Source organism: Neoarius graeffei, chromosome 2 (genome assembly GCF_027579695.1).
Source record: "Neoarius graeffei isolate fNeoGra1 chromosome 2, fNeoGra1.pri, whole genome shotgun sequence".
NCBI classification, from domain to species: domain Eukaryota; kingdom Metazoa; phylum Chordata; class Actinopteri; order Siluriformes; family Ariidae; genus Neoarius; species Neoarius graeffei.
Genome location: NC_083570.1, coordinates 74,755,658 through 75,281,874, shown reverse-complemented (window position 1 = coordinate 75,281,874; position 526,217 = coordinate 74,755,658). Strand labels below are relative to the sequence as shown.

At 43.1% G+C, this 526,217-nt stretch overlaps 3 protein-coding genes across 9 annotated transcripts; 2 read left to right on the top strand and 1 right to left on the bottom strand.

The window, feature by feature from the left end:
- The first annotated feature begins 75,634 nt into the window (after positions 1-75,634).
- Positions 75,635-335,498, top strand: ldlrad3 (low density lipoprotein receptor class A domain containing 3). Of its 2 annotated transcripts, none has more exons than XM_060914989.1 (6): positions 75,635-75,816; positions 188,822-188,968; positions 235,938-236,063; positions 243,414-243,545; positions 325,911-326,277; positions 333,310-335,498. In XM_060914989.1, exons 1-6 carry the CDS (start codon positions 75,765-75,767, stop codon positions 333,539-333,541), a joined length of 1,056 nt encoding a protein of 351 aa, XP_060770972.1. In that variant the 5' UTR covers positions 75,635-75,764; the 3' UTR covers positions 333,542-335,498. The 2 variants fall into 2 exon arrangements, with proteins under 2 accessions (XP_060770972.1, XP_060770971.1); XM_060914988.1 differs by having other exon boundaries at positions 243,411-243,545.
- LOC132873919 (putative uncharacterized protein FLJ46204) lies at positions 268,313-269,525 on the top strand (the record flags this gene model as incomplete). Its single annotated transcript, XM_060909745.1, has 4 exons — positions 268,313-268,406; positions 268,551-269,116; positions 269,229-269,322; positions 269,443-269,525. Coding segments are annotated over 4 exons (837 nt in total), but the record flags the coding sequence as incomplete, so codon positions are not given.
- A 4,380-nt stretch (positions 335,499-339,878) lies between the features above and the next one.
- On the bottom strand, positions 339,879-422,801 carry LOC132881919 (genetic suppressor element 1-like). Of its 6 annotated transcripts, none has more exons than XM_060914981.1 (16): positions 422,732-422,801; positions 381,007-381,204; positions 368,933-369,144; positions 362,607-362,788; positions 362,261-362,470; positions 360,944-361,111; positions 360,186-360,472; positions 358,814-359,093; positions 357,562-358,064; positions 355,418-355,530; positions 355,033-355,306; positions 354,203-354,316; positions 353,193-353,600; positions 345,563-345,856; positions 345,353-345,456; positions 339,879-340,432 (listed from the first exon to the last, which is right to left on the bottom strand). In XM_060914981.1, the coding sequence occupies exons 1-16, from the start codon at positions 422,754-422,756 to the stop codon at positions 340,295-340,297; spliced, it is 3,510 nt and encodes a 1,169-aa protein (XP_060770964.1). In that variant the 5' UTR covers positions 422,757-422,801; the 3' UTR covers positions 339,879-340,294. The 6 variants fall into 6 exon arrangements, with proteins under 6 accessions (XP_060770964.1, XP_060770966.1, XP_060770967.1 ...); XM_060914983.1 differs by lacking the exon at positions 422,732-422,801 and adding an exon at positions 414,106-414,207; XM_060914984.1 differs by lacking the exon at positions 422,732-422,801 and adding an exon at positions 412,397-412,540.
- Between the last annotated feature and the right edge of the window lie 103,416 nt (positions 422,802-526,217).

The window sequence follows — 526,217 nt, the reverse complement described above, 5'->3', positions numbered from 1 at the left end:
GCTGTCAGGTTAGAGTCCTATGGAAATCCATGACCTAGAGTTTGACATTTCAGAGTCATTCAAGGTCAAAGGTCATGGTGTCAAATGAAAGCCCATATGGCACTTCCTATAAGTTGATACGGGTAAACATCTGTCTACCATCAACCGTTTTCAAGTTACAGCCCTATGAAAATCCATGACCTTGAGTTTGACCTTTCGAGGTCAAAGATCATGGTGCCAAATGAAAGGCCATATGGGAGTTCCTATATGCTCATAATAGTAAACATCTGTTTATCAGCAAACGTTTCTGAGTTATAATGGAAAATATGTTATTTTGACCAAAAGGTTGACCTTTCCGGTGACCTTGACCTGATTACCCCCGAAACTTAATCAGGTAATCTATGGACCATTGTCCACCTATTCTGAAAATTTGAAGTCAAGCGGTGCAACCGTCTAGACGCTAGATTGTTAACAGACAGACACACAAACAAACAAACCGCATTGATCACAATACCTCGCCCCGCTTACTCCGTCATGGGCGAGGTAATAAAATTCATAGCCTGTGGTTCCTACAGATTGTACGGAATACAAACATACTGTACATGCTCTATATCAACACACAATACCTACTGCACAAAATGCAAAGATGCAAAACATAAAATGTAAAATGTGCACAAAACTGCATTTACAGTATGATGGAAGAGAACAAACAGGTTGTTTCATGTGTTTCAGTGGTACAGCGTGATTGTAGAAAAGGCCGGAAATGACCTATTTTCAAAACCCTAGTAAAAGTCCATCAATACATATCAGTGTTAGCAAAAAAACAGAGGTAATGGTACTTAAGAATGATAACCTACTTTAAAAAATGGATAATGGATTGTTAGTATTGGGCTGTAGGTCCAAAACATGATTGCATGCCTGTGGGAACATTTACATGGCTTGATACACTCACCGGCCACTTTAATAGGAACTTGTTCTTGATTCTAAGATTCCTGTTCTTGGCTGCAGGAGTGGAACCCAATGTGTTCTTCTGCTGTTGCATGCTGAGATGCTTTTCTGCTCACCACTGTTGTAAAGAGTGATTATATGAGTTACTATATCCTTCCTGGCAGCTCGAACCAATCTGGCCATTTTCCTCTGAGCTCTCTTATCAACAAGGCGTGTGTTTCCACCCACAAATCTATCGCTCACTCAGTGTTTTTTGTTTTTCACACCATTCTGTGTAAACTCTAGAGCAGTGTTTGGGCTGCGGAGCGCCATCTACTGGGCTGCAATTTTGTTTTCCAAGTTGATGCAAATTTTTTACTCGTAGGGTAAAATTGCTGGGTTGCATCCGACATCACATCCGCCTCATTAAGCTACAGTTACACTCCAGCTCGCGAAGCTTTGCGATGGGTGAAAATGAGGCGTTTTGGTGGTGATGCGTGGTGATATACACATGAGCTAAAGGTTGTGGTCACACAGCAGGTGAACACTTGACTGTCACGCCTTTGCGCACTTGAGTCTGGCGCAGCTCGAGCGGCCACACGCATTCATGGAGATCGTTGTGCATGGTCTTGGGACCCATTCGTTATGGGAAACACCTGATACTGATTTGAGTGCAATCAGCACGTGCAGATGCGGACGCTGTTTTCACAGAAGCTTTGCGAAGTATCATCATCATTATCACTGTCATGTTTGTTTCTAGCCATGTTTATAACACTGTTTAAATACTCTGCTTTATGATTCTGCTTTGCTTTCATTTGTGTTTTGCGTTTGTAAATATCATGCCTGCTAATAAACACTTCCTGCACTTAGATCCGTCTACCGCCATATGTCTTGTAGCGTCCTGATCCCCAGATCTTTAACCCAGCCACATATAAAAAGTTGTATGCCTCCATGTTCTTCCAGGTTTCCATCTGTTTTTCCGTGTAGAACAATGTCTGCAGCTCCAGGTAGTTTGAGATGTCAGGGAACTCAATGGATAGATAATTTCGAAATCATAGGAAAAATCCCTCTTTGTTAGCATGCAAGGATCAAATCCCACTGAGTGGTTTCTGTATCCACTTATTTTGAATTTCCTTCTTGGTTTTAATAACTTGCTTGTTTGCTGTACACAAACATGGCATTAAGGTTCTTGTGTTAATGGACCAGACTCCACTTTCGGATCATTAATCCCTTTTGACTGAGAACGCCCTGCATGCAGGGTTTCATGTTGGCTTCTGGCACAGTTTTAAATACAATACCTACAATTAAAAATAGTTTGTTTTTATTGCATTTATGTCATTAATTCCTGGGCTCCCATCTGTAACAGGGAGTGATGTTGCATCCCATTTATACACTTTACAGTAGATTATTAGATCCTAATAGAATAGATGAGCCAAAATAATCAGGGATCTTTATTAATGGGCCCCGACTCGTTACAAGTATGAATAGGTGGGCCTCGAAGTAGAAAAGGTTGAGAACGCATGCTCTACAGACTGCTGTGTGTGAAAACCCCAGGAGATCAGCAGTTTCTGAAATACTCAAACCAGTCCATCTGGCTCAAACCAACACCCATGCCACAGCGAAAGTCACACTATGAGATCACAATTTTTCTCGTTCTGATGTTTGAAGTGAGCATGACCTGAAGCTCTTGATTTGTATCTGTATGATGTTATGCATCGTGCTGCTGTCAAGGGATCGGCTGATTAGAGAACTGCATCAAACTGTAGGTGGGTGGGTGGGTGTGCTTAATAAAGTGGCTGGTGAGTGTATTTGCATACCATCGCTGTTTGTCAATTCTGCATCAAGAGAGCAGAACAATATTTGTTTCAGTGCCAAAATCTAAACTCAGACTTGTGCAGCAGTTATTAGTGATTAGTAAATAATGAATTTTCTCGAGTTTACTCATACAGTAAATGCGGCTGGTTCTACTGAACAGACCACTATTACCCCTTTTCCACCAAAGCAGTTCCAGGGCTGGTTCGGGACCAGTGCTTAGTTTGGAACCGGGTTTTCTGTTTCCACTGACAAAGAACTGGCTCTGGGGCCAGAAAAACCGGTTCCAGGCTAGCACCAACTCTCTGCTGGGCCAGAGGAAAGAACCGCTTACATCAGCGGGGGGGCGGAGTTGTTAAGACCAACAACAATAACAAGACCGCAAAAGATCGCCATTTTTAAGCGACGAGAAGCAGCAGCTGTACAAACGCGAAGTCATCCATTATTATTATTATTATTGTTGTTGCTGCTGCTGCTTCTTCCACGTTGTTTTTGCTTCGATATTCGCGCCAAGGTTTATGCAAACGTAGTGACGTAACTGACGTATACAGCGACGTAATGACGTATACAGCGACGTAACTGACATATACAGCGATGTAATGACGTGGCTTCCCTTAGCACCGCGAGCTATGGAAAAGCAAACTGGTTCTCAGCTGGCTCGCAAGTTGAATGAGTTGTGAACCAGCACCAGCCCCGAACCAGTCCTGGAACTGATTTGGTGGAAAAGAGGTAACAGAGTGCACTCACCTTGTTGACTGTGCTGTACTGACCCATATGTGACGTGCCTTCTGCTGTGTATCAGTGAACAATAGCAATGTGCATTACGGTAACATTAATCTAGTCTTGGCCGCAGATATAAGGAGCAACAGTAAAATCAGCCCGTGTTCAGGCTGTGGTCTGCCTTTAGAGAAATAATGGGCTTTAATGGCCCTTTTTATTCTGCCCCCATGGAATGTTAACTCGAGTCCTACAGCCAGTTCTCCACACTTCGCCTGCTCTTTTCGCCTTGCCTCCTTCAGCTCCACGCAACTATTGCTTGTCGTCAAAATGAGACCAGCGACGGATTTAACGCTGTCGAATAGAGGCACGGCTCAGCACACAGTCTTTATGTCATCATCCAAGACGCCTCAATTACCTGTTTCCACATTATCAACACTAATAACAACAAATCTGGTGGAAAACAAGCTACTTGTTAGTGCAGGGAAGCGCAAAAAAATCAAAGGGAAGAGGGTCTGAAATAAATTACTAGCCCTTTTTAACACAATCATTTACTCCTGCTGTCTGAGCTCATCCGTGCTCGTCTGTTGTCCCACCACCACACACATCTGCTCTGGAGGACAACAGATAATGTTTGTGTCGACAACAATTAATTGCTTTGTGGGTTGTGAGGTTAAATTAGTTACATGAGGTGTGTGTAACACGCAGCAGCACTTTATGGTTGAGTATAAATTAGCCATTTGTTTTTCTGTGCCATTAAGTAAATATGCGGAACAATGTCTGTTCCTTATTTTTGGGAAATGAGTCCCAAGGCTTTCCACCTGCTCTGAAACAATGCCAGGTGCACCTTTTACTGTTTAGCAAAGCGATTATGAAGAATAATTCGAAACACTTTGTGAAGAGGTTTTGCTCATGAAAAACAATCAGCTTGAAGTTCTTTATCTCATTAAAGGTCCCATGGCATGGTGGTTTGTTGATGCTTTAAACGGGCTCGTGGAGGCTTCCGGATGTTATATCCGCAGCCTTTCTCGAAATGAACCCTCGGCACGTAAATATAGCCTCCTGGGAGAAAGCCCCATTTCAGCGCTTTTCCCAGTGTGTCGTTTTGCTAATGAGAAGCAGGAGGCGGGGAAGGGTAGAGGGTGGGGGCGGGTCATGGGGGGAGAGGGAGGGGCTTGACCAAGCTGCGCACACACTCGCTGCTATCAGCGCCTGTAGCCACGCTGCTAAGACAAAACCCCGTTCTCCCTCGGACTCCTTTCGTAAACTCAACGTGACACAGAGAGTGAGAGTGTTCGGAGTGGTAGTTTACGAATGTATAATACCCTAGGCTTGAACACGCACTCCATAACCAAAGAGGATAGAAGCAGCAACTACAGCAACATATCGCTTATCCAACAGAAGACATGCATTGCGGAGCAATAGTCAAACATAAGCTCATAAGTTACAGTCAATTTCCAGACTAAACTCAGTTTAACAGAGCATGCTGCATGCTCTTTAGTTTTGTAGTGCAGATTACCTGGCTAACTGCAGGAAGCGGTTAGCTGCACAGCTAATGTAGCCATTGCTAGGCTAACGCACCGATTTTAAAACACGGCAAAACGACCAGTTATACACTTACTTGTTCGGTGTTTGTTGCTGATGCGGCAGGGATGCTTGGTACGGACCCAGGCTTCAGTGACAGTTGATGTGCAAAACCTGCCCTGTACTGTCCCAAGTTGTGGAAACATTCCTCAGGAAAATGCTTCTGACAAACATACACCGTCTTAGGTAGACTCGATGGCGTATTATTGAAGTAAATAAAATTAAGCCACTGCGTCTTCAGGGGCTCTCCCGTCGGCAGTAAAAACAGACTCTTTTCTGTGTTGTCACATCCATGTACAGCGCAATTTCCATGTTTCGCTCGCTTAGGTGATGCCATGTTGTTGTGTCCTCTATGGTCTCCTCACTACAACTGGGCGGGCAATCCATACAGTGGGTGGGAATCCAGAGGGGGGGCGTGGGGATCATCTCCCTTGCTGACGTAGTAAAGGGAAGAGCTTATCAATGCGCCGTTTTGACGCGCCATTCTCAAATGTTGGGCATAGTTTGGTTTACACATTATGAAATTTCTAGCCACTGGGGTGACTTAAGAAGGTCAGAGGAACTCATTTTAACGTTAAAAAACCTCAGAAAGTGAAAATTTCATGCCATGGGACCTTTAATGATGCACTGGATTTGATGAAATCCACACTCATGTTCTAGCTGGAAAGAATAAAACTCTTTACGACTTGCCTCTTCTACATTTTACACACTGAACTTCCAGCTGTACCGGTATATGTGTATGCGCGTGACGCAGATAGAAAGAGATCTCTTCATTCCCTACTTGTGTGTCCCAGAAAATCTTCATACGGCAGAACTGCTTAGATTATCCACAAAAGCCGAGAAATATCCCCAACACCTTCCACTGTGCCTGTCTCACAAATACAAGATGTCTCTACTGTATGCCTTTCTCGCTCTCACACTTTTACACACACACCTTAATAGTATTCTGCTTAATATAATCAGGTTCTTCCTATATGAGTATCGAGATAATATCCCACTAGCTTTTAAACTCCCCATGCTAGAAACAAGAGAAACAATTATTGTTAATGCATACTACAACTTGACACAACACCAAAAGGCCAGCAGAACACAAGCTTGCTATAAAGAGAATATGCTCATGAATAAATTATGTACACAATAGTAGTCTCATATCTCAACACCATTTATCTGTTTGAATCGAAATTAGTTTAGACATTGGACATTACTCTTTTCCCAGAGCTGTGTGTGAAGTGGTGTGTATCAGATGTTGCGGAAGTGAGCAGAGCAGCACTGGGCTCCTATCAGGACTGACAGCTACATTTGGGCATCTTAGAACTGTGACAGATGAGCAACTGCACTGCTGAAGCACGAGGAACCTGAAATCCATCTCTGGTTGTCAGACTTGAGCTGTCTGGCTGATCAGGGTCTGCCAGTCATACACTTCGTCCTCCGTCTGTCCTGAATGCCTGTGCCAGCCTTGGCTTTCCAAACAGCAGTGCCATCTGCAAAACACTATAAATCAAACACAGAACTGATCAAAACAGACAGGTATGCACACCCAGATCCTCGGAGATATGAGATCTGCTACCAAAAAGGAATTGATTCTCTCTCTCTCTTGCTTGCTCTTGGTTCACCCAAACAAATTATGCATTCTGAGCGCGTGTCTGTCATGAACACATGGAAGCTCATCCAGGTAAATAAAACCAATCTAATTCAGTCAGTACAAAGCCAGACCACTTAAATAACTGGCTTTTTAACATGTTTCCGTGTGTGTCTGGAAGAGCACGGCATTAATGTGCCTTTTCAAATTCAGCTCACGTATGCGGTGTGTTCTTGCATTAAGGTAAATGTTTGCTTATGTTTATTTGCGAACGTGGTTGTGCATTTTCAGTCAACAAGCTTGATTCCATGCATTTCAGCTTTAGCGAATGTCCCATGTGCTTTATCGATGCGCTATCCTATTTGCACATGACTCAGAAAGACTTCAAACTAAAAGGCTGATGGCAAATGTTCAGCAGTGAGCAAGATCTGTCCACGTTCTTTTTTATCTCGTATATATCAAAGCCAACTTCAAAAAATTCATATCATTGGTGGAACATGACTGACTTCCATGATTATACTGTCGAGTGTGCCAAGTTGTTCACATGAGTATTCTGTTGTACAGCTGTGAGATGAGCTCTCTCGTGAAGCTATGCCTCAATAGCCACATTTTATCCTTAGCTTAGCCAGAAATCAAGCAGCAGCATAATAAGGGTATTCAGAGCACGAAAAGGTATATTCCTGCCATCCTGAGGCCATTAAGTTCCTACTCCTGCCACACTGAGCTTCTAGGCTCCTAATCGTTACACAGGCTCCTAATCTTGCCACCCCAAGGCTCTCAACCACCTTCCTCTTCCATCCCAAGGTCCACAAGTTCCTACCTCTACCATCCTAGGGAACATAAGCTACTCTCACAGCCATCCTAGGGACCTGAAACTCCTACTCCTGCTGTCCAAAGGTCCACAAGCTCCTACCCCTGCCATGCTAGGAACGATAAGCTTCTATTCCTGCCATCCTAATGTGCGCAAACTCCTATTCCTTCCATCCGAAGGTCCACAAGTTCCTACCTCTACCATCCTAAGGAACACACACTCCTCTCTGAGCCATGCTAGGGACCTGAAACTCCTACTCATGCTGTCCAAAGCTCCACAAGCTCCTACCCCTGCCATCCTCTGAACCACAAGCTTCTATTCTTGGCATCCCAATGTCCACAAACTCCTATTTCTTCCATCCCAAGGTCCATAAGTTCTACCTCTACCATCCTAGGGACCATAAGCTCCTACTCCTGCCATCCAAAAGTCCTCAAGCTCCTACCTCTAACATCTTTGGGACCACAATATCCTATCCTTGCAATTCTGAGGTCCACACACTGGGGAAAAAAAAAACTGAAAACTGAATTTGAGGAGAAAATTCCTTAATACTAGTGAAATGATCTTGCTGCACGGACAGATAATTTTACTTGACAAGACATCTTGGAATAAGTTGGTTACAATCTAGAACTAGGTTTAATAATCTCAGAGTTGGCATTTTGTATTCTACACTGCAAAAATGATATATTAACAAGTTAGAATATCTTGAATATAATTGAAACGATCTAGCATTTCCTATTAGAAGAATACAAGACATCAACTCTGAGATTATTAAAACTAGTTCTAGATTGTAACTGACTTATTCCAAGATGTCTTGTCAAGTAAAAATATCTGTCCATGCAGCAAGATCATTTCACTAGTCTTAAGGAATTTTATCCTCAAATTCAGTTTTCAGGGTTTTTTTTTTGCAGTGCAAGCTCCTACCCCTGCCATTGTAGGGACCATGAGCTTCTATTCCTACCATTCTGAGGTTCGGATCTTCTAGTCTTGCAATCAAGCCCCTAGTCCAGTTGGTATCCTGAGACCCAAGAGCTCCCACTCTACTCATGCATCTTTTTTTTTTTTTTTTGTCTGGTACAAAACCAGTACCCTTCATTCAAATCAACCCTTCACTCTTCAAAACCAACCTATACTCCTTCACCAAGGAGAGAGGTGTCCAAGCTTATCTGCAAAGGGCCAGTGTGGTGCCAGTTTTCTTTCCAATCAAGCAGGAGTCACACCTGATTCCACCTGCTTAATCAGTTGATCTTGGTGTTGCCTCCGCTTGGTTGGAAAGAAATATTGCATTTCCGGATAAGATGGGACCTAGAAGATAACTCTTCTCTTTTTCAGTGTTCTGCCTGATGGCAGGCCCACTCTGACAGCTTCAGCCATCTAGGAAAGAATTCTACTATAATAATCCTTCTACTGGATTATTATAGAGGTTTTCTCCTCTCAACCATTCACACCTACACTACCGTTCAAAAGTTTGGGGTCACCCAGACAATTTTGTGTTTTCCATGAAAAGTCACACTTTTATTTCCCACCATAAGTTGTAAAATGAATAGAAAATATAGTCAAGACATTTTTCTGGCCACTTTGAGCATTTAATCGACCCCACAAATGTGATGCTCCAGAAACTCAATCTGCTCAAAGGAAGGTCAGTTTTATAGCTTCTCTAAAGAGCTCAACTGTTTTCAGCTGTGCTAACATGATTGTACAAGGGTTTTCTAATCATCCATTAGCCTTCTGAGGCAATGAGCAAACACATTGTACCATTAGAACACTGGAGTGAGAGTTGCTGGAAATGGGCCTCTATACACCTATGGAGATATTGCACCAAAAACCACACATTTGCAGCTAGAATAGTCATTTACCACATTAGCAATGTATAGAGTGGATTTCTGATTAGTTGAAAGTGATCTTCATTGAAAAGAACAGTGCTTTTCTTTCAAAAATAAGGACATTTCAAAGTGACCCCAAACTTTTGAATGGTAGTGTATTCACCACTGAGAGGAATCCTGTTTACTGAATATTCTGAACTTGTGATCATCAGTTGAACTGGAAGTTATTTTCAAACTTTAGTGCTCTAAGAGTCTTATAAAACAGAATATACTTTCAAAATAATATTAAAGCAATTGGAACAACTATGGAAATGGAGTCATGAAAATACTCAGTATCTAATGGGATATTTGGACACACAGCTATTTAAAGTCTGAATATTAAGTCTGAAACTTTTGAACAGTAGTGTGTGGACAACGTAGAGTAGCCAGTTAACCTAACTGCATGTCTTTGGACTGTGGGGGAAACTGGAGCAAACGGGGAGAACATGCAAACTCCACACAGAAAGGCCCCATCGGCCAGTGGGCTCGAACCCAGAACCTTCTTGCTGTGAGGCGACGGTGCTAACCACTATGCCACCCTAGAAGATATGTCCACAGTTAACTTTATGTAGATTCCAGTGATAAATAGCATATTAATTTCCTAAATGCTGGCCATTAAAAAGTCTTTATAAACTAGAATTCCTAAACTATGTAATTAAAAAAAAAAAAAAAGCTCAGAGTATACAGTGCTGGCCAGAGGAGGATGGGCTCCCCCTGCTGTGTCTTTGTTCTTTCTTAAGTTTCTTTCACTTAGCTCCATTCATTTCTCTCAGCTTGCTCATTCGGGGTTATGACATTGAAGTCTGTAAAGCTGTTTTGAAACAATCTTTAATGTAGTAACAGCGTAAAAAAAATTACATTTTCTCTCTGTCCTGTTTTTATTCAGTATACTGTAAATACAGTTGTGTAAATGCATCATAATATAAGTAAGGTTTTATTTGTATACTCCTTTAACCTTTGTGACTGATATGCTTTTGGGTAAATGATTGAATGAGAAAATAAACACTTTTGTGTGTAAGTGCTTTTTTTGTTTGTTTGTTTGTTTGTTTGGGGGGGGGGGGGGGGGTTGCTGCCAGCCATGAGTTGTTTTCAATGCAGTCAGTGATTTCTGACATTTTATCCAGGTGCTTGGTGCTAACATTTGCTGCTGAGAGCGATGAGCAGTCTGTAATTAAGGAAATAATTAGAAAGCATTAGTCCACAGCGACTTAGCTCATCTGGCTGTAGACTGAAACATTTCACTGATTCAGCTCACTCAGTCTACTGTTGCAAACTTGGTTTTCCCAATTTGGCCAAATGCCTTCATTCAGTCGATCCAGTGGTAGCCAGCCTTCTTGATCCATCTATCCATTATCCGTAACCGCTTATCCTGTGCAGGGTCACGGGCAAGCTGGAGCCTATCCCAGCTGGCTATAGGCGACAGGCATGGTGCACCCTGGACAAGTCTCTAGGCCATCGCAGGGCTGACAAGCAACCATTCACACTCACGGTCAATTAGAGTCACCAGTTAACCTAACCTGCATGTCTCTGGACTGTGGGGGAAACTGGAGCACCCGGAGGAAACCCACACAGACACGGGGAGAACATGCAAACTCTACACAGAAAAGCCCCCATCGGCCACGGGGCTCGAACCCAGGACCTTCTTGCTGTGAGGCGACAGCGCTAACCACTACACCACCGCGCCACCCACCTTCTCGATCCCTACTGATCAAAGTCCCTTCTTTTTGCTGATCTGGAAACCACGGTCCTGTTTCATGCCAATGCCTTCCACTATTGTATACTTTTTTTGCAACTTATTTTGATCTTCAGCATCACCTGTGAAGGAAAGAATAAAAAAACAGATGTTGATTTGCAGGGCGGCACGGTGGTGTAGTGGTTAGCGCTGTCGCCTCACAGCAAATAGGTCCTGGGTTTGAGCCCCATGGCCGACGAGGGCCTTTCTGTGTGGAGTTTGCATGTTCTCCCCGTGTCCGCGTGGGTTTCCTCCGGGTGCTCCGGTTTCCCCCACAGTCCAAAGACATGCAGGTTAGGTTAACTGGTGACTCTACATTGACCGTAGGTGTGAATGTGAGTGTGAATGGTTGTCTGTGTCTATGTGTCAGCCCTGTGATGACCTGGCGACTTGTCCAGGGTGTACCCCGCTTTTCGCCCGTAGTCAGCTGGGATAGGCTCCAGCTTGCCTGCGACCCTGTAGAAGGATAAAGCGGCTAGAGATAATGAGATGAGATGAGATGTTGATTTGCGAGCAAGCTGCCACTTTATATCTAAAAGGGATCGTATAATTTTCACCATCACAGCAGCAGCCACCTGTCCAGCTGCCCCCAGCCTGCGTGACCTCAACAAAAACTTCACAAGGGTGATCGCATGATGCTGAATGAGTCATTCCAGTGCTTTTACTCTGCTATATGTTTATAAAATAATTGCAACCAATTTTCATCCATTCCATCCAGTTTGTCTGGTGGAAAAGCAACACCCTTCATTTTCTCTGGCAGGTGCTGATAAGTGTGTGCGTGTGTCTGTGTGCGTGTCTTACACACAGCTCCAGCTTCCTGTGGTGCATTAAAATGTGCTAATATTATCACGGAGAGACATGACATCATCATAGTGCCAACTGCCATGCTTTTGTTGCCTAGAGAAACTGTTGCTGTCTTGCCGGTGTACAGTACTGTATGAATATAAAGCACTGCTATGGCATTTAATTAAAAAATACACTGAGACAAAAAAAAAAACGTTGACGAGTATGATACCGTATTCTGCATGTTATCTAAAATCTGCCTTCACTGAAATGACTTCTTTGTCATTTAAGTTGCTCAGTGATATTGTACTATACATTCTAATTGTTTTATATTTTATGACTTAAAAATAATAAATGTAAAAACAGCAGAACAATACACTCATGCAATCACATATACAGTAAGCATTCCTGCAAAATGTCATTCAAGAGAAAACTGAAGTAGATATTCCCGTCTATGTTCTGACCAAACATGCTGGGTTATAACAATTTATTCTGATAACTGTTCACCTCCCCAATACCCTACACAACTTAAGCCTACGTGATCATAACAACCAGCCCTTTTTAGGTTAGGCCCTTTTTGCTCATACTGCCTACAAGTCAAGTTTAACCCTTTGATGCAAAACATGGGTCAAAAGTGACCCGGCTGAGTTTTTGTCTTCTACACTACCGTTCAAAAGTTTGGGGTCACTTTGAAATGTCCTTATTTTTGAAAGAAAAGCACTGTTCTTTTCAATGAAGATCACTTTAAACTAATCAGAAATCCACTCTATACATTGCTAATGTGGTAAATGACTATTCTAGCTGCAAATGTCTGGTTTTTGGTGCAATATCTCCATAGGTGTATAGAGGCCCATTTCCAGCAACTCTCACTCCAGTGTTCTAATGGTACAATGTGTTTGCTCATTGCCTCAGAAGGCTAATGGATGATTAGAAAACCCTTGTACAATCATGTTAGCACAGCTGAAAACAGTTGAGCTCTTTAGAGAAGCTATAAAACTGACCTTCCTTTCAGCAGATTGAGTTTCTGGAGCATCACATTTGTGGGGTCGATTAAATGCTCAAAATGGCCAGAAAAATGTCTTGACTATATTTTCTATTCATTTTACAACTTATGGTGGGAAATAAAAGTGTGACTTTTCATGGAAAACACAAAATTGTCTGGGTGACCCCAAACTTTTGAATGGTAGTGTATATCTTTGCAATAAATTAATTCCATCATTCAGTATTCAAGGTATTCCTCAATTAACTTGTTTTTGATCATCATACATCCTTATTTTATTTTTTCCTTTCTTACTTTCTGAATAAAAACCCTTTTTGTATCACTACCCTTCTAATGCACAACATGGGTCAAAAACGACCTGCATTCATTTTCCAGGTTATTTCATGTATGGCTGAGTGTTTCTATGATATACTTTTGAAATAAATTCATTTTGTCATTTACTTTTCCAAATATGCAGTAAATATCTTGTTTTTGTTTAGCACAAATCATCATTTTTATTTTTCCTTTCTTAAGTTATGAACAAGCACAGCTTTTGTAATTCTACATCAAGTTTACACACACGGGTCAGAAACGACCCGCATGCATTTACTACAGCGTTTGGTGGGAACTGTGAATTGTGCTCGTGTCAGACATTTCACAGCTCAGCACAGCGCCCTTTGCCCATCTCATACATGGAAGTAATGTTTTTCAATTGTTCTAACATTACCTTAGAAAAAAATTGATTATGTTTAGGTTACCTTGAGAGTGAGTAGATTACTTGTCAGAAAGTTACAAGTAATTACTATTAGCTACCGAGCTGTTGACATATTCTACTTTAGTTAGCTAATTTTATTGTAGTTGGCTTAGCTAACTACATAGTTAATAAATAACTGGCCCCATTCACTGCTAAAGTAATTACTTGAAACAAATTATTATTATAGTATTAAGACATTTAATTTTAAATCACACTTGGATGACCCATGTGTAGTAATATAAAAAGTATTTTTGTTCATAAAGTAGGAAAGAAAAAATTAAATTAATGATTTGTGGTAATTAAAAACAAGATATTTAAAGAATACTTGGAATATTCAATCATAAAATAAATTGATTTCAAAAGATAGAGCAAAGAAAACCTCAGTCAGCATGAAATAACCTGGAAAATGAATGCAGGTCATTTTTGACCCATGTTGTGCATTAGAAGGGGTGTGCATATGTTTTGCATCAAAGGGTTAACTTAGAATTTAAGATATAGCAAACTGTTTTGGGTTTTGGTGAAACTGCAGGTCCAGTTTGGGGTAGCAGGTCTGGAGGGTCCTTTGTTAGCACTAACAATAGGCAGAACCATTACATTCAGTCAGAATGGGGCAATCAAGTCACTCGGTTCATAGAGTGTCAGGTGCAACGTAATGTCATACACAGAGGTTGTAGTGGCAGAAAATCAAACTGTAGATTTTGGGTAATCATCAGTTTTGGAAAGCGTGCAAAAAACATTGACTTGAATAAAGGTACTGTGACTGTAGTAATAATTCACTTGGGTAAAAGTAAAAGCACTGTCAGAAATAGGGGTACAGTAGGAGTCAGTTTCTGTCCCCCAAGGTACAATCTGCACTAATATACCCCCGAGGGCTTATTATTGGTCCTTACGATAACTATGTGTAACTTTTTAGGGACAAAAAGGTACATATATGTTCCCAAGCAGTATCTAAAGGGTACAAATAAGTACCTTAGTGAGTACTGCCCCAGTGACAAGCTGTTGTGCCTCTAAAGGTGCAATAATATACTTTATTTTCTGAGAGTGAGTCGTGAAGGAGAAAATTACTCAGGTAAATAGGGTGGCACAGTGGTGTAAGTGGTTAGCACGGTTGCCTCACAGCAAGAAGGTTTTGGGTTTTGAGGCCGGCAGGGACCATTCTGTGTGGGGTTTGCATGTTCTCCCCGTGTCTGCATGGGTTTCCTCTGGGTGCTCTAGTTTCCCCCGAAGACATGTGGTTAGGTTAATATGGGGCGGCCTTGGGCTGAAGTGCCCTTGAGTGAGGTGCCTAACCCCCAACTGCTCCCTGGGTGCTGTTAGCATGGCTGCCCACTGCTCTGGGTATGTGTGTGTTCACTGCTTCAGATGGGTTAAACGCAGAGAGGAATTTCACAAGCATGTGATGAATAAAAGTTGTTGTTCTTCTTAAATGGTCTGTTGAAAAACCACTTCAGTAATTAGTTTGCAAATCACAGTACTTTTACATAGGTCTACAACTAATCTGAAAATCTTCCTATTCGTATTCTGTTCTTATGTTAACTAAGTAAGTGTACGCCACCTAGATTAGCAAGAGTGAATAAATAAAGGTAGTGCTAGCTGCCTAGCTAGTTTAGCCAAATGCTGTTGGGGTTTCAGTAGCTTGCTAGGTTCATTAACTAGCTACCTACAGGAGCTCATGATAATTTATACATGTTTCTAGCTGGCCAGTTATCTAGAAACAATAGCCCTTATACATTATTCTGAACATTATCTATAGGCTAGAGCAGCTATTAGATATACAGTGGTGCTTGAAAGTTTGTGAACCCTTTAGAATTTTCTATATTTCTGCATAAATATGACCTAAAACATCATCAGGTTTTCACACAAGTCCTAAAAGTAGATAAAGAGAACCCAGTTAAACAAATGAGACAAAAATATCATACTTGGTCATTTATTTATTGAGGAAAATGATCCAATATTGCATATCTGTGAGTGGCAAAAGTATGTGAACCTTTGCTTTCAGTATCTGGTGTGACCCCCTTGTGCAGCAATAACTGCAACTAAACGTTTGCGGTAACTGTTGATCAGTCCTGCACACCGGCTTGGAGGAATTTTAGCCCATTCCTCCGTACAGAACAGCTTCAACTCTGGGATGTTGGTGAGTTTCCTCACATGAACTGCTCGCTTCAGGTCCTCCCACAACATTTCCATTGGATTAAGGTCAAGACTTTGACTTGCCCATTCCAAAACATTAACTTTATTCTTCTTTAACCATTCTTTGGTAGAACGACTTGTGTGCTTAGGGTCATTGTCTTGCTGCATGACCCACCTTCTCTTGAGATTCAGTTCATGGACAGATGTCCTGACATTTTCCTTAAGAATTTGCTGGTATAATTCAGAATACATTGTTCCATCAATGATGGCAAGCCGTCCTGGCCCAGATGCAGCAAAACAGGCTCAAACCATGATACTACCACCACCATGTTTCACAGATGGGAGAAGGTTCTTATGCTGGAATGCAGTGTTTTCCTTTCTCCAAACATAATGCTTCTCATCTCATCTCATCTCATTATCTCTAGCCGCTTTATCCTTCTACAGGGTCGCAGGCAAGCTGGAGCCTATCCCAGCTGACTACGGGCGAAAGGCGGGGTACACCCTGGACAAGTTGCCAGGTCATCACAGGGCTGACACATAGACACAGACAACCATTCACACTCACATTCACACCTACGGTCAATTTAGAGTCACCAGTTAACCTAACCTGCATGTCTTTGGACTGTGGGGGAAACTGGAGCACCCGGAGGAAACCCACGCGGACACGGGGAGAACATGCAAACTCCACACAGAAAGGCCCTCGCCGGCCCCGGGGCTCGAACCCAGGACCTTCTTGCTGTGAGGCGACAGCGCTAACCACTACACCACCGTGCCGCCTTGCTGGGCATCCATACTCAACAAATTATCAATCTTAGTCCATCTTGGTGATCTGACCTCAAAGAGAAGTTGTTTTTGCTAGCAGTCGTTACCCATCCTACAGATATGCGCTATATATTTAAGTTGCTATTTGTAATATGTCAGCTTAATAGGTGGGGGACATACCTGGACATATTTCTGCTGGTTGAGCTGTGAAATAGCTTTACTCTGTTTCTTTGACAGGGCGGCACGGTGGTGTAGTGGTTAGCACTGTCGCCTCACAGCAAGAAGGTTCTGGGTTTGAGCCCCGTGGCCGACGGGGGCCTTTCTGTGCGGAGTTTGCATGTTCTCCCCGTGTCTGTATGGGTTTCCTCTGGGTGCTCTGGTTTCCCCGACAGTCCAAAGACATGCAGGTTAGGTTCATTGGTGGCTCTAAATTGACCGTAGGTGTGAATGTGAGTGTGAATGGTTGTTTGTCTCTATGTGTCAGCCCTGTGATGATCTGGCGACTTGTCCAGGGTGTACCCCGCCTCTCGCCCATAGTCAGCTGGGATAGGCTCCAGCTTGCCTGCGACCCTGTACAGGATAAGCGGCTACAGATAATGGATGGATGTTTCCTTGACGCACTTTAAACTTAAGATATCTGATAAATTGAGCCAGGGATGCTCATCTGTCTCCAGTGTATCAGACATCCCTGCTACTGCGTAAGCATTTGGTGCCTGAAGTTTAGATCCTCAACAGAAGCTGATTTATTTTAAATTGGTCTTGAAAAAGAAGTATTTAACATTTTCACATAATCATGATTGGTTATAGTCTTCCATATTGTTTTTCAAACTCTGTAATAGTGTTCAAAAATAGATGTGGCGAACTTGAATATTTTATTTAATTAAAAAAAAGAGAGAAAAAAAAGTCAAGTACTGTGATTCAGTCCTGCACCAACGCCTCCAAAGTGCTCATCTCTGCTCTGTCTGTGAACCACACTGGACAGTGAAAATCCAGTCTGGTCACAAACAGATGAAGTTCTCCTTGTCTGTAGGTGATCCACAATCGTTGAATGACTAAAATGTGCCATTTTTTAAGGCATAGGACTACTGAAAGACAGGATGTCTGCTCTCTGACTGCAAATGCCCTAAAGGTAGGTAGTGCTTAAGATAATTGATATGTTTGGCATGTTTGAAACTAGAACAGACTGGTCTGATTGCTACTTGTTTTGGTTAGTTAGATCCTTGAGATTTATCTTCGCTCGCACATTCTGCTCTCTGCTTAATGACGTTTATGTTGACCAGTAATGTCTTTCTTCTTCTTTCATAAAACTATGATCCTAACGGGTGATGTAATGCTACAGTACATAATGTCGTCTTCTTTTGTACAGTAGTGTAGTCTAACCCAGTGATGTAATGCTTCATCACCCATTTACATTACTCTGTCACACACAGACAACTCAGCTTCTTAAATCATCATCATCATCCAATCACAGAGCTATAACACACTCTTGAATGTGAGTACATACTTATGTTTGTCCTACATTAAACTGAGAAAAAACATCTCTGAGCAGGTGGGTCTGTGTCAGTGACTGTTTGTTCCCAGATATCCATAAGGAAGAATCTCTTAGGCGGCAGAGGTCTACATTCCTAGATCATCCTTTGTCAAGTCAACTTCCTTGGGTACAGACAGATCAAAAACCTAACAATAAGAAATGTGTATCTGTCCACTTGCAATCTGTTGCAGTTTTGGTGGGTGATGTAAAACAATACTGTTGTGTTTTCAGTATGACACACTTAGGTTCTTCAAAATTTTGCAACACTAGCCATACAGATTTCATTTCAAGGGCATTGATATGCTGATGTCGAGCCTTGTTTTTCTACCTTTTCTTGAGGCCTGTCTTGCTGGGAGGCATCTGTTCTTACAAGCCCCTTCTTTGCAGAGAGAAAACTTGTGCGGATCAGTGCCTCAAGGTATATATACACTACTGATTCCTGACTTTGTAATAGTCCTGACAGCTGTCAAAAGTCTACCTATGGCCAAGGAAAATGCACAGACCCTGTCACTGCAAAGCCTCGAAGTCACTCATTCACACTTTGAGAACACACTGATATATAAGGCTGGTCATTTCCAGTGTTTCAGTGTGTGCAAGAGTAGTATTAGCTGCATGATCAGTCTGTGCATTTGTTCAAACTGTGCAACTGAACAGACTCAGTTGGAGCAAGACTTCAACTTCAGACTCAATCGTTTCAACTTCAGTGAAGGCAAATGGCCTACTGCCTCAAAAGCAGATGACGAGCAAGTTCCTTGTGGGCCCGTGCAGCAAAACTTGTCCTGGTACAAATGTTCTGAACAGGCTCCAGCAATGGCTTTTGAGCCAGCCAACTTGCCTTCTCAACCCAGCGATCAACTCTACGATTACAGACAGGTGACAAATTAATTGAAAAACCAAACCACGGCATCTTAGGGCTATCAGAACAGTTCCAATGCTCCACTGCACAGATTCTACAAGTTTCTAGAAGTGTGTAATGAACACCATTAATCTCAAAGCTATTCTCAGAGCAAAGATATTGGTGTTTTGTTGATGATGGCAGAGAGCACTATAGGTGTTCAGTTTGATTGCGATCTGGAGACTGTGAAGGCCATAGCATGTGATTTACATCATTTTCATCCTCATCAAACCATTCAGTGAGCCCTCATGGCCTGGGGACGGGGGCAGGTTCATCCTGGAACATCTGATCCATGTCCATCCTGATGCCCTACGTCTGGCTGGAGTCTTGTCACATTGCTCCTGTGGAGGATGGTCTCATATGAACAGTCGAAAGACACACTTAGAAAATAGCTCTAGACACTTACAGTTTTGCTATGATGGCTGAGGACTACAATTGCCATGATAACTTTAGGACTGCAGTTGTCATGAACAGTTTTGCACTTAAGTCTCCATTAATGAACAGTTAATAACTTCAACAAAATAGACTTCATGCTAAAACTATAATGAATTTCCTGGTTACACAGTTATACTTTGCGATGATATAGAACACAATTATAGAAGCAAATTATTTATAATCACACTATCTGTTATCACCCAAATGAGGATGGGTTCCCTTTTGAGTTTGTCTGTGAAGGTTCTCAGTCATCCAGGTCATAGCAAACTGGAGGTGCTAAAGAAGGCAACTGGACTTGCTTGAAATTCTTGAAGATGTTTCACCTCTCATCCGAAAGGCTTCTTCAGCGCATCACTGGCCTTGGGGCGCTCCTGGTGGGGGTAGTCTGGCATCCATCAGTCACATAAGTGCTGCTTTCTTCATCATTGTTTTTCTCGCTTGGGACATGTCTACGCCCAGGATACTTTCTATGTTTGTCCATAATTTATGCAGTGTTCTGACATCAAACAGTACTTGTTTCTGTAGTACACAGTTCTCCAGCCTGCATATATTCCCCACATAATATGTTGTCGATGGCAGAAGTTCCAGATGGGTCGCGTGTTTGTCATTTCATGTAAACGTTTGTTTGAGATTTTATACCTCCAGTCCAACTCACCGTCCATTTCTTTCTGTTTCTTCTTACCACTGGGTGCATTAACGCGTTCATATCCGCCCTTTACCATTTTTCTCAAAAAACCATGCCATATGACTTCGATCGTGCCTATTTCCCTCTCCATTAATGCCCATGCCTGAACACTGTATAAAAGGCGAGATCGCACACACGTCGTCGGGAATCTAACCCGAGTCGAGAGCTTTATTTGTCAGTCGGTTAAAACATGTTTAAGCTCATTCCATTTTTGGTAAGCAGCTCCAATTCTTGCATACAGGAAACGAGATGTTTTCATTTCATTATTAGTAATCGTGTACCCAAGATATTTGAAAGTTCGTACATTCCTGATCTCGTTATTGCCAATGGTAATCAAACTTTCCTGGTTCTTTATTTTGTCATCAACACTGAAGGCCATAGTTTCGGTTTTACTACTGTATATGACATCTTCGAGCTGAAGCGTGTAAATGTTTGATTGTAAATTTCCAGGATGGTCTTCAGTTCTTCTACAGATTTGGTGAAAATAGCCTCATCATCAGCATATAACAGTTCAGTAATCTGGGTAGTCCCACGTGTTGGAGCTTTCTCATGATACTTTCGTGGTGATACCTCATTAGGTATGCAGTACTCAACTTTCATGCCTGATTCTGGACACTCCTTCAATACTTCATGATGCGCAACTCGCACTACGAAGTCCAGATAGATGTTAAAAAGGACAGGAGATTCCAGTGCTCCCTGGCAGCATCCTGCCAGTGTGTCAAAGAGGTGCTTGCTTCCTTTCACATACGCCTTCGTGCCGGTATAGCGCACACGTAATATGGACACCAGATGGGGGGACTTCAGTCGGACCTCTAGACATTTAAACAAGGCATCTCTTGGTATCCAGTCATAGGCAGCCTTTAGGTCTACAAATGCCATGTAGACTGGGTCCTTTGATTTCCTTGTGTTCTCCAGCAGTTGACGTAGTATATATATTGCATCAGTAGTCGATCTGTTTGCTCGGAAGCCAAACTGCAACTGCAAGAGGATGTATTCATATGCTTCCCTGATCCTCTCGACAACTATCCCAGATAGGACTTTGGCCATTGTAGCTATTATACTAAGTCCTCTGTAGTTCTCCGCCAAAGACTTTCTGCCCCTCTTGTGCAAACACGTAATGCTAGCTGTCAACCACTTTGCCGGCACTTGCACGCAGGACCATATCAAACCAATGAGCAACACGATGTAATTAAGTAGCCCTGTTGACCGTGAGTACTTCAGTTGTTCTGCAAAGATCTCATCCGTCCCCTGACATTTGCCATTCTTCAGTTTCTTCACACTGTTTTCTACTTCTGCACGATCTGGTACTTTGACATCTATTGTAGATAAATCCTCTGGTGGTAGTATATGGGGATAACACTCCGGTTGTTCTAATTCGGGTTGTGGCTCATACTTGCGATTGCTGAAGTGCACAGAGAAGTGTTCAAGTTTTCAAATTGGGACCAATGGCCTGTTAAGCCGTGACATTGATGTATGCTGTTTCATCAGCCAGAATTCCTGCTCTGTATCCCTTTGTTCACTTACAAAATTCAGTTTGTCTGCCTTAGCTTTAAAATAGGCATTCTTAATCTCTGTACGCATCTTTCTTGTCTCATAATACAGCGTCTTTCTCTTTATCGGGTCCTTCTCCAACAGCAGTGTCTGTGTGAGCTCCTGATAGGCTGGGCTCATCTATGGCTTGTTCAACTCTTTCTTGCTCTTCAATGGTATCATTTCCTTAGATGCCACTAGAATTGCATCTATCATCCGTCCCTCTACATCTTCCAGCTGTCTCATGTTTTTGTCATCTCCCAGCAGTAGAGAATCTAGCTTTGCACTATACTTGCCTTGAATATCAGGGTCATCCCTTAGTTTTCCAATATCTAGACATGTAGAAAGAAGTTTGGGTCTTCGGGAAATCTTGTGCACTTGTTTTCTAGTTGGGAAAACAGCATTCATGACCACTATCCGATGGTCAGAGTCAAAAATTTGGCTTTGCATCGGGTAAACTCGGCATTTGGTGGTAGCACATTTGACATACCAGTCAGCCAGAATATAATCTAGTCTGTGATTATACCCAAGATTAGAGTGGAATGAATGTTCGTTAGATCTTGTTGCAAACATAGTGTTTAAAAAAAATAGAGAGCTGGTTACACTCAGCAGTTTCAAGGAGTTTCATGCCATTAAAGCTAGTGGGGTCTTCATCATGGTAGGGTCCAACTCCTCTCCAGGTGTCATGGCTACAGTCTTGTCCATTGGTTGCACTGAAATCTCCGGCCATAATGATCTTATACGAGGGATGTTCTTTCCTTATTTTCTGCATGGCTCTACACAGTGTACAGTAGAAGTTTTCCTTTGAGGAGGTACTGTGTTCTTCAGTTGGGCAGTAGCAGGAATATATCACCAACTTTACTCCATTCACCTTCACTCTGACCATAGTCATCCTACCCTCCATTATATGTTCGATATCTATGAGTCGGACATGTGGTGCCCAAACAATGGCTACTCCTGCCCGCACTATACTCATGCCATTGTACACAACACGCCAGCCCTTCAACACATAATCATCAAAACAGATTACACCCTCACCTCTTATACGGGTCTCCTGCATACACACTATATCCTGTGCTAAATTCTTACATTGCGTTACGCAATCCGCTAACTTACTCTCGCACTTGCTGGTGTGAACATTTATTGTTCCAAGACGAAACAAATCGTGTGTCTGCTTTGGTACTAAATGTTTGATGTTATTCATTTGATCAAAGTAATATCAAAATATATCAAAAAATATATCAAAATATATCAAAGAATCAGAAAAACAGTCAAAAAAATTGCCTTTTATAACTTATATCTCCAGCCTGAAAGAGGCTACTTCACAGCCTGGTGCCAGAGCTCCGTTCAATCACCCAGTCGCAAAACCGGGTTCCCCGAGGTGTACCTGTCCGAATGATGGAGGTGGAGCTGGCTTGAGTGTGAGAGGCGATTAGACTTACCAGGACTGATAAATGCCTTGTAAGCCTAGCAGTAAACTGAGAGTTACGCGTCACACAATTTACACCCCGTTAAGGTCACATGGGTCGTTGACCCTCTCATACCCCTTTTCCACCAAATCAGTTCCAGGGCTGGTTCGGGGCCAGTGCTGGTTCACAACTCGTTCAACTTGCGAGCCAGCTGAGAACCAGTTTGCTTTTCCATAGCTCGGGGTGCTAAGGGGAGCCACGTCATTACGTCACTGTATACGTCAGTTACGTCGCTGCGTTTGCATAAACCTTGGCGCGAACATCGAAGCAACAACAACACGGAGAAGAAAAAGCAGCAGCAACAACAACAACAACAACAATAATGGATGACTTCGCGTTTGTACAGCTGCTGCTTCTGGCTTTACGGTGCTTCATTGGGATCAGAAAACGTCAGCTCCAACATGTTTGTGTTGATCGACAGGTTTTGAATGGACGGCGATTACGTTCTAGGAGACAGGTAATAACCTAATAATGTTTTGACTCTTACTTACACTGAATGTGAGATGGTTATGTTAGCCTTTGTTATGAGCTAACGTTAGCTGGTGTTATGTCGGCTTTGGCGGTCTTGCTATTGTTGTTGGTCTTAACAACTCTGCCCCCCCGCTGACATAAGCGGTTCTTTCCTCTGGCCCAGCAAAGAGCTGGTGCTAGCCTGGAGCCGGTTTTTCTGGCCCCAGAGCCAGTTCTTTGTCAGTGGAAACAGAAAACCCGGTTCCAAACTAAGCACTGGCCCCGAACCAGCCCTGGAACTGATTTGGTGGAAAAGGGGCATCAGTCACCCTGTAGGTGTTAGGGTCACTGGAGGCCAGGTGTGAACGGTGTTCACAGCCTAGAGGGTCATTAAGGTTATCTGTGGGTTGTTGGCTCTCTCTGCCATCATGTGAGTCATTGAAGTCAGCTGAGTCTTGGTGTGGATGTGTATTCAGTTTTCAGTTTTTTTCCTTTTGAGTCTGGTTCCTTTAAAGGTTTCTTCCTCGTGTCGTCTGAGGGAGTTTTTCCTTGCCAATGTCGTCACAGGCTTGTTCATCAGGGACAAATAAATTTATTAGGGATAAAATTAGCTGATATATTTAGAGTATTTAATTTTCTGTAAAGGGCGGCACGGTGGTGTAGTGGTTAGCGCTGTCGCCTCACAGCAAGAAGGTCTGGGTTCGAGCCCCGTGGCCTGCAAGGGCCTTTCTGTGTGGAGTTTGCATGTTCTCCCCGTGTCCGCGTGGGTTTCCTCCGGGTGCTCCGGTTTCCCCCACAGTCCAAAGACATGCAGGTTAGGTTAACTGGTGACTCTAAATTGACCTAGGTGTGAATGTGAGTGTGAATGGTTGTCTATGTCTATGTGTCAGCCCTGCGATGACCTGGCGACTTGTCCAGGGTGTACCCCGCCTTTCGCCCGTAGTCAGCTGGGATAGGCTCCAGCTTGCCTGCGACCCTGTAGAAGGATAAAGCGGCTAGAGATAATAAGATGAGATTTTCTGTAAAGCTGCTTTGCAACTATCTCTGTTGTTAAAAGTGGTATATAAATAAACTGACTTGACTTGAACAGACCACTCCCTTCAGGATGGAAATGTTTCATTACAGGATAAAGGTGATCAGGCAGAAGAATTTTGTATTCATTTTTAGTGACTTTTCCCTCTAAGGAAACAAATGGACCGAAACAATGCCAGCTAAATGTTCCCTACAGCATAACAAAGTCAGAGTGCTGCAGAATTTCTCTACTCTGCAGTTATGGGCATTTTCCAAAAGAACAAGGATAGCATGACTTCAATAAGTGGCAATTGTAATATGCTTGAGAAGCTAGCAGAAATATGATATTCCTTCTTTAGAACATCTATATCCCTGATTTACAACTGGAGAAATATTCCTTGGCCAGAGGATTTTGATAATCTCGAAAGACCAGTTCCTTTTTCAAAGAGTATACCAGAGAAGGTATAGGTTTCATGCACCAGGGAACAAATAACACTTTCCTCAAAGCTGATTCATTCAAGAAGCAGGTTACGGATATAGTGTAATTTCCCACGTCTATCAAAAACCGTTCAGAGTTTAATTAACCTAGTATATAAAATTAACTGCGATTAACAATACATTAACAAAAAAAATCACTGATTCATAAATCAGACAGCAATGAATGCGATAGACACCAGAAGAAACCTAGAAACACTGATTAGTAAGGAAAACATCAACATACATACATAACCAGAACTTAGATGAGAACTAAAATGACTTTTCAGCAATATCACAAAAAAAACCTCTTATATATACAGCAACAGTAATGCATAACAAATTATCTATACTGGGTTAATAACAGATATTAGATATTAAAAGCATTATTCAGATTTGGCAACTAAAATCAAGCACTTAAGTTCAAAACACTGGTGCGGTATTGATTTTCTGGGTGAGCCGTTCGGATTATTGGCTTCAGCTTGTATTGTATTGAGGCCATAACACTTTAATCCCCCACAACAATGTGGACTGATAAAATAGATAGTATTTTATGGCTGAAATACACTATGTTGTCAATTTTAATACCTTATAGCATAAAAGCAAGAGACAACTAAAAAGAACGGCAAAGGTGACAAATACAATATAAAATAAATAGTATTTAATATCTCCTAGTAGGGGCGGCACAGTGGTGTAGTGGTTAGCACTGTCGCCTCACAGCAAGAAGGTTCTGGGTTCGAGCCCATTGGCTGATGAGGGCTTTTCTGTGTGGAGTTTGCATGTCTCCATGTCTGCGTGGGTTTCCTCCGGGTGCTCCGGTTTCCCCCACAGTCCAAAGACATGCAGGTTAGGTTAACTGGTGGCTCTAAATTGAGCGTAGGTGTGAATGTGAGTGTGAATGGTTGTCTGTGTCTATGTGTCAGCCCTGTGATGACCTGGCGACTTGTCCAGGGTGTACCCCGCCTTTCGCCCGTAGTCAGCTGGGATAGGCTCCAGCTTGCCTGCGACCCTGTACAGGATAAGCGGCTATTGATAATGGATGGATGGATGGATGGATGGATGGATGGATGGATGGATGGATGGATGGATGGATCTCCTAGTAGCCTAATATACGAGTATATTGAGTTTGAGTGATGGGGAATTGTGTGGACAAGTCTTGTGAAAATGTATTTCATAATAGCATGTTTATGTACTTAATATTGTCCTCAAATGGATTCCATAGATTTTGTGCATATACATTTATACTCATTGATTTCAGAGTGGAATGATGCAATTACAGCAAATGTGGTTGCAAAATAATAGAGCTAGACTGTGGATATTGTGCAAGGAAAAAGCTTTTTTTTTTTTAAATCTTTCTGCTGTCTGCCATCCGTTAGAGCCACTGCAATATTTGCTTTCACAGTTGGTTTTTTTTTTTCTGAAGGCATCTTTAAAAGGAAATGCTAAAAGTGCATCGGGGGGGGGGGGCAGGTGTGGGTGCTGTAGGTGAATCTCTGTATAACTGAGATACACCTCTGTTTTAAACACAGTGTAAGCGTACAGCATTTATAGCAAAATATTACCAACAGAATACCAATGTGTGCAATTTACCTCCCCTCTCCATGCACTAAACTCTTGAATATGCCCTAGAGATGAACCATTAACACTGTGTGCTTAGATCATAGGCATATTGGCATTTTTACAGCTTGCAAATCTGATTTGTGTGATCACTCCTGAATAATGAATGTGAACTGAACATTTTTTATTAGTTTTTGATAAATGGTGGGATTAAAATAGCTGGAACCCTTTGTGTATGTGTAAACCATGGATAAGCATAATAAAGGGAGAGAGAGAGAGAGAGAGAGAGAGAGAGAGAGAGAGAGAGAGAAGGGTGATACAAAAAACAACAACCCTGCAGGGCAAGAAATTACCCTTATTACTCAATATATATCTCATTTCATCTCATTATCTGTAGCCACTTTATCCTGTTCTACAGGGTCGCAGGCAAGCTGGAGCCTATCCCAGCTGACTACGGGTGAAAGGCAGGGTACACCCTGGACAAGTCGCCAGGTCATCACAGGGCTGACACATAGACACAGACAACCATTCACACTCACATTCACACCTACGGTCAATTTAGAGTCACCAGTTAACCTAACCTGCATGTCTTTGGACTGTGGGGGAAACCGGAGCACCCGGAGGAAACCCACGTGGACACGGGGAGAACATGCAAACTCCGCACAGAAAGGCCCTCGCCGGCCACGGGGCTCGAACCCGGACCTTCTTGCTGTGAGGCGACAGCGCTAACCACTACACCACCGTGCCGCCCATATATATATATATATAAAATATGTGTGTGTGTGTGTGTGTGTGTGTATATATATGTATGTGTGTGTATATAAACAAAACACTCTCACCGGCTACTTTAATAGGAACTTGTTCTTGATTCTAAGATTCCTGTTCTTGGCTGCAGGAGTGGAACCCAATGTGGTCTTCTGCTGTTGCATGCGGAGATGCTTTTCAGCTCACCACGGTTGTAAAGAGTTATTACAGTATATGAGTTACTGTATCCTTCTTAGCAGCTCGAACCAATCTGGTCATTTTCCTCTGACCTCAACAAGACGTTTCCACCTACAGACCTGTCTCTCACTAAGTGTTTTTTGTTTGTCTCACCACTGTGTGTAAAGTCTACAGACTGTTGTGTGTGAAAACCCCAGGAGATCAGCAGTTTCTGAAATACTCAAACCAGTCCATCTGGCTCAAACCAACACCCATGACAGAGTGAAAGTCACAGAGGTCATAATTTTTCCCATCTGATGTTTGACGTGAACATTAACTGAAGCTCTTGATTTGTATCTGCATGATTTTATGTATTGTGCTGCTGTCAAGGGATCGGCTGATTAGAGAACCGCATCAAAGAGCAGGTGGATGGGTGTACCTAATAAAGTGGCCAGTGAGTGTATATACATACATACATATATCCATCCATTATCTGTAGCCGCTTATCCTGTTCTACAGGGTCGCAGGCAAGCTGGAGCCTATCCCAGCTGACTACGGGCGAGAGGCGGGGTACACCCTGGACAAGTCGCCAGGTCATCACAGGGATATACTGTGTGTGTGTATATATATATATATATATATATATATATATATATATATATATATATATGTACAGGGTGCGATTTGTCAAAAAACCAGAAGGGGGGATGTTTTTTTTTAAATCATGAAACGTCACAAAATTAAGGTAACAATAGGCTAACAGCTCAGTAACATCCGATGATATCAAATGAATAACACTAAATGAAAACGAACACTAAACCAGAGATAGTAAATTCATCTTCCTATCTCTCTGACTAAATACACGAACACAACAAAGTTCGCATTGCTTGTCGCGTTGCTGTGATGTTTCTCTCCCTCCGGATTAAATGGACAGTGACTCGAAAATCACTAAAATACATGAATACTAAATGAACAGTTTGCTCTGATGGCGCAGTTCACATTGTGCGCAGCTTTCCGATTTAAACTGGTTTTTTTTCTCATCCTTATACTTCCTGTTTCATGGACTGTAACGGATTTGCTTATTTAGTAATTTTAATACAGAATTTACTTTGAAATTATAATCAGACACTCCAACACCCCCCCTAAAAAAAAAAAATCGGCCGTGAAAAAGGCGGCATCCGCCAAAAGGCGCGCTGTTTGCATCCCTGCGATACATTGTAGATAATAACAATATCTTTGCGTTCTATAAGAATGCAAAGATATTGTTATTATCTACAATGTATCTATTTGCTGGGGATGTTCATGAACATCAAAGCTGCCACTTCGGGTCATTTTGACAGTGAGTGCAATGTAGACCATAGAAAACTGTGTCACAACATGCCTGTCATGTCAACTTTTTTTTTGTTTGTTTGTTTTATTGACGGGGTTGTCCCCGAGGATTTTTTTTCAGCAGAGATAAAAACCAGAGGGGGCGATGATCCCCCCCAGATTCCCCCCCAGCAAATCGCACCCAGTATATATATATATATATATATATATATATATATATATATATATATATATATATATATATATATATATTGGTGGGGCCTAAATGTCCTCACAAGGACAGGAATATCTGACAGTTTACAACGAGAGAGAGAGAGAAGAAATGACAGAATGCTGCTCAAACACAGGATGTGTTTTGCATGAGTACCGGGAGAAATTGAGAGGTGCTGTAAATCAGAGTAAAGTAATCCTGGTGGAAATAAACTATAGGTATGGAGGTTCATTTAATCCTGGTGTATTTATCTAAGGAGTTGTGCTTATCTACAGACTGCAGTGCAGCATGCAACTGAGAAAAGAAAAGGAGACTAGTTAAAAAATATGTGAGTCACTGAGTCTATCTAATAATATACTTCCACCACTTTAGACAATGAGAAAATGAAACTCTCTTTCATTCAGCTAATGGATGCCGGTCTCAATAATTTACTCTCATGCTTGAACTGCAGACCAGATTTCCCTTGAGTGGAGTGGCTGATTTTAAGACACCTATAACCCATTTAGTCTCCTATACTCTGGGTCCAGAGTAATGATTTAACAGCACTACTCAACACTACACACACACACACACACACACACACACACACACGGACACATACACACCTATTTGCGTGCACACAGTACAGTAAGCACATCATGATGTTTGCTTTTCGTTCCCCATGACTGTTTTCTGTGCTGTCTCAGACTACACAGAGCCACAGGGAGGACAGATGCTAGCGATAAGCATGGGCACACATTTATGTGCTTAACTGCAGGGATGTAGCTAGTGTTTCTGCATTAGCAGGCATTCAGATTTTACCGCGTGACACACAGGGTTACAATCATCTCAACACCAGCATATGACAACACAACCCTATTAAATTAAAACAAAAATAAAGCTATATCACAATCATAAATACCGTACATAAACACAGTACAAATCTTACTAATCCCAAACCACACACATTAAAAAGGCAGAAAAATTCTCAGTCAGCATTTGAGAGAGTATTACATTCCATATGCGTAGTGCCAGATCAAAATGAGCACAAAACCTACACAGACAATGCTGCATTCGACTTCACTCAGAGGCGGGAAATTGAAAGTTGTAATTACGTCATTTTCAACTTCCATACATTCAAGGTACAACATCGGAACATACAGCCTCCATGTTCGTCTTTTGTTAGCAACTAGCTTTCCAGCTAACTGTAATGAATGATGTATACAATATTGTCAAATGTTTGTGGACACCTGACCATCTGAAGACATAGAGAAGAAGAACTCAAATGTTCTGTACAGAGCTCTGACCTCAACCCCACTAGACTACCTTTGGGATGAACTGGAACACTGACTGTTCCAAGTTATAAGTTTTAGCCAAATGCAACAGTAGTAAAACTGGCATAGCACAAAAATATCATTAACTATTACTACACTTGGTAATTGGTGGGGTTTGGGCAGCACGGTGGTGTAGCGGTTAGCGCTGTCGCCTCACAGCAAGAAGGTTCTGGGTTTGAGCCCAGCAGCCGACGTGATGGGCCTTTCTGTGTGGAGTTTGCATGTTCTCCCCGTGTCCGCGTGGGTTTCCTCCGGGTACTCCGGTTTCCCCCACAGTCCAAAGACATGCAGGTTAGGTTAACTGGTGACTCTAAATTGAGCGTAGGTGTGAATGTGAGTGTGAATGGTTGTCTGTGTCTATGTGTCAGCCCTGTGATGACCTGGCGACTTGTCCAGGGTGTACCCCGCCTTTCGCCCGTAGTCAGCTGGGATAGGCTCCAGCTTGCCCATGACCCTGCACAGGATAAGCGGCTACAGATAATGGATGGATGGTGGGGTTTGGAGTAGTTCACTATCAACCCATATATAGTACATGCACATTGTACAATAATTGGAATAATCTCCTTTGTGAGGAAATAAAACACAATCGGACCTGCCAGCATAGGAAAATAATCAACATCTGTTATGATACTGAAGTAGATTATTTTCAAGTAACAGACCTTTCCAAAGTATTTTGTTGCTCTTACAGCACAACAATTTTGTCAAGTTTAACATTTTAACTGATTAAAGAATGCCACATTGGACTTTAAAATGACATTTGATGTTGTGGGATGTCAGTACAAGAAGTTAGTTCCTGCATATTTAACAGTTTATTCCATGAAATCGAGTCGTGCATGAGGTGATAGCTGACAAGGGACGTAGCACCAAGTTGGCTATAAGCCATGTACAATGAGATTTAATGGAATAAATATTTTATTCTATCCACATTCACTGAGTTTTCAGAAACAGAGCATTTTTATTTTTTGCAAATTCGATGAACAAAAACTTTATACAAAATGTCTGATAAAATCATTTCCACTTAGAATGCGAACAAACCGGTGAAATGACAGTAGCAATTTGTGAAAAATGCGATAATAATAATTCTTGAAAAATTAAAAAAAAGATACATTCTTACCATCAAATACTTTTATTCCATATTTTGTTGCTTTTTTTTTGGGGGGGGGGGATTGTTTTTGAGTAGAGTTTTTATTTCGTCCTCGGTTGGTTCAACAACATGCTCTGCTATTTTGTTTTTCTCTACTCATGGTATATGAGCTGATATCCTAGTAGTAGAGTAGCCAATCAGAGTACACGATTGCTCATATCCAGTGAATGTGGATAAAATAAAAATAGATATACAGAAGATCTAAACAGTCATTCTTTCACCGGTCTCTCTTTTTCTCTCTCTTGACATTAATGAGACAAAAAAAAAGGTTGTAATGTTACATAAAATCCTCTCTCCTAAAGGCTTTCCTGTAGATGTATTTTCCATTGCAAAGCAGGAACACTAAAGACTCCTTCCATGAATGTTAAATAAACGCCTCCATGGGCACCATGGTGGTACAGTGGTGAGCACTGTCGCTTCACAGCAATAAGGTTCTGGGTTTGAAGCTCGCAGCCAACTGGGGCCTTTCTGTGCGGAGTTTGCTCGTGCCTGCATGGGTTTCATCTGGGTGTTCTGGTTTCCTCCCACAATCCAAAGGCATGTGGATTAGGTCAACTGGCTACTCTAAAGTGCCTGTGAGGGTGAATGGTTGTTCATTTCTGTATTAGCCATACAACAGGTTGGTGACCTCTCACCCAAAGTCAGCTGGGATTGACTCCAGCTTCCCCCACCCTGATGGATAACCAGTATAGATAATGGATGGATATGAAACATCTCCTTACACAAAGCTTACCCATATCAACATTGTTTTCCTTTGTTAAATAACAAGACTTTTTAAAATATTTTTTTTTATTTTTATTATTAGTCTTAGATTATGAGGAACGTTTGCCAAACAAGTACGTACCAGTGTATGAGCTGTTACTATAGAAACGATAGCATATTAAAATGAGTGCATTAATATAAACCTGTGTTCAGAATTACAGCCAGCACTATTGTCAGAGCTGCTGTTATCAACACCGTCAACACCTTTGACCCAGTCAGACTGGAGAATTCAAGAGAGCTGTGATATACAACCACGAGATTTTCCGTCTCCGGTTGAGAGTACGCTGTGCCGCATTTTGGCTGCCACTTCTCCCTGGAGCTTTTTTCTTTTTCTTTTTTTCTCCCCCCTTTGTTTTTCTTTTTGTGTTTGTATAGTTTGATGTTTGTTTGAATGTTTTGTCTACCGGTTGTGGTGTAGCTCCAGACCCAGTTTTGGGCATCAGTTTCCTTCAGGCCTTGGTCCACCGTGGGTGATGTCTGTGCTCCTCGCTATGTGAGCTCATTGCTCTTTGAACATTGGGGTTGTCCAGCACTCTGTGTGGCGGCACTTCTGTGCTTGGTGTGGTGTTCTGGGTGATGTTGCTCGGTGGTGTCATGGCAGCTGTGTAGACGGTGTGGGATTTATCTTCGTGCGCCTTTTGGTGGAACTGTGGGTAGCTACGCCACTGGAATTACATCCTGACCCTCTTTTGGTGGACTTTTTTTTCTTTCCTTCCTTCCCTAATTGTAAATTGACCTTGGGTGTGAGAAAGGCGCTATATAAATTGAAATTATTATTCTTATTATCCATCCATCATCTGTAGCCACTTATCCTGTGCAGGGTCGCAGGCAAGCTGAAGCCTATCCCAGCTGACTATGGGTGAGAGGCGGGGTACACCCTGGACAAGTCACCAGGTCATCACAGGGCTGACACAGAGACAAACAACCATTCACACTCACGGTCAATTTAGAGCCACCAATTAGCCTAACCTGCATGTCTTTGGACTGTGGAGGAAACCCACACAGAAAGGCCTTCGCTGGCTGCTGGGCTCGAACCCAGGACCTCCTTGCTGTGAAGCAACAGTGCTAACCACTACACCACCATGCCGCCTATTAGTAATAGTAGTTCCAGTCCACTAATTTGATTGGACAAGCAGCATTCTGAGAGTTCTGATATTTAGTATAACACTGGTGGTACATTTCATTGTTTGTATCACTCCACTTCTCTGTTTTTGTGACATAAAATTCCAATTCCAGTAAATGGTCATTCCTTTGAAACCATTACTTACTACGGGCTGTAAGTCAGCCTGTATGTTGCATGATAACATGTAACCCTCTATTCCGCTGTGGTTTCTTTGGGAACTATTTTCACTGACAGAGCAACAATAAACAAATATTTGGTCACATTGTGTCTGAAATGTAAGTTACTCAATATTAAGTTCTTGTTCATGGAACTGTTGTGTTATTTAACAATTATTCACTGAAGGCTTGAGGTGGATAATTGTTTTAGTGATTACTATTTTTTTAAAGTAATCACTAACTTTTAGGTTAGTGATTATTACACACATGATTATTTAAAAAAATTAAAAATCATATTTTAAAAAACTAATTTATTTCAATCTTCAAAAGCAGTATGCACGGCGCAGACTTGCGGAAAGCATGCAGATTTGTGTCACTTATCAATGCCGAGTCGCATAAAATACTTTGTTTTGAAATAGATAAAATAAATCACAAATTCCACTGTACCTTTGAATACTTTTAGACCAAACTTTGTAGCATCTTTAGTGCTTTTAGGAACAGCATTTTCTTTCATAATTTGTAATTCTTTCTCACTTACGATGACGAAGCGATTGGCCGCCATTTTGCCAAGTCGCTCGAGGTGATTATTGAGAAATAGTCTGAATTTCTCGACCAATCAGCACATGCGATTTTCTATAATCACCTCCGTATTTATACTAAAAAAGCAATATCACCCTCACAATCATGCTGTTATACTGAATATCAATATGACTATGATTTCTTGGAGGCATCATAACATCACTCTTGCAATATTGCTTAAATTTTGCATATAATATTAAACAGGGGACATTATTATGCACAATATCACGTGACAACATGGGTCAGGCTATTCGACAGCAACCAGATCACTGAAACATGATGAAAAATAACCTGCTTAATGTATCAGTCTTACAAATGAGCATTGTTCACACATATAAAAATATACGCCTTTATTTGAATAACAAATACCAAGGAAAATAATGATCAGTTTAAAGATCATATTGGTGATTCCTGTTCTGAAACAAATCCTGGGTTTTTTTCTTTAATCACAGGAGATACATTATTCAAACAACACTATCAGTATAGATTATGGAGATATTATTTATGGCTACATCACTCCTTCAGCACTGAAATCTTTAGATTCGGTATATTACAATGTGTTATATTTTATTAAGAGTGACAGACGGATTACACAACACTGATCTTTATTGGAAAATGGATTGGACTTCACTAGCCATGCACAGCCAATTCTTCATCTTCATCATTCTTTAAAAATAATACGAGCAAAATCATCAGCATAGTTATTCCCAGTATTGAATTGCAGAAATATTTTAAAAGTATACATACCTGCTTAAATGATTTAATAATCCTTTAGATTCCAAGTAGAACTAACTTGGGAAAGTTTTCTGTTTCTTGTTCTGTTCATGTTCCTCATCGGTTAATGTGATTTTAAAGAGTAATTTGGTGAGACAGGAGTCTTCTTGGAGAACTATTGATCTTGCGGAGATAAATTGGTTTATATTTATTTTCTTTTATTGGACTAGTTCATCTCATCTCATCTCCTCTAGCTGCTTTATCCTTCTACAGGGTCGCAGGCAAGCTGGAGTCTATCCCAGCTGACTACGGGCAAAAGGCGGGGTACACCCTGGACAAGTCGCCAGGTCATCACAGGGCTGACACATAGACACAGACAACCATTCACACTCACATTCACACCTACGGTCAATTTAGAGTCACCAGTTAACCTAACCTGCATGTCTTTGGACTGTGGGGGAAACCGGAGCACCCGGAGGAAACCCACGCGGACACGGGGAGAACATGCAAACTCCGCACAGAAAGGCCCTCGCCGGCCACGGGGCTCGAACCCAGACCTTCTTGCTGTGAGGCAACAGCGCTAACCACTACACCACCGTGCCGCCGGACTAGTTCATATTGCATTTATTTTTATTTCATGAATGTAGGTTTCATTTTCTTTTATGTGTTATGCTCAATTTTATTTTAGTTTATTTGAGATTTTCATTTCAACTTGTACACTCACCAGCCACTTTTTTAGGAACACCCATCCACCTACAGTTTGATGCGGTTCTCTAATCAGCCGATCCCCTGACAGCGGCACGATGCATAAAATCATGCAGATACAAATCAAGAGCTTCAGTTCATGTTCACTTCAAACATCAGAATGGGAAAAATTTTGATCTCAAAGTGTGACTTTCGCTGTGGCATGGGTGTTGGTTGAGCCAGATGGACTGGTTTGAGTATTTCAGAAACTGCTGATCTCCTGGGGTTTTCACACACAGCAGTCTGCAGAGTTTACACAGAATGGTGCAAAAAACAAAAAAAAAACATTGAGCGAGTGACAGTTCTGTGGGTCGAAACGCCTTATTGAGGTCAGAGGAAAATGGCCAGATTGGTTCGAGCTGCCAGGAAGGATATAGTAACTCATATAATCACTCTTTACAACCGTGGTGAGTAGAAAAGCATCTCAGCAGCAGAAGACCACACTCCTGCCAGCCAAGAACAGGAATCTTAGAATCAAGAACAAGTTCCTATTAAACTGGCCAGTGAGTGTATGTCTGATGTCAGGTCTGATGTCGTACTGGTCATACCGGACTCATCTGAAAAAGAAAAAAAATAATTATTCTTCATGCTGATTTTCAGCGTTTGGCCTGATTCTTGCCCAGATTGGTCTCAATTCACACCATGAATTTGTACCCATTTGTACGTCTTTAAATCTCTCTGGATCTATACATACAGTAGATAATCTTGTATCTTTCACAACTGCAAACAAATACACAAATCCCCTGTGTCCGCCTTGCTCATAACCTGTATTTTTTTCTTGAAATATACTGCTAACTTATATTTTTATACTTTTATTTTACCAAAATGATACCTTAGTGTTAAAAGGTTATATCTGAGTTAAGAATGAATGGGAAATACAACCCCAAGTCAGAAAAAAGTTGGGACGGTACGTTGAAATTGAAATTAAAACTGAAAATAAAGATTTGTAAATAATCTTTGACCTGTATTGCACTCAAAACAACACAGCAGCACATTATTTGATGTTTTTTTCCTCACAATATTTTTTTTAAATAAAGACTTATTCCAATTTTGATTATTGCAGCACATTTCAAAAATGTTGGGATGGTACAGTAAAGCATTTGCTATTTTGTAATGTTGCCATTCCTTCTCACAACACTTAAAAATGTTTAGGGACTGAAGACACCAAGTCATGAAGTGTTTCAGGTGATATTTTGACCCATTTTTCCTGCAAACAAATCTTAAGGTGTGCAACAGTACGGGGTCATTGGCATTTTTTTTTTCAACATTTGCCACACGTTCTCTATTGGGGACAGAGGGGACAGACACCCTCTCCTTCCACAGCCATGCCTTTATAATGTGTGCAGAATGTGGTTTTGCATTGTCTTGTTGACATATCCCTGGAAAAGATGTCATCGCAAAGATGGCACAAAATCCCAGTGTACTTTTCTGCATTAATGCTGCCATCACAGAAGTGTAAGTTACGTTTTCCAAGGGCACTGACACAACCCCATACCATGACAGACCCTGGCTTTTGGACTTTTGCTGGGAACAGTCTGGATGGGGCGGCACGGTGGTGTAGTGGTTAGCGCTGTCGCCTCACAGCAAGAAGGTCCGGGTTCGAGCCCCGTGGCCGGTGAGGGCCTTTCTGTGTGGAGTTTGCATGTTCTCCCCGTGTCCGCGTGGGTTTCCTCCGGGTGCTCCGGTTTCCCCCACAGTCCAAAGACATGCAGCTTAGGTTAACTGGTGACTCTAAATTGACCGTAGGTGTGAATGTGAGTGTGAATGGTTGTCTGTGTCTATGTGTCAGCCCTGTGATGACCTGGCGACTTGTCCAGGGTGTACCCCGCCTTTCGCCCGTAGTCAGCTGTGATAGGCTCCAGCTTGCCTGCGACCCTGTAGAACAGGATAAAGCAGCTACAGATAATGAGATGAGATGAGTCTGGATGGTCCTCTTCATCTTTGTTTCAGAGCACATGGTGTCCATTTCTTCCAAAAAAGAAGACCTGGAATACTGATTGATCTGACCACAATACACATTTCCACTGTGTGATGGTCCATTCCAGATGTCTCCGAGCCCAGAGAAGTCACCAGTACTTTTGGACACGGTTAATATAAGGCTTCCCTTTTGCACAGTAAAGTTTTAACTGGTATTTGTGGATACCACTCTATACTGTAATGCTTGACACAGGTTTGCCAAAGTAATCCTGAACCCTTTATGCACCAAAATTCCTCCAGATTCCTTGAATCATTTTATGATATTATGCACCATAGAGAGTGAAATATCCAAATCTCTTCCTATCTTTCTTTGAGGAACATTGTTTTTAAACATTTCAATAATTTTCTCACACATGCGTTGACAAACTGGAGATCCTCAGCCCATCATTGCTCCTCAAAGACTAGGCCTTTCCTGGATACTGATTTTGTACCAAATCACTAATCTAATCACCTGTTGGCATCACCTGTTTCAAACTACATCCTTATTTAATTGTTTTACCTCATTACTAGCCCTAAATTTCCCTGTTCCAACATTTTTTAGAATGTGCAGCAGGCCTGAAATGCAGGAATGGATGTATATTAACAAATGAAATTAAGTTAACCAGGCAAAACATGAAATATCTCGGGTTCATACTGTCTGCAATGAAATACGAGTCAAAGTAAATTTAGAAATCACGGCTTTTTTATTTGCATTTTCCATACGATCCCGACTTTTCCTGTTTTGGGGTTGTAGAACTTTATAATACAAAGGTCACAAAATGGGCAGCACGGTGGTGTAGTGGTTAGCGCTGTCGCCTCACAGCAAGAAGGTCTGGGTTCGAGCCCCATGGCCGGTGAGGGCCTTTCTGTGCGGAGTTTGCGTGTTCTCCCTGTGTCCGCGTGGGTTTCCTCCGGGTGCTCCGGTTTCCCCCACAGTCCAAAGACATGCAGGTTAGGTTAACTGGTGACTCTAAATTGAGCGTAGGTGTGAATGTGAGTGTGAATGGTTGTCTGTGTCTATGTGTCAGCCCTGTGATGACCTGGCGACTTGTCCAGGGTGTACCCCGCCTTTCGCCCGTAGTCAGCTGGGATAGGCTCCAGCTTGCCTGTGACCCTGTAGAACAGGATAAAGCAGCTACAGATAATGAGATGAGAATGAGATGAGGTCACAAAATGACATCTGCCTCTGTCCAAACTGGGGCCATTGTTAATTTTATACCAGAGAAGCTTTCTTTCGGTTCAAGCCATTTTATTGTTGTTCACCTATTGAACGTTTTGACCATGAGTAGGACACCAGTGTTGAACCTTAGCAGTAATCTGACAGGAGCCTAGTTTTCCTAACTAACATTATTATACTTTCTCTACAGTTGAGCTTGAGATTGATGATTTAAACAAGATATGTATGTGTTTATAATTTCAAATAAGAGTCACATCCAAACAGCTATTAAAATGTTGCCTGGTTTGAAAATGTATTTTGGAGATAACAAAAGGTCTTTTGTGTAAACTTTCATGATTACCAGAGGACCGGCCCCCCACTGTAACCCTAGCTATGCAATAGGCGAGAGGCCGAGGGCTACAGAAACAGAGATTGGCGCCGCCTAATGCGCCATACAGTGCGGGAAGGACTTTAGACTTTTGTGTTCCCGTCTCCATTGTTGCCTCTGGTCTTTTAAAGTCTTGCCAGTGTATTGGACCGGCAGCACAGTGGTGTAGTGGTTAGCACTGTCGCTTCACAGCAAGAAGGTCTGGGTTCGAGCCCCATGGCCGGTGAGGGCCTTTCTGTGTAGAGTTTGCATGTTCTCCCTGTGTCCGCGTGGGTTTCCTCCGGGTGCTCCAGTTTCCCTCACAGTCCAAAGACATGCAGGTTAAGGCCCGGTCCCACTGGCCGATGGACACAAAACGTATGCAAAAAGGACACAGCGGACGAGCAAAATTTCGGGGGTGGTGCTATCCATTTTCATCCGCTCCAGAAATGGACAAAATTGCCGAAAATTTGCGAAAACAGAACGGAAAAGAACGGATGTGGGTAGTATATAGCGGGGATGTTAAACGCATGTTCATAGGAAGCCTAGTGGATAAAAGCGGATGGAAGTGGATGACAGCTCTGAAGGGGTTACCGGTGATAACTGAGAAGCGGACACATAGCAGAAAGAGCGGATGCATAGCGGATGAAGGGGATGCATCACATACGCCTAACGGAAACAAAGGGGATGTTGCGCGGATGTATATCGGATGCAGACCGTTCACTGCGCATGCGGGGGGTATGAATTGCGTCTGCTCCGTGGATATAAAGGGATGCAGCACGCACGCCGTCAGCATAAAGCGGAAAGACGTGCTGGCGGCTACATCAATACATCTCTACTACTAGATGATTTTCTCCCCCTTTTTATACAAAATATCGATTGTCCGCTAGGTGTCCTTCTACATACTCTAGACATACTCCAGACATCCTAAATATACGAGATACATCCCAGATATAAACGCTTTGTCCGTTTTGAATACTTTATATACGAGATGCATACGCTTACATCCTTTCTATTTCCGTGCTACTAACGACGAATAGACGTTTCATGTACCTTATCTTTCCTCCCTCTTTCCGTTTTCAGCTGCAGCGGATGTGAGTTGCGAGGATGCCCAGAGGATGCAGAGAGGATACAGCAGACGTTTAACGGATGATAACGGACATAGAACGTTTGTTGCTCGTATATGTCGCGGATTTACATCGTACACGGCGGAAAGTTCATCCGTTCTAAAAGTTTTGTGCAGCTCAAAACTTTTTGCGCGGATGAAATCACAGTGGACGGATGCTCAATGGATAGAGCGTATGAAGCACGTATGCAATGAGTACACAACGGATGCATAGCGTTTTCCAACGGATGGCAAAGATTTTTTTACATTTTACATCCTCTTTGCATCCGTAAGTGCAGTGGGACCGGGCCTTTAGGTTAACTGGTGGCTCTAAATTGTCCATAGATGTGAGTGTGAATGGTTCAGAGGAGTAAACCTCTATAAATAATCCAGTTGAAGGCAACAGGAAACCATTACTGTAATCCTTCCCTAGAAACTTGGACCTGCCATCAAATCTGATTGGTCAGGATGCTGATTAAGTTTCTATGAAAGCAGCTCTGACAGTAAATGAGAAAATAGCAAATTTAGACATGACTAATAATGAACAGATTTTTAAAAATGTGTGTAATTAGTGACATGGTGAAGTTTTCTTGAAGGAGATGCTAATTTTTCAGTCCCGCTCCCGCCCGCAAAGAATTATGATTTTCAGTCCCGCTCCCGCCCACAAAAAAATTATGATTTTTAGTCCCGCTCCCGCCCGAGCCTGCCATATTTTGTCCCGCCCGCAAATCCCGCATGATGCAGACGTTCGCGTTATTTCTCAGGAAAGTTCGTGTCTTGACACAGCGTGATGGTGCCCCGCCCCCTACTTTGAGTGGATTTAAATATCTACAGCTCACATTTTTATTATTTACCTTGTTTCGGAATTCAGCACGTACTGTCTTTAATGATAATTAGTGCTACCAAACGATTAAAATATTTAATCACGAATCGCACATTTTATCATATGAGAAACCATTATAATTCTCTGATCAGTATAAAAAAAGTGAATGGGCTTGCTTCGTACCAATAGTGCTGCTTTTTTTTTTTTCTCTCTTTTTTTTTTATTGAAAAGCAGAGCTAGTAAGAAAAGTGAATTGATTTACGGCTTGCGTTAGTCTACAACTTTAATCAGAGAGACAGGTTACACAGTGACGGTAGGCTTGACTCAATGCTATCCCAGAAAGCCTTCCTGTAATATGCAAATTTGGCCACCTCTGATTGGACAGCCAATTTTGCATATTACAGGAGGATTTCTGGGATAGCATTGAGTCAAGCCTACCGTCACTGTGTAACCTGTCTCTCTGATTAAAGTTGTAGACTAACGCAAACCATGAATCACTTCATTCATGGGTTTCTTTCTAGTTGGGTGTGAACTGTGAATCATTAGAGTGCTCAATTGCAAATTTAAGATGCTATTCCTCTGGTAATCTAACTCTCTCTGCAAGTTTAGGTATTTTGAAATGTTTTTGTTAATGCCAAATAAAATATCCAGCACAAATTATGTATGATAGATATAAATTAATAATTTATACATTTTATTTCAAACACATTTTTAGTTAGCGGGACTGCAGCTTATCACCGCTCCCACCCGCGCTACATATGTGCACTCCCGCTCCCGCCCGCGCGCATATGTGCACTTCAGGTCCCGCCCGCGCCCGCAATGAGCTTTCAAAATTTGTCCCGCGCCGCACTGCTTTGCGGCGGGTCCCGCGGGACTCCCGCGGGAGTGCAGGGCTCTAGTCAGACGTAAGGCTGTTTTCCAAAATAGGAGAGTTCACAGTACAGAGGATTTTGCACTTTGCTGTTTCTTGGAAACAACACTCAAATTTTTATGTTTTTTTTTTAACTTCAAGAGAGAGGAAAAAGATCATCTGCTGAGGAAATGACTGTTCAAAGTATCTTCTTTAACATAAGTGATTGCTTGTTTCATGGATGTTCTACAACATTAAATGTAACTATAAATGGATAAAAATATGATAATGCATACTAATTAAATTAATACAAATGGCAGTCACTGGCAAATCACTATAGTACTAGAATACAATGCTTGCCTGGAATGTGCTATTGGAAAATAATCGACTTTGGGGTGGTAACTCTGTTTTATGTCATCCCACTCTGTCATTGATTATTTTCCTATCACAGCATGTGTGTTTTTTTGCTTACTTAATGTGACCCATATCTTTCTCAGTTCCTTGTTTGTGTGTATTGAGCTTGGCTGCCTCTACTCAGGTTCATGGCCATTACTTTTCCGTGTTGCTTGTCTACCTGACCCCTCTGCCACTTCTAGTTCTGTGATTACTGGAAAAAAAAATTAGTAAAAGCTTCTTTCCTTCGTGTCTCACTGCCTGCATTGCCATACTGATCGAACCTCAGGATTGTGGGGAGACAGTTGCTTGAGATATATGACTGTTGTTTTTCCATTGTGTTTGCTGAGGGAGCTACTAGAATCTGATGAACATCTTCACTGCAGTTTCCTTGTCACTGGTGACTGAGTCCTTGATTCCCTCACGTCCCTGTCCCCCCTTCACAGAACTCTAATGAGATTGATACCTCTGAGCCAAGCATGGTCTAAATTAATCACAGCGGAGTGAACTCTAAAGTATAATGTATCATGCACTATAAAGACAGTTTGAATAAAATATGCGTGTGATTAAAAAAAGCACTATTTTGTGTTAATCGGGATAGTGATGAAAGGTCGCTCGTGCCATTTTCTCAAGGTCATACACCCCCATTTCTGGATTTAATTAAACTTTCTCAATTCAATTAGCGAGGATAAAATAAAGATTCATTTTCCAGTGTGTGAAGGGTGTAACAACCCCATCAGACTCTGTGATTGAAAAGTTTAGATTTGAAATTTCTCTCTCTCGCTCTCTCTCTCTCTCTCTCTCAAATCCTCAATGGTACCCCCAGTTTCCTGGATTAAGGCTGATCAAAGCTCTCTCATGTTTCCACTCTGACAGAAAAAGCCTCCAGAGACCTTACAGACCTACAGATCATCCTCCCAGAATGCATGAAGGGTAAACGCTTTTGCGCAATCTTTCATACTCACTAATGTCACAATTTAGGATTTGATTAAACTGATCTTACTGTAGGTGTAAAAGGCACTGATGGCTTGAGAACCATATAGACTGAATAAGAATGTTTCCGTGCCTCGTTTGTTGACACCCTGATTTGTGTCCTTTGTTCTACCAGTTTGTATTTAGGATGTATGCTGATTTGAATACACCCATTTGGTAATGACTTGTCATTGCTGGTGAACCAGTATGAGCTCCTTTAAAGTGTTCTGCCCGTCAAACTCAGTCATTACCCAATCATAAGTGTTTGCCTCAGGCAAGGAAACAGAGGGGTGTGTAGCATGCATTTGTATGTGAGGAGTGAAGACTGTGCTTTGAACAATAAGCCACCCACAGTGGCTTCCCAGGGTCCCTTGCGGTATTGGGGCCCACTTTTGCAGAGTAACAAGCTGGTAATTCCTCCCAATACGATCAAAGACCTTTACTCCAAATGAGCTCTTTATCCTTCCCTACTTTACTCCTGCCCTTCCTCCTCCACTCGCCCCTTTCTCCTGCTTCATTCCTAAATTCTACATAATCCCACCAGCCATAGCTCTCATTATTTCACACCCAACTGAGCACATAGCCTGTGAAAGCGGCCCTGTTGTGCTGATCAGAGTTCAGTCTTGAGGTGTATTTGAAGTGCATGGTTTTGGGCCTGTCAGTCACACTGCAAGGATCCAGTGTTCATCCCTGCCTTCTTTCAGTCCCTACTTCCTGCCATCCAGCACAAAAAAAGGAAGTTTAACTTCAGGGTCTCATACTCAAAAAAACTTGCACATCATGTTTACTGCTGGATATAAAATATCTCATCTCATTATCTCTAGCCGCTTTATCCTGTTCTACAGGGTCGCAGGCAAGCTGGAGCCTATCCCAGCTGACTACGGGCGAAAGGCGGGGTACACCCTGGACAAGTCGCCAGGTCATCACAGGGCTGACACATAGACACAGACAACCATTCACACTCACATTCACACCTACGCTCAATTTAGAGTCACCAGTTAACCTAACCTGCATGTCTTTGGACTGTGGGGGAAACCGGAGCACCCGGAGGAAACCCACGTGGACACGGGGAGAACATGCAAACTCCACACAGAAAGGCCCTCGCCGGCCACAGGGCTCGAACCCGGACCTTCTTGCTGTGAAGCGACAGCGCTAACCACTACACCACCGTGCCACTGAGGTAGTTTATATAAATATGAAAAACTTTTCAAACGTGACAGTGCAGTTTAAATATCTTTTCCCCCAGCTTTTCAGTGTATATCTAAGGGCTACAAAGATAATCATATTTTAATTCTGATCATGATTTTGGGCTTCCTTGATTAAATGGAGTTATGAACTCACTAAAGTCTGGGAGAAAGACCAACGCCCGAAGCTCCATCCTCCTCCGAGTTAACTGCCTATAAATTCCTATCTCTCGTTTGTGATCCTCATAACAGACTTTCTGCACTTTCCCCCTCTCCATCTCCTCTCAAATATTCAACAACTCCTGCAAAAGACTCTTTAACATGAGATCTAGCTGCCTTATGCAAAGAAGCTGGCCAAAGCAGAGTTCATACATTTAATTCAGTTCCATTATATTTGGACTAGTTTGTACATTGTAGAACAATACTGAAGACATCAAAACTATGACCTAACATCTGGAACATGTATAGAATAATGTGGTAAACGAAAAAGTGTTAAAAACAAAAATATATTTCATATTTTAAATTCTTCAAAGTAGCCAGCGTTTACCTTGATGACGCTTTGCACACTATGGCGTTATCTTAACCAGCTTCATGAGGTCGTCACCTGGAATGCTTTTCAATTAACAGGTGCCTCGTCAAAAGTTAATTAGTGCAATTTCTTGCCTTCTTAACATGTTTGACATCAAACTTTAAATCGTAAATAATAAAAATACAGTAAATAACCCGATTCCACAACTGTAGTAATCTATATTATGTCAAGAACCGCTCAAGTAAGTAAAAAGAAACGACATCCATCATTACTTTAAGACATGAAGTGACTTTCAGTTAATAAAAATAAGGAAAAGACATTGTATTACAAAGTCAAGTCAAGTTTATTTTTATAACGCTTTTAACAATTGACATTATTGCAAAGCAGCTTTACAGAAATTTAAAGACTTTAAACATGAGCTAATTTTATCCCTAATCTATCCCCAATGAGCAAGCCTGTGGCGATGGTAGCAAGGAAAAACTCCCTCAGACGACACGAGGAAGAAACCTCGAGAGGAACCAGACTCTAAAGGGAACCCATCCTCAGAGAACGTGATTATAAATAACTCACTTCTATAATTGTGTCCTATATAGTCACAAAGTATAACTGTGTAACCAGGAAATTCATTCTAGTTTTAACGTGAAGTCTGTTTTGTTGACGTTATAAACTGTTCATTGATGGAAACTTGAGTGTAAAACTGTTCATGACAACTGCAGTCCTAGGGTTAGCAAGTTAACTGTAGTCCTCAGACATAAATGCATTGCTCTCAGTGTCCAGAGCGTCTTCCAAGTGCAACTTTCAACTGTCCATATGGGGCCGTCCTCCACAGGAGAGATGAGATGAGACTCCAGCCAGAAGTAGGGCATCAGGGTGGATCAGGTAGGTCCGAGGAGCAGAACAAGTCAGCATCTCAATCTCAGGATCGACATGTAACTCAGAGGGACAGACAGAGTGGGGAGAGAGAGAGAGAGAGAAACCACAGGTTGTTAGGTATGCCGAAATGTCACCTGATGAGTAAGAACAAGATGCGTGTGTGTGTGTGTGTGTATATATGTATACAGTGGTGTAGTGGAAGCTGGAGCCTATCCCAGCTGACTATGGGTAAGAGGCAGGGTACACCCTGGACAAGTCACCAGGTCATTGCAGGGCTACCACATAGAGACAAACAACCATTCACACCTACGGTCAGTTTATATGGTGGCACAGTGGTGTAGTGGTGAGCACTGTTGCCTCACAGATTCTGGGTTCGAGCCCAGCAGCTGACAAGGGGCTTTCTATGTGGAGTTTGCATGTTCTCCCCGTGTCTGTGTGGGTTTCCTCAGGGTGCTCCGGTTTCCCCCACAGTCCAAAGACATGCAGGTTAGGCTAATTGGTGGCTCTAAATTGACCATAGGTGTGAATGTGAGTGTGAATGGTTGTTTGTCTCTATGTGTTAGCCCTGCGATGACCTGGCGACTTGTCCAGGGTCCAAGGTCTCACCTAGTCTGGCTAACGTGACTTCAAAGCTCTGCGAGCATTTGGTCTGGCAAAGATATTAAGCCCAACCGTTTCCCAAAGTGCGTGGTTGACCCGTCTCCCTGAAATGCCTCAGTTTGCTACTGGTTGAAGCCAGAAAAGGCTGTGACGAAGCTTAAACCAATCACATCACTCTTTCATCTGACGTATGTGACGCGACGGGGCTAACTGGTAGATTAAACTCTTACCGAAGCCGGTCGGGAGCAAGGCGAAAACGTCCTTCCTTTCAATAAATACTGTACCTCCAGGGCTGCTCTTTGCTCCATTTTTAATGAGAACTTGCTCCATGTTCGTAATGTTTCTAGTGAATGAAGCGCTTGCGACATAGATTCTGTAAACAATCTATGGCTTCCGGTCGCAGTTCTACTACGTCACTGCCTTGAACACACCTCTACCCAGGGCCGTTGGAGATGCTCAAAGTTGATTGGCTCCCGATTTTTCGGGAGCTTGGAAGAGCTGTAGATAGCTTGCCTGGCCAGACTAAGCTCGCAACAGGCCCTCGTGTTGCGTCACGCTTAGGATGGGCAGGCCCAGGCTAGGTCTCGCCCATAGTCAGCTGGGATGGACTCCAGCTTGCCTGCAACCCTGCACAGGATATGCAGCGATGGATGGATATATATATATATATATATATATATATATATATATATATATATATATATATATATATATATATATATATAAACAAAGCAGCTTTGCAGAAACCAAGTAAAGGGTGGCAAGAGAAATATGACCCTACAACAGCAGAAGAAACCTTGAGAAGAACCAAACTCAAAAGGGAAGTCTTTCTCTTCTGAGTGAAACCTGATATTGGGATTATAATAGTATGCAGTTGCAGACGTGGGCTACACTTACAAATTATACAAATCAGCTTCATATTGCTGAGCTTGCAGCAAGTTTGGTTAAAGTTAGATACCATTGTTATTGGTGCATTCAATTGCAAGATCCTCATTCATATTTCTCAGCTGTCTGTTTGGATGCATATTTACTGTATTTATTCATTTATTTTGAGTCTAATTGTGTTTATGGCACCATGGTTGCAGAGCGGTTAGTGTGGGTGTTTACAGCTCCAGGCTCCGTGTTTCAGTCCTGAGCTTGTGGTACTGTCTGTTCTTATATTTTCTCACCATGTTCATGTGGGTTTCCTTTGGATCCTCTGGTTTCCCCAAAACATACTGGTATGTGGACTGGCTCCTGTAAATTGCCCCCAAGTGTAAACAGGTGTTTGTGTATTATGTCCTGAGATGGACTGGTGTCCCGTCCAGAGTGTATTCTCACCTCACACCCAGTGTTTCAGGGATTGGCTCCAGGTCCATCGAAACCCTGATTAGAATAAAGTAAAGATAAATGAATACATAATAATGTTCATATTTAGCATTAGATAGATAGATAGATAGATAGATAGATAGATAGATAGATAGATAGATAGATAGATAGATAGATAGATAGATAGATAGATAGATAGATAGATAGATAGATGAGATTTTTATTGAGATAGCACTTGATATCCTATTGATAATATACATGTGGCTCTCAGTTAACAAAAACGAAATAAATGACAACAGTAATAGGAAGAAAAATCTGTCATAAAATTGAACAAAAATTATTGACAAATTATTTACATCAATGCATAGTTTTCACAGAAAAACAGTCCTGATGGTGCTTGTGAATGCCACGAGAGATTTGCATTGTTTTACTTCCAGAGGAAGTGAGTTCCATAGTTTTGCAGCACTGAATGTGAACACTTTTCACTATTTTCAGAGTGATAAAAACGTGGCAGGATAACATTCATGTTCGCATGTCAATTGTTCCTTCCATGGACCTCTGTGAAGTTGACAAACCTATTTCCGAGGTATTACTGAGCAAGACCGTTAAGATCCTTGAACACTAAGGTGCATTTCATGCATTTTACTCGAGTATGGAATGGCACAATATCAAGCTCCTTAAAAAGGCTTTTGGATGGATGATCCCATGCCACGTCCATGATGAGTCTCACAGCATGCTTCTGGAGCATAAGCATAGTGCCTGCATGTTTCTTGAAGGTCTCTCCAAAGATGATTGCACCATAGTCCATGATGGGCTGGATTAGGGTGTCAAAAAAGGTTTTCCTGGCTCTTAACGAAAGAAAATTATTGGAATGCTTCAAAAGATTTAAGAGGTTACCATGACTTTAGACCAAAGGTTAATATTAAGTTGAGAAATTAGAGGGAAGGCGGCACGGTGGTGTAGTTGTTAGCGCTGTCGCCTCACAGCAAGAAGGTCCTGGGTTCGAGCCCTGGGGCCGGCGAGGGCCTTTCTGTGTGGAGTTTGCATGTTCTCCCCGTGTCCGCGTGGGTTTCCTCCGGGTGCTCCGGTTTCCCCCACAGTCCAAAGACATGCAGGTTAGGTTAACTGGTGACTGTAAATTGACCGTACTGTAGGTGTGAATGTGAGTGTGAATGGTTGTCTGTGTCTATGTGTCAGCCCTGTGATGACCTGGCGACTTGTCCAGGGTGTACCCCGCCTTTCGCCTGTAGTCAGCTGGGATAGGCTCCAGCTTGCCTGCGACCCTGTAGAAGGATAAAGTGGCTAGAGATAATGAGATGAGATGAGAAATTAGAGGGAATGAAGATTTACAATGTATGATCTGAAAAGGAAGTGAAAAATAAAGAGCAGTACACCATTTTGTTCCTTTGTTCAGAAGTACACATGTGGATACCAACTTGGATCTTCAGCTTTAGGAGGCCTGATGTATCATTCTTAGGTGGGCTCTTACTGACTCAGTATCCTAGCTTCTCCAATCCAAATGGCAAGATGTCTCCATTCTTCTGCAAAGGTCTCAAGATCTATCTGTTCACTCATTATCTGGGATTACACTGCTGTGGTGACAGTGCCAGACTAGCACTAGCATTAGCCTCTCATCTTTCTGGTTATGAATCCTTACAGTTTCTAGGAACATTGTGTCATTGTTCCTTCAGCTGTTTTCACTTATTCATCAGTTATAACAATCTTTTTTTGTTGTCATGAAGGTCTGGTATGTCTTGTTAAAGGTTACTGTTTTCATGACCTTGTGTAGCTCAGCACAACAGAGACCAGTGTGCCTCACTGAATACTGAAAACCCCATCAGAAAGGGCAGTGATGGGAAAAAAAAAGTGTAGCAGTACAACAGCCTGAAGGGCCTTTGAGACTGCTAGCCAGGCTACTGCCCATAAAAGGAGACTGGTGCATGCTGGGATGGCAGATGATACTTTCCTTCTTTCTGTCCTTGAATATCCATCCCACACCCACTCCATCTGTGTTTTCCTCTGCTAATGCGCAGGATGCTTCTGCACGAAACACATAATAAATCAATTATGTATTTTGTCAATTAGGCATTCATAAATGATTCAAAAGATGTAATTCTCTGTAAGATATAAAGGTTCGCTGCAGATTTATCGGTGGAGGAAGATTAGCAGGGGGTGGGGGGAAATCAACCCAGAAAGCGTCAGGTCACTTTAGGAAGCAGCTGTGCTGTGAAAGATAAGCGTTCCGCTCTGTCTCTTCGCTCATTCCCACTGGATTCTTGTTAAATTTTCGGTGTTATCTCAGCAACGCTGGTGATGCAACTCTGTTGCTTGGTAGCATTGGAAAGAACATTAAATCAGATAATTCATCATCTGATTAATGATGAACATGGAGGATTTGCAGGTACAATCTCAGACGCTTCCCATCAACTGCTGGGGTGTTCATTCAAGTGTCCTGATATACAAGTGAATAAACAGTTGTGTCCTCTGCATGGCCTCCACAGGATTCACTATTTGTTTGACATGAAAGGAGTGTGCAGGGACGAGTGCCAAATTTCAATCATCCTGCCAAGCTTAAGACCTTGGTTTTCATATCTGTATCAGTGCCACATCTCTCTCTCGCCATCTTTCTTTCTCTCTTGTCTATTAATGTCAGAATCCTGTCTAGGCTTATTCTGTTAAATTCAGGATGATAACTAAATGAGCAGGACTGACGAGGTTATATTAACTCCGCAAATAGCTCAGATCTCTTTCTAGCGCATGTTCCTCCCTCCCTCCACCATTCTACTCCTCTCTAACAGTCTGTTTTCCAGTTCCAGCTCTCCTCTATCAGGAGCAGTAAGTCATCTCACGTCTCTATTTTCCCCGTCACACAATGTCATTTACCGAAAGTCGACACTAATAGAGCCTCTGGACCGATTAGGTCAATACCAACCTTGACATTAAGGTTTAATGTGAGCTAATGGGGTATTCTGATGGTCAGCACTTAGAAATAAATGCATTTGTCACTTGCAGAAAAGGCCAGTTAGGCCCTAAAGGCCTCCTGGTTATAGATGGTCATCATTATTTAATGAGATGTAATAATGCTGAGCAGGTCAGTCTTTGTTGTGGACTCCATCCATTTATGGTCATAAAGGATGGGGAAGGTTTTATATACCATTAGACTGCACTTAATGGCATAACATTTCTATTACATAGTAGAGATGTTCAGATTATATACAGTACTGTGCAAAAGGATTAGGCGTATGGAAAGAAATGCTGTAGACCAAAAATGGCTTAAAAATAATGAAATGAAATGTTTCAACATGGGTGGCACAGTGGTGTAGTGGTTAGCACTGTCACCTCACAGCAAGAAGGTTCTGGGTTCAAGCCCAGTGGCCAATGAGGGCCTTTCTGTGCAGAGTTTGCATGTTCTTCCCGTGTCCGCGTGGGTTTCCTCCGGGTGCTCCGGTTTCCCCCACAGTCCAAAGACATGCAGGTTAGGTTAACTGGTGACTCTAAATTGACCGTAGGTGTGTGTGTGTGAATGGTTGTCTGTGTCTATGTGTCAGCCCTGTGATGACCTGGTGACTTGTCCAGGGTGTACCCCGCCTTTCGCCCGTAGTCAGCTGGGATAGGCTCCAGCTTGCCTGTGACCCTGTAGGACAGGATAAAGCAGCTACAGATAATGAGATGAGATTTAATTTTGTGCTGGAAAATGAATGTTTGGACTCTAAAATGTTTTTGTACTGACTCAATAATGTAGAAGTCATAAAATAAAAATCTATAACAAAGTTTATTTGAAAAAAAATAGCAGGCCTAAAACTTTTGCACTGTACTGTATATAATATTGCCATGCAGAGCTGCATGAATATATAAATAATATTGGCTGGCTTTGAGTGGTATATCAGATATAGTCCACTCAGCCATGATATTGAACAAATCGAAGCTGAATGGAATATATCTGATATACCACTAAAAAAACAGCCATTATTATTATTATTATTATTATTATTATTATTATTATTATTATTATACATTCAATGGAACAATTATAGATTTTACAAAAAGTTAAGAACAGGGCAGTGACTTACCAATATTGAATCCTGATTCTGATTGAATGTAATTCAATGTTCTGTCAATCGAATGTACAAAGTCAAAGTTGTAACACTAAAAATGGTACAAGTCCAAAAAGCCTGAACAACAACCCAACTTATATACAAGCTATATACAGGTACACAGTTCAAGTTCACAGTTACTTTTGGTAGTGGTTAATTGTTCCATTGCAGTTGTTCAAAACAAAAGGGCTTTGCTGAGTGAAGTCCATGAGTGACGTTGTCTTGTAAAAGTCTCCGTCACTTTTCCTCACCTCCAAGTAGAATTTTGACAATATTTCCGCTATTGCTCTCTTTTCCAGTTTTTCGATGTCCATTGATATGTTTTTCTCTTGTAAATATGTGTGAAGAATATCCAGTGAAGTTTTGGTAGCCTTTTGGGTGTTCAGCGCGTCTTTAGTTTCAGTTTTCAGTTTATTTATTTAGTGCTTAATCCGAGCACTGAATTAACCCCTTCTTCTCTATTTCCCGGCCGACAAAGAATTGATTGTGTGCATGCGCAGTAGAAAAGTGGTCAGTGGATCTTCACATGAGCTCCAATGCGTGACGTCGTGTTGTCTTGACAACGTGCAATAGTATAACAATATTGCACGCTCATTCTCCATTGGGGAGAGTGGCGTAATACATGGAGGATAAGCGATATGATAATGATATTGCATGCCATCAATAAACCCACTAGAAGGGAATAGAATACAATGTTTTTATTCCATGGAAAAAGTGGCCCGTATGTTAAATAATAGGGAATGTTGATCCCCAAATGCAGGCTAATGATCTGTAAAGGGTTACTGTATCACACTTTTACTAATTCAAATTCCTTGGAAAAATAGCATGTGGTCTGAAGTAAGACGTTACTGCAGTTAAATTTGTTACTTCGGTTAAACCTGTTTGTTTGTTTAATATCTATACTTTACCTGAACCTCATATTTTTGACTATATTTCAAAAGAAAAATCTCTGCTTTCTACTTTCCTTACATTCTCCTTTCTACACACTAGACGTATAGATTTCTTGATAATCATACATATGTAAATTCATAAGGTGACATTTTAGCATCAGGTGGATTTATATTCCTTACAAATATCAACTTTAACAGCAAGAATTAAATTGAATAACCATCACTTTATATTCATTAAGGGTGTTTTTACCTCCACCAGCTTTGTTGGAGGAGGTTATGTGTCTGTCTCCATTTGTTTGTTTGTTCCCAACATAACTCAAAAAGCATTGAACAGATTTTGATAAAAATTTTTAGGAAAGGTGGGCCATGGGCCAAGGAATAGAGCCCTGCACTCCTGCGGGAGTCCCGCGGGACTCGCGGGACCCGCCGCAAAGTAGTGCGGCGTGGGACAAATTTTGAAAGCTCATTGCGGGCGCGGGCGGGGAGCGGGAGTGCGCATATGCGCGCGCGGGCGGGAGCGGGAGTGCACATATGCGCGCGGGCGGGAGCGGGAGTGCACATATGCGCGCGGGCGGGAGCGGGAGTGCACATATGCGCGCGGGCGGGAGCGGGAGTGAACATATGCGCGTGCGGGCGGGAGCGGGAGTGAACATATGCGCGTGCGGGCGGGAGCGGGAGTGAACATATGCGCGTGCGGGCGGGAGCGGGAGTGAACATATGCGCGTGCGGGCGGGAGCGGGAGTGCACATATGCGCGCGGGCGGGAGCGGGAGTGAACATATGCGCGTGCGGGCGGGAGCGGGAGTGAACATATGCGCGTGCGGGCGGGAGCGGGAGCGAACATATGCGCGTGCGGGCGGGAGCGGACATATGCGCGTGCGGGCGGGAGCGGACATATGCGCGTGCGGGCGGGAGCGGACATATGCGCGTGCGGGCGCATGCGTGCGGGCGCATGCGGGCGGGAGCGGGCGTGCACATATGTAGCGCCGGTGGGAGCGGTGATAAGCTGTAGCCCCGCTAACTAAAAACATGCTTAAAATAAAATTTATAAATTACTAATTTATGTCTATCATATATAATTTGTGCTGGATATTTTATTTGGCATTAATAAAAACATTTTAAGATGCCTAAATTTGTAAATAAAGTCAGATTGCCAGATTGAGTGAGAAATAGCATCTTAAACTTGCCATTGATCAGCCTAAGGGGAAATTCTTTTATCACGCTAATGACTCGCAGTTCACGCCCAGCTAGCAAGAGAACTATGAGTGAATTGATTTACTTATTGCGTTAGTCTACAACTTTAATCAGAGAGACAGGTTACACAGTGACGGTAGGCTTGACTCAATGCTATCCCAGAAATCCTTCCTGTAATATGCAAATTTGGCTGTCCAATCAGAGGCGGCAAAATTTGCATATTACAGGAAGGATTTCTGGGATAGCATTGAGTCAAGCCTACCGTCACTGTGTAACCTGTCTCTCTGACTAAAGTTGTAGACTAACGCAACAAGTAAATCAATTCACTTCTTTTACTAACTCTGCTTTGCAATAGTAATTAAAAAAAAACATTAGTACAAAGCAAGCTTATTCACTTTTTTTATGCTGATCAAAGAATTACAATGGATTCTCATGTGATAAAAATTTGCAATAAATATTTTAATTGTTTGACAGCGCTAGTTGTTATTATTATTAGAAATATTACATGCTGAGTTCAGGAACAAGGTAAACAATAACAAACGTGAGCTGTAGATATTTATGCTCAAATCCACTCAAAGTAGGGGGCGGGGCACCATCACACTGTGTCAAAACAAGAACTTTCCTGAGAAATAATGCGAACGTCTGCATCATGCGGAATTTGGGCGTCTGCATCATGCGGGATTTGGGGGCGGGAGCGGGACTGAAAATCATAATTTTTTTTTTTGTGGGCGCAGGCGGGAGCGGGACTGAAAATCATAATTCTTTGCGGGCGCGGACGGGAGTGGGACTGCACAATGCGGGCGCAGGCGGGAGCGGGACTGAAAAATCCGACCCGCGCAGACCTCTACCAAGGAACAATTGATGATTAGATTTTCATGCAAATATGTGGCTTGGTGTAAGTATTCACTCTATCACGTGCCCTTCTAGTTATGCTTTGTTTACGTTACATAAACAACATTTAGCAAACAGTCTTATCCAGAGTGACGCATACATATACAACATACTCAGAACACCCTGGGGAGCAGTTGGGGGTTAGGTGCCTTGCTCAAGGGCACTTCAGCCATTCTTGCTGGCCCAGGGAATCGAACCAATGACCTTTTGGTCACAAAGCTGCAGCTCTAAACCATTAGGCCATGGCTTCTCCCTTGTTTTCAACTCAACCAATGTTGGACAGCTAACATTTTAGCCTTAGCTAATGTTTTGCTACATTACATTTACCATTATTAACTAAATTCAGTGTGTGATGTGAGGAAGTTGAGGAATTCAAGACTTTTTTGTCTCTGAATCGTTCATACTTTTAATACTTTGAAGAGTTTATATGTTTTCATCTGTACTTCAACCTTTTACTGTATATTTACAGTATTTCAATGAATAAATGCACTTTTACTTGAGTAAAGAATATCAGTACTTCCACCAGCTCTTTGGCAGAGAAAATAAAACCTGCATCCTTGCATTTAAAATCATACTGCTTTACGAGTGAACCAGCAAATGAGGACCTCTAAGGCTACATCCACATGACAACGGCAACGAGATTTTTTTTTTTTAAATATCGCGTATACATGGGCAATAGATCAGTAAAATATCAGGTACTTATGGCAACGGAACGCTTGCTGAAAACGATGCGATACACATGCCACACCACTACGTGCGCTGTAAGACGGTCCCATCGGAGACACCAGAACAATAGAAGAAGTAGACGCATGCGCATAAACCCCTTCTTCTGTAGCATCAGCCATATAAAGTTTTGATTATTAGTCAGCAGCGTAAAATAGTATCTATTGTCTAAGACACTTATTTATATTTCATATTAAAACGTCTATGTAAATTAATACATAGAAAGCCTGGCCAGGCGCTGAACGTTCTTCTGCCTTCACTTTAAGAGAAATTCAGGGCGAGCATGAGCCTAGGTTCTTCCCTGTCACTGTCACACGCACACACTTTCTCACTCCCTATCCTATGGATATAGTCCCTTTAAATCACGTGCTTGTTTTTTGAATGGAGACGCGGAAAGAGGAATGAACAGGGGTAGATGGAGAGAGAGAGAGGAATGAACGGGGGTAGATGGAAGCCGGTACACCAACATTCTGATATCCTCCAGAATTCTTTAATGGTCCGGAATAAATTGAATGCTACACGTTGATGGATTACTTTGTTCTTCTACGCCCTTTTTGAGGAATGTATTGTCGGACTTAAACCAACATCTGAAGAAGTGAGATCGCTCCTTTTTTTTCTCCTATTTTTGCTGGCGGGATTGTTTTTGGAAAGTGTATGGGCGGTGCGCAGTTTGGTACTGCTTCTGCAGTGTTTAGACTAAAGACTCTGCCCTAAGGGCTATTCTCTCACTCCCTCTCTCTCTCTCTCTCTCTCTCTCTCTCTCTCACTTTGCACCATTACACAATAAATATTCACAGTGAAAATATTTTGTAAGCGCGTTTCATGAACCAAGTTATAGGATTTGTTGACAACTCGCATTGAGTTCGTTACACTTCTACCCGGTGTGAAGCACTGACAGTCATGTGGTTGTGATGTCATCGTAAACAAATCCGTTCTACTCATCCAGACGACTTCGCAACAGGGCCGTTGCCAGATTTTTCCACTCTGGAACTTGTTCTCAAAAGATTTCGTTTTGGGGCACCCAAAATGCTGGTGCCGTGTGGACACCAGGCCTAAACAATAAACAATTTTATCAGATTCACTTGAATCCGTTGCCGTGTGGACAGGGCCTAAATGTCATTCTTATCTTTGTTAGCATTCCTCAGACTTCAAAATAATCCAAACGCACCACTGAAAAGGTAATTGAACTTATTTGTTGTTAATTGCTTATACTCAGGACCCCATAATCCCCTCAATATACTTTAAAGAGTTCTTCCTAAATGTTAACATCGAAGCCAATTCTATTTGCAGGCGGAAAAGTGAGAATCGGGAAAAGATAAGATTGAAGGTCTCAGGTGTCTGTAGTTGCTGCAGATCATATGGCTTCAGGTATTTTACTTTATCAGAAGAATGCTTTCATGTGAATTGAAGCTGTCTGGCATTTCATGGCTGCATTTAGAGATAACAAGAATGAAATAATAAAAAAAACATTTTTCAAAGATGAATTGCTTTTATTTCCAGCATGAAAAGAATTTCTTCTCTTTGAGTAATGCCAAAGTGCACATGCATATCAATAATGAGCTCAACAAGCTTTCCTTTATTTCCTTCCCTTATTTACCCAAGTTAAGAAGTCACTTGTAGGACAGAGGAGTAGCAAGAAAATATGTGTCTAATTTGTGAAAATATGTGTAGAAATATGTTTCTAAAATCTGTGAAGTATTCAAAGCAATAGTCTTTGAAAGCAAAGCTTTGAAAGTGACGTAGAGTACTACCGGGACGCTACTAAATATCACTACTAAATCAACCCTGATATTTTCCTTTGGGAATTGATTATTACATAAAATCACATACGGTACAAGTCAAAAGCTTGGGCACACCTTGTAATTCAATGTCTTTTCTTTATTTTTATTAATTAAAAGACACTTCATGCTTTAAAGTAATGATGGATGTTGTTTCTCTTTACTTACTTGAGCGGTTCTTGACATAATATGGATTACTACAGTTGTGGAATAGGGCTATTTACTGTATTTTTATTATTTACTGTTTACTGTTTGATCTCAAACGCATTAAGAAGACAAGAAATTGCACGAATTAATGTTTGACAAGGCACCTGTTAATTGAAAAGCATTCTAGGTGACGGCTTCATGAAGCTGGTTAAGATAATGCCATAGTGTGCAGAGCATCATCAAGGTAAACGTTGGCTACTTTGAAGAAATAGAGGATATTACACAGTTGCGCGAAGATTTGAAGTTTATCTTTAAATGGTTAATGGATATATCATGAGTGAGTGAAGCGAACAAGTGATATGTTTTTCAACACAAGAAGATAAACTTCATATCTTCGCACCACCGTGTAATTTTCTTTACAGTGTATTGACACATCCACACACAAAAAAAAATGCGAGTTCATCAAAACAATTTTAATTTTGAACGGGTTCGCCATTTTGACAACACGTGTCTAGTCAGTGGGAAAATACTAGGAGCGGCATCATCGGAGTGAAATATCAGGAAATATTCTATCCACGTTCTCTGGATATGAGCAATCGCGTGCTCTGATTGGCTACTCGACTACTAGACTATCAGCTCATATACCGTGAGTAGAGAAAAACAAAATGGCGAAGTGTGTTGCTGAACCAACCGAGGACGAAATAAAAACTCTACTCGAAAACAAAACTCCAAAATATACCCAAAAAAAGCAACTAAATATAGAATGAAAGTATTTGATGGGGGGGGGGGGCGGCACGGTGGTGTAGTGGTTAGCACTGTCGCCTCACAGAAGAAGGTCCGGGTTTGAGCCCCGTGGCCGGCGAGGGCCTTTCTGTGCGGAGTTTGCATGTTCTCCCCGTGTCCGCGTGGGTTTCCTCTGGGTGCTCCGGTTTCCCCCACAGTCCAAAGACATGCAGGTTAGGTTAACTGGTGACTCTAAATTGGCCGTAGGTGTGAATGTGAGTGTGAATGGTTGTCTGTATCTATGTGTCAGCCCTGTGATGACCTGGCGACTTGTCCAGGGTGTACCCCGCCTTTCGCCCGTAGTCAGCTGGGATAGGCTCCAGCTTGCCTGCGACCCTGTAGAACAGGATAAAGCGGCTACAGATAATGAGATGAGATGTTTCATATGTTATTTCATAGTTTGCATGAGTAGGTGTGTTCAAACTTTTAACTGGTCCTGTAGGTCAGATATGCCCATAAATATATTTGTAATGAAACTGAAAAACTGAAATTGTATAACACTGGAACCTCTTACCATTCACTTCACCATGCTACTCATCTCACGCAGACAAGTGTCAAGTGAATGTAGGAAGCCTATTTTGTGATAATGGCAAAAAGAAGTGTCTGGAGTTATTTTAGATCATGCAGCTGCAAACAAAATGTGTCAAAACACTGTAATATTGCAGCAATATCACAAAAGCAAATGTTGTTCCCTGAGCAAATAAAGGGAAAATGTGTTTCTCCTTTTCATACACAACCCCGATTCCAAAAAAGTTGGGACAAAGTACAAATTATAAATAAAAACGGAATGCAATGATGTGGAAGTTTCAAAATTCCATATTTTATTCAGAATAGAACAGAGATGACATATCAAATGTTTAAACTGAGAAAATGTATCATTTAAAGAGAAAAATTAGGTGATTTTAAATTTCATGACAACAACACATCTCAAAAAAGTTGGGACACGGCCATGTTTACCACTGTGAGACATCCCCTTTTCTCTTTACAACAGTCTGTAAACGTCTGGGGACTGAGGAGACAAGTTGCTCAAGTTTAGGGATAGGAATGTTAACCTATTCTTGTCTAATGTAGGATTCTAGCTGTTCAACTGTCTTAGGTCTTTTTTGTCGTATCTTCCGTTTTATGATGCACCAAATGTTTTCTATGGGTGAAAGATCTGGACTGCAGGCTGACCAGTTCAGTACCCGGACCCTTCTTCTACGCAGCCATGATGCTGTAATTGATGCGGTATGTGGTTTGGCATTGTCATGTTGGAAAATGCAAGGTCTTCCCTGAAAGAGACGTCGTCTGGATGGGAGCATATGTTGCTCTAGAACCTGGATATACCTTTCAGCATTGATGTCTTTCCAGATGTGTAAGCTGCCCATGCCACACGCATTAATGCAACCCCATACCATCAGAGATGCAGGCTTCTGAACTGAGCGCTGATAACAACTTGGGTCATCCTTCTCCTCTTTAGTCCGAATGACACGGCGTCCCTGATTTCCATAAAGAACTTCAAATTTTGATTCGTCTGACCACAGGACAGTTTTCCACTTTGCCACAGTCCATTTTAAATGAGCCTTGGCCCAGAGAAGACGTCTGCACTTCTGGATCATGTTTAGATATGGCTTCTTCTTTGAACTATAGAGTTTTAGCTGGCAACGGCGGATGGCACGGCGAATTGTGTTCACAGATAATGTTCTCTGGAAATATTCCTGAGCCCATTTTGTGATTTCCAATACAGAAGCATGCCTGTATGTGATGCAGTGCTGTCTAAGGGCCCGAAGATCACGGGCACCCAGTATGGTTTTCTGGCCTTGACCCGTACGCACAGAGATTCTTCCAGATTCTCTGAATCTTTTGATGATATTATGCACTGTAGATGATGATATGTTCAAACTCTTTGCAATTTTACACTGTCGAACTCCTTTCTGATATTGCTGCACGATTTGTCGGTGCAGAATTAGGGGGATTGGTGATCCTCTTCCCATCTTTACTTCTGAGAGTTGCTGCCACTCCAAGATGCTCTTTTTATACCCAGTCATGTTAATGACCTATTGCCAATTGACCTAATGAGTTGCAATTTGGTCCTCCAGCTGTTCCTTTTTTGTACCTTTAACTTTTCCAGCCTCTTATTGCCCCTGTCCCAACTTTTTTGAGATGTGTTGCTGTCATGAAATTTCAAATGAGCCAATATTTGGCATGAAATTTCAAAATGTCTCACTTTCGACATTTGATATGTTGTCTATGTTCTATTGTGAATACAATATCAGCTTTTGAGATTTGTAAATTATTGCATTCCATTTTTATTTACAATTTGTACTTTGTCCCAACTTTTTGGAATTGGGGTTGTACAAAATGATTCAACAAGAAATCAGAGCTATCAGAAATATCTGGCATCCAGGCACCGAAACGTGGATTTGGGGTTACCATTTTGTCTGCACTACTGATGCACTGTGGCTGCTTTTTTTTTTTTTTTGCTAAAAACTGAGCTAAGCAAGTTATAACATAAACTACAGGCTGACGCCACATGTGAAGATTAGAAGAAAGCAGTGTTATCTTAACTATTAGAGTTTTAGTAGTTTGGTCGGATTTTGTGTATTCTTACCCTGCTGTTAGTTAGTAATTGGCTTTTTTAAATATCTGATATCTGTAAAGTTAGATGATATGAATGAGCCCAGTAGTGGATTGACTAAAAATAGCTTTACGCTATATTCAGTGTGTGAGAATTCTATGAAAGTGGTGGTGTGTTTGGGTCAAAGAGGGAGGAACGGTGCATGTCCTTGTTTCTTGCGATACGGGTGGACACCCCAGCTTTCTGGTGATACACTGAGTATCATATGAATGTGGAGTATGAATTCGCCAGGTGACAAATTCTTACATCGCACCTTTAAAACTCCACCTAGCCCCGAGTGAACACTGCATTTGCCATAAACATAATGGCTTGATAATTCTGTTCAACGTGCAGCTTGTTTACGGACTTGTAGCAGTCCCTGTAGGTGGGTGGAGCACAGAAGGACGGCAGGACAGAACTGTTTTAACAAAACTCTCTTTTATTTGCACTTTTCAGCTGCAAACACACACTCAGACACACGCACACACATCAGCTGTCTGGTTGTGGAGAGAGTCCCTCTGCTCTCACTCTCTCTCCTTAAGAAGGGCGCAGTCACTGGGAAGACACACAAACACATGAATTAACAACAGGTGTAGTGATTCTGCCACTTAACTTCCCCGACTCCGCCCTCCTGTCACAGACCGATGCTAGACCACGCCCCCGCTGCCACATACCCCCACTGCCCGACTCAGGCCGGGCAGCCGTCCGGCCCGCAGCCGACTCCCCCCCCCCTTGACGGGAGAGGAAGTCCGCCACGACCATCTGCGCCCCCGGCCTGTGGATCACCTTGAAGTTAAAGGGTTGGAGTGCCAGATACCAACGGGTGATCTGCGCATTGGCATCCTTCATGCGGTGGAGCCACTGGAGGGGCGCGTGGTCCGAACAGAGGGTGAAAGGGCATCCCAGCAGGTAGTACCGGAGGGCGAGGACTGCCCACTTGATCGCCAGGCACTCCTTCTCGATGGTACTGTAGCGCCCCTCACGCACCGACAGCTTGCGGCTAATGTACAAGACGGGGCGATCCTCCCCCTCCACCTGCTGGGACAAAACGGCCCCCAGCCCTCTGTCCAACGCATCCGTCTGCAACATAAAGGGGAGAGAAAAGTCAGGGGAGTGTAAAAGTGGCCCCCCACACAGTGCAGCCTTAACCTTAGAAAAAGCCCGCTGGCATTGCTCCGTCCACTGGACCGGATCTGGTGCCCCCTTTTTAGTCAGATCAGTCAGCGGGCTGGTGACGTCCGAATAATTAGGTATAAACCTACGATAATAGCCAGCCAGCCCCAGGAACTGTCTCACCCCCTTTTTGGTCTTGGGCCTCGGGCAGGCCGCAATTGCTGCAGTCTTGTTAATTTGGGGACGCACCTGCCCGTTGCCCAAGTGGAAGCCCAGATACCGTACTTCCACCTGCCCAATCGCACACTTCTTTGGGTTGGCCATGAGACCCGCCCGCCTCAGCAACCTAAGGACGGCCCTCAGGTGTTGTAGGTGCCGCGGCCAGTCATTACTATAAATAATGATATCATCTAAGTACACGGCCGCATAGGTGGCGTGGGGGCGGAGGACCCTGTCCATCAGCCGCTGAAACGTAGCAGGTGCCCCAAACAGCTCAAACGGAAGTGTGACGAATTGGTGTAAGCTGAACGGTGTGGAAACGGCCGTTTTTTCATGGGATAATGGAGTCAAGGGGATCTGCCAATAACCCTTTGTTAAATCCAGTGTCGAGTAAAGACGAGCCGTGCCTAGCCGATCGAGCAACTCATCAATACGAGGCATTGGGTACGCATCAAATTTAGACACCGCGTTGACTTTTCTATAGTCCACACAGAACTGGACCGACCCGTCGGCCTTGGGTACCAAGACCACCGGGCTGCTCCAGTCACTGTGGGACTCCTCGACGATGCCCATTTCGAGCATGGCCTCGAGTTCTTCCCGAACCACCTTTTTCTTGTGTTCGGGTAACCTGTAAGGGCGGCTACGCACTACCACCCCCGGGGGCGTCTCAATGTGGTGCTCTATGAGGTTAGTGTGGCTGGGCAGGGGTGAGAACACGTCCGAAAACTCGGTCTGCAACTGGGCAACCTCCGCGAGTTGGGTCAGGGAGAGGTGGTCTCCACAGGGGACCGGAGAGGGACGTGATGCTAATGTTCCTTTTTGAACCTCCAGCCCCAGCTCCGCCTTCTCCGGAACCACCGACACCAACGCCACGGGGACCTCCTCGTTCCAGAGTTTGAGTAGGTTGAGGTGGTAAATCTGTAGCGCCCCACCCCTGTCCATTCGCTTCACCTCATAGTCGACTTTCCCGACTCGCCGTGTGACCTCAAAGGGCCCTTGCCACTTGGTGACTAATTTAGAGCTCGATGTGGGCAACAGTACGAGTACTTTCTCTCCTGGTGCAAACTCTCTAAGGCGCGTACCCTTGTCGTACAGGCGGGTTTGCCGTTCTTGGGCTTGCCGCAGATTCTCCTGGGTTAGTTGTGTGAGTGTGTGGAGTTTTGCGCACAGGTCAATAATGTATTGAATTTCATATTTGCTTGGTGAAGGTCCCTCCTCCCAATTTTCTCGCAGCACGTCTAAAATGCCGCACGGCTTACGCCCATATAATAATTCAAACGGGGAGAACCCCGTGGAGGCTTGGGGGACCTCTCGCACTGCAAAGAGCAAGGGTTCGAGCCATTTATCCCAGTTACGCGCGTCCTCACTTACAAATTTCTTAATTATGTTTTTAAGGGTGCGATTAAACCGTTCCACTAAGCCGTCCGTTTGTGGGTAATAAACGCTGGTGCAAATCGGCTTAATACCGAATAACCCATACAGTTTATTCAGTGTTCGTGGCATAAACGAGGTGCCTTGATCAGTCAGAATCTCTTTCGGGATTCCAACTCGGGAGATGACGCGGAAGAGCCCCTCCGCAATACTGCGTGCTGAGATATTGCGAAGAGGCACTGCTTCCGGGTATCGCGTTGCATAGTCCACCAGAACTAATATAAAGCGGTACCCTCGTGTTGACCGATCTAATGGCCCGACGAGATCCATCCCAATTCTTTCGAACGGGGTCTTGATTAACGGTAGAGGGCGCAAAGGCGCTTTTGGAATGGCCGCTGGATTTACTAACTGGCATTCGCGGCATGCCGTACACCACCTACGGACATCGCCACGAATCCCCGGCCAATAGAATCGGGCCATTATTCGGGCTAGTGTTTTATCCTGCCCTAAGTGTCCAGCCATGGGATTAAAGTGAGCCGCCTGGAATACCAGTTCCCGGCGGCTCTTCGGAATTAAAAGCTGCGTGACTCGCTCTTTAGTTTGAGTGTCCTGCGTCACTCAGTATAATCTATCCTTCATAATCGTGAAGTAGGGGAAGGACGGGGTGGCATTCGGCTGGAGCGTTTGACCATCGATTACTCTCACTTGGTCAAAAGCATGCCGCAGAGTCTCGTCTCGCGATTGCTCTAACGGGAAATCCGCAAACCGGCCCGGGCTTCCTCTCTGCACTAGTGCTCTGGGGCTCACTCACCTGAGGGGGGGGAGAGACAGACACAGAAGGGAGACACGGAAGGGCACCGCGGGTGCGGCGGGCCAGCTGAGGTGGCGCCGGCCCCCATCTCCGCGGTGGGGGAATGGGGCGAGGAGAAGACACAGGAGGAGGGGAGAGAGAGAGAGAGAGAAGAGAAGAGGTCGTCTGCTGTCCTGCCGTCGGGACAGCCGCCAGATGATCCTCCGCCAGCTGGATTGCCTGATCCAGCGACGCCGGGCGGTGGCACTGGACCCACTCTGCGGTTCCTGCTGGTAGACGCGTGACGAACTGTTCCAGTACCACCTGGTCGATGAGTCCCTCGGCGTCACAGCTGTCGGCCCTCAACCACTGCCAGCAGGCGTCCCGGAGTTGCTGGCCAAATGCGAACGGCCGGCCGACTTCCTCCAAGTGCAGAGTGCGGAAACGCTGATGTTGTTGCTCCGGGGTACGTCCCACCCGCTGGAGGACGGCCCGGCGAAGGTCCGCGTAGGCCAGCCGGCGGTCGGCGGGGAGCTGTAGCGCGGCCAGCTGCGCCTCTCCCGTTAGCAGGGGGAGGAGGCGCGCCGCGCGCTGTTCCACCGGCCACCCCGAGGTCTCTGCTACCTGCTCAAAGAGCGTGAAGAATGCCTCGGGGTCGTCCTGCGGGCCCATCTTCGTGAGGGTGAGGGGGGAAGGGCCCACGGCGGTGGAGTTGGTGGACCCCGCCGACGCGAGGAGGTGCCGGAACGCCCGACGATCTTCCTGTTGCGCCAGCACCAAGGCCTCGAACCGTTGTTCTTGCTCCTTTCGGAGGGTGACCAGCACCTGGTGCTGGCTCTGTTGGGCCGTGGCGAGGGCGTGGATCAGGTCGGTGAAGGTGGAGGACTCCATGGGGCTGTTGTCTTCTGTGCTAGAGTCCCGGGTTTCGGCACCACTGTAGCAGTCCCTGTAGGTGGGTGGAGCACAGAAGGATGGCAGGACAGAACTGTTTTAACAAAACTCTCTTTTATTTGCACTTTTCAGCTGCAAACACGCACTCAGACACACGCACACACATCAGCTGTCTGGTTGTGGAGAGAGTCCCTCTGCTCTCACTCTCTCTCCTTAAGAAGGGCGCGGTCACTGGAAAGACACACAAACGCATCAATTAACAACAGGTGTAGTGATTCTGCCACTTAACTTCCCCGACTCCGCCCTCCTGTCACAGACCGATGCTAGACCACGCCCCCGCTGCCACAGGACTATAAATGCATACATTTTTGGTTTGTTTTGTGAGGATTTCTGTATGTGGGAAGCATTTTTGTGGTTTCTGGTCACCGTCATGCAGGCTTGTAGTACTCGAGTCCAACTTGTGCCCTGATTTTAAGGGCTTACAACTTGACTTGGACTTGAGCACCGTGACTCAGATTTGGACTTGGACTCGTGCATTAACTGCATTCGGACTTGTAAATTGGAGATGAGGACTCAGATTTTTTCTTTTTTTTTGTAACATGCCATAATAATTTGGCATAAGATATTTATATCTACATTAATTTTTATACTAATTTTGTGCAAGAGAATGCACATTCACCTGTTCATCCGTCATGTTCAGGAACAAACTAGCGTTAATGGCGCTAAAACGCCTGGAGAGAAGCCCCTAGGATTGTCTGCTTTGCTTATACAGACTTCTCGTGCAGTGGGAAAAAAATTACACTGCTGTGTGTTCCATATGGAGAAGAACTATCGAGGAGATGACGGGCACAACCTCGAACTTCAATCGTCATTTGGTAAGACTCCACCCAGAGAAGGAAGTGACACGCTATGTTCATTGCTCTGTTGATAGCAAGGCTTGCTGAGCAATGAACTAGCTAGTGTTAACCCTCTCTCATGTTATTTGCCCTGTTTATAGTGGGGCTTGTGTCGGTCTCGACTTGGATCAGTCGCGGACTCAACTCGAAATTTTCTTTAATGACTTGGACTTGACTCGGACTCAAGGTTTAGTGACTCAACTACAACACTGCCATCATGGCCACATCACCGAACAGCACATGTACATGTCATGGATCATAGGATAATTAACAGTTATTCCACAAAATCAAGTTGTACATGAGCTGATAGCTGATGAGGTGTGTAGCACCAAGTTGGCTATAAGCCACGTACGGCGAGATTGAGTGGAATAAGTGTTTTATTCTATCCACATTCACTGGATTTTGAGAAACAGAACATTTATGTTTTGCAAATTCGATAAATAAGGTACTCATACTGTTGCCCACGTCGAGCTCCAAATTGATCGCCAAGTGGCAAGGAGCCTTTGAGGTCACACGGCGAGTCGGAGACGTTGACTATGAGGTGAGGCGAACGGACAGGGGTGGGGCGCTACAGATTTACCACCTCAATCTGCTTAAACTCTGGAACGAGGAGGTCCCCGTGGCATTGGTGTCGGTAGTTCCGGAGAAGGCGGAGCTGGGGCCGGAGGTTCAAAAAGGGGCATTGGCATCATGTACCTCTCCGGTCCCCTGTGGAGACCACCTCTCCCCGACCCAACTCACGGAGGTTGCCCAGTTGCAGACCGAGTTTTCGGATGTGTTCTCGCCCCTGCCCGGTCGCACTAACCTCATAGAGCACCACATAGAGATGCCCCCGGGGGTGGTAGTGCGTAGCCGCCCTTACAGGCTACCCGAACACACAAAAAAGGTGGTTCGGGAAGAACTTCAGACCATGCTCGAAATGGGCATCGTCGAGGAGTCCCACAGTGACTGGAGCAGCCCGGTGGTCTTGGTACCCAAGGCCGACGGGTCGGTCCAGTTCTGTGTGGACTATAGAAAAGTCAATGCAGTGTCTAAATTCGACGCGTACCCAATGCCTCGTATTGATGAGCTGCTCGATCGACTAGGCACGGCTCGCTTTTATTCGACGCTGGATTTAACGAAGGGATATTGGCAGATCCCCTTGACTCCACTATCCCGAGAAAAAACGGCCTTTTCCACACCGTTTGGTTTACACCAATTCGTCACACTTCCGTTTGGGCTGTTTGGGGCGCCCGCTACGTTTCAGCGGCTGATGGACCGGGTCCTCCGCCCCCACGCCACCTATGCGGCTGCCTATCTTGATGACATCATCATATATAGTAATGACTGGCCGAGGCACCTTGAACACCTAAGGGCCGTCCTTAGGTCGCTGAGGCGAGCGGGTCTCACAGCCAACCCAAAGAAGTGTGCGATTGGGAGGGTGGAAGTACAGTATCTGGGCTTCCACTTGGGCAACGGGCAGGTGCGTCCCCAAATTAACAAGACTGCAGCAATTGCAGCCTGCCCAAGGCCCAAGACCAAAAAGGGGGTGAGACAGTTCCTGGGGCTGGCTAGCTATTATTGTAGGTTTATACCTAATTATTCGGACGTCACCAGCCCGCTGACTGATCTGACTAAAAAGGGGGCACCAGATCCGGTCCAGTGGACGGAGCAATGCCAGCGGGCTTTTTCTGAGGTAAAGGCTGCACTGTGTGGGGGGCCACTATTACACTCCCCTGACTTTTCTCTCCCTTTTATGTTGCAGACCGATGCGTCGGACAGAGGGCTGGGGGCTGTTTTGTCCCAGGAGGTGGAGGGGGAGGACCACCCCGTCCTGTACATTAGCAGGAAGCTGTCAGTGCGTGAGGGGCGCTACAGCACTATCGAGAAAGAGTGTCTGGCGATCAAGTGGGCGGTCCTCGCCCTCCGCTACTACCTGCTGGGGTGCCCTTTCACCCTCTGTTCAGACCACGCGCCCCTCCAGTGGCTCCACCGCATGAAGGATGCCAACGCGCGGATCACCCGTTGGTATCTGGCACTCCAACCCTTCAATTTTAAGGTGGTCCACAGGCCGGGGGCGCAGATGGTCGTGGCGGACTTCCTCTCCCGTCGGGGGGGGGGGGGGGGGGGGGGGGAGTCGGCTGCAGGCTGGACGGCCGCCCGGCCTGAGTTGGGCGGTGGGGGTATGTGGCAGCGGGGGCGTGGTCAAGCGCCGGTCTGTGACAGGAGGGCGGAGTCAGGGAAGGTAAATGGCAGAATCACTACACCTGAGAGCAATTAACCTGTTTGTGTGTCTTCCCAGTGACCGCGCCCTATATAAGGAGGGAGAGCGAGAGTGGAGGGGTGCTCTTCCTGACCCAGATGCGGAGAGTGTCTGAAAAGTCCACATTGATTGCTAGACTGAAAAGTGTAGGAATAAAAACATTCTGTCAAACCTTATCTCTGTCCTGCTGTCCTCTGTGCTCCACCCACCAACTCTGAACTGCCACAACCCACTATTTGTCTTTGTGTTTAATAATTTTATATTTCATATTTTATGGATACTTTTGCATACAATTGTGTATGAATTCTGAGAAATAAAATTTAATTTGAGGAATTGACTACTGATGGAAGGGGCAGCATGGTGGTGTAGTGGTTAGTGCTGTCGCCTCACAGCAAGAAGGTCCGGGTTCGAGCCCCGTGGCCAGCGAGGGCCTTTCTGTGTGGAGTTTGCATGTTCTCCCCGTGTCCGCGTGGGTTTCCTCCTGGTGCTCCGGTTTCCCCCACAGTCCAAAGACATGCAGGTTAGGTTAACTGGTGACTCTAAATTGACCGTAGGTGTGAATGTGAGTGTGAATGGTTGTCTGTGTCTATGTGTCAGCCCTGTGATGACCTGGCGACTTGTCCAGGGTGTACCCCGCCTTTCGCCCGTAGTCAGCTGGGATAGGCTCCAGCTTGCCTGCGACCCTGTAGAACAGGATAAAGCGGCTACAGATAATGAGATGATGAGATGAGACTACTGATGGATGGCATGGTGATGCAGTGTGTCACGTTGCTACCTGACAGTTCCATGGCCTCGTGGTCAAGCTTGTCTGTTTAGAGTTTCACATTCTCTGTGTGGTTTCCCACCAGGTTCTCCAGTTTCCTCCCACCTTATTAAAACATGCAGATATGTCTAAGCATATCTAGGCCCAGTGATGGATTAATGTCCCATTGCAAAAGGAACACTACCATCCATCCATTATCTGTAGCCACTTTATCCTGTTCTACAGGGTCGCAGGCAAGCTGGAGCCTATCCCAGCTGTCTATGGGCGAGAGGCAGGGTACACCCTGGACAAGTCACCAGGTCATCGCAGGGCTGACACATAGACACAGACAACCATTCACACCTACAGTCAATTTAGAGCCACCAATTAGCCTAACCTGCATGCCTTTGGACTGTGGGGGAAACCCACACAGACACAGGGAGAACATGCAAACTCCACACAGAAAGGCCCTCGCCGGCCACTGGGCTCAAACCCAGAACCTTCTTGCTGAGAGGCGACAGTGCTAACCACTACACCACCGTGCCACCCCGCTACCATCTAATATTACCATTTATTTGTTTATTTAATTAACACAATTTAAAATTGACTGTGATTGCATAATGCTTGTAGATATACAACAATTGGTCCTGATCCACTAATTTGGAGTTCCAAGAATGCTAATATTTCACATAACATGACTGGAATGTTTCACTGTGTATCACTCCACCCATCTGTGTCCTGCACATAAAATGCCACTTCCTAATTAGAAACGGTTATTACAGCAGTGTTAGAGACATCATCAGCAGACTTGGCAAATGATACTCTTCAGGAATATAACTTTTGATTTAAAATATGAAAGCTCGCCAGATAAAGATGGAAAGGAAAAAAGGGATGGCAATTTTCCCAAAAGCACTTTTAATGGGAATGTACAAATCAGTGTGAGCGAGGTAACTAGTTGACATGCTATAAAGTAAGTGTGGCTTCTTCAGGATCTATTTCTGCTAGCAGAGCAGAAATAAACACTTCACCCTTTTGTGTCCTAAACATCACTTTCTCAATATTCATTTTTTGTTTTTAGAACTGTTGTATTAAATCAGTATTACACTCAAGGTTGTGTTGTTGTACTGAATATCAGCACGGCTGGTATAACTGCGACGGAATCACAGCCGTGCTGATATTCAGTACAACAGTACTCCATCTTGTGCGATATTTCTTAGTACCAGTCAAAAGTTTGGACACACCTTCTAATTCAATGTTTTTCTTTAATTTTTATTATTTTCTACATTGTAGAATGGTGCTAATGGCATCAAAACTATGAAATAACATGTATAGAATTATGTGATAAGCAAAAAAAATAGTGTAAGCAAAGCAAAATGATTTTTTTTTCTATTTTAGATTCTTCAAAGTAGACACCTTTTGCTTTGATGACAGCTTTGCACACTCTTGGCATTCTCTCAACCAGCTTCATGAGGTAGTCACCTGGAATGGTTTACCAACAGTCTTGGAGTTCCCATCTATGTCGAGCACTTGGTTGCTTTTTTTTTTTCACTCTGCGGTCAAACTCATCCCAAACCACCTCAGTTTGTTACAGGTCAAACTATAATGTGGAGGCCAGGTAACCTGATGCAGCACTCCTTCACTCTCTGTCTCAGTTAAATAGCCCTTACATAGCCTGGAGGTGTGTTTTCAGTCATTGTCTTGTTGAGAAACAAATGATGGTCCCACTAAGCACAAAACAGATGGGATGGCATGTCACTATAGAATGCTGTGGTATAGAATGCTGTGAGTAAATGTGTTTTCAAGTTTGAATAAATCACTAACAATGTCACCAGCAAAGCACCTTCACACCATCACGCCTCCTCATCCATGCTTCAAGGTAGGAAGCACACATGCAGATATGATCCATTCCCCTTCTTTGTGTCTCAAGACACAGCCATTGGAACAAAAAATCTCAAATTTGGACTCATCAGACTAAATTAGAGATTTCCACTGGTCCATTCCTTGTGTTTCTTGACCTAAGCATTATTATTATTAAGAAAAAGAAGCCTTTATTTGTCACATGCACACTTCAAGCACAGTGAAATTCATCCTCTGCATTTAACCCATCTGAAGCAGTGAACACACCCAGAGCAGTGGGCAGCCACATTAGAGCACCCGGGGAGCAGTCAGGGGTCAGGTACCTTGCTCAAGGGCACCTCAGCCCAAGGCCACCCCACGTTAACCTAACTGCATGTCTTTGAACTGTGGGGGAAACCGGAGCACCCGGAGGAAACCCACGCAGACACAGGGAGAACATGCAAACTTCACACACAAAGGCCCTCACCGGCCGCTGGGTTCGAACCCAGAACCTACTTGCTGTGAGGCAACCGTGCTAACCGCTACACCACCGTGCTGCCCATATTATTATTATTATTATTATTATTATTATTGGTGGCTTCCCTCAGTAGTGGTTTCTTTGCAGCAATTCAACTGTGAAGGTCTGATTCATGCAGTCTCCTCTGAACAGTTAATATTGAGAGATGTCTGCTACTTGAACTCTGTGAAGCATTCATGTAGGTTCCAATCTGCGGTTATGCTAATTTGCGATTTCTAAGGCTGGTAACTCAAATCAACATATCCTCTGAAGTAGAGGTAAGTTTTGGACATCCTTTCCTGGGACGGTCCAAATAAAAGCCATTTGCATTGTAGCATTTGATTTATTTATTTTTTATTTTTTTACAACAGCACTTGAAGGTACAGTACATTCAAAGTTCTTGAAATGTTCAGGATTGGCTGACCTTCATGTCTTAAAGTAATGATGGTCTGTCGTTTCTCTTTACTTATTTGAGCAGTTCTTGACAAAATGGATTCCTACAGTTGTCTAATAGGGCTATATACTCCTACTGTATACCAACACTAGCTTGACACAACACAACTCATGGTCTCAAGAAGTGACTGCGATTAAGAGAACTGTGGTGAATTTCCCAAAAGCATCGTAGCACAAAGATCATCGTTAAATGGTTGAGCGAGCAGCACAATGAGCACTCTCTCTCCTCGTTAAGATGCTCTTAGCGTGAAGAGGCTTTTGGGAAACCCACCATTGATTAAGAAGGCAATATATTGCACTAATTAACTTTTGACGAGGCATCTGTTAACTGAAAAGCATTCCAGGTGACTACCTCATGAAGCTGGTTAAGATAGTGCCAATAGTGTACAAAGCGTCATTAAAGTAAACGGTGGCTACTTTGAAGAATCTAAAATATGCAGAGGTGGACAAAGTACCGAACCTCATTACTTAAGTCAAAGTACAGATACCGCTGGTCAAATATTACTCCGATACAAGTGAAATTTGTCCAGTCAATTTTTTACTTACGTTAAAGTACTGAAGTACTTGCTTTTAAAAATACTTAAGTATTAAAAGTACATTTTTTGTTAACGCATTGCTGTATTATTGCCGCAATGCTTACAAAACCTAATACTGTTACCAAAGACAGAAATGTGAATGCGCAAAATGAACGCATGCCGTGCCATCATGGTGGTTTAACATTAAGCTAGCTAGTCAGCAAAGCGCCATCTAACATGCCAGCAGACTCTTTTCAAACTCAAAATCATATTGGGTAGCTAACGCTACTAGAAAAGAAAGATTTCTACATTGTTTATTTGGCAAGGTTATACTAAAACATATTTCTGAAAGGACTTCAGATAAGTTAACGTTATTCACTTTAGCGTAACTCCGTTTTTACATGCTAACTAACAGCGTCCAAGTTAACTAGCTATGTGTAAACGTTAGCCGTGGAAAAGGTTATGGCAACTTGGCGGGCAAATCCATAGAAAGTCATTTGACTAACCAGACTGCGCAGCTATTGCAATGTTATCACTGGCTCTAAAGCACAGACAACTTCGTTGCAAGCTTTCTCTTGGAAGAAAACGTTTACATACCTCAATATGCTTCCGCAGGTCGGACGGTGAGTTTTTGTAGGCCGTGATGTGTTTCGTTTTAGGCAAACAAAGCAAACATTTAAAACGAAATGAATCTTTAATCCTTTTAGAAAACTGAAACATAGGTTCTAGGTATGGCCATGGGTGCGTGCATTCCCCAGAAGAACCGCCTCCTTCCATTCTGCCATTAATTGATTGTGTTCAAATAATGCTGCTGAGAAATAATTGATCTTGATTTTATCCAGTCTATGGACATGACGGGCCTTTCTGTGCGGAGTTTGCATGTTCTCCCCGTGTCCGCGTGGGTTTCCTCCGGGTGCTCCGGTTTCCCCCACAGTCCAAAGACATGCAGGTTAGGTTAACTGGTGACTCTAAATTGACCGTAGGTGTGAATGTGAGTGTGAATGGTTGTCTGTGTCTATGTGTCAGCCCTGTGATGACCTGGTGACTTGTCCAGGGTGTACCCCGCCTTTCGCCCGTAGTCAGCTGGGATAGGCTCCAGCTTGCCCACGACCCTGTAGAACAGGATAATCAGCTACAGATAATGGATGGATGGACGTGACATGACTCTCTGATTACTGATAGGCTGTCTCAGTGTCACCTGCGAAAAAACCAATCATATTTTAGAGAAGAAAAGAAAAAAAAAATCCACTTTCAAAGCTGCTTCATAGTAATGAGTAACGAGGACCTTGATAAGATAAGAGAGCCTTTTATTATCCCACAAGGGGAAATTTACATTGTTACAGCAGCAAAATATATAAAGAGAAAAAGATAAGGCAGTGAAGGAGTAGTACAAAAGTACTAAGTATACAAAAAAGGATATATCTATATAAAATAAACGACAAATTTTGAGCTAAAAAATTAACAAATTTACATAAATGAACAGACTTGCAGATATACAGTTAGCATAAGTGTATTACAAAGATCGAATTGCACATGTAAGTATTACCCAGGTAGTATTGCACAAGAGCCATTTTAACCATGTGTAGCTAGCAGTTCGCTGTAAAGTACTGATGCTGATAGTTGGTGCACACAGTATACGTTCAGAGGGGTCTCTATGGATGTAGAAGTGATCTGGACAGTATTGTTCATTATTGTGAGGAGTGTCTGGTGCTGTGCTTGGTGAGGTGCCGGTTATACAGTCTCACAGCAGTAGGGAGGAAGGAGCTGCTATATCTCTCCTTAACACACCGCATATGGAGGAGCCGGTCACTGAAGGAGCTGCCCAGTGCTGCTACTGTCTCCTGCAGTGGATGGGAGGTGTTCGCCATTAAGGATGACAACTTGGCCAACATCCTCCTTTCCCCCACTACATCCACTGAGTCCAGTGCACAGCCCAGGACAGATCCTGCCTTCCTAATCAGTTTGTTCAGTTTTTTCCTCTCTGCTGTTATGATACTGCTTCCCCAACAGACAACTCCATAGAATATGGCTGATGCCACCACAGAGTCATAAAAAGGGTTCAGAAGTGGACCCTGAACTCTAAAAGCCCTGGGCCTCCTCAGCAGGTGGAGTCTGCTCTGGTCTTTCTTGTACAGGGCATGTGTGTGATCAGTCCAGTCCAGTTTATTGTTCAGATGAACACCCAGGTACTTGTAGCTCCGAACAATCTTAATGTCCTTTCCCTGAATGTTCACTGGGGTAGGGGAAGAGAACCTCATAGAACCTCGATAGAAATGTAGTGGAGTAAAAAGTACGACATTTGCCTTTCAAATGGAGTGAAGTTAAAGTCATAAGTTTCCAAAAAAAATACTCAAGTAAAGTACAGCTACTCAAAAAGTGTACTTAAGTACAGTACTCAAGTAAATGTACTTTGTTACTGTCCACCTCTGAAAATATGAAATATATCCATCCATTATCTGTAGCCGCTTTATCCTGTTCTACAGGGTCGCAGGCAAGCTGTAGCCTATCCCAACTGACTATGGGCGAGAGGCGGGGTACACCCTGGACAAGTCGCCAGGTTATCGCAGGGCTGACACATAGACAAATTCACACTCACACTCACACCTATGGCCAATTTAGAGTCACCAGTTAGCCTAACCTGCATGTCTTTGGACTGTGGGGGAAACCGGAGCACCCGGAGGAAACCCACGCGGACACGGGGAGAACATGCAAACTCCAAACAAAAAGGCCCTCGCCGGTCACTGGGCTCGAACCCAGAACCTTTGTGCTGTGAGGCGACAGTGCTCACCACTACGCTGACCAATATCTCCTCTCATCTCATTATCTCTAGCCGCTTTATCCTGTTCTACAGGGTCGCAGGCAAGCTGGAGCCTATCCCAGCTGACTACGGGCGAAAGGCGGGGTACACCCTGGACAAGTCGCCAGGTCATCACAGGGCTGACACATAGACACAGACAACCATTCACACTCACATTCACACCTACGCTCAATTTAGAGTCACCAGTTAACCTAACCTGCATGTCTTTGGACTGTGGGGGAAACCGGAGCACCCGGAGGAAACCCACATGGACACGGGGAGAACATGCAAACTCCACACAGAAAGGCCCTCGCCGGCCACGGGGCTCGAACCTGGACCTTCTTGCTGTGAGGCGACAGCGCTAACCACGACACCACCGTGCTGCCTGCAGCCCGATATGAAATATATATTTTGGTTTTTATCACTTTTTTTTGTATTGTTCTACAATGTAGAAGATAGATGTATAATAGATGCCCTATGATAGGAATCCGGTCTGCCCACCCAGTCTTTTTGTCTAAGCTCCTCCTACTCTGGTTCCACCCCGCCCCCTGGCCCACTGAAAGAGCCCCTCCTGCCCGCTAACTCACCCTTCGGGGGAAAAAAAAAAAACGAACAAGCTGCGGGACTCGCGAGTCTCTGAGACGCTGCTGGAAACCGAGGAACTTTTGCAAAAGCACCCCGGAGTGTTTGGCGGCGGGGTGAAGCACGGGCCGGCCGAAACAGGAAGTAGGATGTGGGTCTGGTACCTCCTGCTCGGGTCGGGAACGGGCACCAGCTCGGTCGGTAAGTTTCAGAGGCCACACGGGCTGGCGGAGTGAACAACTTCTTCTTCTTCTGCACTGTCGCGTTAAAACAGGAATCACTGGCTGAAAACATGCGCGCAGAGAGAGAGAGAGAGAGAGAGAGAGAGAAACTCCTGCAGCGCGTCTCGGTTAAAGCCCGCAGAGCAGAGCAGAGCGCGGCGGCGGCTGAAGGTGGTGACCGCTAACGCCGCTGTTTCACTACTTCTGGGAGTCATAAGCTGTTGGTGAAGCTGCAGGAATGCGAGTCGAGAACAGTTTCAGGGCTTGAAAAGTTTGCGCTGCTGCGGGGAATAGAGCACCAGTGTGCGCAGCCCGGGCTCGGCTGCGGTTTAAAGGGCGCAGATGTGTGTAAGGATGTGTTGGCATGGAGAAAGGAGCTCGAGCGCAGGAAAGAATATCGCGATATTTGCAGGCACGATCACGTTGGACGATATTTACTACCCAAGTCTCATCTCATTCTCTCTAGCCGCTTTATCCTGTTCTATATGGAATCAATTTTGTGCCAAAATGTTCATACAATACTTTTGAAATATCAAACAAAAACGACAAATCAAAAAGTCAATTTTTTTAGACCGGCAAACAAATTATTCGTGTAGTCGTGCAAAATATCAGTCTGTTACTCTTCAGAAACCTTTTATTTTTGTCCCGCGTCTTTCTCAGTTTTGTTTGACGTAATTTATTTTGGTTGCGATTCCAGCTTTCTCGTTTGCGCTCCCTGACTTTTCGCTTGCAGTTTTGGCACAAACGTCACGTGTGGGCGGGCTGTCCAGGAATGCATTCCCATTGGGTAACTTGTGTTTGACTGACAGCTACACTCAGCCATTCCCCCGGAGGCTGTTGCGGCCATTGCCTACTCGGATTTTGTACTACTGCAACACATACAGCACATTTGTCCCGCACTTACACTTTGTTGAATTAATTCAGTATCATAGTCGCCACTGAAGTCCACTCGATCCTTGTTTACCGTCAATGGATCGGTCACTTGTCAAACAGTCCGCCAGAATCCGAGTAGGGAACGGCTGAGCGTAGCTGTCAGTCAAACACAAGTTAGCCAATGGGAATGCATTCCTGGACAGCCCGCCCACACGTCAAGTTTGTGCCAAAACTGCAAGCAAAAAGTCAGGGAGCGCAAACGAGAGAGCTGGAATCGCAACCAAAATAAATTACGTCAAACAAAACTGAGAAAGACGCGGAACAAAAATAAAAGGTTTCTGAAGAGTAATAGACTGATATTTTGCACGATTACACGAATAATTTGTTTGCCAGTCTAAAAAAATTGACTTTTTTTTTGTATTTTGATTTGTCGTTTTTGTTTGATATTTCAAAAGTATTGTATGAACATTTTGGCACAAAATTGGATTCCATAGTTCTACAGGGTCGCAGGCGAGCTGGAGCCTATCCCAGCTGACTACGGGCGAAAGGCGGGGTACACCCTGGACAAGTCACCAGGTCATCACAGGGCTGACACATAGACACAGACAACCACTCACATTCACACCTACGGTCAATTTAGAGTCACCAGTTAACCTAACCTGCATGTCTTTGGACTGTGGGGGAAACCGGAGCACCCGGAGGAAACCCACGCGGACACGGGAGAACATGCAAACTCCACACAGAAAGGCCCTCGCCGGCCCCGGGGCTCGAACCCAGGACCTTCTTGCTGTGAGGCGACAGCGCTAACCACTACACCACCGTGCCGCCCTGTACATTTCAATTAAGGAAAAAAAACAAATCTGTTCGGGGGAAAAAAAACAAAGTACGTACAATAAGCTAGTTGCATAAGTGTGCACACCCTTAAACTAATACCTTGTTGAAGCACCTTTTGATTTAATAACAGTATTCAGTCTTTTGGGGTTCATACCTGCCATCAATTAAAATGACTCTGATTAACCTCAAACAGAGTTCAGATATTTACTCAGTCTCATCCTCCAGCAAAAGCCAGGGTTCGCAGAGAGCTTACAAAGCATCAAAGGGAACTCACTGTTGAAAGGTATCAGTCAGGAGAAGGGTATAAAAAACTTTCCATGGTATTAGATATACCATGGAGTACAGTGAAGACAGTCATCAAGAAGTGGAAAAAATATGGGACAACAGTGACATTACCGAGAACTGGACGTCCCTCCAAAATTGATGACAAGACGAAAACTGGTCAGGGAGGCTGCCAAGAGGCCGACAGCAACACTGAAGGAGCTGCAGGAATTTCTGGCAAGTACTGGTTGTGTACTACATGTGACAACAATCTCCCATATTCTCCATATGTCTGGACTATGAGGTAGGGTCAAAGAAAAACATCCAGGCCCAGCTAAATTTTACAAAAAAAAAAATACATCAACTCTTCCCAAAAGCATGTGGGAAAATGTGTTATGGTCTGATGAAACCAAGGTTGAACTTTTTGGCCATAATTCCAAAAGGTATGTTTGGTGCAAAAACAACACTGCGCATCACTAAAAGAACCCCATACCCACAGTGAAGCATGGTGGTGGCAGCATCATGTTTTGGGGTTGTTTTTCTTCAGCTGGAACAGGGGCTTTAAGGTGGAGGGAATTATGAACATTTCTAAATACCAGTCAATTTTGGCCCAAAACCTTCAGGTGTCTGCTAGAAAGATGAATTTCATCTTTCAGCATGACAATGACCCCAAAAAGTTTTGGAATGGCCCAGCCAGAGCCCAGACCTAAATCCAATTGAAAATCTGTGGGGTGACCTGAAGAGGGCTGGGCACAAGAGATGCCCTTCCAATCTGACAGATTCGGAGCGCTTTTGCAAGGAAGAGTGGATAAATATTGCCATGTCTAGATGTGGCAGGCTGATAGACTCTGACCCAAAAAGACTGAATGCTGTAATTAAATCAAAAGGTGCTTCAACAAAGTATTAGTTTAAGGGTGTGTACACTTATGCAACCAGCTTATTGTAGGTTTTTTTTTATTTTTTATGTTTTCCCCCTAACAGATTTGTTTTTCAACTGAATTGTACAGGTTATAGGTCACATTAAAGGTGGGAAAAGTTTGGAAATTATTTATCGTGGTCTCAGGTTTTTCTGATGTAAAAAAAAAAATCATTTTAACGGGGTGTGTACACTTTTTATATCCACTGTAAGAAATGTAGAAGTACACTCAGGAGGAAAATGAGTTCTTCACTGCTTCTGTGGATGATTAACGTTTCCAGTTTTTTAAACAGGTATTTTAAAGGCTTGGAAGCCTGTCTGAATGGGTTGCCTCCGGGATCCACATAGAACATTTACAGACTCCAGCAGGAGCACAAACTGAGGAACCCCTTTGGGGTAGTGGATGTTTTTTTTTTTTTAAGTGTTTACATCAAACTTTCAACAGTCACAGGCTTTTTTTTTCTACCTGAATTGCTCTTTTGTGAATATTTAAAAAAAAAAAAATTAAACCTAAATGTGTGCCAAGTTGTGTGCGGTCTTGTTTTCATAGTCGGAGAATTTTCTTTGTTGGGAGTTAGCAACAGATGTGTGATTCGAGCCAGCTAAGTGACGAGCAGCATCCCATATGTCTTGAAAAACATCTATCCCTCAGATAGTTGTAATTGAATATGGTTTCAAACACCAAAAATCCATTTTCATCCAGAGCTGCATGTCTGTTGCACAGAGACATTAGGCAGTCCTGTTAATATCCAGACGTACTCTCTGCAATGTTTTGAAGAGCAAGATGCTCAAAGATTCCGTTTGTGAAGATTCCTCTTAATACAGACTTCGTTTCTTATCCACATCGAACATAACTGATCCGACTCCTCACTCAGGATTATGTAAAAACACGTGAAAACGGTCATTGCAAAACTAAATGAAAAAAGAGGGAGAAACAGATTTTGCCAGCGAGTCAGTCAATGATCAGATGCAGGGTTCTCCACTTTTCAAAAATAAAACGTGGTGGCGGGGGTCTGGGGGACGAAGCTGACGGACTTTGGGCTTTTTTGACAGTGAAACTGGCCAATAAATGGATAGGAAATAGGAAATCATTGTTAAAATAATTTTACAAAAAATTAACACATTCTTACTGTACATATCATCTTTATTGTCAATGTGAGACTCATTTGACATTTCAGTTGAGACTGATGCGCCTGTTGCGCATCCCTGAATTAATTATATTTTTTTCTGTTGCCCCTTTTCCACCAAAGCAGTTCCAGGGCTGGTTCGGGGCCAGTGCTTAGTTTGGAACCGGGTTTTCTGTTTCCACTGACAAAGAACTGGCTCTGGGGCCATAAAAACCGGTTCCAGGCTAGCACCAACTCTCTGCTGGGCCAGAGGAAAGAAGCGCTTACGTCAGCGGGGGGGGGGGGGGGGCGGAGTTGTTAAGACCAACAACAATAACAAGACCACGAAAGATCGCCATTTTTAAGCGACGAGAAGTAGCAGCTGTATAAACGCGACGTCATCCATTATTATTGTTGTTGTTGCTGCTGCTTCTTCCGTGTTGTTTTTGCTTCGATATTCGTGCCAAGGTTTATGCAAACGTAGCGACGTAATGACGTGGCTCCCCTTAGCACCGTGAGCTATGGAAAAGCAAACTGGTTCTCAGCTGGCTCGCAAGTTGAACGAGTTGTGAACCAGCACCAGCACCAGCCCTGAACCAGCCCTGGAACTGATGTGGTGGAAAAGGGGTATGTGTGTGAAAAATAAATGAACTTCCATGCATAAACAAAATACCCAATTACAATAAATGCATGCATTTTGTACAATACACATAATTAAATGTTAATTGGGTGAAACCACTCCAATCCATGCACGAGCTGGTGCACGTGCCCGAGACTGGCACTACAAAGCCACCCCGGCCTCCGTAGTTCGGGTCCTTTGATCCAGGAACCCGGAAGTCCTGCAATAAACAACCACAGGGAAGCAACGGGAAAATGCAGCTCTCGCCTACACAATCACAGATACGTAAAATAAAAGACCTGTACTTGACTTGTGTGTGTGCTGTTATATGATTACTAGTGCTGTCAAGCAATTAAAATATTTAATCGCGATTAATGTCGCGACTGTCATAGTTAACTCGCGATTAATCGCAATTTAATCGCACATTTTTGTCACATGAAAAACCATTGTAATTCTCTTATCAGCATAAAAAAGTGAATGGGCTTGCTCACCGTTCGAACTACGGGGGTACTCGGGGGATCCGAGATCCCCTGAAACAGACATGAGATCCCTTGAAAACATGATTTGGGAAATGTTGGGGGGTCTCTAAAATATTGGCAAAATGATGTTTATTGACATAGCAATCGTGTGTAACGGGAAGCATTTGCATATCCGAAGTGAGCGCACGATCGGAGATCCGCGCTCTGAGACAAGTGCAAGCACCCCCCAAGGGAAAAAAAAAAGGACCCCTTGAAAATATCGGCATAGTTCGAACACTGGTTGTACCAATGTTTTTTTTTTATTTTTTTTATTGCAGAGCATAACACGTCTTGTCACAGTCACTGCAAAGTGGGGCTGGAGCCGCCGATGGGAAAACGATCGGAGCACCGTGGCTCTTCGGGGGAGGGCAGAGGACTCTGGCTGTGCGGGGCGTGGCATCATGTCACAGAGCGTTAATCTCGCGATAAAAAAATTATCGCCGTTAAAATTGAGTCAAGTTAACGCGTTAATAACGCGACATTTTTGACAGCACTAATGATTACTGTAACAGTGTATGGTCAGAAAAGACGATAGATAAGCGTAACCATTGCACAATAACGCTACAAGCAACCTGCGTGTGCACCCGAAAAGTTATTTATGCCGCTTTTCCACTACCAACGCGGCTGAGTTGGGCTGAGTCGAGCTGAGTGGGGCTGTTGGAGTTGCATTTTGACTACAACCGCGCTGAACCATGCTGGCTGGAAGTGGGTGGACACATTGGGTGGAGTTAGCGAAAGTGGGTGGACGTCACGTGATGTCGTTAGGCGGCGCAAACAGTGACATCGGTGATCTTTTAAGCGGTAGTCTCACGACCCGGATAGTAAACAATAAACATGGAGGACATGGAGTCGTTAGTGTTGCTGGTCTTGGTGCTGTGGCTTGTTGTCACCGACAACGCCAACAGATACTGGCAAGAGCGTATAGATGAGGCGAGGCGCATAAGGCTTCAGAAATTCTCGTAATTCGTAATTCTTCTTCTTCCGGGTTTATGGTGTTTACAGATCCCAGCGTGCTCTGTGTGTGGGCGTGTGAGGACACTCCTCCTCACCAATCAGTGCACAGGGGAGTGTCTCCTCATGCCCCTAGCCCCACTCAGCTCGGTTTGGCTCGCTTCAGCCCCACTCCAAAACCGTGCGAGTTTTGGGTGCTGAGTAGGGCTGAAGTGAGCTGAGTCGTGCTGCTCTGAGGTAGTCAAAACGCGAGCCGTGTCGGGCTGAAGTGAGCTGAAAAAGGGTAGTGGAAAAGGGCCAATAGCTGCTGGCTAGCTGCAGCTTGTAGCTTCCAACGTTACTATGTGTCAGTATAGTGTAATGTGGTGCGGTGTAGTGTAATGCAGGGATAGACCTCAATCTGCAGAGCTCTGGGTCACCATCTGTATGCAGCCGGCTGGATGGTTTTCTATTGCAATCGCGTGGCCACTTCAGGTAGCCCCGTATGCATTCGTTTAATGGTCTTCTGCATGTTAAATAGTTACAAAATTATAATCAAGCAAATGCTTTACAATTTATTTGGTGTATACTGATGAAGTTACGTTTTGTTTGTTTGTTTGTTTGTTTGTTTGTTTGTTTGTTTTTTGGCCAAGGGAAGGGTGGCGGGCCAGAATTATAATGTGGCGGTGCGCCACTTTTAAAAGCGCCCGTGGAGAACACGGAGGTGTATATTATTAGTTGTGCTACTGTTGTTGTTATTATTATTATTATTATTAGTAGTAGTAGTAGTAGTAGTAATGATGCTATTAGAGAAACCACAGCTCTGTTGAATTCTATTTTCTGATTGGCCAGATGTTGTTCTTTAATTTTCTCTAACAACAGCTCTGAAAGGGCGGCATGGTGGTGTAGTGGTTAGCGCTGTCGCCTCACAACAAGAAGGTCCAGGTTCGAGCCCCGTGGCCGGCGACGGCCTTTCTGTGTGGAGTTTGCATGTTCTCCCCGTGTCCGCGTGGGTTTCCTCCGGGTGCTCCGGTTTCCCCCACAGTCCAAAGACATGCAGGTTAGGTTAACTGGTGACTCTAAATTGAGCGTAGGTGTGAATGTGAGTGTGAATGGTTGTCTGTGTCTATGTGTCAGCCCTGTGATGACCTGGCGACTTGTCCAGGGTGTACCCCGCCTTTCGCCCGTAGTCAGCTGGGATAGGCTCCAGCTTGCCTGCGACCCCTGTAGGACAAGATAAAGCGGCTACAGATGATGAGATGAGATGAACAGCTCTGAAAGTAGGTCTGGCTGCAAGGTTTAAGTATATATTAATGTGCTTGTTGTTTTTCTTTCTATAGTACCTACGTGCACAGGGACAAATTAAAAAGCATATGTAATTGTGATCTGTGTCTCCAATGTCGGCGCTTTTAACAGCTGCTGTACTGTAAGGAGCAAACTTTCTTGTGGACCTTGGACAATTTTAAATATAACTATAAATGGATAAATGTGTATTTATAAGAAGAGGTGTGCCATTATAGGAATCTAATCCAGTTCGAGTCTTGCTTGATCACTTCATCATTCAATACTTACTCGGGATTGTTTACAGTGGCAAATGGCATATAACACTGCACTTCAAGCTGTCTGGGTTTTTTTGAGACAGTAGTGAGTTTAATCTTCACATTTCCTGCAGGAAAGATGATGGTGATATCAGATTAGCTGTATACATGCACTAACTGGTAATTATCAGCTTTATGGTCATCTGTTACCAGCTTAACTCTGATTTAAGGGATTGTAGAGTCGTGTTTACATGATCACCGGAGTAATCTGATAACTACAGAGATCAGGTTATTAGTGTACATGTAAACACATACAGTCTCTTCAGGAGGATCAGTCTGAATAGGAACTGAATAGCCTAGTAAACTAGACCCACCCGCCTAGCGGCCAAAAATATTTTTGCCTACGAGTGGGTCTAGCCTCGGACCATATCAACAACACACCCCGGGCATCAAATCGTGCCCGCCAATCACAACGCAAGGTTTTTGTTTGGATTCTTTGGGCGGGCTTTTGCAGGAGTGACGACAAAGCTGCGCGACGCTGGAGAAAGCACAACAGGAAAGATGGCTATGGGTAGTGAACAGCACGCGTTTGACTCCGCTTTGGAATCAGTTTTAGAAGAATTAGACTTGGAGTTTTCGTTGAAACATGAGCAGGAAGAGGCTCTCCGCTCATTCCTTTTCAAGAAGGACGTTTTCGCTGTTTTGCCGACCGGCTATGGCAAAAGTCTGATCTACCAGCTGGCTCCCCCACTGCTTTCTGTCGCTCTGACTACGTCACAGTCACTGTTGCGCTGATTGGTCAGAGCGTTGGCCTATACGCACAGAGACAGTTTGAAAGACAACGGGTTGTTCCTACCCACACCCTTTGCAAATGTCTACGACCGAGACCAGACTAAATATTCACATTTAGTCTGGCTTGCCAGGCTAGGAACTGAACGCATTTGGTGGTAGACCTCTAGACAAAGGCGATAGAGGCCGAGAATGGAGGTCACCCATCTAGTTCCACACAGCTAGACTGATGCTTCTTCCCATAAACCCCAGACAAGTGCATGCCCACACTGTAATAGCCCCCAAGCATGACTGTGTCATCACTCGTTTACCGCAATGCATTGTGGGGGATAGCCGGGGTCGGTAGTGCAGAGATATAATGGATTAATTTTACGTGAGCGGAGCGATTTTTGCCGTGCTCTGTCGTGGAAGGCAATGAAATTGATGATTCAAAGAGGTGGATAACATGTCGAGGGTTTACAGCAGGAAAATCGGAATCCAAATCAAGCTTGGTGAAAAGGTAAGAGCCTCTAGACCGAGTCTGCCGCACTGTACAACAACGACATCAAATCTCAGAATGTCTCATTTCTGAGGACGTATATTGCACCAGCTAAACTTTATCGAGAAAACAAATCTATCAGAATATCGGGAATTGTATGTAGCCTCTCTGAAATTGGCTGTAACGTCTATAGTGTTCATGGCGAAGTTATATTAAGTCGAAGATTGCTTCGTGATCCCGGGCCCAGATGAACAGCATCAGAACATTTATAAACGAGTGATTATTTTAAATAAAACTTCATATCAGGAAACATTAAAAAAAAACTTTGGAAACCCGCTGATCTGCCATGCCATGTTCAGTATAAATGCCGCTAGCCAGCGCTCGAATTAAGTGGTCTCGCAGTCTCGCCGCGACAGTTATTTCCTCTGTGCGAGAGTTGTTCAGAAAGTCAGGTTGCCCCGCGCGCAACTTGATTTTTGGGGCATACAAAACGATCCCTTTACAAGCGGCGTGGCACGGGCTTTAATATATGCTAGCTTGGTCACTAAGGCGCCGCTCACGTGCGCCACACAGGCGGGACGTCATCAATCAACCCGCTGTTTATTTCAGCTGGCATATATTAAAGCCCGTGCCACGCCGCTTGTAAAGGGATCGTTTTGTATGCCCCAAAAATCAAGTTGCGCGCGGGGCAACCTGACTTTCTGAACAACTCTCGCACAGAGGAAATAACTGTCGCGGCGAGACTGCGAGACCACTTAATTTGAGCGCTAGCTAGTGAGGTACACTGAACATTATACATACCCGAAAGAGAACCCTTCATGGTTTGGGAGGTTTATCGGTCCGACAGGCTCGTTCGGCTGCCGAGTGCTTTGGCACGTTGAGAGGCAAAGGCCGAAGAATGCTTCTGTGTTTTACAGGCTTTGGAATATCGCTAGTTTCAGATGATGAACAGTGTTGATTGTTATAATCTTCTATAACCGAAGGCCATTCTGCAGATCATGGAAATATTGCTGAGTCACAGTTTAAGTACGTCTTTTTCCCACCAGAGAAATGTAAGCTACAAACACTTGTCCATTTCGATAAAAGCTCAAATGAGGTGTTCTCTTTGCTGTGGAGACACAGTAAGGCACACAGCAATTCACTTTAGGCAGCACGGTTAAAACTGGTTACACAGAACGATGCAGTGTTTAACAAAGGCGAAAGTAAACAATATGGCGGAGCTGACCCCGGGTATCGCCCATAATGCATTGCGCTAAACAAGTGATGATGTAGTTGTGGGTTAGGGTCACTGGGTTAACCACTCTCTCACAATTTACCTGGTCATCGAGCCACTCTGTAAAATCTTCTCCAGCACGTTCCTAAGACTTTCAGCGGGGTTAAGGTCGGGACTGTGTGGTGGCCAATTCATGTGTGAAAATGATTCTTCACGCTTCTTGAAGCACACACTCACAATTCGAGCCCTAATTTTATATCCGTGCCATCAGGGAAGAAAAAATCCATTGATGTGATACCCTGGTCATTCAGTACATTCAGGTCATCAGCTGACTTCATTTTATTGCCCCATAACGTTGCTGAGCCTCGACCTGATCAACTGAAGCAACCCCAGATCATACTGTAACACTGGCTCCAGAGGCTTGTACAGTGGCCACTATGCATAATGGATGCATCGCTTCATGTGCTTCCCTTCTTACCCTGACACACCCATCACTCAGGAACAGGGTAAATCTGGACTCATCAAACCACATGACCTTTTTCCATTGCTCTAGAGTCTGATCTTTATGCTCCCTAGCAAATTGAAGTGTTTTCTCCTGATTAGTTTCACGAACATGTGGCTTTCTTATGGCCACACAGCTGTTTAGTCCCAATACTGTGAGTTCATCATACTGCGAGTGTGGCAATGCTCTTAATTTCACTATTAAAGGAGAACTGAAGGCAAATTGTTTTTATCATAATTCTATTTCTCTCATTTTATTAAATATAGGAATGCATCTTTGATCGCTATTTTGTCGCTGCTATAGCAAGTTATGAGTGTTTGAAATATGCTCTGTAATATATCAGTCCATATGTCACAGCAACGGCCGTAAACGAGATTCGTCAAGACCTGTGCGAGACATCGTAGGACGGAAGTAAAACGTAGAGCGGAAATCAAAGTGACCGACATCTGCCAACGTTGTCAAAAGACGCGCGCGCCCTTTTTCGAATGCTGACGTAATCAAGCCGGAAGTTTTGTTTGCTTTGATAGCAAATCAGGAAAGTTTGAAAAAGTAGGCAGTAATCGTCATTTAAACTCGTTTTTGTGCAACATTTCGTTTGGAAAACAGTTTTCAAAATGGCGGCACTGACACCTGGCTGACACGTCACGCTTTGAAGTCTCGCACAAGTCTCGTGAAGATCGCGCGGATAAGCGACGCCTGCCGTGGACCAAACGAACTAAATTCAACATGGCTAAAAACCAAATAGGCCGATAAGTATAATATTTAATTGTAGTTAGTTGCCAATACGAGTCATGATATAAGGTTACTAAAACCGAAAACGGAATGGAATAACACATTAAGAAATAAAGCACGTTTAAAAATGACTTCAGTTCCCCTTTAAACATTCTGCTGTCAATTTTTTATGACTTGACCAAGCCGGGTTATCTCTGATCACAATCAGTCAAGATTTATTTATATATATATATATTTTTTCCCGACCACATTTCTTCTACAAACTTGACAGGTTTTAATAATGCACTGGACAGTTCTTGACCCAGTTCCAGTCATTTCTTCAATCTCCTTTGTTGTTATATTCTTTGCTCGATGAAAAAACCCATGACCACGGGATACATCTTCTGACACTGTTGTTTAAGAAATTAGATGCATCAGTTCGGGTTAAAAGAATTGTTCTCTGCTGAAACATATTAAGGCAGCACGGTGGTGTAGTGGTGAGCACTGTCACCTCACAGCAAGAAGGTTGTGGGTTTGAGCCCAGTGGTTGACGAGGGCCTTTCTGTGTGGAGTCTGCGTGGGTTTCCTCCGGGTGCTCCGGTTTCCCCCACAGTCCAAAGACATGCAGGTTAGGTTAACTGGTGACTCTAAATTGAGCGTAGGTGTGAATGTGAGTGTGAATGGTTGTCTGTGTCTATGTGTCAGCCCTGTGATGACCTGGCAACTTGTCCAGGGTGTACCCCGCCTTTCGCCCGTAGTCAGCTGGGATCGGCTCCAGCTTGCCTGCGACCCTGTACAGGATAAGCGATTACGGCTGGATGGATGAAACATATTAATCACTGCCGTAATTATCCAATCAAATAGGCGACTCGAAAGTATTTACTTCTTTAAATCCAACTGCCAAACTTTTTTGGCCCAGCAGTAACCTGGATAACATCTATAACTCGCTTGGCGAAATAAAGGAATTCTGATCCTGAACAGAGTTAAAGTGCCATTCCACCATTGGATGTATTCTTTGGCATAAAATACAATATATTTTATGACAACATGACTAGACAGAGAAATCTTTTAGCTTCAAAATGATATATCAAACATAATTTTTTGACAACGACAAGTATATTAATTTTGCGACCAAAGTCACCTACCCTTTTAATTTCCGCGCGGTAGTGAAATGTGATGTCATCGGCAGGTTCCCCTTCTTGTGTACCACGTCACGTGTGATGTGGCACAGATTATCAGCAATGGCGGATAGAATGCGATTTCCACTTGTCGATTGCTGTGCCGATATTCACCATCGACCGTCTCCTTTGGGCATCACTTGCTGTTTTACTTCGCTTCTTTTCCGAAGCTGACAATCGCGTTCTATCCACCATTGCTGATAATCATTGCTGATAAACAAGAAGGGGAACCTGCCGATGACATCACGTTTCACTACCGCGCGGAAATTAAAAGGGTAGGTGACTTTGGTCGCAAAATTAATATACTTGTCATTGTCAAAAAAGTATGTTTGATATATCATTTTGAAGCTAAAAGATTTCTCTGTCTAGTCATGTTGTCATAAAATATATTGTATTTTATGCCAAAAAAATACATCCAATGGTGGAATGGCACTTTAAGGGCTCCGGATCGGTTACTGCAGCGGCTCAGTTTATTTCTTGCTGTAAGTCTGTTCAAGGTCATTTCCACACTTCTGTCAGTTAATCCTGAGATCACTTAGTAGCTATATTAAGAATCGTATCAGCATTACGTTTGCCAAATGAGACCGTGTGGCCTAACTGTACACTTTTAGTGACATGGAAAATCTTTGTCATCATGTTGTTAGTTATTAGTGCATGCTCTGCAACACTGGACTTGAATCGAGCTGTATTTCCCCTGGTGTAACTGTATACCAGAGGCAGCTAAAGGTGTGTGATATACCAATTAAATTGTCAAAAAAAAAACCCAGCAAATCCCATATAGATGTGTTGTGGTAATCAAGATTTCAAGATATAATTACTCAAGGCCATCCATACAAAGAAGTATCTTTTTATTGAGTGATTTATAAATGTTCCACAATTCAGTCATCATAATGATGTGTTTAGTTATAAATTTAAAAGTAGGTTGTAATTGTAGAAGGTCAGCCATCTTGGGTTTCAAAGAAAATATCTCACAAATAAACAAATTGAGCTAAAAGTCGGTCTTTGTCTGTCCTTTATAAAAAAAAAAGCTGCATGTTGAATTTGTTCTTAATGATATAACCGCTAAAGTGATGAAAATAGATGAGGCTTTTTTTTTTTTTTTTTTGGTCAGGGAGGCCGCCATAGGGAGGGAAAGTGAAACATGGCGATCCTAGTGGTAGCGTTCCTAAGCCGAGAGCCATACTATTGAAAATCCCATAGACCCGATTTTTAAAAAAATCCCACGAAGTTATGACGTGGAACTTGTCCACCCCCAAAAAATATGTTGTACATGTTGGGATTATCTACTAACTGTGAAAGTATCAGGTGAAATTTCGCTGTCTTTTAAAAGATCAAAATTGCGCCTAACCTGTCAGAAACGGACGACAACCAAACTGTCTAGTCAGAGTCGCTCATATTACGTCAGCAGTAGGCTTGATGAGTTTTGTTCTTCATACTAGCTCTTACGAGTGCTGACAGCTCTTCCTGTAAATAGCGGCAGTTGACGACATGCCCTGATCTGTAATGGTTACCCCTACGAGGGATTCATTTCTTATAGGTACAGAAATACTCCGCCAACCACGCTATACAAATCGGCATGTTGATGTAGGCTACTCGCCGGCCGCTACCTGCTACAGATTTGGAAAGGCGCTAGACTTGCGGTGACGTCACATACACGACGTCGGGTCCGTGTAGCCTTTGATCAGCTTATTAAAAAACATTCAGAACAATTCAAATCGGTGGAAAAAATAAAGTATGATCACCAGGATCGATAGAGCTGCCCGACATGCACAACATATGGAAGCCATTGAATTAACTTTGAAGTGTAACCCGAAATGTAATTTTTTGAAAAAATATTCCCATTCATTTTGCCATAGAGGTTGGAACGCATCCAGTAGGGGGCGATGAGATATCTCATCTCATTATCTCTAGCCGCTTTATCCTGTTCTACAGGGTTGCAGGCAAGCTGGAGCCTATCCCAGCTGACTACGGGCGAAAGGCGGGGTACACCCTGGACAAGTCACCAGGTCATCACAGGGCCGACACATAGACACAGACAACCATTCACACTCACATTCACACCTACGCTCAATTTAGAGCCACCAGTTAACCTAACCTGCATGTCTTTGGACTGTGGGGGAAACCGGAGCCCCTGGAGGAAACCCACGCGGACACGGGGAGAACATGCAAACTCCGCACAGAAAGGCCCTCGCCGGCCACGGGGCTCGAACCCGGACCTTCTTGCTGTAAGGCGACAGCGCTAACCACTACACCACCGTGCCGCCCCCCGATGAGATTACTTTATTTTCCCTCCCTATAACTCCATCGTGCATGATGGTGTTATTTTCCATGAGCGCAGCAGAGGTGAACAAGTGCATGCTATACTAGACTCTAGTATAATATTATGATCTAGCGTGACTTCTCCATCAATTTGTTTGCATTTCTCCACAAAAATTAAGGCAATGCAGTATTCAAAAAGGCATCAAAATAAAGTAGCGGCTACTTTATTGCCTGTTTATTTTTTTTGACCTGCTTATCTTCCATCCGTTTGATGCGTGACACGGTGTGCCGTCGTGCTCCCGGTGTCGGTGTTTTGTGGTGAAACAAAGTCGGGATCACGTCTGGCTTCAGCTGTCTTTTCTGCCTCGTGTCTCACGTCTTCCCAGTGATTTTTTTTTCATACAAGTCCTCCACAAAACAGTCTTCTGTAAAATGCTCACTGCACAATTTGCTGCTTTTTCCCAGGAGTAAAGTTTTTTTCTTGCTTTACTTGATGAAGCCACTCATCAAAGCCAAGCGTCTTGGATTCAGGGCAGAATGAGGAAGACGTGCAGAATCCTGCACCGCGCAGCGCTATCCGCATTTTCGTCTCCTAATACGTCCATGTATCTGGCTAATCCAGAATGGCCACGCCCAGAGAAATGGCCCAGTGGACTGATGTTACAACTTTAACATGTGTTTTTTTTTTTAAATCCCCCGTTGGCCAAAAGGCCCGATGGGGGATTATGTCGTGGTGATGTCCATCCAGCCGTCCATCTTGAGAAGGGTGCGCAGCTCCTCTCACAATTTTTGGAGGAATTTCATGAAACTTGACAGGATTCTTTGTTATATGTCGGTAATACGCATATTGTAATTTCGTCCAATTCAGTCGCATTCTACCAGCGTTATGGCAGAGTTGCCAGCAGGGGATATAGTGCTCTCAGAGCAGTCTAGTTAAGCTGAAGTCTGCTTAAATTTTTTCATCTAGAACATCTTGTATTAATGTATTGTGATATTTCATAACCCCATAATTTCAAAATTTCCTGGTTAAAGTGTACCGGTACTGGTCATGCTTACAACATTAATCGTGCTTCATATATTACTTATAGAGAAAAGACGCGCACATTCAGTCAAAAAAACACCGTAAAAGCACTTTTGTGGACAATATTTTATTCCGTGAATTACCCGCGGAGGCAGAACCACGGGGAGCAGCCATTGCCGGCTGGAAGTGGCGTACAGTCGTTGATTCCGGGTTATCGGGTGCGAGTAAACAAGCAGTGTTCTGTGGGTCGAGATTCCCACTCAAGTAACTTCAGAACATGTTGAATAAATATAGATCTAATACTTGTAATAGATATTTATTTTATGGCACATATCTATTATTTCATGCCATTATGTGCAAGTAGATTTGATTGTACTTTGCGGTCGAGAGCTTTGCTGGTGAAGCTCGACAGGTTTAGAATGAGTAGGTCATGTATTGAGAGAAATATCTTCAAGGTTTTTTTTCTTATACAAGCATGATAAACATATTGACAGAAGCTTTACACTTTCCTATGTGCCCACTGCCAAATAATATATTATAGTTTTTAAATTACCTAAATTAGATCAAACATAAAACTTGTCACCGGGCGGCACGGTGGTGTAGTGGTTAGCGCTGTCGCCTCACAGCAAGAAGGTCCGGGTTCGAGCCCCGTGGCCGGCGAGGGCCTTTCTGTGTGGAGTTTGCATGTTCTCCCCGTGTCCGCGTGGGTTTCCTCTGGGTGCTCCGGTTTCCCCCCACGGTCCAAAGACATGCAGGTTAGGTTAACTGGTGACTCTAAATTGACCGTAGGTGTGAATGTGAGTGTGAATGGTTGTCTGTGTCTATGTGTCAGCCCTGTGATGACCTGGCGACTTGTCCAGGGTGTACCCCGCCTCTCGCCCGTAGTCAGCTGGGATAGGCTCCAGCTTGCCTGCGACCCTGTAGAACAGGATAAAGCGGCTAGAGATAATGAGATGAGATAAAATTTGTCACCTTACTCGGTCACACCGGAGTCGGCAGGCTGAGTGCGCACTTACGCATTCATAAAAGACTGTTCCCATGCCCTGTGTCTGAAATTGCTCGCTACTCATTATATACAGTAGGGCACTATATAGTGAGTACGCCATTTTGTGGCGCTGTCTGAAACGATAGTGAGGATTATTACACCCTATATAGTGCACGCAAAGTATCCCACAATGCATCACGAAAAGTAGTGTACAATATACTGCTTGGTCACTAACCAAGCAATATATCCCATCATGCATTGCGGTCATGCTGAAAGAAATCAAATTAAAAGTCTCGAATTTGGTTTAATAAAAGGCAGCGGCAAAGAAGAAAGTATTCGGTTTTGATTAAAAAAAAACTGAAAGATGCAGGTACTTTGTATTGATTAATGTGGGAAATATGAGCAGTATAATATGGATTTATAAAAAAATACATGCATGTATTTATTATTTTGAAAACCCACCAGCCGACTGATCTGGCATGTTTTAATCGTGCGACAGCAATGATGTAAATACCAGCGCGACGGACTTGTGTCCGAAAGTGTTTTTTAATTTTACCAATGAGCTCACTATATAGTCCTTTTTATATAGAATTCCCTATATAGGGAGTAGAAAACGAGAGAGCGATTTTGGACACAGGGACGTTAACAGCATGAAAATCACTTTCACTCTTTCGGCTTCGATTGGTTTCTCTTTTGCAGTGGGAACGCCCACCGTAAACATGACATAGTTTGGGCTATTTGGAGGTAAAACTTGTTGCGAGATGGCATGTGGATTTTATGCGCTTCGGACGATTCAGGACAGCGATTCGGTTCAGTCTTGAGAACTGCGACACTGATGATGAACGGTGCCATTTATTTATATACTTTTTTACTTCGACTCGATCCAGCCAAAGATCATCTCGAGTAGGTGTAAATATTTCTTCTATTTCTTATGAGCAGATCGGTTGATAATGTATTATCTTAGACTGGTGTTTGCAGCACGGGGTCAGTGACCAGTCCACTGCAGCCCAGCTAATCGGACAAACCAACGACTGTGCATCACTTCCGGTGCCGGAACAGCCCTTGAAGGAGGCAACATGTTGCTGATCATGCCTGACTGTCAGAGCAGTGACTTAAAACTCGCGCGTACTTGACAAGAGCTTATGACGAACGTTACATGACGGAACCACTGGTATCATACGTGATGTTTTGAAATAGCTAGTAATAAAAATTCACTACAGGTACCCTTTAATCGCTTTAAGTTTCACTGATGTCTGGAATTGAATGGAGTGGCGTCTGATTGGGTCCGATCAGCATGGCTGGATGGTGAAATTCAAACCCGTTGTCTTGACCGAACCGAAATTTATCCAGGTTAGCACCATCGTACATACCGTCACATATTCCCAAGCCATTTGCCTGAAAGATAAGTAGTTATCAATATTCAGACTATTTAGTTTGGATCTCATTTCTATTTGAACACCAGATTAAAGTGGTGTGTAGTGTAACTGATCTCTCGTGCGAAAAAGAAGCAGCTTTGCTGAGAATATTCCTGAAGAATAGTACGCAGTATGGGTTCAGGATTAAACTTGCCTCGAGGACACAGCGAGTTTCCCATAAAAGAAGTGAAAAGCTTTTTGTGTGTTCAAAATATGTTTCTGACCTTAAGGTGATCGGTTTTATGTTTGATGCCTGTTCAAAGACACCGAACTTCTCTAATAGCTTTTAAAGGATGCCAATGTTTGCACTCCTCTCCTCGAATTTGAGAATGTGCCCAGAGTCATTTTGCTATTGATGTTTACTCAGAGCTCGTATTAGCATTTCAATTTGAAGAGTGCAATGCCTTTTATTATAATTTCCCTTCCATGTTCTCTGAAACCCCACATTCTACAAGCCATAGCCATTTTAAGGCTCAGTAACGACGGGAAGGGGTGATCTAAACTCGAGGTGTCAGGTGTATATTGTTTTTAGTGAGAAAGTAAATCGTATTGTAAATAAAGGCACACCGTATTGTCTGTTGAAGCTGGTGCGCTGCATCGCGTAAAATGTGCACGCTCAGTGCTCAGACTTGCAAATGTGCGAGATTGAATTGGTCGTTTGGTTTTAATAAGGTGATGTTAGTTTTGCCCTCAGCATGACACCTGCATGGGGAGTTGAACAAAGTTAATACCACGAATGAAAAATCCCCCAGTCAGCAACATAACTCGCTTGATTCACCTTTCAGACTCTGCTCCCAAGGGAACAGCCAAGTCGATGTTCATCGTATATGGAGACTTGATTACTTTATATTCTTTAATATACAGTGGCCTCAAAGTCTCATCTCATTATCTCTAGCCGCTTTATCCTGTTCTACAGGGTCGCAGGCAAGCTGGAGTCTATCCCAGCTGACTACGGGCGAAAGGCGGGGTACACCCTGGACAAGTCGCCAGGTCATCACAGGGCTGACACATAGACACAGACAACCATTCACACTCACATTCACACCTACGCTCAATTTAGAGTCACCAGTTAACCTAACCTGCATGTCTTTGGACTGTGGGGGAAACCGGAGCACCCGGAGGAAACCCACGCGGACATGGGGAGAACATGCAAACTCCGCACAGAAAGGCCCTTGCCGGCCACGGGGCTTGAACCCGGACCTTCTTGCTGTGAGACGACAGCGCTAACCACTACACCACCGTGCCGCCTGGCCTCAAAGTTTACGGGAATAAAAGGGTCCGAGGCAGAGAATAGGAAGGTATTACAATTAAAAAGGCTGAAGCCCTTCACCGTGAACCGTAGGCGAGAAAAATGGAAAACGGGGTTTATCTGAGACACAGTTTCAAGGCTTTTGGGGAGGAATTTCCAATTTGTTGTAAACAGCAAAATGGTCTGAAATGATGGTAATCGATACTAAACATTTTAATAGAACTGCCGTATAGTAATGAATGAAAAAGAAATTTGACTACACAAAACTTTATATATTTTTGATGTTTACAAAATCAAATAACGGTTACAACAAATGTTGCCAGGCAAAACAAACCTCGCCCGGTAGCACTTATGATGAATATGAAGGAAGATATAAGGTCTCAAATAGAACCGCCAACATTTTGAGGGTCATCCGGTCAAGGTTTTTATTGGCTACTGCTTCGTATAGAGGCGGCAGCCACTAATGTCATCTTGCTGTAAGAATAGAAGAGTTGCGCACCACTGTTCAAACAAACAAGTGTTGCCAAGCAAAACAAATGCACGTGTTTTTCTTTTTATGATTCAAGGTTCGGGCGGCATGGTGGTGTAGTGGTTAGCGCTGTCGCCTCACAGCAAGAAGGTCCGGGTTCGAGCCCCGTGGCCGGCGAGGGCCTTTCTGTGCGGAGTTTGCATGTTCTCCCCGTGTCCGCGTGGGTTTCCTCCGGGTGCTCCGGTTTCCCCCACAGTCCAAAGACATGCAGGTTAGGTTAACTGGTGACTCTAAATTGACCGTAGGTGTGAATGTGAGTGTGAATGGTTGTCTGTGTCTATGTGTCAGCCCTGTGATGACCTGGATACTTGTCCAGGGTGTACCCCGCCTTTCGCCCGTAGTCAGCTGGGATAGGCTCCAGCTTGCCTGCGACCCTGTAGAACAGGATAAAGCAGCTAGAGATAATGAGATGAGATGAGATTCAAGGTTCTTGTAGAAAGAATTCATGGCGACAGCATGTGTATGTCAGCCTCGGTTCGGAGGTTTCAGTTTTGAAAACTGTAAGCGGTAAGAGTAGAATAATATAAAGTACAGACCGTGGAAGCTCAGTGGACCGCACTTTCCCATAAACCTGTCTGAAAGCGATTTCTTTGGTCTAGTCCATTTATTGCTAATTTGTATTTATAGTAATAAATCAACAGAGCGGGGAAGTTTTTATCAATGGGGTTTAAAAGTGGGCGTGACCAAAACCCCCTTCCTTTTCGTATGTAAACGAACCAAGAAACCATCCAATGACAGCGGTGTATGCAAATGAGGTATCGTCGTGTTTGTGGGAGGAGTCTTTCCGAGGCAGCGCTCCTGTAGTCTGAGCTCAGGCCTTTTATTTATTTATCTTTTACTTTTTTGGTCACCGTGACCTTGACTTTGGCTGGATGACCCCCAAAAGTTTGGAGGTTCTATTTGAGACAAGTGCCAGTCTGTGCTGAAAGTTTCATGAAGGTTGGTCCAGCCATTTTCCCGTAACATCATTGAGAAAGAAACACAGAAACTCGACCGAAAACAATACTTCATACCCCGCCCCCCTGGTGGACTCTGTCCCGGGTGAGGTAATTAACTTGATTTTTGTCAACATCAAAAATATATATGTTTTGTATCTTCAAATTTCTTTTTGATTCATTATTCAATTTCTGAACAATCTGAGTATTGATCTAATCCTAAAGCTTCTATTACAGTGTCTGTACTGATATCAGGTACTGAACTTAATTCAGGTTTTTTACATGTTCTATCTTCCCCTTTATCCTTCTTTTCTTTGAAAGGAACCGCTCTGTTGCCTTTTGCACAATGCGCCAAGCGTCCCGAGTTTGACCCAAATCAGGCCGTATACAATAATGGGATAGTGATCGATATTTATAATTTAATACTTAGCCAACCAGCATTTATACGCGGACCCATACACAGACGTATTTCACTCGGTAATCATAGTCGTCGTCATCGTCTTCTTTTGGCTGCTCCCGATTAGGGGTCACCACAGCGGATCTTTCGTCTCCATCGCTCCCGTCTTCAGCATCCTTCTCTACCACACCTGCCACTTTCATGTCCTCTCTCACCACATCCATGTATCTTCTCTTTGGCCTTCCTCGTTTCCGTGTGCCTGGCAGCTCCATCCTCAACATTCTCCTTCCAACATTCTCTGCATCTCTTCTCAGGATGTGCCCATGCCATCTCAGTCTCATCTCTCTTAGCTTAATTCCCAAGCTCTCCACATATGCTGTCCCTCTGATGTGCTTGTTCCTTATCCTGTCCAACCTCCCATCGCAAACCTTAACATCCTCAACTCCGCCACCTCCAACTCTGCCTCCTGTCTCTTCGTTAAGGGTACGGTCTCCAATCCATACATCACAGCTGGTCTCACTACTGTCTTATACATCTTACCTTTCACTTTTGCTGGGACTTTCCGATCACAAATGACTCCTGAAATCCTTCTCCAACTGCTCCACCCTGCCTGCACTCTCTTTCTCACCTCACTATCACAGCCCCCATTTTCCTGCACAGTTGACCCCAGGTACTTGAATTCGACAACTTTCTTTACGTCTACTCCTTGCATCTTCACTACACTCTCATCCCCATTCTCATTGATGTACTCACTGGGTAATCATAGTAATGGCTAAAATTACAGACTTACCCGTAGTTTGAGGCCTTTTGGAAAACCAGGCATCTAACGTGCTTCTTGGTCGCCATTTCTGGCCATGTGGTAGCGCGGCTCAATCACAGCTCACGAAACATTGTCAACACCTTGTCAGCCAATCAGATTACATCTGAGTTACAGCACACGGCAGCATAATGTTTCCTACGGACGTGCTAGCATCTGGCCATTATTTTCATTATTTAGCTGAATAAAACTTAGTTTCACATTGCCGCTGCCGACCGGCTACCTTTGAGACCTCTGAATATAGTTATATCCAGGCTAGCAAACTTCACCTGGGACAAAGAAATGTGGAAAGAAAATGTATCATGCGTTTTTTTTTTTTTTTTTAAACTGTAATAGGATTGTTAAGTAGATTGCTTACTGCTGCGTTCGTGGTGTTTATACGCCATAAAGAGTCTCACTGTATCTGGATTAATGACGAAGTTATTCATGCTCAAGGTCACCAATATAGATGTTTAAAACTGCACTCCAACACCAGGCTCCTTTTCCTAAAGATCTCAGGCTTTGTTCTATAAAGAATGATATCTGCAGAGGAAAAATAAACGAGTGCGCCAATGAAAGATGACAAGAAACGATAAAATCTTCATCCAGCTTCCTATTCAGTCCCAGCAGAGCCTGAACTCTTGTAATGTATATTAACGTGTCACTGATGTGTTGCATTAATCCATAAAGTCAAGGGCAAGCAGAAGCAATTAAGGCGGAGATCTGAAGGGGAAAATGTATGCCTATTGAATTTGTATTGACCAAAACTGCACTGTGAGGCAGCCTTCTAAAAGGGGTGGGCCTTTAAGGATGGCAGAGGAGTCTGAAATCGAACCAGCACACTGTAGAACATGACGAACATGACTGGATGATTCACGCACCCTGTGTTGAAAAGGATTTCAGATTTTCATCAGTTTGTAAATGTTGACCTTTCCTGCTGTTTAGAGTTTAAATGTGACTCTTGTAATGTTTACATAGTGACCTTTGTCTTCGGGCACTTTTATACCGACACTACAACCCCACAATAATGAACACCTTGGGGGACGTCCAAATATTTCGTTATACCAAAAAGTTGGTCATACTGAAACGGACCCACTTGTCAACATCCAGAAGTCATCCATTTGGTATGCGAGTCAGCGTCTTTCGGCAGCGAGCAGCAGCATGAGCACGTCCTGGGCAGTGAAGGCGTCAGAATAAAGTTGAAGTCCAGGCAGATTTAGCGATGATAATTGTAATCCTGAAATGGACCCACTTGTCATTTTATTATAATAGGTAGCCTGATCAGGGACAGGGGTTGCAAACTAGCCATTTGGCTACAAACCTCCTATGTATTCACATCTACAAGTTTTGTCATGGCTTTGCCACGTCATGTTTGTAATAATGTGCACTGCATTGTCCCTGCCAAATAAACTATAAATGAAAATGAAATGAAATACCAAACAAAGCTTTAAGCAGTTCTCCTTATCGCGAATTTCTCTTTCCGAGTCACTATCGCAGTTCACTGACTGAGTTAACGGATCACGAAAGGAGGTGACGATTTCATCGTCTGTTCTGAAAATGGCGGCGGTTCCTGGTGTATCGTTGTCAGTATCCACCCACTGACGCGCTCTGTTTTCTAAATCTTCACCATTCAGTTCATTCCTGTGTTGCAAATCATTGATGATGTAATTTATGTCACGCCATGGGGCTCAGTGGGGGGGGTATAAAAACGCTGCCGGTACGCTTTAACTAGGTGATAAGTTTAGCGGTATTAGCAGTCATTTTGTCCTTTTATCGATCCTTTGATCACCGTTCTTGATAATTTGTTCATGATCCACACCTAAGCGAGGCTCGTTAAGCCTTTGTTTTATGGCGTGAACACGTATTGTTAACTTGACTGTGGACTTGATTACTTTTTTTTTTTTTTAAAGATATTTTTTTGGGCTTTTTGCACCTTCATTGGACAGGACAGTGCAGAGACAGGAAATGAGCGGGAGAGAGAGAGACGGGAAGGGATCGGGAAACGACCCCGGGCCGGAACCGAACCCGGGTCGCCCGCATTCACGGCACGGCGCCCCAACCACCTGAGCCACGACGCCCCCAGGACTTGATTACTTTTTATTCGTCTGTGGTGGGAAGAGGAGCGCATGGCTCAGTGTATCATGTAAGCAGGCGAATGATTGATGTAATTGCAGGAAGAGTGTTTATTTACAAACAGGCAGGCAAACAGTTCAAAAACGCAAGACAAAAAAAAGTAGGGTCGTGAAACGGCAATGGTCGAGTGAGGCACAAACAGAATGGCAGAGGCAGAAATAAAAGGCAGAGTCCAAACAAAACAAATTCAAAACCAGAAAGGCAATACACCGATACAAGGCTTGGTAATGTGAGACACGGTACAGCGCATATACTTCGCCAAGTCTGTGTGTTTAGAGAGTGTTTATAAGCACGCGCTGTGATTGCACTTTAATCCGGAACAGGTGCATTGCACTGCACGGGTAATTAGTCCTAATGGCACTTGGAGCACACGCAGCACCAACATCAACGCGTGAGGACGTGATTTTTTTTTTATGACTCCGATTCATTGTCATTAAAGGCAGGGGACATGAACTTGGTGCGTTATATGTCAAAGTTCATAGTTAAAGAATTGATTTATAGCGGGTTGCAGTGTATTAGTCTGTTTTCCGAGTTTGAATCAGAGCAAAATTGATACTTTTGTGGCTGAATGTGTACGGCCAAAACTATTTGTAAACCAAACTTTGTGTGGTTAGGAATCAGAAAAAAAAAAAATCAATCAGCAGATCACGGAGAATATGGACCCAGTCAGATTAGCAGCTCACAGCTACAAAAATGCTGCCTGAATCCCAAAATATATGGCAAGTTTGGCTCACTTTATGCAGTTGAGTGATTCAGGGTTCTCACTGCGATCAAACCACCCTAGAATTCATTTGGAACCAGAACAAGACCTTACTAAGACTCAGACTCTCAGACTGGTTGTTTTGGTCCAAGTATGATTGCAAACACACCACATCATTGCCCTTACAGATGCACTCAGAAGTTTCAAGTCAACTTTTTTTTTTCAGTGTTTTTTTTTAACTTCTGCACACTTTCTGGCAGATTCAGTAAAATCTGCTCAGAGCAAAAACTCAGTTCTTTGTAGTATCTCAGGTTCTATAAGCAGGAGGAGGGGAAAAAAAACAAATGGTGTGGACCACCAACACCAAACCAGTCAGGACTGGGAGGTGTCTGTTGCCTTTCATTCACATGACATGTCAATTCAGAAATCTTCCAGTCTTGTAGAAGATTTTGCAGGGTTTGAATTTTGGGTTTTGCCAAAATCACAGACTACACCATTAAATCGAGGGAAGCCAGTGCCTAATGGTTAGAGAAGCAGCTTTGGGACCAAAAGGTGGCCGGTTCGATTCCCAGGACCAACAGGAATGGCTGAAGTGCCCTTGAGCAAGGCACCTAACCCCCAACTGCTCCCCAGGCTGCTCTGGGTATGTTGTACGTCAATCTGGATAAGAGCGTCTGCTAAATGCCTGTAAAGTAATGCGAAGTCCCGTCTTGAAGGGACAAGCTTTGGTTTAGATTCATCAAAGGTTTTTTTTTTTTTTTTTTCCCTGCATGTGAGAGTCGCAGTGGCCGAGAGCTGTGTATGAGGAGAGCTCGTTCTCACACATACCCCTTTTCCACCAAATCAGTTCCAGGGCTGGTTCGGGGCCAGTGCTGGTGCTGGTTCACAACTTGCGAGCCAGCTGAGAACCACTTTGCTTTTCCATAGCTTGCGGTGCTAAGGGAAGCCACGTCATTACGTCGCTGTATACGTCAGTTACGTCACTACGTTTGCATAAACCTTGGCGTGAATATCAAAGCAAAAACAACATGGAAGAAGCAGCAACAACAACAATAATAATAATGGATGACTTCGTGTTTGTACAGCTGCTGCCTCTGGTCGCTTAAAAATGGCGACCTTTTGCGGTCTTGTTATTGTTGTTGGTCTTAACAACTCCGCCCCCCCCGCTGACGTAAGCGCTTCTTTCCTCTGGCCCAGCAGAGAGCTGATGCTAGCCTGGAACTGGTTTTTCTGGCCCCAGAGCCAGTTCTTTGTCAGTGGAAACAGAAAACCCGGTTCCAAACTAAGCACTGGCCCCGAACCAGCCCTGGAACTGATTTGGTGGAAAAGGGGCATCTGTCTCAGCAGCTCAGTGAAAATTTCCATATCTGTGACCTTGAACGTAAACGCTGTATTGACTTTACTGTCAATTTTACAAGTTCTTTGAAATTCCCCCCAAGTGAGAGACGATCAGCTCTGTTCTGGCAGCTCTGACTCTTAAAGTCTCTTATTGTTGTTTTGACGTTCCAAAAGGACATTTTATGTATTTTCAGCTTTTCTCAGAAATCACTGAGCCTTTGGGCTGCGCATGCTGATTTGAATCCAGCTGTGTGTGTCAGCCGCATGAAAAGCTTAGAGAGGACGGACGGGCCTCTTACTTCCTCACAGGAATAATGTGAATAAATCTGGGATTGTAGCATGCCTTGGCTTTTCTACGAGGCACAGCAGTCGTCTGCCTCCTTTAGTCGTAGTGCTGTTTGTGGGGTTGAGCTTGGAATTTGGACGAAACTGTTTTCCCAGCAGCAGCGAGCAGCAGTGTGTGTGGGAGGATTGGGATTGCTCATCCATCTCTGTTGCCCCGCAAATGCTTTTTATAGAAAGTTAGTGGGGCTATTAAACTTCTTTCTATTTTTCTCTCCTTTCTTATTTATCATTTTTGTCTTTAGCAAAGCGGGCTAATGCTGCCGATATAGTGTAAGAGCGTGTGTAGTGTAGTCTGCCAGAAAATCGGGCCTCCTGCTGCTACCCCTGTCAGCACTCACTCACCTTGTGTGTGCGTGCAAAAAAAAAAAAAAAATCTGAAATTGCTGTCTGGCTCTACATACTGCAGATCAAATCTCTGTCAAATGTGCTGGAGATTATCAAAAGGGAAACAACACAAGACCTTTTACAGTGTACTCATCATGTGAGGCATGGAGGAGTTTAGTCCTTAATACACTTTATATAATAAGTTTAATTGCTGGACTTATAAAGGTCTTATTATCTGGAGGCTAAATTATGTACAGACAAAAGTGTGGTTCAGAGTGCTGGAGGGTGATACAGAGCGCCATGAAGGAACTGGATGTCTTCCAGACCAGTTGTCTCAGAAGAATATGTGGTATCTTCCAGCCAGAGAAAATCTCAAATGAACAATTGTAGAGGTCTGCGCGGGACAGAATTTTCAGTCCCGCTCCCGCATTGTGCAGTCCCACTCCCGCAAAGAATTATGATTTTCAGTCCCGCTCCCGCAAAGAATTATGATTTTCAGTCCCGCTCCCGCAAAGAATTATGATTTTCAGTCCCGCTCCCGCCCGCGCCTGCCATATTTTGTCCCGCTCCCGCCCGCAAATCCCGCATGATGCAGACGTTCGCATTATTTCTCACGAAAGTTCCTGTCATTGGCTTGGGGAATTAAACATGCTGAGCTCTCCACTGACCGATCCTTCATTTATTGTAAGTTTATTGTTTAGACTCTGACATTCTGCTGACACATTCCAAGTTGAGCGCTGCATGCGCTCATGATTGACAGCTCTCGCTTTGATTGACAGCTCTCACTTTGCGCACTCGCACTCCCACTTCCGAGTCTGTGGCGTTATGATTCCAACCGCGAGTTCATTCTCCTCTCATATGAAGTGCTGCGTAACCACAACCAGCTCCTCAGATTATACACTGTCTATTTCTAGCTTTAAATTGAACAATCTGTGCGATACATAGTCCTTTTTAATACTTTTTAATACTTAGGACTAATACTCTTGACTTTTTAACGGTAAATGTACCTCTTTTTAAAGCAGCACTTACTTCTGAAGCACTGTAAGCTTCACTAGAGGAGCTCTGCTCTTCTGCCATGATCGGAGATCTCAAACACGGAAGAGCGGAAAGGAATCGGAAACGTACGCGAGATTAGACCACATCCGCAAATTTAGGCATCTTAAAATGTTTTTATTAGTGCTGTCAAGCGATTAAAATATTTAATCGCGATTAATGTCACGACTGTCATAGTTAACTCGCGATTAATCGTAATTTAATCGCACATTTTTGTCACATAAAAAAAAATTGTAATTCTCTTATCAGCATAAAAAAGTGAATGGGCTTGCTTTGTACCAATGTTTTTTTTTTTATTGCAAAACATAACACGTCTTGACACAGCCACTACAAAGTGAAACCTAAGCCGAGCACCGGCGCGGGGCTAGCAAGAGAACCATGAGTGAAGTGATCTACTGCTTGAGTGTCTACAACTCTAATCAGAGAGATAGATTACACAGTGACGGTAGGCTTGACATGCTTGATTATAATATAAAGTACACTATATTAACTTTAAGTTGTTCGTTGATAAATATTGCATTGAATCTGATCTTTACTGTTTCAGCTCACTTAACACATTTTGTACTTTTACACTTTCTGCCTGTTGATGCGTCACGCTGTCCAATCAGAGGTGGCCAAATTTGCATATTACAGGAAGGATTTCTGGGATAGCATTGAGTTTACAGTTCAGAGGGATCTGGCTTCTTTAGACGCTGTCTTCTTAAAACTGAATAAATATTTAAAAAGAGCCAAATGAGCCAGTCTTTTGAACGGCTCTTTTCAAAGAACGGATCACAAAGATGCGGATCCCATCAAAGAGCCATAAATCCCATCTCTACTAGCGCGCCCTGCCCGCGCTGGTTCTTTGGGGGGAGGAGGGCAGAGGACTCTGGCTGTGTGGGGCGCGGCATTACAGTCTAGCTGCTATCGGTTTTCTAAGCAAAGTCTCTGTTCCAAGTTCCTGGCAGTTTCAAAAGCTTATGAAAAACCTACATCATGTCACAGAGCGTTAATCTTGCGATAAAAAAATTATCGCCATTAAAATTGAGTCAAGTTAACGCGTTAATAACGCAACATTTTTGACAGCACTAGTTTTTATTAATGCCAAATAAAATATCCAGCACAAATTATATATGATAGACATAAATTAATAATTTATACATTTTATTTTAAACACGTTTTTAGTTAGCGGGACTGCAGCTTATCACCTCTCCCGCCCGCTCCCGCATTGTGCACTCCCCCTCCCGCCCGCGCCTGCAATGAGCTTTCAAAATTTGTCCCGCGCCGCACTGCTTTGCGTCGGGTCCTGCGGGACTCCCGTGGGAGTGCAGGGCTCTAAACAATTGTACAAGAAGACAAAGCGTGACAGTTTGAGCATCGAGATCAAGCGCCGCCGCTTGAGATGGATGGGGCTCATCCTGAGAATGGACCAGCAGTGTATCCTGTCCTGAACAAAGTTTAAACCAACTCAGAATTTCCGTAAAAGATAAATCTTGGATGTCACTGAAGATCGAATGTTAATTATAAAGATTAATGTGCAAGTCGTTCAGGGTAGATTTTTGCTTTACGTTAGCATTAATGAATGAACGAATCAATTCGTCTTATGGTACAGTCGTGGTTTTACTTTTAAAGAAAAGTCTGTTTTTATTGAAGCAAAAGTTCTAATCCTGTCCGCTCTTCACAGAGTGGGTGTCGAGAAAAAAAAAATCAAACATAAAGTCTTAATTGTTTTAATGCCATTCCTGCTGGCAGGCCCAGCCTCCTCCTCCTCCTCATCATCATCATCATCATCACTGTTCTGTTCATTGACTTTTTTTTCCGTTGTTCGTTGTTATTTTCCCTTTCTGTGAATTGGAAAGCTTTAATCTACCCCCCACTAATTAGTTGATGGTATTGATTTGTTGAACCGGTTTTGAATGTGAAGTATCAACATATCTAATTAACACAAGACAGTTATGGTTCGAGTGTCACGTTTCCTCTTTTTTTTAAAAAAAAAGAGGAATTCCAGCTGAGTGGCACAACAGAATCACTTTTGTCCAGGGATTGCGAGTTTCAATCCCAGCAATGCTACAAGGAGTCCACAAGAGCAAAATTTGCCATGCTTTCAGGGTGGGAGGGGTGGCACACCGTCCCTCCATCTCTCCCGCGTTTGTCAAAGTAACCCGGAGCGACAAGATCGTCAGAGCAGAGATAGAAATATTTCTTTTGCAAAAATGGCAGTAAAACTACTGGTAGACGTGTCCTCTCTGTTTTTATGATGTTATAAAATGTGTGATAATTTTTAAATTCAAATAATTAAAAATCATTTGGTAGAATTCCTCTTTAAACAACTGAATTAGTTGCCGGTGAGAGACAACCCCCCCGTTATTCATTCACTTTACTCTATTTTTCTTCCTTCCTCCCTTCCTCCCTTCCTTCCTATAGTACCTTCCTTCCTCCCTCCCTACCTTCCTTCCTTCCTTCCTTCCTTCCTTCCTTCCTTCCTCCCTATCTTCCTCCCTCCCTTCCTCCCTCCCTTCCTCCCTTCCTCCCTCCCTTCCTTCCTCCCTCCCTCCCTCCCTCCCTCCCTCCCTCCCTCCCTCCCTCCCTCCCTTCCTTCCTTCCTTCCTTCCTTCCTCCCTTCCTTCCTACCTTCCTCCCTCCCTACCTTCCTTCCTTCCTTCCTTCCTTCCTTCCTTCCTTCCTTCCTACCTTCCTTCCTTCCTCCCTCCCTCCCTTCCTTCCTACCTCCCTCTCTCCCTCCCTCCCTTCCTTCCTTCCTTCCTTCTTACCTCCCTCCCTTCCTTCCTTCCTTCCTTCCTTCCTTCCTTCCTCCCTCCCTCCCTACCTTCCTCCCTCCCTACCTTCCTCCCTCCCTTCCTTCCTACTTACCTACCTTTCTTCCTCCCTTCCTCCCTCCCTATTAATTAGTCACTTACTGTGGCCACAACCGACGTGGGGTGGGATTTATGTTGGGGTTTTCTTTCCTTCTAATGTGGACACTCTGATGTAATGTAAAGTTGATATACTATTCTGTACAGTCTGCAAAAACTGAATAAAAAACTTTGGGAAAAAAAAATCCTCTTTAAAGGAACAGTCCACCGTCGCATCTAACTACAGCCCCAAAAAATACCGTTGGCCATGCTGAGCCTAGCTACATTGCTAACAGGAGTGACAGCGCGTCTGACTGACTGGGAGGTCGCGCAAAGCTCGGAGAGGTACGGAGCAGCTCGTCTCAATTCAGAGAAGAACATATTTCATTATGGAAGTACGGTGGACTGTTCCTTTAAACCATTGAATGGCTTAAACATTCATGTTCGTAACGGACTGTAGCTGTTCTCGGCACGGTGGTGTAGTGGTTAGCGCTGTCGCCTCACAGCAAGAAGGTCCGGGTTCGAGCCCAGCGGCCGGCGAGGGCCTTTCTGTGCGGAGTTTGCATGTTCTCCCCGTGTCCGTGTGGGTTTCCTCCGGGTGCTCCGGTTTCCCCCACAGTCCAAAGACATGCAGGTTAGGTTAACTGGTGACTCTAAATTGACCGTAGGTGTGAATGTGAGTGTGAATGGTTGTTTGTCTCCATGCGTTAGCCCTTCGATGATCTGGCGACTTGTCCAGGGTGTACCCCGCCTCTCGCCCATAGTCAGCTGGGATAGACTCCCTAAGTGGTTATGGATAATGGATGGGTGGATGTAGCTGTTCTCTGCAGAGATATTCAGCTAATGGTACTGGATAATTGTAAATCATAGCTGTACACTATATGGAAACAGGCTAATTGGATGTTTCCCTAATATGAGACATGTTCGAAATGGTATCTGCATTCAGCCTGCTGTACAACTAATAAAATATTCCAGCTGGTGTGTTCGAGCATCTAGGCCCATGTTTTTTGCATGAGCAAAAATGCACAATCTGTCTTTAATGCTTAAATGAGGGCTGAGATATTATTCATGACACTTTGTTTGCAACGCAGCTCAGGCTAATCAAATTAGGACAGAACAAATCACTTTAATCATCCGCATTACAAAGCTGGATATAAATAACTTTTGATACATAAAGTGAAATATCTGCACAGTTTTCCGTCACCAAAATATTCCCTTGAGACCCTATTGTGGCAGAGATTATCCAGATTCCGACCACTAATGAGCTGTAATGGATTCACACACTCTCTCCCAAACAGTCAGTGAGCAGGAGAGGAAAAGCTGTAGATGTAATCTTGCCATATATGATGCGTTGTGGGCTGTAGCTCTATATATTTTCATTTAAGATGGTGTCAGGGACCAGGCTGATGTACAGGGTTCGAGTCATGCGTCTCTGTCAGAGCCCCTCCCTCCATTCCTCCACTCCCTATCTGTTAGGACAGATGGCTTAATGGCAGTAGTGAAGAGAAATGAGGCATGCCTCGCGCCAAGCGAGCAATTCCCTGCAGCACTCATCTAAAATGCTTGTCTCACCATTTTCCACCGTACAAATGTGACATGTGGGTTAAATGGTAAGAGGAACATCCCTGACAGATGTGTAGGAACAGGCAGATGTGTCTGGATACTCAGAGCTCATCACTGCTGTGTGTATACTGAATTTTTAATCGGAAGTGGGGGGAAAAATGGGTAAAGAATTATCTATGGTTTGGTAAAATGCTAATTTGAATCCGTTAGAACTGGCTGTTGGCACCGTGGTGTAGTGGGTTAGCACTGTCGCCTTACAGTGAGAAGGTTCTAGATTCGAGGCTGGCGAGGGCCTTTCTGTGTGAAGTTTGCATGTTGTCAGCGTGGGTTTCCTCCGGGTGCTCCGGTTTCCCCCACAGTCCAAAGACACAGTCCAAAGGTTAACATGGGGCGGCCTTGAGCAAGGTACGGTACCTGACCCCTGACTGCTCCCCGGGTGCTGTAGTGTGGCTGCCTACTGCTCTGGGTGTGCGTGTGTTCACTGCTTCAGATGGGTTAAATGCAGAGGATGAATTTCACTGTGCTTGAAGTGTGCATGTGACAAAGGTTTTTTTCTTCTTCTGAATGAGGTGGACATTCTGAAAAGGGATTTTTTTTTTTTTTTTTAGTGGGGTTCATACAAGAGTGAGAACACTTCCACAACCACTCTCTCTTCACTTTTCCCCGTCGTTTCTCACTCACCCCATCCGTCTCTACATAAGGATTACACTTGTATACACCCATCTGATTCAGTTTGCTCCCCCTTACTGTCCTTGCTGGGACTCAAACTCAGGACCTTCTGCTTTGAAGAGGATTCAGTTGTTTCAAAGAAATTAAACATTCCACTAGATTATCTAACCCTCAATCCAGATTCACCCGATTTTCAAAATTCACCTGTAGCATATGCCTGTCAAGTCAAAGTCCCTCTCACGCCAGAATCTGGTCTTCCCAGGCAGTCTCCTGTCCCAGTACTAACCAACTCCTTTAAAGTGCATATCACGGGTAAATTCAGGAGCGAGATCAATGTAATTCTCCTATTTTATATTAAACTTTGGTCAAATATCTGCCACATTTTGCATTTTGTGCAATTTTTTGACCTTGCGCAATACCAGAAAAATTCAGTTGAAATCAAGCCGTTTGAGGTGAATTGGTCCGCCTCTGAAAAAACTTGGCGTTTGGATTTCCCGGCAAACATTGATTTTCGTGACGTCATCTGTGGGACGCCTCCCTCTGAATCCTACGTCAGCGCTGGTTTGTTTATGAGAAAACGACCTGGTGGTTTTCTGCAAATTTCTTCAACGTTATCGCGTAATTATTAAAATGGTTAACAGATGTATCGTAGGAGGGTGTAGCAACACCAATCTTGATGGGATTAGTACTCATCGTTTTCCAAAAGACCGGACAATGAGAGAGAAATGGGAGCGCTTGGTCTATACACAGGCTGTGCACTGAAACCGTGCAAAGCTCTCGCAGCCTGCTGGCGCTTCCGCAGGTAACGTCACAAATCTGGCTCCAGACTCCCTTGGGATTTTTCCAAACGCGTTTTGTTATTTTATTTTTTTCTGCTGTAGACAGATGGCCTTGTGCAAAATTACCCTTCTGGATGAGTGTGTAAAGGGACATACTTTCATATAAAAAATAAACGAAATTGGTCCAGAATATGCACTTTAAAGGCGTACGCGTGCGGCGCCAAGCTCCGTTTCAATAACCCTTGACCCCTCACCTATACAGCTCCCCTATACATCTGTATTGCAGTGTGCCTTGCCAGACGGTAGTAGGTACCATTTTTACAATGGTCTTTGGTATGACCTGACCGCAAGTAGAACTCGCGATCTCCCGGTCAAGAGGTGGACACGCTAACCACTAGGCTGGTGTATATGCCTGTAGTGTAGACAAATAAAACCAACAGTATACTTGTTAAGACTGCTACATGGCGTCTGACGCAGGCTAATCGAGCCCCACAATTAGAACTTCACCATGATAGCAAAATGTCTCCCTTTACTGGGGGGAGAGAGAGGAATGGAACTGAACAATTCCTGTTCCATCTCACAAAACCCATTCATCACATGTTCACCAAATGTTACGTTTCCTGCTCTAATTTCTCCTAATTTAATTCTTACCCTCGCACATGACAGCTCCCGACGCGAAACGGTGAGGGATGACATGCGTCCTGGGAGACACAGGATGCGAACTATCGCACCTTCTCAAGCAACAGCTGCTCATGCAATATAGAGCAACTGTACACATGCAGAGGAGAGTGTTAAGTTCTTTCCTCTGTATACACGAGCTAACACTTCCGCGATTGACTGACTGGCATCACTGTTTTGACAAGGGAGAGAAGAATGTCTTCCTTCGCACTCCGAGAGCAGGGCCTATTTACTGTACTTTCATGCTTTTTACGGTCTCCCAGCCATGGATTATAATAGAGCAAGCACTTGGACATGTGTCCCACTGGAGAGCTCTTTTGGTCATTAAACATAGCCAGGAACTGCCTTTTACAGGAAAAAGCCATGTGACTGACATTTAAACCAAATAACCATAGACCATAGCCTTTATTCACCGCTAAACTCTTCAGTACAAGCTATGAACGCTTTTCAATCCAGTGACGAAATCGTGCTCCATCACAACATTCGGACATTTGATTGCCTTCCGGAGGCACGGGACTCGATATGCACATACACAGTGCCAGTCAAAGTTTGTTTTCTGCTTTTATATGAAGTGGCTTCTTTGCAACCGAGGTCGTAACTGAACACCCATGCATGCTTGTGCAGCACAACTTGGCTGGTTATTGCACAAGCAGGTCTGAAAGGGCCGAGTGTCCCAGAGGTCATGTGATTCTTTGGAAGGAACGGGGATGAAAGAAGAGGTTTATTCAGTGGAGCTTTTATATTGCAGAAGTCATTAGCGAGACACCTGGCTTTGTACACCTGCTTTACCTGCGGCTGGAATGTTAATAAACCAGTGATCTGATTCGCGTTCACATCGAGTCACCAGTTTATGAGGTGAACCTATGTAGTGTGTAGTAAACTGCCAGCTTGACCGAGTTGCCAGTTGAGTCGATATTTTAACAGGAGTATGAATCTGCAGGGACCTCACAATTTTTGATTTGGATAGATTCAGGATGACATCATATGATTTAAAGTAGATGCTTTATGTACGTTATGCCAATGTAAGGGTCGAGGAGTATAGTCTCTGACTTCTTCCCCAATTTAATTGTGGCACTGCAGGTACACGCTCTGGAAAAACAAAACAACTTTTCTTTTTCACCTGGGCTCTATCAAAACCATCAGTGGTATCAAAAGTGGACAGCGTATCATATCTACAAAGTGAAATCACCAGCCAGTAGGGGCACAAGACCTGTGATTGCAGTACGATATTTAGCCCCACCCATCCCTATGAATTTGCAATAAAAAAAGCTAGCTATTTTCATGTCACTTTTCTCATCTAAACTGTCTTTTCATCTTTTTTTTTTTTTTGGTCCATCTTGATGCCCTGTAGGCCAATTGGGCTGTCTGCGTCTATCAAGAGCACACACACCATCATTGGCGATCACTCGAAGTCGAGTATGATGGTCCTCCCTGGGTGTCCTTGTTGTGGGTCTTCAGATGGCTGAAGAGACCAGTTCTGGAGCCACAAACTTACAGTGTGGACATGGATGCTGGGTACGGGCGGTGGGATGTGTAAGGGTCTGTTTAGTGGAGAGCCACTCCTTCCTTTGCTGCTGCTGAAGTCTGGCAGCCTGTTGGAGATGATCTTCATGGAAAGTGGCACCTTCACGCAGGCAGTTTCTTCATGCAGATCTTTGACTGGCAGTAGCTTCCCAGTTTGAGCTGGTGATGTTAAATTTTTTGAGATTGGTTCTGATGTTGTCCTTGTAGCACTTTTTCTGGCCTCCAGGTGCATGTTGACCAGTGAGGAGTTGAGAGTAGAGGACTTGTTTTGGAAAGCAGGTATCAGGCATCTGTCTCTTGAAAATGCACACACACTCTCTTAATCTACCACCAGCTTGCTAGGCCTGTCGCGACTTCACAACCATTCACACCTACAGACAATTTAGAGCCACCAATTATTCAACTGCGAGTTGGCCTAATGGTTAGCGTGTCCGCCTCTTGATCGGGAGATCGCAAGTTCTACTCACAGTCAGGTCATACCAAAGACCATCATAAAAATGGTACCGTCTGGCAAGGCATGCTGCAATACAAATGCGAGTGGGGAGTCAAACTCTCGCAGTTACCAGAGGACTAGCCGCACCGTAACCCTAGCTAGGTAATAGGCAAGAGGCCGAGGGCTACGGAAACGGAGGTCGGCGCCGTCCTATGCGCCACATGGCGTGGGAAGGACTTTGATTTAGTCTAACCTGCATGTCTTTGGACTGTAGGGGAAACCGGAGCATCCGGAGGAAACCCACACAGACACGGGGAGAACATGTAAACTCCACACAGAAAAGCCCTCGTCGGCCACTGGGCTCGAACCCAGAACCGTGCTAACCGCTACACCACTGTGCCGCCCCCCGTCTTTCCATCTACAGTATCTAATTTGAATAGTTAGTTTTTCCTGTGCTGGTATCTGCACATTTTTCATTTTCCCCCCAGAAATTAGTTTTTTAAATGTTTATTCTTCTAGAAAGTGAGAAGCTGTGGATATGATTGGGAATGACATGATTGACAGCTTTTCCGGAAATGACCAGCTCCAGCCAGCCAGCAAGAATCAGCACAGAATTTACCTATTTATTTGAATTTTTCTGAGTGCATGCAATTATGCAAACTGTTAGCTATTTCTGTTAAAAACATTTGAAATATTGAGAGTTTTAATAGAAAAAGGCTAGTTTAATTGTACAGTACTAGCTTAATCACGTTAATATATATATCACACGGTAGCAATATTATTTCAATGACATCCAGACCGGACTAATGAGATCCAGACAGTTAGATATCGAAATTCGCTCAAACGTCATTGGAGCACCAGTGAACACATCCACTACCAGTAACATTAGGATGAATTTTTGTAAGTAGGTGTCCCAAATAATGAGTTTTGAACTCGCCGTGCACTGTCGAATGTGATCTAAGGGCCTCTGCATGCTCTTGCAACAAGGCTTTCGCAGATAACTTTTCGCGGACAGTTGTAATTTATTGTTGAGCGGGGAGTAATATGCGTGCGCGATGTTATTCACCGCCACAACGCAAGGGGGCGCAAAGTCATGAAATCGCTAGGAGTAGTTGGTGGGTGTGGTTAGTGGAGTGTTTATCCTCCGGTTACTTATAATGACTAGAACTGGAGTTGCATAGATGTACGTACTTCCTCACTTCCTCGAACAACCGCTCTTCGTGCTGCTCCATCTTCGCTCGTGTTTTTAAAAATGCCGGTAGTGAAAACAAACCAAAGCAGGGAAGCCGAAGTGCATGTACAGCGAATGTAGAGTGGACCAATCAGAGCCCTCTTGTCTGCGACGCTGTCTGCGAGGCTGTCTGCGGTGGTCACAATTTTTGGGAGGTGAGAGCGTCTGCGAAGGGGGGGGCTACGCAGACACCATCTGCGACGCCATCTGCGAGGACTGCGTTGTCAGCATAAATTGGCCTTTAACCAACACCTCTTCCAGAAACCAGGGTTAATGTCTACAAATGTCCAGTTCATGTCCAAGTGATAAATGTCCTTATTATGTATTGCCAACTGAAACTATTTAAGCTCTCTGGATAGATGCAAGTTTGCGTTCCACCATGAACATGTTCATTGTACCGGAAGGGGGCAGGCCTGCCAAAGGATTGGCGTGTACCTCACTTCGCCTCTCATCCCTACTGCACAAATTCAAGAAGGAGAAAGTCTCTCCTGCACAGATTCTGGTTGCAGATTTGACAGTATGGCAGAGGTACTCTGGTTTCATTCTGTAGAATCGGGGTGAACTGGAGCGCGCTATCCATTTTTATACAGATGATCGAAACACATTTTTGTCTATCGAAACAGATATTTGGCTAAATGACACTTCTGTTGCTTGAGGTAAAAATGAGGCCTGAATAAATGCATGCCATTTATGGTATGTTATATTTTCACATAGTTTTATTACTGCCGCCAAATTTGTTGGAGGAGGTCATGTTTTTCATCTCATATCATTATCTCTAGCCGCTTTATCCTGTTCTACAGGGTCGCAGGCAACCTGGAGCCTATCCCAGCTGACTACGGGCGAAAGGCGGGGTACACCCTGGACAAGTCGCCAGGTCATCACAGGGCTGACACATAGACACAGACAACCATTCACATTCACACCTACGGTCAATTTAGAGTCACCAGTTAACCTAACCTGCATGTCTTTGGACTGTGGGGGAAACCGGAGCACCCGGAGGAAACCCACGCGGACACGGGGAGAACATGCAAACTCCACACAGAAAGGCCCTCGCCGGCCACGGGGCTCGAACCCGGACCTTCTTGCTGTGAGGCGACAGCGCTAACCACTACACCACCATGCCGCCGGTCATGTTTTTGCCTTTGTTTATTTGTTTTCAACATAACTCAAAAAGTAGTGGGTGGATTTTGATGAAAGACGGGCCTTGGGCCAAGGAACCATTACATTACAGGCATTTAGCAAACACACTTATCCAGAGCAATGTACAACGGGTAGCCTGGTGAGCAGTTGGGGGTTAGGTACCTTGCTCAAGGGTACTTCAGCCATTCCTGCTCGTTCAGGGAATCAAACCGGCAACCTTTTGGTCCCAAAGCTGCTTCTCTAACCATTAGGCCATGGCTTCCCCCAGTTGATTAGATTTTGCTGCAAATCCAGATGTGGATCCAAAATTCTTTTGTCTGTTCCCAACATAACTCAAAAAGTAGTGAACGGATTTTGATGAAATTTGGCGTACAGCTTTAGTATTCTCCTCGGTTCAAGTGATTTGAATTTGATGTTGATAACATGTGGCTTGATGGAGGTATGCACTCTACCGAGTGCCCTTGTATGTTTTCAAAAACTACATTAGCCTACGTGCAGTTATTATTGTAGTCTGATGTTTTCTGTGACTGAATCGATCAGCATTCTTTTGAGCATATCGTGTTCTATGTAGGTTCTAAAACGACAGTTTTCTTAAATCCTGTATAGTGAGCCTATAGAGAGAATAGGAAGGCATTTGGCGGTCTGCCTAACTGTGTGTTTTATTTCTGCCTGAAAATGGGTTAATATTGCTCAGTGTTGGTAAGTAAACTTTGTGAGTCTTTGTTTTTATGTGCGGTGTGTGGTAAAAGGTGCCGGTAGTAACGCCATCCTATGCTGTGGTTGTTCTCACTGGATTTATAAGAAGTGCAGTAATATATATGGCAGACTCAAGCCTGACCCTACATACAGATGTAGCAGAGGTCTGGGCACAGCCCGTCCCATCAACGGAAGACCACATGACTGTGATGGTCGGGGAGCACCGTCTTGATGTGGTGGACACCTACTGTTATCTAGGTGACGCTCTTTGTGCTGGTGGGGGCTGCGAAGCTGCCACCATCACAAGAGTTAGGATGCATGGAACAAGTTTAGAGAACTTTTGCTCCTGCTAACCAACAAGGCCGTATCTCTCCATACACGTGGCAGAGTATGCAACTGCTGCATCAAGGGTGCCATGCTCAATGCCACTGAGTGTTGGCCTATGAAAAAGATGGACTTGGCATGCCCTGAGAGGAATGAACGAGTAATGCTTCAGTGGATGTGCGGCTTGAAGCTACGGATGATGTAAGCTCAAACGTCCTGCATTCAAGGTTTAAGCTAGTGGATCTTAAGACGGAAATCAGATGCAGGTGCCTGCACTGGTTTGGTCATACTCGGCATAGGTCAGCCCGTGTCAACACCATCCAAGGTTTCCAGGTGGATGGCCACAGGTGTAGAGGGAGACCTCGAAAAACTTGGATGGAGGTGATCAAGGACAATCTGTGTTTAACGGGCCTCACTGCTATGGACGCAACTGACAGAAAGGAGTGGAGAAGATGCTAAAGAAATACTATGCAGCGTCTTACCCACTAGATGTGGAAGCAGATGTTTAAAGGAGAGTGAGTGAGTGATCTGAAGCCTTAGTGTAGCCCCACTGCTGATCTTTTTGTCTGTAGCAGTTATAGGTAAATTAACATTCGGATGAATTTCTTTATCAAATATTTTTAAACAATTTTAAACTGAATGCAGTGAAAATGCTGGATAGTTTATATCAGAAAGTCAAGTCAAGTCAACTTTATTGTCAAATATGCTATACATGCTCGACGTACAGCACGGATGAAATTTCAGTCCTCTCTGACCCACGGTGCAAACAGGCAATGCAATAAATAAAAATAGAATAATTGAAAAAACAAACAATATAAACAATATAAACACTAGATAAGAACTAGACATAGACTAAACACTCAAACAGACAATATAAACAGTATAAACACTCGATAAGAACTAGACGTAGACTAAACACACACACACACACGTAAATTGGTGCAAATAAACAAACAAACAGTCAAGGGCACTTGTGGTATAGCAGGTAAACATGAAATAAGCAGTATAAACAAACTAGCAGCTGTTAATATGTAGTGGAAGTTCATTATGTCTAACTATTAAAGCTATTTTAAGTTCGTTTTTATGAATTTTCGGTGTGCTACCATACATAAAAGGAGTTACAGAACGCATCCAACGATCCATGAGGAAATACCATATCAACACCCCGGTCAAACCATACAAGAACCTCCGACAGCTGCTAGTTCACCCCAAAGACAAAATAAAACCGGACAATAAATGCAACGTCATCTATGAAATCCCTTGCCGTTCATGTAATAAAGTCTATATTGGTGAAACGGGCAGATGCTTCCACACTCGTAGGAAAGAACACCAACTAGAATGTGAAAAAGAAACAACAAAAAGACTCACAAGATCCGAAAAAGAAAAAGCAAACCAAGAAAACTTAAAATCAGCCATTTCAGACCACTGCAAACGACAAAATCATATAATGAATTGGGAAGAGGCCAGAGTCATTCGCGCTGAAGAAAATAGATACCAGCGTTGGATTTTGGAGGCAGTGGAGATACGCAAGCAGGCGCAGAGGACGATGAACCGGGATGAGGGAGCGTACGCGCTGTCACACACCTGGAGCAGCGACCTGACAGCAGGAGGCGTGAACTACCTGTCAAATTGGGCGGGACGTTCACGCCTCCGTAACGCAACATCAGCTGATAAGGCACGTCACCACTCGACATCTGGTGACTGTTTTGAAGAAGGCGGAAGATTCTCGCCGAAACTGTCAACAAGGTAACATCTTAAAAAATCCTTGTCTTAAGAAACGAACTTAAAATAGCAGCTGTTAAGGTGAGGTAGTGCGGAATAGTGCAAATGAGCGAGGTAAAGTGAGATGTGCGGTCCCTGAGTTCAGTGTGTTAATGAACGATATGTGTGTGTGTTTTGGGGGGGGGGGAACTGTGAGGATGACATGTCAGATGCTGAGGGGGGGCAGGGGGGTGTGCGAGTAGAATCTGGGGCAGGGGGCAGAGGGGGGAGGAGGGGCAGAACAGGGAGGGAGTTGAGCCTCCTGACCGCCTGGTGAAAGAAACTGTTCTTGAGCCTGCTGGTTTTGGCCCGGAGACTCCGCAGTCTCCTCCCCGATGGCAGCAGGCTGAAGAGGCTGTGAGATGGGTGGGTGGGGTCACCTGCGATCCTGATGGCTTTGCGGGTGAGGCGGGAGTTATAAATATCCATTAGAGAAGGGAGAGAGACACCAATGATCCTCTCAGCTGCTCTCACGATGCGCTGCAGAGTCTTGCAGCAGGACACAGTGCAGGCGCCGTACCACACGGTGATGCAGCTGGTCAGGATGTTCTCGATGGTGCCTCTGTAGAATGTGTGCATGATGGGGGCCGGGACTCTTGCTCTCCTCAGTTTGCGGAGGAAGTACAGACGCTGTTGGGCTTTTTTGGCCAGTGATGCGGTGTTGTTGCTCCAGGACAGGTCTTCAGAGATGTGCACACCCAGAAACTTGGTGCTGCTCACCCTCTCCACTGCAGCACCGTCGATAGATAGTGGAGCATGCTGGGTGTGCGCTCTCCTGAAGTCCACAACAATCTCCTTCGTCTTCTCCACGTTCAGACGGAGATTGTTGTCCTTGCACCACATGGCCAAGCGGCTCACCTCGCTCCTGTAGATTGTCTCATTGCCATTGTTGATGAGACCCACTATAGTCATGTCATCTGCAAACTTAATGAAGAGAAAGGTTCAGTATGTTGTTTTAGATGAAACATTTATTTATGGACATTATTTATGTAAAAATCAGCTTATGGACCTTCAAGCATCGATTCAAGAAAGAATTGCAGTGTGTCTAAGAATCAGGTAAACGCTTTCCATGTTGTCGTGATGCAGCATTTATGCTTGTCATTTTGGAGGCGTTTGGACTCACCTGGTTTAATGTGCTGGATAAAATTCAAGTAAGAAGTTGTGCTTGGTCTAATAGTGTACACTGAAGACATCTAATACATAATTCAAGGCTTCCATTTGTCTCGTCCAATCCTTTCATCCTGAACGAGGCCACTGACCTTCACTTCAATGACAAAATGATTTCACTTTCAATTAGAAAGGAGATCAAAAGAAGGACATGATGTCTGAGAGAGAGGGAGAGAAACAGAGACAGAGATGGACTGAGAGAGAGAGACGGACCGACAGAAAGAGAGAGAGAGACAGAGAATGTGACAGAGGGAGAGACACAGACAGACACAGAGAGGGAGACAAAGAGATAGTGACAGACTGACAGAGAGAGAGAGACAGACACAGAGAGAGGGAGACAAAGAGAGAGACGGGCACATGGAGAGACAGACAGTGACAGACTGACTGAGAGAGAGACAGACAGAGAGAGAGAGAGAGAGAGTCTGAGAGACCGACATAGAGACACACACACACAGAGAGAGAGACAGACACATGGAGAGACCAAGAGAGAGACAGAGACGGACTGACAGAGGGAGAGGGAGCGACACAGAGAGAGTCTAAGAGACTGGCGCGCGCGCACACAGAGAGAGAGAGAGACAGACAGACAGAGAGAGACTGACACATGGAGAGAGAGCACGACACACGGAGAGACAGACACATAGAGATGTACATCTTCCTTCACTCTTTCTTGAGTTGAGTTTGTCCTCTTAGAAATTAAGTTTTGTTTGTCTGCACTCAAGGTCAGGACATGAATACATATTCATCTTTATGTTCCATCAGAGAGACACACAATCACACTTAGTGGCACTTTCTTCATCCATCAATGTCTGACTGACACACACACACACACACACTAGAAATGAGGGGCATGTGAGACTGGGCTGTTTGGTCACAAGCTGCTGGAGTGTTGCAGTGTTTACTGGGGCGTCCCGCTGCCTCATGGCACATCAGCACGACGCCAAACAAACTCGAGTGACATTTAGCCCTCTGCTGTTTCCTGAGAGTCACAGGTGGAGGAGTGGAATTAATGCAGCTGTCTCTCCATCCCAGCCCCACACACACCAAGAAACCTCTCATTAATACGGCCACACGTGGATATAGAGCGGGCCATTTTTCTCAGGCAGAGTTTGCGTAACTCCCCCCCCATGCATTTGTACTCAGTTGTTTTTGTTGCAGTTTGAGATCTACATCATCATTTGAGCATCAATCTGAGCAGCAGAAGGATATTTCTACTTTCTGCTTCCGCACCCCTTCAGATGTGTGAAGTGGATAATTTGGCTGCACTTTGTTAATGAAGCATTGTGGGGGAAATGCTGATATAGCTGTATTGACGGTGTGATTGAGTTCAGTAATGGCCCTGCACAAGTCCAGAAAGTGATTAACAAGATTTTTAGGTGATTACTTTGCACAGGTTTACAGTAGGGCTGAGGGGCAAAAAAACAAAACAAAAAAAATAATGTTGTATCACAATAGCTGAAGGCACAATATGTTTGGCTCTGCAAACCAAATGCTAGCAAAACAGTAATCTGTTTTTAATCCCCCCCCCCACACACACTTTGGTCCCCTTCAATTCCCACCTACCACCCAGCCGTCCTTTATCATACTAGCCTAGTAAACTAGACCCACCTGCCTAGCGGCCAAAAATATTTTTTGCCTAGCGAGTGGGTCTAGCCTCGCACCATATAAACAAAAACACCCCGGGCATCAAATCGTGCCCGCCAATCACAACACAAGGTTTTTGTTTGGATTCTTTGGGCGGGCTTTTGCAGGAGTGACGACAAAGCTGCGCGACGCTGGAGAAAGCGCAACAGGAAAGATGGCTACGGCTAGTGAACCGCGCGCGTTTGACTCCGCTTTGGAATCAGTTTTAGAAGAATTAGACTTGGAGTTTTCGTTGAAACATGAGCAGGAAGAGGCTCTCCGCTCATTCCTTTTCAAGAAGGACGTTTTCGCTGTTTTGCCGACCGGCTATGGCAAAAGTCTGATCTACCAGCTGGCTCCGCTCGTAGCCAAAAGGATGGGGCTAGTTTGTGCAGTACGAAGAATTAATAAACAGCTTTGAAACATTACTTTTTGATTGTTTCTTATTTTCCCATTATTTTAAATTTAAGGGAAATTATTTCACCAAACACTACTAAATAAAAATAAAAACTCTCAAAAACAGTTTAAGCAAACCCTTGAAAAACACTTGGAAAAAAATGTGTATGTGGTACAGACTCCAAACTTGTGGTCATTATCTCCAAACTTCTTAATATCTAGAACCTGTTTATTAATTAATACGCATTTTGAAAAATTATTTATTTCAAGGCCTCCCCCACTGCTTTCTGTCGCTCTGACTATGTCACAGTCACTGTTGCGCTGATTGGTCAGAGCGTTGGCCTATACGCACAGAGACAGTTTGAAAGACAGCGGGTTGTTCCTCCTACCCGCTTCGGAAATGTCTACGGATCGAGGCCAGACTAAATATTCACATTTAGTCTGGCTTGCCAGGCTATTATCATACAGCAGCACCCAGGGAGAGTGAAGGCTCACACGTGCTTCCTCTGAGACACTCAGAGGAAAGCGCTATCCACCCACCCCCGCATACATGAGCTCACTGACGCCGACAGTTGGCTCGTGTCACTGTGATTGACGGGGAGAGAGACAGTAATGCCGTCCCTCTTACCCAGAGAGAGAGCGCTCCTCGTCACTGGACTCACAACCTCCTGATGACAGGATGAGCGCTTCTCTGTTGCAGCACTTGGGAGCTGTTTTAAATTATTTTTGACACCGAGTGTCAAAAATAATTTAAAACTTCATTAAATGACACTTTAAATATATATACGAGTCTTTAAACTATCCTATGTAGGATAGTTTAACAAAAAAATCCTAATATCTGTGTTGTTGTGAGTACCTATGATCAGCGTTAGAGGTGTCCCTTGCATACTTGTGATAATTTCAGAAAATGTGATGCAGTTTGTTGTTATATTAATATCTTGTTGTTCTATTGGTTAGCTTTCATTTACTGAGTGCCATGATTTTTGGTGTTTTTGTGATTTTACAGAGAGTGGATTTTCTGTTTGAATGCTTTAGGCATGCAACGATTCATACAATTCACAATTCGATTCAATTCATGATATTGTGTTCACGATTTGCTTTTCCCCACAATTAAATGAAGAAAATTATTACCAAAAAAAAGCAAAACCTTTATTTTCCTATTCTTTATTAACTTAAATATTACTTTTGTTAAATGGAAAAAAAAAACCCAGCAACTTCGATTTCATTTTCTTAATAACCAAGAAGAGTTATTTTACCCACACTTGTAAAGGTTAGAGTAAAATACTGTATAAAAGCCTGTTAACTAAAATATCCTCTTTAAAATTAATAACAAATTGGACTTTTCTTAATAAAAATTTATGAACATTTGTACCGCCTCCAACTGCTCTGTAGCTTTCTGTAGTCTGTAAAAAGATGCCTCAGATGTCTAGTTAACCCTCCGGGGTCTGAGGGTATTATCTGGCACTAATGATTTTGGCATGCTCTGTTGTTGTCAGTTTCAGCAAATCCAAACAGTATTTTCAGTCATATGACTTTTTTTTTTTTGTATTCAGCACAAGTTCAGCTACAATAATATCTATGCAGTATGTATGTCATGATTGTACTTAAAAAAAAAAACGGATTAAATGAAAATGTTGTAAAAAGCAGTTTTAGAACCGTGTTGTAATGTGCGGAAAAAAAACCATGACCATGTTGTAATGTGTGGGGAAAAAAACCATTTGTGTTGAACCGTTTTGGTTACTTGAGGTGATTCTGTTCAGTCTTAGGAATGTATCAAACACAACTTAAATATGTGCCATTGATTTGGACAATTAACTGGCCATCAAAAAAATTGTCCTATCCTATTAGGATAAAGGGTTGGCAGTGGGAGTGGTATTCAATGAGAAGAGTGAAAACCCCTCCCACTGAGGCCAGTTTATGCTGACAACCCAGTCCTCGCAGATGGCGTCGCAGATGGCGTCTGCGTAGCCCCCCCCTTCGCAGACGCTCTACGCGCACCTCCCAAAAATTGTGACCACCGCAGACAGCGTCGCAGACAAGAGGGCTCTGATTGGTCCACTCTACATCCGCTGTACACGCACTTCTGCTTCCCTACTTTCCTGGTTTGTTTTGTTTTCACGACCGCCATTTTTAAAAACACGAGCGAAGATGGAGCAGCACGAACAGCGGTTGATCGAGGAAGTGAGGAAGTACGTACATCTGTACGACTCCAGTTCTAGTCATTATAAGTAATCGGAGGATAAACACTCCACTAACCACACCCACCAACTACTCCTAGCGATTTCACAACTTCGCGCCCCCTTGCGTTGTGGCGGTGAATAACATCGCGCACGCCTATTACTCCCCGCTCAACGATAAATTACAACTGTCTGCGAAAAGCTGTCTGCGAAAGCCTTGTCGCAAGAGCATGCAGAGGCCCTTAATCCCATCAGGTCAAGTGATCGAAACGGTTCGACACAATGGGTCAGGTAATGTTTTTCACACATTCCAACACAGTCCTAAAACTGCTTTTTACAACAGCTTTATTTGTTATATTTTGAAAAAGTACAACCATGACATATACAGTTAGGTCCATATAAATTTGGACACTGACACAAATTGTTTTTTTTTTTACCTGTTTACTGAAACATATTCAAGTTATAGTTATATAATGGACATGGACATAAAGGCCAGACTTTCAGCTTTCATTTGAGGGTATCCACATTAAAATTGGTTGAAGGGTTTAGGAGTTTCAGCTCCTTAACATGTGCCACCCTGTTTTTAAAGGGACCAAAAGTAATTGGACAATTGACTCAAAGGCTATTTCATGGGCAGGTGTGGGCAATTCCTTCATTATGTCATTCTCAATTAAGCAGATAAAAGGCCTGGAGTTGATTTGAGGTGTGGTGCTTGCATTTGGAAGATTTTGCTGTGAAGAAAACATGTGGTCAAAGGAGCTCTCCATGCAGGTGAAACAAGCCATCCTTAAGCTGCGAAAACAGAAAAAACCCATCTGAGAAATTGCTACAATATTAGGAGTGGCAAAATCTACAGTTTGGTACATCCTGAGAAAGAAAAAGCACTGGTGAACTCATCAGTGCAAAAAGACTTGGACGCCCACAGAAGACAACAGTGGTGGATGATCGCAGAATAATTTCCATGGTGAAGAGAAACCCTTTCACAACAGCCAACCAAGTGAACAATACTCTCCAGGAGGTAGGCCTATCAATATCCAAATCTACCATAAAGAGAAGACTGCATGAAAGTAAATACAGAGGGTTCACTGCACGGTGCAAGCCACTCATAAGCCTCAAGAATAAAAAGGCTAGATTGGACTTTGCTAAAAAACATTTTGTTCAACCCACTGAATTAAAGCTGAAAGTCTGAACTTCAACTGCATCTGAATTGTTTTGTTCAAAATTCATTGTGGTAATGTACAGAACCAAAATTAGAAAAAATGTCTCTGTCCAAATATTTATGGACCTAACTGTATACTACATAGATATTATTGTAGCTGAATACGAAAAAAGTCATATGACTGAAAATACTGCTTAGATTTGTTGAAACTGACATCAAAGCATACCAAAATCATTAGTGTCAGAAAAAGACGAAGCAGAAAAGAAAGCAAACAAGTGGCGGTGCGCATTTTATTTACTCAAGAAGCATGCGAAGATTATGCACTACAGCGCACGCATATCAACCGATACCCTCATAAGAAATAGAAGAAAGATATATATGTTGTTTACCAGCTGGGAGGTCCATATCGTGAAATACTGTGACCGAGGTCTTGAAAGTACTGAGCGAGGCCCTCTGGGCCGAGGTCAGTATTTAAGGCCGAGGTCACGGTATTTCACCATATGGACCGACCTTAAGCTGGTAAATAATATATCTATTTTTTTCTTTACCAAATTCTAACAGAAAACGAGAGCGCTCGAAAGGGAAAACCAAGCCGAGCCGCCATTTTGAATCCTCATTCATGGCTGTAATGCAAATTGCTTCCTCCTCGGTATACAAGTGCACTTCCATGGCAGGAAAAAAACTACATTTTGCCGCCTATGTAGTCCCCTATTTATACAAATAGGAGTAATTCATAATTCAGCCATATTTTTGTTTGGCGTTAGCAACAGTTACAGGTTTTTAGCTTTCTCCTGAAATGTTTTCTTTTATTTCTTCTTCCTCAGGGTAGTAAAACTCGCTTTCGCTGTGAACACTGTCGTTATCGCTATCCATGCTGTAAAATTAATGCTATTCTCCTGAGAAATGCTGGCAAAAATTTATAAGATTGTTGATAATCTTATAAATAAATCTTATTAAAAAAAAGATAAATGTTGACAAAAAATGGTACTATGTTTGTTGTTGTGAACGAGCGACTCGCCAGAGGTCCGTAACTGGGGTCCATACCGTAGGATACGGACCCGCTCGCCAGCCAATCAGAGCGCGGGATTTAGACCGCGAAAAAAATAATTACACTTACTCGAGTTGATCTTTGGCTGGATTGAGACAAAGTTCAAAATGACACTGTTCAACATCACTGTCGCAGTTCTCAAGACTGAATTGAATCGCTGTCCTGAATCATGAATTGAATCACTGTTCTGAAATTGAATCACTGTCCTGAATCATCCGAAGCGCCTCTTGAGCATCAAATTGCTGTGCCATCTCACAAGTTTTACCGCCAAACAGGTAGTCTAAACTATGGCTGACAGATTTTATCCTGTTTATGGTGGGCGTTCCCACCGCGAGAGAGAAACCAATCGAAACTGAGTGAAAGTGATCATCATGCCGTTACCATGTGCACAGTCTTTTATGAATGTGCAAGTGGGCGCTCAGCGCGCCGACTTCAGTGTGACTGAGTAAGGTAACAAGTTTTATGTTTCATCTAATTTAGGTAATTTAAAAAATATAATCTTATCTGGCAGTGGGCACATAGGAAAGTGTAAAGTATAACGTTTCTGTCAATATGTTTATCATGCTTGTATGATTTAAAAACTCACAAAGGTATTAATTTAAATACATAACCTACTCATTCTAAACCTGCCAAGCTTCTCGACCCCAGAGGGTTAAATTTATCTGTACAGTCAGTCGCACAGCAAGTTCCTTCCCATTTTAGATCTGCTTGTGTGTATGTGTTTCTTTCCAGGGCATTAGTGCTGTGTTACTTCCTCCTATGGTGAAGTCACACTCATTCCCGCTATTGTACATTATTTCACCCTCTACTGTCTAAGCAATGCAATTACAGCTAGGACAAACTAAGAGATTACGCAGCCTGGTAATAATCGTTATTCGTTTTTTGTTTCATCAGTTTGAATCGTCATAAAATTGTATCGTGATTTATCGTCGCACAAGGTATTGTTACATGCCTAGAATACTTCCAATGGCTCTTTTGAGACTGGTGATAGTAATGACGTTATTATGCTTTATGGGTCTCACTAGGACACTTCACACATTCCTGTGGCCTTCACACACTGATAACATTGCGAGTCTTTCAGCGATTATGGCAGCTCGAAAAAGAGGAGCTCGGAGTACATCATCATCTTCAAGGCCATCTAATCATTGAAACTTTAACATTCCATTCTGTTAATAACCATGCGGCTTTTTAGTGCGGCTGTACACGATGCTATGAGTTAACACATCCCTTCGTGTTGTGTTGGATGACTCATTGTGGTGGAGACTTTGAATTATGCATCACTGTTTTCTCATTCATAAAAAATAAGCGTTAGATCTGCTATGAATGATGCCTGGAAGATATGGGATTCACGCAGCTGAATTTAATTAAAGCGTACAGGGACTTTAGCAGTGATTCTGGCCGTGTGCTGAAAGTTAGAGGTGATCACAGTGTTTACTGAAGAAGCTTCATCAGCAATTATGTCTGTGTGCGAAGAGCAAGTCTGTGCGCTTAATCACCATGTCTTCAGATTATCACTCTGTGTGTGTGTGTGTGTGTGTGTTCACACATTGTGGACAGTCATAAGCACTTAGTTATTGCAAGAGACAGCAATAAATACATGTGGAAATGGACATTTTATTGAATGTGTTTTCAATCTTGCGATTTCATCAAATACATTTTTGCCTTTATTGGAGTCCGGGAGCAGAACACACAACATAAATCATTCTAGAAATGGAGTTGTAATCTTTATATGTTTAGCGTGTTTTGGCAGTTACAGGGGCATTGGGGCGGGAACTAGGGATGCAGGATATGGACTTTATCGTTAGTAAATTAATATTTGATTTGTATCGTTGTACAAACTTGTGAATCTGGGTTGATTTTGATTTTATTTGAATATAATATGATTTAGGGCGGCACGGTGGTGTAGTGGTTAGCGCTGTCGCCTCACAGCAAGAAGGTCCGGGTTTGAGCCCCATGGCCGGCGAGGGCCTTTCTGTGCGGAGTTTGCATGTTCTCCCCGTGTCCGCGTGGGTTTCCTCCGGGTGCTCCGGTTTCCCCCACAGTCCAAAGACATGCAGGTTAGGTTAACTGGTGACTCTAAATTGACCGAAGGTGTGAATGTGAGTGTGAATGGTTGTCTGTGTCTATGTGTCAGCCCTGTGATGACCTGGCGACTTGTCCAGGGTGTACCCCGCCTCTCGCCCGTAGTCAGCTGGGATAGGCTCCAGCTTGCCTGCGACCCTGTAGAACAGGATAAAGCGGCTAGAGATAATGAGATGAGATGAAATAATATGATTTATTCTATCCACATTCATTGGATATGAGCAATCGTGTACTCTGATTAGCTACTCTACTACTAGGATATCCGCTCATATACCGTGAGTAGAGAAAAACAAAATGGCGGCGCATGTTGCTGAACCAACCGAGGATGAAATAAAAAAGTGGGGCGAGGTATTGGAATCAGTGCGGTTTGTTTGTGTGTCTGTCTGTTAACAGTCTAGCATCTAGAAGGTTGGACCGATTAACTTCAAATTTTCAGGGTAGGTGGGCAATGGTCCATAGATTACCTGATTTAAATTTTGGGGGTAATCGGGTCAAGGTGAAGGTCACCTGACAGGCTAGGCGAGGTTTGTTTTGCCTGGCAACACTTGTCTTCTACTATATTCATTTTTATTCTATCCACATTCACTGGATATGAACAATCACGCGCTCTGATTGGCCACTCTACTATTAGGTTATCAGCTCATATACCGTGAGTAGAAAAAAACAAAATGGCGGAGCGTGTTGCTGAACCAACCGAGGACGAAAAAAACCTCTACTCGAAAACAAAACCTCAAAAAATACAAAAAAGCAACAAAATATGGAATAAGAGTATTTGATAGTAAAAACATATAATTTTTTACTTTTTCAAGAATTATCGCATTTTTCACAAATTGCTCCTGTCATTTCGCCAGTTTGTTTACATTCTAAGTAGAAATGATTTGGTCGAACATTTTGTTTGAAGTTTTTATTTATTGAATTTGCTAAAAATAAAAATGCTCTGTTTTCTCAAAATCCAGTGAATGTGGATAGAATAAAACCATTATTCTACTCAATCTCATCATACATGCCTTATAGTCTCATCGGCTATCAGCTCATGTACGACTCCGTTTCGTGGAATAACTGTTAATAAATTTTTTTTCTTTTATTTTATCCTAGGGCTGGGCAATATGACAATATATCAACAATGTGATAAATTATTTCACAGAATGCTTTCCTGAGATATTGTGATGTTTTTTTTTTTTTAAATAAGAAAAAAGGCTGCTTATTTTTTGTTAAAAAAAATTGCACTTTAAAATTTGAAAATTTTCAAGATTAAGTTTGTTTTTCCCCTTTTCACTGTTAATTTAAAAAAATTTTGAAGTAAAATTTTAAAAAGTCAGTATTTTTGTAGACATTAGATAAATCCTTGAAAGGTTTTCACATTTTTTATGACAATTACTGTATTACTGTCATTTTTGATAAAATAATCTAGATAGATAGATAGATAGATAGATAGATAGATAGATAGATAGATAGATAGATAGATAGATATTGTGTATCATAACACATACATTACCAGTCAAAAGTTTGGACACCCCTACTCATACATAGGCTTTTCTGGATTGTGACTATTTTCTACATTGTAGAACAATACTGAAGACTTCAAAACTATGAAATAACATCTGGAACAAATATAGAATTATGTGGTAAAGAAAAAAGTGTTAAAAAACAAAATGTGTTTCATATTTTAGATTCTTCAAAGTAGCCAGCGTTTACCTTGATGATGCTCTGCACACTATTGGCGTTATCTTAACCAGCTTCATGAGGTCGTCACCTGGAATGCTTTTCAATTAACAGGTGCCTCGTCAAAAGTTAATTAGTGCAATTTCTTGCTTTCTTAATGCATTTGAGGTCAAACAGTAAATAGTAAATAATAAACATACAGTAAATAGCCCTATTCCACAACTGTAGTAATCTATATTATGTCAAGAACCGCTTGACTAAGTAAAGAGAAACAACATCCATCGTTACTTTAAGACATGAAGTGACTTTTAATTAATAAAGATAAAGAAAAAACACTGAATTAGAAGGTGTATCCAAACTTTTGATTGGTACTGTATTATCATAGCAATGTCTTCAAGAATCATAAAATTATTATATTGTTTGTTATATCTCTCACACTTGTATGCCAGAATGCATCAAACCATTTTGAAGAAAACTGGAGCACGCGGTACATCCTGGGCGTTATGTTCACAGAAAATAACAAAGCATGGTAGCGTTGGTGTTTTCTGCACCTCCATTATCAGCATATAAGAAAACAATAATACAAGTAAAAAAAACATGACTTTATTAATAAAGATAAAGAAAAAGCACTGAATTAGACGGAGTGTCCAAACTTTTGACTGGTCCTGTATGTGGAAGTGTGAATAGTCAATGAAATTGCACCCTTCAAGATTCTGAAGGTTGTTGCCAGAAAAGTGTGCGGTAAGTGTCAAATGCTCCATGGGAAGGTCTACGGTTCATGATAAACTGCAAGCACCTTAAAGTGCATATTCTGGACCAATTTTGTGTTTTGTTTTTTTTTTATATGAAAGTATGTCCCTTTACACACTCATCCAGAAGGGTAATTTTGCACAAGGCCATCTGTCTACAGCAGAAAAAAATAAAATCCCAAGCGAGTCTGGAGCCAGATTCGTGACGTCACCTGCGGAAGCGCCAGCAGGCTGCGCGAGCTCTGCACGGTTTCAGTGCACAGCCTGTGTAGACCAAGCGCTCCCATTTCTCTCTCATTGTCCGGTCTTTTGGGAAACGATGAGTACTAATCCCATCAAGATTGGTGTTGCTACACCCTCCTACGATACATCTGTTAACCATTTTAATAATTACGTTGAAGAAATTTGCAGAAAACCACCAGGTCGTTTTCTCATAAACAAACCAGCGCTGACGTAGGATTCAGAGGGAGGCGTCCCGCATGCGACGTCACGAAAATCAGCGTTTGCCGGGAAATCCAAATCACAAGTTTTTTCAGAGGTGGACCAATTCACCTCAAATGGCTTGATTTCAACTGAATTTTTCTGGTATTGCGCAAGGTAAAAAAATTGCGCAAAATGTGACAGATATTTGACCAAAGTTTAATGTAAAATAGGAGAATTACATTGATCTTGCTTCTGAATTTATCCGTGATATGCACTTTAAACGTTTAGGCACAAAGTGGAAACAGTTTATAAAGTTTATCGGACGTCATTCACATAACAAAAATAACGAAGCATTGTGGCGTTTATCAGTTTATTACCACCTCCGTTATCAGTATATAAGAGGACAGTATTACTGCATGGTTGGATATTAATACATCGCCTTTCCTTGCAGGAATATACAGACTGCACACTGTAAATAAACCAAATAACAAATTCATATTTGTTCATTTTCACTCAGAATGACATTAAATGAGGTCTGCGGTGATGACCTTGCAAGCAGCTGCTGAGATGAGATGTTGCACATCAGGTTGTGGATGCATCCCCATGCTGCTACACATCTCCTCCCATATACACACGCACATGAGCGTGCAAACACGCGCGCGCGCGCACACACAAATATGCCCTTTTTGTCGAGTGCCTCGAGCCAGCTATAACATATTAATAATTCATGGAGGCTTCTAAAAGCTTTTAGCCCACTCCCTCTTCTGGCTTGGTCTTTGTGGAAAGGCTGATGGTTAAATACGAACTCGAGAGAAGTGTAGCGCTAATGTGTGCTTTTGTTTTCTTATTTAATTTACTATCTCGAGTGTTTTTTACTCATTAATTTGACACGCCATTAGAACGTTTAATTCATGCCGTTGGAGTCCTCGCTTTTACGCCAATCATCGTGAGGCTTCAAGTCAAAGGGAAAACCACAGATTTCACACAGAGATGAGCCGAGCTTTTCTTGAATCCATTGTGTCTAAGAAGGCATGCTGAGCCTCAAGAAAAGGCTGGTGAAAGCAATAAATCTGTGCAACAAAACAGTGACTAAGACCACAATCCCTGAAGCATAACCCCAAAACTTTGTTTAAAAGAAAAAAAAAGGCACTGCGTTTCTACTATTTGTACGGCTTGATGTATGCTTTATGTGAGCTGGGATGTAACCCGGCTCATCTGTGTATAAATTCACGTTTGCAGAGTGAGTTCAAGTGTGACTGGCTTCTCGAGCTTTAAGCCTGTGTGTAGCGAGAGAACTTCAACTTTGCTTCCGTTTCTAATCGTCTGTGCTCCATGCTCTGCGCTCCCAAACGCTATTTCACTGTTTCACCAAGTCATGCACAGCAAATGACGACTCTCATGATAGGCAGCTTTTATTCTGAGCACAAACGATAAGAGCAGAGAAGCTTTAAAGGGAAACAGGTTGTTTGTGGCTTCGGGCTAAAACCTGCTTTGAGCAATTCCAGCGTTATGGACGTGACACTTGAACTCAAAATGGCAACAAATGACCCAGTGCATGTTTTATTGTCTCCCAGTATTTAAACAGGTGTTGCATATTTTAAGGCTGTACCATACTGGAGAAGTGATAGAACAAGAACAATTCCCATAGTACATCTAGGGCATGCCAGAAAACGCCAATAAAAGATGCGTTATGGATGTGACAGAAAAAGTATCACTTTTCTTGGGTGACTGTACATTTTTATCAAACTCTGTGAAATTGTAAACCTAATGTCGAAATGGAGATATCCATTTGATAGAGGGGTCCAAGGTGAATATTAAAAAATCTTTGTTTAAAATATTTTGTATTTCATGCAGCGTTTCGGAAGGAAAAGTCAGCGTTATGGATGTGACGAAATTCCGTTATGGATGTGACGCGTCTGAAATAGACATGGCATATGTTTAGAAAATCAGCAATTTAACCACCATAACCCTTTGAAAAACTCTCTAAATATCAGCTAAAACTATCAAAGTTCTTAAATAATATTTAGGATGGCTATTGTTTTGCTGTTTTGTGGATTTTAGCATACATTTCTGTGGCTTGTGGCAATAATATAGAATTGTACATGATCAAAGTTGGTTTTAGCTTGGGTTTTACATTATAAGAAAGAAAGACTGACAGTGACATATTAGGTTGGTTACAAATTGGTTCAACTTATTCACATCTGTAAAATACAGGCCTAGGTGATATCTCTGGGAGTGGTTTTGATGTATTACATGTTGCTTTATTTTTGCATGGTGAGGTTGACATTTACATGGAATTGCCCCTTTCTTGTTTGTTTGCAAATGGAAACACTGGACGGACATTACCTCTGAAATGGAACTTTATTGGTTTGCATCCCATAACATGTGCCATTGAATCGGTGTAAAGTCACGCTGAAGAAAACTAAGTTTTCCATTGGAACATTGCAGTCTAATTATTCAGCACACTGATAGTTTTTTTTTTCCTCCCTCAATCTCTCTCTCGCTCTTTTTATTATACCCCCGCTCCGAAGCAGGGGGGGTGTACTGGTGTATCTCCGTCCGTCCGAAACACCCTTTTTCTCAGCAACCACAAATCATAGCCACTTGGTACTTGGTACCAAACTTCAGCTTGGGGTTCTATACCGTGTACACCGTTTTTAGGTCTGTCACACATCGACTTCCTGTTTACCGACTGAATGTATTTATGAAACATATAGCATGGATTTACAAAATTTTCGTAACACTTTTCTCAGCAACTACAAATCACAACTGCTTGATATTTGGTACCGAGCTTCAGCTTGGGGTTCTATACCACGTACACTGTTTTCAGGTCTGTCACACATCGACTTCCTGTTTACCGACTGAATGTATTTATGAAACATATAGCATGGATTTACAAAATTTTTGTAACACTTTTCTCAGCAACTACAAATCACAACTGCTTGATATTTGGTACCGAGCTTCAGCTTGGGGTTCTATACCGTGTATACCGATTTGGCTGGTCTTCATAACGGTTCTGTACCATTATGAAGACCCGCCAAATCAGCCCCAACACATGGGAGAAGGATGCTGAGGACCGCAAGAAGTGGCGACAGAAAATCAGTAGAGCCAAGAGAGCTGTGGAGAGAATCATACCTCAAGAAGCACCGAACGCGTCACACGTTACCGACAGGAACAAGCTTTCAATGCCACCGATGTAGACGTTTTTGCCGCACAAATGTGGGCCTAGTAGCTCATAGGCGTGCCTGCAAAGAATAACTAACTCCCCTTACACCGATGTCATCATCGAAATCGATGGACTGCCGAAGATACCGTTTTTAGGTCTGTCGCACATCGACTTCCTGTTTGTGTTTACGAAACATATAGGGTGGATTTTGACGCTATTTCAAGAAGCAAGATGCCGTTTCAAAATGACCGTTTACCAGGATGCTGTTTGAAATCCCTGGGGAGAGACACTGCTCTTTACTTACTTGTTTCAGGGTTAATTATTTGTCGAAGTCAACATTCATAATAAGTGTCCTATTCCTTCGATTGCTTGCATTCTGATATAAGCGAGAGCGGGGGGGATACGCAAGTGAACAGGAGCTCACAGTTGATCTTGTTCTTCCAGTTCTTGGGTTTGCACATCCTTATAATTAGACTGTGCACTACTCGATATCACGAGCGGGTTATTCTTCTCTCTATACAGTAGAAGTCTTGATTTCACGCAAGGATTCTTTCTCATGCTTTTTCTTACCGTCGCTCCCTTCACATCGCTTAATAGGAGTCTACATCTGAATGTTCATAAAGCCGCTTTTTAATAACTGTTGCTGAAAGTGTGATATAAATAAATTAAAACCGAAGTTGACAGCAATACTGATAAACGTTTGGGCCAAAATGGCGGAATCGGCTGCCAAGAGCTGTGATGAAGCACAAAATGAGACACTAATAATATTTAATCCAATTATATTTCCAAACAGGATTATAGTATATTAGTGAAAATCATTCCTTACTAATGTGATTTTCAGAATATCTTCAGTAGTTATGAGTAATGGATAAAACGCAACATGGCACACTGTTATAAAAAGACAGCGGTGGCGTGGGCTATGGAAAGAAGTTACACTATAGGTTGTATTCGGTCATGTGACCTTTGGCTTGCGAGTTTACTTCCGGTGAATGAAGTGGTGGTCAGGCAAACCGATTCGGCTGCCGTTATGCGAAGAGCTAGTGAAACCGTCTCCGGCTATTTTTTCGCAGTTTAGAGGCCAGTGTACGGTCAAGATACCTTCAGAAAGTTGCGCTTTGCCATGGGATCGATCCTTACACGCTAACAAAGAAGGATTTTTCCGATGATTTGGAAAAATGATCCATCTGTTGAGTTCCCTGACATCTCAAACTACCTGGTGCTGCAGGCATCGTTCTACACGGACAAACAGATGAAAACCTGGAAGAGCATAGAGGAGTACAACTTTTATATGTGGCTGGATTAAAGATCTGGGGACACTACAAGATAAATCCTGTATCGTTTCGGCCCTGGTAAGGAGACATTTTTGGACTTTTTGTACGTGTCTTTGCGGTGATTGCTAGGACGCTACAAGTTTTAGTATCAAGTGTAAACAAACCATAGCCACTTGATTCTCCATCCTCCCTGCTCTTCTCTTCCAGCTAAATCATTCACAAAGATCCACAGAAACCTCTTTAAAGACCTGGGGATTGGTGAAACAGGATGGAGAAGTTATCACGGCTCACTGTAACTGCGTGGCCGGGGAAGCAGTTTCATGTTGTTAACTCATGAGCTTTGCTTTTGTGTTTACGTGGATCGTGTCGACGAGCTTATCTATGTAGTTCAGTGTAGAAGCCCAATCTACAGGGTGTTTCAAAATATTTGCTATTATTTGAGATGTAAATATCCCAGAAACTACATAGTCTAGGCAAATGAAACTGAACAGGCTTAATGTTGAGGAATGCAAGATTTATTCCTCAAAATTTGAATGAGAAATTCAAAAGGTATGTGGATTCCATGAACGATTTTGCAAATTTTGAATATGCATGCCGCCTGAGACACGGCACTGAATGAGGTGCAACTCGTAGGGTTTAATTCGCAAACGTTTCCTCAGGACACGCCAAACTGTCGTCGGAGGAATCTGGGTCTCCAAGCTTGCTCTTCTTATGGACTTCTTGGGGCTTCGAAAGAGTTTTTCGCGAACCCGTTCGACCGTCTCTTCCGATGCTGGCGGTCGTCCCGATCCTTTTGCCCTGCACAGACAGCCTTCCTCTTTGAACTTTTTGTGCCGTGTCCAAATCTGCATTGCAGTTGGTGCATTTTAGAGAATTGTCTCATAAATGCACGCCGCAGAGTCTTGTTTGAGCGTACTGTAACACACAAAACGCCTTTTCTTTTCCAGTGAATGGCATTTCTGTACCTAAAAAAATAAAAACATAAAATTTTGGCCCGTTTCCAGACATGCTGTTAAAATTTGAGGTCAGTTGAACGAGAATTGGTAAAGTTATTAGATTGTGAAATGATATAAAAAAAATTTTTGAAACACCCTGTAGATCATTGTCCTTGTAAAAATTACTAGGACATCCTGATAAATAAAGTGAAAACATGCGCGTCAGTTTACAACATGGCGACCACGATCAAACAGTAAACAAAAACGCATCTGAGGACTTAAGCGTCTCCTGAACATCAAAACATCGCGAAATAACAGAAAACGGTGAGAAAGGTGATTTTTGCGAATCCAAGCGAAATAAATCTGAGGAATTTACAAACTTTTTTTTCACAAAATGATCAATGCAGGGCAGCACGGTGGTGTAGTGGTTGGCGCTGTTGCCTCACAGCAAGAAGGTCCGGGTTCGAGCCCCGGGGCCGGCGAGGGCCTTTCTGTGTGGAGTTTGCATGTTCTCCCCGTGTCCGCGTGGGTTTCCTCCGGGTGCTCCGGTTTCCCCCACATTTCAAAGACATGCAGGTTAGGTTAACTGGTGACTCTAAATTGACCATAGGTGTGAGTGTGAATGGTTGTCTGTGTCTATGTGTCAGCCCTGTGATGACCTGGCGACTTGTCCAGGGTGTACCCTGCCTTTCGCCCGTAGTCAGCTGGGATAGGCTCCAGCTTGCCTGCGACCCTGTAGAACAGGATAAAGCGGCTAGAGATAATGAGATGAGATGATCAATGCAAACTTGAACGTTCTTCGATTCCGCTCCCTTCCATCGCAGCGAAAGTTTCAAGGGCCACCTTTGTCATTGTCTTTTGGTAAACTCCTTTGCTCTTTCACCCTTTATCACTTCACGGGGAACCCGGAAGAAACTTTGATCAGTTTCATGGTTTGTTCAAGTCAAGCAGCCCAAAACAACACAAGCGTAAGGAAATTTTAACGATTAACAAGGCGCCCCAGCGATTGTAACGCTTTGTGAGCAGCTTAGCTGACCACCACTTCATGTCTTGCATATCTAATGAGGCGGATGTGACATCGGATGCAATCCACCGATTACCAACTCAATGCTGATCGTTTGCTTGAAAAGTATTAATTAAAGAATGATACCTTTTTTTTGTACCAGCCTCTTTTTCTCTCTCTCTCTCTCTCTCTCTCTCTCTCTCTCTCTCTCTCTTGCTCTTGAAGAAAATAAAAATGCAGCTTGCTATGTGTCAAAGAACCTGCACACCACCGTCATGAAGATTCCTCTGTTGGAAAACCTATTTACAGCTTTCCAGAGCACTGACACTGCACACTCTTTCCAACTGCGCGAAATAAAAGCCTCCTCACAGAAAACTTCACCACGCACGGTTTATTTTTTTTCCTCTATGTTGTATCTGCCATATAACAGGTCTAAGTTGTAACTAGTGAGCACATACCGTAAACCTCCTGTTGTAGAAAATAAATAGCTTTAGCATCGAATATTCATCAGTCACTATCAAGTGTTAGTCTTTAAGAGATTAACCCCCATTAAAGCTGCTAAGAGCAGCCATGTGTTACTCTTTAAAATGCCACTTTTTAAGAGAACCATATACTGCACGAACAGGATACTCAGAAATCGAAATGGATTCAAATTTCAGTTTTCATGAAGTATTAACACGATAGATAAAATCCAGCTGTTGGTGGAGGAGCCAGGATTTTGGATCGGACTGCACCGAATCTGGAGCACACCATATGTGTGCAGTTTCATCTCATCTCATCTCATTATCTGTAGCTGCTTTATCCTGTTCTACAGGGTCGCAGGCAAGCTGGAGCCTATCCCAGCTGACTACGGGCGAAAGGCGGGGTACACCCTGGACAAGTCACCAGGTCATCACAGGGCTGACACATAGGCTACATCCACACGACAACGGCAACGAGATGTTATTTAAAAATATATCGCGTCCAAATGGGCAACAATCAGTAAAATATCAGGTCCATATGGCAACGCAACACTTGCTGAAAACGATGCAATACACATGCCACACCTCTAGGGGCGCTGTAAGACGGTCCCTTCGGAGACACCAGAACAATAGAAGAAGTAAGGACGCATGCATGCGCATAAACTATTATGCACGAGACTTCATATTAGCCTCAAAGTCAGGAAAATCTGTTTGTAAAATTACATTATAATGACCAAATACAATGAAAAGTATTTTTCCAGTCTCACCTGTGAAAGGTAATCCCATGTGATCTCGTTTGGACGGCAAACCTGTTGGTACAGTTAAACGCAGCTAATCTTTATTCTCCGCTTTGACCTATCCAATATGGCGGCGAGGATGACGTATGATTCTACGCGGAAGGCGGTGTCTTTAATGGTCTGGAATAAATTGAATGCTACACGTTGATGGATTAATTTGCTCCTCTACGCCCTTTTTGAGGAATGTATTGTCGGACTTAAACCAACATCTGAAGAGGTGAGATCGCTCCTTTTTTTTCCCTATTTTTGCTGGCGGGATTGACTCTGCCCTAAGGGCAGAGTCTCTCTCTCTCTCTCTCTCTCTCTCTCTCTCTCTCACACTTTGCACCATTACACAATAAATATTCACAGTGAAAATATTTTGTAAGCGCGTTTCATGAACCAAGTTATAGGATTTGTTGACAACTCGCATCGAGTTCGTTACACTTCTACCCGGCGTGAAGCACATGTGGTTGTGACGTCATCGTAAACAAATCCGTTCTACTCATCCAGACGACTTCACAACAGCAACGTTGCCAGATCTTTCCACTCTGGAACCCGTTCTCAAAAAGATTGCGTTTTGGGCACCCAAAACGCCGGTGCCGTGTGGACGCCAGGCCTAAATGATAAGCAATTGTATCGGAGTCACCTGAATCCGTTGCCGTGTGGACAGGGCCATAGACACAGACAACCATTCACACTCACATTCACACCTACGGTCAATTTAGAGTCACCAGTTAACCTAACCTGCATGTCTTTGGACTGTGGGGGAAACCGGAGCACCCGGAGGAAACCCACGCGGACACGGGGAGAACATGCAAATTCCGCACAGAAAGGCCCTCACCGGCCACGGGGCTCGAACCCGGACCTTCTTGCTGTGAGGCAACAGCGCTAACCACTAGTGTGCAGTTTGCATATTTAATTATTTCTATGGTTGATGTGCTGTGTAATCACAGGCAGGTTTGTCTTGAGCATCCAAGACTTTTTCCTTGCCACCGTCGCCATGGGCTTGCTCACTGGGGATGGATTAGGGATTAAATTGGCTCATGTCTCGGGTCATTCAGGTTCTGTAAAGCTGCTTTGGGACAATGTCTATTGTTAAAAGCGCTATACAAACAAACTTGAATTGACTTGACTAATCAGCAGTTTGTTTTATCTCCCGTTACTGCTCACTAGAGAGAAATATAAATTCGGTTTTAAATCTGTGACCGCGTCCATTGTTAAAAGCGCTGCATAAATAAAAAGGAATCGAACAGTGATGCCGATATAAGGCCGTGTAGTGCCTGTTTTGCCTTTGACTTAAGGAGTGATGTTTCCTTGTTCTCTTTGCTAGTTTTCTTTCACCGCACTAAAACACACAAGCCCCCAAGCTGCCTGTCACCTGCCGTAACTCTCATTAGCACCAGCTAGCATGAAAGCTGCTGCTGTGGCACAGGGGGCACGTGCTCCACACTCCTCCATACACACACTCTCGCCTTCAGATTGCCTTTGGGCTTGTGAAACGTCTTGAGATGGCAGGCCCATTAAATGCAGTATAATTGGAAAATAACGTTCCTCTTCTGGCTGGAAAAGCAGCTCATTTTCTTTCTGAACCCAGCACAAAAAAGAAAGAGCCTGTTCACGAGGTTATCTGCATTGATCCAGCTCCCTCTTTTTGTTCCCTGACATTCAGAACAACAATGAGCCTCTCTTACTTTCTCTCACATTATTGCTGCAATAATTGCGCGCAAAGACTTTCACCAATCTGAATCAATTCATTCTCACTGCAGGTCCCAGATGAGCTTAGTTTTATGAAAATTTCTGATTGTTCATTCTAATTATTAAAAGAAAAACTTGCATACATCCATTGCTGGCAGGTTTGTCTTGAGTATCCAAGACTTTTAATAGCGTTGAGACAACCTCCTTTAAAAGTAAGTGTGCACTTCAGCCTGAGAAAATCAGGGATAGAAAATACAGACTGAATATTGTATATTATTATACACACAGGCCACGTTTTCCATGGAATAAAAACATTGTATTATATTCCCTTCTAGCGTATTTATTGATGGCATGCAATATTATCATATCGTTTATCCTCCATGTATTACGCCACTCTCCCCAATGGAGAATGGGCGTGAAATATTGTTATAATATTGCATATTTCCAAGACAACGCATCACATTTCAGAGCTCATGCGAAGATCCAATAACAACTTATCTGCTGCGCGGCCGGGAAAGAGAGAAGACGGGGTTAATTCAGTGCTTGGATTAAGCACTAAATAAATACACTGAAAACTGAAACTAAAGACGCGCTGAACACCCGAAAGGCTTCATTATATATTCTTCACGCATATTTACAAGAGAAAAACAGACCAACGGACATCGAAAAGCTGGAAAAGAGACACGTCGGAGATGCAAAATTTCCACGCTAGGAAGTGACCGTGACCGTTTGTACATAAACATGTCCGTGAGGTTTGCTTCGTTAAAAGCAGAAGATTTAAAGAGAAAGACGCGCTGAACAGCCGAAAGGCTACCAAAACTTCACTGGATATTCTTCATGCATATTTACAAGTGAAAAACATGTCAATGGACATTTGAAAAACTAGAAAAGAGAGCAATAGCGGAAACATTGTCAAAGTTCTACTTGGAGGTGAGGAAACGTGACGGAGGCTTTTACAAGACAACGTCACTCATGGACTTCACTCAGCAAAGCCCTTTTGTTTTGAACAAAATGGCAATGGAACAATGAACTGCTACCAAAAGTAACTTTGAACTTGAACTGCCTACCCAGATATAGCTTGTATATAAGTTGGGTTGTTGTTCAGGGTTTTTGGACTTGTACCATTTTTATTGTTAGAACTTTGACTTTGTACATTGGATTGACAGAACATTGAATTACATTTGATCAGAATCAGCATTCAATATTGGTAAGTCACTGCCCTGTTCTTAACTTTTTGTAAAATCTATAATTGTTCCATTGAATGTGTATGTATAATAATAATAATAATAATAATACTCATTCTCATCTCATTATCTGTAGCCGCTTTATCCTGTTCTACAGGGTCGCAGGCAAGCTGGAGCCTATCCCAGCTGACTACGGGCGAAAGGTGGGGTACACCCTGGACAAGTCGCCAGGTCATCACAGGGCTGACACATAGACACAGACAACCATTCACACTCACATTCACACCTACGGTCAATTTAGAGTCACCAGTTAACCTAACCTGCATGTCTTTGGACTGTGGGGGAAACCGGAGCACCCGGAGGAAACCCACGCGGACACGGGGAGAACATGCAAACTCCACACAGAAAGGCCCTCGCCGGCCACGGGGCTCGAACCCGGACCTTCTTGCTGTGAGGCGACAGCGCTAACCACTACACCACCGTGCCGCCCTATAATAATAATAATAATAATAATGTCTGGCTTTTTCATGGTATATCAGATATATTCCATTCTCTACTCGTCTTTGACTCATTCAATATCATGCTGGCTGAATGGAATATATCATGATGTACCAATATTATTTAAATATTATATCCCTCATCCAAAAATTCCCATGCAGGGATTGGCCAAGTGCAGGTCAAAGGTCGCACCGACACGAACAACAAATATGGCTGCCTCCAGTGAGTTTACGCTCAGATTCAGTCTGAACACTTTTAGTTTGGAATTTTTTTGATGAGGGATATAAATCTAATATACCATGCACTGAGAGGCTCCAGTAATTATGGATTCTCTTCGGTGATCGGCAGAATACTGTTTTCTTCAAGGCTGTGCCCCTCACAAAATGGTACTATGCCAGTCACCTCAGAGAATCCATCATTTCAACCAGAGCCTCTTCATGCTTGGTATATTAGATTAATATGAAATGGCATAAAAGCAAGCGACAATTAAAACTGAAGAGATTAAAAAAAAAGCTAATATGATGATATATGAAACAATGGCAAACATTTTGATAAATGCACCTCTGGTTTTATTTTAATAAGATGGCTTCCACCTCATTATTTGGAAGATTATTAAAATAGCACTTGATCCAGGTTTATACAGTTGTGGTCAGAAGTTTTCATACAGTGACACAAATGTCATCTTGGATATGAATGTCATGGCAATATTTGGGCTTTCAGTAATTTCTTTGAACTGTTCTTTTTCTGTGGCAGAATGTACAGCATACATCTTTAATTAAAAAAAACACTAGAATTCGGTGCACAAGTTTGAATTTTCTTTGGGTTTTTTGAAATCAACACCTGGTCAAAATTATACATACAGCACACCTAATATTTGGGTAAAATGTCTCTTCGCAAAATTCACCTTGACCAAACATTTTTGTTTACCATGAACAAGCTTCTGGCAGAATTCTGGTTGGATATTTCATGACTCTTCATGGTAGAATTGGTAGAGTTCAATTAAATTTGTTTTTTGGGTTTTTTCTTGGCATGGACTCGACTTATAAGCACGGTCCATATATTTTCAATAGGGTTGAAGTCGGGACTTGTTTTAAGCTTAATGTTAGCCTGCTTTATCCTCCACAACCAGCTCTGATGCGTGTTCGGGTTCATTTTCCTGTTGTAACTCCCAAGTCATGTTCAAGTTTCTGATGGTTTATGCTGAAGAATTCTGAGTTATTCCTTCTTCTTCATTATTCCATCCACTTTGTGCAGTGAACCAGTTCCACTGGCAGCAAAACAGCCCCAGAGCATGATGATCCTACCACCACCAGCAGCTGGTACAGTGTCCCTCTGTACATGGTGGTCATTGTGGCCAAACAACTCAATCTTTGTCTCATCTGACCATACAGCTTTCCTCCAGAAGGCTTTTTCTTTGTCCGTGTGATCAGCTTCACATTTTAGTTAAGCTTGAAGTTGTCAATTTTGGAGCAGGGGGTTGTTTCTTGGATAGCAGCCTCTTAGTCCATGGTGATCTGAACTGTACACAGTGATCCATCAGCTTCCAGTTCATGGCAGGGCTGTGCCGTGGTGGTTCCCAGGTTGTTCCTGACCATCCAAACCAATTTCCTTTCAGCTGAGGGTGACAGTTTGGGTTTTCTTGAAGCAAAGTGGCTTGGCAAAGTGACTACATCTCAGAAGAACTTGGATACAATTGTTTGAACTGATCTTGGAATTTGCAGTTGTTTAGAAATGGCTCCAAGAGACATTCCGGAGTTGTGTATATCAGCGATCCTCTTTCTCAGATCTGCACAGAGCTGCTTGGACTTTCCCATTTTACTGTGTGTTGGTCAATCCAATTAATGCTGTAAACAAACCCTTTTTATGAAGGCGGAGAGAAGCTACCAGCTGTAGTCAATCATTATCACTAACAGGAAGTTAAGAGACCTCAGCCTTGGCAAGATAAAAGACGTTTTGGAAGTTTCAGCACCTCTGAATTAATAATCTAAGTGAGTGTATGTAAATATTTGACCCTGTATGCATAATTTTGACCACTGTTGATTTCAGAAAATTCAAAGGAAATTAAAACCTGTGCACCAAATTCTGGTCTTTGTTATATAATAAAGATGTATTCTGTACATTCTGCCACAGAAAAAGAGTTTAAAGAAATTACTGAAAGCCCAAATATTGGCATGACATTTATATCCAAGATGACATTCATGTCACTGTATGTAAACTTCTGACCACAACTGTATACATCTCCATCCATTATTCATAACCACTTGTCCTGTGCAGGGTCGCAGGCAAGTGGGTGCCTATCCCAGCTGACTATGGGCAAGAGGCAGGGTACATTCTGGACAAGTCGCCAGATCATCACAGGGCTGACACATAGAACATACAGACACACAACCACTCACACCTACGGTCAATTTAGAACCACCAATTAGCCTAACCGCATATTTTTGGACTGTGGGGGAAACCAGAGCACCCGGAGGAAACCCACACAGACACGGGGAGGACATGCAAACCCCACACAGGAAGGCCTCCGTGAGCCGCTGGGCTCAAACCTACAACCGTCTTGCTGTGAGGTGACAGTGCTAACCACTACACCACTGTGCTGCCTTATATATTAGTGTATATCTCATCTCATTATCTCTAGCCGCTTTATCCTGTTCTACAGGGTCGCAGGCAAGCTGGAGCCTATCCCAGCTGACTACGGGCGAAAGGCGGGGTACACCCTGGACAAGTCGCCAGGTCATCACAGGGCTGACACATAGACACAGACAACCATTCACACTCACATTCACACCTACGCTCAATTTAGAGTCACCAGTTAACCTAACCTGCATGTCTTTGGACTGTGGGGGAAACCAGAGCACCCGGAGGAAACCCACGCGGACACGGGGAGAACATGCAAACTCCACACAGAAAGGCCCTCACCGGCCACGGGGCTCGAACCCGGACCTTCTTGCTGTGAGGCGACAGCGCTAACCACTACACCACCGTGCTGCCGTGTGTGTATACATGTATGTATATTTGTTTTTTGTTTTTTTTAACTGTATATCATGTCTGTATGTGAACTGCGTGTAATAGCTCAATCCAGTACTCCTGCAAAGTAATTTAAAAGTAGAAACCAGTGTACTTTATACTGTACTGTTCAGTGCATGCAGGCAGCCATGTTGATTCGACGTCACTTGATGAATGGGGGAGGAAATGGGAGTTGAGAAGATTACTCGAAGTGGATGAGTTGAAATTACAAGTTGAGGGGGTGTTTTCAGTGCCATTTCCCAGTTGTAGGCAGGGAATTACCAGTTGCAACTTTGCCTCGAACTTCTGTGGCACAGGACCTACAGAAGTAGTGCTTAGTCGGGGTGGGTGATCTAGCCGAAAGATATGATGATCTCTTGGGGATAGAATCATAATTCTCCCCACAGGTTTACTTGAACTTATGTGATCGTATGATTAGGTGTGCATATAGTTGCCTGCATCCTGTCACTCGAACTCGAGGCTTAAGGCCTAAATCACATCCTGTTTTCCGATTTTATTCTGAAAGTTCTGACTGGCATTGATTCCTATCTCTTCCACTTTGGCACTGCTTTCAGGATGATGGTTTGCTTGCTGCTATACTTTGTCCGCCATGCTGTCTTCTTTTTACAAAATAAGTTATGCCTCCAAGATGCGTCGAGGTTCCAGGGAGCGTCGTCCTAATTGTCTCACAAACAATCATGCTTTTGCTTGGTTCATGTAGAGTAGGAACATTTGGAGAGCACTGTTATTTATTTAATGACGTAATCTGTACGATTACCCGAAAAGAAGATTATACACCAGATTAAGATCTTCCACTCCTAGTGCTTGGTGTACTGAATATTTGCTGATTGGTCAACAGAGGTGGACAAAGGACCCAACTTCATTACTTAAGTCAAAGTACAGATCCCACTGGTCAAATGTTACTCCGATACAAGTGAAAGTTGTCCAGTCAAATTTTTACTTAAGTTAAAGTACTGAAGTATTTGCTTTCGAAAAGTACCTTTTCTGTCAATGCGTTGTTGTATTATTGCCACGATGGTTACAAAACCTAATGCTGTTACCAAAGACAGAAATGTAAATTCACAAAATGAACACATGCTGTGGAATCATGGTGGTTTAATGTTAAGCTAGCTAGTCAGTGAAGCTCCACCTGACATGCGAGCAAACTCTTTTCAAACTCGGAATCATATCGGGTTGCTAATGCTATTAGAAAAGAAAGATTTCTACATTCTGTGTATTTGGCAAGATTATGCTAAAACATTTCTGAAAGGACTTCAGATAAGTTAACGTTATTCATCTTAGCGTATCTCCATTTTTACATGCTAACTGTGTCCAAGTTAACTAGCTATGTTAACGTTAGCCGTGGACAAGGCTACGGCAACTTGGTGGGCAAATCCATTGAAAGTCATTTGATGGGGGCGTCGTGGCTCAGGTGGATAAGGCGCCATACCATAAATCCGGGCGACCCGGGTTCGGTTCCATCCCTCCCCGTCTCTCTCTCCCGCTCATTTCCTGTCTCTACACTGTCCTATCCAATAAAGGTGCAAAAAGCCCAAAAAAAATCTTTAAAAAAAAAAAAAGAAAGTCATTTGACTAACCAGACTGTACAGCTATTGCAACGTTACCGCTAGCTCTAAAAGCACAGATAACTTCATTACAAGCTTTCTCTTGGAATAAAACGTTTACACACCTCGATATGCTTCCACAGGTTGGACGGTGAGTTTTTGTAGGCCATGATGTGGTTCATTTTCGGCAAACATTTAAAACGAAACGAATCTTTAATCCTTTCAGAAAACTGAAACATGGGTTCTAGCTATAGCCATGAGTGCATGCATTCCCCAGAAGAACCGCCTCCTTCCATTCTGCCATCAACTGATCGTGTTAAATAATGCTGCTGAGAAATCACTGAACTTGATTTTATCCAGTCTATGGATGTGACGTGACCCGAGTGATTACTGACAGGCTGTCTCAGTGTCACCTGCGGAAAAACCAACCATGTTTTAGAAAAGAAAGAAACATCCACTTTCAAAGCTGCTTCATAGTAACGAGGAGCTCGATGGAAATGTACAGTAGTGGAGTAAAAAGTACGATATTTTGTCTTTCAAATGTAGTGAAGTTAAAGTCATAAGTTTTAAAAAAAAAAAAATACTCCAAGTACAGATACTCAAAGTGCACTTAAGTACAGTACTCAAGTAAATGTACTTCGTTACTGTCCACCTCTGTTGGTCAAACACAAGCTTCATGGAATAAACAGCCCTCTTACCTGCCATTTTAGAAACCTGCAGCAGCTAGTGGGTAATTATTAATGCTTGTTTTATGGCTGAGGCGATGTGGTGAAACGGGTAAAATAGTTTCATTTGTGGTGAGTCAGACAAATGTGGCAAGAGACGGTGTTTTGTACCGGTACATGCTTCAAGTTGGCAGTGTCGTGGGACAAACTGCTGTCTTTAACTTACAGCCTGAATAATTGTTACTCGATCCTAAATTAAAGAAAGTAAAAATCATTCTTGGAAAGGTTCAGTAGAAACGAAGCTCCGACGTCTCTTGGTAGCAGCAACAGCAGGTTTTTATTGCAGCACAGCAAACACGAGAGTTCAGCCCAGGTTGAAGGATGAAAATTCAGCTCGCCGAGGCCTCTCTCTCTCTCTCTCTCTCTCTCTCTCTCTCTCTCTCTCTCTCTCAAATCACTTTACACAGTGTTTTTCTTGGAATTCACATGACACATTTCCCAGAACTATGGCTTTCTTTCTTTCTTTCTTTCTTTCTTTCTTTCTTTCTTTCTTTCTTTCTTTCTTTCTTTTTCTCTTCCCATCTTTTTTCTCTTTCTTCTCTTTCTTTCATCCCATCTTTTTTCTCTTTCTTCCCTTCTCTTTCTTTCATCCCATCTTTCTTTCTTTCTTTTTTGTTTTCACATCTTTTTTCTTTCTTCCATCCCATCTTTTTTCTTCCCATCTTTCTTTCTTTTGTTCTTTCTTTTTCTTTCTTCCCATCTTTTTTCTTTTTCTTCCCATCTTTTTCTTTCTTCCCTTTTTTCTTTCTTCCCATCTTTCTTTCTTTCTTTCTTTCTTTCTTTCTTTCTTCCCTCCCATATTTCTTTTTCTTTCTTCCCATCTTTCTTTCTTCCCTCCCATCTTTCTTTCTTCCCACCTTTCTTCTTTCTTTCATCCCTTCTTTCTTTCTCTTCCCATCTTCTTTCTTTTTCTTTCTTTCTTTCTTTCTTTCTTTCTTTCTTTCTTTCTTTCTTTCTTTCTTTCTTTCTTTATTTTTCTTTTTCTTCCCATCTTTTTTCTCTTTCTTCCCTTCTCTTTTTCATCCCATCTTTTTTCTTTCTTCCCATCTTTCTTTCTTTCTTTCTTTCTTTCTTTCTTTCTTTCTTTCTTTCTTTCTTTCTTTCTTCCCATCTTTCTTTCATTCTTTCTTCCCATCTCATCTCATCCCTCCATTATCTTTGCTGCTCTGCACGTTGGCTTCCCTTTTATTTTATTTTTACCATTGTAACTATTTCTCAGTATTTTTTCTTCCCTTGTACCTCCTTTAACCCCTTCCCTTTAAATTCCTTTTTTTCTACACAGTTTTTGAGTGCTCTTTTAATTCTTATCCTAATAAGAAATATATAATTGTCCCTCTCCGAGGATCACTCAGAGGTGTGCATGGTTCTTTACAATTTTCCACCACAGTGGACATGAAGTATGATGATGTGCTTCAGGCGCCATGGCTATGTTCTGCACTATGTGCTGTTCACGGCAGCTGGTTTAAAACGCAACATGAATATTAATATCACATTCATGCAATAGAGTAAAGAGCAGCACAAGTCACCTTCAGCCTGCTCCATGTTTGTATCATGGTCACCATTACTGTAGTTGGGTGCAAACACTAAACAGGGAAAAGGTTACAGGACCTCTGGGTAGCAAGGAATATTGAGATGGTTTTAGATTCCTGACGAATTAGCATCTCTTTGCCTCCATTTGATCCAATATAAAATCCCATGGCAGCTAAGGGTGAAAACCTATAGAGTTTAACGCTGTACCTTATTTACCTCATCTACACTCACCGGACACTTTAATAGGAACTTGTTCTTGATTCTAAGATTCCTGTTCTTGGCTGCCGGAGTGGAAACCAATGTGGTCTTCTGCTGTTGCATGCTGAGATGCTTTTCTGCTCATCACAGTTGTAAAGCGTTGCTATGAGTGAGGGCCCGGTCCCACAACACCAGTAACTGAGCCTATAACTCTAAGTATGGCTATACCTCTGCCTGAATTTAGTTCCAGTCTGGACAGTCACACCACAACTATAATCCTGGTTGATCCTGCCACTCAGGTAAGTAAATGCATGCAACTTAGGAACAGTCATGGAAGTTTTTTCCAAGTAGTAGCACATTATTCCAGGTCATGCTGTGCAGCTTGGACTTCAGAACAACCCATATACATACTCCAGTGATGGACAAAATACGGATAGGTCGCAGACTATAGAAATATAATAAAAAAAGGATACAAATTACGGAGTGGTTACGGATTTTAATACAGATGCATCATGGAGGCTAGTAATTTGCAGATTGGTCACGGACGTTTCAGGATATTACGGATTGGTTACGGATTTCATACGGATGATGCATCACAGATTAAAAAAAAATTAAGAAGTCGAAAACAATTAAATGTTTGGACTGCTGAAGTTCATTAAAATATCTTACCTGCATTTACGTATACATTTACTTTATTAATTTACTATTGATGTTTCATGGAAAATCACGTCCATGAATAAAAGATCCGTGCTTTGTATTATTATTATTATTTTTTTTTTTACTTTCCGTGAATCCATATTCCGTGATTTCATGATGCAACAAGGATGTACAAAGATGCCCAGGAACAACAGCACGTGCTCAGACAACGTCACATGTAAACAATTACATGATTGGTCAGATGTTTTATTGGATCATGTCCAGGCCTGGAAAAATCACTCCAGAAGCAATCAGAGGTGGACAAAGTACCCAACTTCATTACTTAAGTCAAAATACAGATCCCGCTGGTCAAATGTTACTCCAATACAAGTGAAAGTTGTCCAGTCAAATTTTTACTTAAGTTAAAGTACTGGGCGGCACGGTGGTGTAGTGGTTAGCGCTGTCGCCTCACAGCAAGAAGGTCCTGGGTTCGAGCCCCAGGGCCGGCGAGGGCCTTTCTGTGTGGAGTTTGCATGTTCTCCCCGTGTCCGCGTGGGTTTCCTCCGGGTGCTCCGGTTTCCCCCACAGTCCAAAGACATGCAGGTTAGGTTAACTGGTGACTCTAAATTGAGCGTAGGTGTGAATGTGAGTGTGAATGGTTGTCTGTGTCTATGTGTCAGCCCTGTGATGACCTGTCGACTTGTCCAGGGTGTACCCCGCCTTTCGCCCGTAGTCAGCTGGGATAGGCTCCAGCTTGCCTGCGACCCTGTAGAAGGATAAAGCGGCTACAGATAATGTGATGTGATGTGTGATGTGAAGTTAAAGTACCGAAGTACTTGCTTTCGAAAATACTTCAGTATTAAAATTACATTTTCTGTCAATGCATCGTTGTATTATTGCCACAACGCTTACAAAACCTAATGCCTCTGAAGCAGCCGACTGGATTTACTGACTCGCTTGTAGAACCTGTAGAATAAACAGCTGGTAGAATGTTACAAAATGAAACACAACTGAACTGAAAAACAGCCATTGTTATTTTCTCCTTTTTTTTTTTTTAATTGTAAACCCCCCACCCACACACACACACACACACACAAAGCAGCATGGTAGTGTTCTGACCCAGCTCTGGCAGTGTGTGCACACATGTATGTGTATGTTAATCAGGAAGACAATGGAATAGCTGTAAATGCAGCTTGCTCGGAAAATAAAAATGACAATCCAACCTGATTAAAACCCAGGTCCACACCTCGAGCTTAATAACTGCCCAACAGCAACACTGCTTTAAGCAAGACAAAAAAAAAAGCAAGACCATCATCTGACATCAAAACAAAAAATTCCAGCAATTTGTTATGAATGAATAGTACAATACTGTCCATCTCACAGGTCTCACGTGCATGCAGGTGTGTGCGCGCGCATGTATTCATGCACATATGAATCATGGTGATTTAATGTTAAGCTAGCTAGTCAGTGAAGCTCCACCTGGCATGCTAGCAAACTCTTTTCAAATTCGGAATCATATTGGGTAGTTAACGCTACTAGAAAATAAACATTTCTACATTTTGTTTGTTTGGCAAGATTATGTGAAAACATTTCTGAAAGGACTTCAGGTAAGTTAACGTTATTCATGTTAGCGTAACTCCATTTTTACATGCTAACTAACAGTGTCCAAGTTAACTAGCTATGTGTAAACGTTAGCCGTGGACAAGGCAATGGCAACTTGGCGGGCAAATCCATAGAAAGTCATTTGACTAACCAGACTGCATAGCTATTGCAATGTTATCGCTAGCTCTAAAAGCACAGATAACTTCGTTGCACGCTTTCTCTTGGAATTAAACGTTTACACACCAAGATGCTTCCGCAGGTCGGACGGCGAGTTTTTGTAGGCTGTGATGTGGTTTGTTTTAGGCAAACAAAGCAAACATTTAAAATGAAATGAATCTTTAATCCTTTCAGAAAACTGAAACATGGGTTCTAGGTAAAGCCATGAGTGCATGCATTCCCCAGAAGAACCGCCTCCTTCCATTCTGCCATCAACTGATCGTGTTAAATAATGCTGCTGAGAAATCACTGAACTTGATTTTATCCAGTCTATGGATGTGACGTGACCCTAGTGATTACTGATAGACTGTCTCAGTGTCACCTGCGGAAAAACCAACCACGTTTTAGAAAAGAAAAAAACATCCACTTTCAAAGCTGCTTCATAGTAACGAGGAGCTCGATGGAAATGTAGTGGAGTAAAAAGTACGATATTTTGTCTTTCAAATGTAGTGAAGTTAAAGTCATAAGTTTCCAAAAAAAAAAAAATACTCCAAGTACAGATACTCAAAGTGCACTTAACCCTTTGATGCAAAACATATGCACACCCCTTCTAATGCACAACATGGGTCAGAAATGACCTGCATTCATTTTCCAGGTTATTTCATGCTGACTGAGTTTTTCTTTGCTCTGTCTTTTGAAATCAATTTATTTTATGATTGAATATTCCAAGTATTCTTTAAATATCTTGTTTTTAATTACCACAAATCATTAATTTAATTTTTTCTTTCCTACTTTATGAACAAAAATACTTTTTATATTACTACACATGGGTCATCCAAGTGTGATTTAAAATTAAATGTCTTAATACTATAATAATAATTTGTTTCAAGTAATTACTTTAGCAGTGAATGGGGCCAGTTATTTATTGATTAACTATGTAGTTAGCTAAGCCAACTACAATAAAATTAGCTAACTAAAGTAGAATATGTCAACAGCTCGGTAGCTAATAGTAATTACTTGTAACTTTCTGACAAGTAATCTACTCACTCTCAAGGGAACCTAAACATAATCAATTTTTTTCTAAGGTAATGTTGGAACAATTGAAAAACATTCCTTCCATGTATGAGATGGGCAAAGGGCGCTGTGCTGAGCTGTGAAATGTCTGACACGAGCACAATTCACAGTTCCCACCAAACGCTGGAGTAAATGCATGCGGGTCGGTTCTGACCCATGTGTGTAAACTTGATGTAGAATTACAAAAGCTGTGCTTGTTCATAACTTAAGAAAGGAAAAATAAAAATGATGATTTGTGCTAAACAAAAACAAGATATTTACTGCATATTTGGAAAAGTAAATGACAAAATGAATTGATTTCAAAAGTATATCATAGAAACACTCAGCCATACATGAAATAACCTGGAAAATGAATGCAGGTCGTTTTTGACCCATGTTGTGCATTAGAAGGGTAGTGATACAAAAAGGGTTTTTATTCAAAAAGTAAGAAAGGAAAAAATAAAATAAGGATGTATGATGATCAAAAACAAGTTAATTGAGGAATACCTTGAATACTGAATGATGGAATTAATTTACTGCAAAGATATAGAAGATAAAAACTTAGCCGGGTCACTTTTGACCCATGTTTTGCATCAAAGGGTTAAAGGTCCCATGGCATGGTGGTTTGTTGATGCTTTAAACGGGCTCATGGAGGCTTCCGGATGTTATATCTGCAGCCTTTCTCGAAATGAACCCTCGGCATGTAGATATAGCCTCCTGGGAGAAAGCCCCATTTCAGCACTTTTCCCAGTGCGTCGTTTTGCTAATGAGAAGCAGGAGGCGGGGAAGGGTAGAGGGTGGGGGCGGGTCTTATCATTAATATTCATGACATGTAAACGTGTTACCTCTGATTGGCTAACAGCACTGTGACGCTACCTCCAGTGGGTCAGAACAAGCGGATGTGGGTGTCTTACTATGGCGAGAGAGAAGGAACAAACCGCGAAGGGAAAAATACCGCGCGCTGACGTCATTAAGGTGCGACGCGAGGAAATAAAATAAATTCAACAAATGTTTGGGTTTTTACTGAACAAACAAACAAATAAAATGAACGAGTGACTTAAAAAAAGAATGTGGGTGTCTTTGTAAAAACTGTTTTGATTGGCTATTATAACAGAGCATGCTGCATGCTTTTTGGTTTTGTAGCGCAGAGTACCTGGCTAACTGCAGGAAGCGGTTAGCTGCACAGCTAATGTAGCCATTGCAAGGCTAACGCACCGATTTTAAAACACGGCAAAACGACTTAACAGTTATACACTTACTTGTTCGGTGTTTGTGGCTGATGCGGCAGGGATGCTTGGTACGGACCCAGGCTTCAGTGACAGTTGATGTGCAAAACCTGCCCTGTACTGTCCCAAGTTGTGGAAACATTCATCAGGAAAATGCTTCCGACAAACATACACCGTCTTAGGTAGACTCGATGGCGTATTATTGAAGTAAATAAAATTAAGCCACTGCGTCTTCAGGGGCTCTCCCATCGGCAGTAAAAACAGACTCTTTTCTGTGTTGTCACATCCATGTACAGCGCAATTTCCATGTTTCGCTCGCTTAGGTGATGCCATGTTGTTGTGTCCTCTATGGTCTCCTCACTACAACTGGGCGTGGCAATCCATACAGTGGGTGGGAATCCAGAGGGGGGGCGTGGGGATCATCTCCCTTGCTGACGTAGGCAAGGGAAGAGCTCATCAACGCGCCGTTTTGACGCGCCATTCTCAAATGTTGGGCATAGTTTGGTTTACACATTATGAAATTTCTAGCCACTGGGGTGACTTAAGAAGGTCAGAGGAACTCATTTTAATGTTAAAAAACCTCAGAAAGTGAAAATTTCATGCCATGGGACCTTTAAGTACAGTACTCAAGTAAATGTACTTCATTACTGTCCACCTCTGGAAGCAATCTCACCAATACCGATAAACGCAGGCCTGGGCAGTAGGTATTGTTATCTGTCTGGTGTGACCACCGACCACATAAACTGCAGGGGACTGATTTATTTATGGTTCTAGTTATCGGTATTGTGGGACCGGGCCTTTACAGCGTCCTTCCTGGCAGCTCAAACCGGTCTGGCCATTTTCCTCTGACCTCTCTTATCAACAAGGTGTGTGTTTCTACCCACAGAACTGTCGCTCACTCGCTCGATGTTTGTTTTTAGTTTTTCGCACCATTCTGTGTAAACTCTACAGACTGCTGTGTGTGAAAACCCCAGGAGATCAGCAGTTTCTGAAATACTCAAACCAGTCCATCTGGCTCAACCAACACCCATGCCACAGCGAAAGTCACACTTTAAAAACACAATTCTGATGTTTGAAGTGAGCATGAACTGAAGCTCTTGATTTTGTATCTGCATGATTTTATGCATCGTGCTGCTGTCAAGGGATCGGCTGATTAGAGAACCGCATCAAACTGTAGGTGGCTTGGATGGGTGTTCCTAACAAAGTGGCTGGTGAGTCTAATTCCGGTCATTACCAAGGCTTTTATAGGCTGTGGTGTGTAAGAAGAGGGAAAAACACAAATCCCTTTAGGACTGTGGAGTGTAACACTCCTGTCCTGAATAATGACTTTCTACGCAGGAAAGTGTGTTTACTCTGCGTTTATTCGAATATGAAGCGTAAAGTCACAGGGAACCTAAATCTGTGATTTACTTTCTACTAAGGTTCGTGTTGGTCTGGTGTGCACGTAATGTACAGCATACCGTATGAATAATCGCTGACTTTCCAACGTCTATGTTTCCTCTGCCAAATGTTCTCACCGTTCAGCGTACACTGGATGGTTCTTAACTCGATACACTCCTGCTTTGAACAGTCTTTAGCAAGCAAACATTTACTCAGCAGTGTATCCAACCATTCTCTTCTGTTCATTTCAATTCATATCATCACTCCGTGCTTTGTGGCATGGTGAAAATCTTAATTCTTCTCCCTTGTTCCACTTTCCTGCTTTGCTCATGTTGCAGGTTCGAACTCCCGGACAGAGAGATCAGTCAAGAACGCGCCAGAGAATTTTAACCCACAACCACAACTCTCAGATGAGTGTGATCAACAGATTTGACTACTTTTAGAGGGACAAACAAAGTCCTCCTGTCTGTCATCACTGCTGTAGAATAGTGAAGAACTGGCAGCTGAGATCATTTCTGCAAAAGGTGCTTGGACCCCGTAGGTTGTCGCTCGCACCAGTATCCTGAATTTGTTTTTTTTTTCTTTTCATCTGCTAAGTGTTGATTATGAAGCTTGTATTTTATATCATCCGTACCGTTTTGATATTCTCCACTATGTTCTCATGAAAGGTTCTCCGATGCTGACTTTACAGTTGCCTCTAATGACCAGTTAGTCGTCTGTGCCGTGTAGCCTTGGGGTTTTTTCCCTCCGCTCTCCTTTACTGAACTCGAGCAGCTCTGTGAAGCTTGAAGGCTGCATGAGCAGTTCTCCTCAGATCCTGTTTCAGAATCTCAATAGGATTCAATTCACAGCTTTCTGAGCCTTTTCAGGTCACAGAACTTCTATTAGGAAGTCATTCTTTACTGGTTTTACTTGTTTAGGATTTTAATTAAATTCTATTTTTATCGACTTTTTAACATCAGACATTGTCCCAAAGCAGCTTTATAGAAATCCTGATGTAGTGTCGCATCCTAAATGAGCACGTCAGAGATGAGAGTGGCAAGGGAAAACTCCCTGAGAAAACATGAGGAAGAAACCTTCAGAAGAACCAGTGTCTAAAGGGAACCCATCCTCTTGAGTTTTGAACTGATGACCTGGCATTCTTCTCCACACTTTCTTCATATTTCTCAGATTCTTTTTCTTTTAGTAACTTCAATATTTATGACGTGCTCATAACAGGACATTGTTTTTGCTCTTTACTAATTGAATATACTTTTTATATATCTTTGTTTTCCCCCCAAGTTTACTGTTTTTTTTTAAATCTCCTGCTGGCCGAAAGGCCCGAAGGGGGATTATGTCGTGGCGATGTCCATCCGTCCGTCCCAGGAAGGGCGCTCACCTTCTGAAATCAACTCCTCTCACGATTTTTGGAGGAATTTCACGAAACTTGGCAGAATTCTTTTTTTATCTGTTGGTAATACGCATATTGTAATTGCGTTAAATTGGGTCACGTTTTACCAGAGTTGCAGCCCTTGATTAACAAAATTATAATTTGACAATTTCATGAGTGTGTTTTCCTTCTGACATCAACTCCTCTCACAATCTGTGGAGGAATTTTTCGAAACTTGGCGAGGCTTTGTTGTATGTCGGTACTATGCATATTGTTATTTCATTCAATTCAGTTGCATTTTACCAGAGTTGTGGCCCTTGATTAACAACCTTGTACTTTTGACAATTTCATGAAAGTGTGCTCACCTTCTGACATCAACTCCTCTCACAATTTTTGGACGAATTTCTCGAAGCTTGGCAAAAGGCCTTGTTATATGACGGTAAGACGCATATTGCGATTTAATTTCGTTTGTGAAAATTTTACCAGAGTTTTGACCCTTGATTAAATAACTTTGTACTTTGACAGTTTCATGAGGGAGTACGTTCTTCTGAAATCAACTCCTCTCGCAATTTGTGGAGGAATTTCACCAAACTTTGCAAAAGGCCTTGTTATATGACAGTTATACATACATGTCAACCTATACGGAATGTCCGTATTTTATACAGATTTGATTCAATAAACGTAGTATACGGGCGTATAAATAAAGTTATACGGATTCTTTAAAAAAAACTTCAATATTTATTTAGAGCTATAATCAATTCCCACAATGATAAACGTACTGTACACCACAGACAGCCAGTAAAGAGTCTTATGAAATCGCGCGTTATCTTGTGGTAGCGAGACTTCGTTCCACTTTTGATCATGCGCACACCGCATTGCGAGAATCTCGCCAACCGTGAAGTCATAGACATATAAACATAGACGCCGCCTTCTGCGTAGAATCATACGTCATCCTCGCCGCCATATTGGATGGGGCAAAGTGGAGATTCTTCAGCCGTCTCTGGTATAGCGTCTAGACAGTAGCCGAGAATAAAGATGCCTCATTCATGTGCTGCGTTTAACTGTACCAACAGGTTTACCGTCCAAACGAGATCACATGGGATTACCTTTCACAGGTGAGACTGGAAAAACACTTTGTATTCATTCTGAAGGTTTATTGTTATTAATATTGAATAAAAAGTAACTGGGATATATCATTGCTAATTATCATTCAAATTTTAGGTAAATTATTTTAATTTGCATCTTATACGGATTTTGTAAGGGAAATACGGATTTTGGAGGTTGGTTATACAGGTTTGATTGACCAAAGGTTGACATGTATGCTTATACGCATATTGAAATTTAATTTAATTTGGGCAAATTTTACCAGAGTTATGCCCTTGATTATTAACAAACTTGTACTTCGGCAATTTCATCAAGGTGTGCTTGCTTTCTGAAATCAACTTCCCTCACAATTTTTATCCCTCGCTGGCTGAAAGGCCCGAAGGGTGATTACGTCGTGGCGATGTCTGTCTGTCTGTCTGTCTGTCTGTCTGTCTGTCCGTCCCAGGAAGGGTGCTCACCTTCTGAAATTAACTCCTCACAATTTTCGGAGGAATTTCATGAAACTCGGCAGGATTCTTTGTTATATGTCGGTAACGTACATATTGCAGTTTCGTTCAATTGAGTCACATTTTACCAGAGTTATGGCAGAGTTGCCAGTGGGGGATATTGCGCTCTCAGAGCACTCTTGGTGTTTGTTTGTTTGTTTGTTTGTTTGTTTGTTTGTTTGTTTGTTTTTTTGGTGGGGGGGCATTTACTGGATGAGGATGGTCACCTGCAGAACCCCTTTCCCGTGGCTCCTGTTACAGAGCACTTGGACCTGAACAAGCAGTTAAAAGAGTCATATTTAAAGTGTGTGTGGGGGCCATGTAATGGTAGGGGAAACAATGTAGTACAGTGGTGCTTGAAAGTTTGTGAACCCTTTAGAATTTTCTATATTTCTGCATAAATATGACCTAAAACATCATCAGATTTTCACACAAGTCCTAAAAGTAGATAAAGAGAACCCAGTTAAACAAATGAGACAAAAATATTATACTGGGTCATTTATTTATTGAGGAAAATGATCCAATATTGCATATCTGTGAGTGGCAAAAGTATGTGAACCTTTGCTTTCAGTATCTGGTGTGACCCCCTTGTGCAGCAATAACTGCAACTAAACGTTTCCGGTAACTGTTGATCAGTCCTGCACACCGGCTTGGAGGAATTTTAGCCCATTCCTCCATACAGAACAGCTTCAACTCTGGGATGTTGGTGGGTTTCCTCACATGAACTGCTCGCTTCAGGTCCTTCCACAACATTTCCATTGGATTAAGGTCAGGACTTTGACTTGGCCATTCCAAAACATTAACTTTATTCTTCTTTAACCATTCTTTGGTAGAATGACTTGTGTGCTTAGGGTCATTGTCTTGCTGCATGACCCACCTTCTCTTGAGATTCAGTTCATGGACAGATGTCCTGACATTTTCCTTTAGAATTCACTGGTATAATTCAGAATTCATTGTTCCATCAATGATGGCAAGCCGTCCTGGCCCAGATGCAGCAAAACAGGCCCAAACCATGATACTACCACCACCATGCTTCACAGATGGGATAAGGTTCTTATGCTGGAATGCAGTGTTTTCCTTTCTCCAAACACAATGCTTCTCATTTAAACCAAAAAGTTCTATTTTGGTCTCATCCGTCCACAAAACATTTTTCCAATAGCCTTCTGGCTTGTCCACGTGATCTTTAGCAAACTGCAGATGAGCAGCAATGTTCTTTTTGGAGAGCAGTGGCTTTCTCCTTGCAACCCTGCCATGCACACCATTGTTGTTCAGGGTTCTCCTGATGGTGGACTCATGAACATTAACATTAGTCAATGTGAGAGAGGCCTTCAGTCACTTAGAAGTTACCCTGGGGTCCTTTGTGACCTCGCCAACCATTACACTCCTTGCTTTTGGAGTGATCTTTGTTGGTCAACCACTCCTGGGGAGGGTAACAATGGTCTTGAATTTCCTCCATTTGTACACAATCTGTCTGACTGTGGATTGGTGGAGTCCAAACTCTTTAGAGATGGTTTTGAAACCTTTTCCAGCCCAATGCGCATCAACAATGCTTTTTCTGAGGTCCTCAGAAATCTCCTTTGTTCGTGCCATGATACACTTCCACAAACATGTGTTGTGAAGATCAGACTTTGATAGATCCCTGTTCTTTAAATAAAACAGGGTGCCCACTCACACCTGATTGTCATCCCATTGATTGAAAACACCTGACTCTAATTTCACCTTCAAATTAACTGCTAATCCTAGAGGTTCACATACTTTTGCCACTCACAGATATGTAATATTGGATCATTTTCCTCAATAAATAAATGACCAAGTATAATATTTTTGTCTCATTTGTTTAACTGGGTTCTCTTTATCTACTTTTAGGACTTGTGTGAAAATCTGATGATGTTTTAGGTCATATTTATGCAGAAATATAGAAAATTCTAAAGGGTTCACAAACTTTCAAGCACCACTGTATATATTTTTGACTGTCAGTTAGAGGCAGCTCCAGATAGACAGCTGCTTTCCCCCCCCCTCCCCCCCATGGTTAATCATGTGACATTTCTATTCAGGAATTTTATTATTGCTGATCAGCGTCAGTTCATGAGACATGATCTTTGAATGTGATGTTTATATTATTTTCAGACATGTCTTATTTGTCCCTGTTTAAACCCTTTTGAACTCGTAGACAGTTGTTCAGTAACTTGAACTCGTGTTGAATTGACCGTACTCACTAGCACTGCCCTGTGAGCTCACGCCAGCCATCCTCATCCACTCTGTTAAAGATTCTGTTTAAACACGGAAATATCTTAAAGATAAAACTAACAGAACTGATTGCTTCATACTAAGGAGGATATTCTTTCTGGTATCTGTATTGAGGAGTACTGAAAAACATGTCGTCCTGTTCATAGTCTGAAAAAATGCCACTGAATCATTCATAATGATAGGAGTATGGGGTAACGAGAGAGAGAGAGAGTGTATCGTACCCTGCTTTCCATTTCCCATTTATTACAAATATTGGCAGTTTTACTTACCTGGACCTTCTCTCTTAAGGCTTAAATATTCATGCTACTTGTTTAATATTTGTTTATTACTTTTTCTAGCCGCTAGACATCACTCTCCAATGTCATGCTGCATGTCTGGTATTTAAAAGAAATGTCTCACTTACTGTGACTGGGGATAGAACGCTCACAGATATTTACAGCACGATCTCCTAAATCTGTCACTTGTCACACATGTCATCTCCTCTCCCTCTGAAGGTGGTGTCAGTCAGCATCACCTTTCTTTCTGTTAATATGTCTGTGTGGGTGGGTGCATACGTTAGCACTGAAGTACAAACGTATGCGTGCGTTCTTCCGTACACACTAGTAGTAGCAGGAGACTAATGTAAACGTGTGGTAGGGTGCAGGTGTATATGCTGTGTCTGTTTTGGCTCTCCACAGGCTTCATGTTAAGTCGCCAGGAAGCAGACAATACTTTCCCAGTATAATTGGCAGAGCACCCATCATTCCATGCCACTGGCGCCCAATCCTGCTCCTGGCTGATTTTATTCCTATCTCCCGTATTAAATTACTGTTAACACACTGACAGGACTCACAGACAGGGTTGAGAGGAGTACCGTGAGACATTCGATTCTTGTCATCGATCTGATACCCTACATTTCGAGGGGAGGGGCATGAGCTGGCTGAAACATTTTCACGTCTGTGCTATCCCAAGCACCATGCTAGAAAAGCCGGGGCCTGTCACCGTGCCAGGCATATCAAGCAGACGAGTGGATATTTGATATGTATACTTGGAGTAAGGAGGGAGCCAAGATTTCAGCCAAAAATGAGATTAAATAAAATAAAAAGAGCAAAAAAATAGTTTTTCATTGGTGTAATTAAGTACAGCAGCAAATCCAAATGCACTTCGCATCATTTTGGGTGTAATAAGAATGTGAAATAGTAGCCTTGAGTTATACATTGGATTTCATACATGTTCTTGTTTGTATATAATAATACACTTTTTATTTAGAGATGGAGCCAATATAGCACCTCTAATCTTACACTGGGCCATCTAATAATAAGAAATATACAATATCCATCCATCCATTATCCATAACCGCTTATCCTGCACAGGGTGGCGGGCAAGCTGGAGCCTATCCCAGCTGACTACGGGCGAAAGGCGGGGTACACCCTGGACAAGTCGCCAGGTCATCACAGGGCTGACACATAGACACAGACAACCATTCACACTCACATTCACACCTACGGTCAATTTAGAGTCACCAGTTAACCTAACCTGCATGTCTTTGGACTGTGGGGGAAACCGGAGCACCCGGAGGAAACCCACGCGGACACGGGGAGAACATGCAAACTCCGCACAGAAAGGCCCTCGCCAGCCACGGGGCTCGAACCCGGACCTTCTTGCTGTGAGGCGACAGTGCTAACCATTACACCACCGTACCGCCATAATGTATAAAATAAAATAAAAATAACTCAAGAATACAAAAAAACCCAAAAAATTACAAAAAAAAATGTATATAATGTGTATAATCTACATATACGATGTGCCTGATTGTCTAGTACCTGGAATTTTGTGCAGTAAAGTTTAAAGTCAACCGTTTCCAAGTTGCAGATGAAATTGATATCTCCTGACAGAAAATGTCGCCAGACTATGCATGTTCTACAATGCAAGTTTCTGTAACCTGTGATATGAATTATTAGAAGAAGAAGCCGAGCCAAGAAGCCTTTATTTATCACGCGTACACTCAAGCACAGATTTAAACACCGTGAAATTCCTCCTCTGCATTTAACCCGTCTCAAGCAGTGAACACACACAAGTGAGCAATGAACACACACACACACACACACACACCCACCCACCCAGAGCAGTGGGCAGCTATGCTACAGTGCCCGGGGAGCAGTTGGGGGTTAGGTGCGTTGCTCAAGGGCACTTCAGCCCAACCTTCAGGCCGTAGGCTGCCCCATGTTAACCAAACCGACTGTAGGGGAAACCAGAGCACCCGGAGGAAACCCACGCAGACATGGGGAGAACATGCAAACTCCACACAGAAAGGCTCGAACCTAGAACCTTCGTGCTGTGAGGCGACAGTGCTAACCACGACACCACTGTGCCGCCCTTCTTTTCTTTCTTTCGTTCCTTTTTTTTAAATACACGTACAACTACACAGTTGTTATAGCTGCCGATATTAATCAACACTTTCTGACCAATCAGATTTGACAATTCAACAGCAGTGAGGTATAAAATTATGCTAGCATGGGGGCAGCCATGGCCTGAAGGTTGGGCTGAAGTGCCCTTGAGCAAGGCAACCAACCCCAAGCTACTCCCCGGGCGCTGTAGTCTAGGCCAAAAAAAAAAATGTGTGTGTTTCCGGTTACCCGACCGACCCTAATCCGTACCGCCCGACCCTAAACTTTTTTTTCGTTTTTTTTCCCAGTCGCGACTTTTACATATAACCCAACCGCGTGAACCGGAAGTTTTTGTCACTCACTGGGAAAATTAGGGCTTTCCACAAGTGCCGGCTGCCGCCATACAGCCGACTACACAATTAAGTCCAGCCGGCTACTTTAATGACTTATTTTTGTAGCCCACAGGCTCTAAATATTAATTTTCGATTTTAATAAAATTAAATGTTTATCTAACGGACTGACAATAATGTCAAACTGAACTGCACTCATTTGTGATTCGCGCTGTTTGTACCGATAATAACCACAAATTCCCCGCAGACTTCGTTGATCAGGGGAGAGTAACTCATCCGCGGCCCCGACATGCGGTGTGCGCGCGCACTCGGCAGAGGCAGTAGTGTGTCGGAGGGAACAGAAGCAGAGATAACGCTTATTTTGTCTTTCACCTAGAGACATGATTCAAACTTTAAAACGGAGACAAAATTCTCCTGTGTGGATCTGGCATTCAACTTTTTTGCTAGGTTCTATACTTTTTGATCAGTCACAGATCAAACACCATGATCACACCTGGAGAAATTCAGGCTTTATAATGGGTGTCTATGGCGTTACACACCAGCAGCACTCAGGAGTTTAGAGTGGAGGCAGCTTGAAAAAAAAAAGCTCTAACTTTCTCATTTAAACTGTTTTCTCAGCCACAATTTTCACTCTACACACACAATTTTTTCAAAAGTTGTAGTCACACATTGTGTGAATCAAGACAAGTGTCTCCCTGAGTGATAGGACTTAGTTTTTGAATGAGAAGCCTGAAAGTGAGGAGAGGACATCCGCGCTCTCCCATAGACTCACATTATAAACGTGGCAGCGCTTTTACTGCAAAATCAGAAAAGTCACTTGTTTTTAACTCACTCTAGTGTCCACATTTTTTACACTAGGGACAAAAAAAAAATACATTTGTGTTCATGGGAGCCTTGTAGCACTCAATGTGAAAGAATTTTGTGAATAGCTCCTTTCGTTTCCGTGTAAATCAGCGTTGTTCGAGGAGAGGGAACTCTGAGAGAGAAAAAGCGCTCTTTGCTTGTTATATTGTGTCTTTTCCCTGCACCGTTACCAAGGCGACGAGCTGCACTCAGGGAGCAGAGAGGGGCGGGGCTGCTCTCTCTCTCTCTCTCATGGTGTATTGAGCTGTTATATTTACAGAAAAATTCATGTTAAAAGGTGTCTCATGCTGCATCAGATTCATCAGAAGGTGGTAACTCAGGTGACCTGCAAAGAAGTTCATTATATTTTGTGAAATTATTCCTGTCTAAATATAGGTTATGGCAGCCATCTTGAAAAAAAAAATTCAAAAAAAAAAAAAAAGCCTGCCTATCGACCCTAGTTTTGAAATCTACGTAACCGGAAACACACTTTTTTTTTTTTTTGCCCTAGCTGCCCACTGCTCTGGGTACAAAACAAACAAATAAATAATAAATGGGGCAGCACGGTGGTGTAGTGGTTAGCACTGTCGCCTCATAGCAAGAAGGTCCGGGTTTGAGCCCCGTGACCGGTGAGGGCCTTTCTGTGTGGAGTTTGCATGTTCTCCCCGTGTCTGCGTGGGTTTCCTCCGGGTGCTCCGGTTTCCCCCACAGTCCAAAGATGTGCAGGTTAGGTTAACATGGGGCAGTCATGGCCTGAAGGTTGGGCTGAGGTGCCCTTGAGCGAGGCACCTAACCCCCAACTGCTCCCCGGGTGCTGTTGCCTGTCTGCCCACTGCTCTGGGTATGTGTGTGTGCTCATTGCTCACTTGTGTGTACACGTGTGCGTTCACTGCTTCAGATGGGTTAAATGCAGAGGAGGAATTTCACTGTGCTTGAGTGAATGTGTGATAAATAAAGGCTTCTTCTAAAAAAAAAAAGCAATATTTAATTGGCACAATATTTTTTTTCCCTTGACGTCTCATGATCACTCCCTTTGTTAATTCTCACAAGTTTGTATGACGCAAGTTGAATCTGTAATTGTCTGTCAGCTCACTCTTATATAAGAGCAACTTTTTTTTTTTTAATGCATCTAACCTGGATAATGAGCAAGTAAGTAAATGTCACAGAAACGGCAGACTAGAACTTGTGTAACACTTTATGCAAAAGCTGTCTAGACTGCGCTGTGCTATGTCATGGTTGCTTTTCAGACTTGTGCTCCAGATCAGTGGTGGATTTTTTTTTTTGGAGGGGGGAGGTGCCATGGGCATCTTGGTGGGGGCGATATGGGATGTTCACCTACAGTGGTGCTTGAAAGTTTGTGAACCCTTTAGAATTTTCTATATTTCTGCAAAAATATGACCTAAAACATCATCAGATTTTCACACAAGTCTTAAAAGTAGACAAAGAGAACCCAGTTAAACAAATGAGACAAAAATATTACACTCGGTCATTTATTTATTGAGGAAAATGATCCAATATTACATACCTGCGAGTGGCAAAAGTATGTGAACCTCTAGGATTAGCAGTTAATTTAAAGGTGAAATTAGTGTCAGGTGTTTTCAATCAATGGGATGACAATCAGGTGTGAGTGGGCACCCTGTTTTATTTAAAGAACAGGGATCTATCAAAGTCTGATCTTCACAACACATGTTTGTGGAAGTGTATCATGGCACGAACAAAGGAGATTTCTGAGGACCTCAGAAAAAGCGTTGTTGATGCTCATCAGGCTGGAAAAGGTTACAAAACCATCTCTAAAGAGTTTGGACTCCACCAATCCACAGTCAGACAGATTGTGTACAAATGGAGGAAATTCAAGACCATTGTTACCCTCCCCAGGAGTGGTCAACTAAGAAAGATCACTCCAAGAGCAAGGCATGTAATAGTCGACCAGGTCACAAAGGACCCCAGGGTAACTTCTAAGCGACTGAAGGCCTCTCTCACATTGACTAATGTTAATGTTCATGAGTCCACCATCAGGAGAACCCTGAACAACAATGGTGTGCATGGCAGGGTTGCAAGGAGAAAGCCACTGCTCTCCAAAAAGAACATTGCTGCTCATCTGCAGTTTGCTAAAGATCACGTGGACAAGCCAGAAGGATATTGGAAAAAGGTTTTGTGGATGGATGAGACCAAAATAGAACTTTTTGGTTTAAATGAGAAGCATTATGTTTGGAGAAAGGAGAACACTGCATTCCAGTATAAGAACCTTATCCCATCTGTGAAACATGGTGGTGGTAGTATCATGGTTTGGGCCTGTTTTGCTGCATCTGGGCCGGGATGGCTTGCCATCATTGATGGAACAATGAATTCTGAATTATACCAACGAATTCTAAAGGAAAATGTCAGGACATCTGTCCATGAACTGAATCTCAAGAGAAGGTGAATCTGAATCTCAAGACAATGACCCAAAGCACACAAGTCGTTCTACCAAAGAATGGTTAAAGAAGAATAAAGTTAATGTTTTGGAATGGGCAAGTAAGTCAAAGTCCTGACTTTAATCCAATGGAAATGTTGTGGAAGGACCTGAAGCGAGCAGTTCATGTGAGGAAACCTACCAACATCCCAGAGTTGAAGCTGTTCTGTATGGAGGAATAGACTAAAATTCCTCCAAGCCGGTGTGCAGGACTGATCAACAGTTACCGGAAACGTTTAGTTGCAGTTATTGCTGCACAAGGGGGTCACACCAGATACTGAAAGCAAAGGTTCACATACTTTTTGCCACTCACAGATATGCAATATTGGATCATTTTCCTCAGTAAATAAATGACCAAGTATAATATTTTTGCCTAATTTGTTTAACCGGGTTCTCTTTATCTACTTTTAGGACTTGTGTGAAAATCTGATGATGTTTTAGGTCATATTTATGCAGAAATATAGAAAATTCTAAAGGGTTCACAAACTTTCAAGCACCACTGTACGTAAAATACATCAGAACGGTGCCGTTTGTGCAGTCAGTTTTTTACCACTCATGCACGTCGTGTCAGTAATATCATGTGACTGTATGGGTCAGTTAACCTGTCAGAGTGGGCGCCCTGATTCTAGGTTGTGAGCTGGGGAGGTTACTTCCTGGTCTCCCACTCAGAAGTGTGCGATGGGGAGGGGGGCAAGGGTAGGTTGACCTCAGCTCTCACCACAGGAAGCCCGAGGTAGGGACCTTTGTACAGTACTGATGCAGTTCATAAAATCAGAGAAGAAACTCACAAAAGATAAGGTATGCAGCTCTTTATAATATTATGCACGTCATGAACACTTAGGTTTGTTCTCCTGTCTTCCTGTGTTTGTTTTCTATGCTATTGCACATAGGGTGACAGTATTTTGTTTCCTGTCCAACTAGCTAGCTCACTGATATCATTTCACACAGCTTCATCATGATAATGCGTGTAGCCTGCGGCAAAATGATTACACCCTAACTAGCACATTATTGATTTATTAAGATCACTAATGTGACATCTTAAAGGTGGGCCGTGATCGTCCTGAGGTCAGTAAAGGGAATTTCCAGTGCTGTACACTAATTTAAAAAGACATCTATATTTATTTATAACCCCGCTCCGAGGAGGGGGTATACTGGTTTACCTCTGTCCGTCCATCCATCCGTCTGAAACACCCTTTTTCTCAGCAACCACAAATCATAGCCACTTTGTACTTGGCATCCAACTTTAGCTTGTGGTTCTATACCGTGTACACCGTTTTCAGGTCTGTCGCACAATGACTTCCGGTTTACCAACTGAATGTATTTACGAAACATCTAGCATGGATTTACAAAATTTTCGTTACACTTTTCTCAGCAACTACAAATCACAACTGCTTGATATTTGGTACCGAGTTTCAGCTTGGGTAAAGTGACCAGACGTCCCGGTTTGACCGGGACAGTCCCGATTTTGAGTTGCATGTCCCCAGTCCCGACAAAGGTCCGTCGGGATGCTGAAATGTCCCGGTTTACACCAAACACTAACAAACTGTCCCGGTTACAGCGATCATATATATATATATATATATATATATATATATAGCCAACGAGATGTCAATAAAGCTTCTAGCAATTCAGCATCAATGTGCGTGTGTGCGCAGTCAACCTTACAATGTATCTATTTGTACAATGTTACAATATAGAGGCCGCGTTATAATGGTTTTTTTCGCTAGCGGCTGTCAACTACTACGCGACCATGCCGAACGGATGAGCGCTGGGCGGAGATGTTCGCACACTTCAAGAGTAGGGAGATTCCTTACAGCAATGTCGGCCAGCTTTGCCAGTTTGCCATGTGCCTACCTGGCACCAATGCTCCAGTTGAGCGAATATTTTCACTCATGAACAACACCTGGACTGACGAGAGGAATCGCATGACCGTGCCTACTCTCAAAGCCTTGCTCATTACCCGGGCCAATTTCGCCGATACTTGCTCGCAGTTTCATAGCAGGCTCTGGAGCAATAAAGCGCTACTGGAGCAAATTCACTCATCATGTAAATATATATGCAATAAAATGGCATCTTCTTTAGGGTGGGTGGGTTGGGTGGCTGTGTTTCTGAAACATTTTTTGTTGTCTTTCATCTGTTTCATCTGTCTTTAATCTGTATCACAGATTGTCTTGACTTGTTTGATGCTGTTGTCAACTCGGTTCACGTTTTCAAAATAGTTAATAGCCGACACTGGTTAAGATTAAACAGAGGCATTTTGGGTAAAGGTTCAGAGGTGACAACGATTAGGCTCATGCACTCATTCCTGTTACAATGCATAGCCTATTGTATAAAAAAAAAAGTTCATCGCATAAAATGTTGATGTTAATATGCAAGCAATGCATTTTCTTGGCGTTTTCACAAAGATGAAATAAATCAGTTGAAATTTAGGCTATTGGCCTATTCCCCATCATCACATCTGTAGTCTGATTTTCTTACTTTAAAAGAACAGTCCACCGTATTTCCATAATGAAATATGCTCTTATCTGAATTGAGACGAGCTGCTCCGTACCTATCCAAGCTTTGCGCGACCTCCCAGTCAGTCAGACGCAGTCAGACGCGCTGTCACTCCTGTTAGCAATGTAGCTAGGCTCAGTATGGCCAATGGTATTTTTTGGGGCTGTAGTTAGATGCGACCAAACTCTTCCGCGTTTTTCCTGTTTACATAGGTTTATATGACCAGTGATATGAAACAAGTTCAGTTACACAAATTGAAACATAGCGATTTTCTATGCTATGGAAAGTGCGCACTATAATGACAGGCATACTAACACCTTCTGCGCGCTTCGGCAGCGCATTGATACGGAGCTCAGATATCAATGCGCTGCCGAAGCGCGCAGAAGGTGTTAGTATGCCTGTCATTATAGTGCGCACTTTCCATAGCATAGAAAATCGCTATGTTTCAATTTGTGTAACTGAACTTGTTTCATGTCACTGGTCATATAAACCTATGTAAACAGGAAAAACGCGGAAGAGTTTGGTCGCATCTAACTACAGCCCCAAAAAATACCATTGGCCATACTGAGCCTAGCTACATTGCTAACAGGAGTGACAGCGCGTCTGACTGCGTCTGACTGACTGGGAGGTCGCGCAAAGCTCGGAGAGGTACGGAGCAGCTCGTCTCAATTCAGATAAGAGCATATTTCATTATGGAAGTACGGTGGACTGTTCCTTTAACTGAATTGTGATAGAAGTCATTGTAGATAACAAGAAAATACTTGATTATTCTCTGAAATGTTGATAAAAGTGAGCTTCTACAAAATTATAAAAGCACCTGTCTGAGCCATGGTTTGAGCCGGAGCATGTTTACATCAAAACGCGTGTGCGTGCACGAGTATCACGGTCACGCGCAAAGTGTCCCGGTTTTAGACTCTGGAAATCTGGTCACCCTGAGCTTGGGGTTCTATACCATGTATAGCGTTTTCAGGTCTGTCGCACATCGACTTCCTGTTTACCGACTGAATGTGTTTACAAAACCTATAGCGTGGATTTTGACACTATTTCCAGAAGCAAAATGCTGTTTCAAATTGACCGTTTACCAGGGTGCTGTTTGAAATCCCTGGGGAGAGACACTGCTCTTTACTTACTTGTTTCAAGGTTAATTATTTGTTGAAGTCAACGTTCATAATAAGTGTCCGATTCCTTCGATTGCTTGCATTGTGATGTAAGCAAGAGCGGGGGTATACATAAGTGAGCAGGAGCTCACAGTTGATCTTCTTTGCTGATATATTGCGTCTCTTGTGATGTGTTGAGTCTTTTGCCCAGAATTAGCCAAGGAGGTTATATGGTTCATTTAGTTCCTACTTTGAAAGTTTGATAAATTGTGCATCATGACATGTATTTAATTGCGTCATAAATGTATTTACGGTGTCAGGCTCATAAACTACTGAATTTCATCTCATTATCTGTAGCCACTTTATCCTGTTCTACAGGGTCGCAGGCAAGCTGGAGCCTATCCCAGCTGACTACGGGCGAGAGGCAGGGTACACCCTGGACAAGTCGCCAGGTCATCACAGGGCTGACACATAGACACAGACAACCATTCACACTCACATTCACACCTACGGTCAATTTAGAGTCACCAGTTAACCTAACCTGCATGTCTTTGGACTGTGGGGGAAACCGGAGCACCCGGAGGAAACCCACGTGGACACGGGGAGAACATGCAAACTCCGCACAGAAAGGCCCTCGCCGGCCACGGGGCTCGAACCCGGACCTTCTTGCTGTGAGGCGACAGCACTAACCACTACACCACTGTGCCGCCCTAAACTACTGAATTTCAATGCAAATTCCAGGGCACTTCGGAAATATTTTGCAGCACCGTGTGAGTCTTATTTTTTGTATGTGTATTTATACAGTTTTAGAAATATTATCATTATTTACTTGTGATTTGTGTTGTTCCAGATCTCTGAATAAAAACACAGTTAGTGTAGAATGGTGTAGGTGGGTGCTGAAGTGGGGGTTTCAGCGGTCTCAAAAGTAGCCGGTCACCGGCGGCAAATCGCCGGCTATGGCTTGTTATGCCGCCGGCTATTGTCAGTCGAGTCACAAAATTTAATATTAAATATTTCTGACAGCAAAAAAAGTTGTGAACCTAAATTACATCCACTATGTCATGTATGTCCGTTGCCGCGTCAACTGTGTTTACATCCTCGACACGAGTGCAGCCATTACTGCCGCCTGTGTTGCCAGATTGTGCGGGTTCCCGCCCAATTTGGGCAGTTTTAAGTGCATTTTGGCGGGTTTTGAACATATTTTGGGCTGTAAAACGTCAGCAGTATCTGGCAACATATTTTTTTACTTAATACAAGAAATTAATGGATGCCAACATTTTTGCCAAAATGGTATTTTATTTTCCATTGTTTAGGCAGCTTCAGCATCATACTGTGAGATTCTGTTCAAATTGTTTTTTCTTCTATGAAGCCTGAGCCATTTATTTTATTAGTTTATAATTATTGTTTAATTTAGTCTTCAGGAGAGACTGCCTGCACACAGTACTAGTATTAATAGTTTTTTTTTCTTACATGAAAGCTGAGGCATTTATATTATATTTTAAGGTAACTTCATGTTGTGCTGTGAGGTTCTCTGCACTTTAACTTTTGAACCAACAGGTGCATTTGGATAAGTAAAGCCTATTTTTCTGCATTTTTGTAGTCCTGGTAATATTTTATATTGGTAAAGTTGTTTATAGGACCATTTCTCAATGTCTGTTTTTTTAATCAATAGTTTTTCAGTAATAACTTAATATTTAACATATCACTCAATTTTAAACAACCCCCGCGCCTCCCCCACAATCTCCAAAATTTCTGTGGGAAACACTGGCGTGCGTAACAACGCTAATCAAGCTTAAGCTAGACAACCCGCCTCAAATACCCGTCCCTGGTAAATGTTATCCCAATTTTAGATGGCCTGTTCCAAACCATCCCGCCCCATGAAAAATTTGTACTTGCATATCCATCCATCCATCCATCCATCCCTGCACGCTTTGCGTGCATTATGTCTGCCGCTGGCAGACAGTTTACCATTTTGCACCCTGCTGTAAATTATTTGTACCCTGCTATTCTCCCAAACTTTGAAGCCCCTGGGGTTTGCCCAGGCTGCCATACATGCGAGAACTGCCGCTCCGGATTAAGAACAAGTATTATTTTTAAATGCAGTGTTAAGTTCACAAAGTGAGATAAAAGGCACTGTATGAGTTTTAAATCTAGACAGTTGTTGATCAAATCACATAATGTTCCTGCAATCACAAGTCCACTATTAATTAGACTGATTTTAGCCCTGATCTCTCCGTTGCAGACTCGTTTTGGGGATTTGCAAAAGCCCCACCCATCTCTCGTAGTTAAGTGGCATGTCTATAAACTCCTTATTTTCAAGCATGTTTAATACTTTTGGCAGTGTGAGCGTCCTACAACCAATAGGAAGAACAGTGTTTGTTGAGCAACAGTGAATGAGAAGAAGAAACCTTTATTTGTTACATGCACACTTCAAGCACAGTGAAATTCATCCTCTGAATTTAACCCATCTGAAGCAGTGAACACACGCGCGCACACACCCAGAGCAGTGGGCAGCCACACCAGAGCGTACCTTACTCAAGGGCACCTCAGTCCAAGGCCGCCCCACGTCAACCTAACCTGCATGTCTTTGGACTGTGGGGGAAACCGGAGCACCCGGAGGAAACCCACGCGGGCATGGGGAGAACATGCAAACTCCACACAGAAAGGCCCTCGCCAGCCACTGGGTTTGAACCCGGAACCTTCTTGCTGTGAAGCGACCGTGCTAACCACTACACCACCGTGCCGCCCGCGGGGGGGGGCAGAAAGGAAACTCTCACAAGAGGAGGTGGGAAAAACACAATCCAGTTTATCCATCAGTTTGAGTGGCAGGGTGAGGGCAAAATATAAGCACAGTAAAGTTGCTTATAAAGTTAGGTTGGTGTGGGCTGGCCTTGGGCTGAGGTGCCCTTGAGCAAGGTACTGAACCCCTGACTGCTCCCCAGGTGCTCTGGGCTGCCCACTGCTCTGGGTGTGTGTTCACTGCTTCAGATGGGTTAAATGCAGAAGATGAATTTCACTGTGCTTGTAGTGTGCATGTGACAAATAAAGTAGTTGCTTTGAGAACTTATTTGGCATGTCATATCCAAGTGGTGTTTGGAATAGTAAAAACCTCATCACTTGATTTCATTTCATGTTTCTTTATATTGCTGGGTTTCAGTCACATGACTTTTCTTCGTGGTTTTACCGGAAGTGAAATAGCTGGTGGTCTAAATGGCCGCCGTAGTGCAAACAACTAGCGATAACTTATCAGCATACGCTCGTAATCTAGAAGCCACTGCTGGCTTTAGATATATTCAGAAGATTGCTGTGTGCAGTGGAATCGACCCCTACAGTCTGGGAAAGAAGGATTTGTTATACAACCTCGAAAACCACCCTTCAGTCGAGTTCCCCGACATCTCGAACTATCTGGTGTTGCAGACGTCCTTCTACACTGCAAAACCGATGAAAGCGTGGAAGAGTATGGAGGCTTACAACTTTTTTGTATGTGGCTGGGTAAAGGACCTCGCTATCAAGTCACTGCTGAATGAATCCTGTCTTGTTTTTGCCCGTGTAAGTCTGTTTTTTTGTTTGTTTGTTTTTAAAATAAAGCTTTTCATTCACATCTTTACAACGAAGCGCTGCAAGTTGAAGTGTAAACAATAAACAGTTGGCTTGATTCTCACTTATGTTGGCTCTTATCTCTTGGGTAAATCATTCACAAAGATCATCAGAAACCCCAACTCCATCCAGTTAGTAGTGGGGTGCTGTGTGAGACAGCTGCCTCTCCAGTAGCGCTGTAGTTTTTAGCTCTTTAAACCTCTTTTTTCCACCTTTTTTTACTTTTCTGCTCTTCTTACGACGACATAGTGTGTTACTTGTATCACAAAGATATTTTTAACTTTAACACTCAACCAGGAGCCAGTTTTCTCGCTTATTCGAGAGAGGAGCAGCTGGCCCTGAAAACAATAGGACGAGCCGGGATACGACACCCCATCCCAGCGGAGCTGAGGAGGAAACCCAGGGGCTGCAAAGCCGGGGCTAAGCTAAAGGCTAGGCTAGCGGACAACCGGTGGTGCTACAAACCATCCATTCCCTCCATTATCAACGGGGAGTGTGAACTCGCTGCTGAATAAGGTCGACGAGCTTTCCGCTCTGAACAACCAGTGGATTTACCGGGAGAGCAGCTTATTTATCTTTACGGAGACATGGCTAACACACCTCGTACTGGATGCTAATGTGGACCTGCGGGGATTCACTGCTGTGAGAGCCGACAGAGACACTAACACGTGGGAAAAGCAAAGGTGGGGGACTCATCATTTATGTTAACAACCGCTGGTGTAACCCGGGACATATCTCCGTAAAGACAATTTTATGTTGCCCAGACTTGGAGCTGCTAGCTGTTAGCCTGCGGTCATGTTATCTGCCGAGGGAGTTTAGTCACGTGATCACCATCTGTGTTTACATCCCTCCGAGGGCAGACACAGCCGCTGGATGTGAGAGGATTCACTCTGTCACAGCAAGGCTGCAGACGCAGCACCCTAAGGCATTTATGATCATTTCTGGGGACTTTAATCACGCTACTTTGGACTCTACTTTGGCTGCTTTTTACCAGGCTGTGGACTGTCCAACAAGGAACAACAGGACAATTGACTTGCTGTATGCTAATGTGAGGATGCATACAGAGTCACACCCCTCCCCCCACTAGGGAAGTCTGACCATAACCTGGTTTGTTTACAGCCGAAGTACACCCCCCTGGTTCAAAGGCAGCCTGCAACAACTAACTCCATCAGGAGGTGGTCCCCTGAAATGGAAGATGCCCTCAGAGACTGCTATAACATCACAGACTGGGATGTGCTGCTTAGCCCACACTGTGAGGACATAGAGGGGCTGACACACTGTCTGATGGATTACCTCAACTTCTGTGCAGACGTGGTCTACCCCGCTAAGACTGTACGGTGTTACCCTAACAAGCCATGGGTAACATAGGAAGTCAAAGCTGTCCTCAACAGGAAGAAGGCCGCCTTCAGGAGCAGGGACAGGGAGGTGATGAAAGCAGCACAGCAGGAGGTGAAACGCTGTGTGAGGGAAGCTAAGGACAGCTACAGGAGAAAGGTGGAGCAGAAGCTGAAGGAGAACAGCATGAGGGAGGTCTGGGAAGGTGTGAAAACCATCACAGGCCACAATACAAAGACCAGAGTCGTTGAGGGGACAGTGGAGAGAACGAATGAGTTAAATGACTTCTTCAACTGGTTCAACCAGCCCACGTCCCCCCCCACCCTCCCCCTCACTGCAGCCATCTCTCCTTCTTCCCTCAACACACCTCCCCCTAGTCATCACAGCAGCCCCCTCCTCCCCCACCTCAACACAGACTCCTCTATGCATTACTGCAGACCAGGTCAGAGGTCAACTGAGGAAGCTTCACCCCAGGAAAGCAGCAGGCCCGGACAAGGTGTGTCCATGACTACTGAAGACCTGTGCTGCTGAACTGGGTGAACCACTCCAATGCATCTTCAACCTCAGCCTGCAGCTGGGGAGAGTGCCAACCCTCTGGAAGACATCATGTATCGTTCCAGTTCCCAAAAAGAATCGGCCCAGCAAGCTGAACGACTTCCGACCGGTGGCACTCACTTCACATCTGATGAAGATGTTGGAGCGGCTCTTCCTCAGCCTCTTCAGACCCCAGGTACAACATGCCCAGGACTGTCTGCAGTTTGTGTACCGGGCAGGTGTTGGTGTGGAAGACACCATCCTCTACCTGCTACACCGAGCCCACTCGCATCTGGATAAGGGAAATGGCACAGTGAGGATCCTCTTCTTGGACTTCTCGAATGCCTTCAACACCATCCAGCCCCTACTGCTTGAGGACAAACTGAACAGGATGCGAGTGGACCCCTGCCTGGTCACCTGGATCTCCAGCTACCTCACTGACAGGCCACAGTACGTCAGGCTGAAGGACATCACGTCTGACACTGTAATTAGCAGCACTGGAGCACCCCAGGGCACGGTGCTGGCCCCTCTTCTCTTCACCCTGTACACCGCGGACTTCTGCTACAACTCGAAGCTGTGTCACATTCAGAAGTTTGCCGATGACACAGCCATCGTTGGGTGTATCAGTGATGACGGAGAGGAGGAGTATAGGAGCCTGGTGAGGGACTTTGCTGTGTGGTGCAACAGGAACCATCTGCAGCTCAACACCTCGAAGACCAAGGAGCTGGTCATTGACTTTGGGAGGTCCAGACCAAGGTCACGACCAGTTCTGATTGAGGGAGTCGAGGTGGAGGCTGTGGATTCCTACAAGTACCTCGGGCTGTGGCTGGACAGCAAGCAAGCTGGACTGGACTTGCAACACCAATCACTTATACAGGAAGGGACAGAGCAGGCTATACTTCCTTAGGAGGCTGTGGTCCTTTAACATCTGCAGGAAACTCCTGTGGATGTTCTATCAGTCTGTGGTCACCAGTGTCCTGTTTTACACCGTGGTGTGCTGCATCCAAGAAGGACACATCCAGGCTGGACAAACTGATCAGGCAGGCCGGCTCTGTGGCCGGCATGAAGCTGGACTCTCTGGTGACGGTGGCAGAGAAGAGGACTATGGACAAACTATTGAACACCATGGACGATGCCAGTCACCCTCTGCACACCGTCATCAGCAACCAGAGGAGCCTGTTCAGTGACAGAATGCTCCTTCCCAAGTGCAGGACGAACAGACTTAAAAACTCCTTTGTCCCTCACGCCATCAGACTGTACAACTCGTAACAGGAGGACAGAGGATGGGAAGGAGCAGTAGCCTAGCCTAACAATAAGCAATGCCGGACAATGTGCAATATAATGTGCAATATAAGATGCAATATCTCTCCTGCTGCTCCCCCTTTCTTCCCTCCTTCCTCTCTTCACCATATCTTATTCTTTTTATATTGCATATGTAAGTACTTAATTTAATTTATCTACAAGTTTTTTCTCTATTTTCTATTCTCTGCTTATCCTGTAATGATGCTGCTGGAATCTTAATTTCCCTGAGGGAACCCTCCTAAAGGGATCAGTAAAGTTCAATCTAATCTAATCTAATCTAAACTAAACTAAACTAAACTAAAAAGACCTGAATCTTAGTTCAACAAGATGGAGAAGTGATCATGGCGCATTGTAACTGTAAGAATTTTATCGCAACCTTCATGCGCATGGACTTTGTGAGGAGTAAACAAAGAAACAGCTGGGGACTTTAGCGCTTCGTGACTAAAAAAAAGTACCGTAAAATAACGACACGTAGCAAGAAAAGTACTTGGAAAACACTAAGGACGTAGCTGAGCGGGAGATACAAACCTTCTACCAAACGATCACTGGAAACTCGAGCATGCTTCGACTCGGCTCCCTTCGGTTTCAGTGAGAGGTTCAAAAGCCACCTTTCTCTACGTCTTTTTATGAAATCCTGTGTTTGTTCACCTTTTTTTATTAGCTCACAGGGAACCCTGAAGAAACTTTTATCAGTTTCACGGTTTGATCGATTCGAACAACCTAAAACAACGCAAGCATAAGGCATTTTTCATGCGAGCAATGCACCTTCTCCGTACAAACGCTTTGTCTACTGAGTTTTGGGAGACCACCAGCTAAAGTTTTGAATAGGTAATGAGGCGGCTGTGACGTCACATGAAACCCAGCAATACCGACAGTTTGCAGAACAGACAAACCTAGCTGCCTGCATTTCTCCAACCAAGAATTCCATTTTTCCTCTACATTATTTTTTCTTGGCAGGTAGCAAACTAGAGGTCGTCGATAGCTTTGCATACAGTACTATGGTGACGGTATCTGCCCAGGAGGTGGTTGTGAACTGGCAACGATTATCAGAACTTGTTCTGCTTGGGAAAAGTTTATAGAGCTGCTGCCATTGTTAACCTGCAAAGCTGCCTCACTTCATACCCGTGGTCAACTATACAGCAGCTGTCTGCGTAGCACCATTTTATATGGTTCTGAATGTTGGGCACTCCGAAGAGATGACCGAAAACGGCTTGAGCGTAATGAAAGAGCCATGCTTTTATGGATGTGCAATGTCAAAAGAGGAACACGAATTAGCGCGTCTTCTCTTCTGCGGATGCTGAACCTTCGTCGTCCTCCGATGCAGTCGTCTGCGTTGGTTTGGACACGTCCAACGCAGTAATGCTTGGATCAACAGATGTACGACCTTGGAAGTTGAAGCTGCGAACAACCGTGGCCGACCTCGAAAAAGCTGGAAAGAATCTGTCCGTGCTGACTTGAAGCTATGGAATATCGCAGAGGAAGCAACTCAAGACCGTGCTGAATGGAGAGCTCTGCTGAAGACTGCTAGTCATACACACGTCTGACGTGTCAACTGACTCTAAACAGAGTGAGTGAGTGTTTTATTTCCATACAAATGAGGAATTTCACAAGTGTACGTGTTGTTCTTCTACAAATGAGTGCAGAAACGATGACCTTGGCCATAGTCACATGATGGACAGCGCTCATGTTTATTTTAATCAGAAAGCAGGATTTGGGGATCCAGTACACTTTATTGGAAATCTCTACAGGTTAACGATTGTGTACATCGACAAAACAAAACGTCGCAAGATATAGAAGCCGTGTAGCGTGAGCAGCACTGCGATTGAGATTTTGAAAGTAGTATAGTGTGGAATGGGATACTGTTGCAGCAATCCTCAGAGGAAGCAGCTGAGTCCTGCTCTTATCCCAAATGTTCACATCCCAGCCTTGTCGGCTTCGGCTCTGCCAGGCCATCTGAGGTGCCGATAGCGATGCTCACACTTCCTTCCTTTCGTTCTTACGCATTAATGAAAAGGAACACAGTGGAGCAGGATGTGAAATGGAGCCTTTATGGTTGTGTGGGTTAGAGGATGTCTGAGATTAGAGGGTCTTCAATGACTGTCATCTAGATCTTGAAGCATAATGGCACTGGCTTAAAGTGGAATACAGGGAACGCACAGACTCGCACATGGAAACAGAACAGAAGCCCATTTTCTGTCACCATTATTTCATGCTGTCTTACTGAAAGTGATGAAAGAGCTTTACAGACGTGCTGACAGAGAGAGATGTGAAGAAAGAAAAAGAACAGAAAGAAATCCTGCCTTCAGGTAAAGCTTACTGTGAAGGATTTAGGCAGAGACTTGTATTTCTGTATTGTCACAGTGTTTGTGTTGCAGAGCTTTTCTGAGTTTTCAGCTCTTATTGTAGTTTGTGTGCGTGCGCATCAGAAGACATATGGGAGCTATTTTCCTCTGTTGTCATTTGTTTTTGTCGTATAGCTGGATGGAGTTTGTTAGGGAAACAAAATTCAGTCAGTTATCTAAATTGAAATTTAATTTAACATTAGAGTGACCTGGGGCGGCACGGTGGTGTAGTGGTTAGCGCTGTCGCCTCACAGCAAGAAGGTCCTGGGTTCGAGCCCCGGGGCCGGCGAGGGCCCTTCTGTGCGGAGTTTGCATGTTCTCCCCGTGTCCGCGTGGGTTTCCTCCGGGTGCTCAGGTTTCCCCCACAGTCCAAAGACATGCAGGTTAGGTTAACTGGTGACTCTAAATTGACCGTAGGTGTGAATGTGAGTGTGAATGGTTGTCTGTGTCTATGTGTCAGCCCTGTGATAACCTGGCGACTTGTCCAGGGTGTACCCCGCCTTTCGCCCGTAGTCAGCTGGGATAGGCTCCAGCTTGCCTGCGACCCTGTAGAAGGATAAAGCGGCTAGAGATAATGAGATGAGATGAGATTAGAGTGACCTTGCAGGCTCAGAGGATAATACAGGACGAGCCTCTATGATGGACATGCTCACGTCAGCATTAGAGGGACCGACCACACAGCTGAGCTCAGATCAGCCTGCTTCGGCTTGTGGCTGGGTTTCACTTCATTTCCAACACACTTCCAAAATTCTCTGACAAAACAGAAGAGTTTGAATATAACGGACACCATCACTGTCATGTTTGGCCAGTAGTGAGAGATAAAGGGTGGGGGTGGAAACTGGCACGGGACAACCTCCGCTTACAGGCAGTGTCAGACAGGAATGTTTTCCACAAGTAGTGAAATTCTAGTGAAAAAAAAAAAAACCTGTGTGGCTTGGTTAGCGGTGTGGCCGAATAAGTGGAAGCACAAAGTTACAGTCACTCACGATTGGGAGATAAAAAGTTGCGACTGGAATGGTAACATCAGTTGCAAGGTGACAAAAAAAAAATCTGCATAATATTTTCTCACACATGAAGGAAACAAGCTTCCATGTAACATCTGGGTCATTGCCTGCGAGAGACACCGAGGCCTCCCAGCTCGGCCGACTGTCTTGGGTTTGCATCATACATGCAACGTGCACTTGAAATATCGGTGTACGTTCATTTATTTATTTATTTATTTATTTCATTTTTAAATCAGAAATTTTGATTTCTTTCAAACATACACTCACCGGCCACTTTATTAGGAACACCCATCCATACACCTGCTGTTTGATGCAGTAATCTAATCAGCCGATCCCTTGACAGCGGCACGATGCATAAAATCAGGGAGATACGAAGTTTCAGTTTCATGTTCACTTCAAACATCAGAACGGGAAAAATCGTGATCTCATAGTGTGACTTTCACTGTGGCATGGGTGTTGGTTTGAGCCAGATGGACTGCTTTGAGTATTTCAGAAACTGCTGATCTCTTGGGGTTTTCACACACACACCAGTCTATAGAGTTTACACAGAATGGTGCGAAAAACAAAAAACACGGTGAGTGAGCGATAGTTCTGTGGGTGGAAACACACGCCTTGTTGATAAGAGAGGTCAGAGGAAAATGGCCAGATTGGTTCGAGCTGCCAGGAAGGATATAGTAACTCATATAATCACTCTTTACAACCGTGGTGAGCAGAAAAGCATCTCAGCATGCAACAGCAGAAGACCACATTGGGTTCCACTCCTGCAGCCAAGAACAGGAATCTTACACTACGTTCACACTGCAGGCTGAAGTGACTCAAATCCGATTTTTTCGCCCATATGTGACCTGTATCCGATCTTTTATTGACAATATGAACGACACAGATCCGATTTTTTTCAAATCCAACCCAGGCCGTTTGGGTATGTGGTCCTAATTCCGATTCCTGTCCGATCTTTTCATATGTGACTTCAGTCTGAACCGCCAGGTCGCATTCATCCGACTTACACGTCATCAACAAGCCACAAACGTCACTATTCTGCGCTGAAGTAGGCGGCGGGTCTCTCAAATAAAGTTACAACAACATGGCTTTGATGTTCCTTTGAACGGAGGTTGCAGTCACTACCCCGCAGAACGCCTGAGCCGAAACCCTTGCCCTCTTCCTTCTCAACCTCCTCCTTAACATCAGGCTATTGTGCATGTTCTGGCTCCATCGCAACAACAACTGCATCATCGCCAGGTACTCCATGCTGGCTACTGTCATACACAGGAAACTTTAGGTTACTTCCGTAAACACTGGCCATGCTCACTGCGTGTGACGTCATTGTATCCTGCAATGCGCATGCGGAACACTTTTAGGTCGCTTTTCGTTCATACTGAGGATCACATACAAGTCGCATATATTTGTTAATGTGAACGACCTCACAAAAAAATCGGATTTCACAAAAAAATCGGAATTGAGCATTAAGCCTTGCAGTGTGAACGTAGTGTTAGAATCAAGAACAAGTTCCTATTAGAAGAAGAAGAAGAAGCCTTCATTTGTCACATGCACACTTCAAGCACAGTGAGATTCATCCTCTGCATTTAACCCATCTGAAGCAGTGAGCACACACACACACACACACACACACACAGAGCAGTGGGCAGACACAGTACAGCGCCCGGGGAGCAGTCAGGGGTTAGATACTGTGCTTAAGGGCACTTCAGCCCAAGGCCGCCCCACGTTAACCTGACTGCATGTCTTTGGACTGTGGAGGAAACCGGAGCGCCCGGAGGAAACCCACGCAGACACGGGGAGAACATGCAAACTCCACACAGAAAGGCCCTTGCCGGCCGCTGGGCTCAAACCCGAACCTTCTTGCTGTGAGGCGACAGCGCTAACCACTGCACCACCGTGCTGGTTGCCAAGAAAGTACTATAACAGGAGTATAATATAAAATAAAAAATAATAATCTATGTTTCCATGTGAAGATACATGTAAGATTTTTTTTAATACAGTATTCAGAAAACCATAACTTGGCAAATATACAACTGTGGGCCAATTGTTTTAGAAGCTACAGACATCTAATAGTGCAGAACAATCCCGGGTTAGGGCCACAACCCCTTTATTAAAACCTTCATCTCAGAAACTAAAGAAGATACAAGTGGAAAATTTTACACACTAGTTTTTGGGTACAGTGGCATTTTATATGTATATAATGTATGATGTAAATCCAAGACGGTCAGTCAGGAAAATTTTTCCAAAATCTTTTGATTATCTCCACTAACTTTGTTGGAGGAGGTTATGCTTTTGCATCCGTTTTGTTTTTGTTTGTTCCTGACGTAACTCAAAGTATTGAACAGGTTTTGATGAAATTTTGAGGAAAGGTGGGCCATGGGCCAAGGAACAGTTGATTAGATTTTGATGCAAATCTGAATATGTGGCTTGGTGGAGGTATGCACTCTACTGAGTGCCCTTCTAGTTTAAAACTACAACCGTTCCAAGACAGTGCAGTTCTGTATCATCTTCCTCAGCGGACATTGCGAAAACTGCAATATTCTCATCACTGTCAAAGCATGCCACCATCTTGAATAAACAGACAACAAAAATAGTGTCTTGCAAAAGTATTCATCCCCCTTGGTGTTTGTCCTGTTTTGTCGCATTACAAGCTGGAATTAAAATGGATTTTTGAAGGGTTAGCACCATTTGATTTACACAACATGCCTACCACTTTAAAGGTGAAAAAAAAACTATTTTGTTGTGACACAAACAATAATTAAGATGAAAAAACAGAAATCTGGAGTGTGCATAGGTATTCACCCCCTTTCATATGAAACCCCTAAATAAGAGCTGCTCCAACCAGTTCACTTCATAAGTCACATAATTATTTGATTAAGATCCATCTGTGTGCAGTCAAAGTGTCACATGATATCTGTATAAATCAACCTGTTCTGGAAGGACCCTGACTCTGCAACACTACTAAGCAAGCAACATGAAAACCAAGGAGCCTCCAAACAGGTCAGAGATGAAGTTGTGGAGAAGTATAGATCAGGGTTGGGTTATAAAAAAAATATCCCAAACTTTGAATATCCCACGGAGCACCATTAAATCCATTATAGCAAAATGGAAAGAATATGGCACCACTACAAACCTGACAAGAGAAGGCCGCCCACCAAAACTCACAGACCGGGCAAGGAGGGCATTAACCAGAGATGCAGCAAAGACACCAAAGAGAACACTGAAGGAGCTGCAAAGATCCACAGTGGAGATGGGAGTATCTGTCCATAGGACCACTTTAAGCCTCCACAGAGCTTTTCTGGACGAAAACCTGATTGAGCTTTATGGAAGAGTGGCCAGAAAAAAAAAAGTCACTCCTAAAGAAAACATATTTGGAGTTTGCCCAACAGCATGTGGCAGACTCCCCAAACACACATGGAAGAAGATTCTCTGGTCAGATGAGGCTAAAAGGGATCTTTTTGGCCATCATGGGAAATGCCATGGTGGCGCAAACCCAACACCCTGAGAACACCATTTCTACAGTGAAGCATGGTGGTGGCAGCATCATACTGTGGGGATATTTTTCATCCGCAGGGACAGGAAAGCTGGTCAGGACTGAAGGAAAGATAGACGGCACTAAATACAGGGCAATTCTGGAGGAAAACCTGATTGAGTCGGCCAGAGGTTTGAGACTGGGATGAAGGGTCACGTTCCAGCAGGACAATGACCCAAACATACTGCTAAAGCTACACTGGTGTGATTTTAAAGGGGATCATTTAAATGTCTTGAAATGGCCTAATCAAAGCCCAGGCCTCAATCCAATTGAGAATTTGTGGCATAACTTGAAGATTGCTACACCAACGCAACTCATCTAACTTGAAGGAGTTGGAGCAGTTTTGCCTTGAGGAATGGGCAAAAATCCCAGTGGCTAGATGTGCTAAGTTAATACTAATGTATAATACCCCATGAGACTTGACTCTGTAACTGCAGCAAAAGGAGGCTCGACAAAGTATTGCCTTTTTTTTTTGGGGGGGGGGGGGGGGTGCATACCCATGATTTCTGTTTTTTTTTTCATCTTAATTATTGTTTGTGTCACAATAAAAAAATTAAAATAAAACAGTTCTCACCTTTAAAGTGGTAGGCATGGTGTTTAAATCAAATGGTGCTAACCATCCAAAATTCCATTTTAATTCCAGCTTGTAATGCGACAAAACAGGAGAAACACCAAGGGGGATGAATACTTTTACAAGACACTGTATGCTTTTATCACTTTACCATCTCAGTGACTCTTGAATGATGTGTACCCAGGATCCCCCTAGTGTTCTGAAACACCGTGAACATTCCAAACACTTCTAAACGCACTTGGCCAGAACATTCATAGGCAGAGCTTCAACAAGGCACCCTTGTTTTTTTGTTTTTTTTTGCATGCACATATATGTTTGTTTGCTACGAATTGAATATTATAAGATGATTCAGAGAGCTGTGAAGTACGAATTACAACAGATCATTAGACAAATAATTAGGAAAGACGACACATGAAAGGATCTGCACCTCCCCTTTGTCCCTCATGTCATTCTCCACTTTTATTGCACATGGTCTAAGAGAGTCTTGCATCAGCTCCTGTGGGGCAGGAAACGATGTCTGTGCAGAGTTCAGGGTAGAGACAGTCTAAACGAGGAATCGTTCCCTGTTCTGTCTGTTCAAGTAAAATTTCATTAAGTCATGATTTACTCAGTAGCTGAAGTTCGGGAGTTATAAGTAGCTTCTTTTGCATGTTCTGTACTCGTAGGATGATTGCTTCAAGCCTTGCAATATTCTACAGTAATAAAATGTTATTTGTAATCCTCAGAACTGAGTATGAAGAGAGACGTTTTATTTTCCCCCTATAAAACACACTAATGTATAATTGCTGTTTTACACACCGCTGTTATATTTCATGTAGCATTAGTGCACATTATCTTTTATATTATACCAGTTTCACGAGAGAACCTCATACTGTTTCTGACATTCTAACATTTTTGGGATTATAAAACAAAGCAATTTATAAAAGCTATAGGAAATATGAAAAAATGATTTACGAATGGTAAGCCAAGTACTTCGTCTGTAATAATACACTTTTCCCACACTGATATATTACATACATATGTTATTTACCAGCTGGGAGGTCCGTATGGTGAAATACCGTGACCGAGGTCTTGAAAGTACTGAGCGAGGCCGTCTGAGCCGAGGTCAGTATTCAAGGCCGAGGTCACGGTATTTGACCATACGGACCGACCTTAAGCTGGTAAATAATATATATTTTTTTTTTCTTTACCAAATTCTAACAGAAAACGAGAGCGCCCGAAAGGGAAAATAGAGCCAAGGCGAGCCGCCATTTTGAATCCTCATTCACAGCTGTAATGCAAATGGCTTCCTCCTTGGTATACAAGTGCACTTCCATGGCAGGAAAAAAACTACATTTTGCCAGCTATGCAGTCCCCCATTTATACAAATAGGAGTCATTCAGGATTCAGCCATGTCTTTGCTCGGTGTTAGCAAGTTGCAGGTTTTTAGCTTTCTCCTGAAATGTTTTCTTTTATTGCTTCTTCCTCAGGGTAGTAAAACTCACTTTCGCTGTGAACACTGTCGTTATCGCTATCTCATCTCATCTCATTATCTCTAGCCGCTTTATCCTTCTACAGGGTCGCAGGCAAGCTGGAGCCTATCCCAGCTGACTACGGGCGAAAGGCGGGGTACACCCTGGACAAGTCGCCAGGTCATCACAGGGCTGACACATAGACACAGACAACCATTCACACTCACATTCACACCTACGGTCAATTTAGAGTCACCAGTTAACCTAACCTGCATGTCTTTGGACTGTGGGGGAAACCGGAGCACCCGGAGGAAACCCACGCGGACACGGGGAGAACATGCAAACTCCACACAGAAAGGCCCTCGCCGGCCCCGGGGCTCGAACCCAGGACCTTCTTGCTGTGAGGCGACAGCGCTAACCACTACACCACCGTGCCGCCCGTTATCGCTATCCATGCTGTAAAATTAATGCTATTATGCTGAGAAATGCTGGCAAAAATTTATAAGATTTTTGATAAAATCTTATAAATAAATCTTATAAAAAAGATAAATGTTGACAAAAATTGCTACTATGTTTGTTGTTGTGAAAGAGCGAGTCACCAGAGGTCCGTAACTGGGGTCCGTACCGTAGGATATGGACCCCGGTCACCAGCCAATCAGAGCGCAGGATTTGATGAAAACCACACCACGAAAAAAATAAATGTATTTATTACATATTCTCATAGTTAAATGTATAAAATGGTTTTTAAGTTTAAAATGTTTTAACTGAACCGAATAAAGTTTTCATTGTGCAGTGCTATTTTATATTATGCAGTCTAAAATATGTCACTGTTCAACACATCTCTTGTATTATACTTCGGTACTTTGCCAGTCCGTTCTGCAGTTTCTCTCTGCCGGGAGAGAGTCATGTGAGTAAATGTGTCCTCTGACATCCCAGGTTTCTTCTCTAATTGACATTAGACTTCCTTTTCCACCAGGCTGTGACACACATTAGTGTTAATTCATCAGGCACCACGCTGGCCAGTCGCTCTGCTCCCAGCAGAATGAGTGTCAGTACAGTGGTGCTCGTTGGCTAATTTTAGTTTGCTACCTTGTTAGCCCATATTTAAGTATCTTCCCTGAGGCAGTCAGGCTTTATAAGACTCTGCTGCCCCTCAACACCCAAATGATTTTTAGCTGACCACCTGATCAAACATGCACCCTCACCTACAGTTCAGAAGATCATCTGGAGTGTGCTGATGTGCTCTCATATTTTACACAGGTTCCACCTTTGCACATTTCATATGCCTCTATTTATGACTTTATTGCTGGGTTTCAGTCACGTGACTTCTTAGCGCTTTTACCAGAAGTGAAATAGCTGGTGGTCTAAACGGTTGCCATAGTGCAAACAACTAGCGATAATTTATCAGAGTACGCTGGTAATCTAGAAGCCACTGCTGGCTTTAGATATATTCAGAAGATTGCTATGCGCAATGGAATCGACCCCTACAGTCTGGGAAAGAAGGATTTGTCATATGATCTCGAAAACCACCCTTCAGTTGAGTTCTCCGACATCTCGAACTATCTGGTGTTGCAGACATCCTTCTACACCGCAAAACAGATGAAAGCATGGAAGAGTATGGAGGCTTACAACTTGTTTGTACGTGGCTGGGTAAAGGACCTCGCTATCAAGTCGTACAGACGCTTTGTCAACTGAGCTTTGGTAGAGCACCAGCTAAAGTTTTGAATAACTATAATGAGGCGGATGTGACGTCACGTGAAACCCAGCAATACAATTTTTATAGGGTGGCAGCACAGTGGTGCACTGGATAGCATTGCCACCTCGCAGCTCCAGGATCCCCCGTTGGATCCTGAGTTCAGGTTACAGTCTGTGAACAGTTTTGCATGTTTCCACCAGGATCTTCAGTTTCCTCCTTCCTCCCTGAAACATGCAGTAGTTGAATTGGCTATGCTAAATTTCTCTGAAGTGAGAAGGTGTGTATGTGTGAGAGGGGCTCTGCAATGTACTGGCATCCCATTCAGGGTGTACTCCTGATTTAGGCACGGTGTTCCCAGGATAGGCTCCGGATCCGTGACGTCCCTGACCAGGATAAAACGGTTGCTGAAGATGAATGAACAATTTTTTTTTCCCCCACAGTTGTGCTTAGTCAAGTCAAGTTTTTGTGTAGCGCTTTTAACAACAGACATTGTCGCAAAGTAGCTTTACAGAAAATTAAAGACTTTAAACACAAGCTAATTTATCCCTGATGAGCACAGGGAAGAAACCTCGAGAGGAACCAGACTCTAAAGGGAACCCATCCTCATTTGGGTGATAACAGATAGTGTGATTTATAAACAACTCACTTCTATAACTGTGTCCAATAGTCATAAAATAAAACTGTGTAACCAGGAAATTCATTCTAGTTTTAACGTGAAGTCTGTTTTGTTGAAGTTATAAACTGTTCATTGATGGAAACTTGAGTGTAAAACTGTTCATGACAACTGCAGTCCTAGGGTTAGCAAGTTAACTGTAGTCCTCAGACATAAATGCATTACTGTCAGTGTCCAGAGCGTCTTCCAAGTGCAACTTTCGACTGTCCGTATGGGGCCATCCTCCACAGGAGAGATGAGATGAGACTCCAGCCAAAAGTAGAGCATCAGGGTGGATCAGGTAGGCCCAGAGAGCAGAAGAGGTCAGCATCTTACTGGTGTCTCAGGATCGACATGTAACTCGACAAAGAGGGACAGACAGAGGGGCAGACGGGGGGAGAAAACACACAGGTTGTTAGGTATGCCCAATGTCACCTCAAGAGTAGGAACAGTATACATTTTGCGCTGAGTACACGCAGGAACTCCGGCAAGACTAACTATGATCTCTCTAAAAGGGGAGAGCCAGAAGGTAACACAGGCATGAGGACACCCTAAGACATAAAGCAGCCAGCCACTACACCGTCAATAACCCTGAGTGAACGAGTGAGTGGGGGGTGACGGCATCCATACATCCCAGTTTACCAAAACACTATGCCTGAGGACCCTCCAGATCTACTCCCTTACCTAATAAACGCTTAACAAAAGGCTTGACTAAACAGATCTGTTTTCAGCCAAGACTTAAACACTGAGAATGTGTCTGATTCCCGAACACTACTTGGAAGGCTGTTCCATAACTTTGTAAGAAAAGGCTCCCCCCCCCCCCCCCCCCCCCCCCATGTGTAGCCTTTGCTATATGAGGTGCCAGGAGATAGCCTGCACCTTTTGATCGAAGTCGCTGTGGCGGGTCATAAAGGACCAGAAGTTCACTCCGGTACTGTGGTACAAGACCATTCAGTGCTTAGCTTTTGAACGGAGTAATATCCAGTACATTCTCATGCCGTTCCTGTTGACCTGTGTACGTTTTGTAGTGGACTGATAAGCCTGTGTATTTATTATATTGTGCACAATATTTTTTTTTTTTTTTTTCTCACACATTTTATGTAGTGCATTATGTGTTACACCATCCTGGAGAAACACATTTACCTCACCCGCAACGGAGTAAGCGGGGCGAGGTATTGGAATCAGTGCGGTTTGTTTGTGTGTCTGTCTGTTAACAGTCTAGCATCTAGACGGTTGGACCGATTGACTTCAAATTTTCAGGGTAGGTGGGCAATGGTCCATAGATTACCTGATTAAATTTTGGGGGTAATCGGGTCAAGGTGAAGGTCACCGGACGGGCTAGGCGAGGTTTGTTTTGCCTGACAACACTTGTCTTCTACTATATTCATTTTTATTCTATCCACATTCACTGGATATGAGCAATCGCGCGCTCTGATTGGTTACTCTATTACTGGGCTATCAGCTCATATATCGTGAGTAGAAAAAAACAAAATGGCGGAGCGTGTTGCTGAACCAACCGAGGACAAAATAAAAACTCTACTCAAAAACAACCCCCCCCCCCCCCCCCCCCCCCAAAAAAAAAGCAACAAAATATGGAATAAAAGTAAGGACATATCTTTTTTTTTCCCCCCAGTAATTATTATTATCGCATTTTTCACAAATTGCTCCTGTCATTTCGCTGGTTTGTTTACATTCTAAGCAGAAATGATTTTGTCGGACGTTTTGTATCAAGTTTTTATTTATCAAATTTGCAAAAAATAAAAATGCTCTGCTTCTCAAAATCTAGTGAATGTGTATAGAATAAAACAGTTATTCCACTCAATCTCATCGTACATGGCTTACAGCCAATTCAGTGCTACGCGCCTCATTGGCTATCAGCTCATGTACGACTCGATTTCGTTGAATAACTGTTAAATATGTCTGAACTGACAATATAGTCAACTTAACAATAAAGGTGGAGTCGTCGATTTTGAATTTGGAGCACTTTTTTTAAAATATTTGTTTATACATACTAACAGTAATGTGATGTCTTGTTTTCAGAGAGCCAGCTTCTCCCTGGGAATAACTTCACCACTGAATGTAACATCCCGGGAAACTTCATGTGTGGCAATGGCTTGTGTATCCCTGGAAGCTGGCAGTGTGACAATTTCGCAGACTGCTTCGACAAAAGCGACGAGAAGGGTTGCCGTAAGTCACCTGAACCTTTTAATTACAAGCAGAGCTTATGTAAAAGCTTAGCTGGGACACATTCCATGCCAGCAAAGCACTGTGTGAATATACCAGAATAAAGCCCTCGTTATGATTGTTATGCACCAGTAATAACAGCAAGCACAGACTGCCGCAGGCAAAATGTTTGCTTTGATCCTTCTTGGCTTTCCTGTCTTACTCTCGCAAGCGCTTGTTTCTCTTTTCATTACAGATGGAACTGATCATCATTTTATACCTTCTGCATGGTGAGATCTAGGCCCCTTCTGGAAAGCCCCGTCATGTTACCATACACTGTCAGGGGTTTCCCGTATTCCTCCTCTATCTGCTCAATCTGCTCCTTTCAAGAACTGTTTTCAATTTTAGTTTTTAATTAAGCAGCATGCAGGCTATATGATGTTGGAATGCGGTAAAATGGGTCTGAGCCAAACCACCAAACCCCTGCTGGCCCCCAGCACTCATTTACTGAGACTGGGAGACGCCTCTGGAGGGTCTGGTGTGCTGCTGTCGCCTGCAGATCTCCCTCTCTCTCTCTCTCTCTCTCTCTCTCTCTCTCTCTCTCCTTCATTATTGCTGTGTAGAAGCCTGAGGAGTTTGTGCATCTTGCCTGTGTGCTATCACGCTGTATAATGTGGCAGACTGCCCTGTCACTTTAGTGCGCTGACGAAATGTGGAACACAAGGTGCTGCATGTCCCACAGGCACAAAGTAACACCATCTGAGTCGGGTTGTTACACATTCACAGTGTGATAGCCTCATCTAAAATATCACATCTTCGTAACAGACAATCAGACGACGCAAAGGGAAACAAAAAGGTCAAAACTCCGACTTGTTTTTCTTTCTGTGGGATAAGATTCTGAGACGTATGTGTTTTTAAAGTCGCCAAGAAATACCTCCTAATCTTCATTTGACTCCGTATGTTGTATTTTTTTTTTCCTGAAACAGAAAGTCAGAGTGGGCGGCACGGTGGTGTAGTGGTTAGCGCTGTCACCTCGCAGCAAGAAGGTCCGGGTTCGAGCCCTGTGGCTGGCGAGGGCCTTTCTGTGTGGAGTTTGCATGTTCTCCCCGTGTCCGCGTGGGTTTCCTCCGGGTGCTGCGGTTTCCCCCACAGTCCAAAGACATGCAGGTTAGGTTAACTGGTGACTCTAAATTGACCGTAGGTGTGAATGTGAGTGTGAATGGTTGTCTGTGTCTATGTGTCAGCCCTGTGATGACCTGGCGACTTGTCCAGGGTGTACCCCGCCTTTCGCCCGTAGTCAGCTGGGATAGGCTCCAGCTTGCCTGCGACCCTGTAGAACAGGATAAAGCGGCTACAGATAATGAGATGAGATGAGAAAGTCAGAGTGATGTCATGTTGAAATGCTTGACTGACTTAAACAATAGCCAATACCTTTGGAGATACAGGTCACCGCTACATCTAAACAAACCTGACAGTATTTTGTGAACAGTGAAGAGTTTAATGAGAGATTTTTACTGACTTTTACTGATATAGACCAGTCATGGTATTTAAAGGCGAAATCATGTTCTAGCTTTGTCTGAGCATGTGACGTATTCCAGCATTGAACAGCCCCGTCGATAACACACTTCCAAAATTACTGTCTCCTATCTGTGACCTTGTACAATTTCCTCCTCCTCAAAATAAATAAATGGCAAAAAAAAAACAACCCTCCAAGCAATGGTTTGAAAAATGTAGTAAATAGTGTACGGGAAGACCCACAGCAAAAAGTATACAGGTGAACCATGTTCACTGGTAACCAGCTAACTGCTGTAAAGCTACACCTCCCTCTGAGGGTGGGACATGTGATTCTCGAGATTATTTAATTCGGATGGTCATGATCTTCAACTAAAATGATTCATCAAAAGATTTTTGATGCACTATAAAATGAAAACGCCTCCACAACATGTTCTTGTATTCTTTTTTTCCAGATAAAATAATCTACAGTGGTGCTTGAAAGTTTGTGAACCCTTTAGAATTTTCTATATTTCTGCGTAAATATGACCTAATACATCATCAGATTTTCACACAAGTCCTAAAAGTAGATAAAGAGAACCCAGTTAAACAAATGAGGCAAAAAATATTATACTTGGTCATTTATTTATTGAGGAAAATGATCCAGTATTACATATCTGTGAGTAGCAAAAGTATGTGAACCTCTAGGATTAGCAGTTAATTTGAAGGTGAAATTAGAGTCAGGTGTTTTCAATCAATGGGACGACAATCAGGTGTGAGTGGGCACCCTGTTTTATTTAAAGAACAGGGATCTATCAAGGTCTGATCTTCACAACACATGTTTGTGGAAGTGTATCATGGCACGAACAAAGGAGATTTCTGAGGACCTCAGAAAAAGCGTTGTTGATGCTCATCAGGCTGGAAAAGGTTACAAAACCATCTCTAAAGAGTTTGGACTCCACCAATCCACAGTCAGACAGATTGTGTATAAATGGAGGAAATTCAAGACCATTGTTACCCTCCCCAGGAGTGGTCGACCAACAAAGATCACTCCAAGACCAAGGCGTGTAATAGTCGGCGAGGTCACAAAGGACCCCAGGGTAACGTCTAAGCAACTGAAGGCCTCTCTCACATTGGCTAATGTTAATGTTCATGAGTCCACCATCAGGAGGACACTGAACAACAATGGTGTGCATGGCAGGGTTGCAAGGAGAAAGCCACTGCTCTCCAAAAAGAACATTGCTGCTCATCTGCAGTTTGCTAAAGATCACGTGCACAAGCCAGAAGGCTATTGGAAAAATGTTCTGTGGACGGATGAGACCAAAATAGACCTTTTTGGTTTAAATGAGAAGCGTTATGTTTGTAGAAAGGAAAGCACTGCATTCCAGCATAAGAACCTTATCCCATCTGTGAAACATGGTGGTGGTAGTATCATGGTTTGAGCCTGTTTTGCTGCATCTGGGCCAGGACGGCTTGCCATCATTGATGGAACAATGAATTCTGAATTATACCAGCGAATTCTAAAGGAAAATGTCAGGACATCTGTCCATGAACTGAATCTCAAGAGAAGGTGGGTCATGCAGCAAGACAATGACTCTAAGCACACAAGTCGTTCTACCAAAGAATGGTTAAAGAAGAATAAAGTTAATGTTTTGGAATGGCCAAGTCAAAGTCCTGACTTTAATCCAATCGAAATGTTGTGGAAGGACCTGAAGTGAGCAGTTCATGTGAGGAAACCCACCAGCATCCCAGAGTTGAAGCTGTTCTGTACGGAGGAATGGGCTAAAATTCCTCCAAGCCGGTGTGCAGGACTGATCAACAGTTACTGGAAACGTTTAGTTGCAGTTATTGCTGCACAAGGGGGTCACACCAGATACTGAAAGCAAAGGTTCACATACTTTTGCCACTCACAGATATGCAATATTGGATCATTTTCCTCAATAAATAAATGACCAAGTATAATATTTTTGTTTCATTTTGTTTAACTGGGTTCTCTTTATCTACTTTTAGGACTTGTGTGAAAATCTGATGATGTTTTAGGTCATATTTATGCAGAAACATAGAAAATTCTAAAGGGTTCACAAACTTTCAAGCACCACGGTAAGCCCCCCGTCTTTCAAAGGAAAAAAAAAAATCAATATAAGGTTTCATTTTGGGCATCCACATCATCTTATCTGTGGTTATCAAACTTTTTAAAGAGTATTATTTGGGATTGATTTAAAACTGAGTGCAACAGCACCACTAGCGGTCGTGTTTACAAAAACAAAACAAAAAAAACCCCACACAAAATGATATGAAGTGAGGCTGTGGACTAACTGTAACGAGCCCAGTGCTGTAGACAGAAATAATCTCTGCTGTAGGGTCATGCAGAGATTCAGACAGCTGTGTCACATGACTACACAGTGTGACACCCTCCCCCACTTTCAAGCTCCAGTGGGTTAACATAGGCCCTGTCCACACGGCAACGGATTCAGGTGAATCTGATAAAATTGTTTATCGTTTCGGTCTGGTGTCCACACGGCACCGGCGTTTTGGGTGCCCCAAAACGCAATCTTTTGAGAACGGGTTCCAGAGTGGAAAAATCTGGCAACGGCGCCGTTGCGAAGTCGTCTGGATGAGTAGAACGGATTTGTTTACGATGACGTCACAACCACATGACTGTCAGTGCTTCACACCGGGTAGAAGTGTAACAAACTCGATGCGAGTTGTCAACAAATCCTATAACTTGGTTCATGAAACGCGCTTACAAAATATTTTCACTGTGAATATTTATTGTGTAATGGTGCAAAGTGAGAGAGAGAGAGAGTGAGAGAATAGCCCTTAGGGCAGAGTCTTTAGTCCAAACACTGCAGAAGCAGTACCAAACCGCGCACCGCCCGTGCGCTTTCCAAAAACAATCCCGCCAGCAAAAATAGGAAAAAAAAAGGAGCAATCTCACCTCTTCAGATGTTGGTTTAAGTCCGACAATGCATTCCTCAAAAAGGGCGTAGAAGAGCAAAGTAATCCATCAACGTGTAGCATTCAATTTATTCCGGACCATTCAAGAATTCTGGAGGATATCAGAATGTTGGCGTACCGGCTTCCATCTACCCCCATTCATTCCTCTTTCCGCGTCTTTCGTTTTACGCTACTGATTAATAATCAAAACTTTATGTGGCTGATGCTACAGAAGAAGGGGTTTATGCGCATGTGTCCTTACTTCTTCTATTGTTCTGGTGTCTCCGAAGGGACCGTCTTACAGCATCCCTAGAGGTGTGGCATGTGTATTGCATCGTTTTCAGCAAGCGTTGCGTTGCCATATGAACCTGATACTTTACTGATCCGTTGCCCATGTGGACGCGATATTTAAAAAAAAAAATCTCGCTGTCGTGTGGATGTAGCCATAGTCTCACCCATTTTGGTGACGTTTCCATAATATGTCACCATTTGGCATGTTACACACTCAGCCGCGGGTGTAATGAACATGAACAAAGTGGATTATTTACTTTATCAGTATTTTTCCAGTAAAATGTGTTTGGAGGAGAAACTTAAAGTTGATAGACTGAGCACACATTGTCTAATCAGAGTACAAATTCAGCAAAAGGACAGATGACAAAACAGTACGTTGAGTGTTTTTGTGGTTTGAACATAAGTTACAGCTTTTCTGTGCACTGTGTTTGTCATGCAGATGGAACACAGTTACAGTTTGAATGCCAAAATGTTTCTATATAAAGTTTTAAATGATATTTTAGTGATGTATATTATTCACTGTGCCATCATGGGCATGAATGTCATGGTAATTTGGGGCTGTTAATGATTTCCTTGAGCTTTGCTTTTTCCAGGGTGGAATGATTGTACAGCATCCACCTTTAACGACTTCAAAAAACAAGACTCGGGTGCACAAGTTTGAATTTATTTTGGATTTTCTCTAATCCACACAGGGTCAAAGTTATACATACAGGCTCAAATATATACAGTACATACATTCACTTAAATCTGTTAATAAGTGGTGCTGAAGGTTCTACAATGTCTTTTTTTTTAAACTTGCCAAGGGGGCAGCACGGTGGTGTAGTGGTTAGCGCTGTCGCCTCACAGCAAGAAGGTCCTGGGTTCGAGCCCCGGGGCCGGCGAGGGCCTTTCTGTGTGGAGTTTGCATGTTCTCCCCGTGTCCGCGTGGGTTTCCTCTGGGTGCTCCGGTTTCCCCCACAGTCCAAAGACATGCAGGTTAGGTTAACTGGTGACTCTAAATTGACTATAGGTGTGAATGTGAGTGTGAATGGTTGTCTGTGTCTATGTGTCAGCCCTGTGATGACCTGGCGACTTGTTCAGGGTGTACCTCGCCTTTCGCCCATAGTCAGCTGGGATAGGCTCCAGCTTGCCTGCGACCCTGTAGAACAGGATAAAGCGGCTAGAGATAATGAGAATGGGATGAGAACTTGCCAAGGCCTATTAACTTTTCTCGTGAGTGATCATGATTTACTACAACTGGTAGTTTCTCTTTGCCAGCATAAAAAGGATTTGTTTGACAGCACTCATTGGATTGACCAATACTCAGAACCACGGGAAAGTCCAAGGAATTCAATGAAGCTCTAAGAAGGAGAATTTTAGATTTACACAAATTGGGAAGGTCTCTTGGAGCCATTTCTAAACAACTGCAGATTACAAGATCATCAGTTCAAGCAATTGTACGTAAGTAATTTGGACGTGTCACCACTTTGGCAAGGTCTGGAAGAAGACCCAAAATGTCACCCTCAGATGAGAGGAAATTGGTTAGGATGTTCAGGAACAACCCAGGAACCACCAAGGCTCAAGCCTGCCATGAACTGGAAACTGCTGTAACTCCAGCATCACTGTCCACATTGAAGAGAGTTTTACATCACCATGAACTGAGAGGGTGCCGACCAAGAAAGAAGCTCGACTGAAATTTGCAGCTGCCCACATGGACAAGCCAAATGCCTTCTGGAGAAAAGTTTTATAGTCAGACGAGACAAAGATTGATCTATTTGGCCACAATGACGAGGTATATTTGGAGGAGTAACAGTGAGGCTTTCAAACCTAAGAACACTGTACCAACTGTCAAGCATGTTGGTGGTAGCATCATGCTCTGGGGCTGTTTTGTTGCCAGTGGTACTGGTGCATTGCACAAAGTGGATGGAATAATGAAGAAGGAGGACTACCTCCAAAGTCTTCAACTTCACCTCAAATTAACAGCTAGACAGTTGAAACTTGGACACAGTTGGGTGTTCTAACAGGACAATGATCCCAAACATGCATCAAAACTGGTTTTGGAATGGATAAAGCAGGCGAACATTAAGCTTCTGGAATGGCCTTCCCAAAGCCCCGACCTCAACCCTATTGAAAATGTGTGGACGACTATTAAAAGCCGGGTCCGTGCTAGGAAGCCAGCCAATTTAAATGAACTCTACCAATTCTGCCAAGAAGAGTGGTCAGATATCCAGCCAGAATTATGCCAGAAGCTTGTTGATGGCTACCCAAAGTGTCTGGTCGAGGTGCAACTTGCTAAGGGACATTTAACCAAATATTAGTGGGGGGTAATAATTTTGACCCTGTGTGGATTAGAGAAAATCCAAAATAAATCTAAACTTGTGCACTCGATTCTTGTTTTTTTGAAGTCGTTAAAGGTGGATGCTGTACAATCATTCCACCCTGGAAAAAGCAAAGCTCAAGGAAATCATTAACAGACCCAAATTACCATGACATTGTGTTTAATGCGTATGCGTGGTTGTAACAGTAAAAACATTTGTACTCCATACATCTCTTTTTAATACAAACTGATTGATCAAACCTTTATTGTAGCCAAAATCTCTTTTCCCACAGGATACGATGGAATCTTGACTCGCATGCCAATTTGTACAGGATAAATCTTACCTGGCCAGGTGTTTCTACTGGTCATGTGACAGGAGATGCTGTAATATTTTAGTGCTGAACTAAAAATGATGGGAATGCATGCTAATTTAACCAGCATGTTCAGCAGTCAGTGGTAACGGCATTACTTCTGAGTGAGTAGCTTTTCCTTCAGCACCCTTCTTTTACTCGTGTACTTCTTTTACATTTTACCCAGGAAGAAATTATAACTCACATCTTGCCCTGCCCCCGGCTTGTTAAAGACCAGCTTCGCCATGTCTTTATCAGATATTCAGTGCTCTGAACAAATCGTTCTCTTAACTTTTTCCCAGATCATCATAAGAGACTTGTTTCGAGAGATAAGGGAAGTTCCTGGCTGGCCCAGGCTTTATCGAGGCCCTTTACACAGAGAATCTACAATGTCGACACTGGATATTTTTGTATTCCACACTCACTCGTGATTCCACGCAGGCCTGTAAAAGTTTAATGGCTTATTCCAGGGCTTTTTTTCCCCCTTCAGCACGTTTATTGGACTATCAAGGCTCAGATTAAAAGTGTGAAGAAATTTCCCCCCTGCTGTGAAAAACCCAGAAGGTCTTTGCACTTGTTGCTTTCTTCCATCCACAGAGACTTGTGTGCATATTGTATACTGAATGAATGCTCCTACATCCTCTCTTCAGAATGCTTTCCAAAGTAAAGTGTAGTCGAGTCACTAAACTTCAAGTCCGAGTCCAGTCTCAAATCCCCAGTGTTCAAGTTCAAGACATTTAAAAAAAAAATTTCAAGTCAAGTCCGAGAACAAGACTCCAACTGCACCATTTGACGGTGGCTGTTTTAGTGCCATTAACATTAGTTTGCTCCTGAACATGGATGAACAGGTGAATGTGCGTTCTCTTTGTCAGGGAGTGCGAAGTATTCTGTCAGAGATGGCTGGGAGACGGATGTAAGTGCAGAAGGTCTCATCTCATTATCTCTAGCCACTTTATCCTGTTCTACAGGGTCGCAGGCAAGCTGGAGCCTATCCCAGCTGACTACGGGCGAAAGGCGGGGTACACCCCGGACAAGTCGCCAGGTCATCACAGGGCTGACACATAGACACAGACAACCATTCACACTCACATTCACACCTACGGTCAATTTAGAGTGAGACAAAAATATTATACTCTGTCATTTATTTATTAAAGAAAATGATCCAATATTAGGGCGGCACGGTGGTGTAGTGGTTAGCGCTGTCGCCTCACAGCAAGAAGGTCCGGGTTCGAGCCCCGTGGCCGGCGAGGGCCTTTCTGTGTGGAGTTTGCATGTTCTCCCCGTGTCTGCGTGGGTTTCCTCTGGGTGCTCCGGTTTCCCCCACAGTCCAAAGACATGCGGGTTAGGTTAACTGGTGGCTCTAAATTGACCGTAGGTGTGAATGTGAATGGTTGTCTGTGTCTATGTGTCAGCCCTGTGATGACCTGGCGACTTGTCCAGGGTGTACCCCGCCTTTCGCCCGTAGTCAGCTGGGATAGGCTCCAGCTTGCCTGGGACCCTGTAGAACAGGATGATGAGATGAGATCCAATATTGCATATCTGTGAGTGGCAAAAGTATGTGAACCTCTAGGATTAGCAATTAATTTGAAGGTGAAATTAGAGTCAGGTGTTTTCAATCAATGGGATGGCAATCAGGTGTGAGTGGGCACCCTGTTTTATTTAAAGAACAGGGATCTATCAAAGTCTGATCTTCACAACACATGTTTGTGGAAGTGTATCATGGCACGAACAAATGAGATTTCTGAGGACCTCAGAAAAAGCGTTGTTGATGCTCATCAGGCTGGAAAAGGTTACAAAACCATCTGTAAAGAGTTTGGACTCCACCAATCCACAGTCAGACAGATTGTGTACAAATGGAGGAAATTCAAGACCATTGTTACCCTCCCCAGGAGTGGTCGACTAACAAAGATCACTCCAAGACCAAGGCGTGTAATAGTCGGTGAGGTCACAAAGGACCCCAGAGTAACTTCTAAGCGACTGAAGGCCTCTCTCACATTGACTAATGTTCATGAGTCCACCATCAGGAGAACACTGAACAGCAATGGTGTGCATGGCAGGGTTGCAAGGAGAAAGCCACTGCTCTCCAAAAAGAACATTGCTACTCATCTGCAGTTTGCTAAAGATCACGTGGACAAGCCAGAAGGCTGTTGGGAAAAATGTTTTGTGGACGGATGAGACCAAAATAGACCTTTTTGGTTTAAATGAGAAGCGTTCTGTTTGGAGAAAGGAAAACACTGCATTCCAGCATAAGAACTTTATCCCATCTGTGAAACATGGTGGTGGTAGTATCATGGTTTGGGCCTGTTTTGCTGCATCTGGGCCAGGACGACTTGCCATCATTGATGGAACAATGAATTCTGAATTATACCAGCAAATTCTAAAGGAAAATGTCAGGACATCTGTCCATGAACTGAATATCAAGAGAAGGTGGGTCATGCAGCAAGACAACGACCCAAAGCACACAAGTTGTTCTACCAAAGAATGGTTAAAGAAGAATAAAGTTAATATTTTGGAATGGCCAAGTCAAAGTCCTGACCTTAATCCAATTGAAATGTTGTGGAAGGACCTGAAGTGAGCAGTTCATGTGAGGAAACCCACCAACATCCCAGAGTTGAAGCTGTTCTGTACGGAGTAATGGGCTAAAATTCCTCCAAGCCGGTGTGCAGGACTGATCAACAGTTACCAGAAATGTTTAGTTTCAGTTATTGCTGGACAAGGGGGTCACACCAGATGCTGAAAGTAAAGGTTCATATACTTTTGCTACTCACAGATATGTAATATTGGATCGTTTTCCACAATAAATAAATGACCAAGCATCACATTTTTGTCTCATTTGTTTAACTGGGTTCTCTTTTTCTACTTTTAGGACTTGTGTGAAAATCTGATGATGTTTTAGGTCATATTTATGCAGAAATATATTGAAAATTCTAAAGGGTTCACAAACTTTCAAGCACCACTGTATGCCAAATTATTATGGCATGTTACAAAAAATAAAGAAAACATCCGAGTCTTCGTCTCCAATTTACGAGTCCGAATGCAGTTAATTCACGAGTCCTTAAAATTAGGGCACGAGCCAGACTCAAGTCCAAGTCTTGAGTACTACAAGCCTGCTTAAGGGATACAGGGCAGAGATAGGAAAAGGGCCAGAGGTGAGATCAGGAAGTCTTGTTTTGTCTCGCTTTACCCCAGTCATTTGGCCTGTGGGGGATCTGCTGCTTTGTAAAGCGTCTGCTTTCAAGCACACAGCCAGAGGTGGGCAGATTTTTAACAAGGCTTTTCATTTGTAAATGCTTCAGACATGGAAGCAAACCACAATAGACACTCGATCACAAAAGCAGCAGCCTGTTCTCCCCGAAAGCAGAGAAAAGAAACATTCTGAAAGCGTGAAGCAAGTAAAGCAAAACTGAGTCCCAAATGGAAATGACGTTTCACCTGCATGTTTATCCACTCTCTGATGAACAAGCAGACACATTTCCTCTCATCCGAATGCTTTTCGTGTTTTGCCCTGCTGTTAGAAGAGGTGCATCTGTAGTTGTGCGTGTGTGTGTGTATAATGAATCCATTGATCTTACTTTTGACAGGCAGCTGAAATTCCCTTAAGGCTTGTTAATAACCACTGCTTCCTGATGTTGGGTCAATGACTCGACTCTTTGTCCACTCATAAGAAGGCTGTGCAGTTCGTGGTGGAGGTGGATGAAAAGCCTCTCACACAACTTGGGATATTTATGCAAATCGAAGAGGAAAGGTCAAAGCCAATTCAGTCCCCTGTGCCTCATTAATGTGAAATTGTTTTTGGAAATTATGCCACCAAAGGGACTGCATAAGAGTGCAGCAACAGTGAGATGTTAAATGAGTCAGAATAAGTGTGCATATGGTCTTTAGTAATGGCTTTTACTTGCCTTTTTATCTGTGACTTTTTGAAACAGTGAGTGGAGTCCCGTGGATCACTCTGCATGCATGGCTTTGAAAGTGTTGGCTTGGTGGAGGCAGGCATTTAGCAGAGGTTTAGCTGGAGCATGTACCGTACTAGTTTTGACCCGTGGCGTCTGTCTTGAACTAAACTTGGTGTGATTTACACTTTTATTCGGGATAGTCTACGGCAGTTATGGTGCATGGTTCCTGCATTTGAAGGTGCATTGTAAAGTAATCATGAATGTTTTATTTCATCTGGACTTTTTGCACTGAGACACCCAGTTATTCGTACCAGCCAGTTTATTATGTTTGGAACAAGTGAACAGTTTTAAACTTTTTATGGATTGAACCCCTCCTTCTTGATGGATTTTAGCCATTTTTAGCCTGTACCCCTCGCTGCAGAAGAAACAGCCTTTATTTGTCACACGTACACTCAAGCACACGGTGAAATTCCTCCTCTGCAGTGCTCACACACACACACATACCCAGGGCAGCGGGCAGCTATGCTATAGCGCCCGGGAAGCAGTTGGGGGTTTGGTGCCTTGCTCATGGCTGCCTCATTTTAACCTAACCGCATGTCTTTGGACTGTGGGGGAAACCGGGGCACCCGGTGGAAACCCACGCGGACACGGGGAGAACATGCAAACTCCACACAGAAAGGACCCTGTCAGCTGCTGGGCTCGAACCCAGAACCTTCTTGCTGTGAGGCAACAGTGCTAACCACTACACCACCATGCCGCCCATGGGGTGAGCTCGAACCTGATCTCAAGTCAAGCCAAAAATCCAGGTCGTGGGGACCACTCGGTGTGCCTCAGGCTGGATAAGGGTGTTAAGTGTGTTGTACAGCACTGTTTGGGTTCGGGGATAGGAGTTAGAGTTAGGCTTATAGAAGGATATGGATCAGGTTCCCATACTTGCCAACTCTACCGATTCATGCAGTAGTCTACCACTTTTGACAGGTGAATACCGCCTACCACTTTTAATTCTAAAAACTACCGCATTACAAAATAATCAGCGAACACTGTCGGATTTGGCTTTCTGATCTCGCTTCAGCTGTTTTCAGCACACGGGATACAAGTATATAGTGTCAGATAGTCTCATTAAGTGAAGCCGAGAGCCAATGGAACTGCACGATAATGATGTTGAATCTAAATTGTATCGCTCTATCGCACTATTTCACCGGTTCTTTTTATAGTTCTAGCCAGTCAGCAATGAGGTCAGGTATTACAACAAATCACACTGGTATTTGTAAAAACTAAACACACTCTGGTGATCGCGAACAATGAAAACTCAGAAGGGAAAAAAAAAAAGATTCGTCCGGCTTCAAAGCATCACAACCATTTATTTCTTATAACCATTTATTGCAGGCAGCATGCTGGTGTAGTGGTTAGCACTGTCGCCTCACAGCAGGAAGGTTCTGGGTTCGAGCCCAGTGGCTGATGGGGGCCTTTCTGTGCGGAGTTTGCATGTTCTCCCCGTGTCTGCGTGGGTTTCCTCCGGGTGTTCCGGTTTCCCCCACAGTCCAAAGACATACAGGTTAGATTAACATGGGGCGGCCTTGGGCTGAAGTGCCCTTGAGCAAGGTGCCTAACCCCCAACTGCTCCCTGGGTGCTGTAGTATAGCTGCCCACTGCTCTGGGTACATGTGCATGTGTGTGTTCACTGCTTCAGATGGGTTAAATGCACAGGAGGAATTTCGTTGCGCTTGTGTGTGCATGTGATAAATAAAGGCTGCTTCTTCATCGAGGCAAGGTGAGAAGTGTGCATTTTGTGAAGTACGTCAGTGTGATTTCCCGATCAATTTTCTTCAGATATGGCACTCAGAATGCAGGAGAATATACCATTTTACACCATGGTTTGTTTGTTTGTTTGTTTGTTTGTTTGTTTGTTTGTTTGCTTTCTCCTTCCCCCAAAAAATCTCCAGGGGGGCATGCCCTCGGACCCCACCCCCAGGAGACTGCTGTTCATTCTCTGGGGGTTGGCAAATATGGGTTCTGCTCCACCCCTGGATTTGGTCCTGCCCTGAGGACTGTCTCATCTTTAGTGCATCACAGAGCATGATCGAGAAGAAAATGAGTCATGTGATCAATCCTCATTTATTATCTCGCAAAATTTCATACAGTTCATTCACTTCGAAAGTAGCATTTTCTCATAACCGTTTACTGTGGAGCCCAGAGATGCACTGAAACATGCTGATGAATCGACTGAGAAATGGACCGTTGGTACAGGTCTACATTATACCGATGGGTTTTTGCTGATGTTCCCCCCCCGAATATTTTAATATTCTACAATCGTGATATGGCCATGCTTGTGTCAGGTCATGGGTGCACTGTAGACAGCTAATGTTCAATGTCTTTCACATCCTCTCTCCGTGGCTGGATATTTTCTGACGGAGTTATTTCTATGCGTGTGCACACCCCTGAGCAGCAACGGTAATTTAGCAGTGGATCTCTGCTCATGTGTCATGTATCTGTTCACCTTCTCTTTCTATACTTGGACTAACAAGACAGAAAGTTCACTCAGGAGCGTCCCTTAAGCCTGACCTGCTATCGACTTTCAGCAGCCTGACTTCTGAAATGGAAAAGAAAGTCTCAGCCTTGCAAACAAAGTTTTCTTTCTGTCGATTAGTGCATTTTCTTTGTGCAGTCAGGAATGCCAGAAGCCTTGTGCAGTAAATACTAAAGTGGGAATTACAGTGGTGCTTGAACGTTTGTTAACCCTTTCGAATTTTCTATATTTCTGCATAAATATGACCTAAAACAACATCAGATTTTCACACAAGTCCTAAAAGTAGATAAAGAGAACCCAGTTAAACAAATGAGACAAAAATATTATACTTGGTCATTTATTTATTGAGGAAAATTATCCAGTATTGCGTATCTGTGAGTGGCAAAAGTATGTAAACCTTTGCTTTCAGTATCTGGTGTGACCCCCTTGTGCAGCAATAACTGCAACTAAACATTTCCAGTAACTGTTGATGAACTGCTCGCTTCAGGTCCTTCCACAACATTTCCATTGGATTAAGGTCAGGACTTTGACTTGGCCATTCCAAAACATTAACTTTATTCTTCTTTAACCATTCTTTGGTAGAACGACTTGTGTGCTTTGGGTCGTTGTCTTGCTGCATGACCCACCTTCTCTTGAGATTCAGTTCATGGACAGATGTCCTGACATTTTCCTTTAGAATTTGCTGGTATAATTCAGAATTCATTGTTCCATCAATGATGGCAAGCCGTCCTGGCCCAGATGCAGCAAAACAGGCCCAAACCATGATACTACCACCACCATGTTTCACAGATGGGAGAAGGTTCTTATGCTGGAATGCAGTGTTTTCCTTTCTCCAAACAGAACGCTTCTCATTTAAACCAAAAAGTTCTATTTTGGTCTCATCCATCCACAAAACCTTTTTCCAATAGCCTTCTGGCTTGTCCATGTGATCTTTAGCAAACTGCAGATGAGCAGCAATGTTCTTTTTGGAGAGCAGTGGCTTTCTCCTTGCAACCCTGCCATGCACACCATTGTTGTTCAGTGTTCTCCTGATGGTGGACTCATGAACATTAACATTAGCCAATGTGAGAGAGGCCTTCAGTCGCTTAGAAGTTACCCTGGGGTCCTTTGTGACCTCGCCGACTATTACACACCTTGCTCTTGGAGTGATCTTTGTTGGTCGACCACTCCTGGGGAGGATAACAATGGTCTTGAATTTCCTCCATTTGTACACAATCTGTCTGACTGTGGATTGGTGGAGTGCAAACTCTTTAGAGATGGTTTTGTAACCTTTTCCAGCCTGATGAGCATCAACAACACTTTTTCTGAGGTCCTCAGAAATCTCCTTTGTTCGTGCCATGATACACTTCCACAAACATGTGTTGTGAAGATCAGACTTTGATAGATCCCTGTTCTTTAAATAAAACAGGGTGCCCACTCACACCTGATTGTCATCCCATTGATTGAAAACACCTGACTCTAATTTCACCTTCAAATTAACTGCTAATCCTAGAGGTTCACATACTTTTGCCACTCACAGATCTGTAATATTGGATCATTTTCCTCAATAAATAAATGACCAAGTATAATATTTTTGTCTCATTTGTTTAACTGGGTTCTCTTTATCTACTTTTAGGACTTGTGTGAAAATCTGATGATGTTTTAGGTCATATTTATGCAGAAATATAGAAAATTCTAAAGGGTTCACAAACTGTCAAGCACCACTGTAAATACCACATAGTAAGCTCCTGCTTTGGAGAGATCCAGCAGTTCACCTCAAACTGCAACCTTCACTATATGAGATTTCCGACCTGTGTAAACCTGCAGCTCGTACTGATCAGAGCGCTATACTCCCACCACTGTGGCTCTATCACAGTTTCTGAATAGGTTGTGTTTAATTATGGTTTCTAATGAGATGTCAAGACTGCTCGAGCTACTGCAAAGGCCACGTTTTAATTAGATTTTTGCTTCTTTTAATTCTTTGTGCTGCATATTAATAGCGGTATTTTGGCATTTCCATGCTTTAAATTCCACACAGAATTTATTTAACAATGTGTGAGGTCTTCGGTTGGACTTGGTGAGGATTAAGACACTCACAGGAATGCTGACACTGGTAACACCGGGATAATAAAGGGTCATCAGGTCAAAATGTCTTGCCGATGGATGGAGGAAGAATTTGTTCAGTCTTTGGAAGAGAAAAGACTCTGATGCTTTATCTAACTCTGTGATGGATTACCTTCAGTATTCCTGGAGCTCGACGTGAACAAGCAGCACAAAGCCCACACACCCTGAAAACCTCACTGCTTTTGCCCAACGTCCAATCAGTTCTGCTTATGGCTTTCATCAATCTCTTCAAAACACCCTTTATTGAGATGGATGACTTTGGCGTAGATTAATTGTAAAGTGTGACTCGTGCGTTCATCATTTATAAATTGCACAAAACCAAACTTCCATCATGAGGACACTATAATGAGTCGTCAGAGCCATGGCTGATCGATATTAATATTAAACTTAAAACGCTGCACAGGTCACCAGTTGGTTTATGAGGCTTTGGGGTTTCATTAGCATGTAGGAGTCTCGTTAGTGCCTTGTGAAATGATCAGCTCATAAATTCACGCCATGTCTACTGAAATTCAACTGGAGAACTGCAGGTGCGTGCGTGCGTGCATGTGTCCAGTGCTGTGGCTCTTCCATTTCCTTGTTAAAGCTACAGAGTCTAATGTGACAGTGGAGTAAAGAAAGTATTCTGTCTATTTATTACTTAAACTCCCGATGATTGATTTAAATATTCTTTCAGCCTTCGGTTTGTTTTTTGCAGTTTGCATTGTGGTGGGGATCGGATCCCTTTCTATACACCGCAACGCAGAGTGTGAGGAGTGAAACTTTCAGCTGTCAGTGGACCTGGGTGGCATCACCTTATTCCTGGGATTCCAATACTGATTCATAGAAATGTATGCAATCCTGCAGTATCTTTTATCAAATATAATTTACTGTATACGTTTTTTGCTCGTAAAAAGTATGAACATAACTTCAGTGTTATGCCACAGTGACAGTAAAATCTACTTCTGTGTGGATTACAGCAGTGGCCCTGTATTAATATAGTAGTATTGTCAGAATTATTGAATTATAATTATTTTAAAGCTAGACGGCGTTTTGATTTCATAAAATCGGTGAAATTTAGTTCCCTCTGAAATTTGGTCATTGTGATGTATGTTTATGTATGTAATATCTCACAAAATATCAAGCCATTCTGTAGCTGGGAAGTTATTTAATTTGAGGGGATTCAATACCAAATAATGTGCATGAAATCACTCGCTTCGTACAGTCAAGCAGACAGAGGAAGTCTGTGTGTGCGTGCGCAGGTTTTCTTTTGGGTTTTACAGCAGTTGGCATCCACAGTGTTGCATTACTGCCATCTACAGGTTTACCGTGACCATGCACTGACAGTTCCATCATTCTGTCTCTAAACGAACAGCTGATCACACCGAGGTGCTTACTGACTGCCGATATTTATTAGTTTGGTCCTGCGTTTCCTTTCCTTCGCAACGTAACATCTTTTCTTCTCGCTTTCCGTTACTGTAGTCAGTCTTTCACGTTTCATTCGCACACTCGCGTCCTCCATTTTTCTCTGTGGTTCCAAATTTGTATCCCACAACGCCATGCGTGAATGGGGAAAGTCCACCACGTGATGCATGATGTAGTATCTTGAATTGGGTCATGGTGAAGCAGGAAAAAAATAGCGGAGAATTTAGGGCCATGTGGCCTTAAATTCATTAATTGTTCTCCTTAAAAAAAACACCTAATAAAATTAGAAGTCTGTGCTTTGAATTCACTTGCTTTCGGTCCAAAAATAAACAAAAATAATTGGGTGTCAGGGAAAATTCTTTTTATGACCAACACTTGAAAAATCTGAAAGGGGGTCTACCTTTAATTGTTTCCAATATATATTGGAAAAACAGAATGCTTTCATTAATCTTGTAATGAATATGAAAATACTTTGATATTGTGTATGTTACAGGTCAAAAATTTTCAACCTAGGTGATTTTTTTTTTAACCTGGGTTAAAATTTTTTAACCTAGTTTATAATTTCCGAGGTAAAATTTTGGATTCTCTAAGATTCTTAAAGGGCATATCACGGGTAAATTCAGGAGCAAGATCAATGTAATTCTTCTATTTTATATTAAACTTTGGTCAAATATCTGTAACATTCTGCATTTTGTGCAATTTTTTTACCTTGCGCAATACCAGAAAAATTCAGTTGAAATCAAGCCATTTGAGGCGAATTGGTCCGCCTCTGAAAAAACTTGGCGTTTGGATTTCCCAGCAAACACTGATTTTTGTGACGTCACGTGCGGGACGCCTCCCTCTGAATCCTACGTCAGCGCTGGTTTGTTTATGAGAAAACGACCTGGTGTTTTTTTGCAAATTTCTTCAACGTTATCGCGTAATTATTAAAATGGTTAACAGATGTATCATAGGAGGGTGTAGCAACACCAATCTTGATGGGATTAGTACTCATCGTTTCCCAAAAGACCGGACAATGAGAGAGAAACGGGAGCGCTTCATGCGAGGCACCCAGAAAAATTGGCTACAGGCTACAGCATTATTTGCGATGCTCACTTCACAAGGCCCGACGAGTTTGAGAACTATTTGCAGTGGGAAATGGGATTCGCAAGGCAACTTGATCTGAAAAAAGACGCAGTTCCATCCAGCGCTCAGGTGATAATTCCATATTTCAATGCAAAATCACGAGCTGCTAAACTTGGTGTACACAGGCTGTGCACTGAAACCGTGCAAGCTCTCGCAGCCTGCTGGCGCTTCCGCAGGTGACGTCACGAATCTGGCTCCAGACTCCCTTGGGATTTTTCCAGACGCGTTTTGTTATTTTATTTTTTTTCTGCTGTAGACAGATGGCCTTGTGCAAAATTACCCTTCTGGATGAGTGTGTAAAGAGACATACTTTCATATAAAAAAAAACGAAATTGGTCCAGAATATGCACTTTAAAAGGGATTTTCCATCACTTCTTTTGTCTCCGTCCACACCTACCTCGTATTTCCTCTGTCTGTCTGTCTACCTAATTAGCATTTTGAAAAATATCTTTTTTTCATACTTAGCTGGGATTCAAGCTCAGAACCTTCTAATGCTTAACCCAACATCTTAACTACTAGACCAGCAACAATTTCAATGTCAGGAATGATATATATTTTGAATTTATTAATGAGTCCCGTCTTATTACATCAAGTAGTTTAAAATACAAAGCCTTCCCAAATCCTGACCCTAGATACAGTAGAGTAAGTCTCCCTAATACAAGTAGCAAATTATGAACGGGGTTAAAAATTCTAACCTAGACTGACGACTCCCACCTGACCTACAGTTCTGACCTGTAACATGTACATACTTTGCAGAGTTGCAGAAGAAGATATCAGTGTCGTTTTGGTCGGAATTAGCAGAGCTGTATTTACTCCCTGATTTAAAAAGAGGTTGTACTTGGAACCCTTCCTCGAGGTAACCGTTTTGCTAAGACTGCAGGTAAAAGTGGCTCCACATCAGATTTCTTTTTCCCTCCATATGTGACAGATTAATTTTAGAGTCATTAGTTGTTACCATAGAAACGAACTCCTCGCTCTAGTTGGCTTGGCACGTGAAACCTGCAGGTTGGATGAAAATATTTTAATTCAGTGTGAAACCGAGTACTGGTACATTTAAAAAAATCTCATCTCATTATCTCTAGCCGCTTTATCCTGTTCTACAGGGTCGCAGGCAAGCTGGAGCCTATCCCAGCTGACTACGGGCGAGAGGCGGGGTACACCCTGGACAAGTCGCCAGGTCATCACAGGGCTGACACATAGACACAGACAACCATTCACACCTACGGTCAATTTAGAGTCACCAGTTAACCTAACCTGCATGTCTTTGGACTGTGGGGGAAACCGGAGCACCCGGAGGAAACCCACGCGGACACGGGGAGAACATGCAAACTCCACATAGAAAGGCCCTCGCCGGCCACGGGGCTCGAACCCGGACCTTCTTGCTGCGAGGCGACAGCGCTAACCACTACACCACCGTGCTGCCCACATTTAAAAAAAAAAAAAAACACACAGCAATTAAGACACTATTCATTAAACTTTGCAAGCATTTCATGGGAGAAACAGTTCAAGCTATTGTTACAAGATGAGAATAATCATGTGAAATGAAAAGTAATTATTGGAGAATTTTTTTTTCCCGTTGGTTATAATTCTTGTCGTTTTTGATAAAATGAGTGACCCACAAAACGGACTGTTTTTTTTTTTTTTTTTTACTATTAAATACGGAATGATATAGATCACTTATCTGTTCTTTTCTCAATACGTGCTTGCTTTTGAGGATGATTGAGTTTGTTGTTATTCAGAAATCCTGTTTTCTTGTCCTTCCTTTTTCAGTATATACACTCACTGGCCACTTTATTAGGAGCACCCATCCACCTACAGTTTGATGCGGTTCTCTAATCAGCCGATCCCTTGACAGCAGCACGATGCATAAAATCTTGCAGATACAAATCAAGAGCTTCAGTTCATGTTCACGTCAAACATCAGAACGGGAAAAATCATGATCTCAAAGTGTGACTTTCGCTGTGGCATGGGTGTTGGTTGAGCCAGATGAACTGGTTTGAGTATTTCAGAAACTGCTGATCTCCTGGGGTTTTCACACACAGCAGTCTGTAGAGTTTACACAGAATGGTGCGAAAAACTAAAAACATTGAGTGAGTAAGTGAGGGACAGTTCTGTGGGTGGAAACACACGCCTTGTTGATAAGAGAGGTCAGAGGAAAATGGCTAGATTGGTTCGAGCTGCCAGGAAGGATATAGTAACTCATATAATCACTCTTTACAACCGTGGTGAGCAGAAAAGCATCTCAGCATGCAACAGCAGAAGACCACATTGGGTTCCACTCCTGCAGCCAAGAACAGGAATCTTAGGATCAAGAATGAGTTCCTATTAAAGTGGCCGGTGAGTGTAGATTTGATTTCATATTCATGAAATATTCTCCATTTACAGTTAGCAGGTGCACCCCATGAGTTGAGTCAAATCCAGCTGTGATCATGTAAGATGGGGGAAGGGGGCGGGGCTTCAAGGCAGTGTCGTCTGATATCGGAGAGTTCAAGACACCTGCGCTGAACGTTCCAGATTTAAGATTCCAGATCTAGATGTTGATTGCCTCCTCTCCTGCTATGTTGGGGAGAAAAAGCCTGCTCCTTTGGTGTGTTTTTGAGTGCTACCTTGTCCTAGCATACGCCGGTGTTAAATTGCGGCGCTGCTGTGTGAAATGCATAAAGCGTAGCATGTCTGGTATGATAATATATTGGGAGTTAATCTCACCAGATATTGTGACTGTAGTGTTGTGTCGAGATGATTAAATCGTTACATCACGCAGCTAGTGTGGAAGGATGACAGATGCTCTCTTTTGAATCAGGACCACGCAGGTATGATGAAACCAAGCAAAAATAATCCTGCTGGAACAACACACAGATGCTATACTCATATGTTTTATGTGAGCTCCAAGGACAGAACACACATCTCGCACATCTCATTGCTGAAACATTGGCCAGTGACTTGATTGCATTTTGTCATGGTCACAGAGACAATGTGCCACATGAGAGGATAATATAACAAGATCATTGTTTCCTTTCGTCTGTATTATTATATTGTGCGAGCTACTTCCGGTAAAATCGTGCGCTCGGGTTGGTTCCTTGGCAGGTAATATTTTCCCGTAATACCCGTGGGCGACGGTGGTGTAGTGGTTAGCGCTGTCGCCTCACAGCAAGAAGGTCCGGGTTCGAGCCCCGTGGCCGGCGAGGGCCTTTCTGTGCGGAGTTTGCATGTTCTCCCCGTGTCCGCGTGGGTTTCCTCCGGGTGCTCCGGTTTCCCCCACAGTCCAAAGACATGCAGGTTAGGTTAACTGGTGACTCTAAATTGACCGTAGGTGTGAATGTGAGTGTGAATGGTTATCTGTGTCTATGTGTCAGCCCTGTGATGACCTGGCGACTTGTCCAGGGTGTACCCCGCCTTTCGCCCGTAGTCAGCTGGGATAGGCTGCAGCTTGCCTGCGACCCTGTAGAAGGATAAAGCGGCTAGAGATAATGAGATGAGATGAGATATCCCAGTTACTTTTTATTCAATATTAATAACAATAAACCTTCAGAATGAATACAAAGCTCCAATGTTTGACAAAAACACAAAGTGTTATCAGCGTAGTTACGAAGGAAATACTTCGTTGTTTGGAGACAGGTTTCACCAAGCGGCTATTATGCGCGAGACTTCATATTAGCCACAAAGTCAGGAAAATCTGTTCGTAAAATTACGCTATAATGACCAAATACAATGAAAAGTATTTTTCCAGTCTCACCTGTGAAAGGTAATCCCATGTGATCTCGTTTGGACGGTAAACCTGCTGGTACAGTTAAACGCAGCACATGAATGAGGCATCTTTATTCTCGGCTACTGTCTAGACGCTATACCAGAGACGGCTGAAGAATCTCCACTTTGCCCCATCCAATATGGCGGCGAGGATGACGTATGATTCTACGCAGAAGCCGGCGTCTATGACTTCACGGTTGGCGAGATTCTCGCAATGCGGTGTGCGCATGATCAAAAGTGGAACGAAGTCTTGCTACCACAAGATAACGCGCGATTTCATAAGACTCTTTACTGGCTGTCTGTGGTGTACAGTACGTTTGTAAATGTTATGCGTTCTTTTATCATCGTGGGAATTGATTATAGCTCTAAATAAATATTGAAGGTTTTTTTTAAAGAATCCGTATAACTTTATTGATACGCCCGTATACTACGTTTATTGAATCAAATCCATATAAAATACGGACATTCCGTATAGGTTGACATGTATGTTACTAGCTCACCATATGTTATTAGCATACATTGTAATAGTAACCAGTTTTAAGTCTCGTCGGTTAGCTTTCTGATCAACCAAAATGTGAGGTTGGGCAGCACATGGAAGTTTTTATTCGTACAGTGGGTGAGTTAATGACGTTTTCATTTGTCCACCATTGTAATTAATGCATTTCTAATTTGTGGGTCAGCAGTGTTGACCGTTATGACATAAATTATAAACAAAATCGTAAAACTTTTTTTGTTTCACACAATCTTCTTTACTACTTTCTCTTTATTCTGTCCAAGCATGACTTTTTCTGTTAAAAGAAAATGATTTATTTCTATTCTCATGCTTATAGGCTACATTATACAGATAATGTAAATAACTGAACTAAAAAAATCATGTTTGTGAGCAGTAAATAGAAATCGAGCACTTGCGCTTGCAGTGTCAACACAGCCTTTCCGAAAATACTATTAATTGTTCAGCAGCTGCACAAGCATATAGACGTGTCTAAAACGGTTGTTGTTTTTTCATTACCCGCCATGTGCACTTGTTTATTGCGTAGTGGCCTGGTAATGAGCATTATATTGCAAAAGGGATTTTTCAGATCTCTATGGACCATTAACTTCCACCGCCTAGAGTGTAGTACTGCAAGGATAAACAAGGCAAAGGAATAACTGTTAATTCCTGGAACAACATAGCTGAAGCATGTTTTAATTGTTTAATTATCTACCATAATATCATTTACATTGATATTTCAGTGTGCTACTGTACCATTTTCCCCTGTATGGTTTACATCTTGTATACGGCGTGCACGTTTACCCATTTGCGAATGAAGAAGAGGATGATAAATGTAAGCAGTGATTGGCCCAGACAAAATCTACTTTGAACCTGATGAATCTTGTAAAAGTATGAAAAATGTTTGGACACAAACCGATTCGGGTTTAATATTGTTTGAATTTTATCGATAACGATTCTGCTCATCAGTTCCACTTCTTGTCGATTTTGCATTTCGATTCCAAAATGGTTGTGGACAAAAAAAAAAATAAAGAGGTCAGATGTTCAGAAAACTAAACATGGCATTGGACTGTTTACCACGATCCGTCTTTCATGCTGTTGTGATGTTAGCCAGACATGCTAGCTCATATCGAAACAAATGGACACGCTTGTTGCTTTGATGCATGACGTAGCCACGTAGAGAGATCCTGGCAGATAGCTGTGTATGTCCTTGCAGGTATGTAGCCTTTGCTTGCAATAATAAAGGGTTATTGCAGAACTGAAATTCAATTTGTTTACGGGTCCTGGGTACGTGGCATTTCGGATTCGGTTCTGCTTTGGAACCAAGTTTCAGTTCCCAACACTAAAGTCACAAAATTAATGCTGCTATGACAACGACTTGCAAATTGCCGTGTTTATGTAAAATGCCCTGTTATTTAAGTGCATGTCAAATTTGTGCCACATTCCACGATGTCGAGTCAAGTCAAGTTTGTTTGTATAGCGCTTTTAACAATAGACATTGTCCCAAAGCAGCTTTACAGAATCTGAATGATCCAATACATGAGCCAATTATATCCGTAATCTATCCCCAATAGGCAAGTCCTTGGCGACGGTGGCAAGGAAAAACTCCCCCAGACAACATGAGGAAGAAACCTCGAGAGGAACCGGACTCAAAAGGGAACCCATCCTCATTTGGGCAACAACAGACAGCATGACTATAACATTAACAGTTTTAACATGAAGTCAGTTTCGTTGATGTTATAACTCTTCATTGATGGAAACTTGAGTGCAAAACTGTTCATGACAACTGCAGTCCCAAAGTTAGCAAGTCAACTGTAGTCTTCAGCCATAAAAGCATTACTGCAAGTGTCCAGAGCGTCTTCCAAGTCTGACTCTCAACTGTCCATATGGGGCCGTCCTCCACAGGAGTGATGTGATGAGACTCCAACCAGAATGATGTACAGTGGAATTATGCCACCCTTTGAGCATCAGTCCTTGCCTCTGCAATTTTGCATCATGGCTTTCTTCATATCATGCTGACCAAATTTGATTTGATTCCTCTAGAAGGAGTATTAGAAAGTGTTTTTAAGCCTCATGATCTGTTGCTGGGCGGCACGGTGGTGTACTGGTTAGCACTGTCGCTTCACAGCAAGAAGGTTCTGGGTTCGAGCCCAGCTGCTGACGAGGGCCTTTCTGTGTGGAGTTTGCATGTTCTCCCCGTGTCTTCATAGGTTTCCCCCACAGTCCAAAGACATGCAGTAAGGTTAACTAACTACTCTAAATTGTCCATTGATTTGCTCCTGTTGCTCCACCACATGAAGGATGCCAACGCATGGATCACTCATTAGTATCTGGCCCTTCAGCCCTTTAAATTCAAGGTGGTCCACAGGCCTGGGGCATAGATGGTGGTGGTGGTGGTGGTGGATTACATCTCCTACCGGGGGGGAGGGGGGTCAGCTGCAGGCCAGACAGCTCCCTGGCCTGAGTCGCCTGGTGGGGGTATGTGGTTGAGTGTCAGCTGTGAATGGCGAGACAGGTTGAACCAGTAGGTAACATGCGATGAGGTGCACTTGTGTCTAATTACTGGCCGTGTATTAACCTGTGTCTCTGTGTCTTTCAGATGGTCAGGAATGAGAGACAGAACTGTGACACCCTGTCGTGTGTGTGTGTGTGTGTGTGTGTGTGTGCGTGTGTAGTGAGTCTACAAAGGTGTAAAATGACAAAGTGTAGGAATAAAAAGAACACACCTGTTCTGAAGCCTGCTTCCAGTTCCTGCGTTTCCCACAAGTTAGAGAGTTGTTACATGTGGCTGCTTTAAAGGATCTACAACGTGAAACATGTTTTGGTTTTAAACACTTTTTGTTTACCACATAATTTGGGCGGCACGGTGGTTTGCACTGTTGCCTCACAGCAAGAAGGTCCGGGTTCGAGCCCCGTGGCCGGCGAGGGCCTTTCTGTGCGGAGTTTACCGGTACATGTTCTCCCCGTGTCCGCGTGGGTTTCCTCTGGGTGCTCCGGTTTCCCCCACAGTCCAAAGACATGCAGGTTAGGTTAACTGGTGACTCTAAATTGACCGTAGGTGTGAATGTGAGTGTGAATGGTTGTTTGTCTCTATGTGTCAGCCCAGACTTGTCCAGGGTGTACCCCGCCTCTTGCCCATAGTCAGCTGGGATAGGCTGGAGCTTGCCTGCGACCCTGCACAGGATAAGCGGCTACGGATAATGGATGGGCTTTGGCTGAAGTGCCCAAGAGTGGCGGCGCGCTCATATGCAGTGGCTTTGCTCTCCTATGACGATGAACTACATTTCGTTGTACGTTTTTGCAGTGACAGTAAAGGCATTCTATTCTGTTCTAGATGTTATTTCATAGTTTTGATGTCTTCAGTATTATTGTGCAGTATAGAAAATAGTCAAAATAGAGAGGAACCTATGAATGAGCAGGTGTGTCCAAACGTTCGACTGGTACTGTGTGCGGGTGGGTGAGAAGGAAGGAAGGAGAGAGAGAGAGAGGTGCAGGTGTCTTAATAGCAGAGTGCCGTCACAGGGTGAGACTTTTAATGGATGGCTGATCAATGAGCTGGTATAATTAATACTAAAGAGCAAAGAGCAGAGATGGAATATCGACCAGGTTCTGTTTCCCCGCAGATAACAGGCCACGCCCCTCCGCACAGCAGCCCGAGCACAGAAACAGGGGTCTGAAATGCATAAATAATGAAAGATGTCCACACATTCGTGTCAGGAGTTTGTTTGAAAGAAGCGTATTAAGAGACATGAACAGCGCTGTTGAATATTTCATCTAAATCTTTGTTTCAAAGCTCCTGCTGTTTAATTCTGCTGAGGCTATCCATTTGTACAAATCCTCTCCAGCCTGCTACTTAAACAACCTTGTTCTACAGGGGGCTGTGTGATTGATACTGTTCGAGCAGACTATCTAGAAAAATGCGAGATCTGTTGCTGATGGCTTGCAGTGCTTCATGAATCAGAAAGTTTTTTTGTTTTGTTATTTTTTTTTTATTACAGTGACCAAGACCAAATAATATCATGAATTTGTGGTGGGATGTTTTTGTAATACTGATCAAGACCAAGGTCAAAGAAGCCAGGATCGCTTCGACTACTCTCTCCACCGCATGTCTGTGTTCCTAATGCCCTCATGGCTTTCACACAGACTCCATTACGTATCGATTTCTCCCTCTATAGGAGCAGCTTTCCCAAAGTCAAAGAAACCTTTCATCTCCTCCACTATACATACCATCATTCTTCTCGTGCTCCCATCCCCCACTATCTCTTATTACTGCAGTAAACACACACGAGCTGGAAGCACCATTCCCAGCACAGCACCATGCAGTTCAATTCAGCTTTATTTATGTACTGCTTTTAACAATAGACAAAGCAGCTTTCGTGAAAAATGGCTAGATTTAGATCCCTAATGAGCCAGCCAGAGGCGACGGTGGTGAGGAAAGGCTCTCGGAGACAACATGAGGAAGAAACCTGGAGAGAAGCCAGACTCGATAGGGAAGCATCCTTTTCTGGGTGACACCGGATATTGGGGTTATAACTCATTTAACCATAATCTGAAACATGCTACAGCAGTATATACTGGAACGACAAACACTACTAAGTGTGTTGAAAGGATCTTCAGTTTGAGCAAAGACAAATAATTTAATCGTGAATCATTCGTGCGAATTAATCAGCGTAATTATGACTTCTATATTTCATTTGGTTTGGGTTTTTTTTCAATAATATAATGTCAGACAAAACTGTGAGGAACAGTTTAACATTTCGTAGCATGGAAAATGAACTTAACATCTTTTTACTGTACTTTCCTGACTTTCTGCTCGAGAGCTAATCGAACGATTTGTTCCCGATTATAATGACAACAGTCAATATAAATTACACCTAAGGAGTTTGATGAGCATTTCTGCTTTAATCAAAATCGCAAGCATCTTGACATTTTTGGATTTAAACGGAGCTTTCTGTCTGCCTCTACCAGTCTCCATTCAACTAGGAAATTGATGCACATGTTCATCTCATCTCATCTCATTATCTGTAGCCGCTTTATCCTGTTCTACAGGGTCGCAGGCAAGCTGGAGCCTATCCCAGCTGACTACGGGCGAAAGGCGGGGTACACCCTGGACAAGTCGCCAGGTCATCACAGGGCTGACACATAGACACAGACAACCACTCACATTCACACCTACGGTCAATTTAGAGTCACCAGTTAACCTAACCTGCATGTCTTTGGACTGTGGGGGAAACCGGAGCACCCGGAGGAAACCCACGCGGACACGGGGAGAACATGCAAACTCCGCACAGAAAGGCCCTCGCCGGCCACGGGGCTCGAACCCAGGACCTTCTTGCTGTGAGGCGACAGCGCTAACCACTACACCACCTTGCCGCCTGCACATGTTTTACTACTATATATTTTAAAAAATAAATAAAGTCCCTACCAAGCAGGAGTTTGGGGGTGTTTTAGTTTATATGCTGCTAGTCCATACTGCACTGCACCATGAGAGGGGTTTTATTTATTTATTTATTTATTATCCCCCTGCTGGCCAAAAGACCCGGCGGGGGATTATGTCATGGTGATGTCTGTCCATCCGTCCATCCCGGAAAGAGTGCTCACCTTCTGAAATCAACTCCTCTCTCAATTTTTGGAGGAATTTCATGAAACTTGGCAGGATTCCTTTGTTTTGTTCAGTTGGGTCACATTTCATGAGAGTTGCAGCCCTTGATTAACAAAATTATATTTTAATTTGGCAATTTCATGGAAGTGTGTTTTCCTTCTGACATCAACTCCTCTCACAATTTGTGGAGGAATTTCACCAAACTTGGCAAAAGGCCTTGTTATATGTTGGTACTGTGCATATTGTAATTTTGGAAGTCATATTTTACCAGAGTTGTGGCCCTTGATTAACAACCTTGTACTTTGACAATTTCATGAAGGTGTGCTCGCCTTCTGACATCAACTCCTCTCACAATTTTTGGACGAATTTCTCGAAGCTTGGCAAAAGGGGCCTTGTTATATGACGGTAAGACGCATATTGCGATTTAATTTCGTTTGTGAAAATTTTACCAGAGTTTTGACCCTTGATTAAATAACTTGTACTTTGACAGTTTCATGAGGGAGTGCGTTCTTCTGAAATCAACTCCTCTCACAATTTGTGGAGGAATTTCACCAAACTTTGCAAAAGGCCTTGTTATATGACAGTTATACGCAGATTGAAATTTCATTTAATTTGGGCAAATTTTACCAGAGTTATGCCCTTGATTATTAGCAAACTTGTACTTTGGCAATTTCATCAAGGTGTGCTTGCTTTCTGAAATCAACTTCCCTCGCAATTTTTATCCCCCGCTGGCTGAAAGGCCTGAAGGGGGATTACGTCGTGGCGATGTCCGTCTGTCTGTCCGTCCCAGGAAGGGTACTCACCTTCTGAAATTAACTCCTCACAATTTTCGGAGGAATTTCATGAAACTTGTCAGGATTCTTTGTTATATGTTGGTAATATTTCATTCAGTTCAGTCACATTATACCAGAGTTATGGCAGAGTTGCCAGTGGGGGATATTGTGCTCTCAGAGCACTCTTGGTGGTTTTTTTTTTTTTTATGCCATCATTCAAAGTTTCATCAGTGATATCAGATTTATTCTGTGGGGTTGCAGGTGTGCATGGAAAGAAGAGAGCATGTTTTTCATCCATCACACTTTTTTTTTTACAGCTCATAAATTCCTTTTGGGGCGGCACGGTGGTGTAGTGGTTAGCGCTGTCGCCTCACAGCAAGAAGGTCTGGGTTCGAGCCCCGTGGCCGGCGAGGGCCTTTCTGTGTGGAGTTTGCATGTTCTCCCCGTGTCCGCATGGGTTTCCTCCGGGTGCTCCGGTTTCCCCCACAGTCCAAAGACATGCAGGTTAGGTTAACTGGTGACTCTAAATTGAGCATAGGTGTGAATGTGAGTGTGAATGGTTGTCTGTGTCTATGTGTCAGCCCTGTGATGACCTGGCGACTTGTCCAGGGTGTACCCCGCCTTTCGCCTGTAGTTAGCTGGGATAGGCTCCAGCTTGCCTGCGACCCTGTAGAACAGGATAAAACGGCTACAGATAATGAGATGAGATGAGATAAATTCCTTTTAAAGTTAATATAAAACATGGCCCGAAATTACATTACCCCCCCCCCCACACACACACACACACACACATTCAGTCTGATTATTGTTTATCCGCTGCATGTGGAATCTTTCAGGTGGTTTTTCTATTCTTTAAAACTGCCTTAACTGTGTTGGGCCTCGTCTCGTCTCGTCTTCTTCCGCTTATCCGGGACCGGGTCGCAGAGGCAGCAGTCTAAGCATGGAAGCCCAAACTTCCCTTTCCCCAGACACCTCGGCCAGCTCCTCGGGAAGAACACCGATGCGTTCCCAGGCCAGCCGAGAGACATAGTCCCTCCAGCGTGTCCTGGGTCTTCCCCGGGGCCTCCTCCCGGGGGGACATGCCTGGAAAACCTCCCCAGGGAGGCGTCCAGGAGGCATCCGAAAAAGATGCCCGAGCCACCTCAGCTGGTTCCTCTCGATGTGGAGGAGCAGCGGCTCTACTCCGAGCTCCTCCCGAGTGACTGTGCTTCTCACCCTATCTCTAAGGGAGCGCCCAGCCACCCTGCGAAGGAAACTCATTTCAGCCGCTTGTATCCGCGATCTTGTTCTTTCTGTCATTACCCAAAGCTCATGACCGCCCCAGTGCATGCTGAAGGTCCTGGTTTGAAGAAGCCAACAGGACAACATCATCCGCAAAAAGCAGAGATGAAATCCTGTGGTTCTCAAACAGGATTCCTTCCGGCCCCTGGCTGCGCCTAGAAATTCTGTCCATAAAAATTATGAACAGAACCGGTGACAAAGGGCAGCCCTGCCGGAGTCCAACATGCACTGGGAACAGGTCTGACTTACTGCCGGCAATGCGAACCAGACTCCTGCTCCATTCGTACAGGGACCGGACAGCCCTTAGCAAAGAGCCCCGAACCCCATACTCCCGAAGCACCCCCCACAGAATACCACGGGGGACACGGTCGAATGCCTTCTCCAGATCCACAAAGCACATGTGGACTGGTTGGGCAAACTCCCATGAACCCTCGAGCACCCTATGAAGGGTATAGAGCTGGTCCAGTGTTCCGCGACCAGGACGAAAACCGCATTGTTCCTCCTGGATCCGAGGTTCGACTATTGGTCAAATTCTCCTCTCCAGTACCCTGGAGTAAACTTTCCCTGGGAGGCTGAGAAGTGTGATTCCCCTATAATTGGAGCACACTCTCCGGTCCCCTTTCTTAAAAAGAGGGACCACCACCCCAGTCTGCCACTCCAGAGGCACTGTCCCCGACCGCCACGCGATGTTGCAGAGGCGTGTCAACCAAGACAGCCCCACAACATCCAGAGACTTGAGATACTCAGGGCGGATCTCATCCACCCCCGGTGCCTTGCCACCGAGGAGCTTGCAAACCACCTCAGTGACTTCGGCTTGGGTAATGGACGAGTCCACCTCTGAGTCATCAGCCTCAGTCTCCTCAGTGGAAGACATGACGGTGGGATTGAGGAGATCCTCAAAGTATTCCTTCCACCGCCCGACAATGTCCCCAGTCAAGGTCAACAGCTCCCCACCCGCACTGTAAACAGTGTTGGCAGAGTACTGCTTCCCCCTCCTGAGGCGCCGGACGGTTTGCCAGAATTTCTTCGAGGCCGACCGATAGTCCTTCTCCATGGCCTCCCCGAACTCCTCCCAGTTCCGAGTTTTTGCCTCCGCAACTGCCCGAGCTGCAGCACACCTGGCCTGCCGATACCCGTCGGCTGCCTCAGGAGTCCCGGAGGTCAACATGGCCCGATAGGACTCCTTCAGCTTGACGGCATCCCTTACTTCCGGTGTCCACCACCGGGTTCGGGGATTGCCGCCACGACAGGCACCGGAGACCTTGCGGCCACAGCTCCGAACAGCTGCGTCCACAATGGAGGTAGAGAACATGGTCCACTCAGACTCAATGTCCCCCGCCTCCCTCGGAAGCTGAGAAAAGCTCTCCCGGAGGTGGGAGTTAAAGACCTCCCCAACAGAGTGCTCGGCCAGACGTTCCCAGCAGACCCTCACTATATGTTTAGGCCTGCCAGGTCTGTCCAGCTTCCTCCTCCGCCAGCGTATCCAATTCACCACCAGGTGGTGATCAGTTGACAGCTCAGCCCCTCTCTTCACCCGAGTGTCCAAGACATAGGGCCGGAGATCAGATGAAACGACTACAAAGTCGATCATCGACCTCCGACCTAAGGTGTCCTGGTGCCACGTACACTTATGGACACCCCTATGCTCGAACATGGTGTTCGTTATGGACAAACCGTGACTAGCACAGAAGTCCAATAACAAAACACCACTCGGGTTCAGATCGGGGAGGCCGTTCCTCCCAACCACACCCCTCCAGGTGTCACTGTCGTTGCCCACGTGAGCATTGAAGTCCCCCAGTAGCACAATGGAGTCCCCAGTCTGAGCACCCCTCAGTACCTCTCCCAGGGACTCCAAGAAGGCCGGATACTCTATACTGCTATTTGGCCCGTAGGCACAAACAACAGCAAGAGCCCTCTCCCCAATCCGAAGGCGCAGAGAGGCGACCCTCTCATTCACTGGGGTAAACTCCAACACATGGCGGCTGAGCTGGGGAGCTATAAGCAAGCCCACACCAGCCCGCCGCCGCTCACCACGGGCGACTCCAGAGAAGTGGAAAGTCCAGCCCCTCTCGAGGAGCTGGGTTCCAGAGCCCAAGCTATGCGTGGAGGTGAGCCCGACTATCTCTAGCCGGTACCTCTCAACCTCCCGCACAAGCTCAGGCTCCTTTCCCCCCAGCGAAGTGACAGTCCATGTCCCAACAGCCAGCCGCTGTGTCCGGGGATCAGGTCGTCGAGGCCCCTGCCTTCGACTGCCACCCAATCCACATTGCACCAAACCCCTACTGCTACCTCTGTGGGTGGTGAACCCACAGGAGTGTGTTGGGCCTGAAAACAGTTTTTCACACAGCGCTGTCTGCCTCAATTCACTATCGTACTACATTCTACCCACAAACACGTGCTCTTACTTTGACACGTTTCTGTTGTTGGTTAAGTAAAAACACGCCGAAAATAAAAATCCACAATGATGATCAATAATCTGTCATCTACAGTATCAAGGAGAGATTATCCACTGATGCAAGGGCTGGTGTGGGCATAAACTGTGTTTGGGAAGTGCAAATCCACAACAACAGAAAGTGAATGATGTGTCGAGTATGATATTACTGTGCAGTCCGCTTGTGCGGTCAGAGTACCAGCGTCCTAATATTACACAACCTTCCCATAAAGATGGTAAAGTTACCCCATCTGGAGAATAAGAATTAATAATTAATTCCTGGATTACTTAATAATTAATCATTGGATTCCATACAGTTTGATAGGAAGCCAAGAAACCTTATAGTTTTATAATTCAGTGTTGGTTTGTTTTTCCCTTGTGTGTATCGTACCCTCACAAAGCCTACCATGCAAACTTGAAGCAGTCGACTGTAATGGTGAACTTGATCCTTTGTAATCTGATTTAAGTATTTTATATTATAAAGTAGGGGCGGCACGGTGGTGTAGTGGTTAGCGCTGTCGCCTCACAGCAAGAAGGTCCTGGGTTCGAGCCCCGTGGCCGGCGAGGGCCTTTCTGTGCGGAGTTTGCATGTTCTCCCCGTGTCCGTGTGGGTTTCCTCCGGGTGCTCCGGTTTCCCCCACAGTCCAAAGACATGCAGGTTAGGTTAACTGGTGACTCTAAATTGACCGTAGGTGTGAATGTGAGTGTGAATGGTTGTCTGTGTCTATGTGTCAGCCCTGTGATGACCTGGCGACTTGTCCAGGGTGTACCCCGCCTTTCGCCCGTAGTCAGCTGGGATAGGCTCCAGCTTGCCTGCGACCCTGTAGAAGGATAAAGCGGCTAGAGATAATGAGATGAGATGAGATATTATAAAGTAGGGGCGGCACGGTGGTGTAGTGGTTAGCGCTGTCGCCTCACAGCAAGAAGGTCCTGGGTTCGAGCCCCGTGGCCGGCGAGGGCCTTTCTGTGTGGAGTTTGCATGTTCTCCCCGTGTCCGCGTGGGTTTCCTCCGGGTGCTCCGGTTTCCCCCACAGTCCAAAGACATGCAGGTTAGGTTAACTGGTGACTCTAAATTGACCGTAGGTGTGAATGTGAGTGTGAATGGTTGTCTGTGTCTATGTGTCAGCCCTGTGATGACCTGGCGACTTGTCCAGGGTGTACCCCGCCTTTCGCCCGTAGTCAGCTGGGATAGGCTCCAGCTTGCCTGCGACCCTGTAGAAGGATAAAGCGGCTAGAGATAATGAGATGAGATGAGATATTATAAAGTATGAAATGACTACCAGTTTGCTAGCATTACCATTACCTCCCATTAACATCTGCACACCTCCTCGTCCTCTTAGATCTTCTTCTTCTTCCATCAGTCTCGTTACACCTCCAGCTCGTTTGAAAACAATGGGGTTTAGAACCTTCTGTCGTGTCGCCCCTCATTTCTGGAGCTCGCTTCCTCATGACATTTTTTTTAAAGATTTTTTTGGGGCTTTTTTCACCTTTTATTGGATAGGACAGTGTAGAGACAGGAAATGAGCAGGAGAGTGAGAGAGACAGGGAGGGATCGGGAAATGACCTCGGGTCGGAATCGAACCTGGGTCCCCGGATTTATGGTATGGCGCCTTATCCACCTGAGCCACGATGCCCCCGCCTCATGACATTTTGGAATATTGATTCTCTTCCAACCTTTAAATCCCACCTTAAGATACACCTTTTCAAACTTGCCTATTCTGTCTGACTTCAGCATTTATGACCTTTTTAAATATATATATATTTTTTGTATTTTAGGCTGTGTATGTTGATATTGTGCATTGTAAGGTGTCCTTGAGTGTCTTGAAAGACACCTGTAAATAAAATGTATTATTATTATTGTTGCACCTGGCTACCAGTTAAATTTAAATGAGTCTAAAAAAGAAATAAAGGTTACACCATGTGCTATTTCCAAAAGCACACAGGAACATCTCGGGGGGGAAAAAAAAGCGCTCGGTCTTAAAGTGCCATTCCACCATTGGATGTATTCTTTGGCATAAAATACAATATATTTTGACAACATATATAAATGGTGTCACTAGACAGAGAAATCTTTTAGCTTCAAAATGATATATCAAACACAATTTTTTGACAACGACAAGTATATTAATTTTGCGACCAAAGTCACCTACCCTTTTAATTTCCGCGCGTGATGTCGTCGGCAGGTTCCCCTTCTTGTGTACCACGTGACGTGTGACGTGGCACATATTATCAGCAATGGCGGATAGAACGCGATAAAAATAATACCAATAAATCTAGCTAATACCAATAAATCTAGCTAACTGAAAGATTAACTCAAAATTTTTCGCAATTTTTTTGGCCCCCATATACGAGGAGAAATGACTCTCTCACTTTGGGGGTTTCCTGGTCTAAAAATAAACCGACACGTGGTACACAAGAAGGGGAACCTGCCGATGACATCACGTTTCACTACCGCGCGGAAATTAAAAGGGTAGGTGACTTTGGTCGCAAAATTAATATACTTGTCGTTGTCAAAAAATTATGTTTGATATATCATTTTGAACCTAAAAGATTTCTCTGTCTAGTCATGTTGTCATAAAATATATTGTATTTTATGCCAAAGAATACATCCAATGGTGGAATGGCACTTTAACATACAAATTCTGCCAAATAGCTTACAAAGGCTTTATAACTGCATTCAGGACATAACATTTTTCATCGTCTTCCTGTTAGAAATCCACCAACCGCCTTTTCTTCAAACCCTCCTGTTTATGCCAGACATATGAGATGTAACTGAACACAATTGTTGATCTATAGTACAGTGGAAAATGAATGTGGCGGGAAATGCTCAAGTTTCTTTCGAAAATCTGTATGGACCATGTGAACGATCTCAAATAAAGACCTGGACATGGCAAACAAATGTGTGTGAATGCAGAGCATCTTTACTACACGCCCTGCCCTCACACGGAGACGCACAGGAATTAGCTTTTGCTTGCTGAGTGTATTTGCTAGTGACAGATTTATTTTAAGGATAAACTCGGACCATTCTGACAATAGTGGATCATTTGGTCTCTAAACAAATACTAAAGCACTGCATTTGTGTTGCATGTGTGTGTTCAAGAAATAGAAGGATAGAAAACACCAAGCCTGTTATTCAGTTTCATAAAGTCACATTACAATTAATTAAAAAAAAGGACTAAAATGTACGTTCACTCGGGAACGAGCTGTTGCACCTTTTGTAACTTGTGTCTTTTATCTAGAAATATGCATGTAGTGTACTGTAATTTAAAGTGCATATCACGGGTAAATTCACAAATCTGGCTCCAGACTCCCTTGGGATTTTTCCAGATGCGTTTTGTTATTTTATTTTTTTCTGCTGTAGACAGATGGCGTTGTGCAAAATTACCCTTCTGGATGAGTGTGTAAAGAGACATACTTTCATATAAAAAAAAAAACGAAATTGGTCCAGAATATGCACTTTAAAGCTTTACTCTGTAAACTCAATACAGGCTGCTGATGTATCCTAAATCGTTTTTAAAGGTATACTACATCCATCTCATTATCTGTAGCCGCTTTATCCTGTTCTACAGGGTCGCAGGCAAGCTGGAGCCTATCCCAGCTGACTACGGGCGAAAGGCGGGGTACACCCTGGACAAGTCGCCAGGTCATCACAGGGCTGACACATAGACACAGACAACCATTCACACTCACATTCACACCTACGGTCAATTTAGAGTCACCAGTTAACCTAACCTGCATGTCTTTGGACTGTGGGGGAAACCGGAGCACCCGGAGGAAACCCACGCGGATACGGGGAGAACATGCAAACTCCACACAGAAAGGCCCTCGCCAGCTGCTGGGCTCAAACCCAGGGCCTTCTGGCTGTGAGGCGACAGTGCTAACCACTACACCACCGTGCCGCCCATATATGGAATTATGTGGTCAACAAAAAGTGCTTAAAAACAAAATGTTTTTCACATTGTAGATTCTTCAAAGTAGCCACATGTAACAACTCTCTGACTTGGCGACAGTGCTAACCACTACACCACCGTGCCGCCCTGGTATACTACGTATATCAGGATTTTTAGGTGCAAGAGAGATATTAACAGTACAACACGAGTACAACAACATTATATTCTATCCACATTCACTGGATATGAGCAATCGCGTGCTCTGATTGGCTGCTCTACTACTAGGCTATCAGCTCATATACTGTGAGTAGAGAAAAACAAAATGGCGGCGCGTGTTGCTGAACCAACTGAGGACAAAATAAAAACTCCCAAAAAATAAAAATCCCAAAAAATGCAAAAAAATAAAAATAAAAAAGGCAACAAAATGCGGAATAAAAGTATTTGATGGTAAGAATGTGTCTTTTTTATTTTTCAAGAATTATTATTATAATTATAGCATTTTTCACAAATTGCTACTGTCATTTCACCGATTTGTTTAAATACTAAGCGGAAATGATTTTGTCGGACATTTTGTGCAGTTTTTATGTATCGAATTTGCAAAAAATGCATATAAAAATGCTCTGTTTCTCAAAATCCAATGAATGTGGATAGAATAAAACAGTTATTCTACTCGATCTCATCGTACACGGCTTATAGCCAACTCGGTGCTACGCGTCTCGTCAGCTGTCAGCTCATGTACGACTCGATTTCGTGGAATAACTGTTAAATATCCCGTTCTCCAAGATAGCAGTATGCATAGTTATTAAAGTCTGAATGGACTTTTCTCAGCAACAGCGGAACAAAATATTTAGACAGATAAGGCGAGAAAACTCATTTGCAATGTCTGTGATATTTGTACAGCTCAAAACACTGCCAATGCACAAAACAAAGGCCAGTAACGCTAATTAAATAAGGAAAATCCAAACAGATTTCGTGAGTGTAATCAGCAGACTGTCGCATGCAACCAATTAATTTTGCACCAAATGCATAAACATGGTCGATGTTATAAGTAAGGAATTAAACACGATAGCTTTATGCTGTTGTAGGCAAATAAGCAGTCACTCCCTCGCCAGCTTTTCTTTTCTTCTGTCTTGAAGCTAATAAGAAAGAAAGAAACGCTGCCTGTGCTGCCAGGAAACCACAATGTCGTCTGGTGTGAAGACTTTCCCATGTCTAAGAACTTTTACCTCTGACTGTTACAAAGCACTGAAACCGGCGACGCCTTCTGTAAATAAACTAAAGAAACTTCTATTCACAGAAACCGTCACCGTATCAACAATCGCGCACACTTTTTTCATCTGGTTACGTGGAGTGTCATCAGTAGTGTAAGAGCTGCTGTTCTAGAAAATTACTCAACACCTTCTGACCAATCAGAATGGAGAATTCAGCAGAGGTGTGGTGTTGGGTTTGTCTAATCTGTACCACCTGTGTATGATAGTGAACGTGTGTGTGTGTGTGTGTGTTTCTTTCCTTTGAATGACATTGGCCTTTGTCTCAGTCGAGGCATACCTTAAGGATTTGGTGTGCCTGCACTGTGACCCTGTTTTCATTAGCACAGAGGATAAACTGTAACCGAATCAGGATACAGAGACTGCGGTTTCTGTAAACAAGCCCTGTTTAAGCTCAGCAGATGGAGACGAGGAGGGAAAAGTTGGCCCTGAATTAAAAGAATTAAACAAAAGGGGATGAAGAAATAAGGATGGAGGATGTGTGTGTGTGGCTGAACTTCCTCAAAGAGCGAGCCTTTAAAGTGCATATTCTGGACCAATTTCGGGGTTTTTTTTTATATGAAAGTATGTCCCTTTACACACTCATCCAGAAGGGTAATTTTGCACAAGGCCATCTGTCTACAGCAGAAAAAAATAAAATAACAAAACGCGTCTGGAAAAATCCCAAGGGAGTCTGGAGCCAGATTCGTGACGTCACCTGCGGAAGCGCCAGCAGGCTGTGCGAGCTTTGCATGGTTTCAGTGCACAGCCTGTGTAGGCCAAGCGCTCCCATTTCTCTCTCATTGTCCGGTCTTTTGGGAAACGATGAGTACTAATCCCATCAAGATTGGTGTTGCTACACCCTCCTACGATACAGCCATTAACCATTTTAATAATTACGTGATAACGTTGAAGAAACTTGCAGAAAACCACCAGGTCGTTTTCTCATAAACAAACCAGCGCTGGCGTAGGATTCAGAGGGAGGCGTCTCGCACGCGACGTCATGAAAATCACAAATGTTTGCTGGGAAATCCAAACGCCAAGTTTTTTCAGAGGCGGACCAATTCGCCTCAAATGGCTTGATTTCAACTGAATTTTTCTGGTATTGCGCAAGGTCAAAAAATTGCGCAAGATGTGACAGATATTTGATCAAAGTTTAATATAAAATAGGAGAATTACATTGATCTTGTTCCTGAATTTACCCATGATATGCACTTTAATGGCAGGAAGAAACCTGAAAAATAATGCCCCTGAAATATTATTCCCATACAAGAGTGGTGCACTACGGTCTTCCCGACTCTAATCAAGTTTTTTGTGTGTGTGAGTGTGAGATCCATGGCTTGGTATGTAAAGGTTATTAAAACTGCTAGAACTAGATCAATGTGATTGTTCTTTTCCTCTTATGTCCCACATCCCTGAAATGAATGAGTTCTACTTTGGAGCTAGCGTGCGAATGGCCACGGCTCATGCGCCTGCACGCCCGGCTACAGACATCAAGGCTCTGAATGAAGCTGGTAAAGAAAAGAAAAAGAGAACAGTAGCATTGTCTGTGTGCACCGGTTCAGACTGGACCCATCCTGCAATCCTTTACTGCTTCTCTTTAATTCAATTTCGGATTCGTTCGAGGGCAAAAAGAAAAGTATTAAAGCAGAAACAAAAAGGTTTTTGGTGTAGCAGACCGTGGTGTGTCATTACCGCTGCTGTTATTTTTGAAGTAGTGCACAAAGAAAAGGGAGGGCGTGAAAGAGGGGGGAAATTACTTGCCATAATACTCTGTGCATGGTCCTATTTTTAACTCGTACAAAAATCTGTGGGTTTTTTTTCTTTTGTTTTGCAGCAATCCAGTCCCTTTTAATTTAACCGCACAATGTAATTTGAATTCTAACGCATGCATTATTTTCGAAAGACACGAAAATCCTAAAATATTCAGATTTACAGATTGCACATAAAAGCCAAGACATGACCTGAGAGAGATTTATGGTTCTCGGTACGTTCTTTTATTTCTGTTTTATTAAAAGCTCCATTTAAATTAAAAAAAAACCCATCCATTGTAATGCGATTTGCATATCTCTTTTTAAAGTTTCATGATGGTGTCTCTCTCATTGTCTTTGTCTTTTGTGAGCAATGAGGAGGAAAAGGGCAGCGCTTGCTCTCGAGGTAAACTCACTTTCTTGTGGGCCCTCACACAGATTGTGTGTAACTCACGATGTGACCTTTCTGCTGGCTCGCCCATTTATCATTGCCACTGTTTTCCAGCGGATGTCTCTCAGAGACCTCGAGGATGATGTCTTTGTTGGTGCCATAGGCTGCCGAGACAGGAACAGAGAATGAACATCCACTCCTTCTGACACAGCTCTTTCATGGTGCTCAGGCACGCTGAGGAATGACTAGTGGAAGAGTGCTTAGACACACTTCCAGTGCTGGAGCAGAGGACAGCATGCTTTTGTTCTTTCTGAATCTATTGTCAAAGCTGCTAAATTATTGAAACCGCCACCATCGTAGCACATACAGTAGAAGATCTCACTGGACCTCTTCTTGCATTTATAATCGGGTCCATAAGCTAAAACCGGCTGGTTGATTGGGTGTTCGGCGCCTCGGTGCGTGCGTGTGGACATTTAATTAATGCGAGTTTAGGATATCAAATCAGTAGGACTCTATAGAGGTTGCCTACCCAGGCTCCTGTACCCCCTTCTTCAGCTGAGACTTGTATACCAGACGCTGAAGCGACACAAATCTGTCTTACTTATTGGCCTGCGTCTGATTTTAATTGGTGAGACTATGCACTTTGCTTGCATAATCAGGAACAAAGCGATAAATCCAGCCACTTTTATTTTCAGACTGAGGTCAGTTTTTATGTTACTGGAGCACAGCAGCATAAAAGCATTGTAGATTCCTTCCAGCTTTTTAACAAACTGGATAATTTGATGTTTTATTTATTGTTTTGGTAACTATACTGCGTAAGTTCTTTGCGGATCTTGCATATCAGATGTTTAGTAGTTCTTTTCCAGCAGTCATCGTGCGCTAGTTAGATAAGAACCCATGAACTTTATCGAGCCAGTTGTAGTTCCTGAACTACAGTCGCAGAAATTATTTCCTGTACTGGTCTGCAGATCTCGAACTCACGAGGTCGAGCGTGCAGTACTGAACCAAGCCGACTGGTCAAATGCAAGCTTCTAAAAGACCAGAGCTGGGTCCGAAATCACTCACTCATTCACTACTCCCTATATAGGGAATTCTATATAGAGGACTATATAGTGAGCTCATTGGTAAAATGAAAAAACGCTTTCGGACACTAGTCCGCCACGCCGTTACGGTATTTCCGTCATTAATGTCGCACAATTAAAATGTGCAAGATCAGTTGGCTGGTGGGTTTTGAAAATAATAAATACATGTATATTATTTACCAGCTTAAGGTGGGTCCGTATTGTGAAATACCGTGACCGAGGTCTTTAAAATACTGACGTCTCGGTCGGTATTTTCAAGGCAAGGCAAGTTTATTTATATAGTGCATTTCATACACAGTGGCAGTTCAATGTGCTTTACAGAGGTAAAAGCAAAACAGTAAACAATAGAAAATAAAATTACATAAAATAAAGGGGGAAGAAGAGAGAAAAATAAAAATAATATAAGAATTAAACAATAGTAGAAATAAAGTAATACAACCCCGATTCCAAAAAAGTTGGGACAAAGTACAAATTGTAAATAAAAACGGAATGCAATGATGTGGAAGTTTCAAAATTCCATATTTTATTCAGAATAGAACATAGATGACATATCAAATGTTTAAACTGAGAAAATGTATCATTTAAAGAGAAAAATTAGGTGATTTTAAATTTCATGACAGCAACACATCTCAAAAAAGTTGGGACAAGGCCATGTTTACCACTGTGAGACATCCCCTTTTCTCTTTACAACAGTCTGTAAATGTCTGGGGACTGAGGAGACAAGTTGCTCAAGTTTAGGGATAGGAATGTTAACCCATTCTTGTCTAATGTAGAATTCTAGTTGCTCAACTGTCTTAGGTCTTTTTTGTCGTATCTTCCATTTTATGATGCGCCAAATGTTTTCTATGGGTGAAAGATCTGGACTGCAGGCTGGCCAGTTCAGTACCCGGACCCTTCTTCTACGCAGCCATGATGCTGTAATTGATGCGGTATGTGGTTTGGCATTGTCATGTTGGAAAATGCAAGGTCTTCCCTGAAAGAGGCGTCTTCTGATGGGAACATATGTTGCTCTAGAACCTGGATATACCTTTCAGCATTGATGGTGTTTTTCCAGATGTGTAAGCTGCCCATGCCACACGCACTAATGCAACCCCATACCATCAGAGATGCAGGCTTCTGAACTGAGCACTGATAACAACTTGGGTCGTCCTTCTCCTCTTTAGTCCGAATGACACGGCGTCCCTGATTTCCATAAAGAACTTCAAATTTTGATTCGTCTGACCACAGAACAGTTTTCCACTTTGCCACAGTCCATTTTAAATGAGCCTTGGCCCAGAGAAGATGTCTGCGCTTCTGGATCATGTTTAGATACGGCTTCTTCTTTGAACTATAGAGTTTTAGCTGGCAACGGCGGATGGCACGGTGAATTGTGTTCACAGATAATGTTCTCTGGAAATATTCCTGAGCCCATTTTGTGATTTCCAATTGAGGTATTTCACCTGACGTCACAGGGTCATGTGACGCCCCGGTGTCCGCCATTTTGAAGGTCAAGCTAGCTAATGTCAACAACATAGTAGCTAGTATGTTACTGTAGCAATGTTTACGTTCAGTCATTTGGATGACTGTTAAAACCTTTCAGTCTCAAGTTTTTCCTTTACTGTATTTACTAGTTTACTGTAATTATGATCCGGCAGCTATTTACACCGGATCCAGTGTAAATAGCTGCCGGATCATAATTACAGTAAACTAGTAAATACAGTAAAGGAAAAACTTGAGACTGAAAGGTTTTAACAGTCATCCAAATGACTGAACGTAAACATTGCTACAGTAACATACCAGCTACTATGTTGTTGACTCTAGCTAGTGCTAACAGCTAGCTGCTAGTACACTGCTACAACACAGACACCGACCCTAATAATACAGTTCTTGGTCATTGCCTGGTAACAGCAAATTTATAACGGGCCATGTCTCAACAGACTAAGAAGTTATTTCAATGACATTTAATAACATTTTGTTTATCCTGAGGACCGAAAGTAAATGAAAATGTGAACAAACCTTAGCTGTAATCAGATGGCGACCACCGGCTCCAGGGACGACCCGCTGATGTAGGCATGTTACCCAGCCTGACACAAAATATTTGTAGGCATCCAAACTCTTATACGCTTTCAGATCAATACCTGTGTATGGCGATGGGTTTTTAATGACATAGGTATACAGATCATGTGGGCCGAAGTCAGGTAAAGGCGAGGGCTTCGTGTACTTCCGTACGTCAGTGAACAATCCTGGTGGAAGCAGGTAAACGTCGTTCTCTAAGCCTGCTAACCTAAATTTTTGCAAATACCTCTCCCTCTGCTTGCCCTGTAAATGCCCTACGTCGCTGGATAGTGAAGGTGTTTTCTGCATCTCGCTCCTTTTTCTTTTATGTTTTTCGTTTGTCGCCTTCCTCACATTCAAACTGATTCGAGCCGTGACGTCCAAAATGGCAGCCTAACGATGCATCACATGACTTGGTCACGTGGGTGAAAAACCTCAATACAGAAGCATGCCTGTATGTGATGCAGTGCCGTCTAAGGGCCCGAAGATCACGGGCACCCAGTATAACGACAGTGTTCACAGCGAAAGCGAGTTTTACTACCCTGAGGAAGAAGAAATAAAATAAAACATTTCAGGAGAAAGCTAAAAACCTGTAACTTGCTAATGCCGAGCAAAAACATGGCTGAATCCTGAATGACTCAATTTTGTATAAATAGGGGACTATATAGGCGGTAAAATGTTTTTTTTTTTTTTCCTGCCATGGAAGTGCACTTGTATACCGAGGAGGAAGCCATTTGCATTACAGCCGTGAATGAGGATTCAAAATGGCGCCTCGGCTCTATTTTCCCTTTCGGGCGCTCTCGTTTTCTGTTTGAATTTGGTAAAGAAAAACATAAATATATTATTTACCAGCTTAAGGTTGGTCCGTATGGTGAAATACCGCGACCTCGGCCCTGAATACTGACCTCGGCCCAGAGGGCCTCGCTCAGTACTTTCAAGACCTCGGTCACGGTATTTCACGATACGGATCTTCCAGCTGGTAAATTTCATATATGTATTTTTGTGATTAATCCATATTATACTGAGCGTATTTCCCACATTAATCAATACAAAGTACCTGCATCTTTCAGTTGTTTTAAATAAAGGCTGAATCCCTTGTTCTTTGCCGCTGCCTTTTATTAAATCAAATTTGAGGCTTTTGATTAATTCCTCGCTCTGCACTGTAACTTTTATTCTTGTATTTTGTCTGTCTTATTCTATTTTAGCTTATTTTCTATTTTCTTACTATGTTTAATTGTACTTGAATGTCTGTTTATAACGTGTCCGTTCACTTCAACACTCTACAATATTATTGCCATTTTCACACCACAACTTATAAACTTGTCTCGTGCCCTTTGTCATAAGGAAAAACAAACTACTTCTATACTCAATCTAAAATACTTAACGATCCTTATGAAACAGCTTCTACAGCTTTTCTTTCAGCGCAACCGCAATGCATGATGGTATATATTGCTTGGTTAGTGACCATTGGTTGTACACTACTTTTTCACAGTGCATTGTGGGATACTATGAGTCCACTATATAGGGTGTAATAATTCTCACTATACATTCGGACAGCACTACAAAATGGCGTCCTCACTATATAGTGAGTAGTGAGTGAGTTCGGACACAGCGCACATCTGTGTTTTTTTTTTTTTTTTTAAGAACTTACTAAGAGGAATATTAAGCACATTTCCTATGAAGACGTTAATAACAGCACAGGACTGCGTTTTGTACATACTTCTAGTAGCATCCTGCTAGTAGACATAAAACCTGCTGTGAGCTGAAGTGTTTCTTGCAGCTAGCACAGTTTAAAGTGTTGCATTCATATTAGCAACAGTTAATGACCAAGCAAAAAAAAAAAAAGTGAAATGTAGGGTGACCAGACGTCCCGGTTTTACCGGGACAGTCCCGATTTGGGGTTGTGTGTCCCGAGTCCCGACAAAAGTCTGTCGGGACACGGATATGTCCTGGTTTTCGCCACTCGCAACGTTTGCGACTGAGCAGCGTGGGAATCATTAGCGGAGAAATGTCTGCATTTACTATTTTGATGAATTGACAGGAATCACAAACTTTCCTGGTTACTGCCCCCTGGCCCTGTGGCATGGGTGTTTATTTAGCCACATTATTCCAGACAACAGAACGTGTTGCCATGCAACAATAAAATAAACATTAACTGGCGCGAATGTTCTTTGTCTAGCAGCTAGCAGCAGTAATGCCGCAGCAATTATGCCGAAAAGAAAATGTACTTTTCCAAAGATTTACAGGGCACCTACCCCTTCCTCCGAGAGGTGCAGAACAATGCGCTAGAAGCCTGCTGCACACACTGTAAGTGTTTTGTTCTTGTACTGAGTTGGGTAGCCTGTGTTGCAAATGCTGTGTGCTCCTGTGGGGGCTTTCCTCGGGCTGCCGCCCCTCTCCTCCTTTACTGCTGTTTCGTTTGAGTGTATATTTACGGAAGCCGCGAGAGGCCCTTCATATAATCTTTTTTTATTCACCTTGTTAGATAACGACATAATTAATTCAGGATCTCGAGAAAACAACACAACTAATTCGAGATCTTGAGAAAACAAAACCGTTATTCCGAGATCTCGAGAAAACAAAGCAATTATTTCATGATCTCAGCTGGATCACTGTATCTCCGTCGGTAGAGACGAAGCCGGGCCAGTCTTCTGCGGAGGTGCCGCGGACTAATTTTGAAATTATCCCTTATTAAAAGACTTAATGCAATCTCTCCCTGTGTCAACCCCTGATCAAAATATTGCCTTACTAGGTGATCAATTATTCCAGACATTCTAATGACCAAAGTTGTGTCTATACAGAATGAGAAATAGCCCCAAAGTCAGCATATCACAAGTCTCTTGGCGCACCTGAATGAACCATTTCTCAGCTGTTTACTCAAGATCATGAAATAATTGTTTTGTTTTCTCGAGATCTTGAATTAGTTATGGTGTTTTCTCGAGATCCTGAATTAATTATGTCGTTATCTCGGGATAACAAGGTGAATAAAAAAGGATTATATGAAGGGCCTCTCTCGGCTTCCGTAGTATATATTCTCAAATCACTTGTCTCTTTTTTGTTTCTGTTTAACATACCATTCTGACAGTTTGGCCATATTGCTGTGTTGAACAGCTTGTTCACTTCCATTAAAGTGTTCACTTTTGTACACATCTTCTTGCTTTATTCATTCAGTTGTGGGGAATGGTTAGTAAGGTTGATTCTGGCCTAGGCTATATTGAGGTCACATATCTACTTTTTAAGTTCATGCTATAGTGCATACAATTTTAGAGCTTTAGCCTACATGTGCATATGCATTCTTCTTGGTGTTCTCACAAACAGGGGAAATAAATCAGTTTAAATTTGGCCTATGGACATAGCCTGGCCTATTCTCAGCCATTACAAAATCTGTTGTCTGACCATAATTTAACTGATCTGTATGCTACTAGATAACAAAATGCCTGTTTGTTTTATTTCATGTGAGATGTTGATAAATGTGAGCTTCAACAAAATGATAAGAGCACCTCTCTGAGTGTCATGTTCACGTAAAAAAAAAAGGTGTGCGTGCACGAGCATGGTCACGCGCAAAAGTGTCCCGGTTTCAGACTAGGGAAATCTGGTCACCCTAGTGAAATGACACTATCACATTATTTGCTGCGTTTCTGGATTGTGCTTTGTCCTGAAATGTATTTATGCTGTGATGTTTACAGTAATGGAATGGAAATGTAAAACACACCGTTGTTTAGGAATGATGTTTAGGCTTTAAAACGGCGCAGAAAATCGCAAACCTGTGTATAAAGTGTCTACAGTAACTTTGGACATGGAGGCCTCTGGGAGATGCTGTATTGCTGTGCTCACGTCTCCTGTCGTCTTTTTCTTTCTTACAGCGAAGGTGAAGTCTAAGTGCGCCCCAACGTTCTTCGGCTGCGCTAATGGCGTCCACTGCATCATCGGCCGCTTCCGCTGCAACGGCTTCCGCGACTGCCCCGACGGTAGCGACGAGGACAACTGCAGTGAGTATCTGAGAGAAACTGCTGCCGCTGCCAATCCTCCAGGCCTGTCACACCCCATACAGAGCCACACTGACTCATCCGAAAATCCTTTTCTTACTGAAATGACAGGACAAAGCTAGTTCAGACATCTTGACTGTTTCCGGCTTCTGTGCATTGCTCCCGGGTGTGTTTTGAACTTTTTAGAGCAAAAGAGAGCGAATGCTTCCTGTTTCTTAGTTTTGAGCACTATTGTTGCTCTGCACAGCGACTTACAGTGGTGCTTGAAAGTTTGTGAACCCTTTAGAATTTTCTAGATTTCTGCATAAATATGACCTAAAATGTCATCAGATTTTCACACAAGTCCTAAAAGTAGATAAAGAGAACCCAGTTAAACAAATGAGACAAAAATATTATACTTGGTCATTTATTTATTGAGGAAAATTATCCAATATTACAAAGCTGTGAGTGGCAAAAGTATGTGAACCTCTAGGATTAGCAGTTAATTTGAAGGTGAAATTAGAGTCAGGTGTTTTCAATCAATGGGACGACAATCAGGTGTGAGCGGGCACCCTGTTTTATTTAAAGAACAGGGATCTATTAAAGTCTGATCTTCACAACACATGTTTGCAGAAGTGTATCACGGCACGAACAAAGGAGATTTCTGAGGACCTCAGAAAAAGCGTTGTTGATGCTCATCAGGCTGGAAAAGGTTACAAAACCATCTCTAAAGAGTTTGGACTCCACCAATCCACAGTCAGACAGATTGTGTACAAATGGAGGAATTTCAAGGCCATTGTTACCCTTCCCAGGAGTGGTCGACCAACAAAGATCACTCCAAGAGCAAGGTGTGTAATAGTCGGCAAGGTCACAAAGGACCCCAGGGTAACTTCTAAGCAACTGAAGGCCTCTCTCACATTGGCTAAAGTTAATGTACATGAGTCCACCATCAGGAGAACACTGAACAACAATGGTGTGCATGGCAGGGTTGCAAGGAGAAAGCCACTGCTCTCCAAAAAGAACATTGCTGCTTGTCTGCAGTTTGCTAAAGATCATGTGGACAAGCCAGAAGGCTATTGGAAAAATGTTTTGTGGACGGATGAGACCAAATTAGAACTTTTTGGTTTAAATGAGAAGTGTTATGTTTGGAGAAAGGAAAACACTGCATTCCAGCATAAGAACCTTATCCCATCTGTGAAACATGGTGGTGGTAGTATCATGGTTTGGGCCTGTTTTGCTGCATCTGGGCCAGGACGGCTTGCCTTCATTGATGGAACAATGAATTCTAAATTATACCAGCAAATTCTAAAGGAAAATGTCAGGACATCTGTCCATGAACTAAATCTCAAGAGAAGGTGGGTCATGCAGCAAGACAATGATCCGAAGCACACAAGTTGTTCTACCAAAGAATGGTTAAAGAAGAATAAAGTTAATGTTTTTGAATGGCCAAGTCAAAGTCCTGACCTTAATCCAATCAAAATGTGGAAGGACCTGAAGCAAGCAGTTCATGTGAGGAAACCCACCAACATCCCAAAGTTGAAGCTGTTCTGTACGGAGGAATGGGCTAAAATTCCGCCAAGCCGGTGTGCAGGACTGATCAACAGTTACTGGAAACATTTAGTTGCAGTTATTGCTGCACAAGAGGGTCACACCAGATACTGAAATCAAAGGTTCACATACTTTTGCCACTCACAGATATGTAATATTGGATAATTTTCCTCAATAAATAAATGACCAAGTATAATAGTTTTGTCTCATTTGTTTAAATGGGTTCCCTTTATCTACTTTTAGGACTTGTGTGAAAATCTGATGATGTTTTAGGTCATATTTATGCAGAAATGTAGAAAATTCTAACACAAACTTTCAAGCACCACTGTATTTTTACTCTTTAACCAGTAATTCAAAGATCGTAGTCAACTAGTTGTCTTTTCCATAGTTAAAGCAAAAGCAGTTTTGGGACGTCACTGTTTCGTTTCATTTGTGCAGGCTATAAATTACATTTCTGGCAGAAACATACGTATATCTGTGTTTCATATTAAAGTATTCAAGGACGTACATGCACTTGTATGGATGAGGCTCCTTATAACGCTGGATGAGCCTCTTTGATCTGCCATGTGCCGCTGATCTGAGACTGAACGAGCTGAGTGAGATTAGACAGGGACATGCAGCCTGCTCCAGAAGTGCTTGTAACGCTTCCCAGATGCGAACAAACTGAAGGACGGAAACAGGTAGGGTACTTTGAAGTTCTTTAGACGCCTTTCTTTTCGACTTCGTTTTTCAGCTGTTTTTATTACTTTGCGGCCTCACAGAGACACACGGACACACACAGGTGCACACACACGCATACAACTCTATGCTGGATCTCAGTTCTCTCCTCTCAGCTCCTTTCTACCTTTTAAGCCCTCAGTCGTCACCGGGAAAGAAGACACACGCATGCCTGCGCACACACTCATCACCACTGATCAGTCCCAGGTGTAATTGTTTTGCCACTCACCTCCTGTGGCCTTGCTCTACATTCACAAACTGACACTCGACCACATCTCCACCGCCACAGTGTCAGGCACAGCGCTGTTCCATAGGGTAAGGATTTAATAAAAAACGTATTTAGCTAGGCTCCGGAGCGGCACAACAGAAAAGCATTCTCCATATCGTCCAAAGTTCAAATCCCAGCAATGCCACAGTCATCTGTGGTTGGGAGCCCAAATGAGCAAAATTGGCTGTGCTGTCAGGCTGGGAAGGATGGCACACTCTTTCTTGGCTGTCACTTAGAATGACACGAGCCAATTGGGGGCATCTGTGAGCTCATGCATGCAGAAGAGGAAAGATAGAGCGTTCCTCTGAGTGTGTTGCGCTGCCCTGAGATGCTGCATGAGCAGCAGTTAGAAAAGATGTGGAGGCTGGCATCACGCGTCTCAGGGAGGATTAGCTGGTGGAAAGAGTGGGGGGGGGGGTCTGGGAGGAATTCCTGCACGCACCTCTCTAGATCATGAAACGTGGTTTCCATTAAAGCAAAAGAAAATTAAAAACAAGGCTTCTCAGCATAGTATTGTGCAGTTGACTGTAAAATTGGCTTCACTCTGTCTGAAATATTTTCAGATTAGCAAAGGACATTGAACCGGCTTTCTTTACCGTCTGCCTTACTGTTTTTTTTCCACTGCCCCGACTCGTCACCATCCCCACAGCAGCGACTAGTGAATGTGTTAGTTGATTAGTCTCTGCCACTCCTCGTGCCTGAGCGCTGAGGCCTGATTCTCCGACTCTGCACTCCCCAAAGCCTTCAGCGTAAAAATATGCGACTGTTTCCAGAAGCACCTACAGTATATCACGATGAATAAGTGACCGGGGGATCATTTGTGTTACCGAGAGTGAATATTCAGTCTAATTTGAGCTGCAGTTGACTACACATGGCGGAATTTGTGTAATTGCAATTGGTGGAACTTACCACTTTTTCCAATAGCTCCTACTCTCACAAGGCACTTTGCTAATTAAATGGAAAGAACATTTGATGCTTCAAAATGTGTCACAGTGCATCAAAGTACTCTGCGATCTCGTTCGGCTGTAATTCGTTGCTTTGGATGTTTTTGTTTTTTCTCCCTCCCCCTATCTACTCCAGTGTGGGATCCTGACAGTGCAGTCTAGCTGTTCAGATTGTGCGATTTTAATAAAGCAAATCCCATCATGCAGGGAGAACTGTTGGGTGTAACCTGCAGGGCATCATGTATGCTCAGATCTAATCTAACTTGTTGAACAGAACTGTGCTTGAAGCAGGCAAAATGCTCTGCTGTGTGATTGCCTCGATTTCTCCTCTAGATAATTCTGCCTCAATTTGCCTCTCTTAAACTAGAAGAGCAGAGAAGGAAAGTTGGAATTGTTTGCCTGTACAACCCCAATTCCAAAAAAAAGTTGGGATGCTGTGTACACTGTAAATAAAAACAGAATGTGATGATTTGCAAATCATGGAAACCCTATATTTCATTGAAAGTTGTACAAAGACAATATATCAAATGTTGAAACTGAGAAATTTTTTTTTTTGAAAACTCATCTCATTATCTCTAGCCGCTTTATCCTGTTCTACAGGGTCGCAGGCGAGCTGGAGCCTATCCCAGCTGACTACGGGCGAAAGGCGGGGTACACCCTGGACAAGTCGCCAGGTCATCACAGGGCTGACACATAGACACAGACAACCATTCACACTCACATTCACACCTACGCTCAATTTAGAGTCACCAGTTAACCTAACCTGCATGTCTTTGGACTGTGGGGGAAACCGGAGCACCCGGAGGAAACCCACGCGGACAACACGCAAACTCCGCACAGAAAGGCCCTCGCCGGCCCCGGGGCTCGAACCTGGACCTTCTTGCTGTGAGGCGACAGTGCTAACCACTACACCACCGTGCCGCCCTTTTTGAAAACTATATACTCATTTTTAATTTGATGTCAGCACCACATTTCAGAAAAGTTGGGACAGGGGCACTGTGTTGCATCACCTCTACTTTTAACAACACTCTGTAAATGTTTGGAAACTGAGGAGAACGATTGCTGTAGTTCTGAAAGAGGAATGTTGTCCCATTTTTGCCTGATATGCAATTTCAGTTGCTCAAGAGTTCGGGGTCTCCTTTGTCGTATTTTGAGCTTCGTAATGCGCCAAATGTTTTCAGTGGGAGACAGGTCTGGACTGCAGGCAGGCCAGTTTAGCACCTGGACTCTCTTACTATGGAGCCATGCAGTTTTAACATGTGCAGAAAGCGCTTTGAAAAAGATTTTGTCTGGATGGCAGCATATTGCTCTGAAACGTGTATATATCATTCAGCATTAATGATGCCTTCCCAGATGTACAAGCTACCCATGTCATGTGTACTAACGCACCCTCATACCATCACAGATGTTGGCTTTTGAACTGTGCACTGATAACAAGCCGGATGGTCCCTCTCCTCTTTAACCTGGAGGACGTGGTGTCCATGATTTATAAAATAAATTTCTACTTTTGATTCGTCAGACCTCGGGACAATTTTCCACTTCGCCTCAGTCCATCGTAAAAGAGCTCGGGCCCAGAGAAGGTGGTGGTGTTTCTGGATATTGTTTATATTTGGTTTTAACTTGCATTTGTGGATGCAGTAATGAACTGTTTTCACAGACGATGGTTTCCTGAAGTGTTCCTGAGCCCATACAGTGATTTCCACTACAGACACATGTCTGTGTTTAATGCAGTGTCGCCTGAGGGCCTGAAGATCAGGCATCCAATGTCAGTTTTCAGCTTTGTCTCTTGCATACAGACATTGCTCCAGATTAATGATATTATGTACCATAGATGCCGTGATCCCCAAATTCTCTGCAATTTTACATTGAGGAGCGTTATTCTTAAATTGTTGCGCGGTTTGCCCATGCAGTCTTTCACAGAGCAGTGAACCCCTCCCCATCTTTACTTCTGAGAGACTCCGCCTCTCCGGGATGCTCTTTTTATACCCAATCATGTTACTGACCTGTTGCCAATTAACCAAATTAGGTTTTTGGGTTTTTTTAGCATTAAACAGTTTTTTCAGTCTTTTGTTGTCCCTGTCCCAACTTTTTAATGTGTTGCTGACATCAAATTCAAAATGAGCATATATTTTTCAAAAAACAAAATAAAACTTCAGTTTCAACATTTGATATGTTGTCTTTGCACTGTTTTCAATGAAAAATAGGGTTTCCATGATTTGCAGATTTTCACATTCTGGTTTTATTAATGTTTTACACAGCGTCCCAATTTTTTTGGAATTGGGGTTATAAAATTCCGTTTCTTCAGAAAGTTGTTTTTTTTTTTTTTTACTTTTTGGTTTGCCAGTACTTGGTTTTTAATGCCATCCATGTTTAATATTCGATGTTGATTTCCAGTCTCCTGACTGCTGAAATCAACAGACATCTGAAGTGTTATGGCTGTCATTGTTCACCCGATAATATCCTAATGTGTGGCACAAGAGAATCTTCATGAGATTTATGAGACAAGGTACTAATATTGGCCAACAAAGTGTCAGGATGAGATTGAAGCAAAGAACACCACGGAGCAGATCGAAAATAGTACTTGTCAGAAAACAAATAGGTATTGTACATTTTGTGTGCCTGTAACATTATTTCACTCACTTTCTAGCTGCCCACTGAAAAAGCTGTCTCAGGGATGTGGGGTACAGGGCACTATTTTTCTTGTGGCACCCAGGCGAAGGCAGTGTGGCTTGTGTATAATGTGTGCATACAAATAAGCTACAGAACAGAAATACAACCAGGAAACGACAGCTTTAAAATCTTTTAAAGGAAATTAAAACGTTTTATTAGCATGTAAAGATGCAATAGTTGATATACCTTACTTGTACAAATAACCTGGAAGATATGGGTTAAGCCATCCATCCATTATCCGTAACTGCTTATCTTGTGCAGGCAAGCTGGAGCCTATCCCAGCTGACTACGGGCGAAAGGCGGGGTACACCCTGGACAAGTCGCCAGGTCATCACAGGGCCGACACGTAGACACAAACGACCATTCACACTCACATTCACACCTACGGTCAATTTAGAGTCACCAGTTAACCTAACCTGCATGTCTTTGGACTGTGGGGCCCACGCAGACACTGGGAGAACATGCAAACTCCACACAGAAAGGCCCCCATTGGCCACTGGGCTCGAAGCCAGAACCTTCTTGCTGTGAGGCGACAGTGCTAACCACTGAGTGCTATCTGTGCCGCCTGGGTTAAGTCATGACATTAGCAGAAGTGTATTAAGTCGCTGAGAAAGTCTTTTTGAACAACTGACTTCCGGAATACTGGTTCATGTTTGGAAGCACCTCCTGTCAGTCATTTTATCGTCACTCTACAGGCCACAATATATCCTGGGGGTGGAGCTTCATGAACATAAGTGGGAATCATTCAAAAGTTTGAACCCACTTAACCTTTCGAGGTCTAATCTTGAAAACCAATCTTACCTAATGAACCTTTAAGGAGTTGAATTGCTTCTGCCTTAATTAACCAGTATTTATGCTACACATGTGGTTACATTCACGTCCGCTATCAAGAGCACGGGTTCAGAGCGGTGATTACATATCTGACTGGATCTACTTTGGAGTTAAAGTGAACCAGCCAGTCAGAACTAAGAGTGTTCCATGACTTTGGCTTCCATGGCTTTAATAAGCTGTATGAGTGGTGGATTCAAGGTGCGTTTCATGCTGAGAGATCAATGATGGATCATTGGGCGTCTGTACACCGAGAGACTGCAGTTAGCACAGGTCATACCCGACATTTGTCGCAGTCTGTCATAGTGCTAATGATGGCTGTTAAGGCAACGACCTCCTGTCATTAAAGATCCATATTAAAGTTTGCTCTGCTCGGTGTCTCCCCTCTCTCTGCAGCAGGTAATCCTCTGGTGTGCTCAGCGGCTCGGTTTCACTGCAAGAACGGCCGATGTGTGGATCGAAGTTTCCTCTGTAATGGCCAAGACAACTGCCAGGACAACAGTGATGAAGAGAACTGCCTTTCCACAGCAGGTATCTGATCACACAGACATTACCCCACTGAAATCCATTACACATCTTATTCATTTATATGATGATGTGTATTTGGTAGTGACAGATCTCATGAACAACAGATTTTGTTTTTTAAAGCTTGACTGATTGCTGTACTGATTTCTATACAGTTATCCACACCAGACACATTTATTAGGCAGTTTTCAATATGTGTGAGACACAACAGTTACAATTTAAAGGAAAAGGCAACTTTTGTACAAAACCAGGTGTGTAATAGGAGAAAAACATATACGTAATCAATTCCGTTAATTATTTCCATTATATATCGAACATGAAAAAATATTTTTAACTTTGAAATCATGAATTGACACAGAGGAGTCATAGTTGGAGGAGGCAGCCATTTTGAGATTGTGGGCAACTATAAACCAATCAGAATCTTTCGTTAATGCGCCTCCCTCTGATCTGTGACGTCACTGGGCCCATGAAAACAGTGTTTACAAACAGATCACTGTGATCAGGAGTCCCGGCGGGTGGCTTGTATTCGATTCGTTTATATCCCGACCTTGTCAGCTGTCAGATTTATGTTTATGGACCCGGTAAGCTGGTAAATAATATTTATTTATTTTTTTCTTTACCAAATTCTAACAGAAAACGAGAGCGCCCGAAAGGGAAAACCGAGCCGAGCCGCTTCACGCATGCGCAGTAGGCTTGGTAGGACAAATCCAAATAGGAGTCATTCTGGATTCAGCCATGTTTTTGCTCCGTGTTTTTACTCAACCAAAATTATACAGTATTATGAGCTTTAAGTTGCATAAATAAAACCATTTGGTGAAACTTTGAAGAAGCGATTGTACTGGTTTTTTACCTTATTACCATGAAGCACTGAAGAGTTCTTTTCAGTGGTGGGCCGCATGACGTCACGCAGTAGATCAATATGGCGGAACGCATCTTCGCTGAGCTCAGCGCAAGCCCATATTATTAAAAGTTAAAAGATACTGTTATGCGGTCTGTTCTTTCTCTATAAATTCCATGATCGATTACTTTATCTATCTATTTGTGGTGATTTTGTACAAAAGTTGCCTTTTCCTTTAATTTTAATGTGTTTCAATCCCCACCAGACGCTTTAGAGATGTGTGAAAAAGAAAATGCACTTGTTTTGTGTCCCCCCCCCCCCACACTCCTCTGAAAGTGAAAGTAAATGAAGCGTAAACTTCACAGGAATCTATTGATATAACACACTTTCTATATACATCAACTTTATTTGGACTCATTGTCTCCAAACGTGTCATCGTTGTGCAAACTGTACTTGTTTGTAGTGTTTGTATGGAAGGAGTATTTATGGATGAGCTCTGTTATAATTACAGCGAGCACAACTTCAGCACTCTCCCTTCCCTGTTTCATTGATAAAGTTGTACGTTTGGGCATTCGTACATTAAACTGAGGTTGTGTGAAAAAGTGTATTCAAAAATTGTGTGGAAAAAGGATATTTAATACTTTCTACAACCTCCCTTTGTTGTACCGGCGAGTGGCCTGGTGGCTAGCGTGTCCGTCTCTCGATCGGGAGATCGCGAGTTCTATTCACAGTCGGGTCATACCAAAGACCATTGTAAAAATGGTACCTACTGCCGTCTGGCAAGGCATGCTGCAATACAGATGCGAGTGGGGAGTCAAATTCTCATGGTTACCAGAGGACTAGCCCCCCCCACACACACTGTAACCCTAACTATGTGAGAGGCCGAGGGCTACAGAGATAGCCGCCGCCCTATGCGCCACATGGCGTGAGAAGGACTTTGATTTGATTTTGACAGCCTCCCTTTGCCAGTAAAACAGTACCGAGTCTCTCCTATAACCTTTTATAAGGTTGGAGATACAGAGCAGGGCATCTGAGACCATTCCTCTTGACACAATCTCTCCAGATCATCCAGGGTTCTAGACCCTCTCTTGTGCTCTCTGCTCTTCAGCTCACCCCACAGGTTTTCAATGGGGTTCAGGTCAGGGGACTGAGATGGTCACGGTAGAAGCTTGATTCTGCACTCAGCTAAACGTTTTTGTGTCGATGTGGACATATGATTCAGATCATTGTCCTGCTGGAAGATCCAGTGACAACCCAGTTTTAATTTCCTGGCGGAGGCAGCCCGATTTTGATTTAAAATGTCGTGGTAAAAGGTGGAATTTTTTCCCTAATCTTTACAAGGGGTGCCAGTAATCATGGAGGAGCGTGTGTGTGCGCGCGTGTGTGTTGCATTCGTTTCCAGCAAGGTATTGCTTGCCAAATTTGGAAACTGAGCACAGATGTGGTCTTCAGAGCACAAAGACATCAGTAAACACCCTCTCTGGTCCTCTCTCACTTTCTGTCTTCTTACACACAATTATTTGTGCCTCTCTCTCAACACATCCCAAAAATGCACACGTGCACTCACTCACTCACATCTCTCTCTCTCTCTCTCTCTCTCTCTCTCTCTCCTTCCCTGCACGGCAGACTTGCTGTAATGAAACGCCAGCTTTCCTTGAGCTCTGAGCTTCTAGTATGCCTTCCACTAATAAGAACAGAGCTGCAGGTGACAGATAAGACCTACACCATTCTGTCTAATGCACATGAGCCTATCCTCCCTCTCTCTCTCTCTCTCTCTCTCTCTCTCTCTCATATATATATATATATATATATATATATATATATATATATATATATATATATCAATCACCCAGTCTCCCCCTGTTGGTCAGCACAGGGCAAGATCATTTCTGTGTCTCTATTACAAGGAAACAAATGAAAGAAGTTGGGGATAAAGCCGGAGTCCATGTCTAGTAATCCTCACTTTGGCCAGTGGCTGTTCTCTCTCTCTCTCTCTCTCTCTCTCTCTCTCTCTCTCGGCTATTCTGCTCCACTTCAGAATGATAACGAAACGAGCAGGACTGACAAGGTTATCTTTCTCACTCTGGTTTGGCTGATTTATTGTTTGGCTCTGTCTCAGTGCCTGTTAGCAGCCTGGGCTTCATTTACTTATCTGTTTGCTAATGGATAGTTTGGAACAGAAATCTTGAAGAACAGCAAAGCGCAGCATGTAAACAACACAAAAATGTATTTACCAAGAGGAAAAGCAGTGCTATTTAGGGATTGCGGCGAAGGCTGCAGCAAGGGCCAAAGGGAAATATTGGTGTGAATATTTTATTGCAGATAACTGAGAAGAGTTATGTGAAATGGGAGCAGAGGAGCCTCTGTGAGCAGCGTGAAGAAACCTACGGTGAGAACAGGAAGATGAAAGAATGACTCGGCTGCAACTCATGAAGTAGGGAAAGCAGTTTGGAAGAAGATGCCGGGAAAGTGAGAATCTCAGCTGCGTGCATTTAGCTGTGGGTGGTGTCATGGAGTTGACTTCACAGCCAAAAGCAGAGCTTGCATACAGTATGTTTAAAGCTTAGTGAGGGGAAGCGGCACTAGCTCTCTCTGGTGGATAACCTTGTTGACCCCGGTGTTCAGTCACTATGGTCGGTTCAGTTGTTGGGCAGTAATTTTTGGTCCTGCTTTTGTAAAATGTCACATGGAGAATAAAGGCGACGAGTTTAGGCAGCAGCACAAATTCACTTGGAAAGATGTCGGATTCAGATCCAGCGCTGGTTTATTTTCGCTTTGTACTGAGTATATTTAAGTGAATTTTAACCAAAGAAATTCACAAATGTTTGAAATGTGAGCCAATTAAAAAAAAAAAAATTGTCAAATGGAGGAACTGTAATTATTTACACGTAGTCACGTTATACAGGGTGTTTAAAAAAAAAAAGTGACATTATTTGAGATGTAAATATCCCAGAAACTATATAGTCTAGGCAAGTGAAACTGACCAGGTTTAATGTTGAGCAGTAGAAGATTTATTCCTCAAAATTTGAACGAGAAATTCAAAGGTATGTGAATTCCATGAACGATTTCACAAATTTTCATGATGCGCGCCGCCTGAGACACAGACACGCGTCAAGTCGGTAGTCCATTCGCAAATGTTTCCTCAGGACACGCCAAACTGTTGTCGGAGGAATTTGGGTCTCCAGGCTTGCTCTTCTTATGGACTTCTTGGGGCTTCGCAAGAGTTTTTCACAAACCCGTTCGACCGTCTCTTCCGATGCTGGCGGTCATCCAGATCCTTTTGCCCTGCACAGACAGCCTTCCTCTTTGAACTTTTTGTGCCGTGTCCAAATCTGCATTGCAGTTGGTGCATTTTTAGAGAATTCTCTCATAAATGCACGCCGCAGAGTCTTGTTCGAGCTTACTCTAACACACAAAATGCCTTTTCTTTTCCAGTGAATGGCATTTCTATACCTAAAAAGATAAAAACAAAAAACATTAAGCATAACATTTTGACCCTTTCCCAGACATGCTGTTTAAATTTGAGGTCAGTTGAACAAGAATTGGTAAAGTTATTAGATTGTGAAATGATATCACATTTTTTTGAAACACCCTGTATTTCTGTCTTGCTGTTTTCCTCATGTTGCTTGTAGCGCAGTTACAAAAATCAAACCAACTAGCTAACTAACATTACTTCTAAATTACTAAAATCACATCGAGTACAGAGGTTAAGCACAGTTTTGCTGATAAAATGGATCATGTCAGATGCAAAACTGTTGCTCAGAGCATTGAAATGATGTTGAAATGCATTTTGCTTTTCTTTACACACGTCTTGGTTCACTAGGATGAATTTATAGTACATCTCAGCTCCATCTACTAAGAAAATATGTACTGTTTATTTTTTTCGCGGTGCGGTTTCCATCAAATCCCACGCTCTGATTGGCTGGCGAGCGGGTCCATATCCTACGATACGGATCCCAGTTACGGACCCCGGTTATGGACCTCTGGCAACTCGCTCGTTCACAACAACAACAAACATAGTAGCATTTTTTGTCAACATTTTTTTTTACAAGATTTATTTATAAGATTATCAAAAATCTTATCAATTTTTGCCAGCATTTCTCAGGAGAATAGCAGTAATTTTACAGCATGGATAGCGATAACGACAGTGTTCACAGCGAAAGCAAGTTTTACTGCCCTGAGGAAGAAAAAATAAAAGAAAACATTTCAGGAGAAAGCTAAAAACCTCTAACTGTTGCTAACGCCGAGCAAAAACATGGCTGAATCCTGAATGACTCCTATTTGTATAAATAGGGGACTACATAGGCGGCAAAATGTAGTTTTTTTCCTGCCATGGAAGTGCACTTGTATACCGAGGAGGAAGCCATTTGCATTACAGCCGTGAATGAGGATTCAAAATGGCGGCTCGGCTCGGTTTTCCCTTTTGGGTGCTCTCGTTTTCTGTTAGAATTTGGTAAAGAAAAAATAAATATATTATTTACCAGCTTAAGTTCGGTCCGTATGGTGAAATACTGACCTCAGCCCAGAGGGCCTCGCTCAGTACTTTCAAGACCTTGGTCACGGTATTTCACCATATGGACCTCCCAGCTGGTAAATAACACATATGTATTTTATTCTTTAGATCACGAGGCAAATTTGTCAGGGAGGGAGAGAGAGAGCATATGTTTCCATCCATTTGGCCCTCACTGACCTTTGAACTGTTTGTCCACCACAAAGCAATTACGTTCAAGAGGGAGGCAGAAAAGAGAGACACAGAGAGACAGAGAAAAGAAGATCAGAGTGGAGATGGAGATGGAGACTAAACACGAGATCAGATAGCCTTTGATTGTATGAGACGCTATTTGTACACGTTGTAGATTCCTACAAAATATATCATCTTGAATATCAAAGCAGAGTCTCCTCAGGTCTTCTATTGTCTGAAATTAAATTTTTACAGATTTTTCCGAAGCCGCTCAAGCGTTTTTTAAAACTTAATCTCTATCTAATGCATCTATAGTACACGATCAATTACCATCAGCAACCGTTTAGATGTTTCATGGTTCATCACAAGATAAATCTCATTTTACACCAGACGCAAAAACGCATCATGTTGCTGTTTCCGGTATGCTTTCATAACCAGTGTGCCATTTTAAGCGAATTTTCCACCAGAAGTGACGAGACACATGGCTGTACTGAGTTACTGGCCCAAACGGCACAAGAGAGTAAATTATTTTATTTTGTACAAGTTTAAATATGAAAAAAAAAACATGTTTAATGCATGTAAAAGGCTATCTTGATTAACAGTGCAGCGTAGTGAAAGTGATGGAGCTGTAGTGTTGTACCACACTCGTGTGGTGTATCATGAGCTTCAAATATAAAAGTTCAACTATTCGATAGCACTGAAATGTGTTCTGTTGTCGATACTGGAAAGTCAAAATCTAAACCAATGACAGGCGTAATGGCTGTGATCTCAATTCAGCAGCAGAATTACTGAGTAATTACTAAATAATAATAATAATGTGGCTAGAATTAGGTTAGTTAGCAAAGTTCTTGTATCCGGTACCGTATGAAGTTGCTCTGTATGTGCAAATTAGAGCTTAGCAAGCAGTGCTGCAAAAACAATATTGATTTAAGTTCATTCCAGCCATTGGCAGCGAGATGTGTCAAAATCATACGTGATGAGCTCATCAGTATTAACATACATGGCTTTAGTATGAAACCTACTGTATATGTTAGTTCTACACCACATTTATTTTAAATATTCCGTTTGACAGCTACATGATTTGTATATTTTGTACAAAGGAAGCATCTTCCATGGTGTAGTGGGTAATAAACCCTGTCACAAACCTGAAGGTGCCGAGTTCGAACCCGTCTTGCAGAGGCAAGAGTTGTAAAACCCAGCATTTGGTGACGCAGTGGTCAGCACTGTCACCTCACAGCAGGTTCGATCCTGATGGTTGACTGGGGCCTTTCTGTGGCCCTGTCCACACGGCAACGGATTCAGGTGAATCTGATAAAATTGTTTATCGTTTCAGCCTGGCGTCCACACGGCACCGGTGTTTTGGGTGCCCCGAAAACGAAATCTTTTGAGAACGGGTTCCAGAGTGGAAAGATCTGGCAACGGCGCCGTTGCGAAGTCGTCTGGATGAGTAGAACGGATTTGTTTACGATGACGTCACAACCACATGTGCTTCACGCCGGGTAGAAGTGTAACGAACTCGATGCGAGTTGTCAAAAAATCCTATAACTTGGTTCATGAAACGCGCTTACAAAATATTTTCACTGTGAATATTTATTGTGTAATGGTGCAAAGTGAGAGAGAGAGAGAGAGAGAGAGAGAGAGAGTCAATCCCGCCAGCAAAAATAGGGGAAAAAAGGAGCGATCTCACCTCTTCAGATGTTGGTTTAAGTCCTACAATACATTCCTCAAAAAGGGCGTAGAAGAACAAATTAATCCATCAACGTGTAGCATTCAATTTATTCCGGACCATTAAAGACGCCGCCTTCCGCGTAGAATCATACGTCATCCTCACCGCCATATTGGATGGGTCAAAGCGGAGAATAAAGATGCCTCATTCATGTGCTGCGTTTAACTGTACCAACAGGTTTGCCGTCCAAACGAGATCACATGGGATTATCTTTCACAGGTGAGACTGGAAAAATACTTTTCATTGTATTTGGTCATTATAATGTAATTTTACGAACAGATTTTCCTGACTTTGTGGCTAATATGAAGTCTCGCGCATAATAGTTTATGCGCATGCGTCCTTACTTCTTCTATTGTTCTGGTGTCTCCGAAGGGACCGTCTTACAGCGCCCCTAGAGGTGTAGCATGTGTATTGCATCGTTTTCAGCAAGCGTTACGTTGCCATATGGACCTGATATTTTACTGATCCGTTGCCCATGTGGACGCGATATTTTTTTTAATAACATCTCGTTGTCGTTGTCGTGTGGATGTAGCCTGTGTCTCCTCATGCCTGTGTGGGTTTCCTCCAGGCGCTCCGGTTTCCTCCCACAGTCGAAAGACATGCGGATTAGGTCAACTGGCTTCTCTAAATTACCCATAAGTGTGAATGTGAGTGTGAATGGTTGTTCGTCTCCGTGTTAACAACCTGCCCAGGGTGGACCCTACCTCTCACACAGAGTCAGTTAGGATTGGCTCCAGCTTCCCCCGTGACCCTGATGGATAAGCGATATAGAAAATGGATGGATATAGGGGCACTTGCCTCCTTTCTGTTTATTTTCTTTTTTTCCCCGTTTCATGGACGAGTTTCTTTTAACAACAATAACGGTCCAGCAGTAACACATAAAATAGAAACAGGGCATTCATGAAAACACTGTGCATCACCGGTCAGTGTTAGTTACTTGATGCTGGGGTCACTACTACAGCAAAGCCCAGAAGCTGTCAAGGTTTGCATCATTATTATTATCATCATTGTAATATTTTTATTCATTTCTAAACATTAGCTGCAGTAATTACAGAGGGATAAAATTGATGAGCCATACCATGAAGCTATGGGAAAGGGTATTGGAGGCGAGATTGAGAAAAGAGGTAGCAATCTGTGAACAGCAGTACGGGTTTATGCCAAGGAAGAGCACGTCGGATGCAATTTTTGCTTTAAGAATGTTAATGGAGAAGTACAGAGAAAGCTACCGTATATTGTGTGTTTGTAGACCTGGAGAAGGCATACAATAGAGTGCTGAGAGAGAAGTTACAGTTTTGTATGAGAAAGAGTGGAGTGAATGAGAAGTATATTAGAGCGGTGCAAGACATGTATGAGAACAGTGAAACAGCAGTGAGGTGTGCAGTTGGAACAACTGAATGGTTCAAGGTGAAGGTGGGACTCCATCAAGGATCTGCTTTGAGTCCTTTTTTGTTTGCCATAGTGATGGATAGCTTGACGGACGAAGTGAGGCAAGAGTCACCATGGAACATGATGTTTGCGGATGATATTGTGATATGTGGTGAAAGTAGAAAGGAGGTTGAGTTGGGCTTGGAGAGATGGAGGGATGCATTGGAACGAAGAGGAATGAAGGTGAGCAGGAGCAAAACGTGCATCAATGAGAATGGGGATGAGAGTGTAGTGAAGATGCAAGGAGTAGATGTAAAGAAAGTTGGTGAATTCAAGTACCTGGGGTCAACTGTGCAGGAAAATGGGGGCTGTGATAGTGAGGTGAGAAAGAGAGTGCAGGCAGGGTGGAGCAGTTGGAGAAGGATTTCGGGAGTCATTTGTGATCGGAAAATCCCAGCAAAAGTGAAAGGTAAGATGTATAAGACAGTAGTGAGACCAGCTGTGATGTATGGATTGGAGACCGTACCCTTAACGAAGAGACAGGAGGCGGAGTTGGAGGATGTTAAGGTTTGCAATGGGATGTTGGACAGGATAAGGAACGAGCACATCAGAGGGACAGCACATGTGGAGAGCTTGGGAATTAAGCTAAGAGAGATGAGACTGAGATGGTACGGGCACATCCTGAGAAGAGATGCAGAGCATGTTGGAAGGAGAATGTTGAGGATGGAGCTGCCAGGCACACGGAAACGAGGAAGGCCAAAGGGGAGATACATGGATGTGGTGAGAGAGGACATGAAAGTGGCAGGTGTGGTAAAGAAGGATGCGGAAGACAGGGAGCGATGGAGACGAAAGATCCGCTGTTGGGACCCCTAATCAGGACCAGCCAAAAGAAGATGATGATTCATTTCTAAACATATGGAACTAGGTTTGGCATATCATCACTGCAAATTTGGTTTGTCATTACGTTTGAAGTAGATTTTTAAAAGTCTTTAAAAGTATTTTATTTAACTTGCCAGAACCTGATGGCATACAAATTTCTGCTGTTCATTATCATTTTCCTGTATATACATCATAAACTCCTATCAGTGATCCACATCACGAAGTCTTGCTGTAGCATCACTGTTCACTGGGTCCAAAGAGCCTCATTTAAAGCATCCTGAAGATATCTGCAAACCAGCAGAGAGCCCTGAACTGTCAAAGCATATTTCAGATATGATTAGATGTCCTGCACATATTTTGTTATTTTTAATCAGTGCCAAGCAGGTTGCTGAGGGACTGTCTGGGAGGTAATTATGCCTTTTCTGGACTCCGCTGACAACAGACTGACATGTTACATTAGGCTGCAAAATGACACTGTCACCAAGAACAGTTTCAGCCCACATCCACACTTGCACACACATACAGTGCGTGTATGTGTATATGTGTGTATATATATATATATATATATATATATATATATATATATATATATATATATATATATATATACAACCCCGATTCCAAAAAAGTTGGGTCAAAGTACAAATTGTTAATAAAAACGGAATGCAATAATTTACAAATCTCAAAAACTGATATTGTATTCATAATTTTTTTAATAAATTTTATTAAATTATTATTATTATTATTATTATTATTATAGAACATAGACAACATATCAAATGTCGAAAGTGAGACATTTTGAAATTTCATGCCAAATATTGGCTCATTTGAAATTTCATGACAGCAACACATCTCAAAAAAGTTGGGACGGGGCAATAAGAGGCTGGAAAAGTTAAAGGTACAAAAAAGGAACAGCTGGAGGACCAAATTGCAACTCATTAGGTCAATTGGCAATAGGTCATTAACATGACTGGGTATAAAAAGAGCATCTTGGAGTGGCAGTGGCTCTCAGAAGTAAAGATGGGAAGAGGATCACCAATCCCCCTAATTCTGCGCCGAAAAATAGTGAGCAATATCAGAAAGGAGTTCGACAGTGTAAAATTGCAAAGAGTTTGAACATATCATCATCTACAGTGCATAATATCATCAAAAGATTCAGAGAATCTGGAAGAATCTCTGTGCGTAAGGGTCAAGGCCGGAAAACCATACTGGGTGCCCGTGATCTTCGGGCCCTTAGACGACACTGCATCACATACAGGCATGCTTCTGTATTGGAAATCACAAAATGGGCTCAGGAATATTTCCAGAGAACATTATCTGTGAACACAATTCACCGTGCCATCCGCCGTCGCCAGCTAAAACTCTATAGTTCAAAGAAGAAGCCATATCTAAACATGATCCAGAAGTGCAGACGTCTTCTCTGGGCCAAGGCTCATTTAAAATGGACTGTGGCAAAGTGGAAAACTGTTCTGTGGTCAGACGAATCAAAATTTGAAGTTCCTTATGGAAATCAGGGACGCCGTGTCATTCGGACTAAAGAGGAGAAGGACGACCCAAATTGTTATCAGCGCTCAGTTCAGAAGCCTGCATCTCTGATGGTATGGGGTTGCATTAGTGCGTGTGGCATGGGCAGCTTACACATCTGGAAAGACACCATCAATGCTGAAAGGTATATCCAGGTTCTAGAGCAACATATGCTCCCATCCAGACGACGTCTCTTTCAGGGAAGACCTTGCATTTTCCAACATGACAATACCAAACCACATACTGCATCAATTACAGCATCATGGCTGCGTAGAAGAAGGGTCCGGGTACTGAACTGGCCAGCCTGCAGTCCAGATCTTTCACCCATAGAAAACATTTGGCGCATCATAAAACGGAAGATACGACAAAAAAAGACCTAAGACAGTTGAGCAACTAGAATCCTACATTAGACAAGAATGGGTTAACATTCCTATCCCTAAACTTGAGCAGCTTGTCTCCTCAGTCCCCAGACGTTTACAGACTGTTGTAAAGAGAAAAGGGGATGTCTCACAGTGGTACACATGGCCTTGTCCCAACTTTTTTGAGATGTGTTGTCATGAAATTTAAAATCACCTAATTTTTCTCTTTAAATGATACATTTTCTCAGTTTAAACATTTGATATGTCATCTATGTTCTATTCTGAATCAAATATGGAATTTTGAAACTTCCACATCATTGCATCCCGTTTTTATTTACAATTTGTACTTTGTCCCAACTTTTTTGGAATCGGGGTTGTATATGAGCTGATAGCCGACGAGGAGCGTAGTACCTAGTTGGTTATAAGCCATGTATGACGAGATTGAGTGGAATAACTGTTTTATTCTATCCACATTCACTGGATTTTGCAAGAGCATTTTTAATTTCATTTTTTGAAAATTCAATAAATAAAAACTTAATACAAAATGCCTGACAAAATAATTTCTGCTTAAAATGTAAACAAACCAGTGAAATAACAGTAGCAATTTGTGAAAAATGCTATAATAAAAATTCTTGAAAAATAAAAGAAAGATATGTTCTTACCAGGGCTTTACATTAACTTTTTTGCTCACCGGCCACTATGGCTAGTGGTTTTCCCGAGTCACTAGCCATTCAGCCTTTTCACTAGCCACAATTTTGTTGCCAGGAAATCGCAGTTTTTTCTTCACCATGATACGTTAAAGTTCGGAAGATCTAGATTTAATTATGAATGGTAGCGTATAATGTATCTCTACAGTAGCACTCAAGTATTCAGTGCTGTTAAGGTAGCTCCCTATATGAAATCATGCAACCAATTCAGACAAAAATATAAACAGAGTATTCTGTTTATTGAACTCAAATTCAAGCCCCTTACAATATGAAATATCGTATAATATGAAAAATAACATTCAGTACAACTGAACTGATTCTAATATTAAAAGTCCAATTCAAAACATTTATCACTGAAAAACATTTGATGTTTTGATATGCAAGTCTCATCTCATTATCTCTAGTCGCTTTATCCTGTTCTACAGGGTCGCAGGCAAGCTGGAGCCTATCCCAGCTGACTACGGGCAAAAGGCGGGGTACACCCTGGACAAGTCGCCAGGTCATCACAGGGCTGACACATAGACACAGACAACCATTCACACCTATGGTCAATTTAGAGTCACCAGTTAACCTAACCTGCATGTCTTTGGACTGTGGGGGAAACCGGAGCACCCGGAGGAAACCCACGCGGACACGGGGAGAACATGCAAACTCCACACAGAAAGGCCTTCGCCGGCCACGGGGCTCGAACCCGGACCTTCTTGCTGTGAGGCGACACCGCTAACCACTACACCACCGTGCCGCCTGATATGCAAGTATTATGTGTATTATCAAGTATTATTATGTATTATCTATTAATAGTGTGTGTATGCGTGAACATGTGTAGAGAGAGACATTAAATGTCCTCATTACATTTATCGTCAGATGAGTCTGAATGGTCCACGAAAAATGGTCTTTGTGACCTGAGGCTTCCAGCAGGCCGTAAGTTGATAGCTTGGGCGAGATCAACTTCTTTCCAATCGCGTGAACATTTCTAAACAGCAGCTCCATCCTCTCCAGCTCAGCTGACTTCATGACAGCCAGGGACTGAAAGCAATGCTGTCCTGTAGTGAACCAGCCGTCTTCGCCAGTTTTGATGTTATAGTACCGATGTGCGCATTTGACTTTTCGTGGTCCTTTATAGTTTCGAGTTTAAAATTGCTGGTGCCTGTCTTTGCCAGACTTTCTACAGTCTTCGCAGTACATGGTATTTTCGGTTTTGCTATGAACTAGCCAATCTTGCCCGAACTTCCATTTGTCATTGAACTGTCTTATCTTCCTATTAGCGTCTTGTTCATCTCCATGGCCGCAGCCAGCTATGAGGCCCCCATGGTCCGGACCTCGGTCATTTTTAAGAGCTGAAAATACATTTGTACGCTAAATATTCAACTGGATAAAAAAAATAAAGAATAACATTCAAACGTCTCCGTAAAAAGTGCATTGTTAATTATGTTAAACATTGATTCTGTCTTCTGTGTGTGTTTGGTGTGCGTGGCTCTGAGACCAAGAACACAAAAGCAAATGAGCGCGCGACTCGGGGGAGGAATGCAGTGCAGGAGACACGGGATTTCCATGGTAACCATCAGCGCACTTTCATCAAGCTGTTCAATTTACATTTTCGAAGCAGCGCAGTTGTAGCCTACCTTGTTTGTGATTTTTAAAAATAAATCATTTGATAAGCCAAAGCAATAGAGGGGAAAGTTTCAACTTATGTTTGCCTTGGATAACTTTGCCTAAAACATGGTGGTGTATACTGATTTTTTTTTTTCCCAGAATTTTTGTGTGTGTAGGTGTAACAGATGCCAGATTGTTAATGTATCTTAGTTCCATAGGCTACATGGTTAGGGTATCTTTTGTCCTCATTGCTTGGGCCAGATCAAGCCATTAAACAAGCTTAAATTATTCATACTCTTGCCACATACATGATTTTTTTTTCAAAACTGATGATATTCAGTTCAAACACCATTAAAAGTAATTTCAGGAATAGATCTCTTGTGTGATGTGTAATTCACCCCTCTCATTTAAATATGTCGAACATTTTTTGGCGCGCGCTTTGCGCATCACGGACCTCTGTGATTTTAAAATGCTGCCTCTGGCCCTGCTCATCTCTGCCCCTTTTTTCCTGAGCAGCAGGGTTTGAAACTCCAGCAATATGCCGCCACATAGTGCGCTTGTCAGTCGTCAGCAACTTTGTTGCTTCGTTCATTAACCGCAGGTTACCGTATCATTGATTTTGTCTGAGACGTTAACGAACGTTCTAAACAATTCTAACATGTTGTCAGAATGTTTATGCAGGTGCTCATGGGAGTTGTAATATTACATTGCAATGCGTTTATTATATCAGATGCCTTCAGAGAAAACTACAATTAAAATATATTGTCATACCACAGAATAAACCACCCACCAAAGTGGCTAGTGAGACTAAAGTCATTACCTGCCAAAGCCGAATTTTACCCGCATTTGGCGGGTGGGTGGGTGCTAATGTAAAGCCCTGGTTCTTACCATCAAATACTTTTATTCCATATTTTGCTTTTTTTTTTTTTTGTATTTTTTAGGGTTTTGTTTTCGAGTAGTTTTTTGGTTGGTTCAGCAATACGCTCCGCCATTTTGTTTTTCTCTACTCACGATATATGAGCTGATATCCTAGTAGGAGAGTGGCCAATCAGAGCACACGATTGCTCATATCCAGTGAATGTGGATAGAATGAATGAAAAAGAAAATAAATAAATATATAAATATATATATATATATATATATATATATATATATATATATATATATATATATATATATATATATACACACTACCGTTCAAAAGTTTGGGGTCACCCAGACAATTTTGTGTTTTCCATGAAAAGTCACACTTTTATTTCCCACCATAAGTTGTAAAATGAATAGAAAATATAGTCAAGACATTTTTCTGGCCATTTTGAGCATTTAATCGACCCCACAAATGTGATGCTCCAGAAACTCAATCTGCTCAAAGGAAGGTCAGTTTTATAGCTTCTCTAAAGAGCTCAACTGTTTTCAGCTGTGCTAACATGATTGTACAAGGGTTTTCTAATCATCCATTAGCCTTCTGAGGCAATGAGCAAACACATTGTACCATTAGAACACTGGAGTGAGAGTTGCTGGAAATGGGCCTCTATACACCTATGGAGATATTGCACCAAAAACCAGACATTTGCAGCTAGAATAGTCATTTACCACATTAGCAATGTATAGAGTGCATTTCTGATTAGTTTAAAGTGATCTTCATTGAAAAGAACAGTGCTTTTCTTTCAAAAATAAGGACATTTCAAAGTGACACCAAACTTTTGAACGGTAGTGTATACTAGTGCATCTCAAAAAATTAGAATATTGTGAAAAAGTTCAATATTTTCCATCAGTTATTTAAGAAAGTGAAAATGTTATATATTATAGACTCATTACACATAAACTAAAATGTTTCAAGCATTTTTCTATTTTAATTTTAATCAGTATGGCATACAGTACAAAAACATTAAAAAAAACATCTCAAAATATTAGAATATTTCATTTCGAGTTTGAGTAAAACAGTATGAACACAGTGTATCTCTCGGTCTAGTTCAGTACACACAACCACAATCATGGGGAAGACTGCTGACTTGACTGTTGTCCAGAAGATGATCACTGATGCCCTCCACAAGGAGGGTAAGCCACAAGTCAAGTCAACTTTATTGTCAAATATGCTATACATGCTCGACATACAGCACAGATGAAATATCAGTCCTCTCTGACCCACAGTGCAAACTGGCAATGCAATAAATAAAAATAGAATAATTGAAAAAAACAAACAATATAAACAGTATAAACACTCTAGATATGAACTAGACTAAACACACACACACACACACACATATATATATATATATATATATATATATATATATATATATATATATATATATAAATTGGTACAAATAACCAAACAGTCAAGGGCACTTGAGGTATAGCAGGTAAACATGAAACATGCAGTATAAACAAACTAGCGGCTGTTAAGGTGAGGTAGTGCGGAATAGTGCAAATGAGCGAGGTAAAGTGAGATGTGCGGTCTCTGAGTTCAGTGTGTTAATGAACGATGAGATGTGTGTGTGTGTGTGTGTGTGTGTGTTGGGGGGAAACTGTGAGGATGACATGTCAGATGCTGAAGGGGGGCAGAGGGGTGTGCGAGCAGAATCTGTGGCAGGGGGCAGAGGGGGGAGGAGGGGCAGAACAGGGAGGGAGTTGAGCCTCCTGACCGCCTGGTGAAAGAAACTGTTCTTGAGCCTGCTGGTTTTGGCCCGGAGACTCCGCAGTCTCCTCCCCGACAGCAGCAGGCTGAAGAGGCTGTGAGATGGGTGGGTGGGGTCACCTGTGATCCTGATGGCTTTGCGGGTGAGGCGGGAGTTATAAATATCCATAAGAGAAGGGAGAGAGACACCAATGATCCTCTCAGCTGCTCTCACGATGCGCTGTAGAGTCTTGCAGCAGGACACGGTGCAGGCGCCGTACCACACGGTGACAAAAGGTCATTGCTGAAATGGGTGGCTGGAAAAGGTGCACACGCAACAGGGATGGCCGCAGTCTTGAGAGGATTGTCAAGAAAAATTGATTCAAGAACTTGGGAGAGCTTCACAAGGAGTGGACTGAGGCTGGTGTCAGTGTATCAAGACCCATCACGAACAGACATCTTCAAGAAAGGGGATACAACTTTCGCATTCCTAATATCAAGCTACTCCTGAGCCAGAGACAATGTCAGAAGTGTCTTATCTGGGCTAAGGAGAGAAAGAAATGGACTGTTGCTCAGTGGTCCAAAGTCCTCTTTTCAGATGAAAGTACATTTTACATTTAATTTGGAAATCACGGTTCTAGAGTCTGGAGGAAGAGTGGAGAGGCACAGAATCCAAGGTGTTTGAAGCCCAGTGTGAAGTTTCCACAGTCTGTGATGATTTGGGGTGCCATGTCATCTGCTGGTGTTGGTCCACTGTATTTTATCAAGTCCAAAGTCAACACAGTCATCTACCAGGAGATTTTAGAGCACTTCATGCTTCAATAACACCTCAGCAGTGCCACAGACTGATCACCTCCATGCCACACCACATTGATACAGTAATTCATGGTAAAGGAGCCCCAACCAAGTATTGAGTGTATAAATGAATATACTTTTCAGAAGTTTGACATTTCTGTATTGTAAATCCTTTTTTTGATTGATCTTAGGGAATATTCTAATAATTTGAGATACTGGATTTCTGATTTTCATAAGCCATAATCATCAAAATTAAAGCAAAAAAGGCTTTAAATATTTCACTTTACATGTAATGAAAATAGAATATATGAAAGTTTACCTTTTTTAATTAAATTATGAAAAAAGGAACTTTTTCATGGTATTCTAATTTTTTGAGATGCATTTGTGTGTGTGTGTGTGTGTGTGTGTGTGTGTGTGTGTGTGTATATATATAATCATCTTGGTGGCATGAAGATACGAAGTTTATCTTCTCATGTTGAAATATATCACTTGTTTGCTTTGCTCACTCCTGAAATATACATTTACCACTCGAAGATAAACTTCATATCTTTGCACCACCATGTAATGTTCTTTATATTATATAGACACATCTACAAAAATATGCAAGTTAATGCAAGAATTTTAATTTTGAACCGGTTCGCCATTTTGACAACGCGTATCGAGTCAACGGGAAAACACTTGGAGTGATGTTATAGGAGTGAAATATCGGAAAATATGTCACTCAGATCTGCGATGTATTTTGAATGAAAAATACGAGTATTTCAACACGAGAAGATAAACTTCAGTCGTGTGCCAATGTGTGATTTTTCTTTATAGACACATTCACAAACAAAAAGTACCCAAATTTGTCAAAACAATTCATCGATTTCCTCACGAGTGACATGTAGGGATTTCTGTCACGGTTTTGGTTCTCCATGTCCCGGATGTAGCCATACGTAAGTCTAGATATTACTTAGAATACAAGAGACAAGAAATGTACAACTGAAATATCCACACACTGTGAATTTACAATGTGTACAGTGGAAGAATTATTAGCACCCTTCCTCAAAATATGGTTAAAAACCACACATCCATCCATCCATTATCTGTAGCCACTTATCCTGTTCTACCACACATTAAACACACAATTCAAATTTTCCACTCAATCATAGAAACTATTTTTCATGTTTCATTTTTATAAGAATGCATTTTTAATTATAGTATTTTCTCTCAAAAATGTGTATTGATGAGGAATATTTTAGTTTTAGAACTACAAAGTTTGCTTAATTCTTGTGGTTCTCAAGTTTCAAACCAACAAGTTGTTTGGAACTTTTCCATGAAACAGGATTTTCCTGGCAGCATCTTATCAAATGCCGAGCCGACATTTAACTGATCAGTGTTCGAACTACAATTAGCACTGTTCTGCTGGAATCCAATAAGGCCAGAAATCAACCTTTTTTGTGATGTGCCCCATCAGAGAGTGTGTGTGTGTGTGTGTGTCTGAGAGAGAGAGAGAGAATGTCCACTGTTCACTGGTCTGTGCCAGCTCTGTAAAGCCACCATAATTAACCATCTCTCCCTGTAACCATGGTAACATGGCACCCACCTCAACTGTTCCCACACACGATCATCTGTCCTTTTCACTCTAACACATGCACACTCACTCATTTATTCACTCTTACTCACTCCCACACACACTCACACTGACTTAGCACCACTCACTTTCATTCATTCTTGAACTCTCACTCTCTCACTCACACCCTCTCTCTCATTCACACCCTCTCTCTCTCTCACACCCTCTCTCTCACTCACACCCTCTCTCTCACTCACACATCCTCTCTCTCTCACACACCCTCTCTCTCACACACACACCCTCTCACTCACACCCTCTCTCTCTCACACACACCCTCTCTCTCACACACATCCTCTCTCACTCACACCCTCTCTCTCTCACACACACCCTCTCTCTCACACACACCCTCTCTCTCACTCACACCCTCTCTCACTCACACCCTCTCTCTCCCACACACACCCTCTCTCTCACACACACCCTCTCACTCACACCCTCTCTCTCTCACACACACCCTCTCTCTCACACACACCCTCTCACTCACACCCTCTCTCTCTCACACACATCCTCTCTCACTCACACCCTCTCTCTCTCACTCACACCCTCTCTCTCTCTCATACACCCTCTCTCACACACACCCTCTCTCTCACACCCTCTCTCTCACTCACACCCTCTCTCTCACACCCTCTCTCTCACACACACACCCTCTCTCTCACCCTCTCACTCACTCACACCCTCTCACTCACTCACACCCTCTCTCTCACACACACCCTCTCACTCACTCACACCCTCTCAGTGACTCACACCCTCTCTCTCACTCACACCCTCTCTCTCACACACACCCTCTATCTCTCTCACACCATCTCTCTCTCACACCCTCTCACTCACTCACACCCTCTCTCTCTCTCACACCCTCTCACTCACTCACACCGTCTCACTCACTCACACCCTCTCTCTCACACCCTCTCTCTCTCACACCATCTCTCTCTCTCACACCCTCTCTCTCTCTCACACCCTCTCACTCACTCACACCCTCTCACTCACTCACACCCTCTCTCTCACTCACACCCTCTCTCTCACTCACACCCTCTCTCTCTCACACCCTCTCACTCAGTCACACCCTCTGTCTCACTCACACCCTCTCTCTCACACCCTCTCTCTCACACCCTCTCACTCACTCACACCCTCTCTCTCACTCACACCCTCTCTCTCACACCCTCTCTCTCACTCACACCCTCTCTCTCTCACACCCTCTCTCTCACACACACCCTCTCACTCACTCACACCCTCTCTCTCACACACACCCTCTCTCTCACTCACACCCTCTCTCTCACTCACACCCTCTCACTCACTCACACCCTCTCTCTCACACACCCTCTCTCTCACACACACCCTCTCTCTCACTCACACCCTCTCTCTCTCACACCCTCTCTCTCTCACACCCTCTCACTCACTCACACCCTCTCTCTCACACACACCCTCTCTCTCACTCACACCCTCTCTCTCACACACCCTCTCTCTCACTCACACACCCTCTCACTCACACACCCTCTCTCTCTCACACACATCCTCTCTCACTCACACCCTCTCTCTCACACACACCCTCTCTCTCACTCACACCCTCTCTCACTCACACCCTGTCTCTCTCACACATCCTCTCTCACACACACCCTCTCTCACACACATCCTCTCTCACTCACACCCTCTCTCTCACTCACACATCCTCTCTCTCTCACACCCTCTCTCTCACACACACCCTCTCTCTCTCTCACACCCTCTCTCTCACACACACCCTCTCTCTCTCACACCCTCTCACTCAGTCACACCCTCTGTCTCACTCACACCCTCTCTCTCACACCCTCTCTCTCACACCCTCTCTCACACACATCCTCTCTCACTCACACCCTCTCTCTCACTCACACCCTCTCTCTCACTCACACATCCTCACTCTCACACACACCCTCTCTCACACACCCTCTCTCTCACACACACACCCTCTCACACACATCCTCTCTCTCACTCTCACCCTCTCTCTCACTCACACCCTCTCTCTCACACACACCCTCTCTCACACACATCCTCTCTCACTCACACCCTCTCTCTCACTCACACATCCTCACTCTCACACACACCCTCTCTCTCACACACCCTCTCTCTCACACACACACCCTCTCACTCACACCCTCTCTCTCACACACACCCTCTCTCTCACTCACACCCTCTCTCTCACTCACACCCTCTCTCTCACACACCCTCTCTCTCACACACACACACACCCTCTCACTCACACCCTCTCTCACACACATCCTCTCTCACTCACACCCTCTCTCTCTCACTCACACCCTCTCTCACTCACACCCTCTCTCACTCACACACATCCTATCTCACTCACACACATCCTCTCTCTCACTCTCACCCTCTCTCTCACTCACACATCCTCTCTCACACACACCCTCTCTCACACACACCCTCTCTCACTCACATCCTCTCACTCACACCCTCTTTCTCACTCACACCCTCTCTCTCACACACACCCTCTCTCTCACACACAACCTCTCTCTCTCACACACATCCTCTCTCACTCACACCCTCTCTCTCTCACACACACCCTCTCTCACACACATCCTCTCTCACTCACACCCCCTCTCTCACTCACACCCTCTCTCTCACTCACACCCTCTCTCTCACTCACACCCTCTCTCTCACACACACCCTCTCTCTCACTCACACCCTCTCTCTCACACATCCTCTCTCACTCACTCCCTCTCTCTCACTCACACCCTCTCTCACTCACACCCTCTCTCTCACACACATCCTCTCTCACTCACACCCTCTCTCTCACACACATCCTCTCTCACACACACCCTCTCTCAAACACATCCTCTCTCACTCACACCCTCTCTCTCTCACACACACCCTCTCTCACACACATCCTCTCTCACTCACACCCCCTCTCTCACTCACACCCTCTCTCTCACTCACACCCTCTCTCTCACTCACACCCTCTCTCTCACACACACCCTCTCTCTCACTCACACCCTCTCTCTCACACACCCTCTCTCTCACACACATCCTCTCTCACTCACTCCCTCTCTCTCACTCACACCCTCTCTCACTCACACCCTCTCTCTCACACACATCCTCTCTCACTCACACCCTCTCTCTCACACACACCCTCTCTCACACACACCCTCTCTCACTCACATCCTCTCACTCACCCTCTTTCTCACTCACACCCTCTCTCTCACACACACCCTCTCTCTCTCACACACACCCTCTCTCTCTCACACACATCCTCTCTCACTCACACCCTCTCTCTCTCACACACACCCTCTCTCTCTCACACACACCCTCTCTCACTCACACCCTCTCTCTCTCACACACACCCTCTCTCACTCACACCCTCTCTCTCTCACACACACCCTCTCTCTCACACACACCCTCTCTCTCACTCACACCCTCTCTCTCACACACATCCTCTCTCACTCACACCCTCTCTCTCTCACACACATCCTCTCTCTCACACACACTCTCTCTCACTCACACCCTCTCTCTCTCTCACACCCTCTCTCTCACACACACCCTCTCTCTCACTCACACCCTCTCTCACTCACACCCTCTCTCTCCCACACACACCCTCTCTCTCACACACACCCTCTCACTCACACCCTCTCTCTCTCACACACACCCTCTCTCTCACACACACCCTCTCACTCACACCCTCTCTCTCTCACACACATCCTCTCTCACTCACACCCTCTCTCTCTCACTCACACCCTCTCTCTCTCATACACCCTCTCTCACACACACCCTCTCTCTCACACCCTCTCTCTCACTCACACCCTCTCTCTCACACCCTCTCTCTCACACACACACCCTCTCTCTCACCCTCTCACTCACTCACACCCTCTCACTCACTCACACCCTCTCTCTCACACACACCCTCTCACTCACTCACACCCTCTCAGTGACTCACACCCTCTCTCTCACTCACACCCTCTCTCTCACACACACCCTCTATCTCTCTCACACCATCTCTCTCTCACACCCTCTCACTCACTCACACCCTCTCTCTCTCTCACACCCTCTCACTCACTCACACCGTCTCACTCACTCACACCCTCTCTCTCACACCCTCTCTCTCTCACACCATCTCTCTCTCTCACACCCTCTCTCTCTCTCACACCCTCTCACTCACTCACACCCTCTCACTCACTCACACCCTCTCTCTCACTCACACCCTCTCTCTCACTCACACCCTCTCTCTCTCACACCCTCTCACTCAGTCACACCCTCTGTCTCACTCACACCCTCTCTCTCACACCCTCTCTCTCACACCCTCTCACTCACTCACACCCTCTCTCTCACTCACACCCTCTCTCTCACACCCTCTCTCTCACTCACACCCTCTCTCTCTCACACCCTCTCTCTCACACACACCCTCTCACTCACTCACACCCTCTCTCTCACACACACCCTCTCTCTCACTCACACCCTCTCTCTCACTCACACCCTCTCACTCACTCACACCCTCTCTCTCACACACCCTCTCTCTCACACACACCCTCTCTCTCACTCACACCCTCTCTCTCTCACACCCTCTCTCTCTCACACCCTCTCACTCACTCACACCCTCTCTCTCACACACACCCTCTCTCTCACTCACACCCTCTCTCTCACACACCCTCTCTCTCACTCACACACCCTCTCACTCACACACCCTCTCTCTCTCACACACATCCTCTCTCACTCACACCCTCTCTCTCACACACACCCTCTCTCTCACTCACACCCTCTCTCACTCACACCCTGTCTCTCTCACACATCCTCTCTCACACACACCCTCTCTCACACACATCCTCTCTCACTCACACCCTCTCTCTCACTCACACATCCTCTCTCTCTCACACCCTCTCTCTCACACACACCCTCTCTCTCTCTCACACCCTCTCTCTCACACACACCCTCTCTCTCTCACACCCTCTCACTCAGTCACACCCTCTGTCTCACTCACACCCTCTCTCTCACACCCTCTCTCTCACACCCTCTCTCACACACATCCTCTCTCACTCACACCCTCTCTCTCACTCACACCCTCTCTCTCACTCACACATCCTCACTCTCACACACACCCTCTCTCACACACCCTCTCTCTCACACACACACCCTCTCACACACATCCTCTCTCTCACTCTCACCCTCTCTCTCACTCACACCCTCTCTCTCACACACACCCTCTCTCACACACATCCTCTCTCACTCACACCCTCTCTCTCACTCACACATCCTCACTCTCACACACACCCTCTCTCTCACACACCCTCTCTCTCACACACACACCCTCTCACTCACACCCTCTCTCTCACACACACCCTCTCTCTCACTCACACCCTCTCTCTCACTCACACCCTCTCTCTCACACACCCTCTCTCTCACACACACACACACCCTCTCACTCACACCCTCTCTCACACACATCCTCTCTCACTCACACCCTCTCTCTCTCACTCACACCCTCTCTCACTCACACCCTCTCTCACTCACACACATCCTATCTCACTCACACACATCCTCTCTCTCACTCTCACCCTCTCTCTCACTCACACATCCTCTCTCACACACACCCTCTCTCACACACACCCTCTCTCACTCACATCCTCTCACTCACACCCTCTTTCTCACTCACACCCTCTCTCTCACACACACCCTCTCTCTCACACACAACCTCTCTCTCTCACACACATCCTCTCTCACTCACACCCTCTCTCTCTCACACACACCCTCTCTCACACACATCCTCTCTCACTCACACCCCCTCTCTCACTCACACCCTCTCTCTCACTCACACCCTCTCTCTCACTCACACCCTCTCTCTCACACACACCCTCTCTCTCACTCACACCCTCTCTCTCACACATCCTCTCTCACTCACTCCCTCTCTCTCACTCACACCCTCTCTCACTCACACCCTCTCTCTCACACACATCCTCTCTCACTCACACCCTCTCTCTCACACACATCCTCTCTCACACACACCCTCTCTCAAACACATCCTCTCTCACTCACACCCTCTCTCTCTCACACACACCCTCTCTCACACACATCCTCTCTCACTCACACCCCCTCTCTCACTCACACCCTCTCTCTCACTCACACCCTCTCTCTCACTCACACCCTCTCTCTCACACACACCCTCTCTCTCACTCACACCCTCTCTCTCACACACCCTCTCTCTCACACACATCCTCTCTCACTCACTCCCTCTCTCTCACTCACACCCTCTCTCACTCACACCCTCTCTCTCACACACATCCTCTCTCACTCACACCCTCTCTCTCACACACACCCTCTCTCACACACACCCTCTCTCACTCACATCCTCTCACTCACCCTCTTTCTCACTCACACCCTCTCTCTCACACACACCCTCTCTCTCTCACACACACCCTCTCTCTCTCACACACATCCTCTCTCACTCACACCCTCTCTCTCTCACACACACCCTCTCTCTCTCACACACACCCTCTCTCACTCACACCCTCTCTCTCTCACACACACCCTCTCTCACTCACACCCTCTCTCTCTCACACACACCCTCTCTCTCACACACACCCTCTCTCTCACTCACACCCTCTCTCTCACACACATCCTCTCTCACTCACACCCTCTCTCTCTCACACACATCCTCTCTCTCACACACACTCTCTCTCACTCACACCCTCTCTCTCTCTCACACCCTCTCTCTCACACCCTCTCTCTCACACACACCCTCTCTCTCACTCACACCCTCTCTCTCTCACACACATCCTCTCTCACTCACACCCTCTCTCTCTCACAAACATCCTCTCTCACTCACACCCTCTCTCTCACACACACCTTCTCTCTCACACACATCCTCTCTCACTCACACCCTCTCTCTCTCACACACATCCTCTCTCACTCACATCCTCTCACTCACCCTCTTTCTCACACACACCCTCTCTCACTCACACCCTCTCTCACTCACATCCTCTCTCTCACACCCTCTCTCTCACTCACACCCTCTTTCTCACTCACACCCTCTCTCACACACATCCTCTCTCACACACACCCTCTCTCTCTCACACACCCTCTCTCTCTCACACACCCTCTCTCTCTCACACACCCTCTCTCTCTCACACACACCCTCTCTCTCACACACATCCTCTCTCTCTCACACACATCCTCTCTCACTCACACCCTCTCTCACTCACACCCTCTCTCTCTCACACCCTCTCTCTCTCACACACATCCTCTCTCTCACACACCCTCTCTCTCACTCACACCCTCTCTCTCTCACTCACCCTCTCTCTCACTCACACCCTCTCTCACACACCCTCTCTCTCACTCACACCCTCTCTCTCACTCACACCCTCTCTCTCACTCACACCCTCTCTCACACACACCCTCTCTCTCACTCACACCCTCTCTCTCACTCACACCCTCTCTCTCACACCCTCTCTCTCACACACACCCTCTCTCTCACTCACATTCCCTCTCACTCACTCACACCCTCTCTCTCTCTCTATCTCTCTCTCTCTCACCCTCTCTATCTCACCCTCTCACTCACTCACACCCTCTTTCTCACTCACTCACACCCTCTCACTCATTCACACCCTCTCTCTCACTCACTCTTATTTTTGTACTCACTCTCTAACTCTCACACTCACTCTGGCACTCATTGTTTCACTCACGCTCATATTCTCCTGCACTCTCTCTCTCCCTTATTCTCACTCTGTAACTTACTCTGACTCACCCTTTCACTTTGGCACTCACTGTTTCTCTCACTCTCTTACACTCACATACATTCTCTTATACTCATTCATTTTTATACTCATTCTCTCACTCTCACACTCACTCTGGCACTCACTGTTTCTCTCACTCTCTTACACTGTCTCACTTACTCTGGCACCCATTCTTAGTCTCACACTTTGGCACTCACTCTCATCTTGCCACACTCACTTACTCTCACCCTCTCACTTTATCTGCCACTCATTTTCACACTCACTCTCATACACTTCCTCTGGCACTCACTCACTCTCATACTTTCACACTCTCTCACTCTGGCACTCGCTCTCATACACTCTCACTCACTCTCAGTTTCTCGCACTCATTCTTGCACTAACTCTGACACTCTTTCACTCATGTATTTGCACTCTGCATTCATTTACTCACTCTCTTACTCACACAGTCATTTACTCTTGTAGCCACCTTCTATTCTTGGTCTAACAGTTACTGTCGCACTCACTTGCACACTCCAGACACAAGATGCATGAAATGGGCAGTTTGTTTCAGTCTCAGCCCTTAAAGTTTGACTGATGAATCCTACACAGACCCTTCTTTCAGGTCTACACCAACAAAGCTCCACACTCTGACTACTGCAGTGTTTTTTGCAAAGTGGTGTGCTTTATGAAAAAAAAATGGATTAGAATAATATAGATTTTGGCACTGCCTAAAAGTGGAGCTCCTGGTGAGTGTACGAGCAAAATATTTGCAAGGGCACAAAATCAACCTGAGTAGAATAATAATATTATAGCATATGAACCATCGAATCATGTAGTGTAGTGTATTTCGCATCAGTAAACTGCTGCATTGTCTTGTGACTGTGATACCAATAATGAGATATACATCACAGTTACGAATACATATTTATTCCTTTCTTTGACACTGAATGCCATGCGCCAGAAACACCACCATGACATTTGTTATGGTGTGGCTCTGCTGGGTGCCTGGTGGACAGTAGTGCACCAGTGCTTTCTCTTTACATCATTACTACATAGTTATGATCGAACATCAAACTTGATATGTCAAGTTACATCTGTCACGTCCACGCGTGCGCAGTGCCATTAGGACTAATGACCATGCACCTGTTCCTGATTAGAGCGCAATCACAACGCATACATATAAGGACTCTCAGTAACACACAGACTTTGCGAAAGCTTTGTATTTTGTATCACTTTTCTAGTTTTGACCTTGTTTGTGTTTTTGAACTGTGAGTATTGTGTTCCCTCTGACATCCTGTCTGTGCCTCACTGCCTGTTTTTCGACTCTGTCTGCGTTTTGGATCTGTTTGCTAGCGTCCTTTCAGTAAAACTCTTCCTGCACTTACATCCGTCTGTCGCCCTTACATGACAGATAAAATCAATTGTCCAACAAGCTAGTGGACTAATAAAACTGTTTTAACTAGTTTTATATGAAACTGTCAAATATTTTCTGCAAATAATCCCACATTATTTTTCAAAAAGCAAATTAAAATTAATCTTGTGTCAAGGAAGATACAGATTTCATTGACTGGTGCTCAAGTGTTTATGAGCTACAGTATGTTGCCTTGTGTTTACAATCAGGTACTCAGTGGTGGTACACATACGTAGTCCGTACATGCATACGTATGGACATCGTAGGGTCGGGAAAGCCATCAAAAATCAGGTGAATGCATTACCATAGTCTCTTAAGTATGGAGCTCTGCTATGAACTGCACACTGAGGCTTTTGAAAGATCCCTTGGCCAGTGGATGTGAATTACATTTGTGCATTGTGTGTGATTTGGTTTTGTGACTTGAAAGTGACTTTGCTACCCTGTTATTCTCTCAGCGCAGTCCATTCTGACTCCGTCACGGCTATACTCTACTCCCCTGTAAGCACACGCCCTCCACAGTGGGATATCTGGAGGGTTGAAAGTAGCAGCATTTTTAAAATCCTAAGTTAGCAGGCACATATAAACACAAAATTATAGCAAAATAATATTACACAGAGGGACGACAAGCAGTGAAATCTATGCTGCCACCATTTCCAGTTAACTTATCTTGTACCAGGCTGATTTGTAATTAAGCCTCCATTTCATCAGCATCACACTGAAAGCAGAAGCTCTGTGATGTCACACCAAACCCTTCAACCAGTGCACATATTTATTGAGCCAGATACAAGCCTTTTTACACCCAGTACTGTATGGCATCATGCATATTTGTATGTGGCTACTTAGCATAAGCAGGTTTAGAGAGCATAATGGTGCTCAAAGACCTCTGGGATATTTGAGGGCTGAGTGCGTTTTACCCATCTGGAAAATGTTACCATTAAAAAAGGACCTTCTGAAAGATGACACGAGGACCGAATGTGAATGTGTTTTGGTTTTTTTTGGGGGGGGGGGGGGGGGGAGAAAGAGTGATTGTGTGTCAGAGAGAGAGAGTGTGAGACAGAGAGGTACGAGTGGGAAAATGAGATGAGATGAAAAACTACAGAATGCAGGAGCGATGAAGACAAAGGAGGGAGGGAGGGAGAGAGAGGAACAGAAAAGGGCATGGATAAAATAGAGGATTATGTAGAGAAGCAAAAGGCAGGATATTAAAGGGCTTTTCCGTAGTCAGGGCAGCAGAGGAAGCGAATAATGATGAGAGAAAAGATGATGAGGGGGGAAAGTAAACAAGAGAGAAGCAGGCAGTTGAAGAGTGTGCAAGGGGCTTCTCATTTTGTTGGTTATGGAAAAGAACTCAAAGCCTGAAAGCATAATCAGATGGCACGTGTACAGTATACACATCCATTCACATGAAGGCCTCCTCCTGTCACACTATATTAGAAATAACAACGATCTCTTATCTGTACACGTTCTGAGACCCATCTGCATGTGTGATTGAGGGCCTGTGCCCAATTCCTTTTCCTGCACCAATTTTTCTGGCAATGTGTTTCCAAGGAAATCTCATAAGCTGCTCAAAATAGTAATTTCCCTGCACTCCTCTGTGGCTTTTATTTTTATCTTCAGTTTTTATTTCTCCCTCAATCCCCATGTCTTGCGCTCCCTCGCTCCCCCACGACCCAACTCGGCTGATTTTTCTACTGAGCCAGAGAGAGAGGGAGGGAGAGAGGGAGGGCGAGGAGAAAGCATTTCACCTCTCAATACTTCTGTGATCTTTGGTTCTCTTTTGCTCTCCCTCAGTATATAGCATGAGAACGTGTCATCTGTAAGAGAGCCAGAGATGAGCGTGAGGACAAACAGTGTGTAGAAAGGAGAGGGATCGAGGTAATAATGGAGTAGGATGTTGCTGATAATCATTAGCCCAAGTTGTACAGCTCTTTGGCTGCTTGCTTACGACTGACTGTTCTGGAGGTGGAAAAAACGATAGGCATCACAAGGACTAATTACAGTTAGTGCATGTCAAAAAAATGGCACAAGCAATGCAAGTTCATTATTGTGGAATTTGTTTCTGTTAAAGGAGAGCTGAAGTAATTTTTAAGCATGCTTTATTTCTTAATTAATGTGTTATTCAATTACGTTTTCGGTTTTAGTAACCTTATATTATGACTCGTATTGGCAACTAATTGCAATTAAGTATTACACTTATCGGCCTATTCGGTTTTTAGCCATGTTGAATTTAGTTCGTTTGGTCCACGGCAGGCGTCGCTTATCTGTGTGATCTTCACGAGACCTGAAAACGTGAAGTGTCAGCCAGGTGTTAGTGCCGCCATTTTGAAAACTGTTTTCCAAACGAAATGTTGCACAAAAATGAGTTTAAATGACGATTACTGCCTACTTTTTTCAAACTTTCCTGATTTGCTATCAAAACAAACAAAACTTCCGGCTTGATTACGTCAGCATTCGAAAGAGGGCGCGCACGTATTATGATCCTCCTGAATGATGATCGGTCACGTCGCTGTATGACATCTCTGTATGATGATCAGTCACGACGCTGTATTACATCTCTGTATGATGATCGGTCACGACGCTGTATGACATCTCTGTATGATGATCGGTCATGACGCTGTATGACATCTCTGTATGATGATCGGACACGACGCTGTATTACATCTCTGTATGATGATCGGTCACGACGCTGTATGACATCTCTGTATGATGATCGGTCACGACGCTGTATTACATCTCTGTATGATGATTGGTCACGACGCTGTATGACATCTCTGTATGATGATCGGTCACGACGCTGTATTACATATCTGTATGATGATCGGTCACGACGCTGTATTACATCTCTGTATGATGATCGGTCACGACGCTGTATGACATCTCTGTATGATGATGGGTCACGACGCTGTATGACATCTCTGTATGATGATTGGTCACGACGCTGTATGACATCTCTGTATGATGATCGGTCACGTCGCTGTATGACATCTCTGTATGATGATCGGTCACGTCGCTGTATTACATCTCTGTATGATGATCGGTCACGACGCTGTATGACATCTCTGTATGATGATCGGTCACGACGCTGTATTACATCTCTGTATGATGATTGGTCACGACGCTGTATGACATCTCTGTATGATGATCGGTCACGACGCTGTATTACATATCTGTATGATGATCGGTCACGACGCTGTATTACATCTCTGTATGATGATCGGTCACGACGCTGTATGACATCTCTGTATGATGATGGGTCACAACGCTGTATGACATCTCTGTATGATGATTGGTCACGACGCTGTATGACATCTCTGTATGATGATCGGTCACGTCGCTGTATTACATCTCTGTATGATGATCGGTCACGACGCTGTATGACATCTCTGTATGATGATCGGTCACGACGCTGTATGACATCTCTGTATGATGATCGGTCACGACGCTGTATTACATCTCTGTATGATGATCGGTCACGACGCTGTATGACATCTCTGTATGATGATCGGTCACGACGCTGTATGACATCTCTGTATGATGATCGGTCACGTCGCTGTATGACATCTCTGTATGATGATCGGTCACGTCGCTGTATTACATCTCTGTATGATGATCGGTCACAACGCTGTATGACATCTCTGTATGATGATCGGTCACGACGCTGTATGACATCTCTGTATGATGATCGGTCACGACGCTGTATGACATCTCTGTATGATGATCGGTCACGACGCTGTATGACATCTCTGTATGATGATCGGTCACGATGCTGTATGACATCTCTGTATGATGATCGGTCACGCCGCTGTATGACATCTCTGTATGATGATCGGTCACGCCGCTGTATGACATCTCTGTATGATGATCAGTCACGACGCTGTATTACATCTCTGTATGATGATCAGTCATGACGCTGTATTACATATCTGTATGATGATCAGTCACGACGCTGTATTACATCTCTGTATACAATGACATCAGTGACCATTTGCCTATATTTATTGTCTATCACTGTAATTACTGGAAACCTATGGATATGAATCAGCTGAAATACAAACGGGTAAGAACTGAAGAAAACATAAGGACACTTAAGAGTGAATTACTTAAACAGAACTGGAAAGTAGTATATGAGGAAGAAGATCTTGACAAAGCATACAGTAGATTTCTAAATATCTTTGAAACACTATATGATAAAACCTGTCCTGTAAGGAAATACAATGATAGACAAAAACAAGCAAATGGTCCATGGATCACCAAAGGATTAAAAAATGCCTGTAAAAAAGAGAACATGCTGTATAGACAATTCATAAAAAAGGACCTTAGAGGCAGAAATGAAATATAAAAAATACAAGAATAAATTAACCAGCATTATGAGGACATGTAAGAAGGAATATTATAATAAATTATTAGGTAGTAATAAAAATAACATGAAGGGGCTATGGAATGTACTGAATAGTATTATTAGGAATGGAGCTAAAAACAAAAACACAAGCTACCCTGATCATTATATTGAGAATGACAGATCAATAAATAATATGGAAGAAGTGGTAAATGGTTTTAATAGATTCTTTGTAAATGTGGGACCAGATCTGGCAGAAAAGATTCAGGATACAGACATACCTGGAGGGGCGGAGGCTGCTCGATGGGAGAGAAATCCTAAATCTATATTCCTTGGTGCAGTTGGCATAAAAGAGGTCATAGATATTTTAAGGAGAAGTGAAAGTAAAACCTCCACTGACTAGAATGATATTGATATGAGTTTAATAAAAAAAGTTATTGAAGAAATTGCAGAACCATTTACTCACCTATGTAATATGTCTTTTCAATCTGGTAAATTTCCAAACAACATGAAAATAGCTAAAGTTATACCTTTTATATAAATGTGGGGATAGACACCATTACACAAATTACAGGCCAGTTTCTTTACTCTCTCAGTTCTCCAAGATCCTCAAAAAACTGTTTACAGCAAAACTAGACAACTTCATTGAAAAACACAAACTTTTAGCTGACAGTCAATACGCATTCCGGAAAGACAGATCAACAACCCTGGCATTAATGGAACTTATCGAGAAAATCACAAATGGTATAGACAATAAAAAACATGTTATGGGAATTTTCATAGATCTAAAGAAAGCATTTGACACAATAAACCACGACATTCTATTCAACAAATTAGAGAGGTATGGTATCAGAGGGGTGGGTTTGGACTGGGTGAGGAGCTACTTAAGCAACAGGCAGCAATTTGTAAAAATTGGAGATCACACGTCTGATTATTTGCCCATAACATGTGGAGTACCGCAAGGGTCTGTCTTAGGTCCTAAACTGTTTATATTGTATATTAATGACTTATGTAATGTATCTTGTATAATGAAATGCATTTTATTTGCTGATGATACAAACATCTTTTGCGCCGGGGACAATGCATAGCAGCTTATGGAGACAATCACAACCGAAATGAATAAATTAAAAAGGTGGTTTAATGTAAACAAATTATCATTGAATTTGAGTAAAACAAAGATTATGTTATTTGGAAAATCTAATGCCGCTTTTCCACTACCAACGCGGCTGAGTTGGGCTGAGCCGTGCCATGCTGAGTCGGGCTGAGTCGAGCTGAGTGGGGCTGTTGGAGTTGCATTTCGACTACAACCGCGCTGAACCGTGCTGGCTGGAAGTGGGTGGACACATTGGGTGGAGTTAGCGAAAGTGAGTGGACGTCACGTGATGTCGTTAGGCGGCGCAAACAGTGACATCAGTGATCTTTTAAGCGGTAGTCTCACGACCCGGATAGTAAACAATAAACATGGAGGACATGGAGTCGTTAGTGTTGCTGGTCTTGGTGCTGTGGCTTGTTGTCACCGACAACGCCAACAGATACTGGCAAGAGCGTATAGATGAGGCGAGGCGCATAAGGCTTCAGAAATTCTCGTAATTCGTAATTCTTCTTCTTCCGGGTTTACGGTGTTTACAGATCCCAGCGTGCTCGCGGGGCGTGTGTGGGCATGTGAGGACACTCCTCCTCACCAATCAGTGCACAGGGGAGTGTCTCCTCACGCCCCTAGCCCCACTCAGCTCGGTTTGGCTCGCTTCAGCCCCACTCCAAAACCGTGCGAGTTTTGGGTGCTAAGCAGGGCTGAAGCGAGCTGAGTCGTGACCGATCATCATACAGAGATATAATACAGCATCGTGACCGATCATCATACAGAGATGTCATACAGTGTCGTGACCGATCATCATACAGAGATGTACAACCCTGATTCCAAAAAAGTTGGGACAAAGTACAAATTGTAAATAAAAACGGAATGCAATGATGTGGAAGTTTCAAAATTCCATATTTTATTCAGAATAGGACATAGGTGACATATCAAACGTTTAAACTGAGAAAATGTATCATTTAAAGAGAAAAATTAGGTGATTTTAAATTTCATGACAACAACACATCTCAAAAAAGTTGGGCCAAGGCCATGTTTCCCACTGTGAGACATCCCCTTTTCTCTTTACAACAGTCTGTAAACGTCTGGGGACTGAGGAGACAAGTTGCTCAAGTTTAGGGATAGGAATGTTAACCCATTCTTGTCTAATGTAGGATTCTAGTTGCTCAACTGTCTTAGGTCTTTTTTGTCGTATCTTCCGTTTTATGATGCGCCAAATGTTTTCTATGGGTGAAAGATCTGGACTGCAGGCTGGCCAGTTCAGTACCCGGACCCTTCTTCTACGCAGCCATGATGCTGTAATTGATGCAGTATGTGGTTTGGCATTGTCATGTTGGAAAATGCAAGGTCTTCCCTGAAAGAGACGTCGTCTGGATGGGAGCATATGTTGCTCTAGAACCTGGATATACCTTTCAGCATTGATGGTGTCTTTCCAGGTGTGTAAGCTGCCCATGCCACATGCACTAATGCAACCCCATACCATCAGAGATGCAGGCTTCTGAACTGAGCGCTGATAACAACTCGGGTCGTCCTTCTCTTCTTTAGTCCGAATGACACGGTGTCCCTGATTTCCATAAAGAACTTCACATTTTGATTCGTCTGACCACAGAACAGTTTTCCACTTTGCCACAGTCCATTTTAAATGAGTCTTGGCCCAGAGAAGACGTCTGCGCTTCTGGATCATGTTTAGATACGGCTTCTTCTTTGAACTATAGAGTTTTAGCTGGCAACGGCGGATGGCACGGTGAATTGTGTTCACAGATAATGTTCTCTGGAAATATTCCTGAGCCCTTTTTGTGATTTCCAATACAGAAGCATGCCTGTATGCGATGCAGTGCCGTCTAAGGCCCCGAAGATCACGGGCACCCAGTATGGTTTTCCGGCCTTGACCCTTACGCACAGAGATTCTTCCAGATTCTCTGAATCTTTTGATGATGATATGCACTGTAGATGATGATATGTTCAAACTCTTTGCAATTTTACACTGTTGAACTCCTTTCTGATATTGCTCCACTATTTGTCGGCGCAGAATTAGGGGGATTGGTGATCCTCTTCCCATCTTTACTTCTGAGAGCCGCTGCCACTCCAAGATGCTCTTTTTATACCCAGTCATGTTAATGACCTATTGCCAATTGACCTAATGAGTTGCAATTTGGTCCTCCAGCTGTTCCTTTTTTGTACCTTTAACTTTTCCAGCCTCTTATTGCCCCTGTCCCAACTTTTTTGAGATGTGTTGCTGTCATGAAATTTCAAATGAGCCAATATTTGGCATGAAATTTCAAAATGTCTCACTTTCGACATTTGATATGTTGTCTATGTTCTATTGTGAATACAATATCAGTTTTTGAGATTTGTAAATTATTGCATTCCGTTTGTATTTACAATTTGTACTTTGTCCCAACTTTTTTGGAATCGGGGTTGTAATACAGCGTCGTGACCGATCATCATACAGAGATGTAATACAGCGTCGTGACCGATCATCATACAGAGATGTAATACAGCGACGTGACCGATCATCATACAGAGATGTAATACAGCGATGTGACCGATCATCATACAGAGATGTAATACAGCGACGTGACCGATCATCATACAGAGATGTCATACAGTGTCGTGACCGATCATCATACAGAGATGTAATACAGCGTCGTGACCGATCATCATACAGAGATGTAATACAGCGTTGTGACCGATCATCATACAGAGATGTAATACAGCGACGTGACCGATCATCATACAGAGACGTAATACAGCGATGTGACCGATCATCATACAGAGATGTCATACAGCGGCATGACCTATCATCATACAGATGTGAGCAGGATGTGAGCAATTCTTTATTCCGAACAGTAAAGAAGAAAGATATAAAAAAAAAAAATTTTAAATAAACAATGCAATAATCAAAACATCATCATAAACAAACAGAATAGCGTAGCCACAAGGCAGTAACATAATAATGTTTGGAAAGGATTAGGAAGAAGTAAATAACTTGTCAAATCCTAACCCTCTATACCACCGCTAATCAAACGTCCCTTTCCGCCATAATAAACTATATATACAAAAGAAAACAAAAGCAACAAACAACAAAAGAAAACATACCAACATACCAAGACATACCGACATGGTATAATATCGACCAAATCAAATCATATATACAAATACTTATGTTATGCATATATACACACACACATAGAATACATATATACAGTACATATATATATATATATATACACATACCTATAACTATACACAAAATACAAGAAGACCAGTCACAGACTTACTCTCAATTTCATCATCACCTCTATAGTCTGCCTGTCCTCATTCTCATATATTTTTAGTAACATGTTTTTATATAATTTTTTAAACAATTTTATGTTGGTGCTATTTTTGAGCTCATTATCCAGACTATTCCACAATTGCACCCCACAGACTGTTATGCACATACTTTTCAGAGTTGTTCTAACATTTACTCTCTTAAAATTCATTTCCCCTCTCAGGTTATACCCACCCTGCCTTTCCATAAACGTATTTTGTACCTCACCCGGAAGAAGGTTATGTCTTGCTTTATACATAATTTGTGCAGTCTTGTGTTTAACCAGATCAGTGAATTTCAGAGTGTGTGCTTTTACGAATAATGCGTTTGTATGCTCAAGATGTCCCGTATTATTGACGATTCTTATTGTTCTTTTTTGTAATGTGCATAACAGCTGCAGGTTAGATTTGTAGGTATTACCCCATAGCTCCACACAGTAGCTCAGATATGGAAGTATGAGTGCATTATACAGAGTATGTAGTGATTTATAGTCCAGAATGTGTCTTGATTTCCCAAAAATTGCAGTAATCTTTGCTATTTTTGCTTTAACATGATTAATATGTGGTTTCCAGCAGATTTTATGATCAACAATCACACCCAGAAATTTTATTTCATAAACTCTTTCTATGGTTATGTTGTCAATTTTCAATTCAACTTGAGGGTTCGACTTATGGCCCTTTTCCACTACCCTTTTTCAGCTCACTTCAGCCCGACACGGCTCTCGTTTCGACTATGATGATCGGTCACGACACTGTATTACATCTCTGTATGATGATCGGTCACGTCGCTGTATTACATCTCTGTATGATGATCGGTCACGACGCTGTATTACATCTCTGTATGATGATCGGTCACGACGCTGTATGACATCTCTGTATGATGATCGGTCACGACGCTGTATGACATCTCTGTATGATGGTCGGTCAAGAACGCTGTATTACATCTCTGTATGATGATCGGTCACGACGCTGTATGACATCTCTGTATGATGATCGGTCACGTCGCTGTATTACATCTCTGTATGATGATCGGTCACGTCGCTGTATTACATCTCTGTATGATGATCGGTCACGTCGCTGTATTACATCTCTGTATGATGATCGGTCACGTCGCTGTATTACATCTCTGTATGATGATCGGTCACGTCGCTGTATTACATCTCTGTATGATGATCAGTCATGTCCCTGTATTACGTCTCTGTATGATGATCGGTCACGTCGCTGTATTACATTTCTGTATGATGATCGGTCTCATTGCTGTATAGGGAGCCGTACAAATTCTTAGCATGCATTAGATGACAAGCAATTTCTCTTGCTTCTGTCTGGATTTTTTTTAGTCACAGTCCTGCAATCTCATCCCTCCCAGTGTATCAATTATGAAGATAATGGCACTTTGCTGGGTCTATTTCAAAGCACCAGCGCATGGTCGTCTTTCCGCTGTTCACAAAATAAGTGTGTGCGTACTCTCGTTCTCTTTCAATCAAATACACAGTTGTTCAATTTTTATTAATGGCCATATCGATTTGTTGTGTCTGTCAGTATTGGAGGATGGTGTGTGTAAAATGCACTGATGATATGTTTGTAGGTGGTTCCCAATGGGTAGTCCTGACATTGGAAAGGGACGGAGATAGAGGGGAAAAAATGTGTGTTTGCATGAGAGTTTTACCAGGGATCCATCTGCTCATTACTAGGCTAATGGTATCTCTGCTTTGTCTTTTACTTTTATTCTGCTGCAATTTCACAGATATGTGCATAATTGATTGATGACAACATTCACTGGGACGCCTCTGTCGTCTGTAATAAAAGTTAATGGCCATTACTGCTTTGGAATAAAATTGTAGACATTATATTCAGTATTCACATCAAAAGCACATGATTATTATGGTTAGTATTACACACATGGACCCCGAGCACATGGCTCGAAGCATTGCTGTTGAATCGCCACAGATCACTATCCAGATCTGTTTAATTATTTTATACCCTGAGTTTCAGAGTAGCAGATCTTGTTCGGCATTCAGGTCTCAAAAGCCATGAAATCGCTTTGAACAATGTGAGCTCTCTTTGCTTTCCTTCTGTAGTGAATATTGGCAGTGTTTGTTGTCGAGCCCACTGTGTCTTCTTAATTCTCTTGTGCTCTTCGTTTTTTTTTTTTTGGCAGAGGAAAGAACGACAATGTATATTCATGGACCGAGTCCTCTGCTCTGTTTCCCGAAAAGACAGACAACAGACTCTATTCTCCCAGCCTCTCCACTTCCTAAGACCTCCATCCCTCGCCTTCCTTTCATTTTCTCTCTCTCTCAGCATGTGTGACTGAGTGCTTTTACCGCTACTTAACCGCTATAAGTGTTGTGTAGCTCTCAGTGCTTTCAGCTTCAATACATCACAAGAGCCTACACTGCAAAAAGTTGAAAACTGAATTTGAGGAGAAATTTCCTTAAAGTGCATATCCTGGACTAATTTTGTGTTTTGTTTTTTTATATGAAAGTATGTCCCTTTTTGCACAAGGCCATCTGTCTACAGCAGAAAAAAATTAAATAAAACGCGTCTGGAAAAATCCCAAGGGAGTCTGGAGCCAGATTCGTGATGTTACCTGCGGAAGCGCCAGCAGGCTGTGCGAGCTTTGCACGGTTTCAGTGCACAGCCTGTGTAGACCAAGCGCTCCTGTTTCTCTCTCATTGTCCGGTCTTTTGGGAAACGATGAGTACTAATCCCATCAAGATTGGTGTTTGTAGCGAGAATCGCGTGTGGGTGGAGCACAGAGGACGGCAGGACAGAGTAAAATTCAATGACTTTTTTATTTGCTCTTTTCAGACGCATACACTACTCTCTCAGCCACACACACACACACACACACAAGTCGTCTGGCTGGGGAGAGCGCTCCCTTCCGCTCTCACTCTCCCTCCTTAAGTAGAGGGCGGTTTACTGGGGAAAACACACACAAACACAGGTTAATTACCCTCAGGTGAAGCGATTCTGCCACTTACCTTCCCCGACTCCGCCCTCCTGTCACAGACCGGCGCTTGACCACGCCCCCGCTGCCACATACCCCCACCGCCCGACTCAGGCCGGGCGCCCGTCCGGCCCGCAGCCGACTCCCCCCCCCCCTTGACGGGAGAGGAAGTCCGCCACGACCATCTGCGCCCCCGGCCTGTGGACCACCTTGAAGTTGAAGGGTTGGAGTGCCAGATGCCAACGGGTGATCCACACGTTGGCATCCTTCATGCGGTGGAGCCACTGGAGGGGCGCGTGGTCCGAACAGAGGGTGAAAGAGCGCCCCAGCAGGTAGTAACGGAGGGCGAGGACCGCCCACTTGATCGCCAGGCACTCCTTCTCTATGGTGCTGTAGCGCCCCTCACGCACTGACAGCTTCCGACTAATGTACAGGATGGGGCGATCCTCCCCCTCCACCTGCTGGGACAAAACGGCCCCCAGCCCTCTGTCCGACGCATCCGTCTGCAACATAAAAGGGAGAGAGAAGTCAGGGGAGTGTAAAAGTGGCCCCCCACACAGTGCAGCCTTTACCTCAGAGAAAGCCCGCTGGCACTGCTCCGTCCACTGGACCGGATCTGGCGCCCCCTTTTTAGTGAGGTCAGTCAGCGGGCTGGTGACATCTGAATAATTAGGTATAAACCTACGATAGTAGCCAGCCAGCCCCAGGAACTGTCTCACCCCCTTTTTGGTCTTGGGCCTCGGGCAGGCCGCAATCGCTGCTGTCTTATTAATTTGGGGACGCACCTGCCCGTTACCCAAGTGGAAGCCCAGATACCGTACTTCCACCCGCCCAATCGCGCACTTCTTCGGGTTGGCAGTGAGCCCCGCCCGCCTCAGTGACCTAAGGACGGCCCTCAGGTGTTGCAGGTGCCGCTGCCAGTCATTACTATAAATAATGATGTCGTCAAGGTAAGCGGCCGCGTAGGTGGCGTGGGGCCGGAGGACCCGGTCCATCAGCCGCTGAAACGTAGCGGGCGCCCCAAACAGCCCAAACGGAAGTGTGACGAACTGGTGTAAACCGAACGGTGTGGAAAAGGCCGTTTTTTCCCGGGATAATGGAGTCAAGGGGATCTGCCAATATCCCTTCGTCAAATCCAGTGTCGAGTAAAAGCGAGCCGTGCCTAGTCGATCGAGCAGCTCATCAATACGAGGCATTGGGTACGCATCGAATTTAGACACCGCGTTGACTTTTCTATAGTCCACACAGAACCGGACCGAGCCGTCGGCCTTAGGAACCAAGACCACCGGGCTGCTCCAGTCACTGTGGGACTCCTCGACGATGCCCATTTCGAGCATGGCCTGAAGTTCTTCCCGAACCACCTTTTTTTTGTGTTCGGGTAATCTATAAGGACGGCTACGCACTACCACCCCCGGGGGCGTCTCTATGTGGTGTTCTATGAGGTTAGTGCGACCGGGCAGGGGCGAGAACACATCCGAAAACTCGGCCTGCAACTGGGCGACCTCCGTGAGTTGGGTCGGGGAGAGGTGGTCTCCACAGGGGACCAGAGAGGTACGAGATGCCAATGTCCCTTTTTGGACCTCCGGCCCCAGCTCCGCCTTCTCCGGAACTACCGACACCAACGCCACGGGGACCTCCTCGTTCCAGAGTTTTAGCAGATTGAGGTGGTAGATCTGTAGCGCCCCCTCCCTGTCCGTTCGCCTAACCTCATAGTCGACGTCCCCGACTCGCCGTGTGACCTCAAAGGGTCCTTGCCACTTGGCGATTAATTTGGAGCTCGACGTGGGCAACAGGATGAGTACCTTATCTCCCAGAGTGAACTCTCTAAGGCGCGTGCCCTTGTTGTACAGGCGGGTTTGCCATTCCTGGGCCTGCCGCAAATTCTCCTGAGTTAGGTGGGTGAGCGTGTGGAGTTTTGCGCGCAGATCCATAACGTACTGAATCTCGTTTTTGCTCTGTGAAGGTCCCTCCTCCCAATTTTCCCGCAGTACATCTAAGATGCCGTGCGGCTTACGCCCGTATAATAATTCAAACGGGGAGAACCCCGTGGAGGCTTGGGGGACCTCTCGCACTGCAAACAGCAAGGGTTCGAGCCACTTATCCCAGTTACGTGCGTCCTCACTTACGAATTTTTTGATAATATTCTTGAGGGTGCGATTGAACCGTTCAACTAATCCGTCCGTCTGTGGGTGATAAACGCTGGTGCAGATCGGCTTAATACCCAGTAGCCCATACAGTTCGCTCAGTGTTCGTGACATAAACGAGGTGCCTTGGTCAGTCAGAATCTCTTTCGGGATTCCAACCCGGGAGATGACGTGGAAGAGGGCCTCTGCAATACTGCGTGCTGAGATATTGCGAAGAGGCACCACTTCCGGGTATTGCGTTGCATAGTCCACCAGAACCAATATAAAGCGGTACCCTCGTGTTGACCGATCTAATGGCCCGACAAGATCCATCCCAATTCTTTCGAACGGGGTCTCGATTAATGGTAGGGGGCGCAAGGGCGCTTTTGGAATGGCCGCTGGATTTACTAACTGGCATTCGCGGCATGCCGTACACCACTTACGGACGTCGCCGCGAATCCCCGGCCAATAGAATCGGGCCATTATCCGGGCTAGTGTCTTATCCTGCCCAAGGTGTCCAGCCATGGGATTAAAGTGAGCCGCCTGGAATACCAATTCCCGGCGGCTCTTTGGAATTAACAACTGGGTGACTCGCTCTTTCGTCTGAGTGTCCTGCGTCACTCGGTATAACCTATCCTTCAAAATGGAAAAATAGGGGAAGGACGGGGTGGCGTTCGGCTGGAGCGTTTGACCATCGATTACTCTCACTTGGTCAAACGCGTGTCGCAGAGTCTCGTCTCGCGATTGTTCCAGTGGGAAATCCGCGAGGGATTCCCCAATAGAAAGAGGAGGGGCCGGGGGCTCCTCACTCTGTCGCGGAGATGACGTAGACGGCTCTGCGACCGCAGCTCCAGCCAAAGCGACACCGGGACCCTCCCCTATCAACCGGCAGGACCCACTCTTTACTAGGCGTGCCATCAAACCCCGAAATCCCGGCCAATCAGTCCCCAAGATCAAAGAGTGGGTAAGGCGAGGATTAACCGCCGCCTTCACTATTGATTTTTCCCCTCTGAAATGTATGTGGACCGACACCAACGGGTAGCTGTGAATATCCCCATGCACACACAACACCTTCACCCCTTGTGCTCCCCCCAATGCCTCGTCTTGCACCAGGCTTTGGCGGATCGAGGTTTGATTGCAGCCTGAATCCACCAACGCCTGATATGTAGCCCCTTGTACACTTACCGGTATGCGATACGCTCCGGCCCGATCGAGGGCAGCCTCTGGCGCGTCGGGGATCCGCACCACCGCCCCCACCTCCATCGCTGCACACTGTTGCTGCAGGTGGCCCGGTTCCCCGCAGCGCCAGCAAACCGGCCCGGGCCTTCCCTCTGCAGCTGTGTTCTGAGGCTCACTCACTTGAGGGGGGGGAGAGACAGACACAGAAGGGAGAAACGGGAGGGCACCACGGGTGCGGCGGGCCGGCTGGGGTGGAGCCGGCTCCCGCCTCCGTGGTGGGGGAATGGGGCGAGGGCGGGACACGGGAGGAGGGGGGGAGAAAGAGAGAGAGAAGAGGAGAGAGAAGACGATGTCGTTGGTTGTCCTGCCGCCGGAACAGCCGCCAGATGATCCTCCGCCAGTCCTACGGCCTGATCCAGCGACGCCGGGCGGTGGCACTGGACCCACTCTGCGGTTCCGGCTGGCAAGCGGGCGATGAACTGTTCCAGTGCCACCTGGTCGATGATTCCCTCGGCGTCGCGATCTTCGGCCCTCAGCCACCGCCAGCAGGCGTCCCGGAGCTGCTGGCCAAACGCGAACGGGCTGCTGACTTCCTCCATCCACAGCGTGCGGAAGCGCTGGCGCTGCTGCTCCGGCGTGCGCCCCACGCGCTGGAGGACAGCCCGGCGAAGGTCGGCGTAGGCCAGCTGGCGATCGGCGGGGAGCTGTAGTGCGGCTAGCTGCGCCTCTCCCATCAGGAGGGGGAGGAGGCGCGCCGCGCTCTGCTCCATCGGCCACCCCGAGGCTTCGGCGACCTGCTCGAACAACGTGATGAAAGCCTCGGGGTCGTCCTGCGGGCCCATCTTGGTTAAGATGAGGGGAGACGGGCCCGCGGCCGGGGCGCTGGTGGACCCCGCCGACGCGAGGAGACGCCGGAACGCCTCTCGATCTTCCTTCTGAGCCAGCACCAGGGCTTCGAAGCGGCGCTCCTGCTCCTTCCGGAGCGTGACGAGTGCCTGGTGCTGGCTCTGCTGAGCCGTGGTGAGGGCGTGGATCAAGTCCGCGAACGGGGAGGATTCCATGGGGCTGTAGGACTGATGCTCCACCTTATCCCGGGTTTCAGCACCACTGTAGCGAGAATCGCGTGTGGGTGGAGCACAGAGGACGGCAGGACAGAGTAAAATTCAATGACTTTTTTATTTGCTCTTTTCAGACGCATACACTACTCTCTCAGCCACACACACACACACAAGTCATCTGGCTGGGGAGAGCGCTCCCTTCCACTCTCCCTCTCCCTCCTTAAGTAGAGGGCGGTTTACTGGGGAAAACACACACAAACACAGGTTAATTACCCTCAGGTGAAGCGATTCTGCCACTTACCTTCCCCGACTCCGCCCTCCTGTCACAGACCAGCGCTTGACCACGCCCCCGCTGCCACAGTGTTGCTACACCCTCCTATGATACATCCTGTACTCGAGTTGAGGGGGGATGGGGGGATTCCATCCCCTCTGGAATAAAAAATGGTCAAAATCATCCCCCCTCTAAAACGGGCATCCCCCCTCCCTTCCCTTGAGCAATTTTATCAATAAATGTGGACATTACTTCTATTTAACATTGGAATTAGAAATGCCATTCCACGTAGCTTTGCTGAAACTGAGCATACAATAAGCTCCTGCGAGAGAGGGTGCGCGCAAGCGAAGCATTTGAGGAGGTGACATTCAGTTGGGGTTCCGTTATTTTTGATTTCATTCGGCGTCAGTGACAGCAGCGGATTGCAGCATCATGGCCAAGCGGAGTGGACAGCAAGACCTAAGCAAGTTCGGATTTAAGATCGCAAGAAAAAAACATTTCAGGAGGTAAGTCAAGAGTTACGAATATCAGTCCCACTTTCTGTGAGCCCGCTATCATGCTGTAAAGTTCCCGATATGGAGTCTAATTTGTGGGCGGCGGATAACAACACAGCTATCATAATGAATGTTAGTTTGGAGTCTAGCCAGCTATCGATAGCTTACTCAGGTTCATGTTAGCTTTGATTTCTTGTATAAGGCCATTAATTTAATCAGCCTGGACGTTCGTTTGTTATTCTTCAGGCAACAAAAAGTGTTATTCAAGACAGGAAGGCTAAAATAAACGACACTAGCAGTTTTGAAGGCTTCATTGCCTCATTAGAGAGCCGGTCACAACATGTAAGGCTGATTTACAATTTACTGTTGCTTGTTTTAGCTTATTGGTTACCTACCTACCTCTGTATTTAACTCAATGTTCCTGATATGAAAAGATTCAGTTGTTCATTTACATTGCCTGCTGAGGTTTTAATAAATTATTTACCAAACGATTTAAAAGGAGCCTACCATGACTATGAAGTTACACTTCAAATTTGTCATCTGCATTTCACCCTAATATGGAGAATGTGGTCGGTATGTCAGCCAGGAGACTGACTAAATATGACTCATGACATCCACACTGTGCATGTTTTACAGTAAAATACCAGTGTATTGTTTTTTACAACAATAAAAAGGGTACACAGTGTGTACTACAGTTTATCAGCACAAAATACTGTATGTCTGGTAAATGAACAAGGTCCACAGACCTTCATTGTGTGCAAACCCTCCTAAAAGCAAACCAGTTTCCCACTGACGGACCAACCGATGGGTCGACACGTGACTAAAAATTTCACCATCCCCCCTGGTTTGATTTTACAACTCGACCCCTGGATACATCTGTTAACCATTTTAATAATTACGCGATAACATTGAAGAAATTTGCAGAAAACCACCAGGTCGTTTTCTCATAAACAAACCAGTGCTGACGTAGGATTCAGAGGGAGGCGTCCCGCACGCGATGTCACGAAAATCAATGTTTTCCGGGAAATCCAAATGGCAAGTTTTTTCAGAGGTGGACCAATTCACCTCAAATGGGTTGATTTCAACTGAATTTTTCTGGTATTGCGCAAGGTAAAAAAAATTGCACAAAATGCAAAATGTAACAGATATTTGACCAAAGTTTAATATAAAATAGGAGAATTACATTGATCTTGCTCCTGAATTTACCCGTGATATGCACTTTAATACTAGTGAAATGATCTTGCTGCATGGACACAGATTATTACTTGACAAGACATCTTAGAATAAGTTGGTTGCAATCTAGAACTAGATTTAATAATCTCCGAATCAGTGTCTTGTATTCTTCAAATAGGAAATTCTAGATCGTTTCAAGTATTTTCAAGATATTTTCACTTGCTAAGAGATGATTTTTTGCCGTGTAATTCATTCAGTCGAGCTCATCTCTTATTGATGCACGTCAGAGATGGCAGACAGCAGGACCTAAGGCTGAGCTGTAATGTATGGGCTGGATAACAGAGCTCAGTGGACATGTCTTTTACACAGGATGGATAGAGGCTTTTTGTTTCAGCGGGATCGAGGTTGAGAGGCAAGCTTATCGAGAGAGAAAGAGAGAGCTGTGTGTGTGCTGGTTCTTGGCAGTGCTCGCAGTTCTGTCATGGCTTTTGGTTTATCAGACCATGACATGACTGGTGACTGTGAAATGATGTCCCACTCCCTTTCTCACCCCAGAACACCCCCTGCTGAGCTGTTTCATGCACACAAAGCCTAGAATTCATTTGTTAGCCTGCTACTGTACCATTTACAACAAAACCATGTCCATTTCAAAACCATCACATCTAAAACCGGCCTAAAGTGGCATAGCCCTTCATTATGTAGAACGTGATCTGAGGAATGAGCTTGTTGCAGTACATCAGTTCTCATGTGGTTTGAGTTACTCTGAGGAATGCTGATTTGGTTAGTGAGAGAGATTTAGAGGTATGTGGATAATGTTTCAGTGGCAGGAATGATCTCTCTATATATCACTGCTAAACACTGATCCCCAGTCAGCAGGAGGAATGTGCATTTAGGCAGCTCGGGTGCTCATATTTTTGCACTTGATGAAAGTTAATGGCAGAAAGTATTTGGCTAATGTTTTAGCAGTGGTGTTCACTTGGGTTTGGCTAGCATATTTGTTTTGAACATGTTTTTGAGCATGTTTTATGATATATATGATATATGGCCTAATGGTTAGAGAAACAACTTTGGGACCAAAAGGTCAATGGTTTGATGCCCTGGACCAGAATAACCTCCAGTTGCTCTGGCAAGAGTGGTGGTGTACCTTGTGTCTGATTAGCCAAATAAAAACTGATGATGCGATTATTAGTTCGGGCGGTGCCTGGCCAAAACTAAACACGAGCTGTTCTATACTGCATGTTTGTATTTATTTTATTATCTCCGCCAAGGAGGTTATGTTTTCGGAAGCGTTGGTTTGTTTGTTGGTTTGTCTGTTAGCAACATTACGGAAAAAGTAATGAATGGATTGCTCTGAAATTTTTTCCAGAGGTGTGACTGGACACAAGTTACAATCCATTAAATTTTGGCGGTGATCCGGATCACCTTCTGGATCCCGGATTTTTTTTAAAGGATTCTTGGCGGAGGTCTGCGCTCTCTGAGTGCTTTTCTAGTTTATTTATTTATTTATTTTTTAATTTTACAGATGAAGTTAACTCGCTAGTTGTACTGTTTTGGGCCAGATTAAGCAGTTACTTGTCACCAGTTGAGTTTCCTTGAAACCTGCTTAATGCACAATTTGAAATTGCGAACTAAAAACATGAATTTTGAAACAACTTTCAAATATCGCAAAAACATTTGCACACTCGCACGAGGCATTTTTTTTTATGGGCGGCATGGTGGTGTAGTGGTTAGCACAGTCGCCTCACAGCAAGAAGGTCCTGGGTTTGAATCCAGTAGCCGGTGAGGACCTTTCTGTGTGGAGTTTGCATGTTCTCCCCGTGTTTCCACCACAGTCCAAAGACATGCAGTTAGGTTAACGTGGGGCGGCCTTGGACTGAGGTGCCCTTGAGCATGGTACCTAACCCCTGACTGCTCCCCGGGCGCTCTGGTGTGGCTGCCCACTGCTCTGGGTGTGTGTGCGTGTGTTCACTGCTTCAGATGGGTTAAATGCAGAGGATGAATCTCACTGTGCTTGAAGTGTGCATGTGACAAATAAAGGTTTCTTCTTCTTCAGATGATCGACAAAGCAATATTTTGCAAAATTAAAATGGAACCTCATTGTTCACATTCGATTCAACACTAAAACAGCTATTGTAGTGGATGCAGTCGAAACCCTGTGCCTTATAGCTGGTCTCAGAGATCTGAATTACTGTCGCAAGAGGAGAAAACTCTGCTTTAATCACATAACATCACTCAGCGGGAACACAGACCATTTGCAATTGTTTTGTCTACTTTTTTTTAATAAAGTATTTTTTATTTCTATTTTGCACAGCACTACAATGGAAACCTGTCAACTGAGCAAATGTGAACACTTGTTATATTTTTAAATTACTTTATTAGAATGAACTTATGTAACTTAACTGTGCCATTTGATGCAATTATATTTTTTTGTTCTCCGTTTTTCATCCAGTTTGTTAATTTTCGGCAATTTGGTTAATTTCCACCCACTGACTTAGGGGTATTTGGATAAAACCTGTGAAGATCCAGTTACATAAAATTCCTTCCTTGCAAAAGTCCAGATAAGCAGGTAACCTGACTGAATGGTGATAACAGACACCTGTTTAGTGCGTCACCATTAATAGTTTGTTTATGGCTTTAAATAAGACATTTAGAAGTGCTTTATGCTTTGTTTTGTGGTACTGCTTCGTGCTTCGACCAACAGGGATCGGGTTCTTGAACTGGTTCCGTTCAGGATTCTTTAAACCTTGGTGCCAGCTAGTGAACCATCCCGTGTTTTCACCAGTTTGGAGCAGAACCGTTGTAATCAAGGTTGCGTCATGAACGGAGGGTGTTGCACAATTCACAATGGAAGTAAACAGTAGTAGCATGATGGTGGAGCGCACGGATTACCTACAAGCTTTTGTTCTGTTATTGCAGATATTTGTTTTCTTTCCATTTATTTCTGAAGATGTATCCTCTACCATTGCGTTCTCCATTGCTGTGCTCCGCTTCCTCTCCAAACTAATGAGACACCCAGTGATGTCATCATGGTGCACGCTGGAAAAACCAACTGTGTTTTGGTTCCAGCTGGGAACCAACTTTTCAGGTTCCGAACCAATTTATTTTTGGTCAAAATGCTCTGAACTGTACAAAATTTGGTATGTGAACCAGAACAGAACTTGTTCCCTGTTGGTGGAAAAGGGGTACAATGGAAATAGAGGTGTGCACTTAGCTGTTTTTGATCCCATTGAGGCCCATTCCTGCAACAAGTTTGAACAATCCAGCCCCACTGCTGCAAATATTTTTATTGTACCTATTTGAGATATTTTCTAACAAACCTAGTTAGTTCTATTTCTGAAATTATAAACAAATTAGTTATTCAAAACACCATGACTCTCACCAGGAAAAAGCAGTTACTAGAGGATGGATGGATGAAATATGCTAAATGCATCATGCAAATCGGTGCGAGTAACCTGTACATTCTCTTGTTAATGAATGTAGCCTTGCATTTGTCCTGCATGCTCCATATCTGAACACGTGTATTCATTAACCTCTAATCTGAGACACATCTGTTTTGAACTTGAAGAGGAGGGAATAAATGCTTGTGTCCATTCTGTTTTCATCAGAACTTCCTTTTCACATTCCTATTACCTGCCTCTGGACCGATTAGCAATATTTTTCCAATGCTAGATTCAATCCAGTGAAATTCTTTAATGAGTCTTTCTCAAGACTGCAGTCTGCCAGTTGATAACCCCTGCACTAACTAGGTCATCTCTATCACATATCAGCTACCAACCAGGAAGGGTGAGGGGTAGCACGTGTTGATTTAGGATGTGCAGCTGAGCAGCATCTTTTTGCATTGCTATTCATGTCTCAGGGCAGTCAAATGCATTTGGGGGATACACTAACTGCATTTATCTGCATACCTGAGCTCACATACACCTACACTTAGCTTGTATCACTCCGATAAGGCAGAGTAATGCTATCCGTCCCACCCAGAGACGGTGGCAATTATGCCAGCTTGGATGCTGAGCTATGGGTGACTGTGGCATCATCAGGATTCAAATTCATAAGAGATTTACTTTCACCTTATCATCTGGAAGAGATGAGTTTGAATCCTGAAAGTAGCTTTCGTGAGTTAGACTTGGCCTGTTGCATATTGGCTACATTAACCATGTACAGCGGTGCTTGAAAATTTGTGAACCCTTTAGAATTTTCTATATTTCTGCTTAAATATGAGCCAAAAACATCATCAGATTTTCACCCAAGTCCTAAAAGTAGATAAAGAGAACCCAGTTAAACAAATGAGACACAAATATTATACTTGGTCATTTATTTATTGAGGAAAATGATCCAATATTAAAGTTAAAGTTAAAGAACAGGGATCTATCAAGGCCTGATCTTCACAGCACATGTTTGTGGAAGTGTATCATGGCACGAACAAAGGAGATTTCTGAGGACCTCAGAAAAAGTGTTGTTGATGCTCATCAGGCTGGAAAAGGTTACAAAACCATCTCTAAAGAGTTTGGACTCCACCAATCCACAGTCAGACAGATTGTGTACAAATGGAGGAAATTCAAGACCATTGTTACCCTCCCCAGGAGTGGTAGACCAACAAAGATCATTCCAAGAGCAAGGCATGTAATAGTCGGCGAGGTCACAAAGGACCCCAGGGTAACTTCTAAGCAACTGAAGGCCTCTCTCACATTGGCTAATGTTAATGTTCATGAGTCCATCATCAGGAGAACACTGAACAACAATGATGTGCATGGCAGGGTTGCAAGGAGAAAGCCACTGCTCTCCAAAAAGAACATTGCTGTTCATCTACAGTTTGCTATAGATCATGTGGACAAGCCAGAAGGCTGTTGGAAAAACTTTTTGTGGACGGATGAGACCAAAATATAACTTTTTGGTTTAAATGAGAGGCGTTATGTTTGGAGAAAGGAAGACACTGCATTCCAGCATAAGAACCTTATCCCATCTGTGAAACATGGTGGTGGTAGTATCATGGTTTGGGCCTGTTTTGCTGCATCTGGGCCAGGACGGCTTGCCTTCATTGATGGAACAATGAATTCTAAATTATACCAGCAAATTCTAAAGGAAAATGTCAGGACATCTGTCCATGAACTAAATCTCAAGAGAAGGTGGGTCATGCAGCAAGACAACGACCCTAAGCACACAAGTCGTTCTACCAAAGAATGGTTAAAGAAGAATAAAGTTAATGTTTTGGAATGGCCAAGTCAAAGTCCTGACCTTAATCCAATCGAAATGTTGTGGAAGGACCTGAAGTGAGCAATTCATGTGAGGAAACCCACCAACATCCCAGAGTTGAAGCTGTTCTGTACGGAGGAATGGGCTAAAATTCCTCCAAGCCGGTGTGCAGGACTGATCAACAGTTACCGGAAACGTTTAGTTGCAGTTATTGCTACACAAGGGGGTCACACCAGATGCTGAAAGTAAAGTTTCACATACTTTTGCCACTCACAGATATGTAATATTGGATCATTTTCCTCAATAAATAAATGACCAAGTATAATATTTTTGTCTCATTTGTTTAACTGGGTTCTCTTTATCTACTTTTAGGACTTGTGTGAAAATCTGATAATGTTTTAGGTCATATTTATGCAGAAATATAGAACATTCTAAAGGGTTCACAAACTTTCAAGCACCACTGTAGCTACGATGCTGTGCCCTGGCTGATCAACTGCATTTGGTGTGTATTTTTGAAGCCATAGTGTAAGTATCTTCAGTTTCTGATCCGAAAGTATCGTACGTTATGTTTCCAGTCTCTGTAGACTGCAAGTTTCCACTTAAAATTGCCACTGTGAGCGTTACATTTCAAATAAACATTACAGCTCCATTTCTGAAAAGATTTATGTTGCTGCTTCGACTTCAGTCAATGCTAAAAGTGTTTGGTGAAGTTAAATGCTATTTTAGACAGTTATTGTCTTGTCATGATTGATCATTGCAGTCACTCTTGAGTACTCAGGCTGTGCGTCTGTCCTCCCAGCAGTGGTGGTACAGGGAGCTCAAACCTGGTCAGAGTTGTCACTACTTTCCTACCTGTCTCAAATCCTCCACGTCTCAGTCCATTTCAAAACATTTCAGACTCCCAAATAAAATTTTCCAAGGTTATGGATCACACAGCCTACTCATTTGGCCTGTTTTTTTTCCCCTCCTGTTTTTCTTCTCTCCTTAGTTTTGAGTTGCAGAAATGTAGTTGAATGCTGAAACTTGGCAGAGGTGTGACTTCACTGTATGACTCACACAGGACTGAACTAATGTTCTTGCCTCGCCTCACTGTTCACTGCTGTTTTGGACGCTCTGGGCTACTTGTACATCATAATCTGTATAACAGGGATTGTGTGCTCACTTCATTTCTCATTGGCCTTGATGTGAGCCTCTCCGTTCAATCTCTTCTAGTGGTTGGTGTGAACCTCAGGAGAGATTCTTTCTTTGTTCACTAAGCTTGGTCAATATGGCGCACCCTACGCAGTAGCTCTGAGAATTTTAAAATACATAAGCCTGTTTTTCCAGTCAGTACTGTCGATTTGTCATGTGAAGTGTTCTTTCACAAGGAGAGGAATACTAGGAATGATAAATGTAGCACCATACATTTAATTGATTAGCTCCGATATGTCTGATATGTGGTTCCTTTATTTTTGGAATATATATATAGTTTAGTTAGTTCGTAAAATTAATATAACAAGTTTACCCATTTTTCCAACATAAACGTGCCTCAAATCACAGCTAGTTCTTAAAGGAAAACTCCGTTCTCCCTTGGTTTAGACTTTTCTTCATTTGTCTGATTTCACTTTGGTTAACACTTTCCTACATTACCCACCATTCCTTTCAATTACATGCTGATATTGGTGCCAGTGGGGTTTAGCCCTTGCTACCTAAAGATAGTGATGTAACAGCGCTTTAGTTCTTTAGTCTGTCCAGCTCACTCACCTCCTCATCTGTACGTTCTGCTCAGAAAGATATGTTTCCAAAGCTTTAACTTCTATTCTCATACCACCATCAATATTCATATTTGTCATCCTGAACATGCCGAGTCAAATCTCTGCCATAGATCGGAGCAGCTGCATTGTCTTCTGGAGCTTTGAGTCCAACAAAGTCTGCTAATTCCACTGCTTCTGTGGCATTGCTGGAAAATTGAGGGAAACTGGTGAGTAAGAAAAGAAGCTGTTGCTGTTTTGTTTTAGGCATTAATCTAACCATTATCCCTTGTGTTTGAGATTGCTGAAACTTGTTCTCCAATTAAACACCACTGTAACTGTGCTAGCAGTGTCCCCCTGTGATGTAAGTGTGGTGAACAGCTACGAAATTCTGACAGGAATAGCAAATAAAACTCCAACCAACAAATTGGCGTAGGAATCACTAAGCAGATCCACATATATTTCAGGAAAAACACATTTAATGAGTAGGGGTTTAACGACACATTGTGACACCACCTATTCATCCATAACCGCTTTCCTGTTCTACAGGGTCGCAGGCAAGCTGGAGCCTATCCCAGCTGACTACGGGTGAAAGGCGGGGTACACCCTGGACAAGTCGCCAGGTCATCACAGGGCTGACACACAGACACAGACAACCATTCACACTCACACCTACGGTCAATTTAGAGTCACCAGTTAACCTAACCTGCATGTCTTTGGACTGTGGGGGAAACCGGAGCACCCGGAGGAAACCCATGCGGACACGGGGAGAACATGCAAACTCCACACAGAAAGGCCCTCGTTGGCCACGGGGCTCGAACCCGGACCTTCTTGCTGTGAGGCGACAGTGCTAACCACTACACCACCGGTGAGACAATCCACTGCGATGCAAATATTTGATGAGAGAATGTGCAATACATGTCATGGAAATCACCTGTTGCCTGTCTTTTTCATGCCTGATGACACATAAGGCCTTCACAGAGCGCTTCCACCTCTCCCAGTCAGCTGCTACGTTTCCGTTTCCGGTTGAGAGTATGCTGTGCGCATTTTGGCTGCCGCTTCACTCCAGAGCTTTTTATTTTTATTTTCCTCCCTTTGTTTTTCCTTTTGTGGTTGTATGATTTGATGTTTGTTCTTTGTTTGAACGTTTTGTCCGCCGGTTGTGGTGTAGCTCTGGACCCAGTTTTGGGCGTTGGTTCCCTTCGGGCCTTGGGCTGTCATGGGTGATGTCTGTGCTGCTCGCTATGGACTGCAGTGAGCTTGTTGCTCTTTTAACATCAGGGTTGTCCAGCGCTCTGTGTGGCGGCGCTTCTGTGCTTGATGCGGTGTTCCAGGTGATGTTGCCCGGTGGCGTCGTGGCAGCTGTGCAGGCGGTGTGAGACATACCTTTGTGCACCATTTGGTGGGACTGCGGGCAGCTACACCACTGGAATTACATCCTGACCCTCTTTTTGGCGAACCTTTTTTTTTTCCCCTCCCCTCTAATTGTAAAGTGACCTGGGGTGTGAGAAGAGCGCTATATAAATTTAACATTATTATTATTATAGGCCACAACATCCCAAATACTTGGTAAGTTTGTTCTGTTTCTGGTTTCCGTATTATTTATTTATTTATTTATTTATTTTTAAGGCAGAGGGTCATCAGCCCTCAGCCCAATCTGGAGGACCAGGGGATCACGCTTTGTCTGGTCCCTACCCTACCACTTGTTTGGCATGGGTGACCATACCAGGAGTACCATGGAGTACTCCGGCCGACATGGCTCTTAGGGTCACAGGGACACGCAAACCGCCTCACCACGATAAAGTGGTGATCCCATCCGAGACAGGAAATCATGGAAATCAGCATTCTATTAATTATGCACCTAATGCAGTTGCACTGTTTGAACACCAGAACTCCCAATCTGCTCAACCATATATAGAGATCTTGCTAGTCTCAGTAGCACCAAATCGCAAAGACCAACACATAAGTTGTACGGTTAGAAAACCATGCCATAACAGTTAAAAAGAGCTCTTGAGGAGTTTTCAAATGACACCAGCCCTGCACTGATGCAATCTACAGTGCGGTGAATGAGGCTGTAAATTTCAGGCATTTTAGCTGATTTTGAAGCACTATTTCCTGTTACAGCAATGCCTCATCCACCCCTGCAGACCTCATTATGTTTCATTTGATCATTTTCCCAGGTCAGACTTCCAGTCAAATTTTTGGGAGAATTTATAAATTTATTTGCTTGTTTATTTTTATGATATCATGAACCTGTCGTCTATTATTTATACAATATTAAGCCTTTGTTCATAGCGGGATTTTTTTTAAACATTTATTTACAGTGCTTTGCATAAGTATCCCCCCCCCCCCCCCCCCCCCCAAAGTCAATACTTTTATAAAGCCACCTTTTGCTACAATTACAGCTGCAAGTCTCATGGGGTATGTCTATATTAGCTTAGCACATCTGGCCACTGGGATTTTTGCTCATTCCTCAAGGCAAAACTGCTCCAACTCCTTCAAGTTATATGGGTTGCATTGGTGTACAGCAAGCTTCAAGTTATACGACAGATTCTCAATTGGATTGAGGCCTTGGCTTTGATTAGGCCATTCCAAGATATTTAAATATTTCCCTTTAAACCACACCAGTGTAGCTTTAACAGTATGTTTGGGTCATTGTCCTGCTGGAACGTTAACCTTCGTCCCAGTGTCAAACCTCTGGCTGACCTCAAACAGGTTTTCCTCCAGAATTGCCCTGTATTTAGTGCCGTCCATCTTTCCTTCAGTCCTGACCAGCTTTCCTGTCCCTGCAGATGGAAAACATCCCCACAGCATGATGCTGCCACCACCATGCTTCATTGTAGGGATGGTGTTCTCAGGGTGTTGGGTTTGTGCCACACATGGCATTTCCTATGATGGCCAAAAAGTTAAATTTTAGTCTCATTTGACCAGAGAATCTTCTTCCATGCGTTTGAAGAGTCTGCCACATACTGTTGGGCAAACTCCAAACGTGATTTTTTTTAAGCAATTACTTTTTTCTGGCCACTCTTCCATAAAGCCCCACTCTGTGGAGTGTATGGCTTAAGTCGTATTGCAGAGTCAGGGTCCTTCCAGAACAGACTGATTTATACAGACATCATGGGACAGATCATGTGGCATTTTGATTGCACACAGGTGGATTTTAATCAACTAATTATGTGACTTATGAAGTGAATTGGTTGGACCAGCTCTTATTTAGGGGTTTCATACGAAAGGGGGTGAATACTTATGCACACCCCAGATTTGTTTTTTTCCGTCTTAATTATTGTTTGTGTCACAATAAATAAAAATAAACAAAAAAAAAACAATTTTCACCTTTAAAGTGACAGGCATGTTGTGTAAATCAAATGGTGCTAACCCGCCAAAAATCCATTTTAATTCCAGCTTGTAATGCGACGAAACGGGACAAACACCAAGGGGGGGGGGGGGGGGGGGGGGGAATACTTTTGCAAGGCACTGTAGTTTGATATAGACAAAACTGCATCTTTTGAATTGTGCATTGTTTAAGATTCAGAATTTTTTTTTTTTTTTAAATGAGTCTTTTCTAGCCTGGGCCTGCCCATCCTAAGCGTGATGCAACACGAGGGCCTGTTACGAGCTTAGTCTGGCCAGGCAAGCTTAGTCTGGCTAACGCGACTGCAAAGCTCTACGAGCTATTGGTCTGGCCAAGATATTCAGCCCAACCGTTTCCCAAAGCGCGTGGTTGACCCGCCTCCCTGAAATGCCTCAGTTTGCTACTGGTCGAAGCCAGAAAAGGCTGTGACGAAACTTAAACCAATCACATCACTCTTTCCTCTGACGTATGTGACGCGACGATAGGATTCTCGCTGAGCCCCATTGATTTGGCTACTAGCGGGGCTAACTGGTAGATTAAACTCTTACCGAAGCCGGTCGGGAGCAAGGCGAAAACGTCCTTCCTTTCAATAAATACCTCCAGGGCTGCTCTTTGCTCCGTTTTCAATGAGAACTTCCCGTTGAATTCTTTCAATACAGCATGATTCTGTAAACAATCTATGGCTTCCGGTCGCAGTTCTACTACGTCACTGCCTTGAACACGCCTCTACCCAGGGCCGTTGGAGATGCTCAAAGTTGATTGGCTCCCGATTTTTCCGGAGCATGGAAATGCTGGAGATAGCTTGCCTTAGCCTGGGCCCGCCCATCCTAAGCGTGATGCAACACGAGGGCCTGTTGCGAGCTTAGTCTGGCCAGGCAAGCTATCTCCAGCATTTACAAGCTCCCGAAAAATCGGGAGCCAATCAACTTTGAGCATCTCCAACAGCCCTGGGTAGAGGCGTGTTCAAGGCAGTGACGTAGTAGAACTGCGACCGGAAGCCATAGATTGTTTACAGAATCATGCTGTATTGAAAGAATTCAACGGGAAGTTCTCATTGAAAACGGAGCAAAGAGCAGCCCTGGAGGTATTTATTGAAAGGAAGGACGTTTTCGCCTTGCTCCCGACCGGCTTCGGTAAGAGTTTAATCTACCAGTTAGCCCCGCTAGTAGCCAAATCAATGGGGCTCAGCGAGAATCCTATCGTCGCGTCACATACGTCAGAGGAAAGAGTGATGTGATTGGTTTAAGTTTCGTCACAGCCTTTTCTGGCTTCGACCAGTAGCAAACTGAGGCATTTCAGGGAGGCGGGTCAACCACGCGCTTTGGGAAACGGTTGGGCTGAATATCTTGGCCAGACCAATAGCTCGTAGAGCTTTGCAGTCGCGTTAGCCTGACTAAGTCTTTTCAGTCCAAAGTTTTCTTCATTCAACTTTAATCTAATCAAATCGTGAAGCCTGTATCGTGAATCTAATCGAATCGTGACTGGAGAGTATCGTTTCACCCCTATTTCCGAGTATTAAAAATATATATATAAAATTTGGTCCCGGGGGCGGCACGGTGGTGTAGTGGTTAGCGCTGTCACCTCACAGCAAGAAGGTCCGGGTTCGAGCCTCGTGGCCGGCGAGGGCCTTTCTGTGTGGAGTTTGCATGTTCTCCCCGTGTCCGCGTGGGTTTCCTCCGGGTGCTCCGGTTTCCCCCACAGTCCAAAGACATGCAGGTTAGGTTAACTGGTGACTCTGAATTGAGCGTAGGTGTGAATGTGAGTGTGAATGGTTGTCTGTGTCTATGTGTCAGCCCTGTGATGACCTGGCGACTTGTCCAGGGTGTACCCCGCCTTTCGCCCTTAGTCAGCTGGGATAGGCTCCAGCTCGCCTGCGACCCTGTAGAACAGGATAAAGCGGCTACAGATAATGAGATGAGATGAGATGAGAAGTTTTTGGTCCCTGTGTATGTAGTCGTGTTTCTGTTCAAGTCCACAGTGTCACAGGCTACTTGCTGGTTCTGTTTAACGTAGTGATGCTGTACATACACAAGGCTGTGCCTTCCACATTTGGCAAACAGAGTTGCTCCACTTTAAATAGCAAATACAGATTTTTCATGCTATTTTACAAAATTAGTTCTCTAAAAGGAAGTTGACTCAGCTTAATAGTGTGGTTTGACACATGGATATAAAGATTTAGATTTATGGAAGAGGTTTTGGGTGAGAGAGCGCTGTTGCTCCATTACAGGAAGAAGCACATGTTATCAGCTCCATTTGGAGTAACTGGGATATTGTGCAAATTTTCTTCTCTTTGTCTAATGAGAAATTACAAGTCTCTTCCTAATGTGCTCCTCACACAGCATGTGGCTGAGAGGAGGTAGCCGACAGAAGAGTTTCTGTGGCGCTGGAGAAGCTAAAAGATCATCATTAACACCCTTCTCCTCCTCTTCTGTCTTTATCACTCCAGCTCAACCAGAAAGGCGGTCTTTAACATCCTTGTTATTACGCAGAATGTCTTTTTGTGTGTGCGCGCACGCTAGTGAAGATAATGATCTTATGTAGGTTTGTGTGTGAAAGGCTGAAATCCAGTCATTAGTTCAGTGTCTCCGTTTATGACAAAGTGGGGAATCAGGAGAAAAGTTGCTAAATCCATAGAACAGCGGGATTTAAGCTGAGCGCATTATTCATGGTTGAGATGGAGTTTGTAGTTTAGTAGAAGTGACATTGCATTAGGCTGGCATGAACATTAAAAACACCATGTTGACGGGGATGATGGGAGGGTCCTGCGTTTTTGAGGTGAAGACTGCGAGTGAATTTTTGTTGAGGGCAAAGTGCATCTGTGTGTGTGTGTGTCTGTTTGAAAGTTTACTTTTAAACATGAAGCCTTGCTGATTGGTTGGACTCGTGCTGACGGCTCGGTGAAAAATAGCTGCACCCTCTCTCTGAGCAATCATTGTTCTTCAGCAGGAGGCTGTTTGAGTGTGGACCTTTCACCACCAGGGAGCCCACATATTCAATCTCCATGGCGACAAGACCCTTGCAAGGGCTGTGTAGTCAAAGCAACCTAACGGCTCCAGCGCGACCTTGGACCCTTTCCCTTTTCTCTTCTTTGTTCCTAGGAAAATGCTTTAGCTTTCACACAAGACAATACGCTGGTCCTACGACACTAAGAATCACCTCAATAGCTTTCGTTTTGTTTTACGAGTATATGAGACTAAAGTGAACAATACAGGCATGTGTAAATAAAAGCTGTCAAGAAGTTCTGAGTTTGGACAAATCAGTATAGCAGCATGCCAGTGTATTCCCTGAGCTCTGCGACAGATGTTCTACTGAAAAGCGTATTAATTTTAACTCCTAATTAAGAATGCGCTTATAGCCGAGTTATAAATAGTCATTTAAAGGAACACACCTTCATTTTGTTACTTCGGCTTAATTTCTGTCCAGTGTATCTGAAGCTCAAGTACTTATACCACGGACATGTTTTTACATGGTAGTCAGTGAAGTCCATCAATGTGCTTGTAAAACTAAGTAAAGTGTCTTATCGTGTAAATTCAAATCTACAACTGTGACACACTAACGGTAAATGTGTTAGGATGAGACAGACATGGCAGAAAGTCTTGCCAAAACTGTTCTTGTGTAGTTTTATGTAATAATTCTGGTTGCTTATGTTTTCCCCAAGGTTTTGTGGGATCCATGCACCATCATGTTCATGCTGCACTGGAAACCCAAAACCACAAATTCTTCTCTCTAAATAAGTAATGCCATTTCTGTAACATGAATTATACCGCTTCGGAGCTTAATCGACAAATAGTTCATGAAATCATTCAACAGGAATGTACATTTCATGTAAATGTATGAATGTATGAATCAATCAATCAATCAATCAATCAATCAATCAATCAATCAATCACAGAATATAGCAACTGCCATTAAATGTCCAGTATAAGTGTGTCAGACTTTCCAGTCTGGAATAATTAAATAATGTTGGCTGGTGTTGAGTGGTATATCAGATGTATTCCATTCAGCTAGCATGATATTGAACAAGTCGAAGATGAGTTCAGTATCATGCTAGCTGAATGGAATATATCTGAGATACCATGAAAAAAGCCATTATTATTATTATTATTATTATTATACATTCAATGGAACAATTATAGATTTTCCAAATTGTCACAGTCGCTCACTAGCGCAGAAGTTTTACGTGTAATACGTATCTTGATGGCATTTCCAATTCATTGTAACAGTTTAATGCAGGCGCCACTGGCGAACAAAGAAATGCTTCTGCGCATGCGCAGCAAAAAATTTTCTCACTGAATATTCGCATCAGCTCTGACGTGTGACATCATGTTGGCTTGACAACCATGCAGTATCGTAAATCGTATTCAACGAGTGACATAATACACGTAGGATAAGCGATATGCTAACAATATTACATGCTATCAAGCCAAATGAATGAAATCCGCTAGAAGGGAATAGAACACGTTTTTATTCCATCGAAAAAGTGTTCTGTATCAAGTCAAGTCAACTTTATTGTCAAATATGCTATACATGCTCGACATACAGCACAGATGAAATTTCAGTCCTCTCTTACCCCTTTTCCACCAAATCAGTTCCAGGGCTGGTTCGGGGCCAGTGCTGGTGCTGGTTCACAACTCGTTCAACTTGCGAGCCAGCTGAGAACCAGTTTGCTTTTCCATAGCTCGCGGTGCTAAGGGAAGCCACGTCATTACGTCGCTGTATGCGCCAGCTTTGTCGTTGTATACGTCAGTTACGTCGCTGTATAGAGAGCGTGCACGTGACGTCACGAGGTTGTTTATCCGCCATTTTGGACGGCAAGGTCGCGCATAGAACTTAGACGAACCCGTTCTAATTATCAAGTGTGTGGGAGTAGATCTTTTGAGAATGGTTATATCTTGTTCAGCATTTGGTTGTACCAATAGACAGGGCCAAAAGGAGGGCCTGTCATTTTATAGATTCCCCGCAGACGAGGAGAGATGCGCAAAATGGGTGTCCGCTGTGCGAAGAGAAACCTGGTACCCCAGTTCTACCAGCCGAATTTGTAGTGAACACTTCATATCAGGTAGGTGTAATCTTCTAATTCAATACTCCTAGTACATCTGTTAAGTTGATTTTCAGATTGAATGATAACTGCATACTTAGAAACTAGACAGAACAGTGTTTGTGGCCGTCAGTCCGCTTGATCTCTAACGTTTAAAATGGCTATGCCTAGCGCTACTACCCTGGCCTAGTCTATGACAATGTTTTATCTTTTTGGCTCATATATGCCTTTGAAAGGCCAATCCATAGTAGGGATGGCGAAAACTAAAAAAAAATCTTGACTGACCACCGAGCCTCATTAGCCGGTTAAAGTCGGTTAACCTATGAGTTTAAACAGGAATGCAAACGGCGGATGCCGCCTTTTTCACGGCTGAATCACGCAGATCCGATTTTTTTTTTAGGGGGGGGCGTTGGAGTGTCTGAATAATTTCATCAGAGTAAATTCTGTATTAAAATTACTAAATAAGCAAATGCCGTTACAGTCCATGAAACATAGGAAGTATTAGTATGAGAAGAAGGCAGTTGGTTAGAAAGCTGCGCACATTTGCACAGCTTCCGCACAGGCGTGCGCAGCTGTTTTTCAGACAAAAACATACATATTTACAACCCTGTCATTATCTGGAACTGAGTTTAGATTTTGAACATTCTTACGATAAAACGTCCTGCATAGTCTCTTTATGATAAACGTCTTAATGCCACTTACCCGTGAGGTTATCAAGTAGACATTCTTCTTCGGGACCTTCCAGAGGTATAGTTGGGATACCCATCCCGCAACAAAATATTTATAAGCTTCCAGGCTCTTGTAAGCTTTGAGGGCTTTGCCAGTGTAACACGATTCACGAGAAAATTGTAAATGTCGTGGTAGGCCAGATCGGGCAAATCGCCGGCACCGCAGCTCCGAATTTCCCTGACCAAGGATTGCGGCAAGTTGTACGGATCTGCAATCCCCAACCTGGAACACTTTTCCACATAACGCTGCCTCACGTCACTTTCAAGATGCTGAACAAACTTAGACAAGTTATCGCGCGATGTAGATGGGGTATTTTCCGAATTTTCTTGGGGATTACTGCCTGGATCCATTACGCTTGTGCAAGGTAAACTATCCTGATGCCGTCCAATGTGGCGGAGTGGGCGGAGTACACACGTGCGGGTCACGTGACTGCACATCCTCTATACATCAGTTACGTCGCTGTATACGTCAGTTACGTCGCTACGTTTGCATAAACCTTGGCGCGAATATTGAAGCAAAAACAACACGGAAGCAGCAGCAACAACAACAACAACAATAATAATAATGGATGACTTCGCGTTTGTACAGCTGCTGCTTCTTGTCGCTTAAAAATGGCGATCTTTCGTGGTCTTGTTATTGTTGTTGGTCTTAACAACTCCGCCCCTCCCTGCTGACGTAAGCGGTTCTTTCCTCTGGCCCAGCAGAGAGTTGGTGCTAGCCTGGAACCGTTTTTTCTGGCCCCAGAGCCAGTTCTTTGTCAGTGGAAACAGAAAACCCGGTTCCAAACTAAGCACTGGCCCTGAACCAGCCCTGGAACTGATTTGGTGGAAAAGGGGCATCTGACCCACAGTGCAAACAGGCAATGCAATAAATAAAAATAAAAATAGAATAATTGAAAAAACAGACAATATAAACAGTATAAACACTCTAGATAAGAACTAGACATAGACTAAACACTCATAAACAGACAATATAAACAGTATAAACAGTTGTATGTTTATGTATGTATAATAACAAGACGTACTGCATGTCTGCTAGATTGATATTCGGATAAAAACACGAGTGTTCCTTCAACTGATGATTAAAGTGCCCATGAAATGGCTTGAGAGCCATGATTTGATGCTGTATGTTCGGTTGACTGTTTTACGCCACAGCCAGTAGGGGTTTGAGATACGCCACACCCACACTGTATCTAAACAAACTTTCTGGTAGTTTAATGAACTAGAAAAATGTGGAGAGCAGCAAAGAGATTAACAAGAGGCTTGTTTTGACTGTGGAGATTTCCGACTGCCACCTTCACCCATGCGTGTCAACTCACCGAGGATGAAATCCTAGATGATGAGATGCTGTTTTGTTTATTTGAGGTCGAGTGTCGGCTGATGGCAATGGTGAGCCGCGGGAATCAGAATGGTACGCTTATAGTTAAAGGGTTCTTGATTAAATGATAATACTTGCTGAAGCCCTGACAATTTATAAAGATGGACTCACCTTCTCAATCAGTGCGAGGTAGCAAGACAGTCCAGCATTGAATAGCCCTAAATTGGTAAAACACCACCTCCAATAAGTGCTCGTCACATAAATGCAAACTAGCACTCTTCGAAATGAATAAATTCCAACCGTTTTCCCCATCTATAGAATGGTTGAAAAGGGGAATCAACTGCAGGAAGACTCGCAGCCAAAAACGAATTGAAGCTCCATGTTTGGTGCTTACACCATGTTTGGTGCTACTGTACAGAAAGACCCACCCCAAGAGCAGGGCATATACATTTGAAAGCATTTAATTGGATGGACACTGGACTAGTACAGAATGAATCATCCAAAACAATGTAATGCTTTCCCAGAAGTTCATCTCATCTCATTATCTCTAACCGCTTTATCCTTCTACAGGGTCGCAGGCAAGCTGGAGCCTATCCCAGCTGACTACGGGCGAAAGGCGGGGTACACCCTGGACAAGTCGCCAGGTCATCACAGGGCTGACACATAGACACAGACAACCATTCACGCTCACATTCACACCTACGGTCAATTTAGAGTCACCAGTTAACCTAACCTGCATGTCTTTGGACTGTGGGGGAAACAGGAGCACCCGGAGGAAACCCACGCGGACACGGGGAGAACATGCAAACTCCACACAGAAAGGCCCTCGCCGGCCACGGGGCTCGAACCCGGACCTTCTTGCTGTGAGGCGACAGCGCTAACCACTACACCACCGTGCCGCCGAGAATATATCCAAAATTGTATATATGTGACCCCTCACCGAATCCAGGGACACGTCTCCCGAAACGAATCCGAGATAATCGCAAAAGAAGCATTTTTTTTTCGAAATTTGTGATTTTTGTTTTTTTCCATCTTGTGCAAGTTGAGATCTTGAAGAATGCAATCAGTATTTCAGATAATAGATTGTTTTGTTGGAAAAGCATACATTTTTTGTTGCAAATTGTCTCGTTTTTCTCAGGACTGTAGCCTGCTGGGGGGTGTGGGTAAATTACCATATGGCCCATTCACATGATTTAAGTCTTTTGGGTTTTTTTTTCGCGAATCAGCTGTATGATCCGAGTTGAGCGCATGGCTACTTAACTGCGTACAGGCGTGTAATTTCACTATGGAATGAGTTACTAAACAGAGCACAGAGGAGCAGACACCGCAAAGCAAACAGACGCACGGTATTTACATCGGAGATCACCATTTCTAGCAAAAAAAAACGCAACCTCATTTTCCAGATTGAATGGAATACTTGAATGATCGGATGATACACGGACCGTTCTAGGACTACATTCCATCGGAGGCATTGGTGTGTGCAAGGCGCCGTTTCTCTTTCTGATGGGGTAAGTTTATTAATCTAAGGCTGTGTGGTTATTTTTGCATGTAACGGAGAGCGTTGTGGTTTGGTTAAGCCTAGGTCACAACCGGACGTACGATTTTTTGGCCGTGTGATTTTTGGTGTTTCCCAAATCACTGCGTTTTTTTTTTTGTTCACGGAGAAAGACGCGCGTTGGCCGTAAGTTTGTCTTGCAACCTGAAAAAACCGTAAGCGCCCGTAGAGTTTGTTTGACATGATAAAGAACCTCTGCGGCCGGTCTGCGGCTGGTCTGCGGCTCGAAAATCAGCACATCACACGCGCGCTCTCGTGCTTTTCACACACGCACTCTCGTGCGTTTCATGCGCGCTCTCCGTGTGTTTCTTGCGTTTTTTGCATGTAGACCGGCTATAGGAGCGCGTACTGTATGGCCGGTTGTGACCGAGGCTTTACATGAAACTAGTGTTGTGTTAGTTGTGTCATCATCGTGCTATCTTTCTTTCTTACGGTGTGAGTAATTTTTCAACTATAAAACGTTAAAGTATACTTTAGGACTTATTTTTGTACTTCATAATTGTGTTGGGCATACTTTGCATGGAAGGAAAATTGACGTGGTGATCTTTGTTTACATTAAAGTAGTATCGTGCTAGCTAGTAGGGGGTAGGGCTTTCCTTAATGTCATGCAAATTTGCCCGCCCTACACCCAGAGTAGCTGAGATGGAAAACTTTGAGGGCAATTTTCTCCCTTTTCTGTTTTAAGAAGTATACACTTTCAAAAGGCCACACATTCTTCAAATATTGTCAGATCTCCACATGGAAGGCATCATTGGAAAGCTTAGAAACTGTACTTTCTGAATCTGTCAATAACTCAAAATGCCCCGGGCCGACATGTGTCCCTGGATTCTGTGATCTGCCACATATTTTTTTTATCTGCTATTGTATCGGGACACGAAGAGACAGGTACAAAACGCTCTGAAACACCAATTTTGATTTCAGGGGTATTTAAAAACATAACTTGCGAATGATTCCCTGGAGGATCTAAATATTTTACATGCCTGTGGGAGAGCGAGTAAGAGAGGTTGTGGAACTCACTGAAGTGGACTATGTGTTATATAATGGAGAAATGGAGGTGAGATGAAGCATGAAAGGTTTGGAGTCGAGCATGGCGCTGATAGTGTTCATGACCCAGTCATGTTGATGAGTTATGAGTTCCATCCATCTCTGACAGAGTGGGCTGAGGGGGCATACACCAGTGTGGGTGTGCGTTCACCTCTTCACCGTTTAACGGATTCCTATATGCTCTCTGTGCTGAGAAACACGATGACTGGTAGCATTTTTACTGGGTAAGAGAGAAATGAATTTTGTTCTTGAGTGCTGTGGAGTGTGTGTAGGTAGTATGTAGGTGGAAGGGTGTTAGTTAGTATGAAGGACTTTTAGGCAGATGGCAGACCCCTTCTTTTGGCACAGATAAAAGCGCCCCCACCCTGCTGGCATTTTGAGAGACAGCCCATATTGGAGACGATCTCTCTTTTCTCTGCTTCACTCTGTTTGTCTTTTTTTGGTGGCATTTAAATTCTGGAAAGTTTTACTGAAGTCCTGAGTGATGGTTGTGATGGTACTTGTGGAAATGTGCTGCCCCCTGCTGGTGGAATGCCATCAGCAAAACAGTACCATGTGCTTCACTTAAACTATGCTTTTACAGTTCCAGTTATTCTTGCGAAATTGTTGAATGTAGCATTTATTGTCACAGGTTACAGTGGTGCTTGAAAGTTTGTGAACCCTTAATAATTTTTGATATTTCTGTATAAATATGACCTAAAACAACATCAGATTTTCACACAAGTCCTAAAACTATATAAAGAGAACCCAGTTAAACAAATGAGACAAAAATATTACACTTGTTCATTTATTTATTGAGGAAAATTACGCAATATTGCATATCTGTGAGTGGCAAAAGTATGTGAACCTTTGCTTTCAGTATCTGCTGTGACCCCCTTGTGCAGCAATAACTGCAACTTAACGTTTCCGGTAACTGTTGATCAGTCCTGCACACCGGCTTGGAGGAATTTTAACCCATTCCTCCATACAGAACAGCTTCAACTCTGGGATGTTGGTGGGTTTCCCCACATGAACTGCTCGCTTCAGGTCCTTCCACAACATTTCGATTGGATTAAGGTCAGGACTTTGACTTGGCCATTCCACAACATTAACTTTATTCTTCTTTAACCATTCTTTGGTAGAACGACTTGTGTGCTTAGGGTCGTCGTCTTGTTGCATGACCCACCTTCTCTTGAGATTCAGTTCATGAACGGAGGTCCTGACATTTTCCTTTAGAATTCCCTGGTATAATTCAGAATTCATTGTTCATTCAATGATGGCAAGCTGTCCTGGCCCAGATGCAGCAAAACAGGTCCAAACCATGATACTACCACCACCATGTTTCACAGATGGGATAAGGTTCTTATGCTGGAATGCAGTGTTTTCCTTTCTCCAAACAGAACGCTTCTCATTTAAACCAAAAAGTTCTATTTTGGTCTCATCTGTCCATAAAACATTTTACAATAGCCTTCTGGCTTGTCCACGTGATCTTTAGCAAACTGCAAACGAGCAGCAATGTTCTTTTTGGAGAGCAGTGGCTTTATCCTTGCAACCCTGCCATGCACACCATTGTTCTTCAGTGTTATCCTGATGGTGGACTCATGAACATTAACATTAGCCAATGTGAGAGAGGCCTTCAGTTGCTTCGAAGTTACCCTGGGGCCCTTTGTGACTGTACCTACTATTACACACCTTGCTCTTGGAGTGATCTTTGTTGGTCGACCACTCCTGGGGAGGGTAACAATGGTCTTGAATTTCCTCCATTTGTACACAATCTGTCTGACTGTGGATTGGTGGAGTCCAAACTCTTTAGAGATGGTTTTGTAACCTTTTCCAGCCTGATGAGCATCAACAACGCTTTTTCTGAGGTCCTCAGAAATCTCCTTTGTTCGTGCCGTGATACACTTCCACAAACATGTGTTGTGAAGATCAGACTTTGATAGATCCCTGTTCTTTAAATAAAACAGGGTGCCCACTCACACCTGATTGTCATCCCATTGATTGAAAACACCTGACACTAATTTCACCTTCAAATTAACTGCTAATCCTAGAGGTTCACATACTTTTGCCACTCACAGATATGTAATATTGGATCATTTTCCTCAATAAATAAATTAACAAGTATAATATTTTTGTCTCATTTGTTTAACTGGATTCTCTTTATCTACATTTAGGACTTGTGTGAAAATCTGATGATTTTTTTGGGTCATATTTATGCAGAAATATACGGTAGAAAATTCTAAAGGGTTCACAAACTTTCAAGCACCACTGTATGTATTTTCAGAATGCATAGCATATTTTCATATTGCCATCCATCCAACCATTATCTGTAGCCACTTATCCTGTACTGGGTCGCAGGCAAGCTGGAGCCTATCCCAGCTGACCATGGGCGAGAGGCAGGGTACACCCTGGACAAGTCGCCAGGTTGTTGCAGGGCTGACACAGAGGCTACATCCACACGACAACGGCAACGAGATGTTATTTAAAAAAATATCGCGTCCAAATGGGCAACGATCAGTAAAATATCAGGTCCATATGGCAACGCAACGCTTGCTGAAAACGATGCAATACACATGCCACACCTCTAGGGGTGCTGTAAGACGGTCCCTTCGGAGACACCAGAACAATAGAAGAAGTAAGGACGCATGCGCATAAACTATTATGCGCAAGACTTCATATTAGCCACAAAGTCAGGAAAATCTGTTCGTAAAATTACATTATAATGACCAAATACAATGAAAAGTATTTTTCCAGTCTCACCTGTGAAAGGTAATCCCATGTGATCTCGTTTGGACGGTAAACCTGTTGGTACAGTTAAACGCAGCACATGAATGAGGCATCTTTATTCTCCGCTTTGCCCCATCCAGTATGGCGGCGAGGATGATGTATGATTCTACGCGGAAGGCGGCATCTTTAATGGTCTGGAATAAATTGAATGCTACACGTTGATGGATTAATTTGTTCTTCTACGCCCTTTTTGAGGAATGTATTGTAGGACTTAAACCAACATCTGAAGAGGTGAGATCGCTCCTTTTTTTTCCCCTATTTTTGCTGGCGGGATTGACTCTGCCCTAAGGGTTATTCTCTCTCTCTCTCTCTCTCTCTCTCACTTTGCACCATTACACAATAAATATTCACAGTAAAAATATTTTGTAAGCGCGTTTCATCAACCAAGTTATAGGATTTGTTGGCAACTCGCATCGAGTTCGTTACACTTCTACCCGGCGTGAAGCACTCACAGTCATGTGGTTGTGACGTCATCGTAAACAAATCCGTTCTACTCATCCAGACGACTTCGCAACGGCAACGTTGCCAGATCTTTCCACTCTGGAACCCGTTCTCAAAAGATTGCGTTTTGGGGCACCCAGGCCTAAACGATAAACAATTGTATCGGATTCACCTGAATCCGTTGCCGTGTGGACAGGGCCAGAGACAAGCAACCATTCACACCTACGGTCAATTTAGAGCCACCAATTAACCGAACCTACATGTCTTTGGACTGGGGGGGAACCAGAGCACCCTTGCCTGTGACCCTGTACAGGCCGCTGGGCTCGAACCCAGGACCTTCTTGCTGTGAGGCGACAGTGCTAACCACTACACCAGCATGCTGCCCTGTGATGATGTACTTATTGTGAATAAGCTCTCGTGCTCTGTATCTTTGTCAAGGAGAGAGTTTAATCTAATGCAGAGTGATCATTAGCATTTGTATAGACAGGTATTTAGTCTGTTACAGAACGCTCTTTAAGACCACCATGTCCAAGCAGACAGCTGTCATGTTTGCCTACTGCAGAACAAAGAAACAGGTTTTCAATAAAGAGTCCTTTCAGTCGCCACCATGTCAGTGTTTTTTGTGCTGTTAACTAAATGTTATTATAGATGCACCAATCATATTCTGAATAGATGAGATTTCACAAATACTACAAGGCGGTCTACTGAGATATTCTTCATACGTCCTGTGAATGCATGTGATATTTAATACTCCCAATACTCAGTAATTAATACTGGAAAAAGAGGTAGAAATACCAGCAATTTCAGCATGGTCTGTAAATTCTGCTTTCGACAGTTCCTCAACCTCATCACTGGAATTTGATTGTTTTCAACTATAGACATGCACGGGACTGTTATTTTTAATCCTGCTTATACGGTTACACTACATGGCCAAAAGCTTGTGGACGCCTGACTATCACACCCATATATTGGTCTACCCCAAACTCTTGCCATAAGGTTGGAAGCATACAATTGTGTAGGTTGTCCCTCAACTGGAACCAAGTGATACAAACCTGTTTCAGCATGTGCACAAAGTGAGGTCCGTAAAGGTATGGTTTGTTCAAAGTTGGCATGCAAAAACTCAAGTGGCCTGCACGGAGCCGGGACCTCAGCTCCACTGAACACCTGTGGGATGAACTGGAATACCAACTGCATGCCAGGTCTCAGGAATACTGTTGTGGCTGAATCCCTACAGTCATGCTGCAACATCGAGTGGAAAGTCTTCCCAGGAGAGTGGAGATTATTATAACAGCAAAGGGAGGGATTAAGTCTGGAATGGGATGGCCACAAGGTGTCCACAAACTTTTGGGCTTGTAATGTATTATTTTTGTTTCTGCAGTTTCTAATGATTTAGTTGGTTCTATCTCATTTAAAGTGCCGCAATCCTGACCAGACAGTTCCCAGGATGTTGTAAATGCCAGTGTTGTCGTCGAGTCACTAAACCTCGAGCCCGAGTCCAGTCCAAGTCATTAAAGAAAATTTCGAGTCGAGTCCGAGTCAAATCCACTACTGATCCGAGTCTCATCTCATCTCATTATCTGTAGCCGCTTTATCCTGTTCTACAGGGTCGCAGGCGAGCTGGAGCCTATCCCAGCTGACTACGGGCGAAAGGCGGGGTACACCCTGGACAAGTCGCCAGGTCATCACAGGGCTGACACATAGCCCATGTTTACATTAGACCGTATCAGCGGATCATCAGATTAACGTTTTTAAAACGATTAGTGTGCACACAGCAACACCAATACACGATTTGCGTGCACATAGCAACGCCAATACATGGATACGCTCGGCTCTGTAGGCATCCTGCGCTCCAAATCACTCCGCCCTGAACAGTGAGTGCCCTCTGGAGGGTGCGCACTCCGGCCCTGCGCAGCTCACACAGCGCGTGAGTGAAGTGCACAAGCTGTGATTCGGGACTGAGCCGCTGTGTGTGTGATCCCAGCGCATATCACTTACCACTTGCAAGTGGAAGGATGGCAAGCCTAAAGACAATCATAACTACACAATGGGCAGTATTTGCATCAGTATTTGCAGTATTTTCATACTTTTATACTCTTTAATGAAAGGTGATACAAGGCGGAAGTCCGCGCCGTTTTTCAGCAGTCGCGTCACATGACCAACGCCAGCGAATCAGGAAGGTGGATGTCACAGTGACGTTGTCCAATGAGACGCCAGCTAGAGCTCAGCACAGCGTATCCGCGTATTCTGAATGTTTACACAGCACCGGACCAGACATGATCTGGATTGAATACGTGGACGCTGGCGGATTCCCGTTTCCCGGCGTTTCCAGGCGGTTTAATGTAAACGGACAGTGCATCCGCGAAGAAAACGAGACAGATACGGTCTAATGTAAACGTAGCCATAGACACAGACAACCATTCACACTCACATTCACACCTACGGCCAATTTAGTGTCACCAGTTAACCTAACCTGCATGTCTTTGGACTGTGGGGGAAACCGGAGCACCCGGAGAAAACCCATGCGGACACGGGGAGAACATGCAAACTCCACACAGAAAGGCCCTCGCCGGCCACGGGGCTCGAACCCGGACCTTCTTGCTGTGAGGCGACAGCGCTAACCACTACACCACCGTGCCGCCCTGATCCGAGTCAAGTCCAAGAAAAAGACTCCAACCGCACCATTTGACGGTGGCTGTTGCTGCCTTTATGTGAAGCCATCTCTGCTACTGTGCTGGACTAACGTTACTGGTTGACTGCCCCATTTTAGTTAATAGGCTACAGATAAAAAGCTTGTTCATCGCTCAGCAAGCCCTGCCCACTATCAACAGGGCAAATAACATGAGAGAGGGTTAACACTAGCTAGTTCATCGCTCAGCAAGCCCCGCTATCAACAGGGCAATAAACATAGCATGTCACTTCCTTCTCTGGGTGGAGTCTTACCAAATGACGACTGAAGTTCGAGGTTGTCCCTGTCATCTCCTTGATAGTTCTTCTCCATATGGAACACATAGCAGTGCATTTTTTCCCACTGCACGAGAAGTCTGTATAAGCAAAGCGGACAATCCTAGGGGCTTCTCTCCAGGCATTTTAGCACCATTAACATTAGTTTGTTCCTGAACATGACGTATGAACAGGTGAATGTGCATTCTCTTGCACAAAATTAGTATAAAAATTAATGTAGATATAAATATCGTATGAGAAATTATTATGGCACGTTAAAAAAATAAAGAAAAAAAATCAGAGTCCTCGTCTCCAATTTACAAGTCCGAATGCAGTTAATGCACGAATCCAAGTCTGAGTCGTCACTGCTCAAGTCCAAGTCAAGTCACAAGCCCTTAAAATTAGGGCACAAGTCGGACTCGAGTACCAGACCATACAAAGGTACGTGGAGAGACTTTTTTGGGGTTTCGGCACAACTCTAGGCTTTTACCAGATTCTACGGGTTTTTCATCACCATCCCCATGTTTCCTTTATGGTTAGGTTGGCAGGTATGGTGCACAGTCATGTTGAATATGTCATTCTTTGTCGTACAAGCTTCCCCCAGCAGTCAGAGTCCTCAACTCACTGTTACTCCCGAAGGACTGACAGTTCAAACTGAAACTACAGTTTCTCATCCATTTGCGCACACATGCACAGTGCTCACTTTGCACTTGTCTTCTCATTTATGTTGTTTATTGTACTTAGATATCGAGATGTTTAGATAGCTAAATGTTTACTTAGATAGCTATAGATAGTTATTTATATACCCTGTTTTGTATTCTTCTGTTCTCTCTATAAAGGCACCACGTGGAGACCGAGGGAAACGGTATTTTAATGCACTGTATACTTGTATATGGACGTATTGACGACGAAGCTCTCTTAAATCTTGAAGCTTTATATCTAACCACATTTTGGTGTCCACATGAAAGTAAAAACCTCTCACTTGTGAGATTTTTTTTTTTGTTGTTACATCCTCTGGGATTCCAGTCCCAATGGACACCTCTCGTCTCAACTAGATGCTCTGTGAAAATTTTCTGGCATCGAATAGAAGCATTCTCATATTATCTGTTCAGCTTCACAGCCCTGTCAGGGATGCACCGATCCATGCATGAATTCCAATACAGTTTAAATACAATATCAGACCTCTGTTATACAGTCTTATTTTTATTGGTGGGGCGGCACGGTGGTGTAATGGTTAGCACTGTTGCCTCACAGCAAGAAGGTCCGGGTTTGAGCCCCGTGGCCGGCGAGGGCCTTTCTGTGTGGAATTTGCATGTTCTCCCCGTGTCCGCGTGGGTTTCCTCCGGGTGCTCCGGTTTCCCCCACAGTCCAAAGATATGCAGGTTAGGTTAACTGGTAACTCTAAATTGAGCGTAGGTGTGAATGTGAGTGTGAATGGTTGTCTGTGTCTATGTGTCAGCCCTGTGATGACCTGGCGACTTGTCCAGGGTGTACCCCGCCTTTCGCCCGTAGTCAGCTGGGATAGGCTCCAGCTTGCCCATGACCCTGCACAGGATAAGCGGTTATGGATAATGGATGGATGGATTTTTATTGACAAACTGTTCATCATGCATGTACCTCCTTAAATATTTTCTAGCTTCAGCGCAATATACGGTGTACACTTGGAGAGAACATCCTGCCTGCCATATTTGCTCTCTTCTCAGTCCACTGAACAATCTGCTCATGTCACATCTGTCTGTCCTCACTGTTTACTTAGTGCCATCTCACTGATCACCCTGACGAGCTGCTGTGTTGACATTTGCTTTTAGCTTCAGGATGTGCCGTACTATTTTCTCAAGCAGAGAGGACAGACAGAAAATTATAATTGCAGAATCAGTGCATTAGGTAATAATTAATAAACGTTTACATATAAAAACACAGTATGTGATTGTCTTAATGATTATAAATACCCTCAATATCTTTAAAGCTCATAGGCAACGGTTTTAATTTTATGCACATTTGAAACTTTATATGTTAAAAAACCCTCTGTAATTTTCTTCTGGTCCCAAGAAGTATTGTTAATAAGTAATAATTAAAATAAGTTAGCGTGGATTAGGGCGAATTTCTGTTGGCTATTTTCGTGACGACTCGGCGCGTGACATCATTTAAGCCAAACAAACCACTTGAGTTGACTCCACTTCCGTTTACTTACATTGCCGTTCGGCTTGAGTGCAGACGTGCGTTCAGGAATTTCCAAAGAAAAACCCCATGCCTTATTGTTGTGCAGTGAACTGTAACAACAGGACCGGTTCAGGAAGAAGTTTTTACCTTTTTCCGAGAGAGGAGAAGAGGCAGAGAGAATGGATTGGCTTTTTCCAAAAAAGGAGAAGAGGTGGAGCGAGAGGGTTGTTTTTTTCCGGAAGAGGAGAAGAAGCGGAGTGAGTGGATTGTGCGCATGAAGCCAGAGGGTCGGCTTTTTCCGGAAGAGGAGACGAGGCGGAGAGAGTGGATTGTGCGCGTGAAACAAAAATCAAGCAGTCAAAGAAGAAATGGAGCAGCAACGCTCAAGCAAAAAGGAGAAGATTGGAGGTAAACATTTTTACCTTTGCTTGCAATTGACAAGTCAAGAATCCTGAGGGATCCTGTACAATCATTGTGGAAATGAGACAAAGGGATATTTCCTCGCTTAGAGTAGGCTATAAATAGTATAATGCCGCGGATGGCAGGCTAATGTGGACTACCGGTGCACTGTCCAGTAATCGTTCCCTATATCCACTAGGGAGGGCGGTTTAATTATTCTTCAAAAGGGCTCTTATTTAGTATTACGACGAAAGTAGGAATTTATCATAACTACCAGGATAAATTGTTTGGGCGCGAGTCTTGTTGAGGTCCGGGGTCACCGCGATCAGAGTCGGCCGAGTCGCTGTCTGATTCCGAGGCCGCACGGTCAAACCAGTGAGCCACATTCACCGATTGCTTCGCAACAGCCAGAGGTTCATACATGTATGGTTTCACCTCTCGATATTCAATTTGGAGAGTTCCTACTTCAAAATCGCTATCGCTTTCAGACATTTTACACAACCTCTCACAAACAAAGTCCGTACACGTGTGCTCGGTTCGCAAGTAAACACAGAACTGCTCCCAGTCTGTTTGGCTTGAATGACGTCACGACGACGGCCCCCTGGCGGTGAAAGTGCGCATAAGTGAGATGTAAACAAACCTTCGGAAATTGGGCAAAACTGTATATTTTAACCGTTTTATTCAATTTTAGGGTGCAAATTAGACACCAGGAAGATTGAATTTGCTTTTTGGGTCACTCTTCTAGACAATAAAGTTGATATTCTACGTTTCACCTCTGACCATTGCCTATGACCTTTAAAGTATTTCTGCTTTAAGATGGAAGATACAAGAGGAGTCAGTACACATGGATTAATTTAGGACCTGCAAAGTGATTTACTAAACATTTAAAGCTCCTTCACCAGTGGCGCTTATGTGCGCAAATTAATACATCAAAAGACCTTGTAATATACAGAATAAGCAGAAGGCTCTTTCTGCCAGATGAAGACACAAAAAGGCAAACGTTTTTAGTTTAAAGACACAAAGAGAATAACGGGCAAAATGCAGCTAGCTACCAATATCACCAATTAAAACGCCTCTCTTTTCATACACAGTCGTCTTAAAATTCATTTGTTGAGTTAGAGTTCAGTTGAGGGGCCACGGTGGTGTAGTGGTTAGCGCTGTCACCTCACAGCAAGAAGGTCCGGGTTCGAGCCCCGGGGCCGGCGAGGGCCTTTCTGTGCGGAGTTTGCATGTTCTCCCCGTGTCCGCGTGGGTTTCCTCCGGGTGCTCCGGTTTCCCCCACAGTCCAAAGACATGCAGGTTAGGTTAACTGGTGACTCTAAATTGAGCGTAGGTGTGAATGTGAGTGTGAATGGTTGTCTGTGTCTATGTGTCAGCCCTGTGATGACCTGGTGACTTGTCCAGGGTGTACCCCGCCTTTCGCCCGTAGTCAGCTGGGATAGGCTCCAGCTTGCCTGCGACCCTGTAGAACAGGATAAAGCGGCTACAGATAATGAGATGGAGTTCAGTTGAGGAATAATGGTGTGTAAGAAGAAGAAGAACGAAAGAAAGAAAGCACAACTTTATTCATCACATACTTGTGAAATTTCCTCTCTTTATTTAACCCATCTGAAGCAGTGAACACACACACATACCCAGACCAGTGGGCAGCCATACTAACAGCGCCCAGGGAGCAGTTGGGAGTTAGGTGCCTCGCTCAAGGGCACCTCAGCCCAAGGCCGTCCCATATTAACCTAACCGCATGTCTTTGGACTGTGGGGGAAACCCACGCAGACACGGGGAGAACATGCAAACTCCACACAGAAAGGCCCTCGACGGCCGCTGGGTTCGAACCCAGAACCTTCTTGCTGTGAGGCGACCGTGCTAACCACTACACCACCGTGCCGCCCATTTTAGTAATTGTTTATCTCGGATTTGTGCGTCTCTGATGAATATAGTCATATTATCTCTGAAAAATGTCATCGTTACAAAAATGAAGCAGATGATACCCTTCCACACACAGATCTGGGCTATTTGTAAATCAGGGCCTGACTGTTGAATTTGTTCATTTGTCCGAGTTCATTCATGTAAAAGCTGGACTTGTCGTGTGAAGCTGTAGGTGTTAATTTCATGAGGAACAGCTGTTGTGCGCTTAACACACCATGATAGGCTTTGACATATTACCTTCCCTTCGCTGGTGGTATTTTTAGCTCACATACAGACACAGCAAGCCACTGTTACGTCTCGTACACAAAAGGGTTGAGGCAGCTGCGAGATTACGACAAACAATCCCTGACTAGATTTTTTTTCCCCACCTGTCTTGTTTGTATCCCTCAGTGTTAGCTTCATGGATGCTTGACCAATAACACTGTTAACAGTTTCTTTTCTTTCCTTTCCTTTGATACCTTCCTCTTATTGTCCAGGGTGCACGTTAGTGAATGATTCACATTGTTATAGCGCAACAAAAGCCAGATGATGGTGTTCGGTTTGTGCAGAGCTATTTTTCTGATTCTCTCTTACACTGAAACTTCATGCTGCGCTGTCAGTGTGCATCACAAGAGATGCTGATATGGCTGTGTGTGTGTGTGTGTGTGCGCGTAGAGCTCAGACAGAGCAGCTGCACTGAGTCAGATATCTGTGTGTTTTGCCTGACGCTTCTGACTGGGCTCAACATCTATGCTCTGTGAACAAACCTCTTTGTCTTTGGAGGAACTTGCCAGCATGAAGCTCTCAGATAAGGCACACTTCACCATGGGTTCCCAACAACTGATGACAGAAGTGCAGTTTGTAAATTTCACGGGAGGAGGAGCACAGAATTGCCTGCCCAGCTCAATAGTGTATTTTTTTTGTTTGTTTGTTTTCCCCCAGCCTTTCACATTTATTATAAAAGAAAACATGAGCCAGATTTGCTTATTTCTGCATTTCATAAAGTTGCATCGATCTATACCATCCTGCTTGAATGCCACAGAGTACTCCTACCCTTTGCTTTGCAGTGTGGAGTTCCGCGTTATGTTCTAGGTTACATAAACTCATCATTCAGTTTAAGAGGGACACCAGCATACCTGCACGTTCATGCGATTTATCTAATCAGCCAATCATGTGGCAGCATACAATCATGCAGGTACAGCTCAAGAGCTTGACCTGATTGGCTGATTTAGATAAATCGCATGAACGTGCAGGTGTTCCTAATAAAGTGGACACCCGTCGTAAATTAGGCCTAAAGTAAACAGATTTAAAAAACATTATTTAACAAAGAAAAGCATATAATCGTCATATAAATTGGTGTTTCAGAGCGTTTTGTACCTGTCTCTTCGTGTCCCAATACAATAGCAGATAAAAAATATATACAATTTTGAATATATTCTCGGCGGCACGGTGGTGTAGTGGTTAGCGCTGTTGCCTCACAGCAAGAAGATCTGGGTTCGAGCCCCGTGGTCGGCGAGGGCCTTTCTGTGCGGAGTTTGCATGTTCTCCCCGTGTCCGCGTGAGTTTCCTCCGGGTGCTCCGGTTTCCCCCACAGTCCAAAGACATGCAGGTTAGGTTAACTGGTGACTCTAAATTGAGCGTAGGTGTGAATGTGAGTGTGAATGGTTGTCTGTGTCTATGTGTCAGCCCTGTGATGACCTGGCGACTTGTCCAGGGTGTACCCCGCCTTTCGCCCGTAGTCAGCTGGGATAGGCTCCAGCTTGCCTGCGACCCTGTAGAACAGGATAAAGCGGCTACAGATAATGGATGGATGGACACAAAATGCAGGAATTCAGTGGTCAGATGTTATGAGTTGATTTGAATATTACATGTCGAGATGGGTTTTGACTAATGTGGGTGAAATTGTATCAGGATACAAAATGCATGCAGTGATCATGTGTAAGTGCAAGAGCTAACACACACGCCTGAGTATGGGAAAAAACATCACAGGCTTATTACTTGTTCCACTACCTCAGTTTATTCTGAGCGAGTGTCGGTGGACGGGGAATAGACTTTGGAAGGTTTGCATTTGGACTGAAGTGGAAATTCAAAAACCTCCTCAGCATGTAAATCTGTGCCATGTTGTTGGTTAATGAGGTGCAGACTGGGAGGAGGACAGTGTGTGTGCAGTCACAGGTCAGCAAAAAAAAAAGGTGCTTTATTTAGAAGAACAAAGTGTGGACAATCAATGACACTGGCCTGGTCGCTAATGAGAAAAAAACAAGAGTGTGACTAAGTAGCGTTCCTGTTCACTAACTCCCTGCAGGAAGTTCACTTTCTTTCAGCCACAGACACGAGCAGAATGAGAATGAGAGTGGCTCACTGGCAGCCTGTAAAGGATTAGTGCAGAAAAAGCGACAGTGTAGGTGTGCGGTTCGTGCTGTCGCCGTATGTAGCAGCAAACTCATCATCCATTTATGTAAAGATTTCTGTTCAGGACGCAGCAGAGTGCAGTGTGGCCTGTCCGAGGAGACGCGGCCAAACCCAAGCCCATGTTTTACACACGGTGTTCCTCAGGGACCTCCGAACACACCAGGGTGCGTTTACTGTTCTATTGTACTGTCTGTACTATTACATACACGTGTGTGTGTGTAAGTAATGGCAGTGCATTAGCAGTGGAGTAGAGGAAAGGAAAAGAAGTAGAAATTTGAATAGAGGATGCAGCAACACACACTGATGAACTCAAATAATGGAGGTGTTCATTATGAGAAAATGTTCTGAATCCTCTCTGTCACTGTATGGAGATCCTCCTGGTCATCTTCTAGAGAGTCACAGCCAGGTTTCTGTCCTCTTAAAAAGTGTTCTCCAACCCATTCTTGCAGCATGCTTCCCTGTTTTGAACAGGTACTGTGTGCTATAATCTAAAAACGTCCTATATATATTTATAAGATTGCACATACAGCACATTTTATTTGAATTCTCTGCTCGGCTTTAATAGCGTTAGATGAAGTGGGTACATCGCTTTACAGAGTTCAGGTTCTTTCTCAGATTTAAAAAGCTCCCCACTGACACCTAACATGCTTTTAGGAGCTACGTACAGAAACTTGGACTCACTGTGTGCTTTCTTTCTTTCTTTCTTTCTTTCTTTCTTTCTTTCTTTCTTTCTTTCTTTCTTTCTTTCTTTCTTCATCATTCAATCCTTCCTTTATTTTGTCCTTCCTTCCTTCCTTCCTTCCTTCCTTCCTTCCTTTTTTCTTTCATGTCCTTCCTTCCTTCCTTCCTTCCTTCCTTCCTTCCTTCCTTCCTTCCTTCCTTTATTTCATGTCATTCAGTCCCTTCCTTCCTTCCTTCCTTCCTTCCTTCCTTCCTTCCTTCCTTCCTTTCATGTCCTTCCTTCCTTCCGTCCTTCTTTCCTTTATTTCATGTCCTTCCTTCCTTCCTTCCTTCCTTCCTTCCTTCCTTCCTTTATTTCATTTCCTTCCTTCCTTCCTTCCTTCCTTCCTTCCTTCCTTCCTTCCTTCCTTCCTTCCTTTATTTCATGTCATTCAGTCCTTTATTTCGTCCTTCCTTCCTTCCTTCCTTTATTTCATGTCCTTCCTTCCTTCCTTCCTTCCTTCCTTCCTTCCTTCCTTCCTTCCTTCCTTCCTTTCTGTTTCTTTCTTTCATGTCTTCCTTCCTTTATTTCTTGTCATTCAGTCTTTTCCTTCTGTCCTTCTTTCCTTTATTTCATGTCCTTCCTTCCTTCCTTCCTTCCTTCCTTCCTTCCTTCCTTCCTTTATTTCATGTCATTCAGTCCTTTATTTCATCCTTCCTTCCTTGTTTCGTTTATTTCATGTCCTTCCTTCCTTTATTTCATTTCCTTCCTTCCTTCTTTTTCTTGTCATTCAGTCTTTCCCCCTCATTCCCGTACGTGCTTCATTCCATCTTACTTCCATGTTCTGTTCCTCTCCTCTTCTCCTTTTCTTCCTGCTTTATTTTTTTTATCTTCACCATGTCATCACCTCATTCCTTTATTCCTCTTTCTCCATTCCTTTCCTCTCTCTCTCTCTCTCTCTCTCTCTCTCTCTCGCTCTCTCTAAGGGTACCAGTATTTGAGAGGAAAAAAGTCATCACTATGTGCTGAAATTAACATGTTCTTTTATTTATTTTTTCTTCTTCTCAGTCTCTGTACCACTAATAGCTTTCCCTGTCCTGCTGAATTAGGAGCGCTCTTTGTTCCTCTATCTAAGTAGCTGTCAGATGCTATTCACAGTTGCCTGGCACCAGTGTTGGTCAGAGAGCGACGCCGCGGAGTCTGTTTGTGCTGAAATAATTACAGGAGTAATAACTGTGTGTGCTGCTGTTGTGGCTTTGTGTCTAATTCATGTGAAGAATAAAAGGTACAGAGAAGCATCTTGTGAGAGAAATTAAAGTCTGCGATTCTCAGCGTCCCTTCTGTCTGCTCCTGACGGGGAAGATGACGTGGTCACTTGATTGCTCTTTCTTTGTCGTTTTTTTTTTCTTTTTTTTGGACACATTTGCAGTGCATAGTAGAAGACCAGACAGTGACTGACTGTAATCATCTTTAAAGGTCATAGGCAACGGTCGGAGGCGAAATGTAGAATATCAACTTTATTGTCTAGAAGAACGACCCAAAAAGCGAATTCAATCTTCCTGGTGTCTAATTTGCACCCTAAAATTGAATAAAACGGTTAAAATATACAGTTTTGCCCAATTTCCGAAGGTTTGTTTACATCTCACTTATGCGCACTTTCACCGCCAGGGGGCCGTCGTCGTGACGTCATTCAAGCCAAACAGACCGGGAGCAGTTCTGTGTTTACTTGCGAACCGAGCACACGTGTACGGACTTTGTTCGTGAGAGGTTGTGTAAAATGTCTGAAAGCGATAGCGATTTTGAAGTAGAAACTCTCCAAATTGAATATTGAGAGGTGAAACCATACATGTATGAACCTCTGGCTGTTGCGAAGCAATCGGTGAATGTGGCTCACTGGTTTGACCGTGCGGCCTCGGAATCGGACAGCGACTCGGCCGACTCTGATCGCGGTGACCCCGGACCTCAACAAGACTCGCGCCCAAACGATTTATCCTGGTAGTTATGATAAATTCCTACTTTCATCGTAATACTAAATAAGAGCCCTTTTGAAGAATAATTAAACCGCCCTCCCTAGTGGATATAGGGAACGATTACTGGACAGTGCGCCGGTAGGCCACATTAGCCTGCCATCTGCGGCATTATACAATTTATAGCCGAATCTAAGCGAGGAAATATCCCTTTGTCTCGTTTCCACAATGATTGTACAGGATCCCTCAGGATTCTTGATTTGTCAATTGCAAGCAAAAGTAAAAATGTTTACCTCCAATCTTCTCCTTTTTGCTTGAGCATTGCTGCTCCGTTTCGTCTTTGACTGCTTGATTTTTGTTTCACGCGCACAATCCACTCTCTCCACCTTGTCTCCTCTTCCGGAAAAGGCCAACCCTCTGGCTTCATGCGCACAATCCACTCACTCCGCTTCTTCTCCTCTTCCGGAAAAAGCCAACCCACTCGCTCTGCCTCTTCTCCTTTTTTGGAAAAAGCCAACCCACTTGCTCCGCCTCTTCTCCTTTTTTGGAAAAAGCCAATCCACTCTCTGCGCCTCTTCTCCTCTCTCGGAAAAAGGTAAAAACTTCTTCCTGAACCGGTCCCGTTGTTACAGTTCACTGCACAACAATAAGGCATGGGGTTTTTCTTTGGAAATTCCTGAAGGCACGTCTGCACTCAAGCCGAACGGCAATGTAAGTAAACGGAAGTGGAGTCAACTCGAGCGGTTTGTTTGGCTTAAATGATGTCACGCGCCGAGTCGTCATGAAAATAGCCGACAGAAATTCACCACGATCAGCGCTAACTTATTTTAATTATTACTTATTAACAATACTTCTTGGGACCAGAAGAAAATTACAGAGGGTTTTTTAACATATAAAGTTTCAAATGTGCATAAAATTTAAAACCATTGCCTATGAGCTTTAATACCATTAAATCAAATTTTTCTAACAAAAGCATGTTTTCTCCTTCTGCAGAATCTCCAGGTCAGGATTTTGTGACGTTGGACTACCGGTTGCGTTACTACCCCAGCATCACTTACGCCGTCATAGGCAGCGCCATCATCTTCGTCCTGGTGGTGGCGCTGTTGGCTCTGGTGCTGCATCACCAGAGGAAGAGGAGCGTGTTATTGCCCCGTAGCGGAAGCCACCCGCACCCTCACCAGCCACTGCTGCTCTCCCGGCTGGTGATAGTGGACAGAGGACATGTCTCACCTCCATCCTCCTCTCCATCAGCACACTTCAACTCAGCACACAGCCTCCAGCTGCTCACCAGCTCACTGTACCCCCAAGGAACCCCGCTGGAGTCACCACCCTCATACTCACAGGCAGTGCTGGATGTCAGGTAGGCCAGAGACACTCAGTAATGATGCAGGTTATTATGCTACAGAATGATGTAATGCCTAGAAAGATGAAGCTGATCTAAATGAGGAGAGTCTGGTTAGTACAATTACTGAAGCCTCTCAGGTGAGTCACAAAAAGTCTGCATTATTATACGCAAGTTCAGTCACCTTGACTTACTATTAAGAAACGCAGATTCTGTGACGGGGTGGACATATGATAAATTTATTAACCATATGAGCTAATATATTGGCTAATGAGCTCAGGAAAATGGAGGACTATCTTTGTTATCCTCTACTCTGAGCTTTGAGATTTGGTGCTCTGTCCTCACATTACACATAAAAGATATTATTCTATCCACATTCACTGGATATGAGCAATTGCGCGCTCTGATTGGCTGCTCTACTACTAGGATATCAGCTCATATACTGTGAGTAGAAAAAATCAAAATGGCGGAGCGTCTTGCTGAACCAACCGAGGATGAAATAAAATACTCGAAAACAAAACCCCGAAAAATACAACAACGCAACAAAATATGGAATGAAAGTATATATATGTTATTTCCCAGCTGGGAGGTCCGTATGGTGAAATACTGTGACCGAGGTCTTGAAAGTACTGAGCGAGGCCCTCTGGGTCGAGGTCAGTATTTAAGGCCGAGGTCACGGTATTTCACCACACGGACCGACCTTAAGCTGGTAAATAATATATCTATTTTTTTCTTTACCAAATTCTAACAGAAAACGAGAGCGCCCGAAAGGGAAAACCGAGCCGAGCCGCCATTTTGAATCCTCATTCACGGCTGTAATGCAAATGGCTTCCTCCTCGGTATACAAGTGCACTTCCATGGCAGGAAAAAAACTACATTTTGCCGCCTATGTAGTTCCCTATTTATACAAATAGGAGTCATTCAGGATTCAGCCATGTTTTTGCTCGGCGTTAGCAACAGTTAGAGGTTTTTAGCTTTCTCCTGAAATGTTTTCTTTTATTTCTTCTTCCTCAGAGTAGTAAAACTCGCTTTCGCTGTGAACACTGTCGTTATCGCTATCCATGCTGTAAAATTAATGCTATTCTCCTGAGAAATGCTGGCAAAAATTTATAAGATTGTTGATAATCTTATAAATAAATCTTATAAAAAAAGATAAATGATGACAAAAAATGCTACTGTGTTTGTTGTTGTTGTGAACGCTCGAGTCACCAGACGTCTGTAACTGGGGTCCGTATCTTAGGATACGGACCCGCTCGCCAGCCAATCAGAGCGCAGGATTTGATGGAAACCGCACCGCGAAAAAAATAATTGATGGTACGAACGTGTCTTTTTTTTTTTCCCAAGAATTATTATCATCGCATTTTTCACAAACTGCTGCTGTCATTTCGACGGTTTGTTTACATTCTAAGCAGAAATGATTTTGTCGGACATTTTGTAGAAAGTTTTTATTTAAAGTAAAAATAAAAATGCTGTTTCTCAAAAGCTAGTGAATGTGGATAAAACAGTTATTCCACTCAATCTCATCATACATGGCTTATAGCCTACGCACCTCGTCGGCTATCAGCTCATGTATGACTCGATTTTGTGGAATAACTGTTAAATATATACCTTTTGCCATTTGAATCTAAAACTGTGTTTGACAAAAAATTTGTGATCATTTTTGTTCAAACAAACAAAACCCCCTAAACTTGCCCTGTATCCGAAATCGCTCACTCATTCACTACTCCCTATAGGGAATTACTATAGAGGACTATATAGCGAGCTCATTGGTAAAATGAAAAAACACTTTGGGACACTAGTCTGTCACACTGGTATTTACGTCATTACTGTCACACAATTAAAGTGTGCCATATCACACAGCTAACAGGTTTTCAAAATAATAAATGCATGCATGTATTTTTATGATACGGTGCTCAGTGTAAATGAGTACACCCCCTTTGAAAAGTAACATTTTAAACAATATCTCAATGAACACAAACAATTTCCAAAATGTTGACAAGACAAAGTTTAATATAACATCTGTTTAACTTATAACGTGAAAGTAAGGTTAATAATATAAACTTAGACTACACATTTTTCAGTTTTACTCAAATTAGGGTGGTGCAAAAATGAGTACACCCCACAACAAAAACTACTACATCTAGTACTTTGTATGGCCTCCATGATTTTTAATGACAGCACCAAGTCTTCTAGGCATGGAATGAACAAGTTGGCGACATTTTGTAACATCAATCTTTTTCCGTTCTTCAACAATGACCTCTTTTAGTGACTGGATGCTGGATGGAGAGTGATGCTCAACTTGCCTCTTCAGAATTCCCCATAGGTGTTCGATTGGGTTCAGATCAGGAGACATACTTGGCCACTGAATCACTTTCCCCCTGTTCTTCTTCAGAAATCCAACAGTGGCCTTAGATGTGTGTTTAGTCATGTTGGAAAAGTGCATGACAACCAAGGGCACGGAGTGATGGTAGCATCTTCTCTTTCAGTATAGAGCAATACATCTGTGAATTCATGATGCCATCAATGAAATGCAGCTCCCCGACACCAGCAGCACTCATGCAGCCCCACATAAGGACACTGCCACCACCATGTTTCACTGGAGGCACCATGCATTTTTCTTTGTATTCCTCACCTTTGCGACACCATACAGTTTTGAAGCCATCAGTTCCAAAAACATTTATCTTGGTCTCATCACTCCAGAGTATAGAGTCACAGTAGTCTTCATCTTTTTCAGCATGGGCCCTGGAAAACGCTAGGCGGGCTTTTTCGTGCCTGGGCTTTAGGAGAGGCTTCTTTTGTGGACGGCATCCATGCATGCCATTCCTCTGCAGTGTACGCCGTATTGTGTCACGGGAAATAGTCACTCCAGTTTGGCTTTCTACTTCTTTAGATAACTGCAGTGAACTTGCATGCCAATTTTCTTCAACCCTTCTCATCAGAAGATGCTCCTGTCGAGGTGTTAACTTCCATGGACGACCTGGACGTCTCTGTGAGATGATTGCAGTTCCATCTTTCTTAAATTTTTGTACCACTTTTGCTACAGTATTCTGACTGATAAGTAAAGCTTTGCTGATCATCTTGTAGCCTTCACCCTTGTGGTGTAAAGACATTATTTTCTTTGGGGAATTCTGAAGAGACAAGTTGAGCATCACTCTCCATCCAGCATCCAGTCACTAAAAGAGGTCATTGTTGAAGAATGGAAAAAGATTGATGTTGCAAAATGTCGCCAACTTCTTCATTCCATGCCTAGAAGATTTGATGCTGTCATTAAAAATCATGGAGGCCTTACAAAGTACTAGATGTAGTAGTTTTTTTTTTGTGGAATGTACTCATTTTTGCACCACCCTAATTTGAGTAAAACTGAAAAATCTGTAATCTAAGTTATATTACTAACCTTACTTTCATGTTATAAGTTAAACAGATGTTATATTAAACTTTGTCTTTTCAACATTTTGGAAATTGTTTGTGTTCATTGAGATATTGTTTAAAATGTTACTTTTCAAAGGGGGTGTATTTATTTATGCTGAGCACTGTAAATCCATATTATACTGAGCGCATTTCCCACATTAATCAATACAAAGTAGCTGCATCTTTCAGTTTTTTAAATCGAGGCTGAATACTTTCTTCTTTGCCGCTGCCTTTTATTAAAACAAATTCGCGACTTTTAATTTGATTTCTTTCAGCATGACCGCAATGCATGATGGGATATATTGCTTGGTTAGTGACCATCGGTTGTACACTACTTTTCGTGATGCATTGTGGGATACTTTGCGTGCACTATATAGGGTGTAATAATCCTCACTATCATTTCGGACAGCACTACAAAATGGCGTCCCCACTATATAGTGCCCTATGTAGTGAGTAGGGAGCGATTTCGAACTCAGGGTTAGTTTTAGCATCTGTCCTTTTGTGTAAGTTGTACTTTGATTAATGTGCGTTCAGTCTATCAACTTTCAGTTTTTCCTCCAAACATATTTTAGGAGAAATGCTGATAGTGTAAATAATTCACTTTGTTCACGTTCATTACACCTGCGGCTGTCAAAATGGGCCAGAATATATTAACCCAGGGGTTTTCAAAGTGTGGGAGAGTCAGCCCCCCCTCAGAGAGCAAATAAACAACAGCGCCCCCCCACACAATTTTTGTTGTTGCTATACTTAATGTTCCATTCGTATTTAAAAAAAATGGTTGTTGTACACATTTTTATTTTTTTCTTTTACACATTTTAAACATCTGTGCTTTTCTTTTTAAAACATCTTGTTTTACACATTTTAAACATCTCATAGCATCGTTAGCTAGCACCTCTTGGCAGACAACACACTGTGGCAGTGGAGCATCTTCAGATCCAGTCCATGAAAATCCAAACTTTAAATAATCGTGGTCATACTTCCTTCTTTTTTCAGTCCCCCCAGGATTCCGCGGGCCTTTTTTGTGATTGTTGCGGGCTAAAATGTCTGATGTTGTGGGGGGTTTTCCAAAAAATTGCGATGAAAGTTGCGGTGTTTTTTAGGTTTTTGTTGCGATTACATTGCGGGAGGAAGTGAAAGTTGCTAGAAATTGTTGCGATTTTCTCTTTTTGTGATTAAAATTGAGTGATATGTTAAATATTAAGTTATTACTGAAAAACTATTGATTAAAAAAACAAAGACACTGAGAAATGGTCCTATAAACAACTTTACCAATATAAAAGATTACCAGGACTACAAAAATGCAGAAAAATAGGCTTTACTTATCCAAATGCACCTGTTGGTTCAAAAGTTAAAGTGCAGAGAACCTCACAGCACAAGTGTTGTGCTGTGAGGTTCTCTGCACTTTAACTTTTGAACTTTTTTCTTACATGAAAGCTAAGGCATTTATATTATATTTTAAGGTAACTTCATGTTGTGACAACATGAAGTTACCTTAAAATATAATATAAATGCCTCAGCTTTCATGTAAGAAAAAACCTATTAATACTAGTACTGTGTGCAGGCAGTCTCTCCTGAAGACTAAATTAAACAATAATTATAAACTAATAAAATAAATGGCTCAGGCTTCATAGAAGAAAAAACAATTTGAACAGAATCTCACAGTATGATGCTGAAGCTGCCTAAACAATGGAAAATAAAATACCATTTCGGCAAAAATGTTGGCATCCATTAATTTCTTGTATTAAGTAAAAAAATAATGTAAAGTGCGCACAGTCCTTCACTGTAAACACAACTCACTTTCAGTAACAGAATTTAAGCCTATATAAACACTGACTCGCACATGCAGTGTTGCCAGATATTGCTGACGTTTTCCAGTCCAAAATATGTTCAAAACCTGCCAAAATGCACTTAAAACCGCCCAATCTGGCAACACTGCGCGTCAACGTCACCTCAAGACGACGCCAACAATTGGTCAAATTTGCAGGAAGGTTGCGGTGATTGGATATAATTGCAACACCGCCCTGAATTCGCGGGGATTGGTTGAATCGCAACATCGCGAAATCCTGGAGGGTGTGGTTTTTTGCTTGGCCCAGACTCTGTCTCCTCACTCACTGTAGCTTTAGGTACTAAAAATCGATCCATTTTGTCTCTGGTAAAGGCTAGCTGAAGTTCACTAAATGTCCGCAATAGTAACTTATTCTGGTTTATGTTTCCTCACGTTGCGCCCCCACTGAAGAACTCTGGCGCCCCCCAGGGGAGGCGCGCCCCACACTTTGAAAAGCCCTGTATTAACGCATTAGAGCTCAAAATGTGACACGGCCACTGCTGATTGGCTGCATGAACCTACAGCACTGGACTCGTTACAGCCTCACTTCATATCATTCTGTGTGTGGGGTTGTTTTTGTTTTTGTTTTTATTTATGTGTGTGTGTGTGTACGGCAGCTAGTGGTGCTGTTACACTTGGTTTAAAAAAATCACAAAGAATTCTCTTTAAGACAACTATATATGAGATGATGATGATAAGTTACATTTATATAGCGCCTTTCTCAAACTCAAGGTAGCTTTACATAGGTCAAAGGGGGGAAAGTGCGAAGGAGTGGCGAGTTTATACACTGGTGGAGAAGTGTTCATGAAACAGAAAGGTTTTGAGATGAGATTTGAAGAAAGGAAGAGAAGAGCAGTCACGGAGGGGTTGAGGAAAGGAATTCCAGAGCTTGGGGGCCGTGGCGCTGAAGGACCTGCCATCCAGGGTAGAGAGTCTAGTGTGAGGAACAGCAAGGAGATTATGGCTAGAGGATCTGAGAGAGCGGGATGGAGTGTCAGGGGTCAGAAGATCACAGATGTAAGAAGGAGCAAGGTTATGGAGAACTTTGAAGATGCCGAGATGATGTTGATGCCTGAACTGAAATCTTATCCTGAGCTTTCTTTTACCTTTGAAAGACTGAGGGTTTATCCCTGTTCGCGCATCGATACGAGCCGCCTCCGGAGATACGTTTAACATTTGAGGTGGCCGTGTTTAATAAGCAGGAGAGTTCAGTAGGAAAGTTATAAAATGGCTGTATAACGACTGAAGGAAAAAACTTTTCTTGCTCAGTTCTATCAGCATCTCCACATACCTGCGTGTTCCTGAGGCGTCTATGCAAACTCATGAATCCGCCTCGTAAAAGTCTTGACAGCGCTTCACTGAGAGCAGATTGCGCCTCGGCTGATTGGTGTAGTGTCGCAAGCAGTGTGATTCAGAATATGTAGGCGTGCTGTAGTTACAGCATCGAGGTGCGTATCACCACTGTGAAGCCCATTAAATTTAAACATAGCTTCGTATCAAACCAAAACTTTTCTTCTGTGAATGTCAGTCAGGAAGTAGGAGTTTCTCTTTTTCTGCCAGGAAATAAAAAAAAAAACTTAATAGATATAAAATCTGCTTGTCCCAGGCTACTGATTTGTCCACCTCTGAATAAAGAAGCACATTGAAACACCACCATCCCTGAACAATCCTTGCTCAGTCGTTTCTTTTTGGTGTTACATCATCTGTATTTGCATATAGGAACTTCATTCTGCTGCTTGTTCAGTCTCAGCTCTGATGTTCACTCGAGTTTACGATTGCTGTTTGTAACGCTTGTGACATGTCCTCCGTCCCTGCAGTCGACCACCCTGGTTTGACCTCCCGCCTCCTCCGTACCCGCCTGACGGTGAGGCCGCGTGTGGAACAGATCCACCTGTTTATGAAGCATCCACACAATCTAGTGAGACTCCTGCTGTCAGATCTGAGAGAGCGCAAGTACACAGCATCAATCCCACAGTCACACGTGAAGCAGCACAGCCTCGAACCCTCAGCTCAGCTTCAGGCTCTATAGAAGAGGCTCAGCAGCTATAGGGGACACATGTGTGTGTGTCTGTGTGTGTATATAGGACACAGAGACGTGTATAGGACTCACCGTGTGGAAAGATACGAGACGGATGAGTGCCACAGCACTACATTTGGAGTATCGCTAAAGAGCATTGCCAGAAAAACATAGGGTTTCCTACTCCGTGATTTTCTGGGTGGAATGCGCCATCTTCTGGGAAAAATGTGACGTTACAGCTCCAGTGAGAGACGAATCTACTTCACACCTCCGAGACGTGACTGGTCTCATAAAGACGCGGTGGAGACACCAAACGAACAGCACTCCACTACTCCAGGACTAAACACTTTCCTGAACTCGTCTTTATTAATAGTGTTTTGGTGTTGTTGTTTTTTTTCCATCCAGCGCTTTATAATATTCTGAAAAATCACTATGCAATGTGAATTGTGTATGACGTTGAACTTATTAAAAAAACGATACAAGTGATATGGTGTGTAAAGAATCAAAGTCCTTCTCCATTCTCATCGTGAAAGCACTTATTAATTTATCCTGTTGATACACTTTTGGTCGTTGTGTTTCCTTCGATTATTTCTCAAATTAAATTCACAGTAAACTCTACACAGACGAGCAGCTTTCGTGCTAAGAGGCTTTTCTCCACAGTAAAAGTGCCGGACGGTGTTCTGACTAACTGTTGAAATGTCCACAGGTTTGTGCGCGTGCACATTTCACTTTTGGAAGCCCATTAATTCATGCTTCTTCAAGTAGGTTTCTGCTGGAAGCACTTTCTTGAAAAGTCACACTAATAAAGCAGCTCAAAATACGTGTAACCATGACAACAGTGATGGTGCTTGTGGCATCTGCTGTATTTTTGCCCGCACTTGCAGCTATTTTACAGGACATTTTAAGTGGTGTATTATTCCAGAACAGCACTAGTTAGTGTCGTGGGTCCAGGAACCATCCAGAGGTTAATGAAATGAAGTCTGTGGAGTAAAGCGAAGTGTGGAAACGGTCAGTCTTTTTTCACCGCAGCAGAAGTTTCCTATGTTTTATTAACCTGCTGCCATTTACTGGCTGCCTTATCATATGATGACTCCAATTTCAATTAATTCAGTTAGAATATTTATACGATAAAATATCTCATGCCAAAACATAGAATCTTGCTTCAAGGAGAACTGAAGTCATTTTTAAACGTGCTTTATTTCTTAATGTGTTATTCATTTCCGTTTTCGGTTTTAGTAACCTTATATCGTGACTCGTATTGGCAACTAACTGCAATTAAATATTATACTTATCGGCCTATTCGGTTTTTAGCCATGTTGAATTTAGTTCGTTTGGTCCACGGCAGGCGTCGCTTATCTGCGCGATCTTCACGAGACTTGTGCGAGACTTCGAAACGTGACGTGTCAGCCAGGTGTCAGTGCCGCCATTTTGAAAACCGTTTTCCAAACGAAATGTTGCACAAAAACGAGTTTAAATGACGATTACTGCCTACTTTTTTCAAACTTTCCTGATCGCTATCAAAGCAAACAAAACTTCTGGCTTGATTACGTCAGCATTCGAAAGAGGGCGCGTGCGTCTTTTGACAACGTTGGTAGATGTCGGTCACTTTGATTTCCGTTGTACGTTTTACTTCCGTCCTACGATGTCTCGCACAGGTCTCGACGAATCTCGTTTATGGCCATTGCTGTGACATATGGACTGATATATTGCAGAGCATATTTCAAACACTCAGAACTTGCTATAGCAGTGACAAAATAGCGATCAAAAATGCATTCCTATTAGTGCTGTCAAAAATGTCGCGTTATTAACGCGTTAACTTGACTCAATTTTAACGGCGATAATTTTTTTATCGTGAGATTAACGCTCTGTGACATGATGTAGGTTTTTCATAAGCTTTTGAAACTGCCAGGAACTTGGAACAGAGACTTTGCTTAGAAAAACGATAGCAGCTAGACTGTACTGCCGCGCCCCGCACAGCCAGAGTCCTCTGCCCCCCCCCCCCCCCCCCCCCCCAAAGAACCAGCGTGGGCATGGCGCGCTAGTAGAGATGGGATTTATGGCTCTTTGATGGGATCCGCATCTTTGTGATCCGTTCTTTGAAAAGAGCCGTTCAAAAGACTGGCTCATTTGGCTCTTTTTAAATATTTATTCAGTTTTAAGAAGACAGCGTCTAAAGAAGCCAGATCCCTCTGAACTGTAAACTCAATGCTATCCCAGAAATCCTTCCTGTAATATGCAAATTTGGCCGCCTCTGATTGGACAGCGCGACGCATCAACAGGCAGAAAGTGTAAAAGTACAAAATGTGTTAAGTGAGCTGAAACAGTAAAGATCAGATTCAATGCAATATTTATCAACGAACAACTTAAAGTTAATATAATAGTGTACTTTATATTATAATCAAGCATGTCAAGCCTACCGTCACTGTGTAACCTGTCTCTCTGATTAGTGTTGTAGACTAACTCAAGCAGTAGATCACTTCACTCATGGTTCTCTTGCTAGCCTCGGGACGAAGAGCCCCGGTGCTCAGCTTAGGTTTCACTTTGCAGTGGCTGTGTCAAGACGTGTTATGCTTTGCAATAAAAAAAACATTGGTACAAAACAAGCCCATTCACTTTTTTATGCTGGTAAGAGAATTACAATGGTTTTTCATGTGACAAAAATGTGCGATTAAATTATGATTAATTGCAAGTTAACTATGACAGTCGCGACACTAATCGCGATTAAATTTTTTAATCGCTTGACAGCACTAATTCCTATATTTAATAAAATGACATAAATAGAATTTTGATGATAAAAAATTTGCCTTCAGTTCTCCTTTAAATAGTTGCAACACCAGTTCTGCCTTGTGATTGCACAGACTAATTAGTTTGGCTTATCTAGCTTGATTTATTAGCAGCGATGAATGAATAGTTTGTTTTCTGATTATTCATTCTAACTAGAAGGCTTTGTGTTCGGTGTTGAAATCTCGTATTCCCTTATATTCACTCAGTGAAAAGACTCCTTTCTCAGGAACGGTCTATCGATCGTCTCACAGACCACAAGACACCCCAACTTTACCGCATGACACGCCCACTTCAGTACGACACAACCTTTGAGAAAACACAGGTTAAGAGCCAGAAGTACTGCTAGAAATTCCTAACCCAAAACAAGCTGAGTTCAATAAGGTGCAAGATGGCGGCGTGAGCGTGTCATGTAGTAGGCGTGCAGTGTAAGTACTGCACACTTGCAGTTGAATTTCTCAGCATTCTATGTCCTGAACGTTGTTTGTTTCGACTCGCTCCCTGAGCTGCGATATGACTGGTGAAGAGAATTGAAGAGAAAAATCGCCCGAGGTCGCTCCACGTTCAGCCAGCGTGAAAGCTGTGCTGGATGTCGAGTTGATCATCTCTTACCTTATCATGTTGGAATACTGTTACAGTATTTCCAGTGAAACATACTGTATTTCTCCAAGATGTGTCTGAACTGATTTGATGCTTTATTCTCCAGGCCAGCGTTAGTTAACCCTGTTTCCCTCTGCATGCTGTGAGGAGGAGAGATTTGGTGCATGCTGTCGTTAATCTGTACTAAATGCCTCAGTGCCTTACAGGTAAAAGTCTCTGGATTGTTATTACACCTAATTATAGAACACGTCATTTATAAACTGACAATCTGTGCATTTGGTTCAGCATAAACAAAAATGTGGCCGTTTTTATTATTTTAGAGTCAATCACGCTGATCAGAGACGAGTTAATTAAACGTTACCTGTTTAATTTAATCTGCAGCTGTAAATGAGAGTAGTGTAAAGGGTTGTTTTACAATCAGGGTCCAAAGTTTGTGTCACAGAGGTCCAAAATTCAAATTGATTCAAACTGGTTCTTGTACCAGTTTTTAAGTGAAGGACGAGTTAAAGAACAGATTTCAGGTAATTTTTTGACATTGTGTGTATGGTAGTTTTGTGTAATCTGCTATAAGATGGGAGAAACAAATGAAGTGATTCTCGGAGAGGACATTTTTTTTGACAATTCAGAATCCACTACTTCCATAGTGCTTTTAAATATAAGGCTGTAAGCTTTGTGTTAGTTGTCTCTAATATTTATGTCCCAATATCTTGACCACATTTTAGGATGAAAATAATCATTTTAGATATGTTATTTTATATTGAAAAATTAGCTGTCTCGGAGAGGACTTTTTTTGACACAATTCCATACTAATTTGATCAAAATAGTCTGAAAACTTACTGGCATTCAACATTAAAACTTAACTATGTTTCCAATGATATGGAACCAAATGTGTGTTTTATGGTATAAAGAATGGTGGGGCAGCACGGTGGTGTAGTGGTTAGCGCTGTTGCCTCACAGCAAGAAGGTCCTGGGTTCGAGCTCCGGGGCCGGCGAGGGCCTTTCTGTGTGGAGTTTGCATGTTCTCCCCGTGTCCGCGTGGGTTTCCTCCGGGTGCTCCGGTTTCCCCCACAGTCCAAAGACATGCAGGTTAGGTTAACTGGTGACTCTAAATTGACCGTAGGTGTGAATGTGAGTGTGAATGGTTGTCTGTGTCTATGTGTCAGCCCTGTGATGACCTGGCGACTTGTCCAGGGTGTACCCCGCCTTTTGCCCGTAGTCAGCTGGGATAGGCTCCAGCTTGCCTGCGACCCTGTAGAACAGGATAAAGCGGCTAGAGATAATGAGATGAGATGAGAAGAATGATTTAAGTGCATCCCTTTTGGAGCTACCTGTGGTCAAAAAAGCACTTTTTCTAAATGACACGAGTAATTTTGCTAAATATGACACATATTGCCGTACATTCACCAAAAATAATGTTATCACCAAGGGTTTTTTTGCATGGTAAATAGAGCTATCACAGGGCTACAATAAACAACCAAGTTTATTTAGTCAAGCCTTTTGATATCGAAGATAATAAGTGTTAAATGTGATTTTTAGCTTGCGGACCCTGATTGTAAAACAACCCTTAATTTATCTACTGCCTATTGAGGTTTGATATTTGTTCGGCGTGTAGTGCGTTTATTTAGGTTTGGGATTCGGCTGTTGAAGCTCTGTAATGAGCTGCCATTTCTAAATGTCACATCAAAGACGATTATATATTCATTGTGTATTGATTTCAAGGTATAGAACAGATGTGTGAAGGATAAAGACTGGTTTAATGCTGTTTTTTTTTTTTTACTGCCAGACTTGAAGGTTTTAAAAATGCTTATGCGGGAGAAAGTGTGTGTATTTAAAAATGTAAAAACAGTGTAAAGAATATGCTAAACTGGAAAAATCATGTACATGGAAAGTATTGCTTATGTCTTTTTGTGGACACCTCGCCATTAAACATGCAGAGATCAACTTGTGGTGTGGTGTTAGAAATGTAAAGTTTGACCAAAGCAGAATTTATATTATGTGGAATTGTGTTTCTTCATAATAATATGATGATCTATAGTATCATTGTAAGGTTTTGCTATTAAAAAAAAAAAAAGTTATAGAAATAATTCAACATCGTCTTTTTTTTTCCCCCTCAGGTTTAATAGGTTCATAAATAACTATTACTACATTCACCAAATAATATATTACCTCACACTTCATCCAGATAAAAAAGGTACAATTAAAACTTTTCACAGCATTAAAATATCAGGGAATCTTCCATCATCATCTTAATAATATGTAGCTCTGCTTTCTTCCTAGCTTTAATAAGATAAGATTTAAAAACTGGTGTCCTGTTTGTTCCGGACGTCGTTATAAAGAATTCCATCAGTACATACCACTGGTGCCTTTTTTTGTGCCGAGTGCATGATGGGAACAGGAATGCTTCTCTGTGGTGAGAACACAGTGTGTAAACATTTCACTGCAGTGCAGTTCAGTAACGCTCATGCAGCATGTCAGTAAGTGCTTGTGTACGGTAATGATCGGTACAAAACACCGTGGCACTTCACACGTCAGATTGCGGCTCCAAGTGAAGAGCAAAAATTAGCTGTCGGAGGGAGGAGCTCAGATTACAGCTCATGAACCACTGGCTGCTCAGAGGAATGAATTAAAAAAAAAAATCCACTGCATTAGACAGAGCACTGCGCTCACATCACATATCTGCTTTTCTTTCCCTGTCTCCTTCCTTCTTCTTTATTTACAGATTTCCTTCACTTCTGTCTTCATGTCCTTTCCTCCTCACTCAACTCAGCCGGCTTCTCGTTTTGTCCCAATCGAATCCCTGGCCTCGGAATAATATCGAAATCCAAAGTAAACAGTTAGATTTATTAATAATACAAAAACTATTAAACTATTCCCGGGTTTTAGCAAGCTTTCTGTTCGCATTTAAAGCAACGGTAATTAATTTTCAAAGCTGCTGCTATCAGAAAGGACCGTTCTGAATCTCCCACTTAGCACATGCCACAGCGTTAATTGTGTTGAAGTGCAGGCCGAGTGATGTGGAAAAAGGATGCTCCGTATTCTCCGTCAGTCTTCCTCACTCTCTAGTTCTACAGCAGCTAGGCGATTGTTTCTTTTTTTGGTTGTAAGATTTGCAATTTGTAATTTCTAGCACACAGGAATCTAAAGCTGGAGATGAGGATGGGCTTCCCAGTGCCAGCCACTGTTTCACTGGTACTGACCGTCTCTCAGTCCTTAAACCAGTGCACGAGCTTGTATGACTGCAGTCAATCCTCCTGCTGTGCAGTGAGCTCAGCTTCATCTTCATCCCATTCTCCTCCTCCTCCTCACCCTCAGCCTTCAGTGTAGCTCTGGGCTCTCAGTCTTGGGTGAGGAACTGGGTGCTGGTTGCCCAGATCCCTACTCGTGAGTGGGCAGGGTGAGAGGGATCACCTCGGAGGCGGCCCCTTATAGTGACCCCTGTGTAAGAGCAGAGCCGGTAGTGCCAGACACTTCCTGAAGTGTTCGAGTTCGGCCTGCATTCGCTCCCTGTCGAGTGCCAGCCGCTGCCTTTGCGCCAACAGCTCCTGGTGAACCAAAGGAGGAAAAAAAAATAGTTGGTGAAAAGAGAGTTCATAAAAAAAAAAAATTACACTCTCAGCGTGATGAGTTTTCTTTAACCCCTTCAATGCCTTTGGATGAGTCACGTACGGCATGAAATACTTTACCGCTATGCCTTATTAGCCCAGGAGTAATAGGGTTATACCCGGAACAAATTAGTAACAAGCTGAAAATTTCAGAATATGTTCAGAATACCTTTAGGAATAACATACTAAAAGTCCCCGGAAATCCCCCTTGTGCTCTCTGAGAAATTCAAGATGGCGTCCAAAATGGCCGCCAAATGGAGATCTGCCCATATCGCAGGCCCAAAACAAAATATTAATGCAATTAAAAGGTCAGAATATATGTTTTGTAGGGTAGGAGAGTAAATTCCAACATGTGTGTATTAATTACATTGTGTATTAACATTATATAATAACAATGTACACATTATTATAACAGTATATTTGTGTATAGTGTGGCTCCATTGGTTACTCGTTCACTCCGTATCATCCTATTCTGTTCACAAAACAAACACAATTACTAGGGGTTGGAGCACTTATTTTCATTAATATTAATTAAAGTAAATTGGTGGTGTAAAATGAAAAATGGCATGTTAAAAGGTCATGCTGAGTTCAGTCATTTTTAAAAGGTCATGCTGAGTTTAGTCATTTTTTGTCCGAACACACTGGCATTGCTAGTAGTAAAGACTGGCGCTAGAAACTCAAAGATTAATTTTTTCCACTCTTAAACAAGCTTGAATAAATTCCCTACTTCACTGATGGTACAACAAAGGTCCAAGCATTACAACTGAGGCACTGAGAAGTGTTTAAGTCTACTCATTGTTTATAAGAAAGAGCTTTTATTGAGGCAGACCTTTTTGTCATGAAAGTCGCCGGAATGTTGAAGAAGTGTACTGAAACAGCTTGCCATTGTAGTTTTAGAAGATAGAGTTCTCAAATTTAATTTCCCTTTAATATTTTATCAAAGCTTAAAGATGCACTAAATATTAAGGAAATTGATGTCTAATTGTTGTCTTACATTATGTTCATGTATGTAGGTAGCCTACTAAGCTAATCTGTCAATCATGTCAACCATCAAATTCCATGTAATTTCCACATTAATGACCTTGTAATCTTGGTTAATTTTAATTTTAACAGTGTGACAATGGTGAATTTGCATTGCTTGTATGAGAGAACATATAATTTAACATTTTAATTGCATTTATATTATGTTTTATCCCTGAGATATTGAAAAATCTCCAATCGGCGGCCATTTTGGACGCCATCTTGAATTTCTCAGAGAGCACAAGGTGGATTCCCGGGGACTTTTAGTATGTTATTCCTAAGGGTATTCTGAACATATTCTGAAAAATTCAGCTTGTTACTAATTTGTTCCGGGTTGGACTCAATTTTGAGCTAATGCTCTTGGGCTATATGACATACGCTACTTGTCATAAACACCTTTTATGTACCTTACATGGCACATTACTTTTACATCACAGTGGCACATATGAATTACAGTCAACGCCTAAAACATTCTTCCATCAGAAAGCGCAGCGGTAAAAGGTTTCATGACGTACGTGACTCGTCCAAGGGCATTGAAGGGGTTAAGAGTACATCTTTGTACCTTTAGTAAGGAAACCTTTACCTGGCGTACCTTGACGTAATGCTTTTCCTTTTCAAATTAGATACACATTAAAGATGTATTATTGAAGGAAGCACTCTAGCAACAAGGAAGTTTAGTAAGAATTTTCCAACAGTACAGAGCTGCGTGATCAAAAGCTAATCACTCATTATTCAGACAATTTATTTAGGAACTCATCAGTTTCATATCACAGCTGATCAACACTGTCGGATTCTTGATTCTGATTGGGGAAAGAAGGGATGAAAACTTCACGATGGTAACAGTCGCGCTGCTTTGTCTCAGGCTGCATCACACCAACCTGTCCTCCATTATTTTAACAGCAGGCCCAAGTTTTCTATTCCTGACTTACTGCACTAGATCACTGCCATTTTAAATCAACAGAAAACAAACATTGTACAATATAAGCATGTATACTGTCACGGAGAGGAACGTATTTGAAAAAAAAAATGCTCCTTAGTCACATTGCTTGAGTATTAATATTTTTACTAAATATCAGCTGTAAATAAATCAACATGCCACTGCAGCCACACCGGAGGTTACAAGTTTGATTTAATACACCAGAGTCAGTTTGGTAACTGTACTAACATATCTGACAAGAGTATTAGTGTGACTTAAATACAGTAATTGATGAAGCTAACTTTTGTAATTACAATAGGCCATTTGCAAGAATTGGTCACGTGTCAATTTTCCCCATAGCAACAAGCCCGTGGTGGGCAAGCTAACTTGACATTCCTTGACGAAAATAAGAGTTTGACTGGCGATGCGAAGCAATCCATTTCTATAATAGCTGTTTTTACCTTTTCTACTGTCTTTCTTGACCCGAATTTTCATGTGTACTTGGAAAAAGTTTGTGGTTTTAACTTCTGTCGTAAGTTAAAGCGAATCATTGGCTGTAAAAGAGAGTTTTTTGGACTCAAGTTGGTCGCTGCTGAAAGAAATTCACATGCGAAATGGCAGATACAGTGGGGCAAAAAAGTATTTAGTCAGTCACCAATTGTGCAAGTTCTCCCACTTAAAAAGATGAGAGAGGCCTGTAATTTTCATCATAGGTACACTTCAACTATGAGAGACAGAATGGGGGAAAGAATCCAGGAAATCACATTGTCTGATTTTTAAAGAATTTATTTGCAAATTATGGTGGAAAATAAGTATTTGGTCAATAACAAAAGTTCATCTCAATACTGTGTTAGATACCCTTTGTTGGCAATGACAGAGGTCAAACGTTTTCTGTAAGTCTTCACAAGTTTTTCACACACTGTTGCTGGTATTTTGGCCCATTCCTCCATGCAGATCTCCTCTAGAGCAGTGATGTTTTGGGGCTGTCGCTGGGCAACACGGACTTTCAACTCCCTCCAAAGATTTTCTATGGGGTTGAGATCTGGAGACTGGCTAGGCCACTCCAGGACCTTGAAATGCTTCTTACGAAGCCACTCCTTCGTTACCCGGGCGGTGTGTTTGGGATCATTGTCATGCTGAAAGACCCAGCCACGTTTCATCTTCAATGCCCTTGCTGATGGAAGGCGGTTTTCACTCAAAATCTCACGATACATGGCCCCATTCATTCTTTCCTTTACACGGATCAGTCGTCCTGGTCCCTTTGCAGAAAAATAGCCCCAAAGCATGATGTTTCCACCCCCATGCTTCACAGTAGGTATGGTGTTCTTTGGTTGCAACTCAGCATTCTTTCTCCTCCAAACACAAGTTGAGTTTTTACCAAAAAGTTCTATTTTGGTTTCATCTGACCATATGACATTCTCCCAATCCTCTTCTGGATCATCCAAATGCTCTCTAGCAAACTTCAGACGGGCCTGGACATGTACTGGCTTAAGCAGGGGGACACGTCTGGCACTGCAGGATTTGAGTCCCTGGCGGAGTAGTGTGTTACTGATGGTAGCCTTTGTTACTTTGGTCCCAGCTCTCTGCAGGTCATTCACTAGGTCCCCCCGTGTGGTTCTGGGATTTTTGCTCACCGTTCTTGTGATCATTTTGACCCCACGGGATGAGATCTTGCGTGGAGCTCCAGATCGAGGGAGATTATCAGTGGTCTTGTATGTCTTCCATTTTCTAATAATTGCTCCCACAGTTGATTTCTTCACACCAAGCTGCTTACCTATTGCAGATTCAGTCTTCCCAGCCTGCTGCAGGTCTACAATTTTGTTTCTGGTCTCCTTTGACAGCTCTTTGGTCTTGGCCATAGTGGAGTTTGGAGTGTGACTGTTTGAGGTTGTGGACAGGTGTCTTTTATACTGATAACGAGTTCAAACAGGTGCCATTAATACAGGTAACGAGTGGAGGACAGAGGAGCCTCTTAAAGAAGAAGTTTCTGAAGAAGAAGTCTGTGAGAGCCAGAAATCTTGCTTGTTTGTAGGTGACCAAATACTTATTTTACCGAGGAATTTACCAATTAATTCATTAAAAATCCTACCATGTGATTTCCTGGATTCTTTCCCCCCATTCTGTCTCTCATAGTTGAAGTGTACCTATGATGAAAATTACAGGCCTCTCTCATCTTTTTAAGTGGGAGAACTTGCACAATTGGTGCCTGACTAAATACTTTTTTGCCCCACTGTATCTGTATTTATATATCTGTATTTATTTTCAAGAACCTTCATACATTAAGTGAATGATAAAAGGTAGAAAAGGAGAAATTACAAGTTATAAACATACCTGAGAAATCCGCCATTTCGCACGTGAATTTCTTTCAGCAGCGACCAACTTGAGTCCAAAAAACTCTCTTTTACAGCCAATGATTCGCTTTAACTTACGACAGAAGTTAAAACCACAAACTTTTTCCAAGTACACATGAAAATTCGGGTCAAGAAAGACAGTAGAAAAGGTAAAAACAGCTATTATAGAAATGGATTGCTTCGCATCGCCAGTCAAACTCTTATTTTCGTCAAGGAATGTCAAGTTAGCTTGCCCACCACGGGCTTGTTGCTATGGGGAAAATTGACACGTGACCAATTCCTGCAGATGGCCTATTAAAATACGTGCAGAAGTACATACAAATACACAGGATGTTTCAGATGAAGGCACATTAAATTAAATTGAACAGTTTTGCACTTGACATTATTAACTGTGCAAGCAAAAAAATTTAAAAAAATAAAAAGCTTCAGTTATTTTCACTGCGTATTTATTTTTATGTGCAGTGCTTGATTTCTGAGTCCACACACACAAACGTAAGCTGAACTTCAGGAGCTCTGACCTAAAACATTAAAACACGGATCCTACGACAGCTTTCAGGCTGATCATTAACTTACCCCCATACTGACAGAGAGCTGGTCAGCTGTAACACTCAGGTGATAGTGCTGAGCCTCCATCCTCCTGCACTCACTCTGCAGAACCTCACTCTCTATATTCCTCTCTGTGGACACACACACACACACGTCAGTTTAGTGGCGTAAAAAGTCAAAATGTGAGCAAAACTGGAACATCACAATATCATCGGCTGGCCTGACAGAACAACTCACCGTCTATATACTCCTGATATGCTTCCACTATGGCCTCAATACCCTTCCATTTGGGACTGCAGTCCTCTTCCTCCTCCTCCTCCTCCTCATCATCATCATCATCTTCCTCAGTGGACTCTTCTTCAGCAGATCGCTCATCACTCAGCCTTGACTCATGGTGGGCTGCAGGGTGGCCCGAGTGGCCATTGATGTGAGAGTAAGGTAGTCGGTTCAGCACCCCCTGGTGCTCTGGAGGGTGGTAACGCATGACGTTGTTAAGCTTGTGGTTTGGCTCAGAGGCTGCTGGGACACCTCCTGGTGAAAGAATAAGTAATGCTGGTAAGATCCCAGTGTCGAATGTTCCAACTCAAAGATGGGAAAATGATGATACTGTTGGTAGATCAGTGAAGTCATTGAGGCTAACAGGAAATGTCTTTAAACATCATGACACTGGTCTATAGCCAAAACGCTTCTGAAATGAATTCGTCAAACTTTACTAATTCTGGGTCGCTGAGAAATAAAATTAAACTTAAAATTGTTCATTGGCTCTAGTTTTCAAGATTGGCTGTATGAATAAATCTATGACTGGGTTTGGATAGTACTTACTTTTTTTGGCAAAACAATGAATGATGCAATCTGAAGCCGCTATTGCATCATACCATGTTATTCCTAGAAGTCACTGATGATGCAATCATAAGTCAACTTACATCACTCTGCTGAACAAATTGCCCGATATCAGCTCAAAGAAAAAAAAAAAATCATACAGTGCTATGCACTCGAGATTGTCTTTGCTTGACAAGAGATGCTCCGTTTCATGAATACAAGAGACAAGCTGCCAAAAAGCACTGAGTACACACTGAATAAGGACTAAACCTATTCAGTACTTATACATAATTGTTTTTTTTTTGCCATTTGATTCATAATACATTTTATTTATATAAACTTTTTGCTGATTTTCTAGTGTTACATAAAAGAGAACAGGTGAAATATCATGTAAACCAACCATGAACACATGAAGAGACCTAGGTTTACAATTTATACTTAAAAACGTTACTATCCAGGGCGGCACGGTGGTGTAGTGGTTAGCGCTGTCGCCTCACAGCAAGAAGGTCCGGGTTCGAGCCCCGTGGCCGGCGAGGGTCTTTCTGTGTGGAGTTTGCATGTTCTCCCCGTGTCCGCGTGGGTTTCCTCCGGGTGCTCCGGTTTCCCCCACAGTCCAAAGACATGCAGGTTAGGTTAACCGGTGACTCTAAATTGAGCGTAGGTGTGAATGTGAGTGTGAATGGTTGTCTGTGTCTATGTGTCAGCCCTGTGATGACCTGGCGACTTGTCCAGGGTGTACCCCACCTTTCGCCCGTAGTCAGCTGGGATAGGCTCCAGCTTGCCTGCGACCCTGTAGAAGGATAAAGCAGCTACAGATAATGGATGGATGAATGTTACCATCTACACAATGTACATAAGTATAAAATGTAAAATCTTCAATATCTTGGAAGCCATAGCCAATTTCATCTCTGAAGCAGACAACTTCTGAAAAATTGTTGACCAGTGTAATTAATAAGATCTCAAAGTCTGCTTCTATGAGGTTATTTTATTTTTTAATGAAGCCTCACTTAACACGTTGGTTCCTGCTCACTGCACTCACAGGCGGCAAAAAAAAAAAAAAATTAGACATACACGACCCCAGAATTAGTTCACCACATTTTTAGTGTCTGATGTTTGTGTTTTTAGTTTTGCATAAGAGCTGTATGGACATCATCGACAATCTGTAACTCTCAAGTAATTATTTTAGAGATGAAAGTGGAGCAAAGAAAAAAACCCTGAACTTTTGAAAGTCAAACTAAGGGATGGGGGGGCAACGTCCCCCGAAAATATTTTAATAACATAACACGCAAAACCCTGCATTCTAGTGCTTATTTTCACTAAAACAAGTTATAACTTTTAAGCCTTTTCAATTTTGTATCACTGCTATGCAGATGATACCCAAATTTATTTTGCTCTATCACCAAATGATTATGCCCCCCTTGAATGTCTCTACCAGTGCATCGATCAAATCAATAGCTGGATGTCACAAAATTTTCTTCAGTTGAACACAGATAAAACAGAAGTAATTCTATTTGGAAAAAAAGATGAAAGACTCAGGATTACCACTATTCTTGACACAAAAGGGATTAAAACTAAAGAAATGGTTAAAAATCTTGGTGTTTTCATTAACAGCGAGCTAAACTTTGACAGTCATATGAAAGCAATCACTAAAACGGCATTTTATCACCTAAAAACATTTCCAAACTAAGAGGACTTATGTCAAAAAATGATCTGGAAAAACTTATACATGCCTTCATCTCTAGTAGGGTTGATTACTGCAATGGCCTTTTCACAGGCCTGCCAAAAAAGACCATCAAACAACTTCAGCTGGTTCAAAATGCAGCGGCGAGGGTTCTCACACGAACAAAAAGAACAGAGCACATTACTCCAATTCTAAGGTCCCTTCACTGGCTTCCAGTAAGCTACAGAATTGACTTTAAAGTATTGCTGCTGGTGTACAAATCTCTAAATGGTACAGGGCCCAATTACCTCTCTGATATGTTGCAGCGGCCTAACCCAATCACATCTACCAGATCGCAGCAGAAAAATTTACTATTAAAACCAGTTGTTAAAACAAAGTGTGGTGAAGCAGCTTTTAGCTACTATGCAGTGCAGCTATGGAACAAACTGCCAGAGGACATCAAAAATGCTCCTGCTGTTGGCAGCTTCAAATCTAGACTAAAGACCAAGCTGTTCTCAGATGCTTTCTGTTAAATAATTAATATTTTTACATTTTTTATAATCTTTACTTTCTCTGCATGTTTTAAATTTACTTTAATTTTATTCTATTTTATTCCGCTGGTTTCTTTTTCTTTTTCTCCTTTTTTCTTTTTGGCATTTTATTATTTTAGTTCTACTGTTGTTTAATTCTTATTATTTTCTTTTAATTCTTTTAATTAATTGTTTTAGATTAAAAATAAAATTATGTAATTTTATTTCTCTATTGTTTACTGTTTTTGTTTTTGCTTCTGTAAAGCACATTGAACTGCCATTGTGTATGAAATGTGCTATATAAATAAACTTGCCTTGCCTTGCCTTCTTTCATGTACATTAATGATTAACATGTCAAAAATATCAAATGTAATTCCCCGAGTTAATGAGTTATTTTCAGGAGTGCATTTAGAAAACGCGGTGATTTTCCTGCTACACAGTTCATTACTTTGAAAAAAAATCAGACAGTTGAAGGTAAACTCAGCAAAATCCCAAAACAGTGCTGTTAAAAAGTAAAGGTCTGTTAGAGTTTCTAAAGCTTTCAGGTTTCAATGTTGGGGACATTGAGCCTCGTTTATCAATCTTTTAGTCGAGTTGTGCGTTTGCAGAAGCTAAAGACCCCGTCCACACGTAGCCGGGTATCTGCTAAATCGAAGATATTTTTCTACGTTTTGGCCTGTCATCCACATGAAAACACATCAAAAACGAATATTTAAAAAAACTCCGGGCAAAGTGAAGATTTTTGAAAACTCCGTGTATGCCTTTTCGTGTAGACAGAGATAACCGGAGTTTTGCGTTTTAGAACGTCACAATCTGCGCCAAAAAAATGACAATAAATCTGCCCTGACGTCAAACGTGCGACCTTTGTTTACTGCAGAAGCCAGATTAAGCATGGACTTAAACTAGCCGCACACCACGGCGATCCACGCGGTACCGAACCGACCCATTTCAGAGCCGACTCCCGACTGTTGACGAGTGCAGTCGCGATTGAAGCGACACGTGACAACTTAATAGCTTTGTGATTGGCTATTGGATATAGTTACTGTTAAATCCAACACTTGAAGATGCTACAGGCTGAATTACAAATGACACAACATGGAATATGTAGCGCACTATCTAGGCTGCATGAGCTATTATTCCCAACCTTAAATAGCGCACTTATATAGGGGAGTTAAAGTGATTTGGAATTCAGCCACACAACTTGAGCAGAGTGGCTTTCCAGCCCACTGTGTCTATGGATAAAGCTTCAGTCTATGGAATTACAGTATATACCTGCATTAGGTGCTACCAACACGTATTTCTCACGCTAGAAATTGTTTAATGATGTCACGTGTTATATGCAAAAGATATGATTGGCTATTGCTAGCGACTCTCGCCGATCAGTCTGGCTCCCGATTAGTTTTTCGAATCGGCTGTGAGATGAGTCGGTACCATCGAAAACTAGTCTTTACGCCTGACTCGCGGCTTCAGTTGGCTCGGTACGCTGAAAATCGGCGCAGTGTGCGGCTAGCTAAAGAGTAATGGATCGGAGTAGTGCCTTGAAAGCGTTAATTATTGTGCAGGTGCTATTTACATGTTTAATTTTAGAAGCCCAACTACTGCTCCAAGAGCACAGGCGATGTGATTAGGGGGTAGGATTTGGGGAAATAATGCCATCTACAGGTTTGGAATGCTTATGAATGTGATTGAAAACGCAGATGTTCGGTTATGTGTGGAAGGGATTTTTTTCGAAGACGAGGTAGTGTGGATAAAACATTTTTATAAACGGAGGGGGGAAAAATGTTCGGTTTTAAAAATACCCGGCTACGTGTGTACATGGCGAAAGTGAACTAAACATTTCCAATTCAGATTTATGCGAGTTGAAGTCAATTGTTTACATTAGTTCTTATTGTCTGTAAATTTAAACACCAATGAATACCAAATTTCTCATGTAAATCAGGGGCGTAGGGTGTGTGTGTGTGTGTGTGTGTGTGTGTGTGTGTGTCACACGCTGACTGGCAGCCTGAGTGCATTATGTAACAAAAAATAATTACCATTGCTAGTTTTAGGCAGCTTAGAAACCGGCTCTTCCATTATTGCTGTTTCTTCCACGTTTTCTTGATGATGTGTTCTAGAAACGGCACTAAAACTTAGCTTCCAAGCTACAAAATGCAACTTTGATGGAAAAAAATATATAATAAATTGCTGACCTCTCTTCACGTCGAAAGAAGGAGGAAAGTTTTGCTTGTTTTGACATGGCGAATTAATAACACGAGAAAATACTCATAATTCGCAACTAAAAAGACTGCAGCTCCACTGGCAGCTTGAACATGCTTTCTAGTGCGATTGTGTTGCGCAGAACGGTGTCAGTCCTGCGCGCCTTGGCTCGTACACCTGAAGGCGCACCTTGGCGCGCGCCGTTAACAAAGAACACCTGTCTTTAATCAATGAACTATGTCTGGGCTATTTAAGGACCGCGCCCAGGCAAGGACAATACGAAGTATTACGCCGCGTCTAGGAACATGAAAAATCTGATAAATAAATGTCTCCATTCGGAAAACCGGAGATTTTCAAGAGTTTTGTCAAATATCCGGATTTTCGGGTATTTCCGGAAGACTTTCATCCCTGTTATTTTGACCGTATGTTCCTTTAATATAATTAAATAATATAATACAATTTTTTTAGGGATGGAGCAAAAAGAAAGAAAGAAAAAAAAAACCAACAACAACCCAACAGGCAGTCTTTTGTCTCCCCCCCCCCCCCAGAAACAACAGCGTAATGGTTTTCTCCATTAGGAAACAGTGAGTTCATTTTTTGGTGTGACTTCACGAAATAATTAGTAGCTGCTCTGTTTTCCTCCTACAGAATGATGATGGTGCTCTCGCTTTCTACAGACTCGCACCTCTAAGGCGACTCATTTTAGATTTTTCAGATCACGGATCCGCCGACGACAGTTAAATACCACCGCTAGAAAAATAAAAAGTCTGTGCATATTTTTATTTTAACCGCTGAAACGTACAAAAAGAAATGTAAAAAAAAATAGTCACATATTTTTCTTGTAACAGCACTGTATCCCTGGTACTAATCATATTTCTTTAAGTAAAAAGTATTAGAATCGCAAATACAAATGACAATGTGTGTTGTATATATCCACTTCAGCCGAGTCCGAAAACGAAACTATTTACGACATTGAGTATTCACTTAAATGTTTTTATGGTATTTACGACGGCTTTACGACAGTGTCAGCCTCGTGCTGACCATGGCGACGCTGACAGCATGGATTCCGAGCTATCGCCTCAACTGTACATAAGCATAAAGTGTGGTAAAGAAAAGTCTTTTCACTCTCTCACTAACCAAAACGTGGGCGATTTCGTCTCTCAAGCATTGAAAGTAAACAATGAAAAGATCAAAACAATCTTTGGTTCTCAGAAAGAAGGTGGTGATGTAACGAGCGCGATGCCGAATATGCCTGCCATAACGTTAGTTTGCGATTTTGGCTGCATCTGACTGTGGAATTAGAAGAAGATGGTGCTGCAGAGAGTCCTATTGAATCAAGTAGCACAAACATATCAGCCTTCAATGTGTGTGTGTGTATATATATATATTGGTGCTGTCAAGCAATTAAAATATTTAATCGCGATTAGTGTCGCGACTGTCATAGTTAACTCGCGATTAATCGCAATTTAATCGCACATTTTTGTCACATGAAAAACCATTGTAATTCTCTTATCAGCATAAAAAAGTGAATGGGCTTGCTTTGTACCAATGTTTTTTTTTTTTTATTGCAAAGCATAACACGTCTTGTCACAGCCACTGCAAAGTGAAACCTAAGCCGAGCACCGGTGCTAGCAAAAGAACCATGAGTGAAGTGATCTACTGCTTGAGTTAGTCTACAACTCACAGTGACGGTAGGCTTGACATGCTTGATTATAATATAAAGTACACTATTATATTAACTTTAAGTTGTTCGTTGATAAATATTGCATTGAATCTGATCTTTACTGTTTCAGCTCACTTAACACATTTTGTACTTTTACACTTTCTGCCTGTTGATGCGTCGCGCTGTCCAATCAGAGGCGGCCAAATTTGCATATTACAGGAAGGATTTCTGGGATAGCATTGAGTTTACAGTTCAGAGGGATCTGGCTTCTTTAGACGCTGTCTTCTTAAAACTGAATAAATATTTAAAAAGAGCCAAATGAGCCAGTCTTTTGAACGGCTCTTTTCAAAGAACGGATCACAAAGATGCGGATCCCATCAAAGAGCCATAAATCCCATCTCTACTAGCGCGCCCTGCCCGCGCTGGTTCTCGGGGGGGGGCAAAGGACTCTGGCTGTGCGGGGCGCGGCATTACAGTCTAGCTGCTATCGTTTTTCTGTTCCAAGTTCCTGGCAGTTTCAAAAGCTTATGAAAAACCTACACATTTCACAGAGCATTAATCTCGCGATAAAAAAAATTATCACCGTTAAAATTGAGTCAAGTTAACGCGTTAATAACGCGACATTTTTGACAGCACTAATATATATGTGTATGTGTGTATGTACGTAAAGTGTGTCTCTTGAATTTAAATTATTTTATCATCTTAATCCGACACTGAAATTTTGCCATGCAAAAAAATAAAAAATTGGACAACACTTTTTATTTTTATTTCGACCGACGACATCAAAAATATGTTGAAAAAATCCGTGAACCTAAAGATAAAAAATGGGTGGCCTAATAGGGTGTAACACTCACACGAGGAACAATTGCCTTGTACCGCTCTGGAGAGAGAGATATCCCTAAGAGTTGTGAAAATTACAGCTTAAAGTTCACCTAGATGAACTCAGCAGAACACAAAATGCACCACAATAGCAGAGTGTATGACTTTCCTCCCTCTCACCTTTGAGTTTGTGCTGGGATTTGTGTGTAGACTGCAGTACAGACTGGTGGAAGTGTTGAGCAAACTCCTCAGCACTGAGGCTGTCCCAGGGTCGGGACCTGCTGTGGTCACTCAGGCCGTTGAGCCCATGAGGCCGCTCCTTTAGCTGCGTGAGTGGAGGTCTGAAGCTGTTCTGCAGGCTCGGCGCCCTCCTGATTGCCGGGGCTTCTCCTAAACGAGACTGATCCTGCAAGGGGGCGAGTGGAGGGGGCTGTTTAGGGTGCAAGAGATCAGAGGCCTGTGAAGGTCTGTGAAGTTCAGGCTGGCTGACACTGTGAGGGTGCATGGCAGGTCCAGGAGGAGCGGGGCTATGGGAATTTGGGTGGGGTTCTCCGTTTGACTGGCAGGGTGTGGAGGGCGCTGGAGGATCTGAGACAGATAATAGAAAACAGAGTCAGATACAGTGTCTTGCATAAGTGATGAGCATTACAACCTGGATCGTGATTACAGGTCATGAATCTAATCAAAATAGGCCGTAATACTGAAATGGGGAGAAACCAATATATTATTTACAAATTTTCATTTAAATGTAAAAGTTCAGACTGCATAAGTATTAACCCTTTAAATTGGTTCTGGTGGAAGCAGTGACATTATTAGTTGAATGGAGTTAAATTCTGTGCGTAATTTAAGTGTCATGTCACCTCAAAATAAATATAATATCAATACATTATATAAACACAATAAAATCGATATAAACATCTGTACCCTGGAAGGAACCTGTTCCTTGTTGGAACTAAAGCTGGTTCTACTAAGTATTGACCCAAATTGGTGAATATTAAGGCAACTGTTTTTTTTCTTTATACATCACCTTTGAACATTTGACATATGTAAATTAAACAGTCCTCTCAGTTCCAGATTGTAAGCTCAAGGTGGTGGTGGGGGGGGTGAATACTTGTATAAGGCGTTATAGTTTACACAGGCACAGGGAGAAAACGGTATGGATTTTGTGTGTGTGTGTGCGTGTCCCCTACCAGAGGCAGTAGTGGGAGGGCTGGAGCAGGGGGAGCGTGGAGCATATCGGAGTGTGTCAAGAGTGACGGTTTTCTTTTTGATGGCATCAAGTAGACTGACTACTTTCTCTTTTTCTGTAGTGGTCAAACGCAAAAATACGTTTCTTTAAATCAAACAAACTTCTACGAAGCAGATATAAATATACACTACCGTTCAAAAGTTTGGGGTCACCCAGACAATTCTGTGTTTTCCATGAAAAGTCACGCTTTTATTTCCCACCATAAGTTGTAAAATGAATAGAAAATATAGTCAAGACATTTTTCTGGCCATTTTGAGCATTTAATCGACCCCACAAATGTGATGCTCCAGAAACTGAAAGGAAGGTCAGTTTTATAGCTTCTCTAAAGAGCTCAACTGTTTTCAGCTGTGCTAACATGATTGTACAAGGGTTTTCTAATCATCCATTAGCCTTCTGAGGCAATGAGCAAACACATTGTACCATTAGAACACTGGAGTGAGAGTTGCTGGAAATGGGCCTCTATACACCTATGGAGATATTGCACCAAAAACCAGACATTTGCAGCTAGAATAGTCATTTAGCACATTAGCAATGTATAGAGTGGATTTCTGATTAGTTTAAAGTGATCTTCATTGAAAAGAACAGTGCTTTTCTTTCAAAAATAAGGACATTTCAAAGTGACCCCAAACTTTTGAACGGTAGTGTATTTAGAATATTAAATATATGATGTTAAGTGTCAGTATCCTTCATACATTCAAATGCATACAAACATAAGACATGAAAATACTAAGAACACTGGGGATAAATGCGTGTGTGTGTGTGCATACACACCTATCCTTTGCTCTTGGCTGACATGGTTGAGGTTGAACATGTTGAGGAAATGTTTCTTGTTCTCTAGTTCTGGTGCCCTGTCCATCTCCTCGGGTGTGTATCGAGTGGACAGGGTGGGCGTGGCTGTGGACGGAGTCGGACGTTTACTCTGAGCAGGTACCGGAGACGGGCTGCGCTCTCTCATTATCTTTCTCCTTTTCTTCTTCTTTCTCTCCAAAAGCGCGTCCCGGTGGGACAGTGTGGTCAGTCCAAATACAGCCAGGAAACCCAGTTTCTGCACACAGAGAGAGAGAGAGAGAGAGAGAGAGAGGAGTCAGATAAATATCATACTGTACATGAGCTGGGGAAGGAGGAGCATGTTTGGGGATGAGCGAGGATGAGGCACCTCTTTGGACTGGTCCAGTTTGAGAGGAGGCTGTTCAGTCACTCTCTTCAGATGAGCTCTTACTTCTTCTTCATCACTCTCATCGTAAGAGTCATCCAGCTCATAGTAATAACCTGAAACACACAGAGTGAGATATACAGGAAAATGAAAATGTGAACGAGAACATTTATTATTTAGTTCATTCGACTGAACCCTCGTGTTCTGTTTGACATTTCAAACACTTTATTCCACATTTTTACTCTCTGGTCAAAATGAAGAAAGCTCTATCATCACTGCCTGAAAAATCACTCACACACACACACGCATGCACGCACATTAGAAAAAAAGATATATATATATTTTAAATTATATCCACATTCACTGGATATGAGCAATTGCGCACTCTGATTGGCTACTCTACTACCAGTTCATATACCATGAGTAGAGAAAAACAAAATGGCGGAGTGTGTTGCTGAACCAACCGAGGACGAAATATAAACTCTACTCAAAACCAAAAAAAAAAAAAAGCAACAAGATATGGACTAAAAAGTATTTGATGGTAAGAACGTGTATTTTTTTAATTTTTCAATAATTATTATGATCGCATGTTTCACAAATTGCTCCTGTCATTTTGCCGGTTTGTTTATATTCTAACCGGAAATAATTTTGTTGGACATTGTATAAAGTTTTTATTTATCAAATTTGCAAAAAATAAAAATGCTCCGTTTCTCAAAATCCAGTGAATGTGGATAGAATAAAACAGTTATTCCACTCAATCTCATCGTACATGGCTTATACGGTACGTAGCAAACTCAGCGCTATGTCACACACACACACACACACATTATATATGTATATATATGCATACACACACACACACACATATATATACATACATACACATATTATATATATATATTATCCGTAGCCGCTTATCCTGTACAGGGTTACAGGCAAGCTGGAGCCTATCCTAGCTGACTATAGGCGAGAGGCGGGGTACACCCTGGACAAGTCACCAGGTCATCGCATGTTTTATATGACACACAGTCCATACAGTCAATTCCAGAACTATTGGCACTAATCATCCACATTAAAATTAGTGAAGCCATGCAAATTTTAAATAATAAATAATTTCACATGCAGTAAGTGATATTTTGATCTTACTATCCATACAAAGTTACTATATAGTCTGTTTGAATGAAATATTTTTTCCAAACATAGAGTGAATTGCAGAATTATCAGCACCCCAACTATTAATATTTCCTAAAGACTGAAAGCAATTCAAAAATAATAAATGTTTTGGAATTTAGAATGATAATTTGTTTGCATTTAATTTAACAAATGCCAACAGTATTTAAAGAACATGTTAATTTTTTTTTCATTTTTACGAAAATCATGTTTGTTTCTTTGATATTTGCCTGAAGGGTGATTTATGCAAATATCAAATATACACTCACTGGCCACTTTATTATGAACACCCATACATCTACAGTTTGATGCGGTTCTCTAATCAGCCGATCCCTTCACAGCAGCACGATGCATAAAATCATGCAGATACAAATCAAGAGCTTCAGTTCATGCTCACTTCAAACATCAGAACGGGAAAAATCATGATCTCATAGTGTGACTGCCACTGTGGCATGGGTGTTGGTTGAGCCAGATGAACTGGTTTGAGTATTTCAGAAACTGCTGATCTCCTGGGGTTTTCACACACAGCAGTCTGTAGAGTTTACACAGAATGGTGCGAAAAACAAAAAACATTGAGTGAGTAAGTGAGGGACAGTTCTGTGGGTGGAAACACACGCCTTGTTGATAAGAGAGGTCAGAGGAAAATGGCCAGATTGGTTCGAGCTGCCAGGAAGGATATAGTAACTCAAATAACTCTTTACAACCGTGATGAGCAGAAAAGCATCTCAGCATGCAACAGCAGAAGACCACATTGGGTTCCACTCCTGCCAGCCAAGAACAGGAATCTTAGAATCAAGAACAAGTTCCTATTAAAGTGGCCGGTGAGTGTTTATTATTATTATTATTATTATTATTATTATTATTATTATATAATTCTAGAGTTGACTGTTTGATATTTGAAAAGTTGTTCTCAGGATTGATCCAGTTTTAGTGACCCAAAACAAGTACAAGGAGGAGATAGTTTTTGGACTTTATACCCTTTTCTCTGGCTTCCCTGCGTCTCTTCTCCTCCAGGTCGAGTTTGCTCAGAAGAGTTCTGTGCTGCTGCAGCGCGTAATCATACACCAGTGTTGGTTCTCGGCTGGGACATTGAAGGAAGCCTCTGATGGGGGACCCTGCTCTTTTAGTGCCCCTGAACTCTCCGAAGGGAGCAGGCAGGGGAAAAGAGAGCCTCTGCTTGTTCAGAATGCTCTGGCTCGACTTCTCCTGCTCTGTAAGGAAGGTGCTGGGTTCGAGGAGGCCTGGTGTCCTTGGAGGTAGGCCCCTGTCTGGGCACTCTGGTTTAGTCAATCCCGGAGGCGGACGACTTGGGGGGAAGGGCGAGTCATACGCTCGACGTGTGTGTGAAGGCGAGTTGATGAGGGACACGGGATTCCAGAGCGTGGTGGGAGGGTTAGGTTTGGGGGAGATGAGAGGAGGTGGTGCTCCCAGGTGGTGAGGTAGCTCTCTGGTAGTCAAGTCCTGGTGGCGTGAGTTAGGCCTGTGTGCAGTGAAACCATGCAGAGTTAGTCAATATGGACACAAGATGGCGCCATTCTACAAGAGGTTTCTACAGGAAGTGTGGCAGTCTGGCCTTTCCTTCAAGGAATATTCTCTCTTCTTGTTTTCTTTTTTTGGGCCTTCAATAGGATGAGACACCAAACAACAACAATTCAGACCTAGCTGAGCTAGGGAACTTTGCGTGTAATCCAGACATTAAAAAAAAAAGTTAATACATGCTATGCATCAAAGACCGTTCAGTACGTAAATAAATGTATAGATTTTTCCATAGCTCTTTTAACAACAGACGTCACAAAGCAGATTTACAGAAACACAAGAGTAGATTTATATTTAGATCCCTAACGAGCAAGACGGAGGTGATCGTGCCAGTGAAAAACTCCCTGAGACAATAACGAGGAAGAAACCAGGAGAGGAAGCAGACTGAAAAGGGACACAATGCTCCTCTGGGGGACGCTGGATTATAAATCATTACACTTGTACACTATAAGATCAGACAGTACTTGGTGAGTTGAAAGGACGTATGAGCCTATGGTGTCCTGGGATGAGAACATGAATCGTTTCTCAAGAAGTAAGATTAAAAACAGCTTAATAATTAAGACTCAATAAACTGCACTTCTAGACTCTTCTGTAAACTCTTTTCCACGCCTCCAATTTAAAACGTAACTACGTAAAGCCATCCGTGTTCAGAAACGTGACCAGGTCAAAAGGAGCGTACTGCAGTCCTCTCACCTCTGTGTGTCCGTCTGTGGGTCGTGTATCTCCGGCTCTGTGCTGTGCTGTGAACATGCCGGGCCCTGCCGGTCTGCTGTGTCCGCTCTCAGCCTTCTCTGGCGTGCCAGCCATCTCTCCTCCTCTCCCTGGCGCTGGAGCAGCAATGCACCCGGCCCTAACCGCTCGCCAGGGGTGGGCACCAGGCTGGGCATCGGGAGTGGAGCGGAGCCACCCGGGGAGGGATACAAACCAGGCTGCAGAGGCTTTGGGGCCAGGAGCATGGCCTCTTTGGTTTTCTCTGAAGGTTTGGTGAGCAATTTATATTTTGTTCAGTAAATCAGCATCAACTATGATATTTTTTTTTAAAATAGTGCTTATTTCAGTATGCTTTTACTTTTTACAACTTTAAATCTTACTAAAAGAACATTCCAGCATTTTATAAACCTAATCTCTACTTAATCACAATGTAACATACAGTATGCAGGATTACTACAGGCAATCATTCTGACAGATTTCTCTTTACTGAGAATACAACAAACACTGTTTCCTCTGAACGCACTTAAAATGGCTGCCTAATGGCAGTTGTTCAGTTTGGTCCGTGTGCTTTTTGCAGAATGCATTCAAGAATTCTCATCTCATCTCATTATCTGTAGCCGCTTTATCCTGTTCTACAGGGTCGCAGGCAAGCTGGAGCCTATCCCAGCTGACTACGGGTGAAAGGCGGGGTACACCCTGGACAAGTCGCCAGGTCATCACAGGGCTGACACATAGACACACACAACCATTCACACTCACATTCACACCTACGGTCAATTTAGAGTCACCAGTTAACCTAACCTGCATGTCTTTGGACTGTGGGGGAAACCGGAGCACCCGGAGGGAACCCACGCGGACACGGGGAGAACATGCAAACTCCGCACAGAAAGGCCCTCGCCGGCCCCGGGGCTCGAACCCGGACCTTCATGCTGTGAGGCGACAGCGCTAACCACTACACCACCGTGCCGCCCCATTAAAGAATTCTTCAAACGTATTTGTAAATGCAGCTCTAAATCTGTAAATGTCCCTGTTGTAAAGCTTTTTTTTTGTCTGAAGAAGCGTGTGTTTGTTTCAGCGCGTTTTCTTAAAATCAAAAAATAAAAAGCATTATATGCACAATGTCTGCTTCACGCCAAGATTCTAGCTTGTTTGTACTTGATTCATGTAGCACGGTTGCATATTAAGAACCGTACTTAGACTTCTATTATATGGAAGATTTGGGTCAAAAGATTTTGTTTTCCAGTACAGAGAAATGTGTTGAAATGATTATCTGTGGTAATCATGTGTGTGGTTACGAGATTAAGGTGGAAATGCTGGCCTGTTATTTGGAGGGGTGTAGGTGTGCGTCGCGTACCTGCTTGGTTTGGTGTAAGCTTGGCTCTGTCTTCTATCTGCTGCCTGTGAGGGTGCGAGTGAGTGTGTGTGTGTAGCTCCTGGCTCAGGACGTGTTTCTCCATGGCCCTGACGGCCTGAACTTCTCTCTCTTTTGCCCTCTCTTTCTGTCGCTCCAGTTCTCTCTCTCTTTCTTCCTCCCTTTCCCTTTCTCGTACACGCTCTCGCTCCCGTTCTCGCTCTGCCTCGTGAGCTCTCTCCTTCTCTCGCTCCCGCTCGCGCTGGCGAAGCTTGTCCTCCATCTGCAGCCTGTCAGAGACACACACACACACACACACACACACACACACACACACACACACAGGGTGTGAGATGCAACACTCTCCACAGGAACATAAAGAACACACTCAGAGGGAGGCAACAGGAACACAAGAAGTGTTGATGCTGTTTACTACTGAGCATGAGGAGGAAAAGTTGAACAGATTACAGGCCACATGGGGTGTGTATGTGTGCAGGGACATGAACATGCATGTATATGTGCGCGTGTTTTTGTCGGAGTCACGGCACATATGTGTTAGAGAGAAAACAGTGACATATACAAACAGAACTGTACAATTGCTATCAAGGCCAAACTATTACAGCCAATTTTAAGTTTATTTATGATACATTTCCAGAGCAACGCATGATTCAAAACTATTTGGATGAACTGACATGGAAAAGAGAGCTAGGGCATCCTGGAAGCATTCTAAATTGGGTGAATGTGTGTGTGTGTGTGTGTACCTCTCGCTCTGCAGGGCTGTCAGAGATTGATGGCTGAGCTCTGCAGGGTAGCGAACCCCTGGCAGGTGGAGGTGAGCAGTGTTGGGATGCAGGGAGGGCACGGCTCCCCCCGCTGGCAGCTGGTAGTAGGACGAGCGCAGGGCAGATAAACAGAGGGACTCATCCATTCTGCCCAGGGGCGGGGGGAAAGAGGGGAACAGAACAGCTCATTAGTGGCTCCTGCTGCTGCATCACTATCTTTGTCTCCTCACTTCATTAACCCCAGCTCTCTGCCTCCCCTTTACACACACACACACACGAACTGAGGTCAACATTGAAGGCAATTTCAGCCACCGCTTTTTAAGCTCCCCTGAGAAGCATGCTGTGACTGTGTGTGCTTTGTGTGGCTGAGTTTTTAAAATGTGGGGCATTTAAAAAGAAATAGACATATGAAAACGTTTAGAATTAATTATTAAATGCCATAAAATCCCAACAAAATTGGTTCAGGAACCTATCCCAGGAACACTGTGCCTGAGGTGGGAATACACCCTTGTTGGGATGTGAATCCAGCACAGGACAACACACACACACATCTAGGGTAAATTTCCCATAGCCAATCCAATCTACCTACTAACAGGTTCTTGGACAGTTGGAATAAACTGGAGTATCTGGAAGAAACCCACACGGGATAAAACACTTCCTGAATATGAATGAATGAGAACTGCACTGCTAACAATAATACTAATAAAACCTCTTCTGAGCAGCTACGTACGAAAGCAAACAAATAGTTAAACATCATAAGCGCACCGTTCGCTTAGGGCGGCACAGTGGTGTAGTGGTTAGCGCTGTCGCCTCACAGCAAGAAGGTCCTGGGTTCGAGCCCCGGGGCCGGCGAGGGCCTTTCTGTGTGGAGTTTGCATGTTCTCCCCGTGTCCGCGTGGGTTTCCTCCGGGTGCTCCGGTTTCCCCCACAGCCCAAAGACGTGTTTAGGTTAACATGGGGCAGCCATTGGCCTGAGGTTGGGCACAAGTGAGCGAGGCACCTAACCCCCAACTGCTCCCCGGGTGCTGTAGCATGGCTGCCCACTGCTCTGGGTGTGTGTGTGTGTGTGTGTGTTCACTGCTTCAGATGGGTTAAATGCAGAGAAGGAATTTCAGTATGTGTACAAATGCATGTGTGATAAATAAAGTGTACATGTGACAAATAAAGGCTTGGAGTCTTCTTGGCATGTATCGGTCATCATTCATGACAATATTTCTGTGCTCTGTATAGACAATTACAGATTTGGTTTCTGAAATATGCATAAGCTGGCACCACGACAGAGGAGAAAACACACACCTGTATGAGGATAGGGCAGGGTAGGCCAGATATCCTGAGCGAAAGTACCCGGGGTCCAGCCCTAACGGAAGTGAAGATAATCTCAAGTCCTCAGCAGAACCATAGGGACGGAACCCACTGCGCAGGTATTCCTCTGGGACCGCCCCCAAAGGCACTGCACCAACTGGTACAGCCCCTGACTGCAGAACATGAGGCATCTGACGTGATAAACTGAGAGAAAAAGAGAGAGAGAGAGAGAGAGAAGCTTATCAAACCAAAATATTAATATAATGTTATATGTTAATTGATGCAAATAATATACTGCCATGTTACAGGTGCTATGTCCATACATGTGTGTAGCGCTTACTTAAGGGCTTGTAGACGAGGATCCTGCATCACTGCGCTGGGGTTCAGGCCAAAAGGATAATGCGCCCCCATGAGGTGAGGGGGAAGAGAGGAGACACTCTTATCCTGAGTCTGATGAGGGGAAGGGGGAGGGGGTTCTGAGGGCAGGCGCTCTCGAACAGGCCCTCTCATGGCAGCCTCAGCCTGGATACACAAAGAATGTGAATAACTTTATTATATTAAATATAATTACCATATCAGGTCAAAAGTTGTGGGGGGGGTTATGTTCAATATGTAAATTTCTAATATGTTCTTAATTAAACCAAACACTTGATTTTGTCCAGTGTGTTTTGGTCTCCGGCAGTAGCGACAGGGGCTATAATAAGTGCTCACCCTAATATGGCTGTAAAATCCATACTTACTGCCTTTGTATCTCTTCCCATACCCTTAGCACAATGTGAGGCAGAAGACAAATGTAGACAGTCAGTAGAAGAATGCAAATCAGCGTATGTTTTGCATGAAGTTTTTAGCATGTAAATGTGATTCAAAGCAGCTTTCTAATGGCACTCCTTCTCTGGCTTTGGACAAGGCCACACCACCCAGACAAGTGCAGGAGGAAGGTAATGTGTAGGGTTTTGTTTTTTTGAAAGAAAACCTAACAGGCACAAACATACTTCACTTTCACCAAGCATATGTACACGCACAGCAGCTATGCAAGCAGCATTGTTCACATACGCAAGCGAGTATCTTATATACATCTGGAGGATTAAATGTAGCTTCCACTAGCTGGCAATTAATAGAAATATATGTTTGACATGTTTGAAACTGGGCGGCATGGTGGTGTAGTGGTTAGCGCTGTCGCCTCACAGCAAGAAGGTCCGGGTTCGAGCCCCGTGGCCGGCGAGGGCCTTTCTGTGTGGAGTTTGCATGTTCTCCCCGTGTCCGCGTGGGTTTCCTCCGGGTGCTCCGGTTTCCCCCACAGTCCAAAGACATGCAGGTTAGGTTAACTGGTGGCTCTAAATTGACTGTAGGTGTGAATGTGAGTGTGAATGGTTGTCTGTGTCTATGTGTCAGCCCTGTGATGACCTGGCGACTTGTCCAGGGTGTACCCCGCCTTTCGCCCGTAGTCAGCTGGGATAGGCTCCAGCTTGCCTGCGACCTTGTAGAAGGATAAAGCGGCTAGAGATAATGAGATGAGATGAGATGTTTGAAACTGGAACAGACTGGTCTGATTGCTACTTGTTTTGGTTAGTTAGATCCTTGAGATTTATCTTTGCTCGCACATTCTGCTCTCTGCTTAATGACGTTTATGTTGATCAGTAATGTCTTTCTTCTTCTTTCATAAAACTATGATCCTAACGGGTGATGTAATGCTACAGTACATAATGTCGTCTTCTTTCGTACAGTAGTGTAGTCTAACCCAGTGATGTAATGCTTCATCACCCATTTACGTTACTCTGTCACACACAGACAACTCAGCTTCTTAAATCATCATCATCATCCAATCACAGAGCTATAACACACTCTTGAATGTGAGTACATACTTATGTTTGTCCTACATTAAACTGAGAAAAAACATCTCTGTCCATCTGTTTTCCAAGTCAAAGTGTATGTTAGTGATTTCATACAACTGATGGACTCAATTTCTCTTTAAAGCCTTTTGATTTCATAAAATCGGTGAAATTTAGTTCCCTCTGAAATTTGGTCATTGTGATGTATGTTTATTTCTGTAATATCTCACAAAATATCAAGCCATTCTGTAGCTGGGAAGTTATTTAATTTGAGGGGATTCCCGAGCAAATAACGTGCATGAAATCGCTCGCTTCGCACAGTCAAGCAGACAGAGGAAGTCCGTGTGCGCATGCGCAGATTTACCACCTTCTTCTTTTGGGTTTTACGGCAGCTGGCATCCACAGTGTTGCATTACTGCCATCTACAGGTTTACCTTGACCGTGCACTGACAGTTCCATCATTCTGTCGCTAAACGAACAGCTGATCACACCGAGGTGCTCGCTGACCGCCGATATTTATTAGTTTGGTCCTGCGTTTCCTTTCCTTCGCAACGTAACATCTTTTCTTCTCGCTTTCCGTTACTGTAGTCGGTCTTTTACGTTTCATTCGCACACTCACATCCTCCATTTTTCTCTCCTGTTTCAAATTTGTATCCCACAATTCCTTGCATGAACGGGGAAAGTCCGTTACGTCATGCATCACGTGGTATCTTGAATTAGGTCATGGTGAAGCAGGAAAAAAAATAGCGGAGAATTCAGGGCCATGTGGCCCTAAATTCATTAACTGTTTTTTTTTTAACTAATAAAATTGGAAGTCTGTGATTTGAATTCAGTAGCTTTCAGTCCATGCAACAAAAATAACTGGGTGTCAAGGAAAATTCTTTTTATGACCGACACTTGAAAAATCTGAAAGGCGGTCTAACTTTAAAACTTTCTGCAGTGGGCATGTCTCTTATCATTGGGCTGCATCTCAAATCGAAAACTCCAACCTTACATTTAAAAATATTTACTAATCTAGAAGTTCCAGAACGGTGGTACTCAATACACCTTTTCAGTAAGACTAAGGCTACATCCACACGACAACGGCAACGAGATTTTTTTTAGCGGGTAAAAAAAATATCATGTCCACATGGGCAACGGATCAGTAAAATATCAGGTCCATAAGGCAACGCAACGCTTGCTGAAAACGATGCAATACACATGCCACACCTCTACGTGCGCTGTAAGACGGTCCCATCGGAGACACCAGAACAATAGAAGAAGTAGGACGCATGCGCATAAACCCCTTCTTCTGTTGTTGTTACGAATGATGCGCGCGAGAGTGCTGCTTGTTCTAGTCATGTGGTTGTGACGTCATCGTAAACAAATCCGTTCTACTCATCCAGACGACTTCGCAACGGCACCGTTGCCAGATTTTTCCACTCTGGAACCCGTTCTCAAAAAATATCGTTTTGGGGCACCCAAAACGCCGGTGCCGTGTGGACTCCAGGCCGAAACGATAAAAAATTTTATCGGATTCACCTGAATCCGTTGCTGTGTGGACAGGGTTTAAGAGGTCTTTAAAACTCAAACACTTACTGTAATAGGACAACCATTTGGTGTAAGTACTCAATAACAATCTAGAATAGTATATTCATATGTGATTTGAGACACAACGTTACTTTGTTTAATCAGTTGGGGACAAAGTGCCAAACACTGCTATACAGCCTCAACTATTTATGTTGGTACTGCACCACATGGATGCACGGTGTTAATTTCTGAGGATGTCCACAAGCGATGCGCCAAACAACTTCGGTTTATAAGTGGTGGCCATCTTGCGTATGCGCAGTTAACAAGTACCATAAGTACCATATAAATCACTCTTAAGGCTCATTTATGCTTGTTTTACATACAAAAATAAAACACGTCCATTTCAAACGACGTAATCATCACAGCTCAGATACTGCCATCATGCCTCCTTTACGTTGGCATAGATGTTAAGTAATACATCCACTGGAGGCAGGTCAGAGTCAAAGGTTTCTGACAACAACAAACATGACGATGGTGGAGGAGGTTGTAATAATTGTTTTTGCATAACCTTTCCTCAAAAAGTTCTGCCATTTTTTACATTTCTTCACTGTGCCTTGTGGAAGTCTTGCCTACACTGCCCTCTTGTTTTCCGGTGGTACTGCTCCGTTTTATTGATATCTACCGTATAAGCTTTCAGAAAACATGCACAAATACAGACGAATGAATGCAGAGTACAGACAGAAGCCTCAGTCCGAATCTGTATACGTATTTAACGTTGAGCATAAATAAGCCTTTAAGTGTGTGTGGCCAGAAGCACAGCTTTTTTTTTTTTTAATCCTTCTTTATTGCTGGCAGCAAAGCCAACAGAGCAGCTCCTTTCCTCCACCTCCTCTGGGCAGCAGCACAGAAGCTCTTTGTGTGTGTGGAGAAAGCCTGGTTTGATCGGGGGAAGTGAGCATTGTCTGAACTGCTCCCCCAACGACTGCACAGCCAAACAGGCTCACCGAAGAACCGAGAGATCAAGCCTGAACAAACAAACCCATCAAACCCATTAACACACACACAAGCCTGGAGAGCGGTAAACTCACAGCTTGCCACATTCCCATTATACGGCCCTTTCTTAAACCTTGTGACCTCACTGCACCCTGACTGAACCCTATTTAACCCGAGGCAACTGGACTACACATGAGCATTCCCTCCAGCACACACACACCTCATCTTCCAAACAAGGCTAAAGCTGTGTTCACACTTATACCGGTACGAAAGTGGTATAACTGTATCAATACAAAGTATACCGGTACAGTTTAGTGCATCTGTCCACACTAGCGAGAAATGTTTGCGGTTTTCTTTCACGGTAGTTGAAATGCGCGTGCGCGAAATGTTTCCGTGGTTACCGAGTAACTTCCTTCCGAGAATATGGCGGATGAAACAACGTGTGTGTGCTTTTTGTTGTCAATGTACAGTCTGTATTTCTGGTGGTCATTTATTCAGTCGAATCGTATAAAATGCGCGAGGCAGTTGAGAAAGAAAGAAAGAAAGAAAGAAAGAAAGAAAGAAAGAAAGAAAGAAAGAAACGAATCTCCGTTCTTCACTATTTTATTCAGCAAAGACATCGATTGAGGTGTGTGACTTTGCGCATGCGCATTATATTTGTATCGATACAGAGCCGCTTCATCTGCCCACACTACAGCGAAGCGCTACAGTACCGATACTGTACCGGTACGAAACCCATGCATTTGTGGGTTTCGTACCGATACAGTTATACCGCTACAGTACCGGTATAGTTGCTAGTGTGGACAGGTGTTGCGGTACGAAAGTAGTTTCGTATCGGTACAAAATCCCTAGTGTGGACAGGGTATTAGGTCGAATCGTATAAAACGCACGAGGCAGTTAAGAAAGAAACAAAGAAAACGAATCTCCTGTTCCAACTGTTCCTGGCATCGCTCGTCTCCCCAAAGCTCCAACAAACACATAACTTCGTCTTTGCTCCATGTAGCTCCACGGTCGTTTTGAGCCATTTTGACGTTTTATTTACAGCTGGAAAGCACGGGCGTATTGTATTGTATGAATAACCCGGAAGAAGTAGGAATGGTTCATTGCGCATGCGCATTATATTTGTATCGATACAGAACCGCTTCATCTGTCCACACTACAGCGAAGCGCTACAGTACCGATACTGTACCGGTACGAAACCCATACATTTGTGGGTTTCGTACCGATACAGTTATACCGCTACAGTACTGGTATAGTTGCTAGTGTGGACAGGTGTTGCAGTACGAAAGTAGTTTCGTATCAGTACAAAATCCCTAGTGTGGACAGGGTGTAAGAGGAATATCTTCCTTGTCACATGTCATGCTCCCTCAATTATTTTGCAGTCTAGTAATCATATTAAACTCATTTCAGAACATTTAGAAGGAAGTCCTTCACATGGTCAGAACAAACGTGAGTATTAACAAACAATTTGTTTGGTACAGCGCTGCGCTAAAGGCTAATTAATCCTGATATATTATTTAAACAGCAGGACTGTGTTGTTATATTGTGGTGCTGACAAGAAAGGTCAGTCATACTGCGCTCCAAGGGTTCAGGTGGTAAACTCATTCCTGTTTAAATCAAGTCATTTATAAACCATTTAATCAATCATTCCTTACTGTTCTGGGGGTGGGTTTCCCAAAAGCCTCTTAACGCTAAGAGCACCTTAACTAGGAGAGAGAGTGTTCATTCTGCTGCTCGCTCAACCATCGAATGATGATCTTTGTGCGCCGATGCTTTTGGGAAACTCGGCACTGATAAACTCGGGCTTTCATAAGTTCATTTGTTCTGCAATATATCCTACACCAGGTTTATTGCTAACATCACCGCCAAAGCGATCAAGAGATTGTTCAACAGAAAGGAACGGTTATGTTTTATCTCTATCCATCCAAATCTGCCTTTATAAAAAACACATCATATCTTTACAGACTTTTTTTTTTTTTTTACTATGAAGTCAGACCTCCATCAGGAGTGACAGGCAGAGATAAAACCAGCCAGGAGAAGAAAAGGAAAGCGTGAGGTACAGAGGAGGAGAGAGATCCTGAGGGAGAGAGCGAGACAGAGTGTGTGTTTAGAGAGCTTAGACACTTCTCATGCACACTGCAGGAGAGATGATTGCAGGTGGTGCTGTGACCTTTCAGTGACCTCAAACATACATAAGAGTGGATTTACAGAGAGGAAAGACTGTCCCAATTTAATCGCAAACCATAAGACTTTTCACTGCGTCACTGTGAGATTGCTTTTGGCACTTTTTTTTCCCCAGATATCTTTTTGGGATGGGGATTTATTTGAGCCTCACCTGTCTCCCTTCACTCCTCCACATGCCATTGACTGTTTTTGTGGGAGCGATGGTGACGACAGGCGGCGTACTCGACACAGCGTGAGCGGCAGAAGGAGCCCCGAGACCCGGCCCCGACGCTAGTGGACCACGTTTGGGCGTCCCCACCGGAGAGCTGTGATTGGTGGCTGGAGAGGAAACAGGAGATGATTCACCGCTGATAGAGGTAGGGCCTGTGGGTAAAAAGAGAAGAACACGAGTTTGATTTGAGTCCATGAGCAGAGGACAATGCGAAGATAAAGCTGTGTGACTAAACTCATTTTTCTATTTGCATTCAGAGAAAAATCGAACATATCAAACAGATGAGGGACATTATCAAGTCCTACAGCCGCTAAAGTAATTTAGTACTCACTTTACCAGTCCTGCCACTAAGCGAAATCCTCTCGGTGCTCAGTGAGAAGCTGCGCAAATGACAAATGGTCTAGCAATCCAGGAAAAAGAACCAAAAAAAGATGCAGTGAAAATGTAGAGATACAAAGACGAGAGGAGTGGGGAGGTGTGTGTGTGCGCGCGCCAGAAAGCACAAGCAGGCTGTCAGATAAGTGTACATGCATCATCACTTCCTGACTGCCAACGTCCTCGCTAACAAAGCCCTCTTCTCAATGACAGATCAGATGCCAGTTTACAAAGCTACAGAAACAAACAGTGATTAAAATCTCCCTGCAGTAAACGTACGTGTGTTCTCTCTCTCTCTCTCTCTCTCACACACACACACAGCACTGCTATGGGTTCTCTTCGATACAAGCAAAATGAAGCAGATCAGTGGGAGAAAAAGTGAGCAGAACCTGTGTGCAATAATAATAATAATAATAATAATAATAATAATATATATATATATATATATATATATATATATATATATATATATATATATATATAGTGATTCCACGCTTATGGGTACTGAAATGGGGACATGAACTTATTCACCTAAAACCATTTCTTTTTTTACCATCAGGTCACAAAACATGTAATCTTTAATGAATGATATGTTAAAAGATAACTTTAATTTTCTGAGATGTAATAAAAACATATTTATATGCCAAAGTCAAGCCTATGAGTTCCAAAATGATGTCTGTTCCATTACTTCTGTTACGATTGTCCATCTCGCGTCTGTTACAAATTAATTACAATCTAGCTATATACCATGTTAATCTTATTGAAAGAATGTGTATGTTTATTCTACTACACATGTTTATTAATTATATTTGCTAAAACATCACCTTCCTATGTTTCAAAAAGTAATTCTACATTGTTAAAATTGAGAATATATATGTCCACAACAGGGTGGCACGGTGGTGTAGTGGTTAGCGCTGTCGCCTCACAGCAAGAAGGTCCGGGTTCGAGCCCCGTGGCCGGCGAGGGCCTTTCTGTGCGGAGTTTGCATGTTCTCCCCGTGTCCGCGTGGGTTTCCTCCGGGTGCTCCGGTTTCCCCCACAGTCCAAAGACATGCAGGTTAGGTTAACTGGTGACTCTAAATTGACCGTAGGTGTGAATGTGAGTGTGAATGGTTGTCTGTGTCTATGTGTCAGCCCTGTGATGACCTGGCGACTTGTCCAGGGTGTACCCCGCCTTTCGCCCGTAGTCAGCTGGGATAGGCTCCAGCTCGCCTGCGACCCTGTAGAAGGATAAAGCGGTTAGAGATAATGAGATGAGATGTCCACAACACTTCTGTTACGTTCTGACTTTGGCATATAAATATGTTTTTATTACATCTCAGAAAATTAAAGTTATCTTTTAACATATCATTCATTAAAGATTACATGTTTTGTGACCTGATGGTAAAAAAAGAAATGGTTTTAGGTGAATTTTTAAAAATAAGTTCATGTCCGGGCGGCACGGTGGTGTAGTGGTTAGCGCTGTCGCCTCACAGCAAGAAGGTCCTGGGTTCGAGCCCCAGGGCCGGCGAGGGCCTTTCTGTGCGGAGTTTGCATGTTCTCCCCGTGTCCGCGTGGGTTTCCTCCGGGTGCTCCGGTTTCCCCCACAGTCCAAAGACATGCAGGTTAGGTTAACTGGTGACTCTAAATTGACCATAGGTGTGAATGTGAGTGTGAATGGTTGTCTGTGTCTATGTGTCAGCCCTGTGATGACCTGGCGACTTGTCCAGGGTGTACCCCGCCTTTCGCCCGTAGTCAGCTGGGATAGGCTCCAGCTTGCCTGCGACCCTGTAGAAGGATAAAGCGGCTAGAGATAATGTGATGTGATGTGTGAAGTTCATGTCCCCATTTCAGTACCCATAAGTGTGGAATCACTCATATATATATATATATATATATATATATATATATATATATATATATTTATTATGTGTGTGTGTGTGTGTGTGATTGCTACATATTGAAGACTGGAATATGTTTTTGCTTTTTTTTTTTTTTTACCAACAGTTAGAACATTTTTAGGAAGTAAGGATATTTTGTTTGGTCCTCACTTCTTCAAAGGGCTGTTTGAGGGTTAAGAGTTAGTTTTTGAGTTCAGGTTAGAAAGAGGTTAAGGTTAGGGTCAGGCATTTAGTTGTGATGGTTAAGGTGAGGGTAAGGGGCTAGGGAATGCATTAAGTCAGTGAGTGTCCCCACAAAGATAGAAGTACGTGTGTGTGTGTGTGTGTGTGTGTGTGTGTGTGTGTGTGTGTGTGTGTGTGTGAGAGAGAGAGAGAGAGAGAGAGAGAGAGAGAGACAAATGACTTCAGGGACACAGGCACACATATCCACAAACGCAAAATGTACCCCTGGTCCCAACACCTGTCTGAGCCACCCAACAAAAGGAGCAAAGTAGGTCAACCCCTCTCTGGGTGCCTGGGTTTGCACAGAGGTGATAAGGGTGCGTGCGTGCGAGTGAGAGAGAGAGAATAAACATCTGTCTTAAATTGTGAGCCCCTGTTAACTCTGTGTGTGTGTGTGTGTGTGTGTGTGTGTGTGTGTGTGTGTGTGTGTGTGTGTGTGTGTGTGTGTGTGTGTGCGCGCTGTGTGCACGCGCGTGCACGCTGTGTGTATACGCGTGAGTGTATTACTCCAAGCCAAATGCTCTTCGCTTTAAAGTGGGCTACTCCCCGAGGAGGTCAGAGAAAATCTGCTTTTCTGTGGCCTTTGATTAAGCCAAAGCTGTAGTCCAAGCAGCCACTGATACACACACACACACACACACACAAATATGCATAAGTCAACAAAGGAGAATACCTCTAGTCAGCGGGAGTTTTCCCAAATGAGCTTAACCATGCAGAGGCACTGCTGAAAAAATAAACTACACACACACACACACACACACACACACACACACACACACACACACACACACACACACACAGAGAGAGAGAGATCCACAGACCAAGAGACAGGCATTATATAGCTCAGTAATCACTGGAGGGCCGACAGCAATTAGTCAAGAACTCCTACTGAGTCAGGTACACAGCTACTACTTCATCACACGGCTAAAAAAAACAAGAACAAAAAAAAAAAAGCGCCACGCAGGACCAGTCAATACGCTCCCACACTTTTTCACTTCCCCATCTCTATTTAATCAAAGCCAAAAAGGTAGAAACTAACAGATCGATGGTCGAAGCTAAAAACAGGGACAAAAAGCATTCTTCAAACATGGTCTTTGCTTGGAAAGTAAATCATCTACAAGCGGCGTCTCAAAGGTTCTGCTGCGATGACCAGAAGGTCACCAGGTCTACCAGAGAGCCACTGCTGGACCCCTGAATAACCTTTAAATCTACTGCTATCACACACAACTGCTAACCACCACATTCATGAGACTGTACGCAATATACCATCATCCTGTCCTACTGTCCCCTCACGATGGCACATTTATAACAGTATCACACAAAGATTTATATCAAAAAGGGGGTGGCCAGACAGACACAACATAAAGAACGAAAGAAAGAAAGAAAGAAAGAAAGAAAGAAAGAAAGAAAGAAAGAAAGAAAGAAAGAAAAAGAAAGAAAGAAAGAAAGAAAGAAAGAAAGAAAGAAAGAAAGAAAGAAAGAAAGAAAGAAAGAAAGAACCAACCCATTAGGTCATTACAGAAAAAAAAAAAACCACCATCTTGGAAGCTGGTTACAGGTCAGCTGTAGCTACTAGTCATTAACATTTAGTCAGTGCTTTTTTTTTTTTGACAACTTGTAATTACCTGTGAGCAAGCTCCATAGTGCATGCAAAACTGGAGTTAGGACTATAAATAAATACAACAGATTATTAGGTGTAATTAAATTTCATTATAGAAATTTCTAGAAACTCTGCAAACGTTTTCCGTGTTCAAAGCAGTGGAGATACTTATTGAATTCTTGTAAAGTGAAGTAGCCACACGCTGTAAACACCACACTGTTTCATTTTCTAAATTTAAACCCCGTTCACGATTTTGGAAGCAAAGACATTCACAGCTTTATCTGTCCCAGGCGCGCGCACCACATTTTCCAACACACTTAAACCAACTTGAAAGCCATCGTGATATTTGGTATCTATCTGCTAGTCCCCATACGACTGTAAATCGCCCCGAGCCTACTACTGACTGCTTCGAAAGTGTACACGTGATAACAACAGACAAGATCTTTCACACATTACATGACTCAAAGCTCACTTATCGTGGCAGTGTGAAGTGCTTTACAGTTTAATTCTGTCGAGTGCTGTTTGAAATCCATGATGCAAATTCAAAACTACAGCTATTACACTCGAACAATAAAGACCTGAGAGAGTAAGGCCTGAGAGAACGCTGTTCTCATGTAGTTTCCACTCTAAAGCAATACAGTAATGTCATTCTGGTAACACAAGGTTTTGTGGCATTGAGTCATTATCAAACTGAAACTAACTTACACATAACTCGAAATTCTTCCCACACAGAAACCAGCCCCGCCATTAAAAGGGAAAATTATACACATGAAACTTATTTTACAAATACAATTTCTGCAAAACAATTACCGATGCCCCAAAACTTGCCATTAGACATCCGTTATAAGCAAGTTTTCCTTTGGGCTTTCCTTTTTTCTAATATCAGGAAACATGTAAAAACATACTGTCTGTCGGAATCGTACATAGGACTGGGCAAAATTATATAATTTATCATGATATCAATATTGAATCATGTCACAATATGCTTTTCCATGGTATCGAGGATATCATTATTTTTTTTTCGCGGTGCGGTTTCCATCAAATCCCGTGCTCTGATTGGCTGGCGAGCGGGTCTGTATCCTACGGTACGGACCCCGGTTACAGACCTCTGGCGACTCACTCATTCACAACAACAAACATAGTAGCAATTTTTGTCAACATTTATTTTCGCATTTCTCAGAAGAATAGCATTAATTTTACAGCATGGATAGCGATAACGACAGTGTTCACAGCGAAAGCGAGTTTTACTACCCTGAGGAAGAAAAAATAAAAGAAAACATTTCAGGAGAAAGCTAAAAACCTGTAACTGTTGCTAACGCCGAGCAAAAACATGGCTGAATCCTGAATGACTCAATTTTGTATAAATAGGGAACTACATAGGTGGCAAAACATAGTTGTTTTTTTCCTGCCACGGAAGTGCACTTGTATACCTCGGCCTTAAATACTGACCTCGGCCCAGAGGGCCTCGCTCAGTACTTTCAAGACCTCGGTCACGGTATTTCACCATACGGACCTCCCAGCTGGTAAATAACACACACACATTTCATATATTATATTATATTATATTATATTATATTATATTATATTATATTATATTATATTATATTATATTATATTATATTATATTATATTATATGGGCGGCACGGTGGTGTAGTGGTTAGCGCTGTCGCCTCACAGCAAGAAGGTCCGGGTTCGAGCCCCGTGGCCGGTGAGGGCCCTTCTGTGCGGAGTTTGCATGTTCTCCCCGTGTCCGCGTGGGTTTCCTCCGGGTGCTCCGGTTTCCCCCACAGTCCAAAGACATGCAGGTTAGGTTAACTGGTGACTCTAAATTGACCGTAGGTGTGAATGTGAGTGTGAATGGTTGTCTGTGTCTGTGTCAGCCCTGTGATGACCTGGCGACTTGTCCAGGGTGTACCCCGCCTTTCGCCCGTAGTCAGCTGGGATAGGCTCCAGCTTGCCTGCGACCCTGTAGAACAGGATAAAGCGGCTAGAGATAATGAGATGACATGAGATTATATTATATTATATTATATTATATTATATTATATTATATTATATTATATTATATTATATTATATATACGTATTCAAAGGTTTTTCTGGATTGTGACTATTTTCTACATTGTAGAACAATACTGAAGACATCAAAACTATGAAATAACATCTGGAACACACAAGGAATTATGTGTTAAAAAACAAAATGTGTTTCATATTTTAGATTCTTCAAAGTAGCCAGCGTTTACCTTGATGACGCTTTGCACACTATGGCGCTAACTTAACCAGCTTCATGAGGTCGTCACCTGGAATGCTTTTCAATTAACAGGTGCCTCGTCAAAAGTTAATTAGTGCAATTTCTTGCCGCCTTAATGTGTTTGAGATACACCCTGGACAAGTCGCCAGGTCATCGCAGGGCTGACACACAGAGACAAACAACCACTCACATTCACTTTAGAGCCACCAATTAGCCTAACCTGCATCTCTTTGGACTGTGAGCACCCAGAGGGGACCCACACGGACACGGGGAGAACATGCAAACTCCACACAGAAAGGCCTTCATCAGCCGCTGGACTCGAACCCAGAACCTTGCTGTGAGGCGACAGCGCTAACCATTACACCACCGTGCCGCCCATATATAAAAATATATTTCCTTATTAATAACAACTTTTCAAATGAGACACTACTGTACCGTGGACAGTGAAAAAGCATATATATTAGTGCTGTCAAAAATGTTGCGTTATTAACGCGTTAACTTGACTCAATTTTAACGGCGATAATTTTTTTATCGCGAGATTAACGCTCTGTGACATGATGTAGGTTTTTAACTGCCAGGAACTTGGAACAGAGACTTTGCTTAGAAAAACGATAGCAGCTAGACTGTAATGCCGCGCCCCGCACAGCCAGAGTCCTCTGCCCCCCCAAGAACCAGCGCGGGCAGGGAGCGCTAGTACAGATGGGATTTATGGCTCTTTGATGGGATCCGCATCTTTGTGATCCGTTCTTTGAAAAGAGCCGTTCAAAAGACTGGCTCATTTGGCTCTTTTTAAATATTTATTCAGTTTTAAGAAGACAGCGTCTAAAGAAGCCAGATCCCTCTGAACTGTAAACTCAATGCTATCCCAGAAATCCTTCCTGTAATATGCAAATTTGGCCGCCTCTGATTGGACAGCGCGACGCATCAACAGGCAGAAAGTGTAAAAGTACAAAATGTGTTAAGTGAGCTGAAACAGTAAAGATCAGATTCAATGCAATATTTATCAACGAACAACTTAAAGTTAATATAATAGTGTACTTTATATTATAATCAAGCATGTCAAGCCTACCGTCACTGTGTAACCTGTCTCTCTGATTAGAGTTGTAGACTAACTCAAGCAGTAGATCACTTCACTCATGGTTCTCTTGCTAGCCCCGCCCTTCGGGACGAAGAGCCACGGTGCTCGGCTTAGGTTTCACTTTGCAGTGGCTGTGTCAAGACGTGTTATGCTTTGCAATAAAAAAAACAACAACATTGGTACAAAGCAAGCCCGTTCACTTTATGCTGATAAGAGAATTGCAATGGTTTTTCATGTGACAAAAATGTGCGATTAAATTGCAATTAATCGTGAGTTAACTATGACAGTCGCGACATTAATCGCGATTAAATATTTTAATCGCTTGACAGCACTAATATATATATATATATATCATGATATTGATGTTATGGTGTATCATAGAAATGCTTTCAAGAATCGCAATATGATACTTTTATCATATCACAGACGCCCTGGATTGAAAAACGTTTAACCATCTTCTGCTCAGCTCCTCGCTTGGATTGTTTCAAATGTAAACCACTTCGGATAAAAGTGCCAAATGAATAAATAAAGAAATGAAATAAGCAGCTAATAAAGCAACCTGTAAGAGGAGATTCATTAGCTGCCTCTTTCAAGGTTGAGGTTTCTTTATTAATAAGCTCAATAAACTATAAATCACTGTTACTGACGGGGTTTTGGGAGCAGAGCTGGATCAGAGATGCTCAGAGACGCCAGTGCTATAATCACCTCTTAAAGGCCAGCAGAAGTCTCCCAGAAGTTTTATTCTCTCTCTCACGATTTAAATGAAGTGAACCTAATCAGTTCATCTCCCTCCAGCAGTCCCCTCCTGACCTCTGCCTTTCAGCTACAGCGCGGGTCTGAAGAGTTTCAAGAAAAATTCATTTACAGCAGACTGGTAGTTTGATGACTCTAAGCAAATTCCATACAAGCTCAACCATGTGTCAAATTATTATAACGAAACGTGCATGCGAATGTGTGCTTCAGTGTGTGTGTGTGTGTGTGTGTGTGTCTGTGATACTTGTCTTTGGCTGTGGCTAGAACACAATCACACAGACAGATGGGGACCTCTACAATGTGCCAGCAAAATCCATCAAATCCACATGCAAATATTATTCAAATCTATTCTGTGTGATCTGACCACAGCAACAGACCCTGGAGTGCAGTGTGTAAAAGCGCGCGCGCGTTTGTGTGTGTGTAACCTGTACTGATCATAACAACTGATCTTTTTCTGTGTAGCCACATTTAATCCTGCAGATTACAAATTTACTACACGCTAAATACTGGCTTTCCTCCTACGTGCAAAAATAATAATATCACTCTAATGGCTCCATAGTTACTGATATTTAATTAAAGAGATTCGGAAGCATCAGCACTGCTTGCAAGAAAATCCTAGTAGGCAGAAATGTTTGCATTTACAAGCAGCTAGATGAGTGTAAACGCTTCCTTTATACACAAAATTAACATAAATGTATATCCAGTCAGCAGGTTGGTTCCTGCTGCATTATATTGGATATACGAATAGAGAGTCTGCAACTGTAGTGAAAGATACAGTGCCTTGCAAAAGTATTCATACCCCCTGAACTTTTTCACATTTTTCCACCTTACAACCACGAACTTAAAAGTTTTTTATTGAGATTTTATGTGATAGGCCAACACAGAGTAGCGCATAATTGTGAAGTGAAACGAAAACGATAAATGGTCTTCAAAATTTTAAACAAATAAAAATCTGAAAAATGTGGTGTGCATTAGTATTCAGCCCCCTGTACTCTGATACCTCTAAATACAATCCAGTGTAATCAATTGCCTTCAGAAGTCATCTAATTAGTTAATGGAGTCCTACTGTGTGTAATTTACTCTCAGCATAAATACACTTGTTCTGTGAAGGCCTCAGTGGTTTGTTAGAGAACACTGAAGAACAAACAGCATCATGAAGACCAAAGAACTCACCAGACAGGTCAGGGATAAAGTTCTGGAGAAGTTTAAAGCGATAAAAAATATCCCAAGCTCTGAACATCTCAAGAAGCACTGTTCAATCCATCATTCAAAAATGGAAAAAGTATGGCACAACTGCAAACCTACCAAGACATGGCCGTCCACCTAAACTGACAGAGCGAGCGAGGAGAGCACTGGTCAAAGAAGCAGCCAAGAGGCCCATGATCACTCTGGAGGAGCTGCAGAAATCCACAGCTCAGGTGGGAGAATCTGTGCACAGGACAACTATAAGTCGTACATTCCGCAAATCTGGCCTTTTTGGAAGAGGAGTGGCAAGAAGAAAGCCATTGTTGAAAGACAGGCATAAGAAGCCATGCAGGGGACACAGCAAACATGTGGAAGAAGGTGCTTTGGTCAGATGAGACCAAAGTTGAACTTTTTGGCCTAAATGCAAAGCGCTATGTGTGGCGGAAAACTAACACTGCTCATCACCCTGCACACACCATCCCCACTGTGAAACATGGTGGTGGCAGCATCATGCTATGGGGATGCTTTTCTTCAGCAGGGACAGGGAAGCTGGTCAGAGTTGATGGGAAGATGGATGGAGCTAAATACAGGGCAATCCTGGAAGAAAACCTGTTGGAGGCTGCAAAAGACTTGAGACTGGGAAGGAGATTCACCTTCCAGCAAGACAATGACCCTAAACATACAGCCGGAGCTACAATGGAATGGTTTAGATCAAAGAATATTCATGTGTTAGAATGGCCCAGTCAAAGTCCAGACCTAAATCCCATTGAGCATCTGTGGCAAGACTTGAAAATTGCTGTTCACAGATGCTGTCCATCTGATCTGGCTGAGCTTGAACTATTTTGCAAAGAAGAATGGGCAAAAATTTCAGTGTCTAGATGTGCAAAGCTGGTAGAGACATACCACAAAAGACTTGCAACTGTAATTGCAGCAAAAGGTGGCTCTACAAAGTATTGACGCAGGGGGGCTGAATACTAATGCACACCACATTTTTCAGATTCTTATTTGTTTAAAATTTTGAAGACCATTTATCATTTTCGTTTCACTTCACAATTGTGTGCCACTCTGTGTTGGTCTATCACATAAAATCTCAATAAAAAAACCTTTTAAGTTCGTGGTTGTAAGGTGGAAAAGTGTGAAAAAGTTCAAGGGGTATGAATACTTTTGCAAGGCACTGTATGCATTTACGATCTGAGCATCGGGGGGGGGAATAATCCATCTTTATATTTTTATTACTGACATGAAAGTAAAATGTCGACTCAAACAGCTGCTATGCCCAGACTGGAGCACAAAATACTCAAAATATAAAAGAAGAAAATTAAGATTACCTACATACTGAAAGAAGATATTAAATGGCAACGTATGGGATATCCTAGCCTACATTTTATTATTTAAGGAGTCGTTTTGTCATAAAAGCAAAAAGAACATTCAATATTTTAGTGCACCATTTAGCCCATTTCAAGCCCAAGTGTTTTAGTAGCGTGGACACAAAATAGCTATAGAAGACGCACAGACGTAGTTTTCAGGTGTATCATCGTAGCAAGTGTCAAAAATCTTAAGTGCTACGGCCAAACTAAGGCCCTGTCCACACGGCAACGGATTCAGGTGAATCTGATAAAATTGTTTATCGTTTCGGCCTGGCATCCACACGGCACTGGCGTTTTGGGTGCCCCAAAACGATATTTTTTGAGAACGGGTTCCAGAGTGGAAAAATCTGGCAACGGCGCCGTTGCGAAGTCGTCTGGATGAGTAGAACGGGTTTGTTTACGATGACGTCACAACCACATGACTAGAACAAGCAGCACTCTCGCGCGCATCATTCATAACAACAACAGAAGAAGGGGTTTATGCGCATGTGTCCTACTTCTTCTATTGTTCTGGTGTCTCCGATGGGACCGTCTTACAGCGCACGTAGAGGTGTGGCATGTGTATTGCATCGTTTTCAGCAAGCGTTGCGTTGCCATATGGACCTGATATTTTACTGATCCGTTGCCCATGTGGACGCGATATTTTTTTTACCCGCTAAAAAAAAAAAAAATCTCATTGCCGTTGTCGTGTGGATGTAGCCTAAGCTGGAGGTTTGGTCAAAATACCTACAAGCCTACAATGAGGATATGCATGTGCCTGAATTGCACAAGAGTAACAGACCTGTAATAAAGGTACCAAAATAATAATTAAAAGAGAGAGAGAGAGAGAGAGAGAGAATGAATATATCACGCTTTTCCAGGCAGCAGCAAGGTGCACAGGTTAGATCTTTCTGTACACAGACATGACACGAGATATTGAGTGAACCTCAGGCTTTAAAAGGCTCAGCTTAAATGTGGAATTGCACTGTTCCTTACCAAACAGACAATTTCAGAAAGACTAAAGTGCTGGAGCAGAAACAAGCACTAACATTCAACTAGCCCTCAGCTGGAACTGCTTCGCTGCCATACAATATGAGTCGAGCAGACTGAATCGGAAAAAGGTGGAAGAGAAGAGGCAGAGGGACGCATGATAGATAGATAGATGAGAAAGGAACGTAAAATGGTTTGAACTAAAAATGTTAGAATGTGTGCAGATTTGTCGATGTATAAAGGTACAAGTTCGAGTCAGGTTTGTATGGAGTAATGAAGAAAGGGGTGGAGAAAAGAACAAATACAAAAGAGGACAGACGAGAGGACACACCCACCTCTGGGTTCCTCTGCCTGCTTGGCCAGTTTGCGGAGAGCAGCAGCAAATCCAGAGTGAGCGGACTGGGAAGCCGTGTTCCCATTGGCCAGAACCGTGCTGCTGATGGGGGAGGGGGTGAGAGGGCTGACGGTCGCCGTGGTGCGTGTTGCCGTGGAGATCATTCCTAACGATGGCGACTTTGGCTCATGGCTCATGCCTGAAGAAGGGGGGGGAGTGTCACAGAGAGAGAGAGAGAGAGAGAGATTTAAATGTGATCATTTACATTCGAATTTGCATTCCAGTCACTGTAAGCAAAAAAGCTTAACTAATCCTGAAATTTAAATGCATGTGTACCAAAGACAAGTGACATTGTCACACAGGGCCATGACCTCTTACTTGTTTACTTTCTCAATAATACACACACACACACACGACAAATTAAATGAAAACCTGGCAGCTCCGTTATGCGATGGGGGAGATTCTCCTGACCCGGATTGGGTCACTGTAAATTGATGGAAAAGTTCTGATCACTTTTATCTGAAAATGAAACCTTTCTATCCTGATGGAAGTGCTCTCCTCCAGGACGACGATTTCCACATTTCACAGAGCACAAGGCCTCGCTGAATGGTTTGATGAGTATGCAAACAAAGTCAAAGTCAATCTTAATCTACGGCCTTCACATACCCCTTTTCCACCAAATCAGTTCCAGGGCTGGTTCGGGGCCAGTGCTGGTGCTGGTTCACAACTCGTTCAACTTGCGAGCCAGCTGAGAACCAGTTTGCTTTTCCATAGCTCACGGTGCTAAGGGAAGCCACGTCACTACGTCGCTGTATACGTCAGTTACGTCGCTACGTTTGCATAAACCTTGGCGCGAATATCGAAGCAAAAACAACACGGAAGAAGCAGCAGCAACAACAACAGCAATAATAATAATAATAATGGATGACTTCACGTTTGTACAGCTGCTGCTTCTCGTCGCTTAAAAATGGCGATCTTTTGCGGTCTTGTTATTGTTGTTGGTCTTAACAACTCTGCCCCCCCGCTGACGTAAGCGGTTCTTTCCTCTGGCCCAGCAGAGAGTTGGTGCTAGCCTGGAACTGGTTTTTCTGGCCCCAGAGCCAGTTCTTTGTCAGTGGAAACAGAAAACCCGGTTCCAAACTAAGCACTGGCCCCGAACCAGCCCTGGAACTGATTTGGTGGAAAAGGGGCAACAGTCATCATATCTCAACACAATTTAACACACACGGGACAGACACGTCCGAGATCAGACAGTTGCTCTCCACCACTATCACTATCATCATCACTAACGAAATATCTTCTGGATGAATGTTGGTCTTCACTCCAGTACTGTTCCAGAGCCGTTGCAGACCACTGAAACTGGTTTAATGGTGTTGGTTTTTCCTTTCATGTCTTACATGTACAGACCTTTACACAAGCTTTCCCCTCCACCACAAATCGCTGGACAATTTTTATAAACATCACAGTCAGACGTAGGCTAGATGGTCTTTTGCTCTGTGAAAATAACTCACTATAGAAGAGCATTTCTGTGGAGAATGCTTAACCTGATTTCGATCTGTCCTCTAGCCAAGTTAATGCAGAGATAATAGACCGCTCTTTACCCGAAATAATCAGTCAGGAAGTGGGTTAAACTTCACCTCCTGAGGAAATCAATACCATACTTCAGCAGCATCAATAAACCTACAGTGAATGCTTCAGGAATACAGGATGCACGTAGTGACTCACAACAAGCACGTGGCAATATAATGGATGAGTGTGTGAACTTTATTTACAGATTACTGGAATCAATTTTGATAGAGAAACCTTCCGTCATACGTTTTTACACAGAACCTTTCAGGCACAGGTTCCCGACCCTGGTCCTGGAGTACCCCTGCACATATTAAGCCTAGGTCACAACCGGCCGTACGTGCTCCTACAGCCGGTCTACGTGCAAAAAACGCAAGAAACGCACGGAGGGCGTGCGTGTGACGTGCTGATTTTCGAGCCGTAGACTGGCTGCAGACCGGCCGCAGAGGTTCTTTGTCATGTCAAACAAACTCTACGGGCGCTTACCGTATGTTTTTTTCAGGTTGCAAGACAAACTTACGGCCAACGTGCGTCTTTCTCCACGAACAAAAAAAAACGCAGCGATTTGGGAAACGCCAAAAATCGCACGGCCAAAAAATCGTACGTCCAGTTGTGACCTAGGCTTTAGTGTTACTCCTGATCCCTACACACCTGAAATGGGCGTGTTAAAAGTAGGGAAAGTACTAAAATGTGCAGGACAAGGGGTGCTTCAGGACTTGGGGTACTTTAAGGGTTCCAGATGGCCAAGCCAAAAGGAGCTGAAGACTGTTTGTCAGTACTTATCCGACACTGACCTAGTCTATAACTAATACCTTAATAAATTAACTAGTGCTGTCAAGCGATTAAAATATTTAAATCGCGATTAATGTCGCGACTGTCATAGTTAACTCGCGATTAATCGCAATTTAATCGCACATTTTTGTCACATGAAAAACCATTGTAATTCTCTTATCAGCATAAAAAAGTGAATGGGCTTGCTTTGTACCAATGCTTTTTTTTTTTTTATTGCAGAGCATAACACGTCTTGTCACAGCCACTGACATCCATAACTTCCATATTAGATGAGAAAACCAAGGGATGAAAAATAAAGTACATATCACTGTGAAAATAAAAAAATGTTTTATTTTACTCTTCATTAGTTTCTTTTGAAGAGAAGTATTTGCCATAAAAGAAGAAAAAAACAGATAAAAATAAAAACATTTATCATACGTTCAAAAACGTTCATCATAGTGTGGCACTGTATTCTCTAATTCTCACTGCTTATAACTCTACACCTCCCCGGTGGAGATGAGCTGGGAAACTGAAGACTGAAGGAACAGTATTGAAAAGTATTTTTCCAGTCTCACCTGTGAAAGGTAATCCCATGTGATCGCGTTTGGACGGTAAACCTGTTGGTACAGTTAAACGCAGCACATTAATGAGGCGTCTTTATTCTCGGCTACTGTCTAGACGCTATACCAGAGACTAGGGCTGTAACGATACACCCAACTCACGATTCGATTCGTATCGCGATTTTTGACCCATGATTCGATACGCCCACGATTTTTTTAAAAATGTTTTTTTAAAGTAGTAAATTTGACTTATTAACATTTACTTACTTACATTAACTATTTAATAACAAATAATTCAGACCACTGCAGAGAATGAGTAATATGTATGCAAAAATGAACAAATGTATATCCAAAGATTGTTTTATTTCTCAAAATAATACTGTTGAGCCGGAAGCTGTTTTTTTCGGTTCTGAAAAAGTCATTTTTCCAAATCGTGTAAATCCGTTAAGATTTTTTTTGGGGGGGTGGCTCTCTCACTGTCTCACTCTCATAGAGCCAATGATTTTCTGTGATCGCGGAAAACAGATGGAAATTACGGAATTTTTATGGTGAAACATTGCTCGCGTGTCAAAATGTAACTGCCGCAGAAGGCTTCCGCCCAAGCAGACATGCCTTCAGTGTTGCCAGATATTGCTAACGTTTTCCACCCCAAAATATGTTCAAAACCAGCCAAAAAGCACCTAAACCTGCCCAATCTGGCAACACTGCATGCCTTTCCGGTCAAGTGATTGTGATTGGCTTGTGGCACACCTAGCCAGCCAATGAGCTGCTTGTTTACAGATTCGCTCCCCGCGTCGCAACCAGAATGGCGACCGCTTAAAAGAAATGAATGCTCTGCCAGTGGCGAGTGTGGACGTTGCGTGACTCGCAGAAGATTGTCGCAGGTCGGCGAAAAAACAACTTACTAATAGATATAAAAAAATAAAAGTAATTTAAGTAAGTTTAAAATGTAATTTAAATAAAAAGTAAAGTATTCATAAATTGAAGTTTGGAAGCGCCTCTGTTTTTGGGCTGAGGAGAAGTTTGAAAGGGTGTACCGCGATTCTGCCTTCTTGTATCGCGATACGGATCGTGGCTCTGCGTATCGCGATTTCGATTTCGATACGCATATCGTTACAGCCCTACCAGAGACGGTTGAAGAATCTCCACTTTGCCCCATCCAATATGGCGGCGAGGATGTTTATATGTCTATGCCTTTCTCCATCACTCACACGTACTCTTATTGAAGCAGCGCGCGACAAGCCTCAACAGGAACTACGGGTGACTCGCAGGGCCAAATTAGAATTTGCGTTAACGGCACTATTTTTTTTAATCGCGTTAAATTGAGATCGCGTTAACGCGTTAACTTTGACAGCACTAAAATTAACATACATTTACCCATCATTTCCATGCGTATCAGTTATTTTTATTTAGAGTGTACAAAAAAAGATCATTAAATACTTCACATTACAGGCATTTAGCAGACGCACTTATCCAGAGTGACAGACGACATATCCAGAGCAGCCTGGGGAGCAGTTGGTGCCTTGCTCAAGGGCACTTCAGCCATTCCTGCTGATCTAGGGAATTGACCCAGCAACCTTTTGGTCTCAAAGCTGCTTCTCTAACCATCAGTCCATGGCTTCCCCCATGTAAAGTTACTTCATTCACTGTTCTTAAAATGTTCTTTACATGTTGCACTGTTGTTTTCCAGGCACTCGGAGCATAAATAAAATCTTCCACCCTGAGTCAATGGTCACTTGCATTCATCATGAGCTCTATGACAGTAAAGTCTGCTCCCGCCTGCCCTCATGTTGAACTGCAGGGAGCAATTATTAATGACACTAGCCACATCAGGGGGCTCTAGTTAGCATAACGCTGCGTTCACGTGCTATGGGAAGATGATATTTTCCAGTTGGGAAGTGGTATTTACCAGTGTGTTGTGTTCACATGCTTTTGTTGTTGTTGACAAAGGACGCGGACTGCTAGTTAGCAATAGTTAGTTAGCTATCGTTAGCAATAGCGTCTGCTCTGGATAGGTAAAAACAAACCATAACAACACATTTTTAAAGGAAACGGATTTCTAACGTATTATATTACACTTGTTAATGACGCAACATTGCATAGACACCAAAAACTACCCACTAGTACTAATAAAAAAAAAACTTTAGTAGCGTACAATGCTTATCATTCAAGTGTCTTGTACCGCTCGCCGCCATGTTGAAAAGGTTAAAGTTCATCTCATCTCGGCAACTCGTGTATCAAAATTTTCTACGAGTTGCCCAGTGGAAAATACCACAAGAGGGGGCGTTCATGTGTGCTTTCCATGTCGGCGTTTGGTATTTACCATAATTCCCATAGCACATGAACGCACCATAAGTATGTCCCCTGACTCCCCGAAAGTGAAAGTTCATTCCAGCTAGAATCTCCATCACACATGTAAAACACAGCACACACATGGACTTGCTGAAGCTCTGCTCAGGTTCACGACACACAGGTCACGCAGGTGGAAATGTAAAATATGAACAGTACTCGGTACAACATATGACAAGCAACAAATTAATGATACACAGATACATCCAAATATCCACACACCGAATGCTTAATATTCAAATTTACTAATTATCATGTCTAAAACGAATCCAGACCTACCTAGAATAGCCTACGCCAAGCTCCAGTCTCGAGTCATCCGCATACAACACCCAGCTCACTGTCCTGTATAATCTTTATTCTATTATTAAAAACACACATCACACTCAAGGCTGCTTCATCTTCTCTCTCTCATCCCAGCAGCGCAGCACCTCACACTCGTTTACTCCCTGCAGCCAAACACACACACACACACACTCCTTCTGTCTCGCTCTGTCTCTCAATCTAACAGCTGCTGTGAAGTCACATGGCCTGCCCTCTATTTCACTTCCTCTTTTTCTTCCCCCCTCACCATAGTCAAGTAACTGCTGTCCAGTGACAAGCCACGCCCTTCTGTCTCCTCCTTATTACCATGTGCAACACATTTAGACTCTTCCTTATTACCACAGACAACAGCCTCCTCCATCATTTTGCTCTATTATTATTACAGGCCGGCGGCACGGTGGTGTAGTGGTTAGCGCTGTCGCCTCACAGCAAGAAGGTCCGGGTTCGAGCCCCGTGGCCGGCGAGGGCCTTTCTGTGTGGAGTTTGCATGTTCTCCCCGTGTCCGCGTGGGTTTCCTCCGGGTGCTCCGGTTTCCCCCACAGTCCAAAGACATGCGGGTTAGGTTAACTGGTGACTCTAAATTGACCGTAGGTGTGAACGTGAGTGTGAATGGTTGTCTGTGTCTATGTGTCAGCCCTGTGATGACCTGGCGACTTGTCCAGGGTGTACCCCGCCTTTTGCCCGTAGCCAGCTGGGATAGGCTCCAGCTTGCCCGCGACCCTGTAGAACAGGATAAAGCGGCTAGAGATAATGAGATGAGATGAGATTATTACAGGCCCTTATGACACCCTTCTCACCGTCTCCACCCCTTACCCTGGACCAGCGTTTCTCAACCTTTTTTCAGTCACGGCACCCTTCAGAAGTATGCAGATTCTCAAGGCACCCCCATATAAAATATACGCAGTCACGCTGACCTCGGCAGTGACGTTGTGACATGGGAAAGGGGGCCGTGAGACAAATTTTGATGATGCGGCGATGATCTGCATTAGTGTAACGATTGCTTTTTTTGAATTTTAATTCTCATCTCATTATCTGTAGCCGCTTTATCCTGTTCTACAGGGTCACAGGCAAGCTGGAGCCTATCCCAGCTGACTACGGGCGAAAGGCGGGGTACACCCTGGACAAGTCGCCAGGTCATCACAGGGCTGACACATAGACACAGACAACCATTCACACTCACATTCACACCTACGCTCAATTTAGAGTCACCAGTTAACCTAACCTGCATGTCTTTGGACTGTGGGGGAAACCGGAGCACCCGGAGGAAACCCACGCGGACACGGGGAGAACATGCAAACTCCACACAGAAAGGCCCTCGCCGGCCACGGGGCTCGAACCCGGACCTTCATGCTGTGAGGCGACAGCGCTCACTACACCACCGTGCCGCCTGAATTTTAATTCATTTTATTTATTTCAATGTTAGAATATATCATTTTCTGACGGCATCCTGGTTGAGAAAGGCTGCCCTGGACCACACCTTCGTCTCTGTAACAACATCTCCCCATCACCACAGGTCTTACTTCCTGAACACTCCCCCTTCTGCTTTAGGCCACACCCTCATCTCTAATGCTAACCTCTCCCTTTGTGTTTTGGGTCACACCCTCTTCTTTGGCTCCCCCCCCTGTAATCTGAGCACCTTTCCAGACTTCTATAGTAAAAGATCTCATCCTGACCCTCTCAAACAAGTTTCACTAGAGAGAGAGAGAGAGAGAGAGAGACAGACACGAGCAGCAGAGGTGTGCAGACGTGTAGATGAATGATGTAAGTTACAAGCAACAGAAGGAAAAACTAACCGTGCAATTACGCCACATCACATTTAGATAAACTATTGCCTACACTAATAACCTTCTCTTTATTGCCTTTATTTATAAATATGAAGTCATACAGCCTTCCTACGAGTGTGTGTGCGTGTGTGCTCAGTCTGCTGTCTGACAGATTAGTCACCTTAGATTATAGACATGTAAAAAGAAGAGCAGTATCTCACTCCAGTAGCTATAAAAGCAGTTTTATGGCTTTAGGTACATGGATATGTGCGAGTGCTTACAGCAACATGCGCAGAATAAAATTGGATTTACACTGTACAATTCTGGGCCTAATTTTGCTGTCGCTCTCAAAAATTGTACATCTTAAATAAATTTGCTCATTGTGAGCTGAGATCGATGGTCAAAAACGCATAATGTAGCATGCTCACCGATTTAGTTCGACTGCAGCCAAAGACAACAGATGATAAAGTTCTGGCAGAAAGTTTGAATTAAAATCTCAGCGTGTGACTACTGCTATAGACGACTCGCAATCACGTGATCAAAATGTGCTACGTCATGAGTGTCCGCCATGATGGTGGATATACAAGCAACTAGGATGGCAGCCGCTGAAAGCGTGTCTGTAAACAATGCTGAATTTTCTCAGTACTACCATGATCTGAACGGTCGAGTGAAGACTCGATACAAAGAGAAGATAGGTATGTGTGGTTTTGAACCATATTATTTTAAAAAGTCAGACTTTTCTGAAAATAAGACGCTTCTACTGACCATCAAGCACCCAGATATCACATTCTATCTGGTTTGGCTGCTGAAGAACCAAGTCCGACCTTGGACGAAAAACAGCCCATTTCCTGAGTGGGTGCCCAGTCTGGATTGTTTCTATCGTATAATTTTGCTGGCGCTTCTAGAAGCGAAATGGTAATACGTGTTAAAATTATAATGACCGAGTGAACCACAACAAGAGAACGCTCATTTTATAGCAAAATTCTCATCTCATCTCATTATCTCTAGCCGCTTTATCCTGTTCTACAGGGTCGCAGGCAAGCTGGAGCCTATCCCAGCTGACTACGGGCGAAAGGCGGGGTACACCCTGGACAAGTCGCCAGGTCATCACAGGGCTGACACATAGACACAGACAACCATTCACACTCACATTCACACCTACGCTCAATTTAGAGTCACCAGTTAACCTAACCTGCATGTCTTTGGACTGTGGGGGAAACCGGAGCACCCGGAGGAAACCCATGCGGACACGGGGAGAACATGCAAACTCCACACAGAAAGGCCCTCGCCGGCCATGGGGCTCGAACCCGGACCTTCTTGCTGTGAGGCAACAGCGCTAACCACTACACCACCATGCCGCCTAGCAAAATTCTAACAACAGGAAATAAAATTCTTCCATGATATTATTGAGAAAGCTTTTGAATCTCACCTGAGATAAAATGATTACTGCAAACTAGGGCTGTAACAATATGCATATCGAAATCGAAATCGCGATACGCAGAGCCACGATCCGTATCGCGATACAAGAAGGCAGAATCGCGGTACACCCTTTCAAACTTCTCCTCAGCCCAAAAACAGAGGCGCTTCCAAACTTCAATTTATGAATACTTTACTTTTTATTTAAATTACATTTTAAACTTACTTAAATTACTTTTATTTTTTTATATCTATTAGTAAGTCGTTTTTTCGCCAACCTGCGACAATCTTCTGCGAGTCACGCAACGTCCACACTCGCCACTGGCAGAGCATTAATTTCTTTTAAGCGGTCGCCATTCTGGTTGCGACGCGGGGAGCGAATCTGTAAACAAGCAGCTCATTGGCTGGCTAGGTGTGCCACAAGCCAATCACAATCACTTGACCGGAAAGGCATGCAGTGTTGCCAGATTGGGCGGGTTTAGGTGCTTTTTGGCTGGTTTTGAACATATTTTGGGGTGGAAAATGTTAGCAATATCTGGCAACACTGAAGGCATGTCTGCTTGGGTGGAAGCCTTCTGCGGCAGTTACATTTTGACACGCGAGCAATGTTTCACCATAAAAATTCCGTAATTTCCATCTGTTTTCCACAATCACAGAAAATCACTGGCCCTATGAGAGTGAGACAGTGAGAGAGCCACCCCCCCAAAAAAAATCTTAACGGATTTACACGATTTGGAAAAATGACTTTTTCAGAACCGAAAAAACCAGAGCTTCCGGCTCAACAGTATTATTTTGAGAAATAAAACAATCTTTGGATATACATTTGTTCATTTTTGCATACATATTACTCATTCTCTGCAGTGGTCTGAATTATTTGTTATTAAATAGTTAATGTAAGTAAGTAAATGTTAATAAGTCAAATTTACTACTTTAAAAAAACATTTTAAACAAAATCGTGGGCGTATCGAATCGTGGGTCAAAAATCGCGATACGAATCGAATCGTGAGTTGGGTGTATCGTTACAGCCCTACTGCAAACACGAGCTGTTCTGGTTTTAGCCTCTGTTAGATCAGCCCTGCCGATGCTGTTCAGCCGTGCTCGTCTCCTCTCCGTACTCAGAGGTGGAAAAACTGGATTGACAAAGTAAAAGTCCTGCTTAGGTTTTCCTTCTGCCTGTGCTCTCAACACAGATGATTTCACCAATTAGCTCATCAACCTGGCTTAGGGGATGTGGCAATTAGGATAAGCTGGTTCACTGAATTGGCTGGAGCAAAAACGTGGCAGGGTTTTTACTTTCTGCACCCGGGTTTTTCCACCTCTGTCCGTACTAAGCCTCAGAGTTTCCTCGCTCTCCTTCCGAATCATGGACAGAATTCTAAAAAATCGGAACGTGCCACGATCACGAGTACTGATGTGACCACAACCATATACAGCATAAAGATATGGCAGAGCTAAAAAACAAACAAAAAATGCTTAAAGCAGTGGAAAAACAAAGAGAGATGAGCACGCGTGACTATGTTTTGTATGGAATGTCGCTTGACCCTGCACTTGTATCTCCACCAACATGGCCGACATCCAGATTTCTATTTTGCCTTGACGTCACTTGCGAGTCAAGGATACAGTCATCTGCAGCATAGCAATAAGAGGAAGGCACAGAATGATGCGAAACTCAATGTTTCTGTTTTTGCGACCCTACTTTCTGTATGAGCCTGGTTCGCTAATGAATGATGACGCATCATGATGAACATAGTAATTTTCCTTAACTGCAGGTCTATCTTTAAAGGCCTTTCATCATATAATCTGAAATGAAGAACACATTATCACAGAATCTGTGATAGAATTCGGCCAAGGTTTTATTGGGATCGTTTCATGCAGTGTGACAGGTAATAATGTTAAAAGGTTGCTGTAAATGCAGTTTAAAACTGGCGAGAGAGAGAGAGAGAAACAAATGAAACACCCCGGGTAATAATAGATAGTCAGGAATGTTTAGTTAACACCTCCTTCTCTCTTTCATACACCCACACCCATACTGAGATGATGGTGATGAGTGACAGCATCAAACAAACAACTTTAATCTCGGCTCTAGCAGCACTGGCCTGTGACCTGTTGAGATGCTATCTCTGTGCTATGGACAAAGGCAGAGCATTAGCAGGTAATACAATCACACACACACAAACTACAGGGATATCTCAGCTGACTTCGGGAGAGAGGCAGGGTACACGCTGGACAGGTAACACAAAGCCAAACTACCATTCACACCTATGGGCAAGTTAGAATCCTTGAATTGTATGGAATCAATTCTGTGCCAAAATGTTCATACAATACTTTTGAAATATCAAACAAAAACGACAAATCAAAACACAAAAAAAAAAAGTCAATTTTTTTAGACTGGCAAACAAATTATTCGTGTAATCGTGCAAAATACCAGTCTATTACTCTTCAGAAACCTTTTATTTCTGTTCCGCGTCTTTCTCAGTTTTGTTTGACGTAATTTATTTTGGTTGCGATTCCAGCTCTCTCGTTTGCGCTCCCTGACTTTTTGCTTGCAGTTTTGGCACAAACTTGACGTGTGGGTGGGCTGTCCAGGAATGCATTCCCATTTGGCTAACTTGTGTTTGGCTGACAGCTCCGCTCAGCCGTTCCCTACTCGGATTCTGGCGGACTGTTTGACGAGTGACCAATCCATTGACGGTAAACAAGGATCGAGTGGACTTCAGTGGCGACTATGATATTGAATTAACACTTTGTTGAATTAATTCAATATCATAGTCGCCACTGAAGTCCACTCGATCCTTGTTTACCGTCAATGGATCGGTCACTCGTCAAACAGTCCGCCAGAATCCGAGTAGGAAATGGCCGCAACAGCCTCCGGGGGAATGGCTGAGCGTAGCTGTCAGTCAAATATAAGTTAGCCAATGGGAATGCGTTCCTGGACAGCCCACCCACACGTGAAGTTTGTGTCAAAACTGCAAGCAAAAAGTCAGGGAGCGCAAACGAGAGAGCTGGAATCGCAACCAAAATAAATTACGTCAAACAAAACTGAGAAAGACGCGGAACAAAAATAAAAGGTTTCTGAAGAGTAATAGACTGATATTTTGCACGATTACACGAATAATTTGTTTGCCAGTCTAAAAAAATGGACTTTTTTTTTGTTTTTGTATTTTGATTTGTGGGGCGGCACGGTGGTGTAGTGGTTAGCGCTGTCGCCTCACAGCAAGAAGGTCCTGGGTTCGAGCCCCGTGGCCGGCGAGGGCCTTTCTGTGTGGAGTTTGCATGTTCTCCCCGTGTCCGCGTGGGTTTCCTCCGGGTGCTCCGGTTTCCCCCACAGTCCAAAGACATGCAGGTTAGGTTAACTGGTGTCTCTAAATTGACCGTAGGTGTGAATGTGAGTGTGAATGGTTGTCTGTGTCTATGTGTCAGCCCTGCGATGACCTGGCGACTTGTCCAGGGTGTACCCCGCCTTTCGCCCGTAGTCAGCTGGGATAGGCTCCAGCTTGCCTGCGACCCTGTAGAAGGATAAAGCGGCTAGAGATAATGAGATGAGATGAGATGAGATTTTGATTTGTCATTTTTGTTTGATATTTCAAAAGTATTGTATGAACATTTTGGCACAAAATTGATTCCATAGACTTGCAAGTGACATCAAAGCAAAATAGAAACCCGGATGTCGGCCATGTTGGTGGAGATACAAATGCGGGGTTAAGCGACATTCCATACAAAACACAGTCACGCGTACACAACTCTCTTTGTTTTTCTCCTGCTTTAAGCGTTCTTTTAGCTGTGCCATACTGTATCTTTGTGCTGTATATGGTTGTGGTCACAACAGTACTCGTGACCGTGGCACGTTCCGATTTTTTAGAATTCCGTCCGTGATTCAGAAAGAGGGCGAGGAAACGCTGAGGCTTAGTACGGAGAGGAGATGAGGGGATCAGGACCCTTCGTCCAATTTTGCCCAATAGTTAAGACATTCCGTCCAAAGCCTTTTTCAGACGCACTGTCAATTATTTTATATTTCAGGTATTCCGGTGTTCGCAAATGAAAGCCCCTGCGAGAGTGCTGCTCTGCATCTAAAGATTTAACATGATCCAGCCAGCTTTAAAAATTAATAACTCGGCCAATGGAGCTTGTAACGAAGCCAAATTTGACAGGCACCTCCCTCTAATCCTCCCCTTCGAAAGAGCACGGCCTCGGGTCGGTAGGCCCGCGCCTCGTCCCAGGATTCATGAACGAAGCCCCCGTGAGAGAGCGCTGCTCTGCGCCTAAAGATTTAACATGATCCATACTATGGCACTCATTTGCTTTACAGAAATGTGTTTTGCTTCGGTCAAATTACACTAAGAATTCCTCCTTTTTTCGAACAAACAAATACCTGAAATATAAAATAACTGATAGTGCATGTGAAAAAGGCTTTGGACGAAATGGTCATGGGATGAAATGACCCGTATTCGTACTTGATGGTCGGTAGAAGCGTCTTATCTTCAGAAAAGCCTGACTTTTTTAAATAATACAGGTCAACACAACACACCTCTATCTTCGTTCAATCGTTCAAATCGTGGTAATACTGAGAAAATTAGCATTGTTTACAGACACGCTTTCAGCGGCTGCCATCCTAGTTGCTTTGTATATCCACCATTATAGCGGATGCTCATGACGTAGCACGTTTTGATCATGTGGTTGCAAGTCATCTATACCCAGTTGACCTAATCCATGTCTTTGTACTGTGGGAGGAAACCAGAGCACCCGGAAGAAACCCACAAGGAAATCATGCAAACTCCACTCCGAAAGGCCCCAGTCAGCCACCAGGTTGCTGGGAGGCAACAGAGCGAACCATTGCACCACCGTGCCACCCAGCAACCAGACAATTTGTGTATTTTTGCATGATGATTTTGGAATGAAATACTGACTCTTAACTAGTAACACTCACATTCTGCACTTTAACACTTAGGCAACATACAAGCTGTGAACTTTAACTCTGAAATATTTGCATCTATTAATCAGTGGATCATGGATTTTTAGACAAAATCCATCTTTTTCAGGAAAACATAATTCACCGGGGCGGCACGGTGATGTAGTGGTTAGCGCTGTCGCCTCACAGCAAGAAGGTCCAGGTTCGAGCCCTGTGGCCGGCGAGGGCCTTTCTGTGCGGAGTTTGCATGTTCTCCCCGTGTCCGCGTGGGTTTCCTCCGGGTGCTCCGGTTTCCCCCACAGTCCAAAGACATGCAGGTTAGGTTAACTGGTGACTCTAAATTGACCGTAGGTGTGAATGTGAGTGTGAATGGTTGTCTGTGTCTATGTGTCGGCCCTGTGATGACCTGGCGACTTGTCCAGGGTGTACCCCGCCTTTCGCCCGTAGTCAGCTGGGATAGGCTCCAGCTTGCCTGCGACCCTGTAGAAGGATAAAGCGGCTAGAGATAATGAGATGAATGAGACATAATTCATCTGCAATACGATACCCTCCTGTATTTTTTGAGAACTAAAGGGTTTGGGTTTTGTTTTTTAAAGAGATGAACTGTTGACTCTCTGTAGGCTTTTTATGCACTTTTAAGGAAGCGGTTCATTAAGGTTTACAAATTTTAAGGTCATTTTAAGGTATTCTTCTGCTTAGCACATCTATACCCACTTCCTCAATAGATATCCCAAGCTGTTCATTGGTTTTTCTTCATGACTGAAAGCTACAAATGTAACTGTTGATTGTGACACTTCACATCGTTGGCTGTTTCTAACAGAGTTAATCAGTTTTGAGCCTCATAGTTTCCTTTCGTTTCACTGCCACAGACACATAATTAATTTTCAGATTGTGAGATGTAGATGTAAAGGACACATTTATTTAGGGTCTAAATAAACATATTCTCTATTCACATTTTTAAAGTATATCTTATTAAAAGGTGCTGACTTCAAAGTTTAATTCTGGACAAAATGTTCTATTTCTATTGCTGTTGGGGTTTCGAGATGTTTCGCTGCTGCACACATGGCGTATCCTCTGTGCAAGTGTTTCCCGCATTTAACGATTCCGGAGATTGCCGAAACAATTGAACAACAATATCACGTGACCACTGTGGGGTGTCTTTGACCTACTTTTAACCAAAACAAGTTGGCATGCGAAAACATGGCGGACTCAGCTCTCCTGCCAGCTCAAAGCCAGCGGAAAAGAAAAGGAAAGCCTGCCTAGTGAGTGCAACTGCAAGATAAAGCAAGGTTAGATGATGTAATTTTTCCAGACAGATAACTAAAATATTCTAGCTAATGCTTAGCTATCTTAGCCTTAGAATGCATGAGCTCGACTCCACGCTAGCGAGTATGGAGTTATACACCTAATGTTTTGATCTTACAGAGAAAGAAACAAAAGCAGTAACAGAGAAAAGATATATTCGTGAACGTCAACCACAAATTACCTGCGACTCAAAACTCTCCGAGGTCGATGCAGAGTCACGATGTTTTCTGTACGTCGCCATCTTGGTGTGACGCAGTTCCATAATTATGCTAATTAGTTAAAGCTCCTCGCATTCACCTATTTCCATAGGACCATGCTGTTTACTTCAAGAGGTAGGAAAACGGTCCCAAAAATGGAGAAAAGCAACCCTCAGCACATCAAAATGATCACATCTTGTCCGCATGATAGTGTTCTTGCGCCACAAAGGAAAATGCCATGTGCAATAAAAAAAAATTGAAAATTTGAGATGACTTTGCCGTCAGCACCTTTAAACTAGAGCACAGAAAAGAAAAGAAAAGAAAAGAAAAGAAAAGCAAGCACAAGCGGCACGGTGGTGTAGTGGTTAGCACGGTCACCTCACAGTAAGAAGGTTCTGGGTTCGAGCCCAGCGGCTGGCGAGGCCCTTTCTGTGTGGAGTTTGCACGTTCTCCCCGTGTCTGCGTGGGTTTCCTCCACAGTCCAAAGACATGCGGTTAGGTTAATATGGGACGGCCTTGGGCTGAGGTGCCCTTGAGCGAGGCACCTAACTCCCAACTGCTCCCCGGGCGCTGTTAGCATGGCTGCCCACTGCTCTGGGTATGTGTGTGTGTGTTCACTGCTTCAGATGGGTTAAATGCAGAGAGGAATTTCACAAGTGTGTGATGAATAAAAAGTTGTGCTTTCTTTCTTTTTCTTTCGTTAACCCAAGACAAATAAAAATCCAAACATCCACCACCCAGGGGTACACCAGGGACCCCCTGAGACCCAAATATGGAATTTCTGAGTTCTGCCAAATTGTGGCTATCTCCTGTACCTACGTGCCAAGTTTAGTGAAGATCTGTTGAGAGTTTGTGTTGATAAATGTAATGTGAAAGGCATTGAGGGAGGGGCTGGGTGGATGTTGTGCCCCCCAGGGACCTCCCTGGGGCCTGTACATGAATTTTCTTTATATCTGCAAAACTCCGGGTCAGCCCCGGACCTACTTGCCAAATTTGGTGAAAATCTGTCGAGAAATGGCGACGTTATCTTAAGACAAACAAACAAACTTTGCCACTTATTATATAAGACTACCTACAGTAGGTTCAACAATGCCATTATGTTATACTCTACATAGTGAGCATAAAACAGTAGTTAATCAAATCATAGGCCTATAAGTGGAAATCAAGCTAAAATAATCATTAATCCATGCCTTTGTTCTTCTTCAGGAAATGCTTCATCCTGGTCTATGGAATCAATTTTGTGCCAAAATGTTCATACAATACTTTTGAAATATCAAACAAAAACGATAAATCAAAATTCAAAAAAAAAAATTAAAAAAAGTCTATTTTTTTAGACTGACAAACAAATTATTCATGTAATCGTGCAAAATATCAGTCTATTACTCTTCAGAAACCTTTTATTTTTGTTCCGCGTCTTTCTCAGTTTTGTTTGACGTAATTTATTTTGGTTGCGATTCCAGCTTTCTCATCTGCGCTCCCTGACTTTTTGCTTGCAGTTTTGGCACAAACTTCACGTGTGGGCGGGCTGTCCAGGAACGCATTCCCATTGGGCAACTTGTGTTTGACTGACAGCTACGCTCAGCCATTCCCCCGGAGGCTGTTGCGGCCATTGCCTACTCGGATTCTGGCGGACTGTTTGACGAGTGACCGATCCATTGACGGTAAACAAGGATCGAGTGGACTTCAGTGGCGACTATGATACTGAATTAATTCAACAAAGTGTAAGTGCGGGACAAATGTGTTGTATGTGTTGCAGTAGTATACATTATGCAGGTGTTTCGTGGCAAGTCAAATGTTAGCCATAGCTCCACTACCCAATATAATAGCTGTCTTGCTAACGTTAAACACGCCTGCATAATGTGCACTACTGCAACACATACAACACATTTGTCCCGCACTTACACTTTGTTGAATTAATTCAGTATCATAGTCGCCACTGAAGTCCACTCGATCCTTGTTTACCGTCAATGGATCGGTCACTCGTCAAACAGTCCGCCAGAATCCGAGTAGGCAATGGCCGCAACAGCCTCCGGGGGAATGGCTGAGCGTAGCTGTCAGTCAAACACAAGTTAGCCAATGGGAATGCATTCCTGAACAGCCCGCCCACACGTGAAGTTTGTGCCAAAACTGCAAGCAAAAAGTCAGGGAGCGCAAACGAGAGAGCTGGAATCGCAACCAAAATAAATTACGTCAAACAAAACTGAGAAAGACGCGGGACAAAAATATAAGGTTTCTGAAGAGTAACAGACTGATATTTTGCACGATTACACGAATAATTTGTTTGCCAGTCTAAAAAAAATTGACTTTTTTTAAATTTTTTTTTTTTTATTTTGATTTATCATTTTTGTTTGATATTTCAAAAGTATTGTATGAACATTTTAGCACAAAATTGATTCCACACTGGTCAGGGTTGCAGCGGATCTACATCCCTGGGACACCAGTCCATCACAGGGCACCGTACACACACCAACATTATCACAACTAGGGGCACTTTAGCATAGCCAATCCACTAACCAGCGTGCTTTATAGAAAGTGAGAGGAAACTGTCGAACCCAGAGGAAACCCACACTGACACAGGGAGAATATGGCTCAAACCAAGGACCATAAATCTGTGCAGTAGCAACACTACCCGCTGCACCACCATGCACGTAGCTGAATATGAACAACAAAACGCATTTATGATGAAAATTATGGTATTGCCTCCTCATGATTATCCTTGATTAGACTGCTTGGTTCATTACAGAACGTTTGTAGGCATGTGAATGCTAATCTTTTAACTACTTGACATTCAAACGCAATTTTGAAAGGAATCTGGCACTAATCCATACATTCATAGCTTATATTTTATACTGTACAGGCTTTCGTCTAAACGGGGGAACAGGGGCGCTGCGCCCTCTTACTCTCGGCGTGCGCCCCCTTACTGACTCCGTGAAAACATCCCAGCAACACTACGTGACAATGTGTCTGATCATCAAATACATTATAATTGCTCCAAAAATATTCCAATCATAGTAGATACACCGCCAGACGGTGCAAAAACAATCCGAATTGGCGTTTTCCAGACCGAGGCGCCATGTTGTTTAGTTGTCGCGGCTGCTCTCGCGAGATTTGACATGGGTTACATACAAGGTCAGCTGACTTGTAGAGCGAGATTTCTCGAGACTGAATGACCTTTCACCCAGCAGCGCGGGAGCTTTTGACAGAAGTAGTTTGCGAGTTGTTTTTGTTGACACTTGGGTATTTAAAGATGTCCTCCTGCGGCACGAAACGGAAGAAAGCCAAAGACTGTCCGGGGCAGAAGAAGATTACTTCTTTCTTTTTCAATGTTGACAGACAATTTGTTACAATTTCCCTCTCAGATAGCCTCAGAATGTCCCATTGGAGCATTTTTCAAAGGCTTTGCACGGAGGGGGGGGGACAACCGGCACCATCCCCCCCCCCCCGCTTCGCTCCCTCGCCATGGTGAGCACCCTCATACTAAATTTTTCTAGAAAAAACCCTGCTGTAACCTCGTTATGACTGTTTTAAGCTGAGTGCCATGGAGTACAGAATCAAAACAAAAATGTCACGGTCTAATTTCTTTTGGGCTGAAATCTGAGCAGTAGGAAGTGACTTGTAATTTAGCTGCCCCTTCGATACGTAACATCGTGGCACTGCTCATAAGAAGGGAAAACGACATGCGTTTATGAAAAGGGGGTGGCAACATTTTGGCAAGTGGAAATGCTGACTGGCTACTAAATTTGGACATTTAGTCACAACAGTGGGTGGCTCGGTAGTTTCTTCCTAGAGTCCCGCAGCTTCCTCCAGCTCCCAAAGGCCTGTTCATTAGACAGCGCAGGCCATGCAAATCCACCCGGCCCTACCCGACATGACCAGCTTATGGAAATTTAACAGCAGAGCAACGGGGGGAAATGGATGATGGATGGTATGTCAGGTTGTTTTGTAGAGTGTACCAACAGACACACACAAAGAAACATGCTTGCAGAAACACACAGGCACACACACGTCCCTAATGGCACTACAACAGCAGTGATGCATGGGTGACCATAGGGACCTGAGGTGCCCTTGGTGTTCATTAAGACCAGAGAATGCCTCAAACACACCTGCCCTCTGCTCATTAACCTCTGTGTGTGTGTGTGTGTGTGTGTGTGTGTGTGTGTGTGTGTGTGTGTGTGTGTGTGTGTCTAAATAACAGAAGGGGGGGGGGAGTGTGGGTGAGAAAAAACGAGAACTGAATGTGTGTGTGAGGGGGAGAGATATCATGGCTATCAAAGAACCCTTGTGTAAGAGAAAGAATCCAGGTGACGGATGGAGGAGAGACATATCTTCTGAATACTGAATATTATTCTATCCACATTCACTGGATATGAGCAAACGCGGGCTCTGATTGGCTACTCTACTACTAGGCTATCAGCTCATACACCGTGAGTAGACAAAAACAAAATGGTGGAGCATTTTGATGAACCAACCGAAGACGAAATAAAACTCTACTCGAAAACAAACACAAAGAAAAAGCAACAAAATATGGAATAAAAGTATTTGATGGTAAGAACGTATCTTTTTTATTTTTCAAGAATTCATTCATCTCATTATCTGTAGTCGCTTTATCCTTCTACAGGGTCGCGGGCAAGCTGGAGCCTATCCCAGCTGACTGCAGGCGAAAGGCGGGGTACACCCTGGACAAGTCGCCAGGTCATCACAGGGCTGACACATAGACACAGACAACCATTCACACTCACATTCACACCTACGCTCAATTTAGAGTCACCAGTTAACCTAACCTGCATGTCTTTGGACTGTGGGGGAAACCGGAGCACCCGGAGGAAACCCACGCGGACACGGGGAGAACATGCAAACTCCGCACAGAAAGGCCCTCGCCGGCCACGGGGCTCGAACCCAGGACCTTCTTGCTGTGAGGCGACAGCGCTAACCACTACACCACCGTGCCGCCCTTTTCAAGAATTATTATTATTATTATTATTAGCATTTTTCACAAATCGCTACTGTCATTTCGCCGGTTTGTTTACATTCGAAGCAGAAATTATTTTGTTGGACGTTTTGTGTAAAGTTGTTATTTAGTAAATTTGCAAAAAATAAAAATGCTCCGTTTCTCAAAATCCTGTGACTGTGGATAGAATAAAACAGTTATGGCCCTTTTCCACTACCCTTTTTCAGCTCGCTTCAGCTCACTTCAGCCCGACATGGCTCGCGTTTCGACTACCTTAGAGCAGCACGACTCAGCTCGCTTCAGCCCTGCTTAGCCCCCAAAACTCGCACGGTTTTGGAGTAGGGCTAAAGCGAGCCAAACCGAGCTGAGTGGGGCTAGGGGCGTGAGCAGACACTCCCCTGTGCACTGATTGGTGAGGAGGAGTGTCCTCACATGCCCACACACGCCCCGCGAGCACGCTGGGATCTGTAAACACCGTAAACCCGGAAGAAGAAGAATGAAGCCTTATGCGCCTCGCCTCATCTATACGCTCTTGCCAGTATCTGTTGGCGTTGTCAGTGACAACAAGCCACAGAACCAAGACCAGCAACACTAACGACTCCATGTCCTCCATGTTTATTGTTTACTATCCGGGTCGTGAGACTACCGCTTAAAAGATCACTGATGTCACTGTTTGCGCCGCCTAACGACATCACGTGACATCCACCCACTTTCGCTAACTCCACCCAATGTGTCCACCCACTTCCAGCCAGCACGGTTCAGCGCGGTTGTAGTCGAAATGCAACTCCAACAGCCCCGCTCAGCCCGACTCAGCACGGCACGGCTCAGCCCGACTCAGCCACGTTTGTAGTGGAAAAGCGGCATTATTCCACTCAATCTTGTCATACGTGGCTTATAGCCGACTCTGTGCTATGCACCTCGTCAGCCATCAGCTCATGTACGACTCGATTTCGTGGAATAACTTAATTCTAAACCCTGATACTTCGAAACCTGTACCATGCTAACAGGTTTTGAGCTGCATGGTGACTTGAGTTTTACAGTAGCACAGCTACGAGCGAAAAAAGGAACCAAGCTAAAGCAGATGAATAGAGAAAGCCTTCAACCTGAAGCTCTTTCCTTACATCTCCATTCTGTTCATGAGCCCAAGTGCGTACAAACGCATACTGTATATAAAGACCAGTACTGTATTCATTCAGTAGGTCAGTAGTTTACATGGTGATTTTCAGGAATTCGTAACCTCCCTGATGATGTTGTTCTCTTTGTAAAGAAGCCCTCATTCAACATCAACGCTTACATTAAAATTAAAAGAGGAAAAGAAGGAACATGAGTCAATTAAGTAAGGAAGAAGATTGGACAGGACATGGTGTTATAAGTTCAGCTTTCCGTAAGGAGCATCAGCTTCACCATCTGCTCTTCTCCATATCAACAATTATACTTTTTCTTTAACGTGTTCATGTTGAGAATCCACCATACCAGTCCTTGCACTGTTACCATAGCAATGGGTACATACTGGAACGAGGACATTAATATAAACCTGTGATTTGAAGTACCATCAGAGCTGCCGTTATATAAGATTAAATCAACACCTTCTGACCAGTAGGATTCAAGATTTAAACAGCGCTGCATTACGAGTACGCAGGTTACAGTGTTAAAGCTCTGCTGTAGGTCTCACTGAAACTGAAACAGCTGACTGGCTAATAACTTTGGGCATTTTATAGCCACACTGATTGGGAAAGTACAAAGTTTAATTTCAAGCCTTGGACTGAACTGGGACTAACAAGTGACGAACAGCTACCCCTTTTCCACCGAGGAAGTTCGAGGGCCGGTTTGGAGCCAGTTGCTAATTTCCAATCAGTTCTTCTCATTCTGACAGCCAAAAGAACCAGCTCTCAGGGCCCGTTTACACGAGGACGCTGTCGGGTAAAAACGACTAAATATTTTATCGGAAGTGCCTTTCGTCTACACGGGGACGGCATTTCCGAGACTGAAAAACGGAAAAAATTGAAAACGCCTTCCAGAGTGGATAAGTTAAAAACAGCCCCCGTTGCATATCCGTCTAAACTACCCAATACGCGAAACTCTGCTCGGATCTGCTCACGTCGGGTACGCGTTTACGTCATACATATGTCATATACTGTACATGCCAGCCCGGGAAGTAAGAAAGTAAGTAAAAAAGTAAGAGCATGTCTGATTACATCGATCCAACGGACCTTCAAGCTGCTCTGGCAGCTTTAATAAACGTCCAGGAGTCCTTCGAACATCTATACCGAATCTGCACATATACCGTTAATGAACAGAGGCGGGTATAGTATGCTCTTACTTTTTTACTTACTTTCCTACTTACCATAGCCAGAGTAGTCAAAGTTTTCGCGGTGCAGATCAGACAAGACGGAAGACGTTGCGCATGCGTGCAGACATAGCGGAGGTCTTTCACAGCACCACCTAGCCGCCTGGCATGCACATCCAATGGAATTCCACACCTTTATGCGTCACCGTATAGACGCAGATTTCCTCCTTGAAAACAGTCGTGTAGACGCGGAAAAAAGTGAGAACGAAAATGGACTTTTGCGTTTTTGTTTCAGACCGTCCCCGTGTAAAGTGGGCCTCAGACAGGAAAACTGTTCCGAGAGCAGCACCAACACTTGACTGAGAACCAAGAACCATTTATGTCAGGAGCTGGGGTGGGATTATCATGAACAACATGACCAAATAAAACTTTGTGACCACCATTTAAAAACAAGAGTGCTCTGAGAGCACAATATCCCCCGCTGGCAACTCTGCCATAACTCTGGTAAAATGCGACTGAATTGAACAAAATTACAATATGCGTATTAGCGACATATAACAAAGAATCCTGCCAAGTTTCGTGAACTTCCTCTGAAAATCGTGAGAGAAGTTGATGACATAATCCCCCTTCGGGCCTTTCAGCCAGCGGGGGACAAAAATTGCGAGGGAAGTTGATTTCAGAAAGCAAGCACACCTTGATGAAATTGCCAAAGTACAAGTTTGTTAATAATCAAGGAAATAACTCTGGTAAAATTTGCCCAAATTAAATGAAATTTGAATAATGTGTATAACGGTCATATAACAAGGCCTTTTGCCAAGCTTGGTGAAATTCCTCCACAAATTGTGAGAGGAGTTGATGTCAGAAGGAAAACACGCTTTCATGAAATTGTCAAAGTATAATTTTGTTAATCAAGGGCTGAAACTCTGGTAAAATGTGACCCAATTTAATGAAATGACAATATGCGTATTACTGACAGATAACAAAGAATCCTGCCAAGTTTCGTGAAATTCCTCCAAAAATTGTGAGAGGAGTTGATTTCAGAAGGTGAGCGCCCTTCCCGGGACGGACGGAAATCACCACAACATAATCCCCCTTCGGGCCTTTCGGCCAGTGGGGGATAAAAATGGAGCTTGTTCAAGTTCAAAGTGTTTATTGTCGTATGCACAGTAAGGACATGTCCACTTGCACAATGAAATTCTTAGTTTGCTGTCCACCATTGCCCCTTTTCCACCAAATCAGTTCCAGGGCTGGTTCGGGGCCAGTGCTTAGTTTGGAACCGGGTTTTCTGTTTCCACTGACAAAGAACTGGCTCTGGGGCCAGAAAAACCGGTTCCAGGCTAGCACCAACTCTCTGCTGGGCCAGAGGAAAGAACCGCTTACGTCAGCAGGGGGCGGACTTGTTAAGACCAACAACAATAACAAGATCGCGAAAGATCGCCATTTTTAAGCAGCGAGAAGTAGCAGCTGTACAAACGCGAAGTCATCCATTATTATTATTGTTGTTGTTGTTGTTGTTGCTGCTGCTGCTTCTTCTGTGCTGTTTTTGCTTCGATATTCGCGCCAAGGTTTATGCAAACGTAGCAACGTAACTGGCGTATGCAGCGACGTAACTGACGTATACAACAACGTAATGACATGGCTTCCCTTAGCACCGTGAGCTATGGAAAAGCAGACTGGTTCTCAGCTGGCTCGCAAGTTGAACGAGTTGTGAACCAGCACCAGCAGTGGCCCCGAACCAGCCCTGGAACTGATTTGGTGGAAAAGGGGTACATGAATGCCAATTACAAATAAATAAATAGGCAGAAGAAGTAATACAAAAAGTGTAGCATATAGTCTGCCTAATCCAGTAGTCCGCCATTGCTGTTGTTGTGTTTGGCGCCAGCATTGATGGGAAAGTGGAGACGTATCCAGTGATGTAATGACATGGTTCTGTGGTGGCTCGCAAGTTGAACTAGCACCGAGTTGGTGTTGGTGGAAAGGCAGCATGTGTCTTTGTGTCTGTGCTGCACTCCCGGCGGAGGGTGAGAGCACAAGGCTTTGACTCAGGAGCAGTTTCGACACCACTACTGGTAAAATATACCCATCATACCTCAATTTATTGCTTCTCCCAGTTCTTCACACCAGTAATGTTTACACAATTTTATCCATTTACCTAAAATTCATACTGAACATGCCATTTAAGTGACATACTGTAAATTTCACCTCAAATATGACCGGAAACAGTATGGCAGCGAATAAACAGAATTTTTCTGCTTATCCTGGTCCCTTGTACAATCACTCTGCTCTGTCACTATAGCATGCAACAGCATATGGTCGATGATGAGTTACGCTTCATCTCATCTCATTATCTCTAGCCGCTTTATCCTGTTCTACAGGGTCGCAGGCGAGCTGGAGCCTATCCCAACTGACTACGGGCAAAAGGCAGGGTACACCCTGGACAAGTTGCCAGGTCATCACAGGGCTGACACATAGACACAGACAACCATTCATACTCACATTCACACCTACGGTCAATTTAGAGTCACCAGTTAACCTAACCTGCATGTCTTTGGACTGTGGGGGAAACCGGAGCACCCGGAGGAAACCCACGCGGACACGGGGAGAACATGCAAACTCCGCACAGAAAGGCCCTCGCCGGCCACGGGGCTCGAACCCAGGACCTTTTTGCTGTGAGGTGACAGCGCTAACCACTACACCACCGTGCCGCCCTTGAGTTATGCTTATTACACAAAAAGGGGAAACCAGCAGGATAAATGGGACTGCATTTTGGTGGATGCATATCATGTATTTGTTGGAAACGTCTTTGTTCTGTATGACTGGTGTGAGACCGATAACTAAAATGCTTCGGAAAAGCTTTAAATGCATGAATCTCCTCCTAAACTCAAGATTCTAAAGTATGCGCATAATAAGCGTGGACGCAATCGATAACAATAACTACGGCTGTTATTATTCTGTTGAAAAATAATCATTGTAATTATTATGAGTGATATGGCAATTGTATGTAATTAAAAGTCGTGCTCTTAGTACACAGCCACTGCACACGCTGAGGGAACAATAATGATTTTTCAGCCCCGTCAGCACACCGTGTGAACGTTTCAGTGATTTAAAATCATTGACTGAGCGCACTACTGCTAAACTAAGTGCCTGAATTATGGCCTTTTGTGATCAACTAATTGCCAAGGCCAACGCTTTGATTTTGCTTAGTACGTGAATAATTGTAAAGCCCTACAAATGAGATGTGCATCAACAAACAGGGCAGCGATTAGCCTTTGCAGTGAAGAGGAACAGAAAGCGATACATTTAGCAAGGAGTGAAGCAGGAGAGCTAGATGAAAGAGAGATGGGTATAGATGGAGAAAGTCGAGCCAACCTCACCCCTCTCCACTAGCGCCATACAGAGAGTCAGTGAGTGAGTGAACGCATCCCTTTAATCAAATCCACTCTTTCTTCTCAGCCTTTGTCTCCTCCTGTCCTCCTCTCATCGTCCCTCACTCCTCTTTGTGAGAGCAAAGGCTTCTATAATGACTGATGCGCTGAAAGATTCGACTGCATGGCCGTGCCCTGTTTTGTGTTCAACAGGCTTTAGTGTAATTATCCGCAGTGATGTACAGCTGCAGAATGATGCTGAATATCTGTTCTTTTTTAAGTCGTACTACTTTAATTGAAAGTGCAGGACTGAGTCGTCTGCTCAGCGCATGTGTGTACATGTGTGTCCTCGAGCTGCTCGCTGTCTGCTTCCGTTAGGGAAATGTGTGGCCCTGGACAGCTGTTGCACCACTGTAGCGACTCCCAAAGGCCTCTGGGAAAGGCGCAGTGTTGAGAACCACACCAGACCTCCAGACTCCCACATGGCCACCAGTCGACTTCAGGTCTCCTCCTGCTGCTGTTCTGGGAGTGAGGGAGCAACACACAGCTCCGGTACTCACACACAGACATGTATTGCCTCCAGCCCAAACACACACGCACGCACACACACGCACACCACAAACCCACATGGCCTATGTGCACATAATACAGTGCATGCTTCCTTTGTGTGCTTATCACCTCAGTGCATCTGGACCATGCATCAAGAAAAGTGGACTGTTTTCTCTCTTCTCTCTGTCAAATACACACGTTGGGTTTCTTTAGGAAGAGTTTAATAATGGTTCTTTACTAATCAAAAACAACGGTTATTAAAAAATGAATAGGTGACAATCTAATGCATGGCTAAAGTCTTCATTTCAGCTGAAGCTCTCCAGCAGAAGAGCACAACAACGGCCACGTGAACAGAATGCACCTCAGCATCCTTATTTACAGTTACGTGATCAATCTGTTATTTATTTATGCTCTTTGTTTCAGGAAACCCTCTGCTCTAGAACGCTGTAAGAACTGGCTCTGTGGGGTGTCGTGGCTCAGGTGGGTAAGGTGCCATACCATAAATCCAGGGACCCGGGTTCGATTCCGACCCGAGGTCATTTCCCGATCCCTCCCCGTCTCGCTCCCGCTCATTTCCTGTCTCTACACTGTCCTATACAATAAAGGTGGAAAAAGCCCCCCAAAAAAAATTTAAAAAAAAGAATTGGTTCTGCTAGCACTTTTCTCATCTCTTTAACCAGTGTTAACTCATGTTAGTAAAAAGTACAACAGCACTTACATTCCTCAAAGACTGGAAATTTAAATCTTTTAAATCAAACAGGCCAGACTTTATTCAGCTCATGAAGGTAAACAGGAAAAAAAAAAAATCACACTTAAGGTAAAAACAATGCACTTCATTCATGCTGCAGTTCTCATCTCATCTCATTATCTGTAGCCGCTTTATCCTGTTCTACAGGCAAGCTGGAGCCTATCCCAGCTGACTACGGGCGAAAGGCGGGGTACACCCTGGACAAGTCGCCAGGTCATCACAGGGCTGACACATAGACACAGACAACCATTCACACTCACATTCACACCTACGGTCAATTTAGAGTCACCAGTTAACCTAACCTGCATGTCTTTGGACTGTGGGGGAAACCGGAGCACCCGGAGGAAACCCACGCGGACACGGGGAGAACATGCAAACTCCACACAGAAAGGCCCTCGCCGGCCACAGGGCTCGAACCCAGGACCTTCTTACTGTGAGGCGACAGCGCTAACCACTACACCACCGTGCCACCCTGCTGCAGTTCTATTATTTTAAAAAATCAATTAATTAAAGCAGCAACTAACAGCTTTATTGACTATCAAAATAGTAAACTGTTTCGGTAGTAGTAGTAATTAATCAGAGCATCTTCCCCTTTCATCCCACTCTCTCTCTCTCTCCATTCCTTCTCCACTCTGTCATTCTTTCCCTCTCTTTCAAGCAGGCTAACAGCAGTGTGTGTATATGTGTGTCTCTGACCAGCTTATATAAAAGGCATCAAAATAGAGCAGTTTCCTCATCACATGCCTTTCAAGAGCTCTGCATTAATAAAGCAGCTTCATCCCACGAGTCAAACAGGTCCAATGACATTTCCTCTGTGTGTGTGTGTGTGTGTGTGTGTGTGTGTGTGTGTGTGTGTGTGTGTGTGTGTGTGTGTGTCACAGTTTGACAGTACAAACTCTAAATATTATGTCATGAGTTCCAGCCCTTACTAAACAAGCAGAGATGTGCTCAGAGAGAGAGAGAGAGGTGTGTGTGTGTGAGATATATGTTGTTCATCTCCACCCCTTCCTCTTGCAATAATCAGCAAAGGGCATTTGTTTAGGAACTGATTAGCACTGGCTCAACCCCATGAAAACACTGAGCTCATTTTTTTCTCACTCATGCACTCATCTCTTGTAGTCTGTCTGTTTTACACACTCTCTCTCTCACACGCACACACACACACTCATCTGAATCTCTGATAGTGAAATTGCAAAGCGGTTTGTTAGCAAACAAAGGTGTGTGTGTGTGTGTGGTCATGAGGGTGGGTTGTGTAAGTGCATATAACAGCTGACCGGCAGAGACAAGAGTAGCAGCAGTAACCCGAGCTAATCCTAATACAATATGGCTTTGCACACTTACAACCACACACACACACACACACACTTCACTACATCCTGACTCAGACCGTCAGTAGTAAAACAAGTCGTTATTGGGTCCGTCTCAGAAACCGGTCTCTCATTTGGGACATTATGGTCAAAAAATTAATTTTCTAATTTTACTATTTTTTTTGCATTTACCTAACACTCAATGTTTCTTTTGTCATGTTTAATAGGAATAAAGACAGTATCTTGCTTTATCTGGCCTCCACTGTGGAACATTTTTTTTTATTACAATTCAAATGCTTTTGTAAAACTGATTTACATATAAAATAACTAGGCCACACCAATTTAATTAGTTGGTTCTCGGATTTTTTCAGGAAAAATATGAAGCGAGCGGGCGAAATAAAAATAAAATTAAAAAATGCTCTGATGGTAAAATTAGTGGTGGAAATAGACCAAACAATACAGGCAAACCAGTAAACAGAATTTCAACACACCTGTCAAAGATTTTACGCTTCTGTTCGCTGAATATCCCAACAATCACAAACACAGGCTTTGCAGGACTCCCCTCCACAGGCATGTTTCTTCCACAAGTCTTTATCGAAAGTGAAAGGGGCGGTTTGATTGGTTTTCGACGTCACGTGACCTCACGTCACGTGACCTTTTATGTTGGCGGGAGTTTGATTTCGATTTTTTTTTTTACATTTTGCATTTTCTTCAAGCGGCGATTCCGAGAACCAACTAATTGAATTGGTGTGGCTTTACATCATGAAGAATTAAAGCCCCTCCTTCACAGATTAGTGAAAATATTGAATAAATGTCCTCTTTTTGATTGCTTGGGTTAAAAATGCCAAGTTATGATGACTGAATTGATTATTCACTTAAATATTAATAATACGGTACCCAAAATGTATTTGATATGGCGAAACAAGACACAATGGAAAAATCAAGAACACACCGGAAAGATGAGAATAACGGAGGTGGTAAAAGAACAGTGACTGTACTGGCTGAAGGTCGCGCGGGTCTCTGCTGCGGCGCACGAGCATCGGGACATCACTACCGCACCGGACGGAGCGCAAGGTGGGGGCGGGGCAAAATGACTGGCCATAGATTCTATCAAAAGTTCGATTTAAATTGACCATGGTTGCAAAATATTGGCCAAAAATACGCAAACACTACGAAATATGAAAGCAAGATGAAAAAGAAACATTCTATTGCCTTATACTGCAAGACTGAAACAAAATAAAACTGTCAAAACTCACCTTTTCAGTGATAACGCCTGAACAGATCACCCGCATAACAGAGAGACCGCAAATGGAAACACGATCAACTTCTACCTGTTGGAGTGGAAAATTCCATTCTACACATGCAAATTGTTAATGTGTGTCCTTCCCCGCACACAAATAACACGCTACGGTAAAAAATAGACCACAACTCATTTTATAGCTCAGAAATTCATACAAGACCAGCTACCATCGTAACATATTCTGTAAGAAACATATTCGATACCTAACTTTCAGCTTTCGTTTTAAAAAACAAAACCGCAGATTTATAACTAAATGTTTATATGGCGTAGTGATTTTAAGTTACTACTTTTGGTGAGGTAGTGACCTTGACCCTGAGGCTTTCCGTTTAGATCCAAACACAAGATCGTATTGATTTCGGGTATGCGGAAAATGGAGTTACAACGGTGATCAAATATTTTGCGTGATGCTTTATTACGGTTATGATTATTCTGTGAGCGCACCAATCCGTAGGTGTATAAAGTTACAACTTAAAATACAATTAGTGATAACTGTAGACTTTTCAGTGGACTACAGCCTTTTTAAGGGAACGCGATGTAGTCAACCATTTATCGCGTCCCAGATCAAGCCGCCATTTTTCCACAAATCTGCAGAATTTTTGCCAAATTCTGAATAGAGTATTCACATCAAAGATTTAGTTTTATCTGTATTATTTCTTTCATCATTTTATTTCAAATTAAAACCAACATCACCATTCAAAACCGTACAGTTTATTGACTGAGTATATTTAGTGGGTTCCCCAAACAGTACCCAGTTTCTGAGACAGACACTTATATTAACTGCACACAGTACATAAATTGTGTGGCACATGGAGCGAGTAAAGCTTATGTACACTGCAGGCAAATAACTCCAGCATCACCACACACATATGGAGTGTTCACACACGCCGACACATTTTACTGAGGTCTGATGCATCTAAAACATCAGTAGGATACGTCTGTGTGTGATATTCAGCGCAGAGGCATGTTTATATGTCTTCAGCGTCTCGCTGGCCCTCGGTTACTTAACCCTTTCCCAGCTCGACAGATTGGAACGGGCAGCTGAGTGACTGTGAAAGAGCTCGCCAGTGAATGGGAGTGTGTCTAATGGAGTCAGATGTTCAGTGGAGAGTTCCTGTGACACTTGCCCTGTGCACAAAGCACATAACGCAGTGATAGTGGTGCTTTTGTGTGAAACAGGCCAGACCACATTAAGAACGGATGGGTCATTCTGCTCGAGGGCACACTAAGCCAGACTTCTACAAAACACACACACACACACACACAACCTACTCATGTGTGTTCAGAGATATGATATACTGAAAGCGCCACTCCAGTGACACATACCAGGAAGTGATGATTCCTGAAAGACAAGGAAGCAACATGCCAGAACTGTAAATATGTCTGCTTCTCTACAGAGAACAGGATTCTCTGAAAGAAAATGAATGAACATAATGCCTTTAAAAAAAAGTCAATACCCAAAATCTGACCATATAGTAAGTCGATAAAATACCATGACCTCTTTTTCATATCCAAGCTTCCGAGTGTAGCGTAAACAGAGTGTAGTTTCACAAAAACAGCTGTTTGTTTACCCCGAGCAGAGCGTAAGGGCTTGTATGGAAGCCACCTGACTTCAGATCACGCTGTAGATTCTGACATCATCAGTTATCTAGGTCTCCAATATATACATCTATGTGCACAGTGTCTATAAGAACTTGCCAGTATAATTAATCGGAACTCAAGGCAACTGTACTTACCAGTCTATAACCACAAAAGCAAAATTCCAGTCACTCATCTTGACGTGTAATTGAGCCTGAAGGTACAGTAGCGAGACTCTAATCACCCTCTCATAACACCGAGCCTGTATTTCCAGTCCTGGACCGTTTCATTTACAGCCTTCCCAGTCTACAGTGCAGAGACAATACCGATGCCAAACAAAACTTCATCATGTGGTCGAGTGCGGTTTCTTTCAGAGCAACAGAAACCGAGCCTGGGATCGTTACTCATTCTTCTGCAATGTCTAAAATCTGCAATCTAACCGATCAAGTGGTGTGAGGTAGACTCTAGCCTTACAGTGACGTGATGGCATCTGGTACAGGTACTCAGTATAAAGTGACATTACTTCAAAATCTAGCCGCTCAGCGATGCCCTAGCTCAAGAAATGTAAGACACTTGGCAAAACAACCCTTTACTGACACGTTTGTTTGTTTTTTCATTTCCCAGCACATATGGTTAATCATGATGATGCAGAAGGACATCAGCAGTTTGGTGGAAATACTGCAGACGTGACAAAAATACCCGAAACAAGTCACCACCACCACCACCACCCCCACACACACAGCTGGTGGTGTGTGTGTGTGGGGGGGGGGGGTTTCCATGTGTTTATATTGTACTGAGCATTTTCTCTCTTTTTTGAGATTCAACATAAAAAAAATCTGGTGGTTCTTTAAACAAACAAACAAACAAACAAACAAACAAACAAACAAACAGCAACCTGTAATCATTCTGTCCTGCAGCCTCTACATAACAAACTGCTCCATTTGTTCTGGTGAACATTTCAATAATTACAGCATGGAGGTATAAATGTATGGATATGGATGTATGGATATATATGAGAAATCTCAATAATATTCCTGTTTTAAGTTAAATTACTCTGTTAAATGAATAGTTAAAGAGCATGGATTCCTCCAGTAGGCTGAAGGTAAAGCAGAAGTGTGGAACAGACAGGGACAGACAGACAAACAGAGAGAGAGACAGAGAGAAAGACAGACAGAGAGAGAGAGAGAGAGAGAGAGAGAGAGAGAGAGAGACAGAGACAGACAGAGAGAGACAGAGAGAGAGACAGAGACAGACAGAAAGACACAGAGAGAGAGACATAGAAAGACACACAGAGACAGACACAGAGGGAGAGAGACATAGAAAGACACAGAGAGAGAGACAGAGAGAGAGACACACACACACACAGAAAGACAGAGACACAGAGAGAGACAGAGACACAGAAACAAAGAGAGAGAAAGACACAGAGAGAGAGACACACACACAGAAAGAGACAGAGAGAGAGAGACAGACACAGAAAGAGACAGACACAGAAAGAGACAGAGACAGACACAGAAAGAGATAGAGAGAGAGACAGACACAGAAAGAGACAGAGAGAGAGAGAGAGAGAGAGAGACAGACACACAGAAAGAGAGAGAGAGACAGACACAGAAAGAGACAGAAAGAGACAGAGAGACAGAGAGACACACAGAAAGAGACAGAGAGACAGAGAGACGCACAGAAAGACAGAGAGAGAGAGAGAGAGAGAGAGAGAGAGAGAAGGAGAGTTATCACTGAAAGGAAAGCAGCGCAACTGGTTAAGTTAGCGACTGTAAACAAAAACAAATACACAAACCCACGTGCTGCTCTCCTACCGGAAACAGAGTGTCGGAAACCAGAGGTTTGAAATGACAGCAGCGTTAAGCCTCACCTGTAAGCGGAGCGACGCGGCGGCGCTGCGCTGCGCTGCGCTGCACCCCTGCACTGCACCCGGAGCGCCTGCACTCCGCTCCAGCGCTGCGCCACTCACAGCTCTGCGCCGCGGACGCTCAGCGCGCGAGCCACGGATACGCGCGAGAAGGGCGGGGCTTAGAAGCACATGGGGCGTGGTCTGCCCTGAGCACCTGCTCTAGTGACACACCCACCGTAAGAAGCACGCGCTCCGACTCGCTCACTGACGTAAAGCATAAGGCGGCGGCGCGCGGCTGAGGTGTGCGGCATACAGGCAGCGCAGCGCTCACTGACAGCGCCGGCCGCACAGGCCGCCTTCACTGCGACTCACTGCCAGCTCTACTCCTGAACCCGGTCACTTACACCCATCCAATTCGAATGGCCAGTCAAACAGACAATTATTCAAAACTCAACAATACATTTGATAATTACAGGTTGTAATTTCCAACCTGATAACTAACAAAATAATCAAATCATTGGTCCCTGGACTGGACCACACTTTGGGAACCACTGGTCTATATGTACTACACTCCAGTTCCCAAACCTTTACAGCCAGGGACCCTCCATCCAAACATCCATCCATCCATTATCTGTAGCCGCTTTATCCTGTTCTACAGGGTCGCAGGCAAGCTGGAGCCTATCCCAGCTGACTACGGGCGAAAGGCGGGGTACACCCTGGACAAGTCGCCAGGTCATCACAGGGCTGGCACATAGACACAGACAACCATTCACATTCACACCTACGGTCAATTTAGAGTCACCAGTTAACCTAACCTGCATGTCTTTGGACTGTGGGGGAAACCGGAGCACCCGGAGGAAACCCACACAGACACAGGGAGAACATGCAAACTCCACACAAAAAGGCCCTCATCAGCCACTGGGCTCGAACCCGGACCTTCTTGCTGTGAGGCAACAGTGTTAACCACTACACCACCTTGCCGCCTAGCCAGGGACCCATCTCATCTCATCTCATCTCATCTCATTATCTCTAGCTGCTTTATCCTGTTCTACAGGGTCGCAGGCAAGCTGGAGCCTATCCCAACTGACTACGGGCGAAAGGCGGGGTACACCCTGGACAAGTCGCCAGGTCATCACAGGGCTGACACATAGACACAGACAACCATTCACACTCACATTCACACCTATGGTCAATTTAGAGTCACCAGTTAACCTAACCTGCATGTCTTTGGACTGTGGGGGAAACCGGAGCACCCGGAGGAAACCCACGCGGACACGGGGAGAACATGCAAACTCCACACAGAAAGGCCCTCGCCGGCCACAGGGCACGAACCCGGACCTTCTTGCTGTAAGGCGACAGTGTTAACCACTACACCACCTTGCCGCCTATCCAGGGATCCATTTAACTTTAAAATAAATGACAAGAACCTCATCATTTATTAGTGTCTTAGAGGGTTTAACTAGTCCTAAACCCGTTCAACTCGAGTGATCAGTAAAACAGACTAATAACTATGAAAAGCTTAACAAATACTGTATAATAACTTTGATAATGACATGTTGCTCTTTGGGGTGGCAAGGTGGTGTAGTGGTTAGCGCTGTCGCTTCACAGCAAGAAGGTCTGGGTTCGAGCCCCGTGGCCGACGAGGGCCTTTCTGTGTGGAGTTTGCATGTTCTCCCCGTGTCCGCGTGGGTTTCCTCCGGGTGCTCCGGTTTCCCCCACAGTCCAAAGACATGCAGGTTAGGTTAACTGGTGACTCTAAATTGACCGTAGGTGTGAATGTGAGTGTGAATGGTTGTCTGTGTCTATGTGTCAGCCCTGTGATGACCTGGCGACTTGTCCAGGGTGTACCCCGCCTCTCGCCCGTAGTCAGCTGGGATAGGCTCCAGCTTGCCTGCGACCCTGTAGAACAGGATAAAGCAGCTACAGATAATGGATAGATGGTGATCCCTGGTGGTCCCTGGACTGGACCTCACTTTGGGAACCACTAGTCTATATGTAGTACACTCCAGTTCTCAAACCTTTACAGCCAGGGACTCATTTAACTTTAAAATAAATGACAAGAATCCCATTGTTTATTAGTGTCTTAGAGGTTTTAACTGGCCCTAAACCCGTTCAACTCGAATGACCAGTTAAACAGACTAATAACTCGGAAAAGCTTAACAAATACTGTATAATAACTTTGATAATGATATGTTGCTCTTTCCATCATCTAACTCAAGTGTCCAGTAAAACTAATAATGCTCCAGATGCTGCAAACCCCCTGGTCCTTTCAGTCTAAACTTTAACAATGTTTGCATAGACTATACTTGATCATTTTATTAAATCTACACTCATAATGCTGATGGTCATAATGTATTGTTATTAGTGTCACGTTGCAATATTTGCACACAATCTTCTGCTTTTCTTTGTTCTCCCTGACTCGGTATTAATGCATAATATCTTGCATGTGCTGACTTGTCCTGCACTTTACTGTTTTGTGTATTGTTTATTGTTGATTGTTGAGCAGCACTGAGTTTAATTACTACCTAATGACCAGTAAAACAGACAAACAATTATTTAAAACTCAACAAATATAGCCTCATAAATTTGATAATGATAGGAACCGGACTAATAACTATGAAAAGCTTAACAAATACTGTATAATAACTTTGATAATGATATGTTGCTCTTTGTGTAGCAATAAAAGAATCTTGAATCTAAAAATAGTACCAAATATAATAGCTTTGATAACAGTGGGTTGTAATTTCCACCACTGTAACAAAATTAGAAGAAAAAAAACCCACTGGCGATGTTTCATGAACCCTTTTTTAACTTTCTTTTCTCTACATTATTATTATTATTATTATTATTATTATTATTGTTGTTGTTGTTGTTGTTATTGTTTTTGTTGCTGCTGTTGTTGCTGTCGTTGTCATCTGTAACTTATATACCTTTTCATCCTTTTCATATACTAACCCCATTTCCAGAAAAGTTGGGATATTTTCCAAAATGCAATAAAAACAAAAATCTGTGATTTGTTCATTCACATGAACCTTTATTTAACTGACAAAAGTATAAATAAAAAATTTTCAATAGTTTTACTGACAACATTAATTGTATTTTGTAAATATCAAAAAGTTAGAATTTGATGCCTGCGACACACTCAAAAAAAAAGTTGGGACAGAGGCAAAATAAGACTGAAAAGTTTATAGCCTATTCAAGTAACACCATTTTGGAAGGTTCCATAATAAGCAGGTTAACTGGTAACATGATTGGGTATAAAAGGAGCATGCACCAAAGGCTCGGTCTTTGCAAGCAAGGATGGTCGTGGCTCACTCCTTTGTGCCAAAATTTGTGAGAATTGTTAGTCAATTCAAAAGGAACATTTCTCACTGCAAGATTTTAGGTCTTTCAAAATACAGTACATACTATTGTGAAAAGATTAAGGGAATTCTGAGACATCTCAGTGTGTAAAGTGCAAGGTCGGAAACCACTGTTGAATGTGCGTGACCTTCGAGCCCTCAGGCAGCACTGCCTGAAAAACTGTCATGCAAATGTGACAAATATAGCCACATGGGCTCTGGAGTACTTCAGAAAACCATTGTCACTTAATACAGTCTGCCCCTGCATCCAGAAATGCAACCTAAAACTGTATTACACAAAGAGGAAGCCATTCATAAATTCTATGCCGAAATGCTGCCGATTTCTTTGGGCCTGAACTCATCTCAGATGGACTGAAACACAGTGGAAACGTGTGCTGTGGTCAGATGAGTCCACATTTCAGCTTGTTTTCGGGAAAATTGGACGTCGAGTTCTCTGTGCCAAAGATGAACATGATCATCCTGTCTGTTATCAGAGAAAGGTGCAAAAGCTAGCATGTGTGACAGTATGGAGGTGCATCAGTGCCCATGGCATGGGTGAGTTGCATGAGTGTGAAGGTATCATTGACGTGGAGGTGTATATTGGGATTTTAGAGAGACATATTCATCAAGGCAACATCTCTGCCTGGGAAGTCCATGCTTATTTGAGCAGGACAATGCCAGGCCTCATTCTGCACAGGCTACAACAGCTTGGCTTCATAGACACAGAGTGCTTATGCTTGACTGGCCTGCTGCCGGTCCAGATCTGTCTCTTACTGAGAATGTATAGCACAACATGAAGAGGAGAATCAGACAACGGAGATAACGGACTATTGAGCAACTGAAGGCTCATATCAAGCAAGAATGGACACACATTCCAATTGCAAAACTGCAACATCAGTCTTAGTATCCTCAGTTGCCATACAATTAAAAAAGTGTTATTAAAAGGAAAGGTGATGTAATACAACGGTAATAATCCCTCTGTTCCAACTTTTGAGTGTGCTGCAGGCATCAAATTCTAACTTTATTAATATTTACAAAATACAATTAATTTGGTCAGTAAAACTCTTGAAAATCTTTTCTTTGTAGCTTTGTCAGTTAAATAAAGTGTCATGTGAATTAACAAGACATGGGTTGTTTTTTTTTGTTGCTTTTATTGCATTTTGGAAAATATCCTAACTTTTCTGGAAATGGGGTTTGTACAATTGATATATGGTTTACGTTTTACATATTTGTTTCATTTTGTCATTTCTTTTCTCTGCTTGGGTGTGAGCAACTGCAGATGTACTCAACTTCCCCTTGGTATTATTAAAGTATTTCTGATTCTGATTTAAGAGTTGCTGAGCTACACTTCGTGACAAGGGTTCTCAAACTTTATGCATAGTTAAATGCATATTGGGGCGGCACGGTGGTGTAGTGGTTAGCACTGTAGCCTCACAGCAAGAAGGTCCTGGGTTCGAGCCCAGTGGCCAATGGGGGCCTTTTTGTGTGGAGTTTTCATGTTCTTCCCGTGTCTGTGTGGGTTTCCTCCGGGTGCTTCGGTTTCCCCCACAGTCCAAAGACATGCAGGTCAGGCTAATTGGTGGCTCTAAATTGACCGTAGGTGTGAATGGTTGTTTGTCTCTGTTACCCCTTTTCCACCAAATCAGTTCCAGGGCTGGTTCGGGGCCGGTGCTGGTTCACAACTCGTTCAACTTGCGAGCCAGCTGAGAACCAGCTTGCTTTTCCATCGCTCGCGGTGCTAAGAGAAGACACGTCATTATGTCGCTGTATACGTCAGTTACGTCGTTGTATACGTCAGTTACGTCGCTACGTTTGCATAAACCTTGGCGCGAATATCAAAGCAAAAACAACGTGGAAAAAGCAGCAGCAACAACAACAATAATAATAATGGATGACTTCATGTTTGTACAGCTGCTGCTTCTCATCGCTTAAAAATGGCGATCTTTCGCTGTCTTGTTATTGTTGTTAGTCTTAACAACTCCACGCCCCCACCGCTGACATAAGCGGTTCTTTCCTCTGGCCCAGCAGAGAGTTGGTGCTAGCCTGGAACCAGTTTTTCTGGCCCCAGAGCCAGTTCTTTGTCAGTGGAAACAGAAAACCCGGTTCCAAACTAAGCACTGGCCCCGAACCAGCCCTGGAACTGCTTTGGTGGAAAAGGGGCATGAGTCAGCCCTGCAATGACCTGGTGACTTGTCCAGGGTGTACCCCGCCTTTCGCCCGTAGTCAGCTGGGATAGGCTCCAGCTTGCCTGCGACCCTGTAGAACAGGATAAGCGGTTATGGATAATGGATGGATAAATGTATCTTATATCTATCATCATCATGAACTGGCTGTATCTCACAGACCTGTGCAGTGCTGCCTGGACCCCACTGGGAGAACCACCGTCATGAGTAGTCTTTTGGTTTCAAATAAAAGTTTCACATTGCTGTCATGATGTCTGCCTAAATCGCAAATGCACTAGTTTGACTGCTTTTAATCTGTATGGTCTTGAAATAACAAACTGGTCAGCCTACGTAATGCAACCAAATCCTTGATTCAAGAGCCGAGAGCCCTTTACTGCTCCAAACCCACTAAGCTTCAGTGCTTATCCAAAATCCATCAAGAACAGAGCGGATCTCTGATCACAAGAACAATAATAAAAATAATAATCTGTATGATTGTCTAATTATAAACCCAAATTCCAGAGTGTCATAGCTCCTTTCCACTTTTTGGTCTATAACACTTTACTGAAATATGCACTTCACAGACTGCCATTTACTTGGGACAGTTTTTTTTTTTTTGATGTAATGAATGAGATGTATTTGGACACTACTGTTGAAATATTGAGTGTGTGTGAGAGAGAGGAAGACATAGAGAGGAGAGCAAGAGAGATCAAGAGGAAACAGACTCACAAGAACTCTGTAATAATGAAGAGAAACACATCACACAAATGCTAAATGAAACAGCATGCTTTAATAGCTGAGAGCTGTTCAGCTGAAATGCCTACCAAAGGCCAATCGAACAAGAAGTTTAAGTACTAACATGCAAACCACATCATCCATTACTATCGAATGATAAGCCCACCAGCAAACAGCAGCAGTTCTCCTCCCCGTGGGGAAAAGAGAAAGTCTTTTAAGTGTTAGAGTCACTTCAGTCTCACACCATTGCCCAGGAACCAAAACCAAACTAAATGTGTGTGGTGTGCGGTCATATCTGTGCGTTAAAATCAGCAGTGAGCGAATTAAGTGTGAAGTATACAGAGTAGTTTATCCATCCATCCATCCATCCATCCATCCATCCATCCATCCATCCATCCATCCATCCATCCATCCATCCATTATCTGTAGCCGCTTTATCCTGTTCTACAGGGTTGCAGGCAAGCTGGAGCCAATCCCAGCTGACTACGGGCGAAAGGCGGGGTACACCCTGGACAAGTCGCCAGATCATTACAGGTCTGACACATAGACACAGACAACCATTCACACTCACATTCACACCTACAGTCAATTTAGAGTCACCAGTTAGCCTAACCTGCATGTCTTTGGACTGTGGGGGAAACCGGAGCACCCAGAGGAAACCCACGCGGACACGGGGAGAACATGCAAACTCCACACATACCCCTTTTCCACCAAATCAGTTCCAGGGCTGGTTCGGGGCCAGTGCTGGTGCTGGTTCACAACTCGTTCAACTTGCGAACCAACTGAGAACCAGTTTGCTTTTCCATAGCTCGCGGTGCTAAGGGAAGGCACGTCATTACGTCTCTGTATACGTCGGTTACGTCGTTGTATACGTCATTACGTCGCTGTATACGTCAGTTACGTCACTATGTTTGCATAAACCTTGGCGCGAATATCGAAGCAAAAACAACGTGGAAGAAGCAGCAGCAGCAACAATAATAATAATGGATGACTTCGCGTTTGTACAGCTACTGCTTCTCGTCGCTTAAAAATGGCGATCTTTCGCGGTCTTGTTATTGTTGTTGGTCTTAACAACTCCGCCCCCCCGCTGACGTAAGTGGTTCTTTCCTCTGGCCCAGCAGAGAGTTGGTGCTAGCCTGGAACCGGTTTTTCTGGCCCCAGAGCCAGTTCTTTGTCAGTGGAAACAGAAAAGCCGGTTCCAAACTAAGCACTGGCCCCGAACCAGCCCTGGAACTGATTTGGTGGAAAAGGGGCAACAGAAAGGCCCTCGCCGGCCGCTGGGCTCGAACCCGGACCTTCTTGCTGTGAGGTGACAGTGCTAACCACACAGTAGTTTAAGAAGGATCAAATGTTACTGTGGGTTGTTGGATACATTGCACTAGTACAATCTCACATAAGAGTTTGTGTTGTTGTTGTTTTCAGAACATGCACAAGCACCTAACACATCGCAATAAATCAAAACAGAGAAGAAAAGTCTCCTCAAAATAGCCCTAGATAAGAATCTTCTTCTCCCTGAATGTAAAAACTATTAAAAAAATATGCATTGTGCCAGTTTGGTGCCAGTTTCACTAACACAGCTATCATCATTAAACAGATCTTCCTGTTTATATTCCTGTAGGTAACATATGGTTAGGTCCATGCTGAATTACTCAGCTGATGCTAAATCAAGATTTAGATGTGGAAATTTTGCTTTAACTTTTTAAAAGCATACCTACCCCGACCTTATTACCTCTCTCTACCTCGTCTTTTTTTTTTTTTTTTTATCAGTTAGGCTCTTCAGTTATCTCTCACAACTTTCGAGAAGAAAATGTCGCTCTAGAAAAGGCTTTGCACTTTTGTGAAAATAAGACAGAGCTGGTGTTTACATGCACATTGATAATATAATCATGATCTCATTTTTGTTGTCAGATTACTCAAATCATAACATGCTACATTATCCTGTGCCAGATTATCAGATTTTAACAAATGTTGATGGATAACTGGGTTATTCAGCAGATGTCTATTGTTAATCTGACATCTTACATTTACTACATTTACACACGTGCACCAAACATAAGCAGATAGAAAAGAAACACGTCAAAAACGATAAAAACTACAGACTGAGGTCAATGCTCCAGCAACGGAATAGCATGATGGTATAAGCAAAGTCAAAAATAAGTCGTGAATCCTTGTTTAATGAATTCAATAATAGAATCAAATTGTCAAGACGTTTAGACCAAAAACCCTTAAGTGAGTGTAAATTAATTAGATTATTGCCAATATTTGATCTTGTACATGTAAACATATAAAACACACACACACACACACACACACACCCTCTCTTTCTGTCTCTCTCTCTCTCTCTCTCTCTCTGCCATCCAAAACAGATGAGTGAAAGAATGAAAAAAAAAGAAAAGACTATGCTCCCACCTGCACTGACGAACCCCCTCTTCATTCTCCCTCTCGCTCCCTTTCTGCCTCTCTCTGTTCAGAAGAATGTCTCCTCCTCGCCTCCCTGATCAGACACCCCATCAGTACCCAGAGGCACTTGCACCTCCCCCATTTTGTGCTAATGACAGGCGTGCAGCCCTTCAGTGCTGAGAGAGGAAGCTGCATGAAGAGAGAGAGAAAAGCCAAAGGGAGAAGGGAAACGAGGGGGGAGTTCCAGCTTACAGCATTCTCCTCTCCTGTGGATTCCCACCTCCTGTGTGCCTACACACACACACACACACACACACACACACACACTTTATGCTCACACATACACATTGTGAGCTTGAATCGTGTGTGTGTGTGTGTGTGTGTGTGTGTGTGTGTGTGTGTGTGTGTGTGTGTGTGTGTGCCAAGTCAAGTGTGTGGTGGCACCAGAAAAGAAAGAGTTCAGCAGCTGTGGGAAAATGCCAGCGTTTACCCTACAGACCTTTTTAAACAAGTCAAAGGTCCTGGAAACTCTGTGTGTGTGTGTGTGTGTGTGTGTGTGTGTGTGTGTGTGTGTGTGTGTGTGTGTGTGTGTGTGTGTTTCTACTGTATGTGTGTGTGTGTGTGTGTGGGGGGTGTTTGTGTGTGCTTGTGTGTGCAAATGTGTGGCAGTTAGTACTAACTGATAACTGATGCACCTGCGGCTGTGAAACCCGGGGGAGCAGACGGATTATGGACAATAGACAGGGAGAGAGAGAGAGAGAGAGAGAGAGAGAGAGAGAGAGAGAGAGAGAGAGAGAGAGAGAGAATATGTATGTCATTGCTACAATTTGAGTGCAGCTGTTTGAAGGAAAAGTAGAAAGCAGCAGCACATCCACCTCAGAAACACACACACACACACACACACACACACACACACACACACACACACACACACACACACACACACACAGGGCTAAAGAAAAAAAAGAATGAGTATTATCTTGATTATTTACTAGCTCTATGCATTGTTCTCCTACAGCCCCAGTGCTTAGGGAAGGAGGGGGGGGGGCATATATTTTTAGCCAAATAAGAATTATTCTGAAGACCTTTCGCCTGGTCCTTGTCAAAAGGGTGTTTAAAAAAAAACCTGGGGATTTTTTTTTTGTTCATTTATTTTTACCTCACAACATACAGATAAGACTCGTGAAATTTTCACACATGCTTTTAGATGCTTCACATAATTTCACATGGGGTTATTTTTTTTACACTTGATTCATTTTGTTTACACATAGGGCCATGCAGTTTTATTTTCATACACGAGAAGAATATATAGTGATGATTTATCTCCCAGTCTTCTAGCATCCCACTCTCCGTTTCACCAAGTGACCTTGATATTCACAAACTTTCATTTTAATCACATGACCACGCTCAGGCTTGGAGATCTATGAGATTATAACTATGATATTATTCTTGGACTCACATTCGTCACACACGCCCTACACATCACAAACTCAGTATTACAAGCACCTATCAGATGTTCCATCTTCCCCCAGAGACCCATCAGGGAACCATCTGACACAAAGGTCATGACGTGCCATCCACCCTCATCTTAAACTCACACGTCAATTATAATAGATCTCATCTTTGACTCTGCCGAAGGTAAGCCAAGTGTAAGAGTGGGAAAAGAGAGAGTGAGTCACTGTGTGCTGGCTGACACAGGACAGAGAGAGAGATAGGGTTATAAATGGAGATTAGCGTGATTAGATGGAGGATGGCCACACATACACACCTGCACACACACCCACTGGATAAACAAACAGAGGGCAGTATGCAGGGGTGTAAGATAAGCAGGCTAGAATAAACAGAAACAGCAGGTGAACATGGTGAATAATATTTGAAAGAGAGAGAGAGAAGTAGTGATGAGGGTACAGATTAGCAAATAGTCGTGTGTGTGTGTGTGTGTGTGTGTGTGTGTGTGTGTGTGTGTGTGTGTGTACACATTTGGGTGTGTTTATGGACAGCAGGATCTCTTCCTAAATGTACTCTTCTTCTCTTTGTCTTACCTTTCTTTTGTTGACAATCGAACACTAGTTAAACTTTCCCTGCTCTCCGTGCATGCGGGCACGCACGCACACACACACACACACACACACACACACACACACACACACACACACACACAAGGGAAAAAGACACAGAAGTGTATACCTAAGTCTGAGATAAATACTCTCTCTCTCTCGGTTTGACATTGTGTGTGTGTGTGTGTGTGTGTGTGTTCTAATAGTAGCAGCTTGCCATGGGCTCACAAATGATTGCCCTAATTTTGATTTACCACTTAGCCACATGATCATATGCAGAAGTGCTAGCTGTTGAAATCAGGCTGATTATGCAGATTATGCAAATGAAGAGCCATGTAGAGGATGAGACTGAAACACGGGAGAGCTGCATGGATGGAATCGTAAGCACTGAGTGTTAAAGCAGATCATATAGCACAGAAATCCCTTCTCCTGCTTTATTAGTCCTGTAGCAGCAGGGCATCATGGCGTGTTTGAGAAGAGAATCAAGCACATACTGATTTGAGCACTGAACACCCCATAGGTCTTCTGGGTCTCTCTCTCTCTCTCTCTCTCTCTCTCTCTCTCTCTCTCTCACACACACACACACACACTTCTGTAATTGGTTGATGCATCAAAAGATTTGTTTTCTACAAATTAGAGTAAATGTTTCACAGAGAGCAAGAAAGAAAAGCCATACTACTGGAAAATATGATAATAATTACCAGTTCATTAGTTACAGCAATGACTCAAAACAAATTAATTACTATTTTGATTCATTTCTTGGCCCCAAGATAAAAGTCATAGTCATTTGACTACCGGCTAGTCATAGCTTATTTTATTTCCGAGAGAAGAGAAAGAATTGCTCTTGGTCTTTGTTTCTGGTGCCTCCTTATCCCTGAAGATCAGCTGTGTTTATGCAAGGGTCAGACTCGCATTGTTAGTCGCCATGGATACTGGTTGTCCTTGTTAAGCATGATCATCACAGAGACCTGTGCTTCTTTAATGTGTTAGCTTTAGCACCAGGGCTAGCGCTGTACAGTGTGGGAGGGTGGACGGGCTACGCCACACTGGCCTACTTACATTAGCCTGCAGAGACTAGGATTAATAAACAGCTTTCCATTCTATAGTGCAGAAAGGGAGATGCTGATGGAAAGAAGGAAGAGCCAAAACAGCTGTGGAGATCTGCATAGTGCTGCATTGCATTCTGCTCTGACTGGTTACAGTGAGGTTCTGTTCAGTATCAGGTTGCCAGTATCTGACAGACGAGATAAAACTCAGCGTTTAATATCACAAGAGAGTCCTGACAAAGTTACAGTACATGCTTCAGTGCCTGGGGGTCTAAATTGGCCATGTTCTCTGGGTGAAATGATTGTCTTCCTCTCTAACTATTATTAGACAATTATGATCTTCTGGGAGCTTTATAAAAGGGCTGCTATCCTAGCTCTGAAGTGATACAACGGCTCGCAGAGGAAGCAAGTGTTAGTTTTTAGCATTAGCCAAGTTTGTAGTTACAAACACATTATAAACTAGAAGAGCACCCAGTAGAGTGCATACCTCCGCTAAGCCACATGTTATCAACATCAAAATCAAACCACTCGATCCTAGGATAATACTAAAGCTGTACACCAAATTTCATCAAAATCTGTTCACTACTTTTTGAGTTACGCTGGGAACAGGAAAAAAAATCCTGGATCATTATACATATCTGGATTTGCATCAAAATCTAATAAACTGTTCCTTGGCCCATGGCCCTCCTTTCCTCGAAATGTCATCAAAATGCATTTACTACCTTTTGAGTTATGTTGGGAACAGACAAATAAACAAACAAACGGAAGCGAAAACATAACCTCCTTTAATAAAGTTGGTGGAAGTAAATATGATTTGTATTTTTGAATTTCTAAATTACCAGTCGGAAATTTCACCTGGAACCCCCTTGAAGTCAGATTTGCCAACTGGGAAAGTTGGCAAACCTCAACAACACTGACCTCAAAATCCAAAATGGCTGCTCTGTGCATCAACAGTAAGTGAAAGTATGTTGTAATACATATACTGTTTATTAGCACTTCTGTCTTATTTCAGATTTCTTAAATCAGTCATACACACAGTGCTGTCCAACTTATATCTATGGACATGTTGCTACAGTGTTTGTATGTACAAATAAACCATAATGTGTTGTGATTAACTGGTATGGTTAACAATGTCTAACAACGCCTACAATGCCTAATGGCACAACAAAGGATTTCCTGGAGGCGTCCATCTTGGTTTTCTGACTTCTTGTGCTGGAACATGGTCAACTTGAGTGTGACGTCATTCCCAGCTCTGAGTTCTGACTTCTGAGGTAAATGGAGCGGCAGCATTATTCCACACCGCTGCTAACCTCTTGATTCTGATTGGCCAGAAGGGGTTGATTAATTTTCTATAAACCACAGCATGGCTGATTTTACATTCTGTAACAACTTGTTCTGTTATCATTTCTGTAATAACAACCTACACAGGGACTTGTATAGCAGACGCTCCACATAATCGAAGCCTAATAATAAACAAATAAAAATGTTATTTAACAAAGGACAGTGTATAATTGTTGATATGGTGAAGCTTTATGGAAGGAGCCTTGGTTGTCAGCACTTTAAGTAATGAAAGTACTGAAAGTAATGGAAGTGTTGTTATAGAACATTAATCAGTGATAGGTTGGTGTGATGTGACCTGATGTGAAGCAGAATTACTGTTAGACCCTTTAGCTGATTATTTTCCTATAATGGCACATCCCACTGGTGAACTGGTCTAGTGGTTAGCGTGTCTGCCTCTCAACCTGGAGACTGTGTGTTCTACTCACGGTCGGGTCATACCAAAAACCATCATAAAAATGGTACCTACTGCCATCTGGCAAGGTACGCTGCAATACAGATGCGAGTGGGGAGTCAAACTCTCACAGTTACCAGAGGACTAGCTTGCCATTGTAACCCTAGCTGTAGAGGCGAGAGGCTGAGGGCTATCGAAACAGAGGTTGGCGCTGCCCAATGAGCCGTAAGGGCCTGGTTAGTACTGGGTCAGGAGACTGCCTGGGAAGACCTGGCATGGGAAGGACTTTGACTTTTTTGAATGGCACATCCCGAAGTGCTTTATTCTTCTTATACCACAGCAATTTAAAAGCATGCCATGTCATGCTTTATTCTCTCTCGATTTACCGTACCATGTCACTGCAGTGACATGGCCACTCTGACTTCCATCATGACTTCTAGGGACAAGTTTGCAGTAGTGGTTTCCTGTTGACTTCTACTAGATTATTATAGAGGTTTTCTCCTCTCAAGCATTCACACCTATGGGTAATTTAGAGTCACCAGTTAACCTAACCGCATGTCTTTGGACTGTGGGGGAAACCAGAGCACCTGGAGGAAACCCACACAGACACGGGGAGAACATGCAAACTCTACACAGAAAGGCCCTCGCCGGCCACTGTGCTCGAACCCAGAACCTTCTTGCTGTGAGGTGACAGCGCTAACCACTACACCACTATGTTTTATTGCTTACATAAAATATAAGAGCACACAGATATTTTCGAAATATTCATAGAATCTGGATTTCTTGCTGAAAAGTGTAGGCCTTCTGTGATTTTAATTTCTGTAGCTTAATGAAGAATCACCCTTCCAAGCTATTTGTGTGGTCTTCAAAACAAATTTAAGCTGACTTTCATGTCTGTTTTATAATTCCTTTTAAATGCATGGCTGCAATAATTCGGCTACAAGTAGATTTCTTACAAGCATGCACGCAAGAATACCAGAAGAACATTACCATAAAAGTGTAAAAATGGTTTGTGTCACAGCCCAAGGTGCTGTTACTGGCCAACACAATCCCATAATGTTAGCTTTTATAGATCATTTACGAATTTTGTAGGGCAGCATGAGAGACAAAGATCAGTAACATAAGTTTAATGGGGCCTCTAGAGTCTCTGAGCAATTAAACCTGCTGGCACTCTGCCTAACCACACACACACACACACACACACACACACACACACACACACACACACACACCTGCCTATATCAAATGAAAGAAGGTCCATCTTTCAACAAATCCTGTGTTTGTTTGCATCTGTGCCTCAGTATAGAATCTGGTGCATACCCTCGAGGCCTCGATGTTAAGAGATCTTTAGAAGTGAAAGTCTACCGATGTCTACTTGGTGATCTTGCAGTTTAGCACTCGGTTAAAAACATTGTCTCGTTGCTGCTATTGTCTTTCTCTCTGAGCAACAACACACACATGGTTAGAAGTGAGTGAGTGAGTGACAGCATTGTGGTCGAGGCCTCTGGAGCTGCAGTTAGAAACACAGCTGGCGCTCTTGCTATTCACTCCCTTTCAGTTAGACACACACTCTCCCCAACGCACCTGCGAGAAGAGGACCGTTTATAAAGCCCAGCACTACAGACAGAAACAAGTGGATAAACGTAAGAGACACTGGACATCTGGGAGCACACACTGCACTTCTCAGTCAATACACACTGAACAAATCACATCCACACAAACAAACATCGCACTCTGTATCACTGTATCTCTCTCCTTCTATCCCTCTATCTCTCCCTCATTTACTGCCTCACTCATCACAGTCTCCTGCCATATAATGTAAGAGCCCAACATACGAAAAGTTCTAAATATACCGTCGTAAAACAAGATTAAACATTACTTCAAGATGCCAGGAAACATATACACAGGCACATAGTTTAATGAATACTGCAGCATTTTTCACCCAATTTTTCTCCATTGTATCTGTATTACATCTACAGTGTATGTACTGTATGTGTGATAAGCGAGGTAAAGAAGTGAGCCATTTCCTCATACTGCGGAAAATTGACAAATCCTTTTATACCTAAGGTGAGTAGTTTTTGAAATCTGTCAATAAATGTTTAAAATATTACAAACACAAATTCAAAACTAGAAGGGCGAAGTGCATACCTCCACCAAACCACGTATCAACATCAAAATCAAAACACCTGAACCTAGGATAATACTAAAGCTGTACACCAAATTTCATCAAAATCTGTTCACTACTTTTTGAATTATGTTGGGAACAGACAAAAAAGGAATCCTGGATCTATATAAATATCCGGATTTGCAGCAAAATCTAATCAATTGTTCCTTGGCTCATGGCCCTCCTTTGCTCAAACTTTCATCAAAATCCGTTCAATACTTTTTGAGTTACATTGGGAACAGATAAACAAAGAAACAAAGAAACAAATGAAAAGTCGTGCAGAGCACGACACTTGCAAAAAATCACAAAGAAATGGAAGTTATGGCCGATTAGGTGTTTTTACAAGATTTGACCTTGGTGACTTTGACCTTGACCCATTAAAACTAATGATGTCTTCGTGTGACCCTACTGAGCTGTCCTGTGCATTTTGATGAAGATTGGTCAAGAAATGATGACGCTAGAGCACCGACAAACAAACGGACAAACGGACAGATCAACATGCAAAAATCTTCACAAGTAACCAACAAACTAACAGAGACAAAAACATAACCTCCTCCAGCAAAGTTGGCAGAAGTAACTACATCCATCCTCGGATGTGACAAACATTTGAGTTGAGTTTCACCAAAGATGTTCTTGTGGACTTTTAGGCAACTTCCAAACACTGGAGCAATACAGTCTAAAAGCTCACAATTTACTAACTGGTGTTTTTAACCCTCATCCTACCATGCTATTTTACACCTTAATCTTACCATGTGGGGTCCGTTTGGACCCCAATACTTTTCTTTAAAATTAAAGCTTATAAAGACAAAATCACCAGATAAGTTTTGTTCAGAACATCTTGTATTAATAACAGCAATACACTAAAGGGCCCAAGGCATAAAGAACACACTTAACCTTCATCCTACCAGCCAATTTTACATACACAAACTACCAGGCGGGGTCCGTATGGACCCCAGGAGGGAATACCTTGAAATCAATGCAGTAAGAACCAATTCAATGCAGCAAACAGACATAACTTTATTGAAGAACAAAATCCACTATGGCTGAATATCAATGATGTATTATAAATGCAATAACATTGCAATAATATTGCAATAACTAGCATACATGTAGCAAATTATAGCGCCACAAAAAAAAAAATTGGCATTATATACATGATTTTTGCAGCTCATGCAGCTGTAAAACATTCTGGATTACAACTTAGGTCTTTTCTTACAGAATTTAAAACAAAAAAGTAATTGTAAAATAATTTAGGGCTTTTGTTTTGCAGCCTGTGCTTATTGCAGCAGTGGGGTCCACACGGACCCCAAGAAGGAATGCCTTGGTAGTTTCATTATGGAACATAAAAGAAATAAAAGAAGTTAACTTTCAGTGTGCTATTCAATTATAAAATGAAAGACAGATAAACTTTACTCTGGGGTCCGGTTGGACCCCAGTAACAAATTAATTATACCTTCACAATGCAAAAAGCTGATCTTCCGGTGCTTTAGTGTTTTAATTAAGACATAAATTCTGACAAATTCATAAAACGGTGAGGCAGTATCTCACATATTTTTAAAATGGCAAACAAACATATAGGTGCGGGGTCCAGATGGACCCCACTTGGTAGGATGAAGGTTAATGCTACACGACACGTCCCTAAGCTCTTCAAGACAACTGCGTACATGTTCATAAAGACGTATTTAGCTTCTGGTATGTGAGCTGACACAGATTAAGGTTGTGTTATGACTATCATACAGTGTAGTGGTTAGCGCTGTCGCCTCACAGCAAGAAGGTCCAGGTTCGAGCCCCGTGGTCGGCGATGACCTTTCTGTGCGGAGTTTGCATGTTCTCCCCGTGTCCGCGTGGGTTTCCTCCGGGTGCTCCGGTTTCCCCCACAGTCCAAAGACATGCAGGTTAGGTTAACTGGCGACTCTAAATTGAGCGTAGGTGTGAATGTGAGTGTGAATGGTTGTCTGTGTCTATGTGTCAGCCCTGTGATGACCTGGCGACTTGTCCAGGGTGTACCCCGCCTTTCGCCCGTAGTCAGCTGGGATAGGCTCCAACTCGCCTGCGGCCCTGTAGAACAGGATAAAGCGGCTAGAGATAATGAGAATGAGACAGTGTAATGATCACATCAAGCCATCTGTTATGATCATCACCAGCAAGTGACTCAACACATTACACTCAGTGTAGTGAAACTACACTCAGCCTCCAAATTGGTTGGTTTGATTGATGTTTTATTGTAAATCAGCTTGGAAAATGTCATGACACATATCACAACTTTATGACAACAAAAAATAAATGTGATTTGACTCAGACGTGATGTACACTTGTGCACAGAAATTCAATACCGGAATGAGGCATGTGAATGTTTGTCAGTTGTCATAAGGTGATGATACACAGTAAATGTCATGTATGGAATAAAAATAACATATAGCAAACTGCTGTTGTTGAAAACTAATGCATGTTGGGATGGAGGTGGTGGTGGTGGGGGGGGGTGATGTGGTATGATGTATAAGCCAAGTCATTTGTCATTTTATGGTGAAATCGGAAAGCGTAAACTCCTCCGTCCTGAAGACTTTCCTGTGCTGAGAAACTTCGCAAAGCACAATGGCTATTACATAATGTTTACAACGAGACTCCTCCTATAAATGTTAAATAAATGTTTCCGAAAACAAGCATCACCACATCGACAATTACGTGTTTTACTTTGTTAAGCAAGTACATGTATCCAAAAAACAATACACACCTTCTGACCAATCAGATTCCAGCATGTGATATAAATAGGCCTATGTGCACTGCCGTTCAACACAGTGTTACTGGAAAAAGTCATTCCTGAAGGTGGAAAGAATTAATTATATAGATTTAGATCTTCATTTACTTCATGAACTCTTCCTGGTTGTGGGGATCCGGAGCCTATTCAACGACTGCCCTTGAGTTTTGAGCGAGTTTTGTGTAAACAAGTTTTCTATTCTTATCTCAGCAGGAAAACATGCCAGAATTCTTGTCAGCAGTAATTACACACATGCTACAGATGTGTGGGTTGCTGGAATATTCCTTTAAGAATGTTTACTTAACAGACTGACGAAATGCTAAATACGGAAGCTACTAATAAGGAAGCATATGCTACATGTCAAGACCTTTACATGGCACTGTGCTTCTCCCGTCCACCTGTCTGCATACTTTATTCGGGGTTGTTGGGTTTTTTTTTTAAATCCGCTTCAACTCTTCTTCTTTTTCTCACTTCTCTGTTTGCAGGATTATTGATATTACCTCTTCAATTTGTTCTTTCCTGCTCTCTCTCTCTTGGTTTATGACCTCATTTCATCCCCTCATTCCTGTCATCTGTTTATTTGGTTATTTATTTATTTTCAATGCTTCTTTTCCATTCAAGTAATCATAGAGGGATGAGCGAGGTCTGACACGGTCACTGTAGCAACGGTGGTTGAGGAGAAGGAGGGCCAGTCGATGGGGTGGGTGGATGTGTGTGTGTGTGTGTGTGTGTGTGTGTGTGTGTGTGTGTGTGTGTGTGTGTGTGTTGGGGGGAGGAGGGTTATGGGGATGAGTGCTATTCTGTGTGTGAATGAGTGAAAGAGTGAAGAGAATGGAGAGTACTAAAGGATGGCTGGCTACCCACTGTGAAGAAGAGTGGAGGGGGGGATGAAGATGCACACACACACACACGAACAAACAAGACTCGCAACTGCACTTACGCATAAACTCTCTCTCTCTCTCACACACACACACGTATATAGGCTACCATCATTAAATCATGTCAGAGACATGGTTATGCCCTTTCTAAGCACTTTTATCATCAGCTACATCTGTGGGTTGCTTATTCAAATCCATCTTTCAAACAGGAGTGGGGTAAAACTGTAACAATCTACTTTAATCATTAACAGGAGTGTGTGATTTACAGGCTGCTGTAAAATATTCAATGTGGATCATTTTCTCATCCCACCAGCAAACTGACGTGCTGTAAATTCAGAGTAATGTTAATGGTTCTCGAAAAAGGAATTGGTTTTGTGTTCATGTCATCCCTCTCTGTATGTGTGTGTGTGTGTGTGTGTGTGAGCAGCTCTGCAAGCACAGATGGTGATGTGTGGCAGTCTCTGTCTAGTTTATTAATAATGCTGATGAGATCTGGACTGACAGTGCTGTATTGACCACAGTGACACACACACACACACACACACAAGACCCTAGGAAGTGCAGTATCATGCCTCTCTCATGTGCCTTTATCACTTTCCTCTGTCTGTGTTTTCTTTCTTCCAGGAAAATTGGGGAATTTACACAGATAGAACTGCCGGTGCCGCTACTCTCATTACTCAACACTAATCTAACCTCTGGGTTCAAAGAGTCAAAGGTCAAAGGTCAGAGAGCAGTGTGGGTCAGTGGAAACCTTAGCAGACTCGGTAGCACTACAAACAGGAAGACGGTGTAATCCAGTGCCTCCTCTGTGACACCTCTGACAGTCAGGACAGTGTCGTAAAACATTTATGAGCATGTTAGATACAGAAATGAACGGAGATGGACGATAATTCAAATAACTGTTATGAAGAATTCACGTTCCAGTAAAAAGCCAAACAATGCACTTCTTTGTTAGTTTGTTACTGAGGCATATTTAACTGACAACACAAACTCTCACCTCACAGTCTCGCTTATACTGAAGCGTGAGATGTGTGTTAGAACCTAACATATCCCTCTCCCTCTTTAACAAAACACACTGAGGCTTCTCGGAGCTAAAGAGTGATACTAAATAGAATGGAGAGAGAGAGAGAGAGAGAGAGAGTACACTCATTTTTTGAAAACTAAAACAGCAATTGAGCACAGAGCATTTATTGTACACCTGAGAGCAGTGTTAATGGGTGTTTACAGAAATATCATATGCACATAACCTCTCTCTCTCTCTCTCTCTCTCTCTCTCTCGCACAGCCCCACCTCAGTCCCACTTACAGCTCCAGCCTCTATCCCGCCCTCTCCTTAACCTCAAAATCACCAGAGCTCTCCTCGAATTAACCTTCTAGCCTCCCCATTTGCCATTTGACCCCCCCCCCAGACACACACACACACACACACACACACACACACACACACACACACACACACAGAGCTGATAGAGTTAATGCCATCATACCAGACAGATAGTAGAGTGGAGCCTTTAGTCCGAACATGCTGTAATGAAGAATCCTGAAGTCACACAGAGACACAGAGAGACTGGCGCTTAGCAGGAGGCCCCGGCCACTCTCTGGACCAGGGTTCACTCGTCAGACGAGCTCCTGCCGTGCTGTACAGGTAAAAGTCAGGGAATCCATTTCAATCCTGGGAGATCCAAGTCTGAGAGTGAGAAAAGGGAGGATGGACAGAGCCAAGCCCGAGTTAAGCTCCAAATGAATAGTCCCATTAACAAGCATGCAGAATGTGTCATCCCTTCATCCCGAAACACAAGGCGAGGTCCTCCCTCCAGAGTGAGCATTCCCTGCCTCTCCCCCTCTTTAATCCTCTTCTCCTTCTTCTCTATCACAGCATCCCACTGCTGAGTGCACGGCTGGAGGGAGAGGAGGAGCAAACACACACACACACACACACACACACACACACACACACACACACAGAGTGAGAGAGAGAGAGATTTCTCTACACAATGATTTGTGTATGTGTGAGCTTGTGCTTAGGGAGAGAGAATGTGAGTGACACAGAGAGAGAGAGAGAGAGAGAGAGAGAGAGAGAGAGAGAGAGAGAAAATGTGTGTGAAAGTGAGAGAGATGCAATGTCAAAGAGCAAGAGAGCGAGAGAGAGAGATTTCTCCACACGATGATTTACGTATGTATGAGCTTGTGCTTAGGGAGAGAGAATGTGAGTGACAGAGAGAGAGAGAGAGAGATTGTGCGTGAAAGTGAGAGAGATGCAAGAGAGAGAGACAGAGAGAGAGAGAGATCAGAATAGGTCTGGCCCTGCCTTCAGTATGCAGGCGCGAGTCATTAGGTGTAAATTGGACTGCAGCCTGAGTGACAGCTGATTTGTCAGTCTTAATGAAAGAGAGAGAGGGCAGAAGAGTGATATGGCATCTGTTCTCTGAACCCCCAACACACACACAGGCCACTATAATAGGAACATCTCTACCCCTGCTCATTCATGCAGTTATCCAATCAGCTATGGCAGCAGCACAATGCATAAACTCATGCAGATACATTTCAAGATCTTCATCTTTTCTTTACATGAAACACGGGGGGGGGGGGGGGGGGGGGGGGGGGGGATTTCCATGACTTCAACTGTGGCATGTTGGTGCCCGACGGATTTGTTTAAGTATTTCAGAAATTGCTGATCTTCTGGCATTTTCCACATAACAGTCCCGAAAGTTTACAGAGTGGTGCAGAAAACAACAAACATCCACTAAGCAGCAGTTCTGGAGGTGGTTACGCCTTGTTGATGGTACCAGTTGATGAGTTCAGAGGAGAATGGCCAGACTGGTTTGAGCTGTCAGGAAGGCTAGAATAACTCAAATAATCACTCTTTCCAACTGTGGTGAGCAGAAAAGCATCTCAGAATGCACAACATGCAGAGGACCTTCATCTCATCTCATTATCTGTAGCCGCTTTATCCTGTTCTACAGGGTCGCAGGCAAGCTGGAGCCTATCCCAGCTGACTACGGGCGAAAGGCGGGGTACACCCTGGACAAGTCGCCAGGTCATCGCAGGGCTGACACATAGACACAGACAACCATTCACACTCACATTCACACCTACGGTCAATTTAGAGTCACCAGTTAACCTAACCTGCATGTCTTTGGACTGTGGGGGAAACCGGAGCACCCGGAGGAAACCCACGCGGACACGGGGAGAACATGCAAACTCCACACAGAAAGGCCCTCGCCGGCCACGGGGCTCGAACCTGGACCTTCTTGCTGTGAGGCGACAGCGTTAACCACTGCACCACCGTGCCGCCCACAGAGGACCTTGTATATCATATACCACTCTTTCGAACAAGAGCAGGAATATGAGGCTACAGTAGGCACAGGCTCACCAAACTAGATATTTGAAAATTGGGAAAGCAGTTCCTGGTCTTTTTACAATCATCAATAGTCCAGTTTTATTGAGCCTCTGCCCACTGTAGCCTCACATTATTATGAAACATCCACATACAGTACAATGCTGAGCAATACCCCTAAGCATATACACACATACACACGATCCCACAATTATTTCAGCTTAACAGGGGAGGAAAAGACACAATCCAGAAAGTCGACATAGTGTTAAAATAAAAGAACAGCTGCCCTCAGTGTGCAGTGATCCAGCTGAGAGATTACGGGGAAGAGTAGCAAAAGACTTCCAGCTTCCTCTGGGATTCCACAGAAACAGCTCCTCTCAGATAGTGCCTGACTAATACAGTAAAAACCAGAGACTTCTTTATTTATTCATCCACATGAACACTCATTTCATTGGCCGTCTCCTTTCCAGTAGAGCAAAAGCACTCTTCGGTTCATTTGAATTTCTTTCAAAGCACCTGGCTTGAGATGAGCTGGCATTCTGTTGTTATGACATAGTAAATGGCTTGTAAATAACAAACCGGTGAGAGTCAGGGTTTTAAGAAAACACTACACATCCATCCATTATCGATAACACTTAACCATCAGGGTTGTGAAGGAAGCTGCAGCCAGTCCTAGCTGACTTCGGGTGAGAGGTGGGGTACACCCTGGGCAAGTCGCCAATCTATCACAGGGCTAATACAGAGACAAGAAGCCGTTCACACCTATGGGTAATTTAAAGTAGCTAGTTGACCTAATCCACATGTCTTTGGGCTGGGGGAGGAAACCGGAGTACCCGGAGGAAACCCATGCAGGCATGAGGAGAACATGTAAACGCCACACAGAAAGGCTCCAGTCAGCCACAAGGTTCGAACCCAGAGCCTTCTTGCTGTGAGGTGACAGTGACAGTGCTTTTTTTTTTTTTAAAGATATTTTTTGGGCTTTTTTCACCTTTATTGGATAGGACAGTGTAGAGACAGGAAATGAGCAGGAGAGAGACAGGGACGGATTGGGAAATGACCTCGGGTCGGAATTGAACCCGGATCCCTGGATTTATGGTGTGGCGCCTTATCCACCTGAGCCACGACACCCCCAGAGGTGACAGTGCTAACCACTACACCACCATGCCACCCAACACTACAAATAATAATAATAGATATATAGATAATAGATATGGGCGGCACGGTGGTGTAGTGGATAACGCTGTCGCCTCACAGCAAGAAGGTCCGGGTTCGGGCCCCGTGGCCGGCGAGGGCCTTTCTGTGTGGAGTTTGCATGTTCTCCCCGTGGGTTTCCTCCGGGTGCTCCGGTTTCGCCCACAGTCCAAAGACATGCAGGTTAGGTTAACTGGTGGCTCTAAATTGACCGTAGGTGTGAATGTGAGTGTGAATGGTTGTCTGTGTCTATGTGTCAGCCCTGTGATGACCTGGCGACTTGTCCAGGGTGTACCCCGCCTTTCACCCGTAGTCAGCTAGGATAGGCTCCAGCTCGCCTGCGACCCTGTAGAACAGGATAAAGCAGCTAGAGATAATGAGATGAGATAATAGATATTATAATAATCTCTTTCCAGATTGAGTTGACTTCCTCAAAAGTGCTTTAACCAAATTAATTATGAAGTATGAATCTGCAGGCACAGTTAGACTGTAAAATAGTCATAAGTTTCCAATTCTACCCTCATTCTCTCTCTCTCTCTCTCTATCAGTTATGTATTGTGATCCATCATAAACCAGTCACATGAGAGGCAGCTCTCTGATTTGTCAGGCTTCGACCAGCTGACAGTGAGCATTAACGTTCTTATTCATCACTTAGTGTTTAGTTACCACCACCTATCACACTGCTCTGTGTGTGTGTGTTTGACACAGTCGTACCTGATCCATCATTTATTGTTTAGCCTCTAGCAACAGTACCGCATGTCAGATATTGTCTGACTGTCTGACTGCACTGCTTCTTGTCTAAATGTGTGCTCATGGTCTACACTGTTATTACAATGCAATGATTTAAAGATCCTTTAAAATGAGTAGGTTTAAATAGGCAATAAGTATAAGCATGTATTTTGAATTACGTACTTCTCAAATTGTTTTCAGTCTTTCAGACAGATTCAAGATTTGCTTATTGTCATTTTTTTCTTCACTTTCATACAGCCAAGAATGAAATACCGTTCCTCCTAGCCTAAACAAATGCACACAGACTCACTAAAATAACTTATCATGACCATCATTATATAGATTCTATAGCTTATATAGACAAAGCTATTTACTGTAGATAACATTTTTCTTTTGCAAAAGTGGTGTTTTGGCACTAGTAACTCAAATTGTGCTTCCCCCCCACCCACTGGGCAGTGGTTTAGTACTAATTGTGTGGTTTCATTACTTGTTCAGGCCACAGAAAATAATGTCACCTGTGGGTGGGGCTAACATCATAGCTTGTTGCTGATTGGTTACATGTGATGTCATATAGAAAAACACAAGGAGAATAGGCCTAATAACCACAGAATTTGCACTGTCTGTGTCACCGTGTGCATTTCTTAAACAGAGTATATGTTTATGTTTATTTCCTTCTATCCCGTAGTAGCAGAAAATGTTTATAATGGCAAAAATTCTGCATGAACATATGTTTTTGGTTTTGGTAATCATATGTCATATTGTTGAGTTTATGGGGTTTTAGTGTGTTGATAATGCTGTTACAATTTTTTTTTGTTTTGTTTTCTAATGCTTTCATCAACAATCAGTTGAAATGATTAAATTATATAACAATTTATCAGTAAGCATTTTGGTTAACAATTTCATCCATCCATCATCTATACCGCTTATCCGTTAGTGTCATGGGGAGGCTGGAGCTGATCCCAGATGACTTCAGGTGAGAGGCAGGGTACATCCTGGACACCTGATCCACTGCAGGGCTAACACAGAGAAAAACAACCAACCATTCACACCTATGGGCAATTTAGAATAGCCAGTTGACCAAATCCACATGTCTTTGGACTATGGGAGGAAACCGGAGCACCCGGAGGAAACCCATACAGGCACAGCGAGAACATGCAAACTCCACACAGAAAGGTCCCAGTTGGCTGCAAGGTTCAAACCCAGAAACTTCTTGCTGTGAGGTGATTGTGCTAACCACTGCACCACACTGCTGCCCTAATAATTTAAATCGAAGCCCATATGAGCTGGTTAACCGTACGGCCAATCAGACAACGAAACAATGATAATTTGGGCACTTCTTCAATGTTGAAATTAAAACCGACGTTATTTCTCAATTTGGCAGGAAATTAACCAGGACCCTAAGTTTTATTGGCTTCTCCTTCGGCCAGTTTTTGTTTGAATGTGCGGTGAGGATCTTCATTTCTTTTTCTTCCCTTTTCTCTATACTGTATTACCAAGACTGTCAGCATACAACATATTCCACAAAGCTACATTATTGAGAAGATGTGGTAGCCTAGTAAACTAGACCCACCCGCCTAGCGGCTAAAAATATTTTTGCCTAGCGAATGGGTCTAGCCTCGGACCATATAAACAAAAACACCCCGGGCATCAAATCGTGCCCGCCAATCACAACGCAAGGTTTTTGTTTGGATTCTTTGGGCGGGCTTTTGCAGGAGTGACGACAAAGCTGCGCAACGCTGGAGAAAGCACAGCAGGAAAGATGGCTACGGCTAGTGAACAGCGCGCGTTTGACTCTCCTTTGGAATCAGTTTTAGAAGAATTAGACTTGGAGTTTTCGTTGAAACATGAGCAGGAAGAGGCTCTCCGCTCATTCCTTTTCAAGAAGGACGTTTTCGCTGTTTTGCCGACCGGCTATGGCAAAAGTCTGATCTACCAGCTGGCTCCGCTCGTAGCCAAAAGGATGGGGCTAGTTTGTGCAGTACGAAGAATTAATAAACAGCTTTGAAACATTACTTTTTGATTGTTTCTTATTTTCCCGTTATTTTAAATTTAAGGGAAATTATTTCACCAAACACCACTAAATAAAAACTCTCAAAAACAGTTTAAGCAAACCCTTGAAAAACACTTGAAAAAAATAAGAGTGTATGTTAAGTATGTGGTACAGACTCCAAACTTGTGGTCATTATCTCCAAACTTCTTAATATCTAGAACCTGTTTATTAATTAATACGCATTTTGAAAAATTTTTTATTTCAAGGTCTCCCCCACTGCGCGCTCTGACTACGTCACAGTCACTGTTGCGCTGATTGGTCAGAGCGTTGGCCTATACGCACAGAGACAGTTTGAAAGACAGCGGTTTGTTCCACCCCCACCCTTCAGAAATGTCTACGGATCGAGGCCAGACTAAGCCCATGTTTACATTAGACTGTATAAGCGGATCATCAGATTAACGTTTTTAAAACGATTAGTGTGCACACAGCAACACCAATACACAATTTGCGTGCACACAGCAACACCAATACACGGATACGCTCGGCTCCGCAGGCATCCTGCGCTCCAAATCACTCCACCCTGAACAGCGAGTGCCCTCTGGAGGGTGCGCACTCCGGCCCTGCGCAGCTCACAGAGCGTGCGAGTGAAGTGCACAAGCAGTGATTCGGGACTGAGCCGCTGTGTGTGTGATCCCAGCGCATATCACTTACCACTTGCAAGTGGAAGGATGGCAAGCCTAAAGACAATCATAACTACACAATGGGCAGTATTTGCATCAGTATTTGCAGTATTTTCATACTTTTATACTCTTTAATGAAAGGTGATACAAGGCGGAAGTCCGCGCTGTTTTTCAGCAGTCGCGTCACATGACCAACGCCAGCGAATCAGGAAGGTGGATGTCACAGTGACGTTGTCCAATGACGACGCCAGCTAGAGCTCAGCACAGCGTATCCGCGTATCTCAATGTTTACACAGCACCGGAGCTGACACGATCTGGATTGAATACGTGGACCCTGGCGGATTCCCGTTTCCCGGCGTTTCCAGGCGGTTTAATGTAAACGGACAGTGCATCCGCGAAGAAAACGAGACAGATACGGTCTAATGTAAACGTAGCCTTAGTCTGGCTTGCCAGGCTAAAGATGTGGTGGCTTAGAGACTGCTGAGAATTTTCATGGATCTACTATACTTACCACACACACACCACTGTCTATTATTTACAGAACATGTAAGGCTTTGCAGTGTGAACATGTTACACACACAAAAAAAAGTGTGAGGAATGATTCTTCATGTTTTATTCATGCTCTCTTTGTTCCTGTGGATAAAACCTCTGTCACTGTGGCCTTTGCTGTTTAACTGTTATTGACATAAATGTGCACTTTCATCCTCCCCATTTCCTCTGCTGTGTGGTTCATGTGTGGTTATCTTCTCTACATAGCAAATACTTCATTCATGCTCATTTCCCTGATATACATTATTATTGCCATTCTACTTTTAGCCCTCTTTCTACATTTCAGCTCACATTCACAGCGGAAGTGTGGAGGTGATAAGTTGTGTGTGCGCGCATGTGAGAGCTACACTTGGCTATCTTTAACCTGGCTGTCAGTGACAGTAGGGCCTGCTCAGACCACATCAGGCTGAGGTGGTTGTGTGTGCAGATATACAGGCTAACTGCCAGCTGAGAACAGAGCACGTGCCAAACCACAGGAAAGAGAAGCGGAAGCAGATAAATGGCCTGAAGAGATAAAAAGATAGCAACTGCCTTGCTTATTTTTTTTAAGCTCAAACTGAATGCTGCTTATTATTTTCTCTGTAAACCCAAACCAAGCTTATAGCGCTATAGCATGATGTGTTTGTTTGGTTGTGTTTACTACTTAGGATCAGGTCAGGGTTGTTGATTGCTACTGGTAACACTGTAACCCAGAACCACCTGCCGCATAGACGGGTAGTCGGTGTCTAAACCAGCTCCCCACCAAGATATTCTGGTGAGAAGGGTGGCATGTCACCCAGCAGGATGAAAAATAAGACCTGACAAAGGGCGGATGAACTCCTTCGCGAGTCAACGGCCAACACAAAGGTGGTATCTTACAGACCAGGGCTTTGAACCGGTTCAAGGAACGAAAATGAAAACCGGGAACCTTTTCTATTTCACATGGAACAGAAACGAAACCAGAAACTTTATTATTTTTTATGTTCTGGAACAGAAACGCTTATTAAAAATAATGGTAACCGGTTAATACCGGTTTTTATTTCGTTCCTCAAAGTTTCCGTAGCCTACAAATAAAAAAGTCATTCTTCTCCTGCACAAATTTCTATGACCCGCTGGGGTTCACTTCCTGTGTGACGTTCGCTGACTGAATGGAGAGAGCGGGAGGGTGGACTACTATCACGTCTCCACATCTTAAATAGGAGGTAAATATTGCAGTCTATCGTTATTCAAAAATGTCAATTTCAAACACAATATCAATATATTTGTCCACGTTAATGAGAGGCTCGCAAACATTAAATGACGTTAACCTCTGTTAGCCTATCAATGCATAGGGCCTGACTAGCCTTTGGTAACACACTAAACGAATTATCTTTCATTTTTGGCACTTTTTCTGTTTGTGTAGATGGGAAGACATACTGAGAATCCAAATCGCCAACATTTGAAATAATAATTGTTTTGAATTATTTCTTGTCTTATTTAATGAAGGTTGTAATAGAATTAGCCTACATTTGGCTTAAGCTGGATGAGACAGAGACATAATTTTATAGCCATTTGTTAAACAGCTGACAGGGAACGTAATTAACCGTCCCGGGAACGAAATTTTTTTTGTTCTAACCAGTTCGGGAACGTCTATTTAATGGTGGAACCCAAAACCGGAAATGTTAAAATTCCGTTTCTGTTCGGAACGAACCAACAGGAAAAAAATTCTGGTTCAAAGCCCTGTTACAGACACCTCCTGGTAGAAATGCAGCGGAGATTAGATCCCCAGTCGTCGAGGTTTCCTTCCCACTGGATTCAGACCTCTTTTCCATCCAGTACTGTGTGTCTACTGTTGTGCACCAGTATTCCCACGTTAAAAGATTTCATGCATAAGGCTCCTTTGTGTATCTTTCGCATTGGACTGGTCAGCCACCGAAGGGTGCACAAGTGAAGTTCAAGTGGACAGTCATACTTGTTTTGAGTGATTCCCGATGATGATGATGACGACTGCTGAATTAATCGTTTTCTCTCTCTCTCTCTTTCTCTCTTTTTTTAAATCAGAGCGCATGACAAAGGAAAGGCATATGACAACTGAGCACCAGTTGCCTCCACTCAAGTCCTGAAGGGAGTTGTAAAAAGAGGTGTTAAAATTGATCTCAAATTAGAACACTAAAGACCAACGTCAAACAGTACCACTTGTGGAAGGCTGTGTCTTCTGGTAAATGATTCTCTTCTGACTGGGAAAACATAGCTGGACAGAGAAGAACAAGATAAATGGGTGACATGGCGAGAACAGCTGCTGTGATACATTTGCCACTATTTAAGGACACAACTATCAGTTTTAAGCACAATTCAGTCAGAAATACCAATAGCAGCTTTTGAAATAGTGCCTTTTTAGAGATTCACATAGTTTTATCTCATCACAAATTGTTCGGAACAAATACAATGAAGTGAGAGATTTCTGCCACATGGTACCACTCGTTCAGCTTTCTGTCACATGGTACCACTCGTTCAGCTTTCTGCCACATGGTACCACCAGGACCATGGCAGAACATGTTAGTAATATCGCTCTCTCTCTCACACACACACTCTCACACTCTATCTACATCATCTCCAAACAACCTCCCACGTAGCTCACATGCAAACACACCCAGACTAAAGACTGCTGCACTCCTAAAAAAAGAAGAGAGGCCAACACATCCATATGTCACCTGATGCTGCAAATGTGTGCTAAATTGAATCAATCCATCTTGGAAATGACTGTTGTCATCCCTCTCACTTTCTTCTCTGCTTTCCTTCCCCCCTTCTTTACTAACAGTCTAGCCATCTGCATCATGAAGGAGGGAAGAAGGAGGATGGGTCATAAAGGGAGGGGGGGCTGGGGGGATGAGAGAAAGAAAGCAGCCAATCACAACTCAAAATAGCTACAGTACATGCCCTGAACCTCCTCTCCCCCATGAGTAGCCTTAAATAACTTCCCACACTGACACTAATGGCAGCATAATGAATGTGTTCATGATATGTTTGCGTTTATAGTACCAGTCAAAAGTTTGAACACACTTTCTAATTCAATGTTTTTTCTTTATTTTTATTAATTAAAAGACACTTCATATCTTAAAGTGATGATGGATGTCGTTTCTCTTTACTTAGTTGAGCGGTTCTTGACGTAATATGGGTTACAACAGTTGTGGAATAGGGCTATTTACTGTATGTTTATTATTTATCGTTTGATCTCAAACGCATTAAGAAGACAAGAAATTGCACTAATTAACTTTTGACGAGAGGGTGGCACGGTGGTGTAGTGGTTAGCGCTGTTGCCTCACAGCAAGAAGGTCCGGGTTCGAGCCCCGTGGCCGGTGAGGGCCTTTCTGTGTGGAGTTTGCATGTTGTCCACGTGGGTTTCCTCCGGGTGCTCTGGTTTCCCCCACAGTCCAAAGACATGCAGGTTAGGTTAACTGGTGACTCTAAGGTGGGGTTTACATTAGACCGTATCAGTGGATCATCAGATTAACATTTTTAAAACGATTAGTGTGCACACAGCAACACCAATACACGATTCGCGTGCACACAGCAACGCCAATACACGGATACGCTCGGCTCCGCAGGCATCCTGTGCTCCAAATCACTCTGCCCTGAACAGCGAGTGCCCTCTGGAGGGAGCGCACTCTGGCCCTGCGCAGCTCACAGAGCGCGCGAGTATAGCCCACGAGCAGTGATTTGGGACTGAGCCGCTGTGTGTGTGTGATCCCAGTGCATATCACTTACCACTTGCAAGTGGAAGGATGGCAAGCCTAAAGACAATCATAACTACACAATGGGCAGTATTTGCATCAGTATTTGCAGTATTTTCATACTTTTATACTCTTTAATGAAAGGTGATACAAGGCGGAAGTCCACGCCGTTTTTCAGCAGTCGTGTCACATGACCAACGCCAGCGAATCAGGAAGGTGGATGTCACAGTGACGTTGTCCAATGACGACGCCAGCTAGAGCTCAGCACAGCGTATCCGCGTATCTCAATGTTTACACAGCACCGGAGCTGACACGATCTGGATTGAATACGTGGACCCTGGCGGATTCCCGTTTCCCGGCGTTTCCAGGTGTTTTAATGTAAACGGACAGTGCATCCGTGAAGAAAACGAGACAGATACGGTCTGATGTAAACTTGGCCTAAATTGAGCGTAGGTGTGAATGAGAGTGTGAATGGTTGTCTGTGTCTATGTGTCAGCCCTGTGATGACCTGGCGACTTGTCCAGGGTGTACCCCGCCTTTCACCCGTAGTCAGCTGGGATAGGCTCCAGCTTGCCTGCGACCCTGTAGAAGGATAAAGCGGCTACAGATAATGAGATGAGATGAGATGAGATGAGATGAGATGAGATGAGATGAGATGAGATGAGATTTTCGTCTCATTCATCTCATTATCTCTAGACGCTTTATCCTGTTCTACATTATTTCATAGTTCCGATGTCTTCACTATTGTTCTACAATGTAGAAAATAGTCAAAATACAGAGAAACCTATGAATGAGTAGGGGTGTAAAAACTTTCGACTGGTACTGTATGTTTGTGTATGCACATTCATTCATTCATTAACCCAGATGCAGTAGTCCCATCTACTTCATGAAGCAATAAAGTCGTCGATTGCTTTCCATGTTTTAGAACTACACCTGTCTCAGTCCTATTAAACCTAATTACACACTTGGGTGGGGTTTACATTAGACTGTATCAGCGGATCATCAGATTAACATTTTTAAAACGATTAGTGTGCACACAGCAACACCAATACACGATTCGCGTGCACACAGCAACACCAATACACGGATACGCTCGGCTCCGCAGGCATCCTGCGCTCCAAATTACTCCGCCCTGAACAGCGAGTGCCCTCTGGAGGGTGCGCACTCCGGCCCTGCGCAGCTCACAGAGCGCGCGAGTGAAGTGAACAAGCAGTGATTTGGGACTGAGCCGCTGTGTGTGTGATCTCAGTGCATGTCGGGCATGCGCGTCACTTACCACTTGCAAGTGGAAGGATGGCAAGCCTAAAGACAATCATAACTACACAATGGGCAGTATTTGCATCAGTATTTGCAGTATTTTCATACTTTTATACTCTTTAATGAAAGGTGATACAAGGCGGAAGTCCGCGCCGTTTTTCAGCAGTCGCGTCACATGACCAACGCCAGCGAATCAGGAAGGTGGATGTCACAGTGACGTTGTCCAATGAGACGCCAGCTAGAGCTCAGCACAGCGTATCCGCGTATTCTCAATGTTTACACAGCACCGGACCAGACACGATCTGGATTGAATACGTGGACCCTGGCGGATTCCCGTTTCCCGGCGTTTCCAGGCGTTTTAATGTAAACGGACAGTGCATCCGCGAAGAAAACGAGACAGATACGGTCTAATGTAAACTTGGCCTTAGCCTCTGGCTACCTTCAGTAGTATATTTAAGCTCTAGCTTTACTCAAATTATAGTGCTGCAAAAGGAAATGTGAGGTAAATACAAGACAGAAAATATCATGTAGTATGTCCTTAATGAATACTCTTAATAATATAAATATTATATGAGGGGCTTTAAGGATTTTAGAGGTTTAATGAAGCACAAAAGATTCTCAGAGGTTATAAACAAACAAGGTGAACAGATGGATGGCTGAACAAAGTCTAAAATATTGATCCTGACAGCTCAGATAGATTACTCTGAAATAAAATGTCCCTGTCGCTTCTCTGGACTGATAGCTGAAAAAAAAAATAGAGTATTATTTTAATAGCAAATATACAGTGATGTATTGCTGTTCTTTGATTAACATTTTATAGACGAGCACGCCAGCTTTACTTCAGAGTCATTTGAACACGTGTTCCACTCCCACACTGTTGTTCCATCATGTTACAGGCTTACAAGGATTACAAAGACCACCATATTGTCTGCTGTTCACCCCCGCTTTTTGTTTAATTATTTCCTACTTATTAATTCCACTACAACTCTTTGCTCCTTCATAGCACTACACCGCAAGTAAAGAATAAAACACAGTGGGATGTACTGTTATAGGAAAATAATGCAACAGGGTGAAATGTTCTATTACCATTCTCTACAACAGCACATCCAGAAATGTTTTATTTCTGTTGTACCACAGCGATTTGACTAGGGCTTCCAAGTAGTGTGACAGAAAAGCTTTTGCTCTATGCTCAATCTCCACGGGGGGTGGACACTACAGGCCATTAACATCCCAATCAAATGGAGCCTTCTGTATTTGGTGTTCCATGTGGGGTAGCTATATTCAGTCCACTGCTTCAGCTGGCAGGGGTTAATAAGATTCCCCTAGAGCTACTTTAATAAGTGCTCCAATTCTGGCAGTATGTGTTTCTCACGAGAAGGCTATCAATATTTTCAAAAGAGGGACCAGAGTAGTGCATCATTGTACACTAACATGGTGCTGCCAACCAGAATCTGTAGCTGCTGGGTGAGTGCTTTTTAGTTTGCCAAGAAAAGCCAACCAAAAACATAAACATGATTTCCCGGACTGCGAAAAACACAGCCAGGTCCTCAGTCTCCCACTGAGATTAGATCTTTTAAGGTGGGCCCAGAGAAATTGAAGCAATGCAATTATCTTTCACACTATGGAACAAGACAGTCCCAATATCATATGGGGTAGAATCACTTGTTAAAACTGTGAGAGGGAGGGCTTGCTGGAATGCTGCATGCTGAGAAGCTTTCATAGCGAGTATTGCAAGCCAGACCTCTAGCATTTGCCCAAGAACCTTGTACTTTCACCAAAAAGAGGCAATATGACAGATGACCAACCACAGACCTTTTCCTGTCATAGGAAAAGCCACAAATTGATTCAAACAGAAATCCTTAATAACCTTTAAATTCAGTGACTACATATAGCTCTGAAGAACTTATTGTATTATGATGAGTTTGTTCTACTGAAAACCAGCAGACATAACTGCATAGACATGGAATCATGAAGGGCATGAAACCTGTGGCCAAAATAGTATACAAAATATCCACGGGCGCAGATAGAGGGGGGGACGGGGGGAGGGGGGGGATTCGTCCCACCCAGATTTAAATTCACCTCGTTCGGTCCCCCCCACTTATAGGGAGGAAAAACCGTCTATGCTGTCTTTCTTTGCATAAGGCAAACCTCACGGAAAAATCAAAAGACCTAATTACCATTCGGTTTATTGAGGTGCACAGCACCCACGTGCAATGAACCGGTGCTACAGGTGCTCTAGCCCCTGCCCCTTTTCTGTTTGCTGTCCAAAGTGCCTTTTCATAGGGACTGTTTTGTTGGGGTTTTTTTATATTTGTAAAAGATAAGTTAGCTCCAACATCAATATTCTCTACAATTTGACAATAATATATGAAATTATAGATTTATAAAATCTATATAAACGTTTATAAACGTTTTTCTATGTAAATGCGGGCATCAATCCGTGACGTCATGCATTCAGTGAGCCTCCGTGCAGAAAGCGCATGCAGGCGGTTGACAGTGGGAGACAGTGCGAGGAACGGCATGGTGAGGTCACACTGAAAGTCTCCTTTCATTTCTTATCTGAACATGCAATATTGTGCAGCTTAGAACACAACAGTAAATGCGTAGGGTTGTTTATCATTTAATGAAGCCGCCTAGGCTATATTTCAACCGTTTGCTCCATCCATTTCATTAACGTGGCAGATTCGGAAACTTTAGTTTGAACGACGGCGTTAATAACATATTCTAGCAGCTTCGAAAACTTAAGGCTGAATGACGACGTCCACAACATATTCTATCAAGACTATTATGTTATAATAGCTTAGGTTAGTTGAGTTAAAACATAGGGAAACGTTTTTTAAATAAGTGAAAGCCTGCATTATGCAAAGATGCCAAGGAAAGAGAGGATAAAGAAGCAGAAAGAGAAGGAGCTGCGGGAGGCAGCAAAAGGCAGTGGATCTCTGTCCAGTTGGGTCAGAAAGAAAACTACCTGTGTCAACTGCAACGGTAGAGCGTTCCTTTTCAAAGTTAAAGCTAGTGAAGACAAAACTCCGCAGCCTTTGTCATGAAGAAAGGCTGTCAGACCTTCTTCTGCTGGCAATTGAGAAAGATATCCATATTGAATAGTGTTGTCATAGACATTTTCAAGAACATGGCAAACCGAAGACTGCTGCTTTGAAGAATACTGCAGCATTTAGATGGATCTCACTCACACACACACACACACACACACACACACACACACACACACACACAGAATGTTCATTTGCAATTGAAATTTAGTTTTGAATAAAGTTAACTTGTGTGAAAAATTTGTTCCAAGTGCCCTTTTTTGAATGTTGAGCCCCTGCCCCTCCAAAGGTCTTTGCACGGCCCTGGTGCATAGCAGTACAGACATAGTTGCAACTGCGCAGACTGCACAGGTTGCGAGCTCGAGCTTGGTTGCTATGGTTACCCACAACAAGTTTGACAGGCATATCGGGGACAGCTCCTCCTAGTTCAGGACCCCAACACGGCGTGATGAAGGGTGCCAAAAGGCAGAAAACGATTGCATCATTTTTTCAAAAAAAAAAAAAAAACGACTGTAAGTAAACTGTGCCTTACTTTATCATATCACCTTGCAATGTTTTGATAGTCTGTTCAAAGTAATGTCGTAGTGAAAGTAAAATTGTATGGAGTAGAGATGCCTTTCTGGTAGCCTCCTTCTTTCGGTGGCAGCCTGTAGATACAGTGCTCAGAAGGCAGTTTTAATGTTTAATCTGGCGTTCCCTGCCATAATTTCAGCGAGCATATTGTTTCATAAGGAAACTTTGCCAAGAGTTGTTGACTGACTGCCGCTCACGCAACACACAGGCATAGTTAGAAAGTCAGGATGCACTGGTTTACACTTTACACACACACACGTAGCCCAGCCTCTCGCTATGTTTAACAGTTGGAACTTAGCGGTTTTAAAACTAGTTTTGCAGTTGCTGTGCGTGATGATAATGTGTAAACTTTGGATTTCCATAGGCTATGTTAAAATGTTATCATTGTCCTGGCCTGCAGGTAGTTCCTGATGATGGCAGTGAGGGAGGTGAAATAACATGTATACACACTACCGTTCAAAAGTTTGGGGTCACCCAGACAATTTTGTGTTTTCCATGAAAAGTCACACTTTTATTTATCACCATAAGTTGTAAAATGAATAGAAAATATAGTCAAGACATTTGTCTGGCCATTTTGAGCATTTAATCGACCCCACAAATGTGATGCTCCAGAAACTCAATCTGCTCAAAGGAAGGTCAGTTTTATAGCTTCTCTAAAGAGCTCAACTGTTTTCAGCTGTGCTAACATGATTGTACAAGGGTTTTCTAATCCTCCATTAGCCTTCTGAGGCAATGAGCAAACACATTGTACCATTAGAACACTGGAGTGAGAGTTGCTGGAAATGGGCCTCTATACACCTATGGAGATATTGCACCAAAAACCAGACATTTGCAGCTAGAATAGTCATTTACCACATTAGCAATGTATAGAGTGGATTTCTGATTAGTTTAAAGTGATCTTCATTGAAAAGAACAGTGCTTTTCTTTCAAAAATAAGGACATTTCAAAGTGACCCCAAACTTTTGAACGGTAGTGTGTGTGTGCGTGTGTATATATATACACACACAAAATGGAATCATTTGCTGACAGCTCAGTCCCCCCCAGTTCAAAAATCCTATCTGCGCCCCTGAAAATATCCCCTGTGGCCCATGAATGGATTGTCTGAGGATGAGACTAGTATCATCTTCAGACATCAAATAAGTAACAGGGTCCATATAATGGTTTTGATTGATTGATTGATTGATTGATTGATTGATTGATTGATTGATTGATTACTTTATTCTGAACAATAAAGAAGAAAGATATAAAAATAAAAAAAATTTAAATAAAAAATGCAATAATCAAAACATCGTCATAAACAAACAGAATAGCATAGCCACAAGGCAGTAACATAATAATGTTCAGAAAGGATTAGGAAGAAGTAATAACTTATCAAATCCTAACCCTCTATACCACCGCTAATCAAACGTCACTTTCCACCATAATAAACTATATATACAAAAGAAAACAAAAGCAACAAACAAAAAGAAAACATTCCAACATACCAAGACATACCGACATGGTATAATATTGACCAAATCAAATCATATATACAAATACTTATGTTATGCATATATACACACATACAATACATCTATACAGTACATACATATACACATACCTATAACTATATATAAAATACAAGACCAGTCACAGACTTACTCTCAATTTCATCATCACCTCTATAGTCTGCCTGTCCTCATTCTCATATATTTTTAGTAACATGTTTTTATATAATTTTTTAAACAGTTTTATGTTGGTGCTATTTTTGAGCTCATTATCCAGACCATTCCACAATTGCACCCCACAGACTGTTATGCACATACTTTTCATAGTTGTTCTAACATTTACTCTCTTAAAATTCATTTCCCCTCTCAGGTTATACCCACCCTGCCTTTCCATAAACATATTTTGTACCGCACCCGGAAGAAGGTTATGTCTTGCTTTATACATAATTTGTGCAGTCTTGTGTTTAACCAGATCAGTGAATTTCAGAGTGTGTGCTTTTACGAATAATGCGTTTGTATGCTCAAGATATCCCGTATTATTGACAATTCTTATTGCTCTTTTTTGTAATGTGCATAACGGCTGTAGGTTAGATTTGTAGGTATTACCCCATATCTCCACACAGTAGCTCAGATATGGAAGTATGAGTGCATTATACAGAGTATGTAGTGATTTATAGTCCAGAATGTGTCTTGATTTCCCCAAAATTGCAGTAATCTTTGCTATTTTTGCTTTAACATGATTAATATGTGGTTTCCAGCAGATTTTATGATCAACAATCACACCCAGAAATTTTATTTCATAAACTGTATAGTATAATGGTAACTATACAAATTGACCCTGCCTAAGTAAACCTGGCTTTTACAGGATCTGGAACTTCAGTCACAATCTCGAAAGGTTGTAGTCCATCACCTGAGAATGTATACCCAAAGTATTTAACAGTTGAGTCCAGAATTCCCTGCCTTATTAACATGACATCCAAGGTATGAAATTGTCCTTCTTCTGTAGTGCTAACGATAAGTGCATTGTCTGTTGTCAGCCAACAGAATTTCATTTACTCTTTGAATGACCAGGCAGGTGGAAGAATCTGCAGCGTTATTCATAAGTCTAGGATGTTTGTCAATGCTAACTATTTTGCATGACTTGTCTGACAAAACTAGCAGTTAGCAGACATGAGCCATAATTAGCTTTTAGAACTGCCATTCAGCATACAGTTTAGTGAAAATTAATCAGTTTTAATCGTACCATACAGCACTGTTGAATACTCAAATCTGATTGGTCAAAAGGGTGTTGCTTAAGTTTAAGCAACTGACTGACTTATGTGTGCAATGTCTTCAGGACAAAGGGCTTTATGGTTTCTTGGTAATGTGAGAAGCTGAATTCTGTGTCATATTAACATCAAGAAAGAGAAAGGGAGACGAGGATGAGGGAAGAATGGTTTATAGCTGTGAGAACATTAGTGATCATGTGGACTAATTTGTCTCCTGGATGTTGCCGAACATTTAACATATGTGTAAACCTAGCTATAAAAATAGTACAATTACATTACAGGCATTTAGTAGACACGCTTATCCTGAGCAACATACAACAAGCACACATACACCCAACACCTGGGGAGCAGCTGGGGGTTAGGTGCCTTGCTCAAGGGCACTTCAGCCATGGATTTTCCTGCCGGTCCAGGGAATCAAACCGGCAACCCTTTAGGCCCAAGGCTGCTTAGGCCATGGCTGCCCCTGTACGAGTCAAGTTTCAAGTCAAGTTTATTTGTATAGCGCTTTTAACAACAGAGTACCGACTAGTGGCCTAGTGGTAGCGTGTCCGCCTCTCGATCGGGAGATCATGAGTTCTATTCACGGTTGGGTCATACCAAAGACCATCATAAAAATGGTACCTACCGCCATCTGGCAAGGCACGCTGCAATACAGATGTGCATGGGGAGTTAAACTCTTGTGGTTACCAGAGGACTAGCCCCCACTGTAACCCTAGCTATGTAATAGGCAAGAGGCCGAGGGCTATGGAAACGGAGATCGGCGCCGCCCGATGCGCCACATACGGGTTGGGCCTGGTTAGTACTTGAGTGGGAGACTGCCTAGGAATACCAGGTACTGTAAGGCATGGGAAGGACTTTGACTTTTTTTTTTTAACAACAGACATTGTCGCAAAGCAGATTTACAGAAAATTAAAGACTTTAAACATGAGCTAATTTTATCGCTAATTTATCCCTGATGAGCATGAGGAAGAAATCTTGAGAGGAACCAGAGTCTAAAGGGAACCTATCCTCATTTGGGTGATAACAGATAGTGTGATTATAAATAACTTGCTTCGATAACTGTCCTATATCATCACAAAGTACAATTATATAGCCAGGAAATTCATTATAGTTTTCGCATTAAGTCTATTTTGTTGAAGCTATAAGCTGTTCATTAATGGAGACTTGAGTGCAAAACTGTTCGTGACAACTGCAGTCCTAAAGTTATCATGTCAACTGCAGTCCTCGGCCATCATAGCAAAACTGTAAGTGTCCAGAGCCATCTTCCAAGTGTGACTTTTGACTGTCCGTATGGGGCCGTCCTCCACATACAATATGTCCATTACAAGATGTCTATCTTTAAAAAAATGTGAGCATTGCCACATTATTGTGGTCTAAGACGAATGAAACACTTTGGGACAGGTTATTACTGCAAAAAATCAATGCCTCATTGTATTTCATTCTTTACATGACTTGCCTGGTACGAAGAGTCTTTTGAGCTGTGCACGTCTGCTATTTCTCACCAACAACCATACATGACATTTCTGTATTCATTCCAAACTCACACAACGAAGCTCAACAAAGGTCTAGGAGGTTGGTCCCCTGTTGCCAAGAGACTGTGCACACTTCTTCATGATCTTCAGACAGCCTGGGCTTACTTAAACACAGTGTGGCAATGCTCTTTTCAAAAATAGCACCTTGCATCCTGAAGGTATTACAAGCCAGCCCTGTTTCTGCCACTGTCAGCTTATGAACTGGTAGAGGCACTTCCACTATTGATGCTAAATTTAACCAGTGCTTATTTTTAGGTCAAATTGTCTCACCCTTATCTTTCACCCTTAAATTATTGTTCGCAAATAATAAGCATAAAAAAACATACAAAAGAAAACCATAATATTAAATGTTTCATGCAGCAGTTAAAGATGCAATTTTGATGCTGTTCATTTTATTACTTAAATCCTAACATAGGTTTAATAAATGTTTAACGAACCAGCTATGCAGATCTCCACTGAAGACCCTTCAAAAAAGGCCATTCCACATTACCGCCCACGGCACGCAGTGCCAATTACGGGCCAATTAAACTAACTTGGCAGCACAGAGGGCAGTCTGGTGTAGTTAGCAGAAATGAAAGCACTGCTTCCCCATCTTTCCACCCATCTCTGATGAAAGAAAAAGAGGGGAAAAGATGAAACTGGCCATTAAATGCTGTGTGTCTTTTAAAAAGTTGAGAGGGACAGAAAGAGAGCGAGAGAGCCAAGAGGCCAGACTGACTTATAGATACAGAGAATAACATCCCTAAAGATGCTATTCAGTATGTTCGGTCATGTAAAGTGTCTACTGTAAAGTTTCACTGAGACATCCTTATCCTTGCTTTGCAATATCTACAGTACCTTCTATGAGCAACACGTGCAGGAAAGTACTGCGCAATCTGATTACCGGTTTCAATTACAAAGATATGCTCTCAATTACAGAACCATGCTCTCATTTTCCCTCAGCGTACCAGTAAGAACATGGAGTCCGTGAGGAGTGTGAAGAGGGCAAGCGAGGGCAAGCGAGTGTGAGTGGGTACATACGTGTTTGTGTTCGGTTCTCTGATTTCCTCTCACTTCCTGCAAACAGGTGGATTGGTTATGGTAAAGTGCTTCGATGTCTGAATGTATGTGCATGAAATCACATTCATGTCTATTTGTGACAAATAAATGCTAGTTTGTTAACAGTTACATATTGGCGCATATGTGATGTTGTGGATACATGGCACATCATACACTCCATTATCCAGGCAAAGATTCAAAGAGAAAAAGTGTAATTAAAGCAATCCAAGACAGAGCAATTGTTGTTCAGGATATGCAAAAAAAAAAAAAGTTCGAAAAGGCTTGTTTTCCAGCAAGAAACAAGAAAAAGAAAACAGGCATATGCATTAATGTGTCATTAGCCTTGTGTCTGTCTGAATGAGGGTGAGGACCAGGATGAATCCCGGAAGACAACACCAGCATATGACACAGTCGCTATGGGAATCGTGACGTGAGGTTGGAGACAACTACCCTGCTATTTGGGATGGCAGGAGAACACAGGCTTTTCCAAACTGCACATTCATGCATATTCATAGGCTGTCATATTTTCAAAGAGGGTATCATTATCGAGACACTTTGAGGCCATTTTATTGGTTTACGAGGCAACAGAAGAAAAAAAAATGAAATGAGGAAGCAGCAATACTCTCAGTAGATTATTTTTAAAAGTTTAAGGTTAAATATATTCATTCATCAACTTGACATGTGCTGTTTTGTCCTGGTTTCCCCCTAATTTTAGTCCTTGTTCTGCTAAACTGTAAGGCAGTATGAGTCAGCAGCACAGCATCATTTAGTCTTTTTCCCCATCATTTGGTACCAGGATCTCAGGGTCATCGCTTCCTGGTGGGTGTGTGGCCAAAAGCCTCCGACCTCTTTGTCTCCCCTGGGGTCAAAAAAGACCAGAGGTCACGCTCTACCCAATAAACAGCCAGCAGGGAACTGTAATGATTAGAAGTAACAGAACTTAATGGGGGCTGACCTCTGACTTTGTTGCTATGGAGACCAAGGAGAATGTGGGGTCATCAGCTTGCTGAACAAGTTAAGATAAAGCATTTCCAACACCCCCCCAAAAAAAACCCTTCTCTCTCTCTTCTACACTATTTCATATACAGTACACTCATACTCACATACTCTCTATGTTGTATCATAAGGTTCTCTCTGGACGAAGAAACATTTAAAAAATATAGAGTGTCTACATGTTCAGCCTGTGCCACAGGGATGGGAGAACACGCAAAGACTGCAGAGACGGAATGAAAACACTGAAGAGTGCGTATTCTGCAAATTACTGATCCAAAAGGAAAGCAAATGATAATCACCACTACACCACCGTGGCGGCAGGGTGGTTAGCACGGTCGCCTCACAGCAAGGAGGTTCCGGGTTCGAACCCAGCGGCTGGCGAGGGCCTTACTGTGTGGAGTTTGCATGTTGTCTGCGTGGGTTTCCTCCGGGTGCTCCGGTTTCCCCCACAGTCCAAAGACATGCGGTTAGGTTGATGTGGGGCGGCCTTGGGCTGAGGTGCCCTTGAGCAAGGTACCTGACCCCTGACTGCTCCCTGGGTGCTCTGGTGTGGCTGCCCACTGCTCTGAGTGTGCGTGTGTGTTAACTGCAGAGGATGAATTTCACTGTGCTTGAAGTGTGCATGTGACGAATAAAGGTTTCTTCTTTATCACTCACTATTCTTGAGGTCTACAAATGTTGTTTATATTGCACAAAAGTAATTTATGTACTATTTGGCATAATGGATCATGATTAAACTTAAATAGTTTATATAATCTTACACCACAGATTACATAGCTGGCACATCCAGGCAATTTATAATTAGCTGAATTAGCCGGCTGGCTACTTAGTTTTATAATGTATAAAAGAGAATCAGAAAGGGCAATCTGGACACAATGCCTTCCAACATTCATTTTGGGTCAAATGCTACCCAGTGAGGCAGCTGCCTTTGAAGGATGTACTTACTGAAACTTTTTTACATTAATGACATTTGGCAAATGCTCTTATCCAGAGCAACGTACCCAGAGCAGCCTGGAGCTAGGTGCCTTACTCAAGGGCACGTCAGCCATTCTTGCTAGTCCAGAGAATCAAACCAGCAACCTTTTGGTCCCAAAGCTGCTTCTCTAACCATTAGGCCATGGCTTCCCTGACAATTAGCCTGTCACCAACAATGATTTTATATGAAAACTGATTTATATTTTAAACACATCAATGCAGTATGAAATAGTACAATCTGTTTGGGTTTTTCTTTTACATATTTATAATGTAGTTTGATAAAGCAAATATCCACATTAACATATTGATGATTACTAATGAATTTCATGAAAAAGAAAAAAAACCTACCAACTGGCAAGGGTAAAAACTTACAAGTGCTTCCTTCAAGACACATGAAGCCTGACACTATCTTTTCAGACTGCTTTCATACTGTGACATAAGGCAGTTGAACACACTTGGACAAAAGCATCATCTGCCCTCTTCTACATACATGAGCTCATGATTGGTTAAATGTCACTTGAAACCCCCTTTCACAAATGAAACCCATTAATGTATGAGGTAAAAACAACATGGAATAGATAACAAATTTTCATTCCCACTCAGTCTTCCGTAATGGAAACGTAACGGATATCACGCATTCCCACCTGACTGTATTTAACGGATGCTACGGCGCACACATCCCCATGCGAGGTATAAAACGTGAGACTGGATATGATGTATAGTTCATGAGTCGGTTTCTATGAACACATTCTTTGCAGAGAACGTCCATAATCTTGTCATGTACTACAGCATCACAAACAGTACCAAAGTATATGATGAGCAATTTCATCTTCGAAATTCAATTTCTTTCATTTCTTTGGTGTTGTTCCAAATTCCAGCCATATCTGTCAATGTTTTCTTTGCTTGTTCTTTTGAGTTTGCTGCCGGTTGCTTTACGTCGAGGCAGTATGAATAGTTACATTGCAATATCACTATATTATCATTTACATCACCACTAGCAACGTCATGACCGGTCACAACATGTTAATTCAGTGGTTCCGATTCCCACTGGAGCCATGGCAAAAGATTATTGGAAATGTAGGTCAGCAGCGGACAAATTAATGTTGTTTTGATTTTACCGTTTTGCTTCCATTCTCACAGGACACCATCACTACATAATAGTGGTAAATATATGGATTTTACTGGGGAATGGTACATAATTGACAGTGGAGACAGTAATGCCATTCCTCCCACCCAAACAGTTTTGAACTCCGGGCTATGGATGGCTGTGGAATCATTAGGATTCAAACTCATGATCTCTGGAATATAGGATGAAAGCTTTTCTATTGTGACTCTTTAAAAGCCCCATTCTGAAGACAATGCAGAAGTTTTTGGGGTGTTTGATAGGGTGACCTGAGCTTCCATTTTTGACCAGTAGTAACTGTACTTGCTTTGACTGAGCAATCACTGCGCTGATCCCACAGAACACTAGCCACTTATTTTCTAGCCTGAGGTGTGGCTGTTCCTCTCAGCAGTGTTCCTGATCTTCCACAGCAGTGACTGAGACTCCTAATGACGTGCACAGCAAGGTTCAGCCTGCAGCACAGAGATAGGAGAACCCACAGAGACCGCATACACTCTGAATGAAAACCTGTTTCACTGAATAATGCACATTCTGTGAATTACTGACCAAGAAAGAAAGTACAGTAAATGATCACCACTCCGTATTCTTGAGGTCTGAGGTGAACGTGTAAAGCTAGAAAGCATGACCTTGGACAAACCTTTCAGCTCAGTAGTTGTAATGCGAGACTGCAAATACGGTACTGTCATAGTCCCTGTGTGTGTGTGTGTGTGTGTGTGTGTATCCCACAGGCTGTATCCAGGTAATGATATGCAGTATGAAATGAAGTATGCCATGAAGGTGAGAACCCTGAGGAGAAATAGTGGGGTGAGGAAAGGCAGAAAATCTGAACTGAGCATCCCTCCTCTCCCTCACACTCACGTGCGCACACGCACACACACAATGAACAGTAAAAAATGAACAGGAAATGAGAAAATTAATCAGCGTAATTTATTTACAATTATTATGTTGAATATTTTATATATATATATATATATATATATATATATATATATATACACACACACACACACACACACACACACATATATATATATACACACACACACACACACATTATATATATATATATATATATATATATATATATATATATATATATATATATATACACACAACCCCGATTCCAAAAAAGTTGGGACAAAGTACAAATTGTAAATGAAAACGGAATGCAATGATGTGGAAGTTTCAAAATTCCATATTTTATTCAGAATAGAACATAGATGACATATCAAATGTTTAAACTGAGAAAATGTATCATTTAAAGAGAAAAATTAGGTGATTTTAAATTTCATGACAACAACACATCTCAAAAAAGTTGGGACAAGGCCATGTTTACCACTGTGAGACATCCCCTTTTCTCTTTACAACAGTCTGTAAATGTCTGGGGACTGAGGAGACAAGTTGCTCAAGTTTAGGGATAGGAATGTTAACCCATTCTTGTCTAATGTAGGATTCTAGTTGCTCAACTGTCTTAGGTCTTTTTTGTCGTATCTTCCGTTTTATGATGCGCCAAATGTTTTCTATGGGTGAAAGATCTGGACTGCAGGCTGGCCAGTTCAGTACCCGGACCCTTCTTCTACGCAGCCATGATGCTGTAATTGATGCAGTATGTGGTTTGGTATTGTCATGTTGGAAAATGCAAGGTCTTCCCTGAAAGAGACATCGTCTGGATGGGAGCATATGTTGCTCTAGAACCTGGATATACCTTTCAGCATTGATGGTGTCTTTCCAGATGTGTAAGCTGCCCATGCCACACGCACTAATGCAACCCCATACCATCAGAGATGCAGGCTTCTGAACTGAGCGCTGATAACAATTTGGGTCTTCCTTCTCCTCTTTAGTCCGAATGACACGGCGTCCTTGATTTCCATAAAGAACTTCAAATTTTGATTCGTCTGACCACAGAACAGTTTTCCACTTTGCCACAGTCCATTTTAAATGAGCCTTGGCCCAGAGAAGACGTCTGCGCTTCTGGATCATGTTTAGATATGGCTTCTTCTTTGAACTATAGAGTTTTAGCTGGCAACGGCGGATGGCACGGTGAATTGTGTTCACAGATAATGTTCTCTGGAAATATTCCTGAGCCCATTTTGTGATTTCCAATACAGAAGCATGCTTGTATATGATGCAGTGCCGTCTAAGGGCCTGAAGATCACGGGCACCCAGTATGGTTTTCCGGCCTTGACCCTTACGCACAGAGATTCTTCCAGATTCTCTGAATCTTTTGATGATATTATGCACTGTAGATGATGATATGTTCAAACTCTTTGCAGTTTTACACTGTCAAACTCCTTTCTGATATTGCTCCACTATTTGTCGGCGCAGAATTAGGGGGATTGGTGATCCTCTTCCCATCTTTACTTCTGAGAGCCGCTGCCACTCCAAGATGCTCTTTTTATACCCAGTCATGTTAATGACCTATTGCCAGTTGACCTAATGAGTTGCAATTTGGTCCTCCAGCTGTTCCTTTTTTGTACCTTTAACTTTTCCAGCCTCTTATTGCCCCTGTCCCAACTTTTTTGAGATGTGTTGCTGTCATGAAATTTCAAATGAGCCAATATTTGGCATGAAATTTCAAAATGTCTCACTTTCGACATTTGATATGTTGTCTATGTTCTATTGTGAATACAATATCAGTTTTTGAGATTTGTAAATTATTGCATTCCGTTTTTATTTACAATTTGTACTTTGTCCCAACTTTTTTGGAATCGGGGTTGTATATGTATGTATGTATGTATGTATGTGTGTGTGTGTGTGTACACACAAATTTTATTTTCAAAAATAAAAGGTGGCGGAGGGGGCGGGGCCCCGGTGGGGAGCAGAGCCTTGGTGAGGGGCCAGGGGGATGAAGTCCCCCTGAAGCTGACAGACTTTGGGCTTTTTTGACAGTGAAACTGGCCAATAAATGGATAGGAAATGGTAAATCATTGTTAAAATCATTTTGCAAAAAATTAACACATTCTTACTGTACATATCATTTTATTGTCAATGTGGGACTCCTCTGACATTTCAGTTGAGACTGATGCGCCTGTTGTGCATCCCTGAATTAATTATATTTTTTTCTGTGTGTGAAAAATAAATGAACTTCCATGCATAAACAAAATACCTAATTACAATAAATGCATGCATTTTGTACAATACACATAATGTTAATTGGGTGAAACCACTCCAATCCATGCACGAGCTGGTGCGCGTGCTCTAAACTGGCACTACAAAGCCACCCCGGCCTCCGTAGTTCGGATCCTTTGATCCAGGAACCCGGAAGTCCTGCAGTAAACAACCACAGTTGCAACGGGAAAATGCACCACACTGAAGCAACGGGAAAATGCAGCTCTCGCCTACACAATCACAGATACGTAAAATAAAATGGTCTTCTGCATGTTAAAAAGTTACAAAATTATAATAAAGCAAATACTTTACGATTTATTTGGTATATACTGATGAAGTGATGTATATATATATTTTTGGCTAAGGGAAGGGTGGCAGGCCAGAATTATAAGGTGGCAGTGAGCCACTTTAAAAGTGCCCGTGGAGAACACTCATGCACATAGAGAGAATCGAATTTCTGCCGTTGCTCGACTGAAATCGAAGTTCAAAATGCCATGTATACACCTTAATTCAGCTGAAATTGAACCGAACTTGATTTCTTGGAATCGAGCTACACGACCTAGTTTATGCGATTTCTGCCGAGCTACTTTGTGCATGTATACCCTATCGAGCTAGTTGTCGAGCTACTTCCGGAAGTGACGAGTGACGAGACCGCAAGCGGGAAACACAACAGCCTCGGTCGGCATGACAACGAATCATGACAACGGCATGAATCTTTTCTTTTTGTGGCATTGTTTGCACTGTTAAAATTTAGCTCACTTACTGTATCACCAAATACATCTGTACAGCTGTTGCATAGCTGTGAATTGTGTACATAAACAAGTCATTGTATTTGTGTGTGTGTGTATATATATATATATATATATATATGTCCAACATCTGAAGAATGTTAATAAAAACAAAACAATTGAACTTTTTGTGTGTTTATTAAGACATAAGTTAAATTGTAAGCAAAAAAAAAATTTTTTTTTGTAAGCAAAAAATGGACTTTAGAAAAATATTATTGTGCAAAATAAGTTGTCTTACAAAACAGTGGTCTGCGCCGGACAGTTTGTAGCCATACAGTCTGTTAGAGCAAGCCGAACAGCTTGAACACGGAACTGCTAGTGTTGCCAGATTGGGGATTTTAAGTGCATTTTAGCGGATTTGAACATGTTTTGGGCTGGAAAACGTCAGCAGTATCTGGCAACACTATAGCTCTTCTTCATGACGACAACAGGAAGTGTACCAACACGATGGGGCGTGTAGCGCCACGTGTGGCTCGGGTGCACAATGCACCTTGCACAATAGCCCGATTTCACTTGTGCATGTAGGATTGGATTTCTCTGGCACCCCTGCTGGGACCCTTTGCTCGATTACCAACAGCAGCTCGATTTGGACGTGCATGTAAACGTAGTCACTGATACACACACACACACACACACACACACATCCATCCATTATCTGTAGCTGCTTATTCTGTTCTACAGGGTTGCAGGCAAGCTGGAGCCTATCCCAGCTGACTATGGGCGAAAGGCGGGGTACACCCTGGACAAGTCGCCAGGTTATCGCAGGGCTAACACACAGAAACAAAAAACCATTCACACCTACGGTCAATTTAGAGCCACCAATTAGCCTAACCTGCATGTCTTTGGACTGTGGGGGAAACCAGAGCATCTGGAGGAAACCCACACAGACACGGGGAGAACATGCAAACTCCACACAGAAGGCCCCCGTTGGCTGCTGGGCTCGAACCCAGAACCTTCTTGCTGTGTGGTGACAGTGCTTTTATATATATATATATATATATATATATATATATATATATATATATATATATACACACAATCAAGCTGGAAAGTCTGCACACCCCTTTCACCTTCTCCACATTTTATTATGTCACAGACTTATTCTACAATCGATTGAGTTCATTTTTGTCACAAAATTCTTCACAAAATAACCCATAATGACAAAGTGAAAGCAGGTTTTTAGGTATTTGTGCCAATTTATTAAAAATCAAAATGTAAAATATCATATGTACACAAGTGTGCACACCCTTTGATATGACACCCAAAAGTGAGCTGAGGTGCATTTTGTTTCCACTGATACTGCTTGAGATGTTTCTACAACTTAATTGGAATCCATCTGTGGTAAATTCAATTGATTTGGACATGATTGGGGATTGCAAACACCTGCCTATATAAGGTCCCACAGTTGACAGTGCATGTCCGAGCAAACTCCAAGCCATGAGGTCAAAGAAATTATCTGCAGACCTCAGAAACAGGATTGTGTCAAGGCATAGATCTGGAGAAGGGTACAGAAAAAATACTGCAGCTTTACAGGTCCCAAAGAGCACAGTGGCCACCATCATTCATAAATGGAAGAAGTTTGGAACCACCAAGAATCTTCCTAGACCTGGCTGCCCGGCCAAACTGAGCGATCGGGGAAGACGGGCCTTGGCCAGGGAGGTGAGCAGGAACCTGAGGGTCACTCTGACAGAGCTCCAGCATATCCTTGTGGAGATGGGAGAACCTTTCAGAAGATCAACCATCCAGGCAGCACTCCACAAATCAGGCCTTTATGGTAGAGTGGCCAGACAGAAGACACTCCTTAGTAAAAGGCACATGACAGCCTGCTTGGAGTTTGCCAAGAGGCACCTAGAAGACTCTCAAAACATGAGAAACAAGATTCTCTGGTCTGATGAAACCAAAATTGAACTTTTTGTTCTGAATACCAAGCGTCATGTCTGGAGGAAAGCAGGCACCACTCATCACCTGGCTAATGCCATCCCTACAGTGAAGCATGGCTATGGCAGCATCATGATGTGGGGATGTTTTTCAGCAGTAGGAATGGGGTGACTAATCTTGATAGAGGGAAAGATGAAGTACACCGAGATCCTTGAAGAAAACCTGCTCCAGAGTGCTCTGGACCTCAGACTGGGGTGAAGGTTTACCTTCCAATATGACAACGACCCGAAGCACACAACCAAGAGAATAAAGGAGTGGCTTTGGAGAAAGTCTGTAAATTTCCTTGAGTGGCTCAGCGAGAGCCCAGACCTGAATCCAATTGAACATCTGTGGAAGGAGCTGAAAATGGCTGTGTACCAATGCTCCCCATCCAACCTGACGGAGCTTGCAAGGATATGCCAAGAGGAATGGGCAAAAATGTCCAGAAACAAGTGTGCCAAGCTCATAGCTTCTTTCCCAAGATGCCTTAAAGCTGTAACTGCTGCCAAAGGTGCATCAACCAAGTATTAGGCTAAGGGTGCATACAGATATGTAACCCCTAAATAACCTATTTTTGTCAGTAAAATAAAATTGCATATTTTCAAAAAACCTGTTTTTACTTCATAATTACTGGTGATTGTGTGTAGATGTTTGAGGCAAAAAATGAAAATCTATTGTAGAATAAGTCTGTAATGTAATAAAACGTGGAGAAGGGGAAAGGAGTGTGTTTTACTGGGAAAAACACCACCCGTATTTTTCACATGAGCTACATCTGGGACATGGAGAACCAGAACCGTGACATAAATCCCTACATGTCACTCGTGAGGAAATCAATGAATTCTTTTGACAAAGTTGGGTACTTTTTGTTTGTGAATGTGTCCATACAATGCAAAGAACATCATTGGCTTGAAGATATGAAGTTTATCTTCTTGTGTTGAAAAACTCGCATTTTTCATTCAAAATACAATGCGGGTATGAGTGACATATTTCCAATATTTCACTCCGATGACGTCACTCCCAATGTTTTCCCACTGACTTGATGTGTGTTGTCAAAATGGCGAACCGGTTCAAAATTAAAATTCTTTTGATTAACTTGCATATTTTTTGTGGATGTGTCTATATCAGGGGCGGCACGGTGGTGTAGTGGTTAGCGCTGTCGCCTCACAGCAAGAAGGTCCGGGTTCGAGCCCCGTGGCCGGCGAGGTCCTTTCTGTGTGGAGTTTGCATGTTCTCCCCGTGTCCGCGTGGGTTTCCTCCGGGTGCTCCGGTTTCCCCCACAGTCCAAAGACATGCAGGTTAGGCTAACTGGTGACTCTAAATTGAGCGTAGGTGTGAATGTGAGTGTGAATGGTTGTCTGTGTCTGTGTCAGCCCTGTGATGACCTGGCGACTTGTCCAGGGTGTACCCCGCCTTTCGCCCGTAGTCAGCTGGGATAGGCTCCAGCTTGCCTGCAACCCTGTAGAACAGGATAAAGTGGCTACAGATAATGGATGGATGGATGGTGTCTATATCAAGAACATTACATGGTGGTGTGTAGATATGAAGTTTATCTTCTCATGTTGAAAATATTTTCACTCATTCACTTCACTCACTCGTGAATATGTTCACCACTCGAAAAGAATATTTTCACGCAACCATGTAATATCCTCTCTATATCAGCCACTGTTGCTTAGGTGTTGAGGTTCTTAAGTAATGATGAGAAAAATCCTGTTTAAAAATCAGGACTAGCAGTGACTCACTGCTGGCCCTCAACCCTGAAGTGCTTGGATTGTATTCTCTCTCAGCTGAAGAAAAAAGGGTAAAAACATCATGCATAATTGTCAAGTGATATTTAACAATGCAGTCAATAATTCAAGCTGCCATTAACCAGAACTGGTGTTCCCATACTGATATAACCACCGATGCTCGTGCAGAACAATCACATTATGACTTTTTACTCTAATGTTAGCACACTAGTAGGCATGTGTTTTTGGCAGCTCATTCATAGGAGAGGAATTCCCTACATTCATGGATATGATGAACTCGGTTCACTCGGTCGTGTTGACTTGATGATTTTGCCAGTTTGTTTGCAAGATGTCAATCATACTTTCATAAATGAAATGTTGGGAAAACTCACAGATTTTCATGTTCATGTTTTTGCAGAATGTCATCGAGAGATCAATGATTTCTCATCCTTGACTATCCACCTCCCCCACTTATTGTTTTTCCTTATTATCAGGCCATTTTTAAGTGGGGTCATGAACCTAAAGAGAGAGGAACTCATTACCAAGTCACTTCGTTTCAGTTCAAAGGGGGAACGGATTGAGTGCAACAAAAGCAATGCCACCAGTCTGGCAGACAGCTATTGAGGATGACAGGGGAAGCGTTTCAATGCAGAATGCCTTAATAAAGGTGGACAGGCTTACAGACAGTCATATCTGTGCAGAGAACATTATCATAATGAGTGAGAGAGAGAGAAAGAAAGAAGTCATTTTCTTCCGAAATGGGTAAGACGACAGTTTAATTTTGTTTGCTATATTTATGTTTGTTTTTTTTTTATTAATGGCCAGGGAAATTAAAGAAAATAGCATGCTTAGTATAAAGAGACTGGCATATATCATTGGACAAAAATTGGGAACTTTTAAGTATCCAGTTTGAATATATACCTGATAGAGTATATGAATATGAATTGTGCATTGTCTAGGTGAAATGGTTCCAGTAAAACCAGCCCGAGACCATCACATAGTTAGTAGTTGGTAGGTCAGATCTAGAAAGGAGGGTCCGAGAAGTAGCTGAACGCTTCTTGGCAACCTGACATCCTAAGAGGAGCATGTCAAAAAACAGGAAATACTCAATCAGGGCAGACTGTAATCATTCAGTGCAATCATTCATAAGACTGAAAAAATGCTGGAAGCCACAGCATAGGAGGCTCCAAATCTTATTTTTCCAAGAGAGATGGGAAAACTGAGAGGGGCCGAGAGAGAGAGAGAGAGAGAGAGAGAGAGACTAACCTTCTGGTTTTATTTCAAATACTTCCAAGTTCTGAAAATCAATTTTTGCTGAGTCGTTTTTTTTTTTTGTTAAGTTAAAATGCAAATGTGTGTTTTCAATCACTGTTCTTTTAGCTTGCTCTTATTACTTGGTACAGGCTGAAATCTGGGGGTATAGTGACTTGTGCTTGATTTGGTAATATGTTTGTTGCAGGAGCATTCATTAGACTGTCAAATTATAGGGCTGGACTTTCCAGAACAATATCCTGTCCATTAGATGTAAAAATAATGATAATTATAACTTGGCTTTTCAATATGCACACAGCATTCCCACTGGTATAGAAGCAAGTCTTTGAAGGCTTTCTGTGGAGCTTTTCCCAGGTGATGTCTGTTTGCTTTAAAGTCTCTGGCTCAAGAGATAAGGTGAAATGTGGGAAGGCACATTCACAGCTCTGGAGCTTAAAGGCATCACTACGTCATCATAGCCTTCTTCAGCTTCCTTACTGAAATATATTTGCTACAGTCCAAAAGATGTGACAAATTTGACTGAATATTATTATTATTACACTTTGTTAATAATAATAATAATAATAATAATAATAATAACAACAACAACAACAACGTGATATTTTAAAGGGTATTGTCATTAATGGCTTGGAGTTAAGTGGAGGTAAATGAAAGAAATCCTCACATTGCCTGACAGCTCAAATTGAACTAAAAGACATCTGAGAGAAGAATAAGACTTGTGTGAAAATAAAGTGTGGGGGCTGCAAGTACAGAGACAGAAATGGAGGAATGGCGACAGGGGGACGTGGCATATTACAGAGTGGAGAAAAACCACAAAGTCCATCATGAATGTGACGGCTTTAAATTGGTGAGAAGTACATAAGACGACGGCCAGCGGAGTTTGAAAAACTGTCCTGCCTGGATTTCCACCAAACCCTCAGATATTTTTCAGAACCCAATCCTTCAAGCCCCATTGTGTATATGTCTGTGAGCATGTATGTGAATTTGAGCATAAAATGTTTAGCTATGATTGTTTGCACTCATTGATGTGAGACACTTTTTTCCTGACATTTTCTAGTTTTCTGGTTTTCGTCAAAGAGCGCCCAAATGTCACTTTGGTCAACTCGAGAGATATGTGATACTATAGTGCTGTTTCAAACAGGAAGCAAGAAAAACTAAAATATGTAGGCTGAAATGTGTTTAATAACCATTTGGGAAACTGATGAAAAACAGAAGAAAAACATTCTTCCCCATGCTCTTAGAAGAAGGGTTCTAGTTGGAACCTTTTGTGAAAAGGAAACCATCTATTATAGGGTTCTGCATAGGCATATTCTCATTCTCATTATCTCTAGCTGCTTTATCCTTCTACAGGGTCGCAGGCAAGCTGGAGCCTATCCCAGCTGACTACGGGCGAAAGGCGGGGTACACCCTGGACAAGTCGCCAGGTCATCACAGGGCTGACACATAGACACAGACAACCATTCACACTCACATTCACACCTACGGTCAATTTAGAGTCACCAGTTAACCTAACCTGCATGTCTTTGGACTGTGGGGGAAACCGGAGCACCCGGAGGAAACCCACGCGGACAGGGCAGCACAGTGGTGTAGTGGTTAGCGCTGTCGCCTCACAGCAAGAAGGTCCGGGTTTGAGCCCCGTGGCCAGCGAGGGCCTTTCTGTGTGGAGTTTGCATGTTCTCCCCGTGTCCGCATGGGTTTCCTCCGGGTGCTCCGGTTTCCCCCACAGTCCAAAGACATGCAGGTTAGGTTAACTGGTGACTCTAAATTGACCGTAGGTGTGAATGTGAGTGTGAATGGTTGTCTGTGTCTATGTGTCAGCCCTGTGATGACCTGGCGACTTGTCCAGGGTGTACCCCGCCTTTCGCCCGTAGTCAGCTGGGATAGGCTCCAGCTTGCCTGCGACCCTGTAGAACAGGATAAAGCGGCTACAGATAATGAGATGAGATTTTGTTGCTTTTTTTTATTTTTTGGGGTTTTGTTTTTGAGTAGAGTTTTTATTTTGTCCTCAGTTGGTTTAGCGACATGCTCCACTATTTTGTTTTTCTCTACTCACGGTATATGAGCTGATATCCTAGTAGTAGAGTAGCCAGTCAGAGTATGTGATTGCTCATATCCAGTGAATGTGGATAGAATAATTGCAGTTGTCTGCAATGCTGACATCACAGATGGACACTGTTTCCTTCCTATTAAATTCCATGTAATTGAAGTAGCAATCTTAATCAAGGAAAAACAGCCAGATTTAACTGAACACAATGGTGTTGGCGACGGTATTAGCATGAAAGTTGAAACTTTGGAACCTAATCTTTTTGAGCAGTGTGTACATATGAGGAGGTGAAAAAGCTGGACAGACTAGAGGACTAAAGTGTTGCTGCATCAGTCTCTTCAGGAATGAAGAAGGGCCCATTCCTACTGAAGAAGGGCACCACTCTCAGCAGGTTGTCCAACTGCATTGTTGTTCATGTAGGAAATCATTAACTAAAGTGAAACTGAAATACGTTTACAGAAAAAAGTCAACTCAAAATTTAATTACAAGATAAAAGATTCGAATTGGTACAGTACCATTTTTTCTTATAAATCCATTCATAAAACATCAGGCAAAATCCAGCCACATCGCCCTGGCTAATTTGAATTCATTCAAATTTTTCATGAGCGAGCATTTGCTCACCTCACCCTTGTGTCACGGTCACGTCCTCTCATTAAAGAGCATGTCTACATCTGACCTGAGCAGTAACAGAAGGCCGTCTCAGTCAGAAGTTGACCAGAGTGCTATCATTAGCCTGTCTGCTAATGTACACCACACCCATGCTACTTTTCATGACTCCAACCCAATTACAGCTCTCTGCGTGCTGCCCTCTGCCAGCAGCCTGTTTAGGGGGCGCAGATGGCACAGGCTCAGCAGAAGCCTTGGCTCTAATGCCAGTCTGGGTAATGCTGAGGCTTGGGTGCAAAGGACCCACATCATGTTCGGCCAAGCCTGCCTCTACCCAGACTCACCAACCGACTGTTTTTAATATGGACTGGCCATCAAAGCATGTCCCAATACTAATATAATGCTATGCTGTGTTATACTCATAGAGTTACAGTTAGCATTATTGTACAGTAATAATAAGCTTGGGGTGTGTTGTCACTGCATGAGGATTAAGCTTTCTCGTAATTGACAAGTCTGTAATGCCCAGTCACTCTCATAGCATCCTGGGCCAAGCTATACATGTCATTTCACTTTCATTGGAATCACATGTGCAAACACACACACACACACACCATGATAATAAAGTGTCACTGTTAGTGAGAGCTGATCTGAAAGCAGTTCCTCATTTGTTGGAAACTGGCTAAGGGCTGGAAAAGCAGCGTGTAGATCAGCACTAGCTCTAGTGATATGCTCCAAAAGCCCATTCGCTCTGCCATCTGTGCTTGCATCTGAGCCTATACTGACCAGGCTTACACTTACCGAGTGTGAAATTAGTCTACGCATGTGTCGCCCCAGTGCTTGTGTGTGTGAGAGGGAGTGTAAGTGCAGGTGTGTCCTTGAATGTGAAAATGAAAGAGGTGTGTGTGTGTGTTCCATCTCTCCAGATGGCGTAAGTGTAAGATCCATCTCTCATTGGATTAGGAAACTCCAAGCTTAGGGTCAAATGGGCATCATTTCCTAACTGCAATTCTCCATGTTAATTACCACCCCCCATCCCACACAAACATGTCCTCCTACTGGGGCCAGCAAGACAACAAATGTCCTCAAGTGACTTCTGAAGTTCACTCGGCAGCCTGTCCTTTCTGACACGTAACCTGACCTTCTGACCTCTGCCCTCTGACTTTATGACTGCCTTCACCTCTGGCCCTGGGAGGTAATTAATCATGATCATGGCATGCAGAGAGATGGGTAGGGGATGGGGGATTTTTAGTGGAGCAGATTTTGGTACATTCTAGTGGAGATCAGCTATGGACTCAAACTAGAAACGTTCACAGAGAACGTATATGAAATAATCTGAAATGTCTCTCTGTGTACAGTATCTAAGAAATCTGATCATAACTGTCTGCATGACTTAGTATCTGGAAGAAGCAAGATTAAATCTCCTCCCATTATTTTAAACATGAATACTGGACAGTATTTATTTAAGATATATTGAGTTGTTTACACTTCTGATAAATTTCTTCTGCTTTTCTACTATTATGTTAAACCGAGAGAGAGAGAGAGAGAGAGAGAGAGAGAGATCGGATTAACAATGCACGTGCATAGAATAACCTGATAATGGAGGTGTGTTTAATGGCTTTCCTGAAATAGGCTTTAATTAACTATAAGATATTGTTATCTGTTAATCAAATGAACATTTTTTACATGAAAAACTCAATGGCTATGCAAAAACACCTACATCAATCATATATTACAACTATAGCTCTTTCTTGATCACTCTTTCTTTTTTCCCCCACTTGGCTTCCTGTATGATTCATTTTATCTAAATGGAGACTGCAAGTGTCTCACTTTCATATTATTTTCCATGAGTTGTAGATCATTGTTACAGATCTCGACACATCCTCCTTAGCTTCCTTCGAGACGAAAAGAATTTTCTTTTCATGGTTTTTAATGAAGGAAAGAGTCCCTGTAGGGTTTGTGGATTTGGCCTCTGTCGAACACTCTGGAAAAGGTCGCTATCTAGCAGAGCTTGCCAGTTCCCGGAATGTGCCATGGTGTGGTGTTTCCGGAAGGGTTAAACAAAATGAAATATCATTTTGAACCCTGGAACAAAAGATTTTCTTCATGTTGTCTCTCATGGGATATAAACGTGTAGCCACTTCACACAAGCAGCCAGCTTGAAGCCTTTTTAAAAGACACCAACTTGAACAAAAAGGAGCTGATCCTTTTTAATTGGTCTTCCAAGAAATAGATTCTGTTCTTGTTGTTAATTTAAGCTCTGCTGAAGCGAAAAACTGGACTGAAAAGACTTGAATTTAGTCTTAGCTTGTCATAGGTGCATGTTAAAGGGCCCAGCTCACCCTTCTCACAATCCAATTTGTTGTTTTTGTTTACATACATGTCACCGCGTTTTGAAAGCATGTGACCTTTACTTTGCTAGCTCTCTTCATGCGCGCACACCTAGTGAATACCGGGCCTTTACAAGAAAACTTTTGCTCATAAAAAGCACATAATTTTGAACACAATATGCCTGGTATTTTCTTTCCTTTGTGGCCAGGCAGAAGATGGTAGAAGCCGGTTCTGGTCCATGACAATGGAATAACCTTACAAAAATAGAATGGATTAGTCAAAAGAATTCAAAATGCAGTTGTAGAACTACACTTATTTTGACAAAATATCTTCAAATCCACATTACAATTTATGTTATTATTATGTCCACATTCACTGGATATAAGCAATTGTATGGGCGGCACGGTGGTGTAGTGGTTAGCGCTGTTGCCTCACAGCAAGAAGGTCCGGGTTCGAGCCCCGTGGCCGGCGAGGGCCTTTCTGTGTGGAGTTTGCATGTTCTCTCCGTGTCCGCGTGGGTTTCCTCCGGGTGCTCCGGTTTCCCCCACAGTCCAAAGACATGCAGGTTAGGTTAACTGGTGACTCTAAATTGACCGTAGGTGTGAATGTGAGTGTGAATGGTTGTCTGTGTCTATGTGTCAGCCCTGTGATGACCTGGCGACTTGTCCAGGGTGTACCCCGCCTTTCACCCGTAGTCAGCTGGGATAGGCTCCAGCTCGCCTGCGACCCTGTAGAACAGGATAAAGCGGCTACAGATAATGAGATGAGATGAGATGAGATGAGATGAGATGAGATGAGATAAGCAATTGTGCGCTCTGATTGGCTATTCTACTACTAGGCTATCAGCTAATATACCGTGAGTAAAGAAAAACAAAATGGCAGAGCATTTTGCTGAACCCACTGAGGATGAAATAAAAACTCTACTCGAAAACACCCCCCCCCCCCCCCCGAAAAAAATACAAAAAAGCAACACAATATAGAATAAAAGTATTTGATGGTAAGAACGTACAGTATCTTTTTTAATTTTTCAAGAATTATTATCACATTTTCACAAATTGCTACTGTCATTTCGTGTTTGTTTATGTTCTTTATCTTTAAGCATTAAAATTTGTTGAATTTTTTTAGACTGGTTCAAAAGCTCAAAGAAGTTTGAAAATTACATAACTGAAATGTCCAAGGAAGAATTAAATAAATGTCTAAAGCTGTTCTTTACCTCAGCACGACAGCAAGACAACACTTTCTACAAAAAGAAAAGCAAAACAAAACACAAAAGTCAATTCATGCAGCCATCGATAGGTTTTTAAGAAGTCGCCGGTTTGTTTACATTCTAAGCGGAAGTGATTTTTGTTGGATGTTTTGTATAAAGTTTTTATTTATTGAATTTGCAAAAAATAAAAATGCTCTGTTTCTCAAATTCCACCGAATGTGGATAGAATAAAACAGTTATTCCACTCAATCTCATCGTACATGGCTTATAGCTGACTCAGCGCTACGCGCCTTATCGGCTATCAGGACTCGATTTCTTGGAATAACTGTTAAATATATGGTCAAGGATGTCGCTGCATTGTTGCAGATTGTTTTCCAAATGTAACACAGCGGAATATCGATGGCATTGAAAATGGCGACTCGCTCCTTCTGAGAAGGGTGAACTGGCCCCTTTAAGACAGACACGAACACATACAGGGTCTTATTGTAGTTCTTATAAAGCAAAGGATTGGTAGAGGCTTTTAGAAATTGAATACAGTGTGCTGGGATATGAGCTATCACTTTCACACTCACTATAATTGCTGATAATTCAGTTGTTTTTTTATTCCCAGCATTGCCCTTTGCCTGGCTTTTTTTTTCCTATTGTAGTCTTTCTGAATAATAAAAGTGCACAGCCTGCATGCTCTTTTCTCTTGCTGATCACTGTGTGTGTGTGTGTGTGTGTGTGTGTGTGTGTGTGTGTGTGTGTGTGTGTGTGTGTGTGAGGATGGGTGATCCCTCTTTCAGAATGAACAGCTCCTTCTGCAGCTGCCGCCTCTGCACTGCCAAACAAAGGGCAATTACTGATTATAATTATACAATTACCATTCACATATTTAATCAGAGCAGCTTCAGTTCTCTGTAGGAAGGCTCAGGTAGGCACAGGGCTCTGATCTTGCTTCTGCTGTGTGTGTGTGTGTGTGTGTGTGTGTGTGTGTGTGTGTGTGTGTGTTTGAATTTAAAGCAGGAGCTATACACTGATAGGCTCTGACACAGCTGGGGGCTGTGTTCCCCTGCCCCTGGATCATCAGGGACAAGAGATGATGTGTGATGGGAGAAGCAGAGAAAAGGGGAGTTTTGTACAATCTGGCAACCTCTGCCACCAGCAATGCAATGGGATCCCTCCAGCACTGCTGTGCAGGCGTCCATCTGACAACTGCCCAAACTCATTAATCTCCCTCTCTCTCTTTCTCTCTCTCCCTCCATAACTTCCAAACCATGTGATAATTGCAATTAGTCACTAAGGGAAACAGATGTCAGAAACAATAGAAGGTTCTGGATGTCCAGGAGGCCTAATGAAGCTATCAGATGTTTCTTATATGTGTGTATAATGCGTGTAGAATGAATGAGCATGTACTATAACAAACTGACAGCTTTTGTTTTTCAGGCAGATCATGGAAATTCTCCATGAACAAGCCCTCAATGAAATATTCAAGCTTGTTAAAGAATTTTAACACTTTAGTGTCCTAGAATTAATAGCATTGTTTGTACATTGACAAAGCCTTAAGTTATAACATCAAAACATGAACACTTTGTGGATTAGATTGGCTAAATAATTAGACGCAGCTAGGATCTGTGGAACAGGATGTTTTCTTTATATTACACAAATTCATGTTGAACTTTTTTATATTATCCTATAATGCTATATCTGTCAATTTAAAGGTGAGATCTGTGATTTTTCAATCAGACCTCCTTTTGTAACATTTGCAAAAGTTCACCTTACATTCTTGCAGCTGTCAGTAAAATATCTGCTGAGGAAAAAAAACCACACAGTCTTTGTCACATTCCTGCTTCTGTAAGCAGGGAAAAAACAAATGATGCAATCCACCATCATCCAACCAATCAGGACTGTGAGGCATCTCCATACCTTTAAAGGTGTCAGAAAGTTGCTTTAGAGCCAGTGTCATAATTCAACCAGTTTTAGATCCTAAACAATATTCTGTTCTTTGATAATGTAACTATCTGTGCTTGCACAAAGATCCTTTCATACAATAGTAACATTTATGGTGTGAATTTTTTTTAACCAACAAATGATTAAAGATCCATCAATTAAAAGGTTTTTTAGTGGTGTCACAGCAAAGAACTTTTCTAATGACGCTCTTGCTTGTCAATTCAGTCAGCTTGCCATGTTGCACTAGTATTCAGGTATTAGCCTAGCTCGTGGAACATGGTGGTGGTTGTACCTTCTTCTGGAGTGGTCTGCGATCATGTCTGCTCACGAAGCAAGATGGCGCCAGTATGTCTCTCGGCTTGCCGTCGCTTTCTACCTGTCCTGCCGGTAACTGTTCTTTATTTGTATGTTTGTGTTTATATTTTTGTTTGGGGGCTCCACTCAACAACGGTGTTGTATATTAAGTATGATCGTCCATATGTCCCTTTACGGTCACTGAGATCTGCATCCCAGGGACAGCTGATGGTCCCACGTGCACGGCTTTCCATGAAAGGGGACAGGGCCTTTAGTGTCTATGCCCCACGTCTCTGGAATAGTCTACCACAGGAACTGAGATCTGTATCTGAGGTGTCAGTGTTTAAAACCTCTCTCAAAACACACCTGTTTAGACTTGCCTTCAATGACCTTTGAAATTGTGGGATTCTGGGATGGAGACCCTATTACTGTATGTATTGTTGTATTGTTGTGCTGTTGTTTCTTTCCTGTCTTGTTTGCTCTGTCTCATCTGTCAGTACTGGTACCTGTATATTCTGTATATTTTGTATTTATTTCTTTTAATTTATTTTATTTTTTTATTATTTTATTGTGAAGCACTTTGGTTTTAAATGTGCTATACAAATAAATTACTTACTTACTTACTTACTTACTTACTTACTTACTATACCTTCTTCTGGAGTGGTCGTAGCAGCACTGAACAGTGAGAGGCAGGTGTTGGATTTGCTGTAAAGTCACACCTCACCCAGAAACTTACCAAACTCCCAGAGAGTATCTACGATCACCTGATGACATTTCAGCTTCCACTTGGAGGCAAGAAGAACACAATGCTGATTCGTGCTTATGCTTCACCTATTGTGGGAGCATATCACTGAGGCCCAGAAGAAACGAGCTGTGCGGAAGGCTCAAACTATCGCCACCCCAACTATAGCATCTACCTATGTGTGCACACCTTCAAAGCCCAGATTGGCTTCATCAGTCACCTCTGGATCCACAACCGCCACCCAAAGATGAAGTTATCTTTGACCCCGAAGGACATCCATCCATCCATCATCCGTAGCCGCTTATTCTGTACAGGGTCGTGGGCAAGCTGGAGCCTGTCCCAGCTGACTATGGGTGAGAGGCGGGGTACACCCTGGACAAGTCACCAGGTTATCGCAGGGCTGACACACAGAGACAAACAACCATTCACACTCACAGCTATGGTCAATTTAGAGTCACCAATTAGCCTAACCTTTGGACTGCAGGGGAAACCAGAGCACCCAGAGGAAACCCATGCAGACACGGGGAGAACATGCAAACTCCACACAGAAAGGCCCCCGTCGGCCACTGGGCTCGAACCCAGAACCTTCTTGCTGTGAGGCAACAGTGCTAACCACTACACCACCCCCAAAGGACAAATATCATCATTAGCCTAGCTCACTTCCACCAAAATTACCAATCTAAGGACTCAAACTCTCATTCAATGGGTTCATCAAGATTTCTTTGGATATTTAGAGGGTTTTTGGGTTTTGTTTTGTTTTGTGCTTCCTACAGTGAAGCCTCTCTGTTAGGGTTCTACATGGAGCCTTTAAGGAATCCCTGAAGAACTATTTAGTGATTTCGATTTACACTTTACCTTTTCCTAAAAGTGTACTGTGGTGCTAGACTACATAAATATATATTATATTATAACTGTGGATAAAAATATATTTATCACAATTAGGTGTTGTCAGAACATTTGCAAGTAGTTCATTAAACTGATCGAAATCAGTCAACGGCATCATAGTCAACATGGGCAAGGATCAATAAATCCAAACAAACAGCCAGGCTACTAAAATAGGAATCAAGTAAACCAGGTGGAGAACTCAGGATCCCAGGCATTGTGAGAGGGCTAATGCTTGGATCGGAGCGGATTTGAGTCTGAGCTACAGCCGATGAAGCTCTGTGCCTGAAAATATTAGAATGCTGGGGGTGTATGGACATGACAGGAAAGGTAACTGGGAATAAATACTGCATAAAGTGATTGTGACATAAATTATGTAAAGAATTATTAAAACAGCTAATGCAACCATTAAATCATTTCGTAATATATAATAAATGAAGATGCCAGAAAAAGAAAATCTAAACGAGATGTACTCTGTGATGTTGATGTAATATATACATGAGAGGTAAATTTATAATGCCACTGAGTAAACAGAATTGTTCGCATTATTTGTGCTGTTATGGTTATCCTAGTGCTCTTACTTTTTTACATTCATATCAGCAATACGCTTGATTAATTACAGAGGAAAATAATAGCTGGAGTGATGGAATAGCTAAGAGGAAACAGCAAACTGCCTCCACATATGCACAGACCCCTGACTGAGTGATAGTCTTAATTAAAAAGCTCTTGCTGGGGTGTTTTTCATGCATGTCATTTCTGACATCTCTACCAGCAGCTCACACCCAAAACACTAACGCTGTATCCTTATTACACACTCACACGCATGCCACAAAAAACATCTGTTTCTAGCAGCTCTGAGAGAGAGAGAGAGAGAGAGAGAGAGAGAGTGCTAAATACTTGCTAATCAGGTGAAAAGGAGATATAAAAGAGATTTTCTCCCAAACCTCAAATCTCTTAGTTATCGGAAAAAAAAAGATATTTCAGAGCAATTCAGATGCACTTTCTATTGTTAAAGCTTTGGTATTTTGCCAGATATTTATTGTTTGTGTTGTAATTTCATGGAAATTATTTTTCTATCTGGTAAATCTGTCACATATTGAGGTTTTTCACCCACGTGACCAAGTCATGTGATGCATCGTTAGGCTGCCATTTTGGATGTCACAGCTCGAATCAGTTTGAATGCGAGGAAGGCGACAAATGAAAAACATAAAAGAAAAAGGAGCGAGATGCAGAAAACACCTTCACTATCCAGCGACATAGGGCATTTACAGGGCGAGCAGAGGGAGAGGTATTTGCAAAAATTGAGGTTAGCAGGCTTAGAGAACGACGTTTACCTGCTTCCACCAGGATTGTTCACTGACGTACGGAAGTACACGAAGCCCTCGTCTTTACCTGACTTCGGCCCACATGATCTGTATATCTATGTTGTTAAAAACCCATCGCCATACACAGGTATTGATCTGAAAGCGTATAAGAGTTTGGATGCCTACAAATATTTTGTGTCAGGCTGGGTAACATGCCTACATCAGCGGGTCGTCCCTGGAGCCGGTGAACGCCATCTTATTACAGCTAAGGTTTGTTCACATTTTCATTTACTTTCGGTCCTCAGGATAAACAAAATGTTATTAAATGTCATTGAAATAACTTCTTAGTCTGTTGAGACATGGCCCGTTATAAATTTGCTGTGACCAGGAACTGTATTATTAGGGTCGGTGTCTGTGTTGTAGCAGTGTACTAGCAGCTAGCTGTTAGCACTAGCTAATGTCAACAACAGTAGCTAGTATGTTACTGTAGCAATGTTTATGTTCAGTCATTTGGATGACTGTTAAAACCTTTCAGTCTCAAGTTTTTCCTTTACTGTATTTACTAGTTTACTGTAATTATGATCCGGCAGCTATTTACACTGGATCCAGTGTAAATAGCTGCCGGAGCTGACGTCCGAGCTTGCCGGAGCTAGCGCGCTTGGGCAGGCTGGGAGCTAGCGCTCTCGGGCAGGCTGGGACGTCAGCTCCGGCAGCTATTTACACTGGATCCGGTGTAAATAGCTGCCGGATCATAATTACAGTAAACTAGTAAATACAGTAAAGGAAAAACTTGAGACTGAAAGGTTTTAACAGTCATCCAAATGACTGAACGTAAACATTGCTACAGTAACATACTAGCTACTGTTGTTGACATTAGCTAGCTTGACCTTCAAAATGGCGGACACCGGGGCGTCACGTGACCCTGTGACGTCAGGTGAAAAACCTCAATTATACATATGTATTTTTTTTAAATGTCTGAATTTTCCACAAAAAGCATTTTCAAAATAGCATTTTCTTTACTCAGTTATAATTTTACACTACGTTCAGACTGCAACCTGAAATGACCCATATCCGATTTGTTGTGAAATCCGATTTTTTTTGTTAGGCCGTTCACATTACCAATAATATGAGACTTGTATGCGATCTCCAGTATGAACGGAAAACGACCCAAAAGTGTCCCACATGCGCAAATTGACACGTAATAAGCACATCTACGTAATATGTAAGGTCGTAATGTGGACATGTCACACGACCCCGGCCGCTTCTTTTGTTGGCATCCTTAGCTTCTTTATATTTAGCACGAAGACTCTTCACCTTCCGCTGGCACTGAAGCCAGGACCTCGTGTACCCGCGCTCGGCCAGTGCTTTCGCTATTGTTTCAAAAACAGCGCGATTTCGGTATGACCCCTCCAATTTCGCCTGCATAGCTTTATCCCCCCAAATGTTAAGTAATTCAAGCACCTCACAGTCCCTCCATTGGGTGCCCTCGGAGGTTTCTGCAGCATCTCCATGGCCGCCTGCCGAGTTGTCGTCCGCCATTGTTGTTGTTTTCCACCAAAGAGGCAGGATTAGCCAACACAGAATAGTGACGTTTGTCTCTTGTTGATGACGTGTAGGTCACATGAATGCGACCTGTCCGGTCAGACTGCAGTCGCATGTGAAAATAACGGATATGCATCGGAATTAGGACCACATATCCAAGCGGCCTGGGTCGCATGTGAAAAAAATCGGATCTGTGTCGTTCAGATTGTCAATAACAAATCGGATACAGGTCGCATATGGGCAAAAAAATCGGATATGGGTCGTTTCAGGGTGCAGTCTGAACGTAGCCTTAGTTGTCTGTCATTCCACCACCACCACCTTTCTTTTCTTGATGTTTCATTATTGTAATTATACATGTAAATATATAGCATGTGTCAAAAAAAAAGTTAATGCAAGAACTGATGCAAGAAATGCAAGAAACTGTATGATGCATGCTTCTGTGGTTATGATTTAGTATGCATGTTGTTTCACAACACTTTATTAAAGAAAATGTGTCAAAGAAACCTGTTTTTTTTCAATATATCAGTCAAATTAATTTGTATTTTAACTCACTGTTTAGAAGGGTGATGAAAGGCCTGACAGTTTTTACTAAAGAATCAAAAGAGACAGAAGGAAGCGTTGAGACACACTGAGAAAACACTCAGACGATCATGAAAAGTCACTCACTATTTCTGTCTATTTTTACTGGATAATATTGCCTTCATGGTTGTCTGTATGCAACAATTCCATTTTACTTGTCAGTGGAGTTCATTGCTATGATTAAAAAAAAGGATAGATAGTAGGTATGTAAGATATCTCGCCAGTAAGCCCCAACTTTCAAAACAGGAAGGTAAATGCTATAATGCAAAACGATGCAAATGCACAGGTCACTTTCATAGAGTTTCGTACCTGCGGCTGCAGAAACTCTGATCTAACTTTAGCATTAGATATGAAACTCTGCCTACACTGAGGTGAGGTGACTGCTTTCTCTCTCTCTCTCTCTCTCTCTCTAACATGCTTACCAAACCAGCTTTCTGTTGAGTCTACAGCAGTGTGGGCTTCCCCATGTCTACTTTACTGCTGTTTTTGTTTCAGCCCTGAAAAAACAGTGTACAAAACAGAAACGCATCCCAGAAATACAAGTGAACCACTCCACCATGCCAAAACCAAAAAAGTGAAAGCGTTAAATCATGCTCCACTCAGCTCTCATCTCATTATCTGTAGCCGCTTTATCCTTCTACAGGGTCGCAGGCAAGCTGGAGCCTATCCCAGCTGACTACGGGCGAAAGGCGGGGTACACCCTGGACAAGTCGCCAGGTCATCACAGGGCTGACACATAGACACAGACAACCATTCACACTCACATTCACACCTACGCTCAATTTAGAGTCACCAGTTAACCTAACCTGCATGTCTTTGGACTGTGGGGGAAACCGGAGCACCCGGAGGAAACCCACGCGGACACGGGGAGAACATGCAAACTCCACACAGAAAGGCCCTCGCCGGCCACGGGGCTCGAACCCAGGACCTTCTTGCTGTGAGGCGACAGCGCTAACCACTACACCACCGTGCCGCCCTCCACTCAGCTCTGTTTTACCAAAACATTGCTATGTGACAAATCTTCCCCTGCAAATATCTCTGATTTACTTTATATTTCATTTTATAATGACTTCCAGATGACAATGCTTTAAGAACAAAAGACCAAAATATTGCTCAGTACAACATAAAGCATTTGTTGATTACAGGTAATATCTTTCTCTTCTTTTTTTTTGTCAGATTCAGACACTTCAGTCCATTTGGAAATGATGAATGCTCTGCGAAAGGTTAATGCAGAGCATCCACAGCAAGAACCCTTGGGTATGTTTACTACAGGTATTTAACTGAAAAAAGTGCTGCAAATTAACAATGAACAAATCCAACTGTTATGATTAGGTCGTTTGTGGACACGATAGACTTAGCTCTATCACAGCACTGTCAAATTCTAATGCAGTCAAATACGTTATCATTTCTATAAAAACAACTTAAACAGGGACTCATGGGAGGAGACATTTATGTAGCATTTTTGGAAAGAGTTTATAGCATCGGCGCTTTGTAATAGTCAGAGATTTTTAAAAAAATTTCCTTCAGGACAGAAGAGTTTGAACATTGCAGTTTCTCTGTAAGTGATTACAAGATCTAACTCACTTGGTGGATGTTCTACAACATTAAACATAACTATAAGTGGAAAAAAAAATTATTACTTGCATATGGGTTGTTTTACAATCAGGGTACAAAGTTTGTGTCACAGAGGTCCAAAATTCAAATTGATTCAAACTGGTTCTTGTACCAGTTTTTAAGTGAAGGACAAGTTAAAGAACAGATTTCAGGTAATTTTTTGACATATGTGTATGGTAGTTTTGTGTAATCTGCTATAAGATAAAGAAGATTAAGTGTAGCTTTAAGCAGGGCTGGGAGAAACAAATGAAGTGATTCTCGGAGAGGACATTTTTTTTGACAATTCAGAATCCACTACTTCCATAGCGCTTTTAAATATAAGGCTGTAAGCTTTGTCTCTAATATTTATGTCCCAATATCTTGACCACATTTTAGGATGAAAATAATCATTTTAGATATCTCATCTCATCTCATTATCTCTAGCCGCTTTATCCTGTTCTACAGGGTCGCAGGCAAGCTGGAGCCTATCCCAGCTGACTACGGGTGAAAGGCGGGGTACACCCTGGACAAGTCGCCAGGTCATCACAGGGCTGACACATAGACACAGACAACCATTCACACTCACATTCACACCTACGGTCAATTTAGAGTCACCAGTTAACCTAACCTGCATGTCTTTGGACTGTGGGGGAAACCGGAGCACCCGGAGGAAACCCATGCGGACACGGGGAGAACATGCAAACTCCACACAGAAAGGCCCTCGCCGGCCACGGGGCTCGAACCCGGACCTTCTTGCTGTGAGGCGACAGCGCTAACCACTACACCACCGTGCCGCCCCATTTTAGATATGTTATTTTATATTGAAAAATTAGCTGTCTCGGAGAGGACATTTTTTTGACACAATTCCATACTAATTTGATCAAAATAGTCTGAAAACTTACTGGCATTCAACATTAAAACTTAACTATGTTTCCAATGATATGGAACCAAATATGTGCTTTATGGTATAAAGAATGATGTAAGTGCATCCTTTTTGGAGCTACCTGTGGTCAAAAAAGCACTTTTTCTAAATGACACGAGTAATTTTGCTAAATATGACATATATTGCCATACATTCACCAAAAATAACGTTATCACCAAATATTTTTTGCATGGTAAATAGAGCTATCACAGGGCTACAATAAACACCCAAGTTTATTTAGTCAAGCCTTTTGATATCGAAGATAATAAGTGTTAAATGTGATTTTTAGCTTGCGTACCCTGATTGTAAAACAACCCATATAGCACCACTCTGTCACTGAGTATTTTCCTGGATCAACATGACCCGTTATGTTTTATTACTTATCTAGCTAACTAGTATTGTTAAAGCTGTGGAAGAACCATGACTTGTGCCGCTTTTCCACTACAAACGTGGCTGAGTCGGGCTGAGCCGTGCCGTGCTGAGTCGAGCTGAGCGGGGCTGTTGGAGTTGCATTTCGACTACCATCGCGCTGAACCGTGCTGGCTGGAAGTGGGTGGACACATTGGGTGGAGTTAGCGAAAGTGGGTGGACGTCACGTGATGTCGTTAAGCAGTGCAAACAGTGACATCAGTGAGCTTTTAAGCGGTAGTCTCACGACCCGGATAGTAAACAATAAACATGGAGGACATGGTGTCGTTAGTGTTGCTGGTCTTGGTGCTGTGGCTTGTTGTCACCGACAACGCCAACAGATACTGGCAAGAGCGTATAGATGAGGCGAGGTGCATAAGGCTTCAGAAATTCTCGTAATTCGTAATTCTTCTCCTTCCGGGTTTGCGGTGTTTACAGATCCCAGCGTGCTCGCGGGGCGTGTGTGGGCATGTGAGGACACTCCTCCTCACCAATCAGTGCACAGGGGAGTGTCTGCTCACACCCCCAGCCTCACTCAGCTCGGTTTGGCTCGCTTCAGCCCCACTCCAAAACCGTGCAAGTTTTGGGTGCTAAGCAGGGCTGAAGCGAGCTGAGTCGTGCTGCTCTGAGGTAGTCGAAACGCGAGCCGTGTCGGGCTGAAGTGAGCTGAAAAAGGGTAGTGGAAAAGGGCCATTAGTCTTCCTTATGTCATCTTAGGAGTTTTCCCTTGCCACTGTCACCTCTGGCTTGCTAATTAGCGATCTAAATCTACATCAGGAAACAGCTGCTTTGTGATCATATCCATCACCAAAAGTGCTATATATACTGTACATAAATCTCATCAGAGTGATTAATTAGCTAAAAGTTTGACAAAATTGTCACAAACAGTGGAAATTAAGTTCAACAGGTTTTAAATGGGGCGGCACGGTGGTGTAGTGGTTAGCGCTGTCGCCTCACAGCAAGAAGGTCCTGGGTTCGAGCCCCGGGGCCGGCGAGGGCCTTTCTGTGTGGAGTTTGCATGTTCTCCCCGTGTCCGCGTGGGTTTCCTCCGGGTGCTCCGGTTTCCCCCACAGTCCAAAGACATGCAGGTTAGGTTAACTGGTGACTCTAAATTGAGCGTAGGTGTGAGTGTGAATGGTTGTCTGTGTCTATGTGTCAGCCCTGTGATGACCTGGCGACTTGTCCAGGGTGTACCCCGCCTTTCGCCCGTAGTCAGCTGGGATAGGCTCCAGCTTGCCTGCGACCCTGTAGAACAGGATAAAGCGGCTAGAGATAATGAGATGAGATGAGGTTTTAAAAGGATGTAGGCTTACAGGATGCAGTAAACTTATGATTTGTACTTGATCTTCAGCTATATTTATATATGTTTATAAATAGTACTGAAATTTGCTGCCACCACCGTGTTTTCATTCAGAGCAGAACGAGCACAGCAGAATGTCCATCCGTTGGCGCCTGTAAAATGAGTATCTAGAAAGTCCCGTTGCAGTAAATGTCTCTCAACACCTTAGTTTAGAAATAAATGGCAGTCATGATTATTTCCCCTTTAAAATCCCCTGCGTAGGCTTTGGTTTCTTTGTCTAGACTGTTCCACACTCTACAGGTCTACTCACCACCTGCTGCAGTTGATTACAGGTCAAAGGTCAACTTGCCTGTGTGTGTTTAGTGAATCAATGATTGACCATTGAATCCTGCTACTGTTTCACAATAATGTGCACACACTCCGCATAATGATGAGGGAGGTAAGAGAGAAGCTAGTAGCCACTTCAAAAGAATCGAAAAGGGCAGAATGAACAACAGTCACGTAGAGAACTATAAGCAATGAACTGCACCACGATCATCTCTGTTCCTACACGTCATACAAAACTCTTCTGCTGAAATAGAAGCAATGAGACGCGTGTCTAAAAGCATTCAGACAAATCAGAGCTCTTTTGGAACAGTCAGACACAACAAAAATAGAACACTTTAGCAATAATTCAGCTTAAATTATGTAGGGAGAAAGAAGGGCTGCATGTATGAGGTGAAGAACACCATACACAAATACTGCTGGGGCATTACACATCATTGAAGTCAGCGTGATTCATCTCATTGGCCAGGAAGGACACTAAATCTAGGGAGAAAGTTGACATTTAAATAAGATGTCTCTTGGCAACCTGTCTCATGGACATTCCACAACTTTGAATTGAACAGTCAGGAAGCAAGAAGTGCTCTTTATTAAAACTTTTTAAAAAAAAATTGCACTTGTTGCCAAGTCACTGTGCTATATTACAAAAAAATAAAATTAAATAATTCAGGATGTGCTGTTATAGAGGCACAATCCACTTCAGGGTATTAGCATCGCTCCGTGTTATTTTCTGATTATTTTCCTACTCTATAACAGCGCACCTAGTCGTGTTTTTTCCTTACTTAGATAGCTAGCTAATGTTAATGCTATTAGCCTGTAACACATAAATGCCGCTTTTCCACTACAAACGCGGCTGAGCCGTGCCGTGCCGAGTCGAGCTGAGTCGAGCTGAGCGGGGCTGTTGGAGTTGCATTTCGACTACAACCGCGCTGAACCGTGCTGGCTGGAAGTGGGTGGACACATTGGGTGGAGTTAGCGAAAGTGGGTGGACGTCACGTGATGTCGTTAAGCAGCGCAAACAGTGACATCAGTGACAGTGGCGGAACAAGTCAGAGCCGGGCCGGGGGCGGGGCAAATTACCGGGCCCTTTATTAAAGCTTATCATAACATCGTTTTAGGCTACAAAATGTCCGCAACTGCGGTGTTTACCAATTTCAACACTACCGGGTGCAACTATGTTATTTAGTACATCAAGTCCTTCAAACGAACATGTAATTCAGAAACAAAAAACATTAGGATACTGTACATGGCTCATAATAAAACATCAATAGCCTATACTGCGCACATTATTTGAAGGGCATACGAATGAGCGCTCAGAGGTTGCAACGCTGACAGGAAGAGTCAGAAATAAAAGGAGGGCGGTGCAAACCTCACTGAATGCACTGTGTTTACCAATTTCAACACTACGGGGTGCAACTATGTTATTTTGTACATTAAGTCCTTCAAACGAACATGTAACTCAGAAACAAAAAAACATTCGGCGACATACTGTACATGGCTCATAATAAAACATCAATAGCCTACTGCGCGCATTATTTGAAGGGCATACGACGAGCCTTGCGCTCCGCGAACTCGTCCACGATGCTCTGTATGTCACTGATTCAGTGATCTTTTAAGCGGTAGTCTCACGACCCGAATAGTAAACAATAAACATGGAGGACATGGAGTCGTTAGTGTTGCTGGTCTCGGTGCTGTGGCTTGTTGTCACCGACAACGCCAACAGATACTGGCAAGAGCGTATAGATGAGGCGAGGCGCATAAGGCTTCAGAAATTCTCGTAATTCATAATTATTCTTCTTCCGGGTTTGCGGTGTTTACAGATCCCAGCGCGCTCGCGGGGCGTGTGTGGGTATGTGAGGACACTCCTCCTCACCAATCAGTGCACAGGGGAGTGTCTGCTCACGCCCCCAACCTCAGTCAGCACGGTTTGGCTCGCTTCAGCCCTACCCCAAAACGGTGCGAGTTTTAGGGGCTAAGCGGGGCTGAAGCGAGCTGAGTCGTGCTGGTTTTTGGTAGTCGAAACGCGAGCCGTGTCGGGCTGAAGTGAGCTGAAGCGAGCTGAAGTGAGCTGAAAAAGGGTAGTGGAAAAGGGCCATTAGTGCTGGGCGGCACGGTGGTGTAGTGGTTAGCGCTGTCGCCTCACAGCATGAAGGTCCGGGTTCGAGCCCTGTGGCCAGCGAGGGCCTTTCTGCGCGGAGTTTGCATGTTCTCCCCGTGTCCGCGTGGGTTTCCTCCGGGTGCTCCGGTTTCCCCCACAGTCCAAAGACATGCAGGTTAGGTTAACTGGTGACTCTAAATTGACCGTAGGTGTGAATGTGAGTGTGAATGGTTGTCTGTGTCTATGTGTCAGCCCTGTGATGACCTGGCGACTTGTCCAGGGTGTACCCCGCCTTTCGCCCGTAGTCAGCTGGGATAGGCTCCAGCTTGCCTGCGACCCTGTAGAACAGGATAAAGCGGCTAGAGATAATGAGATGAGACATTTAGTGCTACAGTTTATGTTAATGTAACACAATGTGATTGAAACCTATTTTGGAACGTAGGTCTGAGAGTTTATGTGTTGAGAAACAACTTTCATTGACCTGTAATTAAATGGACGTCTAGACTCCCTCTGCCCAATAGCACCATGCATTATCACTGTAACTCTGTCCCTTGAAGTATTTGTGTCCCGGTATTGATGCACTCTGAGACATTTGATTGTTTATATTGCCCTAATTGTAATGTTTCATGTTGTCTTGGTTTCATGTTCTAATGTATTTTATACTGTGATGTCTATTCAATGATTTTCAATAAGTAGTGGGATTTTTTTCTTAGGAGGACAATTTTAAAAAAAAAATCAGCTGACCCAATCATTTGACTTAATTGACCAATCAGAATCAGCTGAGTAATACAATAATTAAATAATATTGGCTGGCTTTAATTGGTATATCAGATATATTCCATTCAGCTAGCATGATATTGAATGAGTGGAAGATGAATTTAATATCATGCTAGCTGAATGGGATATATCTGATATACCACGAAAAAAAACCCAGCCAATATTATTATTATTATTATTATTATTATTATTATTATTATTTGATGGAACAATTATAGATTTTACAAAAAATTAAGAACAGGGGGGGTTACTTACCAATATTGAATCCTGATTCTGATCAAATGTAATTCAGTGTTCTGTCAATCCAATGTACATGTACAAAGTCAAATACATGGAGGATGAGTGATATGATAACAATATTGCATGCCATCAATAAACCCACTAGAAGGGAACAGAATACAGCGCCTTGCAAAAGTATTCATTCCCCTTGGTGTTTGTCCTGTTTTGTCGCATTACAAGCTGGTATTAAAATGGATTTTTGGAGGGTTAGCACCATTTGATTTACACAACATGCCTACCACTTTAAAGGTGCACATTGTTGTTTTACTGTGACACAAACAATAATTAAGATGAAAAAACAGAAATCTGGAGTGTGCATAGGTATTCACCCCCTTTCATACGAAACCCCTAAATAAGAGCTGCTCCAACCAATTCACTTCATAAGTCACATAATTATTTGATTAAGATCCACCTGTGTGCAATCGAAGTGTCACATGATCTGTCACATGATGTCTGTATAAATCAACCTGTTCTGGAAGGACCCTGGCTCTGCAACACTACCAAGCAAGCAACATGAAACCAAGGAGCACTCCAAACAGGTCAGAGACAAAGTTGTGGAGAAGTATAGATCAGGGTTGGGTCATAAAAAATATCCCAAACTTTGAATATCCCAGGAAGCACCATTAAATCCATTATAGCAAAATGGAAAGAATATGGCACCACTACAAACCTGACAAGAGAAGGCCGCCCACCAAAACTCACAGACCGGGCAAGGAGGGCATTAATCAGAGAAGCAACAAAAACGCCAAAGAGAACACTGAAGGAGCTGCAAAGATCCACAGTGGAGATGGGAGTATCTGTCCATAGGACCACTTTAAGCCTTACACTCCAGAGAGCAGGGCTTTATGGAAGAGTGGCCAGAAAAAAAGTCATTGCTTAAGAAAACACATTTGGAGTTTGCCCAACAGTATGTGGCAGACTCCCCAAACACATGGAAGAAGATTCTCTGGTCAAATGAGACAAAAATTGATCTTTTTGGCCACCATGGGAAATGCCACGTGTGGTGCAAACCCAACACCCTGAGAACACCATCTCTACAGTGAAGCATGGTGGTGGCAGCATCATGCTGTGGGGATGTTTTTCATCTGCAGGGACAGGAAAGCTGGCCAGGACTGAAGGAAAGATGGATGGCACTAAATACAGGGCAATTCTGGAGGAAAACCTGTTTGAGTCAGCCAGAGGTTTGAGACTGGGACGAAGGTTAACGTCCCAGTAGGACAATGACCCTAAACATACTGCTAAAGCTACACTGGAGTGGTTTAAAGGGAAACATTTAAATGTCTTGGAATGGCCTAATCAAAGCCCAGCCCTCAATCCAATTGAGAATCTGTGGCATAACTTGAAGATTGTTGTACACCAACACAACCCACCTAACTTGAAGGAGTTGGAGCAGTTTTGCCTTGAGGAATGGGCAAAAATCCCAGTGGCTAGATGTGCTAAGCTAATATAGACATACCCCAAGAGACTTGCAGCTGTAAATGTAGCAAAAGGTGGCTCTACAAAAGTATTGACTTTGGGGGGGGGAATACCTATGCACACTCCAGATTTCTGTTTTTTCATCTTAATTATTGTTTGTGTCACAATAAAAAAAAAATGTGCACCTTTAAAGCTGTAGGCATGTTGTGTAAATCAAATGGTGCTAACCCCCCAAAAATTCCTTTTAATTCCAGCTTGTAATGCAACAAAACAGGACAAACACCAAGGGGGATGGATACTTTTGCAAGGCAATGTACATATTTTTATTCCATGGAAAAAGTGGCCTGTATGTACAATAATAAATAATATACAGTATGTAGTAGGATAAGATTATATAATTAAATAATATTGGCTAGCTTTTTTTTGTGGTATATCAGATATATTCCATTCAGCTTGCATGATATTGAAAGTTCAATATCATGCGAGCTGAATGGAATATATATCTGATATGCCATGAAAACAAAGCCAGCCAATATTATTATTATTATTATTATTATTATTATTATTATTATTATAATACATACACACTCTCTTTACCAGTTTTTCTATGTCCGTTGGTATGTTTTTCTCTTGTAAGCAGAGGGGAACCGTCAGGGCCTTCTAGGCCTTCAGAGAAGGCCCAAACATATCAGCATTCTTGAAGGCCAATGCTAGCTTAACCGCAAGTTGGCGCCATCAGCACAGCAGTGAAGTCACCTTCCAGCCGGTGTAGCATTCATCAGTAGTGTTAGCAAATGCTCATAAAGCAGTCAAGCCAGTGCTATCGAGGGCAAGTAGCACAGGCTAACAACAAGAAACTAAGATTTCTGTCTCCAGACACTTCTTCCACACACACTCGCCACAGTATTTTTCACTCAGATTTAAGTATTCATTTCTCTATGTAATTTACTTATTGACTTTTAAAATCAACATTGACAACTACACACAACGAGTGACCCTGCAGCCTGCCACTAATCCCTTGCAAAATCCTTTGCCCTGTTGCTTTTTTGGTGTCTGACTAAGTTTTGGAGCTGAAGTCCCAGCTCTAATCGTAATGGTTCGCCACTGCTTGCAAATATGGGTGAAGAATATCTCATGAAGTTTTGGTAGCCTTTTGGGTGTTCAACACATCTCTCTTTCCTGATGAACAAAGAAATGCTTCTGTGCATGTGCAGCAGAAAACTCTCATTGAATATTTGCATCACCTTCAACATGTGACATCATGTTGTCTTGACAGCCATGCAATATCATAAACCATATTCAATGCTCATTCTCCATTGGGTAGAGTGACGTAATACACGTAGGATAAGCAATATGTTAACAATATTACATACTATCAAACTAAATGAATGAAACCTGCTAGAAGGGAATAGAACACATGTTTTTATTCCACCGAAAAAGGGTCCTGTATGTATAATAATCACCAATATTCACTGAGCCTGAGGCAGATAATTGTTTAGTATAAGTACACAAATGATTATTTTTTTAAAAATCGTATTAAAAATTAATTTATTTCAAGCTTCAAAAGTGGCATGCAAATGTAATAAAGGCGCAGCGCAGACTTGTCACTTATCTATGATGAGTCACATAAAATACTTTGTTTTGAAATAGATAAAATAAATCACAATTCCACCTTACCTTTGAATAGTTTTAGCCCAAACTTCGTAGCATCTTTAGTGCTTTTAGGAACAGCATTTTCTTTCATAATGTGTAAGTCTTCCTCATTTACGGTGACAAAGCAATTGGCTGCCATTTTGCCGAGTCGCTCGAGGTGATTATCAAGAAATAGTCCAAATTTCTCAACCAATCAAGGTGCACGATTTCCTATAATCACCTGTGTATTTATACTAAATTGTAATAATAATAATAATAATAATAATAATAGCCTTAACTTTTCCAGGGGTATTTCAGTTGTTGGGTGTAATGATTTTATATAATATTTTAGGAACTACAGTGCTCAGCATAAATGAGTACACCCCCTTTGAAAAGTAACATTTTAAACAATATCTCAATGAACACAAACAATTTCCAAAATGTTGACAAGACAAAGTTTAATATAACATCTGTTTAACTTATAACGTGAAAGTAAGCTTAGTAATATAACTTAGATTACAGATTTTTTCAGTTTTACTCAAATTAGGGTCATGCAAAAATGAGTACACCCCACAACAAAAACTACTACATCTAGTACTTTGTATAGCCTCCATGACTTTTAATGACAGCACCAAGTCTTCTAGGCATGGAATGAAGAAGTTGGCGACATTTTGCAACATCAATCTTTTTCCATTCTTCAACAATGACCTCTTTTAGTGACTGGATGCTGGATGGAAAGTGATGCTCAATTTTCTTTGGGGAATTCTGTCTCTTTAGAATTCCCCAAAGAAAATAATTTATTTCCACCACAAAGGTGAAGGCTACAAGAAGCTCAGCAAAGCTTTACTTATCAGTCAGAATACTGTAGCAAAAGTGGTACAAAAATTTAAGAAAGATGGAACTGCAACCATCTCACAGAGACGTCCAGGTTGTCCACGGAAGTTAACACCTCGACAGGAGCATCTTCTGATGAGAAGGGTTAAAGAAAATCGGCATGCAAGTTCACTGCAGTTATCTAAAGAAATAGAAAGCCAAACTGGAGTGACTATTTCCCGTGACACAATACGGCGTACACTGCAGAGGAATGGCATGCATGGATGCTGTCCACGAAAGAAGCCTCTCCTAAAGCCCAGGCACAAAAAAGCCCGCCTAGAGTTTGCCAGGGCCCATGCTGACAAAGATGAAGACTACTGGGACTCTATACTCTGGAGTGATGAGACCAAGATAAATGTTTTTGGAACTGATGGCTTCAAAACTGTTTGGCATCACAAAGGTGAGGAATACAAAGAAAAATGCATGGTGCCTACAGTGAAACATGGTGGTGGCGGTGTCCTTATGTGGGGCTGCATGAGTGCTGCTGGTGTCGGGGAGCTGCATTTCATTGATGGCATCATGAATTCACAGACGTATTGCTCTATACTGAAAGAGAAGATGCTACCATCACTCTGTGCCCTTGGTCATCGTGCACTTTTCCGACATGACAATGATCCTAAACACACATCTAAGGCCACTGTTGGATTTCTGAAGAAGAACAAGGGGAAAGTGATTCAGTGGCCAAGTATGTCTCCTGATCTGAACCCAATCCAACACCTATGGGGAATTCTGAAGAGACAAGTTGAGCATCTCTCTCCATCCAGCATCCAGTCACTAAAAGAGGTCATTGTTGAAGAATGGAAAAAGATTGATGTTGCAAAATGTCGCCAACTTGTTCATTCCATGCCTAGAAGACTTGGTGCTGTCATTAAAAATCATGGAGGCCATACAAAGTACTAGAAGTAGTAGTTTTTGTTGTGGGGTGTACTCATTTTTGCACCACCCTAATTTGAGTAAAACTGAAAAAATGTGTAATCAAAGTTTATATTATTAACCTTACTTTCACGTTATAAGTTAAACAGATGTTATATTAAACTTTGTCTTGTCAACATTTTGGAAATTGTTTGTGTTCATTGAGATATTGTTTAAAATGTTACTTTTCAAAGGGGGTGTATTTATTTACGCTGAGCACTGTAACTCCAATTTTGAAAAGCTAGGATTCTAGACATATAATCACATGATTTTCAGACAAACATAAAAATACAGTTCAGAAGCAGAGAACTGAAGTGATGGCTTTATTCACATCGGGTCAGGAGTCAGAGGCCATGGTAAAGTAGGCTATAGATAAACTCCAATGGGCCAGAAATGGCTGAGCTGTGACAGCAGAGACATAACAGGTCATGACACTGAGCTGTGTAATCTGTGAGCTATGACCATAAATAACAGCAATAATGACAGAGCTGTTGTTTGTGGGAAACCCTGACAGTAAAAATCCCTGCTGGTCTCCTCCTTCCTTTATGAGACACAACCATATTTCACTCCAAATCTCTCATTTCTCTGCTTCTTTCCAGCTTTCTCTCCCCATCTCTCTCTCTCCTTTCTCCTGCTCCCCACCTGGCACATGGCCCAAGCCACTGTCTCCTACCTAATTCCTTCTGCACTAACCCGAGTCTGCATCCAGTGAGGGCCAACAAGCGATTCAGGATTGCTGCTTGGATGGTGCATGTTCTTTCTTGTTGCCTGTGTTTTTAAAAGAAGCTTGTCAGTCTAAGAGGAAAGCAAAATGAACAGCACCATGAATAACAAGATCCTGTAGAGAGCAGCCTTTGAAGTAAGAGAGTCCAAGCCTCCACCACACACACACACACACACACATTATCAATGTGAAATATTAACACGCACAGCCCTGCTCCACATATCTGCTCCATCTGAACGTCCCAGAACAGTTAGCAGATTTCTGGATCTAGCACTAGTCTTTGGGAAGAGTGTTAACAGTCAACAGCCTGTGTGAAAAAGAGAAAGAAAGACACAGACGCAGAGAGGAAGTAGTAATCTTTACAAGCACAAATTGCCTCATATTTAAAGCTCCCAAGAATGCCTCTTTATGCTCTTAAAGAATTAAGCATATGAGTCGAATAAGCTGCAGGATTCCATTGACACGCTTGTATTCGAACCCTGCCTGTGCCTTACTGTGATCCAATAAACAAAAGTTTCAATGCAGTCAGAACCTTAACAGCTAACAAACGCATTATTTCAGAAACAACACAATACAGTCAGAGTGACATTATACACTCTCTTAGCACTTGTTGTGCTAAGGATCTTAGCACTAAGGATCTTAGTACTTGTGCTAAGATCCTGCCTGAGATCTAACCTTTTCTTGGAAGTAAATGTACATTTAGGTTCATCTCATCTACTGACCTAAGCAGAGTCAGACATCCTCACATCATTAATTCAGTTGCCATTTAGTCACTGACAATAAGACAGCTCTGGAGTTGAATGCATAGTCATACAACAATGAGGAAGGCTAAGAGTGACATAGCTATAGAAGTGCAAAAACAACTGCATCTCAGGCACAGTGTTGTTTCACATACCAACACGTGGTGACAGAGCAAGCCCCTAGGTGTCTTACCAAGCAGCTGTGGTGTCCACACTCCCCAGTGACAGTCCATCAGATCAGCGTGGAGAAGTCGGTGTGTTACTCCAGGTGGTGTTTCTTCACTTTCTAAAGTTGCAATCTGTACAAAGGGAAGGCGGTTCCGTGTGGCACAGAGACCACAGTCTGACACTCTGATGAGAGATGGGGTTTCTCTTGTGAGCCTGGTGTGTGGGTGGGTGTGGGGGAGATTACAAACCACTCTTTTTTTCGCTTTAAAGTAACTCACTAGTTTTGCAAGTAAATGCTTCTATTTTTTCTTACAGATACTTGAAGAAAAATAAATGTTTGTGTATCTTTTTTTTTTTACCCAAATGGAAACAGTGCTGAATCTAAATCATATACTGTAGATATCAAACATTATTCTATCTACATTCACTGGATATGAGCAATCGCACGCTCAGATTGGCTACTCAACTACTAGGCTATCGGCTCATATACCGTGAATAGAGAAAAACAAAATCGCGGAGTGTGTTGCTGAACCAACCGAGGATGAAATAAAAACTCTACTCGAAAACAAAACCATCATCGGCTATCAGCTCATGTACGACTCGATTTTGTGGAATAACTGTTAATTATCTCACTTAAAGAATTCCAGTGGTGCAAGTTCATGCTCTAAAATGTAGAAAGCAGCACAGAGTCTATGGAAATTATGTTACTATAAATTACTGCAGAAGTGTCACCAGATTAATAGACTGTTTTCATAGATACCAAACATTAACTACATGCTAATGCAGTTAAAATTTCAATTAAAGCTAGATGTTTTAGTTAATGTTAGATCTTTTAAAACTCAAAATCCAAATATGTAAGTGCAGCTCCTCCCCTCTTTGATCTCTCCAAAGCCACACCCCAAAACTCATGGCCAAACTCGAACCCCTGGATGTTTTATGAAATGACAGGTAAGAGTTGCGTCTTTGTCTTGAGTGGCTGGATATTGGTGATTGGTTGGGTTGATTGGCTTGATGTTGGTGATTGGCTGGGTGGATTGGCTGGATTTTGATGATTGGTTGGGTGGATTGGCTGGATGTTGATGATTGGTTGGGTTGATTGGCTAGATGTTGGTGATTGGCTGGGTGGATTGGCTAGATGTTGGTCAATGTCATTTGTTTTTTCTATATTTTACACATTGAAATATTCTATATTTTACATTTTTATTTTATTTTGCCTGTCGTGGCGGCAATCCCCGAACCCGGTGGTGGACACCGGAAGTAAGGGATGCCGTCAAGCTGAAGAAGGAGTCCTATCGGGCCATGTTGACCTCCGGGACTCCTGAGGCAGCCGACGGGTATCGGCAGGCCAGGCGTGCTGCAGCTCGGGCAGTTGCGGAGGCAAAAACTCGGAACTGGGAGGAGTTCGGGGAGGCCATGGAGAAGGACTATCGGTCGGCCTCGAAGAAATTCTGGCAAACCGTCCGGCGCCTCAGGAGGGGGAAGCAGTACTCTGCCAGCACTGTTTACAGTGCGGGTGGGGAGCTGTTGACCTCGACTGGGGACATTGTCGGGCGGTGGAAGGAATACTTTGAGGATCTCCTCAATCCCACCATCATGTCTTCCACTGAGGAGACTGAGGCTGATGACTCAGAGGTGGACTCGTCCATTACCCAAGCCGAAGTCACTGAGGTGGTTTGCAAGCTCCTCGGTGGCAAGGCACCGGGGGTGGATGAGATCCGCCCTGAGTATCTCAAGTCTCTGGATGTTGTGGGGCTGTCTTGGTTGACACGCCTCTGCAACATCGCGTGGCGGTCGGGGACAGTGCCTCTGGAGTGGCAGACTGGGGTGGTGGTCCCTCTTTTTAAGAAAGGGGACCGGAGAGTGTGCTCCAATTATAGGGGAATCACACTTCTCAGCCTCCCAGGGAAAGTTTACTCCAGGGTACTGGAGAGGAGAATTCGACCAATAGTCGAACCTCGGATCCAGGAGGAACAATGCGGTTTTCGTCCTGGTCGCGGAACACTGGACCAGCTCTATACCCTTCATAGGGTGCTCGAGGGTTCATGGGAGTTTGCCCAACCAGTCCACATGTGCTTTGTGGATCTGGAGAAGGCATTCGACCGTGTCCCCCGTGGTATTCTGTGGGGGGTGCTTCGGGAGTATGGGGTTCGGGGCTCTTTGCTAAGGGCTGTCCGGTCCCTGTACGAACGGAGCAGGAGTCTGGTTCGCATTGCCGGCAGTAAGTCAGACCTGTTCCCAGTGCATGTTGGACTCCGTCAGGGCTGCCCTTTGTCACCGGTTCTGTTCATAATTTTTATGGACAGAATTTCTAGGCGCAGCCAGGGGCCGGAAGGAATCCTGTTTGGGAACCACAGGATTTCATCTCTGCTTTTTGCGGATGATGTTGTCCTGTTGGCTTCTTCAAACCAGGACCTTCAGCATGCACTGGGGCGGTTTGCAGTCGAGTGTGAAGCGGCTGGGATGAGAATCAGCACCTCCAAGTCCGAGGCCATGGTTCTCAACCGGAAAAGGGTGGCTTGCCCTCTCCAGGTTGGTGGAGAAGTCCTGCCTCAAGTGGAGGAGTTTAAGTATCTCGGGATCTTGTTCACGAGTGGGGGAAGGATGGAGCGTGAGATCGACAGGCGGATCGGTGCAGCCTCCGCAGTGATGCGGTCGCTTTACCGGTCCGTCGTGGTGAAGAAGGAGCTGAGCCAAAAGGCGAAGCTCTCAATTTACCGGTCGATCTACGTTCCGACTCTCACCTATGGTCATGAGCTTTGGGTAATGACAGAAAGAACAAGATCGCGGATACAAGCGGCTGAAATGAGTTTCCTTCGCAGGGTGGCTGGGCGCTCCCTTAGAGATAGGGTGAGAAGCACAGTCACTCGGGAGGAGCTCGGAGTAGAGCCGCTGCTCCTCCACATCGAGAGGAACCAGCTGAGGTGGCTCGGGCATCTTTTTCGGATGCCTCCTGGACGCCTCCCTGGGGAGGTGTTCCAGGCATGTCCCCCCGGGAGGAGGCCCCGGGGAAGACCCAGGACACGCTGGAGGGACTATGTCTCTCGGCTGGCCTGGGAACGCCTCGGTGTTCTTCCCGAGGAGCTGGCCGAGGTGTCTGGGGAAAGGGAAGTTTGGGCTTCCATGCTTAGACTGCTGCCTCCGCGACCCGGTCCTGGATAAGCGGAAGAAGACGAGACGAGACGAGACGAGACGAGATATTTTACATAGTCTGAGGTATCACATGTTGAATAGGTGTGTTCAATTAAATAGGTTTGTTTAAAACATTCTGGATCTTAAGCTATTGAGTTTATGGTGTGTGTGTGTTCTGTTCCTCCGTCAATACCTCTGAGAGCTGAAACAAAGATTTTTGGATCAAAGTGAATGCCTAGGCCTAGTAGATAGGTAAAGCAGAGGTGAACAAAATTAACATTTCACTATCCCATAAAAAGAATAAGAGATCTGAATGAAACAGAAAAATGTTCAGGCAGCATTGGTTATGAATGAAAAAGATTCAAGACTATCTCATGGATCTGATCACTCACTTCTGTGGTACTACAGTGGTGCTTGAAAGTTTGTGAACCCTTTAGAATTTTCTATATTTCTGCATAAATATGACCTAAAACAACATCAGATTTTCACACAAGTCCTGAAAGTAGATAAAGAGAACCCAGTTAAACAAATGAGACAAAAATATTATACTTGGTCATTTATTTATTGAGGAAAATGATCCAATATTACATATCTGTGAGTGGCAAAAGTATGTGAAACTCTAGGATTAGCAGTTAATTTGAAGGTGAAACTAGAGTCAGGTGTTTTCAATCAATGGGATGACAATCAGGTGTGAGTGGGCACCCTGTTTTATTTAAAGAACAGGGATCTATCAAAGTCTGATCTTCACAACACATGTTTGTGGAAGTGTATCATGGCACGAACAAAGGAGATTTCTGAGGACCTCAGAAAAAGTGTTGTTGATGCTCATCAGGCTGGAAAAGGTTACAAAGCCATCTCTAAAGAGTTTGGACTCCACCAATCCACAGTCACACAGATTGTGTACAAATGGAGGAAATTCAAGACCATTGTTACCCTCCCCAGGAGTGATCGGCCAACAAAGATCATTCCAAGAGCAAGGTGTGTAATAGTCGGTGAGCTCACAAAGGACCCCAGGGTAACTTCTAAGCAACTGAAGGCCTCTCTCACATTAGCTAATGTTAATGTTCATGAGTCTCGGAGTTCAGGAGAACACTGAACAACAATGGTGTGCATGGCAGGGTTTCAAGGAGAAAGCCACTGCTGTCCAAAAAGAACATTGCTGCTCGTCTGCAGTTGCTAAAGATCACATGAACAAGCCAGAAGGCTATTGGAAAATGTTTTGTGGATGGATGAGACCAAAATAGAACTTTTTGGTTTATATGAGAAGCGTTGTGTTTGGAGAAAGGAAAACACTGCATTCCAGCATAAGAACCTTATCCCATCTGTGAAACATGGTGGTGATAGTGTCATGGTTTGGGCCTGTTTTGCTGCATCTGGGCCAGGATGGCTTGCCATCATTGATGGAACAATGAATTCTGAATTATACCAGCGAATTCTAAATGAAAATGTCAGGACATCTGTCCATGAACTGAATCTCAAGAGAAGGTGGGTCATGCAGCAAGACAATGACCCTAAGCACACAAGTTGTTCTACCAAAGAATGGTTAAAGAAGAATAAAGTTAATGTTTTGGAATGGCCAAGTCAAAGTCTTGACCTTAATCCAATCAAAATGTTGTGGAAGGACCCGAAGCGAGCAGTTCATGTGAGGAAACCCACCAACATCCCAGAGTTGAAGCTGTTCTGTACGGAGGAACGGGCTAAAATTCCTCCAAGCCGGTGTGCAGGACTGATCAACAGTTACCGGAAACGTTTAGTTGCAGTTATTGCTGCACAAGGGGGTCACACCAGATACTGAAAGCAAAGGTCCACATACTTTTGCCACTCACAGCCATGTAATATTGGGTCATTTTCCTCAATAAATAAATGACCAAGTATAATATTTTTTCTCATTTGTTTAACTGGGTTCTCTTTATCTACTTTTAGGACTTGTGCAAAAATCTGATGATGTTTTAGGTCATATTTATGTACAAATATAGAAGATTCTAAAGGGTTCACAAACTTTCAAGCACCACTGTAAATGGAAAGGGACTCCTGGTTATTTCGTTTTACAGAAGAGGAGACAGAGAGGGCGCTTGTGGAGAACAAAACGTACAACATAAATGATTTAGAAACTGCTTTATGGGCCCATGTTTCCCAAGACAGTGGTCATGGGTGCTTTTGAGGTACAAACAACACCAGCAAACTAGGCATTCTATGTTTTCTGTTTCCTTATTGAGTGTCTGTGTTCATGGTTTCGCACAGTGTGTAAGCATCAACAGACTGCTGTTAATCCCATGCTTGAATACTATTAGAGCACTATTCTACTGGGCCATGCTGTTTGGCTATGCTCTGCAAATTACCCATCATTCTCACATTTCGCTCTTTAGACCATCACACGAGCTGTGCCATACCCAATTACCCACGCTGAACGACCACTGATCAAACACATATTCACAGAATTGTCCTGATTAATGTCTTTGGCTGGAGTCACTGTTCACTGCTTGTAGTTCATGTGAAAGGCCCTGTCCACACGGCAACGGATTCAGGTGAATCTGATAAAATTGTTTATCGTTTTGGCCTGGCGTCCACACGGCACCGGTGTTTTGGGTGCCCCAAAACGAAATCTTTTGAGAACGGGTTCCAGAGTGGAAAAATCTAGCAACGGCCTCGTTGCGAAGTCGTCTGGATGAGTAGAACGGATTTGTTTACGATGACGTCACAACCACATGACTGTCAGTGCTTCACGCCGGGTAGAAGTGTAACAAACTCGATGCGAGTTGTCAACAAATCCTATAACTTGGTTCATGAAATGCGCTTACAAAATATTTTCACTGTGAATATTTATTGTGTAATGGTGCAAAGTGAGAGAGAGAGAGAGTGAGAGAATAGCCCTTAGGGCAGAGTCTTTAGTCCAAACACTGCGGAAGCAGTACCAAACCGCGCACCACCCGTGCGCTTTCCAAAAACAAAAACAATCCCGCCAGCAAAAATAGGGGGAAAAAAAGGAGCGATCTCACCTCTTCAGATGTTGGTTTAAGTCTGACAATATGTTCCTCAAAAAGGGCGTAGAAGAACAAAGTAATCCATCAACTTGTAGCATTCAATTTATTCCGGACCATTAAAGAATTCTGGAGGATATCAGAATGTTGGCGTACCGGCTTCCATCTACCCCCGTTCATTCCTCTTTCCGCGTCTTTCATTTTACGCTACTGATTAATAATCAAAACTTTGTGGCTGATGCTACAGAAGAAGGGGTTTATGCGCATGCGTCTACTTCTATTGTTCTGGTGTCTCCGATGGGACCGTCTTACAGCGCACATAGAGGTGTGGCATATGTATTGCATCGTTTTCAGCAAGCGTTGCGTTGCCATATGAACCTGATATTTTACTGATCCGTTGCCCATGTGGATGCGATATTTAAAAAAAAATCTCGTTGCCGTTGTCGTGTGGATGTAGCCAAAGACTCACTGTTGCTTCAGCATATAATCTCACCTGAATACTGCAAACTAGTACCGAAGAACTTCATTTGTAATTATAAAGACCAGAATACTCATACTGAACATCTTTTCAGTATACGGTTCAAACGTAATGATTTACAAACCCACTATTTGGTGTCAGAGAAGAGAATGGGTTTGAGTCTGATTTTTCTAAAGGTTTCTTCTTCATGTCATCTCAGGAACTTTTTCCTTGCCACTGTCTCCTCTGACTTGCTCATTAGGGATCTAAATATAAATCTAGCAGCTTGGTGACAATATCTATTGTTAAAAGCACTATTTGAATAAAATTGAATTGAATTTAATGGAGTTTAATAGTAGCAAGAATCTGAAAAAGTTTCTAAAACTTTACAAAAGCACATTTCCTAGCAGATCAGTAAGAGACAACATCACAATTTTAAACTGCAATTCCAGATTTGTTTGTACTGACAAATACAATGTGGCCTCCGATTCACTTTGTTTGCACATTACATAGGGTATAATGTAATGAAGCTGAACACCTTATTTGAGATTCAGTCACAGACGTATGCCTTCTTGGGGTTTTGGATTTTTTTAAAGCATCGTGGGTAAGATTTGCACAATAACATCTCTGCATTTTCACTAAAGACTAAAGTATTGGAGAATTTGTCTGGGCAGCCATGAAGTGAAACTTTGCTCATCTGTATGTTCACTAAGCATACAAATCAGCAAAACATAAAATGCTACAGAAACGCAGTTTTTTTGTAGCCTTTAATTGTCACATGCACACTCAAGCACAGTGAAATTCCTCCTCTGCATTTAACCTATCTGAAGCAGTGAACACACGCATGCACACACACAAGTGAGCAGTGAGCACACACAGTGCTTAATTTGTGAAGTGGGAGGTCCCGGAACGCAGGAGGTGGGTGGGTCCGGCAACTCAAAAAAAAAAAAAAAGGCGGGGGGCGGTTTACTATAACTTTACGCACACACGCCTATTGCATGACATGTATTGCAACAGCACCAGTTATCAAATCCTGGACAACAATGGACAACGCTCAGAATGTTCTCCAAACAGGCACTCAAGTTCACTCTCGCTCTCCACACATACGTTAAGGCAGGGGTCGGGAACCTTTTTGGCTGAGAGAGCCGTGAAAGCCACATATTTTCAAATACATTTTTGTGAGAGCCATATATAAAAAGTGACGCTGAATACAACTAAAATGCATTTTTACGTATGACCAACAATTTGAGTGTAATATATTCTTTTTCATAATGAAGAGGCTCTTGACATGCCGTCTTCCTCCTGTCCCCCGCTGAATATTTTGATGCAAACGTAATGGCGTGTTTCGAAGTGCCGCTTTATTTCATTGTTTCATCGATGCAATCTTGTCATTGTATAGGCCTATTGGACACAAAGCAGGACCCTCTCACCCCACAAAGGCGAATTCCTCTGTCCATTCCTGTTGAAGTGTACAGTAGCCTACCAGTCACCTTTTTTCCCTTTTCGCCATGTTCTTTGTCAAAAGGCTTTGCTTTGCGGTTGATGCGCTAACACTTCTAGCTTCACCGCCATCATCATTCTTCTCGTCTTCTTTTTGATCGTTCCCGCAGACTGGTACACTTGCAGCAGGTGCTGGTGCAGTGTCACTGTGTCCAACGTCGTCCATTTTAGGTCGTTTAGGATCCGGCTGTCGTGGGACTTTGAAAAATTTTAGTAAGCTTTCTTGTTTTTTTTTGCTATTTTTTCCACAGCGCAAGCTAACGGCTACAAAAAACCCGGTGTTCTATTGAGCGGAAGTATACACCCCATGTCCCTCCCTCTTCCCCTTTCGCATAGATTTTGTGGATGTCATAGGAGAGAAATCAACAACAGATATCAAAATCAAAACCGAACACTAAACAAATTTTTATTTACTTATTTATTTAATTTATTGTTTGATTTTTTTTCCTTTTGTGATGGTCACGGAGGTGATCTGATCCATTTAAATAGCTGCCGGAACACCGAATGAAATGAAAATAGCTGCCAGATCCGACGACGGAGGTTACGGATCTTGTTCCGGCCCAAATTAAGCCCTGAGCACACACACATACCCACAGCAGTGGGCACCTATACTACAGCACCCAGGGAGCAGTTCAGGGTTAGGTGCCTTGCTCAAGGGCACTTCAGCCTAAGGCCACCCTCGGAGCACCCGAAGGAAATCCGGACAGACACAGGGAGAACATGCAAACTCCACACAGAAAGACCCCCGTCGGCCACTGGGCTCAAACCCAGAACCCTCTTGTTGTGAGGCGACAGTGTGAATCACTACACCACTGTGCCGTTCACTAAAAACACAGCCTGTTAACATCAACTGATGGATGCTTGGCTTCATTTCAAAATCTTTCTTTCCAAGTAGTATTTTAGACCCCTATAACCTCCAAAGTTTCACAGGTAGTGCTAAGTGATGAATACACAAAGAGAGAGAGAGAGAGGATACAGATAGTCCTGGGTTCTCATTATTTATGCTGAACTGTGGCAAACTGTACCACTCTTACTTCATATTGGTACCAATTTTGAGCAGGGACCAAAACCCACACAGCTGGAACCCTTGCTACTGGATAAGTCATCAATGGGTGGGGGGGAAATTGCAGTTCCTTTTTTTTTTTTTCCAAAAGGTCCAGTAGTTTATGGAGTGTGAAAAAATGCCTAAAGATGAGATTTAGATTGTAGAACATCACTTACACAATCTTTCAAGTTGTTAAAATGCTCTCTTGGCTCTCTAATGCTTTTTTTTGGAAAATCTCCCCAGCCTTTTGCAGCAACGTCCGAGTGGATCACGGTGAGACTTGACTGAGTTTGAGGCTAATTGGTGCTAATTCACCACCTGCTACCGGCTTCAGCAGACGAAGAGGGTTAGAAGCTCCCTTCACAGAAAAATACTCATCCTGTCACTGTAAGGACAGAATAGAGGCTGGTGTCCTCGAATAGTCACATGATATTAGTATTTAAGCGCTGATTTTCACTCAATGGTGCAGAGCCGAGGGCCGAGGGCTAGAGAGAGGTAAAGCTCAGGGAGTGAACAGAGCCCCAGAGGATGAACTGGGGAGAGAGAAGTAGTGATGAGAGTACAGATTAGCAAATAGCCGTGTGTGTGTGTGTGTGTGTGTGTCTGTGAAGAGGAAGATACTTGCCATACATTTAGCTCAGAAAAAGCATATCATGAACATGCACATAAACACCAGCAAGACGAAGATTTCAGATCTCAAATATTAATGATATACAGAAAGATATGCAGACTATAAGTTTTACACTTAAATATACATATTAGAGATATAGATAGCTGAGAGAGAGGATTCACTTTCTCTTCTATATTCACATTCCACATCCACATTTCACATTCTTTTGTTTTTGTTTTTTAAAAACAATACATACAGTACTGTGCAAAAGTCTCAGGCACATGCAAAGAAATTTTGTGGAACAAAGATGTCTTCAAAAATAATGAGATTAAATGTTTCTACATTTAACAAAAACTATTAAGAGCAGTAAACAGTAATCATTCAAAGTCAGTATTGGTTGTCATGACCCTTTGCTTTAAAAAATAGTACAATTAGGCTCAGGTAGGCGGCACGGTGGTGTAGTGGTAACTGTTGGCTCACAGTAAGAAGGTTCTGGGTTCGAGCCCCGTGGCTGGCGAAGGCCTTTCTGTGTGGAGTTTGTATGTTCTCCTCGTGTCCGCGTGGGTTTCCTCCGGGTGCTCCGGTTTCCCCTACAGTCCAAAGACATGCAGGTTAGGCTAATTAGTGACTCTAAAGTGAGTGTGAATGGTTGTTTGTCTCTATGTGTCAGCCCTGCAATGACCTGGTGACTTGTTCAGGGTGTACCCCGCCTCTCGCCTATAGAGAGCGTTCACATGATATTTGTTTATCTGCCATCTTGGACGGCATGGCCGTGCATAGAACTTAGACAAACCCGTTCTATCAAGTGTGTGGGAGTAGATCTTTCGAGAATGGTTATATCTTGTTCAGCATTTGGTTGTACCAAAAGGAGGGCCTGTCATTTTATAGATTCCCCGCAGACGAGGAGAGATGCGCAAAATGGGTATCCGTTGTGCGAAGAGAAACCTGGAACCCCAGTTCTACCAGCCGAATTTGTAGTGAACACTTCATATCAGGTAGGTGTAATCTTCTAATTCAATACTCCTAGTACATCTGTTAAGTTGATTTTCGTATTGAATGATAACTGCATACTTAGAAACTAGACAGTACAGTGTTTGTGGCCGTCAGTCCGCTTGATCTCTAATGTTTAAAATGGCTATGCCTAGCCCTACTACCCTGGCCTAGTCTATGACAATGTTTTATCTTTTTGGCTCATATATGCCTTTGAAAGGCCAATCCATAGTAGGGATGGCGAAAACTAAAAAAAATCTTGACCGACCACCGAGCCTCATTAGCCGGTTAAAGTCAGTTAACCTATGAGTTTAAACAGGGACGCAAACGGCGCGCCTTTTGGCGGATGCCGCCTTTTTCACGGCTGAATCGTGCAGATCCGATTTTTTTTTAGGGGGGGGCGTTGGAGTGTCTGAATAATTTCATCAGAGTAAATTCTGTATTAAAATTACTAAATAAGCAAATGCCGTTACAGTCCATGATACATAGGAAGTATGAGAAGAAAACAGTAAATCAGAAAGCTGCACACGTTTTAGCGGAAGCTGCGCAAATGTGCGCAGCTTTCTGATTTACTGTTTTCTTCTCATATCTGGAACTGAGTTTAGATTTTGAACATTCTTACGATAAAACGTCCTGCATAGTCTCTTTATGATAAACGTCTTAATGCCACTTACCCGTGAGGTTATCAAGTAGACATTCTTCTTCGGGACCTTCCAGAGGTATAGTTGGGATACCCATCCCGCAACAAAATATTTATAAGCTTCCAGGCTCTTGTAAGCTTTGAGGGCTTTGCCAGTGTACAGTAACACGATTCACGACTAACAAGAAAATTGTAAATGTCGTGGTAGGCCAGATCGGGCAAATCGCCGGCACCGCAGCTCCGAATTTCCCTGAACAAGGATTGCGGCAAGTTGTACGGATCTGCAATCCCCAACCTGGAACACTTTTCCACGTAACGCTGCCTCACGTCACTTTCAAGATGCTGAACAAACTTAGACAAGTTATCGCACGATGTAGATGGGGTATTTTCCGAGTTTTCTTGGGGATTACTCCCTGGATCCATTACGCTCGCGCAAGGTAAACAGTCCTGAAGCCGTCCAATATGGCGGAGTATACACGGATGGGTCACGTGACTGCACATCCTCTATAGTCAGCTGGGATAGGCTCCAGCTTGCCTGCGACCCTGTACAGGATAAGTGGTTACGGATAATGGATAGTTTCAGGTACAAGGTTGCGCTTGCTTCTTATGCAGCAAAACTCAGCAGCCTTCATTATGTTTTTTTGTGTGTGTGTCTGAAAAGTGTCTCTTATGTAACATGCAGCTTTCTTGACTCACATACAAACATTTTTCTGTACCATTTCATCTTGTGCTGGAAAACTAATGTTTGGAAATCTAAAATGTTTTTGTGCTGACTCGATAATGTATTAGTCCATCCATCCATTATCTGTAGCTGCTTATCCTGTACAGGGTTGTGGGCAAGCTGGAGCCTATCCCAGCTGACTATGGGTGAGAGACGAGTACACCCTGGACAAGTCACCAGGTTATCGCAGGGCTGACGCATAGAGACAAACAACCATTCACACTCATGGTCAATTTAGAGCTACCAATTATCCTAACCTGCATGTCTTTGGACTGTGGGGGAAACCGGAGCACCCGGAGGAAACCCACACGGACACCGGGAGAACATGCAAACTCCACACAGAAGGGCCCCTGTCGGCCGCTGGGCTCAAACCCAGAACCTTCTTGTTGTGAGGCAAGAGTGCTAACCATTACACCACTGTGCCACCTAAACATTCATGGGTAATTTAAAGTAGCCAGTTGACCTAATCCATATGTCTTTGAGACTGTGGAAGGAAACCAGAAGACACAGGGAGAACATGCAAACTTCACACAGAAAAGCCCCAGTCAACCACCAGGCACCAGTGCTAACCACCGCACCACCCTGATCTCCTAATGTATTAGTCATATAATAAAAATCTATAAGAAAGTTTGTACTTTTTAATAAGGCGCATAAGACTTTTGCACAGTACTGTACTTGTATGTAACTGGTAACAAATGTTAGGTTAACATGGGGCAGCCATGGCCTGAAGGTTGGGCTGAAGTGCCCTTGAGCAAGGCACCTAACCCCCAACTGCTCCCCAGGCGCTGTAGCGTAGCTGCCCACTGCTCTGGGTATGTGTGTGTGTTCATTGCTCACTTGTGTGTGTACATGTGTGTGTTCACTGCTTGAGATGGGTTAAAGTGCCATTCCACCATTGGATGTATTCTTTGGCATAAAATACAATATATTTTATGACAACATGACTAGACAGGGGGCGGCACGGTGGTGTAGTGGTTAGTGCTGTTGCCTCACAGCAAGAAGGTCCTGGGTTCGAGCCCCGGGGCCGGCGAGGGCCTTTCTGTGTGGAGTTTGCATGTTCTCCCCGTGTCCGCGTGGGTTTCCTCCGGGTGCTCCGGTTTCCCCCACAGTCCAAAGACATGCAGGTTAGGTTAACTGGTGACTCTAAATTGAGCGTAGGTGTGAATGTGAGTGTGAATGGTTGTCTGTGTCTATGTGTCAGCCCTGTGATGACCTGGCGACTTGTCCAGGGTGTACCCCGCCTTTCGCCCGTAGTCAGCTGGGATAGGCTCCAGCTTGCCTGCGACCCTGTAGAACAGGATAAAGCGGCTAGAGATAATGAGATGACTAGACAGAGAAATCTTTTAGCTTCAAAATGATATATCAAACATAATTTTTTGACAACGACAAGTATATTAATTTTGCGACCAAAGTCACCTACCCTTTTAATTTCCGCGCGGTAGTGAAACGTGATGTCATCGGCAGGTTCCCCTTCTTGTGTACCACGTGTCGGTCTATTTTTAGACCAGGAAACCCTCAAAGTGAGAGAGTCATTTCTCCTCGTATATGGGGGCCAAAAAAATTGCGAAAAATTTTGAGTTAATCTTTCAGTTAGCTAGATTTATTGGTATTAGCTAGATTTATTGGTATTATTTTTATTGCGTTCTATCCGCCATTGCTGATAATATGTGCCACGTCACACGTCACGTGGTACACAAGAAGGGGAACCTGCCGATGACATCACGTGCAGAAATTAAAAGGGTAGGTGACTTTGGTCGCAAAATTAATATACTTGTCGTTGTCAAAAAATTATGTTTGATATATCATTTTGAAGCTAAAAGATTTCTCTGTCTAGTGACACCATTTATATATGTTGTCAAAATATATTGTATTTTATGCCAAAGAATACATCCAATGGTGGAATGGCACTTTAAATGCAGAGGAGGAATTTCACTGTGTGCTTAAGTCTGTGCTTGAGTGTACGTGTGATAAATAAAGGCTTCTTGGCTTGGTTTCTTCTTCTCTTGCTTTCCTGACTTAAGTAAACTAAACAGCATAATCTAGCAACCTAATATAACTGGTAATCAGATGTTTGCAGAAAAAAACTAATTATATGAAAATGCTCGCTTGACCTTCCATGATGTTATTCTTTTTCTAATCTGTTACAAACGTTCTGCTGTAATAGCTTTTTCCATGTTACTGCTGTTTCAGAGATAAAACCAAAACACTGGAACAGGATCACCTTATACTGACAAGCATTCATATAGGCCCAGTCTCTGAATTATAACCCAGCTTCTCCCCCTGCACTTCCCCCATCATAGCCCTATCCACTTCTTCAGAGAGAGAGAGAGAGAGAGAGAGAGAGAGAGATGAATCTAGAAAGTTGATCAGTATGAAAACACTCGGCAGTGATGCTGTGTAAGCTAGTGTCAGCTCTGAGTGAGAGATGAAAAGTGTGTGTGTGTGTGTGTGTGTGTGTGTCATGCTCCACTGCACCACTGGGAACAGTAATGAGACAGACGAGAGTACTATTGATCCACGGTTTCCTTTCTGACGCAGACGACAAGCTTATTTCTTAGTCTACGGGCAAGTGTGCATATGTGACTAGGTATTGTGACTTTAGTAGGTGTGTGTGTGTGTGTGTGTGTGTGTGTGAGCAGGCAGTGTGACAGCAGCAGACACAACATCCAGAAAGTGACAGACAAAATGTTCTCTCTCTCTCTCGCTCGCTTGCTCTCTCATACTGTTGTACATTTCTGTAGCAGGTTCACAAAACGGACAGGGGGGGAATGATAGAAGACATAATCTGATTGTGTGTGTGTTTATACATCTCATCTCATTATCTCTAGCCGCTTTATCCTGTTCTACAGGGTCGCAGGCAAGCTGGAGCCTATCCCAGCTGACTACGGGCGAAAGGCGGGGTACACCCTGGACAAGTCGCCAGGTCATCACAGGGCTGACACATAGACACAGACAACCATTCACACTCACATTCACACCTACGCTCAATTTAGAGTCACCAGTTAACCTAACCTGCATGTCTTTGGACTGTGGGGGAAACCGGAGCACCCGGAGGAAACCCACGCGGACACGGGGAGAACATGCAAACTCCGCACAGAAAGGCCCTTGCCGGCCACGGGGCTCAAACCCGGACCTTCTTGCTGTGAGGCAACAGCGCTAACCACTACACCACCATGCCACCCCGTGTTTATACATTATATTTATAATTATTTTTAACAAAAACCCATGTGGGCAGCATGGTGGTGTAGTGGTTAGCGCTGTCGCCTCACAGCAAGAAGGTCCGGGTTCGAGCCCCATGGCCGGCGAGGGCCTTTCTGTGTGGAGTTTGCATGTTCTCCCCGTGTCCGCGTGGGTTTCCTCCGGGTGCTCCGGTTTCCCCCACAGTCCAAAGACATGCGGGTTAGGTTAACTGGTGACTCTAAATTGACCGTAGGTGTGAATGTGAGTGTGAATGGTTGTCTGTGTCTATGTGTCAGCCCTGTGATGACCTGGCGACTTGTCCAGGGTGTACCCCGCCTTTCGCCCGTAGTCAGCTGGGATAGGCTCCAGCTTGCCTGGGACCCTGTAGAACAGGATAAAGCGGCTACAGATAATGAGATGAGATGAGCCATGTGCCATTATTATTGGGTCCTTCCTGGAAATTATAGTGAACGCAATGTAACTGAAGCAAGTTTCCCATTTAAATTGTACATTTTTGAGTTGATTGGAGTGTGTAGGAACTTTCAAGCTGTAATCCATGACTTCCTGATTAACTGGGGGAGAAGTATGAAGTGACACAGAGGCCAAATTCTCTTAATCATCCATCAATATGGGAAAGATAAGAGAACACATACCAAATGAGGGAGAAGTGTGTTGGCCTTCATTAGTCAGGGAATGGTTATTTAAAAAAAAAAAAAAACTGCTCACCTGAAAATGCTCATTTCTACTGTTAGGGTAATGATAATAAAGTGGACACCAACTGGAACTGTTAAACTTGCCTGGAAGAGGACCCAAGTTTATTTTGCCACCACGTACAGTGAGGAGTATGGTAAGAGAGGCATAAATAATTAAGTAAGTAAGTAAGTACATTAATTGCTGGTGAATTACAAGAAAAAATAAAATCTTGGGGTTTCCAAGTCTCCAAACCCACCATCAGGTGCCACCTCCATGCCAGCAGATTATTTGGAAGATTTGCTCGAAAAAAGTCTTTTCTGTCAGTTAACGACAAAAATAAGCACCTGGAGTGAAACACTACTACAACTTTGACTGGAACTGTGTTCTGTGGCCTGATGTAACAAAAATGGAGCTTTTTGGCAATAAGCACTCAAGGTGGGTTTGGCGTAAAAAGAAGGATGGCGATAATGAAAAGAACCTGATCCCAACTGTAAAATATGGTGGAAGTGCTGTGATGTTTTGGGGCTATTTTTCTTCCAAAGACCTGGAAATCTTGTTGGGGTACACGGCATCATGGACTCTTTGAAATACCACAGCATTTTAAATCAAAATCGGGCTGCCTCCGCCAGGAAACTAAAACTGGGTCGTCACTGGATCTTCCAGCAGGATAATGATCTGAAGCATATGTCCAAATCAACACAAAAATAGTTCACTGACCACAGAATCAAGCTTCTGCCGTGGCCATCTCAGTCTCCTGACCTGAACCCCATTGAAAACCTGTGGGGTGAGCTGAAGAGGAAGGAGCACAAGAGGGGGCCTAGAATTCTGGATGATATGGAGAGATTCTGTAAACAGGAATGGTCTCAGATATTAGGGGAAAAAACCTGAAAGAGCCAAAAGTTTTCCTTTAAGTTATTGGGTTGTGTAAACATTAGCATTAATTAACTGCATTAAGATAGTTTGACAAACGTGTGTGTGTGTGTGTGTGTGTGAGAGAGAGAGAGAGTTGCTGAGCTACTGCTGGCTCTATGTAAAACAATCCCAGAGGCCAAGCTTTGATACTAACCCAGCCTGGCAATAGATGTCCACATACACCAGAGAGAGAAACTGCAAAACTGCATTATTCTTTTTTCCATCCAAATATGCTGACGAGAAGATACACCAGACCAAACCCAAGCCCCTGAGGAGCGAAGAAGGGGAGGAGAACAGAGGAAAACAAGTGTGCCTCCAAAATACTTCTGCAAGTTCCACAAAAAAGCAACATCTCACCATCCTCCTGCCATCCTTTGTGTATTTTATGGCAAGTGACTGATTCACACCCACACTGGTAAGTTTCCTAAGATAAACTGTGAGATTGATAATGATAAGAAGCTTGCAGGGGATTTGAATGCTCCAGGATTGTGACAGAAAGCTGGTAATGAGTCTCTGTAGTCCCTTTCACATGTGTCTTTTTACACAGGAATCCAACAGTAATCAGTCAGGAATGGGTTAAATGTGAATGTCAAAGTTAAAATCCCAGGATGATTGACACTATGTTTTAATTACAATCATTATGTGGCCTTCATTGTGGGGGTTTTTTTCCCTGAAAAGTGGTCTATTACTTAATATGCTGCTTTCTTTACTGACATACAAAACATTTTCCCCATAACATTTTGTGCTGGAAAACTAATGTTTGGAAAACTAACGTGTTTTGTACTGACTTAATAATGTAGAAGTTATGAAATAAAAATCTATGACAAGGTGTGTACTAAAAAATAGAAGGCCTAAGGCCAAGTTTACATTAGACCGTATCTGTCTCGTTTTCTTCGCGGATGCACTGTCCGTTTACATTAAAACGCCTGGAAACGCCGGGAAACGGGAATCCGCCAGGGTCCACGTATTCAATCCAGATCGTGTCTGGTCCGGTGCTGTGTAAACATTGAGATACGTGGATACGCTGTGCTGAGCTCTAGCTGGCGTCGTCATTGGACAACGTCACTGTGACATCCACCTTCCTGATTCGCTGGCGTTGGTCATGTGACGCGACTGCTGAAAAATGGCACGGACTTCCGCCTTGTATCACCTTTCATTAAAGAGTATAAAAGTATGAAAATACTGCAAATACTGATGCAAATACTGCCCATTGTGTAGTTATGATTGTCTTTAGGCTTGCCATCCTTCCACTTGCAAGTGGTAAGTGACGCGCATGCCCGACATGCACTGAGATCACACACACAGCGGCTCAGTCCTGAATCACAGCTTGTTCACTTCACTCGCGCGCTCTGTGAGCTGCGCAGAGCCGGAGTGCGCACCCTCCAGAGGGCACTCGCTGTTCAGGGCGGAGTGATTTGGAGCGCAGGATGCCTGCGGAGCCGAGCGTATCCGTGTATTGGCATTGCTGTGTGCACGCGAATCGTGTATTAGTGTTGCTGTGTGCACACTAATCGTTTTAAAAACGTTAATCTGATGATCCGCTGATACGGTCTAATGTAAACCCCACCTAAGACTTTTGCATAGTACTATCTCATCTCATCTCATTATCTCTAGCCGCTTTATCCTGTTCTACAGGGTCGCAGGCAAGCTGGAGCCTATCCCAGCTGACTACGGGCGAAAGGCGGGGTACACCCTGGACAAGTCGCCAGGTCATCACAGGGCTGACACATAGACACAGACAACCATTCACACTCACATTCACACCTACGGTCAATTTAGAGTCACCAGTTAACCTAACCTGCATGTCTTTGGACTGTGGGGGAAACCGGAGCACACGCACGCGGACATGGGGAGAACATGCAAACTCCGCACAGAAAGGCCCTCGCCGGCCACGGGGCTCGAACCCGGACCTTCTTGCTGTGAGGCGACAGCGCTAACCACTACACCACCGTGCCGCCCGCATAGTACTATATAGTGTATAAAAGTTAATGCTGACACCTTTCTGTTTTAGCCAGCATTAACTTTTTCAGCAGTTTGTGCTACAGTAGCTCTTCTGTGGGGTTGGACCATATGGGCTAGCCTTCATGCTCCATGCGAATCAGTGAGCCTCAGCCACCCATGACCCCATCACCGGTTCACCGGTTGTCCTTCCTTGGACCACTTTTGGTAGCCACCGCATACCGGGAACACCCCACAAGATGTGCCATTATGGAGATGCTCAGACCCAGTCATCCAGCCATCACAATCTGGCCCTTGTCAAAGTCACTCAGATCCTTACGCTTGCCCATTTTTCCTGTTTCCAACACATCAACTTCAAGAACTGACTGTTCTCTTGCCGCCTAAAATATCCCACCACTGTAATGAGATAATCAATCAATGTAATTCACTTCACCTGTCAGCGGTTTTAATATTATGGCTGATCTGTGTGTGTATATATATAAAACAACCACAGAGAAAAGAAACCACACACAGTTAAATCAATATAAACCCTCTCTGCCTGAAAATCCCACATACAGACCTTTACTTCCTTTCTAACAGCTGGAGAGTGAGCCTCTGCTCTCTCGAGACTCTGTAGCTGAATATTGATTAAAGCAGCGAGAACAAAGGAGGGGAGGTGAAGCCATGATTGTGTGAACTACTAGCAGTGTGTGTGTGAGAGAGAGAGATCCTTTGCTGTATCCATACAGGAAGTTAGCAAAGCTGTGATGGCTACGAAGAGGTTCCTGCTAACTGTGTGTGTGTGTGTGTGTGTGTGTGTGTGTGTGTGTGTGTGTGTTTTCCGACAGCAGGTCATAGTCACAGCCTTATTTCACAGAGCTCCAGACTGACCTGGGTAATGTTCTCTTTATCATCCACACACAGGTTTTCCAGCATGGGGAAGGGAAGACAGAAGACTGTGAGACTGAATGTTGTGTTTCAGCAAGGGTGAGCTATCTGGTTATACACGCAGCGTGCCAACTAAATATACTTAATTTTAACTTACCCATCCTAGTGCAATGCTGAGAACAGATCATATCTCTCAGTTTTACTCAATATGAAAATTTGCAATCACTGCGATTATCACTCTGCTTATCTATTAAAGGAATACATCATTTTTCAGTTCATCTGTAGTTACTGCACCTGAAGCGTATGCATGTGTGATTATCACTGGCAAGTATTTCAACACATTTCTCTGCATAGACAAAATAACAGAAAATCTGTTCACTCAAAACCACTTTATAATAGTCCCAGGGCAATTGTTGAAACTTTGAATGGGAAATTTACTTGTGTAGAAGAAAAATACAGGGTGTTTTTAAATTTTTTTTATATCATTTCACAATCTAATAACTTTGCCAATTCTCATTCAATTGACCTCAAATTTTAACAGCATGTGTGGAGACAGGTCAAAATTTTATGTTTAATGTTTTTTGTTTTTATCTCTTTAGGTATAGAAATGCCATTCACTGGAAAAGAAAAGGCGTTTTGTGTGTTAGAGTGCCGTGTCTCAGGCGTATTGAAAATTTGTGAAATCGTTCATGGAATCCACATACCTTTGAATTTCTCATTCAATTTTTGAGGAATAAATCTCATACTGCTCAACATTAAGGCTGTTCGGTTTCATTTGCCTAGACTATGTAGTTTCTGGGATATTTACATCTCAAATAATATAAATTTTTTTAAACACCCTGTATATATTTTAAAATGTATTGTTTAGGTATTATTTCAATTCTATCATTTAGTTTATCACATCATGTACAGTGAAATACTCAAACAAATGCTTTCTTGAATGCATATGTCCTACTTCTGTAAACAAACTGTTGGTATTGCCCTATTCTTGCAGTTCTATCCAGTTTTATTCCATTGCCTAATGTTATATGATTTTTCCCTCTTCCCTGTTGGAAGTATAATGCCCTCAGTGCCACATGAGGCTTACTGACCAGAGGGAAAAGACTGTTGCTGTTGGAAACCAAACATGACGAAGTTATGATGGGCAAAACAGCAGTGAGAAATTCAATACAGCTCACAACAAGCTCTATTTAAACTCTGCTGTATTATTTAGCTGATTTACTAATCCAAAAGTGCTGGTTTCATTCGATTTGACAGAAGGTGTAACATACAATACCAGTCACAAGTTTGGACACACCTACTTATTCATAGCTTTTTTCTGTATTTTGACTATTTTCTACATTGTAGAATAATAGTGAAGACATCACAACTATGAAATAACATCTGGAGCATATATGTTATTTACCAGCTGGGAGGTCCATATCGTGAAATACCGTGACGGAGGTCTTGAAAGTACTGAGCGAGGCCCTCTGGGCCGAGTTCAGTATTCAAAGCCAAGGTCATGGTATTTCACCATACGGACCAACCTTAAGCTGGTAAATAATATATTTATTTTTTTCTTTACCAAATTCTAACAGAAAACGAGAGCGCCCGAAAGGGAAAACCGAGGTGAGCCGCAATTTTAAATCCTCATTCACGGCTGTAATGCAAATGGCTTCCTCCTTGGTATACAAGTGCACTTCCCTGGCAGGAAAAAAACTAAATTTTGCCGCCTATGTAGTCCCCTATTTATACAAATAGGAGTCATTCAGGATTCAGCCATGTTTTTGCTCGGCGCTAGCAAGTTAGAGGTTTTTAGCTTTCTCCTGAAATGTTTTCTTTTATTTCTTCTTCCTCAGGGTAGTAAAACTCGCTTTCACTGTGAAGACTGTCGTTATCGCTATCCATGCTGTAAAATTAATGCTATTATGCTGAGAAATGCTGGCAAATTTTTATAAGATTTTTGATAAAAATGTTATAAATAAATCTTATAAAAAAGATAAATGTTGACAAAAATTGCTACTATGTTTGTTGTTGTTGTCAACAAGCAAGTCGCCAGAGGTCTGTAACTGGGGTCCGTAACTGGGGTATGTACCGTAGAATACGGACCCGCTCACCAGCCAATCAGAGCGCAGGATTTGATGGAAACCAGACCGCGAAAAAAGTTAATAGAATTATGTAGGAAACAAAAAACTATTTAAAAACATTAAATGTTTCATATTTTAGATTCTTCAAAGTAGCCAGCGTTTACCTTGATGACGTTTTGCACATTACTGGCGTTATCTTAACCAGCTTCATGAGGTCGTCACCTGGAATGCTTTTCAATTAACAGGTGCCTCGTCAAAAGTTAATTAGTGCAATTTATTGCCTTCTTAATGTGTTTGAGATCAAAAAGTAAACAGTATATAATAAAAATACAGTAAATAGCCCTATTCCACAACTGTAGTAATCCATATTATGTCAAGAACTGCTCAACTAAGTAAAGAGAAACGACATCCATCATTTACTTTAAGACATGAAGTGTCTTTTAATTAATAAAACTAAAGAAAAAACATTGAATTAGAAGGTGTGTCCAAACTTTTGACTGGTACTGTATTTCAGACTCTATCGCCACTTTGTAAAACCTGAAAGTCTTTTTACTGCATTGCTTCCGTGTTACTGCTTATCAACAACAGCTTTTGGTAGAAATGTCTCTCATGTCTGTTTCATCCGAATACCTTTCTTGTTCTTGTTTTGAAGTAGTAGTTTTGAATTTGAGACGCATACATGAGAATTTTATTGACGTTCCGCAACTTAGACTTCCATTATAAATGAGTTTTGAGGAAAACAATAAATGAGTTGAAATTCTTGTCTGTAATATTTACACACAGTGCAGATGTGGTGACTAGAAATTAGATTGAAAGTGCGACATTATTCCTTTTTAAGATCAACAGGAAGGAATGAAAGAACTGAAAAACGCAGAAACCGATGATGTCATTAGACAGCTGGGGCCACATCATCCCAGGTGACCTTTTTGACCTTTGTGATCTCGCCATACCCATGTGACCTGATCCTGCCTGACCCTCCTGTGTGTCTGTCTGATCACATTTAATGAGCCCACAACCTGTGGGATCGTTAGATGAATACACACACACACACACGACACAGAAGTACCCACTCAATTCGGATTTGCTCTTTCAAGAGGCTGCAGCTGAGTTATTCAACCATCTGCTGAATCCCAATTACACACTGTGGACTTAATATAATAACAGTAATCACATTATCATAGCGCATCACAGCAGCTTGGTCAAATGTGCATAAGAACCGTGTGTATGTGGTTGAGGGAACGATATCCTCTCAGATATCACATTGGTAACATACTGTAGTTATTGACCAAAGTGTTTAATCCCCTAAGAGCTGTTTCAGATAAGCAAGTGTAGAATGACCAGCTCAGTGTATTTTGCACCTGTTCCCAGGACAGTCGCGTAATCTCCAGTGTGAATGCTTTAACCAGTGCTGTACAATTCTACAGTCTAAGAAAGAAAAAAAAACATTGTGTGGAAAAAAAAATATCAGTCACACCTACAGGATATAAAGAAAGTCATGTTGAAAATCAAATTGAAAATCACTGGCAGTGCTTATAATGGGAAAAAAATCTTTGTCTGTAATAGAGTCACAGCAAAAGGCCTGGGAATAATAGAACAGGTGACAAAGTCTTCATTCATCCTCATGATTCAGAGAAATGTCTATCATAATTGTAGCATTAACATTACAGATATTATCCTGAATGGCTCATTGAGGAACATAAGTGGATATTGTGCTCATGGTATCAGAAGGCAGGGAAGAAATCAAGTAATGATCTGCAGATCTCATCTCATCTCATCTCATCATCTGTAGCCGCTTTATCCTGTTCTACAGGGTTGCAGGCAAGCTGGAGCCTATCCCAGCTGACTACGGGCGAAAGGCGGGGTACACCCTGGACAAGTCGCCAGGTCATCACAGGGCTGACACATAGACACAGACAACCATTCACACTCACATTCACACCTACGCTCAATTTAGAGTCACCAGTTAACCTAACCTGCATGTCTTTGGACTGTGGGGGAAACCGGAGCACCCGGAGGAAACCCACGCGGACACGGGGAGAACATGCAAACTCCGCACAGAAAGGCCCTCGCCGGCCACGGGACTCGAACCCGGACCTTCTTGCTGTGAGGCGACAGCGCTAACCACTACACCACCGTGCCGCCACACAGCATCTTATTTAATTAATATGATTGATGCGTTTGAGTGTACTTTCCATTTCAAACTGCATATTTTCTACTGTTTCCCTTTTCTACCTGTTGCATGAATTGCTATACACTTAAAGTGACCAGTAAGAATGAGATCAGCTTGTCAGACCACATCCTGAGATTGCAGTGGCTCACTGTGTATATAAGAATTGGTGCAGCAGAAAGAAATCTGCTTAGTCCTACATCAGCTGCCTGTGGTATTAAAAAAAAAAAAAAGACAGGCAACAAAAACTGAAGTGGCACAAAAGTAAAACGTAGCTTCGCTGGCTCATTAATCATGGCTAAAAGAAGTGCTAGGAAGATATCAGAATAGATTAGGAAAGCTAACTAGCTAACGTAGGGTAGAGCACATGCTTCTCTAATCACAACTTCACAGGGTGTAACCTTTTAGAAGGTGTTAACAGTAAGAGACCTGACTGTGTTCGTTCTCTTTCTGCAGCTCTATAGCACTAATGAAGTGACATCCAGGTACATCCCCAGGCTTGGAAGAAGTCTGTCCTACCAGAATCTCTCTCTCTCTCTCTCTCTCTCTCTCTCTCTCTCTCACACACACACACACACACACACACACACACATACGCACGCACACAGAGAGATTTGGTCACATTGAAAATGAACAGCTGGCAGCTCCTGACCACAAATTGTTCATAAGATAAACCATCATGGGATTAAAAGCAAACATTGGAGATACAGAGAGAGAGAGAGAGAGAGAGAGAGAGAGACTGAGGCACTGTACCAGATAACTCCTTACAGTGATCCTTATTGAACAAGCTCTACACAGAAATTAAATATTTAAGAACTGCCTCTTCACACAAAGTATGGTAAAGTCAATGCCATTACATTGATGTGTTCATTGAAGCATTCTGAGGCCACACTTAAACACCACACACACACACACACACCCTCTTGCATGCACAAGCACCATCTGTGTTGCGGTAATGTGATGCAGGAAAAATACCTCAGGCATACTTACTTATTTATAATTTAATGAATCACTCCTCCCAACACACACACTCTCTCTGTCTCTCTCACACACAAACACACACACACACACGCACACACACGCATATATATATATATATATATATATATATATATATATATATATATATATATATATATATATATACACACACTCACTCACACACACACACACAAAAGTGATAATAGTTAATAGATTCCCATGGGCCAGAAAGGCAGAAACACAGGTTAGAGCGGAGAAAGGGCCACTCTGCTGCTCAGTGTTACTGCTTTTGGCTATATTGTGCTCCAAAAGTGCTATCGCCTCATTAGCAGCCTATTGTGTCCTCCGTATAGCATAATGCACACAGAGAATGAAACCTGCTATAAAAACACCTCATGCATGTATGAGCCTTGGGGCATGTGAGGAAAATGATGATGTCTCCAGCTATGTTACACATTTCACTTGTCAAGTAGCAATGCTGCTGCAGGCCCATCCCCAACATAATACAATAACTTTCTGACATTATACGCTTAATGCAGCATCAATATTAGCAGCCAAACGCATACACATATACAATTAAAGTGAAAAGTGGATAAACGGAGAGCGCTGAGTGAACGCATGAGTGAGCATTGAAGTGTAGAGTCTCATCTTTAAGATTTGTGACAGATGGCTCAAAGCAGCTGCAGCAAAACACTTCATCTCTCAACTAAAGGAAGGAATTTGATGAATTTACCAATAATCTGATGATACTTCTGAATAATTCATTTAGTTATTGTGTAAATGACAGGTTATATACATAGATCAGCCTCACAATGTCACCTACAAAGAGATTACAACTGAAGAGACGATGCATTCCTTAAACACACCCTGAAAATTCTCTCTCCTTGCAGTAAGAACATGTTTGCCAGAACCACATTCTCCCTTAATCACACTAATTGACCTGCTCTTTAATTTGTTGTTTAATTGCCTTGCACTGATCGTCCCTTCATAAGGCCCTGGCACCAGAGCAGGAGGCCACTGAACCTGAGAAGCCGCCTGCTCGCCCGGTGCCACCTGCCAACTACAGGCACTGATGGGATGGTAAGATGCAGCAGAGAGCAGATGGCATGCGCGCAGGAATTAGACGAGCAGAACATCCCAGCTGAGCCGCACCAAGCTGGAGCAACCGGATCTCTCTCTACGCTATTAGAAATTATAACGGAGCCATTACTACACATCAGGGATTTCCTCTCACAGGGTGATATAAAGGGAATCAGGAAAAGAAACAGACTGTCTGTAGTCGATCAGAGGAAAGTTTCAGACTGCATAATCCTGATTAGTTCCTCCTGTGCATATACATTATCCCACAGAGAGAAAAAGATTAGGGTATCCACTTACGGTTACTCAAACAAACAATTTGCTGAAAAATCAAATTTACTCAACTTTTTTTCACCTGCCACAAATGTAAGACGTGCTAGTGCCTCTTTCGTTTTACGCTGGAACTACGAGGTTGATGGAGCTAACATGATGGAAGTTTATCTCGCTCAAGATCTTTTCTGTAAATATATCTCATGTAACACAGGGTAAATATGCAAAGCAAACATTTGTACGTGATCCCTATTTCTTACTCATATAAACTTAAACAAATAGGGTTCCTTCCATCTGTATGGAAGGAACCATATTTGTTGAACCCTATTTGTTAAACCACACCAAATCTACACTGCAAAAAAAAAAAAGATCTTAGCAAGTGAAAATATCTTGAATATATAAAATTTGCAAATCATGGAAACCCTATATTTCACTGAAAATAGTACAAAGACAACATATCAAATGTTGAAACTAAGAAATTTTATTGTTTTTTGAAAACAATAAAAAATTCATTTTGAATCTGATGTCAGCAACACATTTCAAAAAAAGTTGGGGCAGGGGCAACAAAAGACTGAAAAAAGTTATGTAATGCTAAAAGAAAACTAATTAGGTTGATTGGCAACAAGTCAGTAACATAATTGGGTATAAAAAGAGCATCCCAGAGAGGCTGTGTCTCTCAGAAGTAAAGATGGGGAGGGGTTCACCGCTCTGTGAAAGACTGCATGGGCAAACAGTGCAACAATTTAAGAATAACATTCCTCAATGTAAAATTCCAAAGAATTTGGGGATCACATCATCTGTGATACATAATATCATTAAAAGATTCAGAGAATCTGGAGAAATCTCTGTATGCAAGAAACAAGGCTGAAAACTGACATTAGATGCCTGTGATCTTCAGGCCCTCAGGCGACACTGCATTAAAAGCAGACACGTGTCTGTAGTGGAAATCACTGTATGGGCTCAGGAACACTTCAGAAAACCATCGTCTGTGAAAACAGTTCATTACTGCATCCACAAATGCAAGTTAAAACCAAATATAAACAATATCCAGAAACACCACCACCTTCTCTGGGCCCGAGCTCTTTTATGATGGACTGAGGCGAAGTGGAAAATTGTCCCGAGGTCTGACGAATCAAAAGGAGAAATTCTTTTGAGAAATCATGGACACCACGACCTCCAGGCTAAAGAGGAGAGGGACCATCCAGCTTGTTATCAGTGCACAGTTCAAAAGCCAGCATCTGTGATGGTATAAGATGCATTAGTGCACATGACGTGTAGTTTGTACATCTGTGAAATGAAAATGATCAGTCATTTTCATTTCAACTGAAGAACGACACCAGTTTAACAGAAACAAAGTCACTGGAAGTCAATATAGTGAGGATTTAGCAATGAGAAGATTTTGGGTCAGATAAACTTCAATTACTTGCTGTCAACATTCACCAGTTAATTTGCAGTGAAAATCTACAACACACTGTTGGACAGCAAATAGCCAACTGATTACATTTGTGGTAAAGGGAACACTGTGTACATTTTTGCCAGGATATTACTTTAAAACCCAACAGATCTTTCATAAGCAAACACTCAACACTAGGGTGTGCCCTGTGTGTTCACTCATTATGTTAATACTCAAAATAAAGTCATCAGCTGTGTGACAGAGAAAAAAACACAACCGATTCACACTCTGTTCCCAACTAATGAAAGCAAAGAACATGCCCTTGGTCAGGATGTACTATTATTAATGGCTTTTATATTTTCCAAAGGCAGTTTGGGTCTTGCTGAGCAATAACACTGTATCGGTGAAGCCAATGAAGCTGAAATTCATAGAAAATGCGGAGTAATGGCCACTCATAACAAATATCTGAATACACACAACAAAACATGGACAAATTGTTTAAATTTTAACCAGTGCTGATGCAGAGCCATAGCAAGAACTTGACCCTTACAGAAAATTCACACAATCTTCATGTCTGAACAATAACAATAATGTTAATAATATTTACATATCTGGTTTTTAGGCACTTCCTGGTAGTGTAAGTGTTTACAGTGGTGCTTGAAAGTTTGTGAACTCTTTAGAATTTTCTATATTTATGCATAAATATGACCTAAAACATCATCAGATTTTCACACAAGTCCTAAAAGTAGATAAAGAGAACCCAGTTAAACAAATGAGACAAAAATATTATACTTGGTCATTTATTTATTGAGGAAAATGATCCAATATTACATATCTGTGAGTGGCAAAAGTATGTGAACTTCTTAGCCTGGCAAGCCAGACTAAATGTGTATATTTAGTCTGGCCTCGATCCGTAGACATTTCCGACGGGGGTGGGAGGAACAAACCGCTGTCTTTCAAACTGTCTCTGTGCGTATAGGCCAACGCTCTGACCAATCAGCACAACAGTGACTGTGACGTAGTCAGAGCGACAGAAAGCAGTGGGGGAGGCCTTGAAATAAATAATTTTTCAAAATGCGTATTAATTAATAAACAGGTTCTAGATATTAAGAAGTTTGGAGATAATGACCAAAAGTTTGGAGTCTGTACCACATACACTCATTTTTTTCCCAAGTGTTTTTCAAGGGTTTGCTTAAACTGTTTTTGAGAGTTTTTATTTAGTGGTGTTTGGTGAAATAATTTCCCTTAAATTTAAAATAAGGGGAAAATAAGAAACCATCAAAAAGTAATGTTTCAAAGCTGTTTATTAATTCTTCGTACTGCACAAACTAGCCCCATCCTTTTGGCTACGAGCGGAGCCAGCTGGTAGATCAGACTTTTGCCAAAGTCGGTCGGCAAAACAGTGAAAACGTCCTTCTTGAAAAGGAATGAGCGGAGAGCCTCTTCCTGCTCATGTTTCAACGAAAACTCCAAGTCTAATTCTTCTAAAACTGATTCCAAAGCGGAGTCAAACGCGCGCTGTTCACTAGCCGTAGCCATCTTCCCTGCTGTGCTTTCTCCAGCGTCGCGCAGCTTTGTCGTCACTCCTGCAAAAGCCCGCCCAAAGAATCCAAACAAAAACCTTGCGTTGTGATTGGCGGGCACAATTTGATGCCCGGGGTGTTTTTGTTTATATGGTGCGAGGCTAGACCCACTCGCTAGGCAAAAATATTTTTGGCTGCTAGGCGGGTGGGTCTAGTTTACTAGGCTATTTACTTCTAGGATTAGCAGTTAATTTGAAGGTGAAATTAGAGTCAGGTGTTTTCAATCAATGGGATGACAATCAGGTGTGAGTGGGCACCCTGTTTTATTTAAAGAACAGGGATCTATCAAAGTCTGATCTTCACAACACATGTTTGTGGAAGTGTATCATGGCACGAACAAAGGAGATTTCTGAGGACCTCAGAAAAAGCGTTGTTGATGCTCATCAGGCTGGAAAAGGTTACAAAACCATCTCTAAAGAGTTTGGACTCCACCAATCCACAGTCAGACAGATTGTGTACAAATGGAGGAAATTCAAGACCATTGTTACCCTCCCCAGGAGTGGTTGACCAACAAAAATCACTCCAAGAGCAAGGCGTGTAATAGTCGGCGAGGTCATAAAGGACCCCAGGATAACTTCTAAGCGACTGAAGGCCTCTCTCACATTGGCTAATGTTAATGTTCATGAGTCCACCATCAGGAGAACACTGAACAACAATGGCATGCATGGCAGGGTTGCAAGGAGAAAGCCACTGCTCTCCAAAAAGAACATTGCTGCTCATCTGCAGTTTGCTAAAGATCATGGGGACAAGGCAGAAGGCTATTGGAAAAACGTTTCGTGGACGGATGAGACCAAAATAGAACTTTTTGGTTTAAATGAGAAGCGTTATGTTTGGAGAAAGGAAAACACTGCATTCCAGCATAAGAACCTTATCCCATCTGTGAAACATGGTGGTGGTAGTATCATGGTTTGGGCCTGTTTTGCTGCATCTGGGCCAAGATGGCTTGCCATCATTGATGGAACAATGAATTCTGAATTATACCAGCAAATTCTAAAGGAAAATGTCAGGACATCTGTCCATGAACTGAATCTCAAGAGAAGGTGGGTCATGCAGCAAGACAACAACCCTAAGCACACAAGTCATTCTACCAAAAAATGGTTAAAGAAGAATAAAGTTAATGTTTTGGAATGGCCAAGTCAAAGTCCTGACCTTAATCCAATCAAAATGTTGTGGAAGGACCCAAAGCGAGCAGTTCATGTGAGGAAACCCACCAACATCCCAGAGTTGAAGCTGTTCTGTCCAGAGGAATGGGCTAAAATTCCTCCAAGCCGGTGTATAGAACATTCTAAAGGGTTCACAAACTTTCAAGGACCACTGTAGTCAAAAGAAAATCACACATTGGCTTGAAGATATAAAGTTTATCTTCTCGTGTTGAAAAACTTGTATTTTTCATGCAGAATACATCGCTGATCTGAGTCTCATCTCATCGCATTATCTGTAGCCGCTTTATCCTGTTCTACAGGGTCGCAGGCAAGCTGGAGCCTATCCCAGCTGACTGAGTGACATATTTAAATAATATTGGCTGGCATTGAGTGGTATATCAGATATATTCCATTCAGCTAGCATGATATTGAAGGAGTCTTCGACTCGTTCAATATCATGCTAGCTGAATGGAATATATCTGATAGACCATGAAAAAAACAGCGAATATTATCTCATCTCATCTCATTATCTGTAGCCACTTTATCCTGTTCTACAGGGTCGCAGGCAAGCTGGAGCCTATCCCAGCTGACTACGGGCGAAAGGCGGGGTACAC

Coding starts and splice junctions, on each gene's coding strand:
- ldlrad3 (XM_060914988.1), top strand. CDS start 75,765: ATGTGGGTCTGGTACCTCCTGCTCGGGTCGGGAACGGGCACCAGCTCG. Junction 188,969..235,937: donor AAGCGACGAGAAGGGTTGCC/GTAAGTCACCTG, acceptor TCTTTCTTACAG/CGAAGGTGAAGTCTAAGTGC. Junction 326,278..333,309: donor CAGGCAGTGCTGGATGTCAG/GTAGGCCAGAGA, acceptor CCGTCCCTGCAG/TCGACCACCCTGGTTTGACC.
- LOC132881919 (XM_060914981.1), bottom strand. CDS start 422,756: ATGAAGAGGGGGTTCGTCAGTGCAG. Junction 381,205..422,731: donor GAGGGGGTTCGTCAGTGCAG/GTGGGAGCATAG, acceptor CCCCTTCTTCAG/GCATGAGCCATGAGCCAAAG. Junction 355,307..355,417: donor AACTGGACCAGTCCAAAGAG/GTGCCTCATCCT, acceptor CTCTGTGTGCAG/AAACTGGGTTTCCTGGCTGT.